The sequence below is a fragment of the Megascapheus bottae genome, chromosome 20 (genome assembly GCF_031878675.1).
Source record: "Megascapheus bottae isolate mThoBot1 chromosome 20, mThoBot2.hap1, whole genome shotgun sequence".
NCBI lineage: Eukaryota > Metazoa > Chordata > Mammalia > Rodentia > Geomyidae > Megascapheus > Megascapheus bottae.
Genome location: NC_143528.1, coordinates 4060845 through 4554439, shown reverse-complemented (window position 1 = coordinate 4554439; position 493595 = coordinate 4060845). Strand labels below are relative to the sequence as shown.

The window sequence follows — 493595 nt, the reverse complement described above, 5'->3', positions numbered from 1 at the left end:
TTGTCCCTGAGCTCTTCAGCTCAAGGCTACTGCCCTACCCTTGAGCCAAGCCCCCACTGTTTTCTAGAGGTTAACTGGAGATAAAGAATCTCAGGTCCTTTTGTGCCAAGGCTGGCTTTGAACCTTGATCTTCAGATCTCAGCCCCCCAGAGTAGCTAGGATTACAAGCATGAGCCACTGTGCCCAGCTTCTGTGAGACTCATTCCAAATTAACTACCAGAAAAAAGTGGAATTGTGGCTCAAAGCTAGGCTCTGAGTTTAAGCTCCACAACAGAAAAAAAAAAAAGTTAAAAGTCGAACAAGCTCCACTATCATGAGTAATCAATATCTGCAGTGTGCTCAAGGAAGACTGAGGGAGTAGTGGCTCCACATCCTTCTACACTAGGGTAAGTGAGTTAAATATGTGCACAATGTCCTGCCAGGGGCCATTCCAGGTCATCACATCTCTTAGGCACCAACATATCACAATCACTAGCTATTGAAAACAAACGAATGGCCACACTGGACCAAATTGGAAAGAAACAGTACAAATTAGTTCATAGAAGTCTTTCCAAAATATACAAGAAAAATCTGACCTAGATATAAAATCTCATTGGGCTGAGAAATGAACTGGAGCAATGCTTTGGGCTTCCTTAAAAAGTAATGTTATTTAAATGTGTCCCCCCCCACACCCATACGCACATTCCAGAAATATATAGTTATTATGAATAATCATTAAAATAATACAACTTTAAAAAATTCTAATGAAACTGGGTATTGTGGCTCCTGCCTACTCTGCTCCAGAGGCAGAGATAAAAAAGATTATGGTTTGAAGCCAGCCTGTGGAGAAAAGTCAGTAAGCTGGTTGTGATGTACATATCCTGTCATCCTAGCTAAACAGAAAGTGAACCTAGGTAAAATCATAGATCCTACCTGAAAAATAAGTAATAAAAGGCTGGTGATTCAGCTCAAGGGGTAGAGAGATTATCTAGTATATACAAAGCCATGAATTCAACATCCAATACTTATGACCAAATAAAGAGATAAAACAATTAAGAAAGCACTGCTGACTGAGAGGGTGGAGATCAGGAGGATTACAGTTGAAGGCTAGTCAAAAAGCCTGAAAGCTCCCATCTCAATAAAAAACAGCGCATGCCTGGATATAGTAGGAAATGTAAATACAAAGACAGTAGTCTTATTGCTTGAACAATAAGCCATACACTTTATCCAAAATAACCAAGGAAGAGGTCAGAATTTTGGCCTAATGGTAGAGTACGTGCCTAGAATGTATACAGACCCAAGTTAGATTCCTTGGCACCACATACAAAGAAAAAGCCAGAGTGGTGCTGTGGCTCAAGTGGTAGAACTCTAGCTTTAAGAAAGCCTAAGGACAGTGCTCAGGCCCTGAGTTCAAGCCCTAGGACTGGCAAAAAAAAAAAAAAAAAAAAAAAGGAAAATAGGCTAGAGGTGGCTCCATTTGAGCTTCTGCTTGGAAGCACAAAATAAAAAAGCATTATGTAAATAAGTAAACAGCAAGATGCAGAAATAAATAATAGAAAAGTAAAAATATTTCCTTTTATAATCTTTTTTATTCTTTTTGTTAGTCCTGGGGCTTAAACTCAGGGCCTAGGCACTGTCCTTGGACAATTTTTGTTCAAGGCTAGAACTATGCCACTGAGCCACAGCACCACTTCCGGCTTTTTCTGTGTATGTGGTTTCAGGGAATCAAACCCAGGGCTTTGTGAATGCTAGGTGAGCATGCTACCACTAGGCCACATTCCTGGCCCCTCTTTTTATAATCTTATCAATGATACTATTTAGATTTTTTTGGGGGGGGGGCTTGAACTTAGGGCCTGGGTGCCTTCCCTGAGCTCTTCAGCTCAAGGATACTGCCCTACTCCTTGTGCACAGGTTTTCTAGTGTTTAACTGGAAATAAGAGTCTCACTGAATTTCGTACCCAGGCTAGCTTTGAACCATGATCCTCAGATCTCAGCCTCCTGAGTTAGCTCAGATTACAGACATGAGCCCCCAGCGCCTGTTTTTTTTTTGGTCGGTCATGGGCCTTGAACTTTGAGCCTGGGTGCTGTCCCTGAACAATTTTTTATTTAAAAAAAATTTTTTTTTGCCAGTCATGGACTTTAGCTCAGGGCCTGAGCCCTGTCCTTGGACTTTCTCAAGGCTAGAGCTCTACCACTTGAGCCTCAGCACCACTTCCAGCTTTTTTCTATGCATGTCATACCAAGGAATCAAACCCGGGTCTTTGTGCATGCTAGGCAAGCACTCAACCACTAGGCCAAACTCCCAGCCCTGTCCCTGAGCAATTTTATGCAAAGTATCACTCTACGGCTTTGAGCCACTTCCAGTTTTCTGGTGGTTAGAGATAAGAGTCTCAGGGACTTTTGTGCCCAGGCTGGCTTTGAACCTGGATCCTCAGATCTCAGTATTTCAAGTATTAAAATGCACTGCTCCCAAATCTATACTTAAAAACAAAACAAAACTGTATAAACAAGGCCAGGCATAGTGATGTACAGTCGAGGTTCCAGTTATTCTAAAGGCTGAGGCAGGAGTACCCCTGGATCCTAAGGTTTTGGGATCAACCTGGGCAACATATAGCAAGATTTGATTTCACCCCTTGCCCCAAAGTTGTATAAATTTATGGAAACATACTACTTATGTTTAACATGCTTAAAATCAGAACTGTATATCATAGGTCTATTCCCATGTATATATATAAAAATGTATTGCACTACATAAAGCTTTGGTCTCATCATTTTACAATTTTGCCTATTTGTTCTTTTGTGTCTGTTTGTTCTGTTTTATTGGAACAGGATCTATGTAGCCCAGGTTGGCCTTGAACATGAAATCTTTCTGTCTCAGTATCTCAAATGCTACTATTGCAGATGTGCAAATCACACTCACATTATATATATATATATATATGTATATATATGTATATATATATGTTTATTTATTGCCAGTCCTGGAGCTTGAACTCAGGGCCTGACCACGGTCCTTGGGCTTTTGTTCTTGCCAGTCCTGAGCTTGAACTCAGGGCCTAGGCACTGTTCTTTGGCTTTCTCAAGGCTAGAGCTCTAACACTTGAGACAGCACCACTTCTGATTTTTTCAACGTATGTGATACAAACCTGGGTCTTCAGCATGCTAGGCAGGCATTCCATACTAGGCAAAACTCCCAGCTGTCCTTGGGTTTTTTCTTCAAGGCCAGCACTATGTCACTTGAGCCACAGCACCACTTTCGGCTTTTCTATGTATGTGGTACAAAGCAATCAAACCCGGGTCTTTGGGCATGCTGGGCATGCACTCTATCACTAGACCAAACTCCTAGTCCCAGAATATTTATTTTAAAAAAATTCCTTGAATTAGAAATGCCATAGCTATACCAACCAGACTATCCTCCAACTGTTCCTTTCTTTATGCCTTCACTGTCCATAAATCAAATCTTTAAATCTTTGCCAATGTACTAACTGAAAACAAAATTGCTTTATGGTTTATCATATTTTTAGTGAGGCTAAGCAGTTTTTTTTTTTTTTCCAGTCCTGGGCTTGAGCTCAGGGCCTGAGCACTGTCCTTGGACTTTCTCAAGGCTAGAGCTCTACCACTTGAGCCTCAGCACCACTTCTGGCTTTTTTCTATGTATGTGGTACCGTGGAATCGAACCCGGGTCTTCATGCATGCTAGGCAAGCACTTTAACCACTAGGCCAAACTCCCAGCCCCGAGGCTAAGCAGTTTTTCCCTGAGCTTATTCCCTATTTGCTACTGATTCTGTTCTTTGCCTTAATTCATTCATTCATTCATTCCTTCCTTCCTTCCTTCCTTCCTCCCCCCCTTTCTTTCTTTCCTTCCTTCCTTCTTTCCTTCCTTCCTTCCTTCCTTCCTGTGAGTCATAGGGCTTGATCTCAGCCTGGGCACTGTCCCTGAGTTCTTCAGCTCAAGGCTACTGCCCTACCCTTGAGCCAAGCCCCACTTCCTGTTTTCTAGGGGTTAATTGGAGATAACAGTTTCAGGTTCCTTTGTGCCCAGGCTGGCTTTGAACCTTGATCCTCAGATCTCAGCTTCCTGAGTAGCTAGGATTATAGGAGTGAGCCATTGTGCCTGGCTTTGCCTTAACTTCCTTCCTTCCTTCCTTCCTTCCTTCCTTCCTTCCTTCCTTCCTTCCTTCCTTCCTTCCTTCCTTCCTTCCTCTCTCCCTCCCGCCCTCTCTCTCTCTCTTTCTGTTGTGGGACTTGAACTTGGGGTCTGGGCACTGTCCCTGAGCTCTTTTTGCTCAAGGCTAGCATCTGCATCTATCACTTGGAAATACAGCTCTACTTCTGGATTTTGGGTGTTTATTTGGAGATATGAGTCTCACAGGCTTCTGCCCCAGCTTGCTTTGCATTGTGATCCTCAGATCTCAGCCCCCTTAGTAGCTAGAATTACAGGTGTGAGCCACCAGGGCCTAGACTCTGCTGTTTTTATAAAATGAAGTTCTTGTCTCCCTACCCCCACCCCCCAGTCCTGGGGCTTTTTTTTTTTTTTTTTTTTTTTTTTGCCTGTCCTGGGCTTGAGCTCAGGGCCTGGGCACTGTCCTTGGACTTTCTCAAGGCCAGAGCTCTACCACTTGAGCCTCAGCACCACTTCCGGCTTTTTCCTGTATATGTGGTACCAAGGAATCGAACCCGGGTCTTCGTGCATGCTAGGCAAGCACTTTAACCACTAGGCCAAACTCCCGGCCCCATGGGGCTTTAACTTGGGGCAGGGGCACTGTCCTTAGACACTTTTTGCTCAAGGATAACATTCTACCACTTGAGCCACAGCGCCATTTCCAGCTTTTTTGTGTGTATGTGGTTCCGGGGAATTGAATTTAGGACTTCATTCATGCTAGGCAAACACACTACACTAACACGCTCTTAGCACCCTTGGTTTGATATACGCCTTTGAAAACTTTACATCTATTTCCACACAGTATAAATAGATATATTTTAAGCTACGATTTTTTTTGCCAGTCCTGGGCTTGAACTCAGGGCCTGAACACTGTCCTTGTACTTTCTCAAGGCTAGAGCTCTACCTCAGCACCACTTCTGGCTTTTTTCTATGTATGTGGTACCAAGGAATCCAACCCGGGTCTTCATGCATGCTAGGCAAGCACTCTACCACTAGGCTATACTCCCAGCACAAGCTATGATTTCTTAAAAGTACATGTGGTAGTTTCTTGTCATGTTAAAAAAGGGTTTTTTTTCTCAACCTTATGCTCATGATCTCAGTTTTTAAAAAAGTTTTTATTTGTTTTACACTACTGGAGATTTACCTTGGGGCTTCCATTCTGTGAGGTAAATGATCTATTTGCATACTTGAATTTCCAGCCCTTAATTTTTTTTTTTTTTTTTTTTTTGCCAGTCCTGGGCTTGAGCTCAGGGCCTGAGCACTGTCCTTGGACTTTCTCAAGGCTAGAGCTCTACCACTTGAGCCTCAGCACCACTTCCGGCTTTTTTCTATGTATGTGGTACCAAGGAATCGAACCTGGGTCTTCATGCATGCTTGGCAAGCACTTTAACCACTAGGCCAAACTCCCGGCCCCAGCCCTTAATTTTTTGAAGCAGGAGAGAGCTCTCTCTATATACCTCAGACTGGCCACAAACTTGTAATCCTCTAGCCTCTATCTCACAAGGGCTACAACTATGGCAACATAGGGGGCATAGGTAAGAGGATCATGGCTTAAGACAGGCCCAGGGCAGAAAAACATCCCAGCTCATGCCTATAATCCCAGCTAACTTAGGAGAAAGAGACTGGAGGATATTGGTTTAAGTCCAGCCCAGACAAAAACTTGGAGAGACCCCATTTCAAACAATAAGCTAGGTGTGGTAGTATGTGCTGTGATCCCAGCTATGTGAAAAGCCAAAGATAGGAGGATGGATGTTCAGACTAATTAGGTTCAAAAACATAAGACATTATCTGAAAAGCAACTAAAAGTAAGAAAATGACTGTAGGTTTGACTCTAGTGGGAGTCAAGTATAGGCCTACCAAGGATAGTTCTAAGTTCAAACCCTATTACTACAAAAAACCAAAATCAATCAGAACTGAAGGCCCTTTCTGGAAAAATTCTCTCTTTAAATTATTATTTTTATTCACACATCTTGGGGCTTCTAGAAGTTAGAACACAATGGGCAGACTCAAGATCTGAGAGAGCTATTTCAGCCTGGATATAAACTAAATCTTATCAGAAATCTATATAAATATAATTAAGACACAAAGTATCATCTCTACTGTCTCAATAAGACTTTTTACTACAACGTCTACTAGTATATAGTTTATTGGTAAACAAAAAACAAAACAAAACAAAACGAAACCTTTCAGGCTTAGTAGTAAGAGTGCTTGCTTGCTAGTATGTACGAAGAGCCAGGTTCGATCCCTTGACACCACATACATAGAAACAGCTGAACATGGCACTGCGGTTTAAGTGGTAGACCTCTAGCCTTGAGAAAGCCCAAGGATAGTGCTCAGGCCCTGAGTTCAAGTCCTGGGACTGATGAAACAAAAACTAAAAGTAAAACAAAAAACTTTCAACTGTGTGGTGGTGGTTCACGTCTGTAATCTTAACTAATCAGGAGGCTGAGATCTGAGAATCACAGTTCCAAGCCAGTATGGAGAAGAAAGTCTGTGAGACTCTTAGCTGCAATTAACCAAGAGAAAACTGGAAGTGGCACTATGGCTCAAAGTGGTAGAGTGGTAGTCTTGAGCAAAACTGCTCAGGGACAAAGATCAATCCTGGAGTTCAAGCTCCATGACCGACAAAAAAACAACAGAACCCTTTCAGAATTTAAAAAACAAATGTCTAACAACTAGTTCCAAGAAGGATGATAGTAAGTCCAACCATGTGACCTTCCCAGTGCTGAAAAAACCCAGAATGAAAATCTGTTTCTTTCCTGTCTTATGGAGACAGGTTTCAGATGCTTTGCTTGTATTCTGCATTCACTATGAATTTGGTCTGAAAAACAATTACTTCCTCTTTGTCCTTTGAAAACTTGCCTGTAATTTCCCAATTTGACCCAAACAATCTGCTTGTAATGGAGTTTCTTGCCAGCTTTACAGTCATTGCAATTCCAGCAGCCTTCTGGCATGTCTATGCTTAGGCATTCTGGGTGGAAGGAAGCCGGACACGATTCACAGCAGAGCAATCTTCCACCTTGAAACAAATAGACAGTCTTAATAACTGAGAAGAGAGGAAAGAGAAAAAGAGAAAGGACAGTTATCTTTGAAGTTCATTTGATTTAAGATGGGGGACAAAAACAAAGGAACTAAGTCATATCTATAGGATGGATTAAAATAGAAAATAGAAAAAAAATGAAAATATTTAGATACATTCAGGATTTTTTTTTTTAGGATGACAGAGGCTAAAAACTTAGAGCTTTTGAATAGCACCAAAAGCATTACTGTACTTTTTACTCCTCTAAAATATGGACGACTGAAGTACCAGTTTAGCAAGTAGCTAAAACTCTTCAATTATCATTAGATGCATAATATTTTTAGACTGAACAGACATGAGGATTAAGTTAAAATTTTTTTTTGTGTTTCAGTGCTAAGAAATAGACATCTTCATATTTTAATCCAGTGCCACAATTAAATAAATCCCTTTACAATAAAATTAGAAAGACCCATCAACAAGAATGGAAATAGCCAGTAGGCTGAGCAGTATTTTTTTTCTTCTCATAAGAGGATATGAAAAAACATTGGAAACACAGATTCTCTAATTGGTGATTGATTATTATTATGTTTTCAGTGATGACAATAAGTCAAACGCTATACAGCAGTGGTTTGAAACTTTTTCATTATCAAAGAACTTTTTATTCTTTTGCATGGACCCACATTTGCAAATATTATACCAACTAAAAATAAATGTGCACTTCAATAGTAATTTCTTCTATTTTAATAACTAAAGAAATATATAACTGCTAAAGACCCAGTCCTAATAATCAGGCACCCCATTAAACTATTCAAATTATAGCCAACTATAAGGAAATTCATGTTGCCTTATTTTGTATAAATGTGTGGTTCTGTTAGATAATAGTTTAGCTATTACGTTTATGTAAGTCTTCTCTGACTTAGTCTTGAGAACCACTGCTCTATAGCATGAAACTAAGTAATTACCAGTGTTGAATGAAGTTCCATATTCAGGACATCCCTCTAAGTCTCCTTTCAAAACTCTCTCCTTTGAAATACACAAAATGATTTCTGAATTGATACCAAAACAAGTATTGCAAAAATAGATTTTTGAATGCAAAAAAATCATTTTTTGAGGAGATTAAGTATATTTAGTATTTCAACAAGTGGCAAAAAAAGGTGATTAACTTCTGATGCTGAATATACAAGAGGTGTTTACTGCAGAAACAAGTCCCTATTTCCTTTAAAAAATCACCTCTATAACCTCTGAATATACTGCAATTTAAAGTCTCATGAGCAAAAGATTAAGAGCCTTTACGTGATTTGATCAAATGACATGCTTCAGCCTTTTGAGGGTTTGCAATCTATTTCCCAAAATATTATCTTTTGAAGACTTTCAAGCTTCTACATGATTAACATGAAAACAAAAATCTATATACATCCAGTGATGAATTAAAATTTCTGTATTTCCTCTGGCCAAAAGCTTTTCCTTCAACCACCAGGATTTCTCCCCCTTTGACTGAAGATCTCAATTCTCTAGCCCAGAGATTACCTGCCTGAATGCTTCTGAGGTAGATAGAAACTTCTGTAAATTTAAAGCAAAATGAAATGATTCATTTTCTTTTTGGAGAGAAATGACTATTAAGGAGAATGGTCTTACAAACAGTTTTACAGATGATCAATATCAGTACTGACATGGAACTTAGGTCATTTCTAATGATTACTGTAAAGTCCTAAATATTGTGTCTTATTTCAGAGGAAATACAGAGTCAGAATCCACAGTGAAAATCATCATGATAAAGATGTGAAAAACACACAGGAAAAGAAAAAAAATACAAATAATCTACCTTGGTGCTATGCAAGAAAATAGCTTTAGGATGCAAAAGAAGTAATATATGGTTCAAGCTAAGCAGAGGGCTCAAAATAATCTCAATTCATGGCAAAGATAAGACTGAAGGCTGAAAACAAAGCAACAACTGAATTAAGCTAATTTATAAAGGCGCCAGCAGGAAAATAAAGCATTTCCCAAAATGTCTCCAATAGCCTCATTTTACAGAATTACGAAGTCAGACCTATGCCCATCTTTGTTTTGGAAAGTAGTATTACCAGTAAGGTTATATAATCTGACCTCATGGAAAACAAACTAAACAAATAAATATGCTTTCCAATACATACTGAGTCCTAATCAACTTGTTCAGTTATACTTTCTTTTTTCTCTTGCCAGTCCCGGGGCTTGAACTCAGAGCCTGAGCACTGTCCTTGGGCTTTCTCAAGGCTAGAGCTCTACCACTTGAGCCACAGCACCACTTCTGGCTTTTTCTATACATATGGTGACAAGGAATCAAACCCAGGTCTTCGTAAATGCTAGGCAAGCACTCTACCAGTAAGCCAAACTCCAGGTCCCTATAGTTTATTTTAGTAATGAGTGGCACTTTAGATACCCGACAAAGAATGAAGACACAACAAACAGGCAGCACAAACAATAAGAAGGAAAGAAAGAAAGAAAGAAAGAAAGAAAGAAAGAAAGAAAGAAAGAAAGAAAGAAAGAAAGGAAGAAAGAAAGGAAGAAAGGAGGGAGGGAGGGAAGGGAGGGTAGTGGAGGAGAGGAAGGGTGGATATGTATACCTAGTATACATACATGGTACATAGCAGGTATGTATGAATTTTTAACAGATTCCGTATCTGGCCTCCAGATCAAAGCCCTTTGCTTTCTAAGCTCACCCTTTTTGACTCTGGGATATTAAATCCCCAAATAAAAAAATTATTGTTAAATCAACTTTTCTCTTGATTACAAGTAGGCTATGGAATACTAAACACAGATGTTTTCTTCTATGGATGAAATCTGCTGGAGGAATAGAAATATGCAATTAGCTCTTGATTTCCTATGGATTATCTATAAGCAATTCAGCTGGGCTGCCTTCTAACATACAGTATTTGGGGAGCCTTCCATATGCATTTTCCCACTGAAGTCTTCTAAGGGAATGGCAGTAATTTCCATAGAATTTCTTTTCTTTTTTTTTTTTTTTCCTGGCCCACCATGGGGTTTCAGCTCTAGGCCTGGGTGCTGTTCCTGAGCTCTTCAGCTCAAGGCTACCCCCTACCCCTGGGTCTGGGCATTGTCCCTAAGCTCTTCAGTTCAAGGCTTCTGCCTTAAGCCAAAGCACTACTTCCTGTTTTCTGGTGGTTAACAAGAGTCTCACAGACTTTAGTGCCTAGACTGGCTTTGAATCGCAATCCTCAGATCTCAGCCTCCTGAGTAGCTAGGATTACAGGAGTGAGCCACCACGCCCAGCTTTCATAGCATTTTAACAAATATTTAATAAAAAAATGTTAGAATGCATTCTAAAATAAAACTTTTAAGTGCATCTTGATTTCCTTCTTTTAAAAACCTATCTTGTTATTTAGCTGACAGTAACGCACCATACTATGAGTTCTACATGAGGCAGAAGAGAATAGAGCCTTTAAAATATTCTTACATGTTGGACAAAATCCTACTCTTGCTACTTTAATAACCTACATATTTGGAATGTGTGAAAAGTAACTCAAAGAGAAATGGAAAATGTGATAACAGAATTATTTTAAGCCCTTTTTTTTTAAAAATAATTTTGCAGCCATATGAAGACACAGTCACAACCACCAAGGCAGAATTTACCAAAAGCAACAGATGGTGCTTGACAGGCATACATTTCCCCCCTTCATTTAAAGAGAAAAAATAGGAAATGCAAAAATGAAACAAGAGATAAACTATTTTGATTATTACCTTTCTCACATTTCTTTTTGGAAGCTGACGAAGAAGGAATCATAGGTAATTTCATCAACTCAGCACGATTTGATTCATTCAGTAGATAGTGGGACTTATAGGCATATGAACTGAACATGGGGTCTGAATGGTCCTGAACTATTAGCCCTATACGAAACAAACAGAAAGAGATGAGCTGCAATGAAACTACCCATGATTCCATGAGGTAAGAAATAAACCAACACCTATTATGCAGCTGGGCCTGAAAGTTGGGTGAACACGAAAAGGAAGACCTAACAGAAAAGCTTGCTACAGTACTAAAAGGAGTAGGAGTTATTCAATGCCTTATCACTATATAGAAACCTCTACTTCATAGAAGAAAACCCTGAATAATTTGAAAATGTACACAGCATTTGACATCATACCAAAACTCTGGAAGATTACTGAAAACTCAAGAAGGAAAACAAAACTATATTCCTTAACATTTAGAAATAACTATGATTACCATCCAAAGAACAAAACAAGGTATCACTTCATTACGTAGAAGAAATTCTGAAATTTCTGAAATTCTGATCTATTTCAGAATATCCAATGGGACTCAGGTGGAATTGAGTCTCTATTTCCACTCACATCTTGAGATCCACTCAAATAAATTCTACCACTCTCAGGCAAATGAAACTATCAATACAATATACAGTTTTAGCTGGGCGCCAATGACTTACACCTAATACCCTACCTACTTAGAAGGCAGAGATCAGAGGATCGAGGTTCAAAGCCAGCTGGGGCAGATAAGTTCATAAGACTACCTCCAACAAACTACCAAAAAGCTGAAAGTGAAACTGGGTTCAAATGGAATAGCACTAGCCTTCAGCAAAAAAAGTTTAGGGACAGTGCCCTGGTCCTGAGTTCAAGACCCAGGACAGCATGAAGAAAGAGAAAAACAAAAAACAAAAAAGAAAGAAAAAAAGAAAAGAAAGTGCTGTGACAATGTAAGGGTTTAAAGAAGCAGTAGTTTATACCAGTACAGTATCTACCACCCAACTTCCTATTTGAAGGAAAACACACAATCTACTATAATCACCCATGATTCTTCCTTTTCCTTCTCTTCTTCCAGAGTTAAGTTTCTAATTTAACTGCAAGCCACTCCTGAATTCAGGAAAATGTGAGACCAGAAAATACTTCTCTATCATGGTTACTACTTAGCAATCTAGGACTTTACAACACAAATCACACAGCAATTTCATTTAGAGGTCATGTTGAATGGAGGAAGGAGTTACCATTTACTTTTTCCTGTGGGTATTACCTTCTAGATGTTGCCATCTACTGAGATGGAATCAAGAATTGCCTTTAAACCAGATGATAGGAAAGGAACTTGACAGTGCTAATTACTTAAGAATCTTCCAATAAGAGTTATGTAATGTCCAAACAATTTCCACACATTTAAAAGGAGACAGTGTAGTTTGCATTTAAAATGTAAGCTTTGAGTTGGGTACTGGTGGATCATGTCAGAATTCTAGTTCTCAGGAGGCTGAGATATGAAGATCAAGGTTCAAAGCCAGGCCAGGCAGTAAAAGTCTGTGAGATTCCAACTAATCACCAACTCATAAGTGAAGCTGTAGCTCAATGGTAGAGAACCAGCTTTGGGCAGAAAAAGCTAGGGGACAGCCCAGGCTATGTTCAAGCCGAGTTCAAGCTCCAGTATACACACACACACACACACACACACACACAAAGCAAAATTAGTAGTACCAAAATTGTATTTCAAAAATACTTATATATAAGCAGTACTCATGCTATAATTATGGTTACTTAAGAGGCTATGGTAAAAAGTACACTGGAGCTCATGAGTTCACAATTATTCTAGGCCACGTAACTTGGCACCTTTATTGAAACAAGACAAATTAGCCAGGCGCTGGGGGCTCATACCTGTAATCCTACTTACTCAGGAGGCTGAGATCTGAGGATCACAGTTCAAAGCCAGCCCGAGCATAAAAATCAGTGAGTCTTATCTCCAATTAACCATCAGAAAACCAGAAGTGGCACTGTGGCTCAAGGGGTAGAGAGATAGCATTGAGCTGAAGAGCTCAGGGACAGTGCCCAGGCCCAGAGTTCAAGCCCCATGACTGACCCAAATTTTTTTTTTAAGTAATATAAATAAATAACCCAGAAATAGAGGATATTAATTGATTTCTAAATGCTTACTAAAAAAAAAGTATCACTGTAATACAATCTACATAAATTGAGATCCTGTGTATCACAGTTAAAGAAGTTCTGCTTGCTTGCATGCATATGGCCTTGAGTTTGATCCAAGAAACATCCATACCACCCCCCCAAAAAAGGGAAAAAAAGGTTTTATTTTCTATGTACCAGAAATTCAAGCTTGCTGACCCTCCCCAGGGGACTTAAGTGTTTTCAGCTGATCAGTCTCTTGGTATACTTAAGTATTAATAGCGAGCAAGTAAAAAAAAGTGTTTTTGCTGACTTAAGTAAATCACTATATGCTTTCTTAGCTTTGGTCTATCAAGCCCTCTGAATGCTAGACCAAAATATCATAAAATACAACATACACACACACAAAAAATAATCTGTACTAGCCTTGCCTATCCCAAATAAAAACCTAGTAAGTTTGAAAAGTTCTAAAGTTAAAAAAGAAGACTACTAAAAATAAATTAAAATAGAAAAATCAAGCACTTATCTTCCACATTTTTTTTTGTTTTTGCTTTAAATATATTTGTGGGATGCTGGAGAGACTGGAACGTATGGTCAATTGCATACCACTAAGTAAGGAAGCACCACTTAGCTATCTTAGCGCCCCCCCTTATTTATTTTTTGCCAGTCCTGGGGCTTGAACTCAGGGCCTGAGTACTGTCCTTGGGCTTTCTAAAGTACTCGTGTTCTGCCACTTGAGCTACAGCACCACTTCTATGTATACTTTCTATGTATGTGGTACTGAGGAATCTAACCTAGGTCTTCATGCATGCTAGGTAAGCACTCTACCACTAGGCCAAACTCCCTGCCCCCCCCCCTTTTTTTGCCAGTCCTGGGCTTGGGTTCAGAGTCTGAGCACTGTTCTTGGGTTTTCTCAAGGCTTAGAGCTCTACCACTTGAGCCATAACACCACTTCCGTCTTTTTCTATACATGTGGTACCGAGGAATCAAACCCAGGTCTTCATGCATGCTAGATAAGCACTCTACCACTAGGCCAAACTTCTGGCCCCTCACTCTCTTTTTAAAGAAAATTTTAGTTTAGCTTTTAGAAAAAGAAATATTCTAACAATCTGGATGCCTATACATGGTAGAAGAATAAGCACTTGAGAGGCTTAGGTAAGAGAATCCTGAGTTTGAGGCCACACAACAACAGCCTGTCTCTAAAGTGAACAAGTGACTGAGTAAGTAAAAGGGACTGTTGATAATGCATCTCTCCAGGGATTTAACAGAACTGAATGTGGCATTGGGTGATAGGATGTATAGAATAGCCTGAGTTCTTTCTCAATGCTGAGACTCATTCTAATGTGGAAATATGCCAATGATTTCACAAGGAAATAAAGAAAAAGGGTTGACAACTCACCTCTGGCACAAACAAAACAAAAGCCTACATTTATAGCAGCAGTAGAATGATTGCCCCGATTGGAATGGTTACTACAGATGAGAATATAGGAGGTCACAGATACGCTTCCAGCAGCAATACAAGCTTCTCCAGAGTGATAGGCAACCGGACATCGCAAGCATCTCATCATGCGTCCTGTTTAAACACAAGTCAAATAGGGTTGTATTGAGCTGGACAGGAGACTATTGGAATTGGACTTTCTTGGGTTCCTGTGTGATACTAATTATAGTAACTATAATATAAAAGATATTTTACTTCAATAGGATGTGAAGAAAATAAAATCCTTTGTTCAAAGAAAAAAGTCTGTTGCAAAGCTGGAGAGATCCTGATAATCCAAAATGGTGCCTGTCTAAGGGCTTTTCGAGGGTTGTTTTGAACATATGGAATTAAAAAAAAATTTAACTGTATTTTTTTTGGTACAGGGAATTAAACCTAGGATATTGTACTTGCTAGACAAGCACTTTGCTACTTTGTTACATCTCAGCCCTGGAATTTTCTTTTCACAGATTTACATGGATTTTCTTCTAATGGATTTGTGGTTAAGCCCTTAACCACCAATTCAGGAAGAATGCCTGATGTTTTCTATGCACTTAATGCATTTTTTTGCCACTAAAATTCAAACAAGAAATCTTTGTCCCCTTCTTTAATTTGTGTTACCTTTACTTGCTTTGTGGATGTCTTTCTCCATAGAGCAGGTAGAGCAGCAGTGCTGGGGACAGCGGAATCCTTTAGATTCAAAGATGGCAGTAGGAAATTTGCGGACACAGGCTTCATGATAAAATTTCCCACAGGTTCCAACAGAACAGCGTTTCACATCTTTACCAGACACTTTACATGAAAAACATGGGTGCTCTCCTGAAAGATTGGTGAAGATCACAGTTAAATGAAATCTGATTAAAACATTGTGAGGTACCAGTGGCTCATGCCTGTAATCGTAGTTACTCAGGAAGATGAGATCTGAAGATCACGGTTCAAAGCTAGTCAGGCACAAAAAGTCCATGATACTCCTATCTCCAATTGATCACCAGAAAACTGGAAGTGGAGCTGTGGCTCGAGGAGTAGAGGGCTAGTCTTAAGCTGAAGAGCTCAGGGACAGTGCCCAGGCCCAGAGTTCAAGCCCCATGACGGACAAAAAAAAAAAGTTTTCCCCACCCCCCAAATTTATTTGTGGTACAAGGGATGCTAGTCAAGTCCTCTACCACTGGGCTATAGCTACAATCCTGTGTTTTTTTGTTTTTGTTTTTATTTCATTATTGATTGCCATGAAACTCACTAGGTAGCCTAGGTTTGAATTCATAACCCTCCTGCCACTCTGCCACTGCTGTCTAACTACTTGAATTAAAGGCATGTGCTATCATGCCAGGGAACACATTCCTTTTAGTTTTCCTCCAAAAAAGATCTACAGTAACACCGAATTTGAGTGTATTGACAGATGCCTATAACAACACTTGTTTGTGAGGCAGGGATGGAGGAGAGTAATTTGAAGCCCGTCAGGGTAGAAAAAAAAAAGTCAGTGAAACCTTTATCTCAGAAAATAAGTTGGGCATGGTAGCACATGCCTGTTACCCCAGCCATGTAGGAGATAGACACGGGTTCAAGGCTGGCTCCATGCAAGAATGTGACATTCCGGGGGCCAGGGGTTTGGCCTAGTGATAGAGTGCTTGCACAAAGACCTAGGTTTGACTCCTTTGTACCACATATGAAGAAAAAGCTGGAAGTGGTGCTGTGGCTCAAGGGTTAGAACTCTAGCCTTGAGAAAGCCCAAGGACAATGCTTAGCCCTGAATTCAAGCCCCAGGACTGGCAAAAAAAAAAAAAAAAAGAAAAAAAAAAGGGGGGGGGCGTGGCACTGGGTAGTTCAACTGGTAGAATATTTTTCTGCCAAGTACAAGGCCCTGCATTAAAATTGCAGTATAGAAATTAAAAATAATATTCATGGTATGAAGAAAGGAAATTCATCAATATTAATGATATGAAATATGAACATCAGTCAAAGAGCTGAGATTTGAAGATCATGGCTCAAAGTCAGTCCAGGCAAGGAAGTCTATGAGACTCTTATCTTCAATTACCCACCAAAAAGCTAGAAGTAGAGCTGTGGTACAAGTGGTAGGACACTAGTCTTGAGCAATAAAGCTCAGAGACCATGCCCAGGCTCTGAGTTCAAGCCTCAGGACCCCCAAACCCCCGACCGACACACACTGCATCAATTGATCTTGTTAATAAATGTAAAATTTTAGATGAATGAACAAATTCCTAAAAAAGCAGATCTCATCAATACTGGTGCTAAAATACTAAACTATTGAAAACAAATTGAAACTATAATTGAATGCAATTCAACAAGGAAAATTTTAGGCCCAGATGACACCAATGGTGAATGTACCAAACATTTAAAGGGGGGAAAATTATGACAATTTTAACTGAAACAAAATGAAATGAAAAGGAAACACAAAAAACCCCAAACAAGTACAAGCAGGTGTGGGAAACATGCACCAAAAATGGCTAAGGAAAAAATGACTAAGGATTATATTTTGTACTTTAAAATTCACATATGTAGAAAATATACACAACATATGTAAGCAAAGCTAGCTAAGTAAGACTTACAAAGAAGTATCAATCAACACAGAAAGAAATCAAAGCTGCCTAAAAGAAATAGAGAATATGAACAGGCAATTTATAAAGAACAGAAAGACAGCCAAAAACCCAAAAATCAAGTTTAACTTCATGAGTAGTAAAATAAATATAAACTTAAGCCAATTTATTAAACAGAAGAAATAGCTGGATACTACCAATTGTTGATAAGAGCATAAGAAAGATACTCTCTCACACAGTTGGTAGGAATTAATGTTGGAAGGAACTATCCTAGGAGACAATTGGGCATTATTATTCTCAATGAAAACAGGCATACCCTATAGGGAATTCTACTTCTAGTACTTGGTGAAGACATTTACATAAGTGAACAGATGATTACTGCAGTAATGTTTGTAACAGCACAACTGAAAGTAACTCATATTCCCTCCACAGGGGAAGAGATAAATAAACCATGATATGTACACATAATGGAATACTATATAATACTTAAATAGGATGCCCTTCTATTTGACATAAAGAGTTCCTACAGGACAATCGCATGATAAATTTTTGTTAAACATATACAAAAATGTTACACAGACAGATATAGAAAAGTTTACAGGTCTGTCCACAAAACTGATAACAACAGCTAACTCTGGTGATAGCTAGAATTAGTTTTAAAATCCTAGAAGTCTAGGATTTTAAAAGTGGTAAGGCTGGGAGTGTGGTCTAGTGGTAGAGTGCTCGCTTAGCATGCACGAGGTCCTGGGTTCAATTCCTTGGTTACACAGAAAAAGCCAGAAGTGGTGCCATGGCTCAAGGGGTAGAGCACTAGCCTTGAGAAAGCCCAAGGACAGTGCCCAGGCACTGAGTTCAAGTCCCAGAACTGGCTCAAAAAAAAAATCAAAAGGGGCCGGGAGTTTGGCCTAGTGGTTAAAGTGCTTGCCTAGCATGCATGAAGACCCGGGTTCGATTCCTCGGTACCACATACATAGAAAAAAGCCAGAAGTGGTGCTGAGGCTCAAGTGGTAGAGCTCTAGCCTTGAGAAAGTCCAAGGACAGTGCTCAGGCCCTGAGCTCAAGCCCAGGACTGGAAAAAAAAAAAATCAAAAGGGAAATATAAGAAACATAATTGTTTTTTGCTTTGCAAAAAATTAGTTGAATTATAAGATTATTCCTTGATTTTTCACATTACCTAATCTTCAGAAATTAGGTGAATTATAAATTTTTTAAAAAATGCGTAGTTACCTTATTGTGAAAAAAAAATAAAATAAAAATGAGTAGTTACAACTATGACATTTACATTTTTCAGCTGCCTTTACTGTAGAAATAAAATAATAGGGTTTTCCTTATTATTCTCCTATAGCCTATTTGTACTTTTTGAATTACATCATAGCATGTGTTCAGCTGTGAAAGCTAGCATTTTTTTAAACGATAACTTCTGGAGGTAGGATATGACTCAGTAGCAGAGCATGACCTACTGTGTGTAAGGCACAAAGGTGTATCTACAAGCCCTGGAGGGAAAGAGTCATTTTTAGATATTAACAAAATTAAAAAACATAAATTTTAAAGACAAATTTGGCTAAGTAATGCATAAATCAGTCTATATGCATCATCGTAATAAGCCTGTTAAGTTCTAATTAGTGCAAGTGATAGACTACTAGCTGAATTGTCAAACTCCTTTAACTTATGTTGGACCTCTAGCATGAATTAGTTTTTTTTATTAAAGAATTTATTAACATTGATTTTTACATCATATTTCAAATGATGTATTTAACAAACAAGTATTCAAGAAAGGAATCTCTATATACAATCACTGGCACTTAGATTTTAGAACATAATTAAAATTAGGCTGAGGGTTTGTATGTCATAGATACATATCAATCTGTGTAATAAAACATTATGCCTATAGAGTCATAAATTTTTTATGTCTATGTAGTTGTGTTTATATTTCCAATACCATGTCCATAGCATTGGGTATGCAAATATTGAGTCCTTGCTCTTGTACTATTTGGATCTAATAGTCACATATTAAGGAGACCATGCGCCTTCTGTTCCTTTACTCTTGACTTGTCTTACTCAACATGATTCGATCTAGATTCATTCACTTCCCTGCGAATGCCATTGTTTTATCTTGTCTGTTTGCTATGTAGAATTCCATTGTGTGTGTGTGGGCTTGGACTTGGAGTCTGGGTGCTATCCTTTGCTCAAGGCTGGTGCTCCACCACTTTGAGCCACAGTGCCACTTTCATTTTTTGGTGGTCAATTGAAGATAAAAAGTCTCATGGATTTTCCTGCCTGGGCTGGTTTTGAACTGTGATCCTCAGATCTCAGCCTCCTGAGTAGCTAGGATTACAAGAGTGAGCTACTAGCAACCGGCTTATGTCTATTATACTATTTATTCAAAGTGGTAAAAGGAAGTGATCCTTTTCTAGTAAATACATTTGTCTTAAATAACAGAAAGTGGTAGTAAAATTAGGAGGGAGGAGAAGCAGTAAGATTATGAGTTTGAGGCCAGAATGGCCTATGCAGCAGGTTACAAGGTTAGACTACAAAGGAAGACCAGGTCTCATAAAACAAAAGAAAAAAAATGGGTGCTATGGCTCAGGCCTCTAATCCTAGCAATTCAGGAGTCTGAGATGTGAGATTGTTTGAAGCCAGTATAGGCTAACAAATTCAAGAGACTCCTATTTACAATTAACTAGCAAAAAATCAGAATAGAAGGTGTAGTTTATCGAAATCTTAACACAACATTTTTTGACCCAGGAAGTAGAAATGATCCTATTCTTTATCAACATCTTTTCTGATTTTTTTTTTTTTGTGGTAGAGCATCCTTCAAGCCCCAGTGCTAGCATAAAAGAAAGGAAAAAAGTGTCTAACTTCATTCTTTTGCACATATTCTCATTTTTCTAGGCTCATTTCTTAGGAAGATTGTCTCTTCCCCAATTAATCGTCTCATGAACTTTCATGCCCAGGCTGGCTTTGAACCATGATCATCAGATCTCATTCTCCTGAGTAGCTAGGATTACAGGCAGGAGCCACTGGCGCCAGGTAGTATCATTATTTTGATATTGTTTTTTTTTAATTTTTTTTATTGTAATTAATAAAAGGGTTACATGATATTTGCCATATAGAAGGTGCATTAATTCACATACATCGATACCCTTTCACATGTCTTGGTACCCTTTACCCTCCCCCCCACCCCCCCTATTTTGATATTGTTTTAAAGTCCTCCCATCCACTTCACCTTTGTTGCAAGAATTCTATTGGCTTCTAAATTTAGGAGGTAAGCTCCATGAGTGTTTTAAGACTGAAAACACACATGGTTCTTCCAATAATTGGTTTGAATCAGGATTACATATTTAAATTCTTAAAGTGGCCATGCTGGTTACAAAGTACTAAGGGTTTAGGAAAGGGAATATTGGGAAATGTGGGAAACCAAGTAGACCTGCCTATCATAAATATTCAAAAATGAAGTTATAGCTGAGAATGTGGCTTAGTGCTTAATTGCTTGCCTAGCATGCATGAAGCCCTGGGTTCAATTCCTCAGTACCACATAAACAGAAAAAGCCAGCAGTGGTGCTGTGGCTCGAGTGGTAGAGTGCTAGCCTTGAGCAAAAGAAGCTAAGAGGCAGTGCCCAGGCCCTGAGTTGAAGTCCCAGGATTGAAAGGAAAATAAAAAGAAAAAAAAAAGGATCTTGTAACTTGTTTTTTTTTGTTGTTTTTTGTTTTTTTGCTAGTTTTGGACCTTGAACTCAGGGCCTGAGCACTGTTCTTGGGCTTTCTCAAGGCTAGAGCTCTACCACATGAACAACAGCTCTACTTTTGGCTTTTTTTCTATGTCTGAGGAATCAAACCCCCGTCTTTGTGCATGCTAGGCAAGCACTCTATCACTAAGCCAAACTCCCAGCCCCTTTATTTTTCTTTTTTGAAACAGGATCTCCATCCATGTGAAACCCACGCTGGCTTTGAATTTAAGATCCTTCTGCCTCAATCTCTTAAGTACTGGGATTACAGTTTACATCATCATACCTATTTTTTGTTTTTGTTTTGCCAGTCTTGGGTACTGAGTTCAAGGCCTGAGCACTGTCCTTGAGCTTTCCTCAAGGCTACATCTCTACCACTTGAACCACAGTACCACTTCTGGCTTTTTATATGCACGTGGTACCAAGGAATCAAATCCAGATCTTCGTGCATGCTAGGCAAGTACTCTACCACTAGGCCAAACTCCTGGCCTCGTGTCTGGCTTTATACAAGCTTTAATTTTACAGATTTGTAATATAACAGGATCATAGATCTTGCTAGGTGCTGGTGGCTCATGCTTGTAATGCTAGCTATTCGGGAGGCTGAGATGTACGGATCTTGGTTCCAAGCCAACCTGGGCAGGGAAGTCCATGAGATTGTTATCTCCACTTGAGCTGTGGCTCAAGTGGTAGAATATTAACCTTAAGCAAAAAAGCTCAGGGTAGCACCCAGTACCTGAGTTCAAGCTCTAGGACTGGTACATACACATACTGTGCATGTTTGGGTGTATGTATATATGTACATACATATATATGTATATATACATATAACATATGTGTGTATATGGCGTGTATATATATATGTATACATATACATGTGTATATATACATACATATAGAAGGCCAATAAAACAATGTACAACTGTCTTTTCCAGAGGCTTTTAGGTGGCAAACTGTTCAGCTTTATGTCTAAATGTGATGATGAATCACATATATACTTTATATATGCTAAACAGCTTTTATAGTATAATTTATAGTGTGTATGGATATAAATGTGTATCAGGATATATGACATATGAAATGGGACATCTATCTACTTGGAGATGGCAATGTTAAAGAGAAAGGGCTTTAGAGTCAGTTGCCTATACTCAGATTCCACCTTCATTATATATTATCTTTTGAAACTGGGCAATGTGCACATTTTCTACTCATTTTCCCTCTTCTACGAAGTGGGAATAACAGTCTGCATCACATACTCATGCTAGTATCATAGGGTACACCGTATTACCAGCACCTGGTATTTAGCAGGTGTTCAATAAAATTACCAAAGGATTTTAGGGGCATATATTTAAATGAGCTAAGATAAAAATAAATGTGAGAGGGGGGCTGGGAGTTTGGCCTAGTGGTAGGATGCTTGCCTAGCATGCGCGAAGACCCGGATTCGATTCCTCCTTATCCCACATACATAACAAAAAGCCAGAAGTGGTGCTGAGGCTCAAGTGGTAGAGTTCGCTAGCCTTGAGAAAGTCCAAGGACAGTGCTCAAGCCCTGAGCTCAAGCCCAGGACTGGCAAAAAAAAAATTAAAAAAAAAATAAATGTGAGAATCTAAATATAGAAGAAGAGTCAAAGGGGAGGGAAATGGGTATCAAGACATGTGAAAGGGTAACAATGTATGTGAATTAATGCACCTTCTATCTGGCAAATATCATGTAACCCTTCTATTAATTACAATTAAAAATATATGAAAAAAAGAGTCAAAGGTAAGAAGCTCAGCATACCACATATACTTGAAATCTACATAACTCTTAAACAAAAGCCCCTTCAAAAAATAAAATCAAAATCCTACACACACACACACACACACACACACACACACACACACTCACACTCATGTGTTCACACACAGCTCAAACAAACAGCATTACAGATTTCCAATCAGTTTTTTTAACTTGTTATGAATAACAATTACTGTGTTCCCTGAGTTTAACCAGGGTTACATAAAAAAGAAACACACTTGAATGTTTCTTTCTTGTATATGTTTTTCTGACAGATGGTAGTATGCATAGTAGAATAAGAAATAGTACATCCACGTTCAAAATAAAATTTCCAGTGGCTCTATCTTTCTAATAAAGTACCCAACATGGTTACAGGTTTGATTGAAATCTAGTCTATTAAAATGAAAGGATTTTAAACAAACTTATTGAGCAAAAAAAAAAAATTCTCCAAACTCACTGAAAAACTCAATTACGCAACTTGTGCAATTCTTTATATAACACAAACTTATCTTGCTTTTTTTTTAAAAAAAGATTTCTGGTATAGACACTGGTAGGAAGAAATTTATGCCTGGGAATTCTAACCACTGGATGGTGTCTTAATTTACTGAAATACTCATAGGAGGAGAGGAAAAAAGTCAGAGAAAAGCGATGAGAGGACCAAATGTTAGGGGAGATCCAGGCACTTCTTTACTCTTCCCTCTCCATGTCCTCAGAGTAGCTTACCAGTGCTACACTCTGTGCAGATGAACTTCCCATCAGGAAGCGATGTCAAACTCAGGCATTCCAGATGAAAGTGTCTGCAGCATTCTCCTTCACATGGCGTCAGAGAGTCACCAGGCCTTTCACAGATCTGCAAAATGGCAAATAGAAGAAGAGGGAGGAGGAGGAGGAGGAGGAGGAGGAGGAGGAGGAAGAAGAGGAGGAGGAGGAGGAGGAGGAGGAGGAAGAGGAGGAGGAGGAGGAGGAGGAGGAGGAGGAGGAGGAGGAGTAGGAGGAGGAGGAGGAGGAAGAGGAGGAGGAAGCAGTGTTTCTCAAACTAGCAGGCATCAGAATCCCATAGAAGGCTTATTAAAATACAGGTCACTGGGTACTTCTCCAGAGATTCTAAGGCAGTTGACATTTGTCTAGGGTGGCCCAGGACTTGCTTTTCTAACATGTTTCCTAGAAAGCCTGTCCTTGGACTTCCTTGTGCAAACCTCTAAACTACACAGCTATTTCCAAATCCAACATAGCATAAAAAGTTGAAAAATCACACTTGATCCTTTATTATTCCTTCTTTAGGATTACATAGCTTTACTTTTCTTCAAGGGACAAAGCAATATTTTTCCAACAGAGTAAAAATACATTTAAAAGTTCATAAGCTCAAATTTGGGAGAAAGTATTTTAAATCAGTCACCTGCCACTTACTTCCAATTAATATGAAAAAGATGACTGGAACTTGCATTTAACTGACAAGTGTGTCAACTCAGAAAAGGGAGACAATAAAGAACTTTTGGATCTGCACCTTTAAAGTAGCATCACAATTTAGAAACACAATGTCCTCTTTCAGCATATCAAATATGACACAACTGTGATCAGCCAGAGGATCAGCTTCCTGCCTACCTGACACACAGTGTCCTTCCTACTGCCAACACCTCTTCGGGACAAATTGGAATCCATGGACTGTGCATCAGACATGTCTGCATCTGCAGTGGCTGAAGGGCTGTCTACTTGTTTTCCGAAGCCTACCTATATAAAAAATATAGCACGTCTTAAAGAAGTTACATGCAATGAAAATCCTAGTAAGGATTGATCAGATAGATATTTTGCATATCTCTTTTTCTTTCTAAAACCCATGGATAGCATATGTCTGCTATCTGAGGGAGAAACTGTAGTTAAAATTTTAAAAACTTTAACTGCCAGCCCAGACACTAAAGACTGAAAGACTCTTATCTCCAATTAACCACTAGAAAAATCGGAAGTGGCACTGTGGCTCAAGCAATAAGGTGGTAGCCTTGAGCTGGAGAGCTCAGGGACAGCGCCCAGGCCTAGAGTTCAAGCCCCACAACCAACCAAAAACAAACAATTATCTATGATTTTTTTTTAATTTACCTTTTTTGGTGCTAGTACTTGGGCTTAAACTCAACACTTGGGCAACTTTGCTCAAGTCTGATGCTTTACCACTTGAGCCACACCCCAATTTCCAGCTTTTTTTGGTTAGAGATGAAAGTCTCATGGACTCTCCTACCCAAGCTGGCTTCAAACCACAATCCTCAGATTTCTACCTCCTATGTAGGTAGAATTGTAGGTATGAACCGTCATTACCCAGCAAGATCTAATTTTGTGAGCAACCTGTAGAAGCAAGGCATGCATAAAGGCAAGTATGGTGACACATGACTGGAATCCCAGTACTCAAGAGGCTGAGGCAGGAAGATTTTAAATTTGAAGCCATCCTGGGCTTGAATGGAGAGACCTTGTCTCAAAAAAACCAAACCAACCAACCAAAAACTACAAATTACAAAATAGCCAGTCATTTTTGTCTTGACTATGTGAGTATTTAGAAATTTTCCTCATTTCTCAAGAAAGCCAGACAAAGCATTATGCTATAGTACTTTCATTTGCAAAGCAAAAAGACAATTCTACCCAGATCCAGGCACATATTTACCTGTAGATCACTCAGTCCTCTAGAATCGGAGTCAGATGTGTCTCTGTATGCAGAACTAGTCATTTCTACATCTGTTGAGGCTCGACTCCTTTTCTTTAGAGGTTTACAGGAATCTGAAATCTCGCTGGCACCTTAATACAACACACTAAAATTAATCCTAAGTAATACTTAAGGTTTGTCATTTTAATTTTTTGTGGGAGAGTATTTTCTTTCCCCAAACTCCTTTCTTTAGAATACGAGAAAAAAAGATCTCTTTGTAATACTGAATTTTCAAGTCAAAACTTCATGAGCTTCTGACCTTTCTTGTAGTGAGTGATTTAACTTATTAATTGCTTTATTAAAACATTTAATTCAGTTCTCCTGCTCTAAAATAGCTCTAAAGCTATTTTCAGTCAACACAGCCCAAGTTCCAACCTAAAAACCAATTGTATTAAAACTGCAAGACAGCCGATTGATTTGGAGCAACTCAAAGCACCATCTGATTTGGAGGGGGAAGACATAAAACCCAACACACTGTGTAGTTTACAAATATGGTTGCAGAGACATCTCCATCTTGTTTTTTATTAGGGATGTGACAAATCTTTGATTTGTATTCGATTCGTACACGGATAGTGCCATTTCCCCCCAAATTTTGCAATTCAGTTTGATTGTTGTCCCCCGATAAATTTTGAATGTTCATAATTGTTTATGAGACTTCCTTGGTGAAGTGGCATTTATTGTGACCATTAACAAATGCTGCAGCACTATACATGTCATGCCATTTGGGATGCACACTGTTGAGGATTGTAAATGGACAATCAGTATTCAATGTAGCCAAATCATGAAGAGCTGGATGAGAAGCCTCTGTGGAATTAGTGCAGGAAGGAATAAATATGGAAGGAAAAAAAAAGACAGAGAATAGTATGGAATTTTTTTTTTAAAACTGTGTGTAATACAAATCCAGCCAAAACAATAGTGCAAAAAGTTACAAAGCAACAATCTCTTGGGCTAATGCAGTATAGGCTATACAGAAACAGCCACGATGAAATGTGCAGATCAGGCACGGTGAATACCAAGGAACCAAGGAGACGGTTAATATTTCCACCCACAGTTTGTGTTTTGGATTTTTTCCCCCAAAATTTCCATACAACAGACAGACATCTAGATCAGCCCAGCAAGCTATGGTGGAAGTGTGCAGTCCAGGAGAGACCATGGAGAAACAAGTCTCCCGAGGCCATGATGATCCGCAACAGGCTGGATGGGAGCAGCACTTGGTATATAGCCATGTTCTGTGGTGGAGGATGTGGGCCTCGGGAGACTGCTCAGATTACTGGAATTCTGTTATCACATCCCATCCTACAAGTTTTCACTGAATGCTTCCTGACATCTAGAAATGAGGGTGCCTGCCCATGTTAATGCTGATTAAAAAAACACAAGTACACAAATCTATCTCCTTCATTGCTGGTGTATGGACCCAGAACACCACCACAAAATATTTCCTTGGCCTATTATCACTGGATTAACAAGGAGTTTTAACAGAGGAATAGGAGGAGTGCTGTACTGAGAGGCTTTCGAAGGAAACACAGGTACCGCCATTTCCGATGAGTTTCTGAAAACGCTAGAAAAATGACAGACTGTTGAAGACAGCTGTCATGCTGTTCTCCATAACGGCACTAATATTAAAAAAAATAAGAGCTTTTAATGATTGCAATGTATACAGTTTGAGCTGTTTGGCAAAACCCTGCAGATATGCATTAATGATGCTTTATTTAAAAACAAAAACAAAAAAAAACAGTCCATGTTGGAATTGATCAGTGAACATTAAATGGTGGTTTTCAGGCTGGACCCATGATTTAAGCTGTACCCATCCAGCTCAAACCAAAAAAAAAAAAAAAAAAAAAGAGAAAGAAAAAGAAAAAGAAAGGGGAAAAAAAGACCAACAACAAAAAATCATTTGAATGTTAAAGCGATTGTTCAGAGTCTTGGAGAAGAAACCGGGCCAATAATTGATGATTGGCAAAATCAAAAACAAAAGAAACTGTTTATCGAGCCGCCGACAAAGAAATCTTGAATGGAGACTACAAGTCTGGAGTTTCTGGGATGAAATTGTACAGGAATCTCAGTCCACAGTTTCCTCAACCGCTGCGGAGACGGAGCTGTCACTGTATCTGACAGAGCCCTGCACTCCCCGGTCCGCCGACCCTGTGGAATGGTGGAAACACAACGCAATCAGGCCTCCTAATCTCGCAGCGATCGCGATGTCTTTCTTGGAGCTCCGCCAAGCAGTGTTCCCTCCGAGAGGCTGTTCAGTTCTGCTGAGGATCTCCACGGAGACCATCGCTGCAGACTTCTCCCCGAGAATGCAGAGAGGCTGTTGTTTTATTTTTTATTTATTTTTAAATAATGCAATTTGCCCAGAGTAAACTACAAATACAGTTTGAGCTCACCAAAAATGCATGAAACATGCTATGGAGTTTGTACTGTAGTCAAATTGCACAGAGAAAATACAGATATAAGTTTAGGGTTTCTTAACCTTTGTGCATATCTCAAATAGATTCACAAATGATCATTTAATAATGGCCATAAATACGCTATGGATCATTTTAATTTACAGAAAGGTTTTACAGCACTGTAAAAATAAGTGTGGCAACATTATTTTTCAATCAAGTTGTCTTGTCTGATTTGTAACAGTCCATTTTTGACATTTATAGCTACTATTCGGTATTCAGTCGAATACCAAAAAAAGTGGATTCGTCACATCCCTAGTTTATAAGCCAGTGAAACCCCAGAATCTAATGGAGAAAAGTTGGAAACAATATCAAGTCTACGCAGTGTTCTCCAATTTACCAAAACAAATAAGACTTCATGTGGAGGCACAGAGTGAGATCAACTCTAAAAGTCTCTCTCTCTTCTCTCTCTCTCTCTCTCTCTCTCTCTCTCTCTCTCTCTCTCTCTCTCTCTCTCTCTCTCTCTCCTCTTTCTCTCATGCACACACACGCATACACACATAATGGAATATTGTAATTTCACACTGAAAAGCAACAACAGTGATTTACAGAGACAGACAAAAATACATGTAGTACAAAATAAAAAAATTCTTAAAATCGGTTTAGTCAAGGAAATGCAAAGCAACATTATAGTATTAACTCACCTTTTTGTAATCCAGTCTTCACTGTAGCCTGAGGAACTGTTTCAACCTGTTTGGAGGAAAAAAATTACAGGATTAATAAGGAATTTTTTCACTTTGAAGTTACAGGGAAAAAAAATAAGACTTTCATCAATCTAAGTAGTGATGAGTGATCAATGTTTCTGAAAACTAAACTAAGTCCCATCTTCTGGGTCAAGTTCTCTGCCTGTGCTGAATACCAAGTGACAACACACAGCCACATGCTCTCTAGCAAAGATCTTTCCCACCATGCCCTTGGAATATGAATAGAAGAAGAAGACTTTCCTCAGTGTCTGGGAGGCAGGAGAGGGGTTGTTTCTGCAACCAGCCCCAATGTTGCTATAAACCCCTCCCGCCCCAAAGACGTTAGGATAAATTTTTACTTACTATGAAACTCAGGTTAATGTAACTCACGCCACTTTAAGACCCTTCCGCGCCTGCACTCACAGCTAAGTTGCTGGGAATCAGGACCCTCTCTGTAGAGAGTGCTACAGGGCTCCATACAGCTGGAAGCTCAACACTTTTGCTGCTAGTACAAACTTAAGAAAATAAGTTTGTGATATTGCAAAAGTACTTTCTTGAGTGTCTTATGAACAGTGTCTTGATCCTACATTAGGAGAGCGAGATCAGAAGTTATTCTGCCAATGTATATGTAAAACACGGGTAGTTTGAGGATTGAAGCATGGGAATTAAGAGAAAGGATGCTGTTTGGAGGAGTTCCTGATTAAGCTATGAATTGAATTTCATGTTTCTTTAAGATGTGGTGAAATATGCATGTTGAAACACATTCTGTAAATAGTTAAGGATTGTTCTAAGCTTTTTAAAAAAATTTTATTTTTTTACAACAGGTAAAAAACATACAACAGAAATGCTTCTTTTAATAAGATACAATTAGTCATACAAATATAAAATCTTCTAAACAATCACTGATAATGTTTACTACTAACTATATATAACACAGTGGCATTAACAATTTGTCCCATTTTTGTACTTATTCTGCTTATTAACTTTAAACTGGTCACAAACTGAATTTGGAAACCAAGTGGCAAAGTCACAACTTCATTTTGGTAATCAAAACTACAGGTCTGCAAGAGTTTAGAAAGGTTTTTTTTAGAATTTCCTAAGTATGAAAGCTAATATGATAAATAGATGACAAATCAGTATATTACTTAATTTTAAGTTAGATATTCTGAAAAAAATTGTTTTACATGCTTGTGACATTATAGAGCACCCACAAAGTTAACTTTTAAATTTGGAAGCTTAAAATTATAAATGCAATACTTTAAATAAGAAAATCCACATTCTTCCATAAGCAGTTTTGAAATATAAAACTTATTGGAACTAATACTATTAGAATTTTATTTTAATGCCAGGCATCCAGATTGTAAAAAATGGATAATCTTTCAACTTTAAAAAAATTAAGAAAATTCTGATTATAAGCTTATTTTAAAGGAGGATAGTTTCTAAAAGTTTCTTTGAAAAGGTAATTTAATATGAATGTTACTACACTGATTACATTGGTTGAACACATTCAAAGTGGCTCTACAACACTCTTTTTAAAATTTGAATATTTTCTATCTGATAACCTGATAACCAGGTGACTGTCATTCCACTGGAAAAATAACATTTCAAAACTCTGTGATGCCAACAGAAAAACCAGATCATTTAGGATAATCTGATTCTTAAATATAATCATTTAAGTTAAATTAATTTGATTTGCTTAAAAAAACAAAAACAATACATACCAGCAGTTTAAAAAAGCAAAAAGCAAAAGTTTTAAGAGGGAGAACTCAATGATGGTTCCAAATAAAAAAAAAAAATCACAAAGACATGAAATCATTGTGCTTATAAAAGAAATTTAAAAATAAATGTGAGGGAATTTTGCAAGAGTCTCACACCACTGGCTTCCCATCTCCTAAAGCCTGACTTTTTTTTTCCCCCGTGAAAATGCTTAAAGCAGAATCACAGGGATGGCTGAATTAGAACTGGGCACTGCAACCTACCAGGACAGAAGCATAAGACAGTTTGGAAAGGAAACTCAGAGCAGGAAAAGTTTCTCTTTCTTTTGAGATATCGAGATAAGCCACAAATTTTACATATACAATGCTTTAACTCTCTACATGTAGGAAGCCAACCTGCTCCTTTTTGATCTTCTTCTTTGGCACAACCTCAGTGGATTTCTCTGATTCAGATCGAGTCCTAATTGATCTTCTCTGTTGTTTCTTTTCTACCGAGCCTAAGAGATGATTTAAACACATTAACATTAACAAAAATTTTTTTTAAGAATAGCTTGACATTTGGGGCCAGGAGTTTGGCCTACTGGTAGAGTGCTTGTCTAGCATGCATTAAGACCAGGGTTCGGTTCCTTGGTATCACATACATAGAAAAAGCCAGAAGTCATGCTGTGGCTCCAATGGTAGAGCTCTAGCCTTGAGAAAGCCCAAGGATAGTGTTCAGGCCCTGAGTTCAGGCCTCAGGACTGGAAAAAAAAAAAAAAAAAAAAAAGAATAGCTTGACATTTGTGCAGTTAAGGTCTGATCCAATTTCTTTGCTTTTCTTACTCATTACTTTCGAATTTTAATTAAAAGTCACTAAAAAGGCTTTAAGATAACGTGACCCATGTGTCAGGCTATGGGCAGCCAGAAGGTGGTAGTCTAGGTAGCCAGACAAGCCACTCCTGCACGTACTTTCTGCCCTGATGGGCTAGACCCATACAGCAGCCAGGATGTGCGGACCCACTCAGGGGCATACCCAGACCTTAAATGAACCCTCTGCTATGAAAGGAGTTTAGCAGAGAACAGTGTCAATGGTCAGGCAGTACCTGGACCAGACGAAGCCCTCAGTCTTCACTGAGTGCAACAGACAAGCTAATTTGTTCTGAGGCAGGGGCATTTTCTGTTGGAGAATCTGATATTTTTAAAGAGAGGGGGTTCACTTCCTCTACATCCCACCTTTAACCTTCAAACCATTTCCTTCAACCTGACTCCATTTGAATTTAGGGACTATATAGCTTGGTTATGATCAGGTATTTAGATTCACACACCCCTGGATTGGAACTGTACACTTGTTGCATTACCCAAGAGAAGTGACTTCATCTGTGGAGCTTTAGCTTTTAGACAAAAGGAGGGTAATAATAACATCTGATTCATAAGGTAGTTACAAGAATTGATTGGCATATTTAAATAGATGCTAGCTGCGTCACCACCCTCCCCCAAAAAAAGATTTTAAATATTTGGGGACACAAAAATTATTTAATAGCTTAATTTGTAAAATTTGATGAGCCAAGACTGGGATCTACAAAGGATTTTAATTATACAAATAAAGGGAGATTCAACATGCTTTTACAGTTTACTTTTGAAAGCAGATAAACATGTTTAGGGGTTCTGGTTAATCATTTCCAGCAGAGAAGTCACAAATAAAGCTCCCTCCTTTTCTCTCCTCTTCACACTGATGAAATGGTAGCTAAGACTACTCTCACTGACCAAAGAGGATTCCAGACACTTAAGACATTTGAAACATTTTAAAACAAAAATCAAAACTAAAAAGAGGGAACTCAATGCTTCCAACACACACACACACACACACACACACACACACACACACACACACGCACACAGAGTCAAATGAGGAAATTTTGAAATTTTGTGAGAGTCACACCAATGGCTTCCACATATTTAACATAATATTTAAGTACTTACCTACCTACCAGGGGAGAGAAAAAAGAAATTGAACAGCTTAAAAGTCATCAAAAACTTTGTTTTTGAGGATGATAATGTAATGGTACCACGAAGTGCACACGAGACTCTCTTATAGAGGGTGAGGCAAAAGAGCTTTTAAAAATAGTTTTGGAAAAGCCAAAACTGGTAGAGCTCTAGCTTTGAGAAAGCCCAAGGTCAGTGCTCAGGCCCTGGGTTCAAGCCCCAAGACAAGCAAAAAAAAAAAAAAAAATTGGGGCCAGGAGTGTGGCCTAGTGGTAGAGTGCTTGCCTAGCATGCAGGAAGCCCTGGGTTCAATTACTCAGTACCACATACACAGAAAAGGCTGGAAGCGGTGCTGTGGCTCAAGCTGTAGAGTGCTTGAGAAAGCCCAAGGACAGTGTCCAGACCCTGAGTTCAAGTCCAGACCCTGGCAATAAATAAATAAATGAAATGAAATAGCTCTGGAAGGGAGCCAGTAGTTCACACCTATAAATCATAGCTACTCAGGAGACTGAGATCTGAGTATTACAATTCAAAGCCAGACTGAGCAGGAAGACCCATATCATTCATACCTCTAATTAACTACCAAAAGGCTAGAAGAGAATCAATTGCTCAGTGACAGAGTGTTAGCCTTGAACAAAACAAAAAACAAAAACAAGCCGGGAGCAGTGGCTCATGTCTGTAACCCTAGCTACTCAGAGGCTGAGATCTACAGATCGAGGTTCAAAGCCAGCCAGTGAGACACTTATCTCCAATTGACCACCAGAAAACCAGAGGTGGTGCTGTGGCTCAAGGGGTAGGGCAGTAGCCTTGAGCTGAAGAGCCCAGGGACAGCACTCAGGCCTAGAGCTCAAGTTCCACAACCAACAACAACAACAACAAAAACCTCAGGAAAACCAAGAGCAAGGGTCCTGATCACCCATTCCTAAAATAATCTCAAGTCATATTCTGCAACCTAAACTTCATGTACCTGCCTAACAAAGGCACTAATTGCCTTTCCCAGACAAAAGAATTATAACTTCCATTTAAAAAGAAGAAAATGAAAATTTATGGAAGATTTTAAATCATATAAGACTATATGAAAATGAAATGTTTAGTAGATGAATGGAAAATACCAAACTCAATTAAAAATAAAAGTATAATGCTTAGGATTGGTCCAGTGTTATATGTTCAATATTCAATATCCGTATGAATAATTTACTTTCTTCCTGGTTAAGAGACTACAGATGTATCCAAATCTACCTACAGTAGGTATCCCATTTAAATTCAGACAAATGAACAACAGTTAACAAAACCAGTAACTGATAGGCCTAACTGAAAATACCAAAAGATACTTTAATATTCAACAAGAGAAACACATACTTCAAACACAGCTAATTAATGTAAAAGCTAAGTCCATTTACTAATTTTTTTTTTTAATTTTTGGTCAGTCATGGGGATTGGACTCTGGGCCTGGGCACTGTTCCTGAGCTCTTCAGCTCAAGGCTACCACCCTATTCCTTGAGCCACAGCACCACTTCTGGTTTTCTGGTGGTTAACTGGAGATAAGAATCACGTTGACTTTAGTGCCCAGGCTGGCTTTGAACTGTGATCCTCAGATCTCAGCCTCTGGAGCAGCTAGGATTATAAGCGTGAGCCACTGTGCCGGCTCATTTACTAATCAATATTATAATTTCACTTGATTATATGGTACTCTGATGCACACCTGGCTCTGGATCTTGCTCTCTCATTATAAATTTGGCTTCCTTTCCCAACTCAATTCTAGATAAAGACATACTAGCTAGTAACCACCACATGATTTGTGCCCAATGCCCTCTGACACCAGTTCTCTCTGTCCCGCATCTTTCCTATCATTTGCTTTTATTTTCTTCAACTTGTTGGTCATGGGGCTTGAACTCAGGGCCTGGGCACTGTCATTGGGCTTTCTCAAAGCTAGTGCTTTACCACTGGAGCCACAGCACAACTTCCAGCTTTTCTATGTATGTGATTGGGAGGAATCAAACTCAGGGCTTCATGCATCCTAGGCAAGCACTCTACTACTAGACCATGTTCCCAGCCCTATATTTACTTTTGATGATGACAAGTCTCATAAGGAACAAAGCTCCCCATGTTATAGCTGAACGTAACAATAATCTCCCAGAAAATATTCATATATTCCTAGTCTATACCCACCTGTAGGGCCAGATGTTGCTTCAGGAGATGATATATTTTGAGTTGGCTTTTCACTTTTTTGATTTGGTGAAGAGATTATAAGTCTGTCTTGCCCCCTGACACTTATTTCTGTTTTGTTACCAATTCCCTTTAAAAGAAGGCAAAATAAAAAAGTAATTATTATGCAAATGGCATCATAAGCTTATAAAGACAGTTTATAATAATTTGTTTGAATTTGTCTGTTTGGTTTTTTTTTTTGGCCAGTCCTGGGCTTGAGCTCAGGACCTGAGCACTGTCCTTGGACTTTTCTTAAGGCTAGAGCTCTACCACTTGAGCCTCAGCACCACTTCCAGCTTTTTTCTATGTATGTGGTACCAAGGAATTGAACCTGGGTCTTCGTGCATGCTAGGCAAGCACTCTACCACTAGGCCAAACTCCTGGCCCCTTGTCTGGTCTTTATTATGGTTAATTTATCCTATCCATTATCCAAAGTAATTTTATTAAGTTATATTCTAAAATGTATGATGAGATCACATAGGAGAAATAATAACTACTTGTCTAAGACCAAGTGACACATATCCCCCTAAAAAGTGAACCTATGTCACCCTCATTTTCTGTCAAAAATGATTTTCTAGATGGAATCATTCCTTCATACATTATGTATAATATACATGTAATAAATATGTAAATTCATATATATATATATTACAGTAAGAGAACTCTGGTCACTATCTACCTATTACATAGACAGAGAAGCCAAAATATCTTTAAATACAGAAATATGTCATTCATGGTGACTAAAATGTGACTATATATGTAATGTAGAGCAGACATAAGTTAGTTATAACCAATTTAGGTCTTAATTTAAGTATTTTTAATGCAATAGAATAGATATGAAGGAGTTATAAATATAAATGATTTTAAGATAAATACTATGAAATATATATAACTCATAAATGTATTTATATAACTGTTAGTATTCCTGTATGTAATTAGCTTAATGTGTATATGATTCTGAAAAAACTTGTATAGTACTAAGAAAAAGTAGAAAAAGGATTCTTTAACAAACATGCATAAAATACATCTAAACTGAAATCACAAATCCAAATTTGTACAATGGGTCCCAATCCATTGGTAAGAAGATATAAAAGATATAAGATACATAAGATATAACCAGTGTTAAGAGTTTTCAGTTGGGCACAGTGGCTCACGCTTGTAATCCTAGCTACTCAGGAGTCTGAGCTCTAGCCAGCCCAGGCACTAAAGTCCATGAGACTCTTATCTCCAATTAACCACCAGAAAACTGAAAGTGATGCTATGGCTCAAGGGGCAAAGTGGTAACCTTGAGCTGAAGAGCTCAGGGACAGCACCCAGGCTCAGAGTTCAAGCCCCACGACTGACCAGCCCCCCCTCCAAAAAAAAGTTTTCATGCCTTCAAACTAAAGTATAACTGCTTTAAATGGAGGCCCAGGGAAGTCTAATCATAGGAATTTAGTTTACAGAGATTGAGCTACACCATTACTGCTTTATCACCAAAGTAAATTGTTTTAGGAAAACTAATGGTGAGATTTTTCTGAAATGCAGTTAAGATATCCTAAGCCAACAGAAAATCTAACAAAACTGCTAGTGCAACCAGTCAGTTCGACAGGTACAATTATCACAGTAACTTCCATAACAATATTAATTTAGATAACTAAAAAAGATTTTAATTAGAAGCACAGTTTGCAACAACAGAAAAAGCTTACCATACAAACTAGAAACAGACAAACTGTCCAGTTTTTTTCCCATGACTTTCAGGAGCTAAGCTCAATTTTGGCTGCACAGTTCAAGACTAATCTACTACAGATGGGAATATTACAAGGGCGGGGAGAGCAGAAGAAAAACAGCTTTTTTTGTCTGTCTTTTTTTTACTCAGAGAGTAAATGTGACTATATGTTTCAAAAGGATATTTAAATTAGGTCCTTATGTTGTTTTTTAGTGCAAAAAGTCAACCATTTAAAATAATATCATTTTATGATTCCAAAAGTCCTATAAGAAAAAAGAGGTACCTTTGTTGTATAAACAAACTGATCAATAAATTTCCCATCTCCTGTTGCATTTTGAAGAGCAAACACTTGTTCAATTTTTACAACAGGAGACATGTTGCACTTCTGCAAATCCAGGCCCCCTTTGTGCATGGTAATGGAAGCTGGTAAGGATTTCCTTGCGGCTGCCGTCTTCCAAGCTATTTTAACAGGAGGTGGTTCTTCCTCTTCCGTGCTTGTATGCCGCCTCTGGCTCTGCCTCCGAATTTCAGTACTTGACTGTGAGGAAGCCACCTCCCCTGCATTGGTCTGTTCTGATTGAGTATTCAGCACAGATCTTGGTCTTCGGGGTTTTTTAACATCAGTTTTCGAGGTAACATTCTTTTTTGCTTGTGATAAAGTCTCTTCAGGTTGTTTATCAATATAGATGAAGGTATACTGTTCTATTCTTTCTTCTCGAGTCATTTTCAATGCTTTCTCTGCATGGGCAATGCCAATATCCCACTGGGCACGTTCTCTTTGAGGTCGGGGTTTCCGAATCTTTAAAGAAGATAAAGGTATTATATGCAATGCTTTAATCTAATAGGTATATCAGATCAACATGTATTTCCCATGCATCTTATCATATTTTTAGGCCACAAGAATATCTCCAAGTTCTTTAGACAAATAATGAACTGCCCTCAATTCCATACCTTTAATCAATTACTTCATTATATGGCATGAAGGCTCATCTTATTTATCCTGCCTTTGTGGGCTTCGGAGATAGACAACAATCCCCAAAGAGGGAGCCATCCTTCTCACATTACACCCACTCCAGCAAGAATGAGGCAAAAGAGAAAAAAGGCTACTGAAAATTTATTCTCAATAGCCAATGAAACACTAACATTGTATGTAGCATTGCAAAGCTCCCATTCCTCCATATCTGGGTATTTGTGGAGATCATAACAAAACGACCCAACAATGAAGAAACATTGAGAAATGCACTGCTATTCAGAACCATAATGTAAACAAGGAGAAAAGGAAGTAAAAGAAGAGAGCCTGAGGAACAAATAAAAGCTGTCATGTTAAGAAAAAAAAAGAGAAGAAAAATAAACTTCAATCAGTTTCTACGGGTCTTAATTAGAAGAGCTTAGACTGACAAAAGAGGTAATAAAGAAAGCTTTGACCAGAGGTATATGGGATGACGAAAGCAATTAGGAATTGTTCAGGTGGCAAAACTGAGATAGAAATCAATACAACTATGAGATGGTAATATGACAAATGTTCATGTATATAAATCTAAACAATATAAGTCTGAAAAGTTAGTCAAAGTCCTGTGATAATACTTAGCTTTAAAAGTATAAAAATGTGACCAGGAGTTTGGCCTAGAGGTAAGAGTGCTTGCCTACCATGCACAAATACCTGGGTTCGATTCCTCAGTACTACATACACAGAAAAAGCCAGAAGTGGTGCTGTGGCTCAAGTGGTAGGGCTCTAGCCTTGAGAAAACCCAAGGACTGTGCTCAGACCCTGAGCTCAAGCCCAGGACTGGGGGGGAAAAAAAAAGTATAAAAATGACCATTTTTTTGCATCACAACAGAAATATAATTACTTTGTTTAAAATCTCAACTAAGCCAGACATTGATAGCTCACAGCAGTAATCTTAGCTACTTAGGAGACTGAGATCTGAGGAATGATGTTCAAAAACAGACCAGGCAGGAAAGTCTATGAGACTCTTATCTCCAATTAACCAGAAAAAACCCAGATGCAGAGTTGTGGCTAAAATGATAGAACACTAGCCGTCTGTAAAAAAAAAAAAAAAAAGCAAAGGGATAGCACTCAGGCCTTGAGTTCAAGTCCCAGGAGCAGCACTAAAACAGGATCAAAAACAAACAAAAATTCAACTAGACTGTTGAGAACTCATTTGCAAATTCAAACCTATCTGCCACTATATCAAACTACAGGACTAACATAAAACAAACTGACAAAATACCCCCAAATCAAGCCAAAACAAACAAAAATAAACTATATTAAGAGGGCTGTGGGTATAACTCAACGGTAGAACACTTGCCCAGCATATGCAAAGCCTTAGATCCAATCCCAGGCAAAGTAACAAATAAACAAAACATATTAAATTAATAACAAAGTTAACATGCCATTAGGTACCTTTTGCTTTTCAGAGTGATTGCTGGCTTGCTTGGTTGCCTCAGCCAGTAACTCTTCATACTGTTTATGACCTTTATACTCCCGTACACGTTTTTCATGAACCCATGCCCTCTCTGGTTGGTTGCTAAAAAATTGGACATGGTATTCCCGGGCACCTGTAAGTAAAGATTTTTATTAACTACTATAGAATACCTACATCCACATGTACTTTGCCAAAAGGGTCTCTAATATCAGCTCCTTGGCATTTCTCTCATTAAAACTTGAACAATTTGAATTGTACAAATATATCTCAATACCTACCACTGATACAAATAAACTACTAAAAAAAAAAAAACCACTCCTAGTGGTTAAAATGATCACAGAAAAAATTTAAGTGTAATAAATTCTGCTCATTACAGATTACTTTGGTTACACAATTGATTCTTACTTGCTTCTAGTTTGGGTTTTTTTCTTTGTTGTTGGGTTTTTTGTTTGGTTGGTTTTTGTTTTGTATTGTTTTGCCAGTCCTGGTGCTTGAACTCAGGGCCTGGGTGCTGTCCTTGGGCTTTCTCAAGGTTAGATCTCTACTACTTGAGCCAGCACCACTTCTGGCTTTTCTATGCATGTGGTACCAAGGAATCAAACCCAGGTCTCCATGCATGCTAGGCAAGCACTCTATCACTAGGCCGAACTCTTGACCCCCAGTTTGGTTTTTTAATTAATTTATTTATTTTAACTTTTTTGGTCAGTCATGGGGCCTGAATTCAAGTCCTGGGCACGCTGAGGTCTTTTGTTCAAGTTGTCCAAGGCTCTACCACTTGAGCCACAGTGCCACTTCCGGTTTTCTGGTGGTTAATTAGAAACAGAGTCTCACAGACTTTCCTGCCTGGACTAAATCTGAACAGCAATACTCAGATCTCAGCCTTCCGAGTAGCTAGGATTGCAGACATGACACTGGCACCCAGCTTCTTTGAACTCTCTAAAAGTACTGATGAAGGGATTGGAAATATGACTCAGTTGGTAAAGTACTAGCCAATGAGTGAAAGCATCAGGTACTAAATTCAAGTTCCACCTCTGACCAAAAAATTGAGGAAAATGCTGGGTGCAGTGGCTCACGCCTGTAATCTGAGGATCACAGTTTAAAGCCAACCCAGGCACTAAAGAATGTGAGACTCTGATCTCCAATTAATCACTAGAAAACAGGAAGTGGGGCTGTAGCTCAGTGGTAGGGTAGAAGCCTTGAGTTGAAGAGCTCAGGGATAGCACCCAGGCCCAGAGTTCGATAAAAAAAAAATCTTTTTTTGTTTTTGAGAAAAAAAAGAATAAAAGAACTGATGAAGTTGCTCTTCAGGCTGTAAACGTAAGGTTGTTCCCCTCTCCCCCTCCAAGAGTCCTGTGATATTAAAACCATCTTAATAAAAATATCCAAATATTATTTCTATGTTGAAATTCACATTTAGAGCAAAGGCAAAGCAGACTGCTGACAGCATGACTAGAGATAATCTGGATGCACAAAGAGCCCAAGTGCCACTGTGTTCTTAAGCTACATAATGGCACTTGAACAAAAATGTTTGTGGTAAGACAGCAAAAATATTAATTTCATTTAATCTTAAGATCTTGAGTCTTGAATATAAATATACATATATATATATTTGTCTCTAACATTCTGTGATAAAACAGGAACCATGAATAACACACTTCTCCATCCTAGAGGATGACAGCTGTCTAGAGAAAAAACACTGGTGTGACCATTTAAATTGTAGGATGAATAGTAACTTCTTTATGGACCTGTATTTTTCTAGGAAAGTAAGACTAGGGAGAACTTTGGTTCTTCAAACTTGAGTAGGATAGTATCTCTCCTCAACAATGACCACCTTACTTCACAGAAAACATTATTTGCTAACAATAATTAAGTCTTATCTTACATTACTGAAAATTTTGTTTTTTCCTTTCTCAATCTTGCCAGATTCCTAATAATCAACAAATATTCTGAGGAAATAATTTATGAAACTACTTTAAAAGAGTATCTATAAAAGAACAGGTCAGTATTTAAAAGATGTACATGACTCAGTAAAGAAGAATTTCTGCTCGAACTTAGGGCCTAAGTACTACCCTTGAGCTTTTGTGCTCAAATCTTGTGCTCTACCACTTGAGTCACAGCTCCAGTTGCAATATTTTTGGTAGTTAACAGGAAATAAGGAGTCTCACAGGTTTTCCTGCCTAGGATGACTTCAAACCTCAATTCTCAGATCTCAGCCTCCTGAGTAGCTAGGATTTCAGGTATGAGCTACCAGCACCTGGTTAAAACAAGAATTTTCGAATGGCCAAAGTATTCAAGATGTTACCACATATTGGGAGGTAAGAAGATTTATTCAAAGTACAGAACATAATCAGTGGATTTTAATATACAAAGTACTAATACAATTTTAGATTACTAATTTTAGATTATACAATGTATATCACCTACCACATGTTGAGCTGAGGTGTAATACTAAAGAAAATATCAAATAACTACCTGAAAAATATTACAAACATTTTCACTTTTCCTCATATAGATCTGTGTGAGGCTGGATTACCTTCACATACTTCAGCCAAAATAACAAATGATAACAGACTGAATGTAGATGCAGATAGAATACAGGATCTTGACTTAAGCTATACATTAGTGTGAAGTCCTCAGTTCAAACGCTAGTACCACAGAGAAAATTTTTTTCGAGAAAATATTTTTCATAAAATGATAATAAAAATACTTCATTTAAAAATAAAGTAAGATGTTTATTTCTTTTTGCCTTTTTTTTTTTTTTTTGGCCAGTCCTGGGCTTGAGCTCAGGGCCTGATCACTGTCCCTGAGCTCTGCAGCTCAAGGCTACCACACTACCCCTGGAGCCACAGCTCCACTTCCTTTTCTAGTGATTAACTGGAGATAAGAGTCTCAGGTTCTTTAGTGTTCCAGCTGGCTTTGAATCATGATCCTCAGATCTCAGCTTCCAGAGTAGCTAGGATTACAGGTGTGAGCCACCTCACCTGGCTATACACACCCTTTTCTTTCTACTATATTACACACACACACACACACACACACACACACACACACACACACACACACACACACTATATAGTGTGAAGTTTTACCTTTCCCTAATGAACATATATTTTGGGGGGGGCTTCAACTCAGGGCCTGGGTACTGTCTGTGCCTGAGCCTCTTTGTGCTCAAGGCTAGTGTTTACCACTTGAGTCATAGTCCCACTTTGGGATAACCCACTCATGGGCATTTCTGCCCTGGCCAGCTTCAAACCAAGATCCTCAGCCTCCTGAGCAGCTAGGATTACAGGCATGAGTCACTGGCACCCAGCCTTGTATTGTTTTTTTAAGCAGATAAAACTTTAAGTTTTAAACTTAAAATGAGGTCTACATAGAGAAATACAATTTAAAACAGAAATATGATCCAAATGCCTTTTACCATGCTCTTACAAAAAGTATTAATGGTACAGAAGAACATCAAAGTAATGCTAAAACTGACTAATAATATTAACTAGTAACATATGGAACCAATACTTGTATAAAACCGTTCTACAAAGTAGTTTTGACAACAGACAACAAATAATGGCTATAATGTTATTTTTAGTTTTCAGACAAGCTGTCAGTCACTTCATTTAAGACTGTAAGAAACAGCCATATAATGGATATTGTGTGACAATAAGAAAGGACCAAAGGGGCTAGGAGCAGGGCATAACAACTGCCTGGCAAGCTCAAAGCCCTAATTTCAACCCAGTACCACCAAAAAAAACAAGTAAATAAATTTATAAATAAAAAATTGAAAACAAAGCCAAGCACGATGGCTCATACTACTCAGTAGGCTGAGATCTGAGGCTCACAGTTCAAAGCCAGCCCAGGCACTAAAGTCTGTGAGACCCTCATCTCCAATTAATCACCAGAAAACCAGAAATGACACTATGGCTCAAGGTGTAGGGTGGTAGGCTTGGCCCAGAGTTCAAGTCCCAAGACCTAACAACAACAACAAAAAAAGTACTAATGCATGCTAAAACATGGATAAATCTCAAAAACAGAAATGAAAGAAGTTAAATGAAAAAGTAAATGTAGAGGAAGCACTTATAGGAAGTTTAAGCTAAATGGGGTAGAATACTTGGTGTAGGAATTGACTATTAGATGCAGGATTTCTGTTTTGCAGTGATTAAAATACTCTAAAATTAGATGTGGTAAGGTTTAGCAAAACTAATTGTGAATGAACTAAATATCATTGAACTGAATGTTTGAAAAGGGTAAGTATTATGGCATACAAATTATATCACAATAAGGTTATTGTTTTAAAATGGTAATGACAAAATTAATATTTAATTATTTTTGTGTGCCAGTACTGGGGTTTGAATTCAGGGCCTCAAACTCTTGGTTAGCTTTTTGCTCATTACTGGTGCGCTACCATTTGAGACATGCTTTTGGTCCAGCCTTTTGCTAATTAATTGGAGATGGAGTCTTTTGAATTTTTCTGCCCAAGAAGGATTTGAACCATGATGCTCCAAATCTCAGTCTCCTGAGTAGCTAAGATTAAAGGCATGAGTCACCTGGTGCCAGACAGCACATAAAATTTTTTTGGTCTGAGACCAGGACTCAACCTTGGTACCTGATGTTTCCAATTCCTAAAATTATTTATCAAAATATGTTTGACTGATTTTTAAAAATTAGATTCTTGTAGTTCTGATTATAATACAAACAATCGGCCATTCTGGCTTTAAGGTATGATATCACCCAGGGAGTACCAGACCAGATTAGGCTAATTAGTGAGACTAAATTTAAATATTTTCCTTGGTATATATATAGGTGTAACTTGTACTTTCATTTACTTTACGCCCCCCAAAAGCTGAAATAATCAGATTTCATAAAGTAATTAAATGTGAAACTACTTCTATAATCCCCAAACAATGCTTTCCTGAGAAGAACTGAAGAAACACAACTCATATGATGGTAATTTTGTAGAGTTCAGGAGGCCCAGACATGAATAGTGTTAGGTCCGACTGGAAGAAATGACTTCCCTTGGCTCTCTCCCCCTGCACCCTGGAAATCCCTGCCTAGCACCTGTAACCCTGGCAACTGGCATGCCTGGGGGCAGTGGGAGGTCCCCACTGAGGTATTTCCCCATCCTCTGAGATCACATCCACTTCCGCTGTGTCTATACCTCTCCCCTTATATAATCACTCACTTCCCGCCCTAAGCTCTCTTGCTTGCCCGACTCCATCTTGGGTGGCAGGAGGCTGCTCTTTCCTCACACAATAAACCCTCTTCTCCTGAACTCTCCTGAACTGCGTGGAGTTTCCTTTTGGCAGACCTTACAAATAGGAGTTGTTTTCTTTAAGAAGATCTGGACTTCCTGGAGTATCTTATCATTTTCATTCCCATTTACAGCTGAAAGACTTTGATTCAATACTCTTATACAAATACAGAAACCAGGACTGTCGCTTACTTATGTGAATTACGACAGAATGAATTCAACTAATTTCCTTCTAATATCTAGCAGTGTTTAAGAGCAGTGGATGTAGAATCAGATTTCTTTGAGACTTTACTTTTCTGGAATATAGGATATACATAATCCTACCAATGTATCAGTGTTGTGGTTGTAAATATCATATAAGAAAACAAGTAATACAGGACTTAAACAGTAGTTTAAGCAAAAGCATACATTCAGCAATGTTGATTCTTCACTTATATCCTATTGATGCTTATATTCTCCAGTCTTTAATGCATAGCATTCACACGAGGAGAAAAGTTCAAGACACTTCCTGCTATATCCAAGAAGATTCCTTGCTATGCAGCGAAAGTATCACAGATAGGGCTCTCATCCTGTCATACATCTAACCCTCCAGATTTAAGCAGACAATTTCCTATTCATAATAATGAAGAATGACCAATACAGAAAAAGTGAAAAAGTAACAGTTAAGAAATTGTCACAAATAATGGGAAATTCACCATATGACTTCTCTAGAAACAGGCTCAAAGATTAATTAAACTTTCTTTGGCTGCTAAGTGAGTCCTTTCCAAACAGCAAAATATCAGGAATCAAATCCACATCACATTTGGATCAAGACCAAATGAAAAAGAATAAAGTTAAAATATATCTTTCCTTAATGCTTAAATTCCAAAGATAAGATTCTATGTTATTATAGCTAGATTTAAATTACACTTCTATGTCATATCAAATATGTAAGCATATTCTAGTAAGTTTACAGACTTGATAGGAAGTTAAGGAACTGCAGGTGTGGCTCAAAAGGCATCATTCTTGCCCACCAATCTTATGGCCCCAAACTTAAAATCCCAATATTATTACACAGAAAAAAGGAAGAGTAGAAGAGGGGGAAAGCATTCTGCAAAATTTAATAGGAGAAAAAATACTTGTCTGGGTAATATACATACATATACACACACACACATATATATGTGTGTGTGTGTGTGTGTGTGTGTACGCGTGTGTATCATAGTAGTCAATCACAGATGGAAAAAAAAGTTCAAAGATGCTAGGTATGTAGTATGTAACCTGTGATTCTAACATTCAGGAATTAGAGGCAGGAGGATCATGGGTCTGAGGGTAGCATGAGCTATGAGCTCTAGGGGTTCTTTGCCAATTAAGATGAGCATAATTATTTTACTAGCTATTATAAACTCACTGACAAGCACACATTTGTGTGAAATCATATATTATGTACGTATTCTTCTATAAACACATATTAAACTATTTTTATTGCCAAAATTTACTAATTATTTATGCTTTTTCTTACCTCTTGTGTTAATTTTGGTATGAACCTCAAGCTGGGGATCACTTGAAACCATACAAGGCCACCAAGGATAGGTTCCCACCTTGGACCAAACAAGATCACCAACCTGGAACTTAATACCAGTAGATACTTCTGTTGTTGAAACAGAAGACAGTATTGGCTGAACCTAGAGAAAAAAGAAAAAAAACAAAAAACTCCTTTATAAGTAAAACTAAATTAAAAAAAAGAAACCGTGCACAATGCACAAAGTACATTAAAATTTTATCTTCAATTATATTCTTCTCTGATAGCTACTGTATTTGTAACTATGGAATGGAAAGACAGGGGCAGTTAATAAGCCTCATATCCTAATCTGAAAACAGGACTAATAGGTTTTATTGCCAAATTATCAATAAAGTATCTTAAGAAGTCATATGATCAATTTTTTAAAAATGGTCATAGTTCTAAAAGGTCACAGGGTTTTTTGTTTGGTTGTTTTTTTCTTTTATCAGTATTGGGGCTTGAACTCAGGGCCTGGGCACTGTCCTTGAGCTTCTTTTGCTCAAGGCTAGTAGTCTGCCACTTGAGCCACAGTGCCACTTCCGACTTTTTCTGTTTATGTGGTACTGAGGAATCGAACCCTGGCTTCATGCATGTTAGATAAGCACTCTATCACTAAGCCACATTCCCAGCCTGAAGGTCTTAGTTTTTAAAAGGAAAATAAATCAGCTCCAAGATCAGTTTCAGTATAATTTCTGAATTAGAAAAGTATGGAGCTGTAATACCTCAATATGTTACTATTTAAATGTCTTATGTTTACTTCCTTCTAGTGCATCTGATTGGACAATATTGGATGACGACTCACCGGGGCAGTCTCTTGGACTATGGGCTCTTCTCTTGGTTTTTCTGGTGTTGGGTCCAGCCTCTCATTTGGTCTCTAAGTAAAAAGATGTAGGTCAAAAGAATAAAGCAGCAATAAACCAAAGAACAGTAATACAGAAGAATCAAAGAAACTTAAGTAGCAAAGGAAATAAGGGACATGTACTACTAAATAATATAAAGACTACTAAATAATATAAAGATTACAACAGCTCAGTACATGACGCTATGTATTAATGTTCATTTTCCATTCCACAGTTACATCTTCTATTACTTATTATTATTATTTGCCAGTCCTGGGCTTGAGCTCAGGGTCAAGGCTAGAGCTCTACCACTTCAGCCTCAGCAGCACTTCTGGCTTTTTTCTATGTATGTGGTACTGAGGAATCAAACCTGGGTTTTCATGCATACTAGGCAAGCACTCTACCACTAGGCAAAACTCCCAGCCCTACTAATTATTTTTAAAACTTCACTTCTAGCTGGACACTGGTGACTCACACTTGTACTCCTAGCTACTCAGGAGGCTGAGATCTGAAAATTGCAGTTCTATGTCAGCCCAGGCAAGAAAGGCTGAGAGACTCTTTTATCCAATTAACTACCAGAAAACTGGAAGTGGGGCTTTGGCTCAAAGTGGTAGAGCACTAGCCTTGTGGGAGAAGGCTCAGAGATAGCATCCAGGCCCTGAGTTCAAGCTCTAGGAACAAAAATAAAACAAACAAAACACACATGGGCAATTTTTTTTTGCCAGTCCTAGGGCTTGAACTCAGAGCCTAAGCACTTATCTTTGGGGCTTTCTCAAGGCTAGAGCTCTAGCACTTGAACCACAGCACCACTTCCAGCCTTTTCTATGTATGTGGTACCAAGGAATTGAACCCAGGTCTTCGTGCATGCTAAAGAAGCACTCTACCACTAGACCAAATTCCAGGCCCTGTGTTTTTGGTTGTTTTCTTTTTTTTATTCAAAACTCAGAATAGGCATCTCTAACAAAGTTAAACTCTGAGAATCAAAAGAAGAAAAGCAGGGTTTCATAAAAAGAAAGGGAAACACTTTGGAAGAAGGAGTAGAATGTGTGATTTAGACATTTTAAGAAAATCACAGTCACTGACAGAATTGCTCAAGGAAGAGAGGGTATAAGAGTGGATAGGCAGGTTAGATTTTGAGGGCCTTGCATACCACAGCAAAGCACTTGAATTTTAAGTACAATGAAAGCCACTGAAAAAGTTTAGGTAAATAAATAGCAAGTAATTTATGTCTAACAAACGTTCTGTTGGCTTCTAGGTAGGAAATATTTTGGAAAAAACAGGGAAAGCAGAATGTTTAATTAGGATATCACTGCAGTAATCCAGGTGAAAGAAAGCAGTACTATAGCTAGACATCAGTGGCTCTTGTCTGTAATTCTAGTACTCAGGGGGCTGAGATCTGATGATCATAATTCAAAGCTACCTGAAATGTGAAAGCTTATCTCTAATTAACCACCTAAAAGTAGAACTGTGGCTTGAGTGGTAGAGCACTAGTTTTGGGCAAGAAAAATATCAAGGACAGCACCCAGGCTGGAGTTCAAGCTCCAGGACTAGTACAGTAAAAATAAAAAAGTAGTTGATAGGTACTAGATTAGCTGCCTGTTACTTTGGTAACAGTACCATGAACATCTAGTAGGATATACTACTTCAGTGAAGAGAGAAAAATATGTCCAAATGAAAACAGAATTTTTCTGATCACTAGTTAAAGAACAACTAGTGTTAGAACAACTATGTTTATATAGATTCATTCAATAGCTTCATCTGATACTGATACAACCTAAACTTTTGCCTTAGCTTCTCATTTCATTAAGAAGACAGGGCAACTTTAGAACATGAGAGTTAAAAGAAGGAATCATCCTCCAATATACAATCTTCATGAAAGGTATCACTAGATCGTTTTTCTTCCCTGAGACAGTCTTGTTATGTATAGCCAGGCTGGTTTTTAGCTTGTGATCTTCCTTTATCAGCCTTCCAAATGCAGAGATTACAAGAATATACTGTAGATCTCTTATTGAAGGCAGATAGACTACATGAGAAACTTATAGTAAGAAGGAACTGATGACATTTTTCCTTTCTGGACTAAAGATGGGAGTCTCCTTTCCAAATTTGATTTGTTTCAATTGTTGGTGTTCCTTTCATATTGATTTGATAGACTGATTTTTCTTTCAGGCTGATTTGATACATTATCAAAGTCATTTTCAGCTGGATGCCTGGCTCAGGCCTGTAATTCTAGGTATTGAAGAGACTGAGCTCTGAAGATTGTAGTTCCAGGCCACCCTGGGTTGACGAATACCAAGGCTGTTATCTCCAATTTTTAAAAGCCAGGAAGTGGAGATGTATCTCAAGTGGTAGAATACCAGTACTGAATGAAAAGGCTAAGGAACAATGACCTGGGCCTTGAGTTCAAGCACCAATACATGCATATGCATATGCACACCCTCACCCCTACTACACACAAAGTCAGTTCTTTCAAAGTACTGAAATTCTACACAGTCACTTTCAAAGGGAAGGAGAGCAGTAAAGAAAACCCAAGATTTATTCTAAGTTTTTGCTCATTTTTCTGGTGGCACTAGAAGCTGAGCTTCTTGCAACTTGCTAGGCAGGAGCTCTACCACTTGAAGCAAAAACTAGCCCATTATGCTTTACTTATTTTTTGGATTATGCTTACTTATTTTTGGCTCTCACATTTACACTGGGGTCAGCCTGAATCACAATCCTCTATACAATTAGGATCATAGTTATGTATTACCACCATAATCTAGTTACTGGTTCAGATTTGGTTTTGTAAACGTTGGGATTATAGGTATGAGCCACCAGGCCTCGCATCTAAGCTTTCTTTTTTTTCTTTTTTGTATTTTATTGTCAGGGTAATATATATAGAGGGGTTACAGTTGCATTTGTCAGGTAGTGGGTACATTACTTCTCAAACATTCTGGCAATCTTTCTTAAGTAAGAGAGGGGGGAAAAAAGAAGTCATTCAGACCGAACAGGAACATACATTACAGAATGTGCTAAGACATAAGCAAAACAAAAATATCCAGTACGCATCTGGAGATCCTTGATCCTCCTAGCTCACAAAAAGTCTAACAGAGTAAACCCACAGATGTTATGCATCACCACAAATGTAAGTTAGGCAGAAAGACTTTGGGGGGGGGGATGGTCCTGGGGCTTGAAGTTTGGGCCCAGGTGCTGTCCCTCAGCTTTTGTACTCAAGGCTACAGCTGTACCACCTTCGTCACAGCAACACTTCCAAGTTTTTATGGTTAACTGGAGATAAGAATCTAAAGGAGGGCTGGGCGTGTAGGCTAGTGGTAGAGTGCTCACCTAGCATGCACAAAGCCCTGAGTTTGATTCCTCGGTACCACATACATAGAAAAAGCTGGAAGTGGCATTGTGGCTTAACTGGCAGAGCGCTAGCCCTGAGCAAAAAGTGTCTAAGGACAGTGTCCAGGCCCTGAGTTCAATCTCCATGACTGGCTAAAAAAAAAGAATCTAAAGGACTTTTCTGCCCCAGTTGGCTTCAAACTGTGATCCTCAGATCTGAGCTAGGATTATATGTGTGAGCCACTGGCACCTGACACAAAGAAGCTTTTTATGAAGAAATAACCAAGTCATCAAATGCTTAAAGTCAAGAAAAATAAAAGTAAGACAGTGCTAACGTAAGATTAAGCATAAAATTCATTTTCCTCCAGCTGTCCAAAGTACAGAGGCCAAGTTCAAAATATTAAAGCTAATCAGGTACTAAAACACCTCTTCTAGTTCCAATACTGTTACTTTGGAACAGGAAGCATTAGAGGAAAAAAGATGACTGTGAGCTAGCTATCCTTTATGATCAATTCATCTTAATTCTAAATTTATGAATGTATGGATATATGCAACTTATTAAATATTTTTTGGCTGATCCATATGCAAAGAATCTCAACAGTCTCTGAAATTAGAAAAAAGGATCGCCTGGAGTATGGCCTAGTGATAGAGTGCTTGCTTAGCTTGCATGAAGACCCAAGTTCAATTCCTTGATACCACATATATAGAAAAGCTGGAAGTGGTGCTGTGGTTCAAGTGGTAGAGCACTAGTCGTGAGGAAAACCCAAGGACAGTGCTCAGGCCCTGAGTTCAAGCCTCAGGACTGAAGCTATTAGGGGCTGGAAGTTTGGCCTAGTGGTAGAGTGCTTGCCTAGCATGTACAAAGACCTGGGTTCAATTCCTTGGTACCACATACATAGAAAAGCTGGAAGTGGTGTGGTGGCTCAGAGCATTAGCTTTGGGGAAAAAGCCCAAGGACAGTGTTCAGGCCCTGAGTTCAAGCCCCAAGACTGGCCAAAAAAAAAAAAAGAAAAGGATCATATAAGGGCTAGGTCTAAAATAAATTACATTATCCTAAATGTTCTTTAAAAATTTGTTTTTGTGGGGCCGGGAGTTTGGCCTAGTGATAGAGTGCTTGCCTAGCATGCACAAAGACCCGGATTCAATTCCTAGGTACCACATACATAGAAAAAAAAAAAAAGCGGGAAGTGGTGCTGAGGCTCAAGAGGTAGAGCTCTAGCCTTGAGAAAGTCTCCACTGGCAAAAAAATAAAATAAAATAAAATAAAGACCTCATTAAAGAAAAATACTTAAAAATAATTTGTTTTTGTTAAACTTTAAAAGATTCAATAAGGTGAGCAGTATGCATCAAATCTAACAAGAGTTCTAAGCCCTTAACAAAATAATCATAAAAAATTTCAGAAGCACTAAGCAAAACCATTATCTCTTTGGAAAACTAATATCAACATTTAAGTTGAAAATTTTTCCTGGGCATTGGTGGCTGTCATTTGTAATCCTAGCTAATCAGGAGCTTGAGATCTTGAGGATAGCAGCTTGGCAGAAAAGTATGAGAGGGCCGGGAGTGTAGGCTAGTGGTAGAGTGTTCACCTCTTATGCACAAAGCCCTGGGTTTGATTCCTTGGTACCATATACACAGAAAAAGCTGGAAGAGGTGCTATTGCTCAAGGGGCAGAGCACTAGCCTTGAGCAAAAAGTGTTCAAGGACAGTGCCCAGGCCCTGAGGAGTTCAAGCCCCAGGACAGGAAAGCAAGAAAGCAAGCAAGTCTGTGAGAGGGGCCGGGAGCATGGCCTAGTGGTAGTATGCATGCCTAGCATGCACAAAGCCCTGGGTTCAATTCGTTGGTACTACATGCACAGAAAAAGCTAGAAATAGTGCTTTGGCCCAAATGGTAGAGCGATAGCCTTGAAAAAGCCCAAGGACAGTGCTCAAGCCCTGAGTTCAAACCCCAGGACAGGCAAAAAAAAAAAAAAAAGTCTGTGAGACTCTCTAAAATAACCCACAAAAAGCTGGGCTGGAGGCGTGGTTCAAGTTGTAGAATATCAGCAAATATTTTTCTAAGAAGTTTAAGGTCTAATACTTTGAAGGTAGAGAATACAACATTTGACTCTTTGATAACAGGACTGATGTGGTCACTGACTTCTGATAAATGGAAATGGCAAGTTAAGAGTTAATGAGACGAGGCTGGGAGTTTGGCCTAGTGGTAGAGTGCTTGCTTTGCATACACAAAGACCTGGGTTCAATTCCTCAGTACCACATACATAGAAAAAAGCCAGAAGTGGTACTGAGGCTCAAGTGGTAGTACTCTAGCTTTGAGAAAGTCCAAGGACAGCGTTCAGGCCCTGAGCTCAAGCCCAGGACTGGCAAAAAAAAAAAAAGAGTTAAGAAGACTGACTTGGATGAGCCCACTGCTGAGAAGACCACCAGAAGGCTACTGTTAGAACAGAGCCTACACTTTCACGCCTGAGACATTACACCTGGCAAGAAAAGAGATGTCCAGAGACATTTCCACGTTTCTAATTTGTTGAAAGGCAAAACAGCTAGGTTTTTTTTTAAATATACAGTTTCAGTCATGATCTCAGGTCTCCTGCTGTCTAGATATTTGGACACATTTTCATTATTGAGAATATATACTTAGATTGTTCCAAATAAAAGCCACCCTTCAGAAGCCCAAGCAGCTCAGAACTGGAAATATGAAGAAATTAAGGCTGAGAAAAAAAGCTGCGGATGAAAGCTTATATTATTTTGTATGAAATGTTTGCTCAAACAAACAAACAGAAAAACCTTTAGGAGTAGGATTTTAAGTACACAGGTGAAGGAAAAAGAAAAAAAAAAGTCAAGTAGCTTTTTCTTTTTTAATTAAATGAACCAGGCCAGGCTGTTGTTTTTTAAGCTTGGTAGTAGGGTTAAACACATAGTAGGCAAATATTCTACCACTGAACTATAGTCCAAGTGTAACCAGGTGGCTTTTTCATGAGCCTAGTGACTTATACCAACCTTTTAGAAGACTATGACTTAGAGGATTCCAGTCTGTAAGGCGATTATCTATCTCCAATTAACCAGCAGAAAGCAGGGCTAGAGGTGTGGCTGAAATAGAACACTAATGTAGCAAGCAAACTGAGTGAGCTTGAGGCCCTGAGTTCAAGTCCCAATATTACCAAGAAGAAAGAAAAAGAAAAGGGAAGAGAAGGGAAAAGAAAGAAAAAGAATGATAAAAATAAATTCAGCTTGAGTATACCCATTTTAGACTTGTTCTCCAGGCCCTTGGTCATGCCAGGCTTCCTGGAGGCACTTGGGGGGGAGGGAAGCTGTCTAGTAAAGTAAACAGATGTAAACAGATGCATCTTCACTTCTCAGCTCTCCAAATACTAACTGCTAAGGATTAGAGAATGTCTAAAGACAATGAGGAGGCAGAAAGTTTCAAAAATTAAAACATTTAAGACATCCTTAGGAAGTAGTATCAATGTTGTTCAAATTAAGGAAAACTAATTTTAAAACAACCAAAGTTACAACACAGTTTGATCTGTGTACAGTTCCTGTCACAGCTTAGTTTAACAAACAGAGGATGGCCCAGAACTTCAGGACCTTGGACTTCATAGTCCAACATCAGATGAAGCATAACTTATGGTAGTTATTTCTTAAGCTTACAGCTGCCCCCCGGGTGGAAACATTTCAACTACTTGGGATTCAATTAACTGGAGCATACCTCCTCATTTAACTTCTTTGAAAGAGAGAAATAAGGAAGATGAGTAAGGAGAAAAGGCAGAAAATGGCATGAGAGAGAAAAGACAAGAAAAAACCTGGATATTGCCCCGACTTAAACTTCTTATTTGTTCAAGAGAACTTCACACACAGAGAGAGAGAGAGAGAGAGAGGGAGGGAGGGAGGGAGGGAGGGAGGGAGGGAGGGAGGGAGGGAGGGAGGGGAGGGGAGGGGAGGGGAGGGGAGGGGAGGGGAGGGGAGGGGAGGGGAGGGGAGGGGAGGGGAGAGGAGAGGAGAGGAGAGGAGAGGAGAGGAGAGGAGAGGAGAGGAGAGGAGAGGAGAGGAGAGGAGAGGAGAGAAGAGAAGAGAAGAGAAGAGAAGAGAAGAGAAGAGAAGAGAAGAGAAGAGAAGAGAAGAGAAGAGAGGGTGGCTCACATCTGTAATCCTAGCTACTCAGGAGGCTGAGATCTGAGGATCATGGTTTAAAACCAGTCTTGGCACAAAAGGACTTGCGACTCTTATCTCCAATTAGCCTCTAGAAAATGGGTAGTGGGGCTTGGCTCAAGGATAGGACGGTAGCCTTGAGCTGAAGAGCTCAGGGACAGCACCCAGGCCGAGTTCAAGTCCCATGACCCACAAAAGAAAAGAGAAAAAAATTAAATTGTGCACAACCAACTTTCTACACTTTCTATCTCAAGATACCCTAAGATCCTAAATAATCAAATATTAAATTTTACTCAGCATGACTCACTATCCAAAGATGAACTCTCCCCCTCCTCACTGCACCAAGTCCTGGGGCTTGAACTCAAGGCCTGGGCACTGTCCTTGAATACTTTTTGCACAACGCTAGCACTCTGCCACTTGAGCCACACAGGACCACTTCCAGCTTTTTATGTGCATGTGGTACCGAGGAATTGAATCCAGGGCTTCATGTAAGCTAGCCAAGCACTCTAATCATTAGGCTGTGCTTCTGGCCAAGATAAACTCAAATTCTATCAATTTACTCTAATATAAGAGCAAACTGAAGCTTTAAGCAATAGAGAGATAAGCAAGCCCAGTGTCTACTGAACAAAGACACAACTGCTTTCAGACAGAGTGAAAAGTGACTACAATATTTTCTTTCTTTCTTTCCTTTATATTTCTTTCTTCCTTCCTTCATTTATATTTTGCCAGTTATGGGGCTTGAACGTAGGGCCTTGGGCACTGTCCTTGGGCGTTCTTGAAGCTAGAGCTCTGCCAGTTGAGCCACAGCACCACTTCCAGCTTTTTCTTTTCTTTTCTTTTTTTTGCCAGTCCTGAGCTTTAGGCTCAAGGCCTGAGCACTATCCTTGGGCTTTTTTTTCTCAAGGCTAAATAAAGCTCTATCACTTGAGCACAGCACTGCTTCTAGCTTTTTTCTATATATGTGGTACTGAGGAACTGAACTCGGGTCTTTGTGCATGCTAAGCAAGCACTCTACCACTAAACCAAACTCCCAGCCCACATCATTTTATTTTTTTGACACAAGGTCCCACTGTGTAGACCAGGGTGCCTCAAATGTGAAGCTTTCCTGCCTCAATCTTTTCAGTGCTGGGATTATAGACACCACTATATTTGGCACCTAGGTTTCAATAATGCAGAAAATAGACTGAAAAATGCACAAGGCTTGCCTCTCACAGCTTCCAGTTCCTTTTCTATTTGGGCTAACTTTAAGGATAAAAGGACAAATAAGTGTAACAAAAGATAAGTAGAAGTATTTCCACATTTGCTAGATTCTCTATAACAAAGGCAAGTCCAGCCAGAAGGCAGTTCTCAGACACTAATAATGGCTTTAAACACTAATTTGGCTTTAGACAACTTCAAGCGTTATGTATTTCTTTCTTCCTCCCTCCTTACCCTTTCTCTTTCCTTTCCTTTCCTTTTTTCTTTTGGTTGGCTATGGGGTTTGAACTCTGGGCCTGGGTGCTGTCTCTGAGCTCTCAACACAAGGCTACGGCCCTACCCCTTAAGCCACAGTGCCAATTCCAGTTTTCTAGTGGTGAACTGGAGTGTTAATTGGAGATAAGAGCCTCATGGACACTATTTAGTGCCTAGGCTGACTTTAAACCGTGATCCTAAGATCTCAGCCTCCTGAGCAGCTAGGATTACAGGTGTGAGCCACCTCACCTGACAATCTTTATATATTTCTGTGGTTTCCCAAAGCCAGAGTATATCATATGTCTCTTCACTGCAAGTCAGGTGAGAAATGTTCCAGTGGAGCTAGGGATGGAGCTTCCTGCCTGTGAATGGGAAACGCTGAGGTCCTGGATTCCATCCCTTGTACTTTATAAAGAAAAACAATGTCTGAGTGATGATTTTCCTGTTTTTGGCTATGACCAAACGTAGAAATAGTACAGTGCATACAATATTAGAGTGTATACAATTAAATTTTCTCTTTTCACTTGTTCATGTATTTGAAACAGATATCTGCTTTTCAACCTCTGTCATACTTCAGTTCTTAAAGATAGTGCCAGCACATCAAGTATTTTCAAGCAGTGTTAGGAAAATGAAAAAAATGATAATATCACACTTAGAAATGATGAAATATCATTGTGACTCCCAGAAAAAGGTCACATTTGTCGGGCATGGTGGCTTAGGCCTATAATCCTAGCTACTCAGGAGGCCGAGATCTAAGGATTGCAGTTCAAAGAAAGCCCAGGCACAAAAAAAAAAATCCATGAGACTCTTATATCCAATTAATCACCAGCAGAAGTGGTGCTGTGGCTCAAGGGGTAGGCAGTAGCCTTGAGCTGAAGAGCTCAGGGACACTGCCCAGGTCCAGAGTTCAAGTACCATGACCAAAAAAAAAAGAACAATGTCACATTTCAGTTATAGAAGTCAGGGGATCCAGTTCCCAAAGAAAAGATGTTTTTGTAAGAGATAAAACTTGCTTTAAATAGAAGATAACAAATTAAAATTTTCAGATATACTAGATATAAAATCAGGTAAATCATAAAAATAAATGTTACTAGCCATTACAGTGGCTCACGCCTGTAATCCTAGATACTCAGGAGGCTGAGATCTGAGAAACAAGGTTCAAAGCCAGCCTGGGCACAAAGGACCTGAGCCTCCCCAATTAACCTCTAGAAAATGGGAAGTGGGCTTGGCTCAAGAGTAGGTTGGTAGCCTGGAGCTGAAGAGCTAAGGAACAATGCTTAGGTCCAGGGGGGTAGAGTGGTAGCCTTGAGCTGAAGAGCTCAGGGACAGTGCCCAGACCAAATTCAAGCTCCATGACCCACAAAAATAAATAAATAAATAAATGTTACTTTCCAAATCAATGTCTAAGGAACATATTCATATCATGAACTCTTCATTCAAGAGATGATTTGTATATTTATGTAATTGCTATGCAATTACACACTGAGGCCTTAAATATTAAAAAAATTCAGCAGGTATGTATCTTAAGTTACCTACAAAGGATAACTTTTTAAAAACTGCCCAAAGTTTTAATCAATATGTATGAATGTTAACTTATTCCAATAAAGAGTTCTTCTATTACATCAGCTTTCTTTATAGTTCATACATAAGCAATGAGTGTTCCGTAAGTGCTACCAACTAGTTGATCTAAAATAAATGAAAAACCCATTTCCTTTTGCCTTTCTTCATCTTTAAAATCAGAAGTTTTAACTGGGACAGAGAGAAGGAAGAGCATTTTCCAAAACAAAATATACTCTTTACTGGGGCCAGGAGTTTGGCCTAGTGGTTAAAGTGCTTGCCTAGCATGCATGAAGACCTGGGTTCGATTTCTTGGTACCACATACACAGAAAAAAGCCGGAAGTGGTGCTGAGGCTCAAGTGGTAGAGCTCTAGCCTTGAGAAAGTCCAAGGACAGTGCTCAGGCCCTGAGCTCAAGCCCAGGACTGGCAAAAAAAAAAAAAAAGGACCGGGAGTGCTTGCCTAGCATGCAAGAAGCCCCAGATTCAATTCCTCAGTACCACATACATAGAAAAAGGACAGAAGTGGTGCTGTGATTCAAATCATAGAGTTAGCCTTGAGAAAGCCCAAGGACAGTGCTAAGGCCCCGAGCTCAAAACCCAGGACTGACAAAAGAAAGAAAAAAAAAAAGAAAAGGAAAACTAAAAAGCACAGGAGTTTGGCCAGGCTCTGGTTGCTCATATCTATAATATTATCTACTCAAGAGACTGAGATCTGAAGATTGCAGTTTAAAGCTAACCAGAGAAGAAAAGTCCAGAGGAAAAAGGCTGGAAGTGAAGGTGTGGCTCAAGTAATAGCACCAGTCTGAGTTAAAAGCCCTGGTACTGGCACTCATGCACGCACACATGCACGTGCGTGTAAAAATACATACACACACACACACACAGACAAGGAGTTTGCTATTAGAAGTAAAAAATAACTGAGGCTCTTAAGATTCTTGGTGTGTAAATGTGCTTTAAAAATTTCTTCATTCCAATGATGTCCATTCATTTAGTCAACAAATATGTACTCACAACCTATTCTAATATCCTAAGCAAAATGTAGTGATTACAAATCACTAGAAACATTCACATTCAAATAAATTTTTTTTAAAAAACACCTCTTTTGACTTCCAATAAACACAAAAATTATTTTTTTTCCAAAAAGATGTTTCAACTTACATTTTGTTCCTCTGGTTCTAATTTAGGAATTTTGTGAGCCTTGCGCTCTTCGGATCTGGCTGAGTCATGCTTGTTGCTTTTTTTCCTCTTTTCCTTTCTGCTTTCATGCTTTGACTTTGTGTGCTCACTTGCCTGTACTTCATTTAAAAGGTCTCCACAAAGAGAAGACTCAAACAATTCCCTGCCATTCTGGATAGTTTTGGTTATTTTCAGTTTAATTTCAGGTGAGCCAGTCTTCTTTGGAATCACAGTTTGTGGTACCGAAGGAGGGGGTGGTGGCTGTGGAGGGGAAGGTTTTTCCAGAATTTCATTTGGTCTTGTGTTTGGAATTTCTGAATGGTAATAGTCAGTGGGACTAAAGTTTCTAACTGCACCAAAGCCATTGGCTGACCCATTGGGATACTGATTATATGACTGGTATTTGGTTTGAGTGTCATACATGCTGATCGATGGTGGGTAGCCATTTGTGAGTGGAGGAAGATCTTCTGTTGTAGGTGGGTACTGAAAGCCTTGTTGCAAGGTAGCTTCGTATGTTGTCTGGCCACCATCTTCAACAATGTCACTGTTGTTATCAAAGGCATCCTCCTGACGGATGTTGGCGGAGTCAATGAGTTGAGGTGGTTGCTGAATTGTGTTTCCCATGATCCCTTGCATGAAAGAGAAAGAGAAATCCATTGTTCTGCTCCAGCATCCTTAACTTTCCCTTTCTCTCACCGGGCCTAAAATTAGAAAAGTGTAGATTGAAAAGTATTAATATCTTAACAGGCCATAGACCATTCAAATGAAAAGGAATTAAGCAAAAAATATTTTGAATCTAATTATCATATTTAGATATGAACAGACTTAAGTAGTTATAAAAATAGCCTACATAAAAAAAATAGCCTACATAATTTTCTGACACTGGGTAAGTATATTTTATCCTTTGGTTTTGTTTTGTTTGTGACATGGATGCAATATGTAGCTCAGGTTGGCCTTGAACTCAAGATCTTGCTATCTTAACCTTCCCATTGCTGGAATTACAGAAGTAGATCATGCAAGCAGTGGTTCATGCCTATAATATTAGTTACTCAGGAGGCTGAGATCTGAGGATCAAGGTTCAAAGCCAGCCCAGGCACAAAAGGACCTGAGACTCTTCTCTCCAATTAACCCCTAGAAAATGGGAAGTGGGGCTTGGCTCAAGGGTAGGGTCTTGAGTTGAAGAGCTCAGGGACAACACCCAGGCCCATAGTAAAGCTAAGGCGGTAGCCTTGAGTTGAAGAGCTCAGGGACAGCACCTAGGCCTAGTTCAAGCTCCATATTCACACACACACACACACGTAGAGCATCATGCCTGAAAAAATTCTTAATTACTGCCAAAATTTTAACAACTTTTACCCCTCCTTGTAATTGGGCAACACAGTATTGACATTCCTTTCTGTTTCCTAAAATAGTTTACACAAGAGTTTCCTTTAAGTTCATTCATGTTTTGTCCAGTTCTTTATGTTATTACAAAAAACAAAATCTTATTTCAAATATTTTATTTACAAAAGTAAAAAGTCCCATTTTCCAGGGGAGGGGAGAAAAAAGGAACAGGGAGAGGGGAGAGAAGAGGGTAGAAAACAAAAAAAAGACATACAGAAAAAACACACACACACACCATCCTTCAAACTATTTTTGTGCAGGTGTATAAATACATGCCTATAGGACACACACACACACATACAAAACATACCTATAGTACAACAGAATTGAAGTTTTCATAGATGCTGTAAAACTTTTCTACTGGTGATATAATACTAATCTACACGCATACCAGTTTTGTGTATAAAGATGCCCAATTCTCAACACACATGGAAGAATTTTTTTTTTTTTTTGGTGAGTCATGGGGCTTGAACTTGGCCTGGGCACTGTGCCTGAGCTCTTCAGCTCAAGGCTACCACTCTACCTCTGGGCCTAGGCATTGTCCCTGAGCTCTTCAGCACAAGACTATGGTCCACCCTACCCTTGAGCCAAGCCCCACTTCCTGTTTTCTAGAGGTTAATTGGAGATAAGAGTCTCAGATCCTTTTGTCCCCGGGCTGGCTTTGAATCTTGATCCTCAGATCTCAGTCTCCTCAGTAGCTAGGATTACAGGTGTGAGCCACTGAGTCCAGCTCTATTTAATGAGTAGCAAGCATATACAGAGAATTATCTGAAGGCATTTATAAAATGCACTTTTCGGACCAGGCATGGTGATACCAGCTTGGAGAGACAGAGATTAGGAAAACAGTGGTCCAAGGCCAACCAGGCAAAAATGTTTTAACAAGGCGCCCATCTCAACAAATAAAATGGATTTGTTCTGTGCACCTACAATCCCAACTATGTGGAAGGCCATAGGTAAGAAGCCTGCGATTGGAGGCCAGTTCTAAGCAAAATATAGGAGACTATCTAAAAAATTAAAGCAAAAATGGATGGGAGGCATGGCTCAAGTGTTAGGGTATCTGGCTAGCAAGCACAAGATTTAGAGTTCAATCCCCAATAGGGCCAAAAGAACAACTACCTAACAAAACGCATGTTTTAGGGTCCATCTCTTAGGATTCTCATTTAATAAAATGTGCAGTGAGGCCCATAGTACTAGTATTTTATTTTTACTTTATTGTGTCAGTCCTGGGGCTGAAACTTAGGGCTTGTATGCTATCACTCAGCCTTTTCTATTCAAGACTAACATACCCTACCTCTTGAGCTAAAGCTCCACTTCTGGCATTTTGGTGGCTAATTGGAGATAAGTGTCTCATAGGCTTTTTTGCCTAGGCAAAGGGCTAGAGCTCTACCACTTGAACCTCAACACCACTCCTGGTTTTTTCTGTGTATGTTGTACCAGGGAATTGAACCCAGAGCTTCATGCATGGTAGGCAAGCAGTCTACCACTAGATCATGCTCTCAGTCCCCCAGGCTGGCTTTGAACTGCAATCCTCAGATCCCGTCTTCGCTCAGGTTGAGTAGTGAGTAGATTACAGGTGTGAGCCAGTGTATTTGGCAGTGTACTGAGTATTTTTAAATCAGCTGATTCTGATGGGTATTTTTAATTAGAACATTGCACTATAATCTAGTCTTTACATCATAATCTTACATTTACTGAAACCCTCTAGATGGTATCTGAAGATGCCACAGTTATGTAGCAATGTCAAAATGTAGACAAACACCTGCTTTATAATAAGGCTTGACAAATCAGTGGGGCTGTGGCTCCAAGGGTAGGGCAGTAGCCTTGAGCTGAAGAGCTCAGAGACAGTACCCAGGCCCAGAGTTCAAGCCCCACAACTGACCCCCCCCCCAAAAAAAGACAAAAAAAATTAAGTCATAAGGCTTAACAGTCTAAATCTCAAAATAAAAGACTGATGAACATGCTGGGTGCCAATGGCTTGTGCCTGTAATCCTAACTGCTTAGGAAGCTGAAATCTGAGGATCATAGTTTAAAGCCAGCCCCAGCAGGAAAGTCCATGAGATTCTTATTTCCAATTAACCAATAAAAAAGGGGGAAGCAGAGCTGTTGCTCAAATGGTAGAGTGCAAGCCTTGAGCAAAAAAGTTCAGAAACAGTGTCTACAACTAGAGAAAAAACCAACACCTTGCTATTCAGGAGGCTGAGATCTGAGAATCATGATTCAAAGACAGCCTCAGCATGAAAGTCCATAGCAAAAAGCTAGAAGTAGAGCTGGAGCTTTCTGAGCTTCTAGTTCAGGTTGTAATATGCTAGCTAGCCTTGAACGTAAAAACTCAGGAACAGTGTCTAGGCTTTGAATTCAAGCCCCAGGACTAGCACAGAGAAAATAAAATTAATGAATGCTCTATTATTTTACTATTTAATCTAGAAAGCTGTAGTGCAGAAGGAAGAAACAGGTTTTTACTAGTGTAACAGCTTCAATGAACTGACTGTAGCTATCTGGAAAACTGTGAAGGATTCTAAAGCTACACAGTACCATTTCAATTCTATGACCTATTACTAGTATCTACTACCTTAGTTGTAAGTAGGATTTGCCACAATGATGAAGCAAGAAACCCAAAACAACAAAGGGAATACAGAAATAAACACTGATGGTACACTTTCCAAAGTATATCCATCCAACCATACAGTTCGTTTCTTCTAATGTGAATAAACAGTGTTCTGACTTCTAAAATTACAAGAGTACACACAAAAGTCAAACTCTACACTGGGGGCATTCAGAGGTAGACAGTAGCCAATATGCTCATTTTTAACATGTCCTTTACTTACTTACTTACCTTACTTATTCCCAGTTCTGGGGCTTGACTCAGGGCCTGGGCATTGTCCCTGAGCTTCTCTGTGCTCAAAACTAGCACTCTACCATTTGAGCCACAGTGCCACTTCTGGCTTTCTCTGTTTATGTGGTAATAAAGAATCAAACCCAGGGCTTTGTGTGTGCTGGGCAAGCACTCTACCACTAAGCCACATTCCCAGACTAATTTATTTATTTATTTTGTGCCAGTCAATTCAGGGCCTGGGTTGCTGTCCTTGAGCTTTTTTACTCAAGGCTAGCGCTCTACCATTTGAGCCACAGTGTTTGGAGAGTTAACTAGAGATAAATCTCACAGACATTCCTGTTCAGCTGGCTTTGAATATAATCCTCAGATCTTCGCTTCCTGAATAGCTCGGATTACAGGAATGAGCCACCAGCAACAGGCTTCAGGTATTTTTTTATATATATTATCTCATTTAGTCATCATGACACTCCACAAAGGAGACACTATGATTCCTGGTTCATGGGTTAAAAAGTTCACAAAGCACAGGGAAAGATCTGTACTTTGAATGTGGCATACCTAACTCTAAAGTCCATGATTTTCTAGCACTATACCCTTTCTGCTTTCCTAGCACTATACCATTTCTGCTTTCCTATCTATTAGCCTCTAGAGAATTCATTTCCTTTGTTTATGAACTTTATTTCTTGACAACTGTCAAAATTACCATTCTAATGGCTGCTATGAACATTTACATAGCACTGTACATGTAATCCTCCCAACATCTTGTAGGTAGACAGTATCTTTTATTACAAGTGGGAACTAGAAGCACAGCAAAAGTAAACGTAGTTCATAATCAATTGACAGGGCTAGGCTTCAGCTCAGCAATCAAGTTCATCCATGCTCTAGTCAATATGCCACACTTGCTGACAACCTAGGTAGATGTTAGAAATCATTACACATACACAGCTTACAAACTGAATCCTTATCCTAATCTGACCTGTAAAAGTATATAGCTCATAGCAACAAATATAAGAAGGGAACACACATGAAACAACTGTTTAGGCAGAACTTAAAGTTTTCATTTAATTAAGTGAAGTAAGCCAGACCCAAAGAAACATAGGCTGGCTGGAGCAGTGGCTCACACCTGTAATCCTAGCTACTCAGAAGACTGGTTCAAAGCCAGCCCAGGCTCAAAAGGACCTGAGGCTCTTATCTCCAATCAACCACTAGAAAACAGGAAGTTGGACTTGGCTAAAGGGTAGGGAGGTAGCCTTGAACGAAAGAGCTCAGAGACAGTGCCCAGGCTCAGTTCTAGCCTCATGACCCACCAAAAAAAAAAAGAAAAAGAAACAAAGGCTCCATGGTTTCACTTATTTGTAATAATTAGTATATGTTTAGGATTGTTCTAGCAGAGGATTAAAATAGCTCAACAGCTATGTACATATGACCAGATAAAATGATGCTAATCAAAATGATCTCCAAGACATGTAAACAAGAGGTTTCGCTTTATTGTTTTTAATGTACTGTGTGAAGTTATTTCTTTAATTTTTCCCCCTTTGGTTTATCCCCTGTTGTCACTGTTTTTGATTTTAGTATCCTGTGTCTTCTATGGTAACAACAAAATGGTAAGACAAAGGGCAAAGGGTGAACCAATCCAACAGTGATACAAAATATTATGTTGGAAATAAACTTTTACAATTGATGGGGATGGGGGGAAGAAGAGGGGGAGAAAAACATGGGAGGGGATAATCATGTTCAACAAGAAATGTACTCATGGGGCTGGGAGTTTGGTCTAGTGGTAGAGTGCTTGTCTAGTATGCATGAAGACCCAGGTTTGATTCCTTGGTACCATATACATAGAAAAAGCTGGAAGTGGTGCTGTAGCTCAAGTGGTAGAGCACTTGAGAAAGTGCAAGGACAGTACTCAGTCCCTGAGTTCCAACTCCAAGACTGGCAAAAAAAGAAAAAAATATATACTCATTACCTTATGCATATAGCTATAACCCCTTTGTATATCACCTTTACAATAAAATTTTTGAAGGTCTCATTTATACTTTGAACTTGAAGGCACATGAATGACAAGACACATTTTTTTGTTTCCCTGTCATGTACAAGATCCGTTTCCAGGTAGCCCCAAATTAGTTTTTCAGACATGTGTAGACTAGTTTCCAATGCTTCTGATTTACTTCCAAACACAATCTTTAAGAAGTTTGATGTTGGCCTGAAATGTGGCTTAGAGGTAGTGCCTGCCTAGCATGCATGAAGCCTTGAGTTTGATTCTTCAGTAGTACTCCAACAGAAAAGGCCAGAAGTAGCACTGTGGCTCAAGTGGTAGAGTGGTAGCCTTGAACAAAAGCAGCTCAGAGACAGTGTCCAGGCCCTGAGTTCAAGCCCAGGAATGGCAAGGAAAAAAAATTGACGTACCCTCCTCCACTTTTCATTTTACTTTAAACTAAGGCAAGAAACAACATGACTATCTTAACAATTACTGAAGGGTTTCCAGTTAAGAATGTTTTCACATTTGGGGTGGTACTGGACATTAAGCCCAGGATCTCAGAAATGCTTCACCTGAGCCACATCTCCAGCCCTATATGTATTTTTACTTGATCCATAAAACAACTCCTGAAGGCTAACAGGGCAGGTGTACTTGTTAGACAACTACACTGAATACCTGAGACACTGACTTTTCTGAGACTATCAAACTAAATAATTAGGCTTGAAAAAGAATCAACTGAGTTCTAATGGTGTGCTTCCTAACCACACCCGTCCACAATTGCATTGCCAGAATGTAACTGACAACTGCAAGATGAGCACATCCTTGAGTTATACAATGAAAACTGTAGCCTGTCTTTCACTTAACTTCCCCTTCAGACTACCCAAATTTGTCACTGCTTTTGCTGTTTTTATAGTTTCCCAGGTTAGAAATCTCAAGCTCCCTTTCTGTTAAGCCATAAAACAAGTCTAAGCAAGTCTTATAGTTTCTTCTTCAGAAATTTCTCTGATTTCTTTTTTGGTCTATGCCCATATAAAAATCAAGCACTATATTCTAAAATATGAAGTGGTTTTCTTTTTTCTTCTTCTTTGTTTTTGCCAGTCCTGGGGCTTAAACTCAAGGCCTGAGCACTATTCTTGGGCTTTCTTAAGGCTAGAACTCTATCACTTGAGCCACAACACCACTGCTGGCTTTTCCATGTATGTGGTACTGAGGAAACGAACCCAGGTCTTTGGGCATGCTAGGCAAGCACTCTACCACTAGGCCAAACTCCCAGCCCATGATAGTAGTTTTCTTGATATTTAATATTTCATCTTCTGCCTCCTTTTTTGGGGGGGGGCAGTATCAAGTTTCAATGCAAGGCCTTGAACTAATTTGGCTTGCTCGGTCAGCTTCTGTTTTGCCACTTGAGTAAATTAACTGGATTTTTCTCTTTTCATTTTTGATGGTACTGGGGTTGGACACAAGGCTTTTGGATTCACTTGGTTGGTGTTCTACCCCTGGAGCCATGCCTCTAGGCCCTGTGTTTTGCTATTTATTTTGGACCTGGAGTCTATCAGACTATTCTGCCTGGGCTGGCTCCAAATTGTGATTCTCTGGATTTCAGCCTCCTGAGTAACTAGAATTATGAGCATGAGGCCCCGGTGCCTGGCTAAATGATAGTTCTTGAAACCAAATCTCAGTAAGTGTATTCTCAATCTTATAAAGGAAATCATTTCCATTTTACCTACAAAGAATGGAGCTGAAAATGATCAAGTGGTTTTTCCCTAATTCACATAGCCAACATAAGTTGAAAAAGATGGTAATTTAGATCTTCTAACACCAATACATGGCAGCTCCTACTATCCAAGTCCTACTTTTTTTTTTTACAAAGTGTTATTATTTTATTTATATATTACAAAAGCAAAGTTTCATTCACAATATGAACTACATACCATAGTTATTTTAGCATTAAACTGCTTTCTGGACCCTTAAAGAATAAAGTGGATTTTACAACCATAATGCAAGATTTATGCATTGCATACAAAATATGTTCTTTACTTAAAGTACATATAAACGAAAAAAAGTTCTAGAAAGCATACAACCTCTAAGACTAATGAAAAAGTCTTTAGCAAGGAATTTAATTTTAATGACATTTAATTTTTAATAATTTCCATTTGACAAATATTTTTACAAAAATTGAAGTGAAGTTTATTTTTTATTTTAGTAGTAATTCCCTTTGTCAAACAATTCTGCAGATGAATGGTAAACATTTATTTCTAACATGAAATAGCATTGGAAATACCCAGTGGAATTTTCAAAGTAAAGTCTAGCCTTCACTTGAATTTCAAGAAGTTGTAGTTATATTACATTAGTAAAATATGAAATAAAATTATTCCCTGTTCACTACTACACTGTTGGTGGGAGTGCAAACTCAGTCAACCACTATGGAAAGCAGTATGGCAGTGCCTCAAAAGGCTAAACATAGAACTCCCCTATGACCCAGCAATTCCACTACTTGGCATTTACCCAACCATCCAGAATCTAGGGCATACTAAATCCACTAGCACAACAATTTCACTGCAGCATTATTCACGATAGCAAAGACATGGAACCAACCTAGATGTCCCTCAGTTGATGAGTGGATCAACAAGTTGTGGTATTTGTACACAATGGAATTCTATGCTGCTGTCAGAAAGAATGACATCGACCCATTTGTTAGGAAATGGAAAGACTTAGAAAAAATCATATTAAGTGAAATAAGCCAGACTCAAAGGAACTTAGGCTCAATGGTTTCCTTCATTTGTCATAATCAGTAGAAACCTTGGGCTCTACTAGCAGAGATCTGCAATAGAGCAAAACCTAGATACATAAAGCCATATAGTATGAAGCTAATTGAAAGGACCTCCAGGATATTGAAACAAAAGCCATATAATGAATGATTGTTGTCCTTAATGTACTATGTTTTCCCCCATCTCCTTTGCTGTCCCTTGGGTATCTCATATTGTTACAGTATCTCACTTTGTTATCTGATATATTGAATTTATTTGTATTTGGTTATCTGAAACTTGATAAGGAAGGGGGGAAAACCAATACCGGGAGTGGGTGGTGGGTGGGGGGAGGGTAATGGGTAACAAGACATGTGAATTAATGCACCTTCTATCTGGCAAATATCATGTAACCCTTTTATTAATTACAATAAAAATACATAAAAAACAAAAAAATTATTCCCTGTTAATCTCTTCACAGTTTCTTAAAAATATATTAGTGGAGATAAATTATCTACCAACTTTAAAAATCTAAACTTATATGTTCACTGAACAAAAATAAATTTAGTTTCAGAACATTGCCTGTTAATGGCAAAGTACTATAAATAGTGCATGTTAAACTTTTCCTAACTTATTTCTATAAAATATTTGAGGAAAAATGAGAGGAACATATTCAATCTGTAAGGGACGATCCTAATATCTTTCCAAATACAGAAATTAACTCAAGAAATTCAAATAAAATCTAAATCTTAAAAGTGAAGCTCCAAAAAAGTTTCAAAGGTAGATTAGCTTCAGAAATTTTAGTGCATTTACAATTGTAACCTGTAAGCATCAATACCTTTGGGATACGTACGCCACATCGATGACCCAAATGCTTAGTAACAGCTCCTCTTATTATTAAACTATCCAATAATAAACTCTTCTAATTCGATCTGAAAGGGTCCTTAGTCTTTTCCTTTTAACAAATTATAACATCAATTTATCAGCTGTCTAAGTCAGAAACCTGGGAATCATAAGACACCTTTTTCCTTCACTCCCACTCTTTTTTTTTTTTTTTTCCCAGTCCTAGGGTTGGACTCAGGGCTTGAGAACTGTCCCTGGATTTTCTCAAAGCTAGGGCTCTACCCCTTGAGCCACAGCACCACTTCTGGCTTTTTGCTATGTATGCGGTACCGAGGAATCGAACCTGGGTCTTCGTGCATGCTAGGCAAGCACTCTACCACTAGGCCAAACTCCCGGCCCCCACTCCCACTCTTATACAATCTATCAGCAAATTGCTTGAATTTTATTTCCCAAGAAAATAACTATTTCATCTTATCTCTGAATGAAATCTCACCTAATTTATCCCAGTTACCTTCTCAGTCTCCTGCTTTTCTGCTCTCCATTATCTACTCTCCCACAGAACATCTAGTAATCTTTCAAAAAACAAATCCAGCTCGCCTAGCATGCATGAAGCCCTAGGTTCAATTCCTCTATACCACATACTCAGAAAAAGTCAGAAGTGAGCTGTGGCTCAAGTGGCAGAGCACTAGCCTTGAGCAAAAAGTGTCCAAGGACAGTGCCCTATCCTTGAGTTCAAGCTCTAGGACTGGGAAAATTTTTTTAATATATTTTTTATTGTAATTAATAGAAGGGTTACATGATAGGAAAAAATTAAAAAAAAAAAAAAAACTAATCCAGGGGCCGGGAGTTTGGCTTAATGGTTAAAGTGCTTGCCTAGCATGCATGAAGACCCGGGTTCGATTCCTTGGTACCACATACATAGAAAAAAGCTGGAAGTGGTGCTGAGGCTCAAGTGGTAGAGCTCTAGCCTTGAGAAAGTCCAAGGACAGTGCTCAGGCCCTGAGCTCAAGCCCAGGACTGGCAAAAAAAAAAAAAAAAAAACAACTAATCCAACAATGTAATCCCCTCAAAATCGAACACAATAAGGAAAAACTACTACACATAACAGATGAATTTCATAAATGGCAAAAACAATGATTCCATTTATACAGCACAAACTTTGGTTTTATTTATATAAAGTTAAAACACATGATAAAATTAAAACTAAATCCATGGTAAAAGCTGTCAGAATACTTGCTTATGGAGGAAGAAGGGACTGTGAACACTGAAGAGAATCATGAGAGCAGTTTCTGGCTTGCTAATAATTTTCAACATTACTTTAGATAGTGTTACACAATTTATAAAAGGAGACAAAACGAAAGAATAAACCTTTTAATGCCTTCCTGCTGCACTCAAATATAAATCAAACTACTTCTACCCAGAAAGCCACTGAATGGTCAGGCCTCAGCTTAAATTTCCATGACCATCTAGCAATATTTGCTGCTGCACTTATTGTACTCACTAGCTTCTTTTCAGTTCCTCAAATGTGCCAAGTTCATTTGTTTCGAGGTCTCACTACATAGCCGGAGCTGGTCTGGAATTCATGATCTCTCACCTCTCAGTAGTGCTAGGATTGGCTAGGCACCAGTGGTTCATGTCTGTAATCCTAGCTACTCAGGAGGCTGAGCTCTAAGGATCTGAGGCACGAAAGTCTCAAGCCCCACAACCACAAAAAAAAAAAAAAAAAAAAAAGAAAAGAAGAAAGAAGAAGTATGCCACCACTCCTTGAAAAACAATTTGAACTTTTAGGTGTACAGCTCTTATCTAATCAGCCCTCGTGCCCCAGAGGGATCTTCTGAGGTTCACAGCTCACTCTATTCACTTAAGCCTGCTGTCTTTCCCTCATAGCCCTTTACCATAATACACATTACAGAGACATAGTTGGTTTCTTGTTGTCTGTCTCACCAGCCGACATGTTCTGTAAAGATATTCAATAACAGACACTCAATCCTGTTCAACTAATGAATCCTGTTCAAAGACATCATAACCATTTTCCATCCTTTATCTGATAAATTTCTGGGTAATTAAGCTTTCAAAACAACTTAGCTTATCCACAAACTTCTTTTTTATTCCCCCCTGTGCCTGGGACTTAACTCTGGGCCTGGGTGCTGTCCCTGAGCTCTTTGGCTCAAGGCTACCACCCTACCCCTTGAGCCAAAGTACTACTTCCAGTTTTCTAGTGGTTAATTGGAGTTTCACAGGGCCGGGAGGGTGGCTCACGCTTGTAATCCTAGCTATGATTTGAGGATCAAGGTTCAAAGCTAGCCCGGCACAAGGGTAGGACAGTAGCCTTGACCTGAAGAGTTCAGGGACAGTGCCCAGGCCAAGGTCAAGACAGTTCAAGCTCCATGACCCACAAAAAAAGTTTCACGGGGACTGGGAGTTTGGCCTAGTGGTAGAGTGTTTGCCTAGTATGCACGAAGATCTGGGTTCAATTCCTTGGTACCACACAGAAAAAGTCAGAAGTGGTACTGTGGCTCAAATGGTAGAGCTCTAGCCTTGAAAAAGCCCAAGGACAGTGCTCAAGCCCTGAGTACAAGCCCCAGGACTGGCAAAAAAAAAAAAAAAATGAGGCTTATTGTAAAAGAAAAATAAGCTAGACATCAATGGCTCAGGCTCATGCCTATAATCCTAGCCTCAGGAAGCAGAGGTCTGAGGATTGTGGTTTGAAGCCAGCCTAGGCAGAAAAGTCTATGAGACTAGACTAATCTCCAATACGATCCCAAAAAGCCAGAAGTAGCAGTATAGCTCAAGTGGGAGAGCACTCACCTTGAAAAAGCTCAGGGACAATACCCAACCCCTGAGTTCAAGCCCAGGACCAGCTACGCAAACAAACAAACAAATAAAATATTTGACACCTGTGGTTATACAACTGTTCTTACATAAAAGTATCAAAATAATTCAGAAGGAAATCAAAGTCATTTCAACAAATGGAACTGAGATGTTTATAAACAAGAGTGAACATCAATGTTTACTTTATATTATTCATAAATAACCAATTAACTCATAAGATTAAATAGCCAAGTCGAGAAGCCTAACATTTCTACACTAAAACACAGGAAACGACTTTGAATCAGACAAAGGACACAGGACATAAATATCATAAACTAGAAAGAAGATTAATAAAATGGACTTCAAAGTGAAAAGGTAAATTACAAGCAGGAGCTACTGCAAAATATATCTAACAGGCTAGAGGATATGTTTATGAAGGAAGTGGTTTAATGAGACAGGTTCTTACTATGTTGCCCAAGTCTCCTTGAACTTCTGGGCTCAAGGGATCTTCAAGGGATCTTTAACTGTGATCCACAAATCTCAACTTCCTGAGTAGGCTCATGCATGAGCCTCCAGTACCCAGCTATATCACTGATTTTGTATTTCAGTCTGGCAACAGCAACCTTTAAACAGCAGACACACTGAAAGGATTTTGAAGGCCAGGACCTTACAAATGAGGGTCTCTACTGTACACTGTGCCTAAGAGCACAGGCTCCAACTTACACAGCTGGGCTCAAAGCCAACCTAAGGCATGTGAGCTACATGATTTTAGGGAGCTTATTTAATATCTACAAACCTTCCTACAATCCTTTATTCAGACACAGTGGATACTTAGGGGATTGCCTGGCTTGTGTGGGGTGTTGGAAGAATTAAAGAGTTAATCCATGAACAGTATTAAGGGCAATACCTGGGGTATGCTTAGGACTCAACAGTTGCTTGGCTACTCTTAACTGACACAATGCTAGACACACAAAATGGATTAAAAAAATAAATAAAACTTGACAAAATCTGACTTAAAGAAATTTACAATCTCTTTAGAAAAGAAGTAGTGAATAATGTGAAACAAAAGGCAACTAAGAATTAATTGTATTACCACTAGTTGTAACAGACACTTGAGGTAAGGGTGGCAAGGTTGTGAAAAGATAGGCTGGGGAAGTTAGAGGGTCTTCTACACACTATATTAAAATCACTTTTACAACTTCATCCTCAAAAAATTACTAAGACTGTATGCCTAATTTGTATTACCAAACACAATGGTAATAATATTGGTAACACTGATTATAGTAAGACTAACACTGAAGACTTACTATGTATCAACACTACCCTAATAGTTTTATTTTACATTGCTGTATTACTTAACTCCATTAAATACTCCTTTGTACCATAACTATCTCCATTGCATAAATGGAGTTCTATGTGTGGTATTGGAGAATTCAAAAGCACACTCTATCCCACAGCAGCATCAACTCTGAATAAGCAAGCATATTTTCCACAATCCTTAAATGTAGTAAACAAGTAACAGCAACACAAACCCCACAGCACACTTTTACTCTCCTCCCCAGAGTTAGCAGTACAGTGGGAGACTAACTGTACTGGCCTTCCACGTAGTCTTTTTTTTTTTTTGCCTGTCGTGGGACTTGAACTCTGGCCTGGGTGCTGTCCCTGAACTCTTCAGTTCAAGGCTACCACCCAACCCCCTGAGCCACAGTGCCACTTCCAGTTTTCTAGTGGTCAACTGAAGAGTCTCACCGTCTTTTTGCCTGGGTGGCTTTGAACCAGGATCCTCATATTCAGCCTCCTGAGTAACTAGGATTACAGGTGTGAGCCACCCTGCCTGGCTTCTTCTTCGGCTTTTTTTTTTTTTTTTTGCCAGTCCAGTCTTGAGTTCCAGGCCTGAGCACCGGTCCTTGGGCTTTTTCTTTTCTCATATATTTTTTATTGTAATGACTAGAAGGGTTATATTATATTCACCAGATAGAAGGTGCATTACTTCACAAACACTGACACCCTTTCTCATCTCTTGGTCCCCATTTCCCTTCCCCAACACCCGCCCCTCATCTTGTTTTCCCCCCTTCCCTATCCTATTTCAAATAACCAAATAAGCATATATACAATATATCAGATAACGACGTAAAATACTGTAACAATATGAGATAACCAAGAGACAGCAAGAGAGATGAGAAATATATATCCTGGAGGTCCTTTCATTTAGTGTCATACTATATGGCCTTATGTATCTAGGTTATACTCTCTTGTAAATCTCTGCTAGGAGAGCCCAGTCCTTGGGCTTTTTCAAGGCTAGAGCTCTACCACTTGAGCCAAAGCACCGCTTCCTACTTTTTCCATATATGTGGTACTGAGGAATTGAGCCCAAGTCTTCAATGCATGCTAGGCAAGCACTCTACCACTAGGCCAAACTTCCGGCCCCCTTCCACCTATTCTTATCTGTACTTTCAAGTAAATGAAATCATTACATAATTTCTGAAAAATTCTCTAGTAAGAAAAGGATAAAATCAGGCAATGAATAACTTTTTTTTTAACTGCATTGATGCTGTTCACGGACAGTTTTACAGTTTTTCTCCCAGCTTATTCACGGGAGGAGTAATAATGGAAAAGCTTACCGATCCCTAAAGCCAAATCACAGGGAAAAAAAGACTCATGCCAGACCTTTCAGTGAATAGCTAGAGAACATAAATATCAAGTAAATACAACCCCATGTTGAATTATAGTTCTAACCACTTTAACAAATACATGAAATAAAGTTTCAGTACGATGTACATTTATTGGATTATCATATTATAAACTATACCATACTACACTCGTTTGTAGTATGTTTGGAAAAAAATTTATGTTTTTTTTTTTTATCATGGGGCTTGAACTCGGCCTGGGTGCTGCCGCTGAGCTCCTCAGCTCAAGGCTACTGTCCCACCCCTTGAGCCACAGCATCACTTCCAAAAATTTTCCTTTTTTTTTTTTTTGTTAGAAAAATACAAAAGTTTAATCTTCACATATGACATTCAAGGCTTCTATTTTTTTCAATATAGCTTCTCCTGCCCATCTGCTAGGATTACAGGTATACATTATCACCACATACAGCTAAGGCCCCTAATCTTTTTCTTTTCTTTTTGCCAGTCCTGGGGCTTGAACTCAGCCTGGGCACTGTCCTTGGGCTTTCTCAAGGCTAGCACTCTAACACGAGGCCACACTCACAGCCCCCTAATCTTTTTTTTTTTTGCTTGTTTAAAATTAGCATTTTATTATGTCTACATGTGACTATTCTTTTTTTTCTCTTTTTTTTAATTGTAATTAGTAAAAGGGTTACATGATATTTGCCAGATAGAAGGGGCATTAATTCACATACATTGATACCCTTTCACATGTCTTGGTACCCATTACCCTCCCCTCTGCAACCCCCACCCGTCTTGGTTTTCCCCCCTTCCCTATCAAATTTCAAATAACCAAATACAAATAAATTCAATATATTAGATAACAAAGTGAGATACTGTAACAATATGAGATAACCAAGGGACAGCAAAGGAGATGAGAGACAACATAGTACATTAAGGACAACAATCATTCGTTATATGGCTTTTGTTTCAATATTCTGGAGGTCCTTTCAATTAGCTTATGGCCTTATTTATCAAGATTTTGCTCTATTGCAGATCTCTGCTAGTAGAGCCCAAGGTTCCAAAATTTTTCTTTTCTTTTTTTGCCAGTCCTGGGCTTGGGCTCAGGGCCTGAGCACTGTCCTTGGACTTTCTCAAGGCTAGAGCTCTACCACTGAGACACAGCACCACTTCTGGCTTTTTTCTATTTATGTGGTACTGAGGAATCAAACCCAGGTCTTTGTGCATGCTAGGCAAGCATTCTACCTCTAGGCTAAACTCCCAGCCCCCAAATTTTCATTTTAATGTGACACATATACACAATGAAATTTTACTCATCCATTAGAAAGAATAAGACTATTTCATTTGCAGGGCCACAAATGGACCTAGAACAAATTATGTTAAGTGAGATAAGCCAAGCTCAGAGACAAACTGGCACATGTTTTCTCTCATATGTGGAAGCTAGATCTAAAATATAACTGGACATGATAACTTACACAGGACTAAGTATTCACACAGTCACAGACTCAAGAAAGATAATCTCTGGGGAGGAACCCAAAGGTGTAATTCCTCTGAACATTTAAGATACTGCTGATTAAAATAAATTCCAGGAAATGGAAATATGGGGATTTTGTTGTTGCTATTTGTAGTGATGGGGTTTTTTTTGGGGGGGGGGGTGGAAAGACAGCACAGAAAGGGAACAAATGCAATGATGCAATTTAGTATATGCTATGTGGAAAGTGAACTATGTAACTTGTGGGTAGGGATGGGAAGGGGAAACTGGGGGAAATGCAAAGGAAGGGATGGTATTATTCACAATAGAAATGTATTCACTATCTGACTTATGAAATGGTACCCCTTTATACCACACCTTAATAATAACATTAATATTACATTTTAAAATCCCTCATTATTTAGGTCTTTTAGAATTAGAAGTAGTTCTAAGATGTAATATAAATGGCCTATTTCTATTTTCAGACCCATCTTTCTATCAAATACATTCTCTGATTTTTGCAAATCTAAACACACTGCTTTCTTGGTGAATCTTCTTCAATAATTTTCCACTGCCTAAAAAAAAAAATACCAAATACTGTAACTGTCTTCAAAGCAAGGTCTCTACCTGCCTGTCCACTGTCAAGTCACTGTGCTCCAGACATGCTAAATTCCTAGGAATTACTGCTCGCATCTCATTTCAAACCCATGTACCTTTTCTGATAGTGTCTCCTAAGTGTAATACGCTCTTTAACACTTTTTTCTTGACTATAATACCTTTTGAGCTCAAAGTTATTTCCAAGAATTAGTCACTGAAGCTAAGTTAGTCTGCAAAACTTTCCTGTGTTTGTAAGATATGCATGCTTCTCAGAAGTAATACTGAAACTATCTGTTCAAAGGAGTTCTTAAGAGCAGGAAGTAATTTTACTTCCATAATGTATATGCTCTTAGAATCCAAGTGGAAAGCTCAAGGAAAGGGCTTCGATCAGTCTTTTCAACTGAAATGTTTAACTTAAGAAAGTTCTCACACAGAAGCAAAACACTTTAGAGAGCTACGGAAGGTCTTTCCATGGAGAATATAAAATAATAATAATAAAAAAAAGCAGCTACAAGCTCCTTAGGTAGAGTCTTTGCCAATATTTGACTGACAATTGCTTTTCTTGCTACTGTTGAGACTTTTTGGTTCTGGGCCAAACTTCCCTGGAAGATTTTAAGTTCCCAGAGAATAACATAAAGACAAAAATTTCTAATGACTACATTAACCCAATCGAAGACCAAAATATGTTTTAAAAACTATTACACAATACACCTACTAAAAACCTATAGTATTAATAACTACATATAAAGGAATTTTACTTTACTGTTTTCTCTCATATCTAAACCAAGAAGAAAATAAGGGTAGAAAGGTTAACGTTTAAAAGCTAACTATTTTCACAATGTGGAGTTATTACAATGAAACTGGTGCCTCTATAAAGCAATAACTTGAGAAAACATCTTCAACCTATAGAAAGAATGCTAAAATCCCTAATAGTAGAACTTGAAAAGAAACTCCACTCTTTGATTCTGTGCTCTATTACTAGAGTAACTGGGGTTTCCATGCTCAAATACATGCTTATAATTCAGCAAGTCTCAAAAACAATTAAATAAGAACCTTATAAACAAGATACAAATTATGCTAAAAATTAATATTCTTCCTTTACAAGTCATAAGCCTTTTTTATCAATGTCTATTTGTTTGTTTATTTATTCAGTGCCAGTATAGGCGAATTCAGAGCCTTTACATTCTCACTTTGCTCAATGTTAGAACTCTACCACTTGAAACACATCTCCACTTCCATATATGCCTTTTAAAATTAATTTTAAACATAGACAGACACAGACACACACATGTACATGCATGGGCAAACACAGTGGGCTTATGGGGGGAAGAATAAAAATAAAAATCAACCACAAGGTTCTAAGAACCTGACCAAGTCTCAAAAAACACCAAAAAGAAAATGAGCAACAAGGTTTTACCTTTTATTTAGGAAAAGTGGCTAAAATTGATAGCATCTAGTCTAGTTCCCACAGATAAAAAGCATAAAATGAATTTTTGTCAGAGATGCCAATCTCTTGAACAAAATGGATCCTGCTTTAAAAATTTTGTCAGAGAAGCGGGCCGGGAGTTTGGCCTAGTGGTTAAAGTGCTTGCCTAGCATGCATGAAGACCCGGGTTCGATTCCTTGGTGCCACATATATAGAAAAAAGCCAGAAGTGGTGCTGAGGCTCAAGTGGTAGAGCTCTAGCCTTGAGAAAGTCCAAGGACAGTGCTCAGGCCCTGAGCTCAAGCCCAGGACTGGCAAAAAAAATAAATAAATAAATAAATAAATAAATAAAAATTTTGTCAGAGAAATACAAATAAAACTGCAAACAGAAGTGGTTCTTCCATTTGTCTTTAAATTATCTTATCCCTAGAAAGAACAAACACTGAACAGATTATAAGATTTTATTATTTTTCCCACAAACAAAAAAAAGTTTTTAATGACACCCAAGTTTATACACTGAAAGTGATAGCTATCTTAAAGTTTTAGCCATTGTAACATGGCAGCATATTATTTCTAACTAAACTGTAGGCATTTTCTCTCAATTTATAAAATTCATTTTTTAATTGTATTTTATTGTCAGGGTAATATATAGAGGAGTTAGTTACATTTGTCAGGTAGTGGATGCATTACTTCTCAAATATTAATATTCCTTCTCATGTTTTTGTCCCCTTCAATTTATAAAATTCTTACAGTAAAAAAAAAAAAGACTTGGATTCTTCAGACTTTTTTTTTTTTTTTTTTTTACCAGTCCTGGGCTTGAGCTCAGGGCCTGAGCACTGTCCTTGGACTTTCTCAAGGCTAGAGCTCTATCACTTGAGCCTCAGTACCACTTCTGGCTTTTCTTCTATGTATGTGGTACCAAGGAATTGAACCCGGCTCTTCATGCATGCTAGGCAAGCTACTCTACCACTAGGCTAAACTCCCAGCCCTCTTCAGACTTTTTAAGATGTTGTATGGAGCCACACAAATCCAGGCAAAAAAAAAAAAAAAAAATTATTGACAGAGCAGCTACCTCAAAAGTCAGCAGTATGCCAGTGCTGGTGGCTCAGGCCACATTCAGGAGGCTGAGATCAGAGAATCACAGTTCAAAGTCAACCCAAGCAAGAAACTCTGTTAGATTCTTATCTCTTAATTAACCACCAGGAAGTATAGCTATGGCACAAAGCATCAGAGCACTAGCCTTGAGCAAAAAAAGCTCAGTGATGCTGCCCAAGCCCTGAGATAAAGTCCCATGACCAACAACAACAAAGAAAAAAGACATTAGAGGCCTTACCGCTATAGGAACTTGATAAATTTTTAGTTGTCTGTGTGGTTTTTTTCAATAAAAATTGGAGGATGTCAAAATTATGAAGTTGAAAAGATTGTTGATCAAACATCAAATCATTTAAGAAGGTTTACAAACATTCTAGTTAAGATTGACTGAAAGATTATAGCTATGACTTAGGGAAAAACATTTTACTAAATGGCTTTTCAACAATTACATTAATAAAATACTTTTTTTAAACAAAGTTTTACAGAACTTTGGCCGTGCATGGTGGCTCACACCTAACCCTAGCTACTCAGGAGGCTGAGATCTGAGGATCAAGGTTCAAAGCCAGCCCAGGCACTAAAGTCCATGAGACTCTTATCTCCAATTAGCCACTAGAAAACTGGAAGCGGTGCTGTGGCCCAATGGGGAGGGAAATAGCCTTGAGCTGAATGAAGAGCTCAGGGACAGCACCCAAGCCCAGAGTTTAATCCCCATGACTGACAAAAAAAAAAAAAAAAAAGGGTTTACAGAACTCAACTATGTGAATAAATGTTCTATATTAGTAAACCATATCTGGATATCTTAAATTTTTTTTTTTTTTTTTTGCCAGTCCTCGGCTTGAGCTCAGGGCTTGAGCACTGTCCTTGGATTTTCTCAAGGCTAGAGCTCTACCACTTGAGCCTCAGCACCACTTCCGGCTTTTTTCTATATATGTGGTACCAAGGAATTGAACCCGGGTCTTCGTGCATGCTAGGCAAGCACTTTAACCACTAGGCCAAACTCCCGGCCCTGGATATCTTATCTTAAAGGTACTTTCCAAGATAGACACATTTAAAAAGAATTTGACGTTGCTGACTAATTTCTGGATTAAAATGGAAAAATCTGTTTCTTTCAAAAATGAAAATTCAGGCCAGGCACGGTAGCTCATGCCTGTAATCCTAACTTACTCAAGAGGCTGAGATCTTAGGATCAAGGTTCAAAGCCAACCTGGGCACTACAAACCGTGAGACTCTTACCTCCAATTAACCATGAGAAAACCGGAAGTGGCACTGTGGCTCAAGGAATAGAACTCTAGCCTTGAGAAAGCCCAAGGACAGTACTTTTAGACCCTGAGTTCAAGCCCTAGGACTGGCAGCAAAAAAAAAAAAAAGTGCTGTTAGGGGCCAGGATTGGCCTAGTGTTAAGCCTAACATGCTTGCCTAACATGAATGGAGCCCTGGGTTCAATTCCTTCCTACGACATACACAAAAAAAGCCAAAAGTGGTGCTATGGCTCAACTGGCAGAGTATTAGTATTAGTCTTGAGAAAGCCCAAGGAGAATGCCCAGGTCCTGGGTATCCTAGGACTGGCCAACAAATAAAAAAAAAAAAATTAATCTATCAATCTGACCCCTTTTTAACACATACAAAAGGGCCACATTGTGAATGATTCCATTTCTATGAACTATCAAGAAAGGGCAGCTAGTTACCAGTGACTCAAGCCTGTAATCCTAGCTATTCAACTAAAGATGCCAAGATCTGAGGATCATGATTCAAAGCCAGCAGTATCAAGAAAGCCTGACACTCTTATCTCCCATTTACCACCAGAAAAAAATCAGAAGTAGAACTATGGTTCAAGTGGTAGAGTGCTAGCCTTGAAAAAGAAGAAAAAACTCAGGGACACTGCAAGTTCAAATCCAGGAGTGGCAAAAAGAAAGAAAAGGCAAATTCATATAGGCAGAATGATGATTACTGCTGCCAGAGCTAGGAGGAAGTAACAATGGATGCTCATTGCTCACACTATGGTTGTTGGGGTGATGAAAATATTCTGGATCTGGACAGTGTGATAGCTACAAATACTCAACATTATTAAGTGTATGCTTTAAAGGATGAATTTTATAGAATATAAATCATATCAGTAAAAAAGTAATGTCCTAAAAAATGAAGAAAGTATTTTTGTATATTTCTCAATAATCAACCTACAATACCTGTTCAAAATACTACTTATTTCTCTAGCCTTGAAAAAGCTTAAGGACAGTGGTAGGTCCTAAGTTCAAGCCCCAGGACTGGCAAAAAAAAAAAAAAAAGGTACAAAATACAAAGGAGGCATGATTAAATCAACAACATTTATTTTAAAAGCCGTATAACAACAAGTTAGAAGTCAAACCTGAAGACAGGGAGAAGAAAACTACAATACCTACACTGAAGTGGGTTCCTACCATCCAATTTTCTTCTGTACCTGCCCATTTCTTCTATACTTATTGGTTCTGCCTTATCATTTCTCATCCTGATTAGAGCAACAGTTTCTGAGATTTCTGTTCCCTATATTCATTTCCAGTCTACCAACAGTTTTTATAAACAACCACCCACACCAGACTCATCCCAGTTACTTGAAAGCACAAGAGTAGGACTACAATTTGGGACCAGACCAGGCAAAAAGGTTTGTGAAATCTTCATGTCAAAGATGTTACATGTTTATCATCCTGATTCTGGAAGATCACAGGCCAAACCAGCCCAGACAAAATTTGGTATTTGAAAAACAAGGAAACCAAAAAGGGCTAAGGGTATGGCTCAAGTAGTAGAGCATCTGCCTAGCAAGTAACAGGCACTAAGGTCAACTTCCAGCAGCACCTAAATAATAAATGAATGAGTAAATAACATTCCATAGTTCTCAAAATAACTCCAAAAAGCGGAAGGGTCCTTCATGTTTTGGCCCTTGCCTGCATATCCCACCATCTCTTGGCTTTCTCATATTGCCTTCCATCATTTCCTCTTTTATCTGTATTTACATTTCTATTTAGAGAAACTAAAATATTCCAAGAAACAATTTCAGACCACCTTCAGATACCACATATTTCTAAAGCCAGGCTATGTATCCACTCTGCTAATAGCATCTTACCAATATTCTAGCACTCCAGTGAACACCTTGTAGAGAATTATCCTGTCATAAAAGAAGGACGGGTAAGTAAACATACGTTTGTATGAGAATTCATTAAAATACTCTATTACAATAATTTTGGACACCAGGTGTTGTCTTTTAACTGCCCTTTGTAAACCAAGATAAAGTTTGGCAATTGTCCCAGATAGCTCCTGTTTCCTTCTCACTCACCACTGCTAGAATAGGAAAAAAAAAAAAGTTACAGCCTGATTGTTCTCTCACCTCGACCTATTTAAGCTTCCATAATACAGCAAATATTTATTAAACAGGCACTGAAACTAAGCACTAAAGTTCTAAGACTGAAAATGCAAACAATTCAGTTGTAATCATACAGCTTACAATAGTTCTAGATAAAGGCAAAAATGGGAAAGTGCTGGGGATGGGGCTCAGAGGTCACTGCTGGTCAGGTTCATGCATTCTTCATTCTTACTGAGTGCCTGTATTAAGTACTGAGTACTAGAGATACAAGATAAACAAAACAAAGTCCCTACAAAGTACAAGTGTCATAGACAATAGGAGACTGAAGTCTAAGGGAACAAGAAGAAGATGAGGGTACCATAGGCATTTCCAAGCTTAGGAAAACAAGCCTGAACATAAGGTAGAAGAGGAAGGAGCTCCTCTCCCAAGGCTGATAATAAATCAGAATCTCAAAGATCATCAGTTAAAAAAAAAAAAACTTTCTGAAGCTTGTTAATATCAATCCAAGTGAGCTAAACTTCTGAAGGGCTTTTCTTGACATATTGTTAAACCAGATTACATGCAGTTAATAGAAACACAATACATTTCTCTAGGAAAAAAACGTATCAAGAGAATAGGACAGAAGCCTAAATCATCTTTACCTCCACAGCCAACTACAATGTCTGGCACAATCAATAAACAAATCAATCCTAACAGAAGGGAGTGCTACAAGAGGGGGTCATGGACTGGATTAATAATTAAACATTTTAATATGAATGAATATCATTACATAACTGATTTTTATTGAAATGCAACAGGCTGTTTAACATGGATTTAGAACCAACTCTACTGATTTGCTTTTCCTTCCTGAGAAAAGACTCATGAATAAAACTTAGGAAGTATCTGCAGCATGATTATATGTCCAACATTAAAACCAACTGGTAGCAGGTAACCGTATCACTAAAAGAAACCATAACAAGAAAGGTACTGGTAGCTCATAACTGCAATCCTTGCTACTCAGGAGGCTGAGATTTGAGGATTACAGTTCAAAGCCAGCCTAGGCAGGAAAAGTCCTGAGATTCATCTCCAATTAACTACCAAAAAGCCAAAAGAGGAGCTGTGTCTCAAGGGAGTGCTAGCTTTGAGCTTGGGAACAGTGGCTAGGCCTTCAGTTCAAGCTTCACGATCAGCACAAAAAAGGGAAAGGGCAAGAGCAAGGAAAAAGAGAAGCAAAGGAAGAGAGAAAACCATAACAAAAATATTTTTGTCAGTCATGGGGACAAAACAAATTTTGCTCATTACTTTTAAATTTTTCAAAAGTTTCAGTATTTTTTATATGTCATAGAATCATATTAATTTATGAAATAAAACATGTCTATAGAGTCATAGGTTTTTATGTCTATATAGCTATGTTTGTATTTCCATTACCGTGTCCATAGCTTTGGGTATACAGTTATTGAGTCCTCGCTCTTGTACTCTTTGGATTTAATAGCCACATTCAGTAAGTATTTTTTTTTTGCCAGTCCTGGGCTTGGGCTCAGAGCTTGAGCACTGTCCTTGGACTTTCTCAAGGCTAGAGCTCTACCACTTGAGCCTCAGCACCACTTCCGACTTTTTGCTATGTATGTGGGGTATCGAGGAATCAAACCCGGGTCTTCGTGCATGCTAGGCAAGCACTCTACCACTAGGCCAGACTCCCGGCCCCTCAGTAAGTATTTTTGCAAACAGTATTTCATTTTAAAGATAGAAGGGACTCTATTAAATGCATATTAAATACAAGGACACAACTGTCTTCTTCTTTCTCAAGAATTTTTAAATTTCATTTAACCACATTTAATATGATATCTTCTACCAGGAATCTAGCAAGTATACAATCATCTATAAACTACTGACAATTCATATTTATTCAGAATTTGATACGTTATGATAGGACACTCTTATTTTTCATACCAGTGTATTAAAAAAAACAGTCATTATTAATGGAATTAAAAGAAACTGTCCCAATGTTATCACTTTAACATAAGAATCTGAAGATATGAATAAGTGGCAGAGTATGTGTCTAAAAAGCAAGCACAAGGCCCAAACCTAAGTACCATAAAAATAACAAAAATAAAAACCTAAACACTAATACAATGACTTCCCTGTTTTGTGTTTCGTATAGATTAATAAAAACCTTCCTAATCACATTTCAACTTATACTAGAATGCTATACATCTTCCTTGTTTATAGAATTGACAGATACCTAAAATTCATACTTATCTTTTTTTTTTTTGGTGCCAATCCTGAAACTTGAACTCAGGGACGAGATGCTGTTTCTTAGCTTTTTTGCTCAAGGCTAGAACTCTACCACTTGAACCACAGCTCCTCTTCTGGCTTTTTGGTGGCTAACTGAAGATAAAAATCTCATGGACTTTCCTGCCAAGGCTGGATTTCAACTATGATCCTTATATCTCAGCCTCCGGAGTACAGGCATGAGCTACCAGCATCTGCCTCATTCTTTTTAATTTGGGAAGCAAAGTATAAGTACTTTATTGAGTAATGAAAAGAAAAACTAATTTTAATAAAGACAACGTGTCCTCTCTGTTTTGCTCATTGCTGCGTCCATCAACAGTACAAGTGAGTAAAGAAGGTGAATGAACAGCAGAAAATATAATTGTGCAACAAAGGTAATATCCTCTATTATTAAGGTGAGCCCAATGTAATCATGTAAATGAAAAAGGGAAAAGAATCAGTCAGAAAGAATTGAAGACACAACCCATCTGTCTTTAAAAACTGAAGAGCAGCACCATAAGACAATGAATGTAGGTGACCTCTAGAAGGGAAACAGCAAGAGGAAAAATTCTCCCCGAGAGCATCTAAAAGGAATGTACCTTTGCTGAAATCTTGAACTTTAGCCCCTCAAAACTTATGTAGGACTTGTGACATCCAGAAATGTTAAGATCTGTATTCTTTTCAGCGGGCAAATTTGTTGCACAACAAATTTGTGCCCCAACAACAACGGGTTTTTCTGAAAACATTTCCATTCACTTTTTCTATAGTTTCATCACCATCCTTGTAAAGCATGTAAGAGAGAAGAAACTTTCTCTTATATTCACTAACCTAAGATTTGGGGTACATAAAATAGAAATATCACTTAATAAATAAGTTTTAGGGCCAGGAGTGTGGCCTAGTGGTAGGGTAGGGTGCTTGCCTAGCATGCATGGTACCACATACGCAGGAAAAGCTGGAAGTGGTGCTGTGGTTCACGTGGTACAGCACTAGCCTTGAGAAAGCCCAAGGATAATGTCTGGGCGCTGAGACAAGCCTTAGGACAAGAAGGAAGAAGAAAGAAGGAAAAAGGAAGAAGGGAGGAGGAGGAGGAGGGAGGAAGGAGGAGGGAGGAAAAGGAGAAGGTGGGAGGAAGAGGAGAGATGAGGAGGAGGAGGAGAAGAGGAGGAGGAAGAAAAAGAAGGAAGAAGAAAGAAGAAGAGAAGGAGGAGGAGGAAGAGGAGGAGGAGAAGGAAGAGGAAAGAAAAGAAGAATTTGTTTTACTCCATTATAACATTATATCATTATATAGTTCATATAGTTCCACCTATGGATACAATAAATGTATACTAATGTGACATAGAATTTGCCCGCTACCAGGTAAGAAAAGCCATTTGTGTGTGTGTGTGTGTGTGTGTGTGTGTGTGTGTGTGTGTGTGTGTGATTTTGATACAGGAAATTTAACCTACTTTACCTCTATTCGAGGAATAGACCTGATACAAATTAAAAATGGCAATAAAACCCTTACTATACATAACATCATAATGGAGCAGCTCCTTATTATTACTGAAACTGTTACTATAGCTAGGATTTTTTTCTTTATTGCCAGTTCTGGGGCTTGAACTTAGGGTCTGAGTATTGTCCTTGAGCTTTCCTCAAAGCTGAAGCTCTACCACTTGAGCCATAGCACCACTTCTGGCTTTTCTATGTATGTGGTACTGAAGAATAGAACCCGGGTCTTCATGCATGCTAGGCAAGCACTCTACCAAACTCCCAGTCCCTGAATTTCAGTTTTTGAGAAGCAAAATCTCTGGGCTACCATGAATTTTGTGGTTGAAAATGTACAGTAAGAACCATTTTTAAATGTTAAAGTTTAGGGGCCGGGAGTTTGGCCTAGTGGTTAAATAGCTTGCCTAGCATGCACGAAGACCCGGGTTCGATTCCTTGGTACCACATATATAGAAAAAACTGGAAGTGGTGCTGAGGCTAAAGTGGTAGAGCTCTAGCCTTGAGAAAGTCCAAGGACAGTGCTCAGGCCCTGAGTTCAAGCCCAGGACTGGCAAAAAAAAAAAAAGATAAATGTTAAAGTTTAAAGCACACTTAAACGTTCGTTAGTCATAGCTTTAAGAAAAAAAAAAAGAAAACATCACACAGACATCCTAAAGAATTAAGCCAACAGTTTTTCTAATAAATAACCGCAAAGTGGAAATTTATTTTGTAAAAGTAATGTCAAATTCCTTAAATAAAAAGGCTTTCATTCATACCTTAGATTGTTATTTAATTACTCAAGAATATTCAAGAAGATATGTAAGAATAGCTGAGAAACTGGGCACTGGCAGCTCACGCCTGGATTCTAGCTACTCAGGAGGCTAAGATCTGAGCATCACCGTTCAAAGCTAGCCTGAGACTTTTATCTCCAATTAACCACCAGAAAATCAGAAGAGGTGCTATAGCTCAAAGTGGTAGAACGCTTGCCTTGAGCTTGCCTTGAGCTGAAGCACCCAGGCCCAGAGTTCAAGTGCCACAACTGGGGGAGGTGATTAGAAACAAAACCCTTTCCATATTTATCATCGTGGCATTTAAGAATGAAAAAGTAAATTAGCTAATTTACTATAGAAGTATATGATCTACAACTACTGACATATAGTAGAAGTCACTACCAGCCAAACAGTGCTGACATCTAGGTACCAGTCTCCTATCCTGTGATGTTAACTAATGGCTCATTAGTCAAACAGATGAGGAGCTGGCTCTCTTCTCCACTCTACAACAGCACGGAAATGAGACTCTTAATCTGTTAACCTCCATCTTCACTAAGCAACAACACTGGCTAATCAAAAACTGTCCGTGGAAGTTTCACTTTTGTTTCCATTTTCCAACTCTATGATGTGGATGTAATTCATTTTATATACACTGCATGTCTAGACAGAAGTTTGTTTTAAAAATGAGTTCCCAGGATATGAGAAAGGGTAGCAATGTTTGTGAAGTAATGTACCTTCTATCTGGTGAATATAATATAACCCTTCTATTAATTACAATAAAAAATATATTTTTTAAAAAAATGAGTTCCCAGGGCCAGGAGTGTGGCCTAGTGGTAGAGTCCTTGCCTACTAACATGCATGAAGCCCTGGGTTCAATTCCTCAATACCACATACACAGAAAAAGCCAGAAGTGGTGCTGTGGCTCAAGTGGCAGAGCACTAGCCTTGAGCAAAAAGTATCCAAGGACAGTTCTCACGCCCTGAGTTCAAGCCCCAGGCCTGTCAAAAAGGAAAAAAAAAAATTAGTTCCCAGAGAAACTTGTCTTTTTTTTTTCTTAATTGATAATGGGGCTTGATCTAGACACTGTCCTTAAGCTTTTGTACTCAAAGCTTGCACTCAACCTCTTTGAACCATTGATCCACTTTTTTCTAGCCCAATCAGCCTGAATTGCACGCACCATTACGGTAATTATCAAAAGTTTAATTTCACTATGACTCTATAGACATAATGTTTTATTTCATAAATTAATATGTTTCTATGACATACAAACCCTTAGCCTAATTTTGATTAAGTTCTAAATACAAAGTCCCAGTGATTGTAAATAGAGATTCCCTCCCTGAACACTTGTTTGTTAAACTTGTCATTTAAAATATGATGTAAAAATCAACGTTAATAAATTCTTTAATAAAAAAATTTTAAAAAAATACCAGAATAGAACAGAAAAAATAATCACAAGCCCCCCACCCCCAAAAAAAGTTTAATTTCAAACCCAGTGTGGTGGCTCATGCTTGTAATCCTAGCTACTCAAGAGGATGAGATCTGAGAACAGGATCTAAAGTCAGCCGAAGCAGAAAAGTCTATGAAGTATCTTTTAATTCCACTTAACCAACAAAAAAGCCTGAAGTGGAACTATGGTTTGAGTGAAAATGCTATATAATGCCCTGATCCTGAGATCAAGCCATAATGCCAAGGGAGAAAAAAAGGTGACTTTCACAGTTTCACCTTGACTATTTTCAGACTAAGTACCTTGTTTTAAATCTTACTTTTTTGTTGTTGTTGGTTGTGGGACTTGGACTCGGCCTGGGTGTTGTCCCTGAGCTTTTCAACTCAAGGCTACAGCCCTACCCCTTTAGCCTCAGTGCCTCAGGTTTTCTAATGGTTAATTGAAGATAAGAGTCTCACGTACTTTAGTGCTTGGGATGGCTTTGAACCACAATCCTTAGATCTCAGTCTTCTGAGTACCTACCATTATAGGCATAAGCCACCGTGCTGGCTTTAAATCTTATTTTTTAAAGAGTCTTAGTTTTGTCTGGGACATGGTCCAGTACAAGATACTAACAATGGACCACACTTTTAAGTCCTGAGAAATAAAATAAGAATCATTTTTATTATTGTTATAACGATTCTGAGCCCCCAGATGGTGATTCACAGGTCTAATTTTAGCCACTCAGGAGGTTGAGATCTGGAGAACTGTGGTTTGAAGACATCCCATGCAGAAAAGTTTTTGCGATTCCATCTCCAAAATAACCAGCAAAAAGCAAGGCTGGAAGCGCGGCTCAAGTAGTAAAACCCTCAATTCAAACTCCAATGGAAGAAAAGAAGGGGAAAAGGAGGGAGGAAGGAGAAATAAAGATTCTGGTTTTATTTAGCTTAAATAAGAAGTTTTTAGACAGAGATAAGCTAATATATCACAAGGAAATATGATACACTAAAGGGGACTAAAAGGGCTGATGGAACTGAAGTCAGGAATTAGGCACACAAAAAGGTGAGAGGATCAGGAGTACAGCCTCATGGAAGAATGCTCACCTAGCATGCACAAAGCCCTGGGTTCGATTCCTTGGTACCACATGCACAGAAAAAGCCAGAAGTGGTGCTGTGGCTCAAGTGGCAGAGTGCTAACCTTGAGAAAAAAAAAAACAAAACAAAACAGAAAGGAGATGAGAACCAGGGACAGTTTTCATCTTCTCTCAAGCTCACTCACAATTTCTGAGGTTGAAGTTTTTTGTTGTTGCTGTTGTTTTTGTCAGGCCTGGGGCTTGAACTCTGGGCCTGGGTGCTGTCCCTGAGCTGTTCAGCTCAAGGCTAGTGCTCTATTCCTTGAGCCACAGTAACACTTCCGGTTTCTGGTGATTAAATGGAGATAAGTTTTGAACTGTGATCCTCAAATCTCAGCCTCCTGAGTAGGTAGGATTACAAGTGTGAGCCACCAGGGCCCAGCTGAAGTAATACTGTTTGTTTGTTTTGCCAGTCCCAGGGCTTAAATGCAGAGCCTAAGCACTATCCCTGAGTTTCTTTTGCTCAAGGCTAGCCCTCTACCAGTTGAGCCACAGTGCTACTTGCTTGCTAGGCAATCACTCTACCATTAAGCCACATTCCCAGTCTATAATTTTTTTTTTTTTTTTTTGCCAGTCCTGGGCTTGAGCTCAGGGCCTGAGCACTGTCCTTGGACTGTCTCAAGGCTAGAGCTCTTCCACTTGAGCCTCAGCACCATTTCTGGCTTTTTTCTATGTATGTGGTACTGAGGAATTGAACCCGGGTCTTTGTGCATGCAAGGCAAACACTCTACCACTCGGCCAAACTCCCGGCCCCGATATAAAGTAATTTTAAAAGAAAAAAATGAAATGGGGACCAAGACATGAGAAAGGGTTTATCAATGTATGTGAAGTAATGCACCTTCTATCTGGTGAATATCATGTAACCCTTCTATTAATTACAATAAAAAATATATTAAAAAAATTCTTTGGAAGGGAAAAAAATATATGAAAAAAGAGAAAAAATGGACCAAATATTCCATAATAGAATTTTTAAACTGTAAATATTTAACCATAATTTGTTCAAACTATACTGAAGTGAAGTCAGCATTTTGTATTTACAGCATTTCGTTGATCAGCAAAATAACTGTTAATAATTCTATCAATTTAGGGCCGGGAGTTTGGCCTAGTGGTTAAAGTGCTTGCCTAGCATGCATGAAGACCCGGGTTCGATTCCTCGGTACCACATAAATAGAAAAAAGCCGGAAGTGGTGCTGAGGCTCAAGTGGTAGAGCTCTAGCCTTGAGAAAGTCCAAGGACAGTGCTCAGGCCCTGAGCCGAAGCCCAGGACTGGCAAAAAAAAAAAAATAATAATAATAATTCTATCAATTTAAAAGAATTTTAGGGAACTAGAGATGTAGTTCAGGGCAGAAATGTTGCCTAGCATGTATAAGACTCTAGGTTAGATCCCCAGTATACTAGAAACCATATAAAACAGTCAACAAACAAAAGCTCTAGCTATCAAACAACTATTACTAATGTTTTCTAGGAATAAATTATTCATTTATAAGAAGTCAGCTTTCTGGAAAAAAATTAAAAATCTAATCCCAGGGCCTGGAGTTTGGCTTAGTGGTTAAAGTGCTTGCCTAGCATGCACAAAGACCCGGGTTCGACTTCACGGTACCACATACGTAGAAAAAAGCCAGAAGTGGTGCTGAGGCTCAAATGGTAGAGCTCTAGCCTTGAGAGAGTCCAAGGACAGAACTCAGGCCCTGAGCTCAAGTCCAGGACTGGCAAAAAAAAAAAAAAAAAAAATCTAATACCATCAAAATAAACAAATATAGTAATCACCAGCACAAAATATGAAAATATGTCCATTATTTCCTTTCATTATCATTATCTAAATCTGTGCTAGCCACATGAGTTGAATTAAGTTAGTTCCTGCTGGGTGTTAGTGGCTTATGCCTGAAATCTTACTCAGGAAAGAGATCTGAGGATCATAGTTCAAAGCCAGCCCAGGTATAAAAGTTCATGAGACTCTTATCTCCAATTAACTACCAGAAAACCAGAAGTGGCCCTGTGGCTCAACATGGTAGAATGCCCTGAAGAGCTCAGGGACAGCATCCAGGCTCAAAGTTCAAGCCTCATGACTGTTAGTTCCTCAGTTATGCTAGCCATGTTTCAGGAATTCAGTATTTTAATCTGGATAGGTGGCATTATCAATCAGCAAATAGAATATTTCCATCAGCAGACAAAACTACTGAACACTAAAGATTGAGTTTTTCTTTTTTTTCTTTTTTTTGCCAGTCCTGGGCTTGAGCTCAGGGCCTGAGCACTGTCCTTGGACTTTCTCAAGGCTAGAGCTCTACCACTTGAGCCTCAGCACCACTTCTGGCTTTTTTCTATATATGTGGTACCCTGGTCTTCATGCATGCTAGGCAAGCACTTTAACCACTAGGCCAAACTCCCGGCCCAAGATTGAGTTTTTCAAACTTGACTAATAAAATCATTCTAAAATAAATTTCTGAAAGAAAGTCCTGGAAGAAAACTGCTTACTTAATTAAAAGGCAAGAAAGAAATCACTATCTATATTCTACAAGAAAAACTAAGATAAATAAATCCATGGCCAATCAAAATGCCCACAGAGTAAAAGTATGTGCTCTCAACACTGGTCTTTCAATTCTAAGATTTGAATTTCAATTCTATCCTACGTATAATTTTCCTGTATTAATTTTGAGAAAATAAAACACTTTTAGGCTCTCATTTATAGTTTATAGTGGAAGTTAAACCAGTGACACAGATACTTGAACTAACTCCAAGCAATGGAAAAATGGAGAGTGATTCTTTCTAGACATCTCCACATAAATGTATGGCTTACATTTTTTTTGCGCCAGTCTTGGGGCTTGAAGTCAGAGCCTAATCAGTGTCCTTGGACTTTTTCAAGGCTAGATCTCTTCCACTTGAGCCACAGCACCACTTCTGGCTCCCCACCCACCCACGTATGCAGAACCAAAAAATCCAACCCAGGTCTTCATGCATGCCAGGTAAGCACTCTACCATGAGGCCAAATTTCTGGCCCATGGTTTGCATTTTATTTTTTATTTTTTGCCATTCCTGGGGTTTGAACTCAGGGCCTGAGCACTGTCCTTGGGCTTTCTCAAGGCTAGCACTTACACTTGAGCCACTGTACAACTTCCAGCTTTTTCTATGAATGTAGTACTGAGGAATTAAACCTGGGTCTTCGTGCATGCTAGGCAAGCACTCTACCACCAGGCCAAACTTCAGGCCCCCATTTTTTTTATTTTTGACAAGATAGATGTGGCCTAAAAAAATTAATTTTAGGGCTGGGAGTTTGGCCTAGTGGTAGAGTGCTTGCCTAGCATGCACGAAGACCCGGGTTCAATTCTTCAGTACCCCACATAATAGCAAAAAGCCGGAAGTGGTGCTGAGGCTCAAGTGGTAGAGTGCTTGGCTTGAGAAAGTCCAAGGACAGTGCTCAAGCCCTGAGCCCAAGCCTAGGACTGGCAAAAATAATAATAATAATAATAATTTCGTTGCCTGGGAGTATGGCCTAGTGGTAGAGTACCTGCCTAGCATGCATGAAGCCCAGGGTTCATTTCCTCAATACTACATACACAGAAAAAGCCAGAAGTGGTGCAAGGGTAGAGGACTAGCCTTGGAAAAGCCCAAAGACAGTGCCCTAGTAAACTACCAAGTTCATACACATGTTTTCCTGTTTTTCCTACCAGTGAAAGCTTAACTTACAGAAGAATAGTTTATGAAACTGATTCTTAAAGTTGGAAATGCTAAGCTAGATGTAGATGGTTCACACCTGTAATCCTAGCTACTCAGGAAGCTGTGATATGAAGATCATAGTTCCAAGACAGTCCAGGCAGGAAAGTCATGAGACCCTTATCTCCAATGAACCACCAAAACAGCCAGAAGCAGAGCTGTAGCTCACCAGCTACACCAACCTTGAGAAAAAATACTTAGGGACAGTGCTCAGGCCCTGAGTTCAAGCCCTAGGACCAGCACACAAACAAAAAAAAAATTGACATGCTGTACTCAGGAGGCTAAGATCTTAGAATAGAGGTTCAAAGCCAGCTGGGCCCTAAAGAAAGTTGAGACTGTTATCTCCAATTAATCACTAGAAAACTGGAAATGGCTCTGTGGCTAAAGGGATAGGGCAGTGGCCTTCAGCTGAAAAGCTCAGGAACAGTACTCAGGCCCAGAGTTCAAGCCCCAAGACCCACCAAAAAAAAAAATTAAAATGCTAAAAATTTGCTTTTTTTAAAAAATTGGGGGTGGGGGTCATGGGGCTTGAACTCTGAGCCTGGGTGCTGTCTCTGAGCTATTCATCTCAACCACTCTACCACTTGACACAGTGCTACTTCCGGTTTTCTGGTGGTTAATTGGAGATAAGAGTTTCAGGAACTGGGGCCGGGAGTTTGGCCTAGTGGTTAAATTGCTTGCCTAGCATGCAGGAAGACCCGGGTTTGATTCCTCGGTACCACATACATAGAAAAAAGCCAGAAGTGGTGCTGTGGCTCAAGTGGTAGAGCTCTAGCCTTGAGAAAGTCCAAGGACAGTGCTCAGGCCCTGAGCTCACGCCCAGGACTGGCAAAAAAAAAAAAAAAAGAGTTTCAGGAACTTTCGTGCCTGGGCTGGCTTTGAACCTGGATCCTGAGATCTCAGCTTCCTGAGTAGCTAGGAATACAGGTGTGAGCCACTGGTGCCTGGCTAAATTTTGCTTTCTTTTAGCTTGGATTAAAATGGGGCAAAAAGAGAATCATCAGAAAAATTATATTTTAAAGTACTAAGCAATTTATTATACTTAAAATTGTAACTTGCCTGAAGAGCAAAGGATCTTACATACATATACATGAAGACAATATAATGAAACCCACAAAATGCAATTTGAAACATTAAGGAGGGGGAGACTGGGAATAGGTTAGGGTTAATTTATTCTAAGTGCATTAAGGCATGTGAAAATTACACACACAGACACATACATACACACACACACACACACACACACACACACACACACACACACACACACACACACACACACCAAGCTGGGCGTGGTGGCTCAAGCTTGTAATCCTAGCTACTCAGGAGGCTGAGATCAGAGGATCTCAAAGCCAGCCGGAACTAAAGTCTGTGAGATTCTTATCTCCAATTAACTCACTAGAAAACCGGAAGTGATGCTGTAGCTCAAGGGTAGGGCAGTAGCCTTGAGCTGAAGAACTTAGGAACAGTGCCCGACAACAACAACAAATATATATAGATATACAGATATAGAGAGAGAGCAATGAAATCCCCTCATATTAAAAATGTATGATATCCAAAAAAAAAAAAGAAAGAAGAAGTGGTGTTGAGGCTCAAGAGGTAGAGCAGTAGTCTTGAGCTGAAGAGCTCAGGACAGTGCCTGGGCCCAGAGTTCAAAGTCCCACAACTGACCAAAAAAAAAAAAAAAAACAGTACGATAATTAAAAATATAGTGATTTTATGGCCAGGAGTTTAGCCTAGTGGTAGAGTGCTTGCCTAGCATGCACGAAGACCCGGGTTCAATTCCTCGATACCACATACATAATAAAAAGCTGGAAGTGGTGCTAAGGCTCAAGTGGTAGAGCTCTATCCTTGAGAAAGTCCAAGGACAGTGCTCAGGCCCTGAGCTCAAGCCCAGGATTGGCAAAAATATATATATAATATATATATATGTGAGTATATATATATATATATACATATATAGTGATTTTAAAAACTGTACCTTGCCAAGTTTTTATTTCCTATCAAGACCAGTTTGGGTGATTTTATTTCTATTTCTTATTGTTTTCATTTATCAGTTTTATCATTTTGGTTAGGTTCAACTTTGCCTCCCAATGATGGAAATCAAACGTAGAGTCTTGTACATCGTAGACAAACATACTACCACAGACCTGCATTCTTCCAAACCCTTAGATTCTGTAAGACTCAATGAAGTTCAAACTAAATAAGAGAACATTAGAATTTCACATCATATATTCAGATTACATACTGCCTTTTGTGTCATTTGAACACTAAGCTCTGGTGCAGCTAGAGCCACCATGAGTTGTAATAAAAGTGGAAGTAAATTTGGACTGGAAAGTTAACTTCATGTTCATACTTGTACCAGCATGAATTCTCTTACCAGCCAACAAACACCCATATAAATGCCGTTCAGTCATTAGTTAAAGTTCAACTTTTAACTTTTATGAAATGGGTTTAGGCAATCAAGTTCACTTCTTCATCTATTAAACATGTAACTAAAGACAAATTCATTTTACATAAAAATTTTTGTTGTTGTTTTTGATGTTGCAGATGAACCTAGAGCTTCCCTATACCTACTAAGAAAGCATTCTACCACTGAATTATACCTTCAGCCTCCACTACATTATTTTTTGTTTAAAAAAAAGAGGGCCGGGAGTTTGGCCTAGTGGTAGAGTGCTTGCCTAGCATGCACGAAGACCCAGGTTCAATTCCTTGGTACCACATAAACAGAAAAAAAGCAAAAAAATGGTGCTGAGGGTCAAGTAGTAGAGCTCTAGCCTTGATAAAATCCAAGGACAGTGCTCAGGCCCTGAGCTCAAGCCCAGTACTGGCAAAAAAAAAAAACAAATTAACAAAAAAAAACAGTAACAGTATATATTATCAATCACACACTTGCTATAGGTCTAAGCACTCTCTAGCACTTCCAATTTGAATGCCTATAACTCAAGAAGTAATCATCTATTTCTACTGTCATTCAAAGAAAAAAATATTGATTTTCATTGGTAAGATGAAGTGAGATAGAAATTCAAGACTTCAACTCATGCCCTAAGTGCCACTATCCATCGAGCTTAAAAAAATAAAATAAAATAAAAAGTTCTCAATAACATAAAGCAAACAGAGCCACAAAGCAGCTTTTAGGGGTGAAGGTCAGTTTGAGCAAGAAAACCCTGCTTGGTAAAATAAAAGCCACACTTTCACAAGGTAGCATGCACACTATATACCCTATACAGGCCCAAGACTTCCAGGGGCACTTTCTAAAATAAAGGGTTTCTAAATCATTTTAGAATGAAAATAAACATTTTAAATCATATACAAGCTCTCTAAAAGGCAACTTGACTGGACAAGAAAATGATTTTATATTTTTAAAACTCTACTTCCTGTTTCATAAGCCAAAATGTTAAATGTCATGTTTTCTTTACATAAAGACATACGCACATATTCTTCTCATGGATAAGCAGAATCTAAAACCTTCCTCATAAAGTATGTATTAAACAAGCTATTGTGTTGTTTCTTGTACTACACTTTTAGCCTAAAAAAAAAAAGTCTCACTGAGTTGTTCTGGCTGGTCTCAAACTCAAGGGATTCTCCTCTTGAGTAACTGGGCCTACATCCGGCATAGGCTACCTGTTAAATAATATGCAGCCTTTGCCAAAAAAAAAAAAAAGTCCAGGTACAGAGAACAAAGGAAAAGTTTATTACCAGGAAAGGGACAGGCAGACCCCGGAGTGGACATGAGAACTAGGAGCTTCATCATGGAGGACTAGAACTTATGGACACTGTCCAAATAAGAGGTCTACATATGCTCAAACTTGAAGATCACTCTGGGAAGGAACCTGTGGCCTAAATGTTTTGTGGCTACCCAAACAAGTGTCACCTCAAGGTAAAGGGATGGGAACTAGCTATTCACTGCCCTAATCAAGGGGCTCTGTGTTGCTTTGGCCTCACTAAACTATGGGAAACGGGGAAGGGGGGACCAAATGGGCCGGGGAAAAGGGCATGCTAAGCCACAAGCTAAGCTATGGGAGAGGAGACTCCTGGACCCACAATATCACTACCACAGCATGTACTATAAGTATATAATAAAAGGAACTGTTACCAAGTGATGATGGCTCATGCCTATAATTCTAGCTACCGGGAAAACTGACATTTAAGGATCGTGGTTCGAAGCCAGCCTGTGCAGGAAAGTCCATGAGACTTTTTTTTTTTTTTGAGTCATGGGGCTTGAACTCGGCCTGGGCACTGTCCTAGAGCAATTGAGCTCAAGGCTACCACCCTACTCCTGGGCCAGGGCACTGTCCCTGAGCTCTTCAGCTCAAGGCTACCACCCTACGTTTGAGCCAAGCCCCACTTCCCATTTTCTAGAGCTTAAGTGGAGATAAGAGTCCTCTTTTGTGCCGGCTGACTTTGAACCTTGATCCTTAGTTCTCAACCTCCTGAATAGCTAGGATTACAGGCATGAGCCACTAAAGCCAGACAGCAAGACTTTTTTTTTTTTTTTTGTCAGTCATAGGCTTGAACTCAGGGCCTGGGTTCTGTCTCTGAGTCTCTGTGCTCAAGGATAGCGCTCTACCACTTAAGCCATAGGGTCACTTCCAGGCCACGAGTCTCTTATCTCCAATTAACTACCTAAAAACCAGAAGTGGAGCTGTGGTTTGAAGTAATAAGCAAAAAAAAGCTTAGATATAGCACCCAGGTCTATGTTCAAACCAAATGACTAACAAAAATAAATAAATAAGGAATTCTTTAAAGTTTTCAGAATAATTGCTGAGAGTTTAAATAGGATCTAACTTTTAAACTGTTACCATACTAAAACCCACAAAACTCTACTTTAGATAATGGATGTTTTATATGTAAACTGTATCTCAATATTAGTATTGTGAGTGAACATCCTTTATCTAAAAATCTGAAATACAAAATGCTCCAACATCTGTGCTATATGAACAACAAGTGGAAAATTCTATACCAGATCTCCTAAGGTACACTAGATATTGCATAAAACTACCTTCTGGGCTGGATGCAGTTTAGTGGCAGAGCACATGCACAGGCTCTGTGTTCAATTCCCAGCACAACAACAACAAAATTTAATTACTTTATAGTTATGTTGTAAGATCTTTATGAAACAGAAATGAATTTCATCTTTAGAGTTGTCTTGAGTCTTAATCCAAGATACCTTTATATATATATATATATATATATATATATATATATATATATATATGTATGTATGCAAATACACACATTTCCAAATCTGAAATCCAAAACACTTGGTCCCAAGCATTTTGAATAATGGATATTCTATTTGTGTTTCAAAAAACTCTTTCTGGCCAGGTGCTGGTGGCTCCCACCTGAAATCCTAGCTACTCAAGAGGCTAAGATCTAAGGGTTCTCAAAGCCAGCAGGGGCAGGAAAGTCCATGAAACTCTCATTCCTAATTAACCACAAAAAGCCAGAAGTAGAGGTGTGGAAAAAAGCTCAGGGACAGTGACCAAACCCAGTGCTCAAGCATCAATACTGGTAACAACAACAAAAAACCTTAGAAGTGGTGCTTGGCTCCAGGGGTAGGGTGGTAGCTTTGAGCTGGAGCTCAGGGACATCAACCAGGCCCAGAGTTCAAGCCTACAACTGACAAAAAACAAAAACAAAAAACTTTCTTAAGAACAATTTGGAATTATGTATAAAAATTCTAAATTGAGCCAGGAATTTTGCCTTGTAGTAGAGCGCTTGCCTACCATGCACAAAGGCCCAGATTCAATTCCTCAGTACCAAATACACAGCAAGAAGCTGGAAATGGTGCTGTGGCTCAAGTGGCAGAACACTAGCCTTGAGGAAAAAGCCCAAGGACAGTGCTCAGGCCCTGAGTTCAAGCTCCAGATCTGCCCCCCACCTAAAAGAAAAAAAAAAAACCTCTAATGTTAGCTGGGCACCAGTAGCTCACACCTGTAATCCTGTAATCCTAGCTACTTAGGAGGCTGAGATCTGAGGATTACGGTTTAAAGCCAGCTTGGACACTAAAGTCCAGACTCTAATCTCCAATTAACCACCAGAAAACCAAAAGTGGGGTTGAGGTTTAAGGTGGGTAGGGCGATAGCCTTAAGCTGAAGAGCTCAGGGACAGTGCCCAGGCCCAAAGTTCAAGCCCCAAGACCAACCAAAAAACAAAGTGGCGCAGCGGGAGCGTGCTGGGCCCATAACCCAGAGGTCGATGGATCGAAACCATCCTCTGCTAGCGTGGGATTTTTCTCTTTCCTGCCTTCAATTCTAAATAATATACAGTTCTCCAGTGAATATTAGTTGTCTTTTTGGAGCCGGGAGTTTGGCCTAGTGGTTAAAGTGTTTGCCTACCATGCATGAAGACCCGGGTTCGATTCCTCGGTACCACATACATAGAAAAAAGCCAGAAGTGGTGCTGAGGCTCAAGTGGTAGAGCTCTAGCCTTGAGAAAGTCCAAGGACAGTGCTCAGGCCCTGAGCTCAAGCCCAGGACTAGCAAAAAAAAAAAAAACCTAAATGTTTTAAGCAACTTTATATCTATGAATTTATTGTTGTGAAATAATTATAGTCACATAGATTCCTTTCTCTCTTCTTTTGCCAGTCCTGGGACTTGAACTCAGGGGCCTTGGCACTGTCCTTGGGCTTTCTCAAGGCTAGTGCTCTACCACTCGAACCACAGTGCCACTTCCAGCTTTTTCTGTGTTTGTGGTACGGAGGATTTGAACCCAGGGCTTCATGCATGCTAGGCAGGCACTCTACCAGTAGGTCACACTCCAGCTGCTCCCCTCATGGTCACATCACATAGATTCTTATAATTGTTAATGGCCATTCAACAAATAATAATAGCAAAAATCAGAATCTGCCTAAAGGACCACCCATAGAATGATAAACAGATTACAGAACACTAATAAAAAAATTGCTCTGCAACATATTAAACATATACAAAATAATATAAATGTACAGTTTCAATTTTATAAGAAATATATATATACATAAGAAAAATATTGAGAGTAGCATAAATAGTAATTTCAAGCTTTTAGAATTTTGGGCAATTTTAATTTTGTCTATATCTTACTGGCTTTTAATTTCTTACAGTAAGTAATCCTTTTATAACATATAACAAATCTTATTTTAAAACTCTAGTAGCCACTGGAAAAGTTCAAGTTTCCTATAAAAATGTTGCAAAGCTGGGTGTGGGGGCTCACACCTGTAATCCTAGCTACTCAGGAGGCTGAAATCTGAGAATCGAGGTTCAAAACCAGCCCACGCATTAAAGAACATGAGACTCTTATCTCCAATTAATCACTAGAAAATGGGAAGTGGGGCTATGACTCCAGGGGTAGGACAGTAGCCTTGAGCTGAAGAGCTCAAAGACAGCACCCTGGTCCAGAGTTCAAGCCTCATGACCCACCAAAAAAAAAAAAAAAAGTTGTGAAAATTCTCAAGGGACAGAATTCAGGAAAATACCAAATAAAGTCCCACTGAGGCAAAATGTTAGGAAGATTAATCTGATTAATCTCAACCAAGAAGCAAGATATAGTGGTAAGCACCAGTGTTCCCAGTTATACAGGAGGCCTTTAGGTAGGTCTGAGGCCAGCTCCAGGCAAACACTTAAGATCAACAAAGGGCTTAGGGTGTGGCTCAAGTGGCAGGGTATCTATCTGACAAGCCAGAGGCTGGAAGTTCAAACCCTAATAACTACCAATACAACACATACGTGCACACATATATAACATACATAACAAGCATTATATACATATATACATTGGGGCCAAAACAAACTATCAGGCTATCAGCCTTTCTTAGAAGAATTGTATGTATGTGTTTATATGTGTATACACACATGTATATGTTTCTCAATACTTTTACTGGTCAAATTCTAGTGATCAGGCTTAATTGTACAGATAGTAACAATACACAGATGACTAATATATCATAACTACTTTATACATAAAATCAAATTTTATGTTTATCTAAAGTGATATCAAATTATGCTTACATATATACATAATTTTAAAAATATAGATGGTCCTTAAAGACGTAAAATATGTCCCTTAAAAATTGAAAATAATTATTATATTTACAGAGAAAAATTAGCAAGAAATATTCAATCTTGAATTACAGAAGGTGCTGTGGCTTAAGTGGTAGAGCTTTAGCCTTGAGAAAGCCCAAGGACAGACAGTGCTCAGGCCCTGAGTTCAAGTCACAGGACTGGTAAAAAAAAGTTTTTCTCAAAGTTCACATGACAGTTGTATGAAATACTATATTTACCAGGGATGGGGGGGGAGAAAACATGTGATGACATTAAGCTTTTTTTTTTTTTTTTTTTTTTTTGCCAGTCCTGGGCTTGAGCTCAGGGCCTGAACACTGTCCTTGGACTTTCTCAAGGCTAGAGCTCTACCACTTGAGCCTCAGCACCACTTCTGGCTTTTTTCTATGTATGTGGTACCGAGGAATCGAACCCTGGTCTTCATGCATGCTAGGCAAGCACTTTAACCACTAGGCCAAACTCCCAGCCCCGACATTAAGCTTTTTCTACTACTATAATCCTTGAAAGCCAACGTGGAATCTTTCCAAACAGGTAAGAAAACAATCTAAAGCCAGGCACCTGTGGCTCATGCCTGTAATCCTAGCTGTTCAGAAGGCTGAGATTGGAGGATAGTTGTTTTTCAAAGCCAGCCTAGGCAGGGAAGTTCATGAGATTTTTATCTCCAGCTAATCATCAAAAACCTGAAATGGTACAGTGGCTCAAAGTGGTAGAGCACTCGCCATGAGTTAAAAGCTCAGAACAAGAACCCAAGCATGAGTTCAAATCCAGTGACTGACAAAAAACAAAACGAACAAAAGTCTAGAAAGCTAAGGAAGCACAATTCAATAATTTCTCTAGCTTCTGAAGAAATCTGGCTTACCTGGACAAATTACCAGAAAGGTAAAACTCAAGGGGCACCAAGAATGAAGGGTCAGTACTATTACTTTTCGGGCTTAGACTTTTGAATGGGTCCAATCTTGAAAGTGAGACAAACTGGTTTTTGTGAAATAACATGTTTAAGTTAAAAAATAAACAATAGGAGCAACCTGGGACACTGAGTGAAGAGTCATAAGCTGCTATAAACTCCTTTATATACTTAATTACATCTGTATATACACATAAATGAGTGAATATTTATCCAAAAGCAAAAATCACCTAATATACAACACAGATGAACTTGGAACAAACAGTATAAAATACAACTTTCTTGTAGAGTTCAACACCATTTTTTGTTATAGACTTCTAAATAAGAAACCGAACTAGGAGCTGCCTACACTCATTGTCAGGAAGTGGCTTCTTTTTTTAATTACCCAGACATCCCTTCTTACAGTAACAATAAAAACTGGTTATTCCATTTATGGAGATGGGAGTGTAGCTCCATAGTACAGTATATGCTGAGCAAGTGTGAAGGAAGCCTGAGTTTTGCATCACAACATTCAAAGAAATGAACAAAAAAGCAGTTTATTCTGTTTTTATATTTGCTGAAACCTTATGATTATGAATGTTTCAGGCTTTTCTGATAAAAAAGGGGGGGACATCAATATTCTTAATCCTAAAGCCCAAGGGCCACCATGAAATACCAGCTAAAGCAATGAAGCTGCTTTTCTTAAAGGGCAGCACTTTGTGATATTAAATTCCTAATCACTTGTTTCTACATTGGCCTCATGTGATTTTCTTGATTGTATCATATTAAATAATATTTAAAAGGCTTTAAACTGTTTTTGAAGTTTCTGTTCACTTCTTACGTTCAGCTTTCACAAGTTAAACAGGGATAAGAACTTAGTCAATACAAGAAAAAATGACCACTATACCATCATGGGCTAAAACACCACTAGACAGGTCTCCCTATGGTCATTCATTCCCAAATCATTTTGGCCAACTACATTTTACTTTGCCTACAAAAATCTGGGGCCAGGAGTTTGGCCTAGTGGTAGAGTGCTTGCCTAGCATGCATGAAGACCCAGGTTCACCTCCTGGGTACCACGTACATAGAAAAAAGCCGGAAGTGGTGCTTAGGCTCAAGTGGTAGAGCTCTAGCCTTGAGAAAGTCCAAGGACAGCACTCAGACCCTGAGCTCAAACCCAGGACTGGCAAAAAAAAAAAAAAAAAAAAAAAATCTTGCAAGCCAGTTCAGCCACTCTGGAAAGCAGTGTGGAGGTTTCTTAAAGAACTGAAAATAGACCTTCCCTAAGATCCTGCCATACCACTCCTGGGCATCTATCCTGAACATCATAACCCAGGATATGATAAGGACACCTGCTCAGCTATGTTCATCTCTGCACTATTCACAATAACCAGGCAATGGAAACAATCCAGAGGCCCTACTGCAGATGAATGGATACAAAAAATGTGGTACATATATATATATATATATATATATATATATACACACACACACACACACAATGGAATTCTACATAGCAAACAGACAAGATAAAACAATGGCATTTGCAGGGAAGTGGATGAATCTAGAGCAAATCATGTTGAGTGAGACAAGTCAAGACCAAAGGAACAAAAGGCACATGGTTTCCTTAATAAGTGGCTATTAGATCCAAACAGTACAAGAGCGAAGACTCAATATTTGCATACCCAATGCTATGGACATGGTATTGGAAATATAAACACATAGACATAAAAATTTATGGCTCTATAAACATGTTTTACTACATAGATTAATATGTATCTATGACATACAAACCCTCAGCCTAATTTTAATTATGTTCTAAAATCTAAGTGCCAGTGATTGTATATAGATTCCCTTCTTGAATATGTTTGTTAAACACGTCATTTGAAATATGGTGTAAAAATCAATGTCAATAAATTCTTTAATAAAAAAAAGAATGTAGGTGGACTTAAGACTGGTCAAGTAATCTTGAGATAGATTATCCTGGATTATCTTAGCAGGCTCAATTTAGTAACAATGGTCCTTATATGTGAAAGCCAGGGCACCAGATTGATCAGTGGAGAGAATTTTTTCAAGTGAGACCCTATTAAGATTTGATTTTCAGAAGAATAAAATTGTGGGCCGGGAGCTTGGCCTAGTGGTAGAGTGCTTGCCTAGCATGCACGAAGACCCGGGTTCGATTCCTCGGTACCACATACATAGCAAAACACCAGAAGTGGTGCAGAGGCTCACGTGGTAGAGCCCTAGCCTTCAGAAAATCCAGGGTCAGTGCTCAGGCCCTGAGCCCAAGCCCAGGACTGGAAAAAAAAAAAAAAAAAAAAGAATAAAATTGTATTTTCTAAATTAAAAAAAAAAAATCTTGCAAGCCATCCATTTCTTAGATCTAAAATACCTAGCTACATGTTTTAGGAAGTATGCATGTAACTTACAACAAAATAAGAAAAGCTATACCCTATGGTAGAAAAATAATTATTTAATGTCTAGCCACCTATTAAAATAAAAATATAAGCTATGAGGAAAGAGTCAAGACACACATACTTAAGCCAGCCTGGGTAGGAAAGTTTAGGAGACTCTTATTTCCAATTAACCACAGAAAACTGAAAGTGACACTGTGGCTCAAAGTGGTAGAGCACTAGCCTTAAGGAAAAGAGCTCAGGGACAGTACCCAGGCTCAGATATCAAGCCCCACAACCGACAAAACATGAGCGAAAACAACCAATTTTTAAAAAAGTAAGAAAGAGCCCAGTGCTGTGGCTCACGCCTATAATCCTAACTACTTAGGAGGCTGAGATCTGAGGACCAAGGTTCAAAGCCATCCTGTGCACAAAAGGACCTGAGAGTCTTCAGTTATCCTCTAGAAAATGGGAAGTGGGGTTTGGCTCAAGGGTAGGGTGGTAGCCTTGAACTCAGGGACATGGCCTAGGCCAAGCACAAGGCCTATGAACCACAGAAATAAATAAGGAAGGAAGGAAGGAAGGAAGGAAGGAAGGAAGGAAGGAAGGAAGGAAGGAAGGAATATTTTGTAAGTAGTCTGACTAAAATCTGAAGACCTAACCTATATATCATGATACTCTTCTTGGTCTGAGGAGTTTCTGAAATCTCAATTTAACTCATTACTGAATTAAATAAAGAAATAACAAGAAAAAAAATTCTTGTTCTTTCCAACGTCACTTAAAAGAAAAAAAAGGGGTAAGTTATGTAGGAATTCTATCAAATGTGCCATATAGTGTTACACATAGGTAAAACAGAGACTTTAAGTGTATATACATATGCATATATAGTTATTTTCCTAGTCATTTGCTCCTTAAAGATACCTCTATAACCTTGAGATCTACATCTAAAACTTAAAAATAGGCTAAAACTCCTTCAAAGAGCATTTTCAACTTTAATCTTATTAATAAACAGATATAGTTTGGGAGTTACAACACATCAACCTAAAAACAGAATGTTTGCTGGACACCAGTGGTTCACGCCTGTAGTCCCAGAAAGTCTGTGAGACTCTTACCTCCAATTAACCACCAAAAAGCCAGAAATGGAGCTGTGGCTCAAGAAACAGAGCACCAGCTTTGAGTGAAAAAAACTAAGGAACAGTGCTCAGGCCTTAAGCACTGAATGTTCACACAAACACACACACACACACACACACACACACACACACACACACAGAATGTTCACTAAATGTGTAAGATTTTCTTTTTACCTTCTTTTCATGTCATATTGTACAAGCACAAAATACTACACAAATGTTTAAAGTACTTACTAAATATTGAAGGTCAATAGTAAAAATGAAAACAAAACTATAAGCTTTTAAAAAATATATAAGGGCCAGGAGCATGGTCTAGTGATATAGTGCCTGCCTAACATTCATGAAGCCCTGTGTTTGATTCCTTGGTACCACATACACAGAAATTTCAGAAGTGGCACTGTGGCTCAAATGGTAGAGTGCTAGCCTTGAGAAAGCCCAAGGACATTGCCCAGGCTCTGAGTTCAAGCTCCAGGACTGGCAAAAAAAAAAAAAATTATATACTCAGCATAATTTAATTATTTTCTTTCTTTTCTTGCTAGCCTTGGAGCTTGAACTCAGGGCTTGGGCACTATCTATGGATACTCTTCTCAAGGCTAGCACTGTGGCACTTGAACTACAGCACCACTTTCAGCTTTTTCTGTGTATGTGGTTCCAGGGAATTGAACCCAGGGCTTCATGAATGTTAGGTGAGCATGCTACTATTAGGTCACGATCCAGGCCCACAATAATCTATTTCTTAAATGAACCTTTATTAATATTCATGAAAAGATAAGCCTGAAGACATAAAGCTTACCATTTATTTAAAAACTCAACTATTGGACATGTTGTTTATTAACAAAGAAATAAATCATATTAGTTGCTCCTTAAAAAAAATAATAATGGGCTGGGAGTTTGGCCTAGTGGTAGAGTGCTTGCCTAGCATGCACAAAGACCTGGGTTCAATTCCTCAGTACCACATACATAGAAAAAAGCCAGAAGTGGTGCTGAGGCTCAAGTGGTAGAGCTCTAGCCTTGAGAAAGTACAAGGACAGTGCTCAGGCCCTGAGCTCAAGCCCAGGACTGGCAAAAAAAAAAAAAAAATAATAATAATAATAATGTCTTTTCTTTTTTCCTAAGTAAAACTAAGACCAGCATTGCATTGAGAAAGTATTATGGATAAGAAATTCCAATTTTTTAAGCTTTAATAATTTTAATTTCTCCAGTATCTACAATATATTGGCCAAGACTTACAAGAGCCCATTTAGTATCCATGGTAACCTACTTTCTTCTTACAGGCAAAATAATTTAAATAAACTATAATCAACAACATATTCTAAGATTCAAGTTCTTGTTTCAAGTTATTTTTAGCCCATCCTACCAGTGTCTCAAGTTTCTTTCCAATATAGTGATTGAACCTGACTTTTTTTATTTTACTGCTATCTTATTGTATTGACAATTTTATTGAAACAGGAAAAATTCTGCCCCAAATCACTTCATTACACAAAACACAAACTTGAAGAAAATTTGGACATAGTCCAAGTGCAGTGGCTCATCTCTCTAATCCTAGCTATTTGGAAGGTAGGGCCTAGCTTGGACAATACCCCATCTCAACTAGTGAAGCTGAGAATGGTGGCTTGTGCCTGTCATTCCAGCTTCAAGGGAAGCATAAATAGAAGGACTGTGGTCCAGCCATAAATGTGAGATCATATCTCAAAAATAACCAAAGCAGGTTGGGTAAAATTGGCTCATGCCTATAATCCTAATCAGAAGGATGAGATCCAGAGGATCAAGGTTTGAAGCCAGAAAAGTCCTTGGGATTCTATCTCCAAAACAACCAGCAAAAAACCAAACTGGAGGCATGCTCAAAAAGCAAGCAAAGTGAGTCTGAAAAGTTCTGAATTAAATCCCAGTACAAGAGGAAGAGGAGGAAGAGGAAGAAGAAAAAAAAAATCTTAAAAAGCAAAAAGGATTACCTGGTGAATATAACTGTAACTGTAGATTATCCTGACCAAAAAAAAAAAAAAGCAAAAAGGGCAAAGAAAAGGGGCAAAGGGCGTGTGACACAAGTGGTTGAGCACCTGAGTTCAAACCCCAGTATGACTTTTCCATAAAAAAGTTAGATATAATTATTTTAGGTCTGTAAGAATATTTTATACATATGATACATATATGAAATGTTGAACAAAGTATAAAAAGTAAGCAAGATTCTTTGCCTCACTATAACCTACTTCCTCCCTTTTTTTGGGGGAGGGGGGTGCTAGGAATGAACCCAGATTTTGCACTTGCCAGGCAAGCGCTTTGCGACTGAGCGACATCCCAGCCCACTCCCTTTCAACTCATTGTACGTAACATGAGTCCCCTTTCCTTCAGCTTTCAGACAGCTCAAAATCTTTCACTTCGAGGGAGTCACTGAAGTGATACAAAGACCAAGAAACCAGCTTGTCACCAAATCAGACTTACCTTTGGTAGGCCTGCTTTCTCTCTAATGTAAATAAAGTAAGTCTGACTATCTTTCACTTAGACAAGTTGTTAGAAATGTAATTTAGGGAGGGGGGCGGTGGGTCACACCTGCAATCCTAGCTACTCAGGAGGCTGAGATCTGAGGATAAAGGTTCAAAGCTAACCCGGGCACAAAAGGACCTGAGACTCTTATCTCCAATTAAGCTCCAGAAAACCGGAAGTGGGGCTTGGCTCAAAGGTAGAACAGTAGCCTTGAGCTGAAGAGCTCAGGGACAGAGCCCGGGCCGAGTTCAAGCCCTATGACCCACACAAAAAAAAGTAATTTAGAATCAACATTACTGAAAATAGAAAAAGATGTTAATCTAAATGGAATACTATATGACCTTAAACCACAGAACCATATATGCTATTTTTAAAGGATGTCCCAGACAACCTATTAAAACAAAGTTGTGGTGGCTCAGGCCAGTAGTCCTAGGATATGGATCTAGGCCAACCCAGCAAAAAGTTAGCAAGATTTCATCTCAATCAAGAACCCTGCATAGTAGTGTGTACCTGTTATCTCAGATACATGAGATGCCATGAGATGAAGCCAGCCCCAGCAAAAACACAAGACCAAGCTGGGCACTGGTGGCTCATGCCTGTAATCCTAGCTACTCAGGAAGCTGAGATCTGAAGACCACAGTTCAAAGCCAGCCTGGACACTGAAGTCCATGAGACTCTTATCTCTAATTAACCACCAGAAAACCGGAAGTGGTCCTGTGGCTCAAGTGGTAGAATGTTAGCCTTGAACTGAACAGCTCAGGGACAGAGGCTAGGCCCAAGGATCAAGCCCCACAATCGACCAAAAACAACAAAAAACACGATCTCTTGTGAAAAATAATGAAAGCAAAAATGGACTGGGTAGGAAGATGGAGAATTTGAGGTCAGCCTGAATAACAACATCCTATCTCAAAATTAAAAAAAAAAAAAATGGGCTGGTGGTGCTCTCACTTGCCTAATGACAGTTAGGCCCTAAGTCCAATTCCCAGTATCATAACTCCCCCAAACTGAAAAATGCAGACAGTATGACCTCATCATATGTATAAGAGAAAAACACATATAAGTACACAGAATTTCCTAGGAAGCTTCAAAGTTGTTATGGTGGTAATTAGGAGTACTTCCCAGCACCCTAATATTCGCAAACTTCTCAAATAATATTCTCCTTAGGATTTTTTTTTTTTGGTCAGTAGTTGGGCTCTGTCCCTGAGGTCTTCAGCCCAAGGCTACTGTCCTACCCCTTGAGCCACAGAGCTACTTCCAGTTTTCTAGTGGTTAATAGGAGATAAGAGTCTCACAAACTTTGGTGCCGAGCTGGCTTTGAACCTCGATCCTCAGATTTCAGCCTCCTGAGTACCTAGAATTACAGGCATGAGCCCCTGGCTTCTCCTTATGATTTATAAAAAAGAAACTAAAAGAAAAGGTTTGCTAACCTCAGCCTATAATTAGAAAAGACCTGGACTCAAGTACTGACTTTGCTATAATAACATTTTGAGTATTACTTAACCTTAGTTTGTGGTATTACTTAACCTTAGTTTCTCCATTTGCAAGAAGGAGTTAAAAGTACTAACAACATAAAACTGTTGGGAGCAAAGATGAAATCAAACTAGTAAGTCCCAGCACAGCAAAGTACATGTACAAGAGGAAAACTTTTCGCAGCTGTAATGTATTATAACTATCATTATAAACTCCAGAAACTACTATCTTCACAATCAGATTGGACAGTTGACTCAAAGTTATCAGTCATGCAGGTAACTAATTTCCTTCATCCAAACTCTATGAATGTCATCAGTTTAAGAGCATTTGTTAATTCGAGGTTAAAAAAAAGTTACATATGCACTGATGGCTCACATCTGTAGCCCCAGTAACAGGTGTGCTGCACACACACCACCAGAAACAACAACAACAAACAAGCCAAGTGAGAGTGGTAGGCCTTGAGTTCGAGTCCCAGTAACAGGTGAGCCCTGCCCGGTTCAAATGGTGATCCCTAGCTATGAGCAAGCAAGCTGAATAAGCCAGAGTCCTTGAGTTCAAACTCTAGTACCACCACCAACAAAAAAGTTAAGTATGGCAATCTTAATTAAATAAATACCATTTCATCTGAAAGGAACCAGAATACCAAACATGACTCATTCAAGCTTCCAGCCTGATTTTTCTCCTAGTTTAACATACAATGATTGCTCATTTTCCTAAAATTTGTGTCAATGATCGTTTATTGCACATTGTCTGCCAACTAATTACAAATAACATGTCAATTGAGTGGGAAAGAGAAATAAGAAATCTCCATAAAAATAAATTCCAAAAAAAAAAAATCATACAGAATGGCATTTGTGAATGGAACAGGTCTTCACAGAATTTTACACAAAAAAAAATAGCCTTAATATTATCAAATCAAAACAGTCCAAGGTATCAATCTACTCTTTACACTAAAAGTACTGACAAAAAGTACTGACACTATCCAATTTAATTTTTCCACCAAACTAACCTACACTCTGTAACATTAATATTAAAGTTAAGTTTATAAACAGTATAACTGAATTGATTCCACCATACTAGAATTTTAACAGGACCTCCACTATTATAAGTTTTTCACTATCAAAGTGATGGTGTAAAGTATGTATTACCCAGGTCTCAGCTATATTTTAAAGAAAGGCCAGACATATTTAATCCTTTTAAATATGAATATAAAAAGACTCCACTTGGTATCAATTTATTTACTGTAAATAGGTTTTAAGCCTATATAAATACATTTCAAATCACCCAAGCAGTTTCCCTAGAATAAAGAATTACAGTAACTTTCCTGAGAGTGAACTGACTTTCCATCAAATTAAAAAAAGAATAAAGGAAAGGTTATAAGAATAAAGGAAAGGTTGTAAGAACTTCATGCCTACTACACTGCTCAACTGGTATTCAGGACAGTGTATTGAGCTAGCTATAAGAAAGCAGATACAGGGGAAAGAGTTGTTGTTTTTTTTTAAGCACTATTCTTATCATGTCTATCACCTTATAACTGAAAGCTATCACTATTTTAAAATGCACACATCTCTAATTTTCCAACACTCAAAATACAGCAAGCAGATAAGCTCCCAAAGGCAATCTTCCTACCCCTTCTCACCCCCACATAGTGCTCTTGCCAAGAGCACAGCCCCAAGTAAAATAACCGATGCAATTTCCTTGTTTACTTAAAGAATTGCAGAAAACATGTTGACTGCTTCAGAGGCTTCTGAAACCAATCAATATTTTAAAAGAATTCACAATCCTGTTTTAAATACGAAGAGTGGTAATGATTTATTCTGCTAGTAAAAATATAGGTTTATATTTATTAAAATCTTTTAATTTTACACTGCAGCACATCAGCATGCCTGGTTTGCAACCGGTAGGGAGAGGGAAGAGAGGGGGAAGGAGCAAAACACACAAGATGGAAAACACCACTATCTCCTTCAGTGGTTATGGATAACTGTAAATGACCCAAGAGGTAAGGGAAGAAGAGTTCATGGATAGAAACAAGGGGGAAGGGAGAATAACACTGTGTGCTCGCCCTCTTCCAGATTCACACTGATGTCGGGAAGGAAAAGGAATTTATTTACACTGCAGTGCCTGGCAGCAAACATGGCTGCCCCTGCCCCTTTTAAATCTGAAGTCTTCCCTCCCTCACCCAAACCATCAAATTACGGCCATGCCTCTCTCCCTGTCTCCCTACCATAACACAAACACATCTTCTCAACCCTCAAAACAGTAACACCCACATCTCCCCCGTTTCACAACAATTTACAACCCCATAACCACTAGCTTCTCTGTTCTCTGGCCTTGAAATAAAAGGCATCAGAACATACACAAATATAGGAACAAAAGGCTTTCCCCTCCTAACACTTTAACTACCCCCGTCCTCTTCTTTTCCTCCCACTCAGTGACGCTTGGTGGATCGTTCCCATCCTTCTAACATTCAGTTAAATCTTTCCTAACCCAATCGTGTGTCTTCCAGTTTTCTGCGTCTATTTCCTATCATCCTATTGCATCCTGCCTCAATCATTTCTCATCCCTTTCTCAATGTATCTTTTCCTCCACTTTGATTCCCTCGTTTCTCCTTTGATTTTCAGAAGACGTCCCACTTCTCCATCAAATCTACTCCCTTTCTCCCCCAGACTCTTCCAGTTCCCAACACTGCCCCGGACCTCCGTGTTTCGCAGTACAGCCAGGTCTCTAATCGCCAGATCTAACTCTTCTCCCCTTTCCCTGCCCCTCCCCCGTTCCCACCTATATCCCCGCCCCCATCCCACCTCTACTCCCTATACCCAGCCCAGCCACTACATCTCCCATCCCAATCCGGCCTCCCCTGCCCCACCCCCCGATTCCTTCCACACCCCCCACCTTGCCATCTGCTATTCCTCCTAAGACTCCCCACGAACGCTTTCAGGCCACCCGCTCCTCCCGCTCCCGGGTCTCGCTCCGTACGGGTGCCCCATCCCTAGGTCGCCCCCACCCCGCCGATTCCTCCTCCAAGCCCTCCTTGCCATACACACAGATGCACACGCACCGTCACACACACGCACTTTACCTTCAGTTTGTTCCATTCTAACCCCCCGGCCGTGTCAGTGCGATCACAGGAGAGACACGGAGGCCCGGAGTCAGGCGAGGGTTCGGGCAGCTGCTGGGGCCGCGGGGGTAGGAGACGGAACCGAGCTAGGCCGCATGAAATCCCCGGACTAGATTTCCCCCGCGCCGGGCGCCTCTGCCATGGCGGCCCGCACCGACGTGCCACGGCCGGCCCGGGCCGGCCGCGCTGCGGGGTGGAGGAAGGCTGCGGGTGGTGGAGTGGGAAGGAAGGCGACGGGACGGGGGCCGCCGCGCAGCCGCTGGTGTCGGAGAAGAGCGTGTGGCTGGCGTCCCGACAGGGCAGCAGGGTCCTCGGGATTCTACTCAGAACCTGCACACCTCTCCGCGGCGTCCCGCGCACAGCCCCGTCGGCCCCCGCCTCCGCGCCTCGGTGCCTCAGCTCCTTCGTGCCGCCGCCCGCTCGCGCTCCCGCCGCCGCCGACACCGCCGCCGCCGCCGCCGCCGCCGCCGCCGCCGCGCACAAAGCCCCCCCCACCCGGGCTCTCGGGGCGCCGCCGCCAAATCCTCAGCACCTCATTGGCTGCGAGCCGCGGTGCCTGCCGGGAAATGCAGTCCCGGGTTAGGGGCGCAGGGGACGAAAGGAGGAAGAGGCCCCGGTCAGTCGCTCACCGGGGGAGGGGAAGAGGTAGGAGGGGGAGGGAGCCTCGCCGCTCGAACCAGAAAAGCGAGCGGCGCGTGAGCGTCTAGACCGAGCGCGGCGCCTCGGGCTCTGAGGCAAAGGGACGGCGGGGGACTGGGCGAAAGGGTCGGACGCCAGACTAGAGGACAGGCGAGGCGGGCCAGGGCTGGGCCTGCCAGGTAAAGCCGTGCTTGTGCGTGTCCTCCGGTGCCTATTAAATGAGAGCGCATCGAGAACGCCATGTGGTACCCTCGGAGCGGCCCTGCCCCACAGATTCTCAACCTGAGGACGACGCTGCACTCGAGTACGCGGTCCCAAAGACCCCCCCCCCCCGAACGAGCGGGATCGCGCAGTCCCGGCTGCCCGTCCGACAGCTGTCAGAAAAGAGCGCCCCAAGCCCGAGGGTCAGCCTGCGGAGGCCAGGGGAGCGACCCAGCCCTTGAGCCTGGGCCGGCGCAGTCTCCCGGCCCTGTGCAACTCGGAAAGCCCCCGGGTTGCGAGTGTGAGAAGAGCGGGCGACGACGGCTTCCCTTTCAGGAAGCGCGGGGACCTCCCGGGCAGGCGTCGGGCCGCGCCGCCTTCTTCCTGCTCGCACCGCGGCCCGGAGGCTTGTGGGTAACCAGGCGGACGTCAGCGCGACTGCACCCCGGACCGCGGGGTACCCACCGGGCTCCGTGCCCGTCACGTGCAGGGGGGCCCCTCGGGTGCTCCGGCCAGACCTTCACACAGTGACCCGAGGGCATCGGTCCCCGCCGCTCAGGCATGAGGAAGCGCAGGGAGCCAACCAACTGCAAACCTTCAGCCCTCCCCATTCTAGGAGTGTGACATGTGTAAAACAATGGAAGGTCCTGGGTGTGTGACACACTAAGAGTCTTGCAAGGGCATGCAGACCGAGTGGTATTTCCTGGGGGCCTAGTGGTAATGACTTAGAACGTCGCAGCACCGAGACACCAACGTACAGAGGAAGCACAGGCAACAATCTAAGGAGGAAACCTGCCTATTCTGCTCTTTCCGGAGAATTATGGAGCATTAACACTACTAGCTAGTCCTATTCTGTAGATCAGTCTTCAGTCTTGCACCACTGCAAGAAATTCCTAGTATCTTTATCATTAGATAAACCCAAGACAGAATTTTATTTTAGTGGCAGTCAGTACTGGGGTTTGAACTCAGGGCCTACCCATTTGCATAGCTGGCACTTTACTGCTTGAGTCACACCTCCAGCTTTTTGTTGTTTATTACTTTGGAGGGGTAGTGATGGAGTCTAGTGAAATCTGCCCCCGCTGGCCAAGGATTGATTACAAGCTTGAGCCACCAGCACTCTGTTGCGCATAATTCTTCAGAAGGCTAATGTGGATACTGAGAATTAAGAATATTCGTTACTATTTTTCTCCATTAAAGAAAACGTTTAAGGGGCTGGGAAAGTGGCTTAGTGGTAGAGAACTTGCCTGCCATGAATGAAGTGCTGGGTATGATTGCTCAGTACTACATAAACAGAAAAGGCCAGAAGTGGTGTTGTGGCTCAAGTGGTAGAGTGTTAGCCTTGAGCAAGAGAAGCTCAGGGACAGTATCCAGGCCCTGAATACAGGCTCCAGGACTTGCAAAAAAGTACAAAAAAAAAAAAAACAACTTTTTTTTTGGGGGGGTGGGGGATACAGGAGCATAGCCCACTGGCAGAGTGCTGGTCTAGCATGCAGGAAGCCCTGGGTTCCATTCCCGAGTACCACATACACAGAAAAGGCCTTAAGTGATGCTGTGGCTCAGTCCTTGAGAAAAAAAGCCCAAGGACAGTGTCCAGGCCTTGAGTTCAAGCCTCAGGACTGACCAAAAAAAAAAAAAAAGTGACTAGTAAGACATCAATAGACACCAGTAAGTCCTGACTATAGTCCTACCTACTCAGGAGGCTGTGATTTGAGAATTGTAGGTCAAAGCCAGCCTAAACAGAAAAATCTGTGAGACTCATCTTCAGTTGACCAACAAAAAGCCTTGAATATATAGGCACAAAAATAAATACATAAGCAGGGAGTTTGGTCTAGTGGTTGAGTGCTTGCCTAGCATGCAGAAAGACCCAGATTTGATTCCTTGGTACCACATACGTAGAAAAAAAGCCGGAAGTGGTACTGTGGCTCAGGTGGTAGAGTTCTAGCCTCCAGGTAAGCTCAAGGACAGTGCTCAGACCCTGAGTCCAAGACACAGGACTGGCAAAAAATAAAAATAAATACATAAATACAATTGGCCGGGAAAGCTACTTGAACCTAGTGTGACTCGGTTTTCTGGAAAGAGATGAAATTGTCCTCCACCCGTATATGATCCTTTTCTACCTTTCTGTAACCTTCTTGGTTGATAATCTGTCCCTTTGATTGGCACCTGGATTTTCCCCTTGATGAGAAGTTGGTGCATTGTACCCAGAGATTTAATTTTAGCCCACTTTTAGTAGCTTTGCTGACAAAAGTTTAAAACTTAAATTATGTGAAGTAGATACAGTGTCTTCCTGAAAAGTGAACAATTTTCATTTGGTTTGAAGCCATTTTTAGGGAAATAGGCACTAATAATAATTTACATTTTTTCAACAGCCAACATCTTCCATAGACAAACATATGCAAACAGTTCATCAAGATAAATGTAACATAATTCTCAGAACCAAAATTATGGAGAAAATGTTTTTCTCCTTTGAAGAGTATATACAAAAACTCTTTATGTAGCAAATCTCATACCAAAAGCCAAAGAAATTGCGAATCTAGAAAAGGCGGACATTATTTGGACAAATAGTAAGAAGGGTACTTAACATACCCTTTCTTTTTTTGGTGTTGGCCCAGAGCTAGTACTCGGGACCTGGGTGCTGTGTCTGAGCTCTCTTGCTCAAGAACAGTGCTCTACCACTTCCAGATTTGGGGGTCATTAATAAGAGTCCGGTTTTAGGGCCGGGAGTTTGGCCTAGTGGTTAAAGTGCTTGCCTAGCATGCATGAAGACCTGGGTTCGATTCCTCGGGGCCACATATAGCAAAAAGCCGGATGTGGTGCTGAGGCTCAAGTGGTAGAGCTCTAGCCTTGAGAAAGTCCAAGGACAGTGCTCAGGCCCTGAGCTCAAGCCCAGGACTGGCAAAAAAAAAAAAAAAAAAAAAAGGGTCCGGTTTCAAACTCCAATCCTCAGCCTCCTGAGTAGCTAGGATTACAGGCATGACATTTTTTTTAAATTAAGAATTGCTGGCATATTTCTATGGTAGAAAACTTAGCTCATCTTTGCATTTTATATGGCCAGTATCCAAAGCAGACAAAAACAATATTGAAAAAGAAAACTTAGTGTAGTGCTGCCTAGCAAAAGCAAGTCCCTAAAGTTCAAACCATACAAAAAAGGAAGGAAAGAGAGAGAGGGAAGGAGGGAAGAGAAAGAGGAGAATGAAATGAATCAGGGAAACAAATTGTGCATGTTTTCTCTCAAATGCAGACTGGTACATGATAAATTATACAGGATTCTAGACATTTTACACCAAGGAGGATATTCAGTGGAGGAACACAAAGGTGAAATGCCTATGTGCCTTTGATAATATAAAAAAGTATTTATGGAAATGAACTCCAGGAAATGGAAACCAGAGGTTTTTTCTTTGTTGCTGTTTTTGTTTTCTTAGCTCATTTGTCTGTGTTTGGGAGGGCAAGAAAGGGGCTCACAGAAATGGAGGGACGAAGAATGAATAAATACAGCGTGGTACTCCCTCATTAGACACTATGTTGAAAGGGAACTATACACCTTGTATGTAGGGACAGGAGGAAAAAGATGGGAGAGAGCCAGGGAAGGAGGGGTGGGGGAATATTGTCCAAAAGGAAGTGTACACATTACCTGACTTATGTAACTGTAATCCCTCTGTAAATTACCTAAAGAATAACAATAAAATTTTAAAAAATAATTCATTGTGATTTGTGATATGTTTGTAAATTAAAATTTAGCTAGTCCCATCCTTTAAAAAAAAATGCTGACATATGGCGATGGTAGAAAACCCAGCTCATCTTTCAAATACTGGGCAAGGAATCCTTCATCTGCCTTATGAATACTTAATGATTTTTTACTGTGCCTGGTTGTAAGTAAATACAATGCATGAATAAGAATGTTTCCCAGTGGAAAATGTCTCCCAGGACATTGAGGAGAATTTTTTGTATACTTTCTAATCTTTTCCAGAAAAAAGTTCATGTATGTGGAAATACAGTCAGGATATGTTTGTTAAATATGTTTGTATGAAATGGTCTTAAATTAACCACCTTCAGGGAAGGAAAGGTGATGCAAAAAGATGTGATTTTAATTCTAAGTAAACATAAAACGAGAAATGAAACCCAGTATATGGAAAGTTGGGCATCAGATATGCACAAAGGGACCTCTAGCGGCTAAACTGAAAAGCTTTATGTACACAGTTGATCCCATTTAGTTAGCTGAAAACGCTTTGTGGATTCGAAGTGGTCTGCATTTCTTACAAAAATTTAATGCCCACCATCTTTCATCCTCACACATGTGCTGCCCAGATGAAAAAGAAGTCTGTAGCTGGCTCACATGTAAATAGAATTCTCCGCGAGAAAGCGACTCCTTATTGTCTGGAGTGAGTAGAGCCAGTACAATTTTCATTTTGAAAAGAAGACCCAAATAAATGAATGAGAAAAATGGGCTAAGAAGAATATTCTATATCTTTGTTAAGTTGCCTATCCCAAGAAACGAAGCTCCCCGAAATGTGCTACGCCTGTATTTTACACTTCAGATGTCGGAATTTGTACACAAACTACGGGTCATCCCCAACACCTGTTAAGATCATTTCTCAGTAGAATTTAGATTTCCCCGTATAAAGACGTCTCGGCTTTGCAGTCTTGCTTTTGGAGAAGCGAGGGGGGTGTTTCCCTTCCTGCCACGCCCCCTCGGTCTCCTCCGCGGCTCTCAGATCCCCCAAAGGCAGTTTCCGAGTGGTGGGTGGGAGGAAGAAACTACATCAGAGTGACGTCACTCGTGATTCCAGGACGGTTACCATGGCGACTATCAGACTTTACACTAGGCCCACTCAGGGTTTCTCGGAGGGTTGGCTACCGACTGCATCCTGTCGATAAACAGGAAGACGTCAGTCTTGGGAACTCCAGCACCGACGCTTCCTGGACTAAACGCAACCGAGAAGTCATTTCGCGTGTGGTGAGACCTTGAGGCCTCTCGAGCGGCTCCCGGGAAGGAACCCGCCCTCCCCAGCATTTGAAAGCTCATTGGATGGTGGTGTCGTCACTCCGTGACGTCACGGGGCGACAGGCAAGAGGTGGAGCCATAGAGACTCGGCCTCGGGGCCTTTCTAGCTGGCGGGCGGGGGAGGAAGTGGGACGGAACTTGGGAGGACCGAGGCGGCCGTTCCGGGGAGCGGGCCGCGGCGGTAGGGGTAGTTCCCGGGAGAAGGTAGACGTGGTCGCGGTACTGCTTCCTGGTGGACGGCGCTTACGTCGCACCTCCTGGAGCCCGCTTCCACTGCAACTTCCCACTTGGCTCTCCTCCGCCATCGACTTCGTCCCCTGCCCAGCCTCCACTCGTGGGAATTCAGCCTCCACACACCCCCTCTCCCGCGCTTCGCCGCCGGTTTCCTCTCTGCCATGAGCCCTGCTTCTCTCCTCTTGATTTCCACAACCAGGATCACCCTCCAGGACTGTCTTTCCTGGGCCTACCCCGGCCCTGCATCTTCCCACAAACAGGGAAAATTCCCGCGGCCCCACCCCAACCACAGCCCACCCATACCCCACTCCCGAAAACCGCGGGCAGAGGAAGCGGAGGACGCGTTTTGCATTGCGTGGTGACGCGCCAGACAGGCAGGTAACCCCCCTGTGAGGGGTGGGGCTGCCCCAGGGGGTGCTGCCCAGGGCGGGGTGCCAGCCTGGAAGCTCTGTAACCGCCGGGCAGTTGTGGCCTTCCTCCAGCCAGGTGCCCTGCGCCACGGGCTATTTCAGAGCCTCTGCCATCCCCAGATGCTAGTTCAGGGGTAGAAGTCTTCCAGCCTGGTAAGATCCTGGTGATCCGCTAAGTTCAGTTATTGCGTCCACGGGAGCAATTTGCAGGTACCCAGTATACCTTGGCTGATGCCTAAGTTTAGTTAACTTAGCTAACTTGAGGACTGGAGTAGTTTGATCAAATAGAATAAAAGTTCATTTGAAACCAATTCAGATACGGATGTCTTTCTCACCTTCTTGAATAACCATCCCCGCCGCCCTTTGGCAGGTTTTTAAATAGTTCAGGTCTTTGAGTGGAAATAAAAATGTGAAAGCCAGATCATTTTCATGAGGAGCATCATCTTACAGATCATTTGTCTGTTTGGGGATCTCCAACCCAGAGCTAGGAAAATGTTACAATTGTTGAAATGAATTTGAAGGAGATTTGCACTTTGAATATGCAAATTTTCTGCTCTTAAACCCTGATACCATTAAATTGATGTGCGTGAGGGGGGGTGGGGGGGGCTTAAATTCAGGGCCTGAGCTCTGTTCTTGAGCTTGTTTTGTGTTTTTTTTTTATTGTTGTTGTTGTTTGTTTTTTTGCTCTACCACTTGAGCCACAGCTTTACTTCCAGGTTTTTGGTGATTAATTGGGCAGGCTTTGAATTATGATCCTCAGATCTCAGCCTCTGGGGTATCTAGGATTACAGGCATGCACTACAGGTACCCAGCTATGTCTTTTTAAAACTTCTTGGGGCCGGGAGCGTGGCCAAATGGTAGAGTACTTGCTTAGCATGCATGAAGCCTTAGGTTCGACTTCTCGGTACCACATACACAGAAAAAGAAGTGGTGCTGTGGCTCACATGGTAGAGAAAGCCCAAAGGCAGTGCCCAGGCCCTGAATTCAAGTGCTAGGACTGGCAAAAAAAAAAAAGAAGAAGAGAAGAAGAAAAAAGAAAGAGTATAACTTCTTTACTTCTTTTGCCTAGGTCTCTTGTGTTGGTTAGTTGAGACACATCCATATGGCCTTCTACAGTTATCATTCAGTCTTAGCTATTGTCCGGACAAGGTAAGCTTTGGAAATGTCCCTTCCCCCTTTGGATCTATGAACTTCATTCATCTAAATGGAAAGGATATATGTAAAAGGACTGGCTTAGTATACAGTGCTAGTGATATTTAACTATGTTGGCTCTTGATGTTGTAATGTATTTAAGCTTTAGAAATTAGGCCAAATCATGTTGTAGATGTGTAGGATAGGTAAGATAGAAGGGTCATGTTTCCAGGGTGATACCTCTGAAATTGATTAATATACAAGGTTTTCAGATGTACAAAGGAATAAAAAGGCTATTCCACAGTCCTAGGATATATGCTTGTCTCATAAAGGTCTGTTACCACTTATTTATGTATTCAAAAGAATATTCACAGAGAACTTGATATGTTCCAAATATACTGTACACTTTCCAATTTGGCCATTAAGAGTGTTTTTTTCTTTTTACTTTAAAAAAAAACGTTTTGGCATACTTTAAAAATAAAAGAATGGAAAAACCATTTATTTGCCAGAAGTCTTTTTGCCAGAAACTTGCTTTGCTCAGATCTGTGTGTGCGTGTGTGTGTGTGTGTGTGTGTGTGTGTGTGTGTGTGTTAGTACTAGGGCTTGAACTCAGGGTTTGGGCACTGCCCCTCTACTTTTCCATTTAAGGCTAATGCTGTACCACTTGAGCCATTCTTGCACTTGTGGCTTTCTGCTACTTAAGAATCTTACAGATTTTGCTTTGAATGTGATCTTCAGATCTCAGCCTCTTGAGTAGCTAGGATTATAGGTATGAACCACTAGTGCCTGGCTTGTCTTATTTTTATTTTCCAGTTTAACTGAAGATGATAGATTGTTGCCATAGTATAATACAGATTCTTAGCCATAGTGCTCAATTCTTACTCCTAATGTTCTTGAGAAATTTTGAAGGAAGGGCATTTCTTCTGTAAGTTGCTCTCATTTAAAGGAATCCATAGAAAAAACTTACACAAAGCAGTGGTTAATCACCACAGATGATTATATATTATATGATTATATATTATATTATATGATTGGTTAACCACCACTGCTATGTTCCTAAACATTCCTATTATCAGGAGACTAGGTAAAAACACAAATCTTCTATCCATTTGGCAACAATGCTATCAGATGTCATAACTAACAGAAAAGTGTTTGCTAGTAGATAATTAAGTCAATAGAACTTCTAGCTTCTTATAGCAAATTATACTTAGAGATTCATTTATTAATTTTTATAGAACATACTCAGTGGTTATATTTAAGCTTAGATTAGATGTTATATTTGAGAGGAGAGAAGAAGCTGCTCATTGGTAGTCTTTTTTTTTTTTGCCAGTCCTGGGGCTTGAACTCAGGGCTAGGGCACTGTCCTTGGACACTTTTTGCTCAAGGCTAGCATTCTGCCACTTGAGCCAGAGCACCACTCCTGGCTTTTTCTGTGTATGTGGTTCCAGGGAATTGAACCCAGGGCTTTTGTGCATGCTAGGTGAGCACTCTACCACCATGCCATGTTCCCAGCCCTCACTGGGAAAGTCTTGCAGGATGGGCAACCCTAATATATATCCTTTGTAATCTATTTTGTATTACTGTGTGTTAAAAGAATATTGCTTTTCATTCCAGATTCCCTAGCCATTTTTTCCTTCCTACCTGTTCTTCTCATTCTCCATCATTTGCATTTCTTCACTTGCCTGATTATGTAAGTAAGAACTATGTGAAGAATTACGGAACTAAGAAATACTCCTATACCAGTCAGTCACACAATGAAGGACTTCATTTACGAACTAGACTAATCCAAAAGCCACACACATCAGCTTGTTGGCTACACCAGGGCCCTAGTAAACCTCAGCTGGAGCAAACCCCAGAAAAGCCAAAAGAGACAAATCCTCAGTCCACAAAAAGACCTGAGATAAAGATTAATGAAAGAAAACGATCTTACAGACAAAAAGTCGTGGATGAACTTAAGTATTATTACAGTGGATTCCACTTGCTTTGGATTGACACCAAAGTTGCTGTTAGAATGGTTTGGAGACTGCTGCATGGGCAGGTGCTAACCAGACGAGAGAGACGAAGGGTAAGCATGAATTATGTATGAACAAGAAAATGTGAGATTTAAAGTGAGTTATTTGGAACCAAGCTAGGCTTTGTGTGTGTTGGTTTGTTTGTTGAAGTACTAGGATTTGAATTAAGGAGCTTCATATTTGCTAGGTCAGCACTCTACCACTTCAGCCATACCTGGAACCAGTTTTTGCATCTTAGTTTTAGCCTAGGGTCTTGAGTTTTGGCCTATGTCTGATTGAAGACCTTTGTAGCTAAGGTTACAGGAATGCTCCACTATGCCTCATTTTTCTGTTAAGATTCAGTCTTGCTAACTTTTTGCTGGTGCTAGTCTTGACCTTTCTCAGGCTCAGCTTTCTGAGTACTTGTGATTAGAGCCACTAGCCCTGGCTAGTTTTAAAAATGCCAACGTATCCTGGTGTGGTGTCTCACGCCTATAATCCTAGCTACTCAGGAGGCTGAGATCTTAGGATGTGGATTCAAAGCCAGCCCAGGTGCTAAAGTCCCTGAGATTCTTATCTCCAGTTAACCACAAGAAAACCCAGAAGTGGCACTGTGGCTCAAGGTGTAGGGTGGGAGCCTTGAGCTGAAGAGCTCAGGGACAGCACCCAGGCCCAGAGTTCTAGCCTCATGGCCAACAAAAGAACAATAATGCCAATGTAAGCCAGGCACCAGTGGCTCACTCCTACTCAGGAGGCTGAGATCTGAGGCTCACTATTCAAAGCCAGCCCGGGCACCAAAGTTCATGAGACTCTTATCTCCAACTAACCACCTGAAAACCTAGAAATGGTGCTGTGCCTCAAGGGGTAGCACTCAAGTTTTGAGCTGAAGAGCTCAGGGACAGCGCCCAGGCCCAGAGTTCAAGCTCCACGACCACTACCACTAACAATAAAAAAGTCAAAGTAGCTTGCCTGGTATGTTGAAGGCTATGTGTTGGGTCCCTCATTCTAGATATTAAAGTGGGAATTATAAATACTGGTGAGAACCAGAGTTTGTTTTCATGTGCTGAGGGTGAAACCCCTGGCCTTGCACATGCCAGACAAGTACCTGACCACCTGTAACCTTCATATAACTTGAGTTTCCTTCTGAGTTTGTCTTTAACAAACTTGCACTTAGTTTTTAAAAATATATTTGCCTATACAGTGATTACAGTTATGTTTTTAATCTGTCCAAGAATTTACAAGACATCAGGTTAAACATATATGTACAAAGTATTCTAAGCATCTACATATTTTTTTTTTTTTTGCCAGTCCTGGGCTTGGGCTCAGGGCTTGAGCACTGTCCTTGGACTTTCTCAAGGCTAGAGCTCTACCACTATGAGCCTCAGCACCATTTCTGGCTTTTTGCTATGTACGTGGGGTACCGAGGAATCGAACCCCGGTCTTCGTGCATGCTAGGCAAGCACTCTACCACTAGGCCAAACTCCCGGCCCGCATCTACATATTTAAAACACACTTTTAAAGCTCAGTGCAGTGGCATATATCTATGGGGAAGGTGAAGCTGGAGAATGAGTTTAGTCTATGAATACAAGATTAAGACAGTGCAAGAGCGAGGACTCAATATTTGCATACCCAATGATATGGACATGGTATGGGAAATATAAACACAACTACATAGACATAAAAACTTATGACTCTATAGACATAATGTTTTATTACACTGATTAATATGTATCCATGATATACAAACCCTTATTCTAATTTTGATTATGTTCTAAAAATTAAGTGCCTGTGATTGAATACAGAAATCCCCTTCTTGAATACTTGTTTGTTAAACACATCATTTGAAATATGATGTAAAAATAAATGTTAATAAATTCTTTAATTAAAAAAAAATCCCATCACCAAACAAACAAACAAAAAAACCAGTAAATTTTAAACTACAGGCTTGCTCCTGTGATCTTAGCTACTCAGGAAGCTGAGATCTGAGAATTTTTCTTTTCTTTTTTTTTTTTTTTTGATTGGTCATGGAGCTTGAAGTCTGGGCTTGGGCGCTGACTGTGAGATCTCCAGCTCACGTCTAGCACTCTACCCCTTGCGCTACAGCACCACTTCCGGTTTTCTGGTGGTTAACTGGAGATAAGTGTATCAAGAACTTTTGTGCTCAGTCTGTCTTTGAATCATGACCCTCAGATCTCAGCCTCCTGAGTAGCTAGGATTACAGGAGTGAGCCACTGCGCCTGGCTCTGAGGAGCATTTAAAGTCAGCCTGGGCAGGAAAGTTTGTGAGACCCTTATCTCCAATTAATAGCAAAATGTCTGACTCAAGGTGTTGCTCAAGTGATAGAGCACTAGCTGTAAGCAAAAGTGCAAAGCCCAGGTGCCAACACAAACAGATAAGCCAAAAATCCAGCAATTTTTTTTTCCAGTCCTGGGACTTGAACTCAGGGTCTGGGCAGAATCCCTCAGCTTATTTTGCTCCAGGCTAGCACTTTACTACCACTTGAGCACCACTCCCAGCTTTTTCTGTGTATGTGGTACTGAGGAATTGAACCCAGGGCATGATGCATGCTAGACAAGCACTCTACCACTAAGCCACATTCCCAGTCCCCCCTCCCCAATAAATTTTAATTAATGCTATGTCATTAAAATATGTATCCTTAAGAAATGTCGATAATATATTTGGCTGTTGTAGATTTTCTTGATATCTCATAAATATTACATAGAGTCGCAGAAAACCTCCCCCCCACCTCTATCTCTCTCTCTAAGCATGTAAGGACCAAGGCAGACTTTATTTGGCTTAGTTTGTTTTGAGCATGCCCTAAAATAACGGGGTATATCTTATATATCCATTCCTCTAGTTGTTGAGAACTTGTGCTGATGTCTTCCGCTTGGTCCCATTTATGGTGTTCATAATTGTGCCCTTCATGGAGTTGCTGATACCACTGTTTGTGAAACTCTTCCCAAATATGTTGCCATCAACTTTTGAAAGTGAATCCAAAAAGGTAAGGCTACCGCCCTACCCTTCTGCTGAAGAGCTCAGGGACAACACCCAGGCCCAGAGTTCAGGTCCCACAACCAACAAAAACAGAAACAAACTAACAAACAAAAACACAAGACTTTGCTGGGCACCAGTGGCTCATGCCTGTAATCCTACCTATTCAGTAAGCTGTTATCTGAGGATCAAGGTTCAAAGCCAGCCCAGCCAGGAAAGTCTATAAGACTCATATCACCTGTTAACTACCAAAAAGGCAGAAGTAAAGCTGTGAGTCAAGTGGTAGAGTGCTAATCTTGAACAAAAATGCTTAGGGACATCACCAGGCTCACAGTTCAAACCCCAAGACTGTCACCAAAAAAAAGAAAAAAAAAAGAAAGAAGACTTTAGTTTGACTTCAGATTTCTCTATTCTGCTTTGAAACACAATAAATAAATAAATAACAAAATATTTCATAGGCAGGGAGTAGAATTTAATGCGCTACTCCCACCTCTCCACCTAAGCTTTCACTGACATCCAGCATCAGTGAAGTGCATCTGTCCCATCTAAAGGGCCCATATTGATACATCATTATTAGTTAGACATTGGCTTCACTCTTGGTAGTGTACAGTTACACATTTTGTATTGATCTCATGTATTATATTATAGAGAATAGTTACATCGCTCTAAATGACCCCTCTGCTCTTCCTGCTTGTCCCTAATCTTTTTCCTCCAGCCCAGGGCAACCAGTGGTCTTTTCACTGTGTCCACAGATTTGCCTTTTCTAGAAAAATCAGTTTGAATTATAGTATGTGGCCTTTTTAGGATGGGTTCCTTTTTAGCACATTTAGTTTGTCCATGCCTCTTCAAGACTTCTTGTGTGTGTGCACATGCGCATACATGTGCATACTATACTTCTGCTAGGAATTGAATGTAGCACCTAACTTCTGTTCCTTTGCTCAAGGCTAGCACTCAAACACTTGAACCACAGCTCCACCCAGTTTTTTAATGTTTAATTGGAGATAAGAATGTCACAGATATGTCTGCTTGGGCTGGCTTTGAACCTAGATTCTCAGATCTTAGCTTCTTAAGTGGCTAGGTTTACAAACATGTACCCAACCACACTGCATTTCTTTCTTTCTTTCTTTTTTTTTTTTTTTTGCCAGTCCTGGGCTTGGGCTCAGGGCTTGAGCACTGTCCTTGGACTTTCTCAAGGCTAGCACTCTACCACTTGAGCCTCAGCACCACTTCCGGCTTTTTTCTATGTATGTGGTACCAAGGAATCGAACCTGGGTCTTCGTGCATGCTAGGCAAGCACTCTACCACTAGGCCAAACTCCCTGCCCACCACACTGCATTTCTGATGATATGATTCAATGTAGTGTCTACAGGTCATCTCTCTTCTTTTTTTTTTAATATATTTTTTATTGTAATTAATAGAAGGGTTACATGATATTTGCCAGATAAATGGTGCCTTAATTCCCACACATTGATACCCTTTCACATGTCATGGTCCCCATTTCCCTTCCCCCCTCCCCCACCCCTCATCTTGTTTTCCCCCGTTCCCTATCCAATTTCAGATAACCAAATACAAATATATCCGATATATCAGGTAACAAAGTGAGATTGTGTAACAATATGAGATAACCAAGGGATAGTAGAAGTGATGAGAGCTCTCTTCTTTTTTTTCAAAATTTTTTATTGTGATTAATAGAAGGGTTACATTATATTCACCAGATAGAAGGTGCATAACTTCACAAACATTGATACCCTTTCTCATGACATGGTCCCCATTTCCCTCCCACCCTCCCCCCACTTATCTTGATTTCCCCCCTTCCCTATCCAATTTTAAATAGCCAATTAAGCACATATAAAATATATCAGATAACAAGGTGAAAAATTGTAACAATATAAGATAACCAAGGGATGGAAAAAGAGATGAGAGATAACATAGTACATTAAGGGCAACAGTCACTCATTATATGGCTTTTGTTTCCTTATCCTGGAGTTCCTTACATTTAGTGTCATACTATTTGGCCTAATAATGTCTCTAGATTTTGTTCTATTGTAAATCTCTGCTAGGAGAGCCCAAGGTTTCTACTGATTATGACAAATGAGGAAGACTATTGGGCCTATGTTCCTTTGAGACTGGCTTACTTCACTTAATATGATTTTTTCTAAGTCTTTCCATTTCCTAACAAATGGGGCAATGTCATTCTTTCTGATTGCAGCATTTCATTGTGTACAAATACCACATCTTGTTGATCCACTCATCAACGGAGGGACATCTGGGTTGGTTCCATATCTTTGCTATAGTAAATAGTGCTGCAATGAACATCATTGTGCTAGTGGATTTAGTATGCCCTTGTTTCTGGACGGTTGGGTAAATGCCAAGTAGTGGAATTGCTGGGTCATAGGGGAGCTCTATGTTTAGTCTTTTGAGAAACTGCCATACTGCTTTCCATAATGGTTGAAGGAGTTTGCACTCCCACCAACAGTGTAGTAGTGATCCCTCCTGGCCACATCCCCTCCAGCATCTGTTGTTATTAGTTTTCTTGATCCTGGCCATTCTAACTGGAGTGAGGTGGAATCTTAGAGTTGTTTTGAGGTCATCTCTCTTCTGTGTAGTGATTTTTTTGAACATTTATTATAGTACTTAACAAATTATAGCTACTCAGGAGGCTGAGATCTGAGGATCAAAGTTCAAAGCCAACGGGACACAAAAAGACCTGAGACTCTTATCTCTAGTTTACGGGAAGTGGGGCTTTGCTCAAGGGTAGGGTTGTAGCCTTGTGCTGAAGAACTCAGGGACAACACCCAGGTCCAGAGGTAGGATTAAGCCTTAAGCTTAAGAGCTCAGGGACAGCGCCCAGGCAGGCAGACTTCAAGCCCCATGACCCCCCCGCCCCCGCACACAAAAAGAACAAATTATAGTTATGTCTGTTTTCTATTTAAACACTATACTATTTTAGAATAGAGTTGGTTTTCTAGTTTTCTTATTTATAGAGCAGAATCTGAGACTACTCAAACAAGGTGTTTACTCAAGAAGCAGCCAAGATACCACTTGACAGTTTGAGTTTGAGATACCATCTCATTCTGCATAATGACAAAGCCTTCCATTTTGGGTTTGTCAGATGCTATGATCATTGTATTCATGAGAAATAAATGTAAGATCAGGGAGACAAGTTTCTTTGCTCTGGCTCTCACCAAAACCCTTCAATTAGACTTGCACATTAGTACAATGCTTGTTTTATGGATGAACAATGACAAGGTAACAGTTTTTTCTTTCATCTTTACCAAGATATGAATAATTAACTTTTTCCTCTTCTACTATTAAGGAAGAAAGACAGAAGAAGAAAATGGCTGCAAAGTTGGAGCTAGCAAAGTTCCTTCAAGAAACAATTACGGAAATGGCAAAGAGGAACAAAGCCAAGTTGGGAGATGCCTCAACCCAGTTCTCATCCTACGTAAAACAGGTGCCAGTCTCTTCAATCCTGCCAAACACTTCTGGGCTGGAGTTACATGAAGAACTCATGTTATCAGGGATCTCCCAAATTGCTCACAATCTTTGCAGTTGCACAAATCTAAGTTACAAATATATGCCATTGTAAATATTCACAGCAATTTGCAGAAAAGCCCAAAGTAATCATTGTGTTGAGAATGATAACGTCTTGGAAAGATCAGTAGAATTAGTCAAACTTTTATACTACTCCTGATTTTTCAGATGATTTAGTTTGACTTCAGACAGATTTCTTTACTCTTCTTTGAACCACTCACAAGATCCATTTCCAGACAGTAAGTAGAGTTTATAACTGCTTTGATCATTCTTTCAAATAGTCTGCTGGACTGTTTACCTTCAGTAGGAAACACATTTTAATTAACCTGTTTGTCCCATTGCCTAGGTCCAGACAGGCCACAAGCCCAGCACAAAGGAGATAGTTCGATTCTCCAAACTCTTTGAGGATCAGCTAGCCCTGGAACACTTAGATCGACCTCAGCTGGTTGCCCTTTGCAAACTGCTAGAATTGCAGTCCTTTGGAACCAACAATTTGCTCCGCTTTCAGCTCTTGATGACACTGAAGTCTATAAAAGCAGATGATGAAGTAAGAGCTTAACCATAGCGGTAGGGGATTTCAAGGCACTGGGAAGCATCTTCAGGTAACATTGTGATGAAGTGCAGTATTTTCTGTTGGGTCTAGTCATGGACTGGTTCTGACAAAATGAGTTGTTTAAACAACTATTACCATGACAACTCACTTGAACCTTGATTACTCATTTTTAGGAATTGTTTGATATACTGGGGAGTTTTTTCTTTAGAAGGCCATTGTAAGCAGTCTTTATTTGATGTCTTAGCTGGGACTAATCTACAGCAGTTAGGACATGCTGGGAAGGAAGTAGCAGCTCAGTAGATTCCTGGCAAGACCATATCCCCACACCTCTAGTCCCCAATAAGGGAGTAGTGCCAAAGTCAATACTCCAATGGACAAATTGGACTGGAAGGAAGGAGGTGGCAACACATAATGCTGGGAGGAAAAGCAAGACCTAGACATCTTACAGAAAGCACTATTTAGAGTATAACTGCAAATTAGATTTCTTTCAAAACTGGAAATGGCTGAGCATGAAGGCTCACACGTATAATCTCAGCTCTTCAGAAGGTTTAGATCATGGTTCATGGTTCAAGGCCAGACCCTGCAAAAAGCAAGAACCCATCTAATAGCTAGGCTTGATGGCATATGCCTGTTTTCTCGGCTACATGGGCAATGTAAATTGGAGAATGGTTATCTAGGCTAGCCCAGACATGGATGTGAGATTCTATTCCAAACTAAATCATAAAAATGTCTATGGACATAGATCAGGTTGTAGAGTGCCTGCCAACAAGCATAAGATCTAGAACTCAATCTCTAGCACCACAAACAAAATTGTGAATACCAGTAGCTCATTCCTGTAATCGTAGCTATTCAGGATGCCAAGACCTGGAAGATCTTAGTTCAAAGCCAGTCCTGTCAGAAAACCCCAGCTCCTGTAAAGCATCGTATCTAGAGGAACTGAGAAAACATGATCCCATTGGCTCCATTTTGATTTAAGATGTTGTTTTCACAACTTTGGAATCAATAATACTGATCCCAGAAGTACTCTAGATTTGGATCACACTAAGTGGAAGTTATGGTTACTTATTGAGGGAGCTTTGTGGACCAGAGAGTTAAGGGCATTTCTGGGGTGGAGGCAGAGGGTGGGGTGGGAGGTGAGGGAGTAACACTGGGACATGCAACAAGTGGTATCTTAAAATCTTTTCAAATGAAATGTTTTTTCTACTGAATACCCCCTCTCCCCCCCAAAAAAATAGGCTATGAGAAGAAAAGGATGTCACAAGCAGGCAAAACAAACTGGTAAAATGTTGGGGAGAAATTACATAAATTTCTCTAATATTAATATCTGTTATAAGTATTCCCTGCATCTCAACTGCTGCCTTCCTACTCTGTACTTTTGGGTCTTGACCTTCGCAGAAATCAGTGCAGGAGACAGTCAAAACATCAATTCTATGTGTCTGTATATTCTGCAGCAATCAAAAGATTCAACTGTTCCTTATACTTCTTGCAGATGATTGCCAAAGAAGGAGTGAAAGATTTGAGTGTGTCAGAACTACAAGCCGCCTGTAGGGCCCGAGGGATGAGATCCCTAGGTCTTACTGAGGAACAACTACGGCAACAGTTCACAGAGGCAAGCAACAGTTCTCCTGGCCTTCTTCCCTCATACTCTCTCCCATACAATATGGAAACCTCATTTTGCAGTCTTTGCAAGTTTGTTAGTCAGCTTGCTGTTACTGAGACAAATACCTGAGATATTCAACTTGAAGATTTATTTTGGATTTCAGTTTCAGAGCTTTCAGTCCATGGTCCCTTAACCCTCCTGCTCTGGACTTGTGATCACAAAGTACATCATACAGAGATGTGGTAGGGGTGATTAAGAACTTTTGTGGTTAAGAATATAAAAAAAGGAGGCACAGTCCCAGTAATTCCTTTCAAGGGCATTCCCAATTGCTGACCTTCTCATTGGCCCCATCTCATAAGGTTTCCCCATCTCTAACAGCACTAAACCTAGGGACCAGGCCTTCAGAATGACATGGGCCTTGTGGGGATATTTAAGATCCAATAAGTAAACCATCTTACCTAACTTGCCTTATTTCATTGAGCATTGGGACACTGAAACAAGCTAGATTTATTTGGTATTTTGGAACAGTATACTACTTTTTCTGTAGCGGTATTACAAAGTACCATAAACTTCAGTGGCTTAAAACATTGCCTATTACCAGGTACTGGCAGCTTATGCCTAAAATCTTAGCTACTCGGGAGGCTGAGATCTCAGCATCATGGTTCTAAGTCAGGTCACACAGGAAAGTCCATGAAACTCTTATCTCCAGTTAAGCAGCAAAAAGCTGCAAGTAGAGCTATAGCTTAATAGGTTGGGTGCCATCCTTGAGCAAAAAAGCTAAGGGAGAATGCCTAGGCCTTGAGTTAAAGCCTCAATACTGGTGCCAAACAAACTAACCCAAACCAATGTCTTTTAGTGCACACTTCCATAGTGTAGGCCTACTTCCAAATCATTAGTTTTGTTGGCTGACCTAGTTCCTTGCAGCTATAGGAACAAGGATTTTATCCTGGCTTCCTCACTGGCTGCTAGCCCCCAGCTACTCTCACCATTAAGAGCACCCGTATCTTTTACCTTTTGGCCCTTCTTCTATCTGCAAAGCCAGCATGGACTTTTTGCATTCAGATTCCTTTTGTGTTTCAAATCTTGAACTTGCTGTGTTTGACAACTAACTAGTACCAAATTTAAAGGTTTCATGTGATTATAGAAGACCCACTTGGATAATACTCTTTTAAGATCAGCTGCTATAGGATCTAAATTGTTTCTGCAAAATCCTTCCATAGCTCACCTATAATAGTGTTTGAATGAGTAACTTGGAAGTGTGGATACACCAGAGACAGGGGAATCATGGGCTACTCGAGGTACAGGAAGGGACTTGGCAGAAATTCTAGGCCTGCCCTTTGATGTCAGTCTGTTGAAAAATCCAGCTCATGCCTGCTGACCCACCTGAAACTGCTTTTCCACTAACCAAATGTGAAGTGTATGCTTTGGTTATAGTTGTTTACTAGTGCCCCTCAGGTAACATGTTTGTATTTTAACTAAAAGCATTACTGCTTAAATGCAAAGGAATTTACTCTTATTCTATTTGTCTCTCTCTGTCTTCTCTCCTCTCCTTCCTCCCTCCCTCTTGTCTCTTCCAGTTTCTCTACCCTTATTTATTATTTTTGGCAGAACTAGGTACTGCATGCTAGTCAAGAACCATTCTACTTGAGCTATGCTCCCAGCTTGTTATTCTCTCTCTCCTCCCTCTCTCTCTCTCTCTTTCTTGTCGTGGGCCTTGAACTCTGGGCCTGGGTGGGTGTTGTTCCTGAACTCTTTAGCTCAAGGCAACCACCCTACCCCTGGAGCCACAACACCATTTCCCATTTTCTAGTGGTTAATTGAAGATAAGAGTCTCATGGACTTTAGTGCCCAGGCTAGCTTTGAACTGTGATCCTAAGATCTCGCCTCCTGAGTAGCTAGGATTAAGGTGTGAGCCACTGTGCCCCATTTGTTTTTTATTTTGTCAGTCATGGGAGTTGAACTCAGGGCCTGGGCACTGTCCCTGAGCTTTTGCTCAAGCTTTTTAGCTCTCTACTACTTTGAGCCACAGTGTCACCTCTGATTTTCTGGTGGTTAATTGAAGATAAGAATCTCATGGATTTTCCTACCTGAACTGGCTTTAAACCAGGATCCTCAGATCTCAGCCTCCTGAGTAGCTAAGATTACAGGCGTGAGCCACTGGTACCTAGCTTGGTATTATTTTATTTATTATTTTTTGCCAGTTCTGGGGCTTGAACTCAGGGCTTGAGCACTGTCCTTGGACACTTTCTGCTTAAGGCAGGCACTCTGCCACTTGAACCACAGCACCATTTTGTTTTTTTTCTGTGTACATGGTACTGAGGAATCAAACCCAGGGCTTCATGCATGCAAGGTGAGCAGCCTACCACGAGGCTCCACTCCCAGCCCCAGTATTATCTTTTTAAACTTCAAAAATCCAGACACTCTTTGACTTAGCACATTTTCAGGAATTTTTTTTGCACATGTGCAAAATGACACAAAAATATCACTGTAGCACTACTTATAGCAATAGACTGGAGACTAAAGTTTATTAAGAGGAGAAACATTGGGGCTGGGAGTTTGGCCTAGTGGTAGAGTGCTTACTTAGTATGGATGGGTTCAATTCCTTGATACCACATACATAGAAAAAGCCAGAAGTGGGCTGGGAGTTTGGCCTAGTGGTAGAGTGCTTGCCTAGCATGCATGAAGACCCGGGTTTGATTCCTCAGTACCATATACATAGAAAAAAGCCAGAAATGGTGCTGAGGCTCAAGTGGTAGAGCTCTAGCCTTGAGAAAGTCCAAGGACAGTGCTCAGGCCCTGAGCTCAAGCCCAGGACTGGCAAAAAAAAAAAGAAGCCAGAAGTGCTGCAGTGGTAGAGCTCTAGCCTCGAGGAAAGTCCAAGGACAGTGCTCAGGCCCTGAGTTCAAGGCCCAGGACTGGCAAAAAAAAAAAAGAGGAGAAACATTAAATTATGGCATTTCTATACAACAGAATTCTGCACAGGTGCCAGATGCAGTGGCTCTTGCCTGTAATCCTAGCTACTCAAAAGGCTGAGGGCTAAGGTACTAAAGTCCATGAGACTCTTATCTCCAATTAACCACTAGAAAACCAGAAATGGCACCGAGGCTCAAGCAGTAGGGTGGTAGCCTTGAGCTGAAGAGCTCAAGGACAACACCCAGACCCAGAGTTGGAGCCCCAGGACCGACAGGAAATTAAAAAAAAAAATGAATTCTGCACAGATGTTTTAATGGGGCACCACTCTATGTACTGACACAAATCAATCAATCTTGGAGACTCAATCTCCAAGATATTTCAGTGGAAAAACAAAGGACAAACAGCACATATATGTCACCCTTTGGGTAAAGATTTATACATGCCACACATACTTTGGGTATGGTGGCTCATACCTGTGGTGTTCCCAACTACTCAGGAAATTAAGGCAATAGAAGCTAGATAACAAGACCCTGATTTTTTTTTTTTTTTTTTTTTTTTTGGTGCTGGTCCTGGGGCCTGGGCACTGACCTTTTTTGCTCATCACTAGTGCTCTATTCTTTGAGCCACAGATCTACCTCTGCCTTTTTGGTGATTAATTGGAGATAGAGTCTCATGAGCTTCCCTGTCCAGGCTGGCTTTGAAGCTAAATTCTCACATCTCAGCCTTCTGAGAAGCTATAATTACAGGTGTGAGCCAGAGGCTCCCAGTCCTGTGGCTTGAACTCAGGGCTTTAGGTACTGGTCTTGGTCTTTCTCAAGGCTAGCACTGTACCACTTGAGCCACAGCACCACTTCCAGGATTTTCTGTGTATGTGGTACAGAGGATTTGAACCCAGGGCTTCACACATGCTAGGCTCCTGGCCACAAATCTCTACCGAGGGTAGATTTTTCTTTCTTTTCTCTCTCTCATTTACTGCCAATTCTGGGGCTTGAACTCTGGGCCAGGGTGCCATCCTTGAACTTCTTTTGCTCAAGGCTAGCACTCTAGCACTTGAGCCATGGTGCTACTTCAACACTTTTTTTTGTATATACATAAGATAGCCCTGGGAAATTGTGTAAGGAACTGGTGTAAACAGTTGCTTCCAAGGGAAGAGGTGACTAGACAATAGGGAAGACAGATTTTTTGTGGGGGGAGGCAGGGGGTGGTTTATGGAGTGTGAACTCAGGGTCTGGGCACTGTCCTTAAGCTTACTATAAACCACTTTAAGACACACCACCAGTTCTGGTTTTCTGGTGGTTAGTTGGGAGTCATGCCTGGGCTGGCTTTGAATGACAGTCTTCAGATCTCAGCCTCCTGAATAGCTAGGATTATAGGCATGAGCCATCAGCACCTGGTTACTTTTTTTTTTTTAATTAAATACATTATGTTTTGTCTTTTGGACAAATATGATCTAATTTTTTTTTTTTGCCAGTCCTGGGGCTTGAACTCAGGGCCTGAGCACTGAGTTCCTTGGGCTTTCTTGAGGCTAGAGCTCTACCACTTGGGCCATAGCACCACTTCTGGCTTTTTCTATGTATGTGGTCCCGAGGAATTGAACCCAGGTCCTCATGCATGCTAGTCAAGCACTTTGGCACTAGGCTAAACTTCCAGTCCCTAAAATAATTTTTTAAGCTTGGCCAGGAGCTAGTGACATGGCTTAGTTGGTAGAGCACCTACATACCAAACATGAGGCCCTGAGTTCTAACTGAAGTATACTTTTTTTTTTTTTAAGTGAAAATCTTGTTGTTGGGCACTGAAATTCTAACTACTCAGGTAGCTGAGATCTGAGGATTGTGATTCAAAGCCAGCCTTGGCAGGAAAGTCTGTGAGACTCTTATTTCCACCAGAAACCACCAGAAACCTGGAAGTGGCGCTGTGGCTCAAGTGGTAGAGTACTAGCCTTGAGCAACAGCACCTAGCCCCTAAGTTCAAGCCCCAAACAGACAAAAAGAAAGCCAAGCCAGGCACCATACCTGAAATCTCAGCACTTGGGAGTCTGAGGTAGCTAGAGAGACCTTGTTTAAAGAAAAACAAAACCAAGAGTTGACCAATTTCTTAAAAACTTAATCTTTCTTATTCTAATATTGATTTTCTTGGTTAGTAAGGTTGCTTTTTGCTGGGTGTAGTGGCTCACGCCTGTAATCCTAGCTACTCAGAAGGGTGAGATCTGAGGATCAAGGTTCAAAGCCAGCCCGGGCACAAAAGGACCTGAGACTCTTATGTCCAATTAGCCTCTAGAAAACAGGAAGTGGGGCTTGGCACAAGGGTAGCAAGGGTAGGGTGGTAGCCTTGAGCTGAAGGACAGTGCCCAAGCTGAGTTCAAGCTCATGACCTACATACAAAAAAAGTTTATTTTTGGTATGCATCATCATATTGTTTCTGATTTATTCTCTTGTCTCATTTCTGGCTAAGGAAGATAACTAATTACTTGGCTCCAGAGTTGACGGTTTACTTGAATATGCAAGTAAATGCAAATAAGCCCTTTATATTGTGAGGCAGTTTCTATCCCGGGGAAGAAGTCAGGAATCCAGGGGGTTTGTTTTGTTTGTGCTGGTACTGAGGTTTGAACTCAAGGCCCTTAGCAGTTTTGCTCAAGCCATATCGCCATTTCTGGCTTTTTTTTTTTTTTTTTTTTTGCTAATTGACTAGAGATAGGAATCTCACAGACTTTCCTTCCTGGGCTGGTTTCAAACTGTGATTCTCAGGATCTCAGCCTCATGAGTCCCTGAAGTTTAGCTAGAAGGCTAGTGGCTAGTGTCAGAGGTTACCAGCATGTAGTAGAGAAAGCTGTAACAGAAAGCTGAAGATGACCTTGTTTCATTTCCTTCCATCTGCAGTGGCTGGACCTCCACCTAAAAGAAAATGTCCCTCCTTCTCTTTTGCTCCTGTCACGTACCTTCTATCTGATAGATGTGAAACCAAAGCCAATTGAGATACCACCAAGCATACAGGTGAGCAACAGGGTTGGAAGAGGCTCCATCATAACTGAAGCCTTTCCACCAGTACTTAGCTCCTCTCAAGGAAAGTTTGTTTGTTTTTCCTGCCAGTCCTTGGCCTTTAACACAGGGCCTGAGCACTGTCCTTGTGCTTTTTCTCAAGGCTAGAGTTCTACCACTTGATGCCACTTGAGCCACATCAGCATGTCTGGCTTTTTCTATGTATATAGTACTGAGGAATCAAATCCAGGTATTAGTGCATGCTAAGCAAACTATCACTTGTCCAAACTCTTAGGAAAGCAATTCTTTTGGAATTTGGACTGTCACACTTTTTTTTTTTTTTTTTTTTGGTCCTGGGGCTTGGACTCTGGGCTTTGGTGCTGTCTCTGAGCTCTTCAGCTCAAGGTTACCACCCTACCCCTTGAGCCACAGTGCCACTTCCGGTTTTCTAATGGTTAATTGGAGATAACAGTCTCATGGTCTTTAGTGCCTGGGCTGGCTTTGAACCCAGATCCTCAGATCTCAGCTTCCAATGTAGCTAGGATTACAGCAGTGAGCCAGAGCACCCTGCTTCACACTTCTTTGAATCTTCAAGTAGTTATACAAAGGAATTTCAATTTAACACGTCCATTTATGTGTAGAATTCATCTTGATCTGTGTCAAAATGACCACTTTGACATTTATTTAATCTTTTTAGAAAGTTCCAAAGACACCCTAAAGCCATGCAGTTTGTGTGTGTGTGTGTGTGTGTGTGTGTGTGTGTGTGTAACTTAGTGATAGATCAGGTGTGAGGCCCTAGTTCTATCCTTCCACAAAGCCACTCAAGACTACTTCAACTCAGAGTGGCACTACTGCCTTTAAACTTGATACAGGAATTTTATTAAATTCTTCGACTATATGGTCTTCATCTGATTTTTTTTTCACCTCGACTCTTCTCTCCTTTTAAACGGTATGGTTCTTCCACCCCACCCCCCCACCATGTATTCAGTTTTTTTGTTTTTTTTTTTAATGGGTAACCTAAACCTTTTGTCTTCCTCCAATTTTATTTCCTTACTAACTTGCCTACATATTGAAGAACATGTCCAGGGTAGACCTATCAGAAAGGGTCTTTCATTTCTTTGTTAGTATCTTCAAGTATGGCTCAGTTTTCTTGAGTGAAACAGAAAAAATGCTTGGGGCCAGGAGTTTGGCCTAGTGATAGAATGCTTGCTTAGCATGCATGAAGACCCGGGTTCAATTCCATTTATATGTATGGTACCACATACATATAAAAAGCCAGAAATGGTGCTGTGGCTCAAGTGGTAGAGAGTATCAGTCCCAGCTAGGACTGATACTTTTTTTTTTTTTTTGCCAGTCCTGGGCTTAGTCTCAGGGCATGAACACTGTCCTTGGACTTTCTCAAGGCTAGAGCTCTACTACTTGGGAGTTCAAGCCCCGTGACTGACAAAGAAAAAAAGATAAGCTCTTGATTCTTCCTAGCACAAATCAAATCCATTTGAAACCCAACATGAAAAGTTTACTTTAGGAAACACAATGGTGCTTTCTCTCATTTCCCCGGGATAATCTGGTTTTGGTTTTGTCCGTGATGGGTTCTAGGAAAACTAAAAGCCATTTTTTTTTGCCAGTCCTGGGCTTGAGCTCAGGATCTGAGCACTGTCCTTGGACTTTCTCAAGACTAGAACTCCACCATTTGAGCCTTAGCACTACTTCCTCCTCAGTACGGAGGAACTGAACCCGGGTCTTCATGCATGCTAGGCTAACACTCTACCACTAGGCCAAACTCCCGGTCCCTAGAAACAATTTTTTTGTGTGTGCACCAGTCCTGGGGTTTGAACTCAGGGCCTGAGCACTGTCCTTAGGCTTTCTCAAGGCTAGAGCTCTACCACGTGAGCCACAGTACCACTTCTGGCTTTCCTTTTTATGTGGTACTGAGGAATCAAACCTGGGTCTTCATGCATGCTAGGCAAGCAAGCACTCTACCACTAGGCCAAACTCTGGGCTGAGAAACAATTATTAAGAGCAAGGTAATCTTGGAGGGGCAAAATGTCACACTAAATCTATTTCTCAGAATTACGCTTGATGTGGAGTCTTTATCCAGGTATTGCTTTCTGGCTTTGGAAAGACCTGAGAGAAACATGGAATTGAATAGAACTCTGAATTTACATAGCTCTTTTTCTTTCAAAGTACACAAGTTATTTTCACAGAGCATATCTGTTATTTTTGTGCCAATACTGGAGCTTGAACTGAGGGACTCAAGCTGTCAGCTTTGTATATTCATGGATGGTGCTATACCACCTGAGCCTTACCTTTAGTCTTTGTAATTTGGGGACAAGTCTCCAGGATTTGTCTGCCCGACAGCCTCAAATTTCAGGCTCCAGAGTACTAGGATTATAGATGTCAGCCACCAAGTCCCTGGTTATAATCTTTTAAATCTAGTCTGATTCTTAAAGCTAGGTTAGCTAGCTAGTCAGTCACTGATCTATTATAACACCCTTTCCCCACTTTCCTTGTGTTACTCAGGGGCTCACACACTTAAGCAATTTACTATTGACAGATGCCCTCCAGCTCAAGAGCTCCTGTTAAACTTTGTGTTTGTGTGTGCCTATCTTGGGGTGTGGACTTGGCCTGAGTGCTATCCCTAAGCTTCTTTTTGATTATGGCTAGCGCTCTACCACTTGATCCACAGCTTCATTTCCAGCTCTTTCTTTTTTTTTTGGTCCTTTATTAGAAGTCTCATAGACTTTCCTGCTCAGTTGGCTTTGAATGGAGGTCCTCAGCCTCCTGAATAACTAGGATTACAGGCATGAGCCAATGGTGCCCAGATTGTTTCAAACACTTTAAATGAATATTAAACATTATCCTACCATTTGTCAGTAAAATTTGCCATTTATGATACAAAAAATGATTGAGGTCAATTCTGACCAAGCTACACCAGTGCTATCAGAAACATTCATTTTTTTTTTCTTTTCAAAAAAGAGAATAGGACAAGAACTGGCAAGTTTATGGCTTGTTAATGACTGAAGACTTAAGAGTGAAACTTTCATATAGTGCTCAAAACTGAAAGGGAAATAGAATTGTAAGTTGTTATTTCAGGAACATATTTCTTATGTTATACACAAGGGGTGTGGTGGGAGAAGGAAGTCAGGGATTTAGAGGAAGGCAAATGATGTTAAAAAGCACTCAATACTGTAAAAGACTCAATTTCTGGAAGAGCAGCAGATACCATATACTATGTAAAATATTCCTCTCTCTAGGCTCCGAAGACAAACATTTCTGTGAAATCATCTACCTCCTCTGAATCTAAAGAGAACGTGGTAGATTGTGCACCCCAGCTGAAAGGAACTAAGGTTAGAGGACTTAAGTGACTAACCTATTTATTTTTCTAAGCCCCTTCATGAACCCATTTTAACAACACTCCTTAAGATCTATTTAGTGTACAGCTTGTTTCTAAGTAAATTATTTTGGACTGGATATGTAGCTCCATCACTCACACACACAAACCCATTACTTGTTATGTATTCTTTCAGATTTTTGCCTTTCAAATCCTGTGCTAGCATATGATTCCATTCTTACAAATTCCTTGTAGTCATGGTAGTAGACCTAGTATACACTTTGTTTTAATCAGTAATCCAACCCTCAGTTCTGATGTTTAAGGGTGAAGAATTTATACAACTACCCCCAATACCATCAACACCCATAAAACCATCAGCACCTACTTCTTTACCTAAAGGATCCATCTCTTCTTCTAAAGAGGCTGTAAGTAATCAAAGAGTATTCAAAGTATTCTAGTTAGATACCTGAAAGGGCAGGAAGCTTAGCATTCTAACTGAAAAATGCTGCAGAGTTCCTGTCACCCAAACTGGAAACTGTAGGTTGAACTCTAGTCATCTCACAACCACTGTATTTTACCATAATGATCCAAAAGATAAAAAAGAAAACATTTACCAGTTAATTAAATGGTGAACCAGACTTAAACATGTTAAGTCTAAAAGCTAAATTATAGTATTGCAAATCCTTATTTTTCTATGCGCCAGATGGAATTTTTTTTTCTTAACCATGTATTTCCTGGTGTCAGGAAATACTAACAGGAAAGCAATTAAAATAACGTGTCCATTTTTCTGATTTGGGTGAAGGAATTTGGGGCAAAGTAGACAGCATGACACAAGTAAACAGGAGAAAATTCAAAGAATTGAATTTTGGTGTAGTTTTGAAGGTTCAAAGTTGCTGTGTGAACACAAATGGGCTAAATAAACATCTAGAAAATGACCCAAAGGCACAAGGAGCCCTGCTTGCATGTCTTTCTCATTTTTATTACCAATGTAGGTAATAAACAGATGTAACTTTTTGGTCAGTAAACTTTTACCAAGAACACAAAAAAGTTATGATCCAGTTGGTCCTATGTTTTATACCTAGACCCTGCAGGCCAAATCTAAGAAGATCTCTCAGAACAGCAAGGCTAATTCCAAAGGAGCCTAAGGACCAGCTGCAGGCTCTCAGCAGTGGCACCACACCCATGAAGGACTTGAAGGACGTCCAGCTAAGACTCAAGTCTGGTCTGAGGATCAGCCATTTGCTCCTTGGTGGGCTTGTAACCGTTCCAGGGATCAGCCATGACACCAAGTTCAGGTCACTTAGAGAAATATAATTGAAAGCCTAATTCCTCTGTACTACTGTCATCCCACTAAACTTTATGTAAAGCCTATCCCCACCATATTGTTTTTGAACAGCTTGTTTGTGTGTGTATCTTTCTAAGAGAGAAGAAGGGTTTTTTTCATAATGAATGGAAACAGCTTGGCACCTTGGATACTTTTGCTTGAAATCCCTAGTCAAAACTCAGGACTCTGAAATTTATTTCAGAGCATCTGACCAACTTTTTCAGATGGGTCACCAGCAGAAACAGTGCGCTGGAAATAAAGCACCCCTATGAGATAAGAAAGCACCCTATGAGATAAGATGGATATACTTCTCAGTAAGAACTACCTTCTTGGAAGAAAAATTGGGAAGTTGAACAGACTGGCAATCAAAACAACTTGGCTGATGCTTAGCTGTTCAGACAGACGTCAACCTCCTGTGCCCACAGAAGCTGCAGGAGTCTGGAAGGTGGCCACTACTCTAGCACATATGGCTTTCATTAGCTACCATTATGCTAGGAAACAAAATTAAGGGTTTACGGCTTACCCATTTGTGCTGGGTGTGTTTGGTCAGTTTGTCTTTCACAGATGAGTCTGTTAGCTGGGCGTGGCGGCTGATGCCGGTAATCCTAGCTACTCAGGAGGCTGAGATCTGAGGATCGAGGTGCCAGCCTAGGCACAAAAGGACCTGAGACTCTTTATTTCCAATTAACCTCTATAAAATGGGAAGTGGGGCTTGGCTCAAGGGTAGGGGGGAGCCTTTTGCTGAAGAACTCAGGGACAGCACCCAGACAGGCAGAGTACAAGCCCCATGACCCACAGAGAGAACAAGAGAAAAAGAGGGGGGGGGGAAGAGTGTTAATCATAGGGAATCACCACATATAATTCCTGCACTCTAAGTATATTGTTAAGGTTCAGTATTAATACTGGAAACAATTTGGCAAGACTGCTATACCTCTGAACAAAAACTTTCTTCCCTTGGGGTAAGGGAGAAGGTATGTCGGCTTGTCCACAATGACATTAAATTTTATTAAACTTGCTGTGAAATTGAGAGCAGTTAGGTGGGATTTATATAAAATAATCTGGTCTAATCACTTACACAAGAAATGCCAGCACTCTTCATCAAGAACATGCATCTTAAAATGCTTCAAAATGCTAGCTACTCCGGAGGCTGACATCCAGCCCAGGGAACAGTCCTGGGTTGAACTCAGGGCCTGGGCACTGTCCTTGGACAGTCAAGGCTAGCACTCTGCCACTTGTGCCACAGCACCACTTCTAGCCTTTTCTGTGTATGTTGCTCTGGAGAAGTCAGGGCTTTGTGTATGCTAGGCGAGTACTCTACCACTAGACCACATTGTTGGCCCCCGGGAGACTTATCTCCAATTAACCACCAGAAAACTGGAGTGACACTGTGGCTCAAGGACAATGCCCAGGCCCAGAGTTCAAGTCCCATGACTGAAAAAAAAAATGCTTCAAGATGTTGGTGCCTACCTATAATCCCAACTTTCAGGAAGCAGAGGAGGGAGGGAGTTTTAAGGCCAGCCTGGACTACATAACGAGACTTTTTTTTCTTCTTTGGTCCTGAGGCATAGCTCAAGTGGTAGAATACTCACCTAAGCAATCTAAGCACATTTAAGCTTCAGACTCCAGTATTGCGAAAAGGAAAAAAGCTTCTTCAGTCTAGCAGAGTAAGCTCCACCTTATCCTATTAACTGGGCACTTGCACACAGATGAAGCTTTACTATGCAAATACAGCATTCTTTGGAACTAGCCAGATGATTCACAATAAAATTCCCATTTTTAAAACAATAGGTGTTGATCATACTTAGTACACATCTTCGATGTCAAATATGGGAAAGGGAGCTAGTTAACCTGCTTGATCCAGTTTCAGTTGGATGAGTCATTTAGCTGCTGGGCTGTGCTATAATTCTTTGTAGCTTTGTTAGCTAAACAGGAATGGTTAGATCGAGTCACTTCTGACCCCAATCTTTAAATCGCTTTTTTCACTAATGCCTTGGCACATAAGACACTTGGCACCCCTCCCCCATCCTTATGATTGTAGCTTACCCTAGAAAACTCATGGATATTTCTTTGTTCTCATTACTTTGCGATTGTTTTCCATCATTGTTAGATCTATGCCATACCAAATCCTGGCTGGTGCAGCTCTGGTAAACTATGAACACCACCCTGAAACAGCCTTGGTTTGTATCATCTTTCCAGATTCTAGTGATGTATTCTCCCCTTACTGCCAGATGATTTCGGAATATGAACTTGAGTTCAGTAAATGCAGAATTGCCAAGTGATGAGAACCAACTCTAGTATATCACTTACCTATCCCTCCTGGAGTAACAAAAGATTGGAACCAGGTGTGATAGCACATGCCTGTAACCCTACAGACTTGGGACATAGTTGCAGAAGCATCAGGAGTTCAAGACCAGCCTGGGATACATGAGACCCTGTGTTTAAAAATAATAAAATGACAGCCAGGCACCAATGGCTCATGCCTGTAATCCTAGGTACTCAGGAGGCTGAGATCTGAGGACTATAGTTCAAAGCTAGCCTAGGTACAAAAGTCTGTGAGACTCATCTCCAATTAACCACCAGAAAACCAGAATCAAGCTATAGCTCAAGTGGTAGAGTGCTAGTAGTCTTGAACTGAAGAGCTAGCCTAAGCCCAGTGTTCAAGCCCTGTGATGTACAAAATGATGACAGGTTCAACCTGTAACTGGCAGCATGTCAATTCTAATGTGCTCGGACATGTATCTGGAAGCCAGTATGGTATGTAGGATTCTGAATGCCTTAAGTGTCAACTCGAGAGGACCTGCTCCAGTCCAAATTCTTCTTGGTACATGTATTCTTGATCCTAGCTTTTCCAACTCCCATAAGCTGAGGGAATGGAAGGCCATGCTAGGTTGTTGTAAAACTTCTACTGTTTCTTACTGCTCTCTATTCGTACCTCCAGGTGCAGATGCCTGGCTCTGCTTGCTGCTGCTAATCCCACTGCGAATATCTTAGGTCCTCTCTAACATTTACCTGCATGATGTTAGATGTGGCTTGCATCTCACAGAATTTTGTTATAACAGCTGTTGGTGGGCACTTGAACATTTATGGTCTTGCACTTGTGCCATGTCTAATTCTGTACTTTAATCCTAATAGAAGTCCTATCAATGATGTCCAGTTAACAAATTACATGCTAACCTTAAGCCAAGGAATCCTACTCATTACTAGTATGCAATTACAGGGAAGGTCAGAAGAATTTTTATTTCAGAGCCAACTGGCACATTACTTAGTGTGCTACCAGAGGTTTTTAGCTTGCTGGCTCCACCCAGTGGTAGCTGATAAAGTGACTTCAGTACCATTAAGATAGACTTCTTGCTTCATGTGTGTTCAGTCTTACTTACCTGAAATCAATATGTTACATTAGCAGAGCCAAGGGATTGATGATCTCCAGCCTATGGCAATTAGGAAAGATGGAAAGGCAGTATTGATCGATGAATTCTGTGGTGATCCAAGGCCTTCATCTTTTAACCCTCAGGAAACCAGACAGATTCAGCACTTTGACAGCACAATGTCTTCATTAGATAAACTGAATTCATTTTCCCAGGAGACCCGATCTAGTCATCTAAATAAAATAGCCATTTTATTTTCTCAGGCCAACTTCATTGTCTTTTGTCAGCCAGCTCAGTCTCTGGAGAACTTTGTGGGCGATTTGAGTAGTAACAGCACGGACATTGCTGTTAGTGCCTTTTACTTTTCTAGCACCTCTCCAGGAGGCATAGAACCCTTTATATAAATTCTCATTCATTTACACAACACCAAGTCAAGGCAAGGCCTAGGCAGCAATCACCTGTTTTACAAAGAAAAGATGCTATCATACGGTCTGAAAGGGAATCATTTTAAGAGCTGAAACTCACTTCCTGGCTCTGTTCATCAAATCACACCATATTTAAACAAACACAATTTGTACTATGCCAACAGTTGCATGTTTACAGAGAGAAAAGAATTTTACAATGGTGACAACACTGCAGCTTCCAAAAATTACCAAGCTGAGAAAGGAAACTTAAAGCAGCAATTTCATTTTTCCTTACAGAATAAAAGCATAAAAGTTCAATATGCCTTTGTATTCAGTGGTTAACCCACCCAAAGGATCGAGGCTGCTGAACAATAAGGTACCAAAGAGCCAGAATCCACTTGGCCAAGACAGCAACAACCAGCAGGTGGCAGAAGCAAGTTTCTAAGCAGCCTGAACCACCCCCCCCCACCACCAAAAAAAAAAAAAAAAAAAAATGTTCAGACTTTCCTGAGGCACTGATGGGTGGGGTTTGCACAGGAAGCCAAGATCTGCAACAGACCCAGCAAAATGCAGTCTGGTCACAGGGAGACAGTAAAGACAAACAAGGGACCTGAATGTACAACTAGCCGTATGTGACCACTTTTCCTTACACAGGCACAGGCCAGATCATGCCCACACAAAGAGGGTAGCTGCAGACCCTCACTGGATAATCCTTGTTTTTACTCATGATCATGTTAGCTCTATGTCTTGGCTATTCCAGCCCCCACCCCCACCCCCAGCCACCCTTAGCTTCCTCTGAGGAAACAATCTGTGGTCACAGGCTGCTGTGGCCTTGGCTCTCTGCCCAGCTCCTCTGGAGCTCCTGCCCACAATGCTGATGTCTTCTTTTCCTGCCTTTCCAGTGGCATTGGAGAGGTAGGAGGTTTGTACCAGAGGCCCGAAGAAGAGACCACAAGGCAAAGTGGAGAGCACACAGTGCCTGATGGACACTGGACAGGGACACAGTACCTGGCACCTGGCCCCTTGGCATCCCTCCTTTCTGATGGACATCTGCTCCCTTTTCACACAGCCAATATAAAAATGAAGCAGCAGCAATTTTTATTGAGGGACCTAAACTGAAAATAGGTTTAGAACATAATTTAAAAAAATAAAACAGCAAAAGTAGCAAAAAATATATGACCTTTTTAAAAACATTTTCTATTTTTTTCTTTTTTCTTTGTTTTTAATATATAGCAACTGATGCCTCCCTGCCACCAGGAGCATCTTACCCAGTGGGTAAGTCTCTGGTAACGACCCTTTTAAAAAGACATGTAAATATATACTCAGATTTATACACTTTGTGTTTTTTTCATAGCTATGTACAAAGCCCCCAGTCCAGGACCACATCACTGCTCCAGTCTTTGCCCTTGCCATTCTCTGGTACCAGGCATTTTGGTCAGCAAAGCAAATTAGTACTACAATTAATAAGCCACTGGCACCATCCACCTGGAACAGAGGGTCTTCAACTGAGACCTGAAGCAGTGACCTCCCTGCTTGTTGTAGCCTGAGCACAAGGCACCTGCCACCAGAATACAAGAGGCTGACAACACAAGAACACTAGAGAAACTCTCATGGCTTGCCTGCTCATTCCACTCACGGCCAGCCCTCTAGGCAATGCCAGGTGGCAGGGAAGGATCTTGGTCCAAACTTAGGAGGGAATGAAGTGGCTACCAGCAAGTACCTGCCTCTGCCCCCCTCTTACAAGCACACTGAGGAAGAGGAGGAAGGGGGAGCTTGGTAGAGGAAGACAGGCCACACAAGAAGGCCTCACACAGGCAGCTGGCTCCTGCCAGCAGGAAAAGGGAAGGAGGAAGGCATTCGAGTCCAGCAGGGATTTGTGGATGAGAGACACAGCTGATGATGGAGCTTTGGTAGGGAGGGACAAAGAGGGTGGTTGTCAGCGTCGTTTGAGTCCGCCATTGGCAAGTGGGGTTGGGTGTCGGGGCAGACAGGGCTCCTCAGGCAATGGCTCATGAGAGAAGACAGAATCCTCCCCGGAGGAACAGGTAGAGCTTCGGGTATCAGGAAAGCTGGGAGAGTACTGGTCCAGAGCCATGGAGAGGTCCAGATATTCCTGGCAACAGAAGAGGAAAGAATGATGAGTAGGAGGCAGTCTTCACCCGATGTACCCTCATGATAATGGTCTGAGGCCTAGTTCGGGGCAGCCCTACCTGATTGGAAGTCAAGGCCACAATACGGTCCAGGTCTTCCACCAGCTGTTTGAAGGTAGGCCTCTGAGAGGGTACTGCATGCCAGCAGTCACGCATCATCATGTACCTGTGGTGGGATTATGAGGTCATAGAAGGGCAAAAGCCCTGTGATAGGCTGGAGAGCTTGGGGTTGGGTGACAAGGAAAAGCCACTCTTCTAGATTCACACTCCCTTCCCTCTGCCCACTAAGCCCATTCTCCCCCAGGGTCTCACTCAGGCTTACAGCTCGTTGGTGCAGTTACTAGGCTTGTCCATTCGATGTCCCTCCTTCAGCAGTTTGAAAAGCTCCTCCACAGGCACACCAGGGTATGGGGAGCCACCCAGGGTGAAGATTTCCCATAGAAGCACCCCAAAAGACCACCTGTAGGCAAACAGGTCCACTGTAGTCTTTTCAGTGTTCCCCTCAGAAGCCCACAGGCAGATGTCCATTCATCCTGAATCTCTTACAGGTTCTCTCATTAAGCCTTTTAACTCCAGGGAGAACACCAGGGGACAGGACTGTGAAGATGGGCTTCCAGTGCATGAGAACAAAGTGAGGGGTTTTTCCTCTCCCTAATTAGGAAAGAGCTTCATCAACCCAGGGGGAATGAGGATTCTGCTGCACTGGACACTCTCCTGGCATATCCCTGAAAAATGGCTTATTTCAAACTTACACATCACTCTGATGGGTGTAGATCCGGTCAAACAAGGCTTCAGGTGCCATCCACTTCACAGGCAGCCGGCCCTGTGAGCAGCAGGGTGGGAGTGAGGATGGGGGACCCAGTGTGGGATGTGGGGATGTTTTCAGCCCATCTTAACCACCAGTTTTTCCAGGAGAACAACCCAGCCAGGCTACAGCACAGACTCTAAGTGGGAAAATACCAGTTGGAGCAGTGCTCGGGAGACACTCACATTGGTTGTCTTTTTATAGTAGTCAATATGGTGAATGTCCCGAGCGAGGCCGAAGTCTGCGATCTTCATCACATTGTCTTCTGTCACCAGCACATTCCTGGCAGCTAGATCTCTGTGGATGCACTGTAGAGGGGATGGGAAGCAGGTGAGGAGCAATGACCCTGAACCATACCTCACCACTCAGCTATCTGAGTCTTCTCTATGCCATTCTGCAGTCTGAAGCAGGCTCCCTTCTCTTGCCCCAGCACCAGCCTCTGGATGTTCTCCTTTCCCCCCTAGAAACTTCTTTTTTTCTGTTCCAAACACTGTTAGCTGTTGGCTTCTCTATCACTGTAGCAAACACTCATCCCAGACTCCTTTCCTGGTCCTCCTCTTAGCTTCTGGATTTTTACACACTGAAAGCCAAACCTTCAGGCCTCTGTTCAGTTTTTATGGGCACACACTTCAAGCCACCTCCATAAGCATGGAACATCTGCACTGACTTGGGTCACAGCTAAGCTACCATGAATTAAGCACCCAAAGCTGTGCCTAACATATCCCCATAATGACTCTACAATGTAAGGTCCATTATTATTTTGCATTTGAAGAAATATAAAGCTGGGTATGGTATCTCACACCTGTAATTCTAGATACTTGAGGCTGAGACCTGGGGGATCATGATTCAAAGCCAGTCTCAGCAAAAAGCTTGAGAGACCCCCATCCCAATGAATAAAATATTGGGTGTTGTGGCTTGCACTTTTATCCTGGTTACGTGGGAAGCATAAATAAATAGGAGAACTGGCGTTCAAGCCAGCCCAGACCCCTATTGGAAAAATAATGAAAGCAAAAGGGGCTACAGAGGGGTGGGGGGTTTGGCCTAGTGGTAGAGTGCTTGCCTAGCATGCACAAAGACCTGGGGTTCTATTCCTCGGTACCACATACGTAGCAAAAAGCCAGAAGTGGTGCTGTGACTCAAGTGGTAAAGCCCTAAACTTGACAAAAATCCAGGGATAGTGCTCAGGCCCTAAGCCCAAGCCCAGGACTGGCAAAAAAAGAGGGGGGGGCTTGGTAAGCTTAAGTCCCCGAGTTCAAATTTTAGTGCAGTCTCAAAAAGGAAATGTAAGATGTTAAGCAGCTACCCAAGGCTGTGAAGAAGTATAGAGCATAGACATGAATCTCAGTTTGATCCCAAGGCCATCAGGCCACACTGCCTCTCCTGTTTCCTTGGAAGCCTAGCGCAGCACCCAGGGTCGGTGTTCAGCTGGAGTACTAGACAGCTCCTCCCACACCACCAAGCATTCAGGTAGCACACCTTCTTAGAGGCAAGATACTCCATGCCTCGGGCGACCTGATAGGCACATGATACCAGGTCCTTGGAAGAGAGCTGTTCTTCTGGGTTATGGCTGGGGTTATAGCAGTATTCCAGTCCTGGAGGCCTCCGGGCCTGGAGGTACTCTCGGAGATTGCCCTTGGAGGCATACTCCACAATGACGTACAGAGGACCTGGGAGCACAAGGATGGAAGCTATAAGCTGGGCAGCCAGTCAAAGACAACACATGCATGTACAATTTCCAAACCATAGCTTCCCTTCCTTGCCTCCTTTCAGGAGAAGCAGGAAAGTCACTCTGCTTCCTAAAGAAAATCACAGAGATACTTCTTCCCAGTATAGTTCAAATTGTTTCCAAGTAAAGATGAAGGGCACTAATTTAGAGCATGATTATATCCGTATGTGTGAACTTAGTTGTCCATGTTCTCAGATGAATACTGACTCTGGCAAACCCTTTCCAATCTCTACCATACAGACTTCTCAATCTCCTCAGAGTGGCTCAGAGTCCTTGTCACCCAAGAGCCTACACAGCTTAGTACCTACCATCCTGTGTGCAGGCGCCCAGCAGGTTGATGATATTCTTATGTTTCCCAATCATCTTCATCATCTCCATCTCTGAGATCAGGTCCGATAAGTCCTTCTCTGTTGCATCCGCTTTACACAAACCAGAGGACAGGGTGAGACTTGGGAGGGAGAGAGGGAGGAAGAAAGAAAAGAAGGGAGGGACAGAAAGAAGGGAGCGAGAGCTAGGGGGAGGGTACATATCCAAGCAATTCCTTTTTATCTTCTCCATCCAAATTGATCTCCTTTTCCCTCTTATAGGAGCTACTGCTAAAATTCATGGTAATGAACTATATGGCCAGGGGAAAAATTCAGCTAGATATGGGATCCTGAAAAAGTACATGAGTTAAGTCCAGATGGATTGATTCCAAGAAACAAGGTAATATAACAGTAATCCTGACGTGCACAAAGCACTCTCCACTCCTAGGTAACCCTAACAGATGGTATAGGGGGTATGAGCAAGGCAAGTAACAGGGAAAGTGGTCCACTGGCAGAGTGAGGTCCAGAGTTTGCTTAGAAAATTAAGAGTTTGAGTTTACAAGGGTGGAAATGTCACTTACACTTCAACATCTTCACAGCTACTTTGGTCACACGGTTGGGTTTGTCCTTGTCCAGGCCAATGGCCTCTGCCAACACTACCTGCCCAAAGCAGCCCTCTCCCAGGGGCTTGCCTAAGACCAATCTTTTGAGGAAAACAGAAAACAGTGAAAGTTGGGGCTGGAAAAGGTCAATCTTTACAGGATACCCCATCTCCCCATGCCACGTTTCATCTAAGTAAAAGCTCAAAGTGACAGGATTATTTCAACAAGCACTGCATGCACTTTACTCCCTAGATATCTAGGTATGCACAATTACCACTAGAAGTAAGGTTATCATCAGAAAGTGTAGAGTTACAATACCTGTCTCGGGGAAGCTCCCAACGGGGGTCTTCAGGAAGCTCATATTCAGAGACCCCAGCTAGCATAGGAGTCCCACTGGAGGAAAGACGTGAAGGCCGAACCAGAAGAACCCCAGAGTTCATGGATGCACTGGAGTCAGCCGACACCTACAGGGAAAAGTGGGGTCACCTTTCTAGCATAAAGACAAAATATGTGATGTCCATTCCCCAGCTGGTGTGGTAGGACGATTAAATGAGATCGGAAGACCCAAGTTCTAGGGCTGATAAATTTCCACCATCAACTATCCTTCTGGGTTTCATTTCACTCACCTTTCAAATAAGCACACCGAGCATATCTCTTTCAGCTTGATGTTTTATAACTTTATTATTGCCGTAACAACTCTCTTTCTAATCCCAGCCTCTGTGAAGACCTCCCTTGGACTATGGATTCCTAACTTGACACACATTCCAGTGTCAATACAGTGAACCATCTTTTTACACACCAGAACCTTCTGAACCTTTCTTCCCCAAAAGAGAGGAACTCTGGGTACTAACTTGGGTCCACTACTCTACATCAATGCAGGGTAGAGAGACCTTGCACCTACTCCCACCTATAACTGATCTCAGGAATGGTGCAAGTGTGCAGTACCACAGCACATTAGGGCCTCACAGGACTCTCTCCCAATCTATATCAGGTAAAAGAACAGTGCCCTGGCACCTAGGGGGTGGGGGTGAGGTGGGGTCAGGAGGGAAGAAAGTAGAGATTCATGGGTTAGATCAGCATGGAACCAACTTTGGAGCACCTAATTTAGGCTACTATGCCTGGCCTAGGAGCCAAACAGCAAAAACTGAAAGCACTCTATTAGGAATATTGGATTTGTAATCGCAATGGCATGATTTTGTAGAGAAGAGAGCATGTAGAGGATTCTGAAGAGGGCCCTGAAGGCCCAGAAAGAGATGTCAGTGAGCATGCGAATCCCCCATCTACTTTCTGTTACCTGTCTGCGCAGAGGAATGCTCTTGGCCAGCTTGTGCACAGCCATCTGGCTGTGGAAGTCACTCTTCTTGGTGCCACTCTTCATCTTGTAGATGATGACAGAGCCCACCATGCAGGAGATGAGGAAGGCCCCTGTGCAGTAGATGATGATCTCCAGGTAGAGGGGTGAAGTCATCACAGCTGGTCTCTCTTCCAGGGCTGAGTCAGTGTGAACAGAGGATTAGCAGGCTCCAGGGATTATGTCCATGAGGGCCCGTCCTCCATAAAAAGATCAACACCAATCTCCCTTTCCCTGGGCACTTCCCTGGGAAGGAAACTCAAACCAGGTCCTAGGGAGGGTTAATATTCAGGAAGATGTCCAATAGCCTCTGAGGCTTCCTTAAACTGCCTTAAAACTTGGAGAGGATTCAAGTGGATGACCTGGCTACACATCTCACTCATCCTTTGGAGCCCCTTCTGTATGCCTGACTCATTCTTCTCACGGACACACATCCTTTTTCTTCGTCTCAATACCACATGTACACTCATCACATGGGGGCAGAGTGTTTCTCAATGCTTGTTTCCAAGGGGCCAGGAGGATCTCAAAGGCAGGGCTGATAACTTGCTCATTTCTATATGCCATTAACATCTGGCACACGGTGGTACTCACAATGAGAGCAAATGGAAGGTGGGAACCAGCCTTTATCTAGACTAAGCATCTGTGACAACTCTGTCATGTCAAACAGGTAAGTACACCTAGCCAAACTCAATTTCCAAGTATTTTGCTGCACGAAAAATAACAGACATTTTGTCATTATTGTTTTTGTAGTCCTTAAGAACTCTACTGGGGGGAGGGGAAAGGGGACAAAAACATGAGAAGAGTATGAATGTATGTGAAGTAATGCACCTTCCATCTGGTAAATAGAACTTCTATTAATTACAATAATTAAAAAAAAGAACTCTACTGACAAGGCCTCTAGGGCTCATTGTGAGATGTAAGGAGAGTTGAGGGCATTATTTTATTTTCATCTTTCAGCTCCTCTTGAGAACTCACACCTCCTCCCAGTTATTCCACCATTCCCTTCAATAGGAGACACATGTCACACAGATTTCACGGATCCTCCCTCCTCCCCCACATGGACAGCCCTTCCTCTCCAGTCCTCCCATTTACAACACACCAGCCATACTGCATACTGGGAACACTCCCAGAGGGGCTTCAAATCTCATCCCAGAATGAGCCTACGCCTTTACAAGATGACAGAGCCAATGATGGTGAGAAGTGTTCTGTTTTGTTTTTGTTTTTCTTTTCCCATATTGAAAAAGGCAAGACAGACTCACTGGGAGCACAGACAGAACAGAGACAGGACAATAAAAACAGAACGCTTCTCTGCCACAGACCTTACTGGGCAAGTAGGAAAGAGAAAAAAGGGAGAAGAGAAAGAAGCCATGGAACACAGCAGCAACCAGACCACAGGCAGGACACTCAGAGATGCAGCAACAACCATGCTGGCCCTGCAGTCACCAGCCACTGCCCAGCATAGGTTGTAGGCTCCTTTCTTCCTAGCTCAATATACAGACTTTCCTTTTTGGGACTGAAGGGATGGCTGTAGTCAAAGACAAATCGGTTGCAACTGCTTGAGACAGACTTTGCACCAAGAAGTCAAGTTCCACTGTGAGTGGAAGGGCAGGCCAGTGTGGGTTTGTGCAAGCAGCAAGCCCATTTGGCCAAGTGCTTTGCTCAGGAAAATGAGGAGCAGGGCCCTTTCTGAAACTCTTAGATTGGCCAAAGAGGATTAGGTAATTCAGACACTCAGTACCAAGTAGATTTGGAAAGTAGCTGGGCTGGAATGGAAGGAGCCTACCCTGGAAAAGAGCCCAGCTACCAGGTAAAATGCGGACCCTGTGCATGCATTGCACTGGCTAAAGGGAGAGTCAGATACAGGGGTACAGGTGAAAGGTCTGTGTTCCTGCAAAACTATCTAAAAGACTGCAGTCTTCAAAGCTGGAGCAGAAAAAGGTATATGGCAGGCAAGAGCCAGCCCTCTGTCTCTCCCAGCTCTCTGTCTCCCCAAGCCTTGCAATGCATGCCCCCTGTGCCATGGCAAAGGCAGGATGTGGAGAGAGAAGTGCAGTGTATACCTTCCAAAACGGTCAACCATGCAGAGTGATGGGAGAGTCCGATAGAGTTACCCGCCAAGCACGTATACTCCCCCGCGTCCTCAAAGGAGACATTTCGCAAGTGAAGCACCTCCATCTCTTTGTCGGTGGTATTAACTCCGGCAGTCTAGAAGAGACAACGGAAGCAAAATGGACAAGCACAGGACATAAGACCTCCAAGAAACACAGAGAAATGGAGGAAGAGAGAGGAGGGAACATGAAACCAAAGGCAGAAATGCTCCCCAGCGTCTCCTTTGCAAGAAGGAACAAACAAAAAAACCACCAGGCAGCGAAACCTGTTAGAGGAAAAGAGTGAGACCCTGAGGGAAGAGCTCTGGCAGACCTGAGACGACGATGGCTGGTTATGACCCTTCACCAGACGCTGGCAGCCACTGGCCCAGCCAAGCATGCGGGCTGTGGGCAGCATGGAGAAATGCAGCCCGACAGGTGGGGGACTGTTTGGTTTTGGGTAGAGTTAGGGTTCACACAGGAGGAAAGGTGGGGCATCCTCTCTCCCTCTTTCTCTCACACACATACATATATGCACCCTGAGGGTGCCAGTTTGCCTGGTCTCTTCTCTTACCATTCAAACCTGCAATCCAAAGGATCATTCCTAATAGAGAAGCCTGAGTCCACAAACATGTGCCATACACTCACATACAGCCAAGGAACACACACAAGGCACGGAGGGAGCCAGTAGACACCAACACAGTACCAAACCAAACCAGCCTCCCAGGCCGGGTATTTTTCCATGGCTCTGGGCACTAGGAACATAGTAGAATGACAGGGAGAGTCGGCGCTGGCTTCCCCACCGGCCCCAGCAGTGTGGGGCCTAAACCAAGTCCCCGTCCATCCAGCTCCCCATTACCTTTTGCCACAGGTCTGGTGACAGTGAGCCACGCAGACTGGTTAGCTTCACCAATATAATTGGAAACCTTACACACATACTCCCCGCTCTGGGCCTCTGTCACATTGAACAGGGTCAGCACCTCCGCATCCGAGCTATTAATCCCCGAATGCTGGAACAAACCAACGACACACCACAGTCAGTTGGGCAAACATAGAGATGTTGCCACACCATGCTTCCAGGTAACTTTCAGGCAGGCCCAGAAAGCCAAGGCAGGGGAGGCACTTGAGACTTATATCTTCCCCTTTGAGTAGGACAAAACAAGTTGGCTTTAGAACATTTAAGCGAACTAATGTTTTTTTAATGAAGAAAATAGAAGAAAAGGAAAGACATCATTGTCCAAAGTAAATGTTCTGTTTGTATTGAACCCCCTCCCCTCCCCAGGAGCGAGCAGGGATTACGAACGGACACAGGGGACAAGCCCAAGTACAGCCCCTTTCCTCTAAGGTAGTTTCAGCATCCGTGGCAAAAAGAAGGGAGTGCCAATAAATCTTTGGGACAGCCAAGCCAGGGGAGGGGAGGTCTAACTCTGGGATAAAGAGATCAACCACTTTCCCAGCTTCTGGTTACTTCCTGTTGCAAGATCCACTGGAGACTTAGCCAATTACCTTCCCTGGATTAATGGAGCATTCAGGGACAATGACAGTCTGGGAGTGAGAGGAAAAAGGAAGAAAATGCCATTACTCCTCATACTGCTTAGAATTTATGTGGCATTTGCTTTCCCAACTATTCAAGCGATGCCCTTATCATTCATTCATCCTGTTTGCCAAGAGATCATAATGGGAAGCAAGCAGGCCAAGACTGAGAAGTGTCCACTGGAAAGGTTCTCATCTTGGGCAATGAATAAGCAATACAAATGCCTGCCTTGAGTGGCTGACCCAAAAGTCCTAGCAGAGACCCTCTCAATGCTCTATAGAAATCAACAACACCATTGTCCACTTTCCAGCCCTCTGTTTCCAGGCACCTCCTAGCCTGTGGTTAGATTCCCTACTAGGACAGAGCACGTGCTTGAAGATTAAAAGCTGAGCCCTAACCCTCAGCAGTATGGGAACTTGAGCTGCCAGGAGACATTGGTCAGTTACTCTCCCCAAACATTGGCCCATGAAAACTGGTACCAAATTTACCTTCAAGATCTGGACATAAGGCAAGTTGTCCGGACCAATCTTACTCCCATTCACCTCGATGTGCTTTAGCCACTGGATATGGGGCTGTGGGTCACTGTAAACTTTACACATGAACTCCACATTGCTGCCCAGGGCCACTGTCTTGTTGGCAGGCAACCCAGCTTGCAGGATGGGCCGGTGAGGGGACCGCTCTGAGGAAGAAGGGAGAGGATGGGCTCATTAGACCCTGTCATGGCCTAGTCCTGGCTAGGATGCTGACAGCGGCACCATCAAGGTTCTCTCGGTTTTGCTAGTGGCAGCGTCCTTCCCAGTACTTCTACTGAGCTTCATTCAATGCCTTGATCCTGAGGAATGGAATAACCCCTTCCAGTTACCAAGACCTTAGGAACCTCTTCCCCAAGGCAATCTGCATTTATAAGCATTGTTATGCTTGGAACTGCATTCCTAGACTCCAACTGCTTACTCAACTGATGACTACTGTTGTCCCAAGTTTGGCCCAAGAATACAGACATAACTATCACCTGAGAGCCTGACAAAAACCAGAATCTCAAGGAGTATCAATGTGCAAGAAGTAATGCACCTATTGCCTGACAAATTTAACTGTAACCTCTCTATACAGTATCTTGACCAAAAACAGAAAAAAACAACCCCAAAAAACAAAAACCCCAAAAAACAGAATCTTGGACCTTACCCCAACACCTGCAGGACCACAATCTCCTTCTGAGATTACATCAAAGCCAAGGCATGATTATGGTCATGAGGTACTAAACCTTGTGATCTCTGAGGCGTGGATTCAGATCCTTTAGAAAGACCAGGCTGTAGCAAAAGCTCTTTCTGGGATCTTCTGGATTCCCAGGGCACTGAGACCGCTCTGGGCTTCAGTGTATGTACATGTTCTTGTATATGGTTACTGTGATCCTATCTGCCTACAGAATCACTGGTTTCTTTGAGTTGTGTGTGTATGTACATAAGGGTCGGTGCTAAGCAACAGTTGCTATTAGACTACATTAACATCACTCTACCAACTGTATCTTTCAGGAAAGATTATCAACTATCCTGCTTCATAGTGACAAAAAACTTGCAGACATATTCCTATTTGGCGTTTCTTACACTATATTATGAATAAGAAAAGTGAGGCTCAAAAAGGAAGTACTATGTCAAATGCTATCCTGACTTCATTAGGCTCTATTTGCACCTATCCCACTGTTTGTTTCTTCTAATATCCTCTTGTATCCTTGGTCATCTTACCCACAACATCCAGCTGGTACGTGTGGTTTATGCTGCCATACTCATTCTCCACGATGCAGGTATAGTTGCCCTTATCGGAGGGTACCACTGAGTCCATTATGATGCTCCATGTAGCATAACGGACCTGTGGAAATGCATGTCAATAGGCTCAGTTAGGGTCTAGGAAGGAGACTGAAGGAGGCTTGGGAGCCTGTGGCACGGTCCCCATAAATCAAAGGCAGCAGCAGATGGCCTTGTGCTTTAGCATGGGCAGCACAAGGACTAGAGGGCTCCCATTCCTGGCTTATTTGTATTTGAAAAAGAACACACCCTGATAACTGGCCAGCCATGAACTAGACAAATGTACCTTGCGCAAACTCTCCCAAACTCACATCTCTGTGCCTGTGACTGGGATGGTTTACCAGCTCTCACTGCCTTGGATACCCTTCAAGTTCTGTCTCCTCCAGCCAAATCTCTGGTCAGACTTTTTTCACCCCTTACCCTCTGTACCTCCAGTGACCCATTGATCACTGTCGCCTCATTCTACTGGCAGTCTTTATGGATAGGAATGCCATCCCACCCTGTTGCAAAAAATTTTTCCCCCTGTTTTTTTCTGAGGTCTCGATTTTTCTCCTATAATCAGAAAAAAGAAGCTAGGTAAAGCCAAGATATAAACAGTTCTAAGAGGATGAACAAACTCGAAGAAGATCAAGATGTTCTTCCTATAAATTGTCAACACAGGAAGTAACAAATAATTTTCAAAAAAGGAAAGAAAAGATTCTTAACACATAAAAGTTCTAACATTAATCAATGAAATAAAACACAAGAGAACAATGAAATACTTTGATCACTAAATTTGTTGGCAAAGGTCTAGGGAACTTGTCATTCTCGTTTTCCGGTTTAAGACAATAATTGAGAGCTGAAGACATAGCTCAATGACAGTGCATGGACAGTACTCTGGGTTCAATCCCTAGTATCATGAAGAAAAACAAAAGACAATGAAGAGAAAAAGCAAAGGGAAGAGAGGAAGGAGAGGGAAAAGGATCGAGGGAACAGGGAAGGAAAGAGAAGAAAAGGGGTGGGAAAAGGAGAAGGGAAATGGGCAATATGGATAACCTAATATGCTTATACTCTTTGACCTGATTATCACATTTCTAAAAATCTGTCCTAAGAAAGCATATATTTATTTATTTATTATTTGTCGGCCATGGGGCTTGAACTCAGGGCCTGCTCACTGTCCTTGGGTTTTCTCAAGGTTACAGCTCTACCACTTGGGCCACAGCCCTAATTACGGCCTTTTCTATGCATGTGGTACCAAGGAATGGAACCCCAACTCTGGTTGGGCAAGCACTCTATCACTAGGCCAAAGCCAGGTGTGGTGGCTCATGTTTGAAATCTTAGCTACTCAGAAGGTTGAGATCTGAGGATTGTGGTTCAAAGCCAGACCGGACACTAAAGTCTGTGAAACTCTTACCTCCAATTAACTATTAGCCTTGAATTGAAGAGCTCAGGGACAGCGCCCAGGCCCAGAGTTTAAGCCCTATAACCACCACCACCACCACCAATAAAAATGCTGATGAATATTTGCTGCAACATTATAAAATAAAGGACTAGAAAATACCTCATAACACTGAGCATTAAATTATGGGATTTTTTTTTGGGGGGGGGGGCAGCCCTGGGGACTGAATTCAGGGACTGAGAACTGTCCTTAGGCTCTCCTCAAGACTAGTGCTCTACTACTTAAGCCACAGCACCACTTCCAGCTTTTCTACTTATGTAGTACTGAGGAATCAAACCCTGGTCTTCATGCATGCTAGGGAAACACTCTACTACTAGGCCAAACTTCCTGCCAAATTATGGGATTTTTAACAAAGATAATGGGATCAGGCAGCCATGACACTTTTTCAGTCATGCTTGACATAACAAAGACTAGTATTAGTATATTAACAAATAACAAGGTAAGAAATTATATATGCAATAAGATTAACTGTAAAAATCATATATAGAAAAGACAGAAACTTTAAACTTTTTTACATTTGAAAAAAATTAAAAACACATTACCATTATAGTTAGAAAGCATTATTTAAAAAAGGGACTTGAGAGCATAACTCAGTGTACATGTTTATTAGCATGCACAATGTCCTTCGTTCAATCCCCAGCAGCCTCCCAAGCATAAAACAAAAACAAAACAGCAAAACAAACACACAAAGGAATAAGGGACTTTTAATCTCCAGCTCTTCCTCTTATTCTAATTTTTCTTTTTTTTTTTTCTTCTTTTTGGTGGTATTGGAGTTTAAACTCAGGGTATTGTGCTTGGTAAGCATATGCTCTATTATCATTTGAGAAACGCCTCTAGTTGTAACTTTTATATATACATTTACACACAAACACATGTTTACACACACAGATACCTTGTAGCCTCCAATCCTGTGGTCAGGTTTAAATTCTTTGCCGTTTTTCAGCCAGCGCAGTGTGGGGTTTGGTGTTCCACTGGAAGGGCATTTGAACTTCACTGTCTTGGCAGCTGGCACTGCATGCAATTTCTTTTCCATTTTTTCTGGGGATGTCCAATATGGAGCTACAGCTGCCCATGGAAAGCCAAGAAAGGTAAGATGGGGTAGAGGAAAGGTTAAGTTTATGAACAACGATCAGGCAGAACCTGTTGATGCCTCCCATCTGCTCCAAACCTGTGACTGCACCAATTAGGACAGTCACAGGACATCCGTGCCCTTCTGCTTCTTTCCTCCTGCCTCCCTCTTAGACCCAAAACTCCAGGCCCCAAAGGCAGTAAGGTAGGAAACTGTGTCTCACGCATACGGTTTGGTTTGGTGTTATCTGTCTCTTTCTCCTCAGAGGAAGAGTCATCATCATCGTCATCATCCTCCGAGGAGGGGAGGGCATCTGTGGGAAGAAGAGGGCACTGAGCTTCCTTCAAACACCTATGTGTTTCCAGTGTAGCAGAGATGAACACAGCCGTCCTTACCCATTAAGGCTCACAGTCCCACTTTTCCCCTAGTGATACCCTTCCTATGGGACAGAGACAGAACTGCATGTTTCTGTGCCTGTTCTCTTGTCCCCAACCCAGGGCACTGCCAACTCTACCCAGAAGCCTTTATACTGGATAGCTCCAGCAGGGCCCATTGTTTCTCCTAAATTTTAATTCTGAACCCCAAAGTACCCTCTCAGCTCACAGTACCACCTGAGTGGCCTGGGTCTCAGGACAGCAGCCAAGGAACCTGTTTGGACACCAATCACTAGAAAACCCAGGGTAGTCTATAGGCACTCTAGCTAGAAGCTAATTCTAAGCCTATGGGTCAAGCACCCAGTGGCAGAGATCTTTGCATGGATCTGCCCAGATGTGGGAGTTGCCCTTCTTAATGAGCACATAGGGAGTCCACAGCTGCTGATACTGTTTCCCAACAGTATGTACTCTGCGTAAGAATGAGCTCCATCCAAGTGGTCAGCAATAAGGTGCACACCAGAACTTTTCCCCATCATTCCAGGCATTGTGGGGATCTGGAGGGCCATGAATGGAGAAGGTAATCCTTCCATCAGGGCTGGCTCTAAGGATGCCTAGAAGGAGGTCCTAAGTACACATCTTGGGTACACAAAAGGTATGAAAAAGATTTCAGCTCTACTTCCTCAAATGCTAGTTTTCTGAAATGGAGTCACATTTAGAAAGAGGCAGATCCACAAAGTCACAGAGCTCCAGGGCATCTTCATTGCCCTCAAACAGCTATGGGAGCCAGCCATCAGATGTTTCAACCCAGCCTGTGGGGATGCCAAGGCTCTGAGTCCTTCCCATAACAGTGGAGGCTGCACCAGGTGCTCTGGTGTTCTAATCACTAAAGGGAGCACCAAATTCAATGGCAAGGACATGTAGGATGAACACTGGCTGGGCCCCACTCAGCATCCAGAGGTCTGGATGGGGAAATCATAAGGTCTTAACCACACCAACAGAATCAGCAGTTACTCTGAAGTTCCAGATCTCTAATCTGGGGCCCATCCTTCCTAGTCACTCCTGCGAGCTAAGCCACGCAGCGGGCAGGGAGCAGTGTTAGTGGCCAGCAGTATCTGAAGCAGAGTGGGGGCAGATCATGGAAGGGAAGAAGGTTTACTTCCCCAAGACTAGCAGAGAGGCAGAGGAGCGAATCCAGAGGGATGGGTAGGAGAGAGTGTTGCTACCAACCTGAGACATTGACGGAGAAGTACGTGGTTTCACTGCCAGAGGGGCTGCTGGTCACACAAGCGTAGAGGCCGGAGTCGGCGGGCACAGAATCCCGCACCTCCACCTCCTCCCCTGTGATGCGGGTACGGTTGCTCTCCACCAGCTGCACCCCATCCCGCAGCCAGTTGATGCTCTGCACATCGTCCTGCAGCCGACAGCGAAGCTGCAGCAGGTCACCGGGGTGGACCAGGAGGGACTCCACTTCCTCAGGGGCTCCCCAAGGCTGAGCTGCAGCCATCCAGGGGGGCCAGGAGGAGAGCAAAGGGGGGAGAGGAGGAGGAGAGAGACAAAGGGAGTTATGCTAGCCACTGCAAGCTGCACAGCCCACACCTCACTACCTTGAGGTCATGGAACTGGGAGGTAGAATACAGGTCAGTCAGAAACAGCTGGCTACCTGGGACCCCCAACCCTTCTCCTCCACACAACTTCCTCCAAAAGTCACAGGAAGAAAGAGGCAAAGTTAGGAAGCAGCTGCAGTAGCATTAAGCAGATCACATTTCATTTCCCTTCATCCCAGTGGAAAAGTTGACTTCTTTATGTCCAGGGCCCTCCTCCCCCCATATGCTGCTTAGTTCTTTGCCCAGATCAGCCACTTTCCAGAGAAACACCCCATTCCTTTTGGCTGGGTTAGCCCCAGCTCTTTTTCCTAGTGAACAAACTCCACCCCTTATAAGTAGCAGTTCCTGCCCAAATTGACAGCAAGCACTTCTGGTCATACAAAAGGGGCTCAGCTCTGGTTGTTCACATGACTCAGCAAGCCAGATGCACATGTGAGAGGGATAGCCTCAGAGAGGTCAGCTCAGGGGAGCCTCCGGCGAACAGGTGCCAGCCCAGAGGATTTGGAACTCATGCCTGTGTTAGGAATGAACGCCTGCAGCTGCCACAACACCACACTTGCTCTGGCAGAGAAACTGCTGTGCACAAAGCCCCTTTCTGCTGGGCTTACCCTCTCACGTCTGCCCCCCACCTATTCCCCACACAACATGCTATCAACCCTGGCCCAACTTCTTTATGTGGGCAAAAACAAACAAACAAACAAAAAACCCTGGTTCTGCCAGGGTGTCTGGAGCTTCCAAGAATACCTACCTATCCCTCTCCTGAGCTACTTCATGCACACTAGCAAGAAGGCCCATGACCCCAACAATTTTGGTGCCAAACATCACAGCAGAATGTCCCATTCTTCACCCACAAACAGGAAACAGAAGCTCCTATTTCCTTTTAGAATGTTCAAACACATCTTTTCTTTCACCAAAAGAATACCCTGATTACCTCTCACACTTGCTATCTTACTTAGGTCTCTACTGACTTGGATAGACTCACTAGTTTGACATTGGAGGCACAAGTGCAATTTGTCATGGGTCTTGCTCTCCAAGTGTATACTCTTCCCACGACCCCTGCTCCAACTCAGAGCTGTCCCCATGTCTCTCGGGCACGCAGCCCTTTGCTTGTCAGGTACTCTATTTGAGAAGCCGCTTCTCACCCCCTTGTCTGAGGTTAGACAGTGGGATGTACCATACCTATCTCAAGCATCCAGAGAGCTGCTCTCAATAAATAGTTGCTGAATAAATGACACAGTGACAGTTTCTCTCCCTGCTTTCTATCTGAATTCCCTTTTTCATCCTTCAACAACTACTTCTCCTTCTCCTTCTTCTTGTCCTGGGGCTTGAACTCAGGGCCTGGGACACTTTTTGCCCAAGGCACTTGAGCCACAGAGCCACTTCTGGCTTTTTCTGTGTATGTGGTACTGAGAAATCAAATCTTGGATTTCATGCATGCTAGGCAAGCACTCTACCTCTAGGCCACACTCCTGGCCCTCAATTTCTTTTTTCTTCAGAGCTGAGGCTCAAATCTAGAGCCTTGTTCTATCATTGAGTTATGTCCCTATCCCCTATCTATCACTGAAATAAGCCTCTCTCTGAGGAGTTCAACAATGGGTGCTTCAAGTCATGACTCTCTCAGAAGGCTGAGGCAGCCTAGATGTCCTACAGACAGGCTAGACTTTGTCTAGATCCCCAGCAGGGAGATTCTGACTTACCAAAACAAAACAAAACAAAAAATCTAGCCAGCCCTAGTAGTCCACACCTGTGATCCCAGTTACAGAAGCATAGGTGAAAGAGGATTACCGCCTAAGGCTTCCCTTACACAAAAACAAAACAAAACAAAACAAAAACCCAACAAAATACAAAAGTCTAGAGAAAGATAACAAAAGACTAGAGATATAGGTCCAGAGACTGAAAACTTGCCTAGTAAGCTTGAGACCCTCAGTTCGAATCCCAGTAAGAGAAAGAAAGAGATAAACAGACTGTCTGCTTTTATATTTAGAAAGTAGCAGTCAGTTACTACAAGTGGCTTTCCTCCAAGAGGTCTCACATCCTGGCCCCTGTCAACCCATGGTTTATCACATATCCAGGGCCATCAGAAGTGGGTACTGCTTAAAGGGGTTTAAATCTTTAGGCTAGCATATATTTATTTCTGTGAGTCTGGTCAAAGGAAATGCCACAAAGGTGAGCAGAACACACAGCTGATTAAAAATAAGCTTTTGTGGACCTTTAGAAAAGTTATTCTTTCTATTTTTAATAGTTTGTGGTTTTGCCAAATGAAGGCAGAAGAAAAGCAGTTTGGACTTGACCCTTAAAGAAAACAGCGGACACTCCTATTGATCAAATCTCATTTCCCTCAAGTGACCTCACTGATTAAATATTTTGCAGCTCATGATCTACACCAGCCATCAGTCACCAGTAAACTAAATTCTTAGACTCTGGCATCACATGGGCAATTCACAGGTTATGGAGATGAAAATTTGTTCCCAACTACAATAACACAAGAGAAAATCTAGCCTAGCTAAAATCTACTCCAGGAGATTCTTGCTTGGATTCATAACTTCCAGCCAATCTCAACCTGAATGTGCAAAAAAACAAACCCTCTTCCACATGATCTATAAAAAGCTCCTTTCTCCTGAGGCAATCATTGTGATCTTGCTTCTCTTCTAAATGTATCTCTGGATTACTTCATCTTCTCCCTGTCCCAGTACCATCTTGGGATAACCTTGTCCTACATGGCCTTTCTGTAGTGACAGCCTGGACTCTGAATATCTTACACCCTTGGTATGTGCTGACATGTTATTCTCCTGATCAACCTCCTATACCAACCACATAAAGGGTAACACCTACAACTCTACTTGGCCTTTAAGGAACCTGGCAATATATTCCTATCTGCTACTTAATACTTCTGAACTGGCTGTTCTCTGCCCTCATTAAATGAATCTTCCCCTACACAATAAATCTGAGTTCTACTGACAACAGTCAGCACCAATCCTGAGCCCTCTTTGGTCCAGACTACTCAAAGTCCACCATAGAAAACATTCAGGCCGACTTCAGTTTACTATGATGTATCCTCTGGTTTTCTGTACAACAGTTACTGCTTGAACCATGTTCCTAATCAATTCTATACCGTCTTTTTTTTCTTTTCTTTTTTTAAGAATTCAAAGTTTTCAATTACATTTTTTTTTAGTACTGTCTGTCCTGTGGTATATATGGGGATTGGTTCCAGGAGGCCCCCTTATACAACATACACTCATGCCCAAATCCCTTATATGAAGGAGGTATATATAGCGTGTTTACATACAACCTTTAGACATCTTCCTGTATGCTTTAAGTCATCTCTAGATTATCGATTACTTATAAACCTAACACGAAATAAATGCTGCCACAATTTTACAATGTTTTTTCCACCACTAAAAGAAACTCCCTACCAACAGAAGTCATGCCCCATCTCCCATCTGAAACTGACTGGTTTCCTGTCTTTATAGATTTGCCCATTCCATATATTTGCTTCCAATGGAATAGAATTATGTATCTTCTTTTGTAACTGGATTGCTTTACTTTATGTCAGGTGGACAAGTTTCTTTCATGTTGTAACATGTCTAAGTACTTCATTCTTCTTAATGGCCCAGTAATATTCCATTGTGTGCATGTGCAACATTCCAATTGCAGATAATAGATGTTTGGGAAGGTTACTTCTCTGTGTGTATGTCTGTCTGTGGTGGGGTTTGAACTCAGGGCCTGGGTGCTGTTCTTGAGCTTTGATGCACATGGCTAGTGCTCTACTACTTCAGTCACAGTTCTACTTCTAGTTTTCTGGGGGTTAACTAGATAAAAGAGTCTCACAGAGGCCGGGAGTTTGGCCTAGTGGAAGAGTGCTTGCCTTGCATGCACGAAGACTCTGGTTCTGGTTCGATTCCTAGGTACCATATACATAGGGGGAAAAAAAAGCTGGAAGTGGTGCTGAGGCTCAAGTGAAGCTCTAGCCTTGAGAAAGTCCAAGGACAGTGCTCATGCCTTGAGCCAAGCCCAGGACTAACCAAAAAAAAAAAAAAAAAAAGAGTCTCACAGACTTTCCTGCCTGGGCTGGTTTTGGTTTTGAATCATGATCCTCGGATCTCAGCCTCATGAGTAGCTGGTATTACAAGTGTGAGCCATGGCTTAAGTGTTACTTTGTTACTTTTTTATTTTGGTCAGTGGTGGATCTTGAACTCGCAGCCTGGGCACTGTCTCCTAATGTCTTGCTCAAGGCTAGTATTCTTTCACTTTGAGATACAATGCCTGGTGGTTAATTGCAAATAAGAATCTCATGGACTTTAGTGTCCAGGTGGATCCTCAGATTTCAACCTCCTAAGTCACTAGGATTACCAGTATGGACTACCAGTGCCTGGCCTGAGTATTACTTCTTAACTGTTAAAAGTGTTCATGTCTTATCTTGCTGCTTCTAAAAAGCAGCAAGCAACCCAGAACAGAACTGCTTACTATAATTTTCTCATGGCATCTAACAATAACAGAATCATTTAAAAAAAAAACCTCAAAAAATATCTAGTAGATCTTGGGGTGAATTTATCATCCAGCAAAAGCTAGGGCTTGGGAATATTAGTGGCTTTTTGCCTGCTAGCAGTGCCCTGGGATATATAGTCAAGAGATAATACTACAATTTTTTTTTGAGATGTGATAGAATTGGCAGATAACCAACTATTTGTTTGCTTACTGGGTTTTGTCATCTGCATCACTGCCCTAATCCTGATCCTGTTCTATGTGATGTGGTTGGCTAGGAGATGCCATTTCTAACCAGAAGCCCATGCCTGTGAAGACCCTAGGGCCCAGTCTCTGCAGATTTTTCCAGAGCCTCACACATATGATCTTTTTGGAGAAGAGGTATTTTTCATCCTGCTCCAGCTCCTCTGAGCTGCCTTTCTCAGCCAAGATTAAGGAACTCAGGCTATAAAGGTTGTAAGTGTCAGGCAGAAATGAGCTAGTTGGAGCTTTTTTATTAAGGTAGTCACAAAAGATGAAGCAAGGAAAACCATTTTATTGCCTAACCATTTGAAATCAACATTTAAACACACTTGCAGAATCTGCTTGGTTAGAGTCAGGTACAAAGCTATCTATCTATCTATCTATCTATCTATCTATCTATCTATCTATCTGGCAAAAAGGTCACCATCCATCTGTCTATCTATCTAAATGCTAAAGGCAAATTAACTTTTATGGTAAGCCCTTATTTTATGCATCTTGTTTCCTGAGAGGTAAAGTGGGGACTGAAGGCTAGAAGCTATGTGGTATCTGGAGTCCATGATGACCTAGCTTAATTGTAAATCAAATATGATGTTCACAAACCTAGTGGTAGAGTGCCTGCCTAGCATGCTCGAAAACCGAGGTTTGAGTCCTTGGTACCACATACACAGAAAAAGCTGGAAGTGGTGTTGTGGTTCAAGTAGAATGCTATCCTTGAGGAAAGCTCAAGGACAGTGCCCAGGCCCTGAGTTCATACCCCAGGAATGACCAAAAAAAAAAAAAAAAGAAGAACATTGCAGAAAAATGGTGCTTCAATGTCAACAGAAGTCAACACCAAGAATGAGAAAGACAAAGACAGTGTAATCCTTAGAGGACTCTGACTTCTAACCTAATTTCCAAAGCTCAGACAACTTTCCAAAAAGTAGGCAAACAACTGGATATGGTAATAATGTATGTTTGCAATTGCAGTACTCAGGAGATAGAGACAGGAGACTTACAAGTTTGAAACCAACATAAGCAACATGGGAAGATCTTGTCACAACAAAAACAAAAGAAGAAGAAAAAGAAGGAAGAGGAGGAGGAGGAGGAGGGGAGAGGGAGGGGGAGGAGGAGGAGGGGAGGAGGAGGAAGAGGAGGAGGAAGAAAGGCAGCAGCAGCAGCAGCACGCTAATTCCTTCTTCCTTATGTTCAAGGGGAAGTCAGAAACAGAAAGAAACCACACTTTCCATAATCCTTAAGGAAGCAGCTAGAAAGGACAAATGTGTGCACATATTCATGTGTACACATGTGAAGGACTTTTCAAGAACATGATTACTGGTAATGAAAATCTATTGAGTCCCTTTTTCTTCCTGTTTGCTTCTTAAATATTGTCACCATGTAACTCCCAATAAGCCAACAAGATGGCAATTTGCTTTTGTCAGGACAGGCTAGAAATCCCCTACAATTAGTCAGCAGGTAGTCTTTTACCCTGGAGACATCAGATCAGATCAGATCTAAGCTCTTGATTCTAAAACTTGGGGTTTCTGCCACGGATACTGTATAGGTGAGGGAATGGAAGGAGCCTGTTATCTTTATTGGCTGAGACCCCAGCTTCTGAAAACATAGAGAGCTCTCTTTAGGATAGCTCTGTCTACCTGTGAGCCCTGGTCACTCACTGTACAAGGGGAATTGGGCTAACAAAGGAAATGCTGTGCCTTAGCCTACCTATCTAGAATGACAAGATGCCTGCAACACTTGGTATATATGAAGCACTTCCTATCGTAACAAGAGACAACCAAAAACTGAAAGAGCTAAGTAAAGGCAATTATTGGGCATAGGCTTTTAGCTTATAAAACTTAGAAAAAAAAAAAAAAAAGATCAATGGTCAGAGCATACCGAATTCAGGAGAGAACATACAAGTCTTGGATTAGCAGTAAAACTTAAAGGTAGTGGCTAAAAAGAATAGGGGTGCTTATGAACAAGATTGTGCAACCTTTTTTTTTTTTTTTGCCAGTCCTGAGGCTTGAACTCAGGTCCTGAGCACTGTCCTTGGGCTTTTTCAAGGCTAGCGCTCTACCACTTGAGTCACAGCACCACGTCCAGCTTTTTCTATGTATATGGTTTAAAGGAATTGAATCCAGGTCTTTGTGCATGCTAGGCAAGCATTCTATCACCAAGATCATGTTCCCAGACAGATTTTTTTTTTTAAAGTAAGTAAAAAATACCTTCAATATGTAAGGTAGCAGTTAGAACAAAAATGACTAAAAGAAGTTTCTAGGAATACATCTCTCTGCAGAGACTACAAATGCAAGGTAATGTAAATATATACCTGAAAATGTACTTTGAAATACCACTCACCAATTTGTCCTGGAGGTTATCCATTCCCAAACCTCCAGCATAACATGACTTCAGTGAAGAGTAAGGACTTATTTGCAAAACACTTGCAATATGCCACATACCATCCTGTGTATTATTTAGGGATTCCTAAATAACTGTGCAACCAGGAATATCAATGCTGACTAGAATTTATAGCATATGGAAATGTCCCATACACAGAGCAAAATCTTCTCCAGACCATCTCATTTTACCCTCACAGAAGCACTATGAGGCTCATTCCATTCTCTATCGTACACAAATGAGAGTTAACCATTCCCCAAGCACTGTTTTCAGCATGGGTTAACTCATCAGAACTCCAGCCTTTGTTCAGAGAGGAAACAAAGGCTCAGAGAGTCAGGGTATGTCCAAGATAGCCTATGTAAGGTAGTAAATGACAGAGCTGGGATGAAACCTGCCCAAATGGCCTGGTTCTCCAGAATCCCTGGGAATAGCTCTACTCTTTGAAAGACAGCCCATACCTTCACTGTATCTTTACAGTTCTTGACTTCTATAGAGGTTAGCTTTTACTGTGATCTTGTCTAATGATACCCATATCTCCTACCTTCTCCCATGAGATTTTGGCCTACTGTCCCTTGTTCTCATCATGGTTTCAACCCTATAGCTCATCTCATAATCACACAATCACGATCTTATAGCTGGCAGGTGAGGAAATGGCAGATGGTGCACTGTAATGTGGCAGATCTGCCACATGCTTATTCATGATCATGTTACTTGAGAAAATGGACTCTTTGAGACTTCAGTCAATCACAAAATAAGGATCAGTTCAGCATTAGATTTAGGGTTCTTAGCCCCTTCATGTTGCTTCTCATGTCCAGAGCTGTCTAGCTGCTACAGCACTTGGGACCTAGAGAAGAATAGACCTCCCTCCTGAATTCCCTGGGCATCAGGTGTCACCTAAGCCCCTTAACCAAGATTACAGTTTACAGGTGATGACCTTTGATGACCTTCACCATGAGGATTAAGAGCATTAGGCAAAGGGGCTGGTGACTCCTCTCCTTGGAAGAGTTCTCAAGATCACATGTCCTCAGGGGTCCCAGTTTTAGACTGTCAACCTCCTTTCTCCAACTTCATGGGACTTTTATCTTGCTTTTGCTCAAACAAGAGACTTTGCTTCTAACTTTCCTTTCTCTTTATTTATTTATTTATTTTTTTGCCAGTCCTGGGCTTGAGCTCAGGGCCTGAGCACTGTCCTTGGACTTTCTCAAGGCTAGAGCTCTACCACTTGAGCCTCAGCACCACTTCTGGCTTTTTTTCTATATGTGGTACCGAGGAATCGAACCCGGGTCTTCACGCATGCTAGGCAAGCACTTTAACCACTAGGCCAAACTCCCGGCCCCTCCTTTCTCTTTAATGTCCAGTTACCTTCATTAGTTCTCCAGACCTTCAAATTCTTCTCTTCTGAGGTATGAAGAATATAGTTCTACACTCTACTCTTCATGTGCCTTCTCTTAAACTTGAAAATGCTCATGCTTCAATTTGCACTGGATGATGTTACCTAGCCATCCATACATATATGTGTCTTCATTCAGGTTGGGAATGGTCAATACCTTCTAAGCCCCAAAGGGCTTGAATCATCTACCTACCCTCCACATACACAAAATACAGACCTCAACTCTAAGCATGATATCTCTGAATAGCCAGCCATTTCTGTAAATCTCTGTTAAATCCTCTTTATTTGAGATTTCTGGGTAAGAAAATAGGAGAAAGGCCATCATCCTCTTGAGTAACATGGGGAAACTGGTGGTCTAGGAATGTTTACAGACTGGGCACAAGCTCCCCAGAGATAAATGAGAGGGCAATTGTGGGTGGGGAGGAACTCGGGGTGGCTTTGAAAGCAACTTAAAAGGAACACAGAGCAATGCACAGCAGGGCTGTAGGGCCTCTGCAGAGTTTTTTTTTTTTTTCCCCAATGTTATTTTGGCTTTGAAATGGAACCAAAAACTTACTTTAGTCTAGCAAGACCAAGCCAGAATAGCAAATTTCACATAACACCTATCATTCTACAAGGTTGGGATGTAGAGAAGAAGCCCTAAGCTATGGACTCCTAGGAAGTCTCCAACACACAGGGAAGCTGCAGAAAAGGGAAGCACAGGTGTATGGCAGGATAGACAGAAGCACCAATCAATTAGCAGGGTGTCCCAGATCAATAGGGCTCACCAGTACCTCCAGGTTTTGGTTAGAGCGGCTACTCTTCTTCTTCTTCTTCTTAAATAGAAAAAAGGGAAAGGAGCAAGAAGGAACATTTTGCATGCAAATGGACCACTGCCAGAAGAGCCCATTAAAATGTAAAAACTCCACATTCACCCTGACAAAACGGTGCAAACTGCTATGTTTGCCAGAGGGGCAGCAATAAAGCTCACCACAAAGGGGCTGGGGAACAATGGCGGGCTGAATGGCCTCAGTCAGCAGGTCCCCTCACTCGTTGCCATGGGGACCCCACCAGGGCTTACTAAAGGTATTTCCTGAGGAGAAAGGCAGCACACACATGCCCAGGCAGCACGGCTAATCCTGACAGGAAGCCATCGCCATTCAGCAGCCCAGGGGCTTGGGCTGGAGTTTTGTTTTGTTTTTATTAAAAAAAGATTTCGTTCTTTTGTGTGTCTCACCTCGTCACTGTAATTTAGTACAGAGCTGCCCTTCCTGGCCTAAGCCTCTGCTCTTGAGCCTGACTCAGGACCCCCCAAAATCAGCTGCCCAGGAACAGGGCAGAAGGAAGTTTGCAGAACCCCAGTTGGCTTGCAGCCCCAACCAAAAGAGAATTGTCTCTCAGTCATAAAACAGACAAGAGGGAGCTGAGTTGGGGTAAGGAGTAATAAGCTCAGCGTCAGAACTGAGTTTGGAACTAATACTTCTGTGCCTGGGTCATTTGATGACTGCTCTGGGCAAGCACTTTTCACCAGAGATTTGGTCTCCCCCTCCACTTGGCAATAGCATCCCTTACCTCCCACTGTGGGGGGAGCCCTCCTAAGCTCAAAGAAGGGGTGTAATTAAGTGATTAACAAAGGAATGCACTCTAAGAGTTGTCTTAAAAATCTCCTTCTTTAGTCCTCAGCAAAAGTTGTAGCCCCAATTGTTGTCACCTACTAAGCTTGTGGAGAACTTTTTCTCCACTTGATTCCCAAATTGATTTCCATTATACTTTGCTTTTCTGCCTCCAATCTTATGCCCAGAAACAACTTCAGAGGGAAGGTAAGGGCAGTTATGGGGAAGACAGTTCTCCTCACAGCAATCAGAAGCTTGTCACCATTTCTCATTTGGCACCAGAAGAATCTGGCCTTGGCAAACTCAGGGAAGGAAGCCAACAACACAGCTGGCAGTGGAGACAGAAATGCCTTCATGACAACTGTCCCCTAGGACACAGTTTAAATTAACATTTCCTGAGCAATGTGAAATGGAAAGAGCCATCCTCAAGGGAGAGTGAAAGATGAAGGGGTCCAGCTCCTTCACTGTGATTTGAATCCAGGTCTGTATTTGCAAAGCTCATGCTCTTGTAGCTAGATTTTCCCTGGAAACACATTTTGGATCGGGTATTCTGGAACTGCAGAGAGGACATGTTATTTGGGAGGCCTAAAACCATGCCTCGCAACTCCCTTGGAGAAGGTTCTAAAGCTATAGTCGTGACTTCGGATTTGAGTAAGGGGGCCAGAATCTCTACTCAATGATGGAATGATGGGAAGCCCCTGAATCTAGTAAGGAGTAAGGGCAATTTATGAAGACTGCAATCTGGGGGTGGGAGATGGGCTCTAGCTAATTAGCTCTCTGAGTGTGTGTGTGTGTGTGTGTGTGTGTGTGTGTGTGTGTGTGTTGGGGTGCTGCTGTTAGGAGAGCTCTGACCCTCCTACCAGTGAGTGAGTGAGTGTGTGTGTGTGTGTGTGTGTGTGTGTGTGTGTGTGTGTGTGTGTGTGTGTTGGGGTGCTGCTGCTAGGAGAGCTCTGACCCTCCCACCACTGGCCCAGGGCCCAGGCTTCCCAGCCATGTGTCTGCAGCTGCGACCTGTCATGCACTTCCTGGTCTGGGTTCTGTAATGGAAAGATCATTAAATGTGGGGGAGGGAGGAGACGGATCAACAGGGAAGAGGTAACACTGTAGTTCCCTCAGCTTGGTGTTCAGACCTTAAAGTCTCACCAGATTCCTTAAAGAAAACAATGTATTGCCCAGCCCCCACTTCTCTCCTTCTGACAGACCTGGAAAGGCTGCCTCTCCCCCAGGGTCAGAGCTGCTGGCAGGTTTGAGGAAGGAAATGCCAGCAGCTGGGCAGGAAAAAGTTGCAACTCCCTAACCCTACTGAAGCATTACTCCTGGGCCTCAGCTGTTTTCAGAAAATGCCTTCTTCCTCACAGCGGGTGCTAAAGTGCACCGTTTGCCAAGTCCCTTGCCTTCCTAAGAAGGGTCACTGACCACACTAGAGTAAGAATAGAAATAACCTCCAATCGAATCAAAAGACGTGCCCTGGACTGAGATAGGAACTTAGTGGTAGAGCATTCCAAAGGCCTGGATTCCATCCCAAACACAGGAAAAACAAATAAACAATAAAACAACTTGTTTTTACATTAAGGCAAACATGCAGTAGCTTTTTTCTTTTTTTGCCAGTCCCGGGGCTTGAGCTCAGGGCGTGAGTGCTGTCTTTGGGCTTTCTCAAGGCTAGAACTTTACCACTTGAGCCACAGTACCATTTCCAGCTTTTTCTATTTATGTGGTACCAAGGAATCAAACCTGGGTCTTTGTGCATGCTAGGCAAGCACTCTACCACTAGGCCAAACTCCTGGCCCCTGCAGTAGCTTTTTTAAAATGAAATAATGTACTCTGGTGATTTGAGAGGCTGAAGAGGAGACTAGAATTGTCTGGGAAGGTGAAATGGTTCTAGAAGCTGATGATGGTAGTGGCTGCACAACAGTGTGAAGGAACTAAATGTCCCTTTAAAATGGTTAAAGTGGCAAACTGTTGGTAAATTTCTCCCTAATAAAAACTTTAAATCATGATGGTCATAAACAGTGTTTTTTTATTAAAACTGATGACAAAGTACATTAATGACCCTTCCACAGGTTTTAAAACATTAGGGAAAAACTTATTATTGACCCAAGCAATCTAAAGATCTGGAATCACAGGTGGCCTGGTTGGTTTCAAAGGAATTGGGAAGTCCTGAGACTGTCAGTTATGTCCCACTTACCCATATGCCAGGAATCCATTGAACCTTCTAGTCTCTTTGGTGTCCACAACATATATGGTGAGCAGGCAGTGAGTGAGTCAAGAGTAGGGTAGCCAGGATCTCTACCTGAGATAGATGGCTCTCAGGAAGTGAAAGTAGAGTAAGGCCCAGGATCTACATTGCTTTGCTCTCACCTGGAGATCTTCTGGAGCAGAGATTCCTGCACTCAGCAATGAGATCTTTCTAAAAAACCATTTAGCCCTAAGTCTAGCTTGAACCTCCTGTGTGGTCACTGGCTCAGTGCATCACTGACTCAACATGTTCTAGGTCCCTTACAGCTTGAACCAATATCTAGTTTCAATTGGACATCCTCAGATCGAGGGGCACTAGCATACTGCCTGCCCCCACTCCATGAGCAATGTACTGTTCTTTCTGAAGGGGAAGAAGGAGGGAAGGAAAAGTCCTGGTCAAATGTGCTTAAGGGGACTGTGTTTTGGTCACCCACCTCTGGCTACCTGTACCTTCATCCTGATCACATTTCCTCTCAGAAACAGACTAGCAGAAAGCCCAAGTATTCTTCAAGGATTCACTTCATTGTCTTTTCCTGATCCTCATGGTTTAGGATCCCAAGAGAACAGTTATGCAAACACATCTTTCAAATATACTAGGAATCTGAATGGGAGTGAAGACAAATGCCACTTCCAAATGTACTCATCGGGCATTAATATAGCCTTGAATGTGCTCAAATAACAGCATGGGAGTTTTGGTTGCCAGAGGGGTAGTTTCATTTAGTACTAAGTAAAGAAATCTGACTCCTAAGACTCAAAAGTGAATTCCTAAAACCTAGGGAAAATAAGACTTACTTCCAAAAGTAAGCCCTTGATCATAAGGAAGCAGAGATTGCTGGACACAGGCCTTCTAAGCAGAGGGAAAACTCAATAGCATTTCAAGGCCATGATATGGACTGTTATTCCAGGAAAAAGGTCTCTTTCCCAAGAAAGTACTGAGACTACTTCCCCATTCCTGTCCTTCTGCTCCACACACCTCCAAGGCAAAAAGGCTCTCTCTCTCCCACCTTCCCATTTCCATGCCTGCCTGTTCTTTCTTTGCTTAGACCTGGATGGTCCATCTTCATCCCTCTGGCACAGGATCTAAAGGTGTAGGCACAAGTATTAGACAGACTAAGTCTAAATAGCTCCACCACTTTATTAGCTGTTTAACTTTGACAACTTGACTAAATGGAAACATGGACTTTGAGGGGAATTAAATGAGTTTAGAGATTCTGTCAAGTGTGATCCTAGAACCAGTAGCATCCTGGGAACTTGTCTGAATCAGCAATCTTGGTCTTTGCCAGCTTCAAGGTCAAGAACTGATAAGAACAGACAACAATATTTGATACAGCCTCTAGAGGATGGGGGGACTACAGTGTAAGCTGACAAAGTTCAAAACAGAAGTAATTCTTTCTTACCTGTTTTCCTAACCTTCCTATTAATAAAGGTTTCATTCCTATTTGTTTTTTTAAGAGGTAAGATTTCCTTGTGTAGTCCGGGCTGGTCTAGGACTTGAAATCCTCCTACCTGAACCTCAAAGTGTTTGGATTACATGCATGAACCATCAAGCCTGTTCCTTTTAAAAGCTGGAGGTTACCACAGAAATGGACAAAGGATGAACAAAGGCTTCAGTAGTACTGTGCTGACATTATGTTGAAAATGAACTATGCAACTTGTGGGGGGGGGTAAGGGGAAGGGATAGGATGAAAAAACTAGGAGAGACTGAGTGAAGGGGGGACATTACTAAAAAGAAACGTACTCATTACCTGACTTATGTAACTGCTATTCCTCTATACTACATTATCTCTCTGTAGTAACAATAAAAAAATATTTTTTAAAGTTGGAGGTTTTTTTTTTTTTTTAAGAGGCTGGGATGTGGGTCAAGTGGTAGACCACTTGCCTAGCAAATACAAGGCTAAATTGAGTTCAAACTCCAGTGCTGCCAAAATAAAAAGAATTGCTAACTGCTACATACCTGGGTAATCATCTATTCAAATTATGAATATGTATGTACCACATACTTTAAAATATGTTTGGCTGGGCAGGTTCACACCTATAATCCTAGCCACTCAGGAGGCTGAGATCTGAAGATGGTGGTTCAAAGCCAGCCCTGGGCACAAAAAGTCTAGGAGACTCTTATCTCCAACTAACCACCAGAAAATTGGAAGTGCTGCTATGTATGGCTCAAGTGGTTGAGCGCTAGCCTTGAACTGAAGAACTCAGGAGAACTCAGGGAAAGTTCCCAGGCCCAGAGTTCAAGCCCCACTATCATCCTACACACACACACACACCAGAGTTCAAGCCCCACTATCATCCTACACACACACACACAGTCCCCAGCCGACTTCAAGCTAAGATCGTGACATATATTGCATAGAAACTGCATTTTTATGTGTGTTTTCCAGGCCAATACCTCAGCTACAACTCCCACGAAACACCAGGATTACCAGGATAAACAAACAATACCATGTAGTAAATTGTGTTGCCAATATTATCTGGATATTTCCATATTTAATAAACTTCTTGAGATATTTGATATTTTCATAATCTGGAGATGGCACTGGGAATTAGACTCAGAGTTCCACACCTACTAGACAAATGTACTGTTACTGAATTACATCCTTAGCCCATTTTTAAAATTTCATTTTGAGATTGGATTTTAGGAAGTTCTTCAGGCTGGGTTCAAATTTGAGATCTTCTTACCCTGAAGCACCAGAAAGGCTACGATTATACAGGTATGTTGACACTATGCCAGGCTTTATATAAAGATGGTTTTGCCCAAGAGGGAGGCAAATTAAATACATTTAAGATAAAAAGACTACCCTGAATGTTAAGTACATTAAAATGTACTAGATACATTTTTGACCTATGGTATTTTCAACTTAGTACCATCAATATGTAAGCCCAATTTAAGTCAAGAAATTCATATATACAGGGGAAGGGAAAGGATAGGAGGAGAGGAGAAAATCAAGTGTTACACAAAGTTGCAATCAAGAATGGACCAATATAGAACAGTGATAGCTATAAAGAAATAGAAAAATTTGTACCACCAATGACACTGTAAACACTGTAAAGTTACTGCACAATGCAAAACACTTTATTGTGTGCTGCTGGTTATATAAAAATATGGTGAAAACAAAGTATGATTAGTATAGTTATAAGCAGTACATAATACCATAATGCTGGATGACACCAGTAGCAGCCTCAAACATCTCAGGTTTACTAGCTCTATCATTTCCTCTTGTACGTGATTTAATCTTACACTGTTTTGCTTATCATGGCTTTAGAACCCATATATATATATATATATAGGTACACACACCACATAGCCTAGATGGATAGGAAGTTATATGACAGAAGCACAAGCACAAACCTGATGTTCCCACAAGATGATATCTCCAAACAGAACACGCCCCCATTGTCATAGCAACACATGACTACACACACATTAGCATGTATGTACATATACACTAGCTATAGTATGTAGATAATTTATTTCTTCACTTTGGAGAAGAGGCTACCCTATACAATTTCAGACAACCTCACAGAACCTGGGTTTAATGTATTTATTCTGATGTGGGCTTTGGCTACCCTTTTTTAAAGGAGTCATTTATTTGATCTATTCTATTCCATTCTGCAAGTCTCAAGAGAACACTGGCCAAGATAGAACCTGAGCCATAAGAGTAGAATGGCCCATATAAGAATTCATGAGGGGCCAGGCATTGTGCTTTATGCCTGTAATCCTAGCTATTCAGGAAGCTGAGATCTGAGAATCACAGCTTGAAGTCAGCCCAGGCAGGAAAGTTCACGCAACTTTTATAAAGCACTGAGAAAAAGCCAGAAGTGGCACCGTGGTTTAAGTGGTAGGGTGCTAGTCTTGAGCAAAAAGTGCTAGGGGCAGTGCCCAGGCGGGGCCCTGAGTTCAAGCCCTAGAATTGGGAAGAAAAAAAAAATTACAGAAAGAGTCTCCAGACTACTGATGTTTCCTCCCAAAACATCGCGAATAGTCCAACTAACAGAACCAGAAGAAAACATTCATCAAGGTCTGCATGGGGGAAAGGGGGGATGGAGCTACAGACAAGTTACCACAAATAATATATACCTTTAAAATCTAGTAATTAGCAAGATGCTAGTGGCTCATACCTGTAATCCCTACTCAGGAGGCTGAGACCTGAGGATTATGGTTCAAAGTCAGCCTGGGCAAGAAAGGCTGTGAAATTCTCACCTTTAATTAACCACCAGAAAACTGGAAGTAGAGCTGTGGCTCAAAAAGGTAGAGCATTAGTCTTAAGCAGAAAAGCTCAGGAACAATGCCCAGGCCCACAGTTCAAACCCCATGACAGACCAAAAATGAAAAAACAAACCAACAAAAAATCCAGTAACTATTCTGTGAATAGTTCAACTACATTATATTTTTTGTTTAAAACATTAATTTCATAAATATAAACACTAAGAAAAAATTAGGGACTTCTCTCCTGATAGTACTTACACTGGTAGCCTTTAGGAAACTGCTAATGCCCCAGGGTCTCTAAATCTTCTGATACTGCTTATGCCCATTCACCACACTGCTAGACCACAAACATCTTATTTTATTTTTTTGCCAGTCTTGGGGCTTAAACTCAGGGTCTGAACAGTATCCTTATGCTTTCTTAAGGCTAGATTTCTACAACTTGAGCCACAGCACCACTTCTCAGATTTTTTTCTGCATATGTGGTGCTGAGGAATAAACCCAGGGCTTCCCGTATGCTAGGTGAGCACTCTACAACTAGGCCCCACCTGTAATCCTAGCTGCTCAGGAGGCTGAGATCTGAGGATCAAGGTTCAAAGCCGGCCCAGGCACAAAAGGACCGAGACTCTTACCCCAATTAACCTCCAGAAAATGGGAAGTGGGGCTTGGATCAAGGGGAGTAGGGCAGTAGCCTTGAGCTGAAGAGCTCAGGGACAACGCCCAGGCCCAGGGGTAGGGTAGTAGCCTTTAACTGAAGAGATGCTACAAAAAAAAAAAAAAAATTAGCCATTCTTAGGCTTGAACAGGAACTAGGTGCTGTCCCTGAGCCTTTTCAACTCAAGATTAGTGGCTCTATTTGAGCCACAGCTCTACTTCCAACTTGAAAAAAAATTTTTTTTTATTTTGTTACTTGTTATAAAATGTATTGAAATTTTATATTTTTTTGGTGATTAACTGGAGAACTTTCCTGGATGGGATGGCTTTGAACCATGTTCTTTAGAATTCAGTCTCCTAGTAGCTAGTATTGTAAGCATGAGCAAAAATAGCCAGCTAACATACAGTCTTAGACTGTTCTGCCACTGTTTAGCCTAGAACTGTGATCTTCCAGATCATACCCTCCTAATAGCCAGGAATAGGCATGAACCACAGGCACCTGCACCTAACCACATTTGGCCACAATCATTTTAGAAGGTAGTTTATAGATCAAAACATTACTTACTGGACTGCAGACTTAAGCATAGCATCTTAAGTCTTGGGGATCTCTGACAGCCCTGGAGATGAGTTGTGTTCTGCTGAGAACTCCAGGCCAGAGAACTACCTCCTTTAGGACAACTCCACTTAAAGACAGTGAAGATAAGCAAGAGGCAAGCCCCTCACAGGAAGAGGAAGTCAGATTCCAGTTAGATGAAAGTGTGAGGCCTCAGGGGTTAAACTCAAAGCTGAGTTCTATGTGGAAATGAATTTGATGTAGGGTTGCAGCATAATGCAGTGTGCAAAAGACCCAGTTTCTTCTCACATCAACTAATTACACAACCCTATACAAGTTACCTAATTGTGGTATCTCAACCTATTCACCTAACTTCGGTAACATAACCTATATTCATTGGTTAAGTAATTGTAAAGGTATAATAAATGAAAAAGTGCAGTAGTTGCCTCCCTTCTGAACATGGACAGATTATAAGTGTAAAACTTGTTCGCTGCAGAGCAAATATGAATAAAAACTGTTGTAGAGGCTAAGAATGTGTCTTAGCGATAGTGTTTGCCTCACATGCATGAAGCCCTGGGTTTGATTCCTCGGTAACATAAACAGAAAAGGCTAGAAGTGGCATTGTGGCTCAAATGATAGAATGCTAGCCTTGAGCAAAAGAAGTTCAGGGACAGTGCCCAAGCCCTGAGGTTCAAGCCCCAGGCTGGCAAGGGAATGAAAAAAAAAAAGAAAAACTTTTGCATATGAATAGAGGACTGTATGCCCACCCAACAGAATACTACGTAGTTATTAAATATGCTAAAACAATTTCTGTGTGGGGATAAACACAAATTTAAGCTACAAATCAACATTCACCATATATTTCCCATTTCTGATGTATAAGAGGAAAATCAAGAGCAAAGTCACAGTGGTTATTTTTGGGTGATGGCAACATAGTTTTTCTTTTCTTCTCAACAAACCCAATTTTCCTGTTTTCCTTCTCTCCCTCTCCCAAGCTTAAACTCATTCAGGGTCTCCAGCTTGCTCAGCAGGCACTGTACCACTTGATACACACCTCCACTCCTTTTTACTATAGTTACTTTTCAGAAAAGGTCTCTCATCTTTTGCCTAGAGCCAGCCTCAGATACAATCTTATTTAGGCTTCCCCTAACAATAAGTAACAGATTTTACCACCACACCTACCTAATCCTGAATAGCTGGGATTACAGGCAGACACCATGCTCAGCTGTACTTTCTACATTTTCTATGACGTCCTGGAAACAATTTCTAGCAAGGGGATGGGGGGTGCGGGGAAGCCTCCATTATACTATTAGGCAAAGTATTTTAAAGTCAAAAAGAAAAAAAAAAGACAAAAGAAGTGGCCCTCACACTAAACCTCAAAATAAGAACAGAGTAGGATATAAAAATAAAAAAAGGAGGGCTGGGAGTTTAGCCTAGTGGTAGAGTGCTTGCCTAGCATGCACAAAGACCTGGGTTCAATTCCTAGGTACCACATATATAGAAAAAAAAGCCAGAAGTGGCGCTGAGGCTCAAGTGGTAGAGCTCTAGCCTTGAGAAAGTCCAAAGACAGTACTCAGGCCCTGAGTTCAAACCCAGAACTGGCCAAAAAAAAAAAAAAAAAAAAAGGAGAACAACAAGGACCCAGTATAAAAACCTATGAATAAAGAGTCCATTATTGCTGGGCACCGGTGGCTCATGCCTATAAGCCTAGCTACCCAGGAGGCTGAGATCTAAGGACAGTGATTCAAAGCCAGCATGGGCACAAAAACAAAAACCAAAACAGACCGTGAAACTCTTATCTTCAATTAACCACCAGAAAACTGGAAGTGGCACTGTGGCTCAAAGTGGTAGAGCTAGCCTTGAGCTGAAGAGTTCAGGGACAGTGCCCAGGCCCAGGCCCACAGCTCAAGCCCAATGACCGACCAAAAATAAAATAAAATTAAATAAAATTAACAATTTCCATCAACGGGGCACTGATGGCTCACAACTATAATCCTAGCTACTCAGGAAGCTGAGATCTGAGGATTGTGGCTCAAAGACAGACCCAGGCAGAGTCTTCCGTCCAATGAACCATTTATAAAATCGGAGGTGGAGCTGTGGCTCAAAGTGTTAAGAGTACTAGCTTTGAGCAAAAAGGGCTCAGGGACAGCACTCAGGCCTTGAGTTCAAGCCCAAGAACAGGCTTAAAATAAAAAAAGAGTAAGTTATTTTCATTGATATTTTATTATTTTGTTTGTCTCTGTGCATATAGGATGTATATATAGGTGTACGCATGAGCAAGTGGTAGGGCTTGAACTCAGGCCTGGGTGCTATCCCTGAGGTAAGAGTCCCATGGACTTTTCTGCCATGATTCTCAGATCTCAGCTTCCTGAGTAGCTAGGATAAGGGTGACCCACTGGCACTCAGCTGTGTATATTACTTTCAAGAGAAGAGGAAAATACTTGTTTGGATGGGTGGATGGATGGATGGGTGTTTGGACAGAGGGATGAAAATTAGTAAAGATCCGAAGGAAACAGGAAGGGATAAATAAGCTTAAAGCTAATCTTTACCTTTAGCCACTTGAAATTCTATCGTTGACCTTTTGTACTCATTTTCCCTGTCCCTGATCATAACCACAGTTTGCTGAACTCCTTGACCGTTTTGCTCACTTGGGGCTCAATATATCCACTCCCACCCTGAGAAATACAGTGGCATTCATGTCCAAGGCAGGGCCACCGCCCCACAGTCACCTCCCTTTCATAAGCCATCCCAGGAGGCTATGCTGTGCCACAAAAGCAGAATAGCATGTGCTACCCAAGTAGCATAGAGTTCCAAACAATGCTGGAACAGATCTTTCCCAGCAACTGAAAGGGGACAAACTCCTCAGTACAGCCTTATTCAGGTATAGGGGAGGAACCTTGAATGAAGGCAGCAGGTACTATTTAACAACGAGAAAAGTAAGTGGTGGTGCACGTCAAGGACTAGGAGTGGGAGTAGGGAGGGTAAGCACTAAGCCTGGTTCTCTCTAGTGGCAACCTGTCTACTGCAGGCCAGGAGGGTCCAAGCAGTCCTTCCCCTACTGGCCTGTTACCACTGGAAGTCAGAGCAAATTCCTCAGTTTAAGAGGTGGTTCATACTCCTAAAGGAAAGAACGTGGGATGTGCCCAGATACCTATGACCCAGGCAGTTAACTTTGAGCCCAAATCACTCATGACCCAGAGGAAAGGGGGATGGGAGGAGCCACAGGGGCATGGACAGAGAGAAGACAGCACTTGTGAGTAAAGTCTGTGTGTGACTGACCTTCTCCCCAGTCTCCACAGAATGAGGAGAAAGCCTGGGTAGCTGAACTCAAGAGCCCAGGAGACAGCAGCTGGACCTCTCTGGTCAGCAGGGAACAGTTGTCTCATTTCCAGGCTTGGGAAGGAAGAGGGAGCAAAGGTGGTGTCTGTTGGGGGAGTGGAGCCCCCAGTGGCCCCAGAGTAATGAGGCACTGTGAAAACAGGGCGCAGCTGCTGGTCAGGCTCTCTGACCTCAGTCCTAGCCCTGCTGGATAATGACTCCCCAGAACTCACTTCTCTAAGGCCATCCATCACCACCCAAGCACACTCTCACTGCCTCTGCCCAACCAAGGCTCAAGAGCAGACAGCCCAGCCAGCAGTGAATCCTCATTACGCTCTTCTGTGCTGGGGCCACAGGCTCCAGAAGAATTCCTCTCCAGTCCACACAGCCTCGGTAGCCACAGAAACCTAGTGACAGAGCCCAATTCTTTGTCCTGTGGATAGCCATTTGTTCTTTCCTTCCTAAGAAATTCCTCCTCCCTGACTTCAGGGAGTGGGCTGGCAAAGCCAGAGTGGAAAATCAGTGAAGCTAATGGTGAAGCAATGCAGAAGCTAGAGCCAAGAACACAGCTTTGGAGCGGCTCAGCTACATTTGCCCAGTGCAGTTAGGCAGACACGTGAGCACACTTCACATTTTCTCCCATGCTGAGGGCTCCCACCCCTCATCCCCATCTCCTTCCAATACTTGCAAACATCGTTCCACGGCACTGGAGCCACATCTCAGGAAAGTGGGATGCGGCACAGAACAGATCCTGGGTAGGAACCTGGCAACTTAGGAACCCATGTGGCTTCACATCCTTCACCCTTGTTCTCAAGCAGGGCATTCAACATCACTCATGCTCTGGACCTCTTCTTAAGGTCTTGTGTGTATTAGAAGCCAAGAGGTTCTTTGCACAAGAAATTCAACGGGGGATGAGTTGGGGTGTAGGAATCATCCTCAACATGTCTCAGACTAACTCTGGGACTCTGGTCCTCAGTTCAGTGGATCAGATTGTGTCTGCTAGTGGGATACCCTCTCATATTTAATGAGGCTCCCCCTGTAACAGGTTCAATGCACACATCCTTGGGCCAAGGGCAGGATCTCCAGAACAACGGAGAATCCTACAACTTGCTGCCCAGGGCCTCTCTCACATGGATGCAGGTTCCCGTAGAGCACAAAGCCTTGCTTTGTGGAGCACACCCAGCATGCAAGGGTCTTGCAGCCAATAATGGAAATGTGCAGCTTTTCCATTAAATGTAACCTCTACTCCTACAGCAGGCCACCAGACTCCCTTCAAATCTGGGTGGGTGGGAGAAGCTATAAAACTGTGGTCCATTAAATCACTCATGAGTTGCAGGTTTCTGTGGACAGAGGCAAATATTTCAGCACTACATATCTCACACATACTGTCCCCTCTACCATAGTCTGGGGTGTTTAACCCACATGACCACTGAAAAGCTGGCAGAAACCCTACTCCTAACTGCCAGAAATGTCCCAATAAGCAGTTCTGGACACACCTACTCATTTTTCCCTCAAGTCCTATGGGGGGGGCATGTAAACAGCACCCTTTGACCTCAAAATGTCTTTTAAGGTGGTACTTATATTTTGAAAGGGGTACTCTGCCCCTCGGCCTGGGATCCCACAGGCCGATCTACCCACAAACTTCAAAGCCTGATCAGAAACAAACTTAGAATCCTTAAGATGGCAAACTTGAGAAGCGAACAAGAAGTGGAGACTGGTTTTCCTGGAACTCTTATTAAATCAACTTTCTGAGGATAGCCAGAAACTCCAGGCCCTCAGGAGTCCCTTAGGAGCATTTGCAGAGACTGCTAGAATTGCATTCAAGGAGGGGAGGGGCTGCCAACACACACACACACCCCAACACACACCCCAGCCCTAGCAGCAAAACCTTTTCAAACCTCTTATGGCAGCAGGGATTTGAACAGTTTGCTTTCAACTTTTGGAGAAATCTTTATACACAGATTATAATATTTCTGAAAACAATAGTGGTATTATTTAATAGTTAGCAGGGCCCAAACTATACCATATACCGTAATTATGTATGTGAGTTTTCTTAAGTGTTTATGAAGGATGAAGACAGACTTCCCCTTGCAATATCACCATCACAACTTACTGTGTGAAGATGGTAGGACACATGCTGCATCACAAAGCTCATGAGGAATTCTATCATGCAGAAGAGTCACATTAAGACAAAGACTTAACTCTCTCAAACTTGTTTCAAGTCCAGGGGCTTTCCACTGTGGTATCCTAAGGCACTCCAAGTCCCTTGGTATATGAAAAGTCTTCTGGGGGCTCCCAGGAAAATTACTGCTCACTGACTATGTGTGGACACTATTTAAGAACTATACAGACTTTCTTATTTGATCTTTATAACATAGCTTATGAACATAGCTTCATTTTCAATAAAGTTTACAGAGACACACAGGGAACTTTCCTAAAAGCCAACAGTGAAAAAGAAGAGCCAAAATCAAAAACAAAGGCACTTCAGGGAAAGCATTTCTATATAAAGACTTGCACATGAATGTTACAGCAGCTTTATTAATTATGGTTAAAATCGTAAGTGATTATTATGGTTGAGTATGTCTCCCAAAGGTTCATGTGCTTGATCTTCAGGGTAGCAAGGCTGCAAAGGGTCAGAAAAAGAAAGAGTGAAGGCCTTTGGGGCCACTGCCCTCAGAAGGAAGTGATGTTAGTTACCTTCCTGTCAAGATGACTTATTAAGAAAAGGATTGGCTCCTGCCTAGTCAGGGGATATCTCATATACACTCACCATGATGCAGCTACCATGTTATAATAGTACAGCCTGAAGTCCCCTCACGATAGGCTAAACAGATAAGGCTGCCCAATCTTGGTTTTTCAGCCTCCCTATTTGAGCTAAATAAACTTCTTTACTTTGTTAAGTAGCCAGTGTTGGGTATTTTGTTATAGCAATAGACAACAGGCTAACAACACAGTGACCCAAAAAGGCACCAACAGGTGAACAGATACACACCCTTACAATCTCTGTACAGGAAATTCTAGAAATGACAAAATCTACAGTGACAGAAAGCAGACCAGAGGGAACACTACTACCAAGGGGCATTAGGGAGGTTTTAGGGGTGCTGAAAATGTTCTACATTTTGACTGAAAGATAGTTATGTGGGATATAGACATTTATGCAGTACATTTCACTGTAAATTTAAATCTGGCACATTGTATACTATGTGAGTTTTACCCCAAGTGACTTGATAAAATTGGAGGCATAATTTTAGTCTTTACTATTGTGTAGCTTTCTACTAGTTCCTGGTCCTGCTCTCTCCCTCCTGTTCACAGGCATTACTTTATCCTTATCAAGACTTTCTTTCAGCTACTAATTCATACCTTTATCACAGTGTCTGCTTTCTTTCTTAAACTGGATCCACAACCAGCTGTTTTAGTAACCGTTCCTCCTCCTCCATTATAAGTACCCTCTAAAATTCTAGGCTTGTGTTTCTAGACATGCTCCTCCTGCCTAACAGAACCCCAGGGTCCAAACCCTATGCCTGTTGCTTTCTCTGCCCTCCATTTTTGGGCTTCCAAGAGTTTGTTAGAAAAAGTTTGATTAAGCTCTTACTGCCCTTGGGGTCTTAAGTGACTAATCCAAACCTTTACTTTACAAAACCTCCCACATAGATTCACTTGCTTGCCTTTCTCTAGTCTTCTAGAGTTAACATCCAACCTATCCCAATCCTCAGATTCAATTTCTAAAGCGTCTTCATTCTTTTTTTCCTCTCCCCCACCCCCCTTTTTTTTGCTAGTCCTGGGGCATCAACTCAGGACCAGAGCACTGCCCTTGGGCTTTCTCAAGGCTAGAACCCTACCACTTGAGCCACAGCACCACTTCTGGCTTGTATGTGGTACCGAGGAATCCAACCTGGGTCTTCACGCATGCTAGGCACGCATTCGACCACTAGGCCAAACTCCCGGCCCCCTTCCTTCCTTTCATAATTACACAGCTCCAGCCTATTTTCAGTCTCACTCTCTGTAACTAAACATTAAGAACCTGCTGACTTATCTTCCTGGCAACAGTGACAGCAGTAGCAGTAATAACTACTAGCTCTTTACATGTATGTGCTTTATTTGGATCACCATATTTAATCCTTTATCACTCTTCTCATGCTACAAATGAGCAAACTAAGGTTTACTGTGTTTGAACTATTTGTCAAAGCAAGTAATGCAGCTGTCAAGTGGCCAGAGCAAGCTGCCAACCTGGGTACACTAGACTCGCTCTCCCATCTATCCAAATTCAGTTGCAAGCTACTTTTCTGAGAGCCAGATTATGTCACTGAACTTTTCAAATTTCCCACTGTGTCAAGTAGAGTTTTCTTACCAAGTATAGTTTCCTAAGCACGATGTAAGAGTTCTAAATGCAAACTACATCCAATTTTCCCAGGTGTTACTATTTTCCGTAACTACCTACTCAACAAGCTGTTCTCAACATACATTTTACTTCCTGCCTCCACACTCTTATTCATGTCAAGCCTCCTGGGCTGCCCTTTATTTCACCCTTGAATACCCTCTACCTTAGTCCAGCATGGTGTGCACATCCAAGTAAAAGCTGAGGCAGGCACAAGTTTGAGGCCAGCGTGGGCTACCTAGCAAGATCCTGTCCCAAAAAAGGGCCCTACATACTAGATCTATCTCAAGTGCTATACTTTCTTCTTGTTGTAACTAACTCCACTACGCATTTGTTTAAATACAATCCACTTCCATTTACTTATCTCTGCATTATTCTCCCCACTACCTGATAGCAGAGTTGGTCTCTCACTGAGGGTCTCCAGCAGGTTCCAGCTCAGTATCTTACCTTTGGTTCTACGACTGAATGCAACGTGAATGCCCACTCTAGCCACTGATCCTTCTACAAGGTCTCATGTAATAGTCTTTGCTTCTTCTCTACCACTACCATTCAAACAGGGCCCTGACAACCCTGTAAACACAGCTATTGCTTCATACACACTCCAAGCCTTTCACCCATTACTTGCCAACCACTGAGTCCTGAGCCCACCACCCTCTGGCAGCACAAATGCCCAATCATTAATTTTCCAAGTCCTTTAAAAGCCAGCAGGTGTACTGTACGTAAAATCCCCATGAGGTAATCTCCCAATTCTAGCAGTGGGGAGATCTCCTGTTACTTGTAATCTCTGTAATTCCAATCTACTGGGGGCTTGCTTGCCTCATCATGCTCCCATGCCCACAAGCCTCGTGGTTCTCTCCAAAATCCTTCAAGGAGAGTATCACTACAGCAGACTGCCTGGGACATTTCAGGGGGGGCCTGTTAGGCATGGTCAAAGGCAAAAGGCTGACATGTGATCATGACTACTGAGCCTTACAGCAGATATATATCTGGAACAAGTTTCTGAAAGCCAGAGGCCACTATCAAGCTCTCATACCCTATGACTTCTGTAGTGTGACTCGAGTTTTAACCCCTAATTCATAGTTAAGGACTGGCTTCACAGTCCTAATGATGTTCTTTCCTCAGGAAGAGAAAAGCAAAAACCCATCCTGAACATACAACCTTTGACAAAGTGGGTAAAACTTGTAACCAGGCTAGACAATCAAACTCAGGTATGGCTCGTTTGGGAAAGGAGCTTCTACTTGACCAGATCACCGCTATACCAGCCCACAGTGTTCCCAAGACTCAGGAGTCCAGGTTGACCCCAGGTCTGTTGCCTTACCTTGTTCAGGCAAGGTCGGGGCCGGCCTGGCAGTGCAGAGTGTGGCTGTGACCAGCACAGCCCAGAAGAGGAGGCACTTCCAGCTCCACATCCCAGTTCTGCAGTTAGAGGTTGGTGACAAGGCTCCACATCTCCATGGATACTCCACCTTGAGGTTGATCCTCCTTTTCAAGCTGACTCTGGGAAAAGGGGGTTAAAAAAAAAAAACCCACTAAGTTAAGTGAGCACGGAAACAAAGAAGAAAAAGACAGGTGTAGCATGCCATGCTGGTCACCCTACCCAGAGGTGCTTAAAGCAATTACAAAGGTCCCTTAGGGTCTAATAAGGAAAACTGAACCTACCGACACTGAATCACAGGTTATAGGTTGATTTTTTTTTTTTTGACCAGTTCTGAGGCTTGAACTCAGGGCCTGAGCACTGTCCTGGGCTTTCTCAAGGCTAGAGCTCTACCACTTAAGCCACAGCACCACTTCTGGCTTTTTCTATGTGTGTGGTACTGAGGAATTAAACCTGGGTCTTTGTGTGTGCTAGGCAAGCACTCTACCACTAGGCCAAATTCCCAGCAGGTTATAGTTCTTAATTAGAGTAAGGGGGTGCTTTAGTTTATGTTATGGCTTGCATCTCAAAAGGCTCCTGTATTAAGGGCAGTTTTCCCAAGAGACACTATTAGAAGGTGGCAGAACTATTAGAGGGGAAGCCTAATGAGAAGATTTTAGGTTATTGGGTGGAAGATGCCCTTGAAAGGAATTATGGGAATTCAATCACATCTTCCTCTCTGTCATTCCTGAAGAGGCTTCCAGTACATGCGCCCACTACCATATTCTGTCTTGCTATTTGATCCCCATAAAACAAAGTCAATCAACCTTGGGCTGAAACCTCAATATTAAATCTCTCTTCTTCTTTTTTCTTCATTTATAGTTACTTAAATAAGGTACTGAATACATTTCTTGTCAAAAATGGTTACCCTCTCCATTGTTGTCTCCCAATTTCCCTACCTCCTTTTCTGTTCCCCCCAAGCTGTAAAGTTTATTTCCAACAAAGTGTCTTGTGGGTATCTCTGTTGCAAATCTCTCTTCTTTTTAAAGCGTTTATCACAGGTATTTTGTTACTGATTGAAGGCTGACTTACAGTTCAATTTTACAACTGTATTCTGAATACACACTGCCAGCCTAGCTGGAAGTATTGCCATGAGATTCTCTAGGACATATGCTTCAGGATAACTTATATGAGAAGTAAATAACTTCATGAAAGTCCCAAATAGTTCAGCTACTTTGTGGGCAAAGGCTTCACAAAGTGCTGTGCAGTTAAATGCAGGAGACTTAAAAATGTTCATGACTCACCCTGGACAAGACTTCACTTCCAATACTCCACTGAGGACAAACCAAACCCTTCTAGAGGAAGAACTATGAAACAGGTTAATGAACTGGAGGCCAAGTTAGCAACTACTAACTAGAGGCACAGCATTATAAAACTCCCTAGACCTAGGAAGAAGTTAAAAGACAAGATTTCCAGGGTAACTGTATTTGTTTATTTTTGCAGGGCTGGGGAGTGAACCCTCTGCTACTGAGCTCAACCCTGTGCCCCCCAAAGTTCTTTCTTTTTACCTCTAAGATGGTCTGAGACCCAGGTATTCTCTATCAACCTCAACATAACCCTGATAGCTACTTACTAAGAGCCTCAGAGCATGGAACCATAAGTGGACCCATCATCTAATGTTGGAAGGTGACAGCTGAGGTTTGATGGGAAGATCTCAGTACAGTCAAGTGCTCTTGTGAGAACTGACTCAAAGATGACATGTCAACCGGAGCTAAAGCAGATTCTGTTGCCCTTGTCCCTTCTCAGATCTGTGATGGTGAAAGTCAAAACAGCTCCCTGGAGTCTTAAGGAAAGGCTCACTGGGCTGTTAAACATTTAACAAGTGACAAACCTTTCTGGGCAACATTTGGGCTACATGGGGATGATCCATCTCTGTCTTCCAGGTGGCTTTTGTCCTAAATGCTCCAAGTTATTCAGAGAATCCACTTCACCGGAACATGCCCTAATGTAGTGCTCCCCTTGAGCGGGCAGGGCCTCTCTCCTATGACTCAGTCCAGGCTGGCAGGAACCCCTGGGATTCTTGGCTTTGCCCATGTATGCTCAGCCATCAGAAATATGTGTGTACTACCAGTAGCTCCCCCTCTCCTCCCACCATGGCATTCTAAAATTTTTTGATGATTTCAAATCAGAGAAGTAAACATTTCTCTTTCATTTTTTTGCATTTAGGGAAAGAACCAAAAATGGATGGAATGTTTGCTGGAAAGGTATATAGGCATATAAAAACTTTGTTAATTCTTCCGTATAAATTTCCAGAAGATAAGAAATATTGTTCTTCTCTAAGCATTAGAGAAACTAGGACTCAGAGCTTTAAGTACTTTGCTCAATGACATTGAGCTGGTAAACAATAGCATTTGTACTTGGAACATAGGGTCTCTGGATACTAGAAGATACAAATAAGATGTTAACCAAAACTGGGTCCTGATCTGGGGTCAGTTTAGTGGTACAACTTTTGCCTAGTATAGGAAAAAACAACAACAACAACAACCACACACACACACACACACACACACACACACACACACACAAAACCAATCAATGAACAAAAAATTCCTCAAAGAAATTTCCGTACCATAAAGAAGGCTGAGGCAGGATTGAGAATTTCAGGCCTGCCTGGGCTATAAGGCTCTCTCAAAACACCAGTAAAGGGGCCAGGAATTTGGCCTGGTGGTAGAGTGCTTGCCTAACATGCACAAAGACCTGGGTTCAAAATTCCTTGGTACCACAAACATAGGAAAAGCTGGAAGCAGTGCTGTGGCTCAAGTAGTAGAGTGGTAGTCTTGAGAAAGCTCAAGAACAGTGCTCAGGCCCTGAGTTCAAGCCCCAGGACTGGGGGAAAAAAAAAAAACTCAAAAGACAGAAAACCACCAGTAAAGGAAAAAGAAAAAACTCAGACTCAAGTTTACCTGTGAAGTAAAGAGTCTTGATTTCTTATTCCTTTGGTGGACAGGAAGACCTTAGAGGAAGATCTCAGATGGGCTATCTAGGATACAAGGTGGATACAATTTCAAATCTAGTATAGAAAGAAGCAAAGCTCACTGGAGAACAATTCCTAAATTCACATGTTACTACAGCCCCAAAACACACCAAACCAATGCAGGCACAGTAACCACCAGAACACTAAATGGACTTTGTATCCCCAAAAGGCGGATGTCATCTTAAAGTAACTGGTTGAACTGTAGATGATTAGCTTACAGCACCACTTGGTCACCCTGTCCTCTGAAAAGCCTACTTACTACTGACATCTCCTTACAGGTATAGGCTGATTACAGATTGTCTTCTTTTAGCCCTGGAGTTTGTATACTTGGAATGCAGCTAGCAGCTTCCCTCAAACTCATTGCCAAAAAAGGTACAAAAATCCCTCCTCTTCCCCACTCTTACCCCTCTAGGTCTGAAGGTTCCCATTTATAAAACAAGGATGCTAAGAATACACAGCCTCCTAGAACCATCCTAGAATGAGTGGGCACTTACCCCATTCCACACACCTACAGAAAATGCAGTGACAGCATTCTAATCTACATGCTGCCTGGGATCTTGGGGACTGCCAGCTCACCTCCTTCTCTTTCTACTAATTAATGAATTCTTAAAAGCCCTGAGGAACAGCTTCTTTCCTTCACAGCTTGACAGATGTGACTATAGCCTCACAGGTGCACACATCAGCTTCCCCACAGACCTTGCAGCTGGCTCCCCATCAGGCTTTTCATCTCTTCTGGGATTCAGAGCCCAACATGCCTAGGTGTTCCTTCCAAGGAGAATGTGGTATCTCAGTTTTTACATTGGCAGGGCAGTGTGACACTAATATTTGCCCTGCCTACATCCTAGATGGTTATGAGGAATGATGACAGCACACATGAAAGTACTACCAACATCTCTCAAGTGTTTCTGTAGAAGAAAATGTGTCTCCTCTCTTAAGAGTCCATCCAACAGAAGATGTAGAGATGGGTCAGGTAGAAAAGTGCATCTCTCCCTAACAGAAAGATTCTTTTTCTTTCTTTCTTTTTTTTCCCCAGTCCCAAGGCACGAACTCAGGGCTTGAGCACTGTCCTTGGGCTTTCCTCAAGGCTAGAGCTCTACCACTTGAGCCACAGCATCACCTTTGGCTTTATCTTTGTATGCGGTAACGAGGAATCGAACCCGGGTCTTCATGCATGCTAGGCAAGCACTCTACCACTAGGCCAAACTCCCAGTCCTCCTAAGATAACGATTCTATGAATATCAACAACTCTCCTTGCCTAAAAATAATGCAAGGAAAATTAGATGACAAGTTCAGAACCAAGTCTTCATTTTCCTGTTCTCTGGAGGAAGTTAACAATCAAACACCTTTTCTCCCATTTACATGATTCTCCCATCTTTGGACAGTGATTTAACTTTCCTTAGCCTCAGTTCCCCAATTGTTGGAGGGGCCAAAATGGTTATGAGGATCAAATTGGCAGCATGGTGAAATGTCTGCTCTCCTCCCTTAAGTACTAGATGAGGAGTAACAATAAACACTCCTTGGTGGTATTCTGGAAAGATAAACTTACCTTTGACCTTCCTAGCTTTCTAAGGCCCCAGTACTGAACAAAAAGAATGAAACAAAGGTATTTTTATACCCTCCATCTTCACACTTTACACTCCAGACCTAGTCAGTCCCTCTAGCCACATGTGGTTCTTGAGCATTTAAAATGTGGCAGCCAAATTGGAATATGCTAGAAATAACAGAAACACATTGATCCTTAACATCTGATGCACAAAGAAATGTAAAATACTTTCATTTTTTCATTTTAAGTCTGGCATTGTGGCTCAGTGGTAGAGGAGGCCAGGGGTTCAATCTCACTTCAATTTTTTTGTATTAATGGTATTTTAAATCATACTTTAGAAATGTTAATAAGTAACAATAAACATTAATACGTATATTACAAAAATCTAAACAAATTGAAAAGTGGTTAGGGCCAGGAGTTTGGCCTAGTGGTAGAATGCTTGCCTAGCATGCACAAAGACCCAAGTTCGATTCCTCGGCACCACATAAACAGAATAAAAAAAAAATGCTGGAAGTGGTGCTGTGGCTCAAGGGTAGAACTCTAACTTTGAGAAAAGTCCAAGGGCAGTGCTCAGGCCCCGAGTTCAAGCCCAACAACTGGCAAAAACAAAAAGTGGATTCATCTATTCAACTTCAAATGATGCCACTAGAATATGTGATATCACTGCCAGGATGTTACAGCTGTAGTGGACACTCTGAAACAAGCACCTGCATTTTACCACATCACCAAAGGCTGGAGGTCATTCCTGGAGCATCACAGAAGCATTTCTTTGCTTTTTCCGGCTACAAGAGACTGGGTCTCCTCTATTCTCTGAGCCCCACCTAGAGAACTGTCTTTTCTGCAAAGCCTTCTCTGGCCTACCAGCTGGGTGAATCTCATTCCTTAACATTCACAAAGTACGTTACTAAACCCTGTCCTGTGGCACTTAGATCATCTTGTGTGCCCTTACCTATCATTCCCCACATACTTCCCGCTCAGTGAAATAGTAGGCTCCTTCAGGGAAGGGCTTCTACCTCCTTTACTTGTCAATACTCTCAGAACACAGGATGCCAATGGAAGTGCTAACATAGTTGTTAACTGTCTGAGTGGGTAAGTGAACTAAAGAGCCAACTTTAAAGAAACTAATATAGGATGAAAGTCCCTTGTCTGAAATGCCTAGATCTAGAAGTGTTTCTGATTCCAAAGATTTTCAGATTTCAGAATATTTTGCAGAGGCTCTGCCAAATGAGTATTTCTAATCCAAAATAGAAAATGGTCTGTAATCAAAACCTTTTGAGTGAAAGATACGAGCATTTCAGATTTATAAATTAAAAATGTTCAACCTGTATATTCTTCAAGAATATCATATAAGTCAGGCATATCAGTGGTCTCACTACTTAGAAGATGAGATCTGAGGATAAAGCCTTGAAGCTAGCCCAGGCAGGAAAGTCCAGGAGACTTGTATCTCCAATTAAATCTTTTTTTTTTTTTTGCCAGTCCCAGAACTTGAACTCAGGGCCTGAGCACCATTTCCAGCTTCTTCTATCTATGTGGTACCAAGGAATCGAACCTGGGTCTTTGTGCAAGCACTCCACCCACTAGGCCAAACTCCTGGACCTATTATAACATGAGCTTTGAACAAAAAAGCTAGGGGCCAGTATGCAGGCCCTGAGTTCAGGTCCCAGTGCCAACTACCCCAAAAGAGTATCATATATACATACACACCTGTTTTTTATATCGATAGCTACATTTTTATAGTTAGTAAGTGCTATGGGCAAAAGAAGCTTAGGGACAGTGCCCAGGGCCTGAGTTCAAGCCCTAGGACTGGGGTGGGGAGACTATATATTACATATATATTCAAGAAAATAAGTCTTACTAACTACTTAGCTAAAGATGTTCACTTTGGGGAAGAAGGAGTAATCTCTACTCCATGATGAAGGGGAATTTAAGTACTTTAACAAACACTTTAAAAAAAACTTACGCAGATCTGCTGACAAATTTTTAGGTAGACCAAAGGCAATGCCAATTGTTTGAATCACAGCAAAAAAAAAAAAATCCGAATAGTCATACAAATGAGAGGCTTATAAAAATTAGCCATCACCAAGTATGATGGTGCATGCCTGTAATCCTAACACTTAGGAGGACGGCCTGGAAAAAGAGATCCAGTCTCAAATGGTTATTCTTTTTTTTTTTTAATCTCTAATCCACCAATAAATTAAAACACTAACAGTACCATATAATTTAGAAACATGCCTAGTGAAGACAGGGACAATACTACCATATTCTTTGGGTTCTTTTATTTCATGAGTATTATTTTATTAGAGGATTGGGATGGACTCAAACACAGCTTCCTACTGCGAGGATGGTGGTAAGGAGAGAATTCCTGTTTAAGGCAGATCTAACCTTAGAGAGGAAAAACAAATATCCTAGCCCACGCCTGGTATTTAATCCCCTTTGGAAACACCAGAGTCTTTTCTAAAGCTCTACATCTGGACTCCCACCATCCCTAGTGCATTCAAACCTTTTACAGAGCCCTGGGGAAGACAAATGGGAAGACAAATTTCCCAAGAGGAAATGAAACTCATCTCAAGTGATGTAAGGCTCTTTCAGAACAAGACATTGGAATAAATCTTATATAACTCCCTTTCCACCAACAGCAACAGGCTTAAACTTCCTAGGAAGCTTTTGAACTAACAGCCATTTTGATTAAAGAAATTACAAAAAATGAAGGCAAGAAAAACAGCCTTTAGAGAAACTGGCTGCTAATACCCCAAGCTGGCTGCTTATATACACAAGAGCAAATAAATCTCCTATTTTAGGAGGTTTGTTTCAGGTCAATACCTCAAATGAACAAAAAGCACATCACTGAAAGCAAAACCACATGGATTTACTACCTTGGTCCTCAAGACTGCATCTGCCTACCCAATGCTTAATTCACAGAACCAGCCCAGGCTTAGGGATGCCTAGATGTATTCTATCCCTTTCCACCAAGGTGGGAGGGAGGGAGGTCATCTGTGATGCTCCTCTATTTCTTCCTGTCCAGGGGCTTCACTTGCTATTCTAAGGGTATTAAACAGAACTTTCTAACATCCTCCATTGCCAGAGGCCAAGGAAAAGCAGTATCCTAAGTTGTTCACTTTGTAACCAAAGGCAGTGGTGCTCACTGTGGCCTAAATCCACATGGTTGAGAACTCCTCAGAAATGGACATTTCCGCTTGCTGGCATGTGAGTGTCTGAGTCCCAGTGGCTCTCAATCCGGATGGTCCTCATTAAAAAGCTGACACTCAGCTATGACTAAGAGTAAATGCAACAGATATTTCAAGAAGCTTGTCACTGATGCAGCATATAACTATCCCGACTAGAGCAGCAGCCTCCCTGGAGCTTCTCCCAACCAACTGGGGGGAAATATGTAAACAAGTCATTAGAGTGAGAGGCAAGCCATCAGGGCAGACATCGGGCAATGGCCAGGCTTGCTGGCCTTCGGTCACTGAAAGGAAGAGATGACCCAGGCATGGGGTAATTAGCCAGGCCATGGCCTGTCCCAGGAGCCCTGCTACTTAGCTTTTAAACAAGCCTCAGAAAGGAAATCAGGAGTCTGGGCCAAGGGAGGAAAATGGTCACTTTCTGCTAAAGAGTCTCAAAGCACAGGTTCTACAATTTAGATAGTGAAACAAAAAACACTGGTGTGTGGGGGGAGTATAAAGGGCAGGGCACATCTGCAGAGGAAACAGTCACCTTAATTACCATGTCTAGAGAAAGTGCGATTTCATTACAGCCTCCCAAACTACCGACCCAAGAAGGAAACCAGAGAAGTGTTTTCAATTTGAGAGACTGGAAAGCAGGAGAACCAACTCTCCCTGCCCTGCCACAAATTTGGACCCTGAAATACTTTCCGGCCTCAAAGCACATTTCAAACAACAGCAACACTGCACCTTCACCCTACTTTCAAACCTGTAGCCGTTATTTAAATGGTACAACAGCTCGTTTTAGTTTCTGACGACGGCAACCCAAAGAACACCCGAAAAACACCCAGAGAGGCCTCTCTGACAGCCATAGCCCTGCCACTAGCCCCACCTGTGTGCCCAGGTCCCTCCAGGGAGGGTGCAAAACGGACCCGGAGACAGGCTGGCCAGACAGGGGCGGCGCGAGAAGGGCCAGCGAACTCCGCACCCCGGCAGTCGCGCCCTCAACTCCAGCTATAATTAAAGAGAAGAGAAGGCAATGCTTTGGTTCTAGAAACATCTGCCAGGTCCACAGCCAGGTCAGACCCAAGGCCAAAGAGGCCACCGTTAGCAGATGAACTATTTGCCGGTGATATCCTCCACAATCTCGACACCATTTCCCAAGGTCTCTTTGGCACGACCTAGAAAGCACCCCAACCGCCCTCCACAAGCGACAGAGGAAGTCGTTTGGTGGGGTCCTAAATAACTTGGGATCTAGAATAAGCTTTTCTCTCCCAATCCCAAAGCCTCATCACCAAGTCTCAGGAAATTCTGAGGAGGGAGGTGGTAAGGATAAGTTAAAGAATCTCAAGTTTTAATTTAGGAGAGGGGGAGGGGGAGGAAGAGGGATGTAATAATGTGGCTGCGGTGTGCCCGTGTGGGGTGAAACGGAACCAGATGCGGCCGCTACATCTGGGAAATGGAGGCCCGGTGGGGGGGGGGGAGAAGACGTAGAAATGCCTTTCAAAGATGGGCTAACAGCTTCTTCTAGGCTCGGCAACGAGAAGCAGGTTCTCCCTCTCTCCCTCCCCCAAAAAGTGCCTAGGTGTCTGATAGGGAGTACTTGCCGTGTTCAAACCACATCGATGGTGTCGATCTATTTCTCTGCAAAAGTTAAATTCCTGCTTCTTTCTGATCTCCGCCCAGACAGGCAGGGGTTGGGGGACAGCGGGGAGCAGAGGGGTCAGGGCCAGAAACGCAACCAGCACCGCTGCCGAAAGAACCTCACCGGAGAAAACCGTAGTAGTCCCTTCCCCCACTTCCAAGAGCCTGAGTGGGAATGTGCGGCCCCCGCCCCCCGCCGCGGCTTCACAGCACCCGCCCGTCACCCTCCGCTTCTCCAAACTTCCGACCCGCTCGGAAACCTTCTAAGTAAAACATCACCCCAACCCCCTCAGAAACAAGAATCTTTGCTCACTCTCCGCTCCAGCAGACCCAGCCATTTGGTGACGACACCTTCACAAAACCTATTCCAAGACAAGCTAACCTTCCCCTCCGCTTCAGGCGCCCGTCCATCCGCCCCCAGCTCGGACCCCACTCTTCCCAGGAGGGGGGAAAATCTCAGGTTTTTACCGTTGCGCGCAAAGCTAGTTGCTGAAACGGGAGAATCCTCATATCCTCATAAGGGATCCGAAAGAGATGGAGTGGAATGCAATACCCGCGCGCGCTAACACGCACGCACACGCGCGCGCACACACTCACACACACACACAACCTCGCTGCCCACTCCAGATTCCCTCCCCAGTTCGAGGAACTGAAGGAACCCAGGGCCTCCGCCACCTTCTCTCCACCCGGTCCCTTCCCGGACTCACAACGGAGCCGGCGCCTCGCCAGCTCCCGAGCGCGACTTGGCGGAAAAGTTGGGCGGCAGGAGGAACGGCGGACGCAGCGCGGGGAAGGGGCGCAGCAGGCGACGCCGGCGGAGGGAGGGGGAGGGAGGGGAGAGCGGGAGGGGGCGCCGGGGAGGGAGCCCGGAGGTGGAGGGGCGGGGAAGGAGTGGAGGGAGGCGCCGACCGCGGCGGGGCTGCGGGCGCAGCGCGCGGCTTGGAGGCTCCGGCGCGGGGGGCCGCTCGGGACGCCAAGCCCGCCCCGGATCTAGGGGCGCCGCGGCTCTTACCTCACTTGGCGCAGCGGTTCCGCCTCTGGAGAGCTCGCCGTGGCTTGGGAAGGCGGGCGAGTGCCCGCGTTCCCCTCTGCGGCTTGTCGCCCCCGGGTTCTGCTTGGGTCCTCGCGGGGTCGCGAGAGCCCCGCGGCTGGCGCTTCGTTCCCGGCTTTGCTCGGCGCCTCCAGCCCGGGAGGAAACAATGGAGCCGAAGCTGGTGCCCCGGAGGCGGGGCGGGGGGAGGGCTCCCGTCCGCCGCCCCGGGTCTCCAGACCTCGCGCCCCCCTCTCTCCAGAGCCGAGCGGCGGCGCCTCACGCTTCGGGCAGACCCGGCTCCATCGCCCGGCGGGGATTCCGACGCCGCGGCGAGCCCGACTGCAGCACACGGCCGCTGCGCCCCCACCGGGCGCCCCTCCGACCGGAGAAAAGTCCTCGGTCTCCGCGGCTTTTCCAGCTGCGGCGCGCGTGCTTGGGGCCCTAGAACGCGAGGTGGCCGCAATGCGTTAAACACAGCCTCGAGCTTGTCCAGACGTTGCTGCCCAGCTCCGGACACAGTCCTGGTTCCCGGCACTCTGCGGCTGGACCAGCGTTTGGGCTCCCGCTTGCCGCCGCCCACTGCCCGGGCCGCCGCACCAATGCCCGCAGGAGCCTCGGAGCGCTTTGCGCCGGCGAGGCGCCAGGGCTCCGACTCACTCCCACCCGCGCTGGCCACGCCCTCCCCCGCCCCCTCCCCTGCTACGGCCTGCTGGGCCTTGTAGTTCCCAGGCCTTGGCGAGGGGAGGCCCGGAGCCAGCTGAAGTGTCCAGCAGCCTGCTTTCTTTCTGCCAGTGGGCGCCCCTGTCCCTCGACCTGGCCACCGACTTCAGGGTGCCCGAATTTCAGGATGTGAACAGATTAACCGTTGGGAAGATGAGGTGAGGGGGCACTGTGGCTCTGACGTGGTCTGTGCCACTGGGAAAGTGATGTTCAGTCTCTGTATCTGTTTTCTTATCTATGTCACAGGGCTAATAATATTTTGCATGTAGCACAGAGGAGTGAGAGGCTGGCGAGTAATTTACAGGCAATAAATACAAGCTCCTTTTTCATGAGGAGGGCGACCGCCTCCTTCCCCTCCCCCCTCCTCCTCCTTCTGTCCTCCCCCCCTTCCCATCCTCCCTCCTCCATTGCCCTTTGCCTTGAATCTCAGCTTTCCCCAGCCTCATAATTCAAGGTTTTTGGTACACGGGGGTGACGAGGGGTGGGGATGGACCCTGCCAATCTACAGCCTGCAGTGAATGTTCAGCAAACACAGAGTGAGTGGTGGGAAAAATACGCTGTTGGTTTGGCAGTTATTCAGAGTCTGCTCACAGCACCTCCAATATCCTATGCAATCCAGGCAGAGGGGCTCAAATGGCGTCTCCCTGGGACGTTACACAGTGTGATATATAACATGTTCGTCTATAATCCCGGTAGACAGGAGTCCCCTGGGGGACTCTAAAAAACACAATCGTGGGTGGACTGAGATGTGAGGAACCAAGCTATCCCAAGAAGGAGCCAAGAATCTTTTGTTTCCTAAGGCTCTGTTTGGACCATGATGTGTGATGCAGGGTTTGGGGGCCACTGGCAAGGTAGGAAATATGTCACACACTGAGTATGAAGGATACTTCCATCTGAGCTGCCACTTGTAGACATTTTGATTTTGAACAAGCCATACAGCTGACAGAATGAAGTCAGAAGTACCCATCTGGTCTCCTTCAGGGTGCTGTCAAGAGAATCCATTCACCAAAAGTGTTCCACAAATAGGAGTCACTATGGGAAGTGAGGCAACAGTAGCCAGGTTCCCTTGTCCTCACCCCAGCCAGGAAAGGTTATGGAAGCAGGAATGCTAAATTGGATTGTGCCACTCCCTCCAAAGGTTAGACAGAATCTCTAAGCTATTTCTCTATGTGAGCAGCAGATGAGAGAATAGTAATTGGCATAGGGTTATACCCAGCTGCTACTCAGCCAAACAGAGAAATGAGGAGAATGGCAGTGTGAGAACATCCTATTGAAAAAAATGACTAAAGTGGCCAGGCACTATTGGCTTATACCTGTAATCCTAGCTACTCGGGAAACTGAGGTCTGACAGTTGAGGTTTGAAACCAGCCCTAGCAGAAAAGGCCACGTGACTTTTTTTTTTGTCTATCATGGAGCTTGAACTCTGAGCTTGGGCACTGACCCTGAGTTCTTCAGCTCAAGGCTACCACCCTACTCCTTGAGCCACAGTGCCATTTCTGGTTTTCTGGTGGTTAATTGGAGATAAGTGTCTCATGGATTTTCATGCTCAGGTGCCCAAGCTGGCTTTGAATCTCGATCCTTAAATCTCAGCCTCCTGAGTAACTAGGATTACAGGCATGAGCCATCAATACCTGGCTAAGACCATGTGACTCTTAACTTCAATAAAAAGAGGGGTGGTGGGCTGGGAGTGTGGCCTAGTGTTAGAGAGCTTGCCTAGCATGCACAAAGCCCTGGGTTTGATTACTCAGTACACATACACAGAAAAGGCCAGAAGTAGCACTGTGGCTCAAAAGGTAAAGTACTAGCATTGAGCAAAACAACAACAAAAAAAACCCTCAAGGGTACCCAGGGCCTTGAGTTCAAGTACTGGTACCAACACACACACACACACACACACACACACACACACACACACACACACACACACACTAGAACAAAAGACTGGGAATTTGGCTCAAGTGGTAGATTGCCTGACTAGCAGATGCAAGGTTTTGAGTTCAAGTCTGTACACAATTACTTCAAAGCACACAGGGGGGGGGGAGAGAGAGAGAGAGAGAGAGAGAGAGAGAGAGAGAGAGAGAGAGAGAGAGAGAGAGAGAGAGAGAGAATGTGTGTTTATTTCCTATAGCCCTGAATTTAATTTCCAGCAAACAGGAAGCAAGAAAGAAAAGGAAGAAAAGTGGGAGTGTCTCTCAGTCATTGATAAAGCTCATGCTTAGCATAAGTGAACTTCTGCCATTTTTTTCTGAACATACCCTTCTAGTTTTAGCCCTTCGGCTTTTGATCAGGGCCCATGTGTCCTGCCATACCCTGTCCCCTGGAAGCACTTTTCCCCAGATATAGCCACTGTTTTCATACTTAATAGAAGTGCGTGTGTGTGTGTGTGTGTGTGTGTGTGCGCGCGCGCGTGCGTGCGTGTGTCTTGGTGCTTAAACTCAAGTTCTTGAACTTTCTCCTTTGGTTTTCACACTGTAGTCTGGTGCTCTACCACTTGAGCCACACCTCCATTTCTAGCTTATTGCTGATTAACTAGCAATAAGAGTCGTACAGACTTTTCTACCCTGGTTGGCTTTGAACCAGTATTTTCAGCTCTCAACTTCTTCAGTAGCTAGAATCGTCAGAACCCAGCTTGGCATAGCTTTGTTTGTTTGTTTTTAGTTAGATTTTGTTTTGTGCTCTTTGCTCTTTCTCTCTAGCTGGCTTCCATACTAGGTAGGACATAAATATCCCACCTGTGTCTCTTTACTCAGGAGGTTTATCATCCATACATTTGTTTTGAGACTTGATAACCAAAGTTACCTGGGTTAACTGGATAACCTGGTAACCTGATTTATCAGAGGAGGAGATACAGTTCCGGGGAATCTGATTGGAAAGGCAAGCATGGAAAATCCAGAACTGAGTGTTGACACTTAGCCACCGTGTTGCTAAAGGAGAGTGTACCAGAGATGTCCTCCTATTTCTTTAAAATCCCTGTGCAGGAGATGTGGCTCAGCAGTCAAGTTCCTATTATGCTTGAGGCCCTAGATTGATCCTCAGCCCTGCTAATATTTGGTTAACAGCTAGTGCCTTTCTTTTCTTTTTTAATTCAGAATGATTTGTGTAGTTATCTCATGCTCAAGAGATGAGGCTGAAGAATATGTCCTGGTTGAAACAGAAAGAGAAAGATCTAAATACCAATTTGGTATTGAGAGGCATAGACTCATGGCTGAAGCAGTTCTTGTGTTTATCAAGAAACCAAAATGAACATGAGAAGCCAATGTGCTTGTTCTCTCTCAGCTGTTCACAGGGAAACAGGTAAGACTGATCTGGAGAAGGTGAGCAAGCCAGAGGCAGCATGGGCCACTCTTAGTCCTGGCCTAAATAATAGAGCCTGGGTTGCCTTCTTTTCCCATTCTCCTCCTGCCTCTGCTCTTTTGGATTTGCAGACTGTGGCTTGACTCCCATCTCCCAGCAGCTCAAATGCTCAGGCTGCAGGGTTCAGCAGCGCTAGGTGATTGCAGTATAGCTTGGAGGGTTGTGGACACTCTGCCTCCACATCCAGAAATGCAGTCTTTCCTGGGAGATAGATAACAAAGGGTCTGGAGCAGCCAGGCATGATTTGGCAGGGGAGGTGGGGGGGGGGCAAACAGACACAAGCCTGGAAGCCCGGTTGTGTGAGTGTGTGTGTGTGTGTGTGTGTGTGTGTGTGTGTGTGTGTGTGTGTGTGCACGCACGTGCATGTGTGTGTGGGGGGGACAAAGGCCCCCTGTGGACTCCTTGATCTGTAGGCAAAGGGGATGGTGGTGAGTGAATGAGGCTGAGGGAAACTGAGCTTTCCCTGAAGCCTGCTAAGCCCCCTTTGTTGGGAAAGACTGCACACATCCATCCCTCTTCCTCAGGCTTTGGGTGTCCTCCCACTTCTCCCAGGGAGGAAGGAAGGGGTCCCATTCCCTGCAAGCCCTGCTCCCTCTCATCTTAGTTATTGAGAGATGAGCACCCCACACACAAGGTCTGCACTACAGATTCCAGCCTCCGAGTCACAGAAGAAGTAAAGGAAGAAGAGACTGATCCTAGTCTGGCTGGGTCTACTCTGTCACTGTCCTGCCCAGTCCAGCCCACTGGGGTTCCTGAGATGGTTGCAATGACGAGTCTGGGCTTCTGAGCTCATGGCAGGAGGGAACTAGGAGGCGGGAACTGCCTGGACTTCCCCTAAAATAGCAGATCAGTCATAGGTCCCTGAAAGCAGGTGGGCCTTTTGCCCCAGGCCCCAGGAGTTTGGGAGCAGCAGCCAGTGACCATCTGGCGGCCATTTGGTGACCCCTGGCTGTTCCCAGCACAGCTTCAGCATGTTGGGGAAGGGAGGGTCCTATTTGGCTTGATGTTTTTGTAAATAACATTCATTCACTTTCTTCTACCCACTGGGAGTTGGAAAACAAGCAGACAGGATCCACAACTTAGTGTCTGGCTGCCACACCACATTTATTCACTGAGCTCTGGGGCAAGGGATGGGCACTTGTGTGTTCTGGGGACAGTAGATCTGAAGACAAAATAGGCAGGGCCACAGCCTTCGGGGCTCAAGATCTTGTGGGTCCATTAAAGGCAGCCACACCCAGGGGCATCTGCAGTGTTTGGGGGGAAGAGATTAGGAAAGAATATGACTCATAGGGGAAGTGATGCCTGAATCCTGAAAGATGACAAACATGAAAATCCAGAATCTGAAATAATTGAGGAAAGCAAGCTCCAGAGACCCTATGTTAGGACATGGATGAGGTGGGCATCAAAGCTTCCCAGAATGATTTAGTCTCTGTGGCCAGTTTTGAGTGTAAGCTTTGACCTATAGACTTTTGGGTGAGCTCATTAACTTTGTTGTCTCCTCAGTACAGTAAGGAACAAGGGTAATTGTTCTAGGGAATGTTGAAAAGATTAAGTGAGAGAATTAGAAAGCCTGGGCATAGTGCCTTATACACTGTAGGTGCTCAATTAATAGCCATTGTTACTTTTTGAGGCTAGTAACTTATCTTTGGTTGGGGACATCTCTTTCAGAGGTACCTGTAGCTTTTAGTGTCACTCCCTGCTCCCCTGCATCTGTGGATTCTGTCTTCTGAAACACCAGCTGCAAATTAGGATAAGTTTTCCACACTAATCTTCCTCTTTACTGTACCCCAAGATAAGCAGCCTTTTTTGTTGTAGTTTTTACTGGGAAACAAGAACAAAATAAGATCATTAATGGGGAAGCTAGGGAGGCTTTGGAAAACCTCAGCAGATCTGTAGGCCCATTGTACCTAGTCTAGGCTTTTCATTTCTCATAGAATACTAGTAGCAAACAAGTTGACCTTTTGTCTTTGCATTTCTTCAGGGTTCCCCTAATTCTCCTTTCCTCCTGACTTCAATTCCCTCCCTCCCCACACCAGCTTAAAGCCACTCATTCAGCATCTGACTAGAGACTGAAGAGGTGATAGAAGAGGCAGTGACAAAACAGTGGGAAATTTGCATTTCTAAGAAGCCCCCAGGAGGAGAGGACCCAGTTCAGAGGCTTCTTCTAGGCCCAGGGACTGAGATCAAAGTTTCAGGGTTAGACTGGGATCCCAGAGGATTGAACTTTGAAGTGGAGTCCATCAGATATGCTAACTTATTTGCAGATGATTTTTTCCCCTGTGTCCTTAAGAACTTTTGGTGATATTGGAGTGAATGGAGTCAGAGAGGAAGAGAACAAACATAATCTCTTTTACTTAGGTTAAATAAGTGAGATATATATATATATATATATGTTGCATAAACATACTGACTAAACAATAGTACATGCAGGGGAGGATTGAAATGGTGAAATTCCTTCAAACAACTTACACTTTAACAAAATGAATACTACAGAGCGGAGAAGTCAAAAGGAAGGAGGGTAGATGAATGGAGAGCATGAATGGTGGGAAAATACAGTCATAATATTCAATTTGCATATATGAAAATGGAACAGGTAACTTGATGGGGTAGATGGGTTTGGGAGAAATGGAAGAGAATGATGGATTATATTCATCAAGATGCATTGTACCCATATATTGCTGAGTTGACTTGAAACTCCTAGCACAGGTACTTAAAAGTAATAAAAAGAGCTGATGTGGTGGCTCATGCCTGTAATCCTACCTACTCTCAGAAGACTGAGGTCAAAGTCAGCCCAGGCACAAAAGGACCTGAGACTCTTATAGTGAAGCGGGGCTTGGGTTAGGGTAGGGCCGTAGCCTTGAGCTGAAAAGCTCAGGGACAGCGCCCAGGCCAAGTTCAAGCCCCATGCCCCCCCCCCACAAAATAAATAATAATAATAGAAAGAGTGGACTGGAAATGTTAGTGATGGGAGAATAAGCACTCAAATCCACTATGGATCAGATAACCTCTCTGGGAACCATTTGATAAAATATATCAACATTTAACAGGTTTGTACTTTATATATTGTAATCCAGTTATTCTTTTTTGTCAATTATACAGATGCTCTTGCATATCTATAGAAAGACTGCATGTACTGTATATTTGGTGATATCTCTGTGCGTTTGTATGTTATATGTTTTATACAAGTTATCTGTTTTACATATAATACAAAGATTGTTGTTTTGCCTCCCTGAATTGATATATCATAATGGTTTAACAGATTACCAGTTTTGCAATTATGGGAATACATAAGTTATTTCACCTAGAATCCTGTGGACTGGGCCGATGATGGGCAGACATATTGCATCTAATGCTTTCTATTGACAAATAATACATTATTATTGCATGTACATAACACATCTGTCTTTAGTATCTGAGAGTGATTAAAGACCAAAAATCTAAGAATGCCCAAGTCTCTTACATAAAGTGACATAGTGTTTGCATATAACCTATATTTCAGATGCTCTCTAGTTTACTGAGAATACTCAGTGCAATATAAATGATATGCATATTGACTTTAAAAAAACAACAACTGACTTCATACTGGCTTTTTATTTTTCTAAGTGCTGAGGATTCAACTCAGGAGCTCATACATTTTTTTTTTTGCCAGTCCTGGTGTTTGAACTCAGAGCCTGGTCACTGTCCTTGGACATTTTTTTGCTTAAGGCTAGTGCTCTGCCACTTGAGCCACAGTGCCACTTCTGGCTTTTTCTGTGTATGTGGTACTGAGGGATCAAACCCAGGGCTTCATGCATGCTAGGGGAGTACTCTACCAGTAGGCTACACTCCCAGTCCCAGGCATTCTACTTCTGAGCTATATCCCACACATCATTAGTTTTTATACTAAATAATCTAGGGAGTTATTATTATTATTATTATTGTTATTATTATTATTTTACAGCTTCTGGGGCCTGAACTCAGGGTCTGGGCACTGTCCCTGAGCCTCTTTGTTTTTTTGTTTTTTTTTTTGTTGTTGTTGTTTTTTTGCCAGTCCTGGGCTTGAGCTCAGCACATGAGCACTGTCCTTGGACTTTCTCAAGGTTAGAGCTCTACCACTTGAGCCTCAGCACCACTTCCGGCTTTTTTCTATGTATGTGGTACCAAGGAATCAAACCTGGGCCTTCATGCATCATGCATGCTAGGCAAGCACTTTAACCACTAGGCCAAACTCCTGGTCCCACCCTGAGCCTCTTTGTGATCATATCTAGTGCTCTATCACTTGAGTCACAGTACTATTTACTGCATTTTCTGGGTAGTTTATTGGAGGTAGTGTCATGGACTTTTCTGCCCAGGCTGGCTTTGAACTGTAATCTCAGCCTCCTGTGTAGCAAGTATTACAGGCATGAGCCACCAGCACCTGTCTCATCTAGGAAATTAAGACAAGAAAAAATGTTTGCACATGTTCAGTACAAGTGCAAATTTTAAAAATCAATTTCTGTTTTTGGATAAATCCTGTATACAGAGTATACAGAGAACTAGCTATTTTTGTTTGTTTATGTACAAAATGTCAGGAAAATCACACAATTGGTGAACTGACCTACAGCTGATCAGTGGTAGGAAGGAGGCTTTCATTTATTTATTTATTTTATTATTTTTATATTATTTTATTATTATTTTACCAGTCCTGAGGCTTGAAATTAGGGTCTGGATACTGTCTGAGGACTTTCTCAAGGCTAGTGCTCTACCACTTGAGCCATAGCACTACTTCTGGCTTTTTTCAGTGTATGTGGTACTGAGGAATTGAACCCAGGGCTTTGTGCATACCAGGCAAGCACTTTTATCACTAGTCCACATTCCCACTCCCCAGGAAGGAGTCTTTTAGACTATACTCTGTCGGCACTATTTAAAATTTTCACAATGCATCTGTATTTCCTATCCCTCTCCCAAACATATATTAATGTTCTGTTAAAACAAAAGTCTGTTAATCAAGCTATTAATAGTGGCTTTTCTTTAGGAGCCTTGCATAAATGATTATGGTTTCTTTTTTAAATGATGTGCATCTTTGACCTTTTTGTTGTTGTTGTTGTTGTTGTTGTTGGTTATGGAGCTTGATCTCCGTTCCTGGGCCCTGTCCCTGAGCTTTGCGCTCAAGGCTAGTGTTCCAGCCCTTTGAGCCACATCCCCACTTCAGTTTTTCTGGTGGTTAACTGGAGAACTCTTAAGGACTTTCCTGCCTGGGCTGGCTTCATATCTTGATCCTCAGATCTCAGCCTCCTAAGTAGCTAGAATTATAGGTGTGAGCCATTGGCACCTTTGAACTTTTTTTTTTTTTGCCAGTCCTAGGGCTTGAACTCAGGGCCTGAGCACTGTTGTTGGGCTTTCTCCAGGCTAGAGCTCTACCACTTGAGCTACAGCACCACTTCCAGCTTTTTTCTAGGTATGTGGTACCAAGGAATTGAACCTGGGGCTTTGTGCATGCTAAGCAAGCACTGTACCTACCACTAGGCCAAACTCCCAGCCCACCGTTGAACTTTCTGAATGGAATATGAAATCAGCAAAACAATAGTAATAGTAATAATTGCAGTTTTTAAAAAAATGAGTTTTCGGGGCTCAGGAGCGTGACCTAGTGGTAAGAGTGCTTGCCTCAGTTTTCACTGAGTATTGGGATTTTATCTTTAGATGTGAAGAGATTTATAAGGAAATGGCCAGTAAGATGTAAGTCATTCTGCTATTTTTTTTCTTTTTGTGCTGGTACTAGGGCTTGAACTCAGGATCTGGGTACTATCCCTTAGCTTTATCACTCAAGGCTGGCACTTTGCCATTTGAGCAATAGCTCAACTTCTAGCTTTTTAGTAATTAGTTAGAGATAAGAGTCTCATGGACTTTACTTCCTGGCTGGCTTTGAACCATGATCCTCAGATCTTAGTCTCTTGAATAGCTAGGATTATGGGTATGAGACATTTACCTGGCTTCTGTTAACCTTTAAGTAGCTACGCTTAGGTATTTTCACAAGACACTTCCAATCCCTCACTTCATGTTGACCACAACTTCAGACACACTACAAATAGCCCCTTATCTGGAGGGAAGACAGAGAACATGGAAGCTGAGATAACTTTTGAATTCTCAGTTGACAAAGACTATTTGGGAGTCTAATCTGGAAGGGCTGAGATGTCTGTTTTCCTGTATACTGAAACCTGGTTTTTTCTATGACAGCCAGCACAGCAACCTTGTGGTTGCTTTTATAAGACCTGCCCAAGCCAAAAAAAGACAAGCCTTCTCCTACAGCGCTTTGCTACATTTTTCTTCCTTTCTTCTTTTTTCCTCCCTCGCTCTCTTCTTTCTCCTGGTGATGTCCCCCATTCTCTCTGCTGGGAATGAAATCCAGGCCCTCAGGATAGACAGTCGCCCTACTATTGCCCTGTATATGATTTCAATATGCAGCTGGAGGGGGTCCGTAGGTATTTCTTTGCCAAGTCATTGGGGGGTGGATTTCTCAGGCCTATCTAGAGAAGCATTATGTTAAGTCCTTTTAGGTATTCCAGGAAGCTGCTTGCTAAGGCTAGATAGAGGCCAACAATTCACTTTAGCCTTCCTAAATCCATTTGTTTGTCTCTGATAGGTTTCCTAGCATATGAGCTTATTTTCTAAGAAGTGTGTAGAAAATACAAATAGTGATGTTAGGTTTGATCTCTCTGCTTAAGACTTTTGTTGTGCCTGTGTTTTGTCTTAGGCCATAGTAGCTAATGTCTAACAGATGTTGACTGTGAACAGGCAGTGGACCAAAAGCCTTCCGCCCAACTATCTCATTAAACTCCACAACAATGTGACAGGTATTAAGGTCAGTTCCCATTTCACAGGTGAGAGATTGAGGTTCACTGGTCCTGCAAGTGGTAAGGCATAGAAGCAGGCTGACAAATCCAGACAGGCCAATTCCAGAGCCTCTGTGGCCAGCCACTTCACTGCAGGAAAAGAGGCTGTTCTTGATTAACTGTGTCTCCAGGAGGGAATTTAAAACTGCTCTTTCTTTAAAAATTCATTTTTTTTAAAGTTCCAACCAAGCCAAACAGAACCTTTCATAGTTTGAATGTGTGTTTTAAAGGAGACTTGGTACTAGTCTGAATTCACACCCGTGCCATTTTCTTGAAATAGTTTGGCCTTGTCAGGTCTTGTGATCCAGTGGGGTGTGTGTGTGTGTGTGTGTGTGTGTGTGTGTGTGTGTGTGTGTATGTGTACTAGCTGAGAAAATGGAGTGGAGTGGTAGGGAAGAAAAAAAACTTAAATCTGACAGCAGGAGGCCCAAATCTCAGTGTCACTTAGGGGTGTCACTAGATGTCATTGTCACTCCAGCTGCTCAGGTTCCACTGGTCACACTGAAGGTGCTACTCAGGAATTATGAGTTCATGTGAAGCAGGGGCAGAAAAAGTATAGAAGGCATTTTTTTTTAAAGGAGACCCAACCAGAAAGTGCAGAAAACGTATTTTAAGAAACTGTATCTCTGTTACGAATAGGCCCATAGAGAATTGAAATGGAAAAATTCTTCCAAATCAAATGTGCTTTCTGCTAGGTTTGTTTCAAGTTTAGTTTTTATATTTATCTTTTCCATACCCTCCACTTGCTTATAATTCCATCTCCTCCTCTCTTTCAAAGTTTTGAGCAGAGCAATGAGGAGCATTGTGACTAAAGAAATAGTTTAGTCTTCTCATTCATTACTAGTTTTAGTCCCATCCCAAACTTTGTTTGGCTGATAGCGTTTCCTCCATCCTGCAAAGGATCCAGAAAAGCCAGGTACCAGTGACTCTTGCCTATAAACCCAACTACTCCAGAGGATCATGTTTTGAAGCCAGATTGGGCAGAAAAGTTTGTGTGACTTATCTCCAATTGACCAATAAAAGGCTGGAAGTGGAGCTGTGGCTCAAATAGAGCGCCAGTCTTGAGAAAGCTAAGAGACAACACCCAAGCCCTGAATTCAATCCTCAATAAAGCATTAATTAAATAATTAATTAAAAAATGAAAGGTCCTAGGAAGGCTGGGGTGTAGGTCATGACAAAGCAATTCTAGCAGCCCTCCTGCCCCATGTTTTTAAGAATAGAATATGGGTCATTATCTGTCCAGATTAGAGTTGAACTTAATACTGTGACTCAAAAATCAAGGTTTTAAATGCAGCAAACATTCTTAAAATAAGGATAAAATGTTGGATATAGGGATGACAAAAGAACAATCCAAGAAGATAAATATCCTGGTCTCCCTGTTTGTCACTATTCTTCTACCTGGAGTGTCCAGTCTCCTCTGCTGCAGCAGCCTGGAGACTTTGAAGTCTGCTCTTAAGGCTTTAACAGAGATTCAGAGATGTATCTGCAGATATGATCCCACTCACTGTGGCTTCTCCCTTCCTGCATTTTTTTCTGAAGCCCCCTGGAAGTGAGCTAGGATGTTTGATGATGTTTGTTTCTATAGACACTCCAAGCTCTTTTTCCTTTCAGATTAGATTATCATGTGTTGGTGGCAGCAAGAACACAGTACCCATGACAGATCTATTGCTGGGGAGCACACTGGGATAGTAAGGGCAACTTGATCCAGATAGTGAGTTAGGCTGGCTGAAAGTACTTAGTCCTGGGACAAAGTAAGTGCAGCAGAATCAGTGATACTGCTCCAGGAGGCATTTAACACTCCCAACTCCCTGGAGGACCTAAATGAGACTTTCTTTAGCCTGAAGCAAAGATACAAAATAACCATAGGCCTGCTTAGCCTTTTTTTCTTTGACTTTGCAATATTCTCTTGGGCACTAGGTAAGGTTCGGGCTGTTCATCACATGAATTTCATTTTTCTTTTGCCATTTTTAAGGCTCAGCAGAGAGCCATTATGAGTTAAAATTTCCTTAAGTGTAGAATGGATGTGAGAAGTCTCCAACCTACAAATGATTTGACTTAGTAATCTTTCAGTGTTACAACTTGTACTATGTTTGGGTTTATCCTTCAGTCATTTGAGTATGGGTACCAGGCTTGCTACTCACTGAGCCACTCTAAGGTTACTACCCAGACCCACCTTTGTCCTTTCTTATCCTCCTTGCCTCCTTGATCTTTCTCTTATCAGCTGCTTATAAGAGTGCATGTAGGCCTTCCTTCCAATGGGGATGTTTAGCATTGCTCTGTCAGAGCAATCTGGGATTGGTAAGCTCTGCTGTATGTCGGGCCATGCTCAGCACTTTAGACAGTGCAATTGTGCCCATCTCACAACTCTCCAGTGTTGCTGGTGGCTAACGCCTGTAGTCCTAACTATTCATGAGGCTGAGATCTGAGTATTGCTTTTTCAAACCAGCCCAGGGAAAGAAAATCCATGAGATTCCTATCTCCAATTAACTACCAAAAAGTGGAGAGTGGAGTTGCTCAAATGGGTAGGTCTCCAGCCTTGAGCAAAAAAGCCAATTGAGAGTGTGAGGCTCAGGGCTTGGCCCTGAGGTCAAGCCCAAGTAACGACATTTAAAAAAAAAAGAGAAAGGAAGAAAAATGAGAGACTGAGATGAGGAAAGACAGGTGAACAATGAAGGACAGGTGTGGGTAGTTCACATATCTAATCCTATCTACTCAGGAGGCTGAGATTTGAGGATCAAGGTTTGAAGCCAGCCTGGGCAGGAAAGTCTATGAAACTCTTATTTCCAATTAACCATCCAAAAAAGCCAGAAGTGGAGCTGTGACTCAAGTAGTAGATGCAAGCCTTGAATTAAATTGCTCAAGGACAGCCTTTAAGCTAAGGACAGAGTGCTGGCTCTCTGTCCCCCTTATTCTTTTCAGGACAGACACTGATGCCATTCCTCTTCCAATGGTCCATTTCCATCCCTCCTCAATGGCATTATCCTCTGGAGAATTTGTCAGAGAGCTAAGGAGGAACCTCAGTATTTTCTGACCACATTTTGTTAAACACAGAACTCTATAATCCCCATTCAGTCAGGCTGATTTTTCCATAGTGTTTATTCCCAAGAGGTCAGAGGAGGTGGGCAGGGCAGGCTGAGAGGTGATGGGATGAAGAATAGCTAGCAGTGACTGAGCTGCCTCTCCCTGGTTATAGAGGATCTTACAGCTACATTGGCAACTAAAACCAGTCAATCAGGCTGCACAGATGGTAGTAGGAGTTGCCCTGAATAAGATATGGGCAGGAGAGGCCCTTTAGTATCATGGTTAGGTCAGTTTGCTGCAAATGGAAGAATTCAAATAGAAAGGCAAATGTAGCCAACTGTGCATCTGTGAGTCAGACTTTTCCAATCTTCAGAAAAAAGCTGTTTTTCTCATTCCTTTTTTTTTTTTTAATTGTCGGGTAATGAATAGAGGGGTTACAGTTACATTCGCCAGATAGTAGGTGCATTACTTCTCACACACTGATACCCCTTCTCATGTTTTTGTCCCCATTTCCCTTTCCCCACCCCCTCCCAATCATCTTGTTTTCCCCCCTTCCCTTTCTTATTTCAAATAAACAAATAAATGCATATATGATATACCAGGTAACAAACTCATGTTTTTCTCATTCTATTTATTTACTTATTTATTTATTTCCAGTCCTGGGCTTGAGCTCAGGACCTGAGCCCTGTCCTTGGACTTTCTCCAGGGTAGAGCTCTACCACTTGAGCCTCAGCAACACTTCTGGATTGTTTTCTATGTATGTGGTACCGAGGAATTGAACCAGGGTCTTCATACATTCTAGGCAAGCACTCTACCACTAGGCCAAACATCTGGCCTCATGTTTTTCTCATTCTTATGGAACTTTAAAATAACTTGGGGGGGAATGGCAGCATATACAATTAGCTGACCTTACAAGATTTTCCTCTCTCTCTCTCTTTTGCTGGTATTAGGACTTGGTCTTGGATCTTTACTCTGTTCCTTAATAACCCATATTCTACTCTTAAAAACATGGGGCAGGAGGGCTGCTAGAACTGCTTTGCCATGACCTACACCCCAGCCTTCCTGGGACCTTTTATTTATTTTTAATTAATTAATTAATTAGTTCTATACTGAGGATTGAATTTAGGGCTTGGGTGTTGTCCCTTAGCTTTATTTCTCAAGATTGGCACTCTACTACTTGAGCCACAGCTTCATTTTCAACTTTTTGAAGGTTAATTGGAGATAAGAGTATCATAAACTTGCTTGGTATTGTTGCCTCACTCCTATATTACTCAGGAGGCTGAGATTTGAGGATTGTGGTTTATAGCTAGCCAGAGCAAGGAAGTCCAAAAAACTGGAAGTGGAGTTGTGGTGTAAGTGGTAGAGTGCCTTGAGCAAAAACAGCTAAGGGACAATGCCTAGGCGCTGAGTTCGAGCTCTAGAACTCATACCAAGAACAAAAGGGATCCTCAGATCTCAGCCTCCTGTGAGTAGCTGGGATTATAGGCGTGAATCACTAGTGTCCTCTTTTTATTTTCTCTCATTAGGATTTTCTAACTCCCCACATTCTTAGGAATGTATGATTTAAACACATTTGGGGCTGGAGGCAATAGAAAGGGGGGAATTAGTTCATGGTGGATAAATAGTTGCTCTTCTATGAGTTCCAAGCCATGGTGTATCTGCCTACCATAATGGAAGGGTGATTTTGTACCAGAACAGAAAAAGGAGGCTTGAAGAACAAAGGGGTCAAAAGGGGACAAGAAACTTGAAGTGAATGAAAGACAAAGATAACAAGAGGGGAAGAGAACTGCAGGATGCTAAATAAGAGAGGAGGTTGCAGCTTGGCCTCTGTAGCTGTTGAGAAGAGAGACCTATTCAGAGTCTGGGCCATTGTGCCATTCCAGAGAAGACTCATTAGTGCCTGTCACGTAGGCTGCATTGTCTCTGGACAACAGTTCCACAGGACAGTCCCACCACAGTCTTGCAGCCAGGGCAGCTGTCTGTCTACCACTCTTAAGGTGGCTTGGTGAGCTGCTCCCCCAAGTAGTTTTTTTTTCCCCTCACTTGTGGTGGTTGGACTGTGGGCCTGAGTGCTGTCCTACCCCTTGAGGCTTAGTGCCACATCCCATTTTCTAGTGATTAATTGGAGATAAGAGTCTCATAGTCTTTTAGTGCCCGGGCTGGCTTTGAACCGTGATCCTCAGATCTCAGCCTCCTGAGTAGCTAGGATTACAGGCATGAGCCATTATACCTGGCTTGCCCCAAGTTGTTTCTGTGATCACTGGGACAGTTTTAACAAAAAGCATCCCCCCTCCAACTCCTGGCTGATCTAGTGCTAGGTACAGCTTCCTTGGGGTGGGGGTCTATTAAAACGATTAAACCAACTGCCTTTATTATTGATATAGACTTGTAGCATTTCAGAATCTTAGAATACAGAAATGAAATTCAACATGCATTAACTTCAGAACCTCTTTTCTCAGCCTCTTGAGGTTACAGGGTGTACTGCCACATTTGTCTCATATAGCTATATTCTATTAAAATATTGTCCTAAGAGCTGGGAGTGTGGCCTAGTAGTAGAGTGCATGGCTAGCATGCATGAAGCCCTGGGTTCAATTTCTTGGTACCACAAACACAAAAAAAGCTGGAAGTGGTGCTGTGGCTCAAGTGGTAGAGCCCTAGCCTTAAGAAAGCCCAAGAACAATACTCAGGCCCCGAGTTCAAGCTCCAGGACTAGGGGGAAAAAAGGCTTTTCTGAGCATTCTAATTATCTCCCCCTCTAATTTTTAGATTGATAGTGATTGTGATTTTTCCCCCAAGTTAGCCTCTCGGTGTCCTGGGATTGGTTCAGTGGTAGAATGTTTGCTTGCATGCATAAAGACTTGGATTCAATTCCAAGAACTACACTTTATAGTGGGCAGAAGGGAAGGAAGACAGAAAGGGAGGAAGGGAGAGAGGAGGGAGGGAGGGAGGAAGAAAAAAAGGAGGAGGGAGGGAGGGAGGAAGGAAAGAGGGAAGGAAGGGAAGAGAGAAGGAAGGAGAGGAAAGGAAGGAAAGAATTATGAGCAGATATTTGGGGGGACTGACAATGTAGCTCAGAGGCAAAGCACTTGCCTGAAAGCATGGGTCTCATTCTGATTATCAACATACAGTGCACACACACACACACACACACACACACACACACACACCCTTCAAGTGTTTAGTAAATTGCACAAATCTGAAACTTAAAAACCATTGATCAATTAGATCAATGAGAAAACAGTCCAATCAATCCCCGGGGATGTGTCCTAGGTCACAGAGCAGGTCCAATAGCCTCTGCAAACTGTCTATTTTCATTGAGCTCTGAAGCTGGCGATTTTGTGCAGCAGGATCTATGGAATGTATGACAATTATTACAGGGTCCCTGAAATTGAAAGATCCATCAGTCTCTATGGGTCTGTCTTTCTTGCACATTGTGCCAGGCTCACTTCTAACCAGCCACCACCAACTCTCTGCATTATGGTATATCTGATCTCCCCTTATATGGGAGATATGTGTTTACTTCACAAGTTCTGTCCCCCCCTCAGCAGACAACCCTAAAAAGCAGAAACGAGACTCATGCAAACAGGGTGCTCAGATCTGCCCCATCTTAGATGTGCTTTGTGTTTTGTATTTGCTTATAAATTTTATATTTACTCAGCTTAACATTGTGCTCATCTGTTGTAAATTAAACTTCCTAAGGTGGTGGTGGTGGTGGGGAATCTCTTCTCTTTGTCCTGTAACTTCCCTACCTTTTCAACCATGCAATTGAAGAATGAGTTCTACAAAGGTTGGATGGCCTGAGCATAGTGGCCAACTGAAACTGAGAGGTAGCCCACAGAGGATAGGAGCTAATGGTGGAAGGGACAATTTTTGAGGCCAAGTTTCAGATGACAGAGGTTTGGCATTAGCAAACCCTCATGCTTAAAGATGTTCGCTTCTTAGCCGAGTGCAGTGGCTCATGCCTGTAATCCTAGCTACTCAGGAGGCTGAGGTCTGAGGATTGTGATTCAAAGCCAGCCCAGTCACTAAAGACTGTGAGACTCCAATTAACCACTAGAAAAGAAGAAGTGGGACTGAGGCTCAAGGGGTAGGGCTGTTGCCTTGAGCTGAAGAGCTCAGGTACAATGCCCAGGCCCAGGAGTAGGGTGGTAGCCTTGACCTGAAGAGCTTGGGGACAGCACCCAGCCCCAGAGTTCAAGCCCCACGACACCAAAAAAAAAAAAAAAAAAGATGTTCCCTTCTTGAATTGTGGGACATGATTGTAATGGAAAAGACTTATGTTCTGACACTTTAGGACAAGAAGGGGGTAATTTGAAGCTCCTGGAGGTCAAAGTACAGGGGTGATTTCTTCCTATGTTAGAACCTTCCACTTCCTCTCTCCAGCAAGCTTTTCCAGCTTTCCCTCAGCACTGAGGCTGGCTGACAGCTTGGTGTTTACTGTCCCAATTCAGGAGGGTGGAGCTCAGTCTTAAACAGAGGTTACATTTAGCTTTGGACACACACACACACACACACACACACACACACACACACACACACACACGCACACACGCACACACGCACACACGGAGACAGAGTGCTCCCTGCTCTTGAGGCTGTCTTCCTGGCTAGCTTATAGGCTCTCAGTGTGCATGCAGATCAATGAAGACTAAATAGATCCTTCAGCTTAAAATGACCCCATCAGACCTTTGTGTTGTAGCCAGAAGGTACTGCCCTGGTCTGCTGAGCCATACTGCCATAAGTGGGTATTTCTGGACTAGAAGTGTTGATAGAGAGAAGGCAGGACACCAGTCACCACAGAAAAAGTCTTAGTTGCTCTAGTGAAATTTTTCATTGTGCAGTAGTAATCTAATCAGCTTTCCTCTTCATCTAACCAGAAAACAAGGGGGAAGGACCCCTCTGTACCCCACCAGGCATACAAAACCTCTTTCAGAAGCTTCCCTTATTCTAGGCTCGTTACTAAAAAACAATCTGGATTAATAAATAAAAATAGTAATATAGATATATATAACAAAATAGTAATATATATGTGTGTGTGTGTGTGTGTGTGTGTATGTGTGTATAAAACAAAACAGTAAGCCAGCCTATAATAGGATATGAATGGGCTTTGGAATCAGGCAGATTTGGCTCACATGCTCAACATAAGAAATTCAGTTAAGGTCATTACTGTGACAGTTCTCTAAACTTGAGTTTGAGTCTCAGCTTCCACATCTGTAAAATGGGGAGAAAGCTGAATCTTACAACTAAATTAAAAGCATTGCAAGACCTAGTGGTCAAAGGTTTTTGAAATTACTGGTTCCATATTACTTCTAGTTACCTACCGTGCTTTTGAAACACATGAGGGGAGACTTCAGACTTCTAAAAAGGGAAAGTGAAGAGCTGACTGAGTGTGGCTCACTCATGGGGCTCTTGATTAGCCTGTGTAAGGTTCTAAGTTCCCAGGCATTGTGGCTCATACTCATGATCCTAGCTACTCAGGCAGAAAAGTTTAAGACCATCATTTCAATCAGTAAAGGCTGGTGTATGGTGACACATGCCTGTCATTCCAGCTATGCAGGAAGCATAAATAGGAAGATTGTGATTCAGGGCAGCCCAACATAAATTTGGGACCCTATTCAAGAAATAACTAAAGCCAAAAGGGCCAAAGGTGTGACTCCAGTGGTGGAGTACCTGCCTACTTACCAACTTCAAATGCCAGTGCTGCCAAGAAAACCAGCAGTGAGGATTGCCTTGCAGTGAGGATTCAACAATGAAATGTGCTCCCATAAGATTTGATGTTGAGGGTGGGGATGGGAGGGAGGGAAATGGGGACCAAGATATGAGAAAGGGTATCAATGTATGTGAAGTAATGCACCTTCCATCTGGCGAATGTAATGTAACCTTCTATTAATTACAATAAAAATTATATGAAAAAAAAGATTGGATGTTGAAAGAGTAGGTGAAATAATTATGTGGAAGCTTAGTTCCTCAATTAGTCAGCTTGAGCTGCTTTAACAAAATACATAGTCTGGAGGGGTTAAACAACAAATTTATTGTGTCACAATTTTAGAGGCTCAGAATTGATGATCAAGGTTTTGGTAGGACTGGTTCTCCTCTTCTTGAGTCTCTCTCTCTCTCTCTCTCTCTCTCTCTCTCTCTCTCTCTCTCTCTCTCTCTCTCTTTTTCCTCTTCTCTCTCTCTCTGGCTTGTGGATGGTGTCTTCTATATTCCTCCTCCTCCTCTACCTCTTGCTTCTCCTCTTCTTCTTCCCTTTCTTCCCTGTCACCAAGGGTTTTTATTTTTGTTGTTATTGTTGTTTGTTTGTTTGTTTGTTTTTTCCCCAGTCCTTGAGCTCTTCAGTTCAAGGCTACCACCCTTGAGCCAAGCCCCACTTTCTGTTTTCTAGAGGTTAATGGAGGTAAGAGTCTCAGGTGCTTTTGTGCCTGGGCTGGTTTTGAACCTTGATCCTTAGATCTCAGCCTCCTGAGTAGCTAGGATGACAGGTGTGAGCCATGAGCCCGGCTTATCTATCTCTTCTTTTAAGGACATTGTTCAAATTGGACTATACTCACCCTAAGGACTTCACTTGACCTTAGTTACATTTTTAAAGACATTATCTGCAAAAATAGTTACATTCTGAGGGTTAAGGCTTTTACCAATCAATATTGAAAACTCACAATTGAGCTCATAGCACTCAATAATTTTTTATTGATCATAACATTATTCAGAGGTGGTATTCTTTGGGAAACATGGGTTCTTTGTTTATGAGAAATGAGCTATTGCAGGCTTGTATAAATAAATATATATTTTGACCAGGTGCCAGTGTCTCATGTTTATAATCCTAGGTTCCTTAGGAGGCTGAGCTTGGAGGATTGCAATTTGAGACCAGCCCAGGTAGAAGAGTTCACTGGACTCTGTTCTCCAAAATACCTGGCAAAAAGCAAGTGCTAGAACACCAGCTTAGTAAGCATGAAGCCCCTAGTTCAAACCCCAATACTGCCCCCAGATGTTTGTGTGTGTATATGTGCATGTGTGTGAGAGTATAAGAAATATGTTTATATGGTTCAAAATTCAAAGGCCTTTTGCCTCTCAAATCCTTAACAAAGACTTGATCCCTGGGGTAATAAAATTGAGAAATGGTAAAACTTTAAAGAGGTGGGGCCTAGTGGGAGGTCTTTACATTATTGGGGGATTCTCAGGGTACCCTTGAAGGGGACCAGTGGAGTTACTCTTTTGCTCTTTGTTTTTCTGGCCATGAGGTGAGTTGTTTTGCTCTATGTGTTCCTCCAGTGATGTGTGGACACAAAACAGGTCCAAAGTAAAGGGGCCAACTAATCATGCACTGAAATCTGCAAAACTGTGAGCCATACACATGCACCCATCAGTACTGTGGCAAGAACCCGGGGCCTTGTACTCATGTTTGGTGTTTTTCACTCAAAGCTGTTACTTTACCACTTGAGCCATACAACTTCAGGGTTTTTGTTAGTTGCTTGAAGTAAGAGTCTCAGAGATTTTTCTCCTCAGGATGACTTCTAACCCTTAATCCTTAGATCTCATCCTTCTGAGTAGCTTGGAATGTAGATATGAGCCAGCAAACCTTTTCCTTTATAAGTTAGTTTTCTCAGGTATTTTGTTAGAGTGATGGAAAGCTGACTATCATTGTTGCCAAGGAGGAAAAATAAATTACAATAAATACAAGAAGGTAACTTCTAATGTTACCAAGAAATTAAACTCATGCCATTTTATTATTAATAATACTTTATTATATTAATTATGATTAACATACCATTTTATGCCATTTCTATTAGCAAAAATTTAGTCTAGTAATATCAAGCAGCAGGGAGAATGCCAAAGGGATAAAAGGCCTTCATGCTGCTGGTGAGAATGAACTATAAGAAGCCATTTAGCAAATGGTCATTGAGCTAGAAGTGTGTCTCCTGCCAGTCCAGCAGTTTCTTCTGCCAAGAACAAGCCTAGGAGAACTTTTGTACCTTGTGCTCCAAAGGGTGGCCACAAGGAAGTTCTTAGGAAGTTCTTAGTAGCCAAGATGAGAGATAAGCCAATTTTCATTTCCAAGAGAAAGGAACTACAAAGCAGGTGTGTTTACTCAATGGAATTTTGAGTAACAATGAAAATATACATACTGAAATTACTTCTGTCAGTACTTCTGTCAGCAAGGATCTTAGAAGCATGACTCTTTGTGTGTGTGTGTGTGTGTGTGTGTGTGTGTGTGCCATTCTTTTTTTGTTTTGTTTTGTTTTGTTTTTTGTTTTTTTGCTTTATTTTTTTTTATTGTAATTAGTAAAAGGGTTACATGATATTTGCCAGATAGAAGGTGCGTTAATTCACATACATTGATACCCTTTCACATGTCTTGGTACCCGTTTCCCTCCCCCCCACACCCCCCACCCATCTTGGTTTTCCCCCCTTCCCTATCAAATTTCAAATATTCAAATACAAATAAATTCAATATATCAGATAACAAAGTGAGATACTATACCACTATGAGATAACCAAGGGACAGCAAAGGAGATGAGAGACAACATAGTACATTAAGGACAACAATCATTCATTATATGGCTTTTGTTTCACTATCCTGGAGGTCCTTTCAATTAGCTTCACATTATATGTCCTTATGTATCAAGATTTTGCTCTATTGCAAATCTCTGCTAGTAGAGCCCAAGGTTTCTACTGATTATGACGAATGAGGGAAACCATTGAGCCTAAGTTCCTTTGAGTCTGGCTTACTTCACTTAATATGATTTTTTTCTAAGTCTTTCCATTTCCTAACAAATGGGGCGATGTCATTCTTTCTGACAGCAGCATAGAATTCCATTGTGTACAAATACCGTGTGTGTGCCATTCTTGAGGCTTGAACTCAGAACAGAACTGGGACACTGCCCCTTAGCTTTTGTTCTCAAGATTATTGCTCTACCATTGAGCCACAGCTCCTAAGTAGCTAGGATTATGGGAACGAACCATTGGTTCCTGGCTAGTGATGACATTTTTTAGAAGGAAATTTCCATGAACGTTATATGGGGATATGCCTCTCTGACAAACTCTATAGTCAAGTCAGAGAAACATGAAACCAAGGCTAGTCTTTCCATCTGGCATTGAGAAACATTTCAGGAATTATCCAGCACCACTGAGAATGTTCCATTTCCTAAAATGGATGAATAAATATTTCCATGGGGGAGGTACTTGTCATTGTATTTAAGTAAATATATCTATTTCAGATCATTTTTGTATATATCAAATATCTCATAAAAAACATTTTGCTGGATGCTAGTAGCTCCCACCTATAATCTTAGCTACTCAGGATGTTCAAAACCAGCCCAGGCAGAGAAGTTCTTGAGATTCCATCTCCAATTCACTTGCAAAAAGCTATCTAGAAGTCATAGCTCAAGTACTCTAGTTCCAGCCATAAATAAGCTAACTGAACAAGCCCTTAACCCATGAGTTCAAATCCTGGTGCTGTCTGCAAAATTTTTAAAAAGTTTTAAAAAATTGAAAATGTATGTAGTGAAATACTTTCTCTAAGGGCAATTGATATTCTCAGATTTTTAAATATCATTCAGAGAGAATATATTCTAAAGAAGATTTATAGTTCTATTTTTATGATATACTAGACAGCAAAACCATATATATACACATGCACACACGCACACACATACACACACACATCTTAAATTAGTGCATTCTTTTTTTTTTTTTTTTTTTGCATGTCCTGGGCTTGAGTTCAGGACCTGAGCACTGTCCTGGACTTTCTCAAGGCTAGAGCTCTATCACTTGAGCCTGAGCACCACTTCCCACTTTTTTCTATGTATGTGGTACGGAGGAATCGAACCCGGGTCTTTGTGCATGCTAGGCAAGCACTCAACCACTAGGCAAAACTCCCAGTCCCTTAAATAGGTGCATTCTTATGTTCCTTTTTATACAAATGGTAACATTTCCATAGACTTCTTCCTTCCTTCCTTTCTTCCTTCCTTTCTTTTTTTTTTTTTTTTTTTTTTGGTGATAGTCCTTTGGCTTGAACTCAGGGTCTGGGTGCTGTCTCTGAACTTTTTTGCTCAATGCCAGCATTCTATTACTTGAGCCACGATGCACTTTTGTCTTTTTAATGGTTAAGTAGAGATGAGTCTCACAGACTTTCCGGCCCCATCATCATCAGATCTCAACTTCCCGAGTAGCTAGGATTTTAGGCATGAGCCACCGGCATCTAGCTATAGCCTCCTTTTAAACAATATTTTCATCTGATAATAAAACGTCAGGGATAGTATAAAGGCTAAGAAAGAAAAATGGGCTTGTCTGCCTATCAAATAGGTTGAATATACTTTTTTAAGAAAAGAATTGTCACCCATGGGTAAAAGAGTTGGAAAGCAAGAATTCAGTTTGGTGGCTGAAGATGATGAAACTTGGAACTAGACTTATTTAAAGCCCTAGGGCTAGGAGTCCAGTCACATGCTGATTGATTCAACAAAAGGGCCCAAGCAAGCAATTCTTCTTTCTTGATAATGAGAACCCCCCCCCCATATTTCAGATAAACTACACAGAGTAAGGGAAGTGGAGACAGGTTATGCTTGTGACCAAATGAAAATAAGAGGTGAATACATCAAGTGATGGTAAAGTAGAACGGTCAAAAACATGTAAAGTGTAAGATGGAATCTGGGCAGACTGGATAGCACGCAAAGCAGGGAGCTCAGAAGCCAGGAGGCTGGATGTGAGGCCATGGCACAGTGTCTCCCAGGTGGAAGGTAGATGAACTATACCCAGGCAAGGATGAGGTTCAGACAGGGCCAGTTGAGCTGCCAGTAGCTTAGCTGATCTGGGAAGGCTTCCCAGAGGAGACAGGCTCTCCTAGCAGCTTGAATGAGGGAGAGGAACAGGCTGGTAAACAGACTGAGGGGGCTTTGAATGAGGCACACTGCCGATCCACACTGGCAGTGCTCCAAATAACTGCTTGCTTATCATCATTCTGTTGTGTCTTTCACTCTTTTGTATTTCCTTAAAGATCTCCAGAAGCTGGCATGAGTGTTTGGTGATATGATAAGCTGACAGGGAAGAGATATATGCTAAAATGTAAATGAGTACTGGGTTCTTGGTACAAAGAGGTAAGATGAAAGTCTTCAGTGCTAGAAAAACCAGCCCTGGCAGAAAAAGAAGCAGCGTGGCAAGAGGCACAGCGTCCTGTGTGAGAATCGAACCCTTTCTGCTTCTGGGTTTTCGGAGGGGTCAGAGTGTCATTTGCTCTGGAGGGACATGATGTTACATATTTTAATCCCAAAACCAAGCAAGATCTCAAACCCAAGGCCAGCCTGGGCTACATGGGGAGACCTTGTCTTAACCAGAAAACAAGCTATAAAATACGCCCCCTCCAACCCAAACCTCCTTCTAGTCTAAGGAACTCAGTCACTGGCAGCCCAAAGAAGCCAAATTTCCCAATTCAGCAAGCTGAACAGTCTCAAAGCTACTCAGAGAAACAGCATACATAGAAAATCCTGACAAGCACTAGACACATGTTTATCACAGGTCATTTCACCTGCATCCCATAGTTACCCTTAAGGCAGGTAGGGTACCTATGTTATTGGTCCACTTTACAAGTGGGGAAACTGATAGGTGGGCTAATGTGTTAAGGTCCCTTGAGTGAAAAAGGCCAGGCAGAGCAAGTCCCTCACTGTCTCCTCTCCCTGTTTACTCTGTGCTTAGATGTTAAGGGACATTCTGAGTGGCCTCTTGACTCTGAAGCCTTGGTGCCAGGTTTATCATCCCAGCCTCAGCCTCAAGGTCATGCTAGGACACTTGCACCTGAATCTTACCACTGGAGGTGCATTTGGCTTACACTCAGGCTAGATTAGGAACGTACCCTGTAGATCCATGAAGGCATGTCATGAGTTGGCGTTCAGACCCACCCCAGAAGAGCCATCCCTGGTCTCTTGAAGCAGTGACATAGACTGCCTGGGCTCTCGTGTTATGGGAGTGTTCTTGCTTTTCTCCCAGCCTGGCTTCCTGTCTAGACATCTCCAATGGTCCACTGGATTTAGCATGCTGAGCTTGCCTGCCAGCTCTGTCAAGCCCACACAGTTCAGTGCTCAGCGGCTGCCTCCTGCTCACTAGAGCCCAGTTCTTGAAGGAGGGGCTGGCCACTAAGGATTGAGCTTAGGAAATTGGATAATAAAGGGACCCAGGGGAGCATAAAGATGACAACATCCTGGGAGGCAGCTCTGCATCATAGAATCCTGTTCTTTTCAGAACATGTAGGGACCTCCCCCTATACCTGGGAGGACAGGTTGTCAAGGCAACTTCTTGAAGGCCGCAGCATCTACAGTCTGATTGGGTCTTCATGGGCCACAGTAGCTGTCTGTGAACAGGGAAGGCTGTCCTTCAGATTGGCTCTGGAGAGATGGGAGCAGAGACTAATCCTCAGCATATCTAATCCCCTCTTACATAACTCTTCAAACCCACTTCTTGATTTTTTTCCCTCAAGACTAAAAGAAATATCAAGCCTGGCCAGATAGGGCCAAAATATCAGGACATGTTTTCAGTACCGCCCATATGCTTACTGGTATCACAAGTGTACCTGCTTGTCAAGGCTCTTTCTGCTACTGGGAAGAGAAGGTGGGTCCCTCCTCTTTTTCACTCTGAGAAAAGTAATGGTTTCAGCTCTGTGAACCAAACTGTGATTCTAAGCGACTAAAATTCGAATTTAGGAAAAATATCAGAAAAAGCTTCAAGCCAAGCCTATAAAACACAATTGACCTACTGTGTGCTTGGGTTTTGCATTGCTGGATTCAACCAACTTTGGATTGCAAACTATGAAGTTAGCCTATGGTGGTTATTATGTCCAAGCTAACTATGTACAGATCTTTTTGTGGTCATCATTCCTTATACAAAACAGAGTAACAACTATTTTAACAATGTTTACATTATTAGGTACTACCAGTAATCAGGGTGATTTGAAGTGTATAGGAGGATATGCATAGGTTCTATGAAAACATACAATATGGAAATATAAAGGGCTTCAGCATCCACAAGATTTTAGTATCCAGAGAGGTATACAGGGAGTGTCCCTCACATATCCATATTGGGATGGGGATAGCTGTACCTCTTCAAAGCTACCAAGGTCATAAAAAATAAGGAATACTGGCTAAACTGTCACAGCCAAGAAGAACCTAAAAAGCATGTTATATGTCCAGAACCTATGCCACTTGTGATAGGACAGATTGAACATTGGCTGGAGGTTGACTATTAACATTAGTAATAAGTAACACTGCCAATGACTTTACTGTTTCGAAGCATTTAAAAACATACATTAGGGCTGGGAGTATGGCCTAATGGTAGAGTTCTCATCTAGCATGCATGAGGCCCTGAATTTGATTCCACATATACAGAAAAAGCTGGAAGCGGTGCTATGGCTCATGTGGCAGGTGCTAGCCTTGAACAAAAAGTGTCCAAGAACAGTGTTCAGGCCCTGAGTTCAATATATTATTTGCATGAAAGGAATCTTTAAGAATTATTTTAGATGTACAGAAAGCTTGTAAATTCGTCAGAGTACCCATATATTCTCAATTAATTTTCCCTATTATTGACAATTTTATGGCAGTATAGTTTGTTAGAATTAATATTAGTACCTTAACTGAATTAATTGAAGTCCCTATTTTACTTTTCTTTCTTACTTTCTTTGTTTTCAGTGGTCAAACTTAGGAACTCATGAAAACTAGACAAATGCTCTACAACTGAGCTTCAATGCAGACTTCAGTTTATTTATTTATTTATTTATTTATTTTTATGGAAACAAGAGGTTTATCTTGGGAATTGTTGTTGTTAATATACAATGTGAAATTATTTCTGTTCTTTTTTTTCCCTTATGGTTTACATCATGTTGTTACTGTATATGACTTTGTTACCTAGCATTTTGTAAATGCATTTATTTGAAAGAAGAAAGGTAAAGTGGAAAAACAAGATGATTGGGAGAGGGTGGGGGAAGCAAAAATGGGGAAAAAAACCTGGGAAGGGGTAACAATGTTCAAGAAGTAATTTACCCACTATCCACGAATGTATTCAGTTTATTTTTTACTGAAAGTATTTTTTTCTCAAGATCCTGTCTAGATAGGCTGTCATGGTGCCCTTGGTCATCCTGTTTTATTGGGCTTTTCTTGACTGTGACTACTTCTCTGTCTTTATTTTTGATGACCTTGACAGTGTGGAGGGATATTGGTTTATGGCTTTTTTTATGATTAGACTGAAGTTACAGGTTTGGAGAAAAGACCACAGAAGGAGAGGGCAATTCTCATCACGTCACATTAAGTTGTCAACACGACTTAATGTTGTTGTTGAGGTTAATCACCTGGCTGAGGTGGTGTTTGTTATGATTATCCACTATCAAGTTAGTTGAACATACACATTTTTTTTTGGACAGGGTCTCACTATATAGTCCAAACTGGTCTTAAACTTAGGATTTTCCTGCTTTAGGTTTCTGAGTACTGAAACTACAGGTGTGTGCCAATAGGCCCAGATGAGAGAATATTGTGTGTGTGTGTGTGTGTGTGTGTGTGTGTGTGTGTGTGTGTGTATTCTGGGGCTTGAACTCAAGGTCTGGGCTTTGTCCCTGAACATTTTTTCCTCAAGAATAGTATTCTAACATTTGAGCCAAGCTCTGCTTCTGGCTTTTTAGTGGTTAATTGGAGATAAGAGTCTCCTTAGATCTCAGTGTCCTGATTATCTAGGATTACAGGCACAAGCCATCAGCATCCAGTAAGAGCATACTTTTAAGGAAGGATTTGATTTCATCTAATTGAGCCATCTTTGTGACTTTGTACAGCCATGTAATATTTCTAGCTCACCCAGTAGTAAAAAGAACATATAAAATCATGTCTCTACGGTCCAAGTTCTTTGATACTAAGTTGTGTTCCATTTGCAGCTTGCTAATCTACAGAGCAAAGATGGCAGCCAGTGATCTCTCTTTAGAATGGGCTGGATGTGAGCTCCCACTTAGTTCTCTCTCTCTCTCTCTCTCTCTCTCTCTCTCTCTCTCTCTCTCTCTCTCTCTCTCTCTCTCTCTCTCTCTCCCACACACACACACACACATTGGTACTGGGGCTTGAACTCAGGACCCTCACCTTCCCACTTGGCTTTTTCACTTAAGGCTAACATTCTACCATTTGAACTATACTGCCACTTACAGTTTTTGGCTGGTTAATTGGAGATAAGAATCTGAGACTTTTATACTCTAGCTTTCTTCAAACCGCAATTCTCACATCTTAGCCTCCTGAGTAGCTAAGATTACAGGCATGAGCTACCAGTTCCCAGCTCAGTTCCCACTTTTCTGAGGGTGAAGCCTCCTAGAAACTCCAATGAGTACACAAGCTAGTAGATGTAGCATGAATGAGCAAAAATAAACTGAGAAGCCACTAATGCCTAGTTCTGTTCTCAACATTTTAAGGGATGAAGAGGTATAAGCCGTTTGTATCTAAGCCAATGAGTGAGGAAGGAGAGCAGCCTGATGTTGTAAGCACATCTCCAGTATTTGTTGCTCCTATGAAGCTGTTCCTTATTGTGGATACTTTCTCTTCCTCCTCTGGGTTGCTATAGCTTTCAGTGTGTATGACTTGCTGTGGCCCATAAACATTCTGTTGCTTGTCAGAGAGTTTATTATGAAAACTATGTGTGACTCAGCCTGAGACTACAAGTTAAGGCCTTATAGGTAACAAATATGCTGGATTTGGGTGGTGGCGGGGATCTTGAGTGTCTTCCTGGATGAAATGAGCTTAGAAGTATGGTTGAAGTAGATAGAGATGGTGGGGAGGTGGGGAGTGGGGCAGGAGAGGGAGTGAATTCCAAGCTAGGCTTCTAATCTCTGGGCAGCTCAGGGACCAGAACTTTAATGCCCAATAACTCAAGGCCAGCTCTTCATACCTTCAACAATCTTAACTTGAATCAGTGTTAGCTCATACCAGTCTTCCCATCTAGAAGTTCTCTTTTCCTCTCTCCCTGCCGACTGTGGCCCATTATAACGCTGGCCTTCTCTGACTGCCCAGGCCAGGAGCTCTTATAATGCCTCAGCTATCTTGTGAGCTCTCTTAATGGATCAGCTTGTGTCTCTTTCCAGGCCCCTGGTTTATGCCCACTGGCCCAGCCCTGGCACACAGTAGATGTGGTCTACAGTGACTGATGACTTCTTGGCTCCTAGCCTTCAAGGACAGAAGCAGTCTTTCCTGCCTTGCAGTTCATCGTCTCTCAGTGCCTAATTGATTCTTCTTGTTAGATTTCTTGCTCAACCCCCTTTCCATTGATGAGAAGATACTGCAGAAGGGAACACAACTCCCACAGAACTTTGGCATTTGTCTCTCAATGAGCCCTAAACACCCACAGAGTCTGTATCCTGGCGACTCTGGAAAGACTCATCCCAGTTTTTTTTTTTTTTTTTTGAATGAAGAAAAGCTTTCATCTGCAGCTTCTGAGATAATACTGGAACATGAATGTGCATGTGCATGCATGAGTGCATGAATGTTTGAGTGTGTAATATATATGTATATATATATATATATATATGATTGTTGATGTGACTGTGTGTGTTGTAGTGTGGCAGGTGTTAGGTGAGTGTGTGTGGTCTGTATCCTGACCCTTACTGATGTGGTAGGGAGGGAGGGCCAAGGTGAAAATATTCACCCATTACTCCTTTCTTGATTCAAACTGCCCCTCCTACCACCAGTATGACTTCCATGTATCAGTGGGCACTAGGGCATCTTACCAAGAGATCAAGTTGCTCCAGCTCCCTCTGAAGACATTCCATTTGAGCAAGTCTACTCCGAATTCATTTCCTCCCATCTTGGCCCTGCTTTCTATACTAAGGGCAAGATGACCTCAGAGGATGCCAGCAGTAGTTTCCCAGACCAAGATCCAAACCTTTGGAGTCCCCAGAACTCCACAATGGAGGAAGATGAGTTTAGCAGCAGACATCAAATGATAAAAACTGCTGACACAGGCCCAAAGTTGCTCATGCAGGCTCTGTCAAGGTGATGGATGATAAGTTTGCAAGTGAATCAAGTAGAAAGTCCATGCATAATACATTTCTATGGGAGCAAATGCCTATTTGCATCCCATTAGGTGGTTTAAGTCTCAGCTACCCAGCACTTAGCTCAAACTCTTCTTCAAAGGAAACCCAGAGCAGGGAGTTCCTGTGCTGTCAGACCTAAGCTCCCAAAGCAAGATGGCTGTTTTAGTTGTGGGCAGGATTGTGCCATCCCACATATTGTCATCCTTCAGTGCCCTCTCAGGAGCCCTTGGTGTGACTCTGGATGGCTCTTGCTCTATGCCTTCAGAGGCCCTTCAAATCAAGATCAAAGGACATCCCTGGCTTCCTGGGGCTGATGTAATGTATAATCATTGTCTTGCTGTGGGTCAAGCATAGGGAGAAGCGAGGCATGTAGCTCAGTGCTTGTAATCCTAGCTGTTCAGGAGGCTGCGATCAGAGGATTGTTGTTTTAAGCCAGTTTAAGTAAGAAAGTCCACAAGGTTCTTACCTCTAATTATCCACCAGAAAGCTGAAAGTAGAGCTGTGGCCCAAGTGCTAGAGTGCTAGCCTTAAGCACGAAAGCTCAGAGATAGCTCCCAGGCCCTGAGTTCAATTTGAGACGAGAGGCCTCATGGTTTTATCTGCCTCAGTTGACCTCAGACCAGGATCCTCAGATCTCAGCCCCTGGAATAGCTAGGATCACAGGTGTGAGCCACTGGCACCTGACTTCCACAGAGCCTTTGTAAAGAGCCTTGGAATCTGGGCAACCTTATTGTAGCAAGGAGAATGCTTCCTGTCCGGAGGTGGCAGGGGCTAGTGTCTTGGCCAAAGGATGGAGTAGGGGAGACAGAAGCCAGAGCTTTATCTTCCATCTCTTCACCTTCATTCCACCTTCAGGCATCTCCTCAAGCTGTGGGACAAATTGGGAGCTTGGCAGTTGGGGTGAGGTTTATGGAGGCTCAAGCTGAGAGTGTCCTGTGTTTTTCCTTTCAGGGCAGAGAAGTCTGGGGAGGAGGAGCCTGAGCAGGGAGTTAGTGAAGTTAAACTAGAGCACTTTGATATTTTAAGAGCAGACAAGAATTCAGGAAGAACTGGGAGAGATGCCAGGGGCAAGGGTGAGTAGAATGCCATCAAGTCAAGAAAATACCACTGGATGATGGCAGTGGAGGAATATCAAGACTAGGATACAATCCATACCCTCTGCTCTCTAAGGAAGTATGCCCATGTTTTCCTCCTTTTCTTTTGCCATGCTGTGTGCCTCAGCACTGAGTTATATCACTAGCTGTCTTTCTGGTTCTTAACTGGGACAAAGCTGTGCTTGTGGGGTGAGGGTCTCTGCCTCAGAATCAAACCTCTTTTGTGAGTAGCATCCGATTCCTGTGTGGTCCTCTGTCCCTCTGGCCGCTGGACTTTCTCTCAGGTTTTGCAGTGGTTGCTGACCTGACCTAAGGACCCAGACAGGCCTCAGGGGGCTGGTTGATTGGCACCCTCAGACCCATCAATTACCCTGCAGTTCATGAAGAAGCACAGGACTGTGGTCAGATGAGTCAGCCCAGGGCAAAGCCAGCCCTGTGGGATATGGATTGCCCGGTGATGGGGCAGAGCAGAATGTTTTGTCTCTCAGGCTTTGGATTGCACATTTCACATGACACTAAAGGAAGTATAGGTTTTCAACTGCCCAGGAACTTAGGACCACAAGATTTCCAGTGGAGTAGCAACATGAGAGAAAACAAGTTTAATAAAAAGGTACAATAGTTTTTTTCTTTCATTTTTTTGGTTGGGGAAGAGAGGAAATTAGGGATTGAACCCAGAGCTTTGTAAATGCTGTGTATATACCCTACCACTGAGTTATGATCCCAGGTCCCAATTCCCTTAGTACTTTGAAAATACTGTATATACTGTGAAAGTCTAAGGTATAATGTTATTTATTTACTTGCTTGCATTACTGGGGCTTGAACTCAGGGCCTCATGTTCTTGAATGGCTTTTTTATTCTACCACTTGAGCCACAGCACCACTTCCAGCTTTTTTCTATGTATGTGGTACTGAGGAATCGAACCTGTGATTGGTGTATGCTAGGCTAGCACTCTACCACTAGGCCAAACTCCCAGCCCCTGGTGTTCTACACTTGAGCTACACCTTTATTTCCAGCTTCTGGTTGGAGATTGGAGTCTCATAGACTTTCCTGCTTGGTCTGGCTTCAAAGCAGGATCCTCAGATCTCAGCCTCATGAATAATTAGGATTACAGATGTGAGCCTCCAGCACCTCTCTTATAATGTAATTTTATTTGTGTAATAAGGACTTTTTGTTGTTGTTGTTAGTCATGGGTCTTGAACTTTGGGTCTTGGCGCTATCTCTGAGCTCTTCAGCTCAAGGTTACCGTCCTACCCCTTGAGCCACAGCACCACTGCCAATTTTCTAGTGATTAAGTGGAGATAGAGTCTCACAGTCTTTAGTGCCAGGGGTGGCTTTGAACCTGGACCCTTAGATATCAGCCTCCTGAGTATCTAGGATTACGGACGTGAGCCACCATGCCCGGCTGTAACAGGGACTTTTATAAAATGTTACACAAATAAAATGAGATTCCTATCTCCAGCCAAGAGTGTCATATTGGCTTGAGAAAATAATCTGTTGTCAGGCCAAAGATGTCATATTGATATGACATATGGCAGTCATCTAGATGTCTTGACTTTTCAACTGCTGCCAACACGTTCTAGGTTCTGATACCCGACAGATGGGCCATGAGCATCTGGAAACTTGTCAAGCTTCCAAAGTGCTAGTAGATTTTGCTATCAGACTTTCTCAGGTTCCATCATGAACTCTTAAGATCTGTCTTGCCAGGGATATATTGTTTCATTGTTTTAAACAGATTGGGCCATGTTTCCAGCAAGACTTTTGTGCTCTGTCAATAACCTCCACGGTAGTTATTCATCCCTTGTAACACGTTGTTTGCTCAGTTGGACAGGATTTGTTGATCTGCTGTCACAGCTCAATCTCAGGACATTTTGTGGTGGTTATTTTCCAAAGCATTCTTTGGTTTGTGCTATCATATTGCACCAATCCACTTATCAGCCCACATTTGAGGGCTAACTCCTGCTGGGTGATCATTATATACCTATTTGCATGATCCCCAGCAGACAGGGTGGCATGCCCTTCAATTATACCTTCAAATGATTTCATCAGTTGGTTGTTAGTGAACAGGTTTTCATTTCTTATAAGCTCATCATCATGTGTAGCAGTGAATGTATGATCCTGGAGCTACCAAACAAATGTTCAGCTCTGACCACTTTCTTTCTGCCATAGGCTAAATATTGCTTTACCCATATGTTGGTACCCCAGCTTCTTTCAACAGGTGGCTGAAAGATGTTTTAGTTATCCTGATTGCAGTTGCTTCTCAGTCTTCCTCTAAACCCTCTCCACAGCTTTTCTAACAGATTTGGCTATTCAGATTTCAGGTTTTAATGTAGAATCCCAATAATTTTCTCAGACCAAGTAGGTTGCTATGATACTCAGCATAGACTGGCCTCATTTTGCAGTCATGGAGCTGTTTCTCTGTTGTCAGTGGGAATTACTTTCTTTCCATCTGACAGAGCGGCTTTGTGTGTGTGTGTGTGTGTGTGTGTGTGTGTGTGTGTGTGTGTGTGCACACCCATGTGTGCATGATCTGGCGTTCGCCGGTACTGAGGCTTGAACTCATAATCTGGGTGCTATTCCTAGGGTTTTGTTTTGGTTTGGTTTTTTTGCTCAAAGCTGGAGCTCTACCAGTTGAACCACATCTCCTATCTCAGACTTTTGGTAGTTAATTGGTGATAGGAGTCTCACAGAGACTTTCCTGCTGAGTCTGGCTTTGAATTGAGAACCTCAGATCTCAGCTTTCTGAGTAGCTAGATTACAGCATGAGCCACTGGTACTTGGCTGGTGCCTGGTTTTTAATAGGAGCATTTCACAGACAGTTTGATGTTCTATACACCATCAGCTGTCAGACAATTTTATAATACCATAACTGTGTTGACATAGACATGATAAGTGGAAATGGTTGCCTACATTTCATTGCTCTTATTAAGGCAACTTCTTATATATTCCCCATAGAACTAGATGTTTTCATCATCTTTCCTTTATTCTCTGATTTCTCTAGATGGTTTCTACTGGATAAAAGGTAGTGTATGGATATAAAGTAAATAGAGACTCACCTGCTTTCGCCACATCTGCTGAGACAGTTGGATAGGACACTAACAATCAGGTATTACACAGGTCTAAAAAGATTTCATCTCACTTAGCTTAGAGGCCTAATTCCAAAACAAACAAACAAAGGAACAAAAAAACCCTCACCTAACAAAATGAAACAAAAGATTTCTTTGGGGGCCAGGAGCGTGGTCTAGTAGTAGAGTGCTTGCCTAGCATCCACGAAATCCAGGGTTTGATTCCTCAGTACCACATACACAGAAAAAAAACAGAAATGGTACTTGGCTCCGGTGGTAGAGTGCCAGCCTTGAGAAAGCCCAGGGACAGTGCCCAGGCCCTTAGTTTAAGCCCCAGGATTGGCAGAAAGAAGAAAGGGAGGGAGGGAGAAAGGGAGGGAGGGAGGGAGGGAAGGAAGGAAGGAAGGAAAGAAGGAAGGAAGGAAGGAAGGAAGGAAGGAAGGAAGGAAGGAAGGAAGGGATTTCTTTGGAGTAGAATGGGCTGGTGAGGAATTGCATCTGAGATGCCTAGAGAGTTACAGGGCTTTGGGAGAAAGGACCGATTCTTTACTTTTTGCCTCAACAAGATCTTCCAGTTTCTTACAATTATTGTTTTAAAGTTTCTCCTTGTACTGAATTTTCAACCATTAAAATGAGTGATTTACCTTGGGGTGGGAGCATAGGGGCTGTGGAAAACAGTGCTGCTGCACAGCTTGAAAGGGGGTTCTAGATTATAATTTAGTATTAAAAGAAAAAGAACTCCCAACTTTGGAGGTACAAATCAGAACAAGTTAAAACATCTACAGGGAGACTAGAAAGATGTAGATTGAATATCAGTTATTCTCAAGGGCAAGGGAGGAGCCCCACGGTCTTTATCACAAGTTGTTCTTTCACAATTTGGGTTCAGTTCACATTTCTTCTTGGCAGAGTCATTCTATGTCAGGGAGCTTGGGGACCTGACTGGCCTGTTAGATATACCTGATGTATTTGGAAGCAAACTGTCTTCTGGCAGACCAGTACCTGGTCTCTATTCTGTTACCTGACTCTGCAAAGTAGAACCCCTCAGCAACACCTTTTCTTTACGGATGGGAGAGGCCATGTGGAAAATGGGTCCCTAGTCCCTCTGTTCTCAAGGCTGCTTGATTTACGGAGGAGACAATAACACAATGAGACTCGGAAAGAAGAAGATGGAGATGAAAAAACATAGGAAGAGCAGGAGGAGGACGAGGAGGAGGACGAGGAGGAGGAGGAGGAGAAGGAGGAGGAGGAGGAGGAGGAGGAGGAGCAGGAGGAGGAGGAGGAGGAGGAGGAGGCTTAATAAAACAAAAACATGGAAAAAAAATCTGTTACAGACCTGGGAAAAATACCTGAATGCAGACAGGATTCCTTAGGAGAGGAGGGGCTAGAGGGGAATTGCAACCTTACCCCCTGGGACTCTGGCTCAGAAGCCTGGCCAGTCAGTTCAGTGAACCTGTTAGTAACATGAACTTAGTTGCTGTATTTCTCAGCCTGAGCTCATGCATTATTTACCTGGCATAAGTAAACCTGTTTCTTCCACTGTTGCTGGGGAAACCACTTTGATTTATCGAGTTCTCTTATATTCTCCAACAAAAATGATCTAGTGTGGGAAGGAGAGAGGGAAAAGGGTGATCCAGGATCCCAGGGGCTCAGAGTGTGGCTCAATAAAGGAGAGTCCCTACCCCACACACCAAGAGCAGCAAAGACACTAGATTCCAGCATGGGGAGCCCCGAGGTTGTCATTTCCTGCCACTGTCTGCTAAGGATGTCCCTTTTCTAAGCATATGGAGGCCACTGCCTGGGCTCACTGATTGCTTTTGAGATACACATCAGCCTGACTGCTCAGGGGAGGAGGGGAGGAGTCAAGTTTCTCCAGGGGCCATTTCCCAAGAGAATGGGCTTGGCAAGCCAGCTCCATCAGCCCAGGTAAAGTGGTCCAGTCTGCTCCCAAGCCTGCTTTAGTTCCTATTTGGGAAATACGCTCTGTCTACACAGTTGTAGTGATCAAAAGAGATTCAGGGTTTGGGGAACCTGGCCTCAAAATCCCAGTGCTTTTATTTCTAATGAATGTCAGTAAGTCTTGTTAACCTTCCGGCCTCTCTATCTCATACTATGTGGTTTGGGGACCATGATTCAGGACAGATCTCTGAACCTAGGCCACAGTAGGTAGGGCCTTTGGGGTGAAGTGCCACCAATTTAGGCTGCCTTCTTCCTTCCCCTCTGCAAGATTCAGACATCACAGGAGTCTTCCTCCTCCAGTCCTGTGTATTGATTTTTCTTCTCCCTTTGTTCTATTTATGGCTCTCCGGCTCTTCACAATTGCATTATTCCTTTGGAAGTAGGCTGGAGGTTGCAGCATGGGCCCTTCTCCATATGCAGGGGCTGGTACTGCTTTCCAGCATCATTCCTCCAGATAAAAAGCACCTGTGGATCCAGCCTCTCCCCTTCCTTCTAGGTTCTTTGCTTCCCTGGGAAGGAAGTTGCTGCTTGTCAGGAGAGTGTGGATGTGTCTGCCTGGCTGATGCTCAGTCAACATCGTGATTCAACAGCATGCTTGCAAGGGTCTATATATTTACAAATTATTTAGACAACAGCCATCCAGGGCAGAACTTTGATTTTTTTTTTTTTAATCACCATGAACATCCTAGGTTTCAATGACTACTTTTGCTAGATCTTTCTAGATTGTTGTTTGTCCTTTCTCCTGGGGCTATTTTTTGTTTGTTTATTTGGACTTCTGTTTAAATTTGTACTTAGCTACTATTGAGATTAAAACACAGGTGTTAATTGCATCTCTAACATTGCAGTTTTTATACTAGCTGCAAAGCATCCCCAAATGACTTAGCTGCTTCTATTGAAGCAGCCACAAATCTCTTCCATTTCTACTTTCTCTTTCTGCACTAGGCAGAAAATCTCCCTGTGGCTCTTCCAGATCTTCTGATTGCCTCAGTTTTGGACTGCTCCCATGGGGTAGATGTTCCAAACTGTCCTCTTAAAGGAACATCTAATTGCTTACAAACCAGAGGATAAGTCAACACAAATCAGGTGCTCTTCTGAGAGGCATAAGGAAGAATTCCTCCCTAAAGGAGGAGCCACCCAAAGATGATCTGAGAGAAGTTTTCTAGGCCAGTGGTTCCTAAACTTGAATCATATCTGAAAGCATGGCACATGGCCTACTCCCAGAGTTCCTGAAGTCTGGGTGGGACACAGAATTTTATGTTTCTAGCAAAGTCCCCTGGAGGTGTTGATGATCTTGTGAGAGACCCACTTGCCAAGGCAGAAAGGACATGGAAGGCCTGACCCTGACTCCGGGAAGGAGCTGGGGATGTGGGGGAGGGGGATAGCAGGTCAAGAACGGAAGACCAAGGAATGCAGCTCAGTGGTAGAACATGTGCACTACTAGCCATGGGTTCTGTCCCCAGCCTGGAGGAGAAGGGGGCAGAAGGGATAAGGAGGAGAGGTTGGTATGATTATTGAGAAAGGAACAGGAGCCACTCACACAGTGGGAAGACATGTGCCAGGTTTGTCAAGGCAGGAATCTCTCTCCCCAAAAAACTCCCCTCCTGAGGAAGTCCCCCCAGCTAATATACCCTCACTCTAGGTCTCAGCAGAGAGTGATAAAGCCATAACACATCTGTAACCAATGGTAATCAAGTCTTGCACCCTGCCTCTTTTCTTGTCTTGTCTCAGCAGAAAGTTATTAGACATGGCATTACTCGGCTCCCAGCATACTACCACTTGAACCACAGCTCCACCGGGTTTTGGTGGTTAAGTGGAGATTAGAGTCTTGTGGACTTCCTGCCTGGACTGACTTCTGAGTAGCTGGGATTACAGGCATGAGGCACCAGTGCCCAGGCTTGTGATTTGTTTTTATAGACAGGGTCTCACTCTGTTACCCAGGCTGAGCCCAAAGCCATTCTTCACCCACCTCAGCTTCCTGAGAGCAGGGATTGCAGGTATGCACCACAGCCCCTGGTAGCACTGTCTTCCGAGTCTCTCTAATCCAAGTGCCTTCCACAGAATGGATGCAGAATTGCCTTTATTACTTACCAGACACAGTTCTGAGTTCTTATAAGCATTATCTCAATCTTCAAAGTGTGGTTTGTTATGACCCCCTTTCACTGGTAAGGAACACAGGAGTCTAAGGGAGGTTTCATCACCTGTCTGTCACTTATGCAGATCGGACACACCAGAGGCTGAGGTCTGAACCTCCACTGTCCACTGCTTGTGCTTCCTGTCACCATCCTCATGCTTGAGGAACAACCAGGAGACAAACAAGATTGTATTGTCAGCTATCTCTTTCTCTTTTTCTTGCTGTGCTGGAGATTGAATTCAGGGCCTTGAGCATGCATGGCAGGCAAGTGCTCTACCCCTCCCCCCCACCTCCCAGCTCCTCCACCCTCAATCCTTATTGTCATTCAAAGGACCTGAAAACTGAGGCTGACCTGATACCAGGCTTGTCACACACATAGGCTGGTAACAAACCACAAACCCGAACTGAGAGTCTCCTGTGGGCTGAGCAGAACTAGGCAGACAAAGAAGTGAAGCAAGGAGGAGAAGGGCCCGCCTGGCAGGTGTGAGGGCGAGGCTGCCGCCCTACAGAGATGGGCTGATAGCTTTGTTCAGGGGTGGGTGTCCTGTCCACAGCCTCCCTCCCTCCCTGAGGGGCTGGGCAGCAGCTGGGCTCCTGGGCCTCAAGGTGCCAACAGGGCCAGCCATTCACTAAGCTGCACAGGCACAGAGAGGTACAGGCCACCCCTCCACCTCCCCCCAGGGATGGAAAGCAGACACTGTAAACACTTAGGGCTTTATCTCTGATTGAGAGAGGGTCATCAGAGCCACTTTTTCTGCCCAGGAAGAGTTCCCAGGGGAGGGCTGACCTTTGGGAAGCCTTGTCCTGCTGAACAGATGGTCCTAGGGATGGGCAGGGGTGAAGAGGAGCCCAACAATTATCCCTAAATCTGAATTGCTGGTACCACATGCCAGGCCTCCAGGAAATTCCCAGGTTTAAAATAAGTGTATGTGGTGCTTGTGACTTTTGGGCTTTGGCTTGAGAAACAGTTCTTTTCTAGACAGAGCAGAGTAAGGTGTGCAATTTTAAAAGTTCAGAATACTTTTGAACTAAAAGTATCTCCAGCCTTGTGCTAGACCCTAAGAGAAAGATGAAAATAAAGTGCTCACTTTTCTCGCTTTGGTGGTATGGATTTGATCTCAGAGTCTCATGTTTCCTAGACAGGTACTTTATCACTCAATCCACATTTCCAGCCCTTTTTACTCTGATTATTTTCTCTCTCTTTTTTTTTTTTTTTTTTTGCCAGTCCTGGGCTTGAGCTCAGGGCCTGAGCACTGTCTTTGGACTTTCTCAAGGCTAGAGCTCTACCACTTGAGCCTCAGCACCACTTCTGGCTTTTTTCTATGTATGTTGTACCGAGGAATCGAACCCGGGTCTTTGTGCATGCTAGGCAAGCACTCAACTGACAGGGACTCATAGTCTTTTCTGCCCCGGCTGGCTTTGAATTTTGATCTTAGTCTCTTGAGTAGTTAAGATTACAGAAGCAAACCACCAGTGCTTGTATAGTTTATTTGTCTGTTTTTGGTTGGTCATGGGATTTAAACTCTGGGCCTGGGCATTATCCCTGAGCTTTTCAGCTCAAGGTTAGTGCTCTATCAAGTTGAGCCCTAGCAGCACTTCCGGTTTTCTGATGGTTAATTGGAGATAAGAATCTCACGTACTTTTCCTACCCAAGCTGAGTTTGAATCATGTCCTCAGATCTCAGACTCTTGAGTATCTAGGACTATAGAAATGAGCCACCGGTGCCTGTTTTTTGTTTTTATTTATTTATTGCTGTTGTTTTGCCAGTCCTGGGGCTTGAACTCAGGGCCTGAGCACTGTCCTTGGGCTTTCTCAAGGCTAGCCCTCGACCACTTGAGCCACAGCACCACTTCTGAATTTTTCTACGTATGTGGTACTGAGGAATTGAACCCTACAAGCACTCTATCACTAGGCCAAACTCCTGGCCCCTTTTCTTTTAACTTAAGAACAATGTAGCACTCTAGATCAATGTAAGTAGCTATAGCCCATTATATTCCATTATATGGATGCACTGTAGATTATTTATTCAATCAAGAAATGAATTTTTCAGGTAGTTTACCTGAAATAAAGAGCTTTATGCACTTTATTGCATATAATACTGATATAAGTACCTTTGTAAATATACTTATGTGTATTTAAGGGAATATTTGGCCATATAGAAAGGACACTATACCATATTTCTTCTCTCAAGAGGAAGACACAAAAAACCCCATCTCCTAATGGTCTCTCCCAGGATAATTTTTCTCTGTTGAAGGCAGAATACAATAAGAACATCCTGGCTCCAGAACTGGCCTGGAGCTGTGTTCCTCTGTCCCTTCCCTTCCCCTACCCTGAACATCCCTGCTGCCTCATAGTCAGTGACAGGTGTTATTATCCAAGTGAAAGCCTTTGAAGTCCAGATAAATGAGATAATAAATCTCTGCTCTCCAGGGATGCCAGGCAATGTTTGTGCCTATTGAGTGGCCTCTGCCATGGTGTGGTATAGTAACTACTTAATTAATATGAAATAAGAACAATCAATCCTAGGGCTGAAGTGATCCCTTTGAAGTTGAGGATGAAATGGCACCATCTGAGATGAATGAATGGAATGGGTGATGGAAATGCATAGGCAATTTGCAAACCTTATTTTAATAGTTAATATCAACAGGCACATTATCTACTTGACCTTTTCTCAAAATTGTTAAAAATCAATTTCAGGGGGCTGGGAGTTTGGCCTAGTGGTAGAGTGCTTGCCTAGCATGCACAAAGACCCAGGTTCAATTCCTTGGTACCACATACATAGGAAAAAGGCAGAAGTGGTGCTGTGGCTCAAGTGGTAGAGCTCTAGCCTTAAGAAAGCCCAAGGACAGTGCTCAGGCCCTGAGTTCAAGACCCTGGCACTGGCAAAAAAAATCTATTTCAGTCAACTAATTTTTTTTTTCTAATTTTCAAGGGTGCAAGTAAAATTGAGCAGTTAAAGGCCACCAGGAAGGTCAAATGGGAAGGTCAGGCAGCTTGAGTGGTAAGACATCCCTACAAGGAACTAGGGCTCTAAACTAAGAATGTGGCTGCCAGGACTCCCCCTGAACTGGGTGGGCAGAGCAAGGCTCTGGGAAAGGACTCTTGTGAGTCACCTCTCAGACTGTCTACTTGGAGATGACCCAACTTTATCCTTTGGGTTATTCACCCACTTTGGCTTTTAGAGCAAGACCATGGGGGAGGACCCAGGAGGGTTTTAGTTGGAAGGAGTGATGTCATCACGTCTCTGTGGAGGAGAGAGGACCCATTCTGTGCTGCCAAGGGGATTAGTGATCAGGTTGGTTGGGGTACCTGACTCTGCACCTGGCTTTGCTGGGAACTGGCTCTGGGACTCTAGGGTGTTCTCCTCTGCTTTCTTTGCCCTTATCAGCTCCAGGGTGGGAACACGGATTCCCACTATGGTCTCAGTCTGACTGGGAGAACAACCCTGTGAGCCTGAAGAATGTAGCACTGTTGTTCTGTGGAGAGTTTCAGAGGAGGGGACAGATGGCTGTCTCTGGAACGTGTTCAGAAATGTGATGTGTGATGTATGGTGTGAAGGAAGCCTGGTGCCCTATAAACAACGTCCCCTCCCCCCAGTGACAGTGCTCTGGCTCCCATTCACATTCCTCTGTGGCTAGGGCACAGGCTTTCCTCATGTGCTTGCACACCTACACACACACATATGTGCACCCCTGGAGTGACACACAAACTTGGATGTCTCACAGACTATTGCACAGGCTGATGATTCAGTAGGGATTCTCACACACTGGCTCACACAGGCCCAAGGTGGTAGGACCTCCCAACAATCGTGGCTGAGCATCTCAGCAGCATCTGCAAACGATTTGCATTCTTGGCTCTTTGTATCTGCCTGTTCTTTGTCTTTCTGTTCACCCATTTCTTTCCTTCTGTCTCCTCCTTGGCTGGTTTTGGTGTCTTCTTTCCAAACTTCTGTCTTTAGCAGGCCATCTCCAGCTCCTCCCCTTCTAGCTCTGAGCTGCTTTGTCCCCCTCAGAATCTGGTTCCACCCAGGCCTAGACTAGTCTTTCTGGCTTCCAGTGTCCTGGCAGGAAGCTCTTCAATATTTGTGCCATTTGGGCCAGTCCCTTTCACAGGATGAGGAACTAAGGTGGTCCCATATGGGAAGTGGATGCCGGGTGTCAGCAGATCGGGGGTTGCCATCATTCTGGGCAGATGGGAGGATTGGAGTTGGGATTGAGAGGACCAGCTGTGTCCAAAGGCCACAGAAAAGAAGGCACTGGGTGTTCCAGTGTGACAGCTGTGAGCCTTGGTTCTTGCTGGGACCCACTCCAGAATGGGGCTCAAGCTGGAGGAGGAAAGCAGAGGGGAGGGGCTCTGATCTGTGTGCTGCTGCCCTACCTTTTTTTTTTTTTTTCCTGCTTATGGCTGTGGTTTTAGTAAGAAGATAGGGACAAGTCCTGGTGCTGCATGCCTAGAATACCTACTTTCTGCTTTTTTTGTGGAAGAGATTCCTTAAAAATGAGAGGGGACAGAAAGGAGTGACATGGAAAGCAGGGTCAGATGACCAAGTATTTATCTCAACTTTCTCTTTTCTTTCTTTTTCTGGTGCCACTATGGGGTTTGAACTTAAGGCCTCAATGTTGACCTTTAGCTATTTCACTCAATGTTGGTGCTCTACCTCTTGAACCAAAGCTTCACTTCCAGCTTTCCCCCCTCCCCCCAATTAATTGGAGATGAGTGTCTTCCTGCCTGGGCTAGCTTTTTTTTTTTTTTTGTGGGTCATGGGGTTTGACTTCTGGGCCTGGGTGCTGTCCCTGACCTGTTCAGCTCAAGGCTACCACCTTACCCTTGAGCCACAGCCTTACTTCCCATTTTCTAGAGATTAATTGGAGATAAGTGTCTCTCAGCTTTGTAGTACCCAGGCTTGGCTTTGAACCGAAGATTCTCAGATCTCAGCCTCCAGAGTAGTTAGGATTATAGGCGTGAGCCACAGCGCTCTGCCTGCCTGGGCTAGCTTTGATCCTCAGTCCTTATATCTTAACCTCCTTAGTAGCTAAGATTACAGGTTCCTTCCTTCCTTCTCTTCCCTCTCCGCCCCACACCCCCCTTTTATTTTTGTATGCTTAGGATGGAATCTAGGGCCTCAAGTACTTGGGACCTTTCTTCTATCAATGAGCTATATCCTAGTTGATCCGGTCTTAACTGTCTTAACTGTCAACAGCCCTAGGAGAGTTCATTAACCCAGGAGACTCATCTGCCTTCTTAACTGTCTGCAATTGTGGGGATGAGTTGAGATCAGAATGGCTGTGCTGTGGCAAGTTAAAGTCACACACACACACACACACACACACACACACACACACACACACGTGTGCGCGCGTAAGAATTCTACGCTGCCCAAGGGCTGGGCCTAACAGTACTTCAAGTTGATATTCCGATTCCTCCCTGGGTACCAGCAAGTCTCTGCTAGAGCTCCACAGCTGGTCTAAGGCCTCCCTGACTGTAACATTCAAGAGTTCTGCCCATGCCAACTCTAGACCCACATGGCAATGGACCTAAAGTCATTTCCTGGAAAGAGAAGGAATAAGCCTTTCACCCAGATGTCCCACCAAGGAGTGAAGCATGGGAGTCCAGACCATGATGCACACCCAGAGGCACATGGTCCACTGTGTTAAGGACATGGCGGCCTTCTGTGCCTCCATTCACACTTTCCCGTCTGGGCTGGCTCAGAACCACCACCCTCAAATCTCAACCTCCTGAGTAGTTTAAGATTACAAGTGTGAGCCACCCAAGCCTGGCTTGAAGCATTCTTTTTAACTTGAAATTTTTTTTTTTCCTTTTACTGTTGTTCTCGAACTTTGTCCACTTTCTGCCTTAGCAGTCCTGAGTCTCTACCTCTTATCTGTTTGGCCCTCTGCCCCATGTCCTGGGATCCACTTCATTAGCAAATGACTAAAGTGTTACCACATTACTACATTGCTAGTTACCTTCTTCCTTGAAACTAGTCTGCTGATTTTAGATTCAAGGTTGCTTTGACATAGAAGAGCTAAGATTATTTTGGAGATTTCAAGGCAGACTCAACAGACTCTAGTGTACTATTTCTGGGGTCTCTCAGTCCCTGAGACAGAGAATTCCTTTGCTGAATGTTGAAACACTCAGTTGATATGAATATACCAAGTAGAGCATTCCCTCCCTCTCTCCCTCCCTCCCTCTCTCTGCCTCCGCCTTCTCTGTTTTGAGCAGTACTGGGAATTGAACTCAAGACTCTATGCGTGCTAGGTAACTCTCTCTCTGTCTCTGTCTTTCTCTCTCTCTTCCCCCCCTTCCCCTCCTCTCCCCCCACCTCTGACCCCCCCCCCCCAGTTCTGGGGCTTGTATTCAGAGCCTGAGCACTCTCCTTGGGCTTTTTCCAGGCTAAAGTTCTTTTTTTTTCTTTTTTTTTTTTTTTTTGCCAGTCCTGGGCTTGAGCTCAGGGCATGAGCCCTGTCCTTGGACTTTCTCAAGGTTAGAGCTCTACCACTTGAGCCTCAGCACCACTTCTGGCTTTTTTCTATGTATGTGGTTCTGAGGAATTGAACCCGGGTCTTCGTGCATGCTAGGCAAGCACTCTACCACTAGGCCAAACTCCTGGCCCCTCCAGGCTAGAATTCTACCACTTGAGTCACAGCACCATTTCCAGCTTTTTCTATGTATGTGGTACTGAGGAATCGAACCTGGTCTTGGCATACTAGGCAAACAGTCTACCACTAGGCCAAACTCCCAGCCCCTCTCTTCACTGTTTTGAGCAGTACTGGAAATTGAACTCAGTCTCTATGCTTGCTAGACAAGTACTTGAACCATACTTCCAGCCATTGAACTCTCAGTGCAAGTATGCAAATGTCTATGTTCTGCATTTCTTCCAAAAGATGGATCACATAGATGTAGAGAGCCCACTACATATCTATAGCAAACTCGGAATATATACAATATGTATTATAAACTACCCAATCACCTGCGGGTATGTGATGTCAACTTTGTTCTTTGTTTGTGGTGCTAGGGATATAATCTAGGGCCTGGGCCATGCTCGGCAAGTGCTCTACCACTTAGCTACATCCTCAGCTCTTGTAAGATATTTGTGCCCCTGTTCCAGATAAATTCAATACATGGGAATCTAACATAATCCTTATTTAGCTCTCAGTTAAATATTTAACTTACCTAGTATTTACTCTGTGCTAGACACAGTTCTAAGTATTTCATTATTTGTTTTCTAAGACAGGCTCTGCAGCTACAGTCTTTACCTTTCCAGCCTCTTAGCCTTCCGACTTCATACTTACAGGTATGTATCACCATACTTAACTTCTAAGCACTTTTCTGCAACATTAGTGAAACTAGGTTTTTTTTTTTTTTTTTTTTTTTTTTTGCCAGTCCTGGGCTTGAGCTCAGGGCTGGAGCACTGTCCTTGGACTTTCTCAAGGCTAGAGCTCTACCACTTGAGCCTCAGCACCACTTCTGGCTTTTTTCTATGTATGTGGTACCGAGGAATCGAACCCGGGTCTTCATGCATGCTAGGCAAGCACTTTAACCACTAGGCCAAACTCCTGGCCCTGAAACTAGGTTTTAAGACCCCAGTCTCAAAGCCTAGGAGCCCTATGTTCAGTGCATCCACTCTCCCTCATCTACCAGATAGAGACATGGTGAAGGGAGGAGAAAAGATATTTATTACATAGCAGCCATCGGAGAACTGTCTTCAACAAATCCTCAGCCATCTTTAGAGGTGCACACATTGGCCTCAGGTTAAATAGGGAGAATTGGGGACAGGGGGTGACAAAGGTCCACATAGTTCAAAACAGTTTCAAGTCATAGGTGTGGCCTGGTTGACCATTATCTCAGCCTTTATCCTTTGTGGAATTCTGGAGAATTGTTACCACTTTATTACTGAACAGAATAGGAAGGAGGGGATCTCCTGAGTTTTTGGTTGTTTTCTTTAAGATGATAAGGAGAAGACATTGCCTGTTTGAGGGGTAATTTACCTTCTGCACAAGATGCTTGCTAAGTGAATCTCTTTTTTGGAACCCAAGGTTCTGAGCTATTCTTCTTGGGTACCGATACGAAAGTTGGAAAACTTGTAGTTAATTCACAGAGCTCAGCAAAAACATCTTTTAGGTTATCTTTTTTTATTTTAAAGTGCTGTTTTATTTTCATTTGTCATGGAAGATAAATTACTGTAGCTCTCTAAACAGTTTTGCATGTAATATAATCGATTTTCTGACATTGTTTTTCAGCAAAATGTGACAAATTTTGTCTTTGAAACTTAGGTAATCTTTTCATCCTTGTACACTTTTTTATTAACATTTTTGATTTTTACATCATATTTCAAATGACGTGTTTAACAAACAAGTATTCAAGAAGGGACTCTCTATGTACAATCACTGGAACTTAGATTTTAGAATATAATTAAAATTAGGTTGAGGGTTTATATGTCATAGATACATATTAATCTGTGTAATAAAACATTACATCTATAGAGTCATAAATTTTATGTCTATGTAGTGTTTTTATATTTCCAATATCATGTCCATAGCATCGGGTACACAAATATTGAGTCCTTGCTCTTGTACTCTTTGGATCTAATAGCTACATATTAAGGATACCAGGCGCCCTTTGTTCTTTTGGTCTTGACTTGTCTCACTCAACATGATTCGCTCTAGATTCACCCACTTCCCTGCGAATGCCATTATTTTATCTTGTCTGTTGGCTATGTAGAATTCCATATATATATCTACCACATTTTTTGTATCCATTCATCTGCAGTAGGGCATCTGGATTGTTTCCATCGCTTGGCTATTGTGAATAGTGCAGAGATGAACATAGCTGAGCAGGTATCCTTATCATATCCTGGGTTATGATGTTCAGGATAGATGCCCAGGAGTGGTATGGTGGGATCATAGGGAAGGTCTATTTTCAGTTCTTTAAGGAACCTCCACACTGCTTTCCAGAGTGGCTGAACTTGTTTACAATCCCACCAGCAGTGAAATAGGGTTCCTTTTTCTCCACAACCCTGCCAGCATCTGTCATTATCTGAGTTCAGAATCTTGGCCATTCTAATTGGGGTAAGGTGGTATCTTAGGGTTGTTTTTATTTGCATTTCCTTTATGACCATGGAGAATGAGCATTTTCTCATATGCTTTTCTGCCATTTTAACCTCTTCTTTTGATAGGTTTCTCTTTAGTTCCCTTGCCCATTTAGTGACTGCTTTGTTGGGTTTGGTGGGGTGGGGGGAGGAGATTAGTTTCTTGAGTTCCCTGTAGATAGTGGACATTAAGCATTTGTCTGATGTATTATTGGTAAATATCTTTTCCCAATTGGTTGGCTGTTTTTCTACTTTAGTAGCTATGCTTTTATCTGTGCAGAAATGTTTTATTTTTAGGTAGTCCCATTTATCAAGTCTCTCTCCAATCTGTTGTGGCCCTGGGACTCTGTTCAGGAAATTTTTGCCTGTGCCTATGAGTTCCAGTGTCTCTCCATCTCTATCGTGTAGCAGTTTCAAGGTTTCCGGTCTGATATTGAGGTCTTTGATTCATTTTGAGTTGATGCTTGTGCATGGCAAAAAGGCTATGGTCAATCTTTAGTTTTCTGCCTGTGGCTGTCCAGTTTTGCCAACACCAATAATTGAATAGGCTGTGTTTGTTCCACTGTATATCTTTGGCTTCTTTGTCAAATGCAAGTTGACAATAGGTATGTGGTCTTATTTCTGGATCTTCTATTCTGTTCCATTGATCTTCTGGTCTATTTTTATGCCAATACCGTGCTATTTTTGTTATTATGGCTCTATAGCAGAGTTTGAAGTCTGGTATTGTAATACCACCTGCATTGCTCTTTTTGCCTAGAATTGTTTTGGCTATTCTAGGTCTTTTCTTGTTCCATATGAGCCTTTGGATTGTATCTTCTATTTCAGTGAAGAATGTCTTTGGGATTTTGCTGGGGTTATGTTGTCTTTTATATATATTTTTTCATTAAGCCTTTTTGAGATAGACTTTTTTTATTTTGGATTTTCTTCTGGTTTTGGGGCTTGAACTCAAGGCCCTAGTGCTGTCCCTTAGCTTTTTTTACTCAAGGATGGTGCTCTACCAGCCACAGATCTAACCTCTGGCTTTTTGGTGGTTAATCCGAGGTAAGAGTTACAGACTCTTCTTTCTTCTGAGTAGCTAGAATGACAAGCATGAGCCACCTGCAACCTGGCTGAGGCAGGCCCTATTATCCTATGCTATTGCTGAGGATCCCAGGAAATGCAGTCAAATGGTGTGAACCAATGGAACAGCTTACCCTAAAGTTCTACACATGGGCTCTTAGCTTGTACCAGCAGCTCTGGTCCTCTGGTGATAATCATAACTGCAGGGCTGTTTCCCATGGTTATTCCAAGAGCATCAGGAATCACTGGGCATTGGCCTATGGAGTCATGAAATGGGATAGATCTCTATATCTTTGTTCAGGCTGGCTCTACTGACAGGTCCTGTTTTCACTGGTGAGAGACAAGAGTGCAGTTCTTCTCCTTCAGTCTCGCCACCCTGTCCTACAAAGCCTAGCTCCTCTAGCCCACCTCCTCCTCCCCTCTTGGCAAAAGGATAGTGGCTTCTTTTATTTTTCCCATTAACAATTAAGCTCTAGACATTCAGCATATAAACCCAGAAAACATTAGCATAATTAGAGCTAAGATTTCAAAAGTTTTGGCAAGGATAGACCCGAATATTTACTTAACAAAAGAATTTTTGACTTTTAGTATTAAGGAAGAATTTACAATAGGGTTTAACAAAACAGCTTCTGTAGTAAATTGAAAACATTCTTTTACTGGTTGAAAATGTGATTTGTATTTTTAAGAAATATAACTCCTTTTCTAAGAATTCTGTTCTTGCCTCATCCATCACTTTAGTAATAGAGCAGGAGTGAGGGGAGAGAGCAGGAGGATCTGAAATTCCACCACTGAAAATGCTTTCCTTGACTGGGCGCTGGTGGCTCACACCTCTAGAACTCTAGCTACTCAGGAGGCTGAGATCAGAGGATGGTGGTTCAAAGCCAGTCTAGGCAGAGAAGTCTGTGGAGATTCTTATCTCTAATTTACCATAGAAATTTGAAAGTACAGCTATGGTGCAAAATGGTAGAATGCTGGACTTGAGTGAAACAGTTCAGGGACAGCATCCAGACCCTGAATTCAAGTTCTGTTACCAACAACGAACAAACAACAACAAAAAAAAAAGAAAGAAAGAAAGAAAGAAAGAAAGAAAGAAAGAAAGAAAAAAAAAGAAAAGGAAATGTTTTATTTTTAAAATGTTTGTGCTGGTACTAGTAGCTAGGATTACAGGTACAAGCATGAGCCTCTGGCACCTCAGACCATTTTCCTTTGTTTTAAGCTTGATTTTTCTTTCTTTTTTGTCTGTCATGGGGCTTGAACTCTGGGCCTGAGCACTATCCCTGAGCTCTTCAGCTCAAGGCTACTGCTCTAACATGTTGAACCACAACCCCAATTCCTAACCTAGGTTTTTGTATAGATGAACTTCTTCTTCTTTTTTTTTTTAGATGAACTTTTATTGTGTAAGAAGAATGTCATTCAGAGTCAGGAATAAGTGGATTGTTGCCAGTCTGTGGGGGTTCTGGGGCCTTGAGAAGAGGAGGATAGGAAATAGATTTACTGGGTAAAATAGGGATATTCATTTCCTCACCCATGGGTTTGATTTTTCAGTTATCCAGAAAGATTCTTCCAATCCTACCATTGCCAGACATTTGAAATAAACAGATAAGTTAAAAAAAAAAAGTAGGGTAGTCAGGGAATCAAACAAACAAGCAATACAGTTAAGCAAGTTAAAGGTCAGTACAGTGTGTCCAATTTTCCCTAGTCCAGAGTTGATAAATTACTGTTGAGGAAAGGTCTAATAATTGAATTCCAAAAGCCCAACACTTTCATTGCACTTGCTTTATTTCTGGCATTATGCTAAAATTACTGGTTTTTTTTTAAAGTATGTTTCTGAAATTGTGGTCTTACCAGGCTGGCTTTGTACTTGCAATTTTTCTGTCTTAGCTTCTTAAGTGCTGAGTTTACAGATGTGTACCACCAGGCTCAGCTAGAATCTTCCATTTGAATTTATATAGGCACAGAAATACCACAAGGAAAGCTGTTATGGGTTGGATGTTGAATGTTCAAAGACCCATGTCTCAAAACCTTGGTCCCAAAGTGCTTTTGTTGGGAGGTTATAGAACCTTTAGGAAGAGGGACTGGGGCCAGGAGTTTGGCCCAATGGTGGAGTGCTTGCCTAGCATGCATGAAGACTGGGGATCAATTCCTCAGTATCACATACATAGAAAAAAGGCCAGAAATGGTGCTGAGGCTCAAGTGGCAGAGCTCTAGCCTTGAGAAAGCCCAGGACCAGCAAAAAAAAAAAAAAAAAAAAAAAAAAGGAAGAGGGACTGGTGGAAGGTTTTTAGATAACTGACTTTTGCTAGGGGTTGTGGGATCATGGCCATTGTCTTGTCTGTTTCTCTATCCTGGCTCACAATGTTTTGCCATGGGCTCCAGGGCGATGTGGCTAGCTGATCTTAGACTGGAGTATCTGCAAGTGTGAATTGAATGAACCATTTCTCATTACATACTAATTGCCTAAGTTATTTTGTTTTAATGATGGGAAGCTGATAAACACAAAAAGTCCTAATTTATAGATAAGGAAATTGAGGCTTCTTATAATGAGAGGCAGAAATGGCACTGGAGCCCTAGCAATCTAGTTTTAGCATTCATGGTTAATGGCTCTTGGCTCTTAACCTCTATGATGGTTATTGTTGTGTAGATGTAAAGGTTATTTTAATTATGAAATATTTGAAATACCAAGAAAAGCACAAAGAATAATTCAACGGAGTTCCAGGAATCTACCATTCATCTTCATTACAATCCAATGTTGCTTGCTTAGTTTTTGTTAGAAAGCAATGACAGATGCAACTGAAGCCTATGTACTTTGCTGAGCTGCCCTCCTTTCTCAGAGCTAGTGACTATCTGCTTTGTGTTTGTTTTTCTAAAGCATGTTTTAGGGGCTGGGAACATGGCTTAGTGATAGAGTTCTTGCCTAGCATGCACGAAGCCCTGGATTGGATTCCTCAGTACCACATACACAGAAAAAGCTGGAAGTGGTGCTATGGCTCAAGGGGTAGAGGCTAGTCTTGAGAAAGTCTAAGGATAGTGCCCAGGCCCTGAGTTCAAGCCCCAGGACTGGCAAAAACAAATACATTTAAAGCAGGTTTTTATACTATTAAACCAACTCTGGATATCTACCAACAATATAAAATGTTTTTGCATACAACTAGTTTCATTTGATAGGATAATTTTATATCCAACATTATTGAGATTTAATTTTGATCATACATAGTCCACTTGCCCTCCTTGGAACAGGAGTTTGAACCCAGGAATTTAAGTTTGCTAAGCAGGTGCTCTTACCACTTGAGCCATACCTGCAGCCCTTAATTTTTTTGGAATAAGATCTCACCTGTTTGCTTGTTTTAGCATAGACCTTGATCCTTCTATTTATACTTTGCACATAGCTGACAGGCATATACCACCATATCTAGCTTATTGGGTGGGATGGGCTTTTGCTAACTTTCTGGCTGGCCTTGAACTATCATCTTTCTGATCTCTATCTCCAGAGAAGCAGGGATTGCCCTTACACCTTGCCTGACCCTACATAGTTGTAAGCTCATTCATTTAAAATGCATAAAATATCAGGCAAAACCATTCAAAACTTGTATTGTATTCTACTGTATAAATAAATATGTCAGCAGATATTATGGCAGAATCATAATATCTGCATACAGCACTGCAGTACATGATGTGTGAATCTATAAAGGTGGCTGAAGTTTCAGTGGACTCTGGGAAGCTAGAGATGCTAAGAATAAGGAATATCTGTCAAGGAGAGCCATAGGCATTGAGTGGCACAAACTGAAGGGAAAGACCACAGAGACCTCATAGGCTACAGCAGGCAAGTCTGAGGGAACAGTGTGTCCCAGCCCTCCAGAACTTATGTCACACACCGCATGCCCTGGATATGGTCATGAGGCTTTTGTATTTAGTATTTGCCCTGCTGAGTTCTTTCTAGGTCACTATTCTTCCTTCAAAATGGTCACTTTTTTACTATGGATATTTGTATGTTGTAATACATAATTTTTACTTTTTGTTTCTACAGAACCTCTTAACTAGGAGCCTGCTTTGAATTTCAGAAGAAACTTTAGGCTTGAACTGTAGCAGTTCCAGCAATGCTAGAAGCATATGACTTTGGGACTCTTGAAATGAATGGAATAGATTTTTTCATTGAAATGCATGTGAGACTTCATTGGGAAATGGGGGTGGGGGCATGAAATGGCTCCTAAGGCTACATGAAAAGTGTTCAGTGCATAGTTGGCAAGGGGTGAATTGTGATGGTTACTCTGGTCAGGTTGGTAGGTTGGTTGAGTTGAGAAGTGAGGAAAGTACATTTCTGGGAATGTCTATGAAGACATTCTGAATGAGGAGCGACTATGCTGAGAAGATATGTCCCAAATGGGGGTGCTCCATCCCATAGATTGGGGCCTGGGTGAAATCAAAGGGGAAAAATAAATAAGAAAAATACTCTTAGTCAGACAATGGTGGCTCATGCCTGTGATCCTAGCTACTCAGAGGCTGAGATCTGAATATTGCGGTTCAAAGTCAGTCTGGGCAGAAAAATCCCTGTGAAACCTTATCTCTAGCCTCTCAAAAACTGGAACTGGGGCTCAAAGTGGTAGAGTGCTAGCCTTGAGCAAAAGAGCTCAGGAACACTGCACAGGCCCCGAGTTCAAGTCCCATGACCACTACCAACAACAACAAAAAAGAAAAATGTTCTTGTGATCCTCTTTCTCTTATCTCCTCTCCCTCTCTCTTGTATATATTTGCTCCCTTCTCTTCTCTCTTCTCTCTTCCTCTTTCTTCTCTCTCTCTTTCTCTCTCTCTCCCTCCCTTCCTCCCTCCCTCTTTCCCCCTCCCCCCCCCCCCACTCTCTCTCTCTCTCTCTCTCTCTCTCTCTCTCTCTCTCTCTCTCTCTCTCTCTCTGTTTTGTTGTTGTTTTATGCCAGTCCTGGAGATTGAACTCGGCCTGAGCACTGTCCTTGATCTTTATTAAGGGAAGCACTCTACCACTTGAGCCATAGCACCATTTCCAGCTTTTTTTTTTTTTTTTCTTTTCTAGCTTTTGTGCACGCTAGGCAAGCACTCTACCACTAGGACAAACTCCTGGCCCCTTTCCTTGTTTTTGTTATTCTCTCTTTCCCCCTTTCTCTTTTCTTTCCTCTTCTCTGTTTTCCTACCCCACCATAGTTGACTAAAATTCAAAGCCAGATCAAGCTACCTTCCTTAAGCTGTTTTCTCAGATATTTGTCCTAGCATTGAAATACTTCAATACATCCCATCACATGCCCTTGTGAGCCAACTTCTGTGTGTGCTTTGTGAAAGTTATTCACTCATACTTACTTGATCTGCAGTCTCTCCTCAGCCCATATCCCATCCCTCCTACGTGTTATCTCGTATAGGCCATGCATTCATTGTCATACTAAGGCAAACTTTTTTTGTTTGAAACTTATAATCACAAGTAGATTTTATTTTTTATTTTTATTTTTCCTAGTCCTGGGGCTTGAACTCAGGGCCTGGGCACTGTCCTTGGGCTTTTTCAAGGCTAGTGCTCTACCACTTAAGCCACAGTACCACTTCCAGCTTTTGTTGTGTCTGTGGTACTGAGGAATAGAACCCAGGGCTTCATGCATGCTAGGCCACACTCTTGGCCACACAAGTAGGTTTTAAATTATGAATATTAATATGTTTTTAAAATCAGCATCCACATTTCACAAAGCATTTAAGCTTACACTGAGGATTAGACTGTAATTCAATTTTACCTGAAGTAATTTTGTATGTATGTAAGTAATAATTACTTTTGAAATTTTGCATGGTTTACAGTTTCACAAAAATATAGCACAGTAGTTGCATAGTAGAAATGTTAATGCTGTAAGCATATTAAAAGAGATTCATATCATCCTATTTTACATGCATTCACTATGCATGATACAATAACAGATACTTTTCAAAGCTATTTGTAAAGTTCATTGTTTATATTTTTTCAAACCATAAAGCACATTTAACAAATGGTGACTGAACACATATCGAAGTAGCATTCTATTTTCACTGCAAATATTCATAATGTCATTTTCATACAAACTTTAAAAATTAAAAAAAAATTTGCATTGTATTCTTGAAAAGTATAAATATTCTTGTGGAAAAAAAAAACAGAAAAAAGATGGTTTTCAAAAAGTGTAAAGCCAGACCCTCCAGCCACAGTGAAGTATTCATTTTTAGTATAATTTTAAATAAATTCACTTTAGGTAAATAAAAGGGACCATTTATTTACTCATATTTGAAATTTGCTATGACTCAGTTTTGGAAAAACAAAGTTGATCACTCTTTCCCACATGGAAACATTACTGAAACTTTGGCACCCACACCCAGCACGGCTTCCGAGTCTCATAAATGGTCAAGCCTCGATCTGTCATGAATCCAAAATGATTTGTGCATTCATGACAGAGGAATGTGCGGACTCAATGATCTACAAGCCAAAACGTCCTCATATATTCTCAAAGTTCTTGTGTCTCCTCCAATTTGTTTAGGAAAGACTTTGCGCTTAGGTCCCTTAGGTGGTTCATTTCGCTGCCTGTACCCTTTGTCTTGGGCACCTCCTTGTGGATAAACTCAGGTGATCCCATCTGTCCTGTAAACACCAGTCTTTGAGAAACTGTCTCCGTGTTATCCATGATTTTTCATATTCTTTCAGCTTCTCTAGTTCATTCTCTTGCTTACCTTCCAGTTTAGCTCTCAAGCACACTCCAGTGTGATGTTCTGGTTCTTGAGGCTGTTGGTCTCTTGCTCTCCTACTCTCTGCTTTTACTGGATACAGTTCGGTATCTTTGTTTTCCCAGCAACACCTTTGGCGAATCATTTGGCTGTGTGCCCTGCACTCCATCCTCAGGATGTTTTCCATCTCAGTTTTCAGGCGAGCTTGTGTGGCCCGAACTCTCAGGAAGTTTCCTTCTTCCACTAGTTTGCTGGGTGTTTCCTCTGGCGTCTCCTGCCCCTGGGTCTTTCTGGGAGATGATGTCTGGGGTCGATGGTCCACCTGCTCTTTCCTGTTGGTGGGAGCTAGGTCTTGGGCCTTTGGTCTCCTCTTTTCCTCTTCATGAGTCTTCTGGTTCTCCTCCTGAGCTGTATTGTGGATGGTTCCCACAATGGGTTTTCTTGCTCCCTTCACAAACATTTGTCAGCGTGGTGAACTTGGATTTTTCTCTCCTGCTGGCCTGACCTCTTTAATGCCAGGATAATCTTTGCCCTGAAACTGGGCTCAGGTTTGGGGTGCATTTCTAGCTGGGGTCGTCGGGATGATGGTCCTGCACAGCTGCCAGGATGGCCCCTGGCGTGTGAGTGCCCATCTGGAAATGGATACAGGTCACTCAACGTGAACTGGGCAGAGTGGTGGCAGGGATCAGGGGTGCGATGGTGAAGGAAATCAGGCTTGGGAAGATCTTGCAGGGCCCCTGCTTCTTGCTTGCTCTCAGAGGAACTGACCCCGATGACTGTGAGATGGCAGGTGTTCCCCGCCTTGGCCAAGTCCTTCCTGCGTTGTTTTGCCTTCTCGGCTGCCAGTTTGGCCAAGGCAGCGTTTTGTTTAATGCGCCAGCCATGGATGGTTTGGGCACTCTGGGAGGGCTGCAGGGTGTCGGTGTTCTTCATGGTGGGCCGGTGCAGTTTGCTATCTGCCTGTTTGAAAATGGCCCTGGCAGTGTGGACTGCTGCCCGGGGGCTTCCCACAAGATGAACGGTGGAGGAAGGCCCTGGGGAGGATGGAGGCCTGGGAAGCTGAACTTCCCGGGCTTCAGGCTCGGCCCAGGATGCGTGGCCTCCACCCCGGCCCCCCAGCTTTAGGGGGCTGAGTGAGGGGAAGGCACTGCTGGAGACCCTGCGTTCTGTCATGTCCTGGGCTGCCAGACTGGCCCTGGCAGCCAGGAGTTTAGGGATGGGGAGATCTCCTCCCAGATGCTCCTGGAGGAGATGCTGGATCGCGGGGGTTATCGAGATGGTGCGGCCCTGGCCCTGGTTGATGTCCTTTACTGTAGGGGTACCCCCAGCAGGTGGTCGGCAGAGGGACTCTCCCGTTGGGGGGCTCACAGGGGCTTGCAAAGCTTGGATGATAATTGGGAAGGTCACGTTCAATGTCCCCTGCTCAATGGAGGGCCGAGGCCTGAAGGAGGGTGGCCTGGCCACCCGGCCCTGGGTCCTCTGCGGGTGGACAGCACGGGAAGGGCCCCTCTTGATGGCACTGGAGGAGATCAGGCCCAGGTTCACCTCCTCGTCCTCGGTTGTGGACGCAACCCCGAGCGTTGGTCTTTGGAGGCCTCTCCACTCCACCACCTCGGTAGAGGAGGAGTGATCTGTACTGCTGGTGGAACTGGAGGTCTTGGACTGCTTCCCCTCCACGGCAGTGCCAGGGACCCCACGAGATAGAGGTCGGGGGTCTCTGCCCTCCACCACCCCCGGCCTCTGGTTCACTGAGGAGGGCCTGCGCTCTTGGGTCTCCTCCTGACTCGTGGAGGACCCAATAGGAGATGGTGATTCGGCTGTCCAGCTCTCCACTTGGGAGCTGATGGAAGAAAGCTTCCTGTGGGTGGTACCCACGGAGGCGGGCCTGCGCAGGGTCACCTTCTTAGCCATGGAGGCGGGTCTAGCAGGAGGTGGCCTGGTGGCCTGGCCTTCACTTCTGCGGGCACTCAGCTCACGCCAGCTCCGGGTGGTACTGGAGAGGCGCTTGTCTTGTCCTTTGGGCCCCATTGCCCTGGACCCCTGGAGAGCAGGGCCCTGCTCTTCCTGAGCCCTGGGGTCCGCGGTGGTAGGCCTTGACTTTCTGGATAGAAAATGGGTCTTCTAACTCTGTACAGTACTCACAGTCCGCAGCTACACGATCCTAGGTATACGAGCGCTGGCGCGTGCCTCACTCTCTTGCTAGGATCTGGAGCCCAGAATTCTGTGAACAATGGGAAGTTGTCGGGGTGGTCTCTCTGTCCTCCCGGAGTCTCTATGGTGCTGTGAGCTTGGGGTGGTGGCCCTGCCGGGGGGGCCCCCCGTGGCCCTTCTTTTCTTCCCCTCCTCTCCTATACTTCTCTGTTGCTCTAGGGAAGGGCTGTATCTGGGGACATCACCTGTCTACAGGTACCTTACCAGGGATAGTCATAGTAGCTCATACAGAAGAAGTTGTCTGTTGTTGGCAGCATGCCAGAACAACACCCTTACAACCACCCCCCCCCAAAAAAAAAGAAAAAGAAAAAAACTGGAGAGTTGTCTTAGGGGAGTGGTAGGGTGCAGGTTCTTGGCTTCTGGGCATCCTGTCATGAACTCCTGTCCTCGGAAATGCTAAGGTGGTCTTCTCTACTCTCAGTGCAGAAAAATGACACTGATAAAGATGCATTGTACATTTGAAAGGAAATGACAATGTTTTGATTTAGTTTCATTTCCTTTCAACCACTTTATGCAGGTTCACTTGAAACACAATAAGCAGGATGCACATGAACATACATTAATGTGTATCATTTGATGAGCTTTGTATGTCTATTAGAAATAATTCAGGATGTTGTATAGGAATCAGGACACATATTTGAAAGAAACTCCACAAGACAAAACAGTTTCCTTCTGCAGAAGTGTTGATCCATCAGCCAAGTCTAGTGAGCAGGCTTACAGAGTGGACAGACTTCCCTTTTTATCCCTAAGCCAGCAGGCCCCACCCCTCTAATCACATTGGCTGAGCTTCTGGTCACACTCAGCAGAATCATGGAGCTTATTACTGTATATAACTGAAATCCAAAGACTCTAACAGCTTGTCTTCATGAAAATGCGGCAGGAAACACCAATATGTAACTAAAATGTAATTAACAAGGGCTAAGCCACTTGGCCAAAGGAGGAACTTTCCAAAAAAAACACAAAAAACAAAAAACAATTCTCACAAGATTAACAGAAAGGAGGCAAACAGCTTTGATAGAAAAAAGCTTTTCTCACAATGTATGTTTGGTGCTGCGATCACAATCACATTTCCATCACCCCTAAGAGTGTTTGTTTGTTTACTTTTGTTTTTCAGGCTTGGCCTGGACCACAGTCCTCCTGCCTATGTGTTCCCACATAACTGTGGATGGTGTCCACCACTACACACAACTGACTTTTGTTGTTGTTGTTGTTGTTGTTGTTATTTTGGGGGCTTGAGCTTAGGGCCTGGGTATTGTCCCTGAGCTGTATGGCTCTACTTCCAGTTTCTTGGTGGTTAATTGGAGATAAGAGTCTCACAGACTTTCCTGCCTTGGCTGGCTTTGAACCAAGATATTCAGATCTCAGACTTCTGAATAGCTAGGAATACAGAAGTGAGCTGCCAGGGACCCGTACACACCTGATTTTTGAGGTACTGTTTTGTCAATTACCTTTTGATTGGATTTGCCTTGAAGAACATTTCTGTAATGTTTACCCCCTGAGCAAGGAAGATTACAGGTATGAGCCACTGTGTCTAGTCCTATCACCAAGAGTCCTTGGGTATTGTTCCAATTCTGCTTTTCTCTGTTGATTTGTTCATAAATTATAAAAGTATTTCTTCATTCCATCTTCCTTTCTCTTGCCTCTTTTCCTCAGGATAGTGATTTTGAGAGTCAATAATAATGCTTCAAATAGCCATAGTTGGTTCTATTATTACAGAGTAAAAATGTACTTTAAGGAAATGCTTTATCTGTTACAGTTTGTGAGTTTTGGATTATTTTAAGTGAGGAACTATTAGAAACCAAGCTGTTGTATACATTTGTTAAAACATATATACCTTACGTGGAAATTGTTAGCATTTTCTCCATCTTAGGTCTTCAAGCCCCTCCCTCAAACCTAGTTGATTGGCCAGGCCTAGCTGCAACTGGCCTTTAGCCCTGGCTCCTACTTCACTTCCTGGAGATCTGTTTTACATCCCCCCCCCCCCAGCTCCAGCTGCATCAGGAAATGTTGCCCAACTGTAATCAGAAAATCCTACCCCAGCTATGTGCCATCTTTAGTGTTTAGCTGTGCACATGCACTCAGCAACTTCTCTTACTTCCAGCCCCTAGGCCCCTGACTATATATTTGACCCTGAACAAAGGACAGGCACCATTTCTACTTCTCCTGTGAGAGAGGTGGTCTTGTCGGCCTCAGCTGGCAATAATCTGCCTTTACCTGTACATGGCTATATGTCTGTGTGGTTTTCTGGGATGGGAGCTTACAAAAATATGCTTATTTTCATTTATATTCATTCTCTGTTTAAATTCATCATATCAATATCTGAAATGACTGCCATTATCTCTCTCAAACTGAAAACTATGTTCTTCAGCTCCCAAACAAGTGGCTCGTGTCTGTACTCTGTAGGTAGAGATATAGAGGTGATGATGTGAGGCCAGTCCAGGCAAGAAAGTTTGCCTGAGTCCATCTTCAAACCAAGCAGCCAAAATCAGAGCAAATGTGTGGTTCAGGTGCCCTCTGAGCAAGGGCAAGAAACCTGAGTTCAGTGTCCCCCAACCAGAAGAGAGAAAAATGTATCTATCTAAATATCTAAATGCTGATATTGACTCTTCCTTTATTGAAAAATTAAATGCATTTCAAAGAAACCAAGGAATCTATGAACATTCATCTTTCTTTTCTTTTCCTTTCTTCCTTTCTTTCTTTCTTTCTTTCTTTCTTTCTTTCTTTCTTTCTTTCTTTCCTTCTTTCTTTCTTTCTTTCCCAGACTTGGGCTTGAGCTCAGGGCCTGAGCACTGTCCTTGGACATTCTCAAGGCCAGAGCTTTACCACTTGAGCCTCAGCACCAGTTCCAGCTTTTTCTATGTATGTGGTATTAAGGAATTGAACCTGAGCCTTCGTGCATGCTAGGCAAGCACTCTACCACTAGGCCAAACTCCCGGCCCCACATTCATATTTCTTTTAAACATAATTATCAACATTATCTCCTTCTAAATGCCCTAAATGGAGGTGACATCATTCCAAAGATTGAGGCCTAGATGAAATAAAAAGGAAAGAGCCAGTAAGAACATTTTCTCATAGCTCTTCCTCCTCATATAGAGTGCAAACCAGCAAATGTAGGCCTCTTTACCTCACTGTGTGCATATCTACATATGTTCTAAGCACCTTGAACACATAAGTTTTTCTTTTAATTTGATTATGTATAAAAGAGAACACAGTCTCTTATATAAATTTTGTCTTTACTCGTTTCTTTTTCTCTCTTCTTGGTATTCTTAATTTCCTTCACTGACTCTTTTGTTCTTTCTGGACTTTTTGGTAGTACTAGGGGTTTTGAACTCAGGACCACAAGTTTTCCAGGCAGGCACTAAACCTCTTGAAGCCATACACCAGGCTTCTTTGGGCTTTACTATGTTTCAAATTGTGTCTTCTATTTTTGCTATAGTTGGCCTTCAGCTACATTGTTCCTACCAATGCTCACAGTATTGGGATGACAGACAAATATTACTATGTCTGTCTTGATAGTCATGATTAGATCTTGTTAACTTGTTGCTTAGATTCATAATTTTGTGATCTCTGCCTCTTGGAAAGCTGAGGTTACAGGTGGGGCCACCGAACCTATTTTGGAGTACTTTATTTAGCTTTTATTTTATAAGATGTTCCAGATGACACGTTCATCATGGAATATAGAACTATTTTTTGTTAAGAAATGAATTGAAAATCATATACTATTTTTAAGCAGTTAAAAATATAATGCGGTGCTTTGTTTCTGGTGTTTTGAAACAGGATATTTCTGTTTAGGCCAGGCTGGCCTTGAAACTATGATCCTTTCGATTCAGTCTTCTGAGTATTGGATGGCAGGGATCTGTAACTACACGTGGCTTCAAGTCAGTGGTATATTCATGATGTTGTGCATGAGGGAGCATTCTCGCCCAAATCATTTTCAGAAACAAACTTCATGCCCATTAGGCTCATTTCCCATCCCCCTGCCCTTGACAACCCCAAGTGTGCTTTTCGTTTCTACAGGTTTTCCTATCCTGGCCACTTCATATAAATGGGATCACTCAGTATATGATTGACTTAGTTCATTCTGTGTAAGATCTATTACAGCATGAATCAGTGTTTTATTCATTTTCTATGGCTGAGTAATACTCCATTGTATGAATAAGCCATAGTTATTTTGCCTATTCATCAGTTGGTGGATGTTTGGGTGGTTTATTCTTTTCTGGCTATCATAAATAATGCTGCTATGACCATTTGGGTACACATTTTGTTTGAACACCTGTTTTCCAGCCTACTAGATGCATTTGTAGTAGAATTCCAAGGTGTATATTTAAGTTTTCAGATATTTGATGTTTAACTTTTTGAACACACTGCCAAGCAGTTTTCCACAGAAGCTGCACTAATTTATATTCCCATTATCAATGCGTGACAGCTCCAATTTTACTAACACCTGGTGTTTTCTGTATGAGTGGTTTAAAAAAAGATTGTTGTCATTGTTTTCTATTTATATTTGCTTAATAAATGATTATTGTTGTCTATTTGCTTAATAATGATGGTCATTGTGTTTTTTATTTACATTTGCTTAATAAATATTGATGATTGTCATTGTGTTTTCTGTTTACATTTGCTTAATTAAATAATGATGCCAATTATCCTTTCATGTGTGGATTGGTCACTCATATATCTTCTTTGGAGAAATGTCTAATCAACCTTTTGAATTATATCGTTTGCCTTTCTGTTGTTGAGTTTATTATATATCCTTGAGTACTAGACATATGATTTATAAATACCTTCTGTCCTCCCCTCTTGCTCCTTTCCTTTCCTCCTCTTTTCTTTTCTCTCATCTCCTCTTTAATTTTAATTTTGTCCAATATTTTTTATTTTGTGGCTTCTATGTTTGGCACTATGTCTGACTCCATTCTCTCCCTCTCTTCCCCTCTTCTCACTCTCCTTCCATTCCTTCTTTTCACTTCCTCATCTCCTCTCCTCCCTTCTCTTCCCTTCCTTTCCCCTCCCTACCCTTCACTTTGTTCTCATTCCTTTCATCTCCTTTCCCCTTACCACTGAGCCCTGCCTCCCAGCCTGACCTTTGATTTTGCATGTGAATTTCAGGATGAGTTGCAAGAATAACCCAATTGGGAATTTTGGTTGAGATTATATTGAATTAGTATACTAATCTTGGTGTGATTATAAAATATGTCTCTGCCTGTTCAAAACATGGTATGAGTACTCAGATCTCCTTGGGAATGGGGTTATAGCTTAGTGGCATTACAGGTAAGGCCCTGCTTCAATCTCTAGCAACTGAAAACAAACATCTGCCCTCAATAAATCTCCTTTTAGCTGCCGGTGCCAGTATGACAGTGCTTTTAAGTGTTATTATTAAAGTGATTTTAAGCCATGGTTATAGCTCAGACCTGTAATCCTAGCTACTCAAGAGGCTGAGACCAAGAGGGTCATAGTTCAAAGACAGCCCAGGCAGAAAAGCTGGAGACCTGGATCAAGTGGTAGGGTGCCATCTAAGCAAGACTGTGAGACCCTGAGTTTAAGTCCTGGTATTGGCATAATAAAATAATTTTTCATGTAAGTTTGACAGTGGAATTTTGTCAGCGATAATCACTGTTTCCTCTTTGTACTTTTTTTTTTTTTTTGACCAGGCTGGTTTCCAACCTTGATCCTCTGTCTCCTGAATAGCTAGGATTATAGAGGTTAGCCACTGGCACCCCGGCTGTTCCTATTTCTTTCAGAGGCATGAAGGAATTTAGGTTTACTTACCTTGCATTGTGGAAAATTTTAACACATACAAAAGTAGGCAGATGAGGCTAAAAAACATAGTCTTCCCATTTCACAGTCACGGTTACTGTTGGCTTGTGGCCAATCCTTTTTTTTTCTTTCTGCCTCTGTTCATTTCTCACCCTCTACTATTTAAAGCCAGGCCCAGACATTATCTTATGTTATGCCAATATTTTATTATCCGACCTTGGGAGATAAGAATTCTCTTTTTCTATTTGTTTGTTTTTATGGTCAGTTGAACTGGACTTGGGCTGTGTCCCAGAGCTTTTTGGCTGAAGGCTAGTGCTCTACCACTTTGACCCGCGGCTCCACTTCCAGTTTTTTCTGGTGGTTTATCAGAAATAAGCATCTGATGGACTTTGATAGCAGGGCTGACTTACGACTGTGATCATCAGGTCTCAGCCTCCTGAGTAGCTAGGATTACAGGCGTGAGCTCCCAGTGCCTAATTAAGGACCTTGTTTTTCCCATATATTTTTATTGTAATTAATAGAAGGGTTACATTATATTTGCCAGATAGAAGGTACATTACTTCACATACATTGATACCCTTTCTCATGTCTTGGTCCCCATTTCCCTCCTCCCCCACTTTTTTTTTTTTTTTTTTTTTGCCAATCCTCCCCTGGGCTTGAACTCAGGGCCTGGATACTGTCCCTGAGCTGCTTTTTCTCAAGGCTAGCACTTTACCACTTAACCCACAGCACCAGTTCTGCCTTTTTCTTTTACTTTTTAACTTTATTTATTGCTAGTTCTGGAGCTTGGACTCAGGGCCTGGGCTTTCTCAAGGCTAGTACTCTATCACCTGAGCCACAGCACCACTTCTAGCTTTTTCTGTGTATGTGTTACCAAGGAATCAAACCCAAGGCTTTGTGCATGCTAGGCAAGTACTCTACCATTAGGCCATACTTCCCAGCTAAGAATGCTTTAAAAAGGAAAAAAAAAAAGCTGGATGCTGGTGGCTCATGCCTGTAATCTTTGTTACTCAGGATGCTGAGATCTGAGGATTGAGATTCGTGGCCAGCATGGGCAGAAAAGTCCAAGAGACTCATCTCCAATTAACCACCCAAAAATGGAAGGTGGAACTGTGTCTCAAGTGGCAGGGATAGTACCTACGCCCTGAGTTCAGCCCCATTACCAGCAGAGTGGGCAGTTCTAGTACCATGACCTAGCAAAAATAATTCCTACACCTTAACCATGTACTCTGTATTTACACATTCAGTTGTTGTTTAATCTGTTAGAGTTATGCTTTTTTTGTGTGTGTGCCTGTACTGAGGCTTGAACTCAGAGTCTCATTCTCCAGAGAATGTGGAGGATGTATACAAGACCTAACTCCCAGCTCCTCAGTAGTTGGTCTTATTTGAAAATAGGCTTGTTGTAGATGCAGTTGGCTAGATGAAGTGACAGAAAAAGAGGGTGGCTTTTAATCCAAAGTAACTGGTGTCCTTAGAAAAGAGGAGACTGGAGTTTGGCTCCCTTTAGGGAGAATGTGAATGTGAACACAGATTGGCCAAGAAATTCCAGTGGCAATGGCAACCAAGCAATCCTGTAAGCAGAGAAGGGACTTGAACAGATTTCCCTATCACACCAGGTTTGTGGATTGCTGGTCTCTAGAACTATGAAAATAAATTTTTAGTGTTTAAGCCTTTGCCCATCCACACACCAATCCAGCCTATGGTACTTTGTTACAGTAGCACTGGAAGACAGATGTAGCAAATGTGGATGCTCTTATAATCAAATGCTACAATGTAGTCATGCGGAAGCTGGGAATATAGCTTAGTGATAGAGTGCTTACCTCTGTGTGAGGCCCTGGGTTCCATCCCCAGCACCATGAGTCAGGCAGATGGGAGAGTTTGTCATACAGAGGCATCTAGAGACAGGGAAGCTGGGTACTATAGATGGTAGCTGAGCTTCCTGCATCCTGTAGAAGATCTTACCAGAAGGATTTGGGAGGATAACTGACACAGGAACTGAAAACATTTAAGAGCATGTTTATTTGTACTTAAGAAGTTCAGGAAAAAAACTTTCTGAAACTATTCAGGAAACATCTCTCAGGGTGAGAGAAGTTTGTCCATTCAGAAATTTTCATAGCTTTTCATTTAGCCAGACTACTTATGTTTGTATCCGTTTTGGTGATTTATCTCTAGAAATTTATCCATTTATGTGTTCAAATACATAAATCTGTCCAAATACATAATCCTGTGCTCAAAAATCTTTCGTATATGTATAGACTAATTTGTGTGTGTGTGTGTGTGTGTGTGTGTGTGTGTGTGTGTGTGTGCCAGTTCTGGGACTTGAGTGCAGGACATTTTGCTCTTTCCTGCTTTTTTGCTCAAGATTGGCACTCTGCCACTTGAGTCATATCTCCACTTTCAGCTTTTTGCTAGTTAATTGGAGGCAGGCCTCACCGATGAACTGCAATTCTCAGATCAGTCTCCTGAAAGCTAGGGTTGCAGAATGAACCACTGGTGGCTGAGTTTAATCCTTCATATTGTCTCTTAGTGTGTACTCTCCTCTTGTATTGCTTAAACTCATAGACCAATAAATTTTGGACCAGCATTTTTCATGGTTCACTCCTGGTTTTTCCTGGCAGGGAGATGTTTAATTAACTTCTGACCATTTTACAAATTTTATCTAACCTTATATTTTAAATTTAAAATTATGTACACAACTCCAAGAGTTAATGAGTTAGTCTATAAGATGTGGACTATAAAACAAACAACAGACCTAGGAGATTAGTTATCAGATTGGTCAATACCATCAGGCATGGTGATTCCCAAAACTCAAGAGTGAACTACTGCCTAGGCTGTTCAAGACCCTGACTCCAAAGGAACAAGCAACAGTGAAAGCATCAGTAGTATACTCTCCATTTCTTATTTCCTTTATTTCAGAGGGACCATTTTTCAACTCTTTTAACTGGTTCTTACATCATTCTACTCCTAAATTGTTTACTTATATTCCTGCTTCTACAGTGGCATCTGTTATTTAGACTTCATTGGACAATAAAGCTTTAGCTCTTTCCAACTCTTCCTCCACCAGTGGTTGACAGGATACATATTGACCAGTGTCTGTGTATGGTGGAGGAAGAGTGCGATATTTTTTATTAGAACAACATTAAATATATGTTAATTTGACTACTCTAACACGATCACAGTTGATCAATGGAGTATACTATGATTATTTTTCTTCACCACTTTACATTTTCCCTGGATTTTTCATGATTGTCATGAACTCCAACTTTGCCAACTTTTCTAATTAGCCCAAGTTATGTAAATTGTTTCCCAACACATCCTAAAATTAAATAGTCCATCAATTTTATCTTCTGAAGGAAACCTTACCTGGAGCCTTCAGCTCTGCTCCCTAGGTCTGTTGTTTGTTTTATAGTCATGGCACCTCGTCTCATTTTAGGTTTAGCCTTTTGTATTTCATGGCTTCCTTTTGTTGTAATTATCCTTCAATAGGATGGGAGTTGGGGAAGAGGGAAAGAAAGAGGGATTAATGATAAGACTGACTGGATGTATATAAATGATTTTTTAGTTTCTGGAACACTGGTAAAAGGCAGTCTAATTCACAGAGCTTAAAGAAATGTACGGAAGAAGCAAGTTTGTGGGGGGTTATTTTATATGATAATATTGCCAGTGATTGGCTATGCATGTGCTTTTCCAAGACTCATGAGGACCTGAGAGATACATGTGTGGGGCTGGCACCAAGGAGTCAGGGGTGGATAGAGAATCATGAGTAGATAGAGCCACCTTTAGGCTGGGGTTCTCTGGAGTAGATGTGAATACTGGCGTGCAGGAAGCAGCAGTCCTCAGGTTGATGTTTCCTGCCTGTAATGTGGGACTGTCCAGATTCTACCCAAATCTTGTGTCTTTTTGAGAAAACTAGGCAAAAGCGGTGGAGGAAATCAAGTGTATGAGAAATAGAGACCAGAGAAGAGACAGACACAAAAGGAAGGAATACCAGTTCTGTTGTTCTTCAACTTGATCAGAATTCAATCCCCAGCCCTCTTCCTAGCCTCTGTTGCTGCTGCTAATGAAGTTCTGGTAAACAACTTCTTTGTTAACCTGGGATCTGGACTCTTCTTTGTAGGTCTCCCCCAGTTGCCAGGGCAGAGGTGTCTAGAAAGTCTATGATGTCTCTTCCCTCCGTTCACCTACCCCTCAAACTTCCCCAGTCATCAAAGCCCTCAGCTTGCCCATTGGTCAGGCTGAATTCTGTGGCTCCCCACTCCCCCCTGCAGATCAGGCAGTGATGACTCAGCAACAGTCTGAGTACATTCTAGAAGCTTATCCGGGTGTCTGGGGTTTCTAGAGGAGTCCCATCAGACCATAGACAGCCAAGACACAGCAAGCTGAGGGTAGGCTCCAAGCTGCAACATATCACAGTGTCTCCCTGGGCTTCATTCTAGGGCACTGCTGCGATCATCTTGCTCATGCTATTGCTTGTTTTAGGTAGAAACTAATAGGATGTGATGACTTGTGCAATCATAATTCAAATCCTACACTTCACCAGTGAGGCCCTGGGAAGTTCAGCTACTCATTCAAGGTCAAACTGGGAATACTATAAGTTGTTCTTTCTCCCCGTTCCCATCAGGCTCCTTTAGAGCATTAGCACGGTCCTAGGCACCTGTCAGGGAACCTTGGGAGAGAGGACAGAGTTTCTTGGTCCCATAGGTGCATAGAATCTGAATCTGGGGTCTCATCAAAGCCCTACTTTCAGCTCAGCTCTCCCCTGAAGGCACCTGAGACTGGAGGAATGAATAGGGACCTTGTTTGCTAGGAATTTCTTTCCTCTGTTGTTTGCTTTGGGTTTTTTCCCTCTCCATTTCTGGCTCCTAACCTAATATTTGGCTTTCTGTGAGGACTAAATATATTTCTTCATTTAACCCCCAGCATCATGGCTTCCTACCTGCTTCCCACGACCGGATACACAGCCTGGAATGAAAACAAGAGCCAGAGGCCATGGCAGCCTGAGGCCAAGGGGGTGGCAGTTCCGGGAGAGAAAGGCACAATGCCAGGGAGGAAGGGAGGGCTGGCTCACCCACATTGGGCATCTCTCATTCTTCCTAAAAATGAAAGGGGGTGCAGGGGGAACCAGTTCAACAGCTTCTGTCCCCCAAGTGCCCCGTCCAAGGCCCTGCTCTCCTCTTGCCTATCCACACATTATCTCCCTACCCCCTGAGGGTAGAACTAAGGAACTGTGGCATTCCCAAGATTAACATTTGTAGCCTCCACCTACATCCTGCCTTTCCCACCGACCCCTCCTACAGGCCTGCAGCCCCTGGGCTGCCCCTCACCCCACCTTCCTACTTGCCTTGTCAAGGCAGCTGGTTCAGGTGGCTCATACCTGTAATCCTAGCTACTCTGAAGGCTGAGATCTAAAGATGGCAGTTCAAAGCCAGCCCAGGCAGAAAAGTCCATGAGACTCTTATCTCCAATTAATTACCAAAAAAAAAAAAAAAAAAACCATAAATGAAACTGTGGTTCAAGTGGTTGAGTGCTACCCTTGAGAAAAAAAAAACAAACAGGAAATAAACTAAACACCCCTCAGAAACAGCATCCAGGCCCTGAGTTCAAGCCCCAGGACCAGCACAAAAGGACAAAAATCAAGGCAATGGCTGGTTGAGCTCAGCCAAACTGAACTGGAAAAATCCGATCTCCCTCACCCCCAGTCTTCCCAGTAGTGCCACAAGCAGCTGATGGTGAATACTAGGCTTACTGGGCACCTGGCTTTCAGGTCCCAGCTGTTCAGCCCCCAGCAGGGAGGAGCTCAGCCCAGAAGTCCTTCAGAAGTCAGCCCAGAGAGCCTGCCTCCTGCTCCCTACATTAATGTCTGTGAAAATATTCTTGTGAGCCCATGGCAGGACATTCTGTCTCTGTCTGCTTGAGCAGGAGTCCAGGAAACAGCTTCCTACCACCTGACTTACAGCCTTGGCAAGTTTTTGACACACAAATCACTGGAGAGAGCAAGGCTCAATTGTGGTTCTGCAGATGGTTCTGGCAGGATCTTTTCCTGCCTGGGTGGGGAGGTCTGATTGGCTCAGGCACCACAGTAGCTTAGGAAAAGACCTCCTTCCTGCTTCAAGGGTGGCCTGATGCCCCCCTCCCCCGCAACAATGCTTGGTTCTGGGGTTGGCTTGGACTGTGCAGAACACAAGGCAAATGGCTCCTAAGACCTGGCATCAGCACTGCTTTTCTGCTATTCCTCGGTCCCCTTGTTCATGCCTTTATTTGGTCAATATGTATCCTGTCAACCACCGTGGTGGCTGCTGAGAGAGAGACAGCATGCTAATTCTCTGGCCTTTACTTAATTCAGTAGCAGATATTAGTAGGAATCTAAAAGCAGAAAATATGTAAGACAAATGCCCTGGGAATTCAAAGCTTTGGTCAGCAAAGGTCAGAGTAGACTACCCAGACCAGATGGTAGTACTATTGACCAAGACAACAGAGATGCTCTGGTGCCAGGCAGATTTACTTCTCAGGGTCCCTGTCTTATATCCAACTCAGTTCCCATCTGAAGCCTATCTGGTCTCTCCTTCTTACTCTTAGGTCAGCCAAGTCTAGACGTCAGGGTTTCATGTGGTCATTCACATGTGAATGAGCTATGGGGTTTTATTTGGTGGCAACAGAAAAACATCCACTCCTTTTCCTTTACCCTACAACCAAGGCTTGAGCTTGCACCAAGCTTTGGGTACCAATTCAGTTCTTACCACTTGCCCAACATAAACCTGCAATGGATTTTCCTGGTTGAACTGAGCAGGATGCGTATCTTGTGTGCTCAGTCTTAACTCCCTTCTCCATCATTGCTCCCAGCACCTGTCCCTGATTATCCATGCCATGGTAAGATCTGTGCTGTGGATACTGTGTCACTTAGCTCTAGCATCAGTAGAAGACTACTTAAGTCCCAGGGACTGGTCTAGGTGCGAGGATACAGGTTAAAGTGCCTGAGCCCCAGAATTCACAGCCATGAATATTTGCATAGTAGACTTATACTTAGCATTTAGACTTACACTCCTGCTTGCCTTCAATCCCACCTTCTTCAGAGATGGGTGAACTAGATTCTGTTGCTAATCCCAGTGTAGACACAGACAATCCTAAAGTCAGAATCTTAGTGTGCGCCCTTATTCCTGCCATCAGCGGGTGGGACTTGGGTTCAAGTTTCACTCCTGTCACTGTGACTTTGGTTAATTTTCCCTCCCAAGTTATCCAGCCTTAGCGGCTTATTGTAAAGACTGAATTCAGTCAGGTGCCAGTGGCACCAGGAGACTGAGATCTAAGGATTCCCAGTTCAAAGCCAGCCCAGGCAGAAGAGTGTGTGAGATTTTTTACCTTTATGTAATCACTAAAAAGGCAGGAATGGAGGCATGGCTCTAAAGGGGAGAGGAGCTAGAGGGTGGGGCTGAGGAGAAGAGCCAGGGGAGGAAAGGGGGTGGTGAGGAGGTACCTGAGACTTTGCTAACACAGGAGCCTTATTCTTAGAGCATCCCAGTGGGCAAGGCAGGGCATGCTGTCATCCTGCCTGGCCTGCTGGCAGAGGCAGCTTATAGATCTAGTGACAGATTCCTCTGAAGAGATGAATGGAACAGTTGTGCCCTTGGTGTAGAGAAGATGCAGATCGAGGACCTGTTTTCAAAGGCACTAACCCCAAGACAGAGTATTTCAATGAGTCAACAAACACAGGTATTGGCGCCAGCTTCTCTTTGATGGTCCTGTGAGCACTTGTAGGCCTGTGAAGCTGTTCTTGGCACTGTGAACCTTGTCTGAAAGCTTTTATTCTCTTCTTTATTTTAATCACCCCTCCCATCTCCTGGAGGGATTCTGAAGCCCAGATTCCTGGACAACAAAGGCAGCTAACGGAATTCTGGTGGGTGAGGTCCCACACAAAAAAGACTTTTCACATGGCTCTGTGGATGCCGCCTCTTGTCTCTGTGCTGGCTTCCAGAAACATCTGATGACGAGATTAACGGACCTCTGGGGAGATGGAGGGGTTTTGTGGGGAGAAAGGCCTTCCTCACCTGCTTTTCAAAGTTTAAGAGGATAGATAGCCAAAGACTAGCTGCGCCCAGAGACAGATCTACTAAATGCTTGGAGAATATAGTTTTTCTGTTGATTCAGTACTGGGCCTTGATCTCAGGCCTGAATACTGTCCCTTAGCTTTTGGGCTCACAACCGCTGCTCTCTCGGGCCACAGCTTTGCTTTTTGGCAGTTAAGTAGGGATGAGTACCATGGCCTTTTCTGCCGGGGCTGGCTTCAAACTGTGATCCTCAGATCTCAGCCTCTTGAGTAGTTAGGCTTACTAGCATGGCCCACCGGCACCCAGATCTTTTGGAGTTTTCAATTTTCCCTTGGGAGCTCAGTGAGTCAGAGTGGTGAGCAACCCAAGGATGAGCTCCAGTATGTCCAGACTTATCCATCATGAGGTGAGACCCCAGTAGTTGTGGCTGGGAGAAGCACTAAGTATGAAGCAGTCCACACAAGCATCCATATTATAGCAGTTGAAAATATGGTGGGGTGCTCCTGGGAACGGAGAACAAGAAGGTACCTCAAGCTGGGCCTGGGGGCTCACATCTATAATACATAATTCCTCAGGAAGCTGAGATCTGAGGATCTCAGCCAGCCTGGACAGACAAATCTGTGAGAGACTCTTTTCTCCAATTAGCCAGCAAAAAGCAAGAAGTAGAAGGGTAGCTCAAGAAAGCAAGCCTTGTGCAAAAAAGCCAAGCAAGATCACAAGGCCTAGAGTTTAAACCCCAATATTGGCACACACTCAAAAAAAAAAAAAAAAGATATCCCAATATACCAAGACTGAATTGAAGCACTACTGGTCTGGCTCAGGGAATACCAGGAGAAGGGGTGAACTTGAGTGTGGAGACAGCTCCAGTTCTTGCTCTGGGTGGCACCTGGCCTGTGGTGTGCTGTCATCTAGCCAGTGTCCTTTCCACACCACAGCCCAATAGGGCAACACAGTAGCTTCTGCGGGTGTGGAGCAGGTCAGAAACAGAAACTGTAATTAAATCTTTTTTTACCTGCCCTCATCCCAGCAGGAAGTTATTCTTGGTGCTTAGTGAGTGGGGGAAGAGAGATGAGGTATGAACAAAAAAATCTGCTTTGACCTTCTGGCCTTCCTGGTGATTGAGTGGACAGGTTTTGGGATTGAGGAAGAGATTTCCTTGAGTATCTTTTAAAATAAGGACCAGGATTTTATTTTTATTTGCCATCATGGAGACCAAGCTCAGGGCCTTGAACTTGCTAGCCAAATGCGCTCCATCCCCAACCCCATGCAACCAGAACATTTAGCTTGGTTCTTTGCAAATTTTACAACTCCTGTGGCAGAGAGAAGGCAAAGCACAACATATCAGCATCTGCTGACTGAGCCTCCATTCTGCTGCCTGGCCTCTTTCTTTGGGCATCAGGGTTGGATGTGGACCATCTAGCTGGACCAAGTAAAGAACTCCTGCTTGTGTGGGCTGAGGCAGGTGTGGCTGTGGTCAGCAGCCAGGGGCTTACGTTGTGCGAACAGGTGGCCTGCATTTTGGCTGAGCAGGTCTTAGAAACACAGCACCATCGGCTTCTTCTTTTCCTTCTCCTCTGAAGTAAGACCACAGCTCAAACTCCAGGCTGGAGGATATGATGGAGAAACCAGAGGCAGAGGCTTAGCTGTTTAGCCAGCATCCCCCGTTTAGCCCTTTCTTCCGGGGTCCCTTAGGAAGAGCTGTTTATTCCTCCTGCCTCATCCCCCTAAGTTTTCCACTCCATCAGTCCCTCAGCCCTCTCTTCTTCTCCCCGAGACAGGAGCTAGGGCCAAGGAAGCACAGCCAAGAGTGAAAGTTGGTCTGGTCTCCTACAGAAAAGAATCTAGCCTCTCCATTCAACCAAAGCCAAAGTGTATGAGGAATGGGATGTAAGGTTCAAGTTTTTGGAGCAAGGACTGCAGACACTTCACCTTCAGAATGAAAAATGACCATTTACGGTGGAACTGCCTCCAAAATGAAGACTCCAGATCCTGTTCGTTGGCTCAGCTACTCCTTGGGGCTCCATTTTCTTTCACTTGTGTCTTATAAAAAGTTAAGCTCCATTTCATTGGGGGTGTCCCTCCCCTTAAGTTCCTTCCTCTGTGAGCTTCCCCCACCCCACCTGCAGACACAGCTGGGCCTCACAGTGTTTCCCACGTGTGTATATGCAATTTCCTTGCACAGTTGCTAGCTAGTAATCCTGAGGGGGGCAACAGTGTGAGGCCCCTGGCACCTCAAGAGAATGGGGCAGGAGGGGAGTTTTGGAATAACCTCATCTTTGTCCATTGAACCCTCTACATCATCCACTCTCAGCCATCCGGTCTCGTGCTATTAATTAATTAATTTTTGCAGTATTAAGATTTGATTTCAGGCTTGCTAGGGAATGCCCCTAGCCATTTTTGCTCTGATTATTTTATTTTGTTTTGTTGTGCCAGTCCTGAGGCTTAAACTTAGTTCCTGGACACTGTCCTTGAGCTTCTTTGCTCAAGGCTAGTGCCTTACCGATTTACCACTTGATCCATGATTCTACTTCCAGCTTTTTAGAGGTTAATTGGAAATAAAATTTCAGACTTTCTTGCCTGGGCTGGCTTTGAATCATAATCCCTAGATTTAAGCTTTCTAAGTAGCTAAGGTTATGCTGTGAACCACAGGAACCCAGTCTGTTCTGGTTATTATTATTATTGTCGTTGCTGTTGTTATTTTCTTGTTCTGGGTCATGGATTCAGCCTGAGAATTATCCTGAGAATCTTTTGCCCAAGGCTAGCACTCTACAACTTGAGCCACAGTGCCATTTATGGCTTTTTTTGGAGTAGTTGATTAGAGATAAGATTATCACAGGCTTACCTGCCTGGGCTGGCTTTGAACCACTATCCTCAGATCTCAGCCTCCCAAATAGCTAGGATTATAGGCATGAGCTCAGCTGCTCTGTTTTTTTGTTTTGTTTTGTTTTGTTTTCTCCCCTGTTCTGAACTTGGGCTTAGGGCCTGATCATTGTCCTTGGGCTTTCTCAAGGCTAGAGCTCCACCACTTCAGCCACAGCACCACTTCTGGCTTTTTTTGTTTTTTTTTTTTCTCTACAGAGAAATGGAGCCCAGATCTTCGTGCATGCTAGGTAAGGACTCTACCACTAGGCCAAACTCCCAGCCCTGCTCTGGTTATTTTTGAGGTAAGGTTTCCTTTTTTTCCCTGGGCTGACTGGGACCGGGATCTTCCTAGTTCAGCCTCTCATTGTAGTTAGGATATCAGGCGTGTACTATTATACTCAGCCTTTTTTCTCATGAACATTTTCCTCCAGAATGGCCTCAAACTGCACATCCTCTGGATCTCTGCCTCAAAGTAGCTGGGATGATAGGTGTGAGCCAGTCTGCTGAGCTTGTTTTCTTTAATAACTTGCTCTAATTTCTCCTCCTCCTCATCAGTCACTGACACAGCCTTTGCTGAGGCTGCTCAGACTCAGGCCACAACTTTCCCTTCACTGTGTTCCTTCATTACAGCCCCACATTGAGGGGCTCAACCTCAGTGCCACTTAAGTGCCACTCAATTATTGGAGGCCCTTGGTCATTCCTAGCCTTCATGGTGATGCACAAGAGACTGAGTAAGGCTCCAGCTCCTGAGATCCTGTTCTTTTGGTTCATACATTGGACTCCTGGTTTTTCTTCCTGGAGTATGCTAGCTTGGCCACCAGCTCTCTTCCAGGAACTCCTCTATCACCTGTACTTAGGGTAGGCATACACGTCATCCAAAGCCTATACAGAGTTTGACTGCCTTCAAGGATTAAAGTCTCCAGAAGGAATTTCCTGATGGGCTCTCTTACATCCTCCATCCTAAACACATCTTCACTGTGCATGTCTTATGGCCTCTAGTTTTTGCTGTTGTTAAGCTCAGGGCTTAGTATTTTCTGGGTAAGTGCTCAACCACTGAGACATGCTTCCCGCCCTTTGATGTATTGGTTATACTGAGATGGAGTCTTATTTCTTGCCTAGGCTGCATTGGGATCATGATTTATGTATTCTAGGCTTCCAGTTGTACCTGGAAGAGGCATATGCCACCACATCAGCATCTTCAATTGAGGTGATGGAATCTTATAGATTTTCCTGCTTAGGCTGGCTTTGAACTATGGTCCTTTTAGTCCTGTAGTTTGGATACAGGTATGAGCCATTGATATGGCTAGTTTCCACCTTGGATTCTTTTTTATTACTGTGCTGGTATTTGGTCTTGAGCTTAGGGCTTTGAGTTCTTGTGCAGACTTTATTTTCCTCATGGCCAGCACTCTACCACTTGAGCCACATCTCTACTTTTCAAGGTTTTGACTGCCTAGGTTGGCTTAGAATTGCGATCCTTAGATCTTGGCCTCCTGAGTAGCTAAGATTATAGATTTGAGCCACAAATGCCTTGCAACACCTTTGTTTTTTGTTTGAGGGATCTACTCCCCCTTTTTTGGGACATCAGCTATATCTTATATTGTAAGTCTAGGAAAATACCTTTGGTGTAAGCTATCAGATTCACTGAAATTTGTTCTGTGGGACTTTGGGAGATGTGCCTCCACACTCTGGCCAAGAGTCTTAGGAAAAGTATTTGTTGATAATTTCTGGGTAAGAAGTTTCTTTGTATCTCTGGGAGATCTCTGGGTATGATGGCCTCTTTCCCTGGATTTAGAGGGGAAGTAACAACACGCTGGGAATCTGGACTGAAGCTAATCCTGGCAAAGGCACAGCCAAAGGGCACAAAACAAAACAAAACAAAAACCTGGGTCCTTGATGTTATTGGAAAGCAGCTGAACTGAATTGAACCAGACACCAACTCTTGTTCTGTATTTCTTAGCACATGTACCTTCAAGTCATATTTCTTTTTTGGGGGGGGGCACGTTGAATTGTCCTGCATGAATTCTTCTGTTCCTCCCTTCTTCCCCCTTCCCTCTCCCCCTCCTCCAACTTTGTCTTCTCTTTCTTTGGTGACTCTTTTCAGCTCTCTCCAGTTTCCTTTTCCTCTTCTTTTCCCATTCAGAGATACCACGGTGTTCTGAGAGTTCTACGGTGATTCATCTTTGTTGTCAATTACAAACTGGATGACCTCATTTCTACCTTCAGTTTTGCCTTTGTCTTCCAAATGTGAGCAAGATCTAGAAGAGTTTTCTAAAGTTTTGAACCTTTCACCATTCCTCACCAACCTGTTCCTTCTCCCGTTCCCTGCCTTTGTGAATGGTGCAGCCATTCTGCTGCTGTTCCCTCCAGATGTCTGGGACCTGGTGGCATAGGCCCCATATCCAGTTTACCACCCATCCTATCACTTCTCCCTCTTAAGCCAATCCACCGTGCTCTTTTGTCCTGCCCTTGTCTCCTCATTGTCTCAGTCGTCCATCATCCCTCACCTGATCAAGGTCAATCCCTCCAATCTGGTCTTCTCATAGCTACCAGTCACCTCTCATGGCCCCTGTCGAGGATTCTTTCCCATTTGTTACTTTTGTCCCATGGAAGTAGTAATTCTCAGAATTATTATTTGCAGGTCTTCTGATCTTTTGGAAGTTTCTAAGATTTTCTTCCATCTTTATTCAACTTCTGCTGTCTTTGGGGATTACCCTCTCTTTCCACCTTTGTCCAGGCAAGCTGCACCTTGGTCCAGGCAAGGTTGACTGGGTTGACTATGCATTTCTAGAGTGGTGGATATGTTTCCATTGAACCCTCACCTAGTCCCATCAAGTGGTGTCAACTTTTGTCCCAAGGACAGGGAACTACAGCCCACTCACAGCACAGCCCACTGTCTGCCCTACATCCCTACTGCAGCCTTATAGTTCAGTGAGAATCACCCTTCACATCTGTGTCCTTGGTCCCCAGCCTTGGTGTCCAAGGCCTGTAGCAAGTGCTAGGCAGACGTTCAGCCAAGAGAATGAGTAGACACATGAATGAGTGAGTGAGCTAGATGCTTGTCCTCAAGGATTCCACTCCCTACAAAACTGCCCCGTCCACCCTCACATGAGTACCCTAAATCTACCTTGGAATTCTAAGGCACTTGAGAGGCTTTGAAGAAATCTCAGGAAAATACCTTTTTCTGCTTTGGGGTGAATACAGGCAGAGTTCTAGCTAAAAGCACCAGGCAGGAGAGCACATAGGTAAGAATAAAGGGAAAAAACTGTTTTCTGTTCCTTCTCATCACTCAGGTATCCTTCCCATCTTATTCACCATCTCTGTAGCCCTTCCTGGAGGTCAGCTACCCTGCTTCCCCATCTCCCCCTTCCCCAATCACTAAGGACTGGGCCTCTTTGCCACTCTATGGCCAGTCTGGAAATTTGGACATGTGATATACCCACCTGCTGTGGACTCAAGATGGGAGTGTAGGTGAGAAGGTGGGGTGGGGTTCAAGTGCCTGATGCTGATTGGTGGATTCTGGGCAGCTGATTCTCTCAAGAGGACATAGCTTTGAGCTATGATTTCTGACTTCAGTGAACACTGGTGATGATCTCTGAGTGGTGAGAACTCACTATCAGCTGGTTCTTTTCCAGTGGCTCTCAATGAGATCCCACTTTGTGCAGAGCCAGGGGCTTTCCAGAGTGTCTAGAACCCCTGGACTCCAAACCTCTCAGCCACTCCTGCAGTCCTACCTGTTTTCACAGCAGACATGAAAGTTTATAGATTTCAGCACAGCCTTGATGGTGCACAGTGCCCTTGGCAAGGACTGGTGTCAACAAGTAGGGGCTGATATTTTGTAGGGGAGCCACTGTCACCTCCATGCCACCCACTGTGTAATTCAATCCACTTCTCCATAAAGGGAGGCAATAGCTTTGACTGCATGGGAAGAGGAAGAATCCTGGCTCCGGACAGCAGGTGCAGAAAAGAACTTAGGAGAAGCAGAACTCAACAAGCAGGAGCTTAGAACCATTGGGAGTAGCTGTGATCTGCTCTGCAGCTCCAGAATGAAGCCTTCGTGGCTGCTAAGTCCGCCCTCGCTGGCTGTAGGAGTGTTAGGGTTTAGAGCCTGCTGGCAAGCATGAAATGGGAGGGTATCCCAGGATCATTCTGAGTGACCTGTTCCTCCCCTCCCCTCCTTTCTAGCTTGCTGCTCTGGTTTCACTGGCACACAGAGGGGATAAGGTGCTGACCCCTGACTGAAGGAAAGCCTCACTTCTTGCCAATTCTGCACACATGCTGGCTTTCCCAGAGCAGGGAGGGAGCAGTGTTCTGCTGGGAATGAGGATGGTAGAGACTCTGAGCTCTCCTGTGGCCTAAGGGAGCTCCTTCTCAAGTGGATTTAGCACTGGTGGTCTGGACTCCCAGCCTGTTTCCTGTGGCTGGAGGCAACTGGAAAGTAATGGCCGTTCCCTTGGACTTACTCCCCCCTCCCTTTTTGACATTAATTAATGAATTGTTGTATGCCAGTGCTGGAGCTGGAACTCAGGCCTGGGCACAGTCCTGTAGCCTTTCTTACTCAAGGCTGATATTCTACCACTTGAGAAACAGCCCCATCTCTGGCTTTTTTAAGTGGCTAATTGGAGGTGATAGTCTCACAGACTTTAGGCAGAAGGGAGGGACTGTGTGCAGTTCTTGTCTCTAGGTTTAGTCTCCCTGATGTTTCCAGCATCTGAAATCACAGCCTGGCTGTCCACCTAGCTGCTGAGAAGGAAGGTAAAACAGCCTGTACAGCACTCTCCGGTGGATCTGCTGAGATGGAGAGCTCACAGATCTGAGCACATAGATGGAACTTCAGTGGACTTTTATCAGGCATCTTCTGGACAGCAAGAAGACAGAAGGCAGAGATAAATTACCAGCGCAGAGCTGCCTCCTGGGGAGAAGAGAAGGCTCCAGAGCAGGAAGGCAGAGTGTAAGGCAGGTCCAGGGGGAGGGGTGGGCTCAGTGGCTCTGACTTGGGGAAGAGTGGTGGGAGGAAGCCACTCTTATTGTGCAGGCATAGATTAATCTATAATTGTTTACAGCCCAAGGTGGCTCTGGAGGACAGAGCTCTCCATCAGGTCCCTGTCTAAGTGAGCTCACAGTCTAGTGGAAGATACTCCTGGCCTCACCCTCTTGATGGCTGGTCTGTGGGTTTGTCAGTCGGCAGGACCTGTGAAAGGGGCTGAAGAAATTCCTTCTGAGGAACATGGCATCATGTGTGCATGTAAAAAGGATGTCCAGCTCTTGAGTGCAGAGGCACTCAAGAGGAGGAAAGGGCACTTCTGGTGGTTGGAAGCTGGAGGAGGTGGGGAAGGGGAGGTCAGACAACATGGGGGAGAGATTGAGCACCGGACCCCTGGTGTTAGGATGGCATGGTTGTCAATGGTGGCTCTGGGTAAGTTACTTCACTTTTCTGAGCTTCATTTCTCCATATACAACATGGGGACAAATGGCACCTCCCTCATGGAATTGTTGTGAAGACCACCTAGAATATTCTCCATAAAGCACTATGCAAGGAACAGAGTAGATGCTGTCAGCTTAGTATTATTAGCAACAAAATTACAACAAAAATACAAGCAGAAAAGCATAGCATGTGGAAAGGCAACAACTCCTGTCTCACTTGAAAAAACTGGAATTTATTTAGGGGATAGCTTTAAGTTTAATTTATATTTAAAATATAAGAATTAAGTGGCTCATCTAGGTGTTGGTGACTCATAGCTGTAATTTTAGCTACTCAGAATGCTACTGAGATCTGAAAATTGTGGTTTGAAGCCAGCCTGGGAAGGAAAGTCCATGAGACTCTTATCTCCAGTTAACCAGAAAGCAGCCAGATGTGCTGTGGCTCAAGTGGTAGAATGCAAAGGTTTAAGTAAAAAAGCTAAGGGAGAGTGCCCCGAGTTCAAGTTCTAATACTGGTACACATACACAATGGATAAATAAAAGGAGAAAACAATAGAATTGAAAGAAAGGAGTGACAATTTGGGATTTTGGAGAGTGATTCTGTCAAGTAATTCCCAATTCTATCAAGTTATTCTATCAAGTAATTCTGGAATATTATTTCTCTACACGTATGCTATATATCTTTTCCAATGATGTCTTTATTCTTTTCATGAGTATCATCTAATTTTGAAAAGAGGAGCATTTTGGACTCTATGAGTAAAGAGATGATTACAAATGGAAAGGGGGAAGCTTTGGAATTCAAGGTTTTGCCTGGCTTTTTCACACAGGACGTGTGAAAGATGTGCTCCCATTGAAGAGAGTCAGCCAGAGCCACTGGCTCCAGAGCAATGTGATAAGCATTTTTTTTTGTTGGTCATGGGACTTGAACTCTGGGCTTTGGCACTGTCCCTGAGCTCTTCAGCTCAAAGTTAGCACTCTACCACTTTGAGTCACAGCACCACTTCTGGTTTTCTGGTGGTTAATTGGAGATAAGAGTCTCAGATCTCAGCCTGCAACTAGGATTACAGGCATGAGGCACCAGGCCAGGTCTCCTTGCAGGAAGGTGACATAGAAATGGACATCAAATGAAAAGCATGCAACTTTTTTGGCCTAGCCTGAGAGACTCTCATCTTCAGTAAACCAGCAAAAAGCTAGAAGTAAAACTTGCTCAATTGGCAGTGCACCAGCCTTGAATGTAAAAGCTAAGGGGCAGAGCAGAAGCACTTCCTTCAAGCCCCAGAACTGGCACACACATAGACATACAGACACACAGAAATACTAAGCATCTATTGAAAATGATGCTACGTGTGCACATGTGTGCTTATTAAGGCTGTACATAAGAATTCAGGGAAGCTACGACCAATCTATTCCTGTAGTCATCACTGGGAAAGGAATTGTGAGATGACCATGGTCATTGTCACAATTTTATATTTTATATAAAATTTTATATTAGATGATTTTTTTAAACAGTATATCACTTTTATTCCAAGAAAACAATTATTTCTAATTTACAAAAATCTTTGAGCCAAGCTGGGTGCAGTGGCTCACACGTGTAATCCTAGCTACTCAGAAGGCTGAGATCTGAGGATCACAGATCAAAGCCAGTCCAGGCACTAAAGTCTCTGAGGCTCTTATCTCCAATTAACCACTAGAAAACCGGAGTGGCACTGTGGCTCAGGGGATAGCCCTGGGCTGAAGAGCTCAGGGACAAGGCCCAGGCCCGGAGTTCAAACCTCATGACAGACAAAACAAAACAAAACAAAAATCTCTGAGCCTTTTTTGTAGGCTTCAAAGGAAAAAATAATCAACAAATGAAAAAATGGCTTGCAAAGTAGCTGATCTGGGATTAAAAAATATGCCAAAGAGCTATCATAGAAGAGAAAGAAGCCTTGATGACTGTATTACTAATACCAATTATAAGAAAACAATTATAGGACAGAAGTTAGGCCCAGTGATAGAGTGTTTGCTTAGCATGCACAAAGATCAGGATTCGATTCCTTGATACCACATACACACAAAAAGCTGGAAGTGGGGCTGTGGCTCAAGTGGTAGAGTATTAGCCTTGAGGAAAGCCCAAGGACAGTGCTCAGGCCCCGAGTTCAGTCCCCAGTACTGGCAAAAAAGAAAAAGAAAAAAAAAAAACCAATTATATCCATTGTGAATGACTTCTGAAGATGGTTTCTGTGAAGCCAACAGCTTGTGAATAAAGCTGAGTTTGTAAGAGCCACACAAACTGTATGAGGCTGATTTTTGAGGCTTCTCCTTCTACCACCTACTAACCATTACCCTTCTCCCCCTGGATCTAGGGTCCTCTGAGAATTCAGAGTAAAACACGAATCTGAGGCTAACTCGGAGGGCAGCCTCTGTCTGCCAGTGGCACTGTGAACTGGGGAGGCTGACTTCCCCAGCTGACCTCGTGCTGACCTCAGTCTTTTGCCAGGACCTTGTCTTGGCAGCAGCTACTGTCACCCACAGAGTTGAGGCTGTAGAACTGGAGGGAGCAGAGGAGGTGGACCTCATGGATACTGTAATCACTCCCTTCCAGGGCCTGGCCAGCCACTGGCATTATTAGAGTAGCAATTAGTTCACTTAGCAGGGCCTGATCAACCCAAACATTAGGGCCCCTGGGACTGGGTGTTTAGGATGATTCCTGGAAGTGATTAAGGTGTGAGGTGTCTCACTCACCTCATTCCTCATTGGAAGTGCTAGAGCTGGGATTTCAGAGGTGAGGGTGCGGTGCCACCAAGAACTGAACTGTCTGGTCAAGTGTGAGGCAGCGTCGTGTGGTAATTAACCAAAAAACAGGGTTGGTGGAGAAAGAATAATTTGGGTCTGTATCTTGGCTCTGCTGATATTCACAATGGTGTGGCTTTGAGCAGGCTACTTTAATCATTAAGCTCCAATTTCTTCCTTCATTGAGAGAGACAAAACCACAAAACAACAACAAAGAATCATAGTATCAGGTCATAGACATCAAGCTTTTCCATGAAGTTAGTCCTTTCAATAACTTTACTTAGGGTTACCATGCCCACCTTTACAGAACGGGAAGCCAAGGCTTAGAATTTTATTTGATCTTTTATGCTGGTACTGTGGCTTGAATTTAAGGCCTCATGCTCCCACTTGGCTTATTCACTCAAGGTTGGTGCTTTACCACTTGAGACACACCTCCACTTCTGTTTTTTTTTTTATGGTTAATTGGCGAGAAGAGTCCCACAGAATTTCCTGCCCATGGCTTTGAACCATGATCCTCAGATCTCAGGTCCCTGCATAGCTAAGATTACAGGCATGAGACACCAGTGTCAAATGAGGTTTAGGATTTTAAAAAGGAAGTCCAATTCCAAAGTTTGAGCACTTGCACATTCCCCCTTCATATGTGATGCCTCCTGCCCTTGCCCTCCAGCCTTCCTCCTTTCTTCTCAGTATTGTAGCATTGTTCCATTGCCTTCTTACACCATGAGAGACAAGCTTGCACTCCTATGCCTGTGACTATGCATAACTGTAGCTGGAAGGAAAGGGCCTGGGCAATAGAAAATAATGGGAATGAGTGGGCTAAAAGTAGAGAAGAAAACCAGGTACCCTAAAGAACCATGAAGGCTGGGCACTGGTGGTTCATGCCTGTAGGTCTAGTTACTCAGAAAACTGAGACCTGAGGACCATGGGTTCAAGTCAGCCCAGGCAAGGAAGTCCAGGAGACTCTTATCTCTAATAAACTACCAAAACAGCCCAAGTGGAGTTGTAGCTCAAGTGTTAGAGTGTTAGCCTTGAGCAAAAGAAACATAGGAAAGCACCAAGGCCCTGAGTTCAAGCCCCAGAACCAGCACACACACACACACACACACACACACACACACACACACACACACACACACACACACAAACAAAAACCATGAGGGCATAGCTATGGTGAGAAGATGGGGTTGGGGGGAGATAAGGGCAGCAGACCTATGGATATCAGAAGTACTCGAGGAAGGGGGACAGAGGTGGCATCTAAGAACATCTTATCACTGTCATTGGGAGACTTCAAACTGCAGGATTACGTGGTGCTATTTTCATGGGGAACAGGAGTTAGCAATGTATGCTTTTTTAGACGGTTAAACTTTTAAGGCTTCGTTTTCTATGCTAGATTCTTTTAATTTCTTCCATCACATATAATTTTCTCTGATTTCATACAAGTAAAACCTTTCTTGGGGGAGAATACCACATTTGCTATGCTCAGGAAACCTGTCTGTCCACAGACAAGGCTAGGTGGACCCCAGGGCCTTGTGCATGCCAGGTGGGGCTCTATCACTGAGCCATGTCCTAGCCCCAGGCGCCCCTCCCTTTTTTTATTTTCTGGTTCTGGGCTTGAACTCAGGGCCTGGGCATTATCTCTGAGTTATTTGTCTGAGGGTGGCATTCTACCACATGAATCACACATCTACTTCCAGCTTTGGGGTAGTTAATTGGGCTTAAGAGTCTCATGGACTTTCTTGCTTTAGCTTGGTTAAAGCTGGGGTTTTCTGATCTCAGCATTCTGGGGAGCCAGGATTATAGGAAAGAGCCACTCACTCCTAGCCTAAAAAAAAAGGCCAGGAGTTTGGCTTAGTGATAGAGTGCTTGCCTAGCATGCATGAAAACCCAGGCTCAATTCTTCTGTACCACATACACAGAAAAAGCCCGAAATGGTGCTATGGCTCAAGTAGTAGAGCGCTAGCCTTGCGAAATCTCAGGGACAGTGCTTAGACCCTAAGTTCAAGTCCCAGCACTGGCAAAAAAAAAAAAACCCCAAAACTAACTAACAAAATAAAAAACAAAACGAAACAAACAAAAACAAGAGGCAGTTCAGAAAGTTTGCCAATACTTTCCCTGAAACTCCTGCATGTGTTGTGGTTGACAACTTACTCCTGGAATGGTTAAAGGAGGGTGGCAAAAAATGCCCTTCAGAACTCAGCAACCAGGGGCAAAGGGCTTTTTAAAGGATGGGCTCAAACCCGTCTTTTAGCAGGAGAAGGGTTAATTCACTGAAGGAAGATGAAAGGGGTGTGTGTGTGTGTGTGTGTGTGTGTGTGTGTGTGTGCCCTTGTATCACCTCCTGTAAGCGTGCTGGTGACAGCCTCAGTTTCTTCTTTTAGCAGTGGTAAGAGTATCACACAAAAAGCAGCTGAGTCACATTCTGACTCAGTACAGTTTCTGCACTGTGAATCTTTGGAAGATTCGAGGCCAGTGGTTCTGTGTGTTTCTAACACACCTGGCCACAAGGTACACAGTCAGGGCCAGTGGCCTCCCCTGCTGCTCCTGCTTACTGGCAAGGCCACCTGGCTAACGTGTGTCTGGGCGGGTGAGGTGGCAGGCAGTAGATGGGTGAGTTATTTTTAGAGGATGACGCCAAGGCCACATACCTGGATCTGGGCTTATCAGGCACATGCACACGGCCCGACCGTGTAATGAGAAGGAAATTTCAATAGGATGATGTCAGGAAAGGGCCCCCTCTCGGGTGAGGCAAAGGACAAGTGCTCTGCAGCGTGTGGAACTGAATCATAGGTTAAAGGCACAGGCTATGGAAGTGGATTCTCAATGCACAATTGTCATGCTTTGCAGGTACCATCCGTCTGTTTGCATTCCCACCAAAATTCATGTTAAGGCTTGGTCACCAGTGCAAGGGGTGAGACATATTTCCTCTCCCCTATCCCATCCCATTGTTGTTTTGTTTGTTGTTTTGTTTTGTGGTACTGGCAATGAACCTAGATGAATCCAGGTTCTCATGCATACTAGGCAAATGTGAGCTATACCATTAAGCCACATCCCTAGCCAAGTGTCGAGATCTTTAAGACGTGATTTGAGCTGGGTGCCAATGGCTCATCTCTATAATCCATTTTCCCAAGCCGTTTCTTGACATCTCCAGGCAGTGACACCACATGTAGCTTGTCTGTCACCTGTGTGAGTGTGTACTATCTGAGTCACCTGCCTCTCACATTTGACACTCTGGAGGGCAGGGCTACCTCCTTCCTAGTTACCATTCCAGAACATGTGCAGTGCATAACACATCATAGATGCTGATAAATGAATAAATTATAGCAACTTTTCAATTTTGTGACATCTTCCCTTACCCTTGGCCCCCATAAAATGCTCTAGACTTTGAATTAATTTCCTTTTAAATAAAAATTAGGGCTGGGATATGGCAAAGCATTTGCCTAGCAAGTGCGATGTCCTAGGTTCAATCCTCAGTACAAAAAAAAAGAGACAAAAAAAATAAGGATGAATCAAATTGCCTTTGTCTCAAGAATTTCATAGCCACCCATTGAAGCCTTTGGAGACAATAAGAATCCTCATGTCTCACCCTTGGGTTAGACATGCTATCTTGGAGTTACTTTTGGCAGCAGGTTATCTGTAGGCCTGGGGTTGATCTGCCTCTGTCTCTGTTTCTATATCTGTCTCTGTTTCTGTCTCTGTCTTTGTCTCTGTCTCTCTCTGTCTCTGTCTCTGTCTGTCTGTCTCTGTCTCTGTCTGTCTGTCTGTCTGTCTCTCTCTCTCACACACACACACACACACACACACACAGCCAGAGCCAACTGGGGTCTCCCCTCAGACAACCCTTGTTGAACCCTTCCCTTCTGGACTTGATGAACACTGATTGGGTTTGAATGTGAATGCTGACATGTACCTCTAACATGCCAATGTACATATAAATGTGTGTATGCATATACTAGAATGTACCTCCAACATGAGAACACACATTCTGATGTCAACATACATACTGGCCTGTACCTCTTTGGGGGGCCTTGCCTATGCTAGACCTACTGCACCTTGTGAACCACACTCCTGCTTACATACACACATATTAGGCTGTATTTCTTATTTCTCAGGGATGTCTTGGAGACGCTGTACTGAAGTCCATGCGGTCAGGGTAGCTAGAGTGGCCCAGGGGAAGATCTCTGTATGCTTAGAAGCCTCCACTTTGGCTTTGGATGGCAATTCTATTACCATTGTTTAGCTAGAAACCTATTCCACAGACCCATATATGTGGGTCATGTGTTAAAGCCTTGGCTCCCAATTTGTCACTTAGAGGGTGGTGGAAACTTTTATTGGGGGAGGGCAGTGCTGGCCCTGGGGCTTTAATTTAGGGCCTAAGCACTGTCTGTGAGTTCTTTTGCTCATTACTAGCACTCTACCTCTTGAGCTACAGCTCCACTTCTGTGTGTGTGTGTGTGTGTGTGTGTGTGTGTGTGTGTGTGTGTGTGTGTGTGCGTGATTAATTGGAGTCTTATAGACTCTCTTGCCAGGGCTGGTTTTGAACCAGGATCCTTAGATTACAGCTACCTGAACAGCTAGGATTATAAGTGTGAGTCATTGATGCCCAGATAGGGTGGTAGAAAGTTTGAAGCAGTAGAAGCCAGTGGAAGGGTCAGGTCATTGGGGCTGGAACTTTGATGGGGATGTTGCTCCCTCCTCATCTCTTTTTTCATATTCTGGTCCACAGCTTTGCTCCTCTATGTGGTCCTACCATGGTATGCTTGCTACCTCACTGCTTGTCCTAAAGCAATGGAGCCGCTGATACTAACTGGAACTTAATTTAAAACTGTGAGCCAAAATAACCTTGCTTCTTTATAGGCTATTGTCTTATTTATTTAGTTATAGGAACTGAAAGCCTCCATGGCCCTGAGTGGTCAGAATTCCCCGGGGTCAGTTTCACAGATGCTCCAGGGAAATTGTCCAGAAAAACATTATTCATTTCAAGACAAGGTGTGCAGATTACAAATATGATATGTATATATACACATATGTATGTATGTATATATGTATGCATACATGCATGTATGAAAAATAACAAATCCTACCTTAGACTCTGAAGGATCCTTGTGATAACCTTGAAGCCCAATTCTAAAACATCTGATTATCATCAGCATCCAGGGATGGGGAGGAGAATTTGCCTGAAGTCTTGGCCCTGGATTTTCCTTCTTGCCTCAACAAAATGAGATACCAGGGCCTCTGAGAACATGTTCCTTCAGAAGCTGAAATTATATGCTCCTGGCAGCCCAAACAGCTATTTGCAGTAATAACTATCCTAGTGTAGGCTGGAGGAGCCTAGTAAATGTGGCCCTTGTTTGAAATCTTCCCCTGATCCCCACCCACCACCTCCCCAGTGCTGAGCACATCGGGAGGCTGAATGACTGTTTTCTGTTTGTTTGTGTTTCAGAGCCAAGCTGTCTGGAATCACTGTCTGAAAGAGCTTCTTCCTCACCCCAGCAACTGTACCCAACAATCAGGAGTCAATGCTAAACTCACACATTTAGGGATCATTAGCTAAAGGGAAAAATACCTTCATATGAATCTCTCCCTCACCTCCCTACCTCCCCACCTCCACACCTCCACTCATACTCCCCCTTCCCTCTTCCTCCCTCCTTCTCTCCCTCCCTTCCCTTCCTCCCTTCCTCCTTCTCCTTCTCTCTCTTTTGTGTCAGTTTTGGGGCCTGAACTTAGGGTCTTTTTCTATCACTTGGCTTTTTTTTTTTACTCAAGGCTGGTGCTCTGCTGCCTTCGCTGGCTAATTGGATATGGACTTTTCTGTCTAGGCTGCCTGTGAACCATGATCCCCAGATCTCAGCCTTTTAAGCAGCTAGGAGTATAGGCACAAGCCACTGGTGCTGGGCTGTTTGAATCTCCAACAGTCCATAGATCCCAAATTGAATACAGTCTTTGTCCTTTCTCTTATAGGGGCTCAAGTGATGTGGCAGGTATAAGAACAGAGACAGTTAAAATCAGTCCATACCTTAGATTACTGAGGAACTTGGAACAGTTCAGATGCTTAAGCCATGCAATCCAGACACCTGTGTTTTTCCAATCACATTGGTATTCTAGTGTGAAACTAGGCTGGAGAAGCACTGGCTTAAGTGGCTCTTGGGATTTCTGCCTGCCATTCTACACATGCTGAAATCCCAGGGTAAGGAAGAGATGGTAGATATGCTTCTGTCGGCTTAGCTGATTCCTTCATTTTCTCTTTTAGTGAACATCTCTCCATGCCAAATGTGATGTGGGGGGTGTGTGTGTGTGTATTTCACAAATAACAGGTGCTGGTGGCTTACACCTATAAAATTGTAGCTGCTTAAAAGGTTTCAGCCTAGCTACTCGGAAGTTTGAGATCTGAGGATCATGGTTTGAGGTCAGGTCAGGTAGGAAAGTCTACTATATTCTTATCTCCAATTAAGCAGCAAGAAGTTGCAAGTGGAGCTGTGGCTTAAGTTGGTAGAGTACTAGCCTTGAACCAAAAAAAAAATCTCAGAGATAGTGCCTAGGTCCTGAGTTCAAGCCCTAGGATTGGCACACACACACACACACACACACACACACACACACACACACACACACACACACAAAAAGACTAAAATCTGGGATCATTGTTCAAAGTCAGCCAGGGTAAGAAAGTCTATGATATTCTCTTCTCCAGTTAACCACCAAAAAGTCAGACTGGAGCTATGGTAAAATGCCAGCTAAGAGACAATGCACAGGGCCTGAATTCAAGCCCAAGGACAGGTGAAACAGAAACAAACAGGGTTGGGGGTTTTGCCTAGTGGTTGAATGCTTGCCTAGCAGGCACGAAGACCCGGGTTCAATGCTTCAGTACTACATACGTAGAAAAAGCCATAAGTGGTGCTGAGGCTCAAGTGGTAGAGCTCTAGCCTTGAGAAAGCCCCAGGACAGTGCTCAGCCCCTGAGTTCAAGCCCCAGGACTGGCAAAACCAACCAACCAATCAAACAAACAAACAGGGATTCAACCTAAATATGGCTTTTGCTACTGTACTTTATACTTAAGTTGAGAATTTTTCAAGTGCAGTCCTGGCTCTTCCAGACTAAATTTCACCCAAATTGTTAAATCTAAATCTGGCACCACACCCTGTATTACCTTTCTCTGTGGATGGCTCATCACCCACCAAGGGACCTGCAGGAAACCAGGTACTGTTTTCCTCCTTCACATTCCCTGTGTTGTCCTCAGCTTCTACTGACACTACCTCCCATTCTCTCTGTGCTTTCTGCCCCTGCTCTGAGACAGCCCTGCTTCTCCAATCTATTGTTATCACTCCTCCTCTCTCCCTGGCTCCAGTCTATTCCCCTCTGTTCTACCATCTGCCTGCCTTCAGAGAGAACAATCCAGATATCTATTACCATGCCAGCCCCTGCTTACTGTTCCAGAAGTTCTTAAGTGCTGTCCTATTAAAGTCTCAATTCTGTGTGTGTGTGTCTGTGTGTGTGTGTGTGTGTGAGTGTGCGCACGCGCCAATACTATGGTTTGAATTCAGGGCCTGGGCTGTCTCTTAGCTTTTTTGTCCAAAGCTGACATGCTACCAGTTGAGCTACAGCTCCTCTTCTGACATTTTGCTGGTTAATTGGACATAAAAATCTCCCAGCTTTTCCTGTCCTAGCGGGCATGTAACCATGATCCTCAGATCTCAGCCTTCTGAGTAGTTAGGATGGGCCAGCAGTGCCTGGCAAGTGTACACTTCTTGGTATAAGTTTAGGTGTCCTGAGTTCTGCAGTCTCACTAGCCACAGCATCTGAAGATCTCAGGTGACCTTCCAACAACCAGGAGCTTTGCCTTTTTTCTTCTTACTGAGCCTTTGTTCATATAATTCCCCTCTGGGTATCCTCCCCTCCCCCTTGCATGGTGGCTACTTCTTTTCAGCTAGCACATGTGTCCCCTTCTCAGGCTGCCAGGTGGCTGTGCGTCTGGCCAGATAGTACTGAACACCACTCATCAGCAGCAAGGTGAGACCACGTGATGAGCTGGATTTAGTTTTTTGTTTTGTTTTGTTTTCAGGCACATTGTGAGCTCGTTGGAGGCAGAACCCATGTCTTCCCTTGCTTTGATGCTTCCCTTTGCTTTACTGCTTCCATGATTTCTGAACCAAGAAGCTTTCTAGTCAAGGTATGAACTCGCCCTGGTGTACTGTACCCCTGCTCCCTACCTTCTGCTGACTTGAGACCTATCTCACATCCATTTGGCTTGTACCAAACTCTGGGAGAGGAAAGTTTGTTTTGGGCCCTGCCCGATGGAATCTTTCCACCCGAAGATGTTATTCTTTTCATTAGGGGCTCCTCTTAATAGCTCCCAATGTTCTCATTCCCAGGACCTCTCAAATGCTTTGTCTGCCTATCAAAATATGCTCACAAAAGTACATTCTCTCTGACATACCACTGCCACTATCTTCTTCCTCAGGCTTATTTTGTATTTGAATGGAAAAAAGAATTCAAAGGAAACTTTAGGCCACAGAAGAAGAGAGAAGGAAAATCTGAGGGGAGAAAGCCTTGTCTGGAGACTTTCTTCAAAGACTGCCGTGGGTTCCCTTTTCTTGGAGGGTTAGAAAGGAGCAACCATTTGTCATCTTCTGTAGGCAGAAAGACCAAGAGAGAAGAGGATTGTGAAGCTTTCTTTCTCTCTGGGCTCATTTCACGTACTTCCCTGAGGCTTCGACATAGGGAAAGGTGTCCAGGGACTTGGAAGTGGTGGGTTCCTGATGATGAGATCTGTCCATGGAGAGCCCACAGCAACAGGCAGGACTTATGAAATAAGGCAGCGAGGAGGCTGTGATGAGAACTCAAGCAGAAAGGGCTGAATGTCAACAGAGATCAGAGCAAAGCAAAGCAAGCTGAGGGGAAGCAGTGCACTCACAAGCAGGGCCAGCAACCCTGGGCGGCCTCTGAGGTGACAGGATGCAGCTGGTGGCTGAGACTGTCAGGGAAGGAGTGGCTTGTGTTTTGCTAGTGTACAGTGATCCTTGGGTCAGGCCATCGAAGATCTAGCTTATTCCTGCTTCCGTGGCCTCTCCTGCAGAAATACCTGCAGCCTCTGGCAGCGTGGTCAGTTTGAGCACATGGTGGTGAGGGCCTTTCAGAACTACCTGACAACTACTTTCTCCTGCAATAATGACTGCTACAGTTCCCTCTACCCTTCTCAGTACTGTAACCTTTTCTTTTAATTAAAAAAAAGCATTTGTTCTTTTGCAATACTGGGTTTTAGACTCAAGGATTCACACTTGCTAGTCAAGCACTCTATTGCTTGCGTTAAGCTTTCAGGCACTTGTGCTCTGGTTATATTTTTCAGATAGAGTCTCAGTTATTGCTCCCGGGAGTTGGCCTCCCGTTTACATGAGCACCCAACACATCTGCCTCCCAGTCTCCTTCTAGCTGGTGGCCTGACACAGGATATCTATACCAATGCCAGATATTTAAGGGCGTTTTTGAAATCAGGACACTGAAGTATACCATTTCCAGGTCATTGGGTTGGTGTGTGTGTGTGTGTGTGTGTGTGTGTGTGAACATGGAAACTTCCAGACCTACGCTGGCTGGTCACGGAGCCCTTGGGTAGTGATTCTCTATCGACCTCTGTCTAACCTCTTATCCCATGCACATCTGGAGGGTGGAAGTGAACTCCTGGCCCAGTGCTCCTGATCTGTCCATGTGACCCTCCTCCCCATAGAGGCTCTGGTGCTGCTTCTAAAACTCAGCTGAGTGGGTGAGAATCCAGGAACTGCTTTGCTCTTATTGTCTGGAGGGGCTGATGGAGAGTTCTTCTACGAGGGTTTGGAAAAAAGGCCCAGGTGAGGTAAGAAAGTAAGGAAATACACAGGGAAAAGGAACCCACTGACCAAATCCCTCTAACCTCCTTAGAGGAAACCACATGGATTTCAGGAAACAGCCTGGGGCTAGTATGATTCTTCATTTTTTTTTTTTTTTGGTGAGGGAAAACTGGGATCCCTAGAGAAAGAAGTCAAGTGAAATATAAGACTTTAAGAAGCATTTTGAAATCCTTTCTTTCTTTCTTTCTTACTTTCTTCTTTCTTTCTTTCTTTCTTTCTTTCTTTCTTTCTTTCTTTCTTTCTTTTTTCTTTGTTTCTTTCATCATCTTCCCTTTTCCTTTGATAGTATTGGTGTTTGAACTTACCTTATCACTTGAGTCATACCTTTAGCTCTGCTTTTCTTTGGTTTTTATTTATATATTTAGTGTCATTACTGAGGCTTGAACTTAGGGCCTGAGTACTGTTCTTTAGCTTTTTGTTCAAGGCTGGTGATCTACCACTTGAACCACATCTCCACTTCTGGCTGTTTCGGTTAATTGGAGATAAAAGTTCTCAAGGACGTTCAAAGGCTGGCTTTAAACCTTAGATCTCAGCCTCTTGAATAGCTAGGATTATGAGCATGAGCCATTGATACTGTTCTTGTTGTTATTTTGAAAACATAGTCTAATAAACTTTTCTCCCTGGGCTGACCTTGAACTGTGATCTTCCAGGTCTCAGCTAAGATTACAGGAAGGTGTGATCCACCATGTCTGCTTTTCCTCAATCTCTTCTGTACTCAGAGACCCCGAGAAAGGCCTCTCTATATTCCCTCAGCTTCTGGCTAACAGACCCCATCTCTTCACAAAGAGAGTCATAAGCCAGAACTGTATGCAGAAGTCTGTCTTCTTGGATGGCTAGTCTCATGCATGTTGGTGAGCTCAGAGTCTGTGTTTTCCTGCCTTCTTCTCCTAGGTGCTGGATGGAACTATGCCTGTAGCCAGTAGGAACTCAATAAACTTGGCTATAGCCCTATTGGAACCTCTTCAGCAAAGGAGAATGATCTCAGCCTACTTCTAGGGAGGGAGGCTGGCTAATGGAAGGCAATCAGGCAGAAGCAAGCACTGCTCAAGTCCACCTGTGCTTCCGTGTGACCTTGGGAGAGGCACCAGGCTACCTTGTTTCTCTGCTACGTCCCTCCTGCCCCATGGCTCTCCCATCTGTGTACAAGACACTTCAGATTCTGGGATGAAACATGGTCTGTTCAGGTGCAATGATCATTGCTTGAGTCTCACAGACATCCTCCGTTCCCCTTTTGTCTTTGACATTAAGCTAAAAATGAAAATGTTTGCATAGAGATTTTTTTCCTCAAGGTCATTTTTAATAGGTCTGGTAATCAGAACTGGGTCCTTATTACCTCCAAGTCATCTCATCATTTGACTAAAATCCTCTGGTGAATGTTTTGGATGAAAATTGTTATTATTAAAAGTAGTTACATGAAGATATTCCTCTACAGGGCAGAGGTACCTCATTGTTATGGTTTATTTAAGACTTCTTGTTATATTCTTCACTTGCCTTTTGAGGGCTTTCTGTGATATCTGTCTCCAGGGGGATTGTATTTATTTTGTGCTGGACCTGGAGGTTGAACTCAGGGCCTGGGCACTATCCCTTAACTTTTTTTTGCTTTAGTGTTTGCATGGAGGTGAAATGAGATGAGGAGGTTGGAGTCTGAGGTGTGACTTCTACATCCTGGGAACAGTCCGAGAGGTCTGGGGCTCTAGAATCTTCCTTCTAGAAAATGGTAGAGAGAGATCTGCCTTTGCTGACTTCACTTTTCCTTTCCTTTTCTTTTTTGTGTGTGTAATTGTTGAATAGCACTGGAGTGGTGTTTGGAGAAAATGACTTGCCCTATGGATACCAAGTTAGTAGTGATCATTAATCAGATATCTGCCATTATACTGGGAAGGCACATGAAAGCTAGGTAGGCCAAGTGGAGGCTTGTACTTACAGGCATTATTTTCAGAAAATCGCATTTAATTGACTTGATATAACTATAGCACTGTCAAATTCAGGCAATAAAAATATGGTACTTCCAGATGATTCTGAATTTCAGGTATGTACCAAATAATATGTATGTGTGTGTGTGTGTGTGTGTGTGTGTGTGTGTGTGTGTGTGTGTTGGTATTAGTGCTGGAACTCAGAGATTAGATACTGTTCCTTAGCTTTTTCAGTTAAAGCTGGCTACCACTTGAATCATTCCCCTCCTTCTGATTTTTGGATAGTTAATTGGAGATAAGTTTCATGGACTTTGCTGCCTGGGCTGGCTTTAAATCTCAGTTCTCAGATCTCAGCCTTCTAAGTTGCTAGGGTTACAGGTATGAACCACTGGCACTTGGCTCAACAAATAATTTTTTTCAGTGTAAGTTTGCATGGGATATATGCTAAAAAATGTGAAGTTTTTCTGAAGCTCAAATTTAACTGGAAATCTTTGTTTTTTTGTTTTTTGGGTTTTTTTTTTTTGCTAAGCCACACCCTTTCCTAGGTAAAGTTTCGCCATTGGTTCAGCAACCAAAAGAAGACTACAGAACCCATTATGACTACTATGATTGTCTTGGGTCTACAGGCAGGGGCAAGGAAAAGGACCAGCGTTTTAGTCAAGTTTTGAAAGCTGCTTGGAAATAATACAGATTTAGCCATGTACTCCTGCAGAGATAACAAGAAAGGAACCACTAGATGCCAATTAAATTGTTGTTCAATGAGCAGTGGAGAATGAGGCAGGGAGAGGTCCAGTAAGGTCATGGGAAGGGAAATGATCTGAAGAGGGGAAATGAGCTGGGCTGGAGAAATTAGAGAAATTACAGGTAACTCTTATCTGCTGCTAGAAACATGGCCAGGGTGTAAGGAGCCGGGGTCCTAATAGCCAGGCTGTCTTACATGGGGTTAAGGGACAGAAGCCACTAGGCCTGATAGTGGGGGGGAGGGGGCTCAGCATTGGACTGTGGATATTTTCAAAGATAATAAGAGCTCAGAATCCAGTGCTAGTGGTTTATACTTATAATCCTAGCTATTCAGGAGGTTGAGCTCTGAGAAACCTGATTTGAACCCAGCTTAAGCAGGAAAGTCCATGAGACTGTTACCTTCAATAAACACCAAAGAAACTGGAAGTGGAGCTGTGGCTCAAGTGGTACCCCTGAGCATAGATGCTCTACCATTTGAGCTTTCGTATTGGAGCCTCATAATTAGAGCACGTGTGTGTGCACCTACACACACACACACACACACACACACACACACACACACACACACACACTCGGCAGGAAAGGTATCATCTGGCTTTTAGATGGAAGATTATTACACCAAGCATGGCTCAGACCTTTAGGAACCCCTTGGTGTTTCAGTAAATCCTGTAATCAATCATGTGACTTCACAATTGTGTTGTCCATTACAGTTCTTTGTGTGGGGTGGGGGTGGGGGTTAAAAATGTCTGTTTATGTTGGGTCCTCTAGGAGAAATGGCCCCTTCCCTTTATTCTTTACCCATGAACCCTAGAAGTCCCTGCCCAGCAGGGGGCAGGGTGGTCCCCCAGGCTCTGAGGTCACCTCTGCATCCACTTTTGCCATTCCCTCTACCCCATCCTCTCATATATAATCTCTCCATAAACTCTCTCTTGCTACTCACGCCTCCATCACCTGCAGCTCCATAGTTTGGTTTTTCTTTTCCCTTGTAATAAACTCTCTTCCACTTACCCTTAAGGTTCAGTCAATGTATACACTGATAATAAACCCTTCTTTTGGAGATGTCATCAAAACCCACAAGTGACTTCTAAAAGTTCTCATCACGTAGAGAAAGCCCTAGGACTGGGTCCTGGCAACCCCACCTCCACTAAGTCACTGAAGCCAGACAAGGCGCCAATTAGTTTGGTTCACTTTGATGACCAGGCATGCAGACCATACATTCCTGCATCTCCCCTGATGCCCTGTGTTTCTGTGCTTGCCAGTGCCTGAAATTAAGCCCTTGGACAAGGGAACCAGACTCTCTTAAAGTGAATGGATGGTTAAGGAAAGGATAAGAAATATTGGGCACCTGAAAACTGACCTTTCTAGGGGGCTGCATGTTTCTCCTTTTGAGCAGGAAAAGGAGATACAGAATTAAAACCCAGATTTCAGAGTCTGGATGAGCCATCTCAGCCTGTGCATAGATTGGTTCTGGCTCTAATAAGTTCTAGCTTGGGAACTTCAAGTGAGTTACTTAACCTCTCTGTGCTCCAGTTTTTGTAACAGTAAAATGAGGGTGAAAATCATAGTGTCTTTTAAGTAGATTTGTTATAAGGAAATAATAAGCATATTTAAAGTGATAGGAGAGAGCCTGAGACTGGATTAGACATTTGTTAATTATCTATTCATATTTGACTCCTATTTTTCACCTTCAGCAACTGATGGGGCTATGGATCCACTGTGATGCCACTGTCCAGGTCAAGCTTTCATACGATTTGAGAAGATCTGGGAAAATTATTTGTTGTTTTCTTGTTTGAAGGAATACCATTCCTAGGGCTTTTAAACTAATGGTCCCTCCTTTCTGCTGGAGGCATGGCTCAAGTGGTAGAGCTCTAGGTTAGAGAGAAAAAGTTGAATGAGAGCACAGACCCTAAATACACACACACAAACACCCCATTGGTGGCTCATACCTGTAATCCCAGCTACTCAGAAGGTTGAGATCTGAGGATTGAGATTTGAAGACAGTCGAGGCAAGAAAGTCCAAGAAAAACTCATCTCCAATTAACCACCAAGTGGAAGTGGCTCAAGTGGTAGAGTGTCAGTCGTGAATGAAAAAGCAAAGCAAGAATGAATCCCAGAGTTCAAGCCATAGTACTAGCATATACCGACACCCGCCCCCCCCCCATAATTACCTGTAAATCTATAGTAAGAGACCTGCGGAATTTGTATTTTTTTGTTTTACTTGTAGTTTGTTTTGTTTGTTTACAGTTATATAAATCAGGTAATGAGTAATAACGGGTGCATCTCTTTTTTTGGACAGTGTCACCCCTTCTCTCCCTCTCTCCCAGTTTTTCCCTCTCTTTCCCACCCACAAGTCGCATAATTCAACATGGTGTCTAGTGAGTCCCACTGTTCACCTCTTGTCCCTTCTTACCGTGCCCCTCCACCAATGGCACTTGTATTTTATCAGAACAGACCGTGGGCTCCAGGAATAAATTGTTGGGATTTTAGGCATGCTTCTGTTGATAGCATCCAAAGACCCCCCCAAGGTACTGGCTGGGATTCAGGTTGCAATAGCTAGGGATATGAGGGTAGCATTCTGTGGCTGAGTAAACCTGGAGGGTCTGGTCAAAACCAAAGCTATGCCCAGCAGAGCAGGATTTCCCGCAGTGTGACTCACAGCCCAGCAGCCCAGCAACACTCATGTCAGATGCAAATTCATGGATCCATCCCAAGAATGAATTGAATTAAAGAATTTAATTAAAAATTTTGGGGTCCCAATTCTCACTCTCAGAAATCTAGGTGTTAATGTGCCATTGGCTCATGCTTCTTGCTACTTAGGAGACTGAGATCTGCAGACTGAGGTTCAAAGCCAGTCCAGGCATGAAAGTCTGTGAGACTCTTATTTCCAATTAATCATCAGTAAACCAAAAGTGGTGCTGTGGTTCAAAGTGATAGAGTGCTAGCCATTGAGCTGGGGACACTGTCCCCAGCCCAGAGTTCAAGCCCCATGGCTGAAGGAAAAACAACAACAACAGCCAGAAGTAGAAGTAGGGGTATGGCTCAAGTGGTAGATCACCAGCCTTGAGTGGCAAAGCTAAGGGGCAGTGCTCAGGTCCTGAGTTTAAGCCCCAATACTGGCATAGGAGAAAGAAAGAAAGGGGGCCGTGGGAGGGAGGAAAGGAAAGAGGAGGAGGAGGGGGGTGGGAGAACAACATGTGTGAACAACTGAAAGAGATCCCCTTAAGTGATTTTGAGGCTGCATCAGGTTTAAAAACCTTGTAGCCTATATGATCTGTGAAGCCAAATAGGCTTTAAACAAATAGATTCAAATAACCAAAGCAATGTCAGAGTCAAAGGAGGGTTAAGGGAGGAGGTGGAATTGGAGCTGAGCTAGAGAATAGAGATTCTGGGAAATTCTCAACACAGCTCTCAATGCTGTTGTTTTCATCTGGTCTTTATCTTCTGTTGGTGCAGCCTGAGTGGGTTGGGCCAATTTAAAGGGCCAGAAGCAAGCAGACAGATATTTTTCTTGTTTCTCCCCCTCTCTCCCTCCATCTTCCTTCTTCTCTCCCCTTTCCTTCTCTCTCCCTCCTTCTCCTTCACTCTCCTTCTCCCCCTCTCCTCATTTTTGTTGATTGTGGGGCTTGAATTCTGTCCCTGAGCTCTTCAGCTTAAGGCTAGTGCTTTACCAGTTTGAGCCACTTTGCCCACTTTGATTGGAGGTATGATCGTGCCTGGGTTGGCTTTGAAGCTCAATCTTCAGATCTCAGCCTCCTTAGTAGCTAGGATTATAGGCCTGAGCATGTGCACCAGGCTCTTCCCTTCCTCTGTCTCTGTCTCTGTCTCTGTCTGTCTGTCTGTCTCTGTCTGTCTCTGTCTCACTCTCTCCCCCGCCCCCACTGCCTCCCCCCCCCCCATTTCTTATCCTAAGGTTTAAACTCAGGGCCTGGACACTGTCCCTGAACTTTTATGCTCCAGGATAGTGTTCTACCATTTTAAACTACAGCTCCATTTCCAGCTTTTTAGTAGTTGGAAATAAGAGTCTCATGGACTCCCCTGCTCAGACTGTTTGAACTTTAATCCTTCAATCTCAGCCTCCTGAGTAGCTAGGACTACAGATGTGAGCTACTGATGCCTGACACTTTTTTAAAAAAAATTATTATCTTCAAGCAGTTGTACAAAGGGATCTCAATTTAACAAATTAGTTTATAAGGGCAATGTATCTGGACCACTGTCACCCCTTCCATCCTTCTCCCCAGGTAGAATGCTTTTGCAGGTGCTACTGACCTCTTTGGAATTAAGCTGGTAGCCTGTTATCTAAAGAATTGGGGTTTTTTTTGTTGTTTTGTTTGTTTTTATTTGGTTAGTGCCTGAGAGAGTTGGACATGGCATTGTGAAGCTAGAATTTACTATTGGGTGAGCTGAATCCAGTGACAACCCATAGTAGCTACCCAAAGTAACAACCAATTTGCAACATTCCCAGGAGATCAGGGACCCCTCAAATACAAGCTGGATGAGATACACTCCATTTGTTGGATGGTCCCAAATACTTATCACCCAGTGTACAGTAAGTATTCATGCATATTAATTATGCTGGACAGACATCTGATCCTTTCCACACTCTCCTGTCTAGATTGACTACCCTGGATGCAGCAATGCAGGGCCTATCCTCTGCCCTCTCTTTCATCCGCAGATGTTTATGCTGCTCCACAGTCTGCTCTCAGGAGGAATGGTACCTTAGCGTCTTCCCAAATCCCCAGTATGCACTGTTTTGGGGAGTTACATGAAGTATAAGTAAAATGACCAAAGAGCAGAGATATGAGGAAAGGGCTTGGGAAACCAAGTCTAGTATGCCTAGACTTAAAGGGCTAAGTTGGTGTACACAAGAGAAAAGGTAATGATAGGGCTAAGTAGATCAGGATCTCAGCCCACGATGGCGGCAATCACTGCAAAGTTCTTCAACTGGGAGGTCTAATCAGGACTAATCGGGGTCAGGATAAAAGTATGGCCACTAAACTCCCTTGGTCCTTGGTGTATGAGTTGCTGTTAACTTAGGGCATGGCTCTTGTGTATTTCACAATTGGCATATTGGACATAGCTTTAGGGCTTTACCTAATCCTGATTAAATTTGATCTTGTTTACGCTGAATGGTCAGAAGCACCTGAAGCTCTTTTCTGGAATGTGTTCCTTATTCCTTTCAACGTTGTGTCATGTGTCAAGTTTCTCACCTCTCTTTGATCTCTCTGACTAAATCATTAACAAAAATGTTGAGCAGCCATTCATGAAAGTCTGCCTTTCAAACTGAGGCTTCTGTTCACGCTCAGGATCGGCTACAGACTGTTCAACTAGCTGCTTGTTCATTTGCTCATGGCCACATGCTATTAGGTCATGATGATATTTTGTTCTGAAGGTACTGGGAAGAGGGCTGTGTCTGTGGCAGTGTCTTTTGCATCCTTTGGCCCTTCTAAGGAAATTGTATTAGTTAGCTTTCTTCCCATCACTGTAACAAATTACCTGAGATACCTCACATAGAGAGAAAGAAAGTTTGTTTTGGTTCCAGTTTTGGAAGTTTCAGTCTATGATCAACAGGCTGTATGCCTTGGGCTCCTTCCATCATGGTGGGAGCATGTGATAGAGCCGAATGACTCCATCAGCCAAGAGGCAAGTGAGGATGATGCTGAGGTTATCATTCCCCTTACTATCACACCTCTAATGATCTCAAGACCTCTCACTAGCCCCCCATCCTCCCTAAAATGTTCAACAATTCCCAACTGGGACACCCTAGGAACCAAGCCATTAACACATGGGTGCTGTGGGGCTCATTAGAACCATAGCAGAACCTTTCCTCTGTGAGGAGGTACTGGGCCACAGTGGTATAGCTTGAGATGTGAAAATACCTCCACAAACAATCATAGACAGACTATGAAGGAGGGATTATTAATTTTCTGATCACTGTGATAGTGAAGTAAGGAGGCTGAGTTTAAGTAACTTCTCACAACCATCCTGGGTGGCCTTGCTGAAAAGCCGGAAAGAGATTGTTCATTGAATTGCAGGTGCCATGCTGTTTAACCTTAGGAGAGCTTTTGCTCATCCTTGACTACCTCTCTAAATAGTTTGAGTTGTTTCTCTCTGGGTATACCTCGGAAAGTCTCAAACGGATCCGCCATTACTGCCATAGTTAGTTCTACTGGTGCCTGAGCCACTTCCTACTATGGTCTGCTTTTGTTGGGTTTGGGTGCTCTACCTTAACATGTGGTTCTTGTCTTTAAAAGCTTTATTCACGCTCCTTTCTGAGTTGCTGGTCTTTGAGATAGGAGCCTGTCTGCAGCTTCCAGCTCTCCTATAAAGACTCCCTATTCAGCCTCTCAAAATATGGCTTTTCTGTTTTCTTGTGACTGTTACCTTTCAACAGTAGATTTTTTTTTCATGTCTTTCCAGGTAATTATCAGATCAACCAGACCAAAAATTAGATATAGAAGATTTGACTACAATTAGTAAACATGATTTAACCAACATATAGAGCCCTGACACCATTCTCCCATCATTTCTTCACTAGCTAAATGATCACAAAAGTTGTTTAGTTGGAAAGAGCATTCCAAATCACAGAACAGATGAACACGTTCGATCACCTAAAGGCTAGCAATTGGCTGGGTTTGGTGGTTCATGCTTTTAATCCTAGCTACTTGGGAAATGCAAATTAGGAAGATCGTGGTCCAGTGACAACCCAGGCCAAAATTCAGCAATATCTCATTTCAACTAACAAGCCAAGCATACGTGAATGCCTGTGATCCCAGTTACATGGGCTGCATAGAGAGGAGGATCACAGTCTAAGGGCAGCTCCAATCAACAGAGATCCTAACCAACCAGCAAAAAGGGCTAGGGGCATGGCTCAAGAGGTAGAGTGCTTGCTTAGCATTTGCAAGACCCAGGTACCTGTGGCTCATGCCTATAATCCTAGCTGCTCAGGAGCCTGAAACCTGAGGAACAACGTGTGAAGCCAGCCCAGGTGGACAAAGATGAAATATGTTTATCTTTAATTAACCATCAGGAAAAGCTGGGTGTGGGTGGTAGTGTGAATCAAGTGGTAGAGTGCCAGCCTTTAGAGAAAAAAATCAAGGAGAATGCCTTGAATAAAAGCCAAGTGCTTGATAACACACACACACACACACACACACACACACACACACACACACACACACCAAAAACCAAAATCCACCAAACCCCCAAAAGAGGCTGCCTTTCTCTGGATGACTGGTATGCAGAACTATACCTTTAAGGCTGCACCTAGACTTGACGAACTGATTTAAAAACAGAATAGTTCTACATCATCTTAAATCACTCCAGGGTCAGGCATTATACAACTACACACCACCCCTGAGGCTCAGTGCCTGCCAAACATATCCAAATGATCTAATCCTAAACTTCCTCTGCCTGGCCTGGCCCTTTTCAAGAAAACCAGACCAAAGATGGTCCCTCCCATCCCTCTACCTGCTCTTAGACCCTGGTGTTCTGTGCAGTGACTTGTCCTCTTGGGCACTGTAAGTAACGATAGGTGATTGACCTGTTGCTTTCACCCTACCTGAATAAAATTTAAATCCCAGGCTAGGTACAGAGGTTCATACCTGCAGTGCCAGCTACTTAAGAGGATGAGGCAGGAGAAGCTATAAGCTACTCATCTCTATGTTCCAAATTGTGCCTAACATTGTGCAGGATTTCCATACACTGCGAATTGTTTTGACCTCATGCTCCAGTGACTTTCATTGTTGTTGACTGTAAGCAATGTGGAGATTCACCCCAGCCCTTCCCATCTTGCTGTGGGTCCTGGTGTAAAGATCATGGACTCAAGAAGTCAAACGCACATAGCAGCCACTCTCTGGTCTGTGTCTCCAGAAAGCTCGATCCTAAAGAGGGCAGTGAAGCTGGCTGCAGGGTAGGTTACAGCCCCCATTTAACACTTCCTTGGAGAAAGGGCCCTGATCACTGAGCTTTGTGACCTGAAGGGAGGAATATTGATTTCCTCTGGGGTCAGCTGGGGTGTCACTTGCTAGGTAGCTTTGGATGGATGAAGGCCGAGTCTGTTCTTACCCTGCTGGACCACTGTTGCAGGAAATCATCAGGAAGATGTCAAACAATATCATCTGGAAATAAGTTGTTCTAGTCCTCTAGAGTTTTCAGAGTGGTGATGGGAACATAGATTTCTCAAGTACAGAGCTTGCTTGGCGAATCTCTCTTCTCTTATGTTTTCTGAACAACCACACAGATATAATGAGATGTCTTTAAGTCCTTTGGCATTGAGGCATACATCTGGGGACCACATCTGTTTCATTGCAAATTTCCAGAGCCTTTGAGTACTCAGGGTATACTTCCTGAAGCACACTCCAAAGATGTACTAGAGAGTGTTGATGGTACATTCTTGATCGCCACCTGGTTGATGGCAGAATGACCTTCTTTGTGGGAGCCGTTCTTTCCGGTTCCAACCTAGCTTTTCTTGACCTGTCTGGAGAAGTGAGACCCTAGACTCATTCAAGGTCTAAAGTCCCAGTGAGTCCTGCCCCATGCCCAGTGAAGTGAGAGGCTAGACCATGGCTACAGAGGCAGTGTGTGGAGACTGCCACTGAGCTTCCTGGCTTAGGTCCCAAGCTCTTAGTCCCTTCTTCCTTCCTTTGGAATAGTGGCACCAGGTTTTTATTTTAAAAATCTCAGAGGTGCTGAATCCTAGAAGTGATAGCAAATCTGGTAACCAAGACACAAGAGGATTCAGGCATGGAGGTGCTGCTGACATGTGTCTACCTCAACTACTCAATTTCCACTAGACATTTACAGGGAGTGGTGTCACAGAGGCTTAGAGCTTTTGAAAATTATCTGTGGCCTTCCATGTCTTGCCTAGAGGTTCCTCAGGTGTCTGGCAGGGGGTGACCAATATGTTTGGGCTCTCCAGGGAATTCTCTTCCCACAGATGTCTTTGAAAACTGCTGTCAGGCCGCAGTACTTGCTAAGCTTTTCATCAGGCACCCCATGGCTAAACTTGCTTTGACTTAGTTTTCCTCAATGTTTTGGTATTTATTTAAAAAATACACTGTACTTCAGCATTCATGAGTCATTGTATAGGAAACACAAGAATACAAATGAACATGGAAATGTAAGTTTTGCCAAAAGGAAACTCCATGCAGTTCAGAAGAGAGTTTATTGCATGAGGAAAGAGCAGACTCCTGCCGCCCAAGATGGAGTCAGGCAAGCAAGAGAGCTTATGGAGGGAAGAGACAGATTATATAGGGGGAGGGCTATAGCCACAGCAGACGTGGATGTGATCTCAGAGGATGGGGAAATACCTCAGTGGGGACCTCCCACTGCCCCCAGGCATGCCAGTTGCCAGGGTTACAGGGGCTGGGTGGGGATTTCCAAGGTGCAGGGGCAGAGAGCCAAGGGAAGAAGTCATTTCTTCCAGGTGGACCTAACATGGATATGTTTAAAAATAAATAGAACATTGGCCAGGTGTTTGGCCTAGTGGTACAGTGCTTGCCTAGCATGCACAAAGACCTAGGTTCGATTCCTCGGTACCACATACATAGAAAAAAGCTGGAAGTGGTGCTGAGGCTCAAGTGGTAGAGCTCTAGCCTTGAGAAAGTCCAAGGACAGTGCTCAGGCCCTGAGCTCAAGCCCAGACTCTTCTGTCTGGGCTGATTGTAAACCATAATCTTCAGATCTCAACCCCCTGAATATCTAGAACGACAAGTATGAGATTCCAGCTCCCAGCTTGTATTTTGCTTTTTTGAGACAGTTTCTGTGTAACCCAGAGTGCTTAAAAATTCTCCACCCTCCTTCAGCCTGCTGAGGGCTGGGATTACAGTTGTGAACTAGAGTGCCTGGCTAGAACTTGGGATATTTTCTCGCTTCTAACAGATCGGCTGGTGCCCTTCCTGAAATTAGAAATAAGTACTTGTGGTTCACATTTGAATTTCTTGCCTAGCTCTGGGCCTGACCTGTGGCAGGTATTCAATAAATGGTTTGGAAGAAAAGATGGATAATAAATGAATGAGTTAAAGCTAGATCTTGAATACAAGTGGGAGAGGAGCTAGAATAAATGAAAAGCCTCCCTCAATTAACATTATCTGTAACTGACCTTTCTTAATAGTAAGTACCATTAAGCTTAGACCTTATAAAGAGGACATTAAATTAGAGTAATGATGGATTGTTTTAGTTAATTAAATTGAATGTGTTTATTTATCACTCATTTCCATTAGCATAGTGGCCCTGAATTTCCCCATTTGAATTGCCTGGCCAGTTCCTAGACTTACTGATCCTATCAGTAAGATAACCAAGGCGATTGGAGCAGCTCTCCAGGGCAGGGATTTGGTGAGTCTCCCAGGAGATAAAAACCCCAGATCCCAGCTATTAGTTAATTAGATGCTGTGAACAACAAGCTTGAAGAAGTGGGAGGAAAGGGATTATTACAGACTCCTAATGGTTGGGAATTGATTTAGTAGCATGGCAGCACATTTGCATGTGAGATGAGAGGTTTGTAATCAGGCATAATGAGTTTTTGCAGGTAGTTTTGGGCCATGAAAACCCTCTGGAGGTTTTGTTTTTTTTGATTTTGGACTTTTGGGCCTCCCCACTCCACAAGCCTTTGCTGGGGGAGCAAAGAGGTTCTTCCTGCACCCCCAGAGGCTAACTACTGTGTCCACAGAGGACCAAGGCTGCCCAACTCCTGCCTCCATTTGTAGAGGTAATAGCAGTGTTGGTGTGGTGCTTGCTTATGTTCACATTGGCTGACTTGGCATGGTCCTTACAACAGCAGCTGAAGAAGGTGCTAAGAGTTCCCTTTTTTTACAGATGAGAGGCAAGCAAGGCCTGTGGCAGTTAGAAATCTTGACTAAACTAGTTAGTGTCTAGTAAGTGGCAGTTCTAGACATCAGATCCCTGCAATCTTACCCAGCAACCTGCCCTTAGCCATTCTGTCACCAACACACAGTGTAATTTCCCCTGACTTAAATGACTTAACTTGTCTTTGGCTCAGACTTTCCATTTTCCCTTCCTCTCAGAACCTCAGGCCTCCTAAATCTCTGAATTAATCTAGTCTGAAATCCTTCACACTAAAGTGCAAATGACTGGGAATCTCTTATAGCCTAAGCTCCCAGGAAAACCTACTAGCAGGATCTAGAAAGTTAAAATAAAAGAGTGAGGCAGCTTTTGAGGTGTCTATGTAAATTATTTGGTCACACTATCCAGATTTTCCTCTAGGGATGCAGTTCTGAGGTAGTGGAGTTGTATGGCCTCTGCTTTCTGCCTTTAGTATTCTTGGTCTCTGCTGGAGGCTGAGGAGGTATCACAGGGGGTACTGAGCTGCCCCCAAACCTTCTATGGACTCTACAGTGTGCTGAAGGTTTTTGTTTGTGTCCTTATTGTGGTTTGAACTCAAGACTTCAAATTTTGGTTTTTGGGGTTTTTTTTTTTTGGCTATGACTGGTACTCTACCACTTGACTCACACTTCCAGGATCAACTTTCAGCTGTTCGGTTGGAGATAATAATCTTGGAATTGTCTGCTCAGACAGGTTCCCAACCTTGATGCTCAAATCTCAGCCTCCCAAGTAACTAGGGGTACATTTGTGAGCCACCAGTGCATGGCAACATTTCAATCTGTATGTATGTATGTATGTATGTATGTATGTATGTATGTATATGTATATGTATGTATGCATGTATGTATTTCTAGAACTGGAGCTTGAATCAGGTGGCACTGTTCCTAAGCTGTTTCACTCAAGGCTGGCACTCTACCACCTGAGCCACAGCTCCACTTCTGGCTTTTTGGTTAGTTCACTGGAGATCAGAGTGTCCTGGGCTTCCCTACCAGGGATGATTTTTGTACTCCAACCCTCACATCTCAGCCTCCCAATAAATGAAGGGTTTGGAACCATGCAAACCCTTTCTCTCTGGAGGGTTGTTTGTGGCTTATTGTTTTTTTCTCTTTTTTTTTTCACTTTTTGACTAGGATTATAGTTATGAGCCACTGGTGTCTGGCAATATTACACAGTTTAAAAAGTATTCATTGCATACAAATCTTCTCAAACTACCGGCTTTGTGGGGCAGGTTGGTTTGGCTCTCCTGCCAACCCCTGCAGTCCTTCAGGATGATGAAAGTTGGAGTGCTGGTGCCTGCAGCTGGGATCAAAGGTGGGTGGAGGCCCTCTGGTCTCTCAGAAGGCTCAGGGAGAGACACCCCCTTCCCCAAATGGATGCTCTGCATGTGGCCTGCAGAGAATGGGCTTTTGGTGGAGTTCTGGGGAGCTCAGAGCTGCAGAAGGGGATCAGAGGGACTTCTGAGAGTCCCTTCCCAAGGGATATAGGCCCCACTTAGGCTCTGGGACTCGTGTGTGGCCTTTATGGGCCGTGACCAATGGCTCAAGGCCTGGGCTGGCAGCCGCAAGCCTTCATCCTAGGCAGGAATTCTAATTAAATGGGGACTCCCAGGTCTCACTTACAAAGAGCTCAGCAGCAGACCCTGTCTTTCAGACCCCCACCCAGCTGGCTATACTCTTCGGTGCCACCCGCAGAGAGTTGGGGATCTCTGGCTTCACTCTCTAGGGGGTCTGCAAAGAGCAGGAACCAGTCCTGATCTGTGGAGCTATGTCCAGACCTTTGATTCAGGTAGATACAGATAGAAAACACCTCCAATGGGTCAGGCTGCCCTCCACACTTCTGTAATTTTTTTGTTTGTTTATCTCATTTCCTCTGGTTTTAGGGATTGGGGGAATCAAAGGATGCCATCCTTTCCCAGCTTTCACCTTGGCTGTCTGCTCCAGAGATAGACAGGGACAGGGTACTTCCTGAGCCACACAAAGGGCTGGGCAGGGTTTGTCTAGGCAGAGGAATAAGAAAATAATGATGGAGGTGAGTGCCAGTGGCTCACATCTGTAATCTTAGCTGCTAAGGAGGTTGAAATCTGAGGATCACAGTTTGAAGCCAGCCCAAGCAGGAAAGGCCATGAGACTTTTTTCTCAATAGATCACTCAGAAAAAGCCAGAAGCGGCATGGTGACTTAAGTGGTAGAGTGCTAGCCTTGAGCAAAAGAAGCTCAGGGATAATATCCAGGCCCTGAGTTCAAGCCCCAGGACTGGCAAAGAAAAAAAAAGTCAAAAAAAAAAAAAAAAGAAAGAAAGAAAGAAAAAAAGGAAGGAAGGAAGGAAGGAAGGAAGGAAGGAAGGAAGGAAGGAAGGAAGGAAGGAAATAATGGGAGGTTAAGGTTAATGCACTGTTAGGTGCCCTTGGCCCCAGAGTCATCTTCTGTGACTCTGAAAGCAAAGGGCTGGGGTACCTCTGCCCTCTTTGAGTAATGTGAACAGCAGCATAAAATGAGTGTGTGCGATGCTGAGTTGGGGGTGACAAGAACACCTGAGGCTGTGCCAACTAAAGTATTGCTGTCATTGCACTTTCCTTGGCCTCCCTCCCCCAGCTCAGTCTAGACCTGTCCACATTGTAATGCTGGCCTTTAAGTCCTACATAGGGAGGAAAGATGGAAGAGCAGAAGGGTCTGGGCTGCCCGGCTCCTGGGGGCTGCACAGGCTGGAGCCCAGGCTCCTGGCAGACTTCGCTGTGAGTCCAGGAGACACTCCCATACCCAAACCGCTGCGAAGGAGCCGAGCTTGCTGACCTTGGCAGAAAGGAGGGCTGAGTCGGCCTTTTGCGCAATGTCCATGCTGAGCACAGCTGCCGGGGCCTGCCCACTTCTGGTCTGATCCAAGGGACCTGCTGGCCAAACCTCCTCCCACCCACTGGCCCAGCAAGCCCAAGAAGCTTGGACTCAGCTCAATTAATAGGTGGGGGCTCCCTGTCCCCCTAGAACTGGCAACTGCTAGAGGAAAAGCCTGGGTAGAAAGGACAGGAAGAAAATCTGAGGAGCTGCCTGCTTTGTGGGGGAGAATAAAAGGCCTGCTGTTAGCACACAGTCTTGCGAAGATTCCTGTAAATGCAGCGAGGGAGGCTCTAGGCCTTTCAGTCTCAGCCAATCCGTAGGGAGGAGGGAAGGAGAAAGAAGTCATTCAGCGGGGCAGAGGACATGTTGCTGGTGTACATACTTCTCAGGATCCTCCACAAACAGTGCTCCTCCTTTTCTTCCCAGTTCCATACCTGCCTCACTGTCATCTAGTCTTTCTACATTAGTTGTTTTTCAGATAGGGTCTTGCCTTTTTTTTGAGTAGGGATAGCCTCAGACCGTCATCTTCCTACCTCTACCTCCTATGGAGGCAGTGCAACTTTCTTTTTTTAAATGAAGATAGGATCTTGCTTTCACTTACTTTCACTGGGCTACCCTTAAACCACTCATGATCCTCTTGCTTCTTCTGTAGCTGGATTATAGGCATACGCTACCATATTCAACCCCTGAGACTTTAAATAGTAGGTTAAAAATATTCCTTGTATAACTTTAGTTGACTGCAAGTTCACCAAGATTCCTGAGTGTCCTGTGGCTGCTTAAGAGGGTAATGCTACACTTATAGCAGTATTAATTAATTTAAATTAACAGGAGACTATTGTATATACATAGCTATGTCTGTGAAACAGTGGTGTAGTGTATCAACACATCAAACCATGTCAGAAGACATGATTTGGGAACCATGACTGTGGAGAGTGGCAGAAGGAGTTGACAATATGTAAACAGTATTTAGAGGAGTAGCTTTGAATGCTAGGAGGAGTACTGTTTCCTTCTAGCAGTAAGAGGAGCCTAGCATGTAGAGATGCGGAATGCAGACTAGAAAGAGTCTTTCTGCTCATTGAGGAAGTGCCTGCGAAAGGATATGGGGCCACAGTCCCTTCTTCTTTTTCTCTTTGGCCTTGTAGCCATGAGGTGAATGGCTATGCTCAACCACATGTTCCTGCAAAGTGTCCTCCTAAGACATTATAAGTTGGTTTCCCTCATGTGATTATTACAGTCCTGGAAAGCTGACCTACACATCGGCCACAGAAGGGAAGCCTGCTGTTAGGGCAGGTGAGGACTGAAGACCTTTGAGTTCAGTCAGCTGTGAGGTCCAGCAGAAGCACTGCACATAGTAGGACACCAGCTGGTCGATGGAAGCCATATTTCTGTCAATTCATGTCTCTGGCTCCTAGTTGTCTCCTATGCAGATGTGGATAACACCTGCCCTGTTCAAAGGCAAAGGCCAAAGCAGATGATTGCATGCAGATCCAAGATACTCAATTAGAAGGAGGGAGACTGAAGCCCATAACAGACAACATTTATAAGCTTAAGAGTCCTGTGATGATGAAAGAACTCTACCATTGCACTTGCTTCCATTGGAACTAAGATATCCAACCTGGATGTGTTAGATCTGGATGTGCTCTGGGCTTCTGTGAGACATGGCTTCTCATCTTTGTACTCTTTTTTTTTTTCCCTCAATCCTGGGGCTTGAACCCAGGGTCTAGGCACTGACACTTTTTGCTGTCCCTCCTGGGTTCAGGAGCCTCTTTCACCTCTTTGTCTTCCTCCAGAGCCACATCTGTGACATTCTAGTGACATCTTAATGAATCTACACAAGCCTAGTATTTCTGATTGGGAAGAATTTTTGTAGAATATAGAGTTCAGTGTTTACATGGATGTCAGTGTGTCACAAAAACACTTTCACAGTTTTGCCATCTCCATATGCCAACTGTTCTCTGTGTACTGCAAGTTCTATTTCAATGGAGATTTCTGGAAGTGCTGCTTGTTTTCATCTTGCCAACTTAGGAATCCAGTTCTCCTTGCTGTGCACTGAACATAACCAGTACTGATGCTAAGCATTAAAATGTGAGCCAGGTATAATCCTAACTGCTTAGGAGGATAAGATCTAAGGAAGGTGGTTCAAAGCTAGCCTGGGCAGGAAAATCCCAAGAGATTCTTATCTCCAATTAAACACCAAACAAACAAACAACCCACCAGTGGAGTTGTGGTTCAAGTGGTAAGGTGCTAGACTTGAGCAAAAAAGTTCAGGGATAGTGTGTAGGCCCTGGGGTCAAGCCCCAGGATTGGCACAAAACAACAAAACAAAAACAAAATAAGCCAGGCATGGTAGCTCACACCTGTAATCCTAGCTACTCAGGAGACTAAGATCTGAGAGTCAAGGTTCAAAGCCACCCGAACTATAAAAGGACCTGAGATTCTTATCTCCAATTAATCTCTAGAAAATGGAGAAATGGGGCTTGGCTCAAGGGTAGGACAGTAGCCTTGAGCTGAAGAGCTCAGGAATAGCGCCCAGGCCAAGTTCAAGCCCCATAACCCACAAAAAAATAAAATAAAAAAATAAAAATAATACAACAACAATAACTGAAACCTTGCTCATTCCCATGGAAAATCACTGAAATAACTTATCTGGGTCCATCCATGCCACACTTTTGGAACATGGGCTCCTACAACGCCTTTTCTGAACAGGTTAGGGAAACGAAGGAGAAGAGGCATGCCCAACCTCTCCATAAGTAGTGTGCTGCCTAGATCCCGACACCCAAGCAGTGACTCTCGGTTCATTTCATCTCCTACCTCTTCAGACAGAGCTTATGGACTTAGAGCTATTTCCCATCAGCATTAGTTTCCTTGGGTTGCAGTACTGATCTATTATAAACTAGGTGCTAAAAATAACAGAAGTTTGCTGGTCATCCTCTCTACTCAGGTAGATGAGATCTGAGGATCACAGTTCAAGACCTGCTCAGGCAGGAACATCCATGTGGCTCCTCAGTGAATCAACAGAAAGGTAGAAGTGGAGTTGGGGCTCAAGTGGTAGAGAACTAGTCTTGAAAAAAACCAAAGAACAGAGCCTAGACCCAGTTCTAGCATAAAATAAAAAGAAGTTTCAGTCCATGGTCCCTCAGTCAGATCACCTGGGCCTTTGACAAGGCAAGAGCATCATTTGTATCCTCACAAAGCCTTGTACATAAATATTTTTTGCTTTTTGTTTGTGTGCCAGTCCTGGGGCTTCAACTCAGGGTGTGGGCACTGTCTCTGAGCTTCTTTTGCTTAAGGCACATGCTCTACCACTTGAGCCACAGCTCTGTTTCTGGCTTCTTTTTAGTAGTTTGTTGAAGATAATAGTCTCACAGACTTTCCTGCATTGGCTGGCTTCACATCTCAGCATCCTGCATAAGCTTTTATAGACTGTATTCAAATAGCACAGAACTGAAAAGAAGCTGCCAGTTATACTTAGTGCCCAATGGATGGACAGACTGAGGAACAGCAGAAAGTACATACAGCATGAACAAACAACAAAATATATCCTAAGTGAAACGAACGTAACAGAAGACTCCATGCCATCTGATTCTATTTATATGTGCTTTTTTTTTTGGTTTTCACTCCTTGAGAAGGGGTCTTGCTATACAGCACAAGTTGGTCTTGAACTTATAATCTTTCTGCTTTAGCCACCAAATACTGAGATGATACATATGTACTATCATACCTAGCTCAGTCACAGGAAATTTAGAAGAGGCAAGGCTGCAGTGACAGGGGAAAGGAGTGTTCCCTGAGGCCAGGATGGGGCATCTATAGTGAATGTCACATGGCAGAAACTCCATGGGGATGGGGGGATATATGTATTTTCAGGTGGTCCTGCTCCCAGGACTGAAGACAGTTACTAAGATTCCGTCAAACAACACACTTAAAATGGGTGAGTTTTGAGGTACGAAGTCCTACCCTGGAAGCAGGGTGGCTCTGAGAGGCCAGGTGGGGGCCAGGGTCTCCCTCATCTCAGCAGGAGTATCTGACAGAGCAGGACCCGGGAATCTGGGTCCTTTCCAACAATCACAGTTCTGAGGACCAGATTCCTCTTCTGCCATTGTCATTGTCCCCAGCTTCCTGACCAAGTTCCAAGGATGTGATTAGGTTAGCTGAGATCTTGTCTACAAAGCAGTCCCAGGTGCATAGTGACAAAAGGCCACTAAGCCCAGCAAGGCCAAGTGGCCTCTCCACGGCAACTTCGTTTCTCCTGACCTCTGCTTTCTGGTCTGTACAGGGAAGGGCGGAATGAAGTCCTCAATCCCCAAGGATTCTTTGAGCCCTAGCTGCCTGCACCATTTTAAAAATATACTTTTATTGTTATTATTAAGGTACTGTACACAGGAGTGAGCATTTCGTAAGTCAGGTAACGAGGGCAGTTCTTATTGACTAATATCCCCTTGCCTTCGCTCCCCCCAGCTTCCTCCTCCCATCCCCACCCACCACAAGTTGTGTCTGTGTGTTTAGAACAAGACACACTCTATTGTGCTGTAACCGTTGTCAGCCCCATCCTCAGCACTCTATCAGACTCCACAGCCTTCAAGCACTCTGAGAAATGGTATTCATTCCCTGGGAAGCCCCTTCTTCCTATCTTATATGTCTTCCTCACCTGAACTCGGGGGCAGGCACATCTCTATTGAATAATGTGGCACTTACACACTGCACAGTGTAAACTGATTAAATATATCCCATATTACTCTTTCCCTCCTTGTTTTGGAAGTCTTAAGGGTCTTCTATTTCTTAACCTCCCTGTTCTGGTACACACACACACACACACACACACACACACACACACACACACACATGTACTCACAGCTCTAGTGGCTTAGATATGGTTTGAAACCCATAAGAGGTGGCACCAGGCAGGAGGCAGTCAGTTCATGGGGGTATTGCCCTCAGAATGGATTAGTGTAGTTCTTGTAGGGCCCTCGTTAGTTCCTGGGAGAGTGGGTTGTTAGAAAAAAGCCCGCCTGACTCCTGAATTTCTCTGGCTTTCTGTTCTGTCATGCCACAACACTTTCATCATATGCTATCTTCCATGCAGTGCTGCAACCTGGAAGCCCTCACCAAGTCATCAGATGCCCATGCCATCTAGACCTCCGGAAGTTAAGCTAACTTCCTTTCATTATAAAGCACCCAGCCTCAGCTACTTTGTTGTAGCAAGAGAAAATGGACAAACACAAATATGCACACCCATTCACACACTCTCCCTTCTGTGAGTTCTGAGTACTAGATACATAGCCAGTGCAGTCTTGGTAGTCCATTCTTACTCTTTACTCTTCAACTTCCTTCTCTCTAGGTCTGCTTAGTGAAGTCAGAAGTCTTAACTGGTGGCCCCAAACCACCCAGTCCTTAGGGTTGACAGTATGTAGAATCAGAAATCCCAACAAACAGATGTGTGACTGGGGTGGGGGCAGGGGGAGATGAGCTTCAAATGAGAGGACTTCTTTTCCAAATTCCCCCGGAGACATTCATTGGTCCTATTTAGGACTGATCCTGTACATATGTGGATCAAGGCTTGTTTCCAAGGTCTTTTTAGAAATGAATTTGCCATATGTTGAAATGTGTGGTCTTGGATGTCATTGTGACCTAGAGTGGCGTCAGTGATGCCACCTACCAGCTGTGTGATTTTGGCCTGATTGCACAACTTCTCTGTATCCAAATTTTCATGGCTTTTCAATAAAGGTTTTGAAGAGCAATAAAGGTGATGCTTTCAATTCAGGGCTCAGAGCAGGGAGCAAGAGAAAATTCATTGCTCAGCAAGTGGTATTGATTATTTGGCTTTTTCTGTCATACATAAAATGTAGGGTGTAAGGCAAACCATCCCCCTCTTTTAGGGAGGAGACCCAGGCTGGGCCTGCCCCAGAGGGCTGGCTGGCTCTACCCTGCTCTCTGCATGGAGATTCCCATCCCATGCAGGGAGGGGGAATAGGAGGGGGAATTCTCCAGACCCAGTGAGAGGAGCTGAGGGCTGTAGGCTGCAGCATTCTGGGCTGGTCTGTGCAGGCTTCCAGGGTAGCCTTTCCTTTCTGAAGGGGAGATCGTGCATCTCTGGAGAAGAGAGTACCAAACAATTCACATCAGGTTCTGGTTCAGCCTTTGCTAGGTTGCCCCAAAGACCTCTGTATGGGGTTACTGAAGCGAATAAGTTTTCTTGCAGTCGTTTGTAGACTATCATGGCCGTAAGGAGAGGCTGGAGTAGAATACAATTGTAGAATGTCTACAGGGGAGGTGACAAAACCTCAAACCGTACAGAATGACCCACCAGTGTGTCAGCCCAGTGCTGTGTGTGTGTGTGTGTGTGTGTGTGTGTGTGTGTGTGTGTGTGTGTGCACGCACCTGGGGCTTGAACTCAGGGCCTGGACACTGTCCCTTAGCTTTTGCACCCAAGGCTGGTGCTCTACCACTTGAGCCACACCTCCGCTTCTGGCATTTTGATGTCTAATTAGAGATAAGTGCCTCACAGATTTCCCTGTCTGGGCTGGTTTAGCATGGGATCCTCAGTTCTCAGCATCCTGAGGAGGGACAATTAAAGACCTGAGCTGTCAGTGCCTGGCCATATCTGGACATCTGATACTGATGTTGATTATGACAAGGATCCCAAAGTCCAAGAGATACATTCCTTGGGTGCTGGCCTTTTACCAGGTCTGCTGGGGTCTCACCTGATGAGTACTCTGTGGAAGGTGGCATTGTAGTTTCCTGCGTGGGTGGAAAGCACAGGCTGGGCCCATGAGAATCCTACAGTTGCCTGGGCTTTGGGTCATGGTGGGAATGTGTCTAGGTCATGGAATCTGCAATGAACACTGAGTTCTGTTGGGATGGGGGAAGATGTCAGTCCTTTGTGCCTGAGAGCCACCTTTTCTACCCCTTTCCCAACTCCGGAAGGAAAAGCAAGCTTCTCCACATGGTGTCATGCAACTGGGGTATATATGAAGGCCCCCCACCCAGAATCAAAGTTCAGCTGCCCTTGGAGTCTCCCCCAGCTGCTGCCCTGAGTCATGTTACCCACGTTTATCCTGTCTTCCATCCCACAGTTAGGGACAGTTGGAAGAGCAGTGGCTGGAGGCTGAGCCAAAGCAGGGTTTCAAATTCATCGTTGAGGTGACTTTGTACTGGCACTGGAGCCTTCTGTTCTCACTTGGTTTCACCTAACGCTAGCAACTCTACCACTTGAGCCACAGCCTTACTTTGGACTTTTTGTTTGTTTGTGGTTAATGAACAGTCTTCCAGGGGTTGTCTGCTTTGGCTGATCTTGAACTTTAATCCTCAGATCTCAGCCTCTTGAATAGCTAGGATTCCCGGCATGAGCCACCAGCAGCCAGGGACTTTTCATTTCCAATGGAAATAAACACATGGAGAAGCAGAGGAGGAAGAAGGCGAGGGAAAGACAGAGACATACAGTGCAGACAACGTCCCAACACTCCCTGTTCTCTCCTGCGGCCAGGATTCAAGACATGTTTTGAGAATGCGCTTCCTCCTCCAGCTGGGCCCGACCGTCCCAGGAGTCCTGGCCCTTCTGAAGCCCAGATTCCTTGAAGTCTTTTTTTCTTTTGTCCAAGGCTGCCCGGCCAGCCAGCCAGCAAATGGGGAAGGCCGTGTCCTCTCCTCTCCCCAGCCCTCTCCCCTCCTCCCGGCCCCGCCCCTCGGCTCCCCTGCGCGGGGCTCCCCTTGCCCCCGCGTGACCTCTCCCGCCACCTCCCCGGGCGTCTTCAGCAGGGGAGGGCGGCCAGCCCGTGCCCCAGCCCGGTGCTGGCAGCGGTGCAGAGCCCGCGGCCAAGTGGCCTCAACTTTAATGAATTCAAGACCTGCTGGGCTGGGCCTGGCCAAGCAGAACGGAGCCAAAACCTGCCCCTGCCGGGAAGATTTACGCGGGGAGGCCCGGCGGGCCCCGTGGCGTCAGGCAAGCAATTACTTGGAAAACTGCATTGGTTTGAAACAAAGAACACACAAAGAACACACAAAAGTCCCGCCGCCCGGCCCGCGGCGCTTGGCCCCGCCCCCGGAGGCCCCGCCCCTCCGGAGGCCCCGCCCCTCCAGGGGCTCGCCCCCACGGGGCCCCGCCCACCCAGGCTCGGTCCCCGCGGCTCAGGCGCAAGGCTGTGGCCTCTCCGCTCCAGCTTGCGGTGACCTCCCCACCCCACCCAAGTCCTGACCGATGCTGGGCCCGCTGCCCATGGTGGCCCCTGCGCTCCCACGAATCTGTAGGGCTCCGTCTACACTGAGACTTAATTGCTGTTTTCCAATACTTACCAGGCTGTCATTTGGGAAAGGAATGGGTTTGTTCAGGGAAGAGCCAGAGGATAAGGTGAAGTGCAAAACACAAAGCCTTAAGAAAACCGTCCTGACTTCATGAGGTCATAGGAGGGGAATGGGGGCCTTGGATAGTGGGCTCCCCAGCCCTGGGAGGTCTTCGAGGGCATTCGGGTACACACAGCTCAACATCATCTACTTCTGGAGGGCAGGCATCCGGCTCTTCCTATCTATACACAGTGCCTGACACCTAGGTGACAGAGACTGTGTGTTGAATGACTGAATGACTGAAAACTGTAGGGTCAAGGTCTCATTAAGTGATAGCAAGGTCTTTTGTAACAATAATGAGCCTCTGAATGTTTCCTCACTTCTCAGAATGGAGTGAATGGAATGGAATGGAACAAGATTCCTTTGTTGTTGTTTTTTAACTGTTTTTTTTGTGTGTGTGTGTGAGTGCCAGTACTGGCAGTCCATCCCCTTAGCTTTTTTGATCAAGGCTGGCATTCTATCACCTGAGCCATGACTCCACTTCTAGCTCTTTGGTGGTTAATTGGAGGTGATGAACTTTCCAGCTGGGCTGACGTCCTCAGATCTCAGCCCCCTGAGTAGCTAAGCTTCCAGGCTCAGGCTAGGAACTGGGCTGTGTTGGCAGGTGGCTTTGGGGGATGGGGGTTAGGCTCTTTTCTGGGCTCAAGCTCAGACCGGTTTCCCACAGGTGGGGTCAGAATGCACACTGGCTAGAGCAGAGATCTCTTCCTTATTTTCTTCAGTAGAACTGCTCATGTTTCTGAGAGAACCCCAGGATGCACTGGGTCCCTCAACAAAGGAATAGAGGAGGATGAAGCAGGACTTTGGGATTTTACCTCCACGCATAGCAGAAGCATTTCACATTCATCGATCTGTCTTATATAGTTGCACTCTTTACTATCTTTCACCAAGACTGAGGATTGAACTCAGGGCTTCGAGCTCACTGAGTTTGATTGCTTAGCTGGTGCTCTACTACTTGAGCCATGCTTCTCACACGATTTTTGTTGATTATGTTGATGATGAAGTCTCATGGACTTTACTGCTGAAACCACCAGCTTCCAGATTTCAGCCTCTTGAGTAACTAGGATTATATATGTGAGCCACTGATGCCTGGCTTGACAATTTTTTTTTTCTTTTTGCCAATCCTGGGCTTGAGCTCAGGGCCTGAGCACTGTCCTTGGACTTTCTCAAGGCTAGAGCTCTACCACTTGAGCCTCAGCACCACTTCTGGCCTTTTTTCTATGTATTTGGTACCAAGGAATCGAGCCCGGGTCTTCGTGCATGCTAAGCAAGCACTGTACCATGAGGCCAAACTCCCGGCCCCACAATATTTTTTAATTAATGATTGTACCTGAACAGTTGAAAATGTCTGTCCAACAGGAGGTATTTGTTGCGGGGTACAGTGGCTCACGCCTATAATCCGAGCTACTTAGGAGGCTAAGATTTGAGGATCATGGTTGAAAGTCTGCCAGGACAGAAAATCCCCACGAAACTCTTATCTACATTTAACCACCAGAAAATCAGAAGTGGTGCTGTAGTTCAAGTGGTTGATTGCCACAGTCTTGAGTACAAAGCTCAAGGACAGTGCCCAGGCCCTGAGTTCAAGGCCCACAACCAACAAAAAAAGAAAAAGAAGGAAAGAAAGGCTATAATCTTTCTGTACATCACATTTACAATACCAATAAAATATTAAAATAAATTATTTATTGAGTGCCTTCTGTGAACCAGACATGCTTCTAGGTACTGGGGATATAGCAAACAAAATCCCGCCCTCATGAGCTTGTATTTGGATGGGAGAAGGCAGACAAAGATGATCGTAAGCTACAGGATGGGATTTTGTTCTGGAGAAAAATAAAGCAAGAAAAGCAATGGAGGAGGGGCTGTTGTAACGCTAAAGAATCAGTGAGCTCCTCATTTATCTGATCTTATTTGAGCAAAGGCTTGGAGTGGGGAGCAAGTCTTAGGGGAAGAACCATCCAGACAGACGCAGAGGCCCTGAGGCAGCACAGACCTGATAGGGTCATCTAGTGCAGTCGCCGGTGCCATGAAGAAGCGGATATTACCCCACATATTAGCAGTGCCACTTCCAAATGACATGCAGGGATGGAAGCCACCTGCTCTGTTGTGAGCTACACCATGGAAAGACTTACTTAACCAGAAACTGGGGGAGTCACCAGGGTTAACCCCAGAGAGAAACTGAAGCCTGAGGCCGCCAGGGGCTCCTGGCACACAAGGAGGAGATTCACTCCAGGTAACTCTGAGGTGGCCAGAGTCCAGCCGACCTCAACTGCAGCCTCAAGGGAGCCGGAGCTGGAGGAGGGAGAGAAGCACATGGTCTCCTGTGACGCAGTGGGTGTTTGCTGTTTTGAGCAATTTGTTATGCTGTCATAGATGACGGGTATACCAGGGGACATTAGTAAGAGATGAGGTCAGGGCGAGTGCGAGCCAGGTCACACGGGGACCTTTGGTTCGTCAAGCCCTTTGGTGTTTCTCTGCTGGAGGATTTATGTTTTAAATTTTGTTGGGGGTTTGGGAATTTGAACTCAGGGCGTTGCATGTGCCTTTTTCTGCTTTCATTATTTTTCAAAGAGGGTCTTCCATTTTCATTGGAGGAGTGAGCTAGAACACAAAGCTGGAACCACATATGTGCTTACCATTTCTGGCTGTTCTCTCGTGTGTGTGTGTGTGTGTGTGTGTGTGTGTGTGTGTGTGTGTGTGTGTGTGTGCCAGTCCCAGGGCTCAAACTCAGGGCCTGAATGTTGTACCATTTTTGCTCCAAGCTAGTGCTCTACTATTTGAGCCACAGCTTTACTTCCATCTTTTTTCTAATGGTTAATTAGAAACCAGAATCGAATACACTTTCTTTCCTAGGCTGGCTTTGAACTGGTGTCCTCAATTCTCAGCCTCCTGAGTAGCTAGGATTACAGGTGTGAGCCACCAATATCTGGCTTCCTGGCTTATTTTTGGAGATGGGATCTCAATAACGAGGCTATCTTAAGCCTTGGTCCTCCTGGTCTCTGTCTACTGAGTAGTGGGGTTACAGTGCATTCCACACATTAGTTTACTGAAATGGAGTCTTATTAACTTTTTTGCCTGGGTTGGCCTAGAACCAGGATCCTACAGATCTAAACCTCCTAAGTAGCTGGATTACAGGCATTACCCCTACACCCAGCCTCACTGGAATGTTTGAAGATATTGGATAGAATTTGATTTAAAATCTTTAAAAAGAATGCTTTGGTGGTTGCCTGCAGAGGAAATGGAGAGAAAAAGGGACAAGCGTGGGACCTGTTAGCTATAGCAAGAACCAGATGATGAAGCCATCACGTGATGATGGCTTGAATTATAAAGAAAGCAGGCTAATAGAAGTGGCCAGAGCCTGAACCGGATTGTGAAGCAGAGTGAGCAGGACTTCCAGACACGTTGGGACTAAGTGTGACAGAAAGAGAAGATCAAGGAAGAGTGTCAATGTCACAAGGGGCAGATGAATGGATAGGCTGCCACTGAATGCCATGGAGAGGATTGAGATTTGCAGGCTTGGGGGGAGAAAATAGCACCACCAGAAATCCACCAGAAGACGCTGCAATTCCACCCTTTGACCATCGGCCTCAAAGAATCACCCTTGAGCAGGCCTCAACGACATATCTATTTGTCTGTATTGGAGACAGAAACAACTCAAATACCCACCAACTGATGAAGGATGTGGTGGTTCATGCCTGTAATCTCAACTACTTGGGAGGCAGAGATAGGCAGAATCCTGGTTCAAAGCTGACCCAGGCAAAAGCATGAGACCCTATTTGAAAAATAACAGAAGCAAAAAGGGCTGGGGATTAGCTGCAAGTGCAGAGCCTTGAGTTAAAAAGAGTCCCAAACAAACAAGCATCAGTGGCTCACACCTATAAACCTAGCTGCTCAGGAGGCTGAGAACTGAGGATCACAGGCCCAGGAAGACAAATCCAGGGGAGACTAATCTCCAACGAACCAGCAAAAAGCTAGAAATGAAGTGTGACTTAAGTGGTAGAATGCCAGCCTTGAGCAAAAAAATCTAAGGGACAGTATTCAGGCCTCGAGTCCAGACCCTAGTACCACTGTGCATATGTACATGCATACACACACACACACGCACAATTCCAAACAAAAAGAAAAATCAGTTGAGTAAACAAGGTGTAAGCATACACTAGAAGGGGTCCTGTCACTGCCTACTACATGGATGAACCTAGAAAACATCCTCTAAACACAAAATGACAACAATGTCTGGGTCCACCTACATGTCATAGATTTATAGGAACAGGATGTAGAATGGTAACTGGCAGGCATTTGAGGAAGATCAAGGAAAAGGAACTGTTGGCTAATGGGTATATAGCTTCAATTTCATAAGGTAAAAGGGTTCTGGAGATCTATTTCAATGTGAATGCCAGGCATAGTGATACATGCCTGTAATCCCAGCACTAGGGAGGTTTGAAGCAGGAGAATAGTGAATATATTGATAATATTTTGAGACTGTCTCAAAAAAAAACAATAACAAAGGACCAACCAACTAAACAAAAGTCCCGAGGGGAACGTATTTTGTAGTCCTGATGTATAAATTTAAATATGACTGGGCCGGGAGTTTGGCCTAGTGGTAGAGTGCTTGCATAGCATGAAGACCCATATTCAATTCCTCAGAACTGCATATGTAGAAAAAAGCAAGAAATGGGGCTGTGGCTCAAGTGGTAGAGCTCTAGCCTTGAGAAAGCTCCTGGACAGGGCTCAGGTCCTGAGTTCAAGCCCCAGGATGGCAAAAAAAAATTTAAATGACTAAGATGAATGTTGCTTTTCTTTATGGTGCTAGAGATCAAACCCAGAGCCTTATACATGCTAGGCTGTGTCACTTGAGGTGCAGCTAGAGCCCTCAATGGAAAAATTTTGTTGTATATATTTTCCCATACTCAGAAACCACTTAATGCAAAAAAGGAGCCAAAGTTAAAATAAGAAAACCCTGGATGAGATCTAATAACAATGTGAAGCAGTCTGAATGGTGAAGGTGGGGGTAGCACTGAGTCAGCAGCAAAGTCTGAGGACACGAAGCAGCTGCAGAGAACTGAACCAGGAGAGCCAGAGGTTTGGAAATGAGAGCAGACACAGTACAAGGTGAATCCTGAGGCTGAATTACAAGCTCACCAGTGGGCTGGACAGGAGATGGGTCTCACAGAATATGGGGAGAAAGGCTGAGATGGGAGGAATGTGGGAGAAAGTGGGGATTGCTTTGTCCTACAGGGGAGCTGGGGAATAGAGGCCTAGCCTGGTTGTACCTGGTGCCTGGGGAAATTGGAGCCTATTTGGAGGTGGACAGGAAAGCCATGGGAAAGGAGACAGGCAGAGAAGGGTGAATTGCCAGAGGATGGGCTGTCCTTGAAGGGATGTGGTCTAGTGTGTGCACATATGCAAGACAGCCTGACTCTCCCCAGCAAGTGAGGGCTCAGGAACCAGGGCTGCCAGCCAAGACTTCCTGCACCCACACACCTTTTCTTACAAAGACCCCTCTACCAGGAAGACCTTCTCTTCATTGACCTTCAACTTGGGCCTGCAACTCCTATGTCAATCACTGCCCTAGACCCCAGGCTGTCACCTCTCCCTCATAGATCTTTCCCTGTGCCATCTGGGTTTTCCTCTTTACCTTGAACTGCTGCCTTATCTCCCTCTTAGATGGAAAACAGCAAGAGACAAGACTCACATCTGCTACATCATCATCATCATCATCATCATCATCATCATCATCACCGGCACCACCATCATTATCATCAGCAGCAGCATTCTCATTAACACCATAATCACCAGTACCAGTATCCGTACCAGCACCAGAACTGCAATCACTGAGAGCTCACTGTTAAGCCAACATTGTGTAAATGCATGATGTCATTTAATGAGATGGAAGTTTGATTTTACAAAGGTGCAGAGGCTTGGGTGTGTGAGTCACAGAGATAGATGATTCGTAGAGAGGTCTCGGTGATTTCACACCATAGTCTCTGGTCATCGGCGTGTCACCCCTGGCTCAGGGCTTGTTAACACACAGGCAAATCTGGAGAGATCCTGCCCAGAATGGGTAATTCCATGGAACTTGCTCCCCCTATTATCTTCAAGCTATCTTTAGAGCATGGAAGGAGTCATATACCCTGGCCTAGCCTGTTGCAGGCACAGAGCCCAAAGTCTTGCAGTGAGCATTTGTGGGCTCCACAAAAATCTTGAGGAGCAACAGGTCCATAAGAGAGGGTCTTGACTTCAGTTTTAGAAGTCTAGATGATGAAAAACAAATGCTCCTGGAGAAAAGGAGCTGGGTGACAGAAAGATCCGTCTGAGGCTTGGCCTCAGGGAAAAACAAAGCCTTAATTTAGAAAATTGTTAAGAGGGCTGGAAGTGAGGCTCAAGTGGTTGAATCCCTGCCTAGAAAGTTCAAGGCTCTGAGTTCAATTCCCAGTATGGCCATAAAAAAGGAAGGAAAGAAAGGAAGGGGGAGGGAGAGAAAAAAAAGAGACTAGGAAAACATGGAGAGGAAACAAGTCAAGGAAGGACAGGAGAGAAGGGCAAAGGGGGTGTTATAGTTTGAATGTCTACCCCCGAAGTTCCTGGGTTGAAACGTGATCCCCATAGCCACATGCTAATGGTGACTGCAGGCAGGGTCGTGAGGATGGGCTCCCAACATGGCCTTTGTGGCTTCCTAAGAAGAGGCAGCAAACCACAGCAGGCACACCTGCTCAGTCCTCTCCTGATCTCTTCGAAGCATCTGACAAAACAACTACCTTTAGAAGTCAGTGGAGAGGCCGGGAGTTTGGCCTAGTGGTAGAGTGCTTGCTTAGCATGCACGAAGACCCGGGTTCAATTCCTTGGTACCACATATATAGGAAAAAAAGCCAGAAGTGGTGCTGAGGCTCAAGTGGTAGAGCTCTAGCCTTGAGAAAGTCCAAGGACAGTGCTCAGGCCCTGAGCTCAAACCCAGGACTGGCAAAAAAAAAAAAAAAAAAAAAAAAAAAAAAAAAAAAAGTGGAGAAAGAGCACAGACTGCCATTGGAAAGGATGCACCAGGTGGGGGGAGATGGAGTTCAGTTGGAAAGCCTGTGTGGTACTTGAGCTATGGGCCTGCTTGGCCTTCCCACCACATGAGATGCCCTGTGTGCAGGCCCGCAAGGTGGGAGGAGCCACGCAGGAGGCAGAGACCCCATTGGCCTGTCCTGCCACACACCGTAGGCCAGAGCATCAGGTCTAGATGACAGCACTGACCCAGGAATGCCTGGGGATTCCTGTCCTGAGGGAGCCTCCTGACCCCTTCCCGAAGACTGCGTGGAGGCCTGGGGGATAGCTCAGCTGCTCTGAATTCCGCACCGCTGTGTCCTTGGGCCCAGAGCTCCGGGTTGTAGCAGGAACCAGGAATGCCCTGCAGCCCCTCTGCCTTGTGCACAGAGGAGCTGATTTCAGGCCTGTGTCTTTAAGGCAATTCCATGGCTATAAAAGCATAGTTGGCAGGTTTTGAAAGAGGTAAAATAATTGTCCATTTATGCCAACAGCTCATGAGCTCAAGCTCAACACTTTGGTGCAGACAGCCTGCCTCACGCCCGGGACAGAGGGTGCCTAGTTCTGCTGCCAGTTGGGCAGGGGTGTCTACAGCCTGGCTTTCTTGGCCTCTGGCCACTTGTACAGCCTCACAGACCTGGAGACAGTTGTTCATGGGGACAGAGGCCATGTGGGCTCTGAAATGCCTCCAATTTTCAGACTCTCAGCGTCCACTTAGGCAGTGGAAAAGCAGAGCACATGAAATGGAGGAGCCATGGCTTGGGTGGAGCTCAGGGAACTCTGTCCTCTTGGACAAGAACAAGAGCCTAGAAAATGTCTGTGTTCACACTGGAGAGTGAGAATGATCTCACTGGAGCCTGGGAAACTGCACCTGCAGACATGACTGCTCACCATCCCCACCTCCCCATGGGAAAGAACTTGACTTACAGTGGAAAGATTTCTCCTTGTATATTTCTGCTTTGAGTCACGTCCTGCCCATTCACACACAGCTTGACCACAGGAAAGCTAAGTGGACTTTCCGAGCCTCAGTTAGGGATTGTTAGGATAAGGGCGTGTATGCATTATGGGTAGAGTCTAAGATTAATGAGTTTTAGCCAGCTCCTGGTGGCTCACTCTTGTAATCTTAGATATTTAGGAGTCTGCGATTGGAGGATCACAGTCCAAAAGCCATGATGGGCAAAAACTGCAAGAGACTTTTATCTCTAATTATCTCTAATTATCTCTAATTAACCAGTAAATATATGCGGGGTGGGGGGTGGCTAGAGAGATGGCCAGCCAGACAAGAGACAGAGTGACAGACAGACAGAGAAAGAGATGAGCCAGCCAGCCAGATAGACAGAGATACTCTGAGTTCAAGCCCCATTCAGAGCATATATACAGTCAGAAAAAGTTGTGAGTTTCCCAATGGGGGCCTCATATAATCTAGTTAGTTGAGTCTGGCTACCAGGACTGTTTTAGGTCTCGCTAGGTCACTGTGACACAAGTGGAGAAGGCACCTCTGGGGCTGCTGGTTGGGTGTGCATAGGAGAGCAGGCCTGTGCTGGCCCACAAGTCTGCTGGGATCGGGCAGCTCACCTAGCGGGGTGAGGACAGCTCATGGGGAACAGAGTGTCCAGTAAACTTCATACATTTCTGAGGCCTCTGCAGTTTTCCTGGAGAAAATATGGACTAGAACATCTTGGGTTGGCCCTGAATAGGCCAATTCAGTGCCCTGGCCTTTAAATCCACCATTGTTCTAAGGCTTAGCTGGAACTCTTGGCACTAGGCTGCCCATTCCCCTAGAACTTACCTTTGGAGGCACAATGGGAGAGAACTCATATCTAGGAGTAGGAGCAATGCCCTTTACTGAAATTCCAGAAAAAGCCAAAGGAGCAGAGTTTCAATCCAGTACATGAGGTCAGAGCACTGTCAAAGCCAGGTGTCCCTACATGTCATAGGGACAATGTCTGGCTGGTCCCACAATGGCCAGAGCCCATACAGCGCATGGAAGGGAGATGATCTGGGGCTCCCATTTCTTTCACACATGAATCAGAAAATGGAACCATCTTGCTTTTGTTTTTTTTTACTTGGGATCATGGCACTGAGTGGGCACTTAGTCAACGTTCATTCAAAATAGTGAGCCAGTGAGACAGCGAGTAAGAGAAGGAATAAGTGGTAGGGGCTTCTGTCTCTCTTGTAATCTGCTCCATGTTCTCTCTCATTTTATTTTAGCCCATCTTTAGTCAAGCAGAAGAGTACATAACATAAATGAGTTATATACTTACAAATACTTTGGTTTTATTTTTTTGTCTAGGGATAGATCCTTTACTCATTTATTGGCTGATTCAATTAACTTAGAACTATGCACATTATTAGGCATTTTCAGAATTATTTCTTTGAGTTATGTTCAAAGGGCATAAATACAAACAAGAATGGAACTTTGTAACTTGAAATGATGGATGGGTTAGGAGAGATGGGGAAGAAAGATGGAAGGGGTGAGATCCAGATGTATTGAATTTATAAACTGACATTTTAAATGGAAACCCATCTGTACATTACTTAATGGTAATTAACCATATACATAAATTAAAATAAAAATTATACAGCAAGAAATAAAATTGGTTTCACAAATGACAATGGAAAGTTGAAAGACTCTTCAGATAAACTAAGTATTTATATGTGAATTTAATGATGCCAGGCCTGGTGGTAGACTGTTAGCCTAACATGCACGAAGCCCTGGTTTCAATTCTTCGGCACTATACACATAGAAAAAAGCCAGAAGTGGTGCCATGGCTCAAGTGGTAGAGTGCTGGCCTGAGAAAGTTCAAGAACATTGTCCAGGCCCTGAGTTCAAGCTCTAGAACTGGCAAATATAAATAGATACATATTTAATAATGTCACTACATATAAAAGCAATATGCCAATATCAAATGTATTTTTGAATTTTAGAAAACACACTAAAAATTTAAATCATACTATTTATAAATAGGGCTAAAGTTTAGTTCCTAATGGAGTTCTTGCTTAGCATGCAATCTCCAAGGCTGAAAAAAATAATTTAAAAAACAAAACTATGCCTATTTTAACAGCACGCACACACACTCACACATACACACACACACACACACACACACAAAATCTAATTTGTAACAAATTATTTGTTACAATAAAAAAGTGGAAGGATGAGATGGGGTTGAATGGGAAATCTACTCTTCCCTCCTCTTCTTTCCCATGTCTTCCCTTTTCTCCCTCCCTCCACCTCTCTCTCATGCTTCTCCCTCCCCACTTCAAATCTCCATCTTCAGATCTCAGCCTCCTGAGTAGTTGGGATTACAGACACAAGCTACCAAAATCCAACTGACCTGCCCATGACAAAGTTTCAGAACATATTTCTCAGCCTGAGAATCACAGCTCTGGACTCAGTGGTTCTCCTGGGGATAGGAAAGACATCATAACCTTTGTTTCTCAAGTTGGAAATATACCTGATCCATAACTAATGAGGACGAGAGGCATCTGACATTGTATCTGCATGTCTTTACACCCTCAATAAATATCAAATTTCCTTCAGCCACTAGGGTACAGCCCAGTTTCAGAATCTTTTGGTTTGTGGGGATACAAAGAACTCCAAGGTAACACTTCAGCCTTTGTTTGTTAGTCTGCTTGTTTGTTTATTTATTTATTGCTTGCCAGTCATGGAGCTTAAACTCAGGACCTGAACACTGTCCTTGGGCTTTCCTCAAGGCTAGTGCTCTACCACTTGAGCCACAGCACCACTTTCAGCTTTCTCTATGTATGTTGTACTGAGGAGTCCAACCCGAGTCTTTGTGCATTCTAGGCAATGACTCTACCACTAGGCCAAACTCCGGGCCTTCATAGAGCTTAGAGTTTTTAGCTATGAATCCAACAGAAGAAGAAAAAGCAAGACAGTCCTCCCTGCTGAGCCCCTCTAAATGCAAAGCGGGAGACACCAGTCTTGCCTGCTAAGCACCGCCCCCCAAACAGCTTTAATCTCTTTAATTATTTCTTCATGTGTGCTCCAGATTGCTGCTACTTTCATGGGTAGAAGCCTGACTTACCATCTCTCAGCACCGCCAGGGCAGTGCAGATAAGGCTCCAGTGAACAGAGATTACATAGATATATAGAGAGCTGAGAGGAAGCAAGCAAGCAAATGTGGTTGCTGCTGAGGCTGCAGAGAAGCTGTTAAGTGCTGGAGATTTAAAGCTTTGTTTGCCTCAGTTCTAACTTCAAGCCTTTCTAAGCCCTGTCTCCCAGACGACAAAACTCAGACCAGCTGCAAGAGAAAGGATATAGCTCCCACTGGAGCCTCGGATCTGATGTAGAGGGTCCTTTAGAGGAAACATCTCCAAGGATGCTTTGAACAGGCAGAGTTTTATTTCTGGAGAAAAGTTCTCTGCTGAAGGGAAGGCTAAAGACAAAACACTCATCTGTCACCTCTCCCCAATACAAAGGATGGGATGAGAACTGGGGCCTAAATCAGGGCAGAAAACCTGGCACTTACAGTAGCTCAGACCAGTAATTTTAGCCACTCAGGAGGCTGAGAGCTGGGCAGGGAAGTTCGTGAGCCTTATTTCCAGTTTAACCACCAAAAAGTTGGAAGTGGAGCTGTGGCCCAATTGGCAGAGTGCCAATCTTGAGTGCAAAAGGTGAGTGACAGTAGCCAGGCCCAAACTTTAAGCACCAGTACTGGCAGGATGTCGGGGGAGGGTGGGCATTGAGAGAGGGAGAGAGAAAATAACCAGGTCAGCCTGGAGCAAGTTATATTAGGTTTCCAAGTGAGATTGCAGCATGGGCTATAGGGACTTTTTACCTAGATCTTCTATGGATAAACCCTCAATTTTGAGGACAATGGTAGAAAAAGCTTGAATCTGAAGCAGTAGCAACAGCAGCTCTGTAAAGTAGCAACAGGAAGGAATGTGGAAGCTAAGGAGCAATGTATTAACTACGAAAGACCCATGTATTAACTACTTGATCTCCAGAGTGGTGATGCTGGAAGGTGGTGGGAGCTTTAAGAGAAGGAGTCTAGTGGGAGATCTTTAGGTTATTGGGTGTGCCCTTGAAGGTGGATGTGTGATTCTTGACTCTTCCCTGTTCTCTCTTGTGCTTTCTGGCTATGATGTGAGTAGTTTTGCTCTGCTACATGCTGTCTACCATGATGCGCTGCACGGACCCGGCCTCAAAACACAAGGACCAACCAGTCATGGATGAGAACTCCCCAAACTATGACCAGAAACCTATGGACAAGAACTCCCCAAACTATGACCAGAAACCTATCTTTTTTCTTCATACCTTCATTATCACGGTGTTTCATTATACGGATGGAAAGCTGACAGTGGCAGTTGGGTTGATCTTAGGCTTGACTAAATCAATCTAGCTGTACAGTCAAGAGCTACTGTTAGTCACAAGTGTTGTGTTCATCCCAAGCCAGCTGCACATGCTTTACCTTCCAGTGCAGGGGTGATGGCACCCAGGATCTCATAGAAGCTCAGCAAGCACCCCAGCACTGAGACACTCCCAGCTCTGCAGGATTTGTCTAAGGAAGGGTTTTCTGGGATGGTTTGGGAGCTGATTTGTACTTAGGTTTATTAAGGATCTACAAATAGAGGATCACTTTACTTCCTTTTAAAAGTGTGTGATTAGGGGCCGGGAGTTTGGCCTAGTGGTAGAGTGCTTGCCTAGCATGCACGAAGACCCGGGTTCAATTCCTCGGTACCATATACATAGAAAAAAGCCAGAAATGGTGCTAAGGCTCAAGTGGTAGAGCTCTAGCCTTGAGAAAGTCCAAGGACAGTGCTCAGGCCCTGAGCTCAAGCCCACGACTGGCAAAAAAAAAAGTGTGTGATTAGATAAGAAGACTTTTGCATTTCTTTTTTTGAAAAAAAAAAAGATAAAATGGAAATTGCTTCCTGAGACTAGCTGCTTTAGGAAACAACAGCCTATGTGGCCTGTGGTGACAAGGCATACCTCCCACACGGAGCCATGTTCATGGCCTGGGCACAGCTAGCTTGAGTACCTGGAGGAGGTTTATAGATGTGCCTCTGCAGAATGAAAGCAGGAAAATTTGAACACTGTATTAAGGTTCTCTCTTTTCCAAAAGCCCTCTTAGCCACCAGCCCTCCTCCATGCACTGGGGACTTCCTGTCAGTGTTTTGCCTTCTATACCAAAGGGTGACTGAGTGTCAGACAAAAAGAGCAAACATTTCCAGCTATTCATCTAAGAAACAGGAGTCCCTCATATCAGCTCTATTCCATAGCTGCCGGAAAGTACTGGGCATATTTGTTGCTAAAATATCAGAAGCAGAACGTTTTTGATACGTAAGGCCATCAATTTCATCTTATTTCTTTGGATGGATCCATTTAAACATCTTCCTGTGTCAATTCTTTCTTTTCCTTTTTTCTAGGTGATAGTGCTGGGATTTGAACTCAAGGCCTTACTCTTGCCAGGCAAATACTAACGTTTGAGTCATAGCCAAATCCATTTCTACTTTTGCTATTTGTTTCACGTAGAGAGTCTCACACTTTTTCCCAGGCAAGCCTGGGAACTATTTAAGCCTCCTACATACCTGGAATTATAGATTTGACCCAACCTTCCCAGATTCTTTGTTGAGATGGAGTCTCAATAAAGTTTTATTCCCAAGCTGGCTTTGAACCATGATTCTCCTCTCTGCCTCTTAAGTAGCCAGAATTATAGGTACGAGCCTTTATGGGTATATATACATGTCCAGAGTCACCTAGTGTCCTCCAGAAAGGAGAATAATCATAAGACTAAGTGAGTTATACCTTAACTTCCATGCACCGGACCATGCTATGCAAGTGAATGAGACCCAAAGAAGAGAATGGTCCCTTGGTCATCGTCACCATACACACAGACAGGATTCACAAGTTGTCAGGGCTAGAGAGAGAAGAAGACAGCTTCTTCTCCTGCCCTTCTAGGCATAGCTTATTCTTAGGTCTAACCAGACGTTTCTACAATAAGATGAAACTTCTCTTAGTTACCTACGACATGGGGAAGTTGTGGCCTACCATGGAATTTGCTCAAGATCACAAAGCAGATCCTTGGATAACAAATGGCACATGAACCTTGCAGAATTCTGGGACTTCAAAGAAAAAGAAGATCCTTGGTATGGGATAATAGGATGGGGTATATCCAGTCCCTCTCAAGGAAGATATAAAAGGAAGCTGGTAAACTGGGCACTGGTGGCTCACACATGTAATCCCAGCTACAAAGGAAGATGAGATCGGAAGATTATGATTTGAAGCCGTCTTGAGCAGAAAACTGCAGGAAACTCTTATTCTCAATCACCCAGCAAAAAGGTGGAAGTGAGGGAGTGATTCAAATAGTAGAACACCAGCCTTGAATGAAACAGGTAAGGGAGGGTACCTTGACCCTGGGTTCAAGCCCCAGTACTGGTACTACCCAAAAGTGTGAAGTGTGTGTGTGTGTGTGTGTGTGTGTGTGTGTGTGTGTGTGTGTCCCAAGGAACCTAACTGCAGAATTAAGGAGAGGGGAACTTCTCTTGAGAAAGGAGGCCTTCCCTGGGACCCTGCACAATGCTTGATTGTGTGAAGTGTTGGCCTGAGGGTAACTATCCTGCAGCTCTGAGTACTTGGTTCCTGTGAGAATAGAAGCTTCTAGTGCAGAGAAATGTGAATAAAGTATGGGGGAGAAGGAGGGAGTTTGGAGAGAACCATTTTACAGAGCAAGTGACAGATGACTTGAGAAGGGAGATGATTCAGGAAGGGAGAGAAGGGGCAAGATGCTTAAATGCCCAGGTCCTGTAAATGAGAATAGAGAGACTTCCAGATTTCCATGTATCTCTGGGTAAAGACAGAACTTTAACAGCTCAAACAGTGATTATATAGCCTTTCTTTTAGCTCACTAATGCACATTAATTGCTTTAATTTTTATTAGCTTTTTAAAAGGGGATGATATAGTTTAGTAGTTAGTCAAATTGTCAAGTTGCTTTTAAACTAAGAGAAATTAGAAATGGTCGTGCTCTTTTCTCCAGGAATCCTCCATGCCTCGCCCTGATCTCTTGAAATGGCCCCTGACAGGAGGGAGGCTGGCTGTGACAGTGTTGGTGAGCAGATTCTCCCCTAAGGCTCACACACTTCAGATTCAACAGTCACAGGGGTAGAAGAATGATTCAGTTCTGGACTCAGAAGCAAGAGACCAGAAACAGAAGCCAGGAGCTATGATTTAATGGAGCTTAATTAAGCTTCATTCCCATTTGAGAAGGATTTTCTTGGTCATTAATCTGCAATCTTCCTATTTCAGTACATTCCTCTCCTTCCATTAATGAGAAGCAAAGAGATTCTAGGAATTCAATGGCTGAAGTTCCTTTCTGGAGGGAGAATTGACAAGGTTTTTTTTTAGAGCCCCAGGAAACTTTAGGACAGATGGAGACTGGGATGCTGATACGGGGTAAAAGGTGGTCTCTAATCGATTTATATAATGTAAGAGATTTCAGACAGCAGGGAGCATCTCCTCCAAGTGCCTCTTTTCTAGATGAGGGTCAGAGAGGAAAAGGAGCTTTCTCCCCCCCCCCCCTTTTCCCCTCCCCAGAAGAATAGTCAAGCCTCTCAGGAATCCTGGGTCTACTGAATCCCATTCCCTTCTTGTTTCCTGGTCTTACCCCCATGGAAATTGTACATCCTCATTGGCTACATGGCCACACTGGAGGCACAGGTTCTATTCCCATTGGCCATCTATCTTTTCTCTCTCCTTTATCTCTGGATGCTATCTCGCCTGCCTTCTGGTCCCGTCCACACAGCAAGACTAGACCAGGGCACTGTACATCTATACCAAGACACAAAGGAAGGACAACAGCCAGGAGATTATGGGTATGACTACGATACCTACTCCTTCCCAAAGCTTACAGCCATGATTTGTACTGATAGTGAAAATGCTGTCCTCTCATCACGTCTTATCCTGTAGCTACTCATGCTGTGTCTTCTTCCTCAGCTCTTGCTGCAAGTCATTATGGATCCATGTTGTTCTGATGCTGGGCAGGTAATACTGAATGCTGAATATAATATCCTAGTCATCTTGGTGTCCACAAACTCTCCAGCAATAGAGTCACCAGCACTCAGTGAACAGAGTTAGGAGTCAGTTTAATGGCAGCACAGAGGCTACTCTCCACCCTCCAGGCTGACAGAGAGCAGCCCAATCTTCCTTGGGGCTGAGCTTTTAAAGGAGAGCGCCACATACAGGCGGTCCTGTTCACCAGGAAAACACACACAGGTGGTCAAGCAGCTTAAGTATTTTTACAAAAAAAAATAGAATTAGACAGCAACTCCTGACAGGTTACTACACTGGAGACTCCTGCTCTGTAATCACAGAACATGGCTAAAAATAGAAGAGAAAAGGGCTCTGCTGGGAACCTCCATTCTTATGAAAGTACTCCAGCTCTGCCAGCTTCCAGGAAGAGGTCTATGATGGACTAGATCTGAAATGTCTTTCAAAGGCTGGATGTTAGTGGCTTGGTCCCCAGCTTGGTAGTGGACTTCTGAAACAGAGCCCTGTAGAAGGAAGTTCAATCCTGAGGAGGGAAGGAGAGAACTTTGAAAACAGATGCTTTCTTTGCTTTAGTCACTGTGAGATGCAGTCTTCCTCTGCCACTTGCTCTTCTTACCAGGATGGACTGTGCAGCCATGGACCAGTTGTGAGCCCAAGTAATGCTTTCTTCCTTTTTAGATGTTTCTCTCACAGCCGTAGAAAGAAAGCTGACCAACTCGAGGTTGGCAACAGGAGAAGACTGGAAGCTTTTGGTATCATCATCATGTATTGTATTAGATGTTTTAGTAAATTAATCAGTCCAGTCCAGGACACATTCTGTGTAGTATTGTCACAACCTGCAAAGTACATTAAAAGGTAATTATGCAAAAAGGAAAGGTAATTTAAGTCACACTAATTGATGTTTGTATTCAACCAGGGCTTAGAGGCAGGGCTTCTGTAACTCGGCATCTAATGCTACAACTGAAGGGGATAGAAGTATGTAAGCCAGCATTTCCTCTTCTGAGCTTACATTTAATTAAGGGAAAGACAAAAGAAAGACCAGTGGAGGCTTTGTGAGTCAGGAAGGGCTTCATGGATGGAATAAACTTGAGGTAGACCACAAAGGGTTGGAAAGATGGAGATTAACAGACAAGAAGAGAGGATTGGAGGGAGAGGAAAGACCCAGGTCCTGACAAGCAGTGCTGTGATTTATTGTAGCCTTGATCAGGATTAGTCTTGGGCTTGGAAAAGGACTAGGAGCCAAAAAACACACGCAATAGGTAAGCTAGGCTTAAATACTGAATGCCAAGGAGAGGAAGGGGTGTGAATGGAAGTGGAGGAAAGACAGCCCAGGTTTCATTTACAGCTCCCAGGGACCAGAGCAAAGGAGGAGCCTTTGAGCTCCAGCTTTCCCTGGTCAACAAAAGGGCCTGGCACTAGTTGACAAACGTGACCGTGGGCCAGAGCCTCCGTGTGGTCACCACACGGGTGGGGATGGGACCCGGGGACTTGGGTGCTCAGCGCTAGCCAAGGCCCTGTGTGTGTTTGGACTCTGGGCTGACAAGCTGGGTAATTTTGCTCAGCTCCGTATTGAATTCTCTTCTCTGTGGTACAGGATCCCCTTGAAGCGTGACAGCTGCAATGGCTTCCAGATGCTCGCCTCCTGTCTCCTAGCAGCCCAGGGTGGATGTGGTCAAGTCCGCCATGGAAACCCAAACCCCAGCCAGATGGACCCTGTCAGTGCCGGCAACACACACATCTGGCTTCAATACCGGCAGCGATAAGCTGAACAAATGGCTGTTCTTCGGGCTGCAATCGACCTGTCAGCGTCTCCAGTCCCTGTTCAAGGGTGTGGCAGACCCGGGGCAGGGTCCCCACAGGGACGGTGGGGTTGGCCCGTGGGGCCCTGGGTCCAGGCTGACGCCCCGTGGGTGTTGCCTCCCAGCTGTGGGATGGACGTGGGGTGGGAGGAGTAGAGCCAAGCCGTGGAGGGGGGGGAGACTGGAATGTTTAAAGACATCCCAAGTGGGCAGGGGAGGGAGGGGCTCTGGAGAAACAGCTCCCCCACTCCACTCTACCCTCCCCCTTGGCTCTGCCCTCGGCGCCCCTTGGCTCTGCCCATCCTCTTGGCTTTCCCCTGGTTTAATTAGAAGAAGGTTACATCCCAGCTCTTCTTCCTTACTCTGCAGTCACGAGCAGGTTCTCACCCTCCATCCCCCTCATTCTTCTTCCTGATTTTATCACCAGGGACGTGGAGTCTGGGCTCCCTAGAGAGGAGGTGACCTTACCTACCACCTGCCCAGCTGCAGGAGGGAGCTGCCTCTGCGGGCAGCTTCCCCTTCTACCCTGTCCTGTTTACAAGCAGCAGAGAAGTATGTGAGCCAGCCCTTACTTAAACACCAAAATGCTTAGCTTTGGGTCTTGTTTCTCATGCAAGTGAGCTTGGAGTTGGGGGTTGGCTGGGTATTTCTAGTTTTCCACCATTATAAACCAAAGTAGTACGCACACACACACACACACACACGCACACACACAATATCATAGGGTTCTCTAAGGCCTAGTTGAGAGAATATCTATAAAGTTAATTAAGTATGGAACTAGAACTGGCCCGTGAAAGTTTTAGTTATCCACTTTATTTCCCTGGGTTTTAGCTTTATCGCCTGAAAAACCAGCTCAGGAAATGGAAAATGACAAACAGCCCTCCAAGGTGTCATGTGTTTTACATATGCATGCTTTGCTGTATTTATTCTTTGCAACACAGAAAACTGAGGTTTAGAGAAATTAAGTGACTTGCCCCAAGGCCACATAATTGACAGGTGTTCAGACTTGCTTTGCTTTGGCTTTCCTTGTCACATAATCAGAGTTTTCAACTATCAATTCAGTATGGTTTTGCTTTGTCTACCTCTGTTTTTTAAGGTCAGTTATTTTCTTCAGCTGACTTGGTTACTGAAGAAGAAGTCTCATACTTAACTCCCAGTTTAAAACCACATTAGCCTGGTACTGGTGGTTCACGTCTGTAATCCCAGCTACTCAGGAGGCTGCGATCTGAGGATCATGGGCAAAGCCAACCTGGGCACAAAAGTCTATAAAGACTCTTATTTCCAGTGAACCACCAGAAAACTGGAATTGGCACTGTGGCTCAGTGGTAGAGTGCTAGCCTTGAGCTGAAGAGCTCATGGACAGCGTCCAGGTCCAGAGTTCAAGCTCCACAACCAACAAAGAAACAAAAACAAAGACATTCTAAGCAAACATGCTGGTGCAGTCTGTAATTCTAGCAGTCCTCAGACTGAGTCATGATTGTGAGTTTGAGGCTAATCTGGGCTACATAGTAAGACCTTGTCTCAAAATGAATGAATGAAAGAATAAATGGAATATAAACAACTGTGCTTGAAGCCATTGGAGTGCCCTTGGATTGTACCTGCAGGGTTATAGGGTTTCCATGAAGAAGTTGTTCACTTCTGGATCTCCAGCTCAGGACAAATGATCAGAAGCAGTGTTTCTGTTATAATCTTCCTTCTCCTCTCCCAGCTGTCTTATTTTCTGATCATCATTCCTCTAAGAATATCCTTGGGAATTTTCCATGTTTCTCTGGAAACTTCTGTTTTTACTGTCACTTTTCTCTGTTGTTTCCCACATACAACTTACCCAGTAGGATCTTTAAAAAATATAATTGTGTATGTACCTGTACTGGGGCTTTGGAACTTAGCACCTCACACTATTGCTGCATTTTAATGCTCAAGGCTAATACTCTACCACTTGAGCCACAGCTCCTCTTCTGGCTTTTTCATGGTTAATTGGAGATAATAGTTTCATGGACTTTCCTGCCTAGACTGGCTTTAAATCAAGATTTTCAGATCTCAGTTTGATGAGTAGGTAGGATTACCAGTGCCTGGTGAAATATTTTTTAAATTGTTTTAATTTTATTTTTTTGGTTAATACACATTTGTGATAAGAGGAAATTTCATTGTGATATTGTTATACATGTACACAGGGTTCTTTGAACGAATTCATCCCTCCACTGTGTTTTCTCACCTCCCCTTCCTTCTCCTCTTCTTCCTCCCCTTCTTTATAGCATTTGCTGGGTTTTATTATGTGTGTGTATGTGTGTACTTTTAAAAATAAAAATGTTCTTCCATCCTCTTTACCCCAGTGCCTTCTCCTTGCCCCCACCTCTTCTTAACGATCTCCTTCTAGACAGTCCCCTTTTACATTCCATGTCACATTACCATTTCTATCATCATCATCATCATCATCATCATCATCATCATCATCATCATCATCATCATTTTTGGTCTGTAGTCCACAAATGAGCTAACATGCAGGATTTGGCTTTTATTTCTTTGGTTTGTCTTGCTTAACATGATGACCTCCAGCTTTATTCATATTCCTAAAAAAATGACACTGTTAGCCTAACTTCCTCCATCTCAGGAGCCACTCCACTATCTTTGGCCCTGCTGTGAAGCATGGCCTTTCCCCAAAATCTAGTGCCATAGACCTTTCCCCAAATTAGCTGACTCAGGACTTATCTTATTGGGTGACAGAAGCAGCTATAAGCATAAGCCTTAGCCTTACCACCACAAAATCTCCCACTCTCACACATGTCACTAATTCCACGTCTCACACAAACCACACTGCAGAGTATGACCTGCCCCAATGAAATTCTCCACCCTCAACCCCCTAGCCATATGAACCCCCTTGCTCAATGACAAGGGCTACCCAGGCCCAAGAGGGGCAGCCTGTCACCTTGCTGTCTATAAACTTTGCTGTATGTGACTTGGTATCTGCATGGTCTTCTGGGCTGAGGCTTTCAAACTTAATTTTATTTTTCTTTATGGTTGAATAATATTTGTGGTGTATATATGCATCTATATGTGTACAGATATGTGTTTACAGATATACATACAGATTATGTTTTCTTTATTCATGTTGGTTTCATTTATTTCTGCTGATTCAACTGTTGTGAACAGAACCGCAATAGGCATAACTGTACAGATACCTCTCTTGTGTTGATTTGCATTCCTTCAGATGTATGGCAAGGATATAGTAGAGTCTTTTTGACTTTCTCTTCTGGGTCACGTTTTATCCATGCTTTAAGTTAATGTAGACACTTTCCATCATCTTTCTTTCTTTTTTTTTTTTTGCCAGTTGTGGGGCTTGAACTCAGGGCCTGAGCACTGTCCTTGGACTTTTCTCAAGGCTAGAGCTTTACCCTTGAGCCACAACACCACTTCTAGTTTTTTTCTATGTATGTGGTGCCCAGGAATTGAACCCAGGTCTTTGTGCATGCTAAGCAAGCACTCTACCACTAGGCCAAACTCCCGGCCCCATCATCTTTCTTTTTAAAATATAATTTTGATCAAAGTAATGTTTAAAAGATTTAAAAAGCCAAACATTACTGCTGGGACCACAACAATAATAGTAAGAAAACCATCCATCCCTTGGCCACTTTCAATTAACCCCTGACTAGAAGTGACCACTTGCAGCTCTTTACTCCAACCTCATTCCCTGGCTCCTTTTCTCCCTTCCTCCCCTCACTCCTTCCTTCTTCTATTCCTTTCTCTATTCTTTCCTCTCAGGAACTCTCTGTAAAACCCAGGCCTGGCCTCAAACTTGCCCCTGCCTCAGTTTCCCAAGGGCTACAATTATTAGTATGCCCCACCATAACCATTTCTTTTGACACATTTGCTCTTGGTACATTTGTGGGGTTTTTGTTGTTAATGATATACTTTTCCTTGTTTCTTATTTATTTGATTTTAAGTTCTGTTTTTCAACTTCCTACCAAGGACAGTGAGACTATATGATGTAGTTGATGAGAACCTGGACTCTAGAGAGACATTACCTGACTTTAAGTTCTAGACCCTAGGCTGAGGGTATAGCTTCTTGGTAGAGTGCTTGTCTGGCAGGCATAAAAGCTTGGGTTTGATTCCCAGACACACACACACACACACACACACACACACAGAAATCTACACATTGCCTTAACTTCCATGAGTCTGTTTCCTCATATGTAAATAGGATCTAGCAATAACTACCTCACAGTGATTATGAAGATTAAAAGTTGACTGTATATGTTGACTACATATGAGCTTAGAAAAATGATGACCAGTACATTGTAAGTACTGTTTGAATGTTGCCAACTATCATCATTACAATGCCCTGCACACACATTCGTTGTTGGGTCAATATTAAGTATTTACATTATGACTATATAAATATTATTCCCAGTAAGTCACATAGAAACCTATCATTACATTTCCTTTCCCATTCATCTCCCCTCTCCCATACCCAGAATTAATACTTGACTGTTTTCTAGGTGCTTATTCATTTGTTCACAATGTTTCCTCTCAATGCATTCAAACGCAGGTATTCTCATTTTTTTTTGTTTTTAATTTTTTTTGGTGATCCTTTCTGGAGGTTTTCACCTTTCTTCTTTCCATTTAGACTGGTGACTGTGGGGCTGGATGAGTATGACATTCTGAGAGTCTGCTTAAACTCATTTGGGGATTTTTCTCTGTTGCTGTCTTGTATCAGAGTCCTTGATGCCTAGACTATACATGATGCTCTGCCCAGATCCAGTCTTTCTTCTTCCACTGTAATAGGATGGTAACTTATAGGTGTCTGTGAATACCACATTTCCCAGCTCACCCTTAAAACTAAGGGTTCCAGCTGGGCGCGGTGGCTCATGTCTGTAATCCTAGCTACTCAGGAGGCTGAGATCTGAGCATCAAGGTTCAAAGCCAGCCTGGGCACAAAAGGACCTGAGACTCTTATCTGTAATTAACCTCTAGAAAAGGGGAAGTGGGGCTTTGCTCAAGGGTAGGGTGGTAGCCTAGAGCAGAAGAGCTCAGAGACAGTGCCCAGGCGGAGTTCAAGCTCCGTGACCCCCCCCCCCAAAAAAAGCTCAGGGTTCCACATGATCAGGCTTGCAAAATGACAGCAAGTAAGAGCAATGTGAGCTGCTTCCTGGTCCAGTGCATACGGAGCTGTTCTGCTAGGCAGAAACATGAAAGTTCCTGCAACTAAACTTGGACCCTGCAGAAAAGGTTAATAGGGTTCTTAACTTTAGCAAGAATCACACTCATTTTATGTGCACATCTGGTTAAAACACAAGATCTCCGAGATTTGCCCCTGGAGTATCAGGTTGATTCGATCTGACATTGGAACCTTACAGCTCACATTATGTACAAGTTCCCAAATGATACTGGTGCCCCTGGTTTATGAATCACTCACCACTGCCAGAGAAACAAAATAAAATGCCCTCAAACAATTGGACGTAGTAACGTTGCCCTGCTTCCTGGTATACTTACTTTGGATGGTTGCATGAAGAAAAAAATAAATGTACATCTTCATTAGCTACTAAGTCATTTGGAAGGTTTCTAAAGTACAGTAGCCAGCTTTCCCATCATCGTTTCTTTTTTTTCTTCCTATTGTATGTATGTATGTATGTATGTATGTATGTATGTATGTATGTATAGCGTCTCACTATGTAGCTCAGGCTAGCCTTGACTCCACCATCCTCCTGCTTCATCTTTCCAAATACTGGGGTTGCAGGCCTCTGCCACCATACCTTACTGCCCTGTTTTAGCAAATCTCTCTAGGAATAGTTTCCTGGGAAAAGAAGACAAGTTTCTTGAAACTTTGTATCTCTGAAATTGTGTTGGTTATATTGGTAACACTTGGCCAGTAGTTGGGCTGGGTATAGAATCTGGGTTGTAAGAATTTTCCTCAGGGGCAGGGAGTTTGGCCTAGTGGTTAAAGTGCTTGCCTAGCATGCACGAAGACCCGGGTTCGATTCCTTGGTACCACATACATACAAAAAAGCCGGAAGTGGTGCTGAGGCTCAAGTGGTAGAGCTCTAGCCTTGAGAAAGTCCAAGGACAGTGCTCAGGCCCTGAGCTCAAGCCCAGGACTGGCAAAAAAAAAAAAAAAGAATTTTCCTCAGAATTGTTTCATTATCTTTGTTTACCATTACAATTCAGTCTTTTGTGAATGACCTATATTTTTATATTTAAATGTCCTCTTATAAATGTTTGTGATCTTTTTCCTCATAGTGATTTGCCACTACAGAATAGCATGTATGGGGCCTGCCTTTCCTCACTGGCTCATCACTCTACTTTAGTTCAGACCCAAGATTCTTCACCAATTTTTAATGGTTTTCCTGATCTCTTCCTCCCTCCCTCCTTCCCTTCCTTTCTTCCTTTTGGTAACTTCCTTATAAAGCCATGCTGGCCTTGAACTCAAGACTCTATTACCTCTAGCTTCCAAGAGTTGGAAATGTAGGTGTATACCACCATGCCTGCTTCTATCAGTTCCCTCCCTCCTCTCTCTCCCTCCCTCCCTCTGTCCCTCTGTCTCTCTCTCTCTCTCTCTCTCTCTCTCTCTCTCTCTCTCTCTCTCTCTCTCTCTCTCTCTCTCTCTCTTCCCTTGTTCCTTTTTCTGATAGTTTGTTTTGTTTTGATGTGGGCTTTCTCAATGGTCTAATAAGCCTTTTCTACATACAATAATGAGGTAATTTGTCCTTTGTTTTCTCCATTGTCTATGTGTGGGGGTGGGGTGGGGTAGGGGAGAATGCTCTATTGGAGAACACTTCTTGCCTGGTCTTTTTTCTTGGACCCATTAGTCTCTGAAAAGATGTTGTGCCTGGCTGCCAGTAATCTGGGCCCTGGGCTGGGAAAGGGGGATAATAATCTCAGCTCCAGTAGGTATCCAACTGTCCCTTAAATACCCTCCTTCCACTAAAGATGCCTCATCCTACCCAGAAGCTCCTGTGACCCTCATGTTCCTGATTCGGAGCTGTCTGTTGAGCTTCTCCAGAGGGTAAGTTTCCCATTTTTTTTCAGGGCCATAAAAAGTCGAGCTGCTTCTTTTCAAGTCAGTTGAGGATTTGAAGTCACAGGTGGATTTCCTTTCCTCTGATCCGCTGAGATGGCAATCCCTCATCTGGTCTGCTTTCAGCTCTCAACATTTTCTTCACATCTTTGGCCGCTGCCATCTCCTATTTTATTCTCCACCACTGTGACTTGATGCTTTAGTACTTTATTGTCATTGTAGTGGGTTCCAAAAAGGGCAAGAAATAAGAAACATCTGTCCATTCTTTGCTTGAAGCTTTTATGTCTTCTAAGTGAAAATGAAAACATGGGAATGGCTAAATCACCCAAATTACATTAGAAGTTGTATTAGTGTGGTGGGGCTGTCTTTTTTCTTTCCCCCATTTCGCTGAAATGTGTTTACTGTTTTTAGAGTATTTTAATTGTACTTCTTTGATTCTCTGATTCTAGTTCTGGGAAGGCATCCTAAGGCAATAGCCAAGGATGTATACAAGAAATATCCACAAGGCAGCCGCTCATAGAAGCTCACGAGCTGTCAAGTACAGTACTGGAAATAATGGAATTGTCTAACAATAGGAGGTCGGGTAACTGCATCAGGATCCATTCATTTAAAAGCATTCCCCACAGCACTGAAATAAATGTTGTAGACTAGTGATGTGCAAAACATTCATAATGCATTGTGATTCCAAAAATGACTAAAACCAGGTGTCAAGCATGGTCCTTTAAAAACAAGAGTGTGTGGACGTGCAGCCAGGCATTGGTGGCCCATGCCTATAGATCTTCCTAGCTGCTCGTGAGGCTGAGATCCAGAGGATCAAGATCTGAAACCAGCCAGGGTAGAAAAGTCTATGAGACCTTGTCTCTGAAATAACCAGCAAAAAGTTAGGTTGGAGGCATGGCTCAGGTGGTAAATCACCAGCCAAACATGCAAGCTGAGCAAGTGGGAGGCCCAAAGTTCAAACCCTGTACTGTAAATGACATAAAGTATACAAATAGGAATAATATGGCAGTGACATATGCACATATTATTATGCTTATAATGTGAATACTATTGGACCTTACTCCTTTGGGTCTATGCAGAGTCCCTTGTATGGATTCTCTCATTGATTCTGAAAATATTCATGAAACTGATGCCATTATTTCCATTTTTACAGACTGTAGATTGCCCAAGAACTCATAGAGTCTTGATTCATAGCCAGGCCTGCCGATCCCCATAGTCTACCTGCTAAATCAAAATGATTCTACACCAAACCATTGAAAGGTCAGCTTGCTTAAAGTGACCCGTAATTTCCTTATGTATTTAGAGAATGAAAATATAGCAAGACTAAGATGAAATTGACCTTTGTGGCAATGTTGTCTTTGCAATTAATCAGTTAAATGCTGCCACTCTCTTCACGTGCAAAGTTTTGTTTTGGATGTCTGCACTTAAACAATTCATCTCTAATTAATGTTCAAGGACACCCACTATTTCTGTGCTTGTCACATATCATTAGACAAGCCATGGGAGAGCTCAAACTTTCTGCTATTAAGTCAGGTTTCATTAGAAGCCAAACCCAAGCAATCAGAACAACAAAAAGACAGGCAAGTCCAACATCATCTGAGCAAAATTCTTAACTGAAGTTTCAGAATCGAATTTGTGATGGTAGGATTTGGCCTTCCTTTCCTTTTCTTCTTTGTGCAGAGTGGCTTACCAGTTCTTAGTCAGGCTGCTGTGTCACTGTCACCAGCAATGAGCTGAGACATCTCCCTAAGGTTTACCCTTGGAGCTCGATGGAGCTCGGTCCAGTGCCTTAAGTAGCACTGAGATAGTGGGTCTCAAGAATGTATAAGATGCTTCTATCTGTCATTTTCTCAGTGATCAATAAAGAATCTGACTAAGGCTCCACCTGATTTATATACTCTACCCTACCCCCACCTTGTTCCTGCCCAATCATTAAGGTGGAGCAGGTGTTCAATGTTATTCAGTTATAAAACTAAATGAGCTTAAAGTATTTGGAGATAATGCATTCCTGTATCAGACTATGTATGAAGGAGTAAAGATATTCTGGATTGGCCTCAATCCCTTCAATCTCTATGCATTAAAAACCCGTATTTTCTATTTCTTTCTTTTTTTCAAAAAAAAAATGTTCCCTCTGCAGGTCTTGCCTCTGATTAATATCCTTGTGCTCTGTGAAATCCACAAAGTGGCTCCATTTTCCCAGGACACTTTAACAATAGCATGATTTACAGAGCAATTCACTGGAGCCAAGGTGCAATGGGATATGACAGAGCATTTTTCACAGATGCTCTTGTGGCTCTCTAGTTGACACAAATACAGAACCAGATAGGAATAGCTGGGCTCAGACAATGGAGGAACCAAGGTAAATTCACTGAAAGGACAAAAGGTACAGGCTTCTGAATGTCACTTCAAGTAAACTCGCAATAGCAGGTCCATCAGTCCAGGAAAACCCAGACAAGAGAGAAAACACACACAAAAGAAGAGGAGGGGGAGGTGAGATTTCCATGAGATATTGTTGTTTCTAGAAAGCCATGTCAACTGTTCTGTGCAGTTGATAGGCAACTGTAGTTCACTAGCAGGGGGCTAAATACAGCTTCCCAAATGAGACTGTTCTATGATGTTGTGGTAGAGAGCAGACTACAATTAGATTCACACAGTACACTGGTATTTGCTGGTGTCTTTGTACAAAGCAAGTGGCTTTCCTGCTCTGTAGAACAGACATGCTTCCAGAACCAGTGTGCGAACCATGGAGAGGTTTCAAGAAAGTTCTGCTTGTTAAGAACCATGTCCTCTTGGAGTACCTGCCTGGCAGACTGCACCTTAAGTGGCCCCAGGCTGTACTAGAATGAGGTTTCCCACATCCTTATGAGTTCGTGGGAAGCTTGGTATAAGAGAGGCTCACTTGGGGGCCCCAGCGGCTCACACCTGTAATCCTTGCTACTCAGGAGGCTGAGATCCTGGTATCATGGTTTGAAGCCAACCCAGGCAGAAAAGTCCCTGAGACTCTTATCTCCAATAAACCACCAAGAAGCCAGAAATGGAACCGTGGCTCAAGTGGTAGAGCATCTTCCTTGCATGAAAACAGCTAAAAGATGGCACCCTGGCCCTGAGTTCAAGCACTAGTGCCTGCATAAGACATATGTATATATATATATATATGTATGTATATATACATATATAGAGAGAGGGGGGAGGGAGGGAGAGAGGGAGAAGAAGAGAGGAAGGGAGGGCAGGAGAAAGGGAGGGGTCCCTCACCCCTAGCTACACATACAGTTTCTGAGTGTCCAAAGGCTAGCCTTCTCTCCCTGCTGGGAGATAAGCAACTGTTGTGGATTTGACCAATGATTCATCTGACCAATTTTTTCCTTGCATACTCCTCAGATTCCTAGACTAAAGAAAAGGATTTGAGAAAGGCCTCTAAGTCAGTCAGTCAGTAAATAACTCTTGATTAAACAACCACCATGTGTCTAGCATCAGGCTTGCTGCTGTGATCCTTCACAAATCAAAGGAAGACATATGGTCTCCTCTCGTAAGTCGAGTTGGAAAGCCATATAAGTATATGGAAAATAATTTTAAATGACACAGTGCTGAGCTGTATAATGTTGATTCTCAGTGCAGTTGAAGCAGCATTTAGAGGGCTAGAGTTATGCATGAACTGTTCAGATTGGGATGGAGAGGCTGGGCCCCTAGAGCTCAAAATATGAGTTTTGCACATTTACAATGTTTCCTACACTGTGATAAGGTTGGAAAGAACAAACGAAGGGAAAGGCTTATGGGTCGAATTATGTTTCCTTCTTAGCTGTATTATAGGTGTCCTATGAGATGGCAGGTTCAGCAGAGCCCACTGACTCCTGGTTTTCAAACTGTGTCATTAGCAGGGTTGGGCTGTGTGACCAATACAACATGGTGACACAGTTGTATACTACTTCTGATGTTATATTATAAAAGGCACTGTGAGCTGGGTGCTGATAGCTCATGCCTATAAGTCCAGCTCCCCAGGAGGCTGGGATATGAGGATCATGGCTCAAAATCAATCTATGAAGAAAAGTCTAAGACTCTTCAATGAAGCAGCGAAGAGTGTACATTCCTGAAGAGTCAGTACTGAGGGAGGGAAAAGTCAAATAAGAGTGTGAAGTTGTGAGTTAAAGTCCCAGTACTGGCAAATGTGAGTGTGTGTGTGTGTGTGTGTGTGTGTGTGTGTGTGTGTGTGTGTGTGCGTGTGCACACACACAAACTGTGGCTTCTACTTGAGTGTCTCTGTCTCTCAGACACTTCCATGCCAGACCTAGGTAGACTAGCCATATGGAGAGGACCCCATGGCAAAGAGCTGAGATTTCCTATCATTGACCATGTGAATGAGGTTGGATCTGGCCCCCACACCTGGGACCAGCCAAGCTTTCGGGTGATTGCAGGGCTGACCAACAGCTTGCCTGCACCAGCTTCAGAGAACATGAGCCAGTACCACCCAGTACTGTGCCTACGCCACTCTCAACCCTCAAGAACTCTGTAAAATAATTCACATGGATGGTTTTAAGCCACTCTCACTAAGCACTGTTCCATTCTGGGCCAGCCCCACTTTCCTACTAGTTTTAAGCTCAGTATCAGTGTATCAGGCTCAGTTGAACCAGGGTATCTCATTGCAATGTTCTTCTACCTGGGGTTGAACTCATGCCAGCTCTTTTGTATTTAGGTTGTGGAAATTCCTCTCAGTGATGGCATCCGTTCAGTGTTTTCAGTAGTCAGGGATTTTTCCCTGCAGTGAAAGCTTACAAGTTTTCACATTGTGAAAACTTGAGGCCTTTACTCCTGTTGATTGGCTATGACCCGTAGTCTTCTACATGATTCGTGAAAAATACTAGCTGTTTTGGTAGCTGGTGACTCATACCTAGCTATCAGGAAGCTGAGATCTGAGAGGCTCATGGTTCACAGCCAGTCCAAGCAGAAGAATCTGTGAGACTCTTATCTCTAACTACTGAAAAGCCAGAAGTGTAGTTGTGGCTCAATGTAAAAGAGTGTTATCCTTGAGCACAAAAGCTCTGGAACAGGGCCCAGGTCCTGAGTTCAAGCCCCAGGACTGGCACAAAAGTCAAAAAAAAAAAATCTGGCTGGAGACACATAAGCGAAGGCATGGCAGCCCTATCGTCCCACAGCACTGGCTGTGGGAGCACGAGAAGCTCATTCACATGGCCCTCCCTGGCATTTGCATTCCAGACAATAGTCTGAATCAGAAGCCATGAAGTCACCCACAGACATTATGGTGAAATCCAGCCATACACAAAGCACTTGCTCAACACAGTTTTCTTTTGGCCCCAGCTGAGAGCTGATGGTGGTGTCAAAGTGACTGGACTGTGTCAGGACTTGTCACAGGAAGGAAGCAGGCTGGGATGCTCTCCAGGGAAGAGAGAGAATCACAATGGCTCAGCATCCTAGATAATTCCTTCATCCTCACTGTAGGTGATTACCTCTTCCTCCCAGGAGTCTCAGCTTTGGTGAGAGGTAAGCCAACACTCAGATTTCCAAAGCTGTGGGGGGGGGGGAGGGAATCAGTCTGGAATTCCCCCAGCCAAACTGCACATCCTGTCATAGTGTCTGGTAGAGAAACTTCTAGTTTTCTAGGACTTGTCCTTTCCTTCACTCTCCAATCCGATTGCCTTCGTCTTGGCCTTGGTCACATCTTGCCTGGATTATGACAGTGGCCTTCTACCTGATGCTCAAAATTTTTTAAAATTTAACTTTAATTTTTTTTTGTTGTTGATTGTCGTGTTTGAACTCTGGGCCTGGACTCTGGCACTGAAGATGTACTCATGTCCTGGGTATTGTTCCTTAGCTTTTCCACTCAAGGCTGGCACTCTACCACTTCAGCCATAGCTCCATTTCCAGTATTTTGGTGGCTAATTGGAGACAAGAGTCTCAAAGATTTTCCAATCTTGGCTAGCTTTGAACCAGGATCCTCAGATCTCAGTGTCCTATTAGCTAGGATAACAGGCATGAGCTTCAGTTGCTAAGCAAGAATTGTCCCTCTAGGACAAAAATGTGATATTTAAATACCTTTACTCAAACACATCACCTAGCACAAAATTGGTTGCTAACAGTTACTGCATAGGCTCTGAGTTCAAGCCACAGGACTGTCAAAACTAAAAACAACCATTGCCTACACAATCAAAGCTAAACCCTTTAAAAAGGTGAGTAGAGTTCTCTTACTTCCAGTATTGAAAACTCAAAATATACTTTACACACATACAAATATAAGTCATTCGTTTGCATTCTGGTTCCACCATTCATTGAGTTCTTTAAACTGCCATGACCTCTCTTCTAAAATTAGATAAAATGCTTGCTTTCTACAACATCGGGCAAGTGGTAAGCATGACACCTAATTGTTCAACAAATGCATCATATATAAACATATAACTATATCTTATATGTGATAGTGGTGTTGGAGAATATTAATTATTATTTATTATTATTAGTAGTAGTAGCAATAGTATCATATATGTAGTACTGAGACCAAACCCAGGGCCTCAAACATGCTAGGTAAATGCTCTATCACTGAGCTACATCCCTATCACTTGTTTGGTTTTGTTTGTTCTGCTAATCCTGGACTTGAAGTCAGCACCTGAGTTCTGTCCCTGAACTTTTGTGCTCAAGGCTAGTGCTCTGCTACTCTTGGCCTTGGTGGGTAACTGGTGATAATAGTTTGACAGACTTTCTTTCCCAAGCTGGCTTTGAACCACAATCCTCTGATCTCAGCCTCCTGAATAGCTAGGATTACAGGTGTGAGCCACTGACAGCTGGCCAGCCCTTGGTTTTTTATTTTCAGTAAAGATCTGACCTTGAACTCATGGGGTGTGTGTTGTGTGTGTGTGTGTGTGTGTGTGTGTGTGTGTGTGTGTGTGTGTGTGTTCTACTTCAAAGTGGTGTTCAGCCAGGCATTGGCCTGTAGCTCACACATATAATCCTAGCTATTCAGGCAGCTGAGATTTAGATGATAATTCAATACTAGCTCAGGCAAAAAAAAAAAGTCTAAGAGACTCTTATCTTAAATGAACCAACAAAATGTTGAAAGTGGAGTCATGGCTCAAGTTGTAGAAAGCCAGCCTTAAGCAAAAAAGTCAAGGTAGAATGCAAGGCCCTGAGTTCAAGTCCCAGTTTTCCCTCTCTCTCTGTCTCTCTGTCTCTGTCTCTGTCTCTCTGTCTCTGTCTCTCTGTCTCTCTGTCTCTCTGTCTCTCTGTCTCTCTCTCTCTCTCTCTCTCTCTCTCTCTCTCACACACACACACACACACACACACACACACACGGAGAACAGCCCCCTATCCCCTTCCTCTTATGAAAGACAGCATATAGAATGATCAGAAATCACCTGCCTAAAACCAGTAATTACTTGACTGTCAATCACCTGACTGTGTGTCAACAAAGATCCCAGGCTCTCAGGTCACTTCCTGAACTGCTCCAGTCACATCTCCTTCGGACAGTGGGAGGCTCTCCAGGCTCTGAGGTCACTTCCATGTCTGCTGTGGTCACTTCTCCTTTCCTTTCCCTATGTAATCCCTCTCAACCACAGTTCCCTCTCCTCCCCCCCCTTCTTTTCTCTCTGCACACCTCCATCTCATATGCCTAGCAGTTTGCTTTCTCCCCAATAAACTTTTTTCTGCCTGAACCACATGGCAATTGCCTTTTGGTGAGCCTTACATAAAGGAGCTCTGTGGATGGCAGTAGCGACATTGTTGGTTACCGTTAATGTCCTTAACACCACGGAGCCAGATAATTATGTGGTTAAGATGACACAATTTGTGCCAAGCATAACGAGAACTTAAAAATAGTAAATAGTGTCATGTCTTCTGTGTACTCTTCACCTGAAAGTGATTCTCAAAATTTGATGTAAAAGGGTAATTAACCCTTCTATATAATGCCTTAATAATAATACAATTATATTCTTGAAAAATTGGTGTAGCTCAATAGTTGTATAATGCTAAACAAAATGAACGACAGGATAAGGAAATGAGGTTTTTCTTTGTGGTTGTTGTCTTTAATGTACTACCTGAAGTTATTTCTTTTTTCTTTCATTCCCCCCCCCATGGTTTATCTCTTGTTGTCACTGTGATTTTAGTACTTGGAATATTGTATATACGTTTCTTTGAATTAAGGAAGGAAAGGGGAGCAACAAAATGATAAGACAAAGCGTGAACCAAGTAACAGTACTAATTACAAAATAATATGTTAAAAATGAACTTACAACTTGGGGGGTGTTGGGCAGGGGAAAAGTGGGAGAAACATGGGAGGGAATAACAATGGTTGAGAAGAAATGTACTCACTATCTTATGCATGTAACTGTAACCCTTCTGTACATTGCCCTGACAATAAAATTAAACTTTTTAAAAAATGGTGTAAACAAGAATCATCCAAGAATATTAAGATGCCTCTTCCTAGGCTTTGTTCCTTGACTAGATAGATAGATAGATAGATAGATAGATAGATAAGTAGATAGATAGATATTGGGCTTGAATTCAGAGGCTGAGCACTGTCCCCTGGCATTTTTGCTCAAGGCTGCATGGTCTGCCACTTGAGACACAGCTCTACTTCAGCTTTATGGTGGTAAGAGTTTCACAGACTCTCCTGTCAGGACTGGCTCTGAACCTTGGTCCTCAGACTGAGTAGCTAGGATTAAAGGTGTGAGTGATCCATCAGTGCCTGGCATCCCTGAGATTCTCGTTAGGTCTCTACCACTTGAGCCACACTCTCAGCCCCTTTTTGCATTGGTTAAATTTCAGGTAGGATCTAGTATTTCTGCCCTTCCACCCTGGGCATCAGTCTTCCTATTTATATGACCAGCACTGTCCAGGAAGATACCTGACATAATGCTACCCAGCCATTGGTTGATATGGACTTTCACCAACTTCTTTCTCCATGAGGGCCTTCAACCTCCATACTCCAATCTCTGCCTCCCAAGCAGGTAGAATTATAGGCTTGAGCCACTGTACCTGGCAAGAAATCTACACTTTGTGCTTGTGTGCGTGCGTGCGTGCGTGCGTGCGTGTGTGTGTGTGTGTGTGTGTGTGTGTGTGTGTGTGTGTAGGTTTGGGGCTTGAATTCAGGAATTGGGTGCTGTCCCTAAGCTTTTTTTTTTTTGCTCAAGATTAGCACTCTATCACTTGATCCACAGATCTACTTTCAACTTTTTGGTGGTTAATTGGAGATACGCATGTCAATGGATTTCCTGCCAGGACTGGCTTGGAACCATGATCCTCAGTTCTCAGTCTCCTGAGTAGCTAGGCTTACATGTGTGAGCCACTGGCACCAGTGGACTTTCTATTTTAACATGTATGAATCTGCTTTATAGGTTTGTAAAGTTAGGATGGTCCCTTTGCTATGTACCTTCTGACCCTGAGCGTCTTTCTTAGAGTCCTTCTGGTGCCCTCTGGCCTCTAGCCTCCACTCCTTATGTGGAAAGGACCAAACCACAGATATCAGCATCCAGCACTGTGCCTAACACTGAACACCTTTTTTATTGAGTTAGTTTATTGAGTTTTTGGTGAGTACTGGGTGTTGGACGTGGGGCCTTGTACTTGTATTACTGTTATTATAAAGGTGATATATGAGGGGTCAGTTATATAAGTCAGACAAAGAGTACATTTCTTTGGGGACAATGTCACCCCTTCCCTCGCTCCCTGCTTTTTTTTTGGTTAAGTTTTTGTTTTTTTTTTTCAGATATGGTCTTCTGCTGTTGCTCAGCTGGGCAGACTCCAGTTCTGCTACCCCTGGCTCCCTAGTATGTGGAAATACAGGTGGGTGTGTTCAAGCTTGGTCTTCGTAATATCCTTTCATATATGCTTCTGGCACAAATGGTTGTCTCTTAGCTGTGTTTGCAGTTGCCCAGTCATGGAGCATTATATCTGTAGGTCAGGTTAGTACGACATAAAAGGCACAGCCAGAATGCCCCTCGCCTGGCTAGGCTTCCTGGGATGGGCTGTGGCTATGAGAGTCCTGGGAACTGGGAGAGAGAAGGAGATGAGATGTATTATCCACAGGAATACCCAAATCCTGAAATACTGACAGAGGAAGGAAGAGGGGGAGGGGGAGGAAGGAAGGAAAAGGGGAGGGGGAAAAGGGAGGAAGATAAGGAGGAGGAGTGGAGGGGGAAACTATGTAAGATCAGGAAATTCTCAGAAAGGAGGACTCAGAAACTTCCACTTGAAAAGGGAGGGCAGCCAGACTAGGGGTCTGGCAGCACCTGAAGTAGCCTCTTAATCGAGTGGAGGTGGTGTGTGTGTGTGTGTGTGTGTGTGTGTGTGTCTATAAACAAGAACAAGGAATTGTCCAGGTTGGCAGGGCACCCCTCAGGAAGTCAGAAAGCCTGGTTCTCTGTCGCCCTCACTTCCCATCCGCCATGCGTGTGCTGGCATGGCGCTGGTGTTAATGAAGGGAAGTGTGTGCCTGTGCGCCCAGGCGCTGTTGCTACCCAGGCCCCAGGCCTCAACCATCATTCTTTCCAGGACTCCCCCACCATGCCTCCGCCAGGAGAATCAATTAGGATCCTTCCCAAAATCAGGCTGTAAGTTCAGCCTAGAGGTGAAACCGATCCCCTGCTGCTGCAGCCTGGGGCTCACAAGGAGGCTGTGTTCCACCCCACTCCCAGCCTGGGAACTCTGTGGCCTGATTTGTGGAGAATCTGTTGAAATGAATAGGAAAACACATCACAGGTGACCCACAAGGCTGAAGACCTAGGAGCTGCAGGGAATTGGTTTATTTAATGGACGGGGGTATTCCACAACTATCAGCACTTGTTTGTAATGATTTTTTTTTTTACTTGATTTGGATGTGGGTTTCTAAACAATTTTTGATGAATCCAGAGGTAAGGTGCTCCAAGCAGAGGTGGGCCGCTTCCTTCCCAGGAGCTGGTAAAACTAACACCTGAAGTATAATATTCTTCATTAAAAAAGAAATCAGGATCTCCAAATACTATTAGCCATTTCCATAATCCTACCTACTCAGGAGGCTGAGATGTGAGGGTCATAGTCTGAAGCCCACTCGGGAAAGGAAAAGTCTGTGAGATTCTTAACTGCAATTAAACACCATAGAGCTAGAAATGGAGCTGTGGCTCCAGTGGTAGAGCATTAACCTTGAGTGAAAAAACAAAAACAAAGACAAGTAAAGCCTTCAGGCCCTGAGTGCTAGCACAAATACTTTTTATTTATTTATTTTTGCCTGTCCTGGGTACTGAACTCAGGGCCTGGGCACTGTTTTTGAGCTTTCTCTACCACTTGAGCCACAGCACCACTTCCAGCTTTTTCTGTATATGTGGTACCAAGGACCAGGGCTTCATGCATTCTAGGTAAACACTCTACCACTAGGCCACACTCCCATCTCTCCCATGGTCTCCTTGTGACTGGCCTCCATAATCCTGGGGCAAACTCAGCTTAAACATGTAAAATCAAGAGTGTGAATGTTTGAAATAAGATGAGCCTGGAAGGGACAACTTTATGATTACCAGTCCTAAAGAAAACAGAGAAGCTGCAGCGTCTGTAGGAACAGGCTGGACATTCTTCCCAGTGGTCCACATCTGGAAAGCAGTCTGTGGGTGAATACGTGACAAGGCTTCCCCTGGGCTGGCCGGGATTCCTGGAAATGAGGTAGACCACAGACAGCGAAAGCCAGGGGCCAGCCAGGACCACGTGTGTGTCAGCCAGCAGAACTTGAGAAGTATTGCAGGAAAACTTCAGTGCAGCCCCTCCTGGCTACATCCTTTCCCCTTCCTGGCGTCTTTTGGGGCCAGGCTCAGGCTAACAGGAGTGTGAGGTTTGCCACTGTATAATGAGGTTGGGTGGAGAATTTCTTCCCACCTCAGGAAACAGCTTGGAAACTGGAGAGCTGTTTGCCAACTTGAATTCAAATGCTGCCATTGTGCTACAGAACTGAATGAAGGCCCAACAAGTGCGAGCATGAAGGACCATGTTGTTCCTTTGACAGAACCAAAACTAATCCCCTGTTCCCCACTCCCGAGTCTCAAGCGGGCTCCCTTTGGACACCCAGAAAGAGAAAGAATGCAACCATGGTCCTCCAGAAAGTTCTAGTAGCATCTGGCCAAAAGCTGGGATCTTGGGTGGAGAAACTGGAAACGAAATTATAAAAAAAAAAAAAAAATCAAAGATTTTTATTTTTTTATTTTTCAAAAGCTCATCTTGTAACAAGTTGTTCCAAGTTCAGGGAAAGCTCCCCCGCTCCCCTCACCCCCGCCCCACTGCCGGCATGGAGTTTGTTGTACAGAATTCAGAACCACATGGATTAAATTTCTCTTAAAATATACATCAATTTGAAAATTAAAGGGGAAAGTGCCTCAGACAAGACATGTTTGGATTTCTGTTCAAGGCTGAGCCTTTGGAAAGCAGTTTAGAAGGCAGGATGTGGCTTTTTAGGGTTTGCCCTTGTCCGCTGTCTGTCTCATTTATGTCTGTCTGTGCCCAGTCTCCTCAGCAGCCCCTTCTCCTTTTTGACAGGACTTCAGCTGTGTCTTGTGTGGCTTTGGGGGGTTCAGTCCATCGTTCAGGGTTTTGGAAGTCTCTGCACTTTGAGTCCAGGTGCAGTGGAGCATGTGGGTACTGGAAGGAACTCTAGAAGCCATCAAATTCAGCCCTATGTCCCCGTGCCTCAAAACCACTCAGCCCCTCAACACCCCATGTCTCCAAAATTCTACTTTACTCTCCAAAGCTTGTTTTCTCTATGTGTGTCTTTTCCCCACAGTCCTATCGTTCTTCCTTCCTTTGGAGTTTTCTGTGGTTCATGACAATCCCACAGCCCATTCCCCTTGGGCTCAGTTGTTTCCAGATTCTTCTCCTCCCCCCAGCCCTCTCCCCCACCTCCTCTTCTCACTGCTGCTTCTTGTCTACCTGTCTTCTCTCCATAAGCAATTTTCTGTCCCGGAAGGGGGGCCTGAGGATTGACCCTAGGGTCTCATGCATGCTATGTGCACACTCTACCACCACTGAGCTATCCACCCAGCCCTTGCTTTGCACATCCTTTGGCAGTGCTTTGGGTAAGGATTCATCAACAGTAACTACGTCTTCTATTTTGGGAAACTATCAGTGTTCCCCCTCAAGGTAAATGGCAGATTATCTAGGTACTAAATTGGGGGTTGATAGTTACAGTGTAGTAATCATCAGTGCTTAAAAGATATTTTTTCCTTTTCACCTGGCATCTTTCACCGCTGTTGGAAAGGATCTTGGCTGTAACTAATTATTGACCATTTGTAAGTAATCTATCTTTTCTTTCTAGCTACTCTAAAGATTTTTAGCTTGGCCTTTAGTGTTTTATAGTTTATATCTATCTCAACATGAACTTTCATTTTTATTTATCTTCCATGGGACTTTTGATTCTTTGAATCTTTTACTAATAGGGTGTAATTCCTCTTACTACTAATAACAATACACATATTGCAGAGGATTTGCCTGTGATGTCATTCTACAACCAAGGAACTGTATTAGAGAGAAGCTGTTATTTGTCCAAGATCACACAGTAATTGGAAAGGCAGAATTTGAACCCAGATTTGAGATTTCTAAATACTGGTGGCTTCAAAAAATATATTTTTCACTTTCTCTTTTGGTAGCCCTATGAAACAACTACTGGCTTTTTTTTTTTTCATCTGTCTTTTTTTTTTTTTTTTTTTGCCAGTCCTGGGCTTGAGCTCAGGGCCTGAGCACTGTCCTTGGACTTTCTCAAGGCTAGAGCTCTACCACTTGAGCCTCAGCACCACTTCCGGCTTTTTTCTATGTATGAGGTACTGAGGAATCGAACCCAGGTCTTCATGCATGCTAGGCAAGCACTTTAACCACTAGGCCAAACTCCCGGCCCCTTCATCTGTCTTTTATAACCTGTCTTCACAATAATCACCCTGTCCACTGTCTTATGAAGCAGGACTATTTCCTTCGTTTCTTCCATTTCACCAGTACTTTGTATCTGCTATTTAAATCACTGGATTTTCAACGTCAGAAACTGTAATTTTTTATTTTTTTATGTTTATGCATTATCTTATGCTTATTTGTAAATCTATTCTTTAAAAATAATGTCTTGTACCATTCTTAGGAATATATCTCTCTTTGATTTTTTAACATAATTTTAAAATACTAATTTTGGCCCGATACCAGTAGCTCATGCCTATAATCGTAGCTATTCAGGAGGCTGAGATCTGAAGATCATGGTTTGAAGCCTGCCAGGGTAGGAAAGTGTTTGAAACTCTTCTCTAATTAACCATTAAAAACTTGGAAGTGGAGCTGTGACTCATGTGGTAGAATACTAGCCTTGAGAAAAACAAAACCAAAACCAAAAGTCAGGGATATCACCCAGGCCTGGAGCTCAAGCCCCAGAACTGTCACAAAAACAAGAGGCCAGGAGTACGGCCTAGTGGTAGAGTGCTTACCTATCATGCATGAAGTCCTGGGTTCAATTCCTCAGTACCACATGCACAGAAAAAGCTGGACATGGTGCTGTGGCTCAAATGGCAGAGCCCTATCCTTGAGCCAAAAGTGCTCAATGACAGTGCGGAGTCCCTGAATCCAAGTCCCAGGACTGATGGGGAAAAAAAGAACAAAGAAGCATACAAATTTTGAACTATAATTCTTGCTATTTGGGAGGCAGAAATGAGATCTCTATTCAAGGCTAACTCAGGCATAAGAGTTCAGGAGAACTTTTATTTATTTTTTTATTTTATTTTATTTTTTTTGCCAGTCCTGGGCTTGAGCTCAGGGCCTGAGCACTGTCCTTGGACTTTCTCAAGGCTTAGCACTCTACCACTTGAGCCTCAGCACCACTTTCGGCTTTTTTCTATGTATGTGGTACCGAGGAATCAAACCCAGGTCTTCATGCATGCTAGGCAAGCACTTTAACCACTAGGCCAAACTCCCAGCCTCGCTAATTACAATTTTTTTAAAGTGACTATAGGGCACGGTGGGTCAATCCTGTAATCCTAGCTACTCAGGAGGATGAGATCTGAGGATCAAGGTTCAAAGCCAGCCCGGGTACAAAAGGACCTGAGACTCATCTCCAATTAACCTCTAGAAAACAGGAAGTGGGGCTTGGCTCAAGGGTAGGGTGGTAGCCTTGAGCTGAAGAGCTCAAGGACACTGTCTAGGCCTCATGACCCACAAAAATAAATTAATTAATTAACTAATTAAGTCAGCTTTTGCCAGGTGCCAGTGGCTCACACCTGTAAATCCTAGCTACTCTGGTGGCTGAGATCTGAGGACTGCAATTTAGAGCCAGCCTGGACAGGAAAGTCCATGAGATTCTTATCTCTAATTAACTCCTAAAAAGCTGGAAATGGAGCTGCGGCTCAAGTGGAAGAGTGCTAGACTTCAACAATAACAACAACAACAACAAAAAACCCTCAGGAATAGCACCCAGACCCTGAATTCAAACCTCAAGACTGGTGTAACACACACATACACTCACAAGCAGATTGGTGTTTTTATTTTTTTTGTTTTTTTTTTTTGCCTGGGCTTGAGCTCAGGGCCTGAGCACTGTCCTTGGACTTTCTCAAGGCTAGAGCTCTACCACTTGAGCCTCAGCACCACTTCTGGCTTTTTTCTATGTATGTGGTACCTAAGAACTGAATCTGGGTCTTTGTGCATACTAGGCAAGCACACTACCACTAGGCCAAACTCCCGGTTTTATTAAGATATTTCCATACATATATTGGAGTATTTTGATTATATTCATATCCCCTCTATTACCTTCTCTTGTACTTTTCCTTGTCCTTTCTACTTTTTTTTAAAGTGTAGATTGTACCTTTGAGAAAAAACATCAGATTTTTGTTTCTCAATCTGTCTATTAACATTCTGATCTCCAGTTTCATCCACTTTTCCTGAAAATGCATTTCATTCTTCTTTATAGATGAGTAATATTCCATGGTGTATACACACCATTTATTGGTGGACACAGTCTTACCACTTCATATTCCAACCAGTGCACAGTGTTCCACTTTCTCCATTCTCTCACCAATACTTATTTCCTGTTGATTTTTTGCTTTTGTTTGGTTTTTATTGTTATGGCAGTAGCCATCCTAACGGAGATGAAGCAGTTTCTTGTTATTTGCTCTGATAGTATTGTTCCTGTGCTCACTTTGAAAAATGTTGATCCCATTCCTTTGTGTATTTTAATTAGTGTGTGTGGTAACTGTGGTTGTCCTTGTCTCTGAATCTTAAGAGAGTTTTCTTTTGTCACAAAAGATTTCTGAATGTTTATGCCAAGGGTTTCTATGCTGTGTTTTTTGTGCCTTTTACTACACCCTTTGAAGATTCCAATTTCACACCCAAGGAACTTCCCTTTTTGCTCAGCTCTTTCCCCTCTTTGCCTTCTTGTGGCTTTTGCCACCCTGAGATCACTCTCCCCAAAGTCCTATAAAGTGAATAACATGGCATTTTCTCTCCCTTTCAGAGAATGCACACTCATCTCGGGCTCAGGCAAACATTTCTTTTAGACAATCAGTATTCCTCTCTTCTCCACCATCATCTGCAATCTCCTCTAGTCCCCAGACTGAACACTTCAACCTCCTGAGCTTTGGGAGCTCAGTGAGGTGTGAACAGAATTTCACAGAGGGCTGCATGAGCCTTCCATAATCTCCTTGCCTATAAAAAAAGTTCTTCCTGATAGATGACTATAGGAATTGCCTACCCAATTAGTGTTTCTGAAGTTTGCTTCAAGCAATTTCCTTCCTCTCCCGTCCACTTTCACTGTACTATAAGCCAGGTTTTATTCTGATTTGGGCCCCCTGTCCTGAGACAGGGGAAGCTTTGCAATTTTTTTCATCCAACCTGTCCATTTCCTAGGGCTCTGTCACAAAACCCTACAGACTTGGTAGCCTAAAATATGATCCCCCATCTCTCTCCTTTCTCTTTCTCTTTCTCTCTCTCTTCTTCCCTCTCCCATCCCATGCCCTCTTGGCTTAGGAACAAATCACTTCAGTGGCTGGCTGCCTCTGTCTTAGTTTCTGATATCTGATCTCCTTCACTAAGGACAAAACACAGCACTCAGGACCAATCTGAGTGGTCCAGGGCAGCTCTCCCAATCCATCTCTACTATTCAATGAAGTGTTGGTAGGATTAGATGTGGACATCTTTTGAGGGGTCATTGCTTGGCTACCATCCCTGTCTTCTACCACACCTACTTTCTATTCCTATGGAGTCTATTTTGGCCCTCTCTTCTTTCCTTTTCCTTTCTCTTCTATTCCTCTCTCCTTCCTCCCCTCTGCTCCCTTCTCCCTCCCCTTTCCTTTCCTTTTCTTCCCTTCCCCTTCCTCTTTCTTTCTTATCCTCAGTCCTGATTGCAGCCTCTCCAGTAGCTAGAATTACAGGCATGAGGTGCTGGCATCCAGCTTCTTCCTCTTTACAGTTTTTATTGCTCTTCTTTGGAGTGTGAGTTGGGTTGCATAAGGAATGGAATAAGTGAGAGTAGAAGCAAGGATGTAATATAGACTTGATTGTGGGGGCCCTGGGGCATTGAAAAGGGCAGGTCTGCCTCCGCTTAGTCAACATAGCTGCCAGTTCAGCTGAGCCCAAGCCAGCTGAGGAGAGAAGAGAACACAGGCTTGGTTCTTGCTGTGGGGAGTGGATGAGGCTCAGTGACTCATTAAACCAGGTGGCTGGCCCCCGAGAACAGATGATGCTTTTGACCAGATGATGGTATTGTTTTCCTGTGATGCTTAGAGGTTTCTGGAACATTTGCAATCTGATTAGTGTCTCAGAAAGTGGCTGGGAGGAATCATGAGTTTCTGATCTGCTCAGGATCACTTAGTCAAATCCTTACTATTGTACTTCACACTATACATGGAAGTCCTTTGGCCTTGCGTAGAACCTCCTGTCATTTTCAGTGATGAGAGGGTTCACGGTGTGTTCTTCCTGGACTTGGCCCCACGGGAGCCCATCAGCTGAGCTCTTCAAGGTACCCACACTGTTAGTGTAGACGAGTCAAGAAGGTGACTTGTGCTTTGAGATGCTGGCTATCCTGAACCCCAAAGCCTGTTGTATACAGTAAGTATGACTCCACTCCCTAGCATAAAAGAAGACCCTGGTAAAGAGTTGGGCCTGCAGGTGTATGTATGTAACTGAGGCCAGCTACTTGGTTAGAGGCCTGAAGTAACCGCTCTGAAGAGAGCTTGGGAGGCCTGGAGCTGGACTTGAGGAGGACTAAGTTCCCCGTAACAATGACATATGACCTGACACAACCCTCAGGTCCATTAATCAGGTATTTACATTTACCCAGGAATCTCAGCACTTCACCTTTGATTTCCTACTTCCCCCACCCTGGCCCCTGGAACAGCTCCAGCACACGGTCCCTGGACCTTGCTGTTGCTCAGACTAGCTGAGTTCCTATTCAGGCCCACCATTTCTGAGCTCAAGAAGGTACTTCAAGAAAGAAGCAGACTTCCAAATGCTTAGTCAAAACCAACAATAGTGTGTGTGTGTGGGGGGGGGTATCTACCGGGCTTAGCTTTCTTTCTCAAGACTGGCCCTCTACCACTTGAGCCAAATCTCCTCTTCCAGATTTTTGGTGGTTAATTGTAGATATGCATCTCAAGAATTTTCCTACCTAGACTGGCTTTGAACCACAATCTTTAGATCTCAGCCTTTTGAGTACCTAGGATTACAAGTATGAACCACTATAGTGCCCACCACCAATCATCTTTTTAGAGGGCTGGCTCCATGTATCTGTCTTCATTATGTACAGTCTGCTATTTCTCCTTCCCTTGATGCCTGACTCTTGACTTCCTTCCTCTTGGGTTTCCATATCTATTGCTTGGTACAGGTGCTTTCTATTAGTCTTCTAGAACAAACTCCTCTGTTTCTGCTATCTCACATAAACATTTCCCTGGTCTAGCTCAGTCTCCATTGGCCAGTTCTTCCAGGGAGTTACCAATGGGTGATGGATGAGGTCCACACACTGCCAATCTCTCTGGCACTGTTCTCTCCCCCAGACCTGCACCTTATTCTGAATCCCTCCTCTTGATTCAGAAACTCTGATCTCATTCCTAATTTCAGTCCATTTTAACAAAATGTTAGCAATAGTCCTAAGTGATATCTTCCAGTCTATGGAATCTATTCTGCCCTTTCTGGCTTCATGCCGTGTCTTAGTTCAGAATTATCATTTCACCCAGACTATTGCTTTAAAAAAAATTCTTGGTGTCTCTGATGTCTGTCTTAGTTCATCCAGCCTTTAGTGCAGTTTTTATGTTCTCACCTGCATGGTATCCAAAATGCAAACTTGACTCTATTTTCCCACTGGAACTATTTAAATAGATCCCCAATTGCTATGAAGTGCATGCCAAAAGCCTTCCATGGTGGAGATCCAGGCTGCTCTGATGGCCACTTTCCTCTCTGGCCTCATTCCCCTGCAATTTTCTATAACCAAGGCCCCAAGTCTACCCAGGTCTTTGCTGTGGTCACCTCAGCATCTCAGGCCAATGTCAGCTGAATGCTTGGTGCCCACTGTGGAAGTGCAGAGAGGGATTGGGACCTTTAAGAGATGACGGGGTTGTGGGGCTCCAGCCTCATAAACACTTTACTGTCTTTCTCAGGAGGCCTGGTTAGGCTTCTTAGATCGACTGTTTCTCAGAAGTGGGTTCAGATTCATGGAAGCTGGATACCACCTCCGTTTTTGTGGGGTAGACAAACTTGTCTACTCACTATCTCACATGTACTCTCACCACATGACATTCTCCTCCATGAGGTCCATAGAATGAAAAACCCATCTAAAAGCTACAAGGATGATGCTTCGTGCCTTTGGACCTCCAGAAATTCAGGCAAATAAGCCCCTGGGTTTTTTTTGTTTGTTTGTATTTCCAATCTCAGAAATTTTGTTATAGCGACACAAAACGAACCAAGATGTCTTTGTATGTGTGTGTGTGTGTGCTGGTACTGGGGCTTGAACTCAGGGCCTGGGTGTTGTCCCTGAGCTTATTTTGCTCAGTGCTAGCGTTCTACCGGTTGAGACACAGCTCCACTTCTTTTTGCTGATTATTTGGAGACATTCCTACATAGGCTATAATTGAACTGAGATCCTCAGGTCTCAGCCTTCTGATTATTGAGGATTGATTGCAGCACCTGTCTTCTCTTTTAGTATGATGTTTCCCCTGTCCCAAATTCTCTTCCTAAGTCCTGTGACCTTTCATATCAAGGGGATCCTTACTAGTCCTTTATAGCATAGATCCAATATCATCTAGAAAGCATCAAAGTAGAGTCACTTGTGTTTTGTTTTTGTTTCTTGAGACAGATTTTTGCTATTGTAGTCTAGGCTGGCCTTGAACTCCCGATCCTTCTGTCTCAAGTTTCCAGGTGCTGGGATTGTAGTTGTACACACCATACCTTGCTTTATCCATGTCTTGATGGGAAAAGAGCTTCAGTGACTTTTTTTCACTTTCTAATGCAACATATTCGTTTGAATTTTCTAGAAAAAATATACTGTTACAAACACACACACACACACACACATATATATGTGTATATATATATATATATATAAAACAAAAATGTCTTGACACCCTCTCTATGAAGACTTTACTGAAACTCTCCTGAAAACTTTGCTTTCCAGGAATCAATTATGCCCTCTAATAGTCTCTGGAGGCACTGGTCCATATACTACTTTCATAAGTGATTCTAGAAAATTCTGCTTTGTTTTATATCTCTTCCTGGATAATCATAAACAGTCAAATCACAGGAACTATGACTCATCCAATTCAGTACTTCAACACCCAGCACTGTGTTTGCTACATAGTAAGTGCTCAATAAATGTTAATGGGATGGAATAGAATTGCTCAAGGTCATTTAACTAATTGGCAGTGAGCCCAAATTAAAACCCAGGCCTCTTGATCCCTACTCCACCATTTTCCCATCTCATCACACTGATGTACAAGGCCAAAAGGTGTGACTCAGCCTGAGAGGTATTTCAGGAGGCAGCATGGGTGAAAGATGGAGAGTTAGCCTGTTCCTCCACAGGAGCTTTAGGAGAACCTTTGTTAAAATGAGAATTTGCCCAGAGAGGAGAGGAATAATTATTGACATCAGTCACTACTAAATTTCCATCTTTAACAAACAAGATTATAAATCAGTGCAAATGTGTCTGCTTTTGTTTCCAAACCATCAAAAAAAGGTCTCAGCCTTTTACTCTGAGGCCAACAGGGGCTGAGCGGAGGCCCTGCCCCTTTCTGGCTTGGAGTGCTCCCTGATCACATGTGATACAGGTGAGAGTCTCTCATTCCTTGCAGTTGATCCTCTGGGCACCTTCCAGGGACTTACTCTGTGTGCAAGTCCCAGAAATGGGGCTCACAAAGCCTTCCTCACTTGGGGGGGTCTCCATAGTCCCTGAGGAGATAAGTTGGGCACTGTGAAAATAACAATCACTACAAAACTAATCTCCAAAGTAACAACCATCCCATTAAAAAATGGGCCAAAGACTTAAAGAGAGTCTTCTCTGAAGAAGAAACAAAAATGGCCTATAGTCACATGAAGAAATGCTCAACATCTCTGGTCATAAAAGAAATGCAAATCAAAACAATGCTAAGATTCCACCTCACTCCAGTTAGAATGGCCAGGATCAGGAAAATGAATAATAACAGATGCTGGAGGGGATGTGGCCAGGAGGGATCACTACTACACTGTTGGTGGGAGTGCAAACTCGTTCAACCACTATGGAAAGCAGTGTGGCAGTGCCTCAAAAGGCTAAACATAGAACTCCCCTATGACCCAGCAATTCCACTACTTGGCATTTACCCAACCATCCAGAATCTAGGGCATACTAAATCCATTACCACAACAATGTTCATTGCAGCATTATTCTCCATAGCAAAGATATGGAACCAACCTAGATGTCCCTCAGTTGATGAGTGGATCAACAAGTTGTGGTATTTGTACACAATGGAATTCTATGCTGCTGTCAGAAAAAACGACATCGCCCCATTTGTTAGGAAATGGAAAGACTTAGAAAAAATCATATTAAGTGAAGTAAGCCAGACTCAAAGGAACTTAGGCTCAATGGTTTCCCTCATTTGTCATAATCAGTAGAAACCTTGGGCTCTACTAGCAGAGATCTGCAATAGAGTAGAACCTTGATACATAAGGCCATATAGTATGAAGCTAGTTGAAAAGACCTCTAGGATATTGAAACAAAAGCCATATAACGAATGATTGTTGTCCTTAATGTACTATGTTATCTCTCATCTCTTTTGCTGTCCCTTGGGTATCTCATATTGTTACAATTATCTGATATATTTGTTATCTGATATATTGAATTTATTTGTATTTGGTTATTTGAAATTGGATAGGGAAGGGGGTAAAACCAAGACGGGTGGGGGTGGGGGGGTGGGGGAGGAGGGAAATGGGGACCAAAAAAAAAAAAAAAACCACACAAAATAGAAGAGGTTTTTTGTTTTTTTTTGGTTTTGTTTTTTGTTTTTTGCCAGTCCTGGGCTTGGGCTAAGGGCTTGAGCACTGTCCTTGGACTTTCTCAAAGCTAGCACTCTATCACTTGAGCCTCAGCACCACTTCCGGCTTTTTTCTATGTATGTGATACCGAGGAATCGAACCTGGGTCTTCGAGCATGCTAGGCAAGCACTCTACCATCTAGGCCAAACTCCCGGCCCCAAGAGTTTTGTTTGTTTGTTTTTTTAAGAAAAAGAAAGGGAAAGAAAATCAGAGGACTAATCTTAGGGCTTCCATATTGAGTAGGTCTCAAAAGAAAGAACAAAGCAAATGGAAGACAGAAATCCCAGATGAAATAAATCAATTACTCTGATTCCAGGGCTTGTGTTTCCTAAGGGAAAATCCTTACTGACTGCTGGATACAGCAAAGAAAAGGCCCTTCACCAACAGTATAGCCATGATATTGGGATTAAGGACAATGTCTCACAAGGTGAGGTGGGAGGGGAGAGAGTGCAAGAGGAAGAAAGAAATAGTCCTGAATTGTATAAAGCATCAATATAGCTTTGGATGTCTCCATGGCAACTTAGAAAGTTAAAATATATATACAGAAGGAATGCATTTATAGTTCAGAGGGAAAAATCAAGCACTGTTGGCTCATGCTGTTGCCCTAGCTCTCAGGAGGCTGATATCTGAGGATCACAGTTCAAAGCTAGCCCAGGCCAAAATCTCCATATGACTCTTACCTCCAATTAATCAAACACACACACACACACACACACACACACACACACACACACACACACACACGTGCGCGCGCAGACACACACAAATGATAGTGCAGGATGAAGAGAGGCCAGTTCAGGTCGCATGCCACAGGATGGTAATTATCATTTCATTGAACGATTTCCACTTATTATGAAGAGAACAATAATCAATAATTTGGGGGTTATTTGTGCTTGAATTAATGATGATTACTTCAAAACTAAGCAAACAAAAAGAAGATGGTTGTGGCTAGAGGAATAGCTCAGTGCTAGAGCACATGTTTACCATGCTCCAACTCCACAAATAATAGTCAGAAGACAATCATAATATAAATGCTGATATAGCCAAATTATATTTTCACTGGGAAGATATAGTGACTTGAAAGTGTGATGTTTTAGGAACTGAGTGATAGTTCAGTGGAAGAGGGAACTCTTATTGCTCATGGTGGGATATCAGAATGTAGTGAATAAAATCAAGATACAATAGAAGAAGATAATTTAGAAGCATGAGAATAAATACCATATGAACCAGCACCAAGGCTTAAATCTATAGTTTCTGGGAAGTTAAAAAAATAAAAGATAACAGGAAGTAGAGGTATGGGTCAAGTAGTAGAGCCAGGCAAGAGTGATCAAGCAAGAACACAAGTCCCTGAGTTCAATCACCAGTACTGGCACAAAAAGGAGGAGGAGGAGGAGGAGGAGGAGGAGGGGGAGGAGGAGGGGAAGGAGGAGGGGGAGGAGGAGGAGGAGGGGGAGGAGGAGGAGGAGAGAAGGAAAGAAAAAGAAAAGGAATGGAAAGGAAAGGAAAAAGAAGACACCGAGCATCAGCATTTGACAGATCATGGTTTTAAAGACACCTTGCAAGAGGAAGCCTAGCTCATTGGTAAAGCAGGGTTTCATCACTAGCACCATAAAAAAATCAGTAAATATATCAATAAATCTGCTTTGTAAAACTGTCTCTTTCAGGCCTTCTTGTGTACCTTCAGGGGAGAGTCTTCTGGGACCTCAGAAACAGCCATACAGGGCCACAGCTCTAGGTCTTAAACTACTCTAAGTGTAAAGTCTAAGCTTCAAGATTTTAAAATATTTTCCCAGATGAATCTAAATGCTGGCACTTGTGAATAACTTTGATAAAAATAAAGACTTACTTTGAAAAAGAGTAATATAGAAATAAAACTCAAAGGCTGGTTCTGGCACTCTGTCCTTAGATACTAAAATCCTAATGAGAGCTGAAAAGAGTTCTGGAAGAATGCCCTGGCTACTCAAGGCAGCCCTCCTCCCTATTTAAGCCTCCAGAGTCTGATCCTTATCCACCAAACAGTCACACCTCATGTCAACCTGAAATGTCTTAGGTAGAGAGGAGCCTGTCACTTGGGGATTCTTGGGAGATGCCAAAGGATTAAGTTGACACAGACTTGTGAATGGAGTGTATCAGCTCCTGTCTTAGATGGTCAAAGGGCAGAGGTCATGAGAGTGCTGAGACCCTGAGATGAGGAAGAAAGGGGAGAGGCCTGAGACGGGAAACAAGAGAGTAGGTGGTTGAAATAAACATGTCAAGTTTAACTAATTTTTTGCTCTCAGTACCAGGATTTGAACTCAAAACCTGTGCTCCCTTGGCTCACTGGCAGAACTGGCACTCTATCAGTCACGCCACATCTCCCTGTTCGTGTGTGTGTGTGTGTGTGTGTGTGTGTGTGTGTGTGTGTGTGTGTGTGTGTATTGGTCCTGGGTTTGAACTCAGGGCCTCGCTGATGTCCCTCACCTTTTCTGCTAGCATTCTACTACTTGAGCCACAGCTACAGTTCTGCTTTTTCTGTGATTACTTGGAGAGAAGAGTCTCACAGACTTTATTACCCAGACTGGCTTTGAACAGCAGATCCTCAGATCTCAGGCTCCTGAGCAACCAGGACCCAGTTTCAAATACTTTTATTATAACCAAAGACAACTATCTCCTCCCTCTATCCATTCTCCGAGAAAGGCTAAATGTGGCGATTCTGGAGGTGCACGCTCATAGTCCCAGCACTCAAGAGGCTAACGCAGTGGATTGACAGATCAAGGCCAGCCTGAGTTACATTGTGAGACCCAAGCTCAAAAGGTTGCAAAGTAGAAATAGGCAGGGGGAGAAACACACCGAGGAAAATACAGAGAGAAAGAGACAGGGAGGGAGAGAGGAAAGAAAAAGGAAAGGAAGGAGGAAAAGGAAGGAGGGAGGAGAGAGGAAGGAGGGAGGGAGGGACGGAGGGAGAGAGATGGAAGAAGGGTTCAATTTTTTCTGGTCTGTGTCAAAAATGGCTGTGTTCTACACCCTGAAGGAGGGACTGTGGCCTCTGATTCACCTCAGAGGAAAGGCATTCTTATCCTGTGATCCTCAGTATCTCCTTCACACAGGTTTCTTTTTCCTTCTGCTGTTGGTCTCTCCTGGGTACTGGAAGCCTCGCTGTCATTCCTCGCACTATGGATTATTACCCACTTTGATTTGCTGGTGTTTGAACCAGGTGCTGTCTGTCTTGTAGCATTTAATGCTCTCCAAGGTTGATGGATGGCTCTGTCTAAGAAGGCAAAGTCATATTGTACTTTGTGCCCTGTAGAGCAAATTCCTCTGTCTCCATTCACACTGCATGACAAGATTAATGAATGAAGAAGTGTGTGGTGGTGGCTTGAAGCTGCCAGGCTCCGGAGAAATGCCAGCACATACGAGCCATCCGTGGGAATCTGTAGGTACAAGTACAGCCTCTTCTTTCTGTACAAAGCTGCCTCCCTTCTGTCCTGCAGCATAAATGTAGGCAAGCCTGAATTTTCTCCCCACAATCAGGATAGCCTTTCTCATGGTGTGTAAATGCCTGGAAATGAGTAGATAAGCTCCTGAAAGGTTGCTTGGAAAACAAATGAAAAAGTGAATTATCTGTATATCTTGAGTAATTTTCCCCATCGACTTTAATTTACATTTTCAGACATAATAAGGATAAGATTAAATAAAGTTACTGTTCGAATGATTCAATTAGTATTTTAAACATTTAACACAAAGGTAACTATGAAAAAGAATCCCTCTTGGATGAATGAAGCAGAGGTGTCCACACGTAGTTTGTCTGCCATTGAAAAGGACTTCTCTAGCCAGACACAGTAGCTCACGCCTGTAATCCTAACTGCTCAGGAGACTGAGATGTGAGGATCCTGGTTCAAAAACCAGATGGGGCACTAAAGACCCCAAGACTCTTATCTCTAATTAACCACTAAGAAATGGGAAGTGGCACTGTGGCTCCAAGGGTAGGGCAGTAGCCTTGAGCTGAAGAGCTCAGGGACAACCCCCAGGCCCAGAGTTCAAACCCCAGAACCCAAAAAAGAAAAGAAAAGAAAAGGACTCCTCTCCGAAATGGAAGGTGTGTGTGTGTGTGTGTGTGTGTGTGTGTGTGTGTGTGTGTGTGTGTGTGCGCGTGTGTGTGTGTGTGTGTGTGTTGTTTGTGCTGGTACTGAATTCAGGGTCTGGCACCCTTGAGCACAGTTCCACCGCTGGATTTTATTTTTTTTAATTTTATTTTCTATCTATCTATCTATTTATTTATTTCGGCCAATCCTGGGCATGAGCTCAGGACCTGAGCACTCTCCCTAGGTTTTCTCAAGGCTAGGGCTCTACCACTTGAACCACAGCACCACTTTTGACTTTTTTCTATGTATCTGGTACCGAGGAATCGAACCTGGGTCTTCGTGCATGCTAGGCAAGCACTCTACCACTAGGCCAAACTCCCGGCCCCTGGATTTTCATTTTTTGTAGTTAATTGAAGATAAGCTTTTCACAGATTTTCCTGCTCAGGCTGGCTTCAAACCTTGATCCTCAGACCTCAGCCTCTTGAGTAGCTAGGATTGCAGGTGTAAGCCACTGGTGCCTGAGTAAAAGTTATATTTTGAGCTAGGAATGTACCTCAGAGATAGGACACTTTTCTAGTATGTGCAATGCCCTAGCACTATAAAACCACCTCAAAGAAAGCTACCAAACCAACTCATGTTATCCCCTCTGAAACCTGAGACACCACTTTCTTCATTACTGAGGACACACTAGGTAATCAATATTAGAGAAAAAGATGATTTTACAAACAAGCCTGATAGACAAAACGAACACCTAAAACAGTACCTAGTACATTAAAAACAACAACAACAGTGAATAAACAATTTTTATTGACATATATTTTATGGGAAAATATTAGATGAGGGCCACTGCTCTGGGTGGGCAGAGCAGTGTATAGCCAGTGGCCTAAAGATTCATAGATCCACAGATCCCGGTTTGCTTAGCAAGGTGCAGAGTGGGGGGGGGGACAACACAATTTTAGTGTTAGAGAGGCTGACTTGGGTCCTGAAGGAAAAGGAGGCAGTCACCAGAGTCACCCAGGGGTCCAAGGGATCTTTCCAAGCAGTCATGTGTGGATAAGCATGAAGGTGTGAGAATGTTTGGAAAATGGTGGCGGGAGAAGCTGTGGTCTTCAGAGGAGTAGACTAACTGGAAAGGAAGTAGGAGTCAAATACTGAACCCTTGTAAGTATCTACTTTGAGTCTGGATTGTCTGCGGTGGATCTGGGAAAGGGACTTTCAATAGAGGGTATAGTTGGTTGTGTATTCACTGGGGAGAGATGGAGAGGCTGTTAAGTGAGCACAGACATTAAAGCTATCTGCAGATTAATGGTCAATCTCCACATGGGTAAGAGATTACATGAACAGATTGAGTAATAGGTTCATAATCCAAAGAACCAATAATCTGTGATCTAGGCAGATGGTGGAGATGAAAGGAAGAAGTTTCTTTAGGAAGGCAGGGTCTGGGGTTGTTCTGTACAAATAGCTTAGTGTTAACAGCTTCCTTGATCTTTGATCAAAGTGCACTTGGCCTAAGTATGGGTGTGTACAGCCAGCTCTGCAGATGATCCTTAGCATTAGTGATGGAGGATGTGTACTGATCATTCGTGTTTGGGGCACAAAGCAGGGGTGTGGCAGGGCTTTGGCAAAAACAGATGTCACAACTCTCCCAGGTGAAGCTGGCTTGGAATTGGAGCCTGGAAAAAGGTGATCTCCAAGCATCTGTTCCTCTGCCCAGTGTATAGTTGCATCCTACACAGCTCTCTCCTAGTATTGAGCTCTGTGTTCCGAAAATGACCATGTTTGGGTTGCTATCAAAGCCAGGCAGAGCAAAGTGAACTGAGAAGCCAGGTACTGGTGGCTCACACCTACAATCCTAGCTACTCAGGAAGCTAAGATCTGAGGGTCATGATTGGAAGCCAGCCCCGAGAAGGGAAATCTGTGAGACTCTTACCTCCAATTAACTATCAAAAAAAACCCCTAAAAGTGAAGCTGTGTGTCAAGTATCAGCCTTCAGTGAAAAAGGGGTGGAGTCCAGATATTGGGTTTACCGGCACAAAGGAGAAGGCAGAGAAAGAGGAAGACAATGGGGATGGGCACTGAGCAAACTGGAAGACCTGTGAACTAGCAGCCCCTGAGCCATTTCTCACTGCTGGGTAGCTGGGAGCAAACTGCTAGAACACCCTGAACTTCAAATTGGCAAGGGCAAATGTAGTGTGGGGAGGGATAGTTTATGGTATGGATGAAGAGCCCACAGGGACAAGGATGTTACAACAAGAAGTTGCAAATATACTGGGCTGGGAGTTTGGCCTAGTGGTAGAGGGCTTGCCTAGCATGGATCAAGACCTAGGTTTGATTTCTGGGTACCACATACATAGAAAAAGCCAAAAGTATGGCTCAAGTGGTAGAGCGCTAACCTTGAGAAAGTCCAAGGACAGTGCTCAGACCCTGGGTTCAAGCCTCAGGACTGAGAAAAAAAAAAGAAGTTGTAATCTTAGTGGTGACTTATGCATGATCTTTTAAATAGTAGACAACAGAAAGGCCAGTGGAGGCTGCAGGGGTAGGAGCTCCAGGCTTGACCTGGAATGTTGTTAAATGAGTGTATATATATAGGTGTATCAAAATTCATTGAGCCATTAACCAAAGCTTGTGCATTTCACTCTATGTAAATTGTACTATAATTTTTTTTAAAAAAAGATTAAAAACATAAGCAGAGAGTGGTCAGCTGTGTTTGGATTTGTGGTACAAAGAAGTACACAAGGTCATGAAAAAGCCACTGATCAGGGCCAAGCCAAAGGCCCAGGGGATCCTGGACTAGAGCTCACGTCTCATATTCCTACTTGGAAGCTAGTATAGTCCTTTCTAATCTTTCAGGACCTGCTAGTTTCAAGGCATTTGGGGAGGAACAATTTTTTGGCTTTCAGAAGTAAACAGGAAGACCTGAGCTGAGAAGCAGAGGAGCCTGAAAACTGTGCTGAACAATGATGGAAAACACAGCCCTGAGCGAATTCAGAAGACAGTTCCTGGTTGTTCCTGGAGGCCTGGGAATCTGGAAAGCAATTTGCCACAAGCTGAGAAGCCACATGCTGATTGGTGGATCTGCAGAGAAGCTTCTGGGAACCTGTGCACTGACTGGTGGGTCTGTAGAGATGCTTCTGTGGCAGGGTCTCAGGCCTGTATCCAGGGCTCTCTGGACAGCACTGATTCTCTCTTTAGAGGGCAGGGGGTCAAGGTGACCGTGCCTCAATGATCCTAATAGCCCACAGGAGTGGGGAGGAAACACTTTTTTTCCTTCTAGGCCATGTGACATGGTAGGATAGAACACTGTTACCTAAGAGTACACATACTGCAAATCCCTTCCCTGAAGGGCGCAGGCAGGGAAGCTTGGTACCGGAACAGCCATCTTTTTTTGCAAAGAACCCTAGAGAAAGGCCTCCCTCCATGCTTATCTCCACCCATCTTGGAGCTGGGTGGTGCAGAACCCTGTGGAGGGTAACAGAAAGTGAGGGGAGAGAGAATTTAGCTCTCTCCAGAAGACAGCAACCTGGAAAATGATTCCATTGCTGTCTCTCCTGAGAGCCACTGGACAGGGACTTTTAAATTCTTCTTTATGGTTGCTATAATTAAGACAATAACTGAAACACTTTAGAAAAGCCAGCAGCATGAGAAGTCGAAGATCTCAGCCATGTAAGTATCCACAGTGCCTTCCCATATGTCCTAACAAAGAGAAAAAAGAACTCTATTTAGATAAAACAAAAGCAGAAAACATGGCTGGTGAGTGGAGGACAGGAGAAGCAGATAATGGAGCTTGGATTTGATTCTGGCAGAAAGCCAGCTTAAGGTCCTACCAGGAAAGTCCCTTTTGACATTCCAAGGCTTTTCCTCTAGACCTCCTCACAAACAATCTAACAGCAAACCTTTGAATTAACTAAGAAATATTGACTCCTCTTTGTCCCGGGAGCTTTCAGAATCTAGGGGGCTTTTTCTGGGTCACAGCACGGCCTTGCTTTCTCCTCTGACAGGCTAAAGGGCTTAATTACTGGAATGTGAATCCTATAATCACCTCACTCTTGTTGTTGAGTTGACTGACCCCCTGGAAACGATGGTGTACATCAGAGAAATACCTTGAGCTGCAGTGGAATTCAGGGTGATGGGGGGAAATGTTCAGAGACAACTGATCTAAAACCAACTGAGCCTCAAGAGAATAATGAATCTGTTCTTGGCTCCCCTCTTCAGAGAACTCCAATAATACAAGCCTGCAGGCACATCCCAGTGTAGTTGCTATGCCTTGCTTACCTTCCTTCTCCTTAGATTCCAGTGCTTCCAGTTCTTATATTCAATCAATAGGACTTTACACACATGCACACACATGGCCTCCCATACTTGTCCACCCTTGACAACAAGTGAGGATTGCACTAAATAGCCTGTGTCCACTGCAGATTTTTACAAAGATTAGCTTCAGACTGATAAAATGTGTGAAGTTTTAACTGCTATCAGGTCTCTGGATTGTGGTGCTTACAGATGAATGGGTCTTACTGAACCTTCTTGTTTTCTTTTCTGACTTGATAACCCAGTTCAAGGACAAGATTTCAAACCTTTGGATAGGAAGGTTGACAAAGTGCCCGATGTTTCCATTTGTTCACGGTTAGCTGCCTGTAAAGCATGTCCAAAATGATCCCTAATTCCAAGCACTCTCTATACAATCAACTTCTCCAATAAAATCATTCTAAAATTTTTCTTGATTCTGCTTTTAATAAAGTACATTTTCAGAGGATATGAATTCCAGATTTGATTTCAGACTCTGGGGATGTATATTCCTCTTCTGGAACTTGTATATCCGGTACTGGAATGAAAAAAGGGAGGGGGACCAGGGAGGGTGGAAGGGGGGGGAACAAATCCTCAGCATAACAAGCATTCCTTGTATTTCTTGTATCTTTTACACACTGAGCTAGTCAGGGAGAGACAAGTCGAGGCTCAGCATCTGGTTAAAGTCAGGTAAGGAACACTCTGGGGGAAAAAGGCTGAAAATTGCTTGCCAACCTCCTTCTCTCTCGAATGTAGTTTTGCAGATGAATGGGAACTACAGCCAGTAAAGGTCGCAGTCTTAGGTGATACTTGGGAGAAAAACCAACGGAAAAGAAACACCTTGTTCCCTCATGATCCAGTGAGCTTTGTTCCATGGAGAATATCTGGCAAAATGAAAGGAACACAGAGGCATGCCACCCCCAGATGTGGTTGCGCCAAAGGAACATCTTCAGCCACAGAATTTCCCTGCGGGAAGGCTGGAAGAAATGACTGGGGCTATGGAACACAGGAAGCTCTGAGCCTCACCCGGGTTTGCCCGGCATCTCTGCAGATCTGCAGAAGGATGGGAATACTGTGACCCCGTTGAGATTTGTTACCCAGGTGCCTTTGGCCACAATCGTGCTGGAACTTGATTTCTGCAGACCCAGCTATCCCACTAGTCTTCCCTGCTGATCCTAGGTCCAGATGAGTCCTTTTCTTAAAAAGGACTTTTTACTTAAAAAGATCAGGCTGGGTGCTGGTGTTTCATACCTGTAATCCCAGCGACTCAGGAGGCTGAGATTGGAGGACTAAGGCTCCAAGCCAACCTAGGACAGGAAAGTCCATGCAATTGTTACCTCCAACTAACTATCAAAAAGTGAGAAGTGGAGCTGTGGGCATTCCGCTGTAAGAGAGCTTAGAGAGGTCGCCTCATTTCACTGTGATGTGGGAAACTGAATTTAACCCAGCCCTCAGTCAACCTATACCCTGAAAGAGTTTTCTTTCCACAACTCAGGCTCTGTTGTAGAAATGTCTAAGGTTTCAGAGGTCCCTTTCCTCTTCTCTCACCAACATAGTCCTGCATATAGAAGGAGAGACCCAGGCTTCATTCCAGATGGAATTTTCTGGATCGTCCCCTCTGTCTGGTGGAGGGTGGGTCTTCTGAGCTGCTCCCTGGACTAATGTCCACGGATATACATGTGGCCCATTCCTGGCACTCGGCCAGTGTTTGCTGAAGATTATGGGTTGGGTGGTTTGCGGTGGGGCATTTTTTCTCTCTTGGCTGAGTCAGAGCCCAGCCTCCTTTTATCTTGTCCTCCTCTCCCTCCCTCCCTCCCATACCCCCCCCCAAGGATTGTGGGTTCCTGACTCTGGTTATGATTCCAGTGAGGTCAGGACTCTGGAAATTTGTTTTGTAGCCCTTGGCCATAACACCATCTTGCCCCTACCACAGTCATCTCTTTCTGGTCAGCTCTCCAGCCAAACTCAACCAGCATCCATGCTCCACCCATTGAAGGATCTGCCGGAGACCCAGCTTCTTTCCACACCACACAGAATGAAGAGTAACTTTCCCAAGCTAACCTGAGCCCTTCCACTACCTAACCACACTGCACTGCTGAGTTGACTGTGATGTGGCCATGCCCCAGACTGGTGTTGGGGGCCTGTGTGTCTACAAAGAGCCCTAAAGATGACACGAGGAGAAAGGCTGCTGGTGACTTCAATGTATCTCATCTTCCCCACTGAGGCAGCACAACCAGAAAGAAGATCGAGACCAATGTGTCCCTCCAGCAGCTGTCTCCCTCCTCCCCTTTTGGACCTTTGAGACCAGAAGTGGACAGACTTCCTATTTCCGCAGTTTTTCATCCTCTTCTTATCCTGCTGGTGTAGTTGTTATGGTTAGAATCAGGACTTACAAGCATGGAGACAACTGTGGCCTGCCTCCCTACAGGCTTGTTTCTCCTTAGGCCCCATAAGAGCTAAAGAAGTATGGAAAATTGTGCATGCGTGTGTGTGTGTGTGTGTGTGTGTGTGTGTGTGTGTGTGTGTGTGTGTGTGTGTATGTGTTGGTACTTGGACTTGAATTCAGGGAAGTGTTTCTTAGCTTTTTCACTCAAGGGTTGCACTCTGCCACTTGAGCTTTCCTTCTGGTATTTTGATGGTTAATTGGAGTGTCACAAACCTTCCTGCTCAAACTGGCTTCTAACTATAATCCTCAAACCTCAGCCTCCTGAGTAGCTAGGATTATGGGTGTGAGCCACCATCACCCAGCTAGGAAGTCAACTTTCTTGACAAAGCTTCACTGTAACAATTATTAATTTCTACAAAAATCCTAAAGTATGTCTTATAGCACAATGACTGAAGGAGTGGGTCGGTAAAGCACATTGATATTATTCAGGAAATGTTATTCCTATGTCCAGCAGAGAACTTTGGAACTTCTTCTAATTTAAAAAGATTGGAGTCAGGGCTGGGAGTTTGGCCTTGTGGTAAAGTCCTTGCCTAGCATGCACAAAGACCCGGGTTCGATTCCTCGGTACCACATACATAGAAAAAAAAATCCAGAAGTGGTGCTCAGGCCCTGAGTTCAGTCCCCAGGACTGACAAAAATAAATAAATAAAGATTGGAGCCAGACATTGGTATCTCACACTGCTCAGGAGTGTGAGATCTGAGGATTGAGGTTCAAAGCCAGTCCTGGCAGAGAAGTCCTAGAGATTCTTATTTCCAACTAACCAGCAAACAACAACAACAAAAACAGAAGTAAAACAGCAGCTCAACTGGCAGACTGTCCACCTTGAATGACAAGGCTAAGTTCAAGCCATAGTACTGGCACAGAGGAGGAGAATAAGGAGCAGGAGAAGGAGGAAGAGGAGGAGGAGGAGGAGGAAGAGGAGGAGGAGGAGGAGGAGGAGGAGGGGGAGGAGGAGGAAGAGGAGGAGGAGGAGGAGGAGGAGGAGGAGGAGGAGGAGGAGGAGGAAATCATTGAATTTATGCTTGGGAATACACTTCGGAAAGTCTGATACACTTTTCCATTGTGTGCTTAGACACTAACTTTACTGTTATCATTATTATGTTTCCAGAGTGCTATTCCTATTTGCTTTTCCTATGCTTTTCACCATGCTTATACTGGACTACACTTAGCAATACTCAGCAAGCAGCTTCTCTGATACTGAAGCTGTTTTGTGAGGTATTCTGAAGGGTCTTGAGCTACTTTCCACTCCAGTAGATTACCTCTGAAATGAAAGATCAGATATGAGCTTTTCTCTGTGGGTGGCTCTTCTCTTTCCTTATCTTACTTTCTAAGAAAATCATGTGGCATGACACTAGGAAGGTGCCAGAGAAATGGCTTCCACAGCAGCTGCACCAGAAGCTGGGGAGACAGAACTCACCACAGCCTTCCTCCTGATGGAAGAGACAAGACACTGAGAAAACTAAAAACTAAAACTAAGCTCTTAGATGATTGGGAGGGGTTGGGGAGAGGGAAATGGGAACAAAAACATGAGAAGGGGTATCAATGTGTGAGAAGTAATGTACCTACTGTCTGGTGAATGGAATTGTAACCCCTCTATACGTTATTCCGACAATAAAAAAAATCATTACAAAGCACTAACTTTGTTACCTGGTGTATTATATATACATTTTTTTTTAAATAGGGAAGGGAAGGGGGAAACAAAATGATTGAGAGGAGATGAGGGAAGGGAAAAGGGGACAAAAACATGAGGAGGGGTATAACTGTTGGAGAAGTAATGCACCCACTACCTAACAAATGTAACTGTAACGCCTCTATACATTACCCTGAGAATAAAAGAAAAGAAAAAAAAAGAAAACTAAGCTCTTGGCATATTCTGTAGGACAAATAATGATACCAAAAAGGTGATGCTATGGTTTAGAGCTGAAATGTCCTCCAAAGGACCATGGCTAAAACTCACCAACCAACCTGTGTCACTACGGAAAGATGATGGACTATTTAGAAGGTGATGTAGCAGAGGAAATTAGGTTATTGGGCCTTTGAAGATAATACTGAGATCCCAGCTCTACCCTGTGACCTCAACACGTTGTACAGTGCCACCACTAGCCCAAGAGGACAGGACTAAAGACCAGAGACTACAACCTCAAAAAACCTGAGCCCAAATCAACTGTTTCTCCTTTCTTTATCTAACATCGTTTGTCTCTGGGACAGAGATAAGGGTTTCTAGAAGATGAGAGGATTATTGAGACAGGGAATGGGACTGAGGGAAGAGATAACATAGCAGGGGACATAATGAAGACATACAGATAAAAGATGATAGGAAGGGAACTGTGAGGATCCTGGTTGAGGAAGTGAGAGGAAGGAGACAATCCTTATCATGACAATCCTCACCAATGAGCAGCAGGCAGTGTGATGGACACAGCTGTGCCTTTAAGGTGAGCATTGACAAGGTGAATTATGTTTCTGAAGCCAGAGGGACCATTGTGTGGTTATTTGACTGGACTGTGGGAGTAGCCATAGGAGAGAAGACAGAAAAGAAAGCAAGTTCTAGAGATCAGACAACAAGGCAATAAGAATTCTTGACAATTGACTGGAAATGGGAAATGAGGGAGAAAAAAAAATGTAACGGTATTGGGTAGCAGAGATGGAGAGAAGGATGCTGGTTGGTGAGGAGGGCTTGGTGGGGGAGGGGCAACAGGAAAAGAACCTCATCCAAAAAAAAAAGAGCAAATACTTCTTTTGGTTATTTGAAACTTTACTTCTCAGCTGGCATAATCAACATGAACCTGAACAATGCTAAGAATCTTGGCCATATGAGCTTATTACAGTTCTTCAGTCATCATTTAAAGAACTCATGGGTTATGTCTGTGATCCCATTGGAAGGTTGAAGTAGGAGGATTGCAAGTTCAAGGCCAACCTAGGCTATATCAAGATATACTTCTCAAACTACACACACAAGCTGGGTGCAGTGGCTCACACATGGAATCCTAGCTACTCAGGAGGCTGAGATCTGAGGATTGTGGTTCAAAGCCAGCCTGGGCGAGAAAGTTGGTGAGATTCTTATCTCCAATTAGCCATCAAAAAACCAAAAGTGGCACTGTGGCTCAAGTGCTAGCCTTGAGCCAAAGAGCTTTGGGACAGTGCCTAGGCCCAGAGTTCAAGCCCCATGATTGACCAAAGCACGCACGTGCGCACACACGAGGAATAAACTGCTGTTCCAGGTGAAAGTAAGGTTTAGAGCACAATTCTGGAGCTGCGCTGACTGGTCTCAAACCTTTGCTTGGGTCCTTATTAACTGGGGATTTGGGGCAATCGCAAAACCTCTGTGTCTGGATTTTCTCATCCATAGAAATGGGATTGATTCTAACTACCTCATAAATAATAAAAGGTGTGTTGAGTCCTTGATATTCAATATAATGACTCAAGTTAGCACTGAATGACTCAACAAATGTTAGGTCTTCATTACTTCCATGAAAGAAAATAATAAGTACTCTACCAATTTACAAATTACGAAATTCCAACAGGATGAAGTTTTATTTGTTTTGGGTTTTTTTTTGCAATTAAAAAAATTATTTTATTGTTAGGATGATATACCAAGGGGTTACAGTTACATTCATCAGGTAATGAGTACATTACTTCTGGAACATTGTTACCCCTTCCCATGTTTTTCTCTCACTTTCCCTCCCCCCATCCCTCCCACTCATCTTGTTTTTCCCTTACCTTCCCATTTTCAAATACAAAAATAAACATATATACAATATTCTAAGTACCAAAGTCAGACACAGTAATGACATGAGATATACTTTAAGGGGAAAAGAAGAAAAAAGAAATGACTTCACAGAGTACATTAAGAACAACAATCACAAAGATAAACCTCTTGTTTCCGTATCCTGGAGTTCATTTTGCTTAGCCTCATCTTACATGGCCATATGTACATAGCTTTCAAACCTGTAGGAGAATCCTAAACGTATGCATATTGTTACAAATGAGAAAAACCATGGAGCCTATGCTCTTTTGGGTCTGGCTTACATCACTTAACATGATTTTTTCCAAGTCTTTCCATTTCCTTACAATGCCATTCTTTCTGATGACGGCATAGAATTCCATGGTGTAAATATATCTCATAGAAGTTTTATTTGTAAACACAGTGGAATGGGAAAAAAAAAGTACTGGATTTGGAATGTTGGCTCTAATCTAACAGCAGTAATTATTCCAGGCGGGTTTCTTAGCCTCCAATAAGTCTATTTTTCTCATGAAATTAAGGTAAATAATAAGGCATCTTCTACCTGCCTGTCATGGTGAATGACATAAGAAATTTTTTTGTGTTTGTGCCGGCCCTGGGGCTTGAACAGTTTTTCTAAAGGCTAGCGCTCTACCATTTGAGTCACAAGTGCACTCCCAGCTTTTTGGTGGTTAACCGGTGATTAGAATCTCACAGACTTTCCTGCATGGACTGGGTTTGAACCATGATCCTCAGATCCTCCCAAGTAGCTAGAATTATAGATATGAGCCACCATCACCCTGCTTCCTCCTCATTTTTTAAGGAAACTCATCTGCTCTGAGGTAACTCCTCCCTGTCTCCCTCTGCATAGCAGCCCAAGTCATTAGTATGGATCATTGATAAGCAAACAGCTTTGAAAGGCAGGACAGAGACAGATCCTGACTTGACCTCAGGCTGCTTCAGAAGTCCAGGATTCACATTCCCTCGCTACCCATCAATCTCAGCCCGGGAGGGAGGCTAGAGGATGGCGCATGACAGCAGAGTTCATGGCACACTTCAATCAGGTGTGATGTTTCAGGCAGCAAGGGCAAGCCATTCAGAACATGAGCTCATCCAATGTCTTTCTTTAGTCTCTTCATGTCCCTGAATACAGTTCTCTCATCAACTTGGGCCAGAACAGAACAAAGATTAAGTCAACATCACCTTCACCTGGCAGAGGAGAGGCTCCCAAACTCCTCTCACCTTCCTTTCCATTGCTAATCTGGGCAGTTTTACTTCTTTGAGGACTACACTCATTTCTTTGGTTTGTTTGTATGTGCCAGTATTGGGGCTTGAACTCGGGGCCTTTCTTTCTGACTTGGCTTTTTTGCTTAACGCTAGTGCTCTATCACTTGAGCCACAGCTCTACTTCTGGCTTTTTGCTGGTTAACTGGACTTTTCTGCTTGGGCTGCCTTCAAATCAGTCCTCATATCTCAGCCTCTTGAGTACCCAGGATTACAGGCATGAGCCACCTGCACCCAACCACTTGTTCGTTTCTTTATAAGCTCAATCTGGGTGTTAAAGATTCTGATTGTTGCTTTCAGAATGGAAACATTGCTTCTTGCTTCTTCTTTCCTGGGCCAGTCTGAAATTACCAGATAGAATTTACAGCTCCACAAAGCTGTAAAAAGCCATCTCTCTTCTAGCTTGTGACAGTACAAGATGGGACTGGCTTCAGGCAAGGCTCCCCTGACAGCACAGACAGAGGGCTTCCTCTGCCACTTCTGGTTCCCAATATTCCTGAAGGAGCAGCCTTAGGAAATAGAGCATAGGAAGATACATAACTGTGCCACATTTCAGACTATAGAGCTTTGTGTTTATCTCATGGAACATTTTGTGGTGGCATTAATTAAAGTACACTTTCAGTACTATTAATAGGGACTAACTGTGTTGTCTTAGGACTATACAGTAATTTGAATTTATTCCTAGGTAAGCTCTCTACCACCTGTCCAAAATCCTACCTAACCTTTTTGCTTTAGTGATTTTGGAGGATTGGATGTTGCATTTTGTCAAGGGCCAGACTGAGCATTGATCTTCTTCCTATGCCCCCTCTATAGTTGTGATTGCAGACATGTGCTACCAAGCCATGCACTATGTATATGGTCTTTAAAAGTAGAGTACTTGTAGATTATTTCTTGCTAATGATTTTTCAACAAATATGATTTCCCATCTACAAATCCTTTACTTAACCATCAGGGGAAGAGGAGAAGGTTGGAAGCTTTATCTTCTACATTTAAAACATAGGATTTGCTTTTGTTTTGTTGTGCCTATCCTGGAGCCTGGATTCAAGACCTGAACATTGTCTTTGAGAGTTTTTGCTCAAGGATAGTGCTGTACTAACTGAGTCATAGCCCTACTTTCAGCACTTTTGGTGCTTAATTGGAGATAAGAGTCTCAAGGGCTTTCCTGCCTGGCTGACTTCAAACCACAGCCCTCAGCCTCCTGAGCAGATAGGATTACAGGCAGGAATCACCCAGGGAGATATTCCCTTTTGTAAGTATACTATCTTCAAAATAAACCTCTATTTGCCTTTTGAGTTTTTCTTTGTTTACATGGATTCATATTATTGCTATCTGATTTAATTATTGTATACCACTATACCTGTGAATGAAAGCAGAGGTCTTAGTTCCCAGCTAGTTTTCCTGGAAGACTATTTGGACCGGGGAGATAATTTTTTATGTGATTTGTAGTAATATCCCCTTTCTCAGGAAGTTTTCAGTCAACAAGAAAGGGCACTTTTTTTTCTGTACTGACTTTAGCAAAAATGTTCATAAAGCAGTAAAACACAGTCTGGTCCCAGTGAACTCTTTCATACCAACATTGAAAAAGCTCCTTATGGGTTTTTCTGTCCTTACTAGTTTAGAAGAACAGACTGTTGCAAAGATAAGTGTTGTGGGGCTTTTGCCCATTTGTTTTTGTTTGGGGCATTTTCATTTGCTCTCGGCTGCTATTAGAGTCTGTACTCAGAGTCTCCAGCTTGTTCACTTGGCCTGCTTGCTAAGCTGATGCTGTATAAGGCACTTGAGCCATGCCTACAAGTACAAATGTCCTCAAACCCTAATCCTCTGGATCTCATCCTCCTGCATAACCAGATTATAGGCATAAGATACCAGTACCCAGCTTTATAAAGACAGTTTGATACAAATGTCTGAATTCTTCACTTTTCCTCCCTGGCTGTCTGAAGGTCTGCCACCATCATGAATGACACAGTAACTATCTGGGCCAGGAAGTTCATGATCAACCAACTGCTTCACCCTGAAAAGGCAACAGTACCTAAGACAGAAATCCGGGGAAAACTCGCCGAAATGTATAAGATCACCCCCGTTGTCATCTTCGTATTTGGATTCAGAACCCATTTTGGGGCAAGACAATTGGCTTTGGCATGATTTATGATTCCTTAGATTATGCAAAGAAAAATGAACCCAACACAGACTTGAAGACATGGCCTGTATGAAAAGAAAAAGACCTCCAGGAAACAGCGAAAGGAACGCAAAAACAGAATGGAAAAAGTCAGAGGTACTGCCAAGGCCAATGTTGGAGCTGGCAAAACGTGAGCTGGAGATTGGATAACAGCCAAAGGAATGAAGATCCTGCAGTGACTTGACCTGCAGTGATGACAAGTTTTTCACAGAGGGATTAATAAATTGTAAAAAAAGAAAAAAAAAAGTCTGAGTCATGAGTCATGAGAGTCATGAGATCACCTGACCACAGTCTCTTCTTTCTTCTAATCAGGCAGAACTAGGTCTGGAGGATCTTGACTGTGAAAGTCACTCCATGGAATCCCATCTGTTACAGGCTGGCCAGGCAGAAGATCATTAGTAACACTTGACTTGCAGCCATAACAATGTCCTCGGTGATAACAAGAGGAAAGACTCTCCCTATCCCTCTTAGGTCTTTGTCCAGTTGGTATAAACATCTGTGACTGCAGGTAGAGTAGTTTGTTCATTTCAAGTTTCAAAGTGGTGACAGAAGCCTTGCTCTTTTCACTGTGGCTTTTAGTTTATTATTTACCTGTCATAGCAAGTGCCTCGGATGCAAACTGAGCAGCTATTCACAATCATCGGACACTCAAGGATCTACAAAGAGAAATAAAAACTGCCTGGGGCTGGTAGCTCATGCCTTTTATCCTAGCTACTCAGGAGGCTGAGATCTGAGGATGGAGGACCAAAGCTAGCTTATGCAGTAAAGTCTGTGAGACTTTTATCCCAATTAACCAGCAAAAATCCAGAAGCAGGGCTGTGATTCAAGTAGTAGAGTGCCAGTCTTGAGTGAAAAAGCTAAGTGTCAGTGATCAGGCCCTGAGATCAACTCTCAGAAAGACACAAAAAAAAAGGAAGGAAGGAAGGAAGGAAGGAAATGGAAAGAAAGAAAGAGAAAGAGAGGGGAGGGAGGGAGGAAAAGAAAGCCAGTTAAGAAACTATTATCAAACAAGAGCTTTAGCTTGTGTGACTGTTGTTCTTAATGTACTATGTTATTTCTCTTCTCTTTTTTTGCCCTTATGGCTAATCTCTTATTGTTACTGTATTTGACTTTGAAAAAAAAGAAAAACTATTATCACTGTTTAGTATCCAGTTCATTTGAAGCAACCTACAAACATTCTTTCACTTTGTGGCACCCTGATGCCACCAGCTGGCACTATATTTGAGCCAATGTGACTAATGGCTCCAATACAGCACCAATATGATGTGTGCCAATAAGACCAATGTCTGGATTGCTAGAAGTGCTTTCTGGCCTCAGGGTTGGATAGCCTGAATCTAAAGTCTAGTGTACCTGATGTGAGTACCTCCAGTGTCACCTGGGAGTTTTTCTCTGTCTGCAGCTGTCCCAGGGTACATCTCCATGTTCTAGACGCCCAGAACGTAGAAATCTGGACTGTTGCTCTTCTCAATAAAGGAACACACCTTTCTTCTCTTTCATTGCAGATAGGATTGGCCCAGTCCCTGAGACCAGTCCTGCAGGTGACTCTCAGAGTATCTGTATCACTAATGTTTTCCAGATTTTTGTCATAGTTACAACAGGTTAGTTAGTGCTGGGGAGAGTAAGTTAATCACAGGCCCCAAAACCGGAGCACCAAAAAGACTGATGTCTATGCTGCACGTCTGTTGCAAGTCTAGTGTGGACATAAGTGTTAAAGAAATTTTGTTTCATCTATCACTCAGGATCCGCCCACACTGCAATGTGGTGCCCGTGGACTCCTAAGTGGAGAAGAGTGATGAGTTCTCTCACTTGCTTTTCAGTGTGTCAGGGATTCAACCTAACAGTGATCGATGCCATGTCTCCTCACTTCCCATGGCTGTGGAGTTACCACCATTCACCTAACTGCCAGAGGGCTGAAACAGCTAAGATCCTAGTCTGTTTTGTGTTACTGTACCAAAATACCAGTGGATGATGGTTTAAAAAAGAAATCTTATTTGGTTTATAATTCTGGTAGCTGGAGAGGCCAAACAGAAGAGTGACACTTTTTTAATTTAATTTTTTATTGTCTGGTAATGTACAGAGCGGTTATAGTTACATTCACCACATAGTAGGTGCATTACTTCTCACACATTGATATTCCTTCTCATGTCCCCATTTCCCTCCCCCACCACCTTCCAATCATTTTGCTTTCCCCCTTCCCTTTCCTATTTCAAATAATCAAATAAACATATATACGATATACCACGTAATAAAGTCAAATACAGAATGGTACTTTCTGACAAGGATTCTCAGCTATATGAGAACACAGCAGAAAGGCAGAAGGTGATGCAAGAGGACGCAATCACCTGGTCTATGAGAGCTCTTCCTAACAACCTGTTCTCATGGCAACTAATCCATTCCTATGATATCTTAATCAGTCATATGTGTTCATACATGGGCATCTATCCATTCAAATAGTGCTCCCTTCCCTCCCTTGACCTAACTACCTTCTATCATGCTCTAAATTTTTTGTTACTGTTTTTGTTGTTGTTGTTTATCGATTGTGGAGCTTGACCTCTGAGCCTGGGCACTGTCCCTGAGCTCTTCAGCTCAAGGTTAGCACTCTGCCACTTGAGCCACAGTGCAACTTCTGGTTTTCTGGTGGTTAATTGGAGATAAGCGTCTCATGGACTTTCATGCCTGAGCTGGCTTTGAACCATGAACCTCAGCTCTCAGGCTCCTGAAGTAGCTAGGATTATAAGCATGAGCCACCAGCACCCAGCTTGTTGCTTGTTTTTCGTGCCATTCTGGGACTTGATCATGGCATGGGCACTGTCCATGAGCTTGTTTTGCTCAAGACTAGCACTCCACCACTTGAGACATAGTTCTACTTCTGCAGTTTTTAGTGCTTAATTGAAGATAAGAGTCTCATCAATTTCCTCCTTGGGGTGACTTCAAGCTGTTATCTTCAGACCTCAGTCTCCTGAGTCTCCCCAGCATTAGGGAGGTGACCTACCAGCCCCAATAACATCCCACTTCGTAAGTCTCACTCTTTTCGACATCAAGGACCAAGCTTCTTGCCCAGGGGCCTCTGGAGGATGAGCCTTATCCCAACGATAGCATCTGGTCTCCTATGTACCTGGAAATAGAAGAGCACAGGATTTCAGTAAGCACTAGTAACATCTGCCACAGTGCCATGTTTTTGTGTCTAGCATGAATTATTGATGTTCTTAAAAGAATGAATGGATCCATTTCAGAACTCCAGAACCAACAGATACTTCACCAATTCTTGCAAGTTTGCCCCTGTTGTCATTCCTGGAACACACAGGACTTGGAGGTTTTGGTTTGGTCTTTCACTGAAAAGGTCAAAGACCCAAAATGTCTTTTTTGGATAATCAAGCTGCAGGGCAGCAGCTAGGAAGCTTTACATAGTGAATGGAGGCTGCAACAGCCTCCAGCGATTGAAGCCATAGCAGTCTGTGGTCCCATCTGCCACAGGCATGCAGACCCTGCCTTGTCTGCCCTCAGAATTCATCTTTAGCATGACAGGCTGGGCCTGTTCTGAGATGCTGGAGTTTAACTTACTGGAACAAAAAACCACATCAAAAGCCCTGTCACATGACAGCACTGAGGAACCCAAACCCCACATCAGAACCTTCGGGTAGTATGGAAATCCTGAAGAGTAATGTGTGTTCTCCACTGGGAATTAAGACCATGTGGACCTCGTTCTAATTATAGCCCACCCTTAATGTGTTTTTTATTAAGGACTTAGAGCCTTGGGCCTTAAGGGAGCAGAACCAATCCAGCTACAACATGAAGGCCACATTTACTGTGTCACACTTTCAGAGAGCTTAAATGACCTGCACACAGTAGGTACTCAAGAAAGGGTTTTCCTTATAATGATGATACATAATGTGATTTTGGGAGATAGGAAGAAAATTCAGCTTTTGAGGTTATGGATGGATGGATAGATAGACAGACAGACAGACAGACAGACAGGGACTGACTAGTGTTTCTTGGCAATGAGTGGGAAAGATGGTTTTTTCAGGATCAGACATCCACTAAACCTTATTATTGACCTTAACAATAACAATCTCAACCATTTATTTCATGCCTATTCAGTTCTAAGGCCCTGTTCAAAAAGTTCTGCACAGACTATTTTAGTTAATCCTCTCAACTATTTATTCTCTTTATACACATGAAGAAACTGAGTCAACAAATTTAAGGAACTTACATGCACATCTGTTGAAACATTCTGTGGCATCTTATTAATGTGTATAATCTGTGTGTTTTTCTTATATCAGTTAAAAAATAAATGTAGGAGCTGAGAGTTTGGCCTAGTGATAGAGTGCTTGCCTAGCATGCAAGAAGACCCTGGTTTAATTCCTCAGAACCGCATAGTGGTGGAAGTGGTGCTATGGCTCAAGTGGTAGAGCTCCAGCCTTGAGAAATTCCAAGAACAGTGCTCAGGCCCTGAGTTCAAGCCCCAGGCATGGCCAAAAAATAAAAATAAAAAATAAATCTAGCTTCATACTCAAGAAGCTGAGATCCCAAAGATCACAATAAAAAGCCACCTTTGATAGAAAAGGCAGCAGGACTTTATCTGCAAAATAACCAACAAAAACCAGGGTTTGGAGGCATAGCCCAAGTGATAGAGACTGGCAGGGAGCAAACAAGCTGTGCAAACATGAAACAGGAGGCTCTAGGTTCAAGAACAAGAACTATTAAAAAATTAGTAGAAGTTTATGAAATTTGTCCAAAATTACAAATCCACTAAAACTTTATTAACATAGTGGAATGAGTTCTAACACAAGTCTTTCCAATAGCAAAATCCATGTAGGTTCAAAATTTTCCTTTGAACAACTCAACTAGTAGAAAATAACTTAAATACAAAAAAAATCATTTGGAATTCACTGCCCAAAGACTGTCATTCTGTCCTGTGTTTGGCATATGTTTTTCTTGGACATTTTCTATTCAGGTGTCACTGATGGGTGACTGATTCTTAACCTACGTCCATCATCAATGCACATTGGCATTCCCCAGAATCATGCACCAACACTAAAAACAACTACTGACCTCGAATCCAAGGTACTCAGAGGACTGAAATCTGAGGAGTGCTATTCAAAGCTAGCTCCGGCAGACAAATCTGAAAGGTTCTTATGTCTAATTTACCACAAAAGGCCAAAAGTGGAGCTGTGGCTCAAGTGGTAATGCTCTTTCTTTGAGTGAAAAAGCTAAGGGACAGTGCCTAGTCCCGGAGTTCAAGACTAGCACAAGCCCCTCCTCCCCCAAATGAGAGAACTACTTACTGAATGAAGGCTTAACCCAAAGGTTTGTAGCTATATCTACGGCAACATACTGAATTCTCCTCACCCCTCCCACCCATTTAAGCAGCATCTTGCTGCTGTTCTATCTCCTTTAAATATCACCTTCTTTTCTCTTGAAAAGCAATCTTACACCTCACATTTTTTTCTAACCTGCCCTCTGACCCTTCCCTCTGCTCTGGCAAACAACCAGCGTTTTCTCAGGATCATCTCTTCTTAATGTCAGGGGCCAGGATTATAGATGACTAATTAATTTTCCCTCACTCTCTTCCTCCAGGGAAAAGTCTGTGGTATAGAAGACATCTTAAAAGTTCTGTTTGTGATTATTTTACTCGGTTGACAAAAAAAAAAAAGAAAAGAAGGTATCCCCTTATATACTGGTACATTTCTGCTAGAGCACAGTTTCAATCATCTTTCAGTCATAGAACTATTCAGACCCTACTTAGGTTGGAATTCAATATGTTTTGGTTTAAAGCATACTATATAAAAGAGAAAACTTTGTACAAATTACCAAAACCTGAATAGCTAAATGGTTTCTTTCTATAATTAGTCAAATATGTTTTCTTTGTTTGTTCGTTTGTTCTTTCTTTTTTAGTGCCATTGCCGGAACTTGAATGCAGGCCCTGGCCACTGTCCTTAGCTTCTTCAGGGTTAGCTGTCTACCACTTGAGCTATAACTTCACTTCCAGCTTTTTAGCAGTTCAAGGTAAGACTCTCCACAGACTTTCCTCCCTGGGCTGCGTTGAAATTTGATCCTTAGATCTCAGCCTCCTAAATAGCTGGTCCTACAGATGTGAGCCGCTGGTGCATACAGTTTTATGAAGTAAGATACAGGTATCCTGGCACATAGAACAAACTGTGTTTTATGAAGATAAAGCAAACAGTGGCACCAACACTAGCTAGTGTTTCATTCTCTAAGTTTTCTTGAAACTGTTCTTACAACATAGAAAATAAGCTATTAAGAAAGAAGTCTGAGCCTCATTTTTGATAAGACAGCTGTAGGAGCAGCATTCACGGAATAGCCAGATACTGATGTTTCCTTTTCCTTTAGGGAGCTCTAGCCTGGGGGAGGAATGTGGGAAGCTGGCACATACTTAATGATCTTTAGACATTTGGGATCCCATAGAATGCAATAGATTAAAGATGGCACACTGCTCAGTGAGAGGTAGAAGCCAATGGCTCAGCCCCTTGAATCTTGGATGAGCTCTTGGGTTGCTGTGACCAATACAATGTGCTGCACAGGATGGTAGGGCATTTTGTTCCTCCAGCCCTGAGAAACTAGCCTTTCTATTTCCCGTCTCTTGGAAGCCCAAGCAGCCCAGTGGAGATATCATATGGGAAAGAAGTGGTACTATTCAGACCCACAGTCCTGGGCCAGCTCAGATCTGATAGCAGCATCAACTTGCCACAAGCGAGTGAGCCATCTACAAAGTAGGTCTACGAGACCTAGGAAAGCTACTCCAGCTATGAAGATAAACTTCCTTGGAGAGTCCTTCATGAAGTGCCAATCCAAACCCTTACTGAGAATGAGATAAAATGGTATTTTATGCCACTAAGTTTTCAGTTTGTTACAAAGCTAAAGAAAAACCAAACTATACCTATACTGTCAGATTATGGTGATTATTGTATATTGATTTCTTATATACATATTATACACAATATAAAACAGAAGAGAAATCAAAAGTAGAGAAATACCATAACTACAAATAGACATTCTTAACTTTTCTTCTCATAGGACAGCACTTTATTCTGGTGATTGTTTTGGTGACCATTGGTCTAGAACAGAGGATACTTTGAGATTTGAGTCAATCCCAATGAATAATCTCCAAATACTAGCCAATTGTTTAAAAACTGCAGTTTGTATCACTACACAATCCAACAGGCAACTAATTGGGAAAACTGGGACAGCCAAATTTGACCCAAACAATAACATCCAAACTGAGATTACAGGGAGAATTTTAGTCACTTCTATAATGTTTTTTCCTTTTTAAATTTTTTTCTTTTGTCTTTTTCTTTTTTTTTTTTTTGTCAGTTGTTGGTCTTGAACTCTGGCGTGGTCCCTGAGCATCTTTAACCACAGCACCCCTTCCGATTTTCTAGTGGTTAATTAGAGATAAGTGTCCCATGGTCCTAAAGACTCGAGCTGGCTTTGAACTGTGATCCTCAGATCTCAGCCTCCTGAGTAGCTAGGGTTACAGGCGTGAGCCACCACGCCCAGCTTATCCTTTCTTTTTAAAATTACAACCAGTTTTACAACATACCAGTTTTATTTGCTTTTTTAAGAACATGGGGTAAGAGTGATCAATTCATTTGAATCTTGCTGCACTCTAGAAATAATTTAAGCCTGCTATTCCAAACTCATTTCATATAAATGAGCATTGTTTGGTGGATGAATTAACAATGCTATTATTTTAATAATGTAGACATTAGTGTGTGTGTGTGTGTGTGTGTGTGTGTGTGTGTGTGTATTCCATAACTGAGGCTTGGACTTAGGACTTGAGTACTATCTGTTAACTTTTTCCCTCAGGGCTAGCACTCTACTAGTTGAGCAACAGCTTCCTGGTTTGTGCTGGTTAATTAGAAATAAGAGTCCCATGGAATTTCCTGCCTGGGCTGACTTCAAATTGCAGTCCTTAAATCTCAGCTTCCTGAGTTGCAAGGATTATAGATGTTAGCCAACAGCACCCATTTGGACATATCATTTTTCAATTTATAGCTTTTATTGACTATTCAAGCTGTTTTCCAACTTGTTTCATGACTATCACAATCCTAGCTAAATTGCTGTGTACATCCTTATTTATGCATTTTTTCATATGTGCTCCTAAAAGTAGAATGACTTGCTATGGACAAGCACTAGATATGAATAAGAAAGATTGCCTCAGTTAATAATTTCTCTATCAGTACCCACTTTCTAGCACCCTTTTCAATAGCGGTAGTATAACTTAAAAAATAATTTTGTCAGTTTAATATAAATGTTTTATTATATGTGTATATATAACAAACCATGTATACCATTTGATTTTTTGACTTTCTGCCTCTTTTTGTATTTATTTTTATAAGCTGCCTCTTTTTTTGTAGGCAGGAATAAAGCATACAGCAAATAAACAATTTTAGAGAGGTACTTCCTAATTCTAAGAGACAGAAATGGCAGTTTTATTAGACATTAACTTTCATTTGCAAAACTCACAAATCTGACTCCAACTGGCTTACGCAGAAAAGGAATTTAATTGAGTCACTGATGAATTTTAGGCCCAGCTGTACCCAGTGGTCCAAATAATAGCTTTAGGATTCTTTCTCCCTCTCCGTCTTTGTTTGTTTGTTTGTTTGTTTGACTTGTCTTTCCTCCCAGGCAGTCTCTTGCTTTATGTTACCAAACTCTCAAGAAAGAGTTTGCTTCTTTCCAAGAGCTTTATGAAAAGCCCAGAAAAGACTGATTGGCTAACTTAGATCAGGTACCCACACATGGACCAATCTATGATTGGCTAGATCTTGGTTCCTTGCCTCCAGTTATGATGTATTTCACTATAACCGAAGTGAGTTTCACAGAATTAGGGGCTAACAATACTCAGAGGAAGCAGTACTCAACAGATTTCCAAAAAAATGTCTATGTCCATTTGAATCAAAGAAAGATGATTTGCAAGGCTAGGACCTTCTGCCTAAAAAGCTCAGTGCTCTGAGTTCGAATCTCAGTAGTGCCTTCTCCCTGCCGCCCCCCCCCCAGCCAAATTGCATTTGTTGCTGGATATTGGAGACTCACTGCTACAACCATAGCTACTCAGAAAGCTGTGATCTGGAGGAGTGTGGTTTGAAATCAGCCTGAGAGCAGAAAAGTCCAGGAGACTCCATTTAAAAAATACCCAGCAAAAAGCTGGGCTGGGGGTGTGGATCAAGTGGTAGAGCCTTAACTGAACAAGCAAGCCAATCAAATGCAACCAAGGTCAAACCCTGGTGCTGGAAAATAAAAATTTAAGGAGGAGGAATTTGAAGCAATAGAAACAGAGTCTATATGCTACCTTTGTTGCCACAATGGCTCTCTAAGCTTCAGATTGAAGTGTTCATCAAAGAGAAAGATTAATCTCCACCTTTTCTATTTAAATGATTCTGGTAAGATTCCAGTGAGATTGTATATGCAAAAGTATTTGTTAAAGTATTACATAAACATATGTTGCATGGAAATAAAAAAGTAAACACAAAACTGTGTGTTTCAACTGCTGCATTGCATCAACTCCTCCTTGAGAATTCAAATGAAAAACATCAGTGCCTCTGGCTCTGAGGCCTGGCCTATACCCCTTAAGTTTGGCTGTGTTCAAGGCAGTTTCTTTTAACTGTGTTTCAGGCTGAACCCTTGTCCTCAGGAAGAAGGAAAAAGGAGTAGCCGTGACTGCTACTACTAGTTGGAATAGTATTGACGTTACTGGGCTAGTTTCTTTCCAGGAACATTTTTCCTATCTTGTCTTCGTTTTCTAGCTAATTAACAAGCTGCTGATCTTCCTTAACTTGCAAATAACTATCAGTCCAAAGTGGAGCGGCAAACAGCAGCAAGCATGCATCTGGGCCAGTATGGAATTGCCATCCTGCTCAGTTCAGGGAGGCCAGAGAAAGAAGCCAAGAATGGAGGCCCTCTGAGAAGTTGAGGTCTTCCGGTTGGGAACTTTGTTTGGAAAAAGCCCAGGGACCAGCACGGAGAAGCATGTGTTTTTCTCCATTACCCAGGAAAGCCAGCAACACATAGTGGTGTCACACTGAATAGGAAAGCAAGGCCTCTTGTCTCTGAACAAGCCTTCCAGGACATAGCAAAAGATGAAGATGGAGTCAGTGCAGGTTGCTTGGGTAGAAGTGCTTACCTGTAGATGTAACGCTTCCCCAAAAGCTACCCAGCATCTCCCCACAGCTGCCTACCAGGCTGCTACTCAGAGTCCCACAATCTAAACAATTCCTTTACAAGTATTAGTACCTGAAACTCTCTTAAAATGCAAATATGACTGGATGCTCTGCCACATATCTGTGATCCTAGCTGCTCAAGAGGCTGAGATCTGAGAACTGAGGACCAAGCCAGCCCAAGCAGAAAAATCGTGACTCTTAGTCTGACATGGTGGCTCATGCCTATAATCCTAGCTACTCAGTAGGAGGCTGAGATCTGAGGATCAAGGTTCAAAGCCAGCCTGGGCTTGGCTCAAGGATAGGGCAGTAGCCTTGAGCTGAAGAGCTCAGGGACAGCACCCAGGCCTAGTTCAAGCCCTGTGACCCCCAAAAGTCTGTGACTCTTATCTCCAATTATCCACCAAAATCCAAGAGCAGAGCTGTGGCTCAAGTAGTAGAATCCCAGGCTTGAACTAAGGGACAGTGCCCAAACTCCAGTACTGGTACTGCCCCCCTAAAATAAATAAAAAGGGGGAAAAGAAGTAAATATGGGGAGATGACTTGGTAGGAGGGGTTCAAGGAGGCTAATTAACTCATTAAATCTTTATCTCCTATTGAGCCATTATTACTTAGTAATTAGCAAAGATGGTTACAGAACAGAAAGAAATTGGGTACCAGAATGAAGACAGTAGATACTTAAGAGGAATGAAGAGTCTTGAAGATAAAGTTTGCCATTTCCTAAGACAGGCCTTGTTTGTTAAATGTTACTTAAAATGCACCACAGCAGACTCTGGCATCTCCACTTACATGATCACATCTGACCTCATCTCTTGACAGCTTTCACCTGTCATTTCAATGGGAGATTTTGCTGAATGCTTGTTTACCTCTTGGTGCACCGTCCGAGACTTCTGAGGCATGAGGATCTTGGCTGGAACAGATTTTCAGTACAAATCTGTAAACACAAAGCCTGAGTTTCTTGATGTCTACACACATCTGTCACTAATGGAAGCATTCCCAAGCTCATTTTTAGTTTGGAAACCAATGGAGTCCTGAGCAGGAAGGCTGGATCAGGAGGAAACAGCTTTCTCCCTGAGCATGCCATTGGACAAGTAGTGACGGGGAGATCCAGCAATGCTCCGGAGCTCCCAAGTCTGTCTGAAGCCCTCCATGATGTCAGCATTCTCTTCCTCAACGCATGCTTCTTCCTGCATGGGCCCAGGCACAGGGCAAAAGCAGATGCTTAATGTGAGAAGCAGGGGAGAGAGAGGCTTGTGGACATTATTCTCCCTCAGAGACTGAACTCTACCCAAAAGGATTCTTGGGTTTTGTTTTGTTTTGTTTTGGTGGTATTAGCATTTGAACTCAAGATCTTGTTTGCTTGCTTGCTCAGCTAGTGCTCTACCACTTGAACCACATCTCCAGCCCTCCTTTTGCTGTTTTTTTTTAAACCTCAGTGCAGAAGAGTTTATAACTTGATTGGACATTGACTTGTTTTCTTTCCACACAAAACCCTTTTGTTTTTATATAGGGACTCAAGAATTTGAAATATATTACATCATTACTACATAGTTATACATCAATAAATCTTAGGTCCATAGAGTTTATTTCTTATCATTGTTATCAGAAAATCTACAAACAGGTCCCATTCTGCTTCTCTTCTTACCAGCTGGCCTTATATTTCTTATTTTTCTCATACAAATCTCATCTTCCACTTTTAAAATTTGATCCAAGCCCCAGATATAAATCGAAACTCCAGAGCTACTCAGTCTGCATCAGCATGGTTCATCCTACACTCAACATTAACCATCATTTAAAAAAAAAAACTTTTCTTGCATAGCCACTAGAGAGATAGCCAACCAACTGGGAAAAGTTATTTACCAATAATACATCAGACAAATGCTTAATATCCACTATCTACAGGGAACTCAAGAAACTAATCCCCCCTTCCAAACCCAACAAACCATTCACTAAATGGGCAAGGGAACTAAAGAGAGACTTATCAAAAGAAGACATTAAAATGACAGAAAAGCTATGAGAAAATGTTCATCATCTATGGTCATAAAGGAAATGCAAATAAAAACAACCCTAAGATATTACCTTACCCCAAGAATGGCCAAGATTTTGAACTCAGACAATGACAGCTGCTGGCGGGGTTGTGGAGAAAAAGGAACCCTACTGCACTGCTGGTGGGATTGTAAGCTAGTTCAGCCACTCTGGAAAGCAGTGTGGAGGTTTCTTAAAGAACTGAAAATAGACCTTCCCTACGATCCTGCCATACCACTCCTGGGCATCTACCCTGAACATCATAACCCAAGATATGATAAGGATACCTGCTCAGTTATGTTCATCTCTGCACTATTTACAATAGCCAGGCGATAGAAACAATGCAGATGCCCTACTGCAGATGAATGGATACAGAAAATGTGGTATATATGTATACAATGGAATTCTACATAGCCAACAGACAAGATAAAATAATAGCATTTGCAGGGAAGTGGATGAATCTAGAGCAAATCATGTTGAGTGAGACAAGTCAAGACCTAAGGAACAAAAGGCACATGGTATCCTTAATATGTGGCTATTAGGTCCAAACAGTACAAGAATGATGACTCAATATTTGAGTACCCAATGCTATGGACATGGTACTGGAAATATAAACACAACTACATAGACAAAAAATTTATGACTCTATAGACATAATGTTTTATTACATAGATTAATATGTATCTATGACATACAAACCCCCAGCCTAATTTCAATTATGTTCTAAAATCTAAGTGCCAGTGATTGTATGTAGAGATTCCCTTCTTGAATACTTGTTTGTTAAGTACGTCATTTGAAATATGATGTAAAAATCAATGTTAATAAATTCTTTAATAAAAAAAAACCTTTTCTTATGTTTTAACTTCCAGAGTTTTCTAATAAATAGTAGAACCACGGTACTAAAGAGATTCTCAGTCATGGACAAAGTAATCCTATTATAATCAACATATTGTGTGTGTGTGTGCAAGCTTGGAGATTGAACTTAGGGCCTGGTGCTGTCTCTGTTTCTGAGCTTTTTTGCTCAAGGCTAAAACTCTGCCACTTGAGCCACAGCTCCACTTCCTGCTTTTGGATGCTTAATTGTAGGTGAGAGTTTCATGGACTTTCTTGCTATGTAATCCTCAGATCTCAGCCTCCTGTGTAGCTAGGATTATAGGTGCCAGCTACCAATGTCTGGCTAATACATTTGCTCTTAATGTGCTAAGACTGGAATCAAAAAGAAATCACTGGGTGGAACGAAGTCATCAGCCTGCCCAGTGACATGCCCAAGTTCAGGTGTGACTACTGTGACACATACCTCACCCACGACTCTCCATCTGTGAGAAAGACACACTGCAGTGGTAGGAAACACAAAGAGAATGTAAAAGACTACTATGAGAAACTGTTAGCTTTTTAAGTTTAAAAAAAAGAAATAACTCAATCAATTCTGTTAGTTAATAAACAAGTTAATAGCCTGGTTGTCTTTTTGCTTTGTTTTGTTTTGTTTTTGCCTTTGCTTGGTCATGGAGCTTGCACTTTGGGCCTGGGCACTGTCCCTGCTCTCCTCAGCTCAAGGCTAGTGCTTTACCTCTTTGAGCCACAGCATCACTTCTGGTTTTCTAGTGGTTAATTGGAGAAGAGTATCTTTTGTGCCCAAGTTGGCTTTGAACTGCAATCCTCAGATTTCAGCCTCCAGAGTGGCTAGGATTAAGGCTTGATCCCCTGATACCTTGCTAGTTGTTTATTATTTTTTTAAAGTAGACCAATCCATTCAGCTTAATAAAATTAAATTAATGCTTCTAGAAACTGAGTAGGCATTGTGAAAAAAATTTTCCCTCTTCCAAACTGAGACACAGTTTGTACTACCTCTGGCTAGTTCTCAGTCCAGAACTCCTCTGCTTCGAAACAGAAGAGCCTGCTAAAAGAGCCATAGCTCTGAGAGCCTCACAGTGACCTCTCCTGCCAATGCTGATTGGAAAGGATGCTAACTGCATGAAAAAGTTCTGCACCAGGGGCTGGGAGTTTCACACAGTGGTAAGACTGTTTGCCTAGCATGCACGAAGACCCAGGTTGTTAGAGACCATTGCTTTCAACCTCCTGAGGAAGTAAGATTATAAGATGGCACCTGGCATCTTGCTAATGAGTCAGTACTTACTGACCAGGAAGCTTCTTTGCATTTGTTGATTTGTTTTTTCCATGCTTGTGGATAGAGTGGATTGCTAGATTTCTTCCAGGTTTGTTTGCTGCTTTGCAGATGACCTTTACTGTGATTGGCTGCTTAAGGATATAAACAGTGTGGGATTTCCGGGGGAGAGAAGAGAAAGGAAAAAGGCAGAGAGGGGAGAAGACAGAAGGAGAAAAGAGGGAGGCAGAGAAGAAAGGAGAGAGAAATAAAAGACCTCTGCTTGTAACGATTTGAGTCTGTGATCATTCCCAGGCCGCCTCCCGAAGTGACGTGTCGTTGCAGCGGGCAGCGACAACTGGTGGCCCATAAGGGGACATTTTTTCGGCTCAGTGGGTAGTACTGAGGAACCTCGCAGAGGGCAAGGCAACAATCATTCCCAGTCCACCTCCGAAGTGCAGGTCACTTCAGCATTGTGGGGAAACTGAGGAACCTTGCTGAAGTCTGGCCAGAGCGGAAAGGGCGAGGCAAACCGGGGTTCATGGGTTCGGTAAAGAACCGGGAATAGGGGGTTCAGAAAGAACCAGGCATAGCAGGTTCAGGAGATTCCAAGAACCAGATGTTGTAGCCAAAGAAAAGGTTTGTGCAGTTGTTAAATGTGAATAATGGGCTCAGAAGTTTCCAAGGACCAGATGGTTAGAGTCATGAGAGATTTACTCAAAGTTAATGGTACTGTAGTAAAGGAAGCCACGGTTAAGGCGACAGCGAAAGTAAGTCCCTGGTTTCTGAATGAAGGGCTTCTTCATGTGCCACAGTGGGATTTACATAAGTTAGATTTGGAGAAAGCGTTAAGACAGGGAGACCTCCCGCGAGGAACATTTCCTATGTGGCAACTTATACTGCAGTGCTTGCTTTCCTCCAAACAAAGAGTTAAACAACAGGTGGAAAGAAGCACAGAGACGCTTGGAGAGATATATGAGAGAGAATCGAGTAAACAGGAAGAGGAAGAATTAAGTGGTAGTGATTTAGAAAGTCTGTGCTCAGGTGCGTAACTGCAAGATAGGGGGCCACCGCCCTTAGTTCAGCAGTCTGTGCCTCAGTGGGAGGAGCCAACAGCTAGCCTCCTCTGATCTGTCCAATCTATCCCTCCGCAAGTTAGCTCAAAGAGTAGAAGCCTTAGAAATGGGGGATGGGCAGGGTTTTCCAGTGTTTGAGGAGCAAAGTCAGGGGAGATTTGTCAAAGATTTCAATGGAAAGTCCTACTTCAGGGTATGGCTAACAGGCCCACAATCTGTCAGGTGTATGTTGATGCAGCCATTAAGCCCTTTAGAGAAGACTATCCTGACGTAATGGTAATACATTATATGGATGATGTCTTATTAGCACACCCCAATTTAAATTTACTCTTACAACTTTTTGGCCTGATGTCGGATATGATAAAGAGTCATGGACTTCATATAGCTGAGGTAAAGGTACAATCAGGTTCTCCCGTTCTGTATTTGGGATATCAAATTATGGATACATATATTAAGCCACAAAAAAATTCAAATTGCTAAAGATAAATTGAGTACTTTAAATGATTTTCAACATCTCTTAGGGGATGCCAAAAAATTATAAAAACAGATAGTGGTCCGACATATACATCTGCTTCCTTTGTTCAATTTTGTGCAACTTTAAATATTGTTCATAATACAGGTATTCCTTACAATCCTCAAGGACAAGGGATAGTAGAGCGTGTTCATCAGACATTAAAATTATTGCTTTTAACCTTTAGTATTGTGGAAAGATAGTTTCTCTGGAAACTGGAAAGGACCAGACCCTGTTCTCATGTGGTGGCGAGGAAGTGTTTGTGTTTTTCCACAGGATGCTGACAGTCCCGTTTGGGTGCCGGAGAGAATGATACATCAGATGGTGGAGGCTCCTTGGAAGCAGGTCGGTCAAGATGAAGGCTCTTCTACTTAGCATGAGTACGGTTCCTGGAATGAATCCACAGGCCAATGATACACGACCCTATCAACGTCGCTGAGGACCACGCTGCTGGGAACCTGAACAATCTTGGCCACCCTCCTGGACTAGATATCAAGGATCTTCATGAGCTAATTTTGTGGCTCAGTCATCTTTTATCAAAACCCAATTGAGGAGTGGAATTCTTACACTTAATTGATTTATTGCAAGAACAATTGAATATTCTGGAGCAGGTGATGAGCACTTCTTGTGTAGCTGCCTATTCCGGATTTTGAACTTGGATGTAACATGGAATGCTCAGGTTGATAACTTGGCCGCCTCTCTACGTACACAAATAATTGGACACATGTTGATATTCCAACCTTGGGTGATTGGTCATGTTTATTTGAGACTGTTTTCGGATTTGGTCAAAGGTGGGCAGGATTGATTGGCTTGGGTTTGTTTTTATGTGGTCTATATTGCTTGTGTAAAATAATGCAAAGTCAACACAGACAGCGAATGCTGATATGACAGGTGTTTGCTGCCATGGAAACAGGTGCCTTCCCTCAGGTCTGGCTTGCTTAAATGGGCAACTGGTAGTCAGAGACGGGTAAGTCCCAGTTGTTAGCCTATCAACCTAAGATAGGAGCCAAGTAAAAAGTACTTGGTGATCCCATGACCAAGTAATGGGTAAGAAGACTAATGAGCTTAGAGACACCTAAGACAGGCACAGTCGATCTGATATGATGGTAGCCCCACATATCCTGCGTCTTCTTTTTTTCCTTTCTTTCTTTTCTTTTCTAAAGTAAAAAAGGGGGAGATGTTGGAGACCATTGCTTTCAGCCTCCTGAGGAAGTAAGATTATAAGATGGCACCTGGCAGCTCACTAATGAGTCAGTACTTGCTGACCAGGAAGCTTCTTTGCATTTGTTGATTTGTTTCTTCCATGCTTGTGGATAGAGTGGATTGCTAGATTTCTTCCAGGTTTGTTTGCTGCTTTGCAGATGACCTTTATTGTGATTGGCTGCTTAAGGATATAAAGAGTGTGGGATTTCCCGGGGAGAGAGGAGAAAGGAAAAAGGCAGAGGAGAAGGGAGAAGACAGAAGGAGAAAAGAGGGAGGCAGAGAAGAAAGGAGAGAGAAATAAAAGACCTCTGCTTGTAATGATTTGAGTCTGTGATCATTCCCAGTCCGCCTCCGATGTGACGTGTCATTGGGGTGGGCAGCGACACCAAGTTCAATTCCTTGGTACCACATGTGCAGTGGCTCAGCCTATAATCCTAGCTACTCAAGACGCTGAGATCTGAGGATCAAGGCAAAAAGCCAACCCGGGTACAAAAGGACCTGAGACTCTTACCTCCAATTAACCTCTAGAAAATAGGAAGTGGGGCTTGGCTGAAGGATAGGGAAGTAGCCTTGAGCTGAAGAGCTCAGGGACAGTGAGCCCAGGCCCAGAGTTCAAGCCCCATGACCCATCAAAGGAAAAAAAAAAAGCTCTGTAAGGCCTTAAAGTAAGCAAAAGACTTAACCTCCTTATAGTAGCATTACAGGGCATAGCATGTGCCTTCTCGGCAATAAGCACATGGCTTTACTAGACTGGCATTGATGCTTTTTATGCTGGTTATTTTGTAGATGAAAATTCCTGAACTTTTCTACCTTGAGTGACTTAACTATGATCCTCCAGCTCTCAGTACCCTGAGTAACCAGAATTGCAGCTGTAAGCCACAAAGGGACCCCGGACCTTACAGAAGAAGCCTTTAGACTAGGCTTTTTTTTTTTTTCTGTTTTTGTTTTGTTTTGTTTTGCTTGTTTATTTTTATTTTCTGAGTTTAGTTTATTGGAAATAAGTCTCACAGACTTACCTATCCTGGCTAGCTTTGAAATACAATCCTCAAATCTCAGCCTCCTGAGTAACTAGCATTATAGGCATATGCCACCAGTGCCTGGCAGTATACGTTGTTTCTACTTGCTGCTGGGCAAACAGAACTCTCTGAGTTTTGCTCAGGTCCAGATCCTGTCTGCAGATGAATGGCTGAGACTACACCCAATCCCTTCCTGCAAAAGTGGGCTGTGACAAAAGTGAGCAACAGTGACCCCACATTGGCATTGCTTATTTCCCCTCTATGCCTCTTCTTCCTTTTTCTTTCTTTCTCTTCCTTATGCCAATCCCAGGATTGAACTTAAGGGTTTAGGCACTGTCCCTGAGCTTCTTTTGCTAAACGTGAGCAGTCCACCACTTGAGCCACAGTGTCACTCTGGCTTTTTCTGTGTATATGGTACTGAGGAATCAAACCCAGGGCTTCATGCTTGCTAGGGAAGCACTCTACCACTAAGCCACATTCCCAGCTCTGTAATTCCTCTTTCAAACACTTTCCCCAACTATTTCCCATTGCCTAGTCCTCACTGTCCTTTTTGTGTATAGGTCTTAAGCGCTGAGTTTTAGAATTTCGACTGTCTGAGAAGCCATGAGGAGAAAGCAGAGTAAAATCCTGGGAAAGTCTTAAAGAGATAAAGCTCATATAACGGAGGCTGAAATGTGTCTCAACAGATCAAGAATACAGACCAAGAAAGATGAAATGGCCTGTTGTGCTTCTAATGGTTCCATGCTAGTGACAGCACCCCCTTTCTGTGTTTCCACTCCTTCCTATATCCTGTACCTAAGGACTCATAATTAGTAAAAAGTAATAATAATAGCTAGTGCTTAATGAGCACTTAGTATGTGCCAGTGACTGTGCTCTGTATTTGTTCAATGAAGCCACTCAGTAATCTCTGAGGTTGAGAACTGAGTAGAGGAAACTGTGGCTGGGATGTGGAAAGGCAGAAAGAAGCTGCAGGGCTGCAACCCAAACAATGCCCTGCTCTCTTCCTTTTACAGCTCCTTTCCAAACTTGCCTCCTTTGGCTGCCTAAAGCCTCCCCATTGTGGCCAGCTCTCAGGGCCTTCGCTCCCATTTCCCTAACCGCTGACTTCCACCCCCACAATTTTATCCAGACTGTGTTGCCATAACTTCCTTCTAGACAAACACAATGGTTCTTCCTCCATCCTCATCCTGACACCAGCTGTGGAACAGCCAGCCTTCTCTTGTCTCTCCTGCTGCCTCCAAGCAAGTCCCTGTGTGCAGGGCGCTCAAACTGCTCACTCCTGGCCTTTACTGCCCCATTTCTGTAGTGACTCCTAAATTTACCTCTCCAGCCCAGATTCCACACCCCCCATCCCGGCTCCTGGGTGCCCCACCCCATCCCACAGCTTTCTAAACAAGTGTCAACAAACAAACTGCAGGACACTGGATTACTGTAATGTAATCCTAGCTATTCAGGAGGCTAATCTGAGGATCACAGTTTGAAGCCAGTCCAGGCAGAAAAGTCTGTGAGATTATTATCTCTAATTAACCACAAAAAGGCCAGAAGTAGAGCCATGGTTCAAGTGGTACAGCACCAGCTCTGGGTGGGAAAAGCTAAGGATAGTACCCAGAGCCTGAGTTTAAGTTCCAGCACTAGCATGGAAGGGGAGGAGATCTTCTCTCTGAAATTAAAACTTCCTCCACACTTGCTCATTTCCCAGTGTCTGGAAAGGAAATACAAGCCCAATGCCCTGGAGTCATTTTCCATTCCTTTCAACACAAACACACGCACACACACAAACACACACACACAAACATTTCACACCCAGCCTCCTCAAATGCCTCTTCCTCCAGCCCTCCCTCCCCACCAACCCCCTGCACCTTCACCTCACATTTCCCTTGTCACATGGCTGATGGCAAACACATGCCTCTAACTCTCTGCCCTTCCATTTGTTTTCTTGAAAGCATTTTTGTTTCATTAATTAACATTTGTAGAATAATCTTTGATCTGGACATTCTACTTCTAGACATCTATCCTAAGAAAATCAAGATATATGTAGATCAAAGACTCATGTACAAGACTCTTAATTGAAATGGACAAGAATGGAGGATTCGTTAATGCATCATGGTGTGTCTACAAAGAAACACCCTTCAAAATTGTGCAAAAGATATCTGATGATACAAGAATGTTCCTTCTCTAGTGTTCAATGAAGAATATAAGGGAAAAAGAAAACCAAGTGCCAATGGCTCATGCCTGTAAACCTAGCTACTCCATAGGAGCATAGCCTAGTGGCAGAGTGCTTGCCAAGCATGCATGAAGCCCTGGGTTCGATTCCTTGGTACTACATACACAGAAAAAGCTGGAAATGAGACTGGCTAAAGTGACAAAGCACTAGCCTTGAGCAAAAGTGTCCAGGCACAGGGCCAAGGCTCTGAGTTCAAGCCCCAGAACTGGCAAAAAAAAAAAAAAAAAGTATGCATGCTAGGAAACTCTGAACCTGGGCTCCTCAGCTGTAATAGGCACCCGCGCTGGGAGGGCCAGCCCATGTGGGGCAGGGAGCTGGCTGGAAATTTGTGCACGTTCACTCCATTTCGCAATACTATATACCTTCACTAAAAGGTGAGGGGAAGGAAATTGGGAGAAAAACATGGGAAAGGGGTATCAATATTTGAGAAGTAATGTACCCACTACCTGACAAATGTAACTGAAACCCCTTTAAACATCACCCTGACAATAAAATACAATAGTAATAATTTTTTTATTTAAAAATACTTTAAAAAGAAGATTGTATCTTTGACCAACAAAAGAAAAGATAACAGAGAAAAAGAAAAAGAAAAAGCAGTTTCAAATTGCCATGGGCCTCATTTCCCTCTCTCAATTCCTCTCTTCGTGGCTGTGCATAACCTATTCTTTCAATTCTGCTCAGCTTTTCCTTCCCCAGAACATTTGTACATGTCAGGGGAAGTAGCAGAGACATTGAAATGGGGAGAGATGTGGAGAGCCTGTTAGAGATGCGCTCTCTTGGTTACTTTCATCTTCCACTTCCTCTGAGTTAATTTTCAGCTATGTAAGCTACAGAAAATAGACACTAATATAATCAGTATTTTATGGATGTCAGTTTTGTTTAGTAAAAGGGCAACTGCTCTTCCTCTAGCTTGGTATTCACATCTATAATCACCGTAGTCTTCCTGGTAGCCCTGAGTAAGTGGGGTTTGCTTTGTGCCAGTCCTGGGACTTGAACTTAGAGTGGGAAGCTGTCCCTAAGCTTCTGATCAAGGCTAGTGCTCTACTACTTGAGCCACAGTTCCACTTTTAGCTTTTGGGTGATTAATTGGAGATAAGAGTCCCATGGACTTTCCTGCCCAGGCTGGCTTTGAACTTCAATTCTCAGATCCCTGTTTCCTGAGTAGATGGAATTACAGGCATCAGATGCACCAAGCTTTATGTTTGAGAATGGGTCTTCCTGTGTAACTAAGTCTGGTCTCCAATCTGTTTCATGGCTCAGACTGGCCTTGAACTTGACTTGAGGTCTTTCTGCTTTGGGCTCCATGTACTAAATAACATACCCAGTATATTTGATACAGTACATTGTAATTTCATACTGCTTCTCTCATTCATTGGTAAGTTAAAGAAAAATCCTTGACAGGTAGTATAAGAACCATGAGTTACATTTAAAAAAAAAATAAGATACATCCAGCTGAGCATCGATGGCTCCCATCTGTCTATCCTTCAAGTCTCAGTTTAAGTGCTACATCCTGGGAAACACCTCCTGCATTCTGGATCAGGCGTTTCCTGATTAGTCTACCTCCTGTGAGCTCTTCCAGTGCTCTTCTAGCTAATAATATGTATTCTGTGTGCTAATGACTAGGAGTCAAATTTGCCTGCAATTTTAATTTTCTTTATATTTTTCCTTATTTCCTATCATGAAAATATACTTTCATAATTTCAAAAATATTATTTTTAATCTCCACTTTCGAAAAAGAAAAAGAGAACCTCTCCCGCGATTGCGCTCTCTCTCTCTCTCTCTCTCTCTCTCTCTCTCTCTCTCTCTCTCTCTCTCTCTCTCTCTTTCTCTCTCTCTCTGTCATGGGCTTAAACACTGGGCCTAGGTGCTATTCCTGAGCACAGATCTCAGCCTCCTGAGTAGCTAGGATTACAAGTATAAGCCACCGGCACCCGGCTGAAACCACAGACTTGTGACCATTGCTTCTTGTACTTTCATGGTAACATCTCTCCTTTATCTGCCCCACCTACCCATTGCTTCTGCATATTCCTATCACAGGCAAGTTTTCCTCCATACCTTTATTCTTGTTGTAGCATTGGGTAACAGCAGAATGAGCACATCGTATACACCTGCTTGGGGGCGGGGGAGAGAGAAAGAGAGAGAGAGGACACTAAGAAGGATAAGCTCTTTTTTCTACTCTAAATGACTGTATAGATGATACAAGAAATAAAAGAAGAGCTAGGAAGCCAAGAACCAATGTCTCACATCTGTGATCCTAGCTACTTGGGGAGTGAGATCAAGAGGATTAAAATTCTAGCCCAGCCTGGGCAGAAAAGTTTTAGAGATCCATTGTCAGCATGTAGCTGGGAACACTGGTTTGTGACTGTCATCTCAAACCACACAGGGGCAACTCCTCACCCACACAGGGATGCTGCAGGAGGCGCACGTGCCTGTGACCTTAGCAAGGCTGGGAGCCTAAAATAGGTGGATGGAGATTCAGGTACTCAATAAGGTGGGAAGTGAAACTATCTAGAAAAGAACCAGTAAGCCAGGCGGCTCACATCTGTAATCCTAGCTGCTCAGGAGGCTACAATCTGAAGATCAGGGTTCAAAGTCAGCCCGGGCAGGAAAATCTATGAGACTCTTATCTCTAATTAACCACCTGAAAACCAGAAGTGGCTCAAGGGGTAGAGTGATGGCCTTGAGCAAAAGAACTTAGGGACAGCGCCCAGGCCCCATGTTCAACTACCATGACCACCAATGACAACAACAAAAAAGCTGGGTACTGGTCCCTCACACCTGCAATCTTAGCTACTCTGGAGGCTGAGATCTGAGGATCATAGTTCAAAGCCAGTCCAAGCAGGAAAAGTCTATGAGACTGTGATCTGCTATTAACCATCAAGAAAACAAAAGCAAAACTACAACAAAAAAGTGAGTAGAGCTGTGGCTCAGAGTGGTAGAGTACTATCTTTGAATGCGAAATCTCAGGGACAGGATGAGTTCAGGCCCCACAACAGACCAAAAAAAAAAAAAAAAGACTAGGCATGACTCAGTAGTATTAAACCAGCCCAACCAGCTCAAGACCTTGAGGACATGTCTCAGTATTGGGGGGAGAGGGTGCGGGGAGAATGAGAAGCTAGAAATGTGGTCAAAGTACATGCCCCAACAGAGAGAGAGAGAGAAACAGCCAGGCAGGTAGACAGACAGACAGACTGCCTGACAGACAGAGACAGAGAGATGAGATAGAGACAGATCAAAAGATAGTGAAAATAGCAATAGGAGGCATTATTTAATAGAGTACAATAGCTTTATATGAACATTAAGCTTGAGTTCACTGAGAGCCAGGGTGGTTGTATGCCTTCTATTGTGCTCTTAGCCTGGTATGTTTGTGAGTCTTGTGAATTGCAACTGACAAAAGGCTAGACCCTGTGTTGACTTCTTTAATGTGACCCGCTTTGGCCTTGTTGATGGCCTAGGTTAAAGATGGGATCCATTGAAGGCGCTTAGCTTATATGAGTGGGTGGGAAGTTTTACTGAGAGGTATTTCCCACTTCTGTGCCCAAGTTGCCCAGAGTTATACATTGTGATACATTGCACTCTGGCTTCAAGTGAAGACTGATAGTCACAAAAAAAAGCTGAAAAATAAGAAAGAAAGAAAGAAAGAAAGAAAGAAAGAAAGAAAGAAAGAAAGCAAGCAAGCAAGCAAGCAGCCACTTGAGCCTGGAACAGTGTTTTGTTTTGTTTTGGCACAAATAGCAGTAGCTCTTTTTGGATACTTAAATTCTTCCAGGTGACTAGAACCCAGAGAGCATGAATGATTCTAAAAGGTAGGCCCTGCCCAAACAGATACCAGAGGCCATCTGTATTTGCACACCTGTCTTTGTCACAAGGGTGCCTTTGTAAGAAAGCAGCTTGTTCAAGAATGATCTCTGGTTGAGGACCCTCAAGGTCAAGGTCAGAGTTCCAGTAGCTGACTATTATACACTCCATGTGGAATGTTACTCTCTACAGGGCATCTTGAAAATGCTCCCCACTTCCCCAGTTGAACTCCTGTAGTAACAGGAACGAGACCTGGGTACTTTGATGCTGTAGTTCGTACTGTAACCTGTGAAAAAATATGGTGACTTAGAGGAATCAATCCACCAATCCATATATGTTGTGCATGTGTGTGTGTGCTGTTACTAGGGCTTGAACTCAGGGCCAGGGCACTCAAGAATAGCTCAAGGCTAGCACTCTACCACTCTACAGCTCTACTTACAGTTTTTTTTTTGGTGTTAATTGGACTCTCCTAGGCTTTCCTGCCTGGACTGGCTTGGAACTGTGATCCTCAGATCTCAGCCTCCAGGGTAGTTAGGATGATAGGTATGTGATCCTAGCGTTGTTTATGTCGTATCCATCTTGCCTTCCCAGATGGTCTTGGGAATTGCCATTAAAAAATGGCCTTATAACCTCTACCCCCCAACCCCCTGCACACCAACACTGGATCAGGAGACCCTGGCACTCAAGCTGGAAGCACTAAGAGGAGGCTGAGAGCAACAGCAGGCTCCTGAGAAGCTGGCACTGAAGCACAATGGGAATCTCAGGGTCCAGGCTATCCCAAGTCCACTGTGGATGTCTCTGACTGTGAGGGTCCAGAGTACAATGGGAGCAGTCAAGTGTGGGGCTGCCATGCCCAGGGACTGTTCCCTTCACTCTCAGCATGGCCTCTTATCCAACTGTGCCACAGCTGTAAACGATTGTCATTGCCCTCCGCAACTTGGCAGTGATAATATCCACACATGCTTGTGGGCCCTATTGTTCTGCAGTGCCTGGCAGATTTTTGGCTCTCTGAGTGGCTTGGCCTTTGCAGCCCTGGCTGGAAGCTTTGCCTCTGCCCAGTGAAGGAAGGCTGGCTTTCCCTAGGATGCCCAAGGAGCTGGGGTTGAAGTCATTCTAACAGTCAGATTGATTGATCACTTATATTCCTCATTTGCTGTCTACTTCCTGTTTACTGCTGCTTCTTATGCAAAACCTTTCTCAGCTATACCATGTCTTAAGATTTTTCTTTTTTATTCAGGGATCACCAAGACACAAAACAAAAGCAGCCCAGGTCCCAGAGCACAGTGGCTCTGGGAAATGTCTGTGGCTCTTGGGGGGTGGATAGCTGCCACTACTCTGTCCCTAAGATGCAGTGACTGCCAATCGTTAAGCCTGTCTGGTGGAAGGGGAAGCGAAGTGAGCACACAACAATAAAAAAGATAAATGGCTCCAGGGACCGAACTGTGCAGACCAGAAAGGGAAAAAAAAAATCCCTGCACTCATTTAAGTTCATAGCCAGGAGGATAAACACCACTTAATTTGCAAACGATTACATTTGGAGATGATAGGAAAAAAATTAAATGTCACTGGAAGAAAAGTTTCCACATAAATGGCAATGTTCTGTGCTTAGAACATTTGGGAATGGCTCTTTCATGCTCTCCTAGAGCCCAGCTCAGATCTAGACACCATGAAATGGACTCCCTGCACAGCTCTTTATTTATGCATATTTACTTATTGCTAGTACAGAGTTTGAACTCAGGGCCTCATACTCTTGCTTGACTTTTTCACTCAAAACTAGCTCTCTATTACTTGAACCATACCACTATTTCTGGCTATTAGCTGATCCGTAGAAGGTAAGAGTCTCATGGACTTTCCTGCTCACTTTGGCTTCTAACATTCATCCTCAGATCTCAGTCTCCTGAGTAGCTAGGATTGTAGGCATAAGATACCAGTGCCTGGTTCCCTGGGCAGTTTTTAGCTGATTTGTGCTCTAGCACATGTCATGATGATTGCCAAACTAAGCCAGCTCTGCCTCTGGTTTCCACCAGTCCTCAGCATTTGAGGATGTGTGGTGACAATGTTGTTTGTCACCAGCAAGTATCACTGACAGCCAGTATGTGGTAAGATCAGGGATGTAGCTACAGGGCATAGGAAAGCCCCTCCCTCCCTCCAAATTCCCTAAACACAGAATTTTTCCACTCTAAAATGTCAGTTGTAAGCTGGGCACCAGTGGCTCATCCCTGTAACCCTAGCTACTCAGGAGGCTGAAATCTAAAAATCATAGTTTGAAGTGAGCCAAGGCAAGAAAGTCTGTGAGACTCTTATCTCCAACTAAGTACCAGAAAGCAGGAAGTGGTTCTGTGATTCAAAGTGTTAGAGCCTTAGCCTTGAGCAAAAAAGTTAGCGAGAGTGCCCAGTTGTGTCAAGATTGAGAAAGACAAGAAATTAGATGCCTGACTGAAAAGGCAGAAATCAGAAGGTCCATTCACAAGGTTCCAGAGAAACAGAGCTAATAATAAAATGTATGCCTTGAGGTGATCAGACTGAAATCTAGATGAAGACAGGGATGGACTGGATGGTCAGGCAGCCATGTGTGTGCGGCCAGCGCCCTCTAGAGGAACAAATGAGGGCTGCCACCAACGCTAAGTGTTTGCAGGCAGATCCAGGGGCCCTCCAGTGTTCTGGTGGAGTAGGGGAGAGTTTTAAGATGAGGACTCACACATGATATATTCCCACCTCATCACTTGCTCCCAGAGCCCAGCCTCATACCTCTCTCCCTAGTCTCAGCCTTTTGTTCTCTATAGGGTGTAGTGTAGGACTCTCACCAGTGTGAACATAGAGAGGTATGGGAGGGCCAAAGCACCACAAAGAGTTACTGAGAGCCTTCAGATATGAGAAAGTCTATAGTGGCAGAGTAGATAGTAGATAATCAAGGCCTGGCATGTAACAGATCTTCACATTAGTCATTGCTCTGAAGAAGCACATGATGGGTAGAGAATGATGGGGTTAGAATGATGGCCTCCACATTCTGGTTTTCAGGGTGGACAAGGAAGGCCTGCCTTCCTTCCTTCCCTCCCTCCCTCCATTCTTCCCTCCCTCCCTCTGTCCTTTCTCCTCTCTCTCTCTCTCTCTCTCTCTCTCTCTCTCTCTCTCTCTCTCTCTCTCTCTCTCTCTCTCTCTCTCTCTCTCTCTCTCTTTTTGTTTGGTCGTGGGGCTTTAACTCTGGGCCTGAGCCCTGTCCTTGAGCTCTTCAGCTCAAGGCTAATGCTCTACCACTTGAGCCACAGCATCACTTCTGGTTTTCTGGTGGTTAATTGGAGAAAAGAATCTCATGAACTTTCCTGCCCAGGCTGGCTTTGAACCATGATCCTCAGATTTCAGCCTCCTGAGTAGTGAGGATTACAAGTGTGAGCCATCGGTGCCCAGCTGGAAAGGTCTTTCTATAAGAAGGTTCCATGCGGGCCGGGAGTTTGGCCTAGTGGTTAAAGTGCTTGCCTAGCATGCATGAAGACCCGGGTTCGATTCCTCGGTACCACATATATAGAAAAAAGCCAGAAGTGGTGCTGAGGCTCAAGTGGTAGAGCTCTAGCCTTGAGAAAGTCCAACGACAGTGCTCAGGCCCTGAGCTCAAGCCCAGGACTGGCAAAAAAAAAAAAGGTTCCATGGGAGACACAGAGGAAATGACCTTTGAACAGAGCTACCTTTGGCCAGTATCCTCTCTCCTCTGCCCTGGGATTTTGATTCCCTACTTCCTCCCCTAGCACCTTGCATCCTTACTCAAACTAGACAAATGCTTCCCAACCTGGTGGGGCAAAGGGCATCTGTGCTATGGAAGTGCACTCAGAGCCTAAGGCAGGCCCACCTCAGCTCCACAGCCAAAGGGCTTAGCTAAAGAGGAAGGAAAACCAATTGGTTTGTTCATGCTTTCTCCAGCAGCATCCACCCAAGAGGCTGCACAAAGAATTGTCTTCCAGAGTTCTGAGCATCCTTTTTTGTTGCTCACCTTCTCTGCTTTGTGTTCTGGAGATGCTCAAGGATTAGAATAGGATCTGCAACATGTGCTCACAGTGTATAAGTGGCTTTTTGCAATGCTAGTAATGCATACTTCTCTCAAGTGTGTATGCATATTGCATTGCTCTACGATGCCCAAGCATACCAGTTCTTTGCCGCTTCAAATGGACATTGGACACTAAAACTGAGATCATTTTGGGTGCTCGGTGATAGCTCAGTGGTAGAGCATGCTTAGCGTGCTTAAGGACCTGGTTCACATAGTGGCATCAATAAATAAATTAATTAAAAGGCATATTTAATATAATTTAGTTCAATGTTCAAAAAATATTTGATTTTTTAAATTCTAATTTAAATTTCATATTTGCTCGTTTGAATATGCATTTGTCTTATTGTAAATAAATTTGCATTCCTGAGAAAAGCAATTTGATGAAAGCATGCATAAAAACCTTTTTGATTTTTTTCCATTATTGGGTTTGAACTCAAAACTTCCCAATGGCTAGGCAGGTACTTTGCCATTTGTGCCATATCTCTGGCCCTTTTTGCTTTAGGACTTTTTCTTTTGGCCTGGGTTCAGCCTGAACTTTCTCCTGCCTATGCCTCCCACATACCTGGGATACACACAGACATACATCACTATGGGTAGGCTGTTTTGTTGAAATGGAGGAGTCTCAATAGTTTTTCTTTCTTTTTTTTTTTTGCCAATCCTTGGTCTTTCTCAAGGTTAGTACTCTACCACTTGAGCCACAACACCACTTCCTGCTTTTTCTGTGTATGTGGTACTGGGAAATCAAACCCATGGCTTTGTGCATGTACTCCACCACTACACCACACTCCTGGCCCTCTCAATAACTTTTTGTCTGTGCTGGCCTTGAGCTGTGATCTTCCCTATCTCTGTCTCCAGAGTAGCTAGCATTACTTGCTTGAACCTCCATGTGTCTATCATTTTCTAATTTTTATTCATTCAGTTTATGAAGAATGTATGTCTCAGCTGGGTGCCATTGACTCATGCCTATAATCCTAGCCACTCAGGAGGCTGAGATCTGAGGACTGTAGTTCAAAAACACCAAAGCCAGGAAAGTCCATGAGACTCTTCTCTCCAATAAGCTACAGAAAAGGCCAGAAGTAGAGCTACGGCTCAATTGGTAGAGAACTAGACTTGAGCAAAAGAAGCTCAGGGATATCGCCCAGGCTCTGAGTCCAGCTCTAGAACAGAAGGAGGAGGAGGAGGAGGAGGGGGAAGGGCAAGAAGAAATATCTCCATTTTATTACTCATCCAACTTTCCCTGACCCCTCAAATATGCATGGGTACTAATTAAATTCAATTGTCCTTTCTATTTTGCTAGCTTTCCATCATAAAGACCATTACATCTAATGCATACTTTTTCACTTGGCCATTATGAAGGATCTGTTAGCATCAGAAGACAGCACATACTTTCTGTAAGGGTTTTCCATGTGACTTACAAGTTTCAAGTGCTCAGAGATGTGGCATATGGCATTTCATTGGCACTGTTGTCCCCCAGGTCCACAGCAATGAAAGAGGCGGAGCTGTAGGAAGTTGAGACGAGACCATACCAAGTGTAAAGGCCTTGAAATAACAAAGCACAGGGCCTGTTTGAGGGACAGAAGGGCTGGCATTCCAGGCCTGTGGCTGACTGACAGACAAGAGGACATAGTCACCATGTGAATCGTTTGGGTTTCCTTTTCCCTTTTTGTTTCTGTGTCTATACTGGGGCTTCAGCTCAGGGCCTGGGTACTGGCCCTGCTTTTTAAACTCAAAGCTAATGCTCTACCACTTGTGCCACAACTCTGCTTCTACTTTCTGGTGGTCAAGTGAAAAGTCTCATGAACTATTTTGTCCAGTCTAGCTTTCATCTGGTGATCCTCAGATCTCAGCCTCTTAGGTAGCAAGGGTTACAGGTATGAGCCATTGGGTGCCAGCTCTTTTCTTAGAGAGACAGAAAGACAGAGACAGAGATAGAGTCAGAGGGAGATAAAAACAGCAAGAGACAGAGGTACAGAGAAAGTGTGTGTGTGTGTACATGCGCACGTGTGCACGCGCGTGCATGCACACTCATGAAGGCTCATACTAGAACTTGAGTTCGAGGCTTCAGCATTTCACTTGCCTTTCTTGCTCAAGTCTGGCATTCTACCACTTGAGCCATATCCAGCCTCACATGTTCCTGTTGTAGCAACGGGAAACAGGATATATCTGCTGCAGAGAGAATGACATGTAGAGGAATAAGAGCAAAAGGAAGGCTTAACAAAGAGGCAGTTACATTTGTTCAGAGGCAAAGACTCTGACTTTCATTGGAATCTTGGAATTTTGGCCCTGAGATGGTGCGACCTAGTGGGAGCGGGAACGAGAGCACAGGGTTTGCTGACAGATTGTTGCTCACAAAGGGAGGTCCAAGCCGTTGGTTTGTGCAGCCAAACAGACGGTAGAGAAATGGATAGTGCACAATGGGTCCTATAGATGTCCACAAGCAGGATCCATAGATACCCAGTCTGCAGCCAATGTAGTGTTGATGTATGCGATTCTCCCATGTACTTTAAATCATCTCCAGATGACTTATCATCCCTAATACAATGCCATAGTAACCATGCTAATAGCTCCTGTCTTGATGTACTAAGTGTGTACCTGACTGGCACAGATGCAAATTGCTTGAACAGTTTTTATTCACAGGTGGTTGAATCCCACACACAACCCCTGCATATGAGGGATGGTCTGACTGTATTGGAAAGCTCCAAAAGCAGATTGGCTTTTTTTGCTCAAAGCTAGCACTCTACCACTTGAGTCATCCTTCCGCTTCTGGCTTTTTGATGGCTAACTGGGGCTAAGAGTCTCGCAGATTTGCTGCCTGGGTTGACTTCCCACGATAATCCTCAGATTTCAGTCTCCCAGGGAACTAGGATTACAGGTGTGAACCACCAGAGACTGGCATAGAGTCAGAAAAATCTGAATTTTCCAAAACCATTTCTTGCAGTCTAAAAATAAAGTGTCTTGGTTATTTGAAATTTGATAGGGAAGGGGGGAAAACCAAGACGGGGGTGGGGGGATGGGGGGAGGGTAAAGGGTACCAAGACATGTGAAAGGGTATCAGTGTATGTGAATTAATGCACCTTCTATATGGCAAATATCATGTAACCCTTTTATTAATTACAATAAAAAATAAAAATAAATAAATAAAAGTAAAGTGTCTGCTGTGACAATTTTCAGCTGGCTGTGTTCATACATGTGCCTTCAGTGTATGCTCCCATTTATATCCTCTTTTTTTTCCTTTGTGCCAGCACTGGGGTTTGAACTTACTTGCTCAACTTGCTTCCTTGCCTGGCATGCTACCATTTGAGCCATATCTCCAATCCAGATTTTCGCTGGTTATTTCAGAAATGGAGTCTTGCAGACTTTTCTGCTTGGGCTGGCCTCAAAATGCAATCCTATAGACCTCAGCCTCACAAGTAGCTAGGAGTAAAAGCATGTACCCAGCAGCAGCTGGCTCTATATCCCAGTTTTGGAATTCACAAGTTTGTTAGATGTTCTGTGTACATTTTTGCGCACTCATAACGAAATTAAATATTAGAATAAGAAAAAAACCTTACAGATCAGCTGTTGTCAATCTTGATGGGTTGTGGTCAGTAAAGGCCTCACTGCTGGCTCATAGACGGGTCCTAGACTGGAGTCCAGGCATTGAAACCTGGAGCTCAGCATGCTTCCCACGTGTCCCAGCCTGTGTCCTAGGGTTGAAGTGCTAGTCCTACGGGTGAGAACTCAAAGCTTTCTCATAAACATGTTATTTCCACCATCACTCATTCAGTTGATCACCACATATTGAGTGTCTAATGTATGTGGTGGATGGGATGGGGACAATTCCAATGCAGTGTTTGGAGCAGTGATGGAAGCGTGCAAAGGACCACCTGGAAGTGGGAGGGACCATCATAAATAGGAAGGGGAAAGCAAAAAAGGCATGCAGCAATGACAAATTAGACCAAATAAAGGGACTGACTGGAAAGTAATTGAGCAGACAAAGGAAGGGAAGGGAATTGAGAAGTCTTCTTCAATAACAGGAAACAGCATGTGCAAAGGCCAAGGAGACAACTGGAATGTGACACACTTGAAGAGTGGAAGGCGTGCATGCACCTGCAGCCTAATGGATGGAATGAGTGAGGGAATGGGGTTGGGGTGGCAGATGGCAAATGAATGTGAAGGCAGCAGAGGGGCGTCCCAGGCCTTCATGCTGGTTATTACAGAGACAAGGACAGCCTGGGTAGGAGCTGTGTTTGTCACCCCTTAGTAAAAGACCCAATGACAGCACAGGCTCAGCAGAAGAGTTGAGCCAAAGCACTGAGCTCATTCAGGCTTCCTACAGACATGTTAAAGAATGAAGGATAAAGCTGTGTCCATGTTTCCTCTGGGCTTCCTCTGATAGTCTAGACCCCAAATCTGATTGGGTGTGGAGATAGGGAAAGGCCAGGCATTGTGTTAGGACTATTGGGTAAGTCACCTCTCATCCTCAGAATGCCCCCAACCCTGTCTCACACCCACAGTCTCATGCCTTAAGTAGGTGTGCTTCAGAAACTTCAAATGTTTTCCATTTCAGAAATGTGTCACACAATGCCATGCGCAGTGGCTCACGCCCATAATCCTAGCTGAGATCTGAGGATCTCGGTTCAAAGCCACCCTGGGCATTAAAGTTCGTGTAACTCTTATCTCCAGTTAACCACTAGAAAAACCGGAAGTGGCCCTTGGCTCAAGGGGTAGAGCGGTAGCCTTGAGCTGAAGAGCTCAGGGACAATGCCCAGGCCCAGAGTTCAAGCCCCATGACAGACAGACAGACAGAGGAAAGAAAGAAAAAGGAAAGAAAGAAGAGAGAGAAATAAATGTGTCACACACAGAAAATATATCCTTTATTATGTCAACTTCCAAAGGATGGGCTTAGTTTGAAACACACAACTGGTGGACTAAGTTTCTGAAATGTCAATGTCTCCATCTACTGGACAAGTGAGGAAATGACACCCATCCACTGCCAAGAAACAGTCTCAATGATTCTGGTATAGGACTCTCAAGGACAGCTAGCTGAATTATCTTTCTTTCCTGTGACTTCCAAATGGCATCTTAAAGGCCAGGAAGTGACTAATACATTGCTCATACCTAAGCTCCACTTCACAATATTGAAACATAACCCAGACACCAGTAGCTCATGCCTGTAGTCCTAGCTACCCAGAAGGCTGAAAATTGAGGATCCTGGTTCAAAATCAACCCAGGCAGAAAACTCCAAGGAACTCTTATCTCCAATTAACTACCAAAAATCTGGAAGTGAAACTGTGGCTCAGGTGGTAGGGCACAAGCCTAATCCAAATACTAAAGGACAGCACCTAGGCTCTGAATTCAAGCTCCACCCCCATTACCTATGTGTGTGTCCATGTGCATGTGCACACACACACACACACACACACACACACACACACACACACACACCAAAAAAACCATCACAGCAATATTGATAGAAATTCTGTAAAAAGATAAGAAATTCCGTAGAGTATTGAGTTTTCCATTTCTAGCCTTAGAGAACTCCCCTTTTAATACTCTCTTGCTTCAGACCTCCTAGCATTTTCCTTTACAGAAGCTTCCATATTGAGATATCAGTACTACAGGCTTTGGCTTCCACTTAGTATCCACATACAGCACTGAGCTTCTTTTTATTTTCCAGCTTTTCCTGCCAGATGCCTCGTACACCTTGTAATTACCTGAAATAAAGTGAGAATTTGCTCATTTTGAAAAATGGGAAGACTTAGAGTGGATTTATATTTTGACATAAAAATTCATGTATTAATTAAATATGGAGTTATCATTGTCTTAGTATAAGACTATGTCTCAGTATAATTTAAAAATCCTTTTATGAGCCAGATGTGAAGTCGTTCACACCTTTAATCCCAGCTATTCAGGAAGTAGAGATCAGGAAAATTTCAGTTTGAAGTCTGGGGGGAAAGTTAGTGAGGATCTCTTTCAACAAATAAGCTAAGTGTGATGATGCCTGCAGTAATCTCAGGTTCTCAGGAGGCATGGAATGATCAATGTCTGAGAGTTGACGTGGACAAAAACTTGAGATTGTATTTGAAAATAATGAAAACAAGGGGCTGGGAGTTTGGCCTAGTGGTAGAGTGTTATCTAGCATGCACGAAGAACAGGGTTCGATTCCTCAGAACCACTTACACGGAAAAGCCGGAAGTAGTGCTGTGGCTCAAGTAGTAGAGCACTAGCCTTCAGAAAGCCCAAAGACAGTACCCAGGCCTTGAGTTCAAGCAACAGGACTGGCAAACAAAATAAAGAATGAAAGCAAAAATGGGTGAGGTGATGGAGTACTTGCTTAGCAAGTGTGAGAGCCTCAGTTCAAAATGTGAAAATGGCAAGTGTTTTTTGTTGTTGTTGTTGTTGTTGCCAGTCCTGGGCTTTGGCTCAGGGCCTGAGCACTGTCCTTGGACTTTCTCAAGGCTAGAGCTTCCTCAGCACCACTTCCGGCTTTTTTGTATGTATGTGGTACCAAGGAATCGAACCCGGGTCTTTGTGCATGCTAGGCAAGCACTTTAACCACTAGGCCAAACTCCCAGCCTCATGGCAGGTGTTTTTACTCTACTATCTACTCTTTCTCCCCTTTCTGTCTGTGTGTGCATGTGCGTATGCACACACCAGTCTGGACATTGTCCCTGAGCTCTTTTGCTCAAGGCTAGCATTCTACCACTTGAGCCACAGCTCCACTTCTGGCTTTCTGATAGTTAATTGGAGATAATAGATAAAGTGTCTCACTGGCTTTTCTTCCCAGGCTAGTTTCAAACCATGATCCTCAGATCTCAGCCTCCTGAATGGCTAGGATTATAGGCACCTGGCCCATATCTGGGTTTTTTTTTTAAAATATATGTTTTAGCAGATAGTAGATTGCTTAGGGATACTCAATTTGTTCCCCCAAAAGGAAGCTCTTCCAAGAATGTGCAAATCAAAACTATGGCTTCATTTTTTTTGAGTGGTGGCTCTCCCTTAGGGTTGCCCACGCCATGATTTCTTTTCTCAGACTGTCAGCCTTGGAAACAAGGACCTGTACATGGAATATGGCACTTTGGAAGTTGGGAGCGGGGTTCAGAGTAAACAATATAATCCTTAGTTTTTTAGGTATGTTGGAGTTTTTGTTTAGGACAATGTCTCACTATGTAGCTCAGGCTGACATCAAATTCTCCATCTTCTGCCTCCAAGTACTGGGATTACAGAGGCACCATTTAGCCCAGATTTGTTTTGTATTAGCAACAACTTCACTTAGGTGTAATACCAGAAATCTACTCATTCAGATGGCACAGTTCAGTGGTTTTGTTTTACTTACTTTTCACTGTCATATTGTTTTGTGCCTGGATGAGAGCCTGAACTCAGAAGCTTAAGCTCCTCTCCCTTCTCCCTGTCCCCTTCTCTTCTTCCTCCTCCCCACCCCTCCTCCTCCTGGTCCACGGTGTGGGGGGAGGGGAGGGACCCTGCCAATCTATAGCCTGCAGTGAATGTTCAGCAAATGCAGAGGGAGTGGTGGGAGAAATGTTCTGATGGTTTGGCAGTTATTCAGAGCCTGCACCTCCAGTATCCTATGCAATCCAGGCAGAGGGGCTCAAATGGCCTCTCCCTGGGATGTCACACAGTGTGATATGTAACCTGTTCGTCTATAATCCCGGTAGACATGAGTCCCCTGGGGGACTCTAAAAAATACAATCGTGGGTGGACTGAGATGTGAGGAACCAAGCTATCCCAAGAAGGAGTTGGGGACCACTGGCAAGGTAGGGACTATGTCACACACTAAGTATGAAGGATACTTCCATCTGAGCTGCCACTTGTAGACATTTTGATTTTGAACAAGCCATACAGCTGACAGAATGAAGTCAGAAGTACCCATCTGGTCTCCTTCAGGGTGCTGTCAAGAGAATCCATTCACCAAAAGTGTTCCACAAATAGGAGTCACTATGGGAAGTGAGGCAACAGTAGCCAGGTTCCCTTGTCCTCACCCCAGCCAGGAAAGGTTATGGAAGCAGGAATGCTAAATTGGATTGTGCCACTCCCTCCAAAGGTTAGACAGAATCTCTAAGCTATTTCTCTATGTGAGCAGCAGATGAGAGAATAGTAATTGGCATAGGGTTATACCCAGCTGCTACTCAGCCAAACAGAGAGATGAGGAGAATGGCAGTGTGAGAACATCCTATTGAAAAAAATGACTAAAGTGGCCAGGCACTATTGGCTTATACCTGTAATCCTAGCTACTCAGGAAACTGAGGTCTAAGGATTGTGGTTTGAAGTCAGCCCAGCCATGTGACAAAAAGAGATGTGGCTCAAGTGGTAGGTGCAGGCAATAAAACAAGTGAGAGTGTGAGGCCCTGAGTTCAAGTCCCAGTACTAGCACAGGCACATGCACACACACACGAACGCACGCGCGTGCAACTAAGGCAATAAAAGGCTGGGAATGTGACTCAGGTGGTAGAGTGCCTACCTAACCAGTACAAGGTTCTGAGTTCAAGTCTCTGCACAACTACTCTGAGAGAGGGAGGGGGTGGGAGAATGTCCTACAGTCCTGGATTTAATTTCCAGTATATGAAAGAAAAGGAAGAAAGAGAGAGAGAGAGATGGAAAGAGAGAGAGAGAGAGAGAGAGAGAGAGAGAGAGAGAGAGAGAGAGAGAGAGAGAGAGAGAGGAAGGAAGGAAGGAAGGAAGGAAGGAAGGAAGGAAGGAAGGAAGGAAGGAAGGAAAAGCTGAAGTGGAGTTCATGTTTAGCATAGGTGAACTTCAGTCATTATTTATAGCGTTATTTTTTCTGAATCATTTCCCCCTAGTTTAAGCCCTTGAGCTTTTGATTAAGGCTTATTTATCCGCCCACAGAAGCTACCAAACCTGTATCTTCCCCATCCTACCCTGCCTCTGGATTCCAGGAAACTCTATCCACATCATAGATACTTGCTGGTTTGCTTTAACAGATCTCTCTCTCTCTCTCTCTCTCTCTCTCTCTCTCTCTCTCTCTCTCTCTCTCTCTCTCTCTCCCCCCCCCCCCAGTGTGTGTGTGTGTGTGTGTGTGTGTTCGCACATGCTGCTATTGAGTTATCTCATGCTCAAGAGATGAGGCTGAAGAATATGTCCTGGATGTCCTGGTTGAAACAGAAAGCTCTAAGTGCCAATTTGGTATTGAGTGGCATAGACCTGTGGCTGAAGCAGTTCCTGTGTTTAGCAAGAAACCAAAATGAACATGAGAGGCCAATGTGCTTGTTCACAGGGAAACAAGTAAGACTGATCTGGAGAAGGTGAGCAAGCCAGAGGCAGCATGGGCCACTCTTAGTTCTGGCCTAAATAATAGAGCCTGGGTTGCCTTCTTTTCCCATTCTCCTCCTGCCTCTGCTCTTTTGGATCTGCAGACTGTGGCTTGATTCCCATCTCCCAGCAGCTCAAATGCTCAGGCTGCAGGGTTCAGCAGCGCTAGGTGATTGCAGTATAGCTTGGAGGGTTGTGGGCACTCTGCCTCCCCATCCAGAAATGCAATCTTCCCGGGAGCTAACAAAGGGTCTGGAGGGTCAGCGAAGATGTATTGGAAAGGCAGAGACTTGGAGGCCCTGGTGTGTGAGTGTGGGGGAAAGAAAGGCTGCCTGTGGCCTCCCTGATCAAAGGGGCTGGTGGTGACTGAATGAGGCTGAGGGAAACTGAGCTCTCCCCAAAACCTGCTGAGCCCTCTTTGTTGGGAAAGACTGCACACATCCATCCCTCTTCCTCCTGCTTTAGGTGTCCTACTTCTCCCAGGGAGGAGAAAGGGGTTCCAGTCCCTGCAGGCCCTGCTCCCTCTCATCTTAGTTATCTGGGGAATGAGCATCCCACACCCAAGGTCTGCACTACAAACTCCAGCCTCCATGTCACAGAAGAAGTGAGGGAGAAAGAAACCCATCCTGGTCTGGCTGTGTCTACTCTGTCACTGCCCTGCTCTGCCCACCCACTGGGGCTCCTGAAATGGTCGGAATGGTCAATCTGGGCTCTTACCTCATGGCAGGAGGAGGGCTTAACCACAGTTTCTCTTATGCCGCATACTCTAAGCAATTTCTGTAGCCCCTAGGAAAATCTTATACTTTTTCTTGAGAAAGAGGAATACTGGGTCTCCCATTTCATGTCTTGTTCATGAGTGCTGCCCTTATTACTTAAGCTACATTCTGGACTGTTTCAAACAGCTTGTTTTCTTCCCATCTGGAGGCTTTACAGTAATCAAGTTAGAAAACCACCTCCGAATCCTCACTCCTCCATTTATTATTGACAGTCTGCTCATCTCTAGTAGTTGCTCTGAAAATTCCCCAAACCATGGATTAAGAGCATTACAGGTTATCTTTCAGCCATGTATACAACATCTCCCATGACTCTGTGCCATATTTTCCTGCTAAATTCTGAGAACCTAAATTCAGCCAGGCACCAGTGGCTCTTGTCTGTAATTCTAGCTACTCAGGAGGCTGAGATCCAAAGATTTTGGTTCAAAACCAACCCAGGAAGGAAAGTCTGTGAGACTCTTATCTCCAACTGACTGACAGAAAACTGGAAGTGGTGCTGAGGCTCAAGTGGTAGAGTGCTAGCCTTGAGCACAAAGAGGTTCAGAGACAGTACCCAGGTCCTGAGTTCAAGCCCTACAACCGCCAAAAAAAAAAAACTTAAATTCACATTTCTATTTGAGTGCAATTGTACATGCTGTTCACTGTAAATGATTGTTATATCTACTTCTAAATATTGCATTTTCTTGAAGTAAAAAGCAAATTACTATCACTGTTATCTAAATATTCCATTCAGAGTTCATTGTCTGATTATATAGCAGAGGATAGTTTTTGTATAACTCAATAACAATATAAGGAAATGATGTACTTACTTTTGGTTCCATCTCTGTATTAGTCATGAATTACATAATAAACAATTTTTAAATCTCTATGGTTTAATAAAAAAACTATTCTGACAGTCCAATGGAGATGGCAGTAGTCATGCATCTTCTCTAAATGGGGGAATATTTACTCCAGGTATAGTTGTTCTATTACAAACGCCTAAGATCTTAGAATCTATCTCAGTATTCAAGGTATGTCTTTCAAGTATATAAACAAAATGGAGAGCCTCCAGAGTGTTATTTCAAATAGGTCTCAAGTGTTATTACTACATTCTCCACACCCATTGGTGACTCTAGGTTGGTGCATTTATCTTTTATCATTATGTACACAGTCACTTTCTGTGTGCACAGATTTGGACTGAACTTTCTTTGTACCTCTGAGTAGTTGGGAGAACACTGAAGAAATTTCTGAACTCCAGTTTCAACTAAGGAAGTGAAGCAAATAATGTTTCTGAAGGGAAGTTGAGAGAAATAAGTATAATGATGGATATAGAATGGCTTTAGATAAAGGATTAGATTTATTGTTAATACCAGTTCATCAATTACTATGGAGAAAGGAAAACAGAAAGCAAGGAGTTATCACTCTCCTGAGGTCAAATCCTCTTTTGATAAAAGCATTTCGGAGGACTGCCCCAAATACATCCTGCTTGTGTCTCTAAATATCATATATTATGAAAAGCCATATCCAAGATTAGGAAGGAAATAGGAAGGTATTAAATTTGGGCAAATGAACTATATTTCCATGCCTCTCCTTTATAATTCCATTACAGATTTGATTGAAGAACCTAATCCTAGCAATCTAAAAACCATAACGTATTCCTAATTTAAAATAAAAAATAGTAAGCTATGCTGTGTGGTACAAGCCTATTATTTCCACTACTTGGAAAGATGAGGCAGAGACATTGCTTGTAGGCAGATTAGAAAATATACTAAGATAGCCTAAGCCTCTGTCTCAAAAATGTTTCAATCAGTATGGTTCTATAACTTCCTTTCACTTCCAAACTCTAAGGCTGAGGATATGGGCTAGAAAGAGGAAGCAATCTAAAGAAAGCTAGGGCTCCCATCATTAGTACTGGCCACCTGTAGATGTTTATTCTAGTCCAGTGATTTTAGAACTCTAATCCACAGTCTATGCAAACTCTATAAACGAGGCAAAAGCAAGAGCTTTTTAAAAATCTTTTGTGGTTTCTTCACAAAACTACTCCACCCCATTTATGCCAGGTACTGCCTCTGTGTTGCAGTATTGCTAAGGGTGATGGTGGTATTCACCTTTCTTACTAGGATGGAAATGCTTAATCCCAGAGGTCACTACCTGAATGATAAATCTATAGAAATAGAACAGATTAAAATGCAGTGTATGGCAAAACTTTGGCTAAGAAGGCATATAAATTTTCTAAGCCAGGAAAAGATGTTAATTTGATGAGCATTCTCACAGTGAAGACATATGTGTCAAATGTGGGAATTGTTCATAGGACTGAGATTAAATGAGTGCTTACTATTTACTAGACAAAAATAAGAACTGTTAAATATGACACTGAAAATGTGTACCCTGGGGCCCAGTATATAATCAAATGGCAAACTTTGATTTTAAATAAATATTTAATACAAAATATCACAAATATAATAAAACTGGAAGTACAAGTGTGGCAAATTTTTAGAAAGACAATATTGGATACATTGAAGATTGGGAATAAAACCAAATGAAAACAATAGTGATTCTAACTTACATGAAATACTTCCAAATACCTCACATTCACTAATATACTTCATTAACTTTAAAATGTAGATGAGTCACTGAGGAGTTTGTTTGCAGATTCTGATGCAGTGAAAATGGGAGACTTGTTATTGAGTCTCCATGCGCCTCTAGTTGGTAATATTCTTTAATGGTCTTTGGATTATTTATTGAGTACAAGCATATTATTTTACACTCACAACAATCCATTGGCACTGATCACAGCAATTCACTGACAATGGTATTACTTCCATTTGATAAAGAACTAAAGGACAGAGCAGTCAAAGCTGTGTTACAAGATGCAGAATTAAGGAGGGTGAAGACTGAAGGAAGTTTAGCTCCAGAGTTAGCATCCGTGCTTCCTTAAATGCCTATCAATTTAAATATGGCTGCTATGAAGAGAAAGATTTGCCATGAGCATAGGCATTTTCTCGCTCTGCTCCCTGGCTGCCATGAGGTAAGTGGCCATTCTGCTAAAAACTCTCTAGAGTGATCGAAACACCAGAAGCTGGGAGCCCAGTGAGACTTTCCTTCCCTTAAGTTATTTATGATATGCTGTCATAGCCATGAGCAAGCTAAGCAAACACCTTCCTTAGAAGAAGTTAAAAGAGCCTTCCTTACTTTGCATAGCTTCTTTAATTTGAATCTGTAAGTACAGGTTCTATATCCTTCACCAAAATAAATAAATAAATAACTTTAAGAATGCAGGGCTGGACACTGATGGCTCATGCTTGTAAACCTAGCTACTCAGGAACTGAGATCTGAGGATTGTGCTTCAAACCCAGCCCAGGGAAGGAAAGTCCATGAGACTCTTGAATTAACCACCAGAAAACCAGAAGTGGAGCTGTGGCTCAAAGTGGTAGAATGCTAACCAGTGCCCAGGGCCCGAGTTCAAGCCACATAACAAAAAAACAAAAAACAGGAACTTTGTCAAATTCCAGTACTTGGAACATGGCTATGCACACAAGAAATAATTCTTTAATAACTCTTCATGGAAATCTTGTAGAGGGGAGGAGAGGGGAGGGTTTGGAGGCATAACTCAATAGAGTCCCAGCCAATGAACGAAAGCATCAGGTACTGAGTTTGAGTCCTGGTCTCAGATGTAAAAAAAAAAAAAGAAAGAAAGAAAAAGAAAAGTAAAATAATGCAGTAGAATCTCTACTACAGTCCTTAAATTCCTTGACGTTCTCAAAGCTAGAACTGTATCAGTCAGACAATGCATTCAGCTGTACAAACACAAACTGAGGGTATAAAAATTAGCTCTGACACAAGAAACATTTCAGAAAATATAAGTTTGTGACAAGACCCATAGAGACCAAGAGCCTGCAACCTACAACTCTGCAAAGACATTCTTCCAGTTTTTTTTTTTCTGCCATCCTGCCAGCCACAGATCATGCCGTGCAAGTCATCTGTAGAGAGGTGATTTCAACTGTCATTCCCAGCAGTAAAGAAGTACAGGGAAACAAGTCAAGATAAGCAAAGGACATAGGGCCCAGCTCCAGTCAGGGTCACCATGTTTCTTTTAGCCCCACCAACACCACCACAAAGAAATGGGGTAGCCAGAGAGACAGCTCCATAAGTTTGGCTCTCAGGCTCTGATAGGTCCACGATTTACTTGGTTTCAGAACCTTCCACTAGAGTGACCCTGGAGCATGATCTCGGCAATCTAGGACTCAGTAGGTTTGAATTGTGACTTATTTTGAGATTTAGGTATTTTTGTTTTAAGAAATAGAATGCAGATCATTGCATAGAGTAAAACTTAAAAGGAATAAGAACCTGGGGCCCAAGGATGGAGACAGGGAAATGGGCCCAAAGGTCAAGGCAACCATCACTTAACTACCACTAAGAGTATGCATGACCTGAGTGCATTGAGAACCAAAGGCTTAGCCACCAGAGTGGCTTCCCCCCAGGTTATTTTAACTCCTGATAGGTGAAAATGCACCACCAGTGCAGAACATGTGGGCATCAGCTCCTATGCAGTGGAAGTCAGGACTGCTAGAAGATCATCTTCTGGGGCTACTTTCCACTCATGCAGAGCAAGGAAATCTACACTGACCCCCCAAGGGTGAGTATCCTTCCCTGAAATTCCAAGTAGTGGAGGGCAGGACTACCAGATGGGCACTTCTGGGGCTATTTCCACTCCTGTAGGGTGGGTGAAACTGCACAGGACTCCCTCGATCAACATCAAGAGTGAGCATCCCACCATCATTCCCCATCCAGTGAGGACAAAACCACTAGAACATTGGGTTACAACTTCCACCAAGAAACAACAGAATCTATGTGAACATCAAGAGGGAGCGAGGGAATAGTAGCTCCCAGGCAGTGGAGGGTAGAGGGCTGAGAAACTGCACAGGACCTCCATAATTAACACCAACACAGAACAATGCACCTTCAGCTCTCAGGTATTGGAGAGCCTGCAGGCCATTTTCCAGGGATACTTGCACTGATAATGGGGCAGGAGGTGAAAGGCCCTTGAGTAGCACCAGCAATGAGCTATTCACCTTGAACTGTCAGGTAATGAAGTGGAGAGGCATAAGACAACCACCATCTGGGGCTACCCCCGACACCAATGAAGCAGAAAAATTTGATAAGCTCACCTCTCCAACCACTAAGCTTGAGCATCCTATCATCAGCTCCAGGAGTCACCAGACAACCAACTTGGGTCCTATTTCCCAAGATGAAGAGGAGAATTGTATAGAATCTCCCCAATAGCAGATCAAAATCTATGTCATTCAGAGTCCCCAAGTAATGGAAAAACTGTCAAATGATGATTTTTGTTGCACTACTTTGAAAGTTGAGGAAGTAAATCTGGACAGAACATCCTTATTGACCACAGCCAGGAAATACCTCCTTGAGAGTCATCCAAGAAGAAAAGGTCCTACCCTAGACTCCTAGCAACCAGGACTAATTTGGCAGCAGAGAAAATGAAACTAGACAGGTCTAACTCAGCAGCACCTTCCTTCGCATGCTTGTCACTGTGAAACCTCTAAAGCTGGGTGGCTGAGCTGGATGCCAAGAACTGAGAGACATGCCCACAGCCTAAGAGGTTAAAATTCCCAGATCTTCCTAGAAGACTGCCAGCAGGGTCACCCCAGCTCTCAAAGCATCCTAAGGGTGGGTGATGGGCCAGTAGTCCAGGCTGCTGTAGGCAGTTCTGTGATTGCAAACTGTCCAGGATGATCTTGAAGATGGCCGACAGTGTTAATCACTATGAATCCCCAAATATCGCATGGCTGACCTAGGAAACACAATGCTTCATTGGCCACATTGAAAACTGAAGAGATTAAAACTACCCTGGGCCATCATAGCAAGACCTGACAACATGTGTAAGGTCACTCACACCAACCAATGGAGAAATATTAAGAGCATCCCCAAACTTGGTTCAATTGGATCTAGGACCTCTAATTCCAGGGATCACTCCGTGACATGCAGCTTTAGCAAAATACATAAGCATCCATATGAACACTCACATACTAGGGACCATATTTTGCTATTTAAAATGTGTGTTCCTGCCCAGAGTAGTTACCCACACTGGAAGCTATGTCAGAGGAAGAACAGTAATGGGACTAAGGCAATCAAGCAGGAAAAAGAAACCCAGCACCTCCAGTAGAAAGACTTTCTTGGGATGTAGATGAACAGGTTCCATATCCTTTGTAAAACATTCATTTGAAGATTGCAGGAACTTTGTAAAATTCTAGCTCTTCAAGGTTAGGAACACATAACTATTTCTTTGACACATCTGTGAGTTTATAATGCATTATCTGCTACGGCTCCTTATATGCCTTGACCTTCACAAAGCTAGAATTCTATCAGGCAGACAATATGTTCAGCTTTACCAAGCATGGACTAAGGGTATAGAAGATAGCTCTAACTGTCCCAGGCTAGGATTAGAAATGTTTCAGAGGACAGGAGTTACTGACAAAAATCCCTAGAAGCTAAGTGCTGGAATCTTCAATTTCCAAAAGACAATCCTACCGTATTCTTCTGTCACTCTGTGAGCCACAGACCACTTCTCCTGTTCAGCTTTCAGGACTAATTCCCTGTAAGTCAGTCACTTGTAGGTTGGTGATTTCCCAAGATGTAGCCATTCCCAGCAGCAGCAGCAGCAGCAGAGAAGTACAGAGGAATGGGGTGGAAAAGCAAGGTCCACATGGCTCAGGACAGTTAAGACTGCCACCACATTTCCTCCAGCCCACAGACACTGGCTAGAATAATCCCCCTAAATGTGCCCCACTTTTCAAAGGCTTTACTTGGCTTTAGATCCTGTTCCTAGAGTGACAGCAGAAACATGAGCTCAGTGATGTAGGATTTACTAAGTTTAAATCGTGACATGCGAGATTGTGTAGACCATTGCGTAGGATAGGAGTAAAGAAAAAAACAACCTACGCTCCCCCCCCCCACACACAGTGGGAGGCCAGGACAATGAAGCCATCCTATAGAGTAGAATTTAACAAGAACGAGGACCTGAGCCCCAAAGAGAGGGACAGAGAAATTGGTTCAAAGGGCAAGGGAATTACAACTCAACCACCAACAAGAGCGAGTGTGACCTGAGTGCACAGACAGCCAAGGCTTAGTCACCAGCCTGCCCTCCTCTGGGGCTATCTTGGCTCCTGATGTAAGTGACAATGCTCAGAGCTTTTCCGTGACCACCATCCTCGGTACAGTTAGGCCAGGGCCACCGGGGCATCTTCTTCTGGGGTGACTCTCAATGCTATGGAGGAGAGTAATCTCTGCCGGGCCTCCTCGTGGACTCAAGAGTTTCCATTTCTGGGACTCCATGCATTCTAAGGCAGAGTAACAAGACTATCCTCTACAGAAGGGAAAATAGTATGCAACTGGTGAAAACAAATCCTGTCGAGAATACATGAACCAAAGAAGTGAGCAAGATCAAATAGCTAGGAGATTTTCAATGGTGAGGGGAGAGACCAGAAGGAAGAAGAACCAACTCCCACAAACACCAAAGAAAAGGAAGACCATCAACAACAGCAGTGGATGGGCAGGAAGATGCAGCTGGAATCAAAATGACAGTTGGAAGCACCTAGACAACTTTTGCCAGTAGAGGATGAACAGGATGCAAAACTATGAGCTTCACAGGCCAGGAGGAAAATTGAAATGGCAAACACTGTCAGGGAGTGGAAATCACCATAGCCAAAAAGCCTTTGTCAAAAGGCAGGGAACTAAAGTAGATGTGGTGAGACTGTGAAATAGCAACGTGATGAATGAAGAAGATAGCCTGTGAGTCTCATATTGACTTGTTCCTCAGTGTTAAAAGGAAGATGAACATGTATGGGATGTATTTAAAACACTGAGCAACATCGTAAGTGGGGGGTCGTAAGAAGGCACTTTTGGAAAGTGGAAGGAGTACTTGAAAAGAGAGTAGAAGCAAGAAATTTCAGTTCCAGGGAGCTTACCATCAAAGGCTGAATGCAAGCATAACCGCAATCAGTGCCCAGGACAAAGTACTTCAAATACCACACCGAGCTCTCACGGAAACAGACATTTAAACACACTGATCAGATTTGTAAAGTATGTGAAAAGCATCTCTTAATAAAAGTAAATAAACCCCTCTTAGGATTAGAATTTGCAAACAAAGTTGCCTGAATGTGACAGGGACAAAATGGCTGAACATGTAGGAGGGCTACAGAAATGTGCAGCAGTTTTCACAAAACAAAGCATACTCACAAATTTTGAGAAATAAGACTCTATACAAAAATTTCGTGTGTGGTAGGACTTTTGAAAAAGGCATAGAAGTAGACTCAGAAGTTTGTGTGGTGAAAGGAAGTATAGAAACCATGCTCATTAATTTTTTCATTGCTGTGACAAATATCTGAGAAAATAGTTTAAGGGAAATAAAAGTTTGATCTTCTCATTGTTTCAGTCAGTTATGACAGGGAGACAGAGAAGAAAGATGAGCAGAAATGGAGGAGAGAAGATAAAAGGTTGGGAGAAAGAAGAAAAATGAAAAAGGAGAGAGAGGAGTAGGAGAATGTTTTTCTTACTGGCTTTTCCCCTTTCATCTGGGTCCCAACAGAAGAGAGAGGAGAGATGGGAGAAGGGAGCAAAAACACAGGAGATGAGGCAGGAGAAGAGAGAGGGTATCAGAAGAACATTCTTCATACTGACTTTTCTCCTTTGATTTCATGTGGGCCCCAGTCTATGGGACAGTGTCATCCCCTTTTGGGACAGGTCTTCCCAGTGTAGTCACTCCTCACTGGAAATGGCTTAATAGGCATACTCAGAGGGGTACTTTCTTAATCTCACCACTTCTCAATCCAACCAACTGGACCAGGCTAACCATCACAATCCGCCTCTTGTCAACCATGCACCGGAACCCATCTCATTTAACCTTAGGAGCCAATTCTACCATTCCCCACCAGCCTCATGCAGAATTCAAGCATTCATCTCATTGCAGAATTCATTCTATTGCTTGACAGTCCAAGTGCCCAGTTTCTTCTGAGACTCAAGGCAGGCTCCTAGTTGAGGCGCCCTGGAAAACCAAAGAGTAACATACATTACCACATACAAATGAACACAATGAAGATTACCATTCCAAAAGTGAATTAATTGTGACATAGAAAGGACAAACGAAATGCAGTAAGCAAACACTAAATACAATAGTCACATGACCATCATCCAGGGCATGTGGTGTGTGATGTAAATTCTGAAGGGCTCAGACAGCTTTGTTCCTTCCCACTTGCCTGCTGCAGCCTAGGTAGTCTTTCCCTTCTGTTTGTAGCACTCGTTGCCTGTGTCTCCTCTTGATGGCTATTCCATATTCCTAGCATTTGGAGTTCCTAGAATCCATCGCATCTTCAGCTTCAACCTCATTTCTCATGTATCACTAACTGCGGCGCTGCCTGCAGGTGTTCTGATTCTGCCACACATGGCTCTCAGGCTTTCCTTTAAAATCCAAGTGAAGTGTAACTCTTAAGAGCATTCTGCATGCAAAGCCAGTGTCACATGGACAATGGAAAAGTCTGTGACAGGGCTGTAGTTGACTCCCTGAACAACCCTCTGTGAGCAGGGTAGTCCAGGGCTCTCTTCTGCAAACAAAGTCTTTCAGTTTTACACATTTGAGCCTTGGGTGAGTAAGTTCTACTCAATTGCTGATATGCCCCTACTTCAACATTAAGCTGATATAAAATATCTTCTTTTGAATGATCTTGATCTCTCAGCAGCCACGTTTTTCTTGACAGAAGTTTTTGTTTTTGTTTTTGTTTTTGCTAGTCCTAGGCTTGAGCTCAGGGCTTGAGCACTGTCCTTGGGTTTTCTCAAGGCTACAGCTCTACCACTTGAGCCACAGCACGACTTTTGGCTTTCTTTCTATGTGTGTGGTATAGAGCAATCGAACCTGGGTCTTCGTGCATGCTTTGTAAGCACTCTACCAGTAGGCCAAACTCTCGGTCTCTTGACAATTTTCTAAGCCCTCCTTTTCCAGAGAATTGCCTGTTTCAAACCTTTTTGCTCAACTTCTTGCTCACAAGTTTCACTGTAAACTTGGTTTTAGTCAGAGACAATCATGGCACAGTCAGAAAATCAAACTGACTTGAAATTTGAAATATACTTTTCCACATTAAATAGCCTATGATCTTTTTGGGGGGTGGGGCAGTCCTGGGGCTTGGACTCAGGGCCTGGGCACTGTCCTTGGACACTTTTTGTTCAAGGCTAGCACTCTGCCACTTGGGCCACTTCCAGCTTTTTCTGTGTAGGTTATACCGAAGAATCAAGCCCAGAGCTTGGTGTATGCTAGGCAAGCACTCTCCCACTAAGCCACACTCCTGGCCCAGCCTATGAACTTTGAACTCAGTCTTATATCAAGTCTCAGAAACAAAGGACCAAATGTAAACAAGTATTTTTCAGAGGATACCACACATGGCCTCAAGGAAATCCCTGAAACCTAATGAACATAGCTTTTACTGTCATCATTCCTGTTAACATCCTGTCTTCTGAGTTCCCACCAGAATCACCCTGGGAGGTACAGCAGTTTAGGCACTTGAACACAGTCCAGAACCTGGAGATGACTTGAACAACAGACACCAGTATAATCATAAAGAAAGTATCACTTATCACCATGTCTTTGAAATGCCTCTTTAGAGTCCCAAGACTACTCTTACCAAGGGAAGAGGTGGCTGAAAGCTCATGGAGACTTGAGGTTCAAATGAGGGCCAGCTGGAGGGCCAATGACTCCCTCTTGTGTGCACTGGGAATTGCAGCAAATTCCTCTTATCTAGAACTGAGGGAATGAGTGAGCCATTCTTGGAAAGTTGCTTATAAAAGAGCAGAGCAAGCTAGCAAGATACTAATGCTTGTCATCTAACTCGTTCCCTCAGAAAACACTGGGGAAGGTCCACCATGGATGAGTTAAGTGCTCTTGATCCAGCAAATGCCACTGAACCGTGCAGTGATGCTGTACTTTTGTTCATGCTCCTCTGGACTCTGTTAGCCTGGCTGCCACTGGACATTTGATCTTGCCAGTGAATATATCTTAGAAGTACCCAAATATCCTGTTTTTCTTAGTTTTACCTGGAAATTTTAGCATTCATTAGTGGATCTTGCCTGCTGCAGTTAGAACTGATGCTTCAATCATAACTAGTTTTCTCATTATTGCTATATTTATTATTTAGAAATCTTCTTGGTTTTTTTTCTTCTGTTGTTTGGGTTTTTTGGTTTTTTTTTTTCTTTTTTGCTAGTCCAGGGGCTCAAACTCAAGGCCTGAGCACTGTCCTTGAGCTGTTTTTCTCAAGGCTAGAGCTCTACCACTTAGGCCACAGCACTACTTTCCAGCTTTTTCTAAGTATGTGATAACCAAAGAATTGAACCTGGGTCTTTGTGCATGCTAGGCAAGCACTCTATCACTAGGCCAACTCCTGGCCTAGAAATTTTTTTCTTTTTGTTTTCTAATCTCCAAATGGATATACAAGAGTGTTACAATTTCACATGTCTATTTATGCATCCAGTGTGTCTTGAGTCAGAAACACTCCATCAATATTCTCTATCTTCTTCCTTTCTCAATTCATATCAACTTTCCCATTTCCATGTTCACAGATGTTAAGTATTCCAAATAACTTTGTCTTCATGATCCCATTTCCATTAATTCCCCCATTCAAACTATGTTTCAGCTTCTTGATACTCATTTTGTGAAACTGTTAATTGTTCAAAGGATTTACTCCAAGGAGTTTCTCTCCTGCATAGGAGATTTGCTCTTCTCTCTCCATTAACTTACTTGTCCAGGCTCTTCTTAATATTGGTTTATACTCATGTGCACTTGTTTCATTCTTTGATCTTTATTTACTTTGTTGCTCATATCATTCCAGCTTTGGTCACTGATAGCTGTTTCATATTTACTCTCATGCCCTCCTGGAAAACCTCTCCATATCTGCTTTTATTCTGCCTTTACTTTTGATATTACACAATGCTACAAGCTTATCTCTAATTCTCTGTCCCAAATCTGGAGTAATTTGATTCTCTAAGGAACTCTTGAGTACTGTCAATGCTCATAGCTACTGGAGTGTCACTACTTCTAGGGCATCTTCACAAATACTGACATAAAAAGCAAATATCCAAATATACTAAGTGCTATAATCATATGTATTTCTCTATCTGCATATATTAACAGAAGTCAAAATTCATACTAGTGTCTAATTTTTTTTTGTCAGTCATGGGGCTTGAACTCTGAGTGCCGCCTCTGAGCTCTTCAACTCAAGGCTACTGCCCTACCCCTTGAGCCACAGCACCACTTCCTGTTTTCTAGTGGTCAGTTGGGGATAAGAGTGCCCAGGCTGGCTTTGAACAGCGATCCTCAGATCTCAGCCTCCTGAGTAACTAGGATTACAGGTGTGAGCTACCATGCCTGGCTATTCTAATATTTTTTCAATAGCATTTAGTATATGAATTGGGGAGGGGGGCATACAATTCATTCTAATACCAAATGTAGTTCCCTAAAGTTATTTAACTGATATAAAAAGTTGAGAGATTTTTTTAAGTAGTATTAGGTCTGCTAAGTTCATTTCAAAAACAAAAATAAAATCTTGAATCTTAGTCCCTTCCACAAGACTGTGTTTACTTTGGAAAATAATCAAGGAAGTACTTTATTGTGATATTTGTAGTTTTAAGCCATCTGATTCCCTTTGGTACTGATGACTTCCTGTTTCTCAAATACCAAAGAAAGAGCCACAAAGGGAGAGTACTTCTGGCCCCCAGAATCTTACTGGGGCTCCTTACATAGTGTGACATAGTGATGCTTAACCCCTAAACCAGAAAGCAATGATCTTTCCTCATGTCTAGATTGTAAAATCAAGCCTGTCTTTTTTGTGTGAAATCAAGCCTTTTTTGTTTGCTTTTTGCGTTTCTAAGGCAGATGTGTCTACAAGAGTGACAATTGGTAAGTTGGTATTTTACACATCATTTGTTAGCCTAATGGGCAATTAAGAAATACTATTTCATGCTCCATTGATTTCTCTTTTCAGCATCTGCCTAGGGAACCAGCAACCTCCTATGATTCCAACCAAAAACAATTTAAAAGATCAAGACCATCTAAGATCCAAAAAGACTTTTTCAGTCCTTTAATTGATAGGTGAGTAGTTATTACAAGGGATGCATTTGAAAGGTTTCTTGAAAAATTACATTCATTTTGGTTACTCTGCAGCAATATTTTAAAATACGATGATTAAAAATAAGACAAATAATTTTAAAATTTTTAGTTCTAGGAGCAAACTCCGTAAGATGACAAAATAAAATGATTCAGTGTTCATCTTCATATGAAGTTATCAATTTGATAAGCTATCTACACTCAAAAATATCTTCATATGTGTTAATTATGGCATAGGACTGTGGCACTTAGGTGAACACCAAAGTAAGAAAAGATGCCTGAAGGGGCTGGGAGTTTGGCCTAGTGGTTGAGTGCTTGCCTAGCATGCACGAAGACCCGGGTTCAATTCCTCGGTACCACATACATAGAAAAAAGCCAGAAGTGGTGCTGAGGCTCAAGTGGTAGAGCTCTAGCCTTGAGAAAGTCCAAGGACAGTGCTCAGGCCCTGAGCTCAAGGCCAGGACTGGCAAAAAAAAAAAAAAAAGAAAAGATGCCTGAAGCAAACCAGGAAGTAGAGGCTCAGTTTAGTTGTATCAACCCTGAGCAGCAGAGTAGAAAAAGGGTGCGTTCATATGGGCACGAGAAGGAAAGTGGAAACCTGATACAGCCATGCACCCCCCAGCAGTACACAGCTGATTCAGGGAACTCTGCTGACTGACTACACTCTGGCTCTCCACTCCAGGATGTTCCCTGTAGAACAGACTCTGGGACCACTCAAAGGTCAGATGCTCCATGTAGCACGAATCCCATTCCTGGGCCCTAAGGGTCAAGCTCTCTGCCCTAGCCCCAGCACCAGACCAGTGCCATCAGATGCTGCTTCCACTGAGTCTCATGACTACACAAATGACCAGAGCAAGGAGGAGAGCCAAGGGTGGAAGAAGAAGCTGACTAAATAAACTGAAACTTGACATACATATCTAAGGAGATGATTTTTTTTTGTTACTGTTGTTGGTTGTGTTGGGCTTGAACTCTGGGCCTGGGTGCTGTCCCTGAGTTGTTCTGCTCAAAGCTACTGTACTACCCCTTGAGCCACAGCTCCACTTCTGGTTTTCTGGTGGTTAATTGGAGATAAAAGTTTCACGGACTTTAGTGCCTAGGCTGGTTTTGAACCGCAATCCTCAAATCTCAGCTTCCTGAATAGCTAGGATTACAGGAGTGAGCCACCATGCCTGGCTAATAGATCTTTATATACAGGAAATGTCTTATAAAAATTACACATATCAGAGTTTGGAAGAAGAAATATAAACCAAGAAGAAAAAAATACAATCTCAGAATATCTTTCCTATCAGACTAAATTGAAAAATTATATCATAGCTAAAATTCTTTAGTAACTTACAGAACTGGTCTCCATAAGTTCTCAGAGGAATGATCAATTGAACAATTTTAGGAAGACATATGAACAATATCTATAAAAGCTAATGATTTGGCGCCGGGAGTTTGGCCTAGTGGTAGAGTGCTTGCCTTGCATGCCCAAAGACCCGGGTTTGATTCCTCGGTACCACATACATAGAAAAAAGCTGGACGTGGTGCTGAGACTCAAGTGGTAGAGCTCTAGCCTTGAGAAAATCCAAGGACAGTTCTCAGGCCCTGAGCTCAAGCCCAGGACTGGCATCTATCTTAGAAGAAAATCTCACTTAAGGCAATTAGGAAGAGATTGTAATAATTAGTATCTTGCAAATGATGTAAATATACAAATACATGAATGATCTAGAGGACTAGCTTGAGAAATACCTTGTTACTTTAGTGAGAAATTGTAGAATAGTAGAAGTTGGTAGTTTGGCCTAATAGTAGAGTGCTTGCCTACCATGCATGAAGACCCAGGTCGATTCTTCAGTACTACATACATAGAAAAAGCTGGAAGTGGTGCTGTGGCTTAAGGGGTAGAGCTCTCTCCTTGAGAAAAATCTAAGGACAGTGCTCAGGCCCTCAGTTCAAGCCCCTGGACTGGCAAAAAAAAAAAGAAAGAAAAATCAAGCAAAGAAGAAAGAAAGAAAAAGAAATTATAGAATAGTAAAGAAAATATACAGGATTTCAGAAAAATGATTAGAGATTTCACTTAGATTTTTCTGTGGAGGAACAGCTAGCACAGTTAGACTTGGTAGTAATAATAATGAACTTTTTTTTGAGCTAGTAGTATTCAAATTTGTCTGGTTTTCTTCTTGGCCAGTTGGACTACTTTTTAAAGAAAAAGACCAAAACAGTCAATCTCTGGTCATCATTAAGGTTAGAATAGTTACACCACAGTCAAAAATTCATCTCTAAATTTCTGTGGCTTACAGGTTGGAGAATATCTGACCCACGGTCAGATAGTGGGACAGATAGCTATGCTTCTTAATGGCTATTCGAGATCTGTCTACCTGAATTCATAATCATATATAACTTAAGAAAAATGACATAAATATCCAAAATTACCATAGCAGGGGAAAAAATCCCCACCACTGTAAAAGTAATTTCTTGCCCAATGCCAAATCTCTGGAGAGCTCTTCTCTGTTATCCTTTTTCATGGCTCAAGTGCTGGAGACTTCATTGTGCACTGCTACAATGGAGAAATCACCAAAAGAAGAAACTGTAAATCATATGCTGATTCTTAGGTCTTCTACTGAAGAATGGCATATAAGCAACTGTCTTAATCTCATTGGCCAAAGCATGTCATTTTGCTACTCTGATTATCATAAAGTAGCAGACAAAGAAGCAAATGCTTGATAAACATCAAAAACTATAAATGGGAATTCTTTTAAGTGCTAAAATATTTCTCAGTGAAATTCTTTACTTTTTGGTAAAGAAAAACTTCTGCAAGCATCTAGGAAGTATAGAATTGATACTCAGAAAGGAACCATCATGAAACTGAAAACAGAAGGAAGCAAATATTAAAACTGACAAAAATTTCATTTGTACACTTGCAAAAAGAAATCCCAATGGAAAAACTTCAGAGAAAAGAATGGGTATTTATTTTTACTAGATGATGGAGACAAAGGGCTAAAAAAGCATGAAGAGAGCTGTAAGAGACATTTTGGAGGAAGAGATGATCAAGGAGAATATTTTATTAATTGCAGATATAACTGTATATTATAAGGGGTGATATTGGTAAAAATACATTGTACTCATAAACTGCTTTGCTAAATTGCACATTCACAAAGTATTAGTAATTTAGAAATATATTTGGGGAGATATATTTTTAGTTCAAATTTTCAAAAGCTATAAAAAGGTATACCAATTATCATGATTACAAATTCTTATATTTAAAATCTTGAGCAGGATGAATTTTAAACAGCTAGTCATATGCAGAGATGTCAGGCTGTGCTTACCTTTTCCAGCATCTGAGGGCACTGAGTATTTGTTCTCTTCATTGTGCCACTTCTGGAACAGAGTGTACCCTAACACCTGAAAGAGGAAAACAAACTGAAATCATTCTGTTGATTTAGAGATTAGTAACCAACATAATTTGTCATTTGCTCTGTGACTGATGCTTGAAAAATATGACAGAAATTTTTGGAACTCTATGTATGTATCATCAAGACATATGATGAAATAGATCACAGAGGCTCATACCTATTATCTTAGCTACTCACATGGTTGAGATCTGGAGAATTGGAACTGAGATTCTAGTCAGCCTGAGGAAGAAAAATTCCTGAGAATCGATCTTCAATTAACCAAGAAAAAGCAGTATTAGAGACATGAATCAAGTGTACAATGCCAGCTGACCAAGCAAGCCCAAGCCCTGAGTTCAATCTCTAATACCACCAAAACAAACAAGCAAGCAAGCAAAAACAACAAAAAAACAAACAATAACAAAATCTCAGAAGAGAGAAAACCTGGGAGAGAGTAAGAGAAGGGTGACATTGTCCAAAAAGAAATGTATTTTACCAAAAAGAAATGTACTTATGTAACTGTAATTACTCTGTACATCATGTACAGTAAAAATTTTTAAACCTCAGAAAACAATCTTACTAAGCTGTGGTTATTCTAAAACTTCTGTGCTTGTGAAGCTAATGATCAACATAGTACATTATCTAGAAATCCATCATTTCTCCTCCCCAAATGTTCCTTTATGTATGAGGTAATTTTTATTATTTGACTAAGATTCACTTCTAGTATACATATAAGTTTTGATACATCACCAGAAGATTAATAGCAGCAATAGCAGACATTCACAAACTCCTTATGTATTTCATCCTTAACATAGCCCATGCTATATATATGATACCACACAATTTAAAAAATTACAGCTAGCTGGGTGTGGTGGCTCACACCTGTAATCCTACCTACTCAGGAGACTGAGATCTGAGGATCACGATTCAAAGCCAGCCTAGGAACGACCATGAGACTTTTATTGCCAATTAACCACCAGAAAACCAGAAGTCTCACTGTGGCTCCAGGGGTAGGGCGATAGCCTTGAGCTGAAGAGCTCAAGGACAACACCTAGGCCCAGAGTTCAAGTCCCATGACCGACCAAAAAAAAAATTACAGCTTATTTCACTCTGAATATCCATGAACATTTTATCTCCTTTGACCAGTATTCCATTGTATTGACATAATACAATGTTTTTATTCATTTATTGATAAAAGACATTTGAGGTATTTTAGATATTATACGTTTATATCTAAAGTATAATTTTTCACAGCAGTCACATGACTCTTAAAAGATATTTTATAGGGTTGGGTGTTTGGCCCAGTGGTAAGAGTCCTTGCCTAGCATGCATAAAGACTTGGGTTCAATTCCTTGGTACCACATTACATAGAAAATAAAAGCTGGAGGTGGTGCTGTGGCTCAAGTGGTAGAGATCTAGCCTTGAGGAAAATGCCCAAGGACCATGCTCAGGCCCTGAGTTCAAGCCCCAGGACTGGCAAAAAGAAAAAAAAGGGGGGGGCACCTTATAAGAACCATCCAAAGATATTTATAAACTGCATCTTTTATGCAAAGTACTCTGAATAAAGAAAAATATATGCAGTTGTTTTCATCAATATTTTGTCCTTCAATACTGGAAAGGCAAAAGTTGTCTGGCACACAAAACTATCCCTAAAAGTTACACATGAACACTTAATTTATTTTCTTTTTACTTTTCTATTAAAACTGTGGGTCATGGGGAAATAATGAAAGACTTCAATTGTGCAGGTGCTTTGAATATTTGAAAGTTCTTGAGATGATTGGGAGGGGTGTGGGAAGGAAAACGGGGACAAAAACATGAGTATCAATGTGCAAAGAAGTAATGCACCCACTACCTGACGAATGTAACTCCCCTACACAATATCCCGACAATAAAATTTAAATAAAAAAAAAAAGAAGTTCTGTCCACTAAACCCACCAAGGTGGATGGGTGTGCACCTTCGCTGGTTCTGGGGCTTGGTCTCGGGCCTGCGCACTCTACCACTCGAGGCGCGGCGGCCCTTTCCGCTTGCTGGTGGTTAACCGGAGCTGAGCCTCTCGCCGGGAAGGCGATCCTCGGCTCTCAGCCTCCAGCGTGGCTAGGGTCCCCGTGGGGAGGCACTGCGCCCGGCCCTGGTCCTCCTCCTGAGAGCAGCACACCGCTGAGGGTCTCCATGCTCGGCATTTCTGGCACACACTGAGTGCCGGGTGTTCAAGTCAGACTGAGAACCCGGACTCCTGCCCGCCGCGGTCGGCCGGCCTCGGCTTCCGCTCCGGCTCCGAGCGGCGGCTCCGGGCGGGCCGCGGGGGGCCGGTGCGCCGGGCCGCAGGGCCGCAGGTGGGCGCCGCAGCCGCCGCGGCCGGGTCCGCAGGAAGAGCGGGGCGGCGGCGGGGGGAGCCCTGGCCCTGCTTCCCGCAGCCAGCGCGGAGCCTCCTCCGAGGCCTCCCCAGGAAGGGTCCAGCGGGGCGGAGGTCCCGGCGCGCACTCCACTCCCGGCCGCTCCCCTCCTCCCGAGGAACGCCCAGACCTGGAGCCGTTAAACGGCCGGCGCCCAGCCGCGGCCTCGGGGCCTCCCGACCCGGATTCCAGGCCGCCCGCCAACGCCAGCTCGGCCGCGCTGACCTCGGCCTGGCGGCTCGTCCTGCTGGGGACACCGCCACGCCCAGGGTGGGCGCTCGGGCACTCTCCGGGGTGTGTGTGTGTGCGCACGCGCGTGCGCCTGTGTGCCTAGTCAAATAAAGTAAAAACATTTAAGTCTCTTATTTCTCTCGTGTAGATCCCCCAAAATAGAATAACTTCACGGATTGCCAAGTTTAGGACAGCCGTGTGCAGTGGCTCACACCTCTAATCCTAGCTACTCAGGAGACTGAGATCTGGGGATCAAGGTTCAAAGCCAGCTTGGGTATTAAAGTTCGTGTGACTCTTATCTCCAGTTAACCATTAGAAAAACTGGAAGTGGCCCTTGGCTCAAGGGGTAGAGCTGAAGAGCTCAAGGACAGTGCCCAGGACCAGTTCAAGCCCCATGACCACAAAAAAAAAAGTAGTAGAAATGAGACTGAACCTAATGTTACAAACAAGGCAGATTAAATTTTATTGGAATTTCAGCACATGCTGACTGACTTCAGATGAGCCAAAAGAAGAAAGAGATCAAGAAAATGACTAGACTGCTCCCTGAATGAAGACTGTGGTAGGCTGAGTAGGCAGGCTATGTTGAAGTTTTCTATTGGTTATGGGCATCACTTCAAGAGATGATTTCCTACTTGTGCACTGGCATCCTGACTGTGTATTTGTGAGGCAGTTAACTTTCCTCAGAACTGATCGGTTACTCTATAGCTGGTCACATCATCTTGTTTAACAACCTGGCCTCATGGCTTGATCCAGGCGTTTTGATAAAGCTGAAGGAATTTCAGTGTTTGAACTGCTAGAAAAGGAAAAGTTACAACAATAGAACAGAAGAAATATATACCAGTTCCAATGAGTAATAGGTCAAATGAGCTCCATATTATAGGCGTGGAGGGAAAACATTAAAATTTTTATCGTTATTCTAAAGGTGATATATAGAGGAATAACAGCTACATAAGTCAGATAAACAATACATTTCTTCTGGACAATGTCAACCCTTCCCTCTCTCTCTCTCCCAGATTTTTCCTCCCATTCCCCTCACAAGTGGTATAATTCTTTTCCAACATGCTGTCCAGTGAGTACCACTGCTGCATTTGTTTACTGTTTGGACAAAGCATTGTTAAATGATGACTATACCTTCATGCAGCGCTAAGTAGAACCTGACCTAAAGATTAAGGCAGTGGAGGAAATAGATAAAATATGAAGAAAGCTTTGCCCAGTCTTTTAATTTCATTTTAATAATCCATTAGATGTCTGAAATCCAAGTGTTAGATATCTGAAACTGTCCGTGTTATTAAGCAACTATTATAATAGTTTGTTTGCCTTTTCTCCCTAAAGTATATGTATGTGTGTTTGTCTCTGTATATGTATGATATGTGTATACATATGCATATGTATGTCTTTTAAGTCTCAAAATAACAAATGAGCAAAATTGTAATATTTGGCTTTTTGATATTGGATTACATTGAGACTACATTGTTTAGCTTCTAATCTTCATAATAAATACAGATCCCTTTTGAAGGCACATTTATGTTGCTAATTATCTGAACTCTAACAACAAAAGCAAGAATCTCATAGAATGTAAGATACTTTCTAAAATGCTGTGCTCTGCAATAGCAAGATACAAATTAGCTGGAATCCTCTGCAGAATCCTGTTACTGTAATCCACTCTGGGTGATTATCCCAAATGGACTTTTATTCTCCCAGAAAATATGGTGTTTATATGCCTGGCATTTGTCTCCATAGTTGTCTGCCAAGTATTTAACTCAACACTGGACACAGTAGGATGACCTTTTTGCTGTTTACTGCCAAACTAGGTCATCGCTATAAATGGATGTGTCCTGTGACTTAGTGTAGCCTACAAAATATCAGGGTGCAAGGCAGAGGTCTATATTCTATTAGTTAATTAATAAGAAACTTCTAGCATCCAGCTTAGGCAGGAAAGTCTGGGAGACTCTGATCTCCAATAAACTACTCAGAAAAAGCTGGAGGTGGGGGGCCAGGAGTTTGGCCTAGTGGTAAGAGTGCTTGCCTAGCATGCATAAAGACCCAGGTTTGATTCCACAGTACCACACACATAGAAAAAGCCAGAGGTGGTTCTGTGGCTAAAGTGGTAAGAGTTCTTTCCTTGAGAAAGCCCAAGGATAATGCTCGGGCCCTGAGTTCAAGGCCAGGGACTGGCAAAAAAGAAAAAAAAAAGCTGGAGGTAGAACTGTTACTCAAGTGACAGAGCCTCAACCTTGAGCAAAAAGAAGCTCAGGGACAGTGCTCAGACCTTGAGTTAAAACCCTGAACAGGCCAAAAAAAAAAAAAAAGAAAAAAAAAGAGGGGGCTGGGAGTTTGGCCTAGTGGTTAAAGTGCTTGGCTAGCATGCATGAAGACCTGGGTTCGATTCCTTGGTACCACATATAGAAAAAAGCTGGAAGTGGTGCTGAGGCTCAAGTAGTAGAGCTCTAGCCTTGAGAAAGTCCAAGGACAGTGCTCAGGCCCTGAGCTCAAGCCCAGGACTGGCAAAAAAAAAAAAAGAAACAAGAAAAGAAAGATGCTTTGTGCTCATGGATTAACATGTTGAATTGAAACCCCTTTGTACAACGACTTAAAGATAGTAAGAAAAATAAATAAAATACAGTTTTATTTCTCCTCTTGTCCTAAAAACTGTTCAGGCAATGCTTTCAGCTTTGCCTGTGCCATCATTAAAAATATGAACTTTCGGAAGTGGTGCTGTGGCTCAAAGGGTAAGGTGGTAGGGAGGTAGCCTTACTCAGGGACAACGCTAGACCCAGAGTTCAAGTCCCACAACTGACAAAAAAAATTAGCCGGTCACTGGTGGCTCATGCCTGTAATCCTAGCTACTCAAGAGGCTGAGATCTGAGGATTGTGGTTGAAAGCAGAGCTGGGCATTAAAGTCCATGAGACTCTTTATCTCCAATTCACCACCAGAAAACTGGAAGTGGTGCTGTGGCTCAAGGCAGGAGCCTTGATTTGAAGAGCTTGGGAACAGCGTCAGGCCCAGAGTTCAAGGCCCATGACTGACAAAAGAAAAGTATATTATATATATGTATATATGTATGAACTTGCAAAGACTATGAGGTTGATGAGCAATTTAGAAAATTATATTCATTAATTTTGATTCTAAAAGACTTACCTAGTCAGAAGTGAAGATTCCAGGGAATTAGAAATGCCCTGGTTATACAAGAAAAATGAAACCACTAACTCTTCCTGGCAATCAAGTGGGCTGCTCCAGGATGAAGAAATGTTCAATGTCTTCCTTTTACTGGGTTCATCCTTCAAAACAAGGCTAGAACGATCTGGTCTGGTTAGAGGACACATAAGACAACATCCAGCATCCAGTAGGATGCTAGCCAGTGTAGCTTGAACTCTTGGATTCAAATATTGTGTACTGTTTATTTTAGATTTACTGTGCACCATTCTGTAAGTCAGATTTTTAGAAAATCAGTTGTGAATCATCTGTTTAACTTATAGCCAATTCTCACCTTAATACATTTGGGGGAGATAGGTAGCATTTCCTACATGCCATTCACAAAATAAAATTACCTAAATAAGTCTAATGGTTTTCAGTTAACCTATGCTATGGGTAAAATTAGAGGGACTAATTGAATAGTTAGCTCATAAATGATCAAATCTAAATTTTTGAGGTTGAGAATTTAATAACCTTGCTACAAAGGGATTCTCTTACTAAGTAGAGTACTTGGTTATCAACAAGGCTCTTAGGGTAGCTAGTTCAAACAATTAGAAATAGAATTGATGCCAGTCACCCATTGATACATTTTCCCCCCTCAGTCATGGGACTGGAACTCAAGGCATGTGTGCTATCCCTGAACTCTTGCTCAAGGCTAGCACTCTAGCACTTTGAGCCATAGCTCCATTTTGGTTGTCTGGTGGTTAAATGGAGATAAAATGTCCTATGGTCTTTCCTGCCCAGATTGGTTGAGATTCTCAGATTTCAGCCTACTGAGCAGCTAGGATTACAGGCATGAGCCTAGAGCCTAGTGATACATTCATTCCCCGTCTTTCCCCCCGGAGCGCAAAAGGAGCAAGAATCATTTCACTAAGATGCATTTTCCTACACAATGCATATTTTATTTGTGAATGTTTTCTGGCGTTTGGTTACAGTACTGGTGTTTGAACTCAAAGTCTTGAACACTATCTTCCTGGGAGGATTTGTAATATTTGTAATATTTACATTGCTTTGATGGAGGGCCAGTAACAACTTGAAAGCTAATGCAGTCCAAAAACAGGCAATTTGCAGGCTGTGGATCCTCATGCACATCTGAGCTTCAGTTTCCTGATCTGAAATGGTATGAGAGTAGGACTCAATTCCTTTTCCATATTCTGAGGGTGGTAGCACACTAACCCTGAGGTTTTTGGTCCAACACTAGTGTTCTACTACTTGAACTGCAGCTCCACTTGGGATTTCTGGCTTCTTGCTGGTAAACTGGATTGGCTTTCAACCTCCATCTTCAGATCATCAGATCTCACTGACATCTGGCTATAGAGCTTTCAACTCTGCAGATTCTCTTTAATTATTTCCAAACTTCTCTTTCTTTGTCCTCTATCAGCCAGCAGGCCCTGTGCCTAGAAAAGCAGATTGAGAAAGAGGGAAATAAACAAATAACAAAACAGGCTTACACAAGGGAAGAACTGCAGGGGTGGAATCCCTTGAGTGGAACAATTACCTCTTCAAGAACCATACCCAGGAGAAGAATTATGTATTAAATTTAATACCGCCTGTAAATATTAATTCTCAAGGCACTTTTTTTTCCAGTTCTGGGCTTAGGCTCAAGGCCTGAGCACTGTTCTTGGGTTTTCTCAAGACTAGAGTTCTACCACTTCAGTCATAGCACCACTTCTGGGTTTTTTCTATTTATGGGGTACAGAGGAATCAAACCTGGGTCTTCATGCATGCTAGACAAGCACACTATCACTAGGCCAAACTCCCGGCCCCTCTCAAGGCACTTTTATCTCAAGTTGTCAACCCCATAAAGTTAGGAAAAGTATGAGGTAAAAATGCATCAAGGATTTGTTTTCAGTGTTTCTTCTTCTTAGTGATTCTAAGCAGGCCTCCTCCTCATTTTCAAGTATATTTGTTTTGTTCTCAACAGTCTCACTGTCTGTTCATGCTTGTATTTGTTCATGCTTGAAATGTGGAGTTTATTGCTCTCCAATAACCCAGGCTATGGTTTAGATCAGTCAGCAAATTTCTCTCACTGTTTGAATGATTTCATATTTAAGGTCCTTTACTTTTCCCTATCTGTTTTGTTTTTAGTAGTCTAGATTCAAACATTAGGGTAACCCTCATCATTGTTCATAGAGAATTCACCCATATCCATAACCTTAGTGATGGCTTGGAACTCCACTGGGGAAGGCCACATGTTAGGAGCAAAATTTTCCACAGACTCCAAGAGTTCTGTCTTCCTAATTACCTAGAAATCCCTCATTCCCAGTCATGTGGGAGGGGCAAACTTTCCAACCGGAAGCCGCCGACCGCACACCTGCTGCGGCATCCTCCCGCCCACGTCCCGGGAGGCCCCCCCGTCGCCCCGCCCACGCTCCAGTCTACCGCTCGCTCATTGGCTGCCGCTCGGAGGGGGAGCCAGGGGGCCGAGGAGTCTCCTCAAGGTAATCTTCCTCGTCTGGTCCTAGGTGCCGCCGGTGGCGCGTTGGCTGCTCGTCTCACCGGCGCCGGGCGCATCCCCTCCGCGCGCCCTGCCCCGCCGCTTTAGCGAGCGGCCGTGGAGCAGTCATTCTCCAGAAGCCCCTGGACCCCCTCACCTCGGCGTCGCCGAGCCTCTGCCGGGCTCGCGGGAGACGTGGGAGACCAGCGGGACCCCGGAGCCGGGCGAGGAGCATGGGGACTTCGGCGGCGGCCGGAGACGGCGGCGGGGCGCGCCGGTGGCTCCCGTGGCTGGGGCTGTGCTTCTGGGCGGCGGGGGCTGCGGTGGCCCGAGGTAAGCGCTGGCCGGGTTGGAGATCCGGGCGAGGGACGGGAGCGTGGGGAGACCCGGCGGGACGCGCTCTCGTGACGGTGCCCGCCCCGCTCGCGCCCGGCCCCGCTCCGCGCAGAGCCGGACCGGGTGGGAGTCGAGTCAGGACCTACCTGCGCGGGGACCAACTGCCTTGCCACCCGAGTTTGCGACCCGCCGCAATCCTACGGGTTGCTGTGACCCGGGCCCCCACCCTTTCACTCTCTTCTACAGCACCATCCCCCCCCCAGCCCTCCCCAAAGGCAGCAGCTTGTGGTAGCCCATCCCACTCCGTCCGCGCCCTCCCCGGGCCTCTCCACTTCCGAGGCGCGATCGCTCGTGGGTGGGCGCTCTGAGTGCGGTCGCGGAGTTCCTAAGGAAACGGGCCGGCGGGTGGGCTCCGGCAGCGTCCGGCGTCCTCCACCCTCGGGGAGCAGCGTCCAGGCCGGGCTCTGCGCGCCCTGCGCCGAGCTCGATGCCCCTGGGGCGGCCCTCGCCCGGCGTCTCCCGGCCCGGGGAGAGCCGCGCGCGCCCTCCGGGTTTAACTGCGCCTGCAGCCCGGCCGGGAGAAGGTTGGCCCGGGCTGCTCACCCCACGCCTCTTTTTCCTACCCTGCGCTGGCTCTGGCTAGGAAGCGAGGACCCCGCTGGGCTGCGGGAGAATCGCTGCCGCTCCTCCCCATGGAAGCGCACACCCCGTCTTCCCCGCATCCTCTGCCCTCCAAGAGTAAAATTTTGCAACTGGTTTCAGCTCCACCTTGAATGAGAGAGCAGTCGACAGCAATTTAAAGATAAATGCCACCGACTGTGTGCACCATGATGTATTTCTCTTTTGAGTAATTGTAGCATTGTGGCTTCATCTTTGAAGCTTCACTTTCCTGCCAGCCCTTGTCTCCTTAGCCGTGTGCAGGCTTAGCACATGTAACTTCATTAAACCATTTACCTAATACTTGTCTGTCAAGGGGTGGATGTGCAGCTGCATGTAGCACCTCACCTTTTGCTCGGCTGTCTTATTCTAGCAGCCAGAAGACAATGGGAAAGATTGAGTATGTTCACAAAAGATCTTGGAAATAATTTTTTTAAATAAATAAAAGATAAGGCTAGGAATGTGGCTTAGTGGTAGAGTGCTTGCCTGGCATGCATGAAGCCCTGGATTCAATTCCTCAGTACCACACATCTAGAAAAGGTGGAAGGGTAGCTCAAGTGGTGGAGTGCTGGTCTTGAGCACTCTTAAGGTCTCAAGGACAGGGCCTAGGCCCTGAGATCAAGCCCCAGGACTGGCAAAATAAATAAATAAGTAAAAAAATAACGGTATGTTAAGAGTAGTAAGTAATATAGCATGGAAAGATGAATGGAAAAAAGGTGGATGGAAGCTTTCCATTTTGTCTAGTGCTGTGCCTGTTTGCATTTAATTTCCTTAAGAGTTATTGATTTAATTGGGCAAGCTTTTTTTTTTAAAAAAAAAAACAAGAACGGTTTGAAAATGAGTTTGATGATTCCACTTGCTACAGTAAAGCTTGCTTCTTTCTCTAGATGCTTTAAGAGGCACAAACTTCAGCCATTTCATTTATTACAGAGAAGGGGCTGTGGTGACATTGCAAAGTCAGCTCTGAATTGATTGCATTACAATTTTGTGAATGAGATGATGGGCTCTTTTTTCTTCTCTAAATGTCTGAGTTTCTACCTTTTAGTATGGAATAGCTAGATGACTGATTCTCAAGGGACCCTTGGAATTTGGGTGATGGATTTGTCTTCGTAGAGTCAGGTGAAAAGCCTCTTGGATGGAGTTTTGCTGACAGTAAAAGAAATGCCAGCATCTCATATCTACAAGCTGTTCCTTAAAGGACTCCTGCAAACATAGTGCACATTCTGCAGACTTATTTACAGTGAATGTCTTGCACAGATTATAGTCATCCTCAACACAAATGGAATACAGCAGTCAATCGGACTGGTCTTTCCCCTGTCATAGTTTAACTTTTTGGGTCATGAAGCCCCTTACTGTACAGGATGTAAGAGATTCCTCAAAGAGGAAGTTCTAAGCGGTCTGCTGAACTTGTGAATCCTTACATACTGCTGAGAATAGTAAAGTTTTCAAATTGGAGTTTTCAGACCAAAGGGTATAGTTCTAGATTAATGAACAGGAAGACACCTGCTCATTAAAACCAAGATGAGGTATATTCACTGGGCATATTTGGAAAGCGCACCATGTTATATAGGGGTGGCACTAGGTGATTTCTGTTTATCCAGGTAAGTACTTTTTGTTCTCTGGGATGTTTTCTCTATCTTGCTTTTTGTTTTGCAATGTTGGGGGGGTGTTTTTTCTAACATACTGAGCCACACTCTATACACTCTATCAGTGATTCTTCTTGTCAATTGAACCAAGATACTTTAGCTTTCCTGACCACCCAGAAATACAGAATTGTGCTTAGAGGGCATAAAAATAATTAGCAACTCAATAACATCTCTCTACAGTGTTTGCCTCATGTCTGTTTCCTCGAAGATGGTACCAGGTTCTGTTTTTTTCTAAATTGTTATTTCCCTCTTTGTCAAAAACTTTTATGACCAGAGGGCAGTTTCAGATGAACGATTTTAAGTACATACAAAGAGGAAGATGGGGCTAGAGAGAATATATGCAAGTACTAAAGGCCTAAAAAGTGCCATTGTGTCTTCTGCCTTTCTAAGGAGTGCTTGCCCCTTCAGAATTTTATTCCTTTAGACATACAGTGTAAGGAAGGCTTTTTGGTGTCAGCATTATGATACCAACACTTTCCAACTTAAACTAGGGTTGCTTGAGAGTTGTGACTTATCACACATTAATTGAATCTACATTTTGTTACCATATTAGCTTTGCTTCTTAGGAAGAATGGAATGTTGCTGTTGGTCTGCTTGTGATTTCCACATGAGATGGTGGACATAAAAGACCCTAGTCATTAAAGATGTTGGGAAAGATACCCTTAGACACTCATAGTATTCCTTGCTTAAAGAAAATTTCCTGGCTCGGTGGCTGTGGCTCAAACCTGTAGTCCTAGTTACTCAGGAAGCTGAGATCTGAGGATCATGGTTCAAAACCAGCCAGGCATCTAAGTCCATGACACTCTTATCTCCAATTAATCACCACAAAACAGGAAGTGGCTCTGTGTCTCAAAGTGGTAGAGCACTGGCCTTGAGCTGAAGAGTTCAGGGACATCTCCCAGGCCCAGAGTTCAAGCCCCAAGGCCGACAAGAAAGAAAAAAGAAAAAATTTCCTTGACAAAAAGAGCTGTGATCATCCCTAGAAACTGTGTTGAAATGAACTATACAACTTGTGTGTTGGGGGTCACGGGGTGGGGGGGAGGGCTGGGAGAGAAGGAAGGAAGAGGTTATATTGTCCACGAAGAAATGTACTGCGGCGAGCTCCTCAACCAGCGAGGAAGAACGACCACCACTCGAGGATTCTTCTCAAATCATACTTTATTGGAGAGCCTTTTGATTGAAGGGGGAGCAGGAAGCGAAAGGGGCGGAGGCATCAAAAGCAGCTGCTTATATAGGGAACAGGAACACGGGTTGCTCCACCATTGGCTGCCGCCCTACTGCCACAACGAGGTGCCGCCGGATTGGCCAGGGATCATCATGTGATTCGCGCATGCGCATAACTTAGGACACGTAGTCGAGCACAGCATTACCTTATATGGAGTTGTTTACCTCTAAGGAGTCAGGAAACGGGTGCCATCTTATAATGGCGTTTGTCCCGGCTCCCTACACCTCCCCCTTCTTGTTTTGAGCATCAGGCAAGAGTAGAGGTCTGTTCCCTGAAGAGAATAAGGACAATGCAAGGCCTCCTCTCCAGGCTCTTTCCCAGAGGGTGACCCGCCAGTCCGATACCCTTTTTTCAGAGGTGGGAAATTTTGGCATCTACCCACATGCAAACAGACGTGCTCTTCTCGAGAAAAGGCATCTCCCTTTTCCCAAGTGCAGTGCATACGCCTCGCATCCTGTTTGCTCCAGATCTTAAGCTGCATACCTGTCCCTGTGCAATGGGATCTTGTCCCCCGGGGTGTAAAGGCTATGCAGAAAAATAAGGCTCAATTGCCCTTTAAGGCTGAAAGCCATATTTGGGGTGAGGATCCAACTTCCAAGGCGGCTAATGCTTGTGAAAATCATTACCTTATCCCTCTGTGTTTGGGCTTGCAGGCGACAGACCAACCATAGGCAGACCACACATCCTTTTCTTTTCAAGCATACTTAACCAAACTTGGGGGGAGTCATGCATTTCTAATGCTGCAAAAGCTTGTTTTATAATAGCATTATCTCTTTTTTGTTTATAACTCATTTTACATAGCATCCAACACAAAATCCCCAACCCACACATCATTAATCCCAATAAGGCTAAACTTCCAGCCCATTCTTTTACCCAGGAGGACGCCTGTAATATCCAATCAGTAATTTTCCCGAAAAGGGGCCACATTTACCCTGGTTGAATTAACAATCATAATTTCATATCTCAATTGGCTTGTAAGGTTTTCAAAATCATGTGACCATTGTCCAGTTAACATCTGACCCAACTGCCTTGACAGATTAGCGGTATAAAGACATCGGCAACGTATAATTGCCCAACTGTCTGTCCATGGGAAGAAAAGGTAACTGCAATGATGAATTGGTCGTGAAAAGATACGGGAAAACACGAGCATCATGCTTCACAGGCATCGGTATTGGAAAGGTCTTCATCAGCGCCCACAAAATCCTCTCCTGGGCCATCACTGGATCTGCTAGTATTACCACCAACATGAGAATGATCTTCATCGTCAGTGCCTTTCTCGGGTTCTCCTTCCACCTTTCGCGTCAATCGCAATGGGACCCAAAGCGGTGTTTCCTGCTCCTGTGGAAAAACACAAACAGCTCCCCTGGATCTCCTTACTACGGGATCCGGTCCGCACCAAGTATTTGTAATAACATCCTTCCATTTAACCATCTCAGTTATAATTTTAGGGTTTTGGGCAGCATGTCTATCTGCTGCTGACTTATCATCACTATTTAAAATTAAAAAATTTAAAGTAAAAAGTGCAAGGGAAAGTCTTTCCCTGGGAGATGCTCCTTCCGCAATTCCCCCTTTTTGTTTTTGAAGTATTTCTTTTAATTTTTTGTTGGTTCTTTCCACAATTCCTTGTCCTTGCGGATTGTATGGTAATCCTGTTGTATGGGCTACTTGCATTTGCGCACAAAAGGTGCGGAAACCATGAGAAGTATAGGCAGGGCCATTATCAGTTTTTAAGTGAAGGGGTTTTCCCCAGGCCGCCCAGGCTTCTAAACAATGTACTTTTACATGGGAAACCTTTTCTCCTGCCAAGGGCGTGGCATGTACTATGCCAGAATAGGTATCCACTGAGACATGTAAATATTTTAATTTTCCAAATTCCGCTAAATGAGTAACATCCATTTGCCATAGGGCATTTGGTTTTAAGCCTCTAGAGTTTATCCCCACATTAGGAGAGGGGAGAAAAATCACACAAGACTGACAGACTTTAACAATATTTCGTGCTTCATGTCTGGTTATATTAAATTTTATTCTAAGAGTATTAGCAGGTACATGATATAACTGATGAAAAGTTTTTGCTGATTCTACAGAATCAATAGCTGTCAAAACCATGGCCCTAATTGCCTGATCTACCTGGGCATTAGCCTTAGCCATGGGACCTGGCAACAAGGTCTGAGCTCTCATGTGCCCTATATAAAAGGGATTCTTTCTTGCCAAAATAAGGGACTGAATCTGTAATAATATGTTAGAAACCATGCTGGCCTGCCTAATTGAGGCGGCGACTTCAAGAGAAATAACAGCATTAACAACATATTGTGAATCAGAAAAAAGATTAAAGGGCTCTTCAAATCTTTTAAACACCTCTAGAACCACCAGGCACTCCATGACCTGGGGAACATCCGGTCGAAAATATAACACGACTGGATTTTGACCTTCCACCACAAAGGCACCCTGGCCAGTTTTTGACCCATCAGTATAAATAGTCAAGGCTGTAACCAAAGGCTTCTTAGAGGTAATAATGGGAAAATAAACCAAATTTCTCTCTACAAAGGCAAACAGGTGATGCTTGGGATAATGGTTATCAATAATATTGGGAAAGGCACATAATAAAATTGCCCATATATCCACAGTGGCAGCCAAAGTTTCCACCTGATTCCTGGTATAGGGAATAATTAATTTATCGGGTATTTTAGCAAAGTGCATCAAACAATACTTTAGGCCCAATAGGGCTTGAGTTGCAACAAGCTCAGGAAAATATTGAACAGTTCTTGCTCCAAGAGAATTACCATGAAGCCACCACAGAGGGCCATCCTGCCATAAGACCCCTGTAGGATAATTCTTTGTCTTTAAAATACACAACATAAGTAATTGACCTGGATTATAACGACACACTTGAGCCTTAATTATTGCCTCTTCAATCCTTTTTAGGGCCGCAAAAGCCTGTGGGGTAAGTTTTCGTGTAGATGTGACATCCGGGTTACCTTCCAAAACGGAAAATAAAGGCAGTAATTCTGCTCGAGGAATGTTTAAATATCCCCGGATCCAGTTGATGTCTCCCAACAATTGTTGAAAATCATTGAGTGTCTTTAAGTGGGCAGTCCGAATAGAAATTTTTTGAGGTCGAATAAAGGCAGGAGTAACAATGGCGCCTAAGAATTTTACCACCTTGGATTGTTGTACTTTATCAGGGGCAATAATAAGCCCTCTCTGTTCAAGTAGGGAAACCACCTGTTGATAGGCTCTATGAAGTACCTCAAGAGAGGAAGCAGCTAGCAGGATATCATCCATATAATGAATGATTTTTACCAGGGGAAACTCCTGTCTAACTGACAGCAGGGCCGAATCCACAAACAGTTGACAACTAGTCGGGCTATTAGCCATGCCTTGCGGCAAGACCTTCCACTGATACCGGACATCTGGCTGTTCATGATTAACAGAGGACAACGTAAAGGCAAAACGTTCTCTATCCTCAGGGCAAAGGGGTATTGAGAAGAAGCAATCTTTAATGTCTAAGGTCAACACAGGCCAATCTCGGGGCAGCGCTGAAAGTAGAGGAAGTCCTCTCTGGACTGGTCCCATGACCTGCATTTGCGCGTTTACTGCCCTTAAGTCATGTAACAATCTCCACTTGCTAGAAGCCTTTTTAATAACAAAAATGGGTGTGTTCCAGGGAGATACAGAGGGCTCAACGTGTCCCAATTTTAACTGTTCCTCAACTAAATTTTTTGCAGCTTCCAATTTTTCTTGTGAAAGGGGCCACTGGGGGACCCACACCGATTTCTGAGTCAACCAGGGTATGGGTACCGCATTATTGTTGGAAGCTTTTGTTTCAGTGGCCCCTAGGAAAAACCCAATCCTTTCCTATTAAATTTTGGAACAGGCTCAACGGGTTCTGGGCATCCCTGAAGACATCTGCCAAGCCCTTGAGTTGGAACATATCCCTGCTGTTTCATGATGTTTTGACTAACTTCTGAATAATTATTAGTCAGTTTAAGTTTTAATTGTTGTTGCACATCCCGTCCCCAAAGATTGACAGGGACGTCGATTACAAACGGTTGGATTGTCCCCTGTTGGCCTTCTTCAGTTCTCCACACTAACTCTTTAGCACTGACACAGGGAGTATTAGCATATCCAAGTCCTTGTAAAGTTTGAGAAGATTTTTGTAATGGCCACTGCTTGGGCCAGGCCTTTGATTGAATAATGCTCCGATCGGCTCCGGTATCTACCAGGCCAAGAAAGGACTTTCCCTCTATTTGTAGGGATAGCATGGGTCTCTGGTCCAATTCCATCGACAGGCACACAAGATCAATCCCTGTGGAGCCTCAGCCTGCGGCTCCCCTTTCCTTTTGTAGTGAAAGAAAGTTTTCATGTTTTGAAGGTAAAATTAAAAGCTGGGCAATCCTATCTCCCGGGGCTATAGAGATTACTCCGTAAGGGGAGTGGCACAAAACCTTGATTACTCCTGAATAGTCAGAATCTATAACGCCCAGGAATATTATTAGTCCTTTTAAGGTGGAGGAGGCGCGCCCTAACACCAATCCCACCGTGCCTCTTTCTAATGGTCCAGTTACATTAGTATCCAATATTTGTACTCCCATGGCTGGAGTTAAGACCAATCCGGAGGAGGCACAGAGGTCCAACCCTGCGGAGCCTGGGGTTGCCCTTCTGGCTGAACTGGCTGCTGTAGGCTGGGAACAGGTGCCGGAGTCTGAAGTGCCCCATAAATTTGTGGGCCCTGGGGACGGGGGCCCCTTGTCCCATTTTTTGGCTCCTGGCCTGCACTAAGAGGAGGAATGGGCTGTCCATTAATATCTTTTACTGACCTGCATTCATTGGCCCAATGTTTTCCCTTCTTGCACCTAGGACATGTTCCTGGCATCTTTTGAACTCCCTGAGGACCCTGGGGAGCAGTTCTGGGACACTGGCGTTTAAAGTGTCCAAGTTGGCCACATTTGAAGCATCCTTTACCTTTAGAGTCCTTGGCCGCTCGGGTGGCTGACAGTACAGCTGCAGCCAGGCCTGCATTAGTTAATGGCCCCCCTATTTCCCTGCAGGCTTTTACCCATGCTTCCAGGCCCTTTTCCTTGACCGGCACAATAGCTCTCTGACATTCCTTTGTACTTTGCTCAAAAATAATTTGTTGGATAACTGGCATAAAGACTTCAAGATTTCCAAAAACGCGCTCCGCCGTTTCGAGCACACGGGCCACAAAATCGGAGAATGACTCCGTGACAGCTTGAGTAACTTTGGTGAAGCTGCCAGTGACCTGGCCTTTGTTTGGGATTGCCCTCCAGGACTTATAAAAAACCTCATTTATTTGTTTATAAACATCCCAGGGGAAATTTGTCTGATCAGCAGCCCATTGTCCTTGCCCTAGGAGCATGTCCACGGTCCACTCGGGCCGCCCTTCTTGTACATTTACTCTATATTGAGCCTGAGCTCTGTCCATAACTATAGACCTGAAGTCAAGGAACTGTCCATGATTGAGGCATGTCCGCGCGACCTCATACCAATCATTAGGTGTCATAGCATTAGCAGTTAGTCTTCTAAGCAAGGCAGTGGTATAACTGGCCGTAACTCCATAATTACGTACTGCCTCCATCAAATCCTTTAACTGTTTATAGGAGACTGGTTCAAAGGTCCTCTCCTGGGTAACTGGGTTCTCAAAAACTGGGAACGCAGCTGCCAGGCGGGACCAAGTGCTTCCTTTTATGAAATGACTTTTTCCCGCCGCCGCAGGATAGGGCGGGGGCGCAGAGGGCATGGTTCTCTCTTGCTTATTTCCTTTAGACACTCCGGCCAGAAGAGGTCGTTGAACTCCATACCTACCCTCCTCATACCTAGCAGCCTCCTCCTCCAAGCCTTCTCCCTCTTTCGGGTCCTGTTCCTCATCTGAATTGTTAGTCACTTCCTCATCTGAGCTGTTTAATTCCTCATTTGAATCCTTTAGCTCCTCATCTCTAGACTCCCTTATTTGTAAATGTTGAAACCTGTCTAGATCCGGGTAAAGCTGCCCGGGGAGCAGATCCATTGCTCTTATGACTTGGTCCTCCTTATCACCCTCCTGCACGGTATCTTGGTAGGGTGCGTCCACCCTCTGTTCTTTGACATAACGTCTCTTTTCTTTATTTTCTTTCCCTTTTCTTTTTGGCCTACCCTTTTCCTCCCCATTTGTCGCAACGCAGACAAATGCAATAAAAACACACCAGCAGCACCCACAAAGGAAGGACAACAGCAAGCACCCAGAATTGTACCCCAAAAAACAGCATACCTGGGGATCTCAGCTGATCAGGCTGATACTTACCGACGTCTCCTCTCCGTATGTCGAGTTCTGAATCCTCCTCGGCCCCTCGCTTGTCGTCCTGTCTTCCCAGGTTCCCGGGTTTCGGCACCAGTTGCGGCGAGCTCCTCGACCAGCGAGGAAGAACGACCACCACTCGAGGATTCTTCTCAAATCATACTTTATTGGAGAGCCTTTTGATTGAAGGGGGAGCAGGAAGCGAAAGGGGCGGAGGCATCAAAAGCAGCTGCTTATATAGGGAACAGGAACACGGGTCGCTCCACCATTGGCTGCCGCCCTACTGCCACAACGAGGTGCCGCGGGATTGGCCAGGGATCATCATGTGATTCGCGCATGCGCATAACTTAGGACACGTAGTCGAGCACAGCATTACCTTATATGGAGTTGTTTACCTCTAAGGAGTCAGGAAACGGGCGCCATCTTATAATGGCGTTTGTCCCGGCTCCCTACACATGAGCATGGGATGTCTTTCCATTTCCTAGTGTCCTATTTAATTTCTTTTGTTAGGCTTTTATAGTTTTCATTGAATAATTCCTTTACATCTTTGGTTAAATATATTCCTAAGTATTTTATTCTCTTGGGGGCTATTGTGAATGGGATCATTTTCTTGATTTGGTCTTCTGTTTGTGTATTGTTGGTGTACAAAAAGGCTACTGACTTCTGAAGGTTAATTTTGTATCCTGCCACTTTGCTAAAGTAGTTTGGGAGTGGAGTTTGTTGGGTCACTCAAGTAGAGGATCATGTCATCTGCGAATAGGGATAGTTTAATTTCCTCTTTCCCTATGTGGATCCCTTTGATGTCCTTTTCTTGCCTTATTGCTCTGGCTAAGGGTTCCAGGACTATATTGAAGAGAAGTGGAGAGAGCGGGCATCTCTGTCTAGTTCCTGATTTTAAGGTGAATGGTTCCAGTCTTTCACCATTTAGTATAATACTGGCTGTAGGTTTTTCATATATGGCTTTCACTATTTTGAGGAATGTACCTCTTGTTCCTACTTTTTCTAGTGCTTTCAACATGAATGGATGTTCTATTTTGTCAAATGCCTTCTCTGCATCCAGAGAAATTATCATATGATTCTTATCCTTAGCTCTATTGATGTGATGTATTACATTGATTGATTTGTGAATGTTAAACCAGCCTTGCATGTGTGGGATGAAGCCTACTTGATCATAGTGTATGATTTTTTTTTAAATTTGTTTCTGGATTCTGTTGGCTAATATTTTATTGAGGAGTTTTGAGTCTGTGTTCATTAGACAGATAGGTGTGTAGTTTTCTTTTTTTGTTGGGTCTTTCCCTGGTTTGGGGATGAGAGTAATATTAGCTTCATAAAATGAGTTTGGTATTGCTCCTCCTGTTTCTATTTCTCGGAAGAGTTTCAAGAGGATAGGTGTTATTTCATCTTTAAATGTCTTGTAGAGGGCCGGGAGTTTGGCCTAGTGGTTAAAGTGCTTGCCTAGCATGCATGAAGACCTGGGTTCGATACCTCGGCACCACATACATAGAAAAAAGCCGGAAGTGGTGCTGAGGCTCAAGTGGTAGAGCTCTAGCCTTGAGAAAGTCCAAGGACAGTGCTCAGGCCCTGAGCTCACACCCAGGACTGGTAAAAAAAAAAATGTCTTGTAGAATTCCGCAGTGAATCCATCTGGACCTGGGCTCTTTTTGGTTGGCATTTCCCTGATTGCTTCCATAATTTCGTTGTAAGAGATTGGTTTGTTCAATTTGTTTACCTCATCGTTGTTCAGTGTGGGTAGCTTATATTTATTTAAGAAACCATCCATTTCTACTAGATTTTCTTGTTTCTTTGAATATAGGTCCTGGTAGTACCTATTCATTATGGACTGAATTTCTTGGGAATCAGTTGTATTTGTTCCCGTGGGGTCTCTAATCTTGTTTATTTGAGTCTCCCCTTTCCTTTTTTTGATTAATCTTGCCAGGAGTCTATTTTGTTGACTCTTTCAAAGAACCAACTTTTTGATTTATCAATTTTTTGTATAGTAGATCTTATTTCAATCTCTGATATTTCTGATTTTATTTTTGTTATTTCTGTCCTTCTAGTTGTTTTAGAATTAACTTTTTCTTGCTCCTCTAGGTGTTTCAGTTTTTTTTTAGGTTATTTACATGCTCTTCTTCTGTCTTTTTAATATGGGCTCCTAGTGTGATAAATTTGCCTCTTAGAACTGCCTTTGCTGTGTCCCATAAGTTCCTTTGTGATGTTTCTTGATTGTCATTACATTCAAGGAAGTTTTTAATTTCATTTCTGATCTGATCTGTTACCCAGGAGTTATTCAGAAGTGTGTTGTTCAGTTTCCAAGTGATTGAATGTTTTTTGACTTTGACTGCGTTGTTTAGAATTAGTCTGACTCCACTGTGGTCTGATAGAATGTTGGAGACTGAAGTCATGAAATGGAGCAATTCACCATCCTGTAGCCTTGAGCAATAACTCAGTCCTGAGTAAACAGCACCTGGCAGAAACCATTACTCAAAGGATTTCCTGGAAGGACCACAAGATGCGCTTTCAAGATGAGCACAACGGCCAAAAGGGCAGTGTGACCCAACCCTGGACCCTTCCACCCTGCCCCTTCCTCCTATTTCAGGGTATATAATCCCTGCTCTGCTTTCAATAAATGAGACCTTGACGCGACTCAGATTGTCTCTGTCTTTCTTTATGCGCCTGGTCTCCTTCCTCTCTTTCCCCCATTGGTTTTCTTCTCTTAGGAGGTGCCTCCTCGAGCCTGACGAATAACTGAACCCGCGGGACGGGAGAATAGAATGCATGGGATTATATCAGTCCTCTTATGTCTGCTTAAGTTTTCTGTGTGAACTATTATATGATCTATTTTGGAGTGTGTTCCATGTGCTGCTGAGAAAAATGTAAAAAGTTTCGCAGTTGGGTGGAAGACTCTGTGTATATCTGTTATGCCCAACTGGGCTATGGTGTTGTTTAAGTCGATGGTGTCTTTGCTTAATTTTTGTTGAGTTTACCTGTCATTTGTTGAGAATGGTGTATTGAGGTCTCCCACTATGATTGTGTTTGAGTCTATCTTGTTCTGTAATTCTAAGAGAGTTTGTTTGACGAATTTGGGTGCTCCTGTGTTGGGGGAGTAAATGTTTATAACTGTAATATTATGGGCATGGATTGTACCCTTTACTAATATGTAATGGCCGTCTCTATCTTTATGTACTGATTTTACTGAGAAGTTAATTTTGTCGGAGATTAAGATTGCTACTCCTGCTTTTTTGCTTGGTGCATTGGAGTGGAAAATTCGTTTCCATCCTTTCACTTGGAATTTGATTCTGTCTTTGGCAGTGAGGTGGGTCTCTTGGAGGCAACATATGGATGGGTGGTGTTTCTTAATCCAGTCTGCTGTTCTGTGTCTTTTGATTGGATTGTTCAGCCCATTCACATTTCTGGAAATTATAGAGAGGGGGTCAGTGTCCATTGTCATTATTTATTTTTATTTCTAAGTTTCTTTCTCTCTCTTTTTCCCCCTTTTGTGTTTAGTGATTTATAGATATTTGCTTCTTGATGGGGGTTCTTGAAGTTCTACAATTTGTTCTCGATTTATTAATATTTTTGTAACGCTGGTTTAGTGTGCACATATTCATAAAGCTTCTCTTTGGAATGAAATATTCTTGTTTCCCCCTCAAATGTAAATGCTAGTTTTGCTGGATATATCGGTCTGGGTTGGCAGTTGTTGGTCTTCAGGACATCAATGATGTTTTTCCAAGCTTTTCTTGCATTTAGAGTTTGTGTGGAAAGATCTGCTGTGATTCAAATTTTTTTCCCATTATAGTATAGCTCTTTCTTTGTTTTTGCAGCATTTAAGATCAATTCTTTGGTGTTCGGGTCTAGTGTCTTTACTCTGATATGTCTAGATGAGTTCCTTCTAGCATCTTGCCTGTTTGGAGTCCTGAAACCTTCAATAATGTGAATATTTTCCCTTGTGAGGTTGGGGAAGTTCTCTGCTATGATTTTGGTGAATACGGGTTGCATTCCTTTGTCCTGAAATTCTGCGCCCTCCTAAATCCCTATTATACGAAGATTAGACTTCTTTGCTGCATCTGCCAGGTCCTGGAGTTCTCTCTGGTAGATTTTGACTGATTTTTCCAAGGTGGCGATTCTCTGTTTCAGCTCTTGTGTTCCTGATGTTCTATTCTCCATCTCAGTCAATCTGCTGCTTAATGCCTTCATTTTTGCTTGAAGTGTGGACACTGAGCTGATCATGTCTGCTGAGAGGGTATTGAACTTTTCTTCCACTTCTCTTTTGAATTCGAAGAGTTCCTTGGAAATTTCTTGATTTTGTTTTTGGAATTCAGCCTTCATTTCCAAAATCATCTTCTTGATTTGAGTCATATTTCATGTCTCTTCAGGTGTCATTTCTTGGGATGGTGACATCTCTCTCCTCCCTTTGCTCTTGTTTCCCTTTGGGCTTTGTGTGGGACTTTGATTATTTATGTATGTCGTAATTCATCTTTGTGCTCTTCTAGGCATCGAGAACTCTTGTTGTAGTTCGCTCTGTGGTCGGTAGGTGGCGGTCTTTACTTGGATTGGGGCCGGTGGTTCTCAGCCAAATTGATTCCGCTGCTGACTAGGTCCGTTTGCAGTTTTTGCAGGTGTTCGGCCTGTTCCCAGAGGCTGTGTGCCACTGTACGACTAGCTCCCAGCCCAACTGGTGGCCTCACAGTGGGCCGTGGGATGGGTCTGCACGCTTCAGTCTCAGCAGGCTGGGCGGATGGTTGGTTTTCCATCGCTGTTTCCAGGGGTGGGCCCCCGGCCAAGGGTCTGGAGTTTGGGAGTTTCCAGGGGCTCTCAGGTAGGACAGCTGTTGTCCTCTCTGTTCCCGGGGGTGGGGCCCAGCCGAGGACGTCCCACATTTATTTTGTAGGCACACTAGGGTTACAAGATGAGCACGTGGGTAAACCCATTTACCTCTCCACTTCTCCCTGTTCTAGTACAGTGCTCATTTTTCTCCTTAATGAATGTTACTAGGGACTGACCTTCCTTCTCCCTCTCTTTATAATGTTCTTTTCCTCAAACAGGACTAAGAATTAGTCATAGGACTAAGAATTATTCGGATTCATGGGCTGTGCTCTTGCCTTTAGCAGGCACTTGGAATCTTCTTTTCTTGCAGACAGTGTTCTGCTGAAGAAACACTTAGCCTCTCAGGTGGTAAGAGGGGCTCAGTTGTTTTGAATTGCCCTGTAATGGCAGCACTTGTCACTCTTTTTCCATGTCCTCCTCTTTGAGTAACCAATCTGTGGGCCTCTCTAGGATGAAGAAACTCATGATACTGGAGGATTTTTTTTTTTTGAATTTTTGGACTCTGGCCAAATCTGTCAGGCTCTAGATCTGGCCGTCTTTCTGAATGAGAACCAGCCCTTTGCTCATTTCTCAGTGACTTGTACACTTGACTTATATCTTTTTTATTTCACCAAATATAATACCCAAGTTAAGACAGTGCTTGTTTTATGAGGCTTTATAAAGGATGAAGATGTCTGTTTTTTAGGAGACAAGAATCTATGTTATACCCTACCCTCCCTTTGTGATTGGTCTACATACCAAGGCCATGTATTTTATAATCAAACCCAAAGATAACTATCCAGACTTCCTCCAAGGTACCCTTTAAGGAGGACACTCTTGATGGACAGACAGTTGTGTCCTTTGTCATTAATCCTCATTGTCCTTTTCTCCAGGCAGTTGTCATTCAGTCTGCAGTGTCATACATTTTTTTTTTGCCAGTCCTTGGGCCGCGGGCCTGAGTACTGTCCTTGGGTTTTTTTTTTCTCCTCAAGGCTAGAGCTCCACCACTTGAGCCACAGCACCACTTCTGACTTTTTCTATGTCTGTGGTACCGAGGAATCCAACCTGGGTCTTCATGCATGTCAGGTGAGCACTCTACCACTAGGCCAAACTCCTGGCCTCTGCAGTGTCATAATTTTTATCTTCCTATTCTGATACTTATATGACTTAACAGCAGAACAGTGGAAAGATTTCTTTTGTTATTCTAAATCACATAGTTTATGTGAAGATACCTGATCACTCTTGTTTTCTGAAGAAGCACCATTGATTGACCTCATTGACCTGACACCTGCCATCATTACCCCTGCTCCTTCAAAGAAGGTTTGTGTAAGGCTTGTCGAAAGGAAACTCCATGCAGTTTAAGAGGCGAAGGTTTATTGAGAGAGAGGGGGGAGGGGGAGAAAACAGACCTACAGCCGCACAAGATGGAGTCAGGGAAGAAAGAGAGTTATGGCTGGAATTGAGACATTATATAGGGGGCACAGCGGAAGCGGATGTGACCTCAGAGGATGAGGAAATACTTCAGAATGGGGAACCTCCCACTGGGAGACATGACAGTTGCCAGGGTTACAGTCTGGGCGGGGATTTCCAGGGTGCACAGAACGCCAAGGGAAGGAATCATTTCTCCCAGGCAGACCTAACATTCCCACCTTATGATAGTTATAAAGGGGCGCCGACTCTTTCTGGCTACTTCCTGGGGGAAGAAGGTGAGGATGTTATCCGTCCAGGAGAAGGAAGCGGTGACTGTCCCATGGTGATGAGCCTGAATCCCTGGATGAAGTCCAAGTGAAGTCCTAAGGACCTAGATCGGCGCGGGGGGAGGGGACCTAGATGGGGGGAGGGGTCGCAGCAGAGTCCCTAAGGACCGATGGGGGGGAGGGGTTGCAGCAGAGTCCCTAAGGACCTAGATGGGCGAGGGGGAGGGGTTGCAACAGGAGTCCTTTAGGACCTACATGGGCGGGGGAGAGGGGTCACGGCAGGAGTTCCTTAGGACCTAGATTGGCGCAGAGGGAGGGGTCGCAGCAGAGTCCCTAAGGACCTAGATGGGGGAGGGGGGAGGGGTAGCAGCAGGAGTTCCTAAGGACCTAGATGGGGGAGGGGTCGCAGCAGAGTCCCTAAGGACCTAGATGGGTGAGGGGGAGGGGTCGCAGCAGAGTCCCTAAGGACCTAGATGGGCGAGGGGGAGGGGTTGCAGCAGAGTCCCTAAGGACCTAGATGGGCGAGGGGGAGGGGTCGCAGGAGTTCCTTAGGACCTAGATGGGCGCGGGGGAGAGGGGTCATGGCAGGAGTCCCTAAGGACCTAGATGGGCTGGGGGGAGGGGTCACAGCAGGAGTCTCTAAGGACCTAGATGGGCGAGGGGGAGGGGTCTCAGCAGGAGTCCCTAAGGATGTAGATCAGCTCGGAGGGAGGGGTCGCAGCAGGAGTCCCTAAGGACCTAGATGGGCTGGGGAGGGGTCGCAGCAGGAGTCCCTAAGGACCTAGATCGGCGTGGAGGGAGGGGTCGCAGCAGGAGTCCCTTAGACCTAGATGGGCTGGGGGAGGGGTCACGGCAGGGAAGAATGGCAGGGGGCGTGGTCAGAGGCGTGGTTAGACTGAGAGGGCACTTAAGAAGGGGGAGGGGGAAGTCCACCGGGAAAGTCAGGCCGGGAAAGTCAAGGGTGGAGGAAAAGTGGGGTAAAGTAGACAGGAGAGAGCTGGTAGACAGAAACTACTCACCCAGCCGAGACAGGAAACACTGTAGCAGAATGTGCCATGGCCAGCGATAGGAAAGGCAGAGGTGCGGCAGTGGAGTTTCCCTTCTCTGGTTCGGAGGGGGGCAGAAGGCCGATTGACCGAGACACGGAGGGGCTCCAGCCACTCCTGACCCTCGCCCCAGTCGGGTTTCGGCACCAAATGTAAGGCTTGTCGAAAGGAAACTCCACGCAGTTTAAGAGGCGAAGGTTTATTGAGAGAGAGAAAGAGAGAAAACAGACCTACAGCCACACAAGATGGAATCAGGAAGAAAGAGAGAGTTATGGCCGGAAGTGAGACATTATATAGGGGGCACAGCGGAAGCGGATGTGACCTCAGAGGTTGAGGAAATACTTCAGACTGGGGGACCTCCCACTGGGGGACATGACAGTTGCCAGGGTTACAGTCTGGGCGGGGATTTCCAGGGTGCACAGAACGCCAAGGGAAGGAATCATTTCTACCAGGCAGACCTAACAGTTTCTTGTTGTTATGTTTTGTTTTTTGTGGGTTATGGGGCTAGAACTCCACCTGGGTGCTGTCCCTGACCACTTCAGCTCAAGCTATACCACCCTACCCCTGCGTCTGGACATTACCTACTCCTGGGCTCTTCAGCTCACTGCAACCTCTGGACTCTTGAGCCAAGCCCCACTTCCTATTTCTGGAGGTTAATTGGAGATACGAGTCTCAGGTCCTTTTGTGCCCAGCTGGCTTTGAATCTTAATCCTTAGATCTCAGCTTCCTCAGTTACTAGGATTACAGGCAAGAGCCACCATACCCGATTAGGATGTGATTATTATAGTCAGTAAATGTCCTTTATTCTTGTAATTTAATTGTTTTATTTTTTTTAATCTTTAAGATGATTCTGTAAGGCATGGAATTCGTTTTCTTATTCACACAATAAGAGGATCATCCAAGGCTTAAATACTTAAACAACATAGATAAGCTCCACTTACTTTCAAGGGACTTCAAAAGATTGAAATGATGTCTTTATAACATTCAAGAATTGCGAAGACACTTAGAGTCATTTACTTATATCTGTAATATGCTCAGAAAAAAGTAAGGGGGGTTATGTTATATGAAAATAACTTCCCACTTATCATTCAACTTACAATACTGGGTTCATACTTAAAATACTGGATGCCAGATTTTTTTTTTGCCAGCCCTGGGGCTTGAACTCAGGGCCTGAGCACTGTTCTTGGGCTTTTTCCTCAAAGCTAGAGTGCTGTCACTTGAGCCACAGCACTACTTCTGGCTTTTCTATGTATGTGGTACCGAGAAACGGAACCTCAGTCTTCGTACCTCAGTCTTCGTACATGCTAGGCAAGCACTCTACCACTGGGCCAAACTCCTGGCCTGGATGCCAGATTTTAATAGGATAGCTTGCTCTTTTTGTTTGTTTTGAATTTCAACAGGACATATTACTGTGATTGAATACACCATGCATGGAATGCAGATCTTCAGAGACTATTTGTTGCATGTCTTGTATTTTTAACCTTATTTGCTGGGGAAATATGGAGCAAGAGATTTGACAATAGATTGTTAACACCAGAAGCTGCTGTTTCTGCTATTTTGGGTCCTCCAGCTGCTGCTTTTCAAAGAGGCAGATGGCTAGATTCTCTGATAGAAAATACATATTCGTTCTGTTTTGCATTTTACTTTGAAAATTACTTTTAATTGTGCCATGTTGTTTCTTTCATATGGCTATATTGTGTGCATACACTGGCTATGTGTAGATTATTTCCAGCATTAAGCAGATGTTCAATTTGGGCAGTGTTTTTCCTCTTCAACCTGCTGCTACTTTCTTTCTTAACCCCACTCCACTGAGTTGGAATTCAGTAAAAAAAAAAAAAATTACGGGGCTGACATACAAGTCATCAGTAAGTACATAGAGTTGAATATCCTTTATGCAACATGTTTTGGTTTTGTAAATATTTTTGGAATATTTTTACCTACCCAAACAAAATACCTTAGACAAGAACCCTAATGTCAACATGAAATTCTTTCCTTTGTCATATATTCCCTATTATGTATCCTGAAAACAATTTTATACAGTATTTGTAGTGCTCTTGAACGGGTGTGTGTGTGTGTGTGTGTGTGTGTGTGTGTGTGTGTGTATTGGCCTGGGTACTTACTGTTCCTGTGCTTTTTAGTGGTTAGCTGAAGGTAAAGTTTTCATGGACTTTTCCTGTTAAGGCTCATTTTCTACATTAATCCTCAGATCTCAGCCTCCTTGTTTTTGTTCAGTGTCATCTCTTCCCTTGGTTTCTCGCATTTTTTCCCTCCATCTCCACCCACATTTACATTGTTATTCTCAACGTAGTGTGTAGTAAGTACCACTACTGCATTTGTTCATCATTTGTCCCACCATTTCTGTGCCCCCCTTACCCTCCCAAAGATAGATTAACAAGACAAAAAGAAAGTAAAACCAGTAGAAAATTCCTCTTGTTTCCATTTCCTGGAATTCATTTCAATAAATGTTATTTTATTTGATCAGAGGCATATCAGCATTGTGCCTTCGTGTTCCTCTACTAAGAGTATTCTCCTTTGGTCTCATTGTGTGTGAATGCCTAGAGACCTATATAATTTATTATGCCTCATTGTATTTTAGATCTGGCTTCTGCATATGAAGGAAAACATGAGCCATTTGTGTCTCTAAGCTTGGTGCTCCTGAGTTATAATTGAGACCTATGGCATGAGGCCAGATATAAAATTTTCCACATGCAGTGTCATGTGAATGCTTATAAACTCTTCCAAAGTGTAAGGTTTGCTGAAAGGAAACTCCACGCAGTTTAAGAGGCGAAAGTTTATTGAGAGAGAGGGAGGGAGAGAGAGAGAGAAAGGGGGAGAGAGAGAGAGAGAGAAGGAGGGAGGGAGGGAGAAAGAGGGAGAGAGAGGGAGAAAGAGGGAGAGAGAGGGAGAAAGAGGGAGAGAGAGGGAGAGAACAGACATCTAGCCGCATAAGATGGAGTCAGGCGGAAGAAAAAGGCCTTATGGCCGGAAGTGAGAGATTATATAGGGGGAGGAGTGTGGCCACAGTGGAAGCGAATGTGACCTCAGAGAATGAAGAAATACTTCAGACTGGGAGACCTCCCACTGCTTCCAGACATGCCAGTTGCCAAGGTTACAGCCTGGGCGGGGATTTCCAGGGTGCACAGGAGAACACCAAGGGAAGGAATCATTTCCCCCAGGCAGCCCTAACATTCCCACCTTATGATAGTTATAAGGGGGCGCTGACTCTTTTTGGCTACTTCCTGCTGGCAAGGGGCGTTCAATATTGGGGGAAGAAGGTGAGGATGTTGTCCGACCAGGAGAAGGAAGCGGTGACTGTCCCATGGTGATGAGCCTGTGTCCCTGGATGAAGTCCAAGTGAAGTCTTATAAGGTCAAATCTGAACAATAAAAATGAAAAACTTGAGTGATTTAGAGATAACAAAAGCAATGAGGTGTAGAGGAATACAGAGGATAGCTAATGGAGGGGGAGATGGGAGAACAGTTAGCTCGGCATTACTCACCCTCATTTCTTCTGAGATATGAGACAGGTTTACCTTGGTAGGCCCGAGAGAAGGGCAGTCATACCTTGGTGTCATCATTGGTATAGGAAGTTCAGGAACAGATTCAGTCGCCCTCTTTACTCTTGACAGATGAATCCACTGTGGCTGTCCATTAAGTTTAACTGCAGTAGGAGTGGTCAGTAAGACCTGGTGTGGGCCAGTCCTCTTAGGATGTTAACCAGATGGATTAAGGGTCTTGAGAAAGACTTGATCCCCAGGCAATATTGGAGGAGAAGGGAAAGGCCTTGGTGGGGCTGGGGAAGGCATTCATCAGCATGTTGGCGTAACATGTGTCTAAGAAAAGTTAGGACAGGAAGATAATCCATTAATAGAGCCTTTGTGCCATCAGTGGGGAAATTTCCCAGGAGAAAAGGTCTTCAACACATTAGTTCAAAGGGGCTAAGAAAAGTAGGGCTCCAGGGGATGGCACGTAAGTGAGTGAGAGCAAGAGGTAACAGTTCTGGCCAGGATTGCTGAAGTTCTAAAGAAAGTTTGGTAAGTTGTGTTTTTAGAAGAGCATTTGCACTTTCCAGAAGACTGGGGTCTATAAGGAATGTGAAGGTTCCACTGGACATTTTAAGAGGCTGCTACCTGTTGGGTCACTTTGGAGACGAAAGCAGGTCCATTGTCAGATTGAAATGACGTGGGTAAACTGAACCTAGGAATAATTTCTTTCAGTAAGACAGAAGTGACAGTATCAGCAGTCTCTGATGTTGTTGGATAAGCCTCTATCCTTCCTGAAAAAGTATCTACCATAGTTAGAAGGTATCTTTGTCGCTTACATGGGGGCATGTGAGTGAAATCTATCTGTCAGTCTTCTGAGGTATGCTCCCAGAGTTGGTGTGTGGGGAATGCAACTGGTTGGAGACCTTCCTGTGGGGAAGTAAAGGAATAAGTAGGGCAGGCTTGGGTAATAGTTTTTAGTCGTGTGATTAGGCCAGGACAATAGATTAAAGATTTCAGAAGGTGGGAAAGAGGCTTGTATCCTATGTGTAGGGCCTGGTGAATCTAGACAGGAAGCTGTCTGCTTGTGTTTTGGGAAGAACTGTTTGTCCTCCCAGGGTCCTCCAACCCTGCACTTCCTGGGAGTCTCTGTTGAGTAAGTTCCTGGAGCTCCTGTGGGGTATAAGAGAGTTGAATCAGAGGCAGTACCAGGAGTAAGGGAGCTGTAAAGTGGGGCGTGAGTTCTGCCAAGGTCTCTGTACATGAATGAAAAAGAGAGTTTTAGAGTTGGATGAAAGTAAAGTGGCTGGATTAAGAGGAGGGCAACTTTCTAATGAGAAGTTGGGATTTTCAATGAAAGTGGCATGAAACAACTGCAAGCGGGAAGGGGAAAGGGAGGACAGAGCTTTATGAGATTAAAGGTCCTTTAGTCTGTGGGGAGAACATATGATGGTGGGCTGGCTGAACGTGAGTTTTGTGCTCTCTTGAGCCAGCTTAGCTGCTGCTGCCAGAGCTCAAAGGCATATACTGGCCAGCCTTTCACCATTGAATCCAGCTGTTTTGAGAGGTAGGCAAAAGGTTTGAAAAATGGTCCTGACATTTGGCCAAGAGCCCCAAGGCCAATTTGCTGTCTCTCAGTGACACAGAATATAAATTTTTTTTTTAAGGCTGGGTAAAGCCAGTGCTGGAGCCTGAAGAAGTGCCTGCTTCAGTACTTTAAATGGGGTATCAATGGGATTTGTGTGGTCCAGTGACTCTTGTCAGGAGCCCTTGGCTGCCTCATAAAGCGGTTTGGCCAAGGTAGCAAAGCCAGGTATCCAAATATGAAGAAAACCTGCCAGGAAGGAAAGAATGTCCTCCTTGGTTTGAGGGACAGAGAGAGACTCGATGTAGGCTTTTCTGTCAAGAGTAATTCTTCTCTCTGTGGGAGTTACGGACAGACCCAGATATGTTACCTCTGGCTTTGTTATCTGGGCCTTGGAAAAGGAGACTCTATATCCTTTTGACAGTAGAAAGGTAAGGTCAGCTGTATGTTGATGAGCCAGCTCAAGGGAGGGGCTGCAGAGCAAGAGGTCACCCATATACTGAAGGATGACACTAGGAGACACTTGAAGAGAAAGGAGATCACTTGCTAATGTGTGTCCAAAAAAGTTGTCCGGAAAGCTCTGGGGGAGGACTGTCCAGGTCAGCCATTGTGCCTGAGAGGTGTCTGGATCCACCCAGGAAAAAGCAAAGAGGTCCTGGTAGTCGGGGTGTTAGAGGGATTTTAAAGAAGGCATCTTTCAAATCCAGTACTGAGAAGTAGGTGGTCCAGTGGGTATTTGTGAAAGGACAGTGTATGGGTTAGGCATTGCTGGATGGATAGGAAAGACTGCAGCATTGATTATGGGCAGATCCTATACCAGACGATAGGTTCCGTTGGGCTTAATCACTGGTAAGATAGGAGTATTGAAGGGGAAGTTAGCAGGTCTGAGAAGGCCTTGTTTAAGAATACGAAGGATGATGGGTTTCAAACCTTGCCTATGTTGAAGGGAAATGGGGTATTGGGGTGTGTTGGGGAAATGAGTAGGATCCTTCAGTTTAATGAGGACAGGAGTATGGTGCTGAGCAATGGTGGGTGTAGAAGTATCCCAGATAAGAGGATTGACAAGATCAGGAGGGAGAGGAAAAGGGTCTGTTGGAAGGCCATGAGTAGTGATTCATTCAAGGACAAAAGTAGAATGGTTGTTGGCTGTCTTGGAATATGGAATGAGAGTGAGACTTGGAATTTAGAGCGTAAGTCCCTCCCCAGAAAGGGTGTGGGACAATGGGGTAAGATTAGAAAGGAATGTGAAAATGGAAAATCATCTATTCAACAAGGGGCTGGTCCAGTAGTTGTAGGGCAAGTAGGGAGGCCATCTACACCTACCACTGGGATCTGAGAGGGAAAAGACAGGCTGGAATATTCAGGCAACACCAAATAACTGGCTCCCGTTTCCAAAAGAAGGGATACAAATTTACCTGCAACCTGAAGAGATACCCTGGGCTCCTCCATTGTGATGTTTGTGGGAGCCAGCGGCCCTGGGCACTATCAGTCTTCCACCAAGCCAAGTACCATGGATGACTTGGGCTCCTCCCTGTATGGATGGAACTTGGGAGAGGCTGGCCCCTGCCCCGTAGAGACAAGGAGGGACAATCAACTCCCCAATGTCCCAGCTGTCCACACCTTGGGCAGGGTTCAGATGGTGGTTGTGGAGTTGGGCAGGCTCTTGCCCAGTGGCCTTCCTTGCCACACTTAAAGCATGGTCCAAGTGGTGTACGTTGGGTGCCTCTTCTTTGAGGAGCCCGGAGGGCAGCCACCAGGAGCTGGTAATTTTCTCTACCATGGGCAGCCTTATCAGCTTTTTCCTGATCCTCCCGGTTATTGACAACCTTAAAGGCCATGCTCTAAAGATCTCGTTGGGAGGTTTGAGGGCCATCAGGGGTCCTTAAGGACGTAGATCGGCGAGGGGGAGGGGTTACGGCAGGAGTCCCTAAGGACATAGATCAGCGAGGGGAAGAGGTCGTGGCAGGAGTCCCTAAGGACTTAGAAGGGGGGCATGGTTGGCAGGGGTCCCTAAGGATGTAGATCGGCGAAGGGGAGGGGTCTCGGCAGGGAAGAATGGCAGAGCGTGTGGTCGGAGGCGTGGTTAGATCAAGGGGGCACTTAAGTTGAGCGGGAAAGTTGGGCGGGAAAGTCAAGGGTGGAGGAAAAGTGGGGTAGACTAGACAGAAATTACTCACCAAGCTGAGACAGGAAACACTGTAGCAGAATGTGCAGCCAGCATAGGAAAGGCAGAGGTTCGGCAGTGGAGTTTCCCTTCTGTGGTTCGAAGGAGGGGGGCAGAAGGCCGATTGACCCTCAGGGGGGCTTCAGCCACTCCTGACCCTCTCTCCAGTCAGGTTTCGGCACCAAATGTAAGGCTTGTCAAAAGGAAACTCCACGCAGATTAAGAGGCGGTTTATTGAGAGAGAGAGAAAGAGAGAAAACAGACCTACAGCCGCACAAGATGGAGTCAGGAGGAAGAAAAGGAACTTATGGCCGGAAGTGAGACAGGAGTGTGGCCATCGCGGAAGCAGATGTGACCTCAGAGGATGAAGAAATACTTCAAACTGGGGGACCTCCCACTGGGGGACATGACCGTTGCCAGGGTTACAGTCTGGGCGGGTTTTTCCAGGGTGCACAATATGCCAAGGGAAGGAATCATTTCTCCCAGGCAGACCTAACAAGGTCTTACGCCAACCTTTACAAATCTGACGCCCCCTGGTTATGATGGGATCGACCTAGGGGCCCACACCCACCGGTGGGACCCGAACCCACACATCATACAAATTTTGGGCCCCAGAGACAAAGCAACGAAAAGGAAAGAAAGCAGACAATAAAACTCACCGATTGGTTGTAGACTCTCCGGTTTCAGGGGTCCTGGGGTCTGGGGGATCCCAGATGAGCCCCCAGATGTAATTCCCAGAATTCAGGGTCCCCAAAGACCGCTAAGGAGCCAAATCTGATGTAAGCACATGAGAGTCGTTTATTTCAAGCTGGAGCCTGCTCCCAACTGTCACTGACACAACAGGTCAGAATTGAGAGTCCCGACCTTCCAGTTGGAGGGTTTCTTATAGGTTACAGAATTAGAGCTAGGGTATTTCCGGCTAAATCACTACATAACTGGCTAATATTTTGTAGGCTACTAACAATGCAATCTTTGGGCAACATCTGGAGCTCTAGGGATTGTCACATCACCTAGTGACTGGCCGTTGCTGAGGCAGTTTCAGGGAAGGCAGATTGAGACACTCTGGGTTTTCTGGGAACTTTAAAATGGAGTCTGAGTTCAAATGGTTTCACTGTGATTAGGGCTCCACACTGTCCACTTAGGATGTAAACTGGATGGATTAGGGTCTTAAAATGTCTTGATCCCCAGGCAAAATTGGAGGAGAAGAGAAAGGGTCTAATGAGGCTTGAGGAAGCATTCAGCAACATGGAACAAGTGGTAACATGTCTAACATGGCGTAAGATGTCTAAGGAAGGTAACCTGTTAGTGGAGTCTTTGAATAATTAGTAGGAAAATTTCCTAGGAGAATGCTGAGGTCTATAAAGAAGACTTCACTGGACATTTAAAGAGGTTTACACTTGTTGGGTCATTTGGAGATGAAGGCAGGTCTGTTGTCATATTAGAGTGACCTGGGTAGACCAAACCTAGGAATGATTTTTTTTCTAGTAAGACAAGTAACAGTGTTGGCAGTCTCTCATGTTATGGATCAGAGACAGTACCAAGAGTGGAGGAGCCAGAAGTTGTCTCCAGTTGTTACCTTTGCCTCCTGGCCTGCTTTTGAGTTACCTGCTGTGATAACATCCAGTCCTGTCTGAGATTACTGGTAGTGAACAATGGCTGCCGGTTAAGGGGTCGGGGGGGGGGGCAGCTTGCAGGAGCTGAAGAGAAAGTGGAACATTAGTAATAGGGGTCTCTTTTGTAGACAGGAAGCCATGTTCCATCCAGTCTGCTGCATGTGAATGGAGAGAACAGAACGATAGGCATTTTAAACCCGTAAAAATGTTAATCCTCTCATCACTGTCTACAGTTAAGGATCTAGTTAAGGCTGTAGGTCCTGCCTTTTGTGAGGTAGTACCAAGGGGTAGAGGGCTGCTTTCTTCAATGGTTCAAGTTATTGTTGATGGCATAGCCTGCAACTCTACTGGCCAAGAAGGTAGGCATGGAACTGCAATCAATGTGTCTTCTGAGTCAGAAAGAGAGGTATCCAAGATGCCTATAAAATGAGAGGGGGGTAAATTCCAACAAGGTCTGTGTACAGGGAAAAGTGGGTTAGAACTGATAGGAAGTAAAATGGTGGGTTGAGAGGAGCGAAGTCAGGATTTTCAGTGAAAGTGGTGTGAAACAGTTGTAGATAGGAAGGGGAAAGGGAAGACAGGTTTATGACATCAAAGATCCTTTAGTCTCTGGGGAGAACTATGGTAGTAGACTGGCCCAAAGTGAACCTGTGCTCTTTTGGGGAAGAGTAGCTGCTGCCATCATAGCTTGACAACCTTATATAGTTGGGTTTTTTGTTGTTTTTTATGGTAGCCCAGGGGTCTGAAAAATGAAAACAAGCCTGATATTTGTCCAAGAGCTCAAGGCCAATTTCCCATCTCTTGTTGATCTAGAGTAGAAAGATTTTCTTAAAGGTTGGGTAGACCCAGTGTTGGGACTAAAGAAGCAACCATTTCAGTACTTTAAATGGGGTGTTAATGGGTTTTCTGGGGTCCAGTAGCTCTTGTAGGGGCTCTTGGCCTCCTCATAAAGAGATTTGGCCACCGTAGCAAAGGTATTCAAATCTGAAGAAAGTTTTCAAGACACAGGAAAGACAAAATATATCTTCTTCATGGGTGGGCTTATTTTCCTTTATTGAGATTGAGTAGTTACATAAACATTTTTATATTCACCTTGATAAGGTTCATCATTCTGATTTACAAAGCTTATGATTAACCAAAAAAAAAATACAAAGCCCTCAAGTTTTACATAGGATAAAAGTTTAACTCTGAACAGATGATATGTACATTTCTTTCCTGTTGCTTTAGTATCAGCTGTTCTTTGTTTCTCTCCTGTTCCCTCCTCCCTGACCCCCACTGCCTTTGAGTTGCTTAGTTCACTTTCACTGGTCCCTACTGCAACTGATGGGCCCCCTTGCTGTACTGTTTCACTGGCTTTCCACTGATTCTCATGCCCTCCTCCCACCTTCCTTCAGATGTTTGTATCATGTGTGAAATAGAGGGTGTAAAGTCCTCCAGAAAACAATAGGAAGCAGTCCTTAAGAAGAGGTCCTTTGTTGCCCCATCCTCGGAGCTCCCGTCACTCTATATTTTATGTACATATGAAGGGGTGCTTGGGTAATGCAATCTGGTGCCTTTTTCACTGTATATGGGTGTCTTGAATCCTGTTTACTTTGTCATGTCTCATTTCATTTTAAATTTAACACTCACACTTCAGGGAGACCATGTGCCCTTTGTCTTTGCTCTTGGCTTATCTCACATGCAAAATGATTTGTTCTAGTTCCATCCATTTCCCTGTGAATGCTATTATTTTGTAGTTTCTGATGGCTGTGTGGAATTCCATTGCATATATGTGCCACATTTTGGGGATCCATTCATCTGTAGTGGGGCACTGGGTTTCCATGTCTTGGTTATTGTGAGTAGAACAGGGATGAACATGGATGTTCAAGTGTCTTTGTCATATCCTGGGTCATGTTGCTTGAAGTAGATACCTAGGAGTAGAATGGGTGGGTCATAGGGAAGGTCTATTTTTAGTTTTTTGAGGAACCTCCAAACTGCCTTCCAGGGTAGTTGTACTAGTTTACACTCCCACCAGCAGTACAGTAGGATTCCTCTTTCTCCACATCTCCACCAGCACTTGCTGTTACCTGAATTCATAATATTTGCCATTCTGACTGGGGTAAGGTGGTATCTCAGGGTTGTTTTTATTTGCATTTTCAATATAGGCTTTTCTATCAAGAGTAATTTTTCTTTCCATGGGGGTTATGGACAGACCTAGATATATTGCCTCTGGCCCTGGAAGGAGAGATGCTATATCCTTTTTATCAGTAGGAAATTAAGGAGTTCAGCTGTATGTTGGTGAGCCAGGTCAGAGGAAGGGCTGCAGATCGAGAGACCATCAACACACTGAAGGATGACATTAGGAGACACCTGAAGAGAAAGGAGATTCTTTACTAATGCATGTCCAAAAAATTGGGGACTGTTCAGAAACCCCTGAGGTCACAGATGGCTGACTCTTGAATTGCCTTTGCTGAAGAGCTGTAGCTAAGAATAAAGAGCTGACTCTGAGAAGCTGTAACCAGTCAGAATCCATCTTGTTAAAACTACCTCCATCTTGCAGACAGCTGGGAAACAACTTTGCCTAACCCCTTCTTGGAAGGATTACAAAGCGCCGTGAGCTATTCGCTCAGAGACTTAGTGGAGACATCTGGAATTTGTCCCTGAGTCAGCACCTGTGGGACATTTGGAATTTGCCCCCGAGTCAGCAGCTGTGGTTCACAACTGTTTACAGTTATTAAATTATTAAATTATAATAGAAAAGCGTTAAGGAGTCCATCAATGTAAAGGTTAACAAACGATAATATTGTGAGAATGGAAATTTCCGAGACTTGTTTGTTCTGTGCTGACTCTGTGCTCGGGGCCTCCAAGCATCACTTGCTTTCATGAGCGTGGAGGACCAAGCTCGAGCTTGCTAATAAATGGCTCTTTGCGGCTTGCATTGGTCGTGGTCTCTGGTGGTCTTTCGGGGGATCTCGAACTTAGGGTACAACAGTTGGGGGCTCGTCCGGGATCCCCCTTATAAGCCCACCCAGACGCCTGACCAGAGGGCCAGAAGAAAGCGGCTGGTAAGTAAGAACAATTGTCATTATTTCTTTTTTGGTGCCTGGTTTCTGCTTCGGTTTTGTGTTTGCCTGCAAGTTCAATTTCGGGTTGGCAAGAGGTCCTGGCGGATGCACTATAGGACAGCCAGCGGGCCAGTGGGAGACGTCCCTGTGTCCCACGGGGAGGGAGCTATCTCAAGAACAGGCGCATTGTGACCAAGCTTGATAGCCCTACCCAGACTGTCTTGGAGGGACGTGGAATTCCCTTTTCCTGGTTGACAGTCTGGGCACGCATGCAATCTGTCTGTGTAAGTGTTTCGTCTTGTTGTGTGATTGTCTTGTGTCACCTTGATCATTTTTTTGCTAACTGGGCTGATGCAAATTAGGGAGCGTGGCGTGGTGTCCTGGGCACGGCAAATCTGGGTTGTTGCAGGTTAGAGAGTTTGAGTCTCCCAGGCACGACATTTGGAGATTAGGGAGTGAGAGTCTCCCAGGTACAATGGTTGTGTTTGCTGTAGTATTGTGTTTGTATGGCAGTTGTATCGTCTTAGTATTTGTGCATCTTAGAACTGATTCCTTGTCCAGCAGGGGTCGCTGTCTTTGTATGTTGACTGTCTGTGTCTTGCCCCTGTTGGGTGTTTCTCACCACCTGTCAGGAAAATGGGTCATACAAGGAGTAAGGAGCTTGCGACGCCCCTATACTTTATCCTTCAGCATTTTAAAGATTTCCAGGGCAAGGCTGCCCCGTTGGGTGACAAGGTTTACCCAGGAAAACTTAAAATGCTTTGCCAGCTGAAATGGCCCACTTTCTTTACAGGATGACCACTGGAGGGACCTTCCCCTGCTTAACAAAACTGTTTCTCTCCCTCTAAGGCAGGTCACATCTCCAGAATCAGAAAATGAGGAGAAAGGGGAGCTTGACATGGAGAACTCTAACCTGCCATTCCTTATCTGTCCCTCCCCAAAGTCTTGTGTTTGGTGCATATGAGATGAGCCAAGTGTCATCCACGGAGGATCTTCCTCTAGACTTAGTCTTGCAACATTTTAAAGTTTCTAAAGAGAAAATTTGGGGTTTACTTAAAGGTCTCTGTTTCTCTGCCCTGTTTTATGGTTCCCTGAGGTGATTTGTCTGGTCCTGTGTCGTTCTTGAAATCTGTACCAGTCCTAATGGTTCTTGTTTTCTGTGTCTTTGCCACTATCCATTTGGGCATTCCTGGGGCCCGGGTATGGCTCCTCCCACTCAGCTGCACAATCTGGAGACAATTGGTAGCAGGATACAGGCATCAGTCTTGGTTCCCCCAGGTTTAAATTTGGTCCTGTAAACTGTCATGTGAGATGGCCTCCTCAAAATTGGGAAAATGACTAGAGTCATGCTCTAGGTGGGCTAGATTTGGCACTGGAAGACTCCCCACCAAATAATAATTTCAACTAAATTACCTTGTAAAAAGTTTTGTCTTGAACCTGGTTCTCACCTGCAAGCGTAAGATTGGCAAAACTGTTGACACAAACTTCCGGAAAATTTATAGCCGATATTAATTTTGTGTGCTTTAAGATCTTTGAGTATGAATGTGTATGTGAATGGGTGTGAGTGAACATGTTCAAGGTTAAATTATCAGCATGCTATGTAAAACAATGGATGAATTTATAATTGAAACACAAAGGCAATTGGGTAAATCTAAGTCTAAACTTCAAGAAAATTATTAGGTTTGATTGTTTTCCAAGGCCTCAAAGGATTATTGTATTACTTTAAAGAGGAATTGGATAATAGTATTTTCCTAAAGATTCTGAAATCTGCATTTAAAAAATCTGGTATTGTAATGCATAGAGCTGTTTACATTGTAAATATTGTATCTTGTTTAGCCCAGAGGCGTTAGGGAATTTGGAACTTATTTCCTTGAGTTAAAGTTTTAGAGATTTAAATGTAAAGTTGTTTATCAGTGTCAGCAACTTTACCTGTCTGTCTTTTAAAAGTGTTTAGGTAATCAAATGCCAAGAGAAAGGACTGGGAAAACTTAGGATATTCCTGTGTAAACATCTTTGGGGGTGAGAGGTGAACTGGCAAAGGTGCAGCTCTGGGTTCCCCTGGTGGAAAAAGCCCTAAGGGAGGGCCCATGCATGGGGGAAAAAAAGTAAGCTGGCACAAAGGCTGTTCATCTAAACCTGGTCAGATGGGCAGAGTAGATTATCTTCATCCTGTCTTTATCCTTGCATACTGACACTGGAAATCTGATGGTAAAATGTGGGTGATGTGATTAGTATTTCTTAAACTGCCCCCTAAAATGTATTAAATTGGGAAAAAAGGTTGTAAAGGTTTATCTCCTTATGATTTGGTTTCATGCTACTTTGTTAATTGGATGTATTTTAGAAAAAGAAGGAAACTAAGTCTGGACTTTCGGTGCACTATGATGTTTGTAGTTCTTGCATAAAGGATAAACTTATTTGAGTTTAAACTGTTATTGGAGTTCTAGGCAGTAACGTAAACTGCAGGAAAAAAAATGCCTAGTCTAAAAGGAGGCCTGGAAACAAAAGGGAGTGCTTTGAGCCCTTAAGAGTTCTTCACATGCTGATAAAGGCTAAAGTGTTAAATGTTTAAGCAAATATCAGTAAAAGTTTTAAAGAAAATTAGAAATGGGTTTCTGGACAAAATTTGGAATTGAAGTTGGCCCAAATGTTTGTTTCAAAAAGAGAAAGTAGGAAAATTAGGATTACCAAACTGATTGCTTAATTGCTATTTCAGTTTGCTCTTGTTAGTTTCTTTATAGCAAGTTCCAGCTGGTCCATAGAAAGGGACAGCAAATCATCATTCAGATGTAATTTTTGCCCTTACCAAGTTCCGGGTAAGATCATGCTTAGAGAATATTTTTATGTTGACCATCTTGTTGCTTTAATTGGTGTAATGTAGCCTTACAAAGGACTTGTTGATCTGAAAGCTGTAGTTTTGAGTCAGCCCAGGCAAAGCAGAGTCCCTGTGAGACTGTGATGTCTAATCTAGCAGCAGAGTGCTAGTGAGCTTTGGAGCTCAAAGTGGCAGAGTGTTAGCCTTGAGCTGGAAAGCTGAGGGACAGCACCCAGGCCCTGAGTTCAAGTCCAGAAACCAACCAAGTGAAATACCAAAGGGACGTTTATCCCTGTGTGGAGAGACTCTACTAGAACAAAAGAAATGAAGCATCCAGATGCAGTAACCCACTGTTTGGATGGCAGAGGTGGTATCAGATCCTAGAGTCACTTGTGCTTGGCCATTCAAAATTAATCAGAGCCAGGAGGTCATAGAATAGTTTGTAAGCATGCCTTACTAATGTCCATGTCTACTGTGCAGAAACTTGTCAATCATCTGTAATAATGGGGTAATGACCCCGTGTTTGCTCAGAGCCCAAAATGAACAAATTTTGAATTGTCACCAGCTACAAAATTCTGGAAAGAAGGTTGTCGACCTGAGGCTATGTATCACTCGCTATCCCTGTCCTGCAAGGAAGACACGCGACACAATGCTAGCTTAAGCAGGATCCTTTATTCTTCTTCTCCTTCTCTCCTCCTTCTCCCCAGGCTGCTATATACAGGCAGTGGGCCAATCAACTCATGCCAGCTCGCTCAGGCCCTCCAATCACGGCTTCACACGCTCCAGTCATGCACCCTTCATGCATCCGGCCACGCAGAGACCAGGCTTCCGCTAACAATGGCAGCATTCCCCAAAATGGATGCCGGCCGTCATCTGGTCATGCGGCGGATATCCCTGAGTCACGCAGCCACCAACACCGCAGGCGGCCCCACAGTGAAAGGGGGATGTGCGCCTCCAGGTCCCGCCACCGCGCGGGAGGGGCCGGGCTCCCCACAGCTCCCCCTCTTTTATTTTATTGAAGCAAGGGACCATGCCTGTCTTAGGTGGGGAGTCAGGACATATCCTTACCCGTCACTGAAATGCTGCAAGGCTCAAGTTGCAGTTTCTGTCTTAGGTTGGTATATGCCTATCCCTGTCCTTACCCGTCTTTGACTACCGGTCCAGCATGCTGAGCCAGATTTGAGGGGAGTCTCCAGAGGATAGTGCCGCAAAAGCCTGTCTGATGATAGTATTTTGTCGGGCCATGTTGTTACACATCACACAGATCACTCGCAGCATCACTAGCAATCCAAGGATTACCAAGTATACCAGAGCCACAAAACCTGCCCACTCTTTTACAAAGCTAAAAGCATTAGAAACCCAGGATAACATATCTGGCATGGACAAAATTTCTACTCTACTGGAATTAACAGCCATTATTTCCAAACGTAACTGTTTAGTCAAATTTTCAAATTGAATAGTTCAAGTGCCACGTAGCATTTGTCCTAATAATTTTGATAAATTAGCGGCACGTGTCCAATTCTGATATTGAAAGGGGGTGATGCATAACCCTCGCATGGTGGAAATGCATCCAACTCCAGCGGTTTCCTGCAAAATGTCCAATTGTTCTTGAAGTAAATCAACCCGTTGATTCACAATCATCAGTCCCCTAAAAAATGAGCATTCATAGACATCTGTGTAGACAAAGCCTGAGCAGTATTTTCAGAAAGTTGGTTAAGTGTAGTAGCTGTGGGAATCAACACAGCCAATGAAACCACGGCAGCAGCGGCAGCAGTTGCAGCAAGAACACCAAAATCTCTTCTTTCTCTAAGAACCACCGATAAGTCTTTATCAGTCACCAATGCTGGAATCGGAATGGACGTGGGAAGCCGCATCAGCACCGCACTATCGTGGACACTGCCATTCCAGCAGGTGCTAAGCAGGCAGGTTTGCTTTCCTAAAAAATTAGACAACAAAAACAGAAAGGGAGACTGTCGCTTCCGCCTCGGCCAGCAAGGAAGACGCGACACAGGATTCTTCTCCAAGTAGTTTATTCAGGAACCCTTAACAAGCTTCTTCCTTTCTCCTTCTTCCTTTTTCTCCCCCCCCTACCCCCTGGGACTATCCCCGGTCTTATAAGACCTCCGCCTGGCCAATTCTGAAAAGCCACGTGGGAGATGCCATAGGGCCAACTACGCGGAAGCAAGCCAGAAGCTAAAACTTAGCCATATAAGGAGTTGTTTTTCACAGAGAGCACTCGCCGTCGGGATGGCGGAAGGCGGAAACCGGCACCATCTTTAAGGCGCGGCCCTCGCAGCTCCCCACAGCTCCCCCTTTTTTATTTATTAAGCAGCAGGCAAGAGTAGAGGTCAGGGCTCTGCTAAAAATTGTTATTCAGGACCATGCACTGGTCTTCACCTGGGCGGTACCTTTCCCAAGGACTACCAGACCTGTCCGATGCCTTTTTACAGAGGTGGGATTTGGGGCATCAACCCACATGCACCCTGACATGCTCTTCTTGGGGCTCGCGCCAGGAAGCGACTCCCAAGTGCAGTGCACTTGCCTCGCATCCTGCGCTTACTCTTTAAGTGTGGCAAGCCACACATAGGGGGACTGTCCTGCTTCTATGGCAGTAAAAGCTTGGACCAACATAGCCATGTTCTGACGCTGGAGGCTCCTCATGCAGCAATTACGTCACAGGCATAACAGGATAACTATGGCCAGAAATCCCATTAATGATCCCATTCCAGCCCACTCTTTCAGGTGCCCCACTGCCGACAGGATCCAGGAAGAAACATCCTGCAGTAGATCTTCATCAACCCGGGTAGAATTCACACTTGTAATGGCAGTCCGCAACTGCATCATTAATACATCAAATTCTCCAGCCCAATTTCCTAAAAGATAACTTGATAATTGTTTAGATAAATTTGCAGCATATGTAAAGTTATTATACACCACATTTGTTACACACAAACCCTCATACTTCTGCTCACATCCCAATTGTGCCAATTGCCACAAGGTGTCCACTTGCTCCTGTACCAAATCGATATGCTGATTCAACAACATTAACCCCCCTTTTAATTGGGCATTCGCCACCTGCGGCGCCCGACACCCCTGACCGGCAGGGAAGAACGGACACCACCCGAGGATCCTTCTTGTATCATGCTTTATTGAAGAGCAACTTGATTGAAGGGAGAGCTGAAGCAGAGGGGCCCTGGGCAGGGAAATGCAACTGCTTATATAAGTCCAAGGAACACGGGGCTCTCTACCATTGGCTGCTCTGTTGCTAAGGCCGTTTTGAGACTCGGGATTGGTCAAGCCCTTTTGCGTCATGCGAGCAGACTGAAGAGCAACTTGATACTCAGTAACGAGCAAAGGCCCCGCACTCACATACCAAATAAGTTACAAGGAGCGAGGCAGGAAACAGGCGCCATCCTGCTCCCCACAGCCACCTGTTGTAAATCTAGAGCTTTAGCAGTGGTGGCAGACAAATCATTCATGTCTCATTAGTTATGGTGAAACACAAAGTTCCTTGTAGGGTGATGTTGTGCTCCTCCCCAATTCCTGCCTCCTCCTTATCTAAAGGATAAAATGGGAGATTAAGTGTCTTATTAGTAGTAAAAAGGGGAGGGAATAAAGCTGCATCATATCTCACGGGCATGGGTCTCGGAAAGGCTAAAAGGATCCCCCATCTCAGTATTGCACTCCCTCGCTGAATTGTCAAGCACAGTATCATCAGAAGGAGGAGTATCTGCAGTGTCTTGCATTTCTCCATTTTTGGCTTTCCGTATAAGTCGTTCAGGCACCCACACCGGATCCAAGTGGTCCTGCAGAAAAACACATACAGATCCTCGTGCCCATGCCAGCACGGGGTCGGGGCCGTTCCAGCACCCCGTGATCACATCTTTCCACATTACAGTCCCTAAATTTGGGGCAGCTGGAGAGCTGTGCTTATCTGCGTAGAATGGCCATGGATATCCAAATTCAAAAAATTCAAGGTAAATAAAGCCAGGGATATTCTCTCTTTAGGAGTAGGGGCTAAGCCCTCTCCCCCTTTTTGTTTTTGTAAAAGTTCCTTAAGATTGTGGTGAGCACATTCCACAATACCTTGACCTTGAGGATTATAAGATAAGCCATGAATTAAGGAAACACCCATATGGGCGCAAAAGGAGGTGAATTGCTTTCCAGTGTAAGCAGGACCATTGTCCGTCTTTAACATTTGTGGGAGGCCCCAGGCTGCCCATGCCTCAAGGCAGTGGGCAATAACTTATGGGCCTTTTCTCCGGACAATGGTGAGGCATGAATGACACCGGAACAGGTGTCCACAGACACATGAACATACTTTAAACGTCCAAATTCGGGTATGTGAGTCACATCCATTTGCCAAATTTTCAACGGGAGTAACCCGCGTGGGTTCACCCCAACACTAGGAGGGTGCTGGTGAATAACACATTTGGGACAATCCAAAATGACTTGACGGGCATCTGCCCTGGATAAGGAAAAACGGGCCCGTAGTGTCCGAGAATTGACATGGAAGGTCTGATGGAATTCTCTGGCTCTATCTAAAGAGGATACTGACAGGATCCATGGGGCTCTAGTATAAACATCTGCCATATTGTTTCCCGCTATAAGTGGACCTAGAAGACCTGAGTGGGCTCTGATATGTAGAGGAAAGAATGGAATTCTTCTCTGCCATATTAATATTTGAAGTTGAACAAATAGGGGGTGAACAGATGCAGTCGCCCTTATAGGGCCTACGGCCTCTAACACTTGTAGAGCATTTACCACGTAAGCAGAATCAGAAATTAAATTAAAGGGACCAGGAAAATTTTTAAAAACTTCTAAAACAATCATTAATTCTATTACTTGGGGGTTGCCCGGAGTAAATTGATGTTGAACTGGGGGTTGGGTGTTAACTACATACACACCACAGCCTGTTTTGGACCCATCAGTAAAAATATTTGGAGCATCTGCTATAGGTTCTTGTACAGTAATTTTTGGAAAAATAACTGGGTGTGACTTTATAAATCCCAATAAAGGATGCTTTGGATAATGATTGTCAATTTTTCCATTAAAGGAGCATTTAAGAACAGCCCAACTGTCAACAGCAGCACATAAAACCTGTACCTGTTGAGAGGTATATGGAACAACAAGTACATTGGGGGCTTGTCCCAAAAATTGAATACTTCGCTGGATACCCTGTAATGCCAACAGGGCAACCGTATCAGGATAGTATCCAAGGGACTTACCAGGGGACACTCGAGGATGAATCCATAATAAAGGGCCTTTTTGCCATAAAACTCCAGTGGGCTGATAACAAGAGGGTATTATGCACAAGGAAAAGGGTTCACCCTCCTTTCATCTGCATAGGGTAATATTATTAAATGCATTCTCTACCTTCACAAGGGCTGAGCGGGCTTCCGCATTCAAGACCCGAGGGGAGGCTAAATCTGAACCACCCTTAAGAACATCAAAAAGGGGCTTCAACTCATAATTTGGTATACCTAAATAATTCCTTATCCAATTAATATCTCCTAACAATTTTTGAAAATCATTCAAGGTTTTCAAATTATCTATTCTCAAAGTTAACTTCTGTGGCATCACAGAAACGGGGGTAATTTTTGCACCCAAATATTCTACTACCCTTCCTAATTGAACTTTCTCTGGGGCCACATGCAATCCCCGTTGTTGCATGGTGTTAACTAATTCACCATACGCTTCATTCAATATTTCCTCATTTTTTGTGGCTAAGAGAACATCATCCATATAATGGATGCATTTCAAAGTTGGATACTTTTGTCTAATAGGGCGGATAGCTTGCCCCACATATAGTTGACACATGGTTGGGCTATTTGCCATACCTTGAGGCAAAACAATCCACTCATATCTTTGATCTGGATCCTCATGATTACAAGATGGCACAGTAAAAGCAAAGCGTTCACAATCTCGGGGGTGCAAGGGTATGGAAAAAAAGCAATCCTTAATATCTATTGCTATAATGGGCCAATGCTCGGGAAGGGCGGACAACACAGGTAATCCCCTTTGTATGGGGCCCATAATTTGCATTTGGGCATTAATAGCTTGCAGATCATGCAATAATCGACATTTTCCAGACTTCTTCTTTATAACAAAAATAGGTGTGTTCCAAGGTGCACAGAGGGCCTAATATGACGTAAGTCATATTGTTCTTTCACAAGGGTTTGGGCTGCTGCTAATTTCTCGGAGGTTAACGGCCACTGAGGCACCCATACTGGTTCCTCCGTCTTCCAAGTAATGGGGACTTGTTCCTCAGCGGCCCCTAGGAAAAACCCAACCCATGTTTATCTAATTTTTTTCTGGACCTCAATAGGGTTTTTTCGGCCCTGCAACTTCTTCCCCAGTCCACGGCCAGGATAATATCCCATCTGTAGTATCATGTCTTTGGAGGCAGGTGAATAATCATTGCTAAGACAGAAGCCCATCTCTTTCCTTAGGTGACGGCCCCACAGTGAGACCGGAAGCTCAAGAACATAAGGCTGAATGGTTCTTGAGTGTCCTTCCTCATCTTTCCAATTCAATTGCCGAGCACTGACATCGGGGGCCCTCGCATAGCCTAGACCTCTCAGAGTCTGATCAGAGGCCTGCACTGGCCATCCCCGAGGCCAGTCCTTTTTGGCTATAATGCTGCGGTCTGCGCCTGTATCTAAAAGTCCAATGATTCTTTTTCCATCTACTTCTAGTTCCATAGTAGGCCTTTCATTCAAGTCTAATGACATACACACCAATTCCACGCCGGTGGATCCAAAGCCTTTGTCTCCCCTGGTGGCCTGCCTGGCAGGGAAAGTCTCATGGAGACTAGGAAGAAGTAGTAATTGTGCTATTCTATCTCCTGGAGAAATAGCCACTATGCCTTTTGGTGCTTCAACCATAATTTTAACTATTCCTGTGTAATCTGGGTCAATGACCCCTGGGTGAACTCTGAGGCCTCGGAGGGTTGCCGAGGAACGGCCAATTAACCACCCCACTGTGCCACTCTTTAGGGGCCCCTGAAAATCTGAGTCCACCAGTTGCACTCCCATTTGAGGTGTTAATATGACCCTGGCAGTGGCACAGAGGTCCAATCCCGCTGAACCTGCAGTGGCTCTCCGTGGTCCTTGGGATGGCGTAGGGTGGGCCATCTCTCCTGGGGCGCCCCCTCGCTCTGGCTCTCTACAGCCCCATATATTTGCGGGCCCTGGGGACGTGGGCCCCTCTGGCCGTTTTTTGACTGGGCAGGGTGGCCTAGAGGCTGTCCATTTACATCCTTTACTGATTTACATTCATTTGCCCCATGATTGCCCTTTCTGCATCTTGGACAGAGTCCAGGTTGTCTACTTGACTGGGTCCTTCCTGTTCCTCCAGCTCCTCTTCGTTCTGGACAATCTCACTTAAGATGTCCCATTTTTCCACATTTAAAGCATGCTCCGGACACATTGCTTTTCTTACTAGTGAGCTGGATTACAGCTGCAGCGAGGCCAGAATTAGTCAATGGGTCCCCCAACTCTCTACAAACTTTCATCCATGCTTCTATGCCTTTATGTTTATATGGAGTTATAGCAGCCTTGCACTCTTTGTTACACTGCTCATACATCAGTTGTTTTACTAGGGGCATGGCTCTATCTGGGTCGCCAAAAATTCTCCCCGCTGCCTCAACCATCCGAGCAACAAAATCCGAAAATGGTTCGGAGGCCCCCTGCAGGATTTTTGTAAGATTGCCACTAACTTCCCCTCTCTTTGCGGATTGCATTGGTCATGGTCTCTGGTGGTATTTTGGGGAGATATCAAACTTAGGGTACAACATTGCTGAGTTTGCTGTTACTCTGGAATTCCTCCCAGTGCTCTCCCCTGCTCAATTTGACAAAAGCCTGGGTTTGGGGAATTTGGAAGAAAGGATGGCTGGTTCATTGATTGTGGAAACTGCAAGGGACTGCTGCTATCTGTGCCTAGCTTCATTTAGTCGCACCTGGCTTAATATACTTTAAATAACTGTATTACATACACTGGGTGCTGGTGGCTCATGCCTGTAATCCTAGCTACTCAGGAGGCTGAGATCTGAGGATTATAGTTCACAGCCAGACTGAGCACAAAAGTCTGTGAGACTCTTACCTTTGGTTAACCACCAGAAAAACAGAAGTGGTGCTGTGGTTCAAAGTGATAGAGTGTTAGCCTTGAACTGAAGAGGTCAGGGACAGTGCCCAGGCCAGAGTTCAAGCCCCAGGATCAAAAATCAATCTAAATTTCTACTCAAAGGTAGCATTGGGGAATTGATTCACAAAGAGCTCTAAAGTTAGGGTTTTATAGGCATTCAAGGGCAAGGCCCGGTAGGGGCACCTGTAGGTGAGTAGTGGTGTCGCTGCCCGCGGCAATGACACGTTACTTCGGAGTAGTACTGGGAATGATCACAGACTCAAATTGCTGCAAGCAGAGGTCGTTTATTTCTCTCTTCTTTCTCCTCTGCCTCTCTCCTGTCTCCTCTCCCTTCTCCGTCTTTTCTCCCTTCTTTGTCTTCCATCTCTTCTCCGTCTTCTCTCTGTCCTCTCTCTCTCCTCCCCCCATTATTTATATCCTTAAGCAACCAATCACAGGAAAGGTCATCTGCAAAGCAGCAAACAAACCTGGAAGAAATCTAGCAATCCAGTCTATTCACAAGCACGGAAAAAACAAATCAACGAATGCAAAGAAACTTCCTGGTCAGCAAGTACTGACTCATTAGCGAGCTGCCATCAGGAGGCTGAAAACAGTGGTCTCCAACATAGTGGTACATGTGAGGCCCTTGAACCTTCCTCCCAGGGAACTCTGTCCAGGCAGGCCTTTAAGGGAGTTGAGCCTCCTCTGCTAGCTTTGAGGTGTGTGACAGGGTCCCAGGGAGTTACCTCTGCCTTTGCTCACTTTTAATGTTTTTCTCAGGAGAATGAATTTGCAGAAACTTTCATTCTTGTAAAGTTGTCACTGGTAGGAAGCCAGCAATAGCTGAGGTGATGTAGTTAAATGGCTACTGAGTCTCCCGTCCCGCGGGTTCAGTTATTCGTCAGGCTCGAGGAGGCACCTCCTAAGAGAAGAAAACCAATGGGGGAAAGAGAGGAAGGAGACCAGGCGCATAAAGAAAGACAGAGACAATCTGAGTCGCGTCAAGGTCTCTTTTATTGAAAGCAGAGCAGGGTTTATATACCCTGAAATAGGAGGAAGGGGCAGGGTGGAAGGGTCCAGGGTTGGGTCACACTGCCCTTTTGGCCGTTGTGCTCATCTTGAAAGCGCATCTTGTGGTCCTTCCAGGAAATCCTTTGAGTAATGGTTTCTGCCAGGTGCTGTTTACTCAGGACTGAGTTATTGCTCAAGGCTACAGGATGTTGAACTGCTCCATTTCATGACCTCAGTCTCCAACAATTCCCCCTTTCCTTTAAAGAACAAGGTCTCTATAGGTGAAGAGAACACCCTGTCTTAGGGTATATGGAGGGACCCTTACTCCTGGCAACATGCCTTGTTGAGCCGGCCTCCACGGCCTCTGTATGTTGTGCCGCCCAGGGGAAGCTCCATAATAATCCCATCATTGGATGCTCTCTAGCCGCTTTGGGGTTTATCGGCCAAGAAGTGTATGAAACTGGAGCCCTCTTTCGGGAGTGCTTGTTTTGGACCCTACAGGGTCATCCTGAGCCTCTAAGCGATGATAATGCACCGAGATTAAGTTTTTGGAAAGGGCAGAATCAATTTGATTTTTTATAAATTACGTAAGGCGCTGAAAAGCCCAAGGGCCAAAAGAAATTAGGAGGAGAAGTCCCACAAGGGAGCCCAAGAGGGAGGGTAGAAGAGTTGATAGCCAGGGAGATGTGGAGAACCAATTTTGATACCAAGATTCTTGTTTTTCCCTTTCTCTTTTTCGCTTTTCTAGGCTAGCTGTAATTTTTTCTAAGCTATCCTTAACAAGTCCTGTTCTATCTACATATACGCAGCATTTTTCCTTTAAAGCCGCGCATAAGCCTCCTTGCTATAGAAAAAGTAAGTCTAATCCTCGTCGATTTTGGAGGACAACTTCTGCCAGAGAGCTCAAAGATTCTGTTAAATGCTCCATTCCTGTTTTTAAATCTTCCAAATCCTGACTTATGGCTGCATTTAGGGCATGAAGCTGTTGGGTATTTTCTTTAGAAACAACTATAGAGGCTATCCCTGTGCCTGTACCAACAGCTCCGAGCCCCAATAGCACAGACAAGGTAAGGGCAGTAATAGGTTCTCTTTTACTTCTGAGATGAGGGGCTGATCTTCCTTCCCCAAAATTTAAAAGCTCGTTGGGTGAATAGATGGAGAAATTTGGGAGTAACTTTACTATTACACAGTAATCTCTATTCTTTCTAAAATCTTCTATAGCTATAAGACAAGTAAGTCCTTCAGAGCAGGCAAAATACGTATCGTTAGGGGCTAACAAATATCCTGTTGTAGAGGAGTTTATAATAAGGGTATCATTACAAATATATATAAGCTCAGCTGGAGGAATCATATGTGGACCCAATATGCAGGATCCAATACCAACAACCTCCGTGAGGGTCAGCTGTAAGCCTTGGATTAGTTCCTGGGGTGGCTGTGCAAGAATTATAGGGTTGCCAAAAAGAGCTCTTCCTTCGTAAAAAGGAGGACTAGCAGAAAAACACAGCCAACATTCCAAGTCATTGGTGTCATTATTTTTCTTTTTAGCTGTTAAAAGAGTGGAGGCAGATGCATTAAGAATGCTCCACAGTAATTCAGCTGAAGACTTAGGACCAGGGGGTATGGTAGGCTGAAAAATTGTGCTAAAATCTATAGAAGGCGTAGGGGTATTTAAGGCACTGTTTTTAGAAGATAAGGGGTTCAATGGGCTTGATGGGCGATGAAGCTGAGTGTTGGGAGCTATAGATGCCTTATATTGGGTGGGGATTTCTTTAAGTAATTTGATTTTAAAGGTGAGTCCAGGGTCCTGGCATCCTCAAGTCATGCCATCGCATGTCCTCAGCCTCATTCCCCATTCTGGTGCTTTTTCCCATGAGGTGAACCTTTTTCCTGAATCTGTAAATCTGATAAGAAGCGGGATGCACCACTCACTGGCACAACGTGTCCTTTCTGGGGTTTGTGTAGTAATTTGCAATATTTTCTGTAAATATTGTGGGAGATATAGTCTCCGTACTGTTATGAGGTCCCAGGACGAGGTTGGCTTCCAATAGGCATCCCCAGTGGTTTCACATTTCCAATTATAACAAAAATAAGAATCTCGAAAACGACATTGGTATTGTAGGGATCTATCCCTATGAACATCTCCTGGGCAAACATATAATCCAGTGGAATCTTCTGCCAAAGCCGTACGAAGATAATATGAATTACATGCGGCTGTTTGCCCTTTGTAATCTGGATTAGGTCCATCTACAGGTCCCTTTTGGGGCATAAATTTATCAGGTGTTCCCCAGGAGGGATCAGCGCCTAAGGCTAGGGCGCATAAATCGACAAATAAATCAGGCCAAGGGATGGTGGCGCTTAGGGAGGAGGTAGCATTGGCTATATCCCCTGCTTGATTAATAATAACCCATGTATAGTTATATATTTGATAGGGAGTTTTTTGTTTTGTAGTTTTGACGTCTTCGATTACCAGGATCAGCATCACCGTCAATAGCATCATGCCGAGTGATGACAGGGAAGGCCTCATCATCATGGTTGTTGACCTGTAAAAGAAAAATATTTTTGTTCTCAGGCGCCACCCTGGAATTAATTATAGGGCTTTATTGTTTATTATATTGTTTTATTAATCTTTCAGGCAACCATCAAGCTCCCCCTTCTTTAGAATTATAAATGCAAGCTGATCCTTTTCCCCAGATAATGACTGGGTCAGGGCCGTTCCATATTCCCGTCAGTGGGTCTTTCCATAGGGCCTGGGCGTAGTCTGTTTGTGTGGTGGGATGCCAAAGGCGTTCTGCGGCAGATTTGCCGTTAGCGTCAAGGGTTAAAAAGTTTAAAACAAAGAGAGCATGTAATAGCAAAGTCTTATAGTTTCCTTTAAGGGAATATAATGTTTCTTGTGAGGCAAGTTTAATGAGGGTGTTTTTTAAAGTCTGATGAGCCCTTTCCACTATTCCTTGTCCTTGGGGGTTGTAGGGGATTCCAGTAATATGTTTCATGCTCATTTGGGAGCAAAATTGTTTGAACTTTTGACTGGTATATCCGGGCCCATTGTCCGTCTTTATAGCTTGGGGTTGTCCCATGACAGAAAAAACATATAGGAGATGGTTTATAACATCTTTTGTGGCCTCCCCTAAATGAGCAGAGGCACAAATAAATCCACTAAAGGTATCAATGGTAACATGTACATATTTTAACCTTCCAAAGGAGGGGACATGAGTAACATCCATTTGCCAAAGTTGTCCAGGTATGAGGCCTCTGGGGTTTACACCTACATGGGGTTCAGGGAGCAGGGTTAGGCAATTTTGCAGTTTTTAACAATTTGTCTTGCCTGTTCTCTAGTAATTTTAAATTTTAAGCGCAGGGTATGAGCATTAAGGTGGTGAACAGCATGGGCCTCTTGTGCAAGGGTCATCGGATTAACTGTTTGAGATAAGGTAACTATTTGGGTTGCCAAATCAGCTAATTCATTGCCCCGGGTTAGTGGCCCAGGTAGGCCAGAATGAGCACGAATATGTCCTACAAAGAAGGGGTATGAACGTTGTCTAATAAGTTTTTGCAATTCAAAAAATAATTGAAAAGTAGGTGTAGTAGGCTGAATAACCGGAACCATTTCTAAAACTTGTAAAGCTCTGACAACATAATGGCTATCCCAAAACAGATTAAAAGGGTGGGTCTTAAATAACCGAAAAACACAATGTGCAGCAAATAATTCTACTAACTGAGCAGATTTAAAGGAAGTATTTACAAAGTGGGGAACATTATCGATAACATATGAAGCTTTTCCATTTTTTGATCCATCAATGAAGATGTTCAAAGTATTGGGTATGGGCTTTATTAAGGTATTTTTTAGAAAAACGAAAGGAGTAATATTAAGGAATTGAATAAGTCTGTCGCTGGGCATGTGAGTATCAAAACTACCCCGGAACCCAGTGCATAACACATCCCAATCATCTTGTCTTTGTTGCAGCCAACTAATTTGCTCCTTAGAGTAAGGGGTAATTATGATATCGGGATCTTTTCCAAAATACCTGACTGAAAATTTTAATCCTATAAAGATAAGTTGAGATATTAAAAGGGGGTAGGGGGTAATACTTTAGATTGAGAGGCAGAAGCATGTACCCAAAATAGGGGTACTGCTCTCTGCCATAGTAAACCAGTGGGGGTGAATTCGGTGGCAAATATAATTAAATAAAGAGGCAAACTGGGGTCAAAATAGCCTATATTTTGTTGGGTAATAGCTGCTTCTAATTTTATTAAGGCCTTTTCAGCCTCTGGAGTAATTTTTCTTGGGGACGTGGGATCAGAATTTCCCTGCAAAATATTAAACAAGGGTTTTAATTCTCCTGTTGTTAATTTAAGATAAGGGCGTAGCCAATTAATGTCCCCTAGAAGTTTTTGAAAATCATTTAGGCAAACTAATTTATTTCTTTTAATTTTAATTTTTTGCAAATAAATTAAGTTGGGTTCTAACTGAAATCCTAAAAATAAAAAGGGATAGCAGGTTTGAATTTTTTCTGGGGATATAAAAAATCCTCTATCTTGTAAAGTAATAATTATTTTTTGAGTCACTTGATGCGCCTCCGTTTCTTGTTTGGCGGCAATTAATAGATCATCCATATAATGTATAATATATATATGAGGGTATTGAACACGAATTGGGTCTATGGATTGAGCCACAAATTTTTGACAAAGAGTGGGAGAATTAGCCATACCCTGTGGCAACATTCGCCATTGAAAGCGGGGATTAGGGCTCTTATGGTTTATCACGAGTATGGAAAAGGCAAATCTTTTACAATCTCCAGGATCGAGGGGAATGGAGAAAAAACAGTCTTTTATATCTATTACAATTTTAAAAAATCCTTTAGGGATAGCTGTGGGAGAGGGCAGTCCAGGTTGTAGGGCTCCCATGGGTGCCATGGTTTTATTAATTTCCCTTAGATCCTGCAGTAACCTCCAACTCCCATTTTTCTTTTTTATAACAAATATGGGACTATTCCAGGGAGAGGTAGAAGGTTCAAGATGTCCCTGCTCTAATTGTTCCTGCACCAACTGAAGAGCAGCCTGAACCTTTTCTTGAGGCATGGACCACTGGTCTATCCAAACCAGATTGTCAGATTTCCAAGTTATTTTATCGGCTTGGAGCGCAGGGGGAGCAGTGGTCTTTAGGAAAAAAGGTCGGTCCCAAGACCTTTTCTATCCCATTTAGGGGTGGGTATAATTGGGTGACTAATTCCTTGCTCATGCTTTCCCAGTCCTTTTCCTGGCAAATATCCAGACTTGAGCATCATGTTAGTCACAGTCTCATTAGGACTGAACATGATAACTCCCATTTGGGTCATTATATCTCTCCCCCATAGATTTACAGTGAGTCCGTCCACCACAAAAGGTTTAACTGTCCCAATGTTTCCCTCTGGGTCTGTCCATGTTAATATTTTAGAACTCTGGAGTGTATTTTGAGTCTGCCCAATACCCTTTAAATGGGTAGCGGTGGGTTCCAGAGGCCAAGAGATAGGCCAATGTTGTTTTGCAATGACAGTAGCATCGGCCCCTGTATCTAAAAGACCCAGGAATTGTTTTCCTTCCAAAAAAAGTTTTAAAGTTGGTCGAGATTCTGTCAATTGATGTACCCAAAATATATCTGTTGATCCTGGGGTAGAATTGCCACGCTGGGGATGCTTATATGGGAACTGTCCTGTTATGGGCAGAGGGAGGGCTTGTGCAATGCGTTGGCCTGCCGATATGGCAAGAGGGCCTTGAGAGGCATGAACTAAAATTTTTAATTCGCCTGAATAATCGGTGTCAACCACCGAGGGAATGACAGAGAGTCCTTGCAGTGAGCTTGAAGCTCGGCCTATAATAAGAAAAAACATTCCTGGCGGGGGAGGCCCGAACCTTCCAGAGTTTATAACAACTGTTACTTCCTCTGGAGTTATAATCCTGGTGGTGGAGGAACAGAGGTCCAGTCCTGCGCTGCCTGCAGTGGCTCGGAACAAGTCTGAGTCAGCAATGTTTGCATCAGAGGCAGATTTTGGGTGGGAAGGGTCATTGGTTGTCGTGGTGGGTAGGTAGGGCCCCGTACTGGGGCCCATAGCCCAGTTTCCCGAGGCCGCAGATAAAGGTTGGCCGTTTATATCGGTCTTGGACCGGCACTCTCTAGCCCAGTGACGGCCTCTTTTGCATTCAGGACAAAGGCCAGGGGGAAGGGGGAGGGGAATCGTCCCAGGAACGTTGGGTTGTTTAATAGTTCCAGGGCATTCTCTAGCAAAATGTCCGATTTGTCCACATTTAAAAGTTTTTAGGGCTAGATATTTGTCCTAGTTTTCCTGAAGGTGGAGTCTGGTTTTGGAGTATGGCTCCAATGGCCAAATTAATAGATTTAGACATTTTATGTTCAAAGGAATCCACATCATTGCAAATTTTAATCATACCATTTAAATCTAGGGTCTTTGTTTTGCCTCTTAAAGCAGCTTTACAGGCTGCATTAGCATTTTCTATGGCCAACTGTCTAACTATAATATCATCTGTATCTACCTCACCTAATATTCTTTCGGCTGCTTCCAACAGTCTGGCAACAAATTGAGAATATGGTTCATTATTGCCTTGTACTACCCTGGAAAGAGAGGTAGTAACCGCTCCTGCAGCAGGCACGGCTCTCCAGGCGGCCAGGGCAGCCTGAGCAGTCTGGGTTAATATTCCTGCAGGGAGTTTTTGTTGTTTTTCCTCCGAGGCAAATTTGCCCCTCCCTGAAATTTTATCAGAAGACCATGAAGCCATTTGTGTATGTTTTTTATTGGTAATAGCTTGATTTTCTGCCTTATCTATAAATTCAGCTTTCCAGGTTAGATATTGACTCCTGGTTAAAACAGATTGTACAATCTTGTGCCACTCATGAGGCAATAAATGTCCCTCACCCCCGAGGCCCTCCAGTACTGTTAAAGTAAAAGGGACGTTAATTCCATAATTCTTAACAGCCGAATGTAGTTCTTTAATTTGTTTAAACGTTAATTTCCTATATGTAATTTGAGAATCTCTCCTTGCCTCCTCCTGATCACCCCCTTCCTCCTCGGAGGCAGAGGAATCTAGGTTTTGTCCCTCCTCCTGCCTTCTGGTGGTGTCCACCTCCTCCTCTCCCGCTTCTCCTTCCTCCCCCTCTTGTTCCCGAGGTTGAGTGTTAGAGCGAGTAATTACGGGGAAGGAGAGGGAAACAGTTTGCGCCCCGGATCTGAGTCTACTATTGCGGCTCTTTGAGGCCGAGGGTGTTTTAGCGGGCTTGTTACCAAGGCGTGGGGGGTAGTCATGGCTTCCCCAACAAGATCCATTTGTAAATCATGAATTTGCAAAGTGAGGTCCCTTAACTCTCTTTTTAAATGAAGCACGTTTTTTAATTCTGTCACTTGTTTCAAGAGAGAGTCTTTGGATTTAAGGAGACCTTGCACCTCCGGAGGAACAGAAAATGATCTCAACATTTCCTGTGGTGGGGCTGACGGGGAGAGGGGTGTCTGGATGGGGGGGAGGGGTGGGCCAGTGAAGGGCCCTTATCTCTGGAGTCTGTGAAGCTGCAGAAACTTGGGGAAGAGGAAAAGGGCCATATCTTTCTTCCTCATAATGCGCTGCCTCCTCCTCTAGCTCCACCTCAGAGGGGGGGTTGAGCCTGCCATTATCAGGAGAAGTCTTAGGAATAATAGGATAAATATTTTTATAAGGTTTTAGTGACATATTTTTCTTTTTAGTATTGTTCTTGATGCTGTCTTCTAAAGGGGGTTGGACTTGTTTCTCTTTTTCGGGGATTAAAGGTGGCGCCAAGCGGCGTCCTGAGGGCACAGGCTCATCAATCAAAGAGGGGGTGCGTGAGCCAGGCCGAAGGCCAGTGACCATAGGTTTTTCATTGTCACTTTCACTTTTGCGAGACGGGCAACGTGACTCCGTTAGGTAGTCCTCTGTTAAAGCTAGTAAGCGAGCACTGTCACCTCCCTCCTCTGCTTCCTTTAAAATATCTCTAATAACCCCATAGGAGCTAAAGAAGGCCTCGGGGACTTCCTCTCCCTGACGGAGTAAATCATTGATATTTTTTCCTACCTTTTTCCAGGTAAGGGGATGGATGTCTGGTCTGTGCAAGACCAACCACGGACACTTTTCTCCAACAAAACAAAAGAATTTTACCAAATCTTTCTTTTTAACTCTTATTCCTCTCTCCCTAAGTGATCCTTTCATTTCTTTTATAAATAAAACCTCTTTTGATAACGCTTTGCCCATGGTTGATGTGACGGCAGAACTTACCTCAAGACTCTCCCACGGTGCACGAGCGATGCGGTGTGGGCGTCTCTACCTTAATATAATCGGGGTCCCCTGCTCTCCATGCCGTCCGGTAGGTCACCGTGCCTCGAGCCCCATGTTGGGCGCCACTTCTCCCGTCCCGCGGGTTCAGTTATTCGTCAGGCTCGAGGAGGCACCTCCTAAGAGAAGAAAACCAATGGGGGAAAGAGAGGAAG

The 493595-nt window shown here is 43.1% G+C and overlaps 4 protein-coding genes, 3 long non-coding RNA genes and 1 pseudogene across 14 annotated transcripts; 4 read left to right on the top strand and 4 right to left on the bottom strand.

Moving 5' to 3' along the window:
- Window positions 1-6816: 6816 nt before the first annotated feature.
- On the bottom strand, window positions 6817-25385 carry LOC150049104 (histone-lysine N-methyltransferase NSD3-like). Its single transcript, XM_090354219.1, has 7 exons — window positions 25212-25385; window positions 24170-24295; window positions 23291-23417; window positions 15139-15336; window positions 14443-14616; window positions 10896-11042; window positions 6817-7160 (listed from the first exon to the last, which is right to left on the bottom strand). Exons 1-7 carry the CDS (start codon window positions 25272-25274, stop codon window positions 6817-6819), a joined length of 1179 nt encoding a protein of 392 aa, XP_090210345.1. The 5' UTR covers window positions 25275-25385.
- A 1555-nt stretch (window positions 25386-26940) lies between these two features.
- On the bottom strand, window positions 26941-111468 carry Nsd3 (nuclear receptor binding SET domain protein 3). Its single transcript, XM_090353914.1, has 10 exons — window positions 111023-111468; window positions 57651-58369; window positions 45981-46052; window positions 45140-45302; window positions 38375-38529; window positions 36254-36769; window positions 34227-34353; window positions 30492-30592; window positions 28342-28387; window positions 26941-27392 (listed from the first exon to the last, which is right to left on the bottom strand). Exons 2-10 carry the CDS (start codon window positions 58323-58325, stop codon window positions 27310-27312), a joined length of 1938 nt encoding a protein of 645 aa, XP_090210040.1. The 5' UTR covers window positions 58326-58369; window positions 111023-111468; the 3' UTR covers window positions 26941-27309.
- A 5529-nt stretch (window positions 111469-116997) lies between these two features.
- On the top strand, window positions 116998-140712 carry Letm2 (leucine zipper and EF-hand containing transmembrane protein 2). 2 transcript variants are annotated; one of them, XM_090353906.1, is made up of 11 exons: window positions 116998-117511; window positions 118617-118696; window positions 120293-120743; window positions 123527-123670; window positions 126977-127114; window positions 127541-127741; window positions 129237-129356; window positions 135137-135250; window positions 138490-138582; window positions 138890-138991; window positions 139649-140712. In XM_090353906.1, the coding sequence occupies exons 2-11, from the start codon at window positions 118650-118652 to the stop codon at window positions 139709-139711; spliced, it is 1473 nt and encodes a 490-aa protein (XP_090210032.1). In that variant the 5' UTR covers window positions 116998-117511; window positions 118617-118649; the 3' UTR covers window positions 139712-140712. The 2 variants fall into 2 exon arrangements, with proteins under 2 accessions (XP_090210032.1, XP_090210033.1); XM_090353907.1 differs by having other exon boundaries at window positions 116998-117515.
- A 4028-nt stretch (window positions 140713-144740) lies between these two features.
- On the bottom strand, window positions 144741-198125 carry Fgfr1 (fibroblast growth factor receptor 1). Of its 7 annotated transcripts, none has more exons than XM_090353902.1 (18): window positions 197671-198125; window positions 187241-187419; window positions 160124-160390; window positions 158746-158835; window positions 158346-158518; window positions 155956-156079; window positions 154708-154898; window positions 152659-152803; window positions 150542-150738; window positions 149566-149711; window positions 149227-149348; window positions 148649-148759; window positions 148091-148281; window positions 146800-146922; window positions 146562-146632; window positions 146132-146269; window positions 145870-145975; window positions 144741-145772 (listed from the first exon to the last, which is right to left on the bottom strand). In XM_090353902.1, exons 2-18 carry the CDS (start codon window positions 187329-187331, stop codon window positions 145596-145598), a joined length of 2463 nt encoding a protein of 820 aa, XP_090210028.1. In that variant the 5' UTR covers window positions 187332-187419; window positions 197671-198125; the 3' UTR covers window positions 144741-145595. The 7 variants fall into 7 exon arrangements, with proteins under 7 accessions (XP_090210028.1, XP_090210029.1, XP_090210025.1 ...); XM_090353903.1 differs by having other exon boundaries at window positions 158752-158835; XM_090353899.1 differs by lacking the exon at window positions 197671-198125 and adding an exon at window positions 197366-197447.
- A 50-nt stretch (window positions 198126-198175) lies between these two features.
- LOC150049100 (uncharacterized) lies at window positions 198176-251228 on the top strand. Its single transcript, XR_016539017.1, has 3 exons — window positions 198176-198569; window positions 244144-244203; window positions 251081-251228. It is a non-coding gene; the product is annotated as an uncharacterized LOC150049100 (long non-coding RNA).
- Window positions 251229-287426: 36198 nt separating this feature from the next.
- On the top strand, window positions 287427-292516 carry LOC150049099 (uncharacterized). The gene is made up of 3 exons (XR_016538958.1): window positions 287427-287999; window positions 291572-291864; window positions 292472-292516. It is a non-coding gene; the product is annotated as an uncharacterized LOC150049099 (long non-coding RNA).
- An 87862-nt stretch (window positions 292517-380378) lies between these two features.
- LOC150049098 (small ribosomal subunit protein eS24 pseudogene) lies at window positions 380379-380735 on the top strand (annotated as a pseudogene).
- Window positions 380736-427711: 46976 nt separating this feature from the next.
- Window positions 427712-435338, bottom strand: LOC150049097 (uncharacterized). The gene is made up of 3 exons (XR_016539016.1): window positions 435256-435338; window positions 434363-434486; window positions 427712-427849 (listed from the first exon to the last, which is right to left on the bottom strand). It is a non-coding gene; the product is annotated as an uncharacterized LOC150049097 (long non-coding RNA).
- Between the last annotated feature and the right edge of the window lie 58257 nt (window positions 435339-493595).

Excerpts from the sequence above, each read along its gene's own strand:
- LOC150049104 (XM_090354219.1), bottom strand. The coding sequence starts at position 25,274 with ATGACTAGTTCTGCATACAGAGACACATCTGACTCCGATTCTAGAGGA. Across the intron at positions 14,617-15,138 it reads CATCCACAAAGCAAGTAAAG|GACGCATGATGAGATGCTTG; the intron begins GTAACACAAATT and ends GTGTTTAAACAG. Across the intron at positions 11,043-14,442 it reads TTGTTTTGTTTGTGCCAGAG|GGCTAATAGTTCAGGACCAT; the intron begins GTGAGTTGTCAA and ends TGTTTCGTATAG.
- Nsd3 (XM_090353914.1), bottom strand. The coding sequence starts at position 58,325 with ATGGATTTCTCTTTCTCTTTCATGCAAGGGATCATGGGAAACACAATT. Across the intron at positions 36,770-38,374 it reads ATCACTCTGAAAAGCAAAAG|ATTCGGAAACCCCGACCTCA; the intron begins GTACCTAATGGC and ends TCTTCTTTAAAG. Across the intron at positions 34,354-36,253 it reads AGTTTGTTTATACAACAAAG|GGAATTGGTAACAAAACAGA; the intron begins GTACCTCTTTTT and ends CTTCTTTTAAAG.
- Letm2 (XM_090353906.1), top strand. The coding sequence starts at position 118,650 with ATGGCCTTCTACAGTTATCATTCAGTCTTAGCTATTGTCCGGACAAG. Across the intron at positions 127,115-127,540 it reads TCTCATCCTACGTAAAACAG|GTCCAGACAGGCCACAAGCC; the intron begins GTGCCAGTCTCT and ends CCCATTGCCTAG. Across the intron at positions 138,583-138,889 it reads CCCAGCTGAAAGGAACTAAG|GGTGAAGAATTTATACAACT; the intron begins GTTAGAGGACTT and ends CTGATGTTTAAG.
- Fgfr1 (XM_090353902.1), bottom strand. The coding sequence starts at position 187,331 with ATGTGGAGCTGGAAGTGCCTCCTCTTCTGGGCTGTGCTGGTCACAGCC. Across the intron at positions 149,712-150,541 it reads GCATTCCTCTGCGCAGACAG|GTGTCGGCTGACTCCAGTGC; the intron begins GTAACAGAAAGT and ends TTTTCCCTGTAG. Across the intron at positions 145,976-146,131 it reads AGTAACTGCACCAACGAGCT|GTACATGATGATGCGTGACT; the intron begins GTAAGCCTGAGT and ends ATCCCACCACAG.